The sequence below is a fragment of the Neodiprion pinetum genome, chromosome 7, assembly GCF_021155775.2.
Source record: "Neodiprion pinetum isolate iyNeoPine1 chromosome 7, iyNeoPine1.2, whole genome shotgun sequence".
In the NCBI taxonomy this organism is placed as follows: domain Eukaryota; kingdom Metazoa; phylum Arthropoda; class Insecta; order Hymenoptera; family Diprionidae; genus Neodiprion; species Neodiprion pinetum.
This window is the reverse complement of record NC_060238.1, coordinates 2,865,858-3,307,497: the sequence shown is the minus strand read 5'-3', so window position 1 is coordinate 3,307,497 and position 441,640 is coordinate 2,865,858. Positions and strand designations below refer to the sequence as shown.

Genomic DNA, 441,640 nt, shown 5'->3' with positions numbered 1-441,640 from the left:
TAATAATTTGAAAAGATCTGCAATTTAAAGGACTTTTTTAAACCAACTCTAATCGTATTTTTATACGAATGTAAACCTGTTCGGTGTTAATGCGGTACGATAGAAACCGACCACTTTGGTGTTAATTAAAGAGTTTCGAGAGAACACGGAAGGACGGAATTAATGTGCTCTTTTATACAAGCCACGACGTGACAATTGATACGAATTGAATTTTTCCGGGGTATGTTGAAGTATGGTTAGATTTATAGATGTGACGCGGGTTTTTCGTGCACGCGCATTACGTTTGAAATTCTATCGTTGTACATAGTGTTAAATTTATACTTTTTTGAATAAATTAATAAATCAAATTTTTTGTTAATTCAGCTGTGCTACTATTTATACAAGTTATATTCGTAGAATTTGGAATACAGTTCAATATATTCTAATTGATGCACGAATTTTTACAACTGTTACTTCTTTCTTTCTTTTTTTTATATCGATATGTGGCTAAAAATTTTATACTTTTTTTGTGGAAATTGCCAAATACGTCGTCACTGTTTTTACATGACATGCAGTATAATAACAGATACTTGATCGATCTATCGTCGCAAAAACGGTTCTTCAACACCGTTAATCAATTTAGTCAAACATTTTACAAATCCATAAATTATCAAAGAGGCAAAGAGTACAACGAGGAGGTATAAGACAATAAAGATTAAAAAAGATAGGGTAGTTTTTCTAGATTGAAGGGCAACCCCGAGTTCGAAGGGTAATTTTCGCGTAATCATGCGACGGACGGCATCGAGACGCGCGAGTTCGTGTCGTTATATTTAAATTATATGATAAAATACTTGTGTCTATATAACCAGCCATCGAGTGAAAATTTCTTACGATTTTTGATAAGTAAATTTTTTCAAATTATCCGCGTTCGTACGTAGGTCTAATTTACAAATTTCATCAATTGTTCATAAAAATTATACAAACTGTAAGACGTCGTAAAGAAATCAAAGATACTCTGTATTTGTAACACATTTGGATTAATACCAACAAATATAACGATAATATAAAATTGCGAATTTCTTAGCTGTCGAAATTAGACCAAATCTTTTTCCTTTTTGGTTACATATTTTTAACGGCACTGAAAAATAAAAGAACTCTTACATTCCCCGTCCAATTCACATCTGCAGATAATACAGTTATAATTGTCAATAAGAAAAAAAAAAAACAACAACAACAATCAGCATCTTTATTAATACAAAGATGCTGATAATTCGTGACGTCATTTGTGCTGCAAATTAGAGAGAATGCAGCCAGTTAATCAATTATAATATGTGCGGTACGACCATGCATGCAAACGAGGCGTGCAGGCATTTTTGCAGTATGCACGTATAAATAATTAATTGGTTTGACTTGCGTCAATGTTGAAACGACTAATTCGGACCGTCCAACGACAATGGCGTATCAAATTCCCTGATATATTCACAGTTTCTCATACATACCTAGATAAATGTGATATACGTGTCTATATTCTCAGTTTAACAACCGCTTATCGATAGACCGTGTAATAAGTCTCTGTATCAAGTTGATACAGCCAAGTTACATCAACGTGACAGTCGAGCTGTCACTGCAGTTCTATTGCCATTTGAAATAACAGATATCTACCATTATAATAGACGCGATTGGAACGCGTATAGATGTATACATATCTGCATTGCATATTTGTTATGATTTCAAATATATGTAATGCACTTTTTATCTAAGCTGTGTGTATGTACGTATGTATAATTGTGTGTTGGTGATAAACGGCGGAGCTTCTTCTACCATCATCTTATAGTTTTTACGATTACAAAGGTCTGACAATGACATTAAATATTACAGTGATGTGTTTATTGTTTTTGTTGTCAATTTTGATAACAGTAATCCCAAAATCGATAACTTCAAAACTACCAAAATTTCCGAACGAATATATCACAAGGTTTTAGTTTTTGAACATACTTCGCGCAACGTTTGACAAAACTACTGATTCTGAATAATATTTCATTGCGGAACTGTGTAGTTGACTGTTTATATATTTAACAGCTGATCGTGAGAAAGATGAAGAAAGTCAACCATGGAATTAACAAATATGTGATTAACATCAAAATGTAAATAATTACCAATACACGTAATAACAGATATGATTTTTAATATTCAATCGATTTCGAATTTTTGTTAATTGTTTCGTTCGAAATTTATTACAATATTATTAGTCAGTCTATAAGTTCGAGAATTAAATAATGCGAGCCAAGAAACCTGAGATTATAATAATCTTATTTATAACTGATTTGACTAGTCAATATTTGTTCGAAATAAAGTTTACCAGAAACTAGCAAATTTATTTAGATCTATACGCGTTTGTTATATTTATTGATAAAATATTATTTTCGAATAAACAAATTACTGATAATATAGTAATAATATTTGAACGATAGAGTTTAAATTGCATAATCTACTCAAACACCCTTAATAGTTGTATAAATATTAGTTGATTGCAGAGTTACCATGCGTTCAATCAACTACAAGGAAATTCATTCGATTCAACAAATCCGAATTCAATCAGATCAGATATTTAACCGTAAAATTCGTTTGTTCGTATAAACTTATTTTTTGATCCATCAAGAAAAATAAATAATCTTTTTTCGTACTAAATAATACGTATAAGCTTTGGATTAAAATAATCATAACTTCACGAGATTAGTTACAATGAAAAAATATCAATATAAGTATAATACCAAATTTTGGAGGCAAATATTTTTCTTACACTATTTGCAGATTGAAAATTTCTTGCCGCACTAAAAGTTAGATAGCGGACTCAAAAATAAAGATAATCGAACGTTCCGAGCGGCGTTTTAAAGAGAATAAATTTGCCTTTATTTTGGCTATTTAGAAAATTCTCTACAATTTTTTTTTTTGATCCTGATACATATTTTTTAGCATGGCCGTTTTTTAATCTGGTTTTTTCTTTTTATCGAATTTATGATGGATAATTGTAAGTAAAAATTTTTTTCGCGTTTACAACTGCCAGCGGATCAGTTTGTGTCTTAAATAAGATGCTCCTGGAACTCTTTAGTTGATATTTAATACAATTTAATATATATATATATATATATATATGTGTGTGTGTGTGTGTGTGTGTATAAAAGCCGCACAATGCAAAGCGCGCGGATGAAATTGTTTGTGTAAAGCTTTTCAATTGTTTGTGAGATGAAAATATTGTCCCGGTAAACAACCGCAGGTCAGGTATACAGCGTTATACATACAATATGTATAAAATATTGATACATACGCATTATATAATAGGTACATCATTGCAGATATAACAAATTGCTCTTTCCGCACGCTTTACACTTATTATCGTATAAAAGTATAAAAACGGGGCGAATATGGCGCGAAATTTTGCTAAAACTATTGACTAGGTATATATGGGTTATTCCACGTAAAATGAGCAGACCATGTACCCTCAGTCTCATCGATTTTAATCATTTTTTAGTATGACGAGTCTTATCGAATCAAAAGATTTTACTATTTTTTTTTTCTCACACTTTCTTAGCCACTGATGAAATTCAAAAATAAAAAATCGAAAAACCAATTCCAAAGACGTAAATTTTAGTAATCTGGAACAATTCACACAGATTCTTTGTATGAATTGAAATGTAATTTTTAAGTACCCACACGATAATGGGATCTCAATAGTTGCCGTTTTCTTTTTTCCACAAGTTTTTAGTTTTTCAATGACGTAATCGGAAGTTCTTTTTTTCTGTTCCCCGATCTAAATAGATCATGGAATGATGAAAATAATGATTCTGCAATCTAATTAAATCAAGGCACAAAGAAAATGAAACAAAAAAAAAATCGATACGTAAAAATTAAATGCTTGCGGAAAAAATAGTAAATATTGAGATCCCATTATCGTGTGGTGCTTAGACAAGTTTTTTCTTTTTTTATGAATTTCATTCAAATTAAAGTAACGATTTGATTGAATCATGGCAATTGCAATTGCTTGCAATGATAGGAAGAAATTCTAGAAAATTTCAAAATTTTTTCATGATTTTTATTAAGCTTATACATGAGAAAAAAATAATGATAAAAATGATGGAAATTTTCAGGATATGTTCCTAATATTATAAACAACGACTTTGCCAAGATTAAAATTGTTTCTTCAATTATTACTGCAGTCGTAAAAAATGAAGTAACTGATTGTAAAACTTACACGTGTGTTTTCGTAGCTTCGAGGCAAGTGACTTTACGCAGCTAAATCAAAGAGGACAAGGATGAGATCCATTTAGAGTTGGCACGAAATGCCCCATAGATATAATATAAAAATAGTTTCGATAATTTGTAATTTGCTGCAGCCAGTTGTTGGACGAACAAACGTTCATTAACTCGGATCATTATTTAAAAAATAATACAGTTCGCGTGTCGTACAAACCGTAGTATTTGGTACGTGTGTGTTTGTGCTTTTTTACCTCCTCCACACGATGCGTATTGTGAACTCTTACCTGGGACGGGATCTCTCGCCTCGTCGACGTGGGTGGCCGCCGCCCCTTCATCTCCTCTCAAACTACTCACTTAATATATACCCAAATTTGAAGATAAGTTAGTCTTGGGCTGCTGCTAAGGCAGGTAGTCTGCAACGGGCACTCAAAACACACCTTTTTACATCGCACCTTGGTTACATACATACGCGTGTAGGTTGTGGAGGTTCCAACACAAACCCGCAAACAAAGACCTGGTGTGATGCATACACTGGGAAAAATTTCATTTGTTATAGTAACTAGAAAAATTGAGTAAATCAGGTATCGTTATAAAAAACAAAACTGTTCGAATATTGTTGAAATTACGAAAAACGAGGTACGCCTAACGATTTTGCGAAAACTAATTTTCATTTTTTACCTAGAACTATATTTTTAGATTGTGGTAAAAAATGAAAATAGTTAAGGACTGAGCGGTAACTGGAAATAAAAATTTCTCTCAGTGTACGAATATGCAAAGGCATCGATTTTTTCAGGTTTTTGATCAAAAACACGTAACGAGTGCCAAAAAAAAAATTATTAAAAATTTTCTGAGAAAGGAAAATGAAGATGAATTTGTCACCTTTAAGACCCCGCTTCGAAAATTTGGATATCTCTATTTTTGACTCCGCTATCCAACTTTTAGTGCGGCAAGAAATTTCGTCCGACGAATCCAAACTTCTAACGGTCAGGGAACTCAATGGGATTGGTCTTATGTAAAAAGGAAATTCTTCGCTCAATATAACAAATAGAAATTCAGAAATTTCGATCACGATATTTTTTTCAACTTCTATTCATTATTTTCAGCAAAGAATTTCCTTTTTCTTCAAGACCTTTATTTATCTTTATATATCTTTACAGTTATCAACAAAAAAAAAAAAAAAAATTCGGTGATTTCGCCAGATTTTTTTCTATAACATATAATGTTGGTGTACTTTTGAGGGATGAGCGCGAAGAAATTTCGACATGACAAAATCAAACACCAACCTAGTATACACATATTTGTTGGGAGTGATTTTTATTTTCAACATTTCCGAAACTTTGCCTTGCAATACTTGATCACTTCAATATTTTATTAATTCTTCTATCACCGTCCTCTAGATTGGTCCTACAAATAATAAATAAACGAAAATCTCCTCCCCGAAACACAGAATTCTATCTCAACCCTAAAACCCTTCTCGCACAAGGGACGTCAAGTTTTGAATGTAAAACACACACGCTGTATGTATTATAAATACATACCTATCGTTACACACATACAACGTTCACTTTTGTGTTTACACACCGATATCTTACCAACGTGTCATTTTACTTTCCTAACAAATTAGCGAAAATTTTCTTCCGATGCCTTCTTTTTTTATTTACTTTTTTCCCCATCTCTTCGCATTCCTTATTTGTTTTCTTCTCCCTTACTTTATTTCTATCCCCTTTTCTTTGTAGAGGAAAAAAAAAAAGAAAAATAAAAACGGTTTCAAATTCATACAAATATATGTATACTCGTATACCTGATGTTTTCGATCTGACCTCTGCGACTTCGCTTACATACCTGTGTTTCAAAAATTTTTTTTTTTGTTTTCTGTTTCTTATACGATCGCTTTATATTCGTTGCAATTTTAATCGGTAAGCCTCGAAACAAAGAATGTACAGATGAACATACGTAACCTGTTGCGGAAAAGAGGAATTTACTATACAAAATGTATTTAAAGTAATTATAAGTAAGTATAATGAAAATCTATAACAATAATAAACTTTAAACCGAATACCTGCATTAAGGAAAAAAAAAACCAATCGTAATACAATTAGTAGTAATATTTTTATACCGATATTTTCACCATACGTTTTCAATTCAATGGAAAACGACGAAACGAATGATCAAATAATAGAATAAGTGATAAGCCACAACGATTGCTTATCGATTCTTCCGGTTATATGAAAATGAAAAATTACAACAATCATCGTTCTTATACAATAAAACCGTCAAGGTTTTGATCTCATTAAGGGGTTTAGAAACGAATAAAGATGTATAAGTGAAATTGCATATGAAAACGGAAAATGAAAAGCTTAACGAAAACTAGGTTGAGAGGGGGGGGGGGGGGGGGGGTTAAAATTTGAGCTAGAGAAATTCCGTCAAAATGTTTATAAACGTGCCTGAAACGGGTCGGCACCTGATTTTCGGTTCAAGTGTGGTTTTTTTTCGTTTTTTTTTTTTTTTTTTTTTTTCTCTTCTTGCGTTTCTTTTTGCTCCAGTCTCCTTCCGTTTCCCGGCGGTTTCCTGCCCCGATTCTTCCACCTTTCCTACCGCCGTTACTCTTACACTATTCTAAAATAATCTATTATTCTACTGTAAAATTTGACTTTTCGACGCGTAGACAGTAAGGTTAAAAGTAAACAAAATTATCCCGGAAAGAGAATATTTCCGGCTACGAATTTATTTTTCAAAGCTTAAGCACCGGCACCAGCAACAGGAGCTTATTGTGACCCAGAGAAAACTGCGAAGCGAATGAATGACCTACTAATCGATTTGACGGAGGTGAGCTCGATCCTTAACCCGGATTTCATGGTTTAGCCCGTATAACAAGCCCCGCAAAATCCCGAACTCGATATTGTACCTAATCGCGTATGAGGGGATGTTTTTCTTTCGCGAAAGTCAAAGCTCGAGGTGACGTGGAAGGACACCGTCGAATTGTACCTGCAGGACACAACCACCAGGAAACCTGCTTCGGCGACGAAAATCCTAAGGCGAGAAAGGACGACGTTTGTTTTCATAGGGCGGTTAACGCAACCCTCAAAAAATTACTTGGAAATTCTATACGTATGTAGAAAAAATCGCGGGGGTTGAAGTTACGGATTGTCGAAAAATTTCATTTCTATACTTGAAAATCGTACGAATTCTGCATCAATTGTTCTGGAGAAATAATATTCCATGATATTTCACAAATCGGTACGTAGATACCGTTTGAAAAAAAAAAAAAAAAAATTTGATCCCAACAAATTCCACAAGAAAATTCCTCGTACTAGAAATATGAATGAAGAATCAAGAAAATATTTCACAAATCAGTACAAACTATTTTTTTTTTTTAAAGATTCACTTTTAAAAATTGTATTCAAGAATTTCTCCTACTATAAATACGAAATAACGAACGAGAAAATATTTCGACAAAATTATAAAAGGTGGGTAAAAAAAAAGTTGAAATTACAATTGCTATTCGTCATCTTTCGAAGTTTAAGTTATCTATGTATAATATATGTGATAAAGAATCGAAAGATATGGAAAAGGGAGGAAGTTGAAGGAAAAGGAAAGAAATATGACAGTCCGCAGGTAAAATGACGTGTACGTCCAAAGTCCGTGAGGATATTTAAAGGGGGTTGCAAATCTGGGAGACTCAAACTACGGCACGAAGTGAATACCACACGTGCATGACGAGAAAGCCGCCTGAACGGCATCGGACGAGATACGGCACGACGATATTCATCCGATGTTAAACGGACCCCGATCAAATTCCATACCCAATTCCAATGTCCACTGCATACTTTTTTGTCTGCCTCGTCTCTTTATCGCGGAATAAAAAAAAAAATCTGAGACTTACAGGATTATACAATCAAGTAATGGTGAGGATAAATTCCCGTGTACCACGTTTAATTTGAACTTCCGGTTCTAACGGAAGTAAATCAATTTTCACTGTTTTACCGACAGGCCGATACTTTTTTCTTCTGATTGATTTTTCTAAACAAACAATCGTGTTCTTCACAATTTATATATTTATTAAAAAAAAAAAAAATATACTTTTCTTTACTTCCAAGTTTACTTTTTACTACTTTTTCTTTCATTGGTCCGCCAAGTCTGATCAGTTGCGAATTTTTCACTCGGCCGTTTTCTAGATCACCGCTCAAGTTTGTCGTACTGTAAATTATCGCGAGAAAACTGTTTTACCAGCCAGTTTTTCCGTCTTCTTTCTCCGAATAAAATCCTGTTCCAAATCCCCCCCCGAAAACGAAGAAGATTCACAAGATTCTTTCAAAACTCGTGACAAATATCTTACTCTCGTATATAGTTTTGCATTATTTAACCCTGGTCACTTACACCTATGGAAACTTTCACGTTACTCAAACCCCAGCCAACTTCGGACCGTTGATTGTACGTTAAAGAGAATTTCAGGGGTCGACTGAACCCCTCGTGCCAGTGACTCAGATTAGATATATAATTGTACTCATCCAAGAATGTAAAATTCTTTTAAGTCGAAAGACAAACTTAAGTCTAAACTTAATGTGGGAACCGTATGAACTGGATTGTAAACATTTTTCAAATTGGAACCATTTGTGGGTCACCGGCTGTATTATACGTGGGTACCTTAATTATTTACTTACCTACGCATTACATTGTTAAACACTCCGCCTATTGTAAGTCTATTCAGCGCCTCTGTTTGCACATACGTAAAAATATATAGACGCGTAATTTACTCGGTACTTCGATATTCGATGAGCAAATAATTCGCGACAGCATATCTTAAAGGGTGACTAAATGTAAATTCGTTGATTTACAATTGTCTGTATGTCTCAGGTAAGAGGCACGTAGATAAAAACATAGGGAATTCCATGCCGATGTAACTATAGTGTCTCGATCATAGTTTGTTTGGTAAATTATTTTTAAATTTTTTTATGCACTTTGAAAAATCATCGAACTTCTATTTCATCAAAATCGATTTTGATCTTAGTTTCCTTCCGTTTTTTTTTGCGTGTTACGGGGCAAAAAATTAATACGATATCATTTTCGTCGTTCTAATTGGTGTGAAATTTCATCAATAAACAATGAGCCAACTCCAAACGGAAGCGCCGTATGGGGTCAACATCCTATAGCGTATTCTTTGTGTGTGTTCATCATTAAATGCTTGTAAATGCCCCATTATCGCTCGTTTGGTCGAAATTACTTTTCCCCGACGACAATGCGAACAAATGATTTGAGTCATGTAGCATTATTTATATAAGTATCGTAAACATATACATAATAAGTTACAAAATCTATCTAATGATGCGTCGCTTTGTGATCTAGATATTATTATTATAACTTCCGCCCGAATAATTCGTCGAAAAAAATGTGTCATCCGATGTGTGATAAAGAAGAAAATGTCGGCATTAAGCAACAGACGAATACAGTGTCAAAATGATGATATTGAGAAGAAAAATGTTATTGAATTTAATAAGTATCAATTGATTCAAATGATAATCTATGCGTTTGTATAATAATAATATAATTTTCTTAAATAAATATCAAAACCTGTCTTGTGAAATAAATTCTTTTTTAAACATATCACACATTTCTTTGATCATAGTTATCACTGATTATGTCGGACGAACATCACATTGAGCCAAATATACTGTCTGGCAATTTTAATTTAAACTTTAATATTTCAGCAAGTGTGCACTGAGTAAAATTTCATTTATTACGGTAACTAGAAAAATTCAGTAGAACAGGTATCGTTAAAAAAAAACTGTTTGAATATTGTTGGAATTACGAAAAACGAGGTGAGCGTAAAGATTTTGCGCTATCGTCGATCCTTTTTCGGTTATTGCAACGCAAAATCAGTTTCTTCGGTTGACTTTACTTTTTTTAGTTAAACAAGGCTTTAGCGTCAATTTATTCTTGCACGAGCGTTAAATTTTCGCAACGGTTGCAAGAAAATATAGTGACAATGATGGTAATGAGAAAGAATAGCAACGGATGCCAGACTTTCCGGTAACGGCTAGAAAACTAATTTTCATTTTATACCCAAAATTATATTTTTTCGATTTCGTTAATAAATGAAAATAGTTAACGACTGAGCGGTAAACTGAACTGAAAATTTCTCTCACAATCAGTGTAACAGGTCCGGAGCTGTTCAAGCTGGTAGTCAAGTTTATCGAACCGCAATCATCACCGGTACCAGTAGTTTTATTATTTTATTCACCGACGCAGGCATTTTCAGGCGTGAAATTTTAAACCCGCACGCAGGATTCTGCGATGCGTAATCCTCCAGGCACTTTGAAAAATCGTCGTACCAAGGACGCGTGTCACAATGGTTATGTTGGATATACGTACATGTAGGCATGTAAAGTCGGGGGCTTCGACGGTTATTTAATACCATGGGCGGGTCGATTGGGCAAACACGATTCTCAGCCCCCTTCGTCCCTCGCCATGGCCCTCCGATGGACCCCATAAGCTTTCTCGCCCTTCTTCTCTTCCGCGTCCTTCGGCAAACCTTTCAGCCTTCGACTGATCGGTCATAGCGCCGATTCACTTCACAACGCGATTCAAGTGCGAAGCAGAAACAAAAGGATGGAGGGGAAAGAAAAATTGTCGGACGTGTGGTCAGGAATGAATAAATCAATCGACTGATTTTGCCTGACGTTAATAAAGTCAACATTTGAAATAATTAGGTAGAATTGATTTTTTGGTTCCGGTTACCGCTCGGTCCTCAACTATTTTCATTTTTTACCACAATCGACAAAATACAGTTCTAGGTAGAAAATGAAAATTAGTTTTCTACCTGTTACCGGAAAGTCTAGTATCCGTTGCTATTCTTTCTCATTACGATCACTGTTCCTATATTTTCTTGCTACTGTTGGGAAAATTTAACGCTCGTGCAAGAATAAATTGACGTTAAAGCCTCGTTTAACTAAAAAAAGTAGAGTAAACCTCGCAAACCGATTTTACGTTGCAATTACCAAAATGGTTAGGCGTACCTCGTTTTTCGTAATTCCAACAATATTCGAACAGTTTTTTTAACGATGTCTGTTTTACTGAATATTTCTAGTTACCGTAACAAATGAAATTTTCCTCAGTGCAGTTTTGAACACGGTATTAAAGATTTCAAATATTTCAGAGCATCACTCGCGAGAATTCTGAAAATTTCACGCGTGCAACAGGATTTAAAAATAATTTACAATTCAATGATTTCTTACAATTTCAAAAATTGTTAAATATGTTTGAAGAAGATTGTTTTAGATAATTTCAGAATTTACATATATTCTCACTGCTTCAAAATATATTTCATTTTGTAATAAAATTTCAAAGCTTTTATTAAATCGGGTAAGAATTGGAGAATTCTGTGGCGATTGGCTAATCGCGACCAAAGAAAGAAGAAGAATATTTCAAACTTTTACCCAAATAATTCGAGTATCAAAAACCTATGTAGAAAATATTATTATACCTGCAAAGTTTTCGCAAAACTTTACAACACGATTAAGACAACTGTGGGCAAATTTTTACGTCGGTTGTTTTTTTTTTTTCACTCACTCTCTCTCTCTCTCCCTCATTCTTTTTTTCTTTCGCCGCGTGCCGTAACCTCATGATCGATTTATGACGGCGGTTTCCTTTTGTATGCACGCGTTTGCTAAGCCCGGTATATCCTAGCACTTTGCAACCCGCAATATCCGACCGCCAAACCCCCGAGAAACCGTAAAATATAGTTTTATATATATGTAATATACAATATATAAAATCGGCGGTGTTGGAAAGAATTTTCGAACTCTGCAAGGAAAAAATATTTTTCATCGATTTGCGCGGTGGATAAAAAACTACGAGAAGAAGTCATCCCCAGTTTTTATACGCCTTTGAAATTTTAAAGAGCTGCAAATAGTATTTATTATAAATTATTTTCCGATTGGTTCTGTACGTTTTAATTATCGTTACTGTTACGTGTGTAAGAAGAAAAAAAATTAAACGATCGTCAATTTGAAAATTACACAATTTTCAACGACGCCAAGAGTTCGGATTTTGTTGATCGCGAGGAAAAATTTTGGGTGTACAAATTTATTTTCACATCTCCTGACGAAAATGACCGAATAAATTTCACCCACTATTTATAAAAGTCCTCGTTATAAGAGAAAAATATCTCGATAAAATGATCATATAAAACGCGTAACTATTCCAAAGTGTTACTTTTTTTGATTTTTTGCTTATAAGCATTTGTACAGTATGACGGTTGAGGGGAAAAAGAAAAAAAAAAAAAACAACAACAGTTCCTAATGGTTTCTAATCTCGGGAAAATTATATACGTAGATATGTATAAAATACGACGTTAGCTGCTATGCAATAATTATAGGACGAAATCGCAATATTTTTTCAACTGAAGAGACAAAACAAAAAAAAAAAAGAGGGGTTTGGGGGTAAAGGGGGAAAGGGAAGTTTGTGTATCCACGACGGATTCTCTCGTTGCCATTTCCTGTAGAGATATTTTTCTTGGTTATCGAGCTCTGTTTTTCCCCCATCCTCCAATCTCGTTACAACCTCCATCTATATGTTGCATGTACATATGCGTGTATATATATACATATATATATGTGTGTATATCTGGCAGCATCTCACGGAGATTGGAAGGAACTCCTATCCGGGATAAGTCTGACCTAGGCTAGACTCATAGTACTCGGATATATGAACGTGTACGTCCGTGAGTGAGCGTCGAGAACATCGTCAATTTACGTTAAATAACAACGGACGATGCTGAGAGTCACTCGAGTTACTCGAGAGTTAATTGTAACAGTGAATTTATCGCAATAGTGTAACAGATGCACCGAGAAAAATTTCATTTGTTACGGTAGGTGGAAAAATTGAGTAAAACAGGTATGGTTGAAAAAAAATTGTTTGAATATTGTTGGTATTACGAAAAACGAGGTACGCGTAAACATTTTGCGCTGTCGTCGATTCTTTTTTGGTTATTGCAAGGCAAAATCAGTTTCTGAGGTTTACTCTACTTTTTTTAATTAAACAAGGCTTTAACGTCAATTTATTCTTGCGCGAGCGTTAAATTTTCGCAACGGTTGCAAGAAAATATAGCAACAGCGATCGTAATGAGAAAGAATAGCGACGGATACTAGACTTTTCGGTAACGGCTGGAAAACTAACTTTCATTTTCTACCTAGAACTGTATTTTTCGATTGTGGTAAAAAATGAAAATAGTTAAGGACTGCGCGGTAACCGGCATTAAGAATTTCTCTCAGTGTGCGTACAATAGTGGGGAAAAAAATTAACTACTGTTTTGAAAAATGATATGAAATCTTATCAACACTAGTTACGTTGAGGTTTTTAATTTTATAACACCTTTGGCTTGATACACATGTCAGAAATGTATTGATTTCGATCGAAAATCACTTTTTATAATTTTAAGGCGTCTGCGGTTTAGCGATATTAAGAATCCGAAAACACGTTTTTAGAAAAATTTCGGTCTGTCCGACAAACTTACGCGATGATGTCGTAAACGGCTGGATAAAAAAATCCAAAACTTACCGAGGATTTCACAACGAAATTATGGGCATGAAAAATTGCCACGTCTCGTTCAATTTGAATTTCCGTTTCTAATGAAAATAAATCGATTCTCAATGTTCGGCCGACGCACCTTTACTTTTTCTAAATGAACAAAGTCATCTTTTTCCCAGTTCATATATTTTTTCAGAAACAAATTTATACATTTTTTGGTTATTCAGAATTTTTCTTTCGAAACTTTTTCATTTTGCTGCCAATTCGTATCATTTTCAGATTTTTCACTCGGCCGTTTTCGAGATCATTGGGAAAGTTTGTCGAATAGATCGACGGACTCTTTTCTATTCTTGTTGATGAAAATTATCGTGAAAAAACTGTTTATCCCATCTATTTTTGATTTTTGAAATTTTTATTCCTTCTATCTTTGTTACAATCCACGAAAACTTTTGCCCAAAAAATAACACCGCCAACTTTGAGGTTTTCAATACAGAGGAAGAGAGAAAAAATTTCCGGAAGAATGAAAATATCTTTCTTTTTTTTTTTTTTTTGTCAAGAATCTTTCGACGTTTTTTTATTCTCTTTTTATTCGGCCCCATTTTGATTAGTTTATCATGTTTACTACTGGTATTATATTATTGTTATTATTATTGTTACTGCTTTAAATACTATATGATATTGTATAAATAGAATAATGTTATACAAGCTTAACGCTTATAGGTGTGTATACATATGACGTATACGTATTGTAAGTACATACTTGAACAATTTCTCGGCACTAACTTTTTTGTGTTTCGCGTGATTTTAAACACTTATTTTTTTTTTTTTTTAATCTATTTTCAGACTGTGTTTTCGTTAGTTTTTTTTCCAAAAGTATGATTAAATCTACAGTAATAAATTACCGACGTACAATTAGTAATAACGATTATAATTATAATAATGGCACTTTGAGATTCAAGAACTTTTATATCCTAGACAATTATATATATACGTATCCTGTATCCACGTTACATATATTAAGGTAAGTACCAAATACAAATGATCCTAATAGAATTATTTCGCGTTTATGTAACGATAATATTTACGCTATTTCTAATGTAATAATAATGGAAATTAAGTAACGAGGAAAAATTCGTCAGTGAGTATAAAATATTAATTATTTATAATATGTATTAGATAAATTTGATTCTATAAACAATACTATGAATTTATACAACGATTATTATTATACTTATACGTATTTATGCTATCCAAAATACGTGCCAAGGCTTTAATTTTAATTGTCATTATCAGGCTGAATACATGCTGTGAGAAACGGTATTATTATAAAGTTTAAATAATACGTGGAATTTATAATTAATTTGTAAAAAGATCTGCGTTATTTTCTACCGTAATAATTGTTTTATCAAAACTAGACAAGAGAAAAAAGTCGTCTAATTTCATTCCTATTTTCACTGTATTATTCTTATATTAGTATACCTAGAAACGGCTATATTGCAAGTTATGTACCCTGATTTGTATAACCTAGAGATGAGAATACGTTGTTCGAAGTAACACAAAACGCTTTCGACAAAAATGTTTGATATTGAAAACAGACAAATAAAAAAAAAAATAATAAAAAACAATACTGTTAATGATAAATGAGCAAGGATTACGAGACTAAAATATTCAATGCACATATTCGCCTCGGAGGATAGAGAAAAAAAAAAGATCTGCGCTGTTTTACGTACGATAAGTTATTGTACATTATACAGAATTTTCAAATCGACCACGTGTATATATACAAACACATAGATGTGTGTATAAGTATAAACTGTAATAAATTATATATGGAGGGGGTTTAAGTACAATTGCAAATGAGAAAAGTACAATATAATATATATATAAGCTATTGGTTCGGACTATGAAAAAAAGAATCGGGTAGAATTCGTTAGATTTGTCAGGACTTGTATTCACAGGGCTGCAGGTAAGTAGAAAGTCATCAACTTGACTGTATGGGAATATATTTGAATTCGAATAAGTGGCACAAATTGTTTAAAAGATTTGAATTGAACGACTGACTTGAATTGTAATTTGAACTGTATCAAGTTACTTGAATTGAAATACAGTGACTTTGGAATTGTGGAACTGATTTGCGTCGAAATGATAGACTTGAATCCCGATTCGAATTGAAATAATTTACTTGAAGAAAATACTGGTGACGTGAATTTAACAAACAGTGACTTGAATTGAAAACCCTTGATTGCGATTTAAATGAAACGCTGATTGAAAAAGACTCGAATCTTGAATCAAACGATGTACTTGGGTTGGAAAAAGAAAAAAAAAAGAAATGAGTTGAATAGAAATTGCAGCAACGGTAAGTAACTTGAATTACAAAACGTGAGTTACACTGAAGTAAGGCACTTGAATTGAAAAAACAAAAAAAAAAATTCAGTGACTTTAATTGCAAAAATTCAATCACACAATGTACTGGGGTTGAAAAAAAGAAATGAGTTGAATTGAAGTTGTAGCAATGGTAAGTAGTAACTTGAATTGCAAAACGTGGATTACGTTGAAGTAAGGCACTTGAATTGGAAAAAAAGAATTCAGTGACTTGAGTTGCAAAAATTCAAAGAATGCACTTGGGTTGGAAAAAAAAAAAAGAAAAAAGAAACGAGTTGAATTGAAATTATAACGACGATAAGTAACCTGACTTACGAAAAGTGGGTTACACTGAGGTAATTTACTCGATATGAAAAAGTTTATTAAAATTGTATCGGTAATGGAGTTTAATTGACAATGAGAACAAGACAGGAAAAAAAAACAATGCAATACCTAAACTTGACTTGAATCAAGAAACCTAATCGAGGCACAGGGAGAAGAGTCATTAGCTATAACGAACCAAGCGATCGAAAATGTGTTGAAATGTGAAAATAAGCTGGCAAAAATATGACAATGACTCACGACCAGCCCTGATATAAAAGAACCCAAAATCGACAACATAACTAGACTCCAATTGTCGTATCCGTGATTTGAATACTACGGTAATAAATTCGATGATTATTAACTAAAGATCCGTAACAGGTCCGGAACTGTTCAAGCTGGTAGTAAAGTTTATTGAACCGCAATTATCGCTGGTACCAGTCATTTTATTATTAGCATTCACTGCCGTAGGCATTTTGGGGCGTGGTTCAAAAACGGAGGATTCGTCACCCGATGAAGAATTGTTAAGACTAATCGAGCTGACCGGTGAACGGGGATCGGCACTGCTGCTGTTTCCGTCAGAAATCGTCGTCGTCGTCGTCGTCGTCTCGTGGATGTTATCGTTCATCGAAGTTGCAGTCATCGTCGTCGACGACGATGTAACGAGATGCCTGATACCGGGACCCGCTTCGATATCTTCGACGCTAGAACCGTTCGTCTTCTTCCGAAGTATTCCGACCAATTGTTCCAGTCTATAGTGATAAAAATCACACGGGGCGATTATGGGGCCCCATTTTTTTTCCATCATTATTTCGGATTTTTTGTTTTTTTCTTTTTTTTTTTGTTTTGCTCTCTGCTTTTCATTACCGTCAAGTGTTATATTCTCGGTTTTATCACGTTTTATTTTCGATTACTTGTAATGTTAATATAGTTACGATGTAGATTATTTCTGCCTTGTTTCTCTTTCTTTCTTTCTTTCTTCATACGTTATTAAAGCGAATTGGTGAAAGAAAAAAAAAAAAACGACTTTCATAAATCGGTACGGACAAATTTTTGAAAAACGAAATTGCGTAACAACACGTAGTTTAATATTACCGAAAGGAAAACAGAAAAAGAGATAAGACAAAGTAAACTCTCTTTTTCCTTTGATATGTAAAAAAAAAATGCAGTAGATAAAAATTTCCCTGATATTAAGGAACAATGTTGTTACGATTATCGACAAAATTTTCACTTTTCAGCTCAGTGTGAAATTTTGCGAAAGATTTGAAAATTTGGTAAACGTTAGAGTGAAAGAAAATTTTATCTCACCAAACAGTATCTTCATCCTAAGCGATAACGATGGAAACGATGGAACAGTCCAATTCGATAAAATACCTTAAAAATTGAAGATCTGATTATGCGATATTATTACCGATTAATAAGAAATGGCAAATAAAATTTTTGACGTTATTACATATTTCGCGTTAAACAATTTTCACGCGAGATGAAAAAAAAAAAGAGAGAAAGAATTAGAGACGCTTGCTGCAGTAATTTTCACGATATGTAAGTATTATCACACATATGTGTATAGTATAAGCATTTATATTATTTTACAGCGTTTAGTATATAGTTAAAACACATTATTATAGATAGTATAATCACTAATGCATGCATATTTATGTACATACACACACAAACACACGCATACACGGCACTGTTGAAACAAACACAAACATTTACATTAAACTGAAAATTTTTTCTATCACGCGAAAAATGTGCAAAAAAAAAAAAAAGTCCGACGTCAATTCGCATGTAAAAACAATTTTATTTTGAAAATTTAACAAGATTTATTAACTTTTCTAATGAAACTACATCTTTTATTGAATGTATTATGCATAGATGTGATTTTTTCAGAACTGAACTATCAAAAACTTGATGAAATCCGAGAGATTCTTTTCGTACAAACAGAGAATCGCCAAAAGAATTGAGATATTCTTAGCAATTTTTGTGAAGGCAGAAAACAAATTTTTACCCATCAAAATATAAACATACAAGCGAATTATTACTTTCAACAGCGCAACGCTACGAAATGTACAATAACGTATCGTATATATACACATATAATTACAATAAAAACTCAAGCCAATATACATTTAGATAAGATATTATATACAAAACACGCAAGAAAAATAATTAAGCATGCAGCGTGTATAATATTGAACACAATGCAAAGAAAGATGGAAATGAACGAATGATATATTTAAAAAAAAAAACCTACGTGCTTTGTTTTGGTTTTTTTGGTTTTGACGGGTCGTATGTACAGTAGAGGTAGGTTGAGCCCCCAGCAACAATATACCATATATGTAAATCGTTTTCTTTGTTTTTGTGATTTTTTTTTCCTCTGTCTTTTTCTAGTGTTTAATTAAATAGCGCCATTGTAAATAATAGTCGAATTGAAGACCCATTTTATGGATGAAAAAGTGTGTGTGTGTGTGTGTATATATATACGTGTAATGAAAATTTGATTTTTTGTCAGGATAAAGTTGGATAAGATGGTTGGAATGTGGAAATATTTTGAACCGCGATAAACGGAACAAAGTCAATTTGCTTGTTCAATAAGTTTGACTTTGCATTGTATTTTATAAATTTCGAAAAATCGTATCCGGATTTCTTAAGACTTATACAACTAACGTTCTAAATTAATCGTTCCAATAGTATGATTTATAGATACACCGAAAATCGCGTAATTAACTAACTCGTCGATTATTTTATTTATTTTTTTTTTTTTTAATTAATACATTTTTTTATAAAAATATGATTGCTTCAGTTTTTTCGTTTATACAATTACAGTAACGTCGCGAAATAATGAAATTCAAAATTCGAGAACGTATGTCAAAGTTTGTTGATGTATTTTTCTAAATCGTCACTGTTTAAAAAGGCGCATAAAAACAAAAAAAAGAAACTTCGATTATCGAAATTCGGCAATTTTTATCAAATTTTCAACATATCAACCGAAAATTACATCTACGTCGGTCTTTTATCAGTATAAGCAATTTTTTACGTTAAATAATTTTTTAGTGATTGAAGCTAAAAAATGTATACGCATTGTCAGATGAAAAATATTCAAATGTTTTCCTTAATTTTCAGAGATTATTCAGTTGATTTGTGAAAATCAGGAATTCGATGATCAGGCTAAATCCTTTCTAACAATAATGAGTTCTCTAATATCCCTGTTTCTCTATATATAAGCAGTGGTGTAAGTCGCCTTTGTCGGTGGAGGTTTGAGGCCTTTTGAATTAATAATCCTAACCGAGCATGCCGGTTTCTTAACGATATTAACACGCCCGAAAGATTTCCCATCGACAACAGCAACTTCCGGGATATCGACGATGCGGTCATTGGGGGTGAAATTTTTCGCCCGAAGTCCCTGATGCAAGCCGATGATATCCGGTGATTTTCGATCATCCGTTTCGTCGTTAAAAAATTCCTGATCGTTACAGTCCTGCATACACTCGTCAAAGACAGCGCGTATCGCGTCATTTGTTATTACGGGATCGTTATTGCAGGAGCCGTCGATCTTCATCGGGGTTGAAGTAGAATTTATAAAATCATTTTTGGCCGATATATTATCATCGATCTCGTGTTTAAAAAGTAAAAAATCGGCGCCGATTTCTGCCTCAAAAATCGGTTTAAACTTTGCTAAAGTATTTTCGTTATTCGGTGGATTATTTTGGCACAATTTCAAGTCGATCGGAGAAAAATCGGTAACGTGATCGGTATCGGGATCGGTATCGGGATCGGTATCGTTTTTCTGGGATGCTAAAGGTGCGGTTGCGTGATCGGTGTTACTGGTTATGACTGCAGAGTGTTGCGGTTGCGATGACTGTGTTACTGTGGTATAATTATGCGTGGTGATGATTTTTGTTTTGGTGACGTGATGGTTGTCAGGCGTGACAGATCTTGGTGAAGCTGCAGCTACTTCGGCGTTTTTTACTACGCACTTTGATGCCTGATTTTGGGCCTTATTTCTCGATGCCATCGCCTCCTGTAGCTCCCGACGCAAGGCCAGCGTCTCTTCTTCGAGTGCGACTATCTCCTGACCCTCGTCGCTATATAATTGGGTTACAATAAATTCCAAAGGTATCAAAAATAACAACGCTATTCGCGGTGATTCGAGTCGGCCGTAAGATTTTAGATCAAATTCGGGTTTAAACCGGTAACCGATTCCGTGATTATTTTTCATTTTTTACTTTGTTCATGATTTCCGAAAAAAAACAACAAAACTCGGTTCCTATATTCGAAAATCAGAATTCACAATTTGACGATAAAATCGGTAAGAGTAAGATTGCAAATAAGATCGGTGAAATTTGTAAGAGAAAACTAATCGTGTTAAAATATATTACGATTCATTCTACGCACATATTATGCAGAAAAAAAATATATAAAAGTAAATCATTTTCATTTCCTAACGTTACTTCAATTATCATTATAATCGTAGATTAATCGGCATCTTATATGTCTTCCAACGATTAATCAGCTTATTACAGTGTCAAAAATAAATGCAGATGAAATGTAATGATCAATGAATCGATGCTCAAAATATTGGAGTGCCGGCAAGTGCGCAAATTTGTGCTGCACATCACTGCGTGAAAGTGTGTAAAAAATTTTTAAAATTGACAACAAGTTCTTATAAAAAAAATGCACGAACTGAAAATTCTTAAACTTGATCGAATTTCCCATTTGTGCAGTTTTGTGTATAATAATCAAATTGTGCGGATGGGGTATTTTTATTTTAATTATTCTGTATCATGATGATACTTTTTTCAAACTGTTTTGTATTAACATCTGGCCTCCGTATTTGATTTCAATAAGGCCTTGTTAACGAAAAACTTTTTTGCCCTAGAACGTTTTTTTTTTTTCTTCCTCTCTTCAACAATTAATACCAGCGATCAGAAAAAAAAATTCGTCCAGCTGAAAATTATACAACGCTTCTTTTTCCCAACTTGAACTATGTTCGGTAAAATTTTCCAAAAAACTATGGAAAACTCTTCGCAAAATCGTAAGTAATGAGATTTTGGTCGGACATGAAATTTGCTGACCATCGGTCGAAATGCGGACCGTTTAGCGTGGAATACCTCAAAAATAGATAAAGTCAATAAATATACGATACCGATATAATACGGCAAGATTTTTTCGTTGCAAAGTTTTATATTAATTAGAAATTCATTTCTCAATTGCAGTTTATTCACGTAGGTAATAATAATTATATTTCCGAACAATTGAAAAAAGAAAATCTGGAGACAAAAATCTCTGCTGATCGTTGAAAATTAAGAATCGCACGAAAATCGCAGGTATGTGAGAAAAAAAATTGTGTTTACAGTGTAGAAGAATAATCCAGTCAATGTATATGTATATTTGAAAAAAATATATAATATGACGCGTATGAATGATGTAAGTTACTCACTTAGCGCTTGATTTGAGGGCAGCTAATTCCTGCTCAACTTTGGCAAGCCGGACTTCAGTCTTTGTCTTCTCGTCAGTAATCCGCGCTAATTGATTCTGAGGAGCAAAAAAAAAAAAAAATTCAATATTTCTCATACGCGGACAGTGTGTGTTATGCCAGCTGATTCATTTCAACGGTTTTAACACCGACGACAGTGATCAAGATACTCGCATCAGGTCAAATTTCTAAAATAAAATTTCAAAATCATCTCCATTTTATGTACAGAAAATTGATTATCTAATCCAAAAATTTGTTGAACACAATTTGTAAAGAATCGTGGAAAGATTCGGTTACGAAATAAAATTGAAAACATAACAAGATATTTTTCATACCAATTAGCAATAAAAAAAAAAAAAAAAAAAAAAAAGGAAACAAACCGACAATATAATCGGTTCTTTCCGAATTCATTGAGAACTGAAATGATTTCTCGTTTCAAGTTTGACGATTTTGCAGTTTTTATTACATATAATATCTTTGTTTGTGCTTTTTTTTGTCTATACGGTTAAATATAAGATTGTAGTTTCAAAAATTATATTAAAAATCGACTCAACGAACTTGAGTCTGACTTTTAACGTCTAACTTCATCACTGTTCTGTTTTTTTTTTTGTTAATTAGGTACATCGCATGGTAAGTATAAATAACAAAGAAGAATACAAGATTTCGTCGTCGTATCACAAGTCTGGCAGACTGAGTAATTTAATAACCAACAAACCAAAATAATCCACGTACAGCAGGGTGGTCCTCATTTAGAATGTTAACGAATTTATTCCGTATCACCCCACCAAATCAACTATAAATAATTGAAAAACAATTCACAATTTTTTTCAGATTTTTATATCAACTGTAACCCGTGCCTGTGAGAGAAAGGATTTCCCAATTCAAAATACACGTGTTTCGGACACGTTCTTAGTATATATTTTACTGTAAGAGTAATAATGTTCGAAAAAATCTATGAATGCGAGGTTCTAGTGAGCATGAGTGCTACTGTCTGAGAAAAAATTCACATCATCATACCAGGTAACATATACAATTGCATTTCTTATAAATAAAAAGAAAAAGTCAAATTTCTAGGGTGTGCAATTCGTCGAGATCGGTTGGGACGATGATGTGAGTTTTTTCTCAGATAGTAGCACTAATACTCACTAAATCTTCGCAATTACAGATTGATTCGAACATCGTTACTCTTACAATAAAATATATGCTGAGAATGTATCCGAAACAATTGTATTTCAAATGGTGACACCCATCCATTCACAGGCACGGGTTAGAATTGATATAAAAATCTAAAAGAATTAGGAAATTATTTTTGAATTATTTATAGTTGATTTGGGGGATAATCTGAAAAAAAAAATCATCAACACCCTAAGTAAGGATCACCCTAACGTACAATGGATATATAAATGTACGAAATAATACGTGTTTGTAAAATTAAATACGGGAGAAATTGCAGCAGGGAGAATTTAGTGGCTATAATGTTGTAGGAGGTGATGCCCGATGGCGTGGGCAGCCATTGCCTTTCGGCTGATGAGGCTAATGGATGTTTGTAACCCGAGAACCCTGCGGAGAGATGAGAACCCGGCAAAGAGGAGAGGAGAGGAGAGGAGAAAGAGAAGAAGAGAGGACCGAGAGAAAGGCCTGCCTTTCCCTGACAGCCGCTAAGTGGCCGCATACCCGCCCTGTGCTCATGACGCCCGTCCCTGATGAAATCCCACCCCCGCCATATTTTTTGTTTGCCCCCCCCCCCCCCACCCATAACATCATACGACACCGAGCGTCCTTTTTGTTTTTTGTTTTCCGTTACACCCGTTATCATTGCGTATATCTCTCTACCTCTCTAACCTCTCCTTACACTGAGCAAAAAAATTTTTAGTTCCGGTTACCGCTCAGTCCTCAACTATTTTCATTTTTTACCAGAATCGAAAACATATAGTTCTAGGTATTAAAAGTGCCAAGTAAAAACCCCTGACACTCGAATTTAATTTAATATGCAACATCATGGAGTTTCGTAAATCCGAAATCGGATAATCATTTCGAAATTCTGAATTATATAAAATATGCGCAATTACTTATAAGATCTCAAAGAAATCCCGTGAATTCGATACAGGGTTTCTTTCTTTTCTAAATCCACAACAAAACAACAGAAATATGTTTGAAATTATTTCAAATCACGTAGCTACTATACATATGATTGAAAACAACTTGAAATCAAGCAATTTGTAGGAATGGCATGTAATTAAATGAATCTCGAGATGAGAATTAGTCAAGTCTGCGGATAAAATCAACTAAATTTCGAAATGACTGCACAGTTAAAGAATTGATTTGTTAATTATAATTTACCGAACATGACAAAGGAAATGTTACTTTTATTCAAAGAAACGTTATCCTATCGATCAGTAATTTGAAAAAAATTAATAAATAAATAACGTGCTCGGAACGATAATTTGTGTTTTTAGAAAATTTCTTTGAATGTAAGAAAAAAAACGTTTCTTTTGACATGTCATATTTGTTAGAATCAAAAAATTTTCTCTATATATTTATGTGCGTAGCGATCGGATAGACAATTTTTTGAGTCTCGACAGAGGTAGAAAAATCCTGCAGGCTGGCGGATTCTCAATGCGGGACAATATTTATAATATGAACCAACACAAGGCATAGAGCAGCACATAATACGTACAGATAATATAATAAAGAAGGATCGAAATAAGAGGTGCAGTGACGATGATGGCGGAGCTGAGTCGCCACCTGGCCATATTAAGTTGTCCTAATCAAACAGTCAGGAGAGAAAAGAGAGAGAGAAGAGGGGAGAGACTGCGAAGGGAGGAAGAGGGATAAAAATTGAGGGAGAGAAGGAGAGAGAGAGAGAGAGGCCGTTGTGCAAACACTGAAATTCGACTGTTCAGCGTTTTGGCCTTCTGTCATGGGAGGATGAATGCCAAAACAATATTCTCAGGGTAAGTATCATCTATCACGAATAGTTATGATGATTTTCAGGAAACTCCATCGTTTTCAGTGCGATTAAAAATTAGACTGAAGTTAGTAACGTCGGTATTTCGAAATATTGAAGGGTAATCTCTATTTTGCAATTTTTTTAGTAACCTTCAAGCGGCTAAGATTTGAAAATATGAATTACTTTTGCCTTGTTATAATTTACTGCATTTCAGATATTCCTAAAATTACGAAATACACGGCATTTCTGACATACGAATCAACGTTACTAACTTCAGAGTAATGATTGAAATTAAAACGAAAAGATTCGTCAAAGTTTGCAGGAATTTCCGGACTCATTCTGTGTACCGTCAGGTTATTTGAAAACAGAAATCAAACTTGTTTACCATGAAAATTATTTTTCGCAAGTCTGAAATTCAAAATGACGGATCAAAATCGGAAAAAAAAAGGTTTCACGATTAATGAAAGCAGATATACTGAGATTTTTGATAAAGTTAGAGATTGATCGGGTAAAAAATTATTCAACGCTACGTCACAAATTTCCTGTGTGCGTAGAATAATTAATTTCAGGGTAATTTTTAGATAGATAATTTTTTTACGCAGTTCCTCGCGTAGGATGAATAATTTGTTCAAAAAAGAAAGTTACAAGAGCCGTATTATACGCATAATTTTCGAGCTTTGCGAGCTACGATAAAATAGCGGTATAAAAATACGAATAATAAAGGATGTGAGAACACTTATAAAATGCTATACGAAAGTTTTTCCTTCTACCTGAAAATATAAAAGGGTCTTTACCCTAAGCGGATGGATCAAAGGTGCCGAACATGCAATATTTTCGCGTGTAAGGAAAATGTTTGGGTTTTTATTTTAAGGTGGCTTAGAGAGAGAATAAAAGACTGAGAGGAAGTACAATATAAAAAATAATACGAATGGGAAAACATCGGCAAAACAATTCAGGCTGATTCATGTAATACACACGATGTCAATTCGTAGGTCATATTTTAGTTTATCACTTAAAGGTGAAGGAATATTTTTAAATTGGTTAAAACTTATTGGATTCAATATTTTTTAACGAATAACGGGTTTTCCAGAACGAAATTGAAATACTACAGAGTCTAAACTATCAAAATTTTACAAAGAAATTGACATGAAATACGAAGCCAAATGAAAAGAACAACAAAAAAGCAGACAAAATAATAAGCAGCATTTCAAGAGATTTATAAAAATCGACAAATATATCAAATTTTGGATTTTATTTTTATTATTATTGAAAAAAAACAATTTGTTGTCTGCATCGATTGAGGAATTGAGCTATAAAATGTTTGTCGCGAAGAAGCTTAATTGATGAGTGTAAGATTGGGTACAATTTTTTTTGAAAAACACGACGAACATTCAAGCAGTATAAAGAAAGCTCTCCATAATTCACTATAAATTCAAAATTATCGGGAGATTTTCCGTAGGAAAGAAAAAGACGCTGAAAAAGGCACAAAGTGGAATAAAAAATGATAAAAATCTATGATTTTACCTTCAACTCATCCAATTCCGTCGTCGACGTATCGGGGATTGATGAAAATGGCTGTTTTTCGTTCATCATTGATTTTACTTTTGATATTAACGATTCCTCGCGTACTTTTGCCGCCTCTCTCATTTCCCTGACAATATCTGTGAACATAGATAGAAAAAATACCGTTGTTAGTAATTTAAAAATTGATATTAAAATGCAGTTTGTATCGAATCATATATTTGTAGAATCGTACTTTAATCACATATGTTTCTTTCTTATATCCTCGAGAACTTTCGATCGTTGCGATAAGCTAAATTATAATTATGATCGATATCTGTGACATAATTGATTTTGTCGATTTTGAAACTTTTTTTTGCCAAACTTATCAATTAGTATAATTTTTATCTCGTGAAGGGTTAACCTGACAACATTCCGGGTTGATAATCGGCGAAACTGCTTTGTTTTAATCTAGTCAATTCCATTTTCACAGTTTCTAGTTCGGCTTTGGTTTGATGAAGTTCTTTGAATAGCTGACTATTGCTCTCCTTCAATGCTGTCACCTGAAAAGTAATAAAAATAATTAAACAAAATTAAAATAAACTAAAATTATGTGAATAAATGAACGAGTGGTAAGTTTTTATCTTTTACATAATGACCGATCGATCAACCTTTCAAATCTCAGTTGTCAAGACACATGGAATCTAACTCTCAAGATTAATGCGACGATAAGATATCTAACGAATTCTCAATTGCCTTTGCTAACTCTGTAAAGCCTAGAACCTAATTAAGAGACTGCCAAACTTGAATTTACAAATTAATTGTATTCATTTTTAGAACTTCAATTTATTATATACAAGCTACTGTTATGATTCTCTAACATTTGAATTTGTGAAGAACGGCAAGAGTTGGTTAACGAATTGACGAGACTATTCATAATTTCACTATGGAACGACACAGCGAAATTACAACTGTCACTAGAGAAGCAGTCTTCCTGAACAACATGCCAATCTTGCTGTATTCCTGGTTAATTAAAATTCTGCGACAAGTATAAACCCTGAGAGAAAACACAAACAGCAAAATTCAGAGAAATCGACATGAAATTCTACCTGTTCGATCAGCGAAAGGACGAGTTTATTGCTTCTTCCAACAGTAGTACCAGAACTCCCGCTATCAATTGATTCCGAGTCATCGCTCTTTCCAAATTTAGGTATTTCGAGAGGTCCAAGTCCAGGATCGGAGTACCTCCTATGTTCAGATCCTAATTCTTGAGCAGCGACGCCATTTTGGATGTTAGCAGCAGGCGGCAGGCTGGTGTAATCCCCGTTTTGATAGCCAACGCCTGTCGAATAGCCGACGTTATTCTCTTGCAGGCTTGAATATCCGTTGAGATGGTTGAACGGCGGCGTCGTTTTTCCTCCTAAGATGCCGGATGCACCCTGAGCGTGATTTTGCCTCCCCCTGCCTTGATAGCTGTGATAACTGGGCCTCGGCACTGGCTGAAAGAGCTGATACATGGGCGGCAAGGAAACGGGCTCCATTGCGTAGGTCAGAGGCATCGGTGAATAGCCGCAAACTGCTGGATCCGAAGCGGCTGTGAAGAGTCGCTGGCTGTTTTGGGTAGCCCGTAGTTGTTGCTGGAGCGGCGACTGTTGCCAATAAATTTTACCGTAGTCCGTCTGAGCTGCGGAATTCGCGAGCGCAGAGATGTAGCTTTTTTGCTGTGAGTTTAATTGCTGCTGCTCCTGCTGTTGGCGCGACTCAACACATTGCGATAATTCACCTGTCTGAGGCGAGCTTCCGGTTCGCTTTTTGCTATTTCGTCGTTTACTTTTTTTGATATAATAGCGATTATTATGATAATTATGCGAGTTATTGCTGTTGCTGTTGGCAGTGTTGCTGCTGTGACCTGATTTTTGTTGAGATGTTTGATCTCGACGACTGTCAGCTGGTCTGTAAAAATTATTTTTTTCTTCTTGGTATATAATTAATTGTTGTTTTACTGGGCGTTCTTGTTGTTCTTCGATTGCAATTCAATTTCCGGGTCTTTTTGGATCGGTTTTGGGTATTTCACTTGCAGTTTTTGGTTAATATTTGGATTTCTGAGTAGGTCTTTTGCTGGTTTTCAATTGCACGAATGAATTTAATGTTGCATGGAACTTAGGTTTCCAAGCCGCTCTTGCATCGCTTTTGGGTTGTTTTTGCACTGTTGCATGCACATGTCAAAAAAACCCATCCCATTTGTAAAACTTCTTTCTCTACTTTTAAATGGCTACATACAAGAGAGAACAAAGGGTCTTTTATTCTCAAAAGCAAATACAGTACGAACTATATAGTAATCTTTCAATGTCACCCGATTGAAAAAAATCAGTACACAAACAGCGGGACTAAGAATCGAAACAATCGCTTCTAACTGCAGATCGAAACTGATAACCAAAAGTTTTAAAACCTACTGAAAATCTTCGACAATTAGTCAATTCCTAATGACATAAATGCTATAAAAATTCAGCGCTGGTTGACGTTTTCTTTTATAAATCTTACTTAAGATCTTTGAATCGAGTAAAAAAAAAAAAAACAAATAACAACACGCCATCCGAGAATCGTGACTTTCATTGGATCTCGTTTTAAATGAGTATAAAATTGTCAGAGGATACAAAAGCGCAGCATTGTCGCAAAGGAAATCAATTTTACAGACGAAAATCGTCAATGCTGAATATTATACAAGTGTACAATGCTAGAAATTGTTCTACAAAGATGCACGTCAGAGTCTAGAACCTAATGCAAAAAAGAGATTGACCCTCTGCCAAGTGGTTATGACATATACAGACCTGGGAAAAAGGAATACGAGGAGAGGACGATCGAAAGAGGGATTCAAGGGATAAATAGAACGACAGCGTCGATGCCAATTAGCATAATTCAAACGATACTTAACCTTTTATCCATCGTTGTCGTTATTGTTGCCTCTGTTTATAAACTGCGGTGATTCGTTGCCGCTTTTCACTTGTTTACTTGTCAGTCGACAAACAGAGGATGAGTCGCGAATCAGATCAAATTTTTCGTGTAAAAACGGGACATTTCATCTCTCCAAGGAAATAAGAGAACGGAACTAGTACCGATCCTGACCTGTCGCTGTTTATGCTCCTGCTGGTGCTGATGCTGATGCTAATGGCACCACGGAGTCAAAACTCGACTGAACTCACCAAAATCACCGCCGCCATGTTGTATTGCCCCTGTCACGTGGTAGCACCATTTTCAAGTTTCGAGAATTCGTCGTGTTAAGTGATCGCAGCGCCCTACCGGTGACCGCGAGTCGAAGCTTTGAAAAGAGTCTGACTCTGATTCAAATTATTCCATAACGCGAATTAATAAAAATGAATAAAAGACGATAAAAAAAAATAAAAAATGGCAAACCTCGTGTTTTCTCGGTGTATGAACCATGGAGCAATATAGATAAAGTATCGTTCGATGGTTTGATCCGGAAACAATTTCAGATATATTTGGAACAGGATACCAGGATAGTCTTTCGGAAAAAAATTTCAAACATGGGCCGATGATTTTCAAAATCGGCTAAAACCGACATTATTCACGTTGGCGCGTCGGAAAACGGAATGAACACAGCAACGGAACAACGGAAATACAACAAAAATAACATAAATATTGCAGCTCCGAAATATATTAGCTGCGATTTGTAAATGCAGGACAGACTTGAATATTTGTTCAGATTTAAAAATATAAGTCAGCATCTTGTGTGACGTTGAATTGAAACAAATTAATAAGGACCCGTAGGTTTGATAAATTACGATAGGATTGTACCAGAGTTACATCATAGGATTATATCGTACGCATTCGTAATCGTAGGAAAATCAGCCTTACATGCGATGGACAGCCGCAAAAATAAATGTAAATAGTATAGTTAATTCACATAAGTACACAGTGATAAACACAGTGGTATATAAATGTCGCAATGAAAAATTTAGCATGTTAAATTTACAAAGTATTGAAAATGATTTTGTTCTTTATATTATATAAATATGCGGTAACTCACGGACATATTATAGTTATTTTCAGATCGACGATGAAATTGATGACTCTCGACCTGTGGTTACTTCTCAATACTCGACTCATAGTTAATTTCCTTACAAAAACCTTCAGCTCCCTGATCCAGATCTTATCCATAATGGCTCTAGGAGCAGGTATCGCAGCAAAAGCTTGTATCTATTTGAATGATGAAATTTTCGTTGGAACGATATCTTACATTCTACATAAAATATGTACAAAAAAATGTCTTCATCATTTAACGCTGATTTCACCTCAGTCCAGAAGAAAGTAAAAGAATGATAAGAGGAAAAGAAAATCCAACTTTTTTCACAATTATATTTTCTTCTCTTTTCTTCACTGATAACTACCCAAGTTGGATGAGATTTCATGACAACGTATTGCAAATGAATCAGAAGTAATTCATCAATTTTGGTGACGAGAAGAAAATTTTTCGAAACAGTCAGCATAGATTTGAGATTAAAAAAAAGAACACACAAACAAAGATTAAACTTAATGTTAATATTTTGAAATAGGTATATTAATAGCGTACACATTGGTGCATGTGAAAATTGACGTGTCGATGTATCCCGAAGAGCATCCCTATGGCAAGGTGGTAAAATCGAGCGACGAGGAGCTCATTGGCATTGGGATGACTTCGACAGAGTCAAATTTGCTGCTAGAACGAGAACTAGCGAGTCTCAAGAACCAGGCGCTCAACATTGAAATGAGCTTGATAAAAATGGTGATGAATTTTACATATTTAGCAATTAATAATTGACTGTATTATTGATGAATGAAATGCTCAAAGTTGTCTCACTTTTTTCCTCTACAGAAAAATCAATACAAGGATCTCTCAAATATTGCGCTGAGCAGTAGAAAAGGTACATACAAAATAACTCTCTTTAGCGAACACAGAACAGTTAAAAATATTACAAGGAGCTGATTTGAGCTCACTTAAGATTTAAACTTGTTTCAAGAATTTCTTTACTTACGCATGAACTCTCAATTTAATAAGAACCATCAATGCGATGATACATAGTTATGTAGATGAGCTGTTGGGTGTTTTTTGTTCAGACCAAGACCTTCCAGACTTTGCGTCCGAGGCTGCCGGTGGAGCAGTTCTGGACACTCCTGACACAGAATCGTATCATGAACCGTATCATCAGCAAATAACTTTTTTTGGTATTCCAATTTGGGAGGCGGGATATTTTACACCTCGTAAAGTGATACAGGTGTGTTAGTTGGGTTTGTTGTGCATTGATTTGCTACGAAAAAGGAAAAAGCCCACTTTAACTTTACTTGGATCAATACAGCAAATAATCGGTTTGATCAGTTTTACCCCATCCAATTTTATACTTCAAGATACACTGTAGTTTTTCTGTACAAATCCTCTAGCCATGGACTCAAGCAGGAGAATGTTGGGCGTTTCGAGGATCAAGCGGAAAGATACTTTTGAAACTGGCACATGCGGCACACATCGACAAAGTTACACTCGAACACATACCCGTCTCAGCCTCGTTAACCGGTTCGATAAACTCGGCACCGCGAGACTTTTCGATTCACGTGAGTGAGAAATAAAATAGGAACATTAAAAGCATCTTTCAATTAGTTATCGCTTCATCATACGCCCGCCGAACTGTTATAATTACACAATCTACTCACACGTTTCAGGCGATAATAGAACACACTCTTCAAAGACTAGATAGTTTCACGTATGACATCAATGGCCAGCCTTCGCAGACCTTTGTTCTGAAGGTAAGACTGACCATGACTTGGCCACGTTTTGTGATTTTTGTGCAGTTTAATGATGTAAGTTAATTGCGTTTCAGGACAAAAAGGTGAAGATGTATTCGATCGAAACAATTCTTCTTGAAATACAATCAAACTGGGGTCACCCTGATTTCACCTGTATTTACAGATTCAGAGTTCACGGCAAAATCGCCAGTCATCAAAAAAACGATCCCGGACTTGAGATTGGCGAGGAAAAGTAGAAAATATACTGTGCAAAGGAATCAAATGATTAAAAAACCATGAATTTCGTCAATAATAATGTAGCGTAACTGGCCGTGACGATCATACAGAGAATGATCGTTTCATTTAAAACTTTAACGAATATTGTGTATCAAGTGTGCATAACTTAAAAAAAAAAATAAATAAAAGATAAATATCAACGTACTGTGATTTAGTTATTCACTTTATTATTGTATTGTATTACAAAGTGATTTAGCAACACGCGATAGCTCTGAAAGCAGCGCGATTACCATTTTTCAGTCGGTGCTCCACCCCAGCTCTGGGTAGGAGCAGGTGCTGCAGCAGCTGCAGTGGCGGCAGCCGGGGTAGCCGACCACTCGTCTTGTACCTGAGAAAAAGAGTTCGCAATCGAAGAATTTCATCAAATTCGCGGAGCAAATCGCGAAGAATTGATCCAAAACAGGATTCAGAAGAACTTCATACAGCTTGTCCAAGATTTGTGTGTGGTCAACTTTGGTGTAGCATTGAGTGAATCTGATCTCGAAACATATTTGCATTTTGAAACGAATGAGAGTTTCAGTTAAAGTGGTTAGTGTTTTACCTGCGAAGCCCAGTCCTCATTGGGTGCAAAGGCAGCAGGTGCACCAGCTGCGGGAACAACTGCGGGTGCAGCACCAGTGTCGTCTGCCCAGTTTTCAGTCGCTTGAACAACAGCAACCTCGTTAGCCCATCCAGCCTCAGTGGTAGGCGGAGCTTCGGCGCTGCTGATGAAGTCCATTTTTGCCGGTGCTGCGATCTCCTTTGCTGCTTGTTCGTCCTTCTCAGCCTGCAAAATAAATCGTTGTGCATAAGTTAAGAAAAAGATTGTGTTTCCTGATGAAGTCGGATGAATTTTCTCTGATGTTCCAGTGTCTTGCAACAAAATACAAACCTCATCTGGATCTCTGTAGAAGAAGAGATCGACCACGACTTCCCATTTGGTTTCGCGAGGAATGGACCCTCGGAGACGCAGTACCTCACGTGCCAGGAGCCACCACATCAACCCGATGCTGTGCCAGCTCTTAGTGTTGCACGGAATTGCGATGTCAACGAATCTCAGAGGCGAGTCAGTATTGCAGAATGCAATTACAGGGATGTTAACGTAACTGGCTTCAGTGATGGGTTGATGGTCGGTAACAGGGTCGGTAACGATCAGTAGACGAGGTTCCCGGAAAGCAGCCTTAAAACGTGTAAAACAACAAAAAAAAAATCAGTCGTATGCTGTTGAGGGATTTTTCTAACACTAGAATCTAATTTTTGGTTCGTTTATCACCATTCAGAAAAGATTAAGCCTTATGTACCAACATATGTACTTTCTGGACATAAATTGTCTCATCATTTAGTATTCATACTTTAACTTCAACGAGAGAAAAAACTGTTACAACCTGAATCTGGTTGGTAAACGCTCCGGGCGTGAAACGTCCGGCAATTGGCGTAGCGCCGGTGTGGGCGGCAAACTTAAGAACAGCCCTCTGACCGTAGGGACGAGAACTGATAACGAAAACCTCGCTGGCGTGCTCGATCGCTACGATAGCACGAGCAGCCAGCAAAAGCTTCTCCCAAGTACGACGGAGGTTGATGATGTTCACACCTGGAGACAACCGTTTGGACCTTTGCTTTTACTCGGTTACTTAGAACGGATCGCGACAGAGTTTACGAGGAGTTCGACTCACCATCGGCACGCCGTTTGTAGACGTACTGTTCCATCTGGAAATTAACGTTGTCACTGCCCAGGTGAGTGCACGCGGCCAACATCTTGGTAACGTCATCCTCCTTCAGAGCTAACGCGTCCAATCCTCCCGACATCTTAACGTTGTGGTTGAACTACGATTCAACCTGAAATACGAAGGGTTTTAGTTAGCTCGAGAAATGAAATGCTGTGGATTCTGACCAAAAGGACACTCGTTTCTCACATGTTGCTTATCATCAGTGCCCGGATAGATATGTATTCCACATATTGAAAATAGAAATTGCATTTTCTGGATCCAAACCTCATACTTTATACAGATAACCAAATAAGGTACGAAAATGATTTGAATAAAAAATATGTATTTACATATTAATCAGGGCCCTATTCATTGTTAATCAGCGAATCGTGGAAGTTCGAGGCTAGGCTGACACGTGTACTCGCCACGCCGACAGTTATCTTTCAATTTTTAATCGTAAGCACCGAGGTTTTTGTCGTTTGGAATGTGTTTCGAGGCAGGAAAGGCGTCGCTGATCAACTAGGCCCAATTTCACCGCCATTTCTAGTCAACTAATATTATGATATTGAATTTTTGTTACTGAACTCACGTTTGGCAATGCCACTGGGAGACTTCCTGAACAGGAAAGAAGGTCCGTCATTTTGGACGCATTCTACGTCAGTCAAGACCGTACTTGATTTTCAACCAGCTCGTTTTGGTCTTCCTAAATAGAACGGAGAAAAATAATATCTGCATAATTTTCACCCAACTTTTAATCACGGAAATTTATGCACAAAAACGTTGAATATTCCAGGATCGGTTGGGCAGTTGCGGATTTATTCCGGGGAGCGTTTAATGGCGGAAATTGTGATTAAATAGCGCGCGAAGTTTAATTGTCGAATCGATATTTAATTACTTTCATAATACGAAATGTTGAAATTGTAGTTATTTTGTACAAATACAGTATACTTTGGAAACAATAATTTATTCTTGGATTAATTTAATTATACATGGTATATACCTGTTAACGATTTAACGGTCAGCTACAAGTCTCTCGTTCTCCTTGCTCCGTTACGTTTCGAAGAAATGATCCAGTGATAGTAATCGTTTTAAAAAAATCGCAATAATCGTAGTATTATTTATGAGAATGCAAACAGGTAGTGCTAAAATTTATTTCATCATCAATCTTTTACGCTCTTTTTACACGTGCACATTGGTTTCTATGTACATTAGACATACATAAGACGGAGAGTACACGGTATGTAAATTATACTTACGAAGAGATTATTTTCCGAGCGTATATTATATTATGTACGTATGTATGCATTCGTGGTGAAACCTGAATGATGGGAGAAACATCTGGCAAAATGCTTACACTTCATGACGTATTATTATATATAGTTATGTACTAATAATATTTATAAATATCCGTAGCAATTATTTCCAAGTATTTTTACAGAAAAATGATAAATCGATATTGCAGTTCGGTTACTTTTGTATTATACTGTGGCTACAGCACAACGTGCTTAGTTATAAATAAACGTAATATATTTGTTGGTCCTGCAGTAAACTCGAATCAAGTTTATTTTTACATTGTTTACGTATTACGTAATTACATTCTTCATACATGTGCTAAAAATACAAGGTTCCGTTTTTGAACTTGTATAATATAGATGATATTATTACTACAACCGGTTGGCAATCTTTACGAAAAAGAATTCAACTATTTCATAATAGTGAATGTATTTACAAACGATATGATCGTTGATTAAATTTAGAGATAAAGAAATTATAGAAAAAAAGCATCGGGAGAAAGAGTTAATCAGAAATATATCATAATAATTATCAGAATCATATATTAATTGTATCTGACGTATCATTGTACTATTTTTCCTCTCCTTTGTACACCAATTTGTCCAAATTTTTATTACTCTTCCTTTCCACTAAAATCGTGTGATTCTCATTTCAGCTGCGACTGTGAATAAAGGAAATATGTAACATACAATTTTATGCGACGATGTATTAAAAAGTATACCCACCAGTACGAGACGTTTTACCGTTGTCTTAAGGCCAAGTATTATAAGAATAATAATGAATCTCGATACTAGAATATTATAATAACGCCCCAATATCTGACATATTTTTTACTATTGCTATACATATAAGAATTATTAAAAATGGCACAATCCTAATAGCTCGCTATTATTCATAATTACCACTACGGTATACACAAATTTATATTATATATATGACTGTACCTTCAAAAAGTTCATCATTACTGTAAGGCTTTTTCTTCTATTTCTCCTAACGAATTATTTGCTACATACTATAACTAGTCGCTAGCAAATCTGTGTATGTTTGTTTCCATTAACCGTAGTAAGACCTTGTAAAAAAAAAAAAGAAGAGATTATTGGAACAAGATTAAAAAATAATGGCAGTTCATTCGTCTAATTAAAGTATTATAAATCGTTGAAACTTTAATCTAGTCTTTTATAAGTAATTATGACTCTCCGATCAACGAGGACATGATTCCAACTTACCATTGCTGATCATTGTCACCGTTCGTTTAATAATGATGAAAAAAATACAAGTAAAAGTACCACTCAAAATAGCAGACAAAAAAAAAAAAAAAACTCATAAACGGAAAAACGCAACGTGGGTGATAATAATTACTGCTATTACACTGAAATCGAGAAAAAAAACTAAAACCCTCTGCACATTAATTTTAATCAATTACTACCGAATATTATTGTATAAACAATCCAGTTGCTCTATGTTTCATTCTTCACTCCGCAACGACGGGCCGCATTAATATTCTAATAATTCGTGCGCGTCGTTGAAATAAGTACGTTTCTTACACAGAAATCAAAAATTAATCACGATTTTTTCAACAGCAATTTTCTATTCGGAACTTCCGGAGAATATACAGGGAATAATTTCTTGGTAATTGAGTGGCAGGACGTGATACGAAAACAAATAAGAGATTCATGCATAAGTATACGATTAATAATATATAATAAAATATAACGTAACGCAATAATAAGTGATAATAATAAAAATAATAATTACACAATAATTGCTCGACATTTAAACGATAATAATGATAGTGATAGTGATAATGATAATAATAATAATAATTATAATAATAGTAGTAGTAATAGTAGTAGTAGTAGGAGTAGTAGTAGTAGTAGTAGTAGTGGCACTAATAATAATGATAATAATAATAACAACAACAACAGGAGTAATTGTAGTAGTGGTAGTAATAATAATAATAATGATAATAATAATAATAATAATAATAATGTTTACAAAGAAAACAGGATGGACAATTATGAAGATCGTTAGAAAAATTATATAACTCTTAAAAAATATACATACAATATTTCTTATACTTTATTCTATTTTATTTGTTTATTGTTGATTTATTTAATTTATTTATTTATTCATTTATTCATTCATCGTTCTCTTGTTTTCTTATTTTTCGCCCGGTTATGTGTTCATTATTTATATTGTCATTCCATTTTCGCATTTTCGATACCGTTCGCTTTGAGGGTGTGTGCATGTGTGTAATAATTTTTGACCATGCTTATTTAGGGAAGAAATTAGTTTCATACTACTGGATACTACTAATTTCCTATCGGTAGAATTGGTTAAAGATGATCAAGATGTTTGACTGAAAGATAAAAACTTTTTCAGGGGTAGAAAGAATGGAACAAATCCCACGACCTTTAATTTTGTTTAACATAATGATATTAAGACTGCTATCCATCAATTTTTAAATGATCATTCCTGAATATATATATATATATACTGAAATCTGTTCTGCAAAAATTTATCAAACTAACACGTGCCTGCTATATACGTATACATCGTGTACGCGATAATAATATGCTTAGGTACGTGTTTAATAACCAGCCGATGCTATTGAATCTGAAGTCAAAGTGTCATGTTCCGTCGTGTCGTGTGCATGGAGGTGGAAAATTGTTCTTCCCTCTCTCAACCCTCCGTTCCCGCCATCACATATTACAACACACAGTATTACATGTATATTTAGGTATTCGTGTAAATATTGTGTAAGCCATCTGTTACCTATTAGAATTATACATCTCAGGATAATTGTCTTTCTCTACCTGTAAATATGAGAAAGATATTTCAACAACAACAACGGAAAAACCGGTGACAGATGAAGGCGAAGGAAAAGAAGACGAAGATAAGGAAATCTATGATTAGCGCAGAAGATATTCGTAAACAATCAAACAAAAAAAAAGAAGAAGCTATGGCTGAATCGTTTAATTATAGAATCAACGGTAATAATTTATTGCCTAGTCTAAAACAGTAAAGATACGAAAATTTCGGAAACACAACTTTAGATATGGTCAAATATAATAGATAGAAATGAACAGAATTCAAGCAACGCTTTCTTGAAAGATGAAACATTTAACGATTTGGATTTTTATAATCTTCGTGGACATTGTCGATGTTGTTGTTATCGTCGGCTCCGTGTAATAAATTTAATTTGAAAAAAAAACGGAAAGACAATCATAACAAGGAACATGTTTATTATTTAAAATGAGAAACAAAAGACAAATACGTCGTAATAAAATAAAATGCAATAATAAGAAGAGAATAATAGGTTTAAACGTTACGATAAATCAAAGCAAAGTCGGTGGATATCGATGTCAGGTTACTTCTAATCGAAAGTCCTGAAAATACATATATACATATATAAATATTACGCATATACATATATATATATGTGTATATGTATATATGTATTTATATATATACATAAACAAACGATGCTCCGATTTATATAGATATCTCTCTCTCCTTCTGCCTCTCTCTATCTCTCTTTCTCTCTAAACACTTTCGATAAGTCAGTAGTCTATACTGACGTTATAATGCAAGCATGGAAACATACAATTACACAAAGATACAAGAAAAACAAAAATATGAATGATAAGAAAATAGGAGTAACCGATCCAGTTCTCAAGTTCTCGAATACAATGCGCTTATTACATTATGGCGATGAATCAGGTCTCCGTCAAATCGATTGTGTAACATTGGATTCGTTAACAGTTAAAACCACAGAAGCAGGCTAAAAAATTATTAATATTAAATGTTGTTGTCAAGCTTGCGAGCCATCAGTCCTTGATCCATTTGTTTATTTTCACGTGTTAATTCCGTAAATTCTACTTTCTTCCTCTCTCTCTTGTTTCACCTCTTCATGTAACCTGACACATTTTTGCGTGTCTGTGTAAGTATAAAGTTTCTCCGAAGTGAAATGAACGCAATGATCGAAATATTGCCGATAGAAAAGATGGATTCCAAAAGAAACGAAAGCGAAAGAGAGAGGGGAGAAATAAAAAACAGACAGTGAACAACGAAATTTTCTGAAATTAAAAACTGATGAAACGAAAATTTCACAATCATTTCAATGCCCTATATCAAAGAGCTACAAAGCCCTGCGCCTGGACCACCAATACATTCTAAACGCCCACTCCATTGGCGTAGTTTGAAGAATGTTGTTGATCAATTCCGCAGTTATACGAATTCTGTAGGTAATTGTTGCAGGATAAGATGACGATGACGATGATGACGGAGGTTGTCGTCTCCTTTGGGCACTCTGCGTGGCCTGTTTTTGTTCAAAACTTGGTAAAAAAAATATTGAAAATAAAAATAAAAAAAATCGTGCGTCAATGTCGGTAAAATTTTCTAATTCTAAAAATCTCTGCGCAGGACTGAAAATTGATCAATTTTTTAATCGTCACCTTTGGCAAAAGTTACGAACAAATTAATTCAACTGTATCGATAAATTGCTCCAAGCACCTTGAACGAAACGTCGATAAAATGCTACTGAATATCAACAAATAGTAATCAAAAACAAGGTACAAAACGATAAAGGAAGACAGAACTTACCGTGCTCTGTCATATTCTTGATATCTATCCTATAACATTTTTTCCCTATCTAATCTCGACACTCAAGAAGAGAAAGTTCAATCGAGTCTAAAACGCATTTATTTCGGGACTATAAATAAATGACTACGAAATCATAAGAAATATGTCATCGTCAAGCGGGATAAAATTTTCGAAATAGGTAATAAATATTTAGTATATCAAAGGCAACGTATCCAAAGACAAGTAATGCTATAAATACACATCCGAGAAAAGGGGAAAAGGTATGGATAACAAACGTAAGTGATAAATTTATAAAGATAAATGAGAGAAGTAGATCTGAGATTGCGTTCTTTGTGTATGATAAAAAGACGACAAAGAAGCACCCGAAACGATCTATAAATTATAAAAAATTAGTTGGTAATTTAAACAATTACCTAGGAGTGATACTGCGTAACGTAAGTCGATGGGAAGAGTCCCCGTCTACTGCCAATCTCTCCGTGCCACCAATGCTGGTCAGTGCGATCTGTAACTGTGATGACGTCGCCTCGTCTGAATTCAAGTTCTCCGGGTTCCTGGGGTGCAAAATCATAGAGCGCCTGGACCAAGCACTGCAATAACAAGAAAAGTCAAATGAAGACGGAACGTCGATGATAACTTTGTAGTAAATTCTTCCGATACTTTTCACTTCTGGAAGTTAATACTTCTCATTGATTAATTGGAGTGATTTTAGTATCGATATGTGTATAAATAAAACGGAACAACCAGTTCGCAGCATATTGTTAATTTTCCTCACCTCCTCTGGTTTCATATCAAGCAATTTCACGTCCTGAGAACGAGATACTGATGCGGTGCGATGATATTCGACGAGCTCGTTAAGACTGTTGAATTTGACTACCCAAAGGAAGAACTTGCCTTGCGCGTCTCTGAGGACTTTGAAATGCTGAACGCCATCCGAGCATCTGTGGAATTGAAATAATGTCTCGATCCGAAGCTATGCATAAGCGTTTAAATGGTTAAATATCTTCGAGTATTATTGTAAACTATGAGAGGTAAAAATCATACAAATACCGCAAATCTTTGTTTTAACAACTTTTAAAATTAGACATTTTTCGAACGATGGAACGAATATTTGTACAAAACTTACTTGACTGATAGGGAAAAATCACCGGGAGAACTCTCGCTGATTCTGATAAGAAACGCACCTTCGCGTTTGTTCATCAAAAGCCTTTCCGCATCTGCTCTTGTTATTCTCCCGTAATACCAGCTGCGTACAGGGAACAAAAATAGAAAAGTCAAGTTCTGGTTCTCTCTTTTTTTTCCCTTGTTTCAAACATATCCTTAATTTGTTATCTTAGGCACTTGCAAGTCAGCATCGCCTTTTTCATATAGCTTTGGCTTTGGCTTGGGTCAACAATGGAATGAAACTCATTAAGAAAGAAATACGCCGTCAAACTTACTCGTGATTCTTCATCTCAATGTAATTGCTCGGTATCAAGCCTTCCCTAGAGTCCAATTCTGCTCTGTACCAATTCATGTCGTCTTCCATGTTTAAAATCTAATAAATAGAGAAAGTTAAATCAGTTATTTATAAAATCAAAGGAACAGTGTATTTTGTGCGTTGTTCTTTTGAGATGATGAAAATAAAGAGATTGGAAAATTGAATATGTATGTAAAGGTAAATCCCCAGCTATAAAAAATGACCGATTTTTTTTTCAATTTTCCGTCATTGCTGCTCTTGTCTTCCTATTGATAACGGAGCCAGCTGCATGCTGGTCAGTGTGGTAATAATACATGCTGCGCAAGTATACATGTATGAATAATCGCAGCTTCCACCACCAAAGTAGCAGCAGCAAACCGAACCAAGGTCGTAAGATTAATGAGTTTCGTTTGCAGGAAAGGAGGAGCGAAACTGATATCAACATAACGATAAGCAGGTGGTATTTAAATACCCTATTGATTAGGACAAAAGATAAAAGAAAAAAGGAACGCCAGAGCATACGGGTATTTAAAATGATATTTTCGTGTCGTAATGTATGCAGCGGTTGTTAAAGGAGGAAACTTATCTTAGACGATAATAGATGCCAAAGTTTCAGACAAAAATATCTGTTTGTATACTAATTATTGTTATTCGTCTTCTTCATTTTTTTTTCCTCCTCTGTAATGTGACAATAATTTGTGAATGATCTTGAATTCTTTAGTATGAAATGTCATTTCTAGAATATAACTTATCAATTGCGAAAATTAATTATTAACAATAAATTCTATGGATCGATTTAACCGGATAACAAACAGGGATGTCTGACCTTTCATTAGGAATAGGAAAAGGAATGAACTTTAAAATTTTGAAAATCGGATATCCGCGAAAAAAAAGTTTCTATCTCAAGTTTTTCTTTCAATCTTTATTTTAATTTCATATCGAAATACAATTTAATTTCTCAACATGGACAAGAAATTTTGCGTCATTGTGCGACTTGAAATGTACTATTTTTAGGACGTATAGAATGCAACATTTCTAGTCATTCCCTTAGAGTTGCTAAATTTCTCCACAAAAATGGCGCCACTTGCAGCCACTTATAGAATTTTTTATAAATGTGTTGACATTTTCCAACCGATTTACTTTCGTAAATCCGTTACAATATCAACGCCCGTTACATAATTTTCGATGCGTTGCTTTTTTCACAAGTTTGATCGTTTCGTCGAAAATTTGCGGATGGGATCGTGGTTCGTTGGTTGGTCGCTGTTCCTAAAAAAACGCGAAATCATCTAGACGAGGAAGAACCGCAGAGGCTCTGTTTTCCTTCATACCTACGTGGGTATCTATCCACGTTTCTCGCATGGTTTCATGAAAATTTATAAATAGGTATAAGAGCGAAGATCGAGTATAGTTTTGCCCAAGCAGAAAATAGCTATGGCATAACTTGGACACGATATTCAGCTCGTGTCAGAGTCAGTCTCAGAAATCTCAAGACTCAGTTCCCTGCATACGTGCTTATGTATAATATTCTCGATTTCTCGTTTCGTCATAAACTCTTACGACAATGTAGTTACGCGTAGGAGAAACACGATACTCCGAAAACAATGACAAACTTCCACAAATAATATTCATTCCGATGTCGAAATAATATACAATAATCATCAAATGTATACAAAGTAAGAACGATTAACGTATGCGCAACAAAACGTCGTCGTTTCGTTTCTTTCATAGAAATTCTTTATGTTAAATGTACAAATATATTTCACTTGACGCTTCGCTGTCATAAAATATTCAGCAGCTTTTTTTTTTTTTTATTATTTTGGTACTAACGATCTTTTAAACGATCGAGAAGCATAGATAGCGCGATCACCGAAGAAAGGAAACTTATGCCAATAAAATATTGGCGAGTTTCCTTTCTCTGCTTCTTCTTCTTCTTTTTTTTTTTTTTTTGTTAATAAAATACAATTCGAAAGACTCAGATGGATATACCTATAAGCAAGATTCGAAGAAAGTTTTCATGATTGGCTAAATGAATTCAGAAAGGCGATTGGTATCGAATTTTCTCGATTCATGAACCTGCAACCAAAGCGCAAATCAGGGATGAAAGAATTGATATTACACAAAATTGATGAACGCAATGAAAAATTAAGGGTGTAGGCGATGATAAAAAAAAACTAGCCAACTTATTAACAAGGAATAAAAATTCTTTTGCCATACGTAGAGACAATTGTATTACGAAATGTCATATTGTTAGATTGCAAAATCCCGAAACGCGATAAAATCCTCCTCCACCATCCGTAGTGCGGATCAGTGAGATCGAAGAGCGAACACACAGGTGCATGCATACACACATACGTATGTGTATTTCTATATTTGGTGATTGGGAGAATGGCGCTGATGATATAAAAGAATTCGTTACTGCTTTTTGCGGGTATATGCGCGTGTGCGTGTCCCGTTTTGCTTGTCCCGTGTTGATATCGTTCTTCCTCCTTTCCTTTAGTTTTATCAAATAGACGATAACAGGGCGATGGGTGAAATAGAATAAATAATAAAAAAAAAAAAAAAAAAAACGTAGGGAAAAAGCGTGGAACACATTGTAACGTTGTTGAGTCGAACAAGCGATCGTTCGTCATTTGTTTTTATTTTATTTATTTTAATTTTTTTGTTCATTTCTTCTCTTCTCTTCTCTTCCCTCCATACAATCACCGCTGCTATTCTTTTCACCTCGGTTATCTAGGAAACATGTTCCGCATATGCGCGCTGTCCCCCGTTTACATACATCACACGTATGGTATAAGTATAGATAAGATAAGAAGCGTGTTATTTGCGCTTAATTTACAGCGCGAGGCGTAAGAAATGGGATAAATATTGCCATGGCACGATCAGGGATTATACAGGATCCGTCTAGGACGACACATGTGGGTATGCATAAGTAAATAGACACATTGTGTGAAGAGGAATGGATAAACGACGAGATGACGAGAGCGGTGGTGGGCGGGGAAGGGCGGCGAGGAGAGGGTGAGCCGTACCAACCTTCAATACTTGACTCCTACGAAAGCTGAGCTCGTCATCGGCCGTCGCATTGAAATCGTGTTTCGCTATCGCCTCCATGGTGATGATTCACTCTCTTTATCCGAATCTATTTATCCAAGTTGAATCCTGGCAAATCCGTTATATTTGTTATATTTCGCCGAAGAATTTATGCGTGCGATATCAATCGTTCTCCTGCTCCTCCTCCTCGTCCTCGTCCTCCTCCACGTCCTCGTCGTCGTCGTCTTCGTCGTCGTCACGGGTTCTCGGTTAGGTAGGTAATAAACGAACGTCTCTCCCTTGGCACGAACCAGCCTTGAACAACGTCCACCTCGACACAAAGTTCAAACGACCCAATCGAAGAGTAGTTTTTCCTCTTCTTTCCCTTCGTATGTCACACGCAGTGTGACTGGGTATAATAAGCCTATGGGTACCACGTATCGCCGTATGTAATGAGGAAAAAAAAATCACAGCTGCGGATCTACTCCGTGGATGGTGATCGGCCGTTCGTTCGCCTCTCGACGCCCGTCGGTCGCCTTTCGATATATATATATATATATATATATATATATATATATATATATATATATTATCTTTTTTTTTCTTTCACCTCTGATATAGCCTGTTGAGAGAAGAAGAACAACTTAAACTGCACAGTATACAACATACACCACCAGTTGATAATAATCGGACACGTAGATTTTGTGACAGTAACGAAAAACCGCAGCTGGGTTCTTTATTTTGCTTGTTGTTTTTTTATTTTTTATTATTTTTCTTTTCCTTCTCTCGTTCCTTCTCTTTGTACCTCTAAACTTGTTGTGTTGGTGTTGTTAAACTCTTGTTCCTTTTCTTTATCGTTCCTCTTTTGTTTTCGAAACGTTTTACTTATGCACCGAGACGCGTATCTATGTCACGTTCGCGTTTGTATGGTTTAAACAACACACTGAACGATATCTGTTTCCTCTCGATCGAAACACGAGTGCCAGGAGCCAGTAGTAGTATTAGTAGCGGTAGCGAAACGCGATACTAGCAGAAACGGAACCCGTAATCTTTCATTATAATTTCGGTCGGTTGTCTTCTTGCGGCAAGAAAGTTAAATAATAATGTTCGCCGCGTTAATTTCTCCTTATTAATCGGAACGAACTTTTATTGGTAAACCGTTAAAACTGTCATCAGTTCACGACGACCACCGCAATTGCATACTTCGAGGAATTATAACCCATTGCTTTAAGCTTACGCTTATCAGCCGCCGTCGGTCGCCACTGACCGCTGCTGCACCTCCTGCCTTCTCCTGGGGATCCCGGTTAGCGACGGTGCTGCTACCGCGTCGTTTCACGTCGGTACTAAAACAGCCCGACGATATTTTGGGGCCTGGTAATTTTCACCCGATAGTTTATCCCACCTATCGCTTATCAAGTCGTATTCCCATTGACTACCCCAGACGTTTTGCAGGGTTATTGTAATTGCGGCAAATCCGTTCGAGTACATTTCTACGCGGCAACATGAACGCCATTTTTTTTTCTCATTTTACCTCTGGGACTACTTCGCGACCGCGGAATACGCGACATGCGCAGTCGGCAATAACTCGGTTGTACAGCTCGAGGAAAAGCCTGTCGACTGCTGTCGTCATTCGGCAGAGCCAGGCACGTTTCTTTTCATGAAACACGAACAACCGCCTATCCTCTGCGTCGATGCATGTATGTATGTACATACAAACAAATAAACGCGCATGCGTATAGGTTTAGCGAGTGCAAGTTTACATTCGTAGAAATGATGGATGAATTATAATAAAATACGGTGTTAAAAATTAATAGAGAAATATTTGTTCATTTACAATGAATTTTGAACCATAAGATCGATTTGAAATTCGCAACTGTATATTAGTATCGTTGATGCACAGGTAGGTATAGATAGGTGTAATTAGCATATAGGTGTATACGTACACCTTGTTCGAGCTGATTATTCCGGCCAGAGACAATGACGAAAATTTACGCGTTACAACATGTATACACATACGTATATCTATACATGTACGCATATTATGAATTATTCAGTATCCGGATAATAAATTATCGGTTAAACTGTTGACCTGTCGTATTTATTCTTCCTTGCGATATCCTCCATGGCCACGGTGTGAAACCTGCGTGCATATCTCTGGTAACGGTAATTTCCCAAATAAGAGAAAAAGATAAATTTTTGTGCGTGAATCATATGTGGCGGTCACTGATCCATTCCGCCGGAAGGTCGAAAGTATCGGACGTCGCCTGTCTGCCGGCGTAGAACGAAACTCATCGACGAAATTGAACATACCATAATAAGGGACTAATAGGAGTTTGAAAATCGAGTGTGATTGATAGGTTGTACCCAGCTAAAATAACCGATTCGTACCGTTTTGCTTTGAATCGGGATCGTTTCGAGAATTAAAGAAGGACTCATTCTGATAAATGTAATATATTTGTATTGTGTTACGTTGTATTATTACTGCGCAGCTTTATTAACCAATGTATCCGGGAAACGCTACCCACATACGATGCTGCATACGATAGAGAGATGAAAGAGTTTTCACATACTGCCCAACGCATGTCCAACGACTGTACGATGATGAAAAGAGTGAGACAGAATGAGAACTGTGTTTATTTCAAGTGGGATATATAGCTATATATGGTGGACGATGATGGTTGGGTTCAGTTCCTCTACGTGAACTCGGCTAAGTCTATCATTGTCAAGCAACATCGTCCACTGCGCATGCTTGTACATCCCTTAAGGATCCACCAAAGAGGAACGAAAAATAGAAGAAAGAAGCACGACGGCCCTACAGTTCGCACGTAGTTTCTGCCCTTTTCGATGCAGGTCGCTCTCCGGTTATGTATACCTGCGTACAGGTATAATACATGCATGCATGCACGTCTCTTCGAAAAGAAGATGAAAGGTACTTAAATGCGATCCCCGGACAAACGGGCGGCCCCTGCAACGAGAAGAGCGGGATAGAGAAGGGCTGCAAGGAGAGAGAAGAAGACGGGACGAGTCTGAGAAAAACCGCGGGCTTGAGCACGGGAGATGAAGAGATAGAGAGACGCTCGACGACGGGGAAAGTACGGACCGCACAGCGCGAGAAAAACCACAGCTGGAGTCTGATTCTGTCGCCGTCGTGGCTACGGAGAAAATCAACAATGGAGAATCTTTTCATTTCATTAGTTTTGTTCAACACCAAAATAATGATGCGATTGATAACGATAATGTTTGATACTTGACCCTAGTCACTTACACGGGGTCGAGTTGATCCTAGAACCGACTTTAACGTACAATTTTGAAATCAGCGTGCTTGAATCAGGGTTGCTTGTGCAAGTAAAATGAAGGATGAAACAACTTTTCACTCTCAGAGACCCCATCTATGTATTGCGTATCGTTTTACTTTTTTTGCTTCAAGAATTTCTCCCACATCTTCCATGGTTTTTTGCCAAAACTAAGATCGGAATCGATTTCTGAATTGTTAAGTTTTGTCTCAGAATTTTGTTCAACTCATAACTGTGCATAACGTAATGTTGCGCACAGTAAAAACGTTCCAAAGTTGGCTGGGGTTTGAGTAATCCCGTGTAAGTAATGTGGAAGTTTCCATAGGTGTAAGCGACTAGGGTTAATTATACGGAATGATAAGTGGGTCAATATAACAAACATTTCATCTGGTTTACTACGATGACTATGTTAACTATCGCTGAAAATATGGCTTTCAAATTCACGGCCCTATCTCATTTTTGAGAAAGTTGGTATCGGTTGCTTGAGTAGGATTTAAAATTAAAATTTAGTTTAAAAGAATCTAGCTCCGATACATTAATTTTCGACGTTATACTTTCAAGGAATAAATACATACCCCAATATATCGTCATGTATATAACATAAGAATGTACAGACATATAAATCGAGAGAAAGTTTGATAAAATTTTTATTATACAAAGATTGATAACACGTATGTTATAATTTGAGGAACGTATGGTTTAAGCAAAGTGAATTATAGCATTTTGAAATCTACGAAAAACGCGCGTGACGACCAATTTGTCAAATCATATCGTGTTGCGATTGCGATCGCAACGAATACGTGGTGGGAGTTGGACAACAAGAAGGAAGATGTGAAATAAGTAAGAAAAAAAAAATTACATTATACCCTTACCAGACTTGCGTCAGTCGAGCGATTGACGTAATTCGCTGACGCGTGCTGCGGCCAGTATAAGAGAACTCGCGTTCTAGATGCGCGATTCCGAATCGAGTGCCAACCAGCCTTCGATTGATGGTACCTAACTCATTTTCTTCAACTGGATTGTACATTTTTGATGAATTTTGCAATAGTTAGGAAAGTAATCAGGTAATTCTTGGCAATTAACCCAATTGATCGTACCTGCCTCTGCCTCCATCCTCCCAACCTTTTAATTTTTTATCCACCCGCCACGAATCCCAGCGCAATCTATTCCCACGGGCCGCGTTTTGCCGATTAAATATCGATCGAATCGCATCATACCGCGACGTGCGGATATATTTCCCCCACGAGGTATCGCCATCTGGCAATGATATGGTTAAAATAGAACCGATGACATCTCAGTCGGTAAGATCGGAAACCCCGTGTACAATTTTCTGTAATTCAAATTAGCGTGGTTCCTTCGTTGGAAACTGAAGAAAAGATGTAATCGCGTTACCAACGCTCGTCTGTTTTGGCCTTAAACGACATGAACCACGCTTTTCAATTGTGTATGAATAAGAAATTCCCGCCCACAATCCGCCCACGTTCGAATCATTCGTAACAAGTGCGTGTATTAAATACTTAACATACCAACGTCACGCTGCGATAACTGTCATACGAGTTGTTGTTTAACGTGGAATTTTTCGTCAATTCAGCATGTTCGAATTTCAAAAATTCAAGCCGATACAAAAGAAAACGGAAAATTTTCCAACACAATTCTGTATACGGGGTTTAAGCCACGGCTGTTCTTTCTACAGACCGTTCTATGCCTGTGTGCACAAACACGCATGAAGCGCTGCAGCGGTCAGGTTAATCTGGTCTCAAGCCTGGTTTACAACGAACGCAGCGCCTTGTGCGGCCACAGAGCAACGCACACGCGCACAGAGAGGAGGTATTCCTGCGTACGTGAGGTCGGTGTCGAAGTGTGCCGCATGGTTACTGGGCGTTAGCATCTGTTGTAAACCGGACTTAAGGCTGTAAACTGAAACAGCAGTCGTGGCAGAACACCCGGCGGGGCTCTAAACCCTGCACAGCAAGCCAGCAGGCCAAGCAAGCAGGCAAGCCAGCCAGCCAGCAAACCGCCCCGCTTTTTACCAGGGGTAAAATATCCCCATCTGCTCTTGAGCAGCATTTTGGCCCGCGGGGGAATAAGTTCTATGCCTTGTCCCTATATACACAGACCGTTTCGGAGATGAAATTCAATACACACAAGTCCCATATTTCGTGTTCGTCGAATTCGAGGTACGCGGAACTGTATACGCCTGAATTTTTTCCATTAATTTTCATACGAATCGTCAAACCCCCGCTCGGATTCAAAGATCCCCATGTCCATTGATGAGGAAACACGTTAATTTATGCTTACCTCAAACGGTTATAACCATTGCCTTGACTGTATTTTTATTTTATACATGCATATGTATTATATGTACATGCGATTACAGTTATAGGATCGTGACGTTTACATACATCGAATACCTGTAATAACCACCTGTCTCATCGTGACAACTACACAATATTTGTGTTAATGTGTGTATATTCGTGCGTCTATTTATACCGAAGAAGCTTTGTTACGTGGGCGTAGGTGTATAAAATAACGAACCGTATCCCACCGACACGTGATCGAAATCATGTGCATAGGGATTATTTAACGCAATGCGATACATTTTACGTCAGTCCTACTACCGCGTGGTACACGAACACATACACACGCGTGCATTCAAGATTTGTATTTACGTATAAAGATACGCGTTGTCCTAGGTCAAGGTCATCGTCCTCCCACCCGTTACACCGTATACGTACGATAATCCAATTTAGATAACAGTAATATAGAGGCCTTGAAATATAAGTATGTAAATATTAGTGAGTCATTACAAGCTCTACGAGGTGCCACATATACCGCGGCACCGCGTACAATTAACGTACATAGATGTCAATGTGCGGTAGGCCCCGGTAGGGTTCCTCGACCAATGTGTAACTTGGCCCAGTCATCTTCTCGTATTTGTTTATATTATTTTATTTATTTTCTTTATCTGCGACGGAGCGTAGTATAAGTATATACTATATTATCTCCATTGATGCCTGTGCTATTATACTTTCGATTTGGATATGAAATAGTAGTGAAACTGAAGTTTCGTAACGTTAACGTAACGAAACATAATGCGGGAAAGAAAACAAAAAATCATAATTGTTGCTTGATTTTAGAATTACATTCAAAGAGTTGGGTTTGCAATATACTGCGAAGTAACGACTTTTCCCTAAACACGTGTAACGTTACTTATGACTTAATCCTCATAAAAAAGGAAGTAACGTAATACACTTCGTTCGAATTCTATGCCGGAAAAAGGAAACGTGGATATGAATTTTGTACAAGTAAAGAATAATATGCAGCCTTCGTTTTGTCGATTATTATTATCCATTTCTCCGTACAACCGCGTGTAACAAAAATTTTGACACATGGGCGAAAGTCGTTTTACGCTTTTGTTGTTCTGTTCAATCGAACCGGGACTTAATCTTTCAATTCAAAATACGAATGAATGTACCTAGAAAGCTAGTCTCCACGCGAAAAGTCATCTGTCTGCTTAATACGATATACCCAAAGTAGTTTAACATTTCCGTGCATAATCTATAAAAGTTGGTTACGCATTTGTTGGTTACTACCCATATGTATTTTGCATCATATTATGTGTATTGTCATGGGATTTGAACATGGATTGCAAAACAAGCGTGTTAATTCCATTCTCACGCGAATCGCAAATTGCCAAAATGTCAAAACGAAGCTTTACAAACGAGTAACGTAAATCGTTCGACAGGTGTCAACGATCTTACGCGGGGATTTCAATGCGGTACATGTGTGTATATTATGCATAGAACCGGACAACAAGACTACACGTGGCTTGCGCCGTCGTACACACGGTTCGGGAAACGGGTGGCAAAGCTAAACATGTGTTTGTGTGGGAGTATATATATATATGTGGGTATATGTACCATATCCATACATATATCGTTCGGCGTCTCTCGTCTTCCGTCCCAGTTTTACATGTGTTATACACACAATGGCACGTACCGAATCGAGTCGTATGTGCACGCATGCATGCATATGCGTAAGGCACGTGGTATCGTACATACCTACACACCGAGATGTATGTATCTACTCCACTTTCATTCATTCATTCATTCGTTCGTCTCTAGAAATAAATCCCCTGATTCATAATCAGTACCCTCTCTACTATACCGATATGCGGGTGTGCGGGGCTTACTCAGACGTATAGTGTAGTGTAGTTTCAACGGTCCTAGTCGTAGTAGTAGTAGTGGTCGTGTGCATGATCGGATATATTAGTATAGGTATGTATAATACGTCAGAATGTATATTATAGAGTATTAGATGCCCTGCAGTAGAGACGCACCGCGGTTTATTTACAATCCATTGACGACCACGGCGATCGTTTACACGCCGGTAACTCGGAATTATACTTACAGTTTATTATTAAGTCGTGCAGCAGTCTTCTCCGCGCGTTATTCATGTTCGTCGGGAAATACCTAAAATACTTGTATGCGATAGACACATGTTGCACATGACACCGAATTTGTGGAGAAGCGTGTATAAAGTACAATCAACGGAATGACAAAGCAGGCTTGTTTGATTTCACTCAATTATTTGTTTATACATAGATTTGCTTTGTACCTGTCTCCGTTTTTTTTTTTTTTTTTTGAGAGCACTTACTGTACCGTTAACAGTGCAGATACTGAAGTTTAGTGTGAAAATTATTTAACACTATCGATAGATATATGTATATACACGTCTAGATGTTAAAATATATTTATAATGTCTGCTGCAACACACACACACACACACACACACACTCAAATTTGTAATTCCTGCTGCATAAACTGAGCAAGGGGATATTAGCGAGAGTATTTTGAGCGGCCGTAATTCCCTTTGCCAAATAGGTTATTTGGCCGAACGGCATAAACCAGATACCTACCTACCTACCTACCTACCTACCTACCTACCGACCTTATCTATAGGTGTGCATGTCCTGACTAGAGGTACATCGTACCCAGACGTGACGTTTTAACGTCATATTTACTTACGCACGTGTCTCGCATAACGGTCGTGTGGTATACTACCAAGTTTAAAAGTTGCACGTACGTATAACATCTAAAAATACTGTACAATGTAGTACCCTGGTGAAAATTTCCGCTACTACGAATTTTTACAGTAATTGAAAGCATATGATACCATATCGTAGAAAATTTTTTTCAATATCCATAATTTTTCGTAAAGAATTGTCAAATTTTTGTTAAAAATTGCAGTATCTTGCAGATTTATTTATTTATTTTTTTTTTTACTGAAAGTAGAAAAATTTTCATGTCAATCTACAAGTTTTTTATGAAAAACTATACATGCATATTTACAATATTTTTTACGGCATGGGCATTGAAAAGTCCACTTTTTGTGGCAGTTTTCGTTCCGTAAAATGACGCTTTATACGGCAGCGAACAAGGTTGCGGAATAAAGTCTTTATTCCGCAGTTTTCATGCGCAGTTCGAAGTGCGCATCCCAAACTGCCGAATAAAGTAGCTTCGTCGAACAGATGGGGCGACGTAATCGCTTCGTTTTGCTTTTCAATGCCCATACCGTAAAAAATATTGTATGTGGCATGCCCGTAAACCGTTTTTCGGCTCGGATAATTTCAGTACTCGCTTCCGGCTCGCCTTCAGCTCGTCCTGAAATCTTTATCCTTGCCAAAAAAAACAGGCGGTTTACGGGCATGCCACATAAATAGCTATTGTACAGTCTCCCAATTTTCGGAAAAATTGGTAGAAATTCGTGGAAATCATTTTCACCAGGGCACATAATATCGGACGAGAAGCTTCGCCTGCATACTTGAACGTCACCGATAGACGTAGCGAGATCATCGAAATAATTGATCGCCCTTATTGCTTATGATGCGAGCGTATATAATAAATATCTCGGCACTCTCACGTTCACGGTCATAGTTATAAACGCCTATAGAGAGTTTCGTTCGTAATACGCATAGCCCTATGCCAGAAACGGACGCACAAACGGAGAAACTTTCCTCCTCGGTTTTACCGTACGATACGGTGCCATAGAATATACCTTCTAGGACACAGCGTCATACCTGCACAGCTGTACACCTAATCGTAAACCGTACCTAGGCGGAAAGATACCTGTGTACAGAGGCATGCAAACTGCAAGGATAATGGTTAATGGTTAACGGTACACGTGACAGAGGGTAGGTAGGAAATCGGTAGGAATACCGACGACAACCCAGCTGCGCGATATTACTATGTGTAGAAAATAAGAAGCGAATACCAGGCCGAAGGATGAACACGAACGTTGACGTTCCGACGTGTTGGAAAAATAGACTAGTCAAAAAATTCCTTCTTGTTTATAAGATATCCGTACATTTATATTCAATTTTCAAAAATTCTCTACCGGTACTGAGTCGCCGTGCGATATTCCCTCCAGTCCGTAAATATATATACCCTATGTATGCGTATATACGTATAAAAAAATAAATCAATGATTATGCCAACGAACGAAACGAAATGAACACGTTGCTTTTTGTGTTAAATGCGCGCAGGTACAACAGCGAGTGACGATGTAGTTTTATAATTTCGAATGAGCGAGCGATATAATTCTCGGCAAGGCTCTATGCCTGTGCCTACGTGTATGCACGGTGTGCAAAGCGACATAGATGCACGTACACGGTCCGTTAGTCGTTGTGCTACCTACATAAGAGCGAAGAAACGGTGCAGTCGCTGGCAGGCGGCTTATGGCCGGGACAGTCGCGACATCGGGACGGGACGGGCGACGCTGACGTAGGTAGAGAGGACGCGGTATAAACGCGCACATACACAACGACGTCGATGGCGTCGAATGGGGGGGGGAGAGAGAGGTAGTGGTAGTGGTGATGAAGATGGTGGTGGTGGTGGTGGTGGTGGTGGTGGTGGTAGTTATGGTAGCGATGGTGATGGCGGTAGTGGTGGTGGTGAGTGGGGACTGGAGGGGCGGTGAGGAGGGAGAGAGGTTGAAAGAGGGGCGTGGAAGGGATGATGGCGTTCACACAAAGGCACACGCTCTCCTCTACTCGACTCTCCCTGGCTCACCGACGAAACACTTCGTTGGGCTGTGCACAGAGGGCGGCGTGTTCGAAGCCATATACACAACTACAAACGAGGATGGCTGGGGGGTGACGAGAGGAGGGGTGAGCGAGGGAGAGAGACAGAGAGCGTGTTCTGTGTAGAGTGTCGGCTTCGCTGCGCTGGCTGTTCCCTCGCCTAGCATCGATCTCCGCTCCGCCGCGGCGTTTGTGTAATTTCCGAATCGAGTTTCAGCGCGCCAGTCGCTTCAGAGAAAGAGTGAGTGAGTCCTGCCACCGAACAGTTGAAAAGCCCGTCGTCCGTCCGCTCTCTACGCGCCGAGAGAGTAAGCTAAGCAATATCTATTCACGAGTGAACCGTGAGCAGGTAGTAGAGACAGACGTTGGTGTGCGAACACGGAGCGGATAGTTCATGTTTCGCGTATTCGAAACCGGCTGTAGCATTTTGCAAAAAGTTTCTTAAAAAGCTCTGGGTTTATAAAATCGTGACGTGAGAAATTTCACTTATAGTCTCTCTCGTTCGTTGCGGTGTAGAGAGCGCGAAAGAGATAGATAGATAAATTGATAGAGGTAGAGAGAAAGAGAGAAGGAGAAAAAGACCGACGGCAGCGGAGAGTGGTGTGCTTGTGCGGTGGGCATCGGTGAGCGCTCGTGTTGGTCGACCGTGAGAGGCGAGTCGTGTCGGTCGCCCGGTCGCTAGTCGCTAAGGGGGGAAAGGCAGCAGCGGCAGCAGGCAGAGAAGCAGCAGCGAGCAGCTAGGCTAGCTGGGTGAGCGGCGGCAGTCAGGCGAGCAGAGCAGTCGAAGTTGGAGAAGAAGGGAATTATTGAAAAGGGAAGCGGCTCGGCTCGACTCGACTCGACTCGACTCGCGAAGCTCTAGTATTAACGTCGAGTAGTGCTGCCCTCAGTCGGCAAAGAGACGTATACCGACCGACAGTTTTCATCACAATGGCTTCCGTGAAAGACACGGCGACTTTCTTCGCCGAAGGTACGGCGAGCCAATTTGAACACGTTATCAAGCTATATCCTCAGGCGCTGAGGCTAAAGGCGGACTTGAAGACCAAGAAACCCGAGGAACTTATCAAGCTGGATAACTGGTGAGTCGATACTACTTCTCTACGTCTTTTCACACATCGTGGAGGATTAGTTTTTTGTCAAGGGGGCAACCCAATCCGGACAATGAACTCGAAGCGCGCTTGATGATCGCACGTAGCGCACTGCTGCCGCTGCTCTCTGCTCCTCTTCTTAATCGCCTCCTCTTACTCTCTCTCTCTCTCCCTCTATCTTCCTCCTTCTCTCTCCGTCTCGCTCACTCCGTGTTCCCTATTTCATCCCATTGCTCTCCGGCATGATCGACGATTGTGTATCATGCACACGCGGAGAGCAGAGAGCGCGTCGCTGTGTGAGCGCGCCGATTCGATACAACCATACGTATATCTTTTTCTCTCTCCCTCCCCCCCCCCACTCGAATGTCCCGCTCATTAAAATACCGACAAACCTTCGCGTCACGTGGGACACCCGCCGATGACAAGTGCTTCGATACATTTGCACCAATTTTTCTCACTTTTTCCTTATCTTTTCTCGCTTCTCAACCCCTTTTCACGCCCTTCTACATCCGACTCTTCGTCGTACATTTCAAATCTCTCTGTCGCTCTTTCTCTCGTTCCTCGCATCAGCGCCTGTGTGTACGTGTAGAACGTTTCAGCTTGTCGGCCAGTGATGTCACGATCATTCCTGCAAGTCGGCAAAGCAAGCGACTGGCCTGCCTGGCCTCCGAGCTATCCGCATCATGTCTGCCTTCTCCCCACATCAACCGCGACCGTAGTTTGAAAAATTTTTCTCCGTGCCGTTTTTTTCCCTCCCTCGTTCTCGTCAATTCACTCCCCTTCCCTTAATTCTTCGTCGCTTAACTTTATTTTCTCCTCATTTCAATTCACTCCTATCCCATCGAACTTATTTTGCATTTTTTTAATTTTGTTGAGAAAATAAAGAATAAAAAAAATAAAAATATCAACGCATGTAGTACTATGCACACAAGGATCCCTGATAATAACACGAACACGAAATTAAGGAGAAAACCATCATCGGTGTTAGAAAAATATTATACGTACGTGTCTACACATGTGCATACATAGATAGACTGAGTGTGCTGCTTGGCATCTTCGCCACGTTGAGCTATCTAGATATGCACGTACGTATATACATACCTACCGGTAAACAATATCACGAGGAGGCTCTCTAGAAGCTGTGTTCGCTTTATTTTCAAGGCTGTGTGCACAGCGCTTTGATGCCGCCTCTGTGTGTGCGCGCGTGTTTTTCCCTTCTCTCTTGCGGCAGCGGCAGCGGCAAGTGTGCCGCTGGCCGAGCCTCTCAAAATGGAGACGTACAAAGAGAGACGGCGATAGGGTGCGAAATGGGGGGAAAAATAAGGATAGAAAAAGTCCGAGAGAGAGAGAGAGACATAACGGACTCGTTCGCGCTACCACGCTAAATTTATAATAATATGCGCGATAAGAGGGGAGGCGGGAAAAGAAAATAAATAGTAAAATTTATCCTTGTAATTATTATTCTTCGCGATCATTCATTCATCATTCGTTCATTCGTTCATTCATTCATTCATTCGAACGGTTCGAATCGAAAACCTTCGAAGCTTTCCCTCTATTTTCCATTATGTCTTCGTATTGTAACGGAGTTCGAAAAGCGGGGAAAATGTTTCCAATTAATGACTGAGAACTTTCTTGTGAAATTAACCCGCGGCGGATCGCTAGACTGACAACGTGGTGCCTGATGATGTACAGTACATTCGATGTCAATTCGGCAAAATCCTGCAATACGGCATATTATGATGATTATTATCAGGAAATACTGACTTCTGTAGTCGTTAAACTTGCAACTATTCTATTTGTTTTTTTTTATACAGCATCGTTATTCAAATTCGTTATATTTCTTTTGTTTTCATTGTGAAACATTATATGTTGTCTATAGCATCTCAAAGTTGGAGGTTTTTTTTTTCATCACTCGTATCTATGAATAATCAAAAAATTTAAATAATGGAGAGAAAGGGAGAAAGAGAGAGACTTGGAAAAGGAGATGGTTATTTTTTTGAATTTTTTACACAATGACTCGACAATACATATTATTTTTAATTTTTTTAAGTAAGATATTTATGACTTGGGATTGGAACTGAAAGAAACTAACGAAAGAGGGGAAAAAATCAGTACAGAGTATTTCTCGAACATATTTTAGAGTCAATAATCCGATCTGAGTATGCGACTAATTGTAAGCCTTCAACACTAGAATTATTCTTGTAATTTCAAATAATGTGAAGAACAATTATTTCCTGTTTCCAACACATGCATTCACTTTGTAGAATACTTTGTGTGTAAAGTCACAGACAAATGAAGGATCAATCACAACGATGAGAATAATTATTTAGCTTAGAGATGTAAAATTCCTATATATCGATCCATACCTAGAAACAAGTCCATCTTCCAACTCGAATAGAGTAAAAAGAAACTGTGGAGAAGAGAAGTTGATAACCCGCAGATCATAAAACCATTCCTAACATATTATGCGCATGTGCGGTCAGATGCTGTTGGATCGTTTCTTCACAGCATTAATTAAGCCGACAATGAATTGTGAATTGTAAATTCTAGAAAACGCGCGTCTCGTTCTGCGTGTCACTGTTTGCCTGTGAAATTTTTCAACTACTTTAGATTAAATAAATTTTACACTCAGGACTCAACTGCATATAGCTTAAATAATTGTTTATATTGAATTACAATTGCCTCTGATTTGAGAAATTTTTGACGAGATTGTTTTCATATTAACTTGAAAGAAAAATGATGAAAAAACGTTCTTAGTTGAAGCTAAGATAAGTCCATCAAGAAAGAATGAAAGGAAAAATTGTATTTCGTGTTAGAAAATGCAATGAAAATGTAGGAATGAAGGCTGTTTATTAATCCACAAACACACAGACTGTGCATAACTTGAGAGTTGAACATACTTTTCATAGGTACCAAAATGAACTGCCTAAGAAAATCAAATCGAGAGGAAAGGACGCTCATCTTATTCACGAAGAGCTGGTACAGACAATGAAATGGAAACAAACGGTAAGAGTTTATAATCATCATTGTTATACCAAAAGTTGTTGTCTCGATAAACCAAAGGGGCAATGAAAACAGAACGACCGTGTTTATAATTTGTCGCCGAGTAATTAACAGTTGCTGTTAAATTCGTATGATCCAGAATTGGGATTAAATAAACATTGGGCCAATGATCTGGAAGGGGTGTGGAAAATGGAAATACTGTATTTTCTCGGTTATCGTTTTACTAGTTTACTAAACCTTTAATGAATGAGAATTAACAAAACTCTGTTGTTTTTCGTCACAGCGTGGCAAATTTTATCCCCAACTTTCGTACCTGGTCAAGGTGAATACACCCAGAGCTGTTATGGCTGAGACAAAAAAAGCCTTTAAGAAACTGCCAAACCTGGAACAGGCTATCACTGCCCTATCAAATTTAAAAGGGGTCGGCACTACCATGGCCTCCGCCCTACTCGCTGCTGCTTCACCGGAAAATGCTCCATTCATGGCCGACGAATGCCTCATGGCTATTCCAGAAATCGAAGGCATCGACTACACTACCAAGGAGTACCTGAACTTTGTCCAGCACATTCAGACCACAGTTGAAAGGCTCAACAAACAAAGTACGTACACATTCTAATTAATTCTTCACCATGTTCCAAATTACGAATTGGTGATTCGATTGATTTCAAACTCGGTTAACCGCAAGCTGATAAAAGTTGCGGAGGAATTGGTATCGTGATGTTCGATTCGTGATTTTCTGAAATTTTTGTCACGAGTAGTTTTTTTTCCCTTTTCTTTAATTTTTTCATTCGTAAGGTGAACTGTGACTGTTTCTGTTATCAAGTTAAAAATTCACTGAACTTTGGAAATCACATTCTGATTAATGCACGAGAGTAGAGAAATTATCGATCCGCAAAACCTTACATTCTTTCTCCTTGTTTGAAATTTTAGTATCAAATGGTAAATCGTGGAGCCCGCACAGAGTTGAACTCGCGCTATGGACGCACTACGTAGCCTCAGAATTGCAGCCAGAATTGTTGGACGGAATACCAGGTACAACCGAGAACGGTAACTCGCATCCGACAAACGGAGAGACAACAGAACCATCTGACGACAGTAACCAAGAGGAGGAAGTAGTGGCTGGAGGAGTGGTTGCGGTATCGAATGGTAACAAGGATCCGATAGATCCAGCAGCGATTGATGAAAATAGTACAACGTCGTTCACCGAGGATTCGCTGGACAAGCCAGCCACCCTGACAGCGACTATAGCAGCAGCGGAGGCGGCGACAATGACGGCAACAACGACAACAACGACGGTTACAAAGGAGACTGAAATGGAGACAGAGTCGGACGCGACGACCACGACGACAAAAACAACAACAACAACAACGACAACGACAACGGTAACGCCAAGCGAAGACACAAACGACTCTGTCGCAACAAACGACGACAGCAACAATCGGCCGACGGACAGCGAGGACACAGAGGACTCTCAGGATAATACCCAAGAGCCGCCGTCTAAAAAAAGCAAGAAGTGACCCCCTACTAATAGCCAATCACCATCACAATCCACGATGATAACTACAACTACCATTAGTCGCAACATTGTATCGGGAAGTAACTATGCACTGATAGTGGCAAGGCGATACTAAGCTCTGACGCTCCACCCCCCATCTCCCCACTGCCCCTTGCCCTTCTTTCTTCGCTCTACCCCTTGATTCAAAGTCACGGTCAACCGTCGCACCACCAACAGCCACCGTTGCAACTCCGTACCCTTCCCCCCCCATTTTAGGGGGTATCATTATTATTATTATTATTATTAATATTATTATTATTGTCATTATTATTATTAATAATTCTTTTCTTAATTCGAGATGGAGAAAAATATAGAAAACGACAAAAAAAAATATATATATATATAAGTACAAAAAAAAACTATTAAAAAAAAAAAAAAAAAAACGAGGAAAATGACAAGACTCATTTTAAACATACTGCAACCTATTCCAAGTTATTAAGTTGAATGTAAACAGGATAAAAAAAAAAAAAATGTACCACAGGATTTCTTTTCTTCCTTTCCCCCCCCCCCCCCTTACCACAGATTAAAAAAAAAATTAAAAAATTGTTTTGTTTTTTTTTCTCAAAAAAAAAAAAAAACCACTATTATTACTATTTTCTTTCGATTTTTACTCTCATATCTCGTTTCTCTTCTCCGTGAGATATATTCTCTTGGTGAATATTTTACGCCCGGAAATGTAATTACAGTAGAACAAGAAGAAAAAATAAAAAAAAACACATCGAGCACACTCGCGAATAGGAATTCAATTCGACAAACTTCTCTTTACAGTTGTATTATTATCATTATGATTCATATTGTTCTTAATATTTTTTTTTGCACAACTTGTTACGTTGATGCTCATAGTTCAGTTCGGTTCGGTTCAGTTCTGTGGTATATTGAAGTATGATTGAAGGGAACGATGAATTATATTTTTACTTTCTCAATTTACTTACACAGTAATAGCAATTATACACAAACTGAAGGAAGAAAAAATAAAAATAGCTTACCGCGAATTAACCGCGAGAATTTTGGCAGAAGTGAGAAGAGAAGAGAAGAGAACAGAAAAGAAAGGAGGTAGTAGTAAATCCATGTGAAAAAAAAAAGAGAAGACGAAAACAGAAACAAAGATTTTTAACTTTGTAACTTAATTAGTTAAAAATTAGGTCTAATTCTACTTACATAAATAAGTATATAATATTATAATATAAATGAGGCGAGCGTAGCGTGGTTTAATTTATAGATAACTGATGAAATGACTTGTTATTATTATTATTGTTATTATTTCTTTTCGAATTCCTTTTTTTCCCTTCCTTTGACATCGTCCAGTGGTCAATTATACATACTTATACAATCAATTAATTAATATAATGATAAATCCACTGCGACGGGTTTTATTTTTTTGATCTTTCATTCGTTCAATCGCTGATTCGTTCGTTCATTCTCCTTTTCTTTCTTTCATATATATCTCTTATGTGTGGTCACGTATGTGTATGAATATTTGAAAAAAAAAAATATATATATATATATATATATATATAATAAATATATATATCGGTTTATATATATATATATATATATATATATTTTTTTTCATATATATGTATGTATGAAATTGGAAATAACGGACGAAGAATAATGATTAATCAACCGCACGCATTTGACACACGCACACACACACACACACACACACTCAAAAATACACGCGTTCGTAAATTTTAGTTTTTAAGGGGGGAAAAAAAGAAGGGAGAAAGTGAATTAATAAATAAAAATCTGTCTGAAATGAAAACCAGTTACATTCTATAATATATAAATATGGACGACCCGAGGTGTAAATTTTATTCAATAACCGAACGGCGGAGAAGGCTGCAGATATTTTGGAGCAAAAATTGTGTTTCGTGGCGTTTTTGTTTATTGTTTTTCTCTTTACTGCAATATTCCACGTTTAAAAATATTACTCAAACGAAATTGTTTGCTTTCTTTCTCTTCAGCATTGCTTTTCTCTCGTTATCTTCACTTTTGAATTTCATGAATTTTCACACGATTTTCGCTTTTTTATTTTTATTCCAAGGCTGTAATAATAATGGTAATAATAACAATAATAATAATAATAATAATAATAATAACAATAATGAATATTATATAATTTTCAAATGTATGTATATTATTACTTATTAGACGAGAAGAATGGAAAAATTAAGACAAACGAAAAAGAAAATGTAAACAATATCTCAACCGAATTACAATTGGTGTTGAGTAGTGGAAAAAAAAATAAAAAAAAATAAAAAATGAAAAAAACAGTTCATTTGCGAAAGAAAATAAATGGATACATTTAGAAAAATTATCGCATCTTTTTCTGTGATTTTAATTTAAATTAACAAAAAAATGGTACATGTGAAAATATATTGACTCATGTCGGTGTCCCTTTTACATTATTTCACGGTATACTTGTTTATTTCACAAGCATCGGTTGAAAAAAGAGAATGAAAAATAAAAAAGGAAACAATTCTCTTTCAACTGAATTTCAGATGTCTTAGCATCAAGGCAAAAATGTATTGTTGGGGGGGAAAGAGACTGAAATATTGAAAATGAAGAAGATATGGTTTCATAGTTCCCGTCTAAATGAATAATGAAATTATAATTAATACTGATACGTACATATTAATACATACATAGATACCCTGGGTACATAAAAACAATAATGTAATTGGAAATGAAATATTCAAAATCCAAAACCACAGCAAATAGTCTGATGCGGTACGCCAATAGTATACAAGCGATATGTATATGTATATAATGTATATATATACATATATATATGTATGTATATAAAGCATATATATATATACACACACTCACTTATTATAACCTTTATAAATATAATGTAATGATAATAGTAATAATAATAATGATGGTGATGATGATGATGATGGCGATGATAATAATAATAATAGTAATACTGAATCATTACCATAATTTATATACGTACCTATAAACAAAAGAATTAAACAAACGAAAAATGTCGCGAAGGAAGAAAAAAAATTATACAAAACGGAAACATTGGAAAGAGGAAGAGAAAAAACAAATAGGTTTGAAAATAGAAGAAAAAAAAAAACAACAAATCGAATACGCGCGGAGGAGTAAAAACCAAATAGACACAACAAACACATAATATACAATATAGAATTTTTGTAAGTAAATGAAATGTTTTTTTTTTTTTTTACGTTGCTTTTAAATTCTTTTTTTTTTTTTTTTATTTTCTGTTGAAAAACTGACTACTAATATGCCTGCTTGTTTGAAATGAAAGAATAATAGAAATATCGGTAGTGAATCTTTTTATAAATAATTGGCTCGAGACAGGAAAATCGTATACGTCGCATTGATCACGGCAGGAATCTTGCGAATGAATTCAATATACATTCATCCACGTCTGATATATATGTACATATATATATGAATATATATGTATATATATATATATATATAGATGTACGAGGTTAATTGTATATGTACAGGGATTTAACTAGTATTTTTGCACAATTATAATAATAGTTTAATGGTTGGTAATGAGAATAAATAAATGAATGAAAGAAAGAAAGAAAACCTATTACACAAAATAATGAATTAAGAAAGATTAAGGATCAAGTGGTATTAGCCGCATGGCTGATTTCATTGACGTCGCAAATCTGAACGAATTGACGGAAAAAAGAAGAAGAAATAGTGAAAAAGCAGAACAACTTGTAATTTAAATTTTACGACAAACATAATATATATATATATATATAAATATATAATACATATATAGATATGAAATAATCTGTTATACGGCTGTATAACGACCGATCACAATATTCTGTTGAAATTATCATAATTTATTTCTTTTTTTGGTTTGTTTTGCAATATATATATGTATATATATATATATTTTTTTTTTCTCTCTTTTTATTATACATTTCTCTCCTTTTTCACTGCGTCTACGATAGTATTATGTAATATCCCTATCATGCAACACGTTGTTACGCGTATAGAAATTTATAAAACCCAATGACAATGCTGATGATGACGATAATAACAACAACAACAATAATAATAATGATGATAATACACAAAACAGAAATTTTCACGTTTTACTATTATTATTATTATTATTATTATTATTATTATTATTATTATTTTTAAAGTTCTCTCCACAATAATATTGCGTCTATAATTATTTATCTGGCGTCTTACCTCCTTGTTCCTATATAAATTTTACGAAATTTATGCGATTGCATAAATCAGTTTGAACGGCGTCATATTCAATTAAACAACCTCGTGTTTGATTAAAGAAAAAATCTTACTATCTTGGCGCAGAATCCGCCTCGATATAGTTTGAAAACTAATTGAGATGCAACAATGAGCTGTAGTTTTTTCTGTGCAATGGTCACAAAATTTTGTTTAGTAATTTTTCACTTCCTAACGTACAAAAGTTTTTTTTTTTTTTTTTTTTTTTCATTTCTATTCCTTCCTTACAAATACTCGGTACTGTAAGAATTTTTTTCCCCTTTATAAATACTGTAAAGAAAAATCGCAACCGATATAAAATATTCCCCCCCCCCCCCCCCTTTTTTTTTTGTTGTTTTTATTCTTTTAATCCGCATAAGGTAATTAATTATTCCAATGATAATTTATCAGACATATGTATTGTAACTAACATTCCAGGAATACGAATTTCCCTATTAGTTCTTTTTTTTTTTCATGTCTTCTATATAATTTAAACTTGACGCGATTGAACCGACGAATGTATAATTAATACAAAAAAGAAAAACGATAAACGAAAAAGAAACTTGAGGCAGAAAAAGCAGGAAGATAATTATGCAAATTTCGAGGGCTAAAACTTATTCTATTTAACAATTATTATGCATTATATGAATATTAATTATTATCATGCACTGTGAGATATCGTTGCGTTGCTTGAATCTCGCGTTTCGCTCCTTATATCACTTATAATAACATCCCTCGAAAAGTTTGTACGATGATTGATAATAATATCCGTAATAAAAACTATAATAATTATAATAATTTATTGTCAAAATCCAATTGAAGAAAGAATAATTGTATTGAAAATTGAATATAAATGAGAGAAACGATGTACAATAGTCCTGATAATACTAATGAATGTAATAATAATAATCATGAGAATAAAAACACTGAATTTCAAAAAAAAAAAAAAAAAACAATTGAACAAAGGTGCATTATCTATCTTGGAAATAAAATAAATAAATAAACAAATGTAAAATAGCTAGCTGTAACATTTTCGATTTCTTACAATTCAGGTAAATGCTCGATATTATTCATCGTCAAGTTGTTCATCATTAATTTAATTGAACGCACGGTCATTTACAAACAGTGAATTAAACATCAATATTACGATAAGTGATAATTTCTCAGATTGCATCGATTTTCGGTAAGATGATTAAATTAGACTTTTACTTTCTTTTTTTCCACACGATTCCAAGTACACGTCTATAACTATAAGTACAATATGAATGATTAAATATTTTCCACCATCAGATGTCGTCCGATGAGTTTTTTTCACCAATTTAATTTCTTTTTGCCGTTCTGTTTTATTCCTGCATTTTTTATTTTTATTTTTTTTTATTTTCACTTTCGTCCTCAACGGTCATAACGAACGCGTTATTTTCAATTACACGATACGTACGTGAGACGTCGGAATTCCTGCAGCTACAGTATACAGAAAATGTATATGATGATACGACTATACATACGTATAAAATATTGTATACAATTTGTACAATAAATTCGCGAAAAATTAATGATGATAATAATAATAATAACAACAACAACAACATTATGAATTTTAACAAGCAAACTAGTTCGTTCATCTTTGCAAAGAATTCGTTACACTTTAATAATTAACTATTATATATGTATTGTAATAAATACATATACACCATATATTAATAGGTAATATACCTGTATAACGAATATTATACTAATATTGTACACGTATGATACAATACATGAATAATTATGCCATAAAAAATGCGGGGGGGAAATTAACAACAAAAATTGAATAAAATAAAACTAAATAAGGTATATATATATATAAAATATATACTTGTAGCGTTAATAACTGACACAAACCTGTACAAAATATATTATATACTGGGTTTTGAAAGAGATTGAATTCCTCTATTTCTCATCGTACTATCGTTTCACTTACGATACCCTCGATTTTTCACTCGCGAATATGTACAAGTTATCGTCGATATTTTTTGCTTTATAATCGAGTATGATCAAGATGATTATTATTATTGTTATTACTATCATCATGCGTACGATAATTAACAACGCGTCCTTAATAATTATATCACACCCTAGATACGTACATGCGCATATGTAAATTTATGCACTGTGTAATAATAATAATAATAATAATAATAATAATAATAATAATAATAATAAATAAAATAATACAAAAATCTATGTTTCACGAGACAAATTATTACTACTACACATATACACAATACATATTAGTACCTATGCATACAGATATACATACTTGTTGTGTATATATATATATATATATATATATTATATATATTATTATATATATATACACACTCGTATCTCCGTTGCCTTTAACCGATTGAAATAAGCGAACCAATAGGTGAATTATTGAAAATATGTACGCCGTAGATTATATATATATACATACACATTGTATAGATGTATAAATTTACATAAATATTATGTTGAATTTTATGCAACTTGAATTTCACGATAACTTCTTGTATACTTTTTTTTGTTTTCTTCATTCTTTCTTTTCAGCCACTAAACGCACCTGTTTGAAAATTATATTTATTGGTATTCTTAATACTATTATTGCTGTTGTTATTATTATTATTATTATTATTATTGTTGTTGTTGTTGTTGTTGTCATCATCTTGAGTGAAAATAAATAAAATAATTCGATAAAAATATATATATATTATATAGCGTTGACGATTATTGTATAATAATAGTAGAGACGTATAATAATGCTTACTAATTGGAAAACCACGGAAATACAAACGTAACGTAAATAAAACTCCATTATATATTATGTGGATTGAGTGTTGTATGATGATATCTTACGCATACGTGTATAATGTGGGATTTTCATGTACCAAACTGGACCAACGTCAAACTCTTAACGTTTTCGATTTTTTTAAAAACAATAATCTTACGATATTTCTTATAGACGAAGTTGATACATTTGCGATGAAAAATATAAAATTCCGACGATCCTGACCGCAGGGAATATTTCTAATCGATTGTTACCTCCGAATTCGAGATCGCATCGTCAAAGTTTTTCAAACCCAAATAGTTACTCAAAGAAGAACAACAAAAAAAAGTCGTCCAGAAATTTACGTGCTTGAAACAAAGGGGAACGGATGTCGAAAACGATAAAAAACGATATTCCAAAAAAGTTCGATGTTTTCGGTTTTGATTCAATGAAACACAATAAAATAAAATCCAACAGCTTATTACAGCTCCAATAATGGCTATAACATGCGTCTTGCGAATTTGAACATAACTAAGAAAAGCTCATTCAGTGTATACTTCGAAGTGGTACATTTGTAATAATTCTTCTGAATTTTCATCGATACATCATGAGCAATTTTGTCCGTATTGCGATTCAAGAGGATCATCAGAAAAAAAACTGTTGCAATTGCCAGCAGCAAGAAAATTGAAGAAAATAGATAAAAACAGTTTGCCGTTCCCTTCGTAGTTTATCATTGTTTGAAAATTTCACTTACTGCCGCCTTTTACAATTCTCCTAATCAATTCATCACCGGTACAACCGTACAATTATATTATACATGATACATGTACTAATATAACCAGCGTTTAAAATTTGCCTATACATGTAAAACAGGCTTTCGTCCATCTTCGCACGTACACAACACACCCAATAAAAATACACACTCAGCAGACACATACCTAGGCATAGATGCAGGGTATATGTATAAATACACGACGATGATGCGATAGGTGGGGGTCGCAGGGGGTTGGGGGGGGGGGGGGCAGGGAAGGAGCAACGGCAGCATCCAGGGATCACTGACCTAGTAATATCTGGCTCGACCTTCGCAGGAGTAAACAGTGCGCGGCATGCTTATGTACTTGGCTTAGTGGCGTCTGCTGTTACGTCACAGACATAACTCGGTCGCCCGAAGAGAAGAGGAGAGGAGAGGAGAGAAGAGAAGAGGAGAGAAACGGAACTGGTGGAGTTTCCCGACGAAGGTGGAGGAAGGGCGAGTCGGCCTTCGGAGAGAGAGAGAGAGAGACAGAGTGGCGGACGTGTTTGCAAAGAGAGAAACGTTCGTCGGCGGGGGAAGGGGTGGAGGCGGGAGGCCCGCCGACGAGCATCGAAAGGTCACGTCACGTGAAACACGGACGAACCGATGTGAACCGGTACGTGTATGCAACGTAACCGCGTGTTACGCGAAGCGCACACATCCGACTTCCAGCGTCCAGACTGCACGCGTGCGTGATACGAGCGTCTCTCTCTCTCTCTTTCTCTCTCTCTCTCTGTTCCTCTGTGCGTAAAGTGCAACACGTGTCACGAGACGCAACTGTACGTACGTGGGAAATCCTCTCCCTCCCCCCTCCCCCGCCCCTCCACCGTCCGCCCCCCACGACCCTCGACGGTTCTTCTCCTTTTGCTCTTACTCTCGCTCTCCCTCTCATTCCCATTCCCTTTTACCGCCCCCTTCCCCCCCCCCCCCCCCGGCCCCTCTTTTCGTCACCCGACGATCCGACGCCCCCGCAATGTTGTTCTTTCGTCTCGCTCTGACTCACCCGGTTTACATGTAGATATGTAATAGGTATGTAACAACTTTGCGGTTTATGGTACAAACGGTATTAGGTAGTTGTTGGGTACATCCAGTACAACGTCGTGCACGGGTATATACTTTGAACGCGGGCAAAACCGAAAGTTTTGGAACTTCTGGTTTTCTTCTTTTTTTTTTTTTTTTTTTTGTGCAAAAGTGCACCCTGATCCGCGATCTAAGTGATGAGAAAATTCTTTCCTCGCTTTTCATTCCTCAAATCGTATAATCGAACTATATATCTAATTTGCGCGACAATATCGAAAATCGAATGGTTATTCGAAGAAAATTGTCTCCCCGGCGGAGGGTTGATAAGTTTTTGAACGAAAAATTAATCTCGGGTGGTGAAAAACGTCGGAAAAATCTCGGTAGATTCCGATGAGTAGAAAATTGAAGAAGATAAAAAAAAGGGCCCTTGTTTAGAAGTGTTTTTAAGAAACGGGCTATCTTTTCTTTCCATTTTATACTCATCGATGCCAGTTTTCATATGTTTTTCACTCCCCTGGATTAATTTTCCATCCAAAAACTTATTGACCCTCCGGCGGGAAAAGAATGTTCATCAGAAAGGTCATTTATTTTTCAAAATTTGTCGCGCATGTTAGAATAGCTCGTTATCCAATTGAGAAAAAAAAAAAAATCTCAATATTTAGAACTCAGGGAACATTTTTGCACGAAAAAATCTGAAGTCCCAGAACTTTCGGGTTCACCTGCGTTCAAACTACCCGTGATTGTCGTTATTCTCGGTTCAATAGATTCTAGATTCAACGTAAGATGGAATTTTGATAGTTGAGGAGTTAAGAATACAAGTGTAAGTCAGTTTGACCTAATTTTTACATGATAAAGGAATTCCCATCTGGAATTATTGGAGATTCTTGTTTCAGAAAAATGATAATATTTTGTAAAAATATTAAGTTTATATTGAATGCTGTTTGATATCGATGGAATGACCGAAAATTGAACATTCCTTAGATTTATTTTAACGTCAAATTGAGAAACAAACTTTCACATTTGTGAATAATCGAATTCTTCGAATCTTTGGAACCGCATCTCACGCCGATTACTCATGCGCGAATGCCTGTTCACTATTCGTCGAAACTGATTCGACTTCGTAATAGATGAAGGGATTTACCTTCATTACCTTCGCCTGAATTTATTTGTTACAGATGCCACGTGATGACGAAAGTTTCGATGATTTTTAGACGCGTTGATTCAATCTAAACGAATTTAATCCGTATTCTGCGGAAAGTAAGAAACCTCTCGCGCCTCGGTCTGTGTGATTCACTTTCGAGTGAATATTGGTATTGCTAAATTACTTTCAAATCTGGGAGAAATGTTCGACGTCATTTTTAACGGAAACACTTTAGCGAACACAATACCTACTAAAAAAGAAATTGCGAGAATTGAGATCCATCATATTCCATATGTAAAGGGGTGTAAAATGTGTAACATATTTCAAGGTAACTCAATAAAATAAGCTGAGAACTTTACAAACTTCCAACCAATATTAACGTTTTTCTCAATTCTAATCTCTGAATTAATTCAAAATTAGCCCGGCGTTCCGCCAAGTTTCTATATCATGGTTCCGATATAAATAACCTGTAACGTATATATGCGTATATTTATTATACTTTATATCCACAAACCCAGAAAAAAATTCCTCATTTCTGTTTACTTTCACCTGCTGGAAATAACGGGGCAATCTTTCTTGGAAACTTCTAAACCGTGTACCAATTGTATTTTAAAAAATGGATTGCCCGCATGTTACTAGAGGGTGATTTAACATTATTTTAGTGAAAGTTTTTTTTCAGCAAAGGTCATGATCACAAAGTCATCACTTCTACCAATACAATTTTCGAATTTGATATTGCGTCCGATTATTTGTCCAACATCAAACTAATGAAGCCAAAATAAATTCCTTACGGAAAAGCTCGTATGCCGGATTGCCTATAGCAAATGGGAAAGTGAGATTTGTCGCTTTCGAGGAGGAATATAAGGATGGCCACTCGGCCAAAAACAATCAATGCATCGATTAATCAAGTTGAAAAAAATAATCGAACATTACTCGATTCAATCCGCGAAAATTAATGGAATGTTCGATTTTTCCATAATTTTTTAAAAGAATGTATCTGAAAACAAGTTTCGACAATTTCGGTATGTAATCTTAACAGTGGAAAAGTTTTTTGATAGTCTATAGTATAATTAAAAATATTTTTAAATTTTAGGCAAAAATATTCATTTATTTTTCGACTATTATATTAAATAACAATCGAACCGTTAATCGCGTAAAATAATATTGCTTTTTCATACAACATTCCAAAATGTTTTGCCCAGTGAACTCAAGAATAACATCATATCTGTGTGTGATGAAGTCCCTGGGGGTGAACTTCATGAGAGTAATAAGAAAAACCGATTGTGGGGGAAAATAATAGAGTTGGTCGGTTAATCGGGTTGCGAAATAATCGATTATATAAACATCCTTAGGAAGAAACGTATCCAAAATTTCGTGGTATCAAGAGTCTATTAAGACCTAGAGCCAGCTTAATAAGACCGAGTTGTCGGTTTTCTTAAAAATTGAAGGACGACAGAGGGCGAAATCGCCACTAATAAAGTTTTCGCCATCCATTTATACACGAAATCATAGGCAAAAAACTCGGCGTCTCGATACTTTCAAAGATCGTACACGAAGCTTACCGATCGCTCGATGTTTCCAGATTGTAGGATCTGCCGAATCAGCCCTCCTGGTCGACTCCTAGACGTCACAGGCTTCGTCAGCTACGAACTACGACGTTGCAATCTAGAGCCACTAGTTTCTCACACTTGAGCACGCACATGCCTGTCGCAAATTAAAAATAACGATTACACAGTGTCGAAGGGTTTGCATTTGTTGCTTCCATCGTATGCACGCAAGTTTTACCAGAAACGACTTCACATCGCATATACACATATTATGCAAAGAAGAATTGGACAAGGGCTTTTGTACTCACGTGTGTATGTCGTAATTATGGCGATTCTGCATCACTTATTACACTTATTACACTTATTACACTCGAAATAATCGCGAACGTTCGTCGACACATGATTTTTGTCCGAATATACCGCAAATCTAAATGAATTCAGTAAGTCGGCGGTGTAAGACAGTAACGGTCAAATCGCGATCGTCGTTTGTTGATGAGCGTTGAAAAAAAATTCGTCACGTACATACCGCGTGAAAACGAACCTCTGGGTGACTTGGAAATGTTTATTTGACGATCACTTACCGTGGTCAACCGCAGGGATCGAGTTAATTACGAAGAACCATTAAATTAAGAACAAATTCGGCACTCAGGACGCGAGATAATCGTAAACACATTCGAACTCTTCGGCGTGCCAGATTTCTGTTAGTACTCTGAAGGTAGCGCTGCAGCAACGAGACTTGCGCGGCAAACGAAACTCGAACACCGCGCTCTCTGACGTGGTTTTTCGAACTAATTCTCGACAACGGCAGTATGTCGGTAACGTATTGACAAAAGTGGGGCCGTGTATCCGTGGTGTTATTCACTATCGACAAAAGAAGTGAACATAAATTATCTACCGATAGTCGTTTTCCTATTGTAAATTAGATAAAAAACTCTGTTTTCTTTTATTAATTACCCACATTTACGCGTCAAAAAGCTTGGGTGCTCTGGTTGACATTCGATCGAAGAATTCAACACGACTGTCAGTCTAAATTTTAGCAACGGTTTTAACCCGTGAGTACCCTGAAGTTGACGCTATAGCGGTGATGCTTGTGTGGTAAGCTGAAAACGCTGTGGCTGCAGATCTATTTATCAGACGTGGTCAAATTTTTCGTTCGATAAAACAAAGCCACCGAGAGACGCGGTAAACTTTCTCAAAACCATTACCTTGAACCTAGCCACGAATTAATTGTCAGCCTCAGCCAATGATAAAGAGATGAGCTGTTCTCTTTCATCGCGAATCCATATTTCAAACCGTGAAACGCGTGTTTCCTCGTTTTCGATGCCTTGTATGTAAACAATTCACGATTATTACCACACTGCGCAAGAAACACGAAGACAAGGTAAGTTAGAAGAACATTTGAGAATAAATTGTACGGTCTATGCGTAACAGCATTGACTAAATTCATTCTGTTTCGTCAATTTGTCAATTTCTAGATCTCGATTTCCAGCACAAAGCAATTACCGTGCCCCCGACTCGACCGGCCTTTGCTTGCTGTTGACAATGCTCCGAACTTCATCGCACCAAATAGATCGGAACTCAAGTAACGGCTGCCAAAAACTATAAACGAACTGAATGCACTGAGAATCAAAAATGAACAAGAAATTGAAATTGAACAACTTGACTGCCTCGCCGAGATACACAAGGTCGATGAAAAAACCACAGATCGTAGAACCTGTGAGCGGCTCGACAGCGACATCCTCGGAAAACACCACTTCACAATATTTTTTAAACAAATTAACAGAGAAAAAATTACAAGCAGACACCCGCGAAGTGTTGGTCAAAAAACACAAAAATCCGATTAAAGTGGAATATGAATCAGAGCCTGATGATGAGAGAAAAGCCGGAGAAGCAGCATTGCTGCAAACAGAGATTGTGAAGTCTGAAATGGATGAAAAATGGGAGCCCGCTGACTGGCGAGTCATCTTGGATAACATCCTTGAGATGAGAAAGAATCACACAGCTCCCGTCGATTCGATGGGCTGCCACATGTGTTCAGATCCGAACGCAAACCCATCTGATGCTAGATTCCAGGTTCTTGTCGCTCTGATGCTCAGTAGCCAGACCAAAGACGAAGTAACCCATGCCGCGATGAAGAAACTGAAATCTCATGGCTGCACGCCTGGAAATATCAAAATCACCTCAAAGGAAACACTCGGGCAGCTGATTTATCCCGTCGGTTTTTGGAGGGTGAGTATTAAAACTTTTCTGGTTGTTGATTTCATTTTTTCAATCCATGCCAAATAGATTTAATGACTTGAATTCTGGTCACTGGCTCTTTTTCACTTTTTCTTATCATTTTCATTCAGTTGCACAAATTATTTTAGAGAGTAAAAAGATTTTCAAGATTAACGAGATTGAAGAGTAGTTTGAGGGAACAGACGAAATGAAAAAAAGTTTCCTAGATTTTCTCAAGTCCTATGCGACATAATTTTCTTCTCAAGATGACTTTCAACCCTTTTCTTCTTACATGGTTTCAGCGAAAAGCTGAGTATATAAAAAAGACTACAGATATACTGTTACAACAATATGGTGGAGACATACCAAAGACAGTAGAAGGCTTGTGCAAGCTGCCTGGAGTTGGTCCGAAGATGGCTCACCTCTGCATGCAGGTTGCGTGGGGTGAAGCTTCTGGGATTGGAGTGGATACGCACGTTCACCGAATATCAAATCGTCTCGGCTGGGTGAGAAAGCCAACAAAAACACCGGAACAGACTAGAGTGCAGCTGCAATCGTGGTTACCTAAAGAGAAGTGGGTCGAGGTGAATTACATTTTGGTCGGATTTGGTCAAGAGATTTGTCTACCCGTGCGGCCAAAGTGCTCAGATTGTTTGAACGTCAATATTTGTCCTTACGGTAAGAAGAACCACCAGACTTAATTTTGCTTTCAAATCTTGTTACAAGTAATTACTTGTCTTAATTTGGTCTATTTGATACCGTTGAGTTTTCAATTTTTATATGTGGAAGCTCGTCATTTTTTTTTTTTAATTGCAAAATACGGTTGCCCACCTGAGAATTGGGTATTCTATTTCTCATTGGTATAATTTGAGACGATAATAAACTCAATTGATGAGGAATTTCCGAGAAGAAGAAAGGTAGTCAATCTGAGTAACAGATGTGGTCCGAGATGTCCTTAATGCGTTTTCCGTTAGACATTCTACCTAGCTAGTATTATTTTTGTTTCATTTATATGTTACCGCAGCTTAGTAGAATTAAATTATTTTATGAGAGCAGAGAATTATTATATAACGTGGGTATTTATTTATATAAGAAAAAATCTAAGCCTTTTATTACGATTGAAAAATGCGAATATCGTTATATTATCGATCTATACATATATACAGAAGATTTTAAATTTGCGAGACATTGTTTAAAGACTATCAGGTGATTACTCCAATCCGCAATTTTATCCACACTATTAGGTGGATAACGAGTCTATGCCTCGAGTATCGCCTCGCGTGGTTCTCGCCCGGGTTCCTTGAGGTTTGGGTATAACTTAGCCTTAAAACCGTCGCTGTTTAATCTCCCATGAAAGTCGGGCTTTCTTTCCTTAGAGGCGCTCCGTTGTAGCCAAATGTCGAGTAGAGTTTTGGGTGCGTAAAACGTTCCCTTGTGCATCTGTTTTCCCAAAGAAGAGCCGGTGCACGGTGGCGGCGACATGGGAGAGTCTGTTGTCGCGCGGATAACACTTGCTCGAGCCATTACATCCTCCTTGCCAAGTCTGTGAATAAAAATAAGTAAAGATGAATGAGAAAAGAAAAAAAAAAAAATCAAAAATAGCAAATGGAGAACTGTGAACGAAACAGTCGAACCAATTATTTCAAATTCTCAACAGAAGGAATTAATTCTCACCCGTCAAGCTCTCGCAGCGCCTGGTCGAGCTCGACCTTGTCCTTGTCGTCCTTATTGCGAACTTCAAGTAGACAGTTTAGAACCTCTGTGTGCGATGCAGACTGATTTGAGTGACTCTTAAGAAAAGTTTCCAGCTCGACCCACAAAAGTCTATAATGTTCCTCGCGCCTTACGCCTCCCTTTCCTCCCCGGCCTCCACCTATACTGGGCAAAGGTAGTGCCTCGTGTTTAGCTTCCAGCTGAAGGAGGCTGAAGATTACCTGCTTGCACTGAAGCACCTCGTCTGTGGTTAATTCTTCTTTCATCATGAGCTCTGAGAGGGGATCTACGAGCTGTAGGGAGCCAAATTTATGATTAGATGAATTTGTGGTAGAAGGTTGTAACAACTACAGATATATTGCTCGGCCAGTGTTTACCTGTTTCAAGTTGAACATGAGCGTGCTGGATATCGTGATTGGCCAATATCTGGTATGCCGTTCTAGTCTGGACCGCATTTTAGCTGCTGGACTTTGGAGTTCGTCGGTTGAATTCCGTTTCAGGGGAACGAGCATATTGTTTCGCATGAGAGTGCCGAAATCCTTCAAGAGGATCGTAACAATTGTATAAAAAGTCTCGAATCACGTACGAATTTACAAAGCAGCAAAAATACAAGTCACTCACCGTTATTCTGTAGTCAGTAACACGGCCCCCGCACCCTTCGCTGATGGAAGGGGGATCCTCAAGGACACTTCTGGCGGTTGACAAAGTGTGGATGAATATTTCACCGCCATGCGCAGCGAGGAGGTGGGATATCGTCTTGCCACCGCTTTTCCTCGCCATTTCGAGCATCACGGATCGACCGTTCAGCAGGAAATTGATCAGGCACGACGACGGCCGGCTGTTTATGTCGACCGGCGTTATTCTGTGCATCGCTGTACAGTTCTGCATCTCCGAAGCGCTACAGCCACGAGGTGTGCACCACTTCAAAGTAACCGTTTCGTACTCCGAGACTTCGTCGAGTTTCATGAACGTTTTTATTAACACCGATTCTTGGGGATTACCTGGGAATACGGTCAAGATAATGCAAATTTCTAGCGTGATTTTGTTTTGGCCGGTTTTAGCAATTTTTTGCTATTCTACCTTTCATTATTGCCGCGTGCGCAGCCGAAGCGTGAAATATTTCAACATCGTAATTTGCGGAGCTGCTCGCATTCTGCTCCTCCTTCATAGGGATTCCAGTCACAGTGGTGCTCGCTAGATCGTAGTGCGAAAGTATCAGGTGAGACAGTTTCGAGTGCAACTTTGGAGCCTTTATCGAGTGCACTTCCATTGTTAGCAGAGGCGATACCTGCGCAGTGGAATAGAATGTTAATTCACATGGGCTGATTAGGCACGTTCGTAAAGCGAAGTACCTAACGTATTTTATGTTACAAAAAAAAGTCACCTCGCTAACAAAAAAATTATTTGTTATTTCAAAAACACGTTCCATCACTTACACAACCGTTGCTGACAATTTGCAACTGTCGTTTTCAATTTAGATCTACCTGTTTCTCTTTAGGTATCATTTGCCACTTGGATATTTTTCGAATATGACAGTTCACCCCGGTCTCTTCTGTTCGTCACATTTAACAAACTAAACTGAGTTATTGAGGATTAGATAAGCTATCATTTGATCATGCCCAATGCAAAAAAGCTAGCTTTTTTGTTCATCCAGATAACTTAATTATGATTCTATTGTACAATTATTAGCACCTTCTTCGCATTCAAACATAACTTCACACGTGAAAGATTCACTTTAGTTTGAATAATTTTTCTGAAAAGCCTTATTCGTTATAGAAAGTTTACCTCTCGTGGCAGTTGATTCGTTACTTGACAGTCCGAAGTTGATACAGGAAAAATGTTGAGGATGACCAGATGGCAGTGATGAATTGGTATAAGACTGCAAACGTCGAAAATAAAATGTCGTTAAACGATTTTCAAGATTTCAAAATCAGTATAGAAAAAATCTCAAAGAAACTTACTGATCAGATGCTGCGGCATTTTGGTTCTGTTGAATGAGCTGGCTTAGAAATATATTCTCCAAGCTCTTCATGTTCGCGTCATCTCTTGCACTTGTTATGCATATCACTCTACCACTGTTCAAAACTTTGCTCGCGTTTTCCGTCAGAGACGTTCTTTTCTCGTGCTGAATATCTGAGCACTCTGTCAGGACCTCAATTGCCACACGCAATCCATGTATCACAGAAAAATCTATACCCGATTGTCGGGCCGGTGGCGGAACCCCGACTATGGCCATCCCGTTTACAACCTTTCGGGGAAAAAATAGGTTTGACTAATTTGAAGGAACCCAAACTATGGAATTTTAGAGATAGGTGAAACTATTTGTAAAATTTGAATTTTATTAAGTAAAAAAAATTGTTTTCTGACGTTTCAAGCCACAAAATTCTCAATCATCAATATCTAGTATTCATATTATAATTAAGAAATTTAAATATGAATCAATATTTTTTATCGATAAACATGAATCACTTAAGAATAGCAAAATTTTGTGGACAGTCAGGGCAGACTATTTAGACAAAAACGAAAATATTTAGATAATCTAAAAAGAGTAGTTGTTTTTCATTCTGGTATGTTCTCTCTTGCTGATTTTCAAGATAGTCTTTCTCACAATTCCCAAGCAACTTACATGGGACAAATTTTGTTGCGATGGGCTCCAGGTGTTCAGAATATGCGCAGCCTCGTCGCTGACGACAAATCTGACCTGATTTTTAGAAACAGGAAACAGAAAATGATTACATTGGATCATCATAAAAATTCACAGTATTTGTTTCAAATTTTAATTCTGGGTAATAAAATACCCCATTACCAATTTGCCACTAGGGAACAAGTCCCAGACTATCCTGCAGTATTCCATGGAGGATTCTACACTTGTTGTCCATAGCGACTTGCAGATGGGTGCTAAAGGGATCAGATTCTGTCCCCGGCTCTTCAAGCAGTCAAATTCTAATGGACTGTCGGTCGATATACCGAAGTATGGAGTATGATCAAGCACAAAAACAGTTTTGTGATTGTTTGGATACATTTTTAGGTCTCTTTGATTTATCAAAGACTTATTCCATTAAGGGTGCTCTTATCGCAACGGCAGAAATAAATTTATTTCTGTTTCTGGATTGAGTCACATTTTCAAATTTAGAAGCATCATTGCGCAATCATCAGTTATGATTGAAAATTGTAATGAAAAATTGATGCGTCTCGTAATAGCATCGTCTTTGATCGATTACTTTCTTATTTCTGAGATAAACAAACTGCGTTTCGAGGTTAGAATTGTTTATTGAATGACAACTTCGGTTTGAAAATCAGTTTTTGACCTACTGCGTATTGTTTCTTCACAATTCTGGGTACAGTAAGAATGTAAAATGTTTGTTTCATTTACTCTTTGTTAAATGTCAATATTTTTCGACTCTTAAATCTATCGAGTTTAATATTTAGGTAACCGTATTTGAGGTTAAGTTGAGATGAAGCTGTTCAGTACCTAAAGTCGGTATTTTAACTAAGCGACATGGATATTGAGTCCTGCTATTGGCTCAATTTTTACGATATGGCACGATGGGAGTGGTTGCTGATTTTGAGCTAATGATGTCGCTCCAATTTGCATGTAGCTGCAGTGAAAAGAAACCCTAATGTTTCATGGAAATATAATACATGAAATCCTAATTTTCTCAACTAAAGTAGAATAATTCACAAAAACAGATTAAGCATTTTCGTTTCATAGAAATTTTTATTCGGATAAGAATATTTGTTTTCTTAACATTAACTTGAATATGATAAAACTTAAAATATCGTGTAGGGGAAGTATAGAATAAAATTGTGGATTTTCTTCCGTCAACAGACAAGCCTGTAGGATATATATCGCCCGGCAGTTTCAGATGGTCTGATAATTTTGACGACCTGTCCACGCTTTAGGCCAAAGTAACGGGCAACTGGGTCGCCGGCTTGTATGCGCATGAGCATATTCTCCTTGAGCTTGTATCTTGAGAGCAATTCTTGCTTTTCTTCAGGTGTCATAACAACATGCTCGGGAACCAGTTCGTGCTCAGTTATGTTTATCAGTAATTCAGACTCGAGAAATTGTTCTAGTATGTACTTTGGTGCCATGTCGACTAGCGACTGTTTAGCTGAAGGTGTCATTCCCTGCTGAACGACGATAGTTGCTCTGAAAGACATGAAGACGACATGCAATTAAATGATACAAAGCAGGCCATAAGATACATATGCTTTTTGTTCCATCAATCCGTATTCCCATTACCTGTGAATTTTTTCTTCTTGCATGCGCTGGCAGTATGTCTTGATTGTTTTTATGCCGATCTTGGGTTCGTCTGGAAAGAACACGAACAGCTGATCGGTCGGATCGTCGTTGTGGGCGACAAGTACGATAAGATCGCTTCTTGCAGGTCTTTTCTCACTTGGTTTGTCCCCGAATTGTTCTTTGAATTGTTCCAGGGTTTGATCGAGCTCGTCCTGCGTTACGAGATAACCTCTGTCGTGGCATAATTGCATCACGGTCTTTCTTATCCTCCACAATTTGTACGTCTCAGCCTCGTCGTCCATTGAAAATTAATTTCTGCTTAGATTGGTACTTTGAACGATGATTTTCTGCCTATTTTTATCAATCTTCTGCAGTATTAGTCGCGTTTTTGTGGTTAATCAAACGTCAAACAGTCCTTGGTGCACTGAACGCGTGGTTCGTGATTCGAGAGATGCGATATATCGATGTTCACTTCTCGCAGAAATGTGCCAACGGTCTATATCGATAACCACAACTATCGATCAATTTTGAATTGCCGTATTTTGCATCGATGAACGTTTTAAGTAATGAAAAATAAGCGAAAATAAGGAATTAAAATCAATCGAATAAAGCACCGTATTATTACACGACTTATACATCGCAAGGTTATAATAATTCACTCTGAAATTCAGTAGTCAATTAGCGGTGTGGATTGTAAGAACGTTCCATTTTTTGAATTTAATTTGAATCCTGTCGATATATTATCGATAATCGGATATGCGTCGAAACTCGAAAGCGCTGCAGAGTTGTCCGTTAGCTGCAAGATGGACGATGATCTTCGAGAGAGATCACAAATGATGAGAATTTGCGCATTGAGGTGCGGCAACGGGAAATAATTTTAAACGGTATCTGGGCACACCAGTTTTTCACATTTGACTCAAGTTTTTGAGTCTTCTGCTCACGTTCAACTGGCACGAAGAGGATTGATGAAATGTCATGCAACGCGTGTCAAACAAAATTCACCTTCTTTACTCGAGAGGTAATTATAAAAATTCGTACTATCAATTCCACTCTTGCATATCGACCGAGTGATTCATACTTTGATTATACAATTACGCAATATTTGTTTAGAGTTATTTCGTTCTCTTCTTTTTTTACCCCCAAATTCCTTATTCTATTGTTATTGTTTATTAGCATGCACAGCAACAAGTTACAAAAACTTGACACAAAATTTGCCATATTCATATCAATACTTTTCAATGTTTCTTCCAGCATGGTTGTCCAAGTTGCCATTTTTCCTATTGCGCCAAGTGTCTCAGGTACAAATTTGACCTGCCAGATATTGGCAGCACAAAAATATGCGGCAAGTGCTATTATCGGTTGAAAGACGGGGTGGAGAACAAGGCAGAGGAGAAGGTTCAGTCTGAAAATTTAAAACCTCAACTCTCAACACCGTCTGAGGGACAACCGTTGTCCGTCGAACAAGTTGCTCCAATAGATATTACTCAGAAGTACGCAATTGGAGATGAAGAGATGGAATAACTTATTTCAGTGTCATTTGTTCAATCACTACATCTTCAATGATAAACATTCATTAATCTTTCCAAAACTGCACAGATTAAATTCGCTTGAAAATCCGTCCAAACCACCGATTGTTTTGTACAAAAAGGAGATCGGACGATGGGATCGCCTGAAGTCTGGACTAGATCCAGCGGATCAGAATATGGTTGATCGACTTAGGAAATTGAAAGATGAGGACAAACCTGTGCCTCAAACTAGCTTGGAGGAGATTAGAAGAAGGCTTGCTCTGCTCAAGGATCAAGACCCTAATAATCCTGTTCCTCAAACTAATGTGAGCTGAAATTAAATACATTGCAATTGTATATTTGTATGCTAGTTCAACTAGCTCATTGACTTTTGTTGCTCCCAAATTTGCCACTCCTCTTCAAGATCCATTCAGTGGATACGAGGTCGGATGAACAAAAGACTGCAGATTTGATAAATGAGTATTTGGAGGAACTTAAGCTGTCTTCGGATGTAAATTCGGATGCACAGATCGAGGACAGGCTTGCCAGATTGAGAGGAATAGATCCTGCGCAAATTCGCAAGGTCAGTATTGAATAATGGCGAAGAATCTTTCAAGATCACAACTTGCTGATATTCATGGTTTATTCCTCTGCTCTGTTTTCAATCAGAACAAACCTGAGGACATTGAGGAAGATGAGCAAACAGCCACCAAAAGAATTCTTAAAAAAGCTTTGGATGAGGCCGCGATAGAGTCGAAATTTGCCGAACTAGATGACCTAGAGCCTATGGATACTGATGTAAGTGCAGCAGCGCTTGATTTGTATATCAAATCTGTTGTGATTTTTAATTTTAAACAGCCAGCTGAAGAGGAAGAAGAGTTACCCTGGTGTACAATTTGCAATGAAGATGCGCAGCTCCGCTGCACGGGATGCGACGGTGATTTGTACTGTACATCGTGCTTTCGGGAAGGGCATGACTCGTTTGAAATGGTCGATCATCAGAGTGTGCCTTTTACGCCACGGAAAAAAGTCAAAAAAGTTGATGATTGATGGATTAATTCGCTAAAAATATCGGTATTACTGGTACTTTGCAATTTACATGCAAGAGATATTGGTTTTCTCAAATTATTTCAAGCTTTCTTACGCATAGAAAAATATTCTAATCATCACATAGACTCAACTACCAGCTTTTGACTTACGATTCGTAAACAGTTGTGCAATTGATCTAAGGTATTAAAAAAAATTATACGCATATATTTATATAAATACACATAATTATATTTATATAATTTTATACATATGTGTTTTAACACTTTTTCAATGTAGTTTTTATTTTTGCTTCTGCTATTCGCGGTTGCAATGAAGTACACATACCTTTTATTTGCATATTTATTTATACATATGTATACATAATGTGATATCTGTGACATCAGTTTTTAGGATAGTTGCCTGTATTTTCAAGAATATATTATGTTTTAACCTCTATCCGATATCCGTGTTACAAAATTTAGAATTAACGTTGCCCAGAAATATTTCGGCAGGCAACTCAATATGCAGTCGCGTGTGCCTAGTACCTGTTTGCAAAGTTCTTTCAAAATTGAAAGTTGAGCTTTCTTTCAACAGGGGTTGAATAAAAGTCGGCAGTATAAGAATTTTACTTCCTGGAAAATCAGAGTGACTATAAGCATATGCATGTCATTTTGTACAGCAAATATTTCGCACACAATTAACGATCATGCTTGTGTGGTGACAAATCGTCGTTACGGACCCTGCGTTGTTCGGCGTTGATACCAGTATCCTTCCATCGATGATTCGAAACAAACTCTGAGTCATTCCAGTACTGAACTTCGCCGTCAGCACAGAGTCCATAAATGGTAGACGTCGCTACCAAGGTGGAGGAGGTGATCCAAAACACGATCCTCCATTCCAACAAGGTCTGATTAGGTGTGAGAACGCCTACCGCGTAGGGTGCCAGGATCCCGGCAAGAGCGCCGCTTCCGTTTACGATGGCGGTTAGGGTTCCAGAGTAGTTTGGACTCAGGTCTAAGGGATTGACCATGATGCCGGGATAGAACGATCCCATGAACCCTATGCCGACCGTGAAGAACACGACGGCCATAACGCGGTCGCATTCGGCATATGAGGCAGCGAGGACGAATATCGCCGGAAAGAGGGATCCGCTTACTGTGCAAATCTTCCGGACGTTGGTCCTCGACATTTTGCCAGCTTCTATGAGCCAATCAGCGAGCCAAGAGGATGCTATGCCATCGAGCCAGATAACGGCGAAAGGAAGTGAGGTCAGAAGCCCGTTCGCCTGTATCGAGAACTTGAGGACATCGTTCATGTACTTTGGGAGGTCGGTCAGTACCATGTAAAAACCCCAGGAGAAGCCCATTTCACCAGCAATCAGAGCCCAGACCGGAGCCGAGGTCAGAATCTGCCGCCACGGGGTTGGTCCGGTCTTCTTGTGCGTGTGTTCCATCGTCATTTCGTGCAGGTACGTCCGTTCCGCTTCCGTTATGAACGGATGGACGTTCGGCTCGCTGTAGCACAACAAGATCCACGCCAAGAACCAGAGGACTCCCATCCCGCCGTAGACGTAGAACACCATCGGCCAGCCGATCGAGGAGTAGCGTATCAGGAACCCGGAGAGAACCGTTCCCAGGACACATCCGACCTCCATTCCCGACGCTGCCACTGTAACGAGCTTGGATCTCTCCTGCGGTGGCGCCCATTGGGCTATTAGGACGCTGATCGCTGGAACTGTCGATCCCTGGCTGACCCCAGTCAGGAAACGGAACACTATCAGACCTGTTGCCTCGTAATATTTGACTACCAATGGTGTCAGCAGGGTCAGTATAGCTGTTGACAGTACCGCGATGCCTAGTGTGTACTTTCCTCCAAATCTGTCGGCCAGTATTCCGCCTGGTACACTTGTGATCAGGTAGCCCCAGTAGAAACTCGACAGAATTATGCCCTGAAATATTATTTCATCCATCGCGAAAAAGGGTAAACTTTTTGCCACATCGCAGTCTGATTTTGAACAGACTTAATTAATGTCATGTTTGCAGTGTTTTGGGCTCGAGGGGTTAATCACTCATCGATTTGATGTTCACCTGATTTCAAGATTACAAGGATTTCAAAAGATTTCAAGCGATATCCGGAAAAGTGTAAACCAGATTTAACGAGTGATTAACCCCTCGTGTGGGCCCTTCTATGCTTTCTTATGGTATAAAATCCCGATCTTCTAGTCTTCTGACCTGCGTGTATTCGTCCCATTCGTAAGTGCCATCTTTACTTTCACTGCTTGTAATATTCGATGAGGTGAAATTAGCTGAAGGACAAGACTCGTATGAAATGTCATTCTTCGAAGCTTCTGTGGTGGCTACCATCTCAGTGATTGCCAGAGACAGGCAAATTCTCATTGTGTAGACGTTCATCATTCCAAAACATCCCATTACCGTGAGTACCCATCGCTGGGGTATTCTTGCACCTGCAAAATCGTCGCTTATATCCAACAGGTAGATAATCGTTGTCAATTGTTGTTTGTATCTCTCCGTATGCAACTGATTACCACTGACGGCACATCACCTAATTTCTACTGAACTAAGAATGAAAGGGAAATTTGAAGTGCATCTTTACTGTTACCTTCTTTCTATTTCCGTGACAATGGTTACTGACAGAGCATTTATCACGTATGAGTGTTTACTGATTCATTCGTCCAAGGTATTTGGAGCAGTGTGAACTATCTTGATTACAAGATTTTTAAACCTATATTATAAGAGTCAGGTGTCGATAGTTGTTGGATTGATTGATCTGAGTCACAAGGTAAAGTCTGGGTAGTTTGGATTTCATCGTCTAATCTTTCCACTTAAAATGCAGTCGTGCGTTTAACATCGTGAAAAATGATGTTAAACTGCAATTCGACAATGATTCGATTGTGACTTTTAATATTTATATTATTTTCTATTGTAAATCTAGAAATTTTTAAATTCCTGCCTACATTAAAAGTTCTACATTAAAAATTCTGTTATAAAAATCCGTGCTGAAAATCTGCCGAGAGAAATCGTAGATATATTATGTTTGGAATTCGGATTTTCTCTACATCGATTTATATAACTTATGTTTTCTGGGAAAGATATTTAAATTTTTTTTAATCGAGCCGAGAGTATTTTTCAAATTCGAAATATGTATATAGATACACTATAGCTGTACTATAATTTTATGACTTACAACAAATTTTCCACGTGGAGAACATCTTTGAGGAATCAATGAATCGAGGACATTTTTAACTGGAAACTCACACTCGATAATTTATTGAAGAAAGACAAGATTGAAAAAGTAAATGAAAAGATAAATAATTAACTGCTAACTGAGATCTGATGTTTGTTACACTCTTCGCAGTCGCTGGAATGATTCTGGTATGTTTTATCTTTGGACATAACTTCCTCGTATGGTATACGGTCTGTGTGAATAAGATATCATTTTCAAATTTTTCACTTGACGAACAAAACATTAACTTATCATCGTCGGCAATTATTACTTTATTTGTACAAGATGCACATCTGTTAAATCTTAAAGTAAACCGATGAGTTCAAAATAGAATACATATTCGTATGATCGGTTGAATGATTAAAAATAAGGTGTATAAGAAAAAATAGAAAAACCTAACGGGTTGAACAGTTTAATAAAAGAAGATGGAAATTACAAGTTGGATCATCCACATCAGATGGTATCTGTACTAACTCGTTGAACTTGAGTAGCGGTCTGTTGACGTTTCCGAAAGTCAGGATCATTCCAGTACTGGACCTCGCCGCTGGCCCACAAACCGTAAATAAATACCGCTACAAAGTTGGCTATAAATGTGATCCAGAACACGATTCTCCACTCGGAGAACGTCTGATTTGGCGTTAGAATGCCGACCGCATACGGAGCCACGACCCCGACGATAGCTGCAACGCCGTTAGTGATCCCCATCAGGGTGCCAGAGTAGTTTGGGCTGAGGTCAAGGGCGTTGACCATCACGCTGCAGAATATAGGACCCATCATGCCTACCCCGATTGTAAAGAGGATTGTGACGACGATGCGGTCGCAGCCTGCGTACGAGGCGGCGATTATGCATACTGCCGAGGTCGCTAAAGCGAATGACGCGAATATTTTTCGGACATTCGTCCTCGAGAGTCTCTCCGTTTTTATCAGCCAGTCTGCGAGCCAGGATGAAGAAATACTGACCAAGAAAAGTACAAGGTACGGCAGAGCGGACAGTAATCCGTTCGATTGTACGGAGAATTTCAGTACGCTGCTCATGTACTTCGGAAGGTCGGTTAGCATCGTGTAGTAACCCCACATCCAGCCTGCTTTAGCAACCAGAAGAGCCCACAGTGGTACCGAGGTCACAATGTGCCTCCAGGGTATCGGTGCAACATCCTTGTGCATGTGCTCACGCATCGTTTCGCCTAGGCGTTTCCTTTCCTCGTCAGAAATGAACGGATGGTCATCTGGATTGTTGTGGCAGAGAAAAATCCAGGCAAGAAACCAGACTAGACTCACGCTACCGAAAACGTAGAAGACTATCGGCCAGCCAATCGATGAATTTTGTATCAACACTCCGGATAGCCCATTACCGAGCATTGTTCCCACCTTCATTCCTGCCATTGCTAAAGCTCCCATCATACTTCTCTCTTCGGGTGGAGCCCAATGAGCTAAGAGGACATTTACAGCGGGTAGAACCATTCCTTCACCCATCCCAATCAGAAACCGAAGGACTACTAATCCCGGTGCGTCGAAAGCCTCGACAACCACTGGTGTCAACAGAGTGAATATCGCCGTCGATAAGATGCCGAAACCCAAGACGTGCTTTCCTCCAAACTTATCAGCCAACATTCCACACGGAAGTTGACTGATTACATGCCCCCAGTAGAAACTCGATAAGATGATTCCCTGAAGAATAATGATTAGTAAAGTTTTAGGCATAAAGTAAGTGTACCAGTTACTGACCCGTCCCAATTATTGACCTTTGTTGATTGTACCTGTTTGATCCTTAGTACTAAAATTACCAAAAAATAAATTTTTAGTATCCAACCCTCGAGCAGTTGGTTTAAGTCGTCGAGAAACTCACAATTTGTGCCTTAACTTATAATTATGGTAAATAAAAGGGTCAATAATTGGGTCTAAACGTGTCAATAACTGGTACACTTACTTACCTTACCTTACCCATGGTTGAGTGAGACAGTTTACTCAATTTTCACCTGTGTGTATTCTGTCCATTCGTGTGCACCGCCACTACTTCCAGTCGAGGATGTTGACGACTCAGTTGCTGGGCAAACTTCGTCTGAACTGGTATGACTCGACGACTGATTCGTGGCTGTGACCATCTCCGTGATTGCGATAGACAGACAAATCCTCATCGTATATCCATTCATAATCGCAAAACACGTCATCACTGCCAGTATCCATCGCTGTGGTATGCACGCACCTGAATAAAAGCGAAGAATTAGGATAGATACCCTTGTATACTATATTCTGATAACTTCTACACATTTTGAAGATAATTTCGTGCACAAGCAGGAAGAAAAATGAGATATGATTTCAAATTACAACAAATTTTCCACGAGGATAACATCGGTCTCGAATGTCGTTATAATTTCGGTAAATTTTACAATTTTAACCGACTCACTGCGTGATGAGACGGAGCTCGACTCCAATAATATCTGAGTGGGTAAAAGTACAATTGTACATTGCAGGTTAATGGTCTCGGATCTTATCTTAAGCTATAATTTTTTCTGAATACAGTGCTCGTAAAAAACGTATATGCATCTGATTAACTTGTTGTTAATTTGACCAAATCTTATATTGTTTTATCTAAATGACCGATAACTAATCCTCGCTGTGATGTACCGTAATCAGGTAATATGAAAGAGATTAAGAGTAATCCCCTAAAGTGGAAGGTTATCTGCCCTCACAATCCTGGCAGTTAATGGTAGTCGCTGAGGATTATTTATCAAAATCATTGCGTCGGTCGTTGGAGAAAATAACTGCAATTCGATCATCACTGATATGTGTTATTAAAGAGTAAATATAAAAAGAAAACGATGGTCAGTGTATTAGAAAGGTTTTAAAATAAGTCATTGTTCGCCGGAAACGCGGAAAACTTGAAAGTAATCATAGCAGTAATGGTACTACTCGTAGTAATTTTGTTATCTAGTGTCTTTTAAAGTGATCGTTGATCATGACTTGCGACATAGTTGAGTAATATACGAATAAATGAGAAATGCTTTGTTACAGGTGCAGATTTTAAAACCAGCTGTTCCCAATCAGTCGCGTCATCTGGATGTGAATACGCTCATTATCAATTTCAATATGCAGATGATGTAAACTAAGTTGGACGCCAAGTAAACCAGAAATGTGATCCAGAGGACGATCATCGTTCTTTCGTGCTGAGGGTTCAATTGGGAAACCGGGACGTTCAGCGCTGGGTAAGTCATTCTCTGCTCCATTCGTTTGTATCGCCGCCACTGGTGCGTGACGAGGATGTTGACCCAGTTGATGAGGGACAAACTTCGTTCGAACTGGTACTGTTTGATGTCACTGTTGTTTCAATCGTGTCTGTTATCGCGATCGACGAGTAAATTCTCATCGTCACCGCGTTATGTGGTGCTAAACATCTCATCACAGCTAAGATCCATCTCTGCAATATTTTTCCTCGTGGTACTAAATACATAAAGGAAACGAGTTTTTCGCTACCGAAATCCAATTTTTTTATGGTTTTGAATATTCAATGGTCAATTTTTAAAAATACAAAACTTACTTCAGTGAACCACATCGATATCCGAATTTCAATTTTCACTTGTGTGTATTCGTTCCACTGGTAAACGCCACTAGTGCTTGTGCTCGACGATGTTGATTCCAGAGATGCACAAGTCTCGTCTGAACTGGTACTATTCGTTGATGAATTCTCCGCGGTAACCATCTGCGTATTGGCGATTGACAAGGAAATTCGCATCGTGTATGCGGCTGTCATTCCCAAACACGACATCACTGCTAGTATCTTTTTTTTTACATTAGGAATAGATTGAAATGTGCGGCATGATGAAAGAACTGCGCTGGACGATTACTTATTTACATTTGCAGATATGTATACAGGGGTTTGAAAGATATTAGCGTAATCCTGAGCGTCATTTTAATTTCTGGTAACCTATTTGACATTGTTTTCATGCTTTACATACTAACCAACATATCGCCTGCTATATGATTACTTCCATTTTAAGTCGCATATCCCATAAAATAAGCATGGAGATTTTTGTTTCTTGAAATTGTAATTGTTTTACGAAAGCGATCTATTGGACCGTGATGGGAAAACAAAAACATTCTCATCACATTTCTCGATACATAGGTATACACGAAGATATAAATGAAAAACAATTTAATTAAGAGAGGATCACGAGCCTAGGAAATCGTGAAACTTGCCTAAGCTATTCACTTGATGACATCCTCTCTTCATATTTGCGTTTTTCACTTCCAACCTCTTTCTGCTCCCGATCAATGGATTCCAAGTCATTCCAGGGCTGGACCTCACCGTCACCCCAGAAGTCAAAGATCGTAGTTGTGGTAAAGAACAACGCGAATGTAATCCAGAAGACGATTCTCCACTCCGAGAGAAACTGATTTGGAGTTAAAACGCCGACTGCGTAGGGAGCGGCGATACTGGCAAGGGACGTTATCGTGTTCGTAATGCCCATCAGGGTTTCCGCGTGGTTCGGGCTCAGGTCAACGTTGTTCACCATCACCCCGGGAAACAAGTTGCCCATCACTCCCATTCCAAATATGAAGAGAACCACGACCACCGTCCGGTTGCATCCGGCGTATGAAGCGGCGATCAGGAAGAACGCCGTTCCGAGTCCACCTATGCTGGTGAAGGTTTTGCGCGCGTTCCTTCTCGATATCTTTTTCCCCGTTATAAGCCAATCCGCAAGCCAGGACGAGGCGTTGCTCACTACCCACTTGGCCATGAAGGGCAACGCTGAAAGCAGCCCGTTAGACTGAACCGAGAACTTCAGAACGCTGCTCATGTACTTTGGCAGGTTCGTTATCATTACATAGGAGCCCCAGTCGTGACTCAGGCTTGCCGCTATCAATGCCCAGAAGGGTGGAGAGGAGAGTATACATCGCCATGGAATTGGCTGTTTCCTTCCGTGCTTTCCTGTGGCAAAAAAATTAGAAATAAAAAAATTTTGTCATTAAATCACTACACATCTCTTGAAATCAATCAAGTCTAATTGAATATCTACTTGAATTTACTTTAAACTGTACAAATTGATATTAGAAAATTGATATTAGAGGCCTTTCGAGGTCGCTGGTTACGTACTCCACTAAAAATTTGAAAATTTAAATTGTCTGATAAAATATGGTGGACTAAAATGCAAAACTGATTACTCGCGATACGCCATGAGAAATTAAGTATTTTTAAGCCACCATATTTAACCCACTATTTCGAGTTTCTTCATTTTAACGTTGAGTTTGCATTCTGGGACGCACAAAACCTCTGAGAACCAGATTTCATCTCAATCATTTCACATTTTGAATGAGCGACCGCGATATTGGATCCGCCATTTTGAATTTCTAAATTTTAAGAGCAGATTCGTAATCAGCGACCATGAAAACCCCTGAGTACCAAATTTCGCGAAAATCGTCAGAGCCAATCAGAAAATAATCGATGTGCCCAATATGTCGTCAATGTCGTTCTAGTGGTTGAAGACCATTTATCAAATTCAAACGAAGTTATGCGAATATGCTTGAAGTCACTTTAGATTATTTGAGTTCACGAAGCCACTTGCATTCATGCCGATGATATGTTTTAATAAGTAGTTTACCAGTGTTCACCTCGTTTATGGTTTCCTCGAGGTATTTTTTCTCTTCATCGGTTATGAACGGATGCATCTCGGGCCGGCTGTAACAGAGGAGAGTCCAGGCACAGAACCACAGCACAGAGAAGCCTCCGAAGAAGTAGAACACGATCGGCCAACCTATCGAGGAATTTTCTATGAGCACTCCAGACAGCGCGTTTGCCACTATTGTACCCAGCATCGCTCCAGACATTATCAAGTTGCCAATCTTTGATCGCTCGTTCGGCGGTGCCCAATGACCTGTAAGAAAACTGAACGAAGGGTAGATGGCTCCGCCACTCAGTCCCATAAGGATACGGAGGACTATCAAACCCTTTGCGCCGTATGCTTCAACAACCGTCGGCGTCAACAGAGTCAACACTCCGGCCAAGAGAAGGCCAATACCGAGAGGGTACTTGCCTCCAAATTTAGCCACTGTTATTCCACCTGGTATTTGAGCTACCATGTAGCCCCAGAAAAAGCTGGACAGAATGAGTCCCTGGAATGAGATTTTTTCAAATGAACTCTTAAAATCTCATAAAATATTTTATCGTATGAAGTAATTGTACCCATGAAAGTCTCAGGAATTCCACAAGTTTTGCGATATGTTTTTAGTCAGTATACTTGAGATCCTATAATTATACACCATGAAATACGAGGTTCTATTTCATATTTCGCTATCGGTAATGAGATTAGATAAAATTCATTTTCTCCAACCTGTGTATATTCGCTCCATTCGTAAGTGCCACCGGTAGTTGAGTTGGACGAGGTTGATTCGAATGCTGGACAAGTATCGTCTGAGCTTGTATCGTTCGATGAATCTGACTTGGCAACCATCTCGGTGATAGCAACCGACAAGCAGCTTCTCATCATAAAGGCATTCATGGCAGCCAAACATCCCATAAACGCTAATATCCATCGCTGCTGTAACTTTCCGCCTAAAAATAAGCCATACGTAACTTACTGACTTTCGATTAGTGCCGGGCATGGCCGACGACCGTTCAACTCACAGCAAATTTTCCAACAGACTAACATTCTTGCAGTTGTCCCGACGAATCAGTCAATTACCGAATGTAAATTCACTCACTTTTTAAACGTTATATTAGGTAATGCAAATGTCAGAGACCTCTGTTGTGGGCATCCAGACAGGTAAAACGTACAGAGACCAAAGACTCGGTGTGATTAAAGAGTCTTACTATCTGGGAATTGTAAATTTGACTTATATATTATCAGCCACGTGCTTCTAATCGAGATATTAACTATTAGAATGCGAAGAACTTATTCAATTGTCAACGGTTCACATATCTTGATAAAGCTTCTCGTAAATTTAACGTGTTAGGAACCCATTTTTTTCCTGGTTATTTTTTCTACAGTAAAACACATGACGAAAATACACCCCCAGATAACTGACGATATTCCCTTCCCCAAGGGGGTGTGATGCAATACTTGACTGATGCCTTAAAATGTAGAGTAAAGTTACGAGTCTTAAGTCGAGTCATCTCTTTTGCAAATTGCGTACAGACAAATTCTGTTGTACTGGATCGCGCTGTAGATTTTGCCTCGCAATTTTCCCGCTAGTATCACGGATAATCACATGACAGGGTTCGGCGTGGCGTTTGCGTTATTACGTTGGTGAATTTCGGATGCGGTTGCGAATACGATTCGATAGGTTATCATAAATGATTAGTGATCATGCTTTGTTAGCGTGGAGTCACTAGTAGGATTACGGAATAGCCGGAAAAAACCGGTGATAAGGACCGCGTATGTTTTACGAAATTGCGATTATGATTGCGTTTGATTTCGTACGATTTTTGATTTTGGTTGCGTTTGCCGGGATATGATTGGGGATTTTGTTATTGCTGAGTGATGAATATGGTGTCGACGATTATGCTGCGTCTTACGGAATTGCGACTGTGTCGAGAAAAAGTTGCACAATTGGGAGAATTACGGTCAGGTTTGAGAATTACGAATTAGGATTGAGATCAGGTTAATTATGAATCGCGATGTTTCCTTCGACGATTACGTTGCGTTGGCCACTTTTAATTTGATTGAGGATTAGCTGCGTGTTTGATTCGATGCAGGCAACGATTGCGCTGAGTGAAGAATATTAAGCCACGTCTAACATTAAATATATTTAGAGTAATCATCATCTTATGAATTCAATGAAGAAAAATTAACTAACTACGAAAAACTGCTGACAACGAATGTATTTTAATACATTGAAAAATTAAATACAATTCGGGACAGTTGCGTGTCACACATAAACGAGGAATTTTCAAAAAAAATATCGTTGGATGATCAAAAGATATTCGATTCTAGGAAAGATTTTTATCATTGATTGGTGTAAGCTCTTTGGCGACAAATCTCGGCAGTATGAAGACGCACGCTGCACGATCCCTATGTGCTAATAGAAACAAAAATATTGATTTTCTCTACATACAAAAGTACGTTTATTTGAACCAAAGAAAGTAAGTAAAGAATCGTGCCAATACATTCACGACTGGACTTGTATAATGCAAATATTGTAACATATCTTGATAAAGCTTCTCGTAAATGTAACGTATTAGGAACCTATTTTTTCCTAGTCACTTTTCTACAGTAACACACACACGATGCAAATACTTGACTATTAATTTTTTCAAATACCACAATCTTACTTTCCTCTCCTAATAACTTTTCGAGGACAAGTGTACTCTGGTATCTCTTATTCCCACCTGTGATTCTTACATTTGGTATTACATTGACAGACAATGACCTTACCTCACGAGGTGTAACCCGGTCTCCTAAATATTCAGCGAGGAGCTCTTGTAACGGCAAACACGCTTACTTCGCAATTTTAGACCTCGATACCTGCCATAAATCTCTGTCTCGTTGCATATGACCTTGGCCATCTCCCCATGCACTCCCCTCTCCCACAACTTCGCTTACTTATAACTTTTTAACTGAGGTATTTCTCAATTCATTACATATTCGACATTCGCAAATTTATTTCAATGGCATTCTGTGCAGAACCTTACCGCGTAGGTGAGACAAGAGGTTAAATTCTATAACCGTGAGACTTGGTGAAAAATGATGTCAAAAGCTATTCGCAATTCAAAATTCTGAATGTGAAATTATTTTCGTTGAATGGGTGCCTCATTGATTTGATATTAAAAGGCGTAATTACAATTTAGGCTGATGACAAATGGCGATGTTTCGATAGCGTCTAATTGAATCAGGATATTTTTTTATTAATACATAACATAAAATAAGCGTTGGAAATGATAACATTTTAGTTTCTTAACCCGTTGAGGACACATGGGGTCCAACGGACCCCAGACAAATTTCAATGCAATTTTAAATCTACAAAGACCCTTAGGAATTAGATATATAGCACCATCTGTTGTTGTTTGAAGTCTCCACAACAAGTTTTGACACGTTACGAAGGTCTCTTTGGCATTAGTCATCCTGCAGAGACATATTAGTGCGCACGTGTTTTTTTTTTGGGGTTCTGTAGACCCCGTGTGGCCGTACTGTGGCAAAATCTTAAAAAAATTCAATTTTTTTTTTATCGTTGATTGATGTTATATTGTTTCTGTAAACGTAAGTATTTATGCATGAATTGACTTTTTTTTTTTCAGCAATAAATAATGGTTATTAATTAAATATATATGTGTGTATATATACAGATGTCTTATAATCTTCGACCTCGAACTATCGCCAGCCGTCTAATGGAATAAAATTAAAGTTTCGCACCGGTTTTAAGTCGATACATAGCGTGAAACACAAATGAGAACTGTTTTTCTGCGTGGGGTGCGCTGGACCCCGTGTGTCCTCAACGTTATTTTTTCGATGTGTGTCCTCAACGGGTTAAACTAATTTCCTTCATTGCACTCGTTTTGCAGAAGTAATTTATTTGAAGTTCTCGTTAAATGATATAAAATTTTATTATCGTATTTCTTAATACACATATCTGATACATCCTGAGAGTCATATTGTTTTTAGAAAACCTTGCTCTGAATTGGTCAGAAAAAAATCAGACAGTTTTATAAAATAAGTCAACGACAGCTTGTGAAATCATCGCGAGGCTAGAGGCCTCGAGGAACTCGGAGCTATCAGCTCGAGGAAATCCTTTGTCCATCCTTCCGTTTTCCGTTTTCAACCTCCTTCTGCTTTCTGTCAATGGAGTCCAGATCGTTCCAGGGCTGAACATCGCCTTCACCCCAGATATCGAAGATGAGAGTAGTGACGAAGGACAATACGAATGTGATCCAGAATACGATTTGCCGCTCCAAACGGGTTTGATTTGGCGGCCATCAGATATTTAAAAAAAATTTATTTTCTACAAGTACAGTAGAGTTTTATGAACAGAATTGAAAAGAAATGGAAAAAAATGAAGAAATTGCGGGGATATGAGGCGATTAGCAAGATCCTCTTTGAAAGTCCTTAACGTTGGTGCAATGTTTTCCTGTGTGAGGCATTATCTAAAAAATGAAATAAAAAAATTGTCTTGTAAAAAGAGGTAACAGTTGAAGTGTAGCACAGGAAAAAATTTTACAAATTTTTTTTTGTCAAAACGTCAGTTGGCCGTAGAAAAAACTCGAATTTTTATCACCATTTTCAGCGCTAAATATTAATGAAAAATGAACGCGGCATCCAATCAAGAAAATCCTGTACCACATCCTGGGTGATATTATAAAAAATACGTTGGATAAATTTCATCAAAATCGATGGAGTAGATCTCGAAATAGTTCACCCACCAGGTTAAAAGAAGTAGTTTTCTTGTTTGCATCCGTTTTTCAGAAGCTATTTTCTCGAAATCCTTAGTAGGGATGTCCTTCTGTCATTCTCAGAATTATAGTTATCTCATACCTGAACACTGAAAATCGGTAATGTGATGGAAAAAGTCACATCGGCAGATGAATGGAAAATAAAAAAATTATTCCATATACGATCCAAGATGTCGTAAGAACTTACCCGAGCTATTGGATTCATCAACCCAAGGATATGTTTTCTTCATCCGCTTGTTCTGGGTTCGCAACCTCCGTCCGTTTTCCATCGACGTTGTCCGAATGATTCCATGACTGAACTTCACCGTCGCCCCAGATAACGAAGATTAGTGCTGCCGTGAAGAATAAGATGACTGTGATCCAGAAGACGATTCTCCACTCCGAAAGGGTATGGTTTGGTGTGATAACACCGATAGCATAGGGAGCCGCTATTCCCGTGAGGGCTGTCATTGTCTTCATAATACCCATCAACGTTCCTGCATAGTTCGGGCTCAAGTCAACAATGTTTACTATGGATCCAGGGTAGAAGTTGCCCATCACTCCCATGCCCAAGACAAAGAGTGTGACGACTAGCTCCCTGTTGCATCCGGCGTACGACGCACCAATTAAAAAAAAAGCCATTCCGGGTCCGCCAATTGTGACAAAGATCTTGCGCGTGTTTGTCCTCGATAGCTTGCCCGCCTTTATCAACCAGTCCGCAAGCCAGGAAGAAGCATTTATCACTAACCACTTGGCTGCGAATGGCAGGGCAGAGAGCAGACCATTCGACTGGATGGAATATTTCAGGACGCTGCTCAAGTATTTTGGAAGGTTAGTCAACATCACGAAGCTGCCCCAGTCATGGCTTATATTGGCCATCGTTACTGCCCAGAACGGTCGGGAGGACATTATGCGTCGCCACGGAATCTGCAGATTTTCTCTTTGATTCATCCCTGTGGTAAAAATATAATGAGTTTGATATAAAGGACTCTAGAATGCAGTCATTAAGTTCATTTTCCAAGAGTGAATCCGAGGAGCTTGTTATCCGGAAACACATTTCGCTCCATGAATTCAGAGAACTCACCGAATTTAAAAATGTTGAGTGAATTGAAACTATTTAACTGATTTCAACTGACGTCTTTTAGCCAATCCAAATGACTTCAAGTCATATTTGTGGAAAAGTAACTTAAATTGACTTCAAGGCATTTTAGATGTTCGAAGAGAAGGTAAATTCTCTCCATTTAAATGTACCTGAATTGACTTGAAATCATGTGAACTGACGCGGACACGTCAAAAGAAGGCAAATGACGTTTTTAGAGTTGATTGGTTCAAAGTCAGTCGAGGTCATGTGATTTCATGAAGCTGTTTACACTTCAACGTTGACAATGAGACCAAAAAAAATATTATAACCAGTGCTGTTCTGCATCGTGGTTTCCATGAGGTGTTTCTTTTCTTTCTCTGTTATAAACGGGTGATCCTCGGGTCGGCTGTAGCAGAGGACACTCCAGGCGATAAACCAAATCATCGAAAAGCCCCCGAAGAAGTAAAACACGATCGGCCAACCGATCGAGGAGTTTTCTATAAGCACTCCGGACAGTGCGTTTGAGGCTATGGTCCCCAACATCCCTCCGGAAGTCATCGTGTTGCCGATTTTTGATCGCTCATTGGGCGACGCCCAGTGCGCCGTGAGGAAGCTGAGCGAAGGTAAAACCACCCCACCGCTCACTCCCATCAGGACACGGAGGACTATCAGACCCTTGGCGTCGTAAATCTGGATCGCCGTTGGGGTCAGCAGCGTCAGCACTCCAGCCGTCAAGATACTGATTCCAAGGGGCCACTTACCTCCGAATTTAGCTACCATCATTGCACCTGGTATTTGAGCTACCGCGTAGCCCCAGGCAAAGCTGGATAGAACGATTCCCTATAATGTGTTTTTTCGTTTTTGTGAGTGTTTTACAGATCATGTGAAAACACATAAAGTCTTATTATGTCGAACTGAACATCTTAGATTTGGTTTCATATTATATTATTATCCTAATAAATTTTTCACGCCCGATAACGATTTTTTATGCTGACCTGCATCATTTGAGACGGATATAGCCGCATATCTTATCGTGTCGAAATAAACAAGACTTCGCGAAATTCATCGACCGATGAAAAACTATACTCTTCAGGGCAGCTGTACTTAAAATAATTTCCGTCTGAAATCACCAAATACTTGGGAATTTCATTCAACTTTCAGATCCATTTCTGACTGTACATCCGTTGAATATTCGATTCGAACCCAACTGAATGCCAGGGAAACATTATTTCAAGATTTAGGCGGAACGTCGATCAAGAACTTGACCTTCCGGGACTCGTTTGCGTAATATTTCTAATCTCAGAACTACAAAAAGTGATTGATTCCGCACCTGCATGTATTCACTCCATTCGTAAGTGCCGCCGGTACTTGATGTCGACGATGAAGTGGATTCGGATGCTGGGCAAGTGTCGTCCAAGCTCGTATCGTTCGACATTTCAGTTTTGGTGACTATCTCCGTAATCGCAACTGACAGGCAACCTCTCATCATGAGGGCGTTGGCGGTTGCCAGACATCCCATAACTGCCAATATCCATCGTTGCGATATTCTCCCACCTGTCGATATTTCATTCTTGAATTTCTGAGAGCGTTTAAAGTCAGGGTTTGGAACATGGTGATCCAATTCACAGCCAATATTTCAACTCAGTAACATTCTCACAGTTTGTTTCACGAAGAAGATGATGAACGATTTCGGACTTACTTAGCTTTGAAGGCTTGTGACGCAAATTTATCACAATTTGTTTGAGTATAAACATGAATGGATACGCCGCGGGTTAAGGATTCCGTGTCATAACTCCGTTATACGCCAGCTTAATATTAAAGTAGGAGATTCATACTATCTACAAATTAAAATACGGATAGCCTGCCGAACTGTTGACCATCTACATAAATTGATAACCCTTACTGTAGATTTATCTTATTTGGAACGTTCGGTCACTTTTATATACTCTGTTCACAATATTGGGCTTGATAAATAAACTCCAGTTCGAATTTATTTGAATAATTCTCCAACAAGTTTTTCCCTTTTTCTCGTGATTTGACGTGCTTCGGTATTCTTTTTGCACGTTAGTCATTCTCATATTTGCTTTCACACTGACAGATCGTGACATGATCGACGCGACTAGAAAAAAGGACCAAATTTTCGGCAACAGAAACGCTCACCTTCTCGCCTGACAGTTCGACACCTGAGTTCATCCACTTCGAGATCCACTTTCTCTTTTGTTACGATTCTTATCATCTTGGTTCCGAGCACTCACTCGTGCTTCGACTACACTTTGCCACAACTCCTGACCGAATAAGCATTTCGCAACTAAGAGTATATACTCAACACTTATCGTAGAAGAAAGACGGGAATTGAATACCAATTATATATTTTTTACTCGTATCGGTATAAAATTATCCGAGTATCCAAGTTCTCTTCTATTTAAAAGCAGAGCCGGTCCCAACCGGTTCTTTTTAATTTTCCATACTCGCAGTACTGAAAGGTCATGATTCGAATAATGATGCCCCAGCGTTATTCTGCCAGTTAGATAGAAAAAAAATCTATGAACGATACTGAACGATTTCGACAATGGTTCTCTGTTTTATTTTAGTTGCCAGAATAAATAATCTCACATTCATCCCAAGCAAAAAAACTTGCTTTTGCTGCGGAGCATATTACTGCTGTTGTATTACTAGGTTCACAGTGACGTGCCCAATGAATACACTGATTACTTGGACAAGCAAGTCCTCGTTATGTAAGAGTTCGCGATGCCCAAACGTCCCATAACAGCTATTACCCATCGCTGTGGTATCCTTCGGCCTGAAAATCACTCACGCATAATCGACCGGTTATTTAATTGAAATCGGGGCGTCGTCCCGGGTTTAAGCTTCGGTTGAACTTAGTACTGACAAAATTTCCATAATTTTTTATTTGACTGAAAAGCGTGTTGGATCTTGAGCTATTGTACAAATGCTGCTTATACTTACTCATTATTTCCTTCTTGTTTTTAAAACTAGCTAATCCAGATTCGCTTATATCATAAAATGACGAATCTTTAATGATAGCATATAAAATGCTGAAATAGTTCAGATAATTATTTTTCGATTGGTGGAGAAGGGGATATAATTTGGCGGAAATTCTGAATAAATGACAAAATCATACGTCTATATATAATTATATAATGTACATATTCGTAAAAATAATACTTCATACCTAGGAATATACATAGTTAATATAAAAAGTGGAATAAAATTGTAATACTGTTCGATGATCGGTAAAAACTGCGCGGATTAGATTCCAAACGTAAAAAATATTGCGAAATAATTGCAAAATCTAGGTTTCGATATACCGTGTAGAAATATTCTTACATTTCGCTTTGCGAAAGCTATTAAGTTTTCCAGAGGATGAAAAAATTTATTTCAGAATTGCGTAATCCATCAGAAACAATCGGAAATTCATAGTGAGTTTATTTGTGATATAAGTATAATTTTTCGCCACAATAAATCAATTTTTTATTTTTTTTTTGGGGAAAATCATATTGATTGTAGATTATTTACATGCAGAAGAAATGCCATTCTCCAGAGAATTGATTCAGAGTAGATTCATCTGACGAATACGCGGGTACGTACATGTGGCTTGTAAATCACAGTATCAACTTTAACAAATTGGAATCTTATATAAGTCAGACGGGAGGTAGTAGCGTCGATAATAATAGATTTTTTTATTCCATCAAAATGTAAAATCATCAAAACTATTGGCGGTCAGTAATAAACTTCCTTCATTTCGACTATATTCTTTGCCGTAAAATTGGCTATGTAATAAAAAAAATTATAATCGCTAAAAGATAGTAAACTCACGAAACAAAGTGTTTAAAATAGCTGAAAATATGATGCATCTACGACTAAGGAACCAAATGTAAATGAATTTTACAATGCCAGTAGAAAAATCAACTGTAACACGACCATTCTAAGCTATCGAAGATTCTTTCAACTTGTACTTATTCTTTATACTTGTAATTCTGCATTGTTATTTTTGTACCAGCTTTTTTCCCCGGCAGAGAATTTAAACGCCCAGCTTATAGGCATTTTGATCACGTTTTAGAACCTTTGCCATGGCTACATCAACTAAACACGATCATTAAATGAACACATAAACATTCCAGGGAAAGTAAGCACTGGTTAATAGCGTCGTTTCTATCCGGACTGAAGACGTGTTCATTCATTGCCGCATGTATTCACCCGATCTGAAGTAGGGTCAATTTGAAATAAAAAAATTTGTTTCAGTGAGGCCGTAAGGAGCACAGCTTGAAGGCCCGCAGCTAAGCCGGATGTACCTTTTGGACGGGTCTTCTTGAAAGCGGTATGTCAGAGTTCTGTTTCCGCCTTTGAACTTCCTCCTTGTTGGTTTTCTCATCGAGTCCCGGGTCGTTCCAGTCCTGGACCTCCCCATCGGCCCAGAGATCGTAGATGAGAACGGATACCAAGTAGACGGCGAATGTGATCCAGAATACGGTTCTCCATTCGCTTAGCGTCTGATTCGGAGTGAGAACGCCGACAGCGTAGGGCGCGGCAATACCGGCAATGGCGACAATCGTTGTTGTCATTGCGGTCAGGGAACCCGAGTAGTTGGGACTGAGGTCAAGACCGTTGACCATGGTGCTCGGGTAGATGAAGCCCATCAGACCCATGCCGAGGGTGAAGAGGATGACGACGATGGTGCGATCACACCCGGCGTAGGAGGCGCCTACGAGGAAACCAGCCGGTCCAGCGGCGGCGATCGTAGCGCAGACCTTGCGCAAGTTCGTCCTTGAAATCTTGTCCTTCTTTATCATCCAGTCGGCGATCCAGGACGAGCCGATTCCACCGAGCCACATCGCGAGCAGAGGAAGAGCGGACAGGAAGCCATTCGTCTGTATCGAGAACTTGAGGACGCTGCTCATGTACTTCGGAAGGTCGGTCACCATCGTTTGAAACCCGAAATTCTCGCCGACCTTGCCGATCATCAACGCCCACATTGGTGCCGAGGTGAGGATCCGGCGCCACGGTGTCGCCGCGGTCTGTTTGTGGGTGTGCTCGCTCATCCTTTCGCGGAGGAACTCTTTCTCTTGGTCACTTATGAAGGGGTGAGTGTCCGGATAGCTGTAGCAGAGTACAACCCAGACCGGGAACCAGAGCGCGCCAATGCCTCCGAAGAAATAGAAGACCACAGGCCAGCCTATCGAAAAGTTCTGGATCAGGACCCCGGAGAGCGATGTTCCCAGCACCGTTCCAACCTGCATTCCTGACATCACCACCGTGCTGATCTTTGACCTTTCTTCCGGCGGCGCCCATTGAGCTACGAGCGAGTTCGCTGCCGGGAACGTCGTTCCTTCACCCAGACCCATTAGTACGCGAAGAACTATCAGCCCAGTCGCGCCGAAGGTTTCAACCACCAGCGGTGTCAGCATGGTGAAAATCGCCGTTGATAGAATACCGATACCCAGAGTGTACTTCCCTCCAAACTTGTCTGCTAGTATTCCGCCAGGTATTTGAGTGATTATGTAGCCCCAGAAGAAACTCGACAGTATGATACCCTGGAACGTAATTTACCGTCATTATGAAGTTCTTTGTCATTAATATCGTTTGAAAGGACGAAAGCACCCATTTTGCTCCCGCTTTCTAATGATCCATTAGTCATCATGGATAAAAGACATATAAGAACTCTCGTACGTTGTAAAACGAATTAAGTTGCTGCGTCGATCAACATTATTTTAAAAATAGTCCTGTTTCAGACTTTAAACTGAAAACACGTATCGCTATTGAACGCATTTTTACCACCGTTTAATTTTATTTTCTTTACTTACCGCTGACGTCAAACAGCGACTTCGACGTCGCTGATTCGCTGTCGCGTTGATTGACACGCCATCACCACGGAATACAAATTGTTTGAAACGAATGATCTCATCAACTTGGTTAGGATTGTAAAACTTGTCAGATTTTTATCTCATCGCGAAGTGTTCAACATTCTCACCGAGACACACTTTTGACTGGAAATGTCCATCGAATAATTCCTTAATCGAGGGATGAAACCAACACTGTAATCGGGAATCTTACCTGTGTGTATTCATCCCAATCGTAAGTCCCATCTCCATTTGAGCTCGAGTGCACCGTTCCCTCCGGTGTTGGACAAGTGTCGTCTAAAATGGTGAAATTCGACGATGTCTTTACCCTGGAAACCATCTTGGTTATGGCCAGATTCAGGCAAATTCGCATTGAGAATGCGTTGGATACCGCCAGGCATCCCATGACCGCGAACACCCATCGCTGTGGCACGTTGGCAACTGGTAACAGAAACGGAACTTCGATTAATCTCACTGAATTTGTTGTGATGATGATGTAATTTGATGAGCGAAACATATCGGACGGATATTGTTCAACGAATTTATTCTCGAAAGTGTTCAATGTCAAATGAGTACCAATAAAACGTAGTGATCTCTTCCAAAAACTATGCAGATCATTTCCATTAGTTACCAAAGGTCATCTTTCGTCTGCAGGACAGGCGTTGTATTGGGGTCATCAACCCAAAGCTAAAAGTAGGAAGGCGACTCTGCTTACACAGAGTTTGCGGACAAATTCCAATAATCAATTTTCGTTAGTAACACGATAAAAAATAAAAAAAAAAAATCGAAAAAAGGGTAATATGGTAAAAGCTAGTGGGTATAGTTTCTCACGATCCTACAGGAAGAGGTATTGAATTTTATAACAGTGACATACAGACAAATGAATACGAATGCACGTTATCTCTATATTTGGTCTATGAATATGTTGGTAACTAATTTAAAACAAAAACGAAATATTGCGAGAGAAACATGTGCGGCAATAGAAAAATCCTGCTCTCACCTGCTGGTGGACTAATTTCTGCTGACATTAACACTTGCATTAAAAATCACTGGGCTAAAATATTGTATTAGAGTTACGTAAACTATTTAGATCGAAAATTATAAGAAAAACTACGACGTCCATATTATCTGGCAGCGAAAGCGCGTCCGTAATCTACAATGCAGTTCGGGTGATTGGTGGCGGTCAGTGATAGACACTAAACGTCGATTACTTTATTGTAAATAGTGCGTTGTCACCTCGTCTTCTTTTTGACCCTTCTGACCTTAATCCTGAACCTGCTAAACTGATACTTCCTTATATATTTGTGAATTTTTTTTCTTCAAGAAGCTCAAAAAAGATTAGAAGCAATGCCCGATCCACTTTGGGTTTGAGCTTGAAAATTTTTACGGTCAACGCTAGAGATCTTTCAGAATTTTTTCAGATTTTTAAATTACGGGACAAGACGTGTCGGGTTTCAAGTCATAAGTGAACAGAAATTGATTCCAGAAAAAAAAAAAAATAAAAAAGTCAGAAAAAATTCATGGTAAAGTTTCAGAGCTGGTAGAATCGCATAGCATTTTTTTTTTCTCATTTTATCGCCTAATCATGTATAATAATCGTTACACGCGTTTGCATTGAATTTTGGAGAGCAAGACGGGACTAAAATGTTCGCAATCTGATTTGAGGAAATATATAATATACATGTCTGATTATACGATACTGAATCGGTGTGAACGCACATGTAACCGGTTACTTGAAAGTATAATATCCAAGTCCTAATTTCATCCTTGAAGCCTTGTTTCAAAAATGAAAAAGAAAAAGAAAGAAGAAACATTGCGCAACGTACGATATTCAACGCGATTTATCACCGTCGCGATGTCGAATTCTCGCCGTATGATTCCCCCCGTAAATGCCACATGTCAATTTCGCAAGCATAGGTATACAACACAGCCAAGTGCCAGTTAACTGCCTCATAACTTACCTAACTTCAAGGCCAATGTCAAATTTTATCCAGTTACCCGCCTCCTAACGATCATCTTTATCATCGAACAGTTGCGTTCAGTTTCAGGACCCTTAACCTCGATCGTGATTTACAGTTCTTTTGACTCGCTGTCAGTCTTGACCGAATTTATAGAAAAAGAAGAGAGAACAAAAAAAAAAAAAAAAAAAACAGACATAACGGTTCGTCGCTTTCTCTTAGTTTCGCCATTCGTCAATGTAGTCTCGTTGCGAAATAACCTCATAAATCATAGCATATCACGAAGTAGAGAAAGGTTGTGGATTAACATCATACATACATAAACGCTTCGTCGCATTGGAGTCGAATTTGAGAAAAGAATAAAACGAGTTGAATTCCATCACGTTAATGTAAATTAAATTATCGAGATGGAGAGGTTTTGGTTTTTTTTTTAAATTTTTTTCGCACAGTTTGTAATTCACACGCGAACGCGATTAACCCTCATCAACTCTCGTGAAGTAGGAATGTCTGACTAGCGAGTTGAAATTTTTTATCACTCATGGTAATGATAATGATGATGATGATGATGATGGTGGTTTGTGACAGAGAATCATTATCGCCAAACCTACTCAATCCGTGTGAGTCATTCCAGTGTAAACGTATGTACGACTTGTTGTTACGTCGAATTTACAATCAGTGCGCTTCCTTGAGCATCCGAGTCCATGTATATCAGTCACGTTATCCGCTACTTAGCACCAAGCATTTCGCTTTACTAACAACACTAAATCATTCTTAGGGATTGTTCTCTTCTCTTCTCTTTTCTTTTCTTTTATTTATTTGGAAGTGTTAGTGGGTCAGAGACAAAGTCGAGGCCCATCCGTTTATCCGTCCTTCGACATATTTATATACATAGGTTATACAATGTTCTTAACGTTGATACGAAAATTTCACTACTCCACTGAAACTGCAAGCACAATGACGGGCAATAAAATAAAAACTAGTCAACCGGAAGTTTAGTGACTTATGAGAACGAGCAGATGATGCCTTTTAATTGGTGCAGGAAAATTCTTTCGTCCGGGATGTACAACTTTGGATGTGCAACACGTGTGATAGTTTATCTCTTCGTAATGTGTCTGCATTTAATGATATAATACAGATTTGTTTGTATAAAACACACGCGTGATGGAATTAATCACAAGATAATATTTTAGTAATCTGTATAACAACAGAGTGATTTTGAATCAGAGGTTAAACGGGGAAAGGCATTCCTAACAATAAGATTCATTCGACAAATTGTACAAAGGAAAAACGTCACGTTGTGGAAAGAACAAAGAGAAAAAACAAAGAACAGTCATTTGCACGGAGTGCCGATCGGTAAATTTTAACATTTTCTACGCAACAAAAATGAACGAGGTTGTAGTTGAGGTTTTTTATAAATTTTCGATGGGTCTCTTTTGCACGAAATTTCAATATTTTCACTCGATGAACAGTGAATTATTGTAATTCAAATATTACGAGAATAATATCGAATAATGTTGAAGCTTCTTTAAGATATTTCGATCACATTCCCATTGACTGAAGTTGTGTTTCAAAATCATTAAACGACTAGAAAATAATTTTCGTTATATTAGAATTGAAATAATTCGAAAGGATTTGAGTCTAATTCGAGAATTAGTCAGAATCTGAACTTATTCGACAAGAATAGAATATCCTATCTCATTGGTTGGAAAATAAATGAAACATTCATTCGCGTTAATGTTTCATCGCTTATTGCGGTTCAGATTCAATTCCAAGTACGAACATATTTTACGTCCTGTATTTGCAGTCTACAATAAACGGCTTTAAGTGTTCATACCGAGCACGAGACTTGCGTTCAACAGATATTCAAATCAGTTCTAAGAATGCCAACAAGATTAAATGAAGAATGTGAATGCATACCTTTGTAACTGTATGATTGGTAGTAAACATTTTTAGAACTGATTTTAATCTGTGGTGAACGCGAGTCTGAGACAAATATAATTCAGATATGAATCAATGGTAAAAAGGTGAGTTAAAAAATGAATCATCAATCAAACATTTTTTTCTTCAATTAACTTTTCATTATTTTCAAATGTTTAATTTCAAAGTGTAACGCGTTTTCAAACGTCTTTCAATCCGTATTAAAATTTTGGAATAATCCTAAATTCGTACATAGTGCGATCGGTATAAAAAGCTTTTGTCTACGAAACACAAAGATGGCTAGAAAAAAGTGTAACGCGACTTCCTGACGGAATTGATGTCTGTTGTATAGTAATTGCCGACTGGCAGCGTTAGGTAACCTTAATTACGCCGTTTCGCCTTCCGCCTTCATCACCTAGTACGTAGAAAAAATTTGTATGGAAGGCAACGCACGAATAATATTTCACCAGTCAACTTGTCTTTACACGAATGAAATTAAACAAATGGTGGTATATTAATTCATTGCTACGAACGAATGGTTACGTTGATAAATCTTTGCAAAGAAGAAAAGAAAAATCGGTACCTGCGTAAGTATAAAAATGAGAATATTAAACATTGAACTTTAATTGGAGGCAAAAAATGCAAAATAATTCGTTGGTTAGCACAGAGGAAAAAAAAAAAAAAAAATAAAACTAGTAAATAAAAATTGCGGTCAAACGAACGATCGACACAAAGGACAAAATGAAAGAATAGTTACTTGAGAAGGTCGAGCGAGTTGTAGAACGAATTTTCTCAACATAAAAAGATTTATGCAAGTCGTAAAAATCTTTACCGCAAGTACTTTGCTTATACAATGCAACTTGAGCGTGTTTAATCCACGTGGTATTGATAGCACATTGTTTGTAATGTGATAGAAATTGTATTACTATAATCATGGTTAGTTTATTTAAATTTTACTGTTTCAAAAATTTAATCAATAAAATTCTGTTTGCCTATTCAACTATGTCTACTGTACTCGATCGTAAAAATATCGTTTATCAGATGCCAAAACGTGACTTTATCAAAAAAAAAAAAAAGATGAAGGTTATTTTCATCATTAAACCAACGTGAGTCAAGAAGAAGATGAAGCAGTTTTACTTGTTTCAAGAACAGGATTAACCTCAGCGAAATATTAATAATAATTCGGGTCAAATGAAACAATAAAGCTTTAACAGCTTCTTGGAACACGATATACCTGATTTTAAACGTATACAATTCGCTGAGCGTCGAAAGTATAGCTTAAAAGATACATTTATACACCTGCAATTAACCTGTAATTAAGCTTGGCAAATCTGCCTGCACGAGCAATAATAATTTCTGTAACAGGTGTTTAAATTTACTCACTCGTCGAGACATTGATTAGCACGATTGTACAGATACTGTTTACTTTTTTTTGACTTTCACCTTAAGAAATTACAATTAATCCTCGTGTGTTTCAACATCTACCGTTGTTATTAGTATTATTATTATTATTATTATACGTCTCGTAATTTTTTAATATATCCGAAGTATTTTAATAAATTCGAGATGAAATCAACATAGTTTATCGGGTCTTGATGTAATTATAAATTTGTAGTGACGGTAAGGAATTCAATTGCCGGTAGACGAAATAAAGATTGTTAAAATTTGTATGAACGATGACGAAAATGACAATTGAGATTCTTGAAATTAGTTTGAAATGGCGAAAAAATGCAGTTCAAGTTCAACGAACGTAAAGTTGTCAAACAGAAGGGAGAATACGAAGCGAAAAAAAGTTACAGGTTTCAAAATAGATGAACAATTAAATAATGGCGTAAGAAAATATTTTACTTACAATAAGTTTTCCACGTGTGAAACATCTTCGGGATATTCACGTGACTGTCGAATTATGTGTCTTAGATCGATTAAATAATCCAGCACCGCATAATTTAAATTTTACTCTAAAAGTAGAATTGAAAGTTGAAAATCATGCGAATTGAATGAGAAAAACGAAACATTCACACTCGCGAGATACGAATAAGAGAAATGTAAAATTAATTCCGTCACAAAACACATGTAATTTATAAATTTTCACTCATGAAATTATAAGAATGTTTTATGTAGTAAATCGAAAAACTAAACAGAAACAAATAAATGATAACGGGGACGACTATTGATCAGCTCATCACTCGAACGCTGTTGCGATTCCGAATGAGATGTCAAACGAACTGAGACAGCCTTAAAACCTGGGTTCATACACACACGTGTATGTGCACATGTGTAGCATTATGCCCATGCCGTTCGAGTGGTACCTGAGTTATTACTCACAGCATGTTACGATGCGCGTGGCTCTGTACGACGAGACGTAAAAAGTCGCAACACCGTCGCACCGGCGTTGATAGTCCAGTGAAAATAGATCCGAATTAAAAATATTGGGGATACAATGGCTGCATTGTTGCGTGGAGAAAGGCTTTCCTCGTACCCTGGGGAACTCAAATATGAAATGATTTTTGAGCTGCCTAGCCGGGGTCTCGAGAAAAGGGTTAAATTTTACGTTTTTTTCCGTTTTTCTCGAGAACTGATACCGACAGATGAAAAATGACTCGACCATCGTGTAGAGCGGAAAATTCTACATCGAATTATGTCCTCGTACGTCGGGAACGGAGTCGGATTAACAAATTGAGAAAAAAGAAATTCTACTTATCGACGGTGTCTGGGGAATTTTGGTGGAATAATTTATCTGCATAAGAAAAAAGATACTATTTTACCAAAATTCCCCAGATATTACCCGTTTTTCATCTATCGATGGCGGTTTTTGAGGGAATCAGTAAAAAAAAAAAAAGAGGCAAGTTTTCCTGTTTTCTCGAAACGTCGGATGTGCAGATCAAAAATGATTTCAAATTTTTATTCCCGAGGGTCGAAAACCCGTGTATGTAACACAAAAATCCAGTCGTATCCCGAATATTTTTAATTCAGACTTTTTTTTCCACGCAGCTTTGAACCAAGGGTTGTTTTATTAATTATAATGCAAAATCATCACTTCGATTACAATATTTAATAATTATTTAAATTTTGTAGAATGATTACCGAGTTTTTCCACACAGGTTTATCTCATCGTCAGCGATTGGGCAGTATTACACGGCTCTAATCTATTCTTTGCCTATCATTATGGTCTTGTTTCCTCACGTCTTAAACACCAGTTGACCGACTTATTTTTCAGCATTATCGTTCCCTTCGTTGCTTTGTATTCATTTATACGTAACCGAGGATGGTATATTTTTCGAAAATTTCATTGCGTCAAATACTTTTCCCTAACCCGATTACATTTATGTTGTAATAGCGACAAAATAACTATAAATTACAAATATTTCGGCAAGAAATAACTTGTTACAAACACATTTATGTTTCAGTTTCTCGATGCAAGTGATCAGCAAGATGATGAAAAGACGTGTCTAGCGAGACAAATTTATCTCGAGGTTAAACGTAGAGCGTAAAACTAATGTTCAAATATGTACGCAATTTAACACCTGCTTATTGTTATTACATCCCACTCGATATCGTTTTACGTTTCTCTGACACGCGGTTTTTATTTGTTATCTTCTTCTACTTCTTCTTCTTCTTCTTCTTCTTCTTCTTCTTTGGAGATAATTACAGTCGTGCCTTCGCCTTGATATCCATATATTACGTACGTAGCTCAATTTTAATCCTTCGACAATCCTGAATTTTACAACATTCTTTTTTTATCCATCCAATTTTTTTTCATTCCGCAACTCCTTCTCCTATATCCGTGAAAACTTTTCTCTCGTCTGAGAAATTCGATCATTCATTCAATCGTTCATTGTTCTAAACTTCTTTACTCGATTATTTATTTTTTTAACTCGTATCAAATTCACTTATTCAATAATAATTCAGTATATTTACTCATTGATCTGCTCGCTATGTTAAATGAACCGTTCAATTCACTCATTTGTTCGATTCATTGGAGATTATTATACGGTTAAAGAACAGTGCAATAGATTTATAAAAAAAAAAAGTTATTTAAATGAGTACAGACACGATTTGTGATTATTCGAAATTTTCTAATCTCGCAAAATAATTCTCCTTGATTCTTATCTAACCATATATCACGTCTGCTTGTCTATTAGTGAATATTAATCGATGTCGATTACCTTCAAATAAATATGCCACGTGATTTATTCATATGGCAATAAATAATAATAATAATAATGATACCATCACGTGCCTACGCCTATGACGAAACAAATTCGGCGTAGTTAGAAACTGTCAAAGTTTAATTAGTTTACGAATAGAGTAGAATTGTTTTTATTGTTACGCTAACAGACGATTGCTCACAATGACGAATGGAGTAATTATCTGCAAATCGCCTGGAACTAAATTTACGATGTCTTTCATTCGTCAATATAGGTAAAGAAATATAATAATACACGTATGGAAATGTCAAAGTCTCCAAGTTTTTAAAGTTCAATCTGACCGTTACATTAAGCGCTGTTGTTCCAAATCGTCGAAACTTCGGATGATGAAATATTCCGAATGCAATGGTCGTTTTGAATTTTGAAAATTTAGAACTTCAATTTTAATTCGACTCTTACACCTTTTTACAAACCCTCGAACTTGACTTTCGGTTCATTCGTCAATTATGATTAGATATGATCTAACTGTTTTTTCGAAACTTATTTTCGATATTAACATCGCGGTGTTCTGTTTCACCGTTATTTTTCCTTTCTTCAATATCTTAGCAACAACAAGAAAAATTTTATTCCATTGCACGCGGGTGAATTGTGCAAGAGGGATATGCTGGTCGTCGAGTTTGTAATCTAATCACTTATCCGGGATGTGGCAGAATCGCGCTAACAATGCGGGAGTGGAAATCCCACAAGCACACGCGCGTTTCAAATGGCGTACGAAGAAATTTCATGTCACTGGGAAGACCGTGATTATGAAGAAAATCAGAACTAAAGCGTTTGATACAAAGAACAGCGCAAAAGAAAAAAAAAACATCTAAAAAAAGCCTGAACCTTGACCTGTTTCAATGTAGAATAAAATCGGTAATAGAGTTTTGTAAATCAATCGATAAAAGCAACTCTGAAACATGGATGAAAAAAAACAAATCACGTTTGTATTATCAAAAGTATATTGATGCAAATGTAGCTAAACGGAAGAGAAAGTGAAACTAAAAAGCAAGATAAAAAAAAAAAAAATGTAAAAATTTTTCAGATTTTCTGCAGAATGTAATAATCTAATTACGTGATATAAAAATATTAAAGAAAAGTTCTAGATTTGAGATCTAAGTAAGTCTCGCTTTGTTTCCCGGCAATAACTTCATCGCTATTCTTGCGGTTTTCAGTTCAACTGAAATCATAACGACAACGATGCTATTATCTCGTGCGTTTATACTTTGAATTATCAGCTTTTCTTATAATTCCCATGTTTTGAATTAATCTTGAAGGCTTGCGATATTAGCGAGAGACTTGGAGCCTCGGTTACGATACGAGTAGAAGAAGTCTATTGTGGTCAGCCAAACGCCTTGCGACATACAATTACAGTCCTGCCACTTTGTTGAATGTATCAATTTTTCTAGAACCGATGTAGCAAAATGATGTTATGGTAAGTCAAACTGTAAGCGATTTGCTACGAACGAGGATATAATACAACAGTCATCGGGATAATGGCCAAGGTCAAGGTCAAGGTCAAGTCTACATTCTCGCAGCATGATGAAAAATCATGATCGTTCATTTATCAAGATTGGATCGTGATATCTTTTTTTACCATCTTGTTGTTGGTCGTTTTTTTTTCTTTCTGTTATTCAAAGTTTCTTTCAAAGGATCGCCATCGAACGGACGAAGTTCGAAAGCATTCGTTATACGTATTTCTACCTCTACACTATTGATTTCTTCCACTTCGTTAACTTTAGCGATGTGCACGAGACGATAAATTGGGACTCGCTAAACTCTCTGATGATATTATATTTTTTTTTTTTTTCTGAACAAATTATGCGACACTTGATACCTATATTTGTCAAATGAGAAATACACGCTACGTTTACAGGGTGTTTCGAAGTAAACGCTCCAGTATTTTGGGTTGCCTACCAATGAGGGAAACAGGCCTCCCAATTCATAAAAACTTTTCTTTATATGAAATATTTTTATGTCGATATATTTAACTGTAACATTCATGCAAAAATATATTTCTTGTACAGCACACGAACCTATGCTGTGCAAAAAAAATAATACAGGCGCATATGTACTTGTATGTTTCATGTCGCATTTTTCCAAGCGAGAGCTATCAACCGGATGTCAATTATCAAGCCGAGATTATTATAACCGGTCATAAGCTGGAATGGTTTATAATTGTAACAGTGAATAATTAGTCAGTAAAGGCGCAGTTAGAAATAGAAGCAATTTAATTGTTACGAAGTATGATGCAGCGATGATATTTATTTGTATTAATATTTACAGTTCATCGAACGATTTTGATGTCTATCGACAGAGAATATTTATTATTATTGACTCTTATAGATGATATTTTGTCACAGTATATTTATTATTGTGTATTGGGCATAATTTCGTTATCAACGATGGATTTCAAGTTAAGGGGACCCGGTGGTCTAGAATTTTCGAAAAATCGATTTTTTTTTATATATATTTTGAAAGTGTAGTATCTTAAAAATATATTGTGAAAATTTGGTAATGATATTCACAGTATTTCAAGTTTTACAGCTCATTGAAGGTCGGCTCCAAAGTAAATGAACAAAACATTGAAAAAAACGAGTCGTTTCCAGACTCGTACTTTTAACTACGCGCCATTTTGTCAAATTTTTTTTTTTTTTATTTATTCTAGTTCCTGCGATAACTATACTTGTACTAATTAAACATCCGTCTTTTTTTTATATCAGTTCAGAGGGAGAGATAAATCACCACCAACCAGTCAGGTCCATTTTTTTGGAGAGCGGGACTTCAGCGCCATTTTTCTAATTAAAAGAAAAAAATTTTTTGCCTAAATTTTCATTTTTGTTTAGTTGATAAGTAATAAAATAAGTGTAAAAAAATTTGAAAGCATTAATCATTATCTTCATAAGGAAAAATTTTTTTAAAATAGCTTAAATTTGAGGACGCTTAATTATAAACACGGAAGTTGGGTCAATTATACAATCTAAAATCAGCAAATTCTAGTGCTGTATGGTTGATCGATTAATCGGTGATTTGTGTCTATGAATTTCAAATTTAAATTGTCGAACAAACTAATCGTTAGTAATCAGGCAGTAGAGTTAATTTGGAAAACTGTTCGAATTCGATCATGAAACCGGATATGAAAATACTCAAATTTGTAAAACGAGTTATAGACGCAATTCCTTGATCTTTGAATTCTTTTGCAAGAGCCCAAGTCGTTCGTATTATCAAACTTGACGACGAATCGTGGCAATTTTTAAATCCATCTGTACCACATAATGATTTCTCGTACGACGCATATTAAGCATCACTCAAGATCATGGGAATTTTTCTCCGTTCCAAATTTCTGCCTGTGGAAAAAAGGTCGCATAAGAAATTCCATAGAAACCAATTGAATAATTTTTATTTTTTTCATCTTTTAAAATAAAGATTTTATTTCTTTTCAGACCTTGATCATCTTGTATTTCCTAACGAGAAATACTTTCTACTCAAACATTTTCAATTTTTCATAATGGAATATTCAACATGGCGTCCAAAAAAAGATTAACATAGCCATGAAATTAGTGTACAAAAATTGAAAGAAAAAAAAAAAACAATTTTGCAATTCGCCACCAAGTCGACGAAGAAAAGTCTTCAAACAATCTTTTCTGTTTCTGTCTTTTACAACTTTGTCCTTCACAGTCAATTTTCAACTGTCCAGTAGCAGCTCCATTCTTTTTGCTGTCTGTATCCAGCAGTCGATTGCAATTTCTGTAATTTTTTACAGTCAACTATAATCCCTGACTCATGTTGTTTCTTTATTTTTTTTCGAAGTCAATTTAAAATTTTTCAATTTCGAGAGGAATAATTTTTTTTGAATAGCCAGTCTAGTGTCTATTATACACTTTTCATCACTTTATGTTACATCCAAATTAATCAAAAAATTTATAAAAAAATCGATTTTAACTCCTTGAAGGGGCCTTTGGGGCACGGGTTAATATTAAAATGAGGAACGGATTTCACGTTCAAAAAACATTTTTTTAGTTATTTCGAGTCAATTTAAGGGGTAGGAGAAAAAAATCTTTTTTTCAACAATATCAAGGGCCGCCCTAATATATATGACGCACTGATAATCCCTAAATCTGTCGCGCTTCGAAAGATTGTCAAAGCATCGGACTGATGTTTGAAGCTCATAATGTAGTATGGGCGGTATGCAACACAACTTATCTCTCAGAGATCGACCCCCACTCCCATTTTAGTATATTGCAGAGTATAAATAACGTTGCACTGAAATAGAAATAATCAGTCCGCGAGGAACTTCCCTTGGGTAACGCACAGCTGCATTTCACCGCGGTTATCGCTTTCTACATTGTGGGTACACTCAACCGCGCCAGAAACCATGAGCGCAACGAATAAGGTAGGCTTGTTTCCACATATACGTACATTATTTTTTGCTGTGCAAAACAAATCGGTAAAAGTAAAAAAAAAAAAAAAATCTCCCAAGAATTTGTTCCTTCGCGTATTGAGAGCAGACGTGATTTAGAAAATTACTGTGTCGTTGGATCGTTGATAAAGATGCGACTTTTTTCTGTCGTAATTTAAAAACGATTCCATATTTCTGAAGAAAATTTTTAGTCAGTGGGATCGTGTTGAAAAAATTTTGACGAAATCTTTCGAATGGTTCCTGAAATATCAGAGATTTTCTTCGTGTATTGCAAGTGTCATTATCGGGTTTTACGTGCATGCCGATAATTCATCGTAGTCGAGTCATAGCTGGAGTATCGGAGGGCTATCTGGTTGTAGCATCGTACGGCCACTTTCATGTAAGCGCAAGTGTCGCGAATGTACGATGTGTAGACATCTCTGTAGAATAATGTGTTATAAACAACATATAATTTGAGAGAATCGTACAACATTCGTAAACTTTTAAAACATTTCTTTTATCACCGATCATCAGCTTATAGATTAGAATTTTTGTAAAAACAGTCGAGCGGAAACACTTCCGGATAAAACTGTATTCGAAAGTCGAAACTTCACATTTTTAGGATAGTGATAAAGAGGCGGAAATACCAAGCAATGATGACGGAGAAAATCCAGGCGGCTCGAAGGGTGACGATGGCAGAGGAAATCCAGACAACGCGGAGGATGACGATGGCGATTATGAAAATTTAGACGACACGTCCGATGAAGATAGCGATTATGATAATCCAGAAGACGCGGAGGATGACAATAGCACTGAAAATCCAGGCGGCTCGAAGGGTGACGGTGGCAAAGAAAATCCAGGCGCCACGTACGATGAAGATGGCTCAATTTTGTATTGTTCAGATAAGCTTCCAAAGGAAACGATTCTTATCGATCATGCTAGAGTTTCAGTTTCGACGTTTTGAAACGTCTGCTTGTGCTTCCTTCACATCGCCATACGTCACTTACTTTCCTATGAAAATAACTATAGACTCGTTGATAATGTTGCGATGTTGAAAATTGTACCTTTAGATAGAAAATCTGTAAGTTTTTACTATCAATACTACCAATATTGAAATGATGATTTCTTTCGAAACGTCGCAGGCCTGGACAAGAGATAGCAGGGGAAGGCAAGTTCGTGTGGAAAGATTTAGATCATAACGGCCCATATTTCCCGCCAGAATACAAGCCGTTACCCGATAATGTTCATTTATATTACGGCAATGATCAGCTGAAATTGGATCCGAAGACCGAAGAGATGGCTACATTGTATGCGAAAATCTTGGATAAGTTGGAGCGTGAAAGTGCGGAAACGAGGACAACTTTCAACAAAAATTTCTTCGAGGACTGGCAAAAGACGATGACGGATGAGGAGAAGTTGAAGATAACTGATTGGTCCGAGTGTAATTTTCACGAGATGAAAAATCACTTGGCAAAAAAGGGAGCGGAGAAAAAGTTAACACCTCAAGAAGTGAAGGACTTTGAGTACTGTATGCTCGACGGAAGGGAAGTGGAAGTTGAGAACTGGCAAATCAAGGAACCTCGGTGTCACTTCCCTAAAAAATCGGAGAAAGATGAAAACATTGGAAGGATAATAAAGCGGGTGAGAGTTGCAGAATTGTATCTTTGTGAAATGTAATAATTTGGTACAACGTGCTCCATTTATTCATCTCACGTTTCAGGTGGTGCCCAAAGACGTCATCGTAAACTGTTCTTCCACATGCGCTCTGGCGAAGAATCAGAGAGACAAATGGTTGAAGGTGATTCACAAACAGAACCTGAAATACCTGGCGAAGTGGAGATGTAATGTAACGAACAAGTGGAATTACATGAACCTGAACTATATTTTCTCGCGTCCCAAAATATTTGGGTTAGCATCAGAACTGTCAAATAATATCCAAAAGTTTCGGGAAACGTATTGGAAATGTTTAGAAAGCGACGACAAGGATGAAAACTCGATGGGTGTCGTTCTGTACATTGTTGACAAATTTTCCATCCGGAGTGGCACTCAGAATGCCAAAAGTCCGAAAGGTTCAACGGGTGTTTGCACGTTAAAAAAAAGCCACATCACTTTGAAAAAGAAGTTTTCCGTTACCTTTAACTTTATCGGTAAGACAAGCTTCTGGTAATGGCATATACTTATTATTACATGTTTGGCTTAGCCACCGTCAAGTCCTTCATACGTCACGGTTAATTTTTTTTTCATTCGTAGGTAAGTGCGGCAAGACGTACCAGAAAACAGATACGGTGGAACCAAAGGTCTACGAGATTTTGCAAGAATTGCAAAAAGACAAAGACTCCGAGTACCTCTTTCCTCGCATAGATGCGACTGACGTTAACAACCGTTTGAACACAATAATGCCAAATCTTACTATAAAGGTGTTCAGAACGTACAACGGATCGCTGAGAATGCAGAATGAGCTCGAGAAGGCGACACGGGATGTCGCCAAAGGAATATCCACAATCACGGTGTATAAAAAAGCGTTGGAAATAGTAGCTGCATATTTGAATCATCAACGAGCCGCTTCAAGCTCCGGGAATCAAAATTCGAACGAGTTATCGGGAAGGATGGCCGCGATAGAAATAAACGAAGATTCCGAGACTTCGCCAACGTCAGTATTTTATTATAGGAACTTTACCCTCTGAAAAAAAACGAAAGAGCAAGCTAATGGTTGATTTTCAGGGAGAAGACTGGTGAACTACCGGAGGGAATGGAGTGGAATTTACAGAGCACCAAGCAGTACTACATAGATCACCGAGTCGTGATTTTGTGGTTGGTTACTCCGAATTGTACCTCAACGCTTGTTCATGATACACAAGCTTCATGTTTCGTCTGATAAGTGTTAGTAATATTCGAAAACTTTTTCCAGGTGCAAGAAGAACGGGATCCCAATAGAAGATATCTACACTGAGGAAAAACGCAAATCCTATGAATGGGAAATTGGCGAGGTCGAAAAGTTGGTGAAAGAAAATACATCATTCCAGACTTTTTATTATTATTATATAAAAGTATTCGATTGTAAATACTTGCCGATGAATTAAAGTAATCAAGTCGCTGGTGTCCAGTTCTTAACAATTTTGTCATTTTCAAACCTGACATTTTAGGTAGAATTACAAGATGTGCAGTGTGAGTAAATTGTTAGTCAACGTAACTGAAATCGCTATGATAATTTAGCGGGTAAAGTGCATTTTCAGATTGGTCTCAGAATGCATGGTGATTAATTATTTAGTGGTGGAAAGGATAAAAAGACATGAGATTGACCACTGTATATATGTTATATATATTGTTACAAAGGGTGAAGTCACCTGTTTTGCCCCTTTTTAATGATCTAGTAGTCATCATAGATAAAAGACGTTTATAGACCTCTTATGTCTTTCAAAAGAATAAGGTTGCTGCGTCAACCAACATTATTGTAAAAACAGTCTTGTTTCAGACTTAAAACCAGAAACACGTACCCTGCAATTAAAGCTTTTTCACGACATTTATTTACGCCTTTGATTTTGGCTTGATAATCAAACTCACGAATCCATATCTATTTCCGTAACGTCCAAGAACGTTACAATATTTATATAATGAATGTTATACATTTGCATATAAATACTGTAACCTACTGAGCGTTTAAATAATTTAAGCACGCGGTGAAGTATTTGTGACTGTGAAAGGCGCGAATTGGAGAAACTGAGTTTACCAATTCCTCATATTTTTTTACATTTTGTAAGAAAATAGTTTATGTATGTCTAATTTACAACGAACGATAAGTCATTGTTACCAATAAAAGTATGAGGAAAGACTGAATAATAATATAGAACTATGAGAAAAAAGAGCTTGGGTTGATTTTCGCACCGACTACGCAACACGGTATGAACTTAACGGTTTAAGAAAGATGAATAAATAGATGATACGATTGCAAACTACAATCAAACGGATGGTAGTTGATCCGGGTGCTTGGATGTCGACGGACCTCCACGTACTTGGTTTTCATCGTCGTTTTCCTGTAGCCTTTGAATCCGGAAGTTGGCGTCATTCCAGTATTGAACTTCGCCGTCTGCCCAGATGGCGTAGGCCAGAACCGTGACCAAGTAAACTGCGAAGGTGATCCAGAAGACGATCCTCCATTCCTGAAGAGTCTGATTCGGCGTGAGAACGCCGACCGCGTAGGGTGCGAGGACTCCAGCAACGGCGACGACCGTCGTCGTCATGGCCATCAGCGTTCCCGAGTAGTTGGGACTGAGATCGAGGGCGTTAACCATGGTGCTAGGGTACATAAGGCCCATCAGGCCCATACCGACGGTGAAAAGGGTTACAACAAGGATGCGATCGCATCCGGCGTAGGACGCGGCGATGAGGAAAACCGCAGGTCCTGCTGAGGCGATGGTCGCGCAGACCTTGCGCAGGTTCGTCCTAGAGATCCTGTCCTTCGCTATCAACCAGTCAGCGAACCAGGACGAGGCGATGCCGCTGACCCACATCGCGAGGAGAGGAAGAGCCGAGAGGAAGCCGTTCGCCTGTATCGAGAACTTGAGGACGCTGCTCATGTACTTCGGAAGGTCGGTTACCATCGTTTGGAAGCCAAAATTCTCGCCAACCTTAGCAATCAGCAAGGCCCACATCGGTGCCGAGGTCAGGATCTGCCTCCATGGCGTCGGTCCCGTTTCTTTGTGCGTGTGCTCGACCATCGCGTCGTGCAGGTACTTCTTCTCCTGGTCGGATATGAACGGGTGTGAGTCAGGGTAGCTGGAGCAGAGTAGAATCCAGGCCAGGAACCAGACCACGCCGAAGGCTCCGAAAACGTAGAAGACCACTGGCCAGCCCATCGAGGAATTGTGGATCAGGACTCCCGACAAGGCTGTTCCCACCACCGAGCCAACCTGCATACCTGCCATCACTACCGTCCCGATTTTCGACCTCTCTTGTGGCGGTGCCCATTGGGCTATCAGCACGTTCACCGCAGGGTAAGTTGTTCCCTCACCAAAACCCATCAGAATTCGGAGAACTATCAGACCCGTCGCGTCGAACGCTTCGACCACCGATGGTGTGAGCATTGTGAATATAGCCGTGGCCAGAATGCCGATACCGAGAGTGTACTTCCCTCCAAATTTGTCCGCAAGTATTCCTCCCGGTATTTGGGTGATGATGTAACCCCAGAAGAAACTCGACAGGATGATTCCCTGAAAAGTGATTCAAGGGTTCAACAGATTTGTCCAATTCTGGTTGACCTCACGCCTTCGAGTCCTGATAGTTGGCAAGGTTGGTTCGTTTTTTATCTTTTTTTTTTCACGGTTCTATGGGAAAAATTTGTTGTACATTAGTTTTTTTTTTTTTTTTGTAAATTAGTTCTAAGTAATCGTTCACCAATCAACGGCAAAAAGCGCCTAACAATTCCGCAGTTGGTTATCCTCGTCTTTTATCCGAAATAGGAGTGTCGCATCACCTTGATATCCTTGTTTCGTTTTCAGTATTTATTTTTATGAACAATAATTCATTGGAACACGATACGAAATACATAAAACAATATATTATAGAAAGGCCCGTAAGGTATAGACATAAAAATAAATAAAAAATATTACAATAATTGGTAACGACCTCGAAACGTTTTCCTATCTCCTTCAGCTTTTACGATAATTTTTTTTCAGCAAAAAAGTTAAATTAAATGAACGACCCCGATGTACAAGCTTCGTTAAAAAGTAGTTACGGTTTTTCAGTGTTTCTGGTATTCACGAAGTTTTGGAAGACTGAAACTGCTTCCGATTATACTTTCCCTTCTTCGCTAACGACGATCTCTTTTCCAGCAATGACAAAATGGGATTGTACTCACCTGCGTATATTCATCCCAATCGTAAGCGCCTTTGCCGCTCGAACTCGAGGATGTTGACTCGGATGCTGGACAAGTCTCGTCGGAACTTGTGCTATTGGACGCGTCGGACGTTCGCACCATCTCCGTGATGGCTACGTTCAGGCAGATTCGCATCGAGAAGGCGTTGGAAATAGCGAGACATCCCATTACTGCAAGTATCCATCTCTGAGATATTCGAGAACCTGGAAAGAATCCGGAAAAATCTTGTCACCAGTTCAACACCGACATCATCGAATATACAACGGTGTCAAAAATGGAACGAGAAGAAAGGTGACCGATTTGTTTTTCATACAAGCTAAATGATCAGGTTACTTACGGTAAAATCACGATACCGTAAACAAAAAAATTTACTTTTAATAAAATACAGATCCAGCCTCCAGTTCTACCGATTCACGGAAGTATAAAAGATCGATAATTAATTTATACGATTGTTTGTCTTTGAGACACTTGAGTTTGATCTAATAACTAATTGATTATCAACTGTTGTAGGAATTATCGTACAGGCGAATAATTGTAAACAGTCGATTGCTTGAGGCAAAATTTAAAGTACACGGTTGTGTTTTGATTTCCATTGATACGTTAATAGATTACCTGAATAAGTGCGATATAAATGGATGAATATTTTTCACAAACACGCAGTTTTTCATTGACGAATGAAAATATTGATGCGAAAATTATCATTTGATAGACAATATTTTATTACTATATACGTAATTAATTTTTATCGTGATGAAATTATCAAACATTTATATACAGAAGATAGAATTGACTTACAGCAGATTTTCCACGATGAGAACATAATCCTCAATGCTGCATTGCATCCGACGAAAATTGAGTCCAACAAATCGTAAAAACGGAAACGGAACACAAAATTTTTTCCCCAACAAGATATCCGTCCAATGATCTTTCAAAATGACAATTAAAACTATCGACTAGACAGATACGATCGTCTACTCGACGCGTTTAGCAAAGGTCTGTATCGAACACCTCGATGTGATTCTGCTATCAGACGACGATATTGTGATTGGACGACTCGTATATCGACGTCGATACTTGACAATGCGGTGTCGCAAGTACTTGTCGCAATTTGAAGGTTGAATTGTTTTCATTCTTTTAATTTCATTGCATTGACTTTCGTACGTTGTAACACGTAATTGTGTGAGAAAAATTTCGCACACTCGATGAAAGCGTTATCAATTATACGGATTGAAACGAATACAAGATCAAACGTAAATAAACGACCGAAGGATTAGTATAACAGCCACGCACTTGGCATGTTTACCCTGTGGCGAATAAAATTTGGTGGTATACAAATTTATTCCCGGGACGCGTTCGTGTGTACGGTAATTATTTATTATACGTACATCCGCGTAAATAAGTCGGTAGTTGATTAGCGAGTATAATTGCGCGAGAGTTTATTAAGGAGATGGCAAGCACTGCAGAGTCAGATAATGAATGTTTGCATATTTTTTCACAAGTTCGAAAGATCGATTACAACGAAAAACTAGAGAAATATTGCGAAGCTTGTTATTAAAAAACTAATGCCCAAAATAATGAAGAGTAAAATAAAGATTTCGGTGATTTTTGTCTTACGTTTGAAAAAGAAATTAGCTTCAGAGTATGAAAGTAAAAATTGTAGAAGTAGATTCGAAAGAAAAATTAGTTGGTATCGTTTTCATTAATTAAGAAATTCTTGTTCATACCTGAAAGCTGATTTGCATTTCCAGTAACTTGGAATGAAGTGAAACGTACCAGTTAAACAAAAAATCGATTTAATTTGTTCTTGTAACATTCTTTTAATACAATTATCCGACAATAACGTAATTTTGAAAGTAGAACGGAATGTAGAGTTACGTTTTCTGTGGTGTTAAATTCATCGTCTGTGTTGATCAGATAAAGACAGGCTGTTGGTGCTCGTAATCTGAAAATCAAAAATACTGCTGATAAGTTGTTGGAATTTTATTGTACAATTGTCGCCGAATCATCGACTCGTTCATTATGCGTGGATTGTTAGGATCAAGACTCTACGGTACAATTCTTGAGATTATTACGAGAGTGTTTTACTGTAAGGCTTTTTCAGATTGAGATAATAAAATAGCTTGCAAAACTGTTTGATTTCATTGATTAATTACTCGTGCAACGCTTGTTTACGTTATGATTTGATTTTCTCCAAGGTCGACGTTTTCAATTTACGTAATTTTTAACCGCGTAACAATTCTTCCAATCGATCGTTCCATTTTTTTTTCAACGGTCAACAAATCTCCATATAATACATACATCGTGAATTATGAGTAAAACAACAGTTGATTATTGTACATACACACGTCGCTTGACAAAGATTAATAAAGTTTTCAAACAAAATTATTTTGAGACTCGCAATTTAAATCCTGGTCAACGCATTGAAGTGCAATCGGCTAATCACTACGAATTAAACCATTAGTGGATTTCAGGTAATCCAGATTTCTTCGTCATCCATGATTGCTTCCTTGTTCCGATGCTCGTTGTTATTCTGCAAGAAATAAAAATTTACGTAGCTACGCATCTTTGATGTTCTACTTTGGAAGTGTGCAATCAGCAATTAAGAAGTTTAAAATCCAGACCCTTACACGTTATTTTGAATCCTTCAACCAAGGTCAACACCTGACGCAGCGAGTAACGGAAGCCCAACCGACGCGGTTCCGTGTTTACGTTGCGAATCGGTCAGCGTCGGTCGGAACTCAACGAAGCGTCATTTGCGTACGGCGATCGCGCGCGGCGCCACGCAGTCTGACGGCGTCGCGACGCTTACCGCGTGATATTCGGCGTCCGTGTGTGCGTGCGTGTGTGTGCGTGTGTGTGTGTTTTTTCTTTCCGTGTTTTTTGATAACCGAACGTGTATCTACGCTGTTGAAAAGTTCTCTATGGACTTCTTCCCATACACCGAATGGGAAGTTTTATTCGGATACGGAACAGTGAATTCTCCATACATTTGCTGTTTATTCAATTTGAAAATACAATAAAATTTGGTAAATTCCAATAACTTTTTTGTGTTTTTCTGTTTTTTATAAATTTTAGTAAAATCAAAAATTTTCATAGTAAATTTAAGACAAACGCATAGTGATTTACCGAATTTGTAAATTTGCAACCTAACTTTCGTAAATTGACGATCTTTTTGTACGGTAAATGAGTAGTAAATTCGTAATAATTTTCAACAGCGTGCGCAATGTCAAGTGGCGAATACGTGCGAGTGACGATCGGATGCGATCCATGCCTGGCGAATCGAGCTGCTCCAATCAATTTCATCTGCTGCAGACACCACAGAGGTGAGTCGAGTCGTGTTTATGGTACGAATATCTGCCTCTCGTAGATTTCTCTGTAGGAACCTGTTGCGTTGCGATTTCCCTGTCTCGTCGTGATGCTGTCCAGCAATTAGGTATCTTATTTTGATCGAGATGAGACAGCTCGTTGCATCTGTTCCGCTGGGCGCGATGCTTCGTTGCCTGTTGTTGTTATTCCTGCTGGTTGCTCTCGATTCGGGGATTGGTAGTTCTGAGACTGATTTTTCACTGCACATCGTGAAATTGCTCGATTTTTTTCTTTTTTTTTTCCAAAATGTAAATTTCGTCAAATTGCTCAGTTTGTATCTTATTTCTGAAATTGCACGTCCTGACGCGATACTGACTATGAGCTCAATTTAGTATCACGATTTCCCTGCGTATGTTTCGAATGATTAAAAACTGACATCGAGTATATCCCGAATGTTGGTGGTGTACAAAGTAATAGCGTGATACTATTCGGAAGTACATTTGTATTTCAAATTAAGTGCGTCTTGTAAAAGTCTGTAGAAACTTCACACAGACGGTGTGTGATGAAACGTTTATTGCTGATAAGTTTTACCGTGACAAGGAATTAACGTAATCCAATTGACTGGAGGTACGCGAATGACTATTGAATGAGTAAAAGTTAGCAAAAAAAGTAACCCAGTAAACGGAACACAGTTTAATCAATGCTGATCAACCACTACTCCATGTGGGACTTTCTTTTACAAACCGAACACCTTTCTGACCGACACATTTTTGATTCAGCAGATTTTTTTTGCGGATTCTACATCGAAAAAAAGAGATACGTCTTCTAGGATTCTTTTTTCTTCACATATTTTGGAAAATAGAGAGGGTCGAAAATTTGAGAATCTGGCGGATTTCGTCTTGGAGACCGATTTTAAAAAATTCGTAACTCCGGTTGTAATTGAGCTAGAAACTTTTATATTTTTTCATTCTAAATTGAAATGAATGAATTTTAATATAAAAATTATCTCATTAAAAATTATTAACAAGTTCATATTGTTATAAATAATGGTGTAAAATCTTCGATGGATTAGCGATCACGGACGTAATTAGTATGGATCATTTTTGAAAGTTGGATATAAATTTTCGCACGCAGGGCTAATATTCTAGGTGAAAATATTGCTTTAGATAAGTCAAATTTAAAATTAATAAATTTTTTAAGAACATTGTCCCGCACGATTAGCCAAATTAATCGGTTAATAAATCAGTCGGTCGATTTTTTGCTGGCTATATCTTCTGCATCTCATCTGTTTATCTTTTTTTTTTTTTGTTGATTACACGGATATTATCAATCGCGCAGATCTGTCATAATCGACTTACGATTCTATGCGCCCAATCAAGGGTATTCAAGACGTTTCTTATCTCCGGATCCGATGCAATGCGAATGGTGGCAATAAAGATTGCGCTATCTCGTGACTGCAATAAAATCAATCCGGCTATCTGTTTCGTTGTGAATTTTAATTCCTGCTTTTTGTTTCTTCTTTTGAATTCATATTCATCTGAAAACAACGCTTGATGTGTAAATAACGATTCAGCATTTCTGTTTTTCTTACACCTGAATTTTATATTCAATTGAACATTGTGAAACGTTTCAAAGTATTTGACAGTTTCACAGCGTTATAATTTTTGCAGAAAAATAGGAAACAGAGAAGAAAAATCGATCATTGTGCAATGTTTTAATACTTGCAGTTTAAACAAATATTTGAAACAAAATCATTGCGTGTTGATCTTTGCTGTGAATGAGATATAATATAGAGATTATTTTAAAACCGTGATAAGAACAAGGAAATGTAACTTCTCATGTTTCAAGTACGCAAATATTGATAATGAATTTGTTTTCACTGTTGATACTGGAATTTGCACTTTGTGTATGTTAAAAGCCCAATTGCCAAGTGCGAATTTGGATTTGAATTTAATTGTGCTCATATGCAATGTTGGTAGCTCTTGATTTGCAATTGACATTTTCGAGGATTACCGATGTACACATGCTTGTGTCCAGAGGATAGTGAATCAGACCATGAATCTCGATTAGTCCAATAGTAAAACGTTTTCATCGAAGATGGAGGATGGAGGGGTGAAAAAAAATTGTGAGATGATCGAGGATTAAGTATTTTTCAATTCGAGGCTATCCGATACTGAATAAAAGGCATTTTGGCGCGAGAATCTCCATTTAACTTGACCGCAGTTCAACCGTCACGTCTGACTTTGTATCGTTTTCAACTTTTTGTTCCGTCACCGGTTGTTTGTCAAGTCCGAGTCGAAAATCAGGGTCATTCCAGTACTGAATCTCTCCGTCGCCCCAGATAACGAAGACGATATTCGACTGTAAAAAGAAGCCAAAGCAGATCCAGAATACGACTCTCCACTCGGAAAGCGTCTGATTCGGCGTTAGAACGCCGACGAGATACGGAGCGGCTATCCCTGTCAGACTAGCGGTCGTCAACATAATTGCCATGACGGTTCCAGAGTGGTTGGGACTCAAATCCATTGAGTTAATAAGCACCCCGGTGTTATATGGGCCCATGAAACCCGTGCCGAGCACAAAGAGAACGATGACAACGACGCGGTTACAGCCAACGTAGGAAGCCGTGATGATGAAAATGGCCGGCAGGACCGAGGCGACGGTGGTCCAAAACTTCCTGACGTTCGTGATACTCATTTTCCGTGTCTTTATGAACCAGTCGGCAACCCATGACGACGCAATGCTCGCGATCCACATGACGAGGTATGGAAGAGCCGACAGAAAGCCGTTTGACTGAATCGAGAAGTTGAGGACGTTGCTCATGTAAAGAGGAAGGTCAGTCATCATGGTGAAATGACTGAACCCGTGCCCGATACCCGCACCCACCATAGCCCAGACTGGAACTGAGGTCAGAATGTGTCGCCAGGGTGTCGGTACCAGCTCTTTTTTGCAGTTTGTCGCTTTCCGCAAGAAGTTCTTCTCCGACTCGGTTATGAAGGGGTGAACGTCCGGATTGTTGTAGCAGAGCAAGACCCACGCAAAGAACCAGAGCACACCGGCTGCACCAAAGACGTAAAATACCAGCGGCCAACCCATGGATGAATTTTGGATCAGAACTCCGGAGAGCGCCGTGCCCAGCATGTTTCCAAGCAAGATTCCTGATGTCACTACCGTTCCGATGATCGACTCTTCGCCCGGCGCGGACCATCGGGGTACGAGCTCTGCCATTGCTGGTATAGTCGTTCCCTCCCCTAAGCCCATTAGGAAACGGAGCACTATCAGACCCGTCGAGTCGAACGCTTCGACCACCACCGGTGTCAGAAGAGTGAATATGGCACTCGTCAAGATACCCAGACCCAGGACGTACTTTCCGCCAATTTTGTCAGCCAGCATTCCACCCGGAATTTGAGTGAACACGTAACCCCAGTAGAAGCTCGATAGAATCACTCCCTGCAATTTGATTAGTGGATTTGTTTTGTCGTGTGTTCAATTTTCGGGAAGCAGTGAAAGACGGTCACACGGACACCTGACCGAAAGCGAAACTTTGCCTTATCTTCACTTTGTTGCAGATTTGATTGAACATTTTTTGATAAAGCACTGTCTATTCAACAACACCGAAGACTCTAGAATTCAATATCAGCGGTCACCTGAATTAACGTGACATGATACCTTGCCAATAACGAAACTTAAATCCGTGTTTTCTTACTTGTGTATAAGTATCCCATTCGTAACTGCCACCGCTACCGGTACCCGAGGTTGTCGAATCGGATGCTGGACAAATTTCGTCCGAACTCGTACTGTTTGAAGTTTTCGCAGATACGACCATCTGCGTGATCGTTAGTGACAGAGATATTCGCATGGTGCAAACGTTCACACCTGCCAAACATCCCATCACTGTGAATACCCATCGCTGCGGTATCCTCGCACCTGTAGGACGATTATTATTTCCATCGACACGAGTATGTCAAACAGTTCGTGAGATTGTGACAACTTCTTCGAGAGTTTGGGTTTCTACCGGTTGCCATAATTACTTACAACAAAGTTTCCACGATGTAAGCATCTTTGAGACGTTAAAATTGAGTAGACAAGACCACTGAACCTTAGCCTTGAGAAGACTTCACCACAAAATCAATGTGAACACACGATTGTCACACTCTTCCGTGATAAACTGATTCTGAATATTATCCTCGTTTGATTGACTCCGTCGTCAATGAGGTGCAGACCTGTAGTGTTCCTATCTTGTGGTTAATAACCAGACTTATAAATTTGCGATCAAGATAACGGCGTGCGGATTGGACTCATGACGTGATTCTCAAATCATATACAGGCAAAAGACCTTCGGTTCAATCGCGATAAGCGTTGCATAACCTAAGTCTTCATCTTGTAGTATAACAGGAAAAATTGATTTAGCGTACTACGAAGACAAAGTTCTTCGGCACCGAGTACCTACTTCAGAGATTAATCTCAAGGGTTTGTTCGTCAAAATGCTTCGATATTGTTTCTCTTATTATCTATTATTAATTATGATCTAAAATTGTTATACTAATCGATCCAATAGCCTAGCGATTATTCTTATTGTATCAATTGTGAGTAATCTTCTAGGACACAAGGCATATGAAGCTTCGAACAAGCGAAGTCAGCAATATGAATCTCAGCACAAATTGATAAATTTCAAGAAATGAACCGTTTTGATACAATATGAACAATATAACTCGTTACAATGCTAAGGTTTATCAAATCAATAGTCTTTGAGTGAGGATAATCAATTCCAGGAATTTGCTGATTTTCTTGCGAGTGTCGGCGCTTTTGTCGAAATTCTTCTCCGCATTGGAGTGCTGAAACTCATACGTGTCGTATGCTAATTGAACTCTAACTTTTATCGAAAATTTCCTCTTACCCCTTCGGTGTAATAATAATTGATCCGACTAAATCGTAATACTATTTCAAACTAAAATGAAACTAAAATTGATTCGTACTGCATGGTTTGAGTTTAAAATATGCTTTATTACTTGGATAGAATTAGGGTACAACAGTGTATATCATATGAACATCATCATGTCATCAGAATAGGTAGTAAAACTTTGACAAAAAAAAAAAACAGACAAACTCCAACACACATCTCGCCAACTTTCGGTAAATCCTGTTCTCTTCGCGTCGTTTATTACCAACCACGAGAAGGCTCGAATATTCCCATGTGCGGGAAGATCTGAAACAACGAATACGAGTGATGCGGATGAAAGTGTTAATTTTCCCACAGAAATTTCAAATTCTATGCAACTGCCCGGAATGCCATTGCAGTGTTCAAGATTAAAAATAGGATCACTAATTATTTAGTTGAGAATTTTATATCCGCCAAGATTACGTAACGGAACAAGAACGAGCGTCGCGGAGTTATCAAACAACATAAAAAAGTATTCATACTACGAATAAGACGCAAGGACAAACGTCGAGATATTGTGGTATTGATTCGAAAAAATTATGCTCTTCTCACGATCGGTCATACGTAGCTTGCTCTGGAGTAGAAGACCCAAAGTACTTTTATCAAATTGAACAGAACTGTATCGACAGTATGATGATTTAGGGCAGCTTTATAATTTATGTATTTAAAGGCTCGTTTGCTTTATCCAAATCTCATAGAACCTGGCTGGTTTTGTCCGAGCGAGCTACGAAAACTCAGCTAGTACCTGAACAAGGGGGGCGGTGAATTTGTTTTCCCGTCGAATAATATACCCAGTGATACAAATTTGATCTCTCACGATTTTGAATCATGTCCTTGCCGTCTTTTGACTTCGTGTTGCGTTGCGAAACTTTCTAAAGCGCAAACTACTCACCGCTGGATATCCTTCGAAGAAGCACTTCATCACTTCGTACGACATTTCGCGTCTATCCTCAATTTTCGAGTGCTCTTTCACGCATTTCTCCGCCAATGGTTTTGTCCCGGCGCGAACCGTGTCGTCGTCGTTGATCAGCACGAGGAACCCGGCAGTGTCGAAATCACCGTTTTCGCGGAACTGCGGACGAGAAAGGATTACGAACGATCGGAAGGCAAGAGGAATCGTTACTTATTCCCTGATTACAGCCAATCATTAAATTACCAAGTGTTTGCCCTCGAAGAAACATCTCAGGTAGCTCTTCACCTTTGGATTTGCAAAATAGGCCGCGTCTTCTGACTCTGGGTTTTCGAATGCATAGAAGAAAAAAGATTAAAACCAGTTTGTTCAGTGGGTTAGATTGACACGTAACATTCGAATCAACTGAGGTAAGAACTGGTGGTAGATTTCGTCGTGTTTCAGTAATGCGGAATTGCCAATAATTTTCACATCAAATAAGACCAACTCCAGACGATCCCGCTCCAAAAGCATTTTCAAACAGCGACTTGCGAAGTGAACTGAGTAGGATATTGAAGAATAAAGCAAGATGTTATTTTACCATGTTCCATGCCAGTTTCGGCGAAGCACTTCTCCCTGACTGCTGTATGAAAGTCACCCGGTTTTGCAAGGACAACCTGAAAATAAAAATCCTCACGTGTTAGATAGAATGGTCATCGAAATATGGATTTCAATTACCTCACTCGCGATGAACAAGCAGGCGAACGTTAGAAGAAAATAGTTCATCTTGGTTACTGGGTGCACAACGGAACGTTTTCGATTCACCAGAAATACAACTCAGTCGGACTGAACGTCGTGCTGTTGATGAGCAGAACTGACTTCCCTGTTGCGTTAGTCCCTGCTTTTATATCAAAAACATCACGGTCGTGATGGTCAAGTTTACACACTTGTGCTGTTAAATAAAAATAGTGTGCGTGGAGTCCACGTTCAAAGGTCAAAGTTCTCACTAATTAGTAGTATAGAGATAAATCTTTACTATTATTTTGTATTATTTTCATATTATGTACAACAATTGACTTCCGATGTGTAACAATGATTGATTCGCAATTGAATTTCACGGCACGCAAAAGCCCGGTCTAGATTTGCATTAAAATATGAAATTTCACGTCTGCCGGCGCAGCTTAAGTTTTCTACGGATGATAAAAAAAAGCGATTTCCTAAAACGCACACCTGAATAATTATGCCTCCTGAATTTTGAGTTTTTGTTGGTTCGATTTTCGATAATTCAATCATTGCGATCACAACCAATTGTGAAAATAATATCTATCGCGAAAGTTTCGTCACTCTACGAACTCATCCAATTACTGTAAGTGCCATCGACTATGATCAAAATCTTTCGTCGTTAATGTTCGTTTTCTTTCTCATTCGCAGCTTTCTTCATTTTTCGTGAAATTGTTTCTTATTGCATTATTTTGTTTCTTTTGTAGCAATTCATTTATTTATTTCGTTATCAGCGGCCAAAGCCCGTACAGAGTTGTACAAAAGAAAATTACTGTAAGAATATAGTAGGCGGAAAGCTCGCCTTGATAATTGAAAATAAAACATCCCGAATGACGCAATTGACGGCTATTCGTACGAAAAGACATGTTTCGAAGCATTATAGACGCAATAAGCCGTATTATCGTTGATACGATTAATAGCCGAAACCACGGTCTCTGACTCTGCTGCGCCTGTTGAACTTGCTGAATAACGCGTTGCATCTCATGTTGTTTGACAAAAGTTTCAAGGCAAAAACGACGTCGTTGTACTCGATGGAAAATTCCATCGTTGGTACGTTCAAGTACTCTCGAATAGCTTGGAAGTCGTGATCTGTAAATTGCATCGATGAGCCTATTTTATAAGCTACATGCCTTAAGAATTCCTCTATGATGCCACCTAACGCGTTTGATCGACAATGTTGTTCCGATCTCTAGATCACAGAAGCGTAACTTATCGTTGAATAAACATAGATACAATATAAAGTTCCGCTGGAAATATTTTTTTCACATATTCTGAAAAAGCAGGTCTATCTTAGTTGAAGATGTAATACTGGGGCGAAAAAAAATCTTTAAAAATTTTTTAAATGTCAAAAATGTAGGTTTCAAAATCCTTCTCAAGTTCACCATAGAATAAACCAAATAAAAATTTTCTCCCAAAGATACGGGGTTAATTTCCGGTGGCATAAAAAATATCCGAAAAATGGCTATGTTCAAAATTACATACCAGGTCCAAAAAAGTTTGCGACGATCTATTTTAACAATTTGTGGATATTTGATCAATCGTCTATTTCATTAATATCAAGAGTAAATGTGATAAATTTGTCATAAGTTACAATTTTGCCTATAAAAACAGGAGGTGAATTCGTACCCTCAGTTTTTTTCTTATGAGAATTCAGCATCACCTACGAATTAGGGGTACGAATTGACACCCAAGTTGACGGTTTGTTCATGAGGGGCAACACGGCTTTCTAAGCAACAGGTCAACGATTAAAAACTTGGGTATTATTTATTTAAAATACACAGTAAATTTTATGTATTGATTTAGTCTGCGCTTTTGACCTGGTAAACATTGACTTCCTGATAGGAAAACTCGCGCGTTACCGAATTAAAGACACTTTGCTCAGGAACATAGTGCAAAGTGTGAAAATGAGAAACTTTATATCTAATCCCATTTACGTTTTATTCGGTGTTGGCCTAGGCACACACCTGGGCCGATTACTTCTTTCTATTTTCATAATAAACGATATCTTCATGGCTATCGAGCAAAGTTCATTCCTTCTCTTTGCTGACAACATGAAGTTTTCAAAGCAAGTCCCTCGCAACAGTCCCTACGTCTCACTCAAATTCCGACTCGGCATAAGTTCTTTGTTTTCTTGGTGCTCGAAAATTGGCCTTGAATGTAATATCGACAAACGTTTTGTTATCTTCTTCGGTAGAACCGATCAGCCTCACAAACAATATTTTCCTAATAACATTGCATCGAAACAAGTAGAAATCGTTAAAGACCACGGGTTCATTTCCGACTCCAATTTGTCGTTCAACAATCTTGCCCAGTACATCAAAGCGAAGATTACTAAAACTATCAACATCATTGAATGCTTCACGACGAAATTCTGTGAACCTGATTCCTTCGGAACTTTATATTGTATCTATATTTATTCAACGATAAGTTACGCTTCTGTGATCTGAAGATCGGAACAACATTGTCGATCAAACGCGTTAGGTGGCATCATAGAGGAATTCTTAAGGCATGTAGCTTATAAAATAGGCTCATCGATGCAATTTACAGATCACGACTTCCAAGCTATTCGAGAGTACTTGAACGTACCAACGATGGAATTTTCCATCGAGTACAACGACGTCGTTTTTGCCTTGAAACTTTTGTCAAACAACATGAGATGCAACGCGTTATTCAGCAAGTTCAACAGGCGCAGCAGAGTCAGAGACCGTGGTTTCGGCTATTAATCGTATCAACGATAATACGGCTTATTGCGTCTATAATGCTTCGAAACATGTCTTTTCGTACGAATAGCCGTCAATTGCGTCATTCGGGATGTTTTATTTTCAATTATCAAGGCGAGCTTTCCGCCTACTATATTCTTACAGTAATTTTCTTTTGTACAACTCTGTACGGGCTTTGGCCGCTGATAACGAAATAAATAAATGAATTGCTACAAAACAAACAAAATAATGCAATAAGAAAGAATTTCACGGAAAATGAAGAAAGCTGCGAATGAGAAAGAAAACGAATATTAACGACGAAAGATTTTGATCATAGTCGATGGTACTGACAGTAATTGGATGAGTTTGTAGAGTGACGAAACTTTCGCGATAGATATTATTTTCACAATTGGTTGTGATCGCAATGATTGAATTATCGAAAATCGAACCAACAAAAACTCAAAATTCAGCAGGCATAATTATTCAGGAGTGCGTTCTAGGACATCGCTTTTTTTTAAATAATTAAAAATAAAAATAAAAACTATTAAAAATGATAGTAAAGATTTATCTCTATACTACTAATTAGTGAGAACTTTGACCTTTGAACGTGGACTCCACGCACACTATTTTTATTTGACAGCACAAGTGTGTAAACTTGACCATCACGACCGTGATGTTTTTGATATAAAAGCAGGGACTAACGCAACAGGGAAGTCAGTTCTGCTCATCAACAGCACGACGTTCAGTCCGACTGAGTTGTATTTCTGGTGAATCGAAAACGTTCCGTTGTGCACCCAGTAACCAAGATGAACTATTTTCTTCTAACGTTCGCCTGCTTGTTTATCGCGAGTGAGGTAAGAATCGAAAGTCATCCCCTCGTAGAGGAATTGAAACCCATGTTTCGATGACCATTCTATCTAACACGTGAGGATTTTTATTTTCAGGTTGTCCTTGCAAGACCAGGTGACTTTCATGTAGCAGTCAGGGAGAAGTGCTTCGCCGAAACTGGCATGGAACATGGTAAAATAACATCTTGCTTTATTCTTCAATATCCTACTCAGTTCACTTCGCAAGTCGCTGTTTGAAAATGCTTTTGGAGCGGGATCGTCTGGAGTTGGTCTTATTTGATGTGAAAATTATTGGCAACTCCGCATTACTGAAACACGACGAAATCTACCACCAGTTCTTACCTCAGTTGATTCGAATGTTACGTGTCAATCTAACCCACTGAACAAACTGGTTTTAATCTTTTTTCTTCTATGCATTCGAAAACCCAGAGTCAGAAGACGCGGCCTATTTTGCAAATCCAAAGGTGAAGAGCTACCTGAGATGTTTCTTCGAGGGCAAACACTTGGTAATTTAATGATTGGCTGTAATCAGGGAATAAGTAACGATTCCTCTTGCCTTCCGATCGTTCGTAATCCTTTCTCGTCCGCAGTTCCGTGAAAACGGTGATTTCGACACTGCCGGGTTCCTTGTGCTGATCGACAACGACGACACGGTTCGCGCCGGGGCAAAACCATTGGCGGAGAAATGCGTGAAAAAGCACTCGAAAATTGAGGATAGACGCGAAATGTCGTACGAAGTGATGAAGTGCTTCTTCGAAGGATATCCAGCGGTGAGTAGTTTGCGCTTTAGAAAGTTTCGCAACGCAACACGAAGTCAAAAGACGGCAAGGACATGATTCAAAATCGTGAGAGATCAAATTTGTATCACTGGGTATATTATTCGACGGGAAAACAAATTCACCGCCCCCCTTGTTCAGGTACTAGCTGAGTTTTCGTAGCTCGCTCGGACAAAACCAGCCAGGTTCTATGAGATTTGGATAAAGCAAACGAGCCTTTAAATACATAAATTATAAAGCTGCCCTAAATCATCATACTGTCGATACAGTTCTGTTCAATTTGATAAAAGTACTTTGGGTCTTCTACTCCAGAGCAAGCTACGTATGACCGATCGTGAGAAGAGCATAATTTTTTCGAATCAATACCACAATATCTCGACGTTTGTCCTTGCGTCTTATTCGTAGTATGAATACTTTTTTATGTTGTTTGATAACTCCGCGACGCTCGTTCTTGTTCCGTTACGTAATCTTGGCGGATATAAAATTCTCAACTAAATAATTGGTGATCCTATTTTTAATCTTGAAGACTGCAAAGGCATTCCGGGCAGTTTAAGTTTAAGTAGTTTTAGAAAATTAACACTTCCATCCGCATCAATCGTATTCGTTGTTTCAGATCTTCCCGCAGATGGGAATATTCGAGCCTCCTCATGGTTGGTAATAAACGACGCGAAGAGAACAGGATTTACCGATAGTTGGCGAGATGTGTGTTGGAGTTTGTCTGTTTTTTTTTTTGTCAAAGTTTTACTACCTATTCTGATGACATGATGATGTTCATATGATATACACTGTTGTACCCTGATTCTATCCAAGTAATGAAGCATATTTTACAGTCAAATTATGTATCCATTTTTTATAAATAAAAAGAAGTTAACAATTTGAAGGAATTGAAAGATTAAAAAAAAGTCACTAACATGAAGACGCGAGCTCACGCCCCACAGATTAATGTACTTGACTCTATCATCAGAGCTAGGTTGCTCCTTGAATATTCTCACACGTTTAGGTTACGGATAGTACATTTGGTTAAGCAGAGTCTGGAACAAAATCAAGTAGGTACTGTTCGGGTATGAACTGATGTTCAGATGTAAAATTAAATCTGATGAGATCTACATAGATCGAACGAGATCTACTCAGATCTAATCAGCAAAAGGTTCCAATGCAATATGATCTATTTAGATCTAAGTAAATCTAACGAAAATGAAGTAGAATTACGGAGACCTAATAAGCATAAGCGTTTATTGACAACATCAAATCAACTTGAGTGTACGTAAATATACTTATATCTAAGGAAATTTCGGTAGCTCTTCGATTCTTCAAAATTTGAATTCACATAAGTCAAATATAATCATAATTGATTTGAAAAATGTTTACCTAGATGAAGGAAAAAAAAAATTTCCCGGGAATCTGGTATACTATAAAGACATAGTTCTTCCGGTACCGAATAGATTAGAGATTAGTGTCAAAGGTCTGTTCGAAAACGTGCTTCGAGGATTGTGCGACTTGTTTTCGATGTTTTATCTATTTTTATTCGGTTGAAATGTGAACTTGGATAAAGATCATCTGTTTTTGGTGAAACCTGGAGTGGTCAAACTATGCGACTAACGAAAAAGTAATCGGTTCACTCATTTCCATGAAATATCCCATTAAAGACATCATTACTGAGCACATTATTGTATCGATATGAGAATCATAATGACATCTTAGAAGTATTTCTTTTCCTGCCGAAATGAATATTCATCTACCGCTTAATTATCTCAGGACTCGTTTAGTTATTACACAACGATGTTTTTATCTGTTTTCGCGCCCCCCCCCCCCTTCCCCCCCTTCTCCTCTCAGCGTTACGTAACATTTGAACGGTGTCCGACGACTGGATAACTGCTATACTTTTTTATTCTCAACTAGTTTCTGGTATACAAAATCAACTGCACTTGTGTAAATCGTTTTGCGTTAAGAAGAAATGTTTTCAACAACCGAAACTAGGAAGGATAATATGAGATACTTTTAATGAAGTGAATGTACCTCCTGATCATCAAGACCGGCTTGAGCAAAACTCAAGTGAAATTGAAAACAATTATAATTTATCAGACGCTGATTTGACTTGCGAGGCCAAAAGAGCCAAAATTCATACATTAACAGTTCATGAAGAAGCAGCTCGTTTCACAACGGTGTGAATTTCACCCAAAGTCCGCCAACAGCAGTAGTCACAAAGTAGTTTGGGTTCAATTGAATGGGGATTTTGTTTCGCGACGACTGATCGAATCTGTACTTCTGAATGATCGTCGCGACAGCAGCCTTCACGATGAACACGGCGACCCGTTGTCCAGGACAAATCCTCGGCCCCCCTCCAAACGGAAGATAGACAAATTTGTGTCGCCGCTGTTTGTTCTCCTCGGTGAAACGTTCAGGATTAAATTCCTCAGGTTTCGGCCAGTACTCGGGATCCATGTGCAAAGCAGCAACCGGTATCACGATAGAAGTTCCAGTACTGACGGGACAAGTGATTCCGTCCGAACCTACGAGCTCAGTGTCATTCGTACACCGTTTCAAAAGTGCTCCAAAAGCGGGATAAAGGCGTGCGGATTCGTTGATGACTCGATCCATGTATACCATTCGTTGGACAGCTTCGTAAGTGAGGCCACCACTATCTGAAACGATGTCTACGACTTCCTGGCGGAGACGATCTTGGACTTCGGGGTGTTCGGCGATCTGGAATACCAGGAAACTCAGGGTGACGTTGATCGATCCGTACGCGTCGAAAAAGAAGGAACCTGCGTGAGACGCGATGACGTCGTTGTCGACTAACTGCTCCAAGCTCAGGTCGACCTTGGCGTTCTTCTTGGTCTCGATCATGAGTTGCAAGAAGTCCGTGTATTCGCCGCCCCGCTCTTCTCTGTGCTTGATAACGTCCTTGACGACCTTCCTAAAGAACTGATCCACTTCTTTGGGTATGAAACGTGTCTTTATGATCCTCGACGGCACCGGTATGAACAGCATGATGTTCCGGATCAGACTCTTCGCGAACCTCGGCTCGAACATCAGCCGTCCAGTGGCTCTGAAAGCTCCGTATTTACCGTCACTTTTAAAACTGTCATCGACGATGCCAAAAGCTGAGCTTGCGACGATCCCAGCTGTGTATTTCGAGAACAGATCCTTCAATTCCAGCTCCACTGTATCACGGCGATCATTTACGCTGCATTTTTCATTTAAATACCCGTCGAGCTCACCGCAAATGATCTTGATGGACTCGAATAAATATTTAAGCTTCCCCAAGGTGAAGGCCGAGCTCAATTGCTGTCTCGATGCTTTCCAGCGATCTCCGTTTGTGAAGCCGGGATTAGTGGCCAGTATGGGATCCGTTCTTGTGTCTATCTCAAAGTCATTGTCGGAGAAATCCTTAAATTTGTTCGTCATTATGCACTTCACCAATTCCGGATCGCGCAGCATCAAGGACGGTCTTCGAAAGTTGTAGAGACCGATTACACTGCGACCCGGCATCTCGTTGTAGAAGTCTCTGTACATATCCGACATCTGCTTTCGCAGAAAAATCATCGGCGCGATGTGTCCGAGACCCGGTAAAGCTCCGTTCAAACATGGTACCGACTTGTTTTTCCAGTAACCGTAAGTGCTGGTCAAATGCCGGTATAAAAGCGAGAGTGTCACCAAAATTAGACCGATTACACAGTACGTCTGATCCATGGCTAGACCTCGAGCCAACTGACGGACTTAACAATCTGATGACAAGATCAAGACACCGTTCAAATATGACGCTATGCTCTAGGGTGGGGAGGCGCATCGAGCCGAGTGTCACGTTACTTTAAAGTTTAGAAAACGATTTGTCCAAATAATGTACCAAAACCGGAAATGTACCAAATGTAAAAATAAAAATAACTACGGTATAAAAAAGTTGACTTTAGTGTAAAAGAGCTATTATTTACGAAGTTTCTATCGAACCTGAAATAGTATATTATGTAACAAGGGGGTGAACTCGGTCTTTTCGGGTCGAGCGTAAGTTTGCAGTATGAGTAACGGGTACTTTACGTACGTAAAACCTGTAAAACATACTCGCATTGTATGAAGAAATTTTCTTATATCCGTACCGTCTATTGTAGTGCAGAAAATTAATAAAAGTTGTTTTCAATTTAATCTTTGTTAAATACGGTGAGATACAAGTGACGGCAAAATGTAGATAGAGATTAATTGGAGTGTGAGTGAAAGGCAGGCGGAGTATACAGCGAGAGAGGAAGAGAGTAGTAGAGAGTTGACGATTGAGGCTGAAGAGAGTTAGGAGAGAGTAGAGACGATAGTTATACGTGTGAGTCGAACTAAAGAAGCAAGGGAACGACAAGAAAATGTTGAATCGCCAGATTTAATAATCCTGCGTCTTTTATATCGTATTTTCTTTGAGACATCGATAAGTTATTAACCTTATTATTATTATTACAATAGTTACTTAATCTACTATTTATAAATTCAATTAGGCTGACCCACTTTAGGTACCGGTGTATGCTTCAGTAATTTTCTTTATGCTAACTTGAGTCTTTGATATTTTTACGGGATGATTTTTTTATCACTAGCATCAGTTTGCACATTAAATGGGATATCTGTCGATACATGGTGTAAAATTATATTATTTACAAAAGTATTCTTCAAATCTTGATAAGTTTTCGACAATTCTTGCGTCCACTTCCAGAATACGTCCTTATTTAATAATTTTTTAAATGGATCGGTGTAATAAGCATGTTCTTAACTGATTTGTCGCTAATAATTGCATATTCCAAGTATCTCTTGTAATTGTGTTTCATTTTCCGGCTTTGCAAAGTTTCGAAATATTTATAATACATAACTTTACTGACAGGAAGTACGTCTAAATCTGATTTTATTTTTAATTGATCAAAGAATTCATCACGAAATTGGACCTCGAATTAACGCGTCGCATCTTATTGTTAGTTTAAATTTTGACGTCGATTATCAGCCGATGCTGTTGCCGTGTTATTCATATGTAGTTGATTTCAAAATACTCGAATATTCGGTTGAAAGTTGTTCGTATCACTTTGGGGGGTAATAATTCAGTAGCGGGTAACTTGTATTAAAAAATGAATAGAAATTTTTTTCGTAACATTCTTCTAATGCTTTTATTTGACAATAACGTAGCTATTGCAGTAGAATGAAATGAAAAGGTTTGTTTCCGCGCTGTTTAATTCGTTATCTATGTTGATCAGATCAAAGCAGTCGATGCTTGTAATCTGAATCGCAAAAATAGTGCTGACTGGCGGTTGGAATTTTTTTGTACAATTATCACCGAATCATCGCTCAAACCGGCGATTCTGTACCGCAAAACGATTGTTTATATACGTCATTAGAGAACAAATTGATTTTTTTCGGAATTGACGTTTTTAATTACTATAATTTTTTACCGAGTAAGAATTCTCGAAATCAATCGTATAGCATATTTTTTTTTCCAAACTTCAACAGATCTTCATACATCGTAAATTATAAATAATATTATTTTACAAGTTAAAATTGAAATCCTGAACAGCCTGTTTGAATGTCTTCTACTTATTGCCTTACTTCCAGTAACCAATACTTTCAAGTCATCCATGATTGCTTCCTTGTTCCGATGCTCGTTGTTATTCTGCAAGAAATAAAAATTTACGTAGCTACGCATCTTTGATGTTCTACTTTGGAAGTTGCAATCAGCAAATTAAGAAGTTTAAAATCCAGACCCTTACACGTTATTTTGAATCCTTCAACCAAGGTCAACACCTGACGCAGCGAGTAACGGAAGCCCAACCGACGCGGTTCCGTGTTTACGTTGCGAATCGGTCAGCGTCGGTCGGAACTCAACGAAGCGTCATTTGCGTACGGCGATCGGGCGCGGCGCCACGCAGTCTGACGGCGTCGCGACGCTTACCGCGTGATATTCGGCGTCCGTGTGTCCGTGCGTGTGTGTGCGTGTGTGTGCTTTTTTCTTTCCGTGTTTTTTGATAACCGAAAGTGTATCTACGCTGTTGAAAAGTTCTCTATGGACTCCCATACACCGAATGGGAAGTTTTATTCGGATACAGAACAGTGAATTCTCCCTACATTTGCTGTTTATTCAATTTGAAAATACAATAAAATTTGGTAAATTCCAATAACTTTTTTGTGTTTTTCTGTTTTTTATAAATTTTAATAAAATCAAAAATTTTCATAGTAAATTTAAGACAAACGCATAGTGATTTACCGAATTTGTAAATTTGCAACCTAACTTTCGTAAATTGACGATCTTTTTGTACGGTAAGTGAGTAGTAAATTCGTAATAATTTTCAACAGCGTGCGCAGTGTCAAGTGGTGAATACGTGCGAGTGACGATCGGATGCGATCCATGCCTGGCGAATCGAGCTGCTCCAATCAATTTCATCTGCTGCAGACACCACAGAGGTGAGTCGAGTCGTGTTTACGGTACGAATATCTGCCTCTCGTAGATTTCTCTGTACGAACCTGTTGCGTTGCGATTTCCCTGTCTCGTCGTGATGCTGTCCAGCAATTAGGTATCTTATTTTGATCGAGATGAGACAGCTCGATGCATCTCTTTCGCTGGGCGCGATGCTTCGTTGCCTGTTGTTGTTATTCCTGCTGGTTGCTCTCGATTCGGGGATTGGTAGTTCTGAGACTGATTTTTCACTGCGCATCGTGAAATTGCTCGATTTTTTTCTTTTTTTTTCCAAAATGTAAATTTCGTCAAATTGCTCAGTTTTTATCTTATTTCTGAAATTGTACGTCCTGACGCGATACTGACTATGAGCTTAATTTGGCATTACGATTTCCCTGCGTATGTTTCGAATGATTAAAAACTGACATCGAGAATATCCCGAATATTGGTTGGTTTCGGTCTGAAGGTCGGGTCATTCCGGTATCGAACTTTTCCGTCCACCCACGTTACGAATCTTAAATTTGATACACTCTTAAAGGGGTAATTTGTGCGATTTCGACGTTGACGTATACAGGGTGGTCGATTTAAGTTGACATAGCAGAATATCCGAATAATTCCGAATAATTCCGAATAAGCATTTTATCTCTTTGACATCGTGCAAAGAAAAAACAATGACTTGGAACCCCGCACACTTTTCAAACCAAACAAGGTCAAATTATTTATCTGCTCTGAGTAATTTTATTCCAATTTTAATTTATCATCGCTCAATTTTTTCATAAGCGACCATCCTGCAAGACTTTTTGGATTGAATATTTTCCCGATCTCTTGAGCCAATCGCAACTTTGGATGTATGATAATTTGTTGTTACTGATTTTGATGGAAATTTATGGAATATGCCACGTTTTCAGTTTCTTGCGCGTCATATCTTCCGCCTCTCTTATCTTCTTACCTTTTTTTTTTTTTATCGTTTACACGGATATCACCAATTGCGTAGATCTTTCATAATCGAATTGCGATTCTATGCCCTCATTCAAGGGTATTTGAAAACTTTTCTCATCTCTGGATTCGATACAGTGCACTTGGTGGCAATATAGATTGTGTTTATCTCGCCACTGCGATAAAATCCAATCTGGTTATCCATTTCGTTCTGCTTTTCTTTGTTAGATTTCGGTTCATCTGACAAACTTTAACGTGTAAATAATGTTAAAAAAATTCTTTATTTATTACAGTTAAATTTTCCATTCAATTAAACAATGTTGAAACGTTTTGAATTATCTCGCATATTCCCAGAGGTATAATTTTGACGAAAGCATAGTAAGCAAGGGTGACAGCTCAATAAATGCTCGATGTATCAATGCTTACAGTCGCAGCGAATATTATAAATGAAGTCATTGCGTATTAATCTGTTTTGAATCAAAGATAATGTAGAGATTATTCAAAACCTGTGATAAGTATGAACAGATGTGAGGGGTTACATTGGGTTGACCTCTAAAACTCATGATAACTTTTTCGTACTTGAATTCGAATACCAAGTTACGCAAATTTCGACAGCGAATTTGTTTTCGGTATTATTACTGAAGTTTGCACTTTGTGTATGTTTGAAAATGATCCGATTTTGGTTTATTTCTATTATCGTCTTGACCGCCCCATTGCCAAGTGCAAATCTGAATTCAGATTAGATTGCTTTGCTCGTATGCAATCTTAATTAACTTATAACGTACGATTGACATTCTCGAAAATGACCGATGGACACGTCCTTGTGTTCAGTGCATGGAGCATCAGACCATGAATTCCGATTAGTCTGATTGGAAAACGGGTTCATTAAAGACCAGGAATGGAGTGGACAAATGAACGCTGAGGTCATTGCGTATTAAGAATCTTTTGATTCGAGTTCATCCAATACTGAATGCAAAGCATTCCGGCGTGACAATCTCTATTTAATTCGACGGCAGTTGAGCCGTTATGTCTGACCTAACAACGTTTTCGACATCTTGTATTTTAGTTACCGGTTGTTGATTATCAAGTCGAACTCGAAAATCAGGGTCATTCCAGTACTGCACTTTTCCATCACCCCAGATAACGAAGACGAGAGCACATTCTAAGAAAGAGACAAAGCAGATCCAGAATACGACTCTCCACTCGGAAACCGTCTGATTCGGCGTCAGAATGCCAATAAGATACGGAGCGGCTATCCCTGCCAGAGCGTTTATCGTCGACTTCATTCCCATGACGGTTCCAGAATGGTTGGGACTCAAATCTATCGGGTTAATGAAAATCCCGGGAGTACCTAGGCCCATGAAACCCATGCCGAGCACAAAGAGAACAACGACGACGTCGCGGTTGCAGCCAACGTAGGATGCCGTGACGATAAAAATGGCTGGCACGACCATGGCGACAGCGGTGAAAGATTTCCTCACGTTCGTGACACTCATTTTCCGTGTCTTTATGAACCAGTCGGCAACCCATGACGATGCAATGCTCACGATCCACATAAGCAGGGAGGGAAGAGCCGACAAAAAGCCATTCGACTGAACAGAGAAGTTGAGGACGTTGCTCATGTAGAGAGGAAGGTCCGTGACCATGGTGAAATAGCTGAAACCGTTACCGATAGTTGCAATCAACAAAGCCCAGACTGGAACTGAGGTCAGAATGTGTCGCCATGGTGTCGGTACCAGCTCTTTTTTGCAGTTTGTCGTTTTCCGCAAGTAGTTCTTCTCCGAGTCGGTTATGAAGGGGTGGACGTCGGGAGTGTTGTAGCAAAGCAAGACCCACGCAAAGAACCAGAGCACACCGGCTGCACCGAAGACGTAAAATAACAGCGGCCAGCCGATAGATGAATTTTGGATCATAACTCCCGAGAGCGCGCTGCCCAGCACGGTTCCAAGTTTGGTTCCCGATGTCACGACCGTCGCGATGGTCGACTCTTCACCCGGCGCGGACCATCGGGGTACGAGCTCTGCCATGGCTGGTATGGTCACTCCCTCCCCTAAGCCTATCAGGATGCGCAGGATTATGAGACCCGTAGAGTCGAATGCTTCGACCACCACCGGCGTCAGAAGTGTGAATATGGCAGTCGAGAAGATGCTCAAACCCAGGACGTACTTTCCCCCAATTTTGTCAGCCAGCATTCCACCCGGAATTTGAGTGAACACGTAACCCCAGTAGAAACTCGACAGAATGATTCCCTGCAATTCAATTTCTGGATTTGTATCATAATGTTCAATTTTTTGGAATTGGTGGAGAACGGTTATACGGATGACTAAAGTGAAGTAATTGTTGAAGTGAAGTATCCAGATATTGTTTATTACTACGAGTTACTTACTTGTCTTTACTTTGTTGCGAATTTGTTTAAACACGTTATGTGAAGCAGTGCCTCTTTAAGAATACAACCTTGAAAATTCAATTCTAACGATCACCTGAATCACCGTGACATGATTCCTTGCCAATATCGAAACGTAAATCCGTGTTTTCTTACTTGTGTATAAGAATCCCATTCGTAACTGCCACCGCTACCGGTACCCGAGGTTGTCGAATCGGATGCTGGACAAATTTCGTTCGAACTCGTACTGTTTGAAGTTTTCGCAGATACGACCATCTCCGTGATCGCTAACGACATAGATATTCGCATGGTGTAAGCGTTTACAGCTGCCAGACATCCCATCACTGTGAATACCCATCGCTGCGGTATCCTCGCACCTGTAAAACGATTATTCTTTTCATCGACGCGAGTATGTCAAACAGTTCGTGAGATTGTGACAACTTCTTCGAGAGTTTGGGCTTCTACCGGTTGCCAAAATTACTTACAACAAAGTTTCCACGACGAAAGCATCGTCGAGACGTTAAAATTGAGTAGACGAGACCACTGAATCTTAGCCGAAAGTAGACTTCGTCACAAAATCGATCTGAAGATCCGACTGCAACGCTCTTTCGTGATAAGCTGATTGTGAATATTAGTGCTGTGTTCCTCACTCCGTCGACAATGAGGCGTAGAACTGCAGTGTTCCTATCTTGTGCCTAATAACCAGACTCAAACGTTCGAGGTCAAGATAACTGCATGCAGATTAGATTTATGTAATTCACAAATCATAAGCTGGCAAATGACTTTTGGTTTAATGGCGATAAGTCTTTCATAGCTATATTCTGTAGTATAAGGAGGCACATTAATCCGGTATAATATAAAGACTCAGTTCCTCGGCACCAAATAGCGCAAAGATTAATCTCAAGGATCTGTTCAATATCATGCTACAAGTATTGTGTGACTTGTTATTGAGTGTATCTCGCTTTTTATCCAATTGAAATGTGGTCTTAAGTAAAAGTGGTCTATTTTCAGCGAAACTTGAAGCGCTCATGTGACAAACACTTTTCTACCCACGTTTTTTTGAAATTTAGAACCAGAATCTTTTTCTCAAACTTGAGTAGGTATATCGATCGATATTTTTGAGTAAATTCTTTAAAATACTGCTGTCTATTCCAGAAATTTGGAGCCTAGTCCAACCGTCGGGAAACGATTCTTTCAATTTTTAAAAATGTATTTTGAAATTTGTGAAATTTATTACGGTGATTTGAAGCTCAAATAAAATTCATTCAAAAATATTCTACAATCAAAATCTCGTTCAAAGTACTGATTCAATATTTTCACAACTTCCGATTACCACAATTCCCAATTTCTTACTATTGATGTGTTTCATAAGACATCGCATAGAACATAAAATAAAACTAAAAGTATTTTTTCAGAGCAATAATTTATTATATTCTTATTTCAGTGTTGAAAGCGTATCGCTTGACCATTGAACCTGAGATGCTACAAGAACCGCTACGTAACATAAAGTGTGGGGCAGCCCAGAGGAGGTGAGAATACTTTTTAAAATAATTGTTTCATAATTCAAGATGGTCCTTTTGAACCCAACTTCTAGTCCAAGTCAATGAATATAGAATCAGGCAACAGTAATACCTAATATGAGCACCGAACATCCACTTAGCTAAATTTATTAAAGTTTCCTTCTTTGTTCTCTCCAGATTTAAGCAGAGACATCCGAGCAACTTCTCCATTACTCGGCAACGTCGGTGAGTTTGCACGTATTTAGGTTACGGGTATTTCCCTGGGATTCCCCTGTCACGTGGCGTGGCGGTAACAATTGTTACGAAAATCTTGGATTTCTTAGCTGCATGGATAGGCTCATTAGCGATCGCAACGTGCTTGACTTTTGGTCGGATAATTTTCGTTTCGCAATTTAATTAACCGTAGCTCACTTGAAGTTAGAAATTTTACACGTTGCTAAAAGCGGAATGAGCATCGCGACAGGTAACCATCGCTTACTCGGCACTCGCGAGATCGAATTGTGTTTCGCAACTGATGTAATAATCCACGTTTGAATTTACCGACGATGTCCTTTAAGCGGTGGGTTCACCTGAGGTTTTAACGTATTCGAATATTCACATTATTGTTATATCGATCAAATTCCAAAGTCTGGCATAACGTAACGTAATCAAATTGCATCTTATATTATACGTCATTTTCAATATTTTAACATTCAACAAGTATCGATCAAATGCTTTTTTTTCTTAGCTCGCTTAGAAAAATGCTAATTGGCATACAGGATGTTTTTAATCAATTTTACAAAAGGTTGATGTACCGAAAGTCTGCCAATATTTGCTAAAACGATACATTCGATATTAGGGTTTTCGGGAAACAACCGCGATACTGTATTCTGAGTAGGCAGACTACGATACAAAAACATTTTGCTCCCAACAGGTAAACAACGAAAATGTAAGTCAGTGACCACGGCGCAAATGATGAAGAATGACGTGTGTTGGAAAGAATGGATAATCGTTTAGATCGAATATAGGTAACCGGGTAGGTACAGGTGGACGTTTTGGGATCCGTCGCGGGCTTTATGCATGTGTGTGTGAGAGTCTCTCTTTTCCGTTGGGTGGTTCCGTTGGGAAACAGTGAAGGGTAGGAAAGTCGCGATGTACCGCGATGTTGCTAACTTTTGTAATCCACAGCGTCGAACGATCACGGAAATTTTGTTGCCAAAAGAATCGGTATTCGAGTCTCTCGACCGTTTGTAAGCGTTTGAATAATAACGAGGTAGAATTTTCCATTTCTTGTCACTCTGCAACCATTTTTCCATTGTTGTTCAATTCAACTATTCAGTCATGACCGATCGTTATTCCATTCGATTGATTTCTGTGATCGTCCGAATGGGCAAAACGCATCTCTCGACCATCCATCGCGTTCCGTGGTACGCTGGATGGCGAGATGCTGAGCTCGAAGACTTCGCGTCGAAGAGGAACGCCGACCGTCACGCCACACAATAATGCATGCCCTCCAACCTCCCTCCCGGACTTGACCCGCATCTCGGAAGAACAATCCGCATCGCGACGCGTCGGATTCGAAAAGACGCGGATGCGGATTGGCTTTCTGCAGAATTTTGCGACAAGTCCTAGATATTTAAGGTATTTTTACAGGTAAATCGGTCGCGCCCTTTTGCGCGTGTGAATTAATCACGGGAATCGGACGCGCCTTTTGCGCGATTATTAATAATTAGGGTGGCGACAAACCGGGAAAATCGGGAGTAGTCGGAGAATTTTGTCCATCGAGAAAAGTCGTGGAATTATGACGAACCATTGGATAGAACGCACTTTTCTATAAATTGTTTTCAAAATTCAGCCGTGTTTTCTAAATTCAGCCAAGCTAACTGCCGGAAATAGAATTGTACAATTTCTAATTGTTCGTGTGAGACGAATCAATATTATTTACGTTTTTTAGATCCAAATTAATATATTCAAGATGTACATTGTACAACTTCCGGAGCTGTAAGATCGTAAAAGCTGTTCAACAATATTCAAGTTTCGTGGGAAAACGTCAGGGAGTTCTGAACTTTTTTACGGGAAAAGTCAGGGAATTTTATTTGAGCACAATCGGCGCCATCCTGCAAATGATCCAATGATCCAGTGATCGAGGGATCGGTGGGATCCGGTAATCGACTCCATCCGGTGGTTAAGGTGTCCAAGGTGATCCCAGTGATCGAGTGATCGAGTGATCAAATCCGGGAGGTAACGACAGATTTCGTTGCACAATTTTCGCGAGCTTAATTTTTTTTGTCCGAGTTATCCGTGTTACATACAACAGAGTAGCACGAACGTCTTCCAACGCGCCCCCACGACGGGGGTGGTACACGACGCTTACAATTACTGCAGAAAATGAGGAAAAAAATGCATGGCATTCACAAAACGGAGCTTGTATGAATTTTGTGGGGCGCTGGCGAATTTCGTATTCAGCCTGACAGTGCTATCAACTTTATTTGCGGCCAAAAAATTTCAAACGCGAAATAGCCGGTTTTTTGCTATAATTGTAACCCCGCCGCAATCCCCCGCCGTGAAGGTGATTTGACAGACGTTCGTATTAATATTATATGTTACACATTTAACTTAAAAAAGATGAAGCTTACGGAAATGACCCGAAAATTTTTGACGCTGCCTCCGGGACTAATCGAGTGATCGAGTGATCCAGTGGCCCAAAAATGGATGATCCGGTGACCCGAGTGATCTGAGTTTCGATTCGAGTGAGCCAGTTGAATCGAGTGATCGAGTGATCTAGTGATCGAGCAGCGTGGTGAGAGACTTTCAAAACCGGGAAAAGTCAGGGAAATATGATCGACCAAATGGAGAAACGTACTTTTTTTTTCATAAAAATCATTATCAATCTTGAACTATGCTTCATAAATTCAGTTAAACGGACCTTCGGAAATGGAATCGTTCAATTTCTAATTATTCGTCTCAAACGAAGCAATGCTACGTGTTTCTTAGATCCAAATTAATATAAGTCAAACTTACACTTGAATATATTAATGATATCATCCTACACGGTTAGCCGAATTAATCGGTTATCAAACCGGTCTGTCAATTTTTAGTTGGTTACTTCTTCTACCTCTCTCGTCTTTTTACCTTTTTTGTTATTCATTACATAGATATCATCGATTCCGCATATATTTCAATATTGATTTACGATTTTATGTAATTATTCAAAGGTATTAAAAACTTTTCTTATCTCCGGATTCGATACAGTGCATTTGGTAGCAGTATAGATTGCATTATCTCGCTTCTGCGATAATATCCAATTTTGTTATCTGTGAAGCATGTCTGTTTTTATTACGAGTGAATTCTCTTTTGCATTAAACAATGTTAAAACATTACAAATTACCGTAGATTTTCAGAGCAGTTTAAATTTAAAGGAAAAATAGGAAACAAAGGCAAAAAATCGATAATCGCTAACACGGTAAATTCAAGCATTAAGCGCATATGTGCAGTTTCAATAAATATTTCTAAACGATTGAGACTTCGGGTGTTGATCTACGCTGTGGATGAGAAATATGGTAGAAATTATTCTGGAACAATGACAAGTACGAACAGATGCAATTCCTTGACACGTGTTCGGCTCGAGAGGACAATGAACAAGATCACAAATTCCGATCAATTGAAATGAAAAACGCTTCCGTCAAAGATTAATCATTGAGTGTAAAACAAAATTTTGAGGTGATTGTTAATTAGGCATTTTTTGATGGCATGGCTGTTTGACATTGAAAGAATAACATTCTGATGTGAGAATCTCTATCTAAGTCGACGGCTGTTCAACCGTTCTGTCCGAATTTGTATCGTTTTCAACTTTTTGTACTTTAGTCACCGGTTGTTTTTCAAGTCCAAATCGAAAATCAGGGTCATTCCAGTACTGCGCTTTTCCATCACCCCAGATAACGAAGACGAGAGCACATTCTAAGAAAAATCCAAAACAGATCCAAAATACGATTCTCCATTCGGAAAGCGTCTGATTCGGCGTCAGAATGCCGACAAGATACGGAGCGGCTATCCCTGTCAGAGCGCTGACCGTCATCGTCATTGCCAAGACGGTTCCAGAGTAGTTGGGACTCAAGTCCATCGGGTTAATCAACATTGCGGGGTAATATGGACCCATGAAACCTGTGCCGAGCACAAAGAGAATGACGACTGCGACATTATTACAGCCAACGTAGGAAGCCGTGATGATGAAAATGGCCGGCAGGATCGAGGAGATTGTAGCCAATGACTTCCTCACGTTCGTGACACTCATTTTCCGTGTCTTTCCGTGTCGAGACGTCAAAATGATGCACGGAAAATCATGCACCGAACCTCAGTCGAAAGTAGACGTCGTTAGAAATTTAATTTGAAGATCGGTGAGTGATTCCGACCTTGATGAGGTGCGGAGCAGTATTTCTATCTCGTGCTTATTGATCAGACGTGAAAGTTTCATTTGCGAACTCGATAAACGCATGAGGATCGCCTGCAATCATCCACTTATCAAATCCCAAGCAGGCGAAAAAACTCCGTTTCTATTACTTCGTGACCTTGTTTTATTAGCGAAGTCACTTGGTTGTCGTTGGAAACGCTTAGCTGTATCGAAGAGTCTCCGTGAAAGCGCTATGTCGGATTTCAAAAAGAGTAGTAACCTGCACGCATGCAAAAATAATGAATAAAGTGAAAGCGAGTCAGTGATATTATTTTGGGTGATAGATTGGATCGTATATTACATTTATTTGAACCCATACTTTTATATATATAAACAATAGCTTAGAACTCTAGCTTCAGCAGCTTTAATAGCGAGAACCGATGCTGTAAAAAATTTCAATTCATTCTCTTTTCCTCTTCAATTATTCTACGCTCTTATACGCGATGATTGGAAAATCACTTCCCATCGAGTTTTGGTATTTATGTTTGATTAAGAAGCGATTCTGATAACGGTTTTTTTAAGCTTTTTATGCCTCAAACGCGGGTTATTCTCAAAGTATGGAAATAGTGCGAGGCATCCAATCTTGGATAATTCTATCCAATATCAATTTAAATTGTTGATCCACTCAATCTAAAGTAACGATCGTTTGTTCACTCGATCAATCGCGAAACTGTTTTTAATAATTCGTTTATAAGTAGGTACCTTGCTTATTTTGTTCAGGATTATTTATAAGTATACGTCAGTTAAATTATGCAATCATTAATTGGTCTAAAATTTAAATGTTTAATGATGAGAAAAATTTTTACAGAAAAACAATTTCCAAAAAATATGAATGCACTAAATCTTGTTGCTATTCAAGTAGTTAGCGAAAAAGCGAACACACCAGGTTTTATTTCGATGATGTAGCTCCGAAAATGTGTGAATGTAAACTGTCGTATAGTCTAGACGCTATTTCCATTTCTCAAGTGGATCGTTTTGATAGACACAGCTGTACGTGTAACGCAAGCGGAATTTAAGGTAATCATTCAGCTGGCTCCAAAAGTTTGATAAATCTACCTTCGTATCGATTGATAATCAAGGTTCATACAGATGAACGTCTTATTCTCAATTGGATCGTTTTGCAATTATTCTGATAGGGATTTAATTGTCGTTTATCAACGCGGTACACCAATACAGGAGCCACTAATACATTCCTATTGAAATCTTCAACGACACCGCATACAATTCTACAATAATACACCGACAAGGGTAATTAATGCATCATTCATGTATAAGATACGACACGTACCCGCGATAATGATTCTCAACACCGTGATTTCGAACTTATCGTCATTATTGGTACACTTACATTTCATATCCTGAATTTTCGTCCGCTGACGATTGTTTCGTTTTCGAAAAATTGCCATCAAATAAATCACTTGGTTAGAAGAAGAATGTGAAAGAAAGAACCGAGAAAAGATTTGATTTGAAAACTATACCGTGACAAAATTTCAAATTCCTCATCTCTTAGTTTTTTTTTTCTTCCGTCTAGTTTTTTTAGTGCTTGTTTAGGTCAGGTTAGAATTGTTTAGTTTGGTGGGAGAGTACTAAATTTTTAAATCCTTTTTTTTTTATCTTCAGACCCTTAGGATTTGAACAATTGAATTATTGTTCGATTCAATTTCATTATCAACAATCGATAACAGCGCTGTAATATTGAATAGATTAGAGAGAAAAATTTCGCTAGGGTTTACTTGAATAAGCTTGCAAAGAGAATTAATTACCTCTCTGTCGGTACATAATAAATTTCTCCCCTGCCAAAAACGCAATCAGAAAGAAAAGGTGATGCTTTCGAATCATTGATAAAAATTTCCTTCACAGTTTATCGCGCGGAAAATGGGATTTTCAAAATAATGAGAAAATTCTTTAAAAAATACATGTCTATTCAGAAAAATCAACGAATTCATTTTACATGATGAAACAAAAAAAAAAAAAAGAAATAAAAATATCCTCTGAAAATTTGTTGAACAATATTTCGTTTAAGTAACTTTTGGGCATTATCATTGTTCAAATTGAATTTTCATATCGTCTTTGTTTTGGTAGATTCTTTTATAGATTTTTATCTTATCAGAAGGTATTCAATATTGTCTACGAGACTCACTTTTAGTTGAGAATGTACAGCCAATACATCGTAATAAAGGCAACAGAAGAACAGTTGTTCTCAATATTATTTTATTAATTAAGTAGGCCGTACGAGATTGTTTTAGAAGTTCTGTGGTTTAATTTTTAAATTGAATATAAATTCTTCACTTGCATTACGTATCGGTAAAATTTATATACCACGGTGCTAATAATATATAATTTTTGTTTTTCCACTTTCACAATTATTACTTTGGTAGACAGAATGAACGGAAAAAAATCTCCGTGGTGAAATTAAAAAATGTCACGGTCAACAGTTTACTGAGTTGGCGTGGAATTTCCCATATACAAGTTTCGCGTACTAATTTAATACTAACGCGATAGTCCAAATCTTATCAACCTATCTGAAATACATGTGCCACTGTCGGTGTATCGCAACCTTGTACCGTTAGGAATGTGACAAAAAAAAAAAAAAAAATAAACAACAAAATATCAATTATTTACAATCGGAACAATTATGAGATTAACAGCAGATGAATCCGATACCGTATTATCACTGATTTTTATTTCAATTTGTGCCTATTTTTTTTATTTTTTACTTTTTATTAATTTTTTATTAGTGACAATGAGGTAAAATTGACAATTTTTCGTTAAAAAGGTATGCAGAAACGTCGAATGAATTCTGATATTTTCTATCACTTGTTTGATTTATTTTTTTTTGTCTCACAGCATTTATTAAATCACAAAATAACCAGATTTGCGCATACTAAATTATTTGCTATCAGTTTCCGGATTTTTACAATTGAAAAATCATCTGTCACTTCAGCATAATCGGGAAATTTAACATCTTTAACATGGCAGCTTCGCATTGTGATACAATGACCCCGTATGAACAAAAGCATAAAAAGAAAGTACTTAAAGAAATTCACGAAAGGAAAATCGTTTGGAATTTCAAGTCAGAAAATGAAAACAAATCACAATAATACGAAAAACATCCCGAACGTCTGGAAATAATTTTTTTTTTTTTTTTCAATTAAGGTTTAATCAAGTTTTGTTATATATTTTTTATTTTGTTCTGCGACTAGAATGGAACGATTTAAGAAACTGTGATGTAATTTTGAAAATCGGGAACGTGATTACGGATTTTTAAATTGATATTTCCGTCAATTTAGACTTATCTTCGTCACTCGTGCCGCCCTGTTTAATATATGATACTATCGTTACGAAGATCGTTCGTCAAGAAAATGATAAGAGAAAACTGGAAGTCAAACACGAGGAGCTGATTAAAAATCCTCTCAGTATCGAGGACTGTTTTTTAATTCTATAGCAAGACGTGTTGCAGAAGAGATATTTTATCGAATTATATCATAACAATTTGACCATTCGTATACGAAAACATTTGGAAAATATCGCTTGATCATCCGTGAAACAATTTCACGCCAAATTTTCAGAGATAAGATTTTTTCGCAGTGGCTCCTGGAGCTCGATCAAATTTGTAGCAACGCATCGAACGTGCGGATTTGCAGCGGTTTCTTTGGAGTTGAGAAATCGGTTTGAGGGATTTTCAAATAAGTAATGGATTTCTAAAGTATTTATATTCGTTGATCGTCTACTATACAGGTATACATGTAATTACAAAAATATCACATAATCTTATATTTACAATGCCCAGTGTTTCGTAAATAATTCGACTGTTTGAAGCCAGCTTGACAATCGACGCTGATAATAATTGGCAAGAACTTGAGGAGAGATCGATTAGCTCTAGCTAATTTCTAAATAAGACTGGTACAGACTTTGAGTTCGTTTTATGAAGGACATTTCTCATGACTGCTAAATGACAGCTGTATAGTTTGGGATAAATGCAGCCGTGAGGGTTCATGGTTCACCTGCATCCCTAACACTTCGATAGCATGTAAAGAAATCCCTTACAGTATACACAAACATGTACATTTTGTGACATAGGAATTAGAAGTCAATTTAGCGATTCACACATGAGACATTTACTACCTATTCCGAAGATAAAGCTCAATTCGATTACACCGATCGTTAACTACAATGACGACGAGACAAGTATGAAAGAGCGAGTTCCTCCTGGTTTCAACTATTTCTACGTGACAGCCTTAGTCCTGAGGTTTTTCAAGTTTTTGGCAGCGGTCGCTTCGCTCTCAACATCCTTGGGGTCGTTCTCCCGGTTTTCCAGGTCGTTCCAGTACTGGATCTCGCCATCCTGCCAAAACAAGACACCGACATTTGTCGCCATAAATACAGCGAAGGTGATCCAGAACACCATTCTCCATTCGGTCACGGTCTGATTGGGAGTGAGCACTCCCACCACGTAAGGCGTCACTATTCCAGCGAGGGAGCCGGTGGCGATCATGAGGGCCATTAACGTGCCCGAGTAGTTGGGACTGAGGTCGACGCCGTTCACCATCAACCCAGGGTAGAACGGTCCCATCAAACCGACGCCAATGATGAAGAGAATTACGACGAGGACGCGGTTGCACTCCCCGTAGGACGCGGCTACGAGGAATATCGCCGGTCCGACGGAGCCAAATGTGGTGAAGGCCTTGCGGACGTTGGTGGTCGTCATCTTGCCGCTTTTTATGAGCCAGTCGGCCGGGATGGAGGATATATTGCTCAGGATCCACATCGCCAGGTAGGGTAGAGCGGTTAAAAGGCCGTTCGAGGTTATGGAGAACTTTAGGACGTTGCTCATGTACTTCGGGAGGTCGGTCACCATCGTGTAGAAGCCCCAGTCGTGCCCGAACTTGCCGATGAGAAGAGCCCAGAGTGGGAATGAGGTCACCATGTGGCGCCAGGGGATCGGCTGGGTGTGCTTTCTCGTGTTCTCGCTTATCTTGTCCTGGATGTACTTCTTCTCGGCTTCGCTGATGTACGGATGGACGTCCGGGTTGCTGTGGAAGAAGAGAATCCAGGTCACCAGCCACAAGGCACTGAGACCTCCGAAAAAGTAGAAGACCAGCGGCCACCCGATCGGCGAATACTCGAGCAGGATTCCGGACAAAGCGTTTCCCAGGATCGTTCCGACTTGTGTTCCCGTCATCACCATCGTCCCGATCTTCGACCTTTCCTGCGGTGGCGCCCATTCCGCTACAAGCACGTTCAGCGCTGGGAATGTCGTCCCTTCACCGAGTCCCATCAGGATTCTGAGAACTATCAATCCCGTCGAGTCGAATTTATTCACCACCAATGGTGTCAGCAGCGTGAACGTCGTCGATGACAGGACTCCAGCACTCAGGGTGTATTTTCCTCCGAATTTATCCGCCATGATGCCTCCTGGTACTTGGGATACTATGTAACCCCAGTAGAAACTCGACAGAATGATTCCCTGAAACGTGATTTATCGGGGGTCACAATGACGGTCGATTTATTTTTTGGCAGTTTGAAAGTTGATATGATTTCAGAAGACGTTTCTCTCAAACTTTTCATTTACAGGGATCATTGTGACGATCAGTTGAGGGCTTGAACTGCTATACCATGCACACTTTGGCAGAAATCCGTCCTAATCGTTCAATGGAATCATGTATCCATGAAACTCTTGTAAAAATTTTATTGTGCCTGTAGAATGTGTGATGTTATTACCACACTGCTGATAACGAGGATAAATATTTACAATCGTCAGATTCGTTCAATAGGTTAATCAAGTCTCGTAGTAGATATCGTTGAAGCATGTATGTGGGTTAAAAAAAACTGCACAGTTTGTTCATTACCGCACACGTACGCATTGCTACGAGCATGATATTTTTTGATATCCTTAGAGATCAGAATGTGATATTGGAATACCCGGATTGATAATGGTGGATTCGGCGTGGTGGATCAAAGTTCACGAAAGAGAATGGATTCTTCAGAAATTAGGTCTTTCAAAGTTTTTAGTACCACTGAATTCAATTACGGTGTCAAATTTAGAGAACTCGTTGTGATGAATTCGATATGTATTGGAGAGAAGTTTGACAAATTAGCCCAAGTATCGGATATTATTCTACCTGCGTGTATTCGTCCCAGTCGTAAGTTTCGCTGCTGGCGCTATTCGATGAAGCGGAAAGAGTTCCCGAACAAGTTTCTCCGTCTGTAGTGGTGTTCGAAGATGATTCGGCGGTTGTCACCATCTGCGTGATGGCAAGTGACAGGCAAATTCGATTCGCGTACGACACTGTTATCGCCAAGCATCCCATCACCGCGAACACCCATCGTTGTCGCACTCTCTCACCTTACAAGATTTGAAAAAAATTATAATAATAATAACAATGCGAAATAACACAGTGCGCAATTAGTACCCCCAAGAACTAAGAGTCTGGAGATATTTTTTATGTGCGAAACCAATGGCGTTAATGAAATGAATCAAAAACGGAAACTAAAAAATTATGAAATCATACAATTGATTATCTTTGTTGTGGCAAACGATTTCAAACACGATTCTGAAGAGGATGCGATCAGAATATCAAGAATAAATCACTATTTCTATGTTCCGTTGAAAGAGTATACAAACTGTTTGAGAGTAGTTTATTCCCGAGCGGCAAGGAATAGAGTGCGACTGGATTTAATTTCACTTCAAAGTGGATAAGAAAACGAATGAATAAATAATATACTCTTCAGTCACGCTGCTCTGCAGCTGCTTCCAGAAAAAATTTAATAAATTTTCCCTCGTATAAATTAATAATCAAGATTGATATGAACTACTGGTATATTTTCAAGTGCATCGTTCTGATACAAACAGAATTCGAGGCAATTATGTAGTTGGTTCCGGCGAATTGATAAATCTGCCTTGGCATCGATTGATAATCGAGGTTCATATAGATGAACGGCATATTCTCAAGTGGATCGTTTTGCAATTATTTTGATAGGGATTAAATTGTGGTTTATCAACGCGGTACACCAATGCAGGAGCCACTAATACATTCTTATTGAAATCTTCAACGACATCGCATACAATTCTACAATAATACACCGAGAAGGGTAATTAATGCATCATTCTCAACAACGTGATTTCGATTTTATCGTCATTATTAGTACACTTACATTTCATATCATGAATTATCCTGAAATCACTTGACCGAAAGAAGAATGGATAGAAAATTTGATTTCAGTACTAAAGCGTGGTAAAATTGCAATCCCATTTCTTTGCTATTTGTCGTTCAATTCTTTTAGTGCTGGTTTCGTTTCACGGATTAGTTTTTGTGAAAAGTAACATTTTTTTTTTTCAATATTTCAACACCAAGAAAGTAATCAATCATTGATTGTTTTAATTGATTTATTGACAATTGACGATAGTTTGACAGCATTGAACAGATTGGAGAGAGAAAATGGACTGAGGTTTACGTGAATATTGTCTTACAAGAAAATTAACTGTGTACCAGTGATGAATTTTTTCTACGTCCGAAACGCAGTCACAAAAAATTGATGCTTTCAAATTATTATTACAAAATATGCTTCTTAAGAATGAAACGATTTGCCAGTTTATCTGAAGTTACACGAGTTTTTTATTGAAACGTAGTATTTTTTGCACTTGCGATATCCAGAAATTTATTTATTCAAGAAAGAGATCTTCAACATGATCACATCAAGTGGAAAAATTATTTTTATGATAAGTCAACTTTTGCAGTTACTTGGATTACCAAATACTACAAATCGTTAGATTCTGATTTGTCCGTAATATTATTCGTTATGTACGTGGAACGAAGATTTGATTCTATAAAATATTCAAAAATAGTTTATCAAATCAAAACAAGTTTATCACTTCTCTGCCCAAAATTTGAGTACGAAAACAAACCAACAATTGACATTCGTTTACTTATTCAACCACAATAGATCTGTGAACTAAACCGATTTGCGCGGTGATAAAAATTGCAAAAAAAAAGAAAAATCTCGTCTTTTCCTAAATTTGCCGTTTAGAAATGTTAATAAAATTCTTTCTACTTACAACAGACTGTCCAAGACGAAAACATGCTTGTATTACTCGGTAAGTCGATTCAAAATTGACGTGAGAGCCTGAGGAATAACGGGAATCGAAAGGAAAAAAAATGAATGGAGAAAATCACTTGAATGTTAGTGCAGTATCATTTGTGGGATAATTTTTTTGTTAAATAATCGGGAATGGGTGAGAAAAAATTGAAAACTTGAAAATATTAATCGACCGGGGGAAGAAAGTTTGTCCGAAACGTTTAACGACCAAACGAATTCTAAAATCAAGCGATATGAAAAATTCACTAGGCTACACGTAAATGGAGCTCGTGGGGTGTCTTAACGAATTATATCCCTCTCAGAGGAGAAAACCCATCCCCACTTAGGCATCGAGTGGAATTTCGACTCTCCCACCAACGTGCGAAGACATGACGCGCATTTGGGTTGCATCTCAATATGAGAGGCACACAGTGGGGAAGATAATCGATTTATCGGTGGACGTTTGCGAAAATCTTAACGAGAAGGTAAAATTTTTACCACAGTAAAACATGGTCTGCAAATTCAGAGAGTTGTTCAATGATCAAAATTTTTTTTCTTCCGATAAAAAATGTTCTCTTTTTTTCTGGACTTATTTCTCAAACGGGAAAGAAATTTGAATTTAAATCGTCAGTTCAAACTTGGGGAATGGAAAGAAATTCCAACGATTGTCAATTTTTACTGCAGACGTTTTCTGGATTTGTTGGCAAGTTTTTAGGAAATTATCGCATAAACTATTGATACAGTTTGTTTTATTATATATATCAACCGTCGATCACATTTACGAGATCAAACTGTGTATATGACGTAGCTACGTAGCTATTGTCAATAGAATTGACACACCTAGTTTTTGCAATCGGATGATGCTTGTGTAAATTGTCCCGCAGAAGGATGAGACAATTTGTTGTAATCTTTGAATTCCAATTACTCTTGTGTAGCCTACACATTATTTTTCGATTGACGTGACGTGAAGAATTTCAAATCTGGATCGAGCACTTACCGTAGCCCCGAATACCAGACGATTACAAGGAATTGGTGAGAAAACGAAGGCAGTCACAATTTTTTAGAATACATTTTTAATCAATACGTTTTCAACAATATTTGATAAATTGAGCAAAATCATTGAAATTCGTCGAAACTGTGAGAATTTTTAATAAGTTTAGAGTGACAGTGGAGTTTTTATCATCATTTCCCTAGAATTGTCCAATATCCGACGCAAAGAATGGATGTAAATGCAATTAAAGTCGAGGGCTATCAAGATAATTGGTATAGAATTACGTAGCGATATACCATGAATAAGGGAAAATTTGGATTTAAATTTGTAATATTCATCGATACGTTAAACTATCACGTTTCTCGGTCGTTTCACTTTAGAAATGAGAATCACTGAATATTCTTATCCAAATCATGACGCGAAGCTTGTCGATCGTATATCACCTTCCGGTCGTCGCACACTCGATCGTCTGATTTGGCAATCGACGAGTGTATGAAACTTTTGTTGATTCGACTGTCAAATTTCCACCGGGATCCTTGCAACGATACGCGCAGTTCCGATTGCTTTTCACGTATTGCATCTAATGTGAGCTTTATATCCACAAAATAGAATTGTAATCAAATCACATGGCACAACTAAATAATTAGAACAAAATAAATATGCAAGTAAACGTATAGAATACACAAAAATGTATTTTGAAGAATCGTGAATTTCCAGTGATATCGACTTGAGCTAATAGTACGGGAATAAACCGCAGGTAAGACAATTGGTGTATAAAGCTTCGGAGATTTTTAATTGATCTGAATTTTCAGATTTTTCATTGAATGAAAACATTTATTGAAATATTGATCAAATGAACGTAAAACACCAATATTAATGAAAGATTGACTCGTTGCGATTTCATATTTTACTTATCGCGAGAATTTCGAAAGTTGTCGAAATTTGCTAAAAAATCCGGTCAAATTCCAATACACTTCTAATCGCGTAATGCACAGGAGAGAATTTTGAGCCAAGCTTGATTATCGTGACAGAGCAATAACTAAGTGGAAGATTTCCGTAACTTGTTTAGCATTACCTTCAAAGTACGCGGTAATGAAATATAAACCGTACCCGAGATAAATTCTTTTAATTCGAAAGGTCACTCTGTCAGCAAGTTGGCTAATGTGAATCAACGCGCATCTTCCACTTGCTAGGCGCGTTCACTAAGAGAACGAACGTAGTCGTTTGATACTTACTGCGCTAACTAAGCGTCGAGAATAACAAGTAGAATTTTATGAAAACAAAAGTAGCGGCAGTGCTAGCAGTAGCAACCCTTTTTAACTCCAATTAATAAAATCGCGGTAATTATTGTATAATCACTGATTATTTAATCTTCGTACGCGGCTCTTCTTCCTGTTCACAGCTCATCTCAACCAGCTCCTCGTTTTGCACGTACCATGAAAATTCGAAGAAGTATTCAATATTTCAAACCACAAGAATAGACAACAGATTATGATTGCAATCTCTCAGCAATACTTGGATTGCATTTTAATTAAAGACTGATCGGTTGAGAAAGAGTACAAATCAGATGTCAAAAAATGAGTCAGAAAAAAGTTGCCTTCCTTTATTTACACTCCATTCTTCTCTCTAGGGAGTCAATCAGCACATTCATTTCAAAATTCCTTACAATAACTTTTGAGATTAATAGAAAGTTATCATGAGCTTTACTCAAAAAAGCACAACAATGTTGTAAATACTCAAAGAAATGATTCTGAACTTGGTGCAGTGTTTTTTTTTTTATGCCGGATATTAAGAATCGTTAGGATTATGTATATTCGAAATCGATGAGCATTACATGAAACGCATTATGTCACTTTATTAGGAACTAAATGTTAGAATAAATACACTGTTTATGCAGAAATGAGATTTTTGCACACACAAAACGATTACGTACAATCTTCACAGCACGGATGAAAATGATGTCAAACTGGTGGTATTTTTTTTTTTTTGGATTGGTCAGAGCATCGAAACCGAGTCCGAAGCGTCTGACTCGTTTACTAATTCAGCAGCCATTTTCCTATTAGCAAAAAATTACATCCTCAAACAGAGACCGTAATTTTTGTAGTAGATCTGAAAACGGCGGTTCCGAATTCAGAAGAAAATCCACCAGTGCCCCTAACTTTGTAGATTTTAACACGAGTCGGTACAACATTTTGCCACATGATAATTGAGTTGGATGAAAACCAGCGTGTGGGGACCAAAGAGATTGCTCAAGAAACTTGGTCCAATTGTCTTTAACAACGAATCACGACACAGCGAGACGAATGTGGGCACCAATGAAAATTTTACACAAGTTTCTCTACGTGTCGGCCTTGCCCTCCGGACTCTCATTCCGTTCACTGGGTTTCGCTCCGTTCTCAGGATCCTTGCGACCTTGACCGTTGTTCTCGAGGTCATTCCAGTATTGGACATCACCTCGCTGCCAGAACAAAACACCGACATTCGTCACCATGAACACGGCGAAGGCGATCCAGAATACTATTCTCCACTCCATCACCGTCTGATTGGGAGTCAGCAATCCGACTACATCGGGCGTCAATATCCCAGCCAGGGCACCGACGGCGGTCATTATCGCCATCAGCGTGCCCGAGTAGTTGGGACTGAGGTCGACGCCGTTCACCATTAGCCCGGGGTAGAACGGTCCCATCAAACCGATACCAATGATGAAGAGAATTACGACGAGGACGCGGTTGCACTCCCCGTAGGACGCGGCTACGAGGAATATCGCCGGTCCGACGGAGCCAAATGTGGTGAAGGCCTTGCGGACGTTGGTGGTCGTCATCTTGCCGCTTTTTATGAGCCAGTCGGCAAGGATGGAGGATATATTACTCACGATCCACATCGCCACGTAGGGTAGAGCGGTTAAAAGGCCGTTCGAGGTTATGGAGAACTTTAGGACGTTGCTCATGTACTTCGGGAGGTCGGTCACCATCGTGTAGAAGCCCCAGTCGTGCCCAAACTTGCCGATGAGAAGAGCCCAGAACGGAAAGGAGGTCGCCATGTGGCGCCAGGGGATCGGCTGGGTGTGCTTTCTCGTGTTCTCGCTTATCTTGTCCTGGATGTACTTCTTCTCGGCTTCGCTGATGTAAGGATGGACGTCCGGGTTGCTGTGGAAGAAGAGAATCCAGGTCACCACCCACAAGGCAGCGAGACCTCCGAAAAAGTAGAAGACCAGCGGCCACCCTATCGGCGAATACTCGAGCAGGATTCCGGCCAAAGCGTTTCCCAGGATCGTTCCGATTTGTGTTCCCGTCATCACCATCGTCCCGATCTTCGACCTTTCCTGCGGTGGCGCCCATGCCGCTATGAGCACATTCACCGCCGGGAACGTCGTCCCTTCACCGAGTCCCATCAGGATTCTGAGGACTATCAATCCCGTCGATTCGAATTTATTCACCACCAATGGTGTCAGCAGGGTGAACGTCGTCGATGACAGTATTGCTCCAGCAAGGGTGTACTTTCCTCCGAATTTATCTGCCAATATTCCTCCTGGTACCTGGGATACTATGTAACCCCAGTAGAAACTCGACAGAATGATTCCCTGAAAAGTAATTTACGGGGTTCACAACGACGATCCGTTTAAATCTCGATCAACTATGGCAGCGATGCGTCTCTAACAATAAATATCAACTCTAATGTTTTCAGTTGTAGACTTTTCCAGCAGTTCCGTATTTTATACGATTCTACAAGCTAATTCCCTGTGATTCCTTATTCATGGAGATTATTGCAATGATCAGGTACTTGAGGACTCCAATTGTAAATCTGTCTTAATCGACCAATGAAATCATATATGCGTGAATGTCTCGCAAAAATAACGTTAATCTGCCGATAAGTAAGTTCAAACAGATGCTCACAGACCTGATTACAAAAACAAATCATTGTAACGGATAGATTTGTTCAATCGGCAAATGAACGGTTCTCACACTAAGTATCGTTGAAGTATGTATGTGTGTAAAGAAAACTGGGCATGCGCGTGATTATGATGACGGAGTCTTTCGTGATCGCAGAATTAGATCGTGACCTTTGAATTCCCCGATTCAAAATGGCACATTTTACGTGTTTGAACAAAGTTCAAAAAATTTAATAGGTTCTTCAAAGTTTATACGTTTGAAATTTTCTTCAAACTACTCAATCCAAACAAAGACTTCCCAATCAGTTTACGACGTAATGGTTTACCCAGGGTAAAAGACGGAAGCTTGATAAACTAAATGGCGTTAAAGGTCAACATTATTTTACCTGCGTGTATTCGTCCCACTCGTAAGTGTCGCCGGTATTGCTGTTCGATGAAGCGGAAACAGTTCCAGAACAAGTGTTTTCATCTACGGTCGTGCTGTTCGAGGATGTTTCGACGGTTGTTACCATCTGCGTGATGGCAAGTGACAGGGTAATTCGCATCGCGTACGATACTGTTATCGCCAAACATCCCATAACCGCGAACACCCATCGCTGCTGAACTCTTCCGCCTGTAAAACGAAAAACAAAAGTCAGAAATACAAGAATAACACAGTTCATCATTGCTACGCGTAACGATAATTACAACGTCGTTGTTATTTTTGCGTTTTGATACGAATGGCGTCGATTCCATGAGTCGAAAGACTCGAACAAAAAAAAAATAACAGAAATGTCCGAAACTGTTTGACAAATAATTAGGTTTGCTAAAAGAAAAAATAAACTTATCGGTTAACAGATGTTGGAATTTTTCTTTCTTCGCTTTATAATCGAGACTCAGCGTGAAGATAGGCAATTCGATCGTTCCTGAATATTTTTTATAACTTATGGAATTTAGACCCCTAAGTTGAATAATTGTTCGATAAAAGTTTAATCAAAATCAATTTTTTTTTTCTTTTTTGTCAAACTTGGTTTTCACATTAGCATGGTATTTTTTTCCTGCACTTATTGATTCCGATATATATACATATATATGAGACTTTGAGTTTCCTCTAAAAAGTTTTGAATATTTTCTTCGAAAACATTTTCATCGATCTTATTTTTTTGAATGAATGAAAATTAGGTACGAGTAGGGAGAAATTTTGAAAGAACTGAAAGATTAGCAGAGAACAAACGAACGAATATTTTTGCTCTCGTACGAAATTCAGGCACCAGGAAATTGATAAATCTCTTTCATTGTATCGATTGATAATTAACAAAAAAAAAAAAAAACAAAAGAATAAAGTTTTCTTATCGATTTACTAATTGCCGTTGTGTTTCTTAGCCCCATTTCGCACATTAATTATACGAGAGAAAGATATTGTCCGTTGTTTCACGCACCCGTACAAATACCTCGATATCAGGTAATCTCGTATTGTGTTGCACAGATCGTTTCGATAACCGAGTATATATGTAACACAAGCAGAAGTCTGGGTAACTATTTAGATTACGATCAAGCGTAAATTTTTGGCTGATCGACAAGTTACACATATACAGTAGTAACAAATAGTTTTTATAAATCAAACTCTCAAGTACATTGGATCGTATCGCCTGCTTAATATTGGCGTAAGGTCGTAAGCGCCACTTTACTATGTTTTGCTTTTGAAAAATGCTGAAGGGAGTATATATATATATATATATATATATATATATATATATATATATATATTTATTTCATCTAGGCTTAAAACATGAAAATATGACCAGACACGTTGAACTTGAATGACAATTTAATTGAGAGTAAAAGGTTGCAAGTACTGGCAGATACGACATTCTGCTACTGATTCAACCATCAAAATTTGCGTCGATTAATTCCATAGGGTCGTATATGGCAAAAAATATGTATATATATATGTTTTTTTTGTTTACTTTTTGGATGCAAGTATAAATTCATCAAATAGAGGCAAAATATGAAAATTGAAAAAATTATCTAGTACGGTAGTTGCATAAGGGCGTAACCGCCAAAAATTATTATTGTTATTTCTAGAATTCCAATAATTAACGACTTGGATAATCAAAGTTCAGAAAACCGACATTCTTGCTGGATAACTTTGTTAGTTTCATTTGTTTATGCGTTTCATTAAAATCTAGACAGTTTGCAACAGCAAAAAAATTGGTCATCACGCCCCTCTGTTTTCTTTTTTTCTGTTTCTTTCTTCTTACTTTTTTTCAAAGTATTAATTGATTCAATTCGACTATGGAGAATTTTCTGAACAGCTGCATATTATTAAAGCGATTAGAGACACAAATTGTGCCAAGGTTTATATGAAAATAAACCGTAAAAAAAATTACTAATTTAAACGTAGGTACTAAATTTTGTCTCAATAAAAATAATTAAGAAAGAAAATTCTCCGGAATTTGGAACGGAAATTTGTTTCTACAGGGATAAAATAATTTGTCGGTCTCAATGAAAAATTCACGATTTATCATCGAACCATAATAACTTTTTATGGTTTTATGTATTATATTTCTCGACTCGATACGAATAGAAATCCAACTCTCGTAATACAATTTTTCAACATGTTCGTTTTCCTGATGCATAATTAAATTGTGATTGCTTGAATTTACAAACAGGTAAATTTCTGTTATGATAAGCAAGGTTGAATTTTTTTTTTTTATTCTACTTTTTTATTTTGATACATGCGAAGATCATTTATCACGAGTGGTAAAATGTGAATATAAATTGACATGATTTGATGAAAAACTTGATTTCGTGATCACGTGAGAGTAAAAAAGATAATTGAAACGCAAAATTTACAAAACAATTTTTTCGGACTGTTGCAAAATTAAAAATATGTACGTATCTAGTCTTCCCCCCCCCCCCCCCAAAAAAAAAAAAAAACAACAACGATTACTCAATGGGAGAATTTGTGTCATAAAAATGTTAAGAAATCTTTTTTTTTTTTTTTCAACTTACAACAGAGTGTCCAAGACGAAAACATCCTTGTAATATGCGGTGAGTCGATTCAAAATCGTTGCAGGAACTCGAAGAATAAAGGGAAGAATTGAAGGAAAGGAAAAAAAAAAAAATGAAGCAGACGTCCGTGCGGTATTTTTCGGTCCGGTGATTTGTGTGGGAGAAAATTGGAAATTGGTAAAAGAGGAAGTAAACTTTTTTTTTTCTAATTCAATCTATCGGTAGAATATGGTCAGTGTGAACCGTTTGAAGAGCAGACCAATTCTACCACGGAGCTATTTGAAAATTAACTTGCCCATGCGTAAATAACGCTCGCAGTGCGTTTCTCAATTAGTTATATCCCTTCAAGAGGAGAAAACCCATCCCACTCCAACTTTAAGTGGGATTTCGACTCCCCCACCAACGTAGAAATACGCGACACTCATTTCTCGTGTGCATCTCAGAGGTTTGTAGTGGGGGGAATAATTGATTTATCAAGTGATTATTGCGAGAATCCTACGGAGAACAAGGAATTAAAAGAAATTTGCTGTGGTAAAACATAGCTTAAGAAAATTTAGGGAATCGTCTGACAAGTTGTTTGAATTTTTTTTTTTTCTTTCTTCAATTTCATTGTTTAATTTATCATAAACGTTAAACAATTTGATTTGATTCGACTTGATATAACAAATTATTGCATAAACTGTTGACGAACTTTGCTTCGTTTCAAGCCTCGATGTTTCTTTTCTGTTTCTTTTCATTGATCGTGTAATCAGACCAACGCTGCAACGTCACAACGAGTATAAGGTATAATTGACACTGTGCGTGTGTAATTTGTCTTGCAGAAGGATCGCATAATCTTTTTTGTCGTATTGCGATTCTATTTGCGGCAGTGCAGCCAGTTACATTTTGTGGATTTTCACTTTACATAACTATGTCGAAATGTGAACACGAGCATTGTGCTCATCGTTACGATGTGAAAGAATGTAGTTTCTGTATCGAGAATCTACGCGGTAGTTAATACAGAATGAGTTTAAGGAATTCGACAGAAAAGCAGGCGATAAGAATTTTGATTTGTTTTTCCCTAAATCTTCTGAATTATTGAATTTTTAACGATTTTCTACTAGTTTACGATTTCACTAAGATTCGAGGAATTTTTATCGAACTTAGAAATCGTTATAAAAGATTCCAAACATTTTCGCCAATGTGAAATGAAACGTGCCAAATCATTTCCTTTGGCTCGTGCGATATTGGAATCAAATGAACGATAGGAATGCGATGTAATTGAGATCGAAAATTATTAAAACGATTTATTTAAGATATTGAAAAACCTACGTAATATCTGATCTTAAATACAGATAAATTTGTAATAAAATCACAAGATGAATCGGATACGAGAGATTATCACCATCTTCCTTCATTATTCAGTAGAAATAACAATCAAAAAAATTCTTATCCAGATCAAATCAACACCGCAAATATTGTCGACAGTTAATCACCGTTTACTTGCTTGAAGATAGTCTGATACGCTACTCGACTCATATTGTATGAGATTTGTGTCGATCTAGCGTAAAATTTTAACCTTGATTATTGAAATGCATTCGAAATTCCTAGCGATTTTTCACTATAGCGCATATAAACTTTTAGATTCAGAACATAAAGTTTCGACTGAATTCCAAAACCTAAAAATTTCAAGTATAAGTAACTTTTTTCAACTGTAATTAATTGCAAGGTTCAGTGACTAAAATTATCATTATGGATAAATATTAAAGATAGAAATTATTATTTCGTAAACATTGAACGTTGAACAAAAAAATATTGGTCGAATCGCGAACTTGTGTGAAAAATTTTATCCCTCAAAACTTATTGCCTTTCATAACGTCATCAGCGAATTATTTTTCACATTGCATTGAATGATTTCCCGGATAATTATTAAAAGTCCTCACAAATATTATTAGAACAACGATTTTTTATTATCCGCTAATAATCTCCAAGCATATGCTACATAGAAATAATTTGGTCAAATTTGATCTTAAATTAGTTTGCATTTTGCAATTATCAATCTAGATTTTGGGTTTTTATAATCTAATCAATTCCCCAAACGAGCGAAAGACGACGACATTGTTTGAAGCATTTATTGCGTGTTTGTGTGTGAGCTTAAAGTACAGCTGTGAACGAGTTTAATAATTTATCGTAACAATTTAAAATCAGATGTTTTGCGACCGATTCTTGTTATCGTTGAATTGTTTTTTTTTATTTTTTATTTTTTATACGATTAAACACGCGTACGAAGATACACTATCTTCCGAATGTACGTAGCGTGAACATTTTAACCTGAATATGAAATCTCTGCAGAATTTCAATGACATTCTTCGGTAGATTCGCTGATGTGACAAAGAGAATAAGGAATTAAAATACACACAATCTTGATATAATTTCGAACGCAGCGGAGTGCGTTCATTTTCGTATCTGGTGTATTGGACGTTAGGGATCGACGAAAATGTGTACATTCGATATCGAAGAGCTTCTCATAACGTGTTAATCAACTATCGCAAAGTATATCTTACAATAAATACACAGTTTGTATGAAAGCAATGAGATTTTTCCAAACGCAAAACGATCACTTTCCATCTTCGTGACACTGTTTAAGATTGCGATATTTTTCTGGATTAATCCGAACAACAAAATCAAACTTGAAGTCCGTGACTTATGGAATTGATCACTGGCCGTTTTCACATGACAAAAAATTTTTAAAAAAATAAATAACAATCACCTCCTCGAACAGGGTCTGCAATTTTTGTCGTATATCTGAAGACACCGTTTGAAATTTTAGAACAAAAATCAAAAGTGCCTTTCACCTTACGGACGATGATAGACGCCGGTGGAACGTTTCGCCACATCGCAATCCAGAATTGGACAAAGACCAATGTGCGTAGCACGAAGTGACAGCTCAAGAAACTTGGTCCAATTGACCTTAACAACGAATCGTTTCACGTGGAGACGATTTTTGGGTATCTGTGAAGATTTCACACAAGATTCTCTACGTGACTGCCTTGCTCTCCGGATCCCCGCTGCTTTCACTGGGCTTGAATTTTTTCTCAAGGTCCTTGCGACCTTGGCTCTGGTGGTTTCCAAGGTCATTCCAGTACTGGACCTCACCGTCAACCCAGATCAGTACGACCAGGTTGGCAACCAAGAGCACGACGAAGGTGATCCAGAATATGGTTCTCCACTCGACCAGCGTCTGATTGGGGGTGAGTATGCCGATCAAGTAGGGCGCCAACATACCGTCTACAGCACCGACCGCGGTCATCATGGCCATCATGGTCCCGGAGTAGTTGGGACTGAGGTCAACGCCGTTGACCATAAGGCCTGGATAAAACGGCCCCATCAGTCCCATTCCAATTACGAAGAGTATGACGACGACGATGCGATCGCATCCGGCGTACGACGCGGCTACGAGGAAAATCGCCGGTCCGACCGAACCAACAGTGGTGAAGGTCTTGCGGACGTTGGTGGTCGACATCTTGCCACGTTTTATAAGCCAGTCGGCATAGACGGAGGATATATTGCTCAGGATCCACATCGCCACGTAGGGTATAGCGGTTAGGAGTCCGTTCGAGGTTATGGAGAACTTTAGGACGTTGCTCATGTAGAGTGGGAGGTCGGTAACCATCGTGAAGAATCCCCAGTCGTGGCCGAACTTACCCACTAGTAGGGCCCAGAGCGGAGTCGAGGTTGCCATGTGGCGCCAAGGTATCGATCTAGTTTGCTTTCGCGTTTGCTCGTTCATCGAGTCCATGATGTACTTTCGTTCGGTATCGCTTATGAAGGGATGGGTCTCCGGACCGCTGAAACAAACCAGTGTCCAGACTATGAACCACAGGACGCTTACGCCACCGTAAACGTAGAAGACGATCGGCCACCCTATCGACGAGTACTCTATCAGGACACCGGTAACCGCGTTTCCAAGTATGGTTCCGACCTGCGTTCCCGTCATCACGAGCGTTCCGATCTTCGATCTTTCCTGTGGCGGTGACCATTGTGCTATCAGCGCATTCAACGCTGGGAATGTCGTTCCTTCACCGAATCCCATAAGGACTCGCAGGACTATCAGACCCGTTGAGTCGAATTTCTCGACCACCAACGGTGTAAGAAGGGTGAATATCGCTGTAGACAGGATTCCGAGACCAAGGGTGTATTTGCCGCCGAATTTGTCCGCCAGGATTCCGCCCGGTATTTGGGTCACTATGTAGCCCCAGAAGAAACTCGACAGGATCACTCCCTGCAAAGTGGGGTTAATCATTTGAAATCTGAGGGTTCGCCGACGTGAAACGTTTTATCGGTAACTGTTGTGGTCAGTAGAAAATTCTGAGAGTATTTTTTCGAATCACAAGTAAATGGGCATACACAGGTTACGCAATGGATGAGGATCGATTCTACGGAAATTAGTTCTACAGAATCTTTTCGACAGAAATATTTTCCTAAGGAAAGTTATTCGATATTCGCATCAGAAATAATTCTTCTTGAATTATTGTACAGAACATTTTCTATAGAATAGTTTTCCAGTTTTAACACATCCAACTCAATCCGCATTCAACACGCAAATAATTCGAATTCAGTCAAATTAGATTAAATTTACTCAAATCAAAACGTACGAAATTGACAATTGATTGGTTGATTTTAACGATTCGATGACTGCTCTGAATTTGTGTTGCGCCAAACACAATGTGTGGAAAAATTGACGCAGCAAAATATTCTGTAGAATAATTCATGCTGGATTATTTTCTATGTGAATCTCGAATTTCTTTCTGTAGTAAAATATTTCCGTAGAGACGAGTCTGTAGAATATTTGTACTGTAGAACTGATTTCTGTAGAATCTATACATTTTGATTTTGATTTTGATTTTGATTTTGATATTGAAAATTATAATTTATAACCTGCGTGTATTCGTCCCATTCGTAAGTGCCGCCTGTGCTGGTGCTCGACGAGGTAGAATCAATCGATGGGCAAGTATCGTCTGAACTTGTATCGTTTGACGATGATTCCTTGCTTGCGACCATATCCGTTATCGCCAGTGACAAGCTTATTCTCATTGTGTACGCGTTCGTTAGGGCCAAGCATGCCATCACTGCCATTATCCATCGCTGAGGTAATTTACTATCTGAAGAATAAGAATACCAAGTTATGAAACCAACGGTAGCAAGTAACACGTGATTTTCGTTTGGTTTTATTTTATTTTTTTCGATTTCATATTAATTGTTTTGTTTTCATTTTGCGCGAATTTGGGAATTCGACGAATCGTTTTTGATGGTTTTCTTTTTTTCAATTTTTCTATTGACATATTCACTCAAGTAATTTGATACCAGTTGTTTATTTTCAACTTATACCGTTCCGATTTCATCACACATTATTATTTTATTTTTCTTAGCACACATTTTAATTTATGATCTGTTCCGATTGTCAATAAAATACGACGAGCAGTTGCAACGCGATAATTCCAATCCTTGTATATCTTCCGGGACCTCAATTCGGATAACCGATAAAAGAGAAGCCCTGTTTCTCCTTTTTTTGATCTTCTCGTTTTTTTTTTTTTTTTTTTTTTTTTTTTTTACCGTATTTTTTACAGTTTTCCACAAAAAATTGATCGTATACGCGTCAGATTCATTTTATTTTTTTTTTTTTTTTTTTCTGAAAGTTTGATTTCGTTCGTAAGATTTCGAAAAAATCGATTAAAAAATTCGTTGAGATTTTTTTTTTTAATTCATTATATTTTGTTTTTTAATAAAAAGTATGAAAATGAGAGTGAAAGAAATTGAATCTGATATTTGTGCCAGATTTTTTTATTTCATATTTTTTTTCCTGCATGTTTAAAATTGTAAGGAATATTTCATTCAATTCATTATATTTTGTTGTTTGTTTTTTTTTTTTTTTTTAATAAAAAGACACCGACGAATATCAATGTACTATACGTACTAAATTTCCTCCAAAACGACAGCATCGTTGAAAAAAGAATAGCGATTGTGTGGAAATAATTAACTCGAAAATGATCTGCTAAGTTTGATAAGAAATAATGGAAAATTTGAGTTGAAGGAGGATAGGGCTTGGAAAGTTAAGAACTGTGGTACCTAGACGCGAATAAGTCATTTCTCGCTCATCAAAGTCTTATATACTGGCTGTATAATCCTTTGATATTGAATTTATCAAAGTCTTTGTGAATACTTACGAAACGCTTATACTATAAGCGATGATAAACCTTATTTTGCTTGTCAGCCACCTGTCGACTGGTTGTTTGATAATTAGTTGTCACTAAATGCTAGATTATTGAAAAATCCGTACATCTATATGATGTAATCGAGGATTAACCACGAATAAATGTAGGTATACAGATGTATTTACACACAAGCGCGTATGTGCGAGTTATCTTTGGGAGATGAAGGAAGATTTGATCACGTTATAATTAGGTACTTTAGAAAAATAAATAAAAAAAAAAATAAAATATAAAAACTCGACTTGACAGTTTGACGCGTTCATTTTTTTCCACGCGTCATCCGTAGCTAATTTTTTCGGTTCTGATCCCTTGAGACCGGATCCCGCGAATTGAAGTATAATAATTCTGCTCGACAAAAAATACGCTACCGAAGATAAAAACAAGAATTTTGAAACCCAATTATAGTTGACAAGATAGTACAGTAATGTGCTTCTAAATTTATTACAACAGATGGAAATTTTTACCTCACAGCATGATTGATTAATTAAACTGAGAATAAAATCGTAATGGAGAAAAATTGAGGTCAAAGATTTCTAAACGAGATTGGATCATTGGGATTATTGAAATTTTTCAAACTATCTTGCGGCTGTCTGCAAACATCATCGTATGATTTAATTCACGCTGGTGCATAATAATGGTGCACCTGAATAATAATCACTCACGATTGAGCCATATAATTGTGGCAGCAGATTTTTCACAATCGACGTACCAAGCGACAAGAAATCCGAAATCATAATTATCAAAAGAATTTTCTAATTACATGTATTACGTATCTCTTGAACATGTAAATATTGAAATTCAACTCGAACCGATCGAAAATACGCCAAAAAAAAAAAAATTGAAAACGAATCGAGGCATGAATTAAATTTTCCATTAAAAAATTAACAACATCAACGGTCGTAATAACGATAATAATAATCTTCTAAACTGCAAAGGTTTTGTCAATTTCAACGATGTTGTTAGCTCGACTTTTATTCATTGGTCGAATTTATCTGCATGAAGCATTCTTCAAATGAATAACAATGACAAATGATGACGAATAAGGGAAGGTGTTTTCATAGATCGTATTTATAGTATCCGTATTAAAATTTATTCGTTTATGGTACATAAATAAAATAATAAAAATTTTCTTCGAGAACGTATAATAGGGTAATATGTCATACATGCATCTATAGACCTATGTAATTTATATTAATATTTAAATAAATTTTACACACTATCCTTATAATGTTACACATAATATTATATTCTAATACTCTGTGTCCTATATCTATATACGATCTAAATATTTACAAGAAAAAAAAAGACAAAAAAAAAGAAAATGAAAAGGATAATGGTAAAAGTCTGTGACGACGAGTTTTCCAAGTTATTGCATATCATTAACGTGATCAATGCTTGAAAAATGTTACAAATTTTTTATCGTTGTGTATTTTTTCTTTTTTTCTCTTAGTTTAACTTTTTCGTTTCACATACAACCCGATAAATCAATCGATTCGGAATTAGAAAAAATACACTCAGAGAATATTAGATATAACAATCTTACATAGTAATAATAATCATTCTTTATAAATTGTTTTATTTCATTTCGTTAATTTTTTTTTTTTTGTTCTTCATAATTGCAGTCCGCCAAAAATTGGCCAGTTTTCCTAACCAACCGATCAGTTTAATCGGGAACGAAAGTTGGAAAACCGAGAAGTACAACAAGTACGGCATTTAATGATTATCATGCAAACATATAGATGAAATTGGAAACATGACGAAAATTATTCCAGTATAAGTGACTAGTATATATAACGGATGCGAGCACAATATAATTACGTATGTCTATTATCATTTATAAACGGCTAAGCGGTTGATGCGTTCTTGCGATGAGTTAAAAAAAAAAACAAAAAAAAAAAAAACAAAAGTTTGAATAACTTAAATCATATTAACGACGACGACGATGATTTATTCGTTATTTTAGCGAGTTTAAGGAAAATATAAAAATGATCGACAAAATGCCGTTGTTCACGTAACGACGTCGCCGTCGTTTCTCGTCTGACCGTAATTAGCGACACCCTGTTCATTTTTACTCTCGATCTCCTTCCTCGCCTGTCGTTCAATTTCCTCCATAAGATCGTTCCACGGTTGAACCTCGCCGTCTGCCCAAATGTCGAAAACTAAATTTGATACGAAAAATACGACAAAAGTTATCCAAAAGACGACCCTCCACTCGCCGACGGTCTGATTAGGCGTCAGTACACCGACGGCATAGGGAGCGAGGATTCCCGCAATCGCGCCGATTCCGTTTACGATTGCCATCAGGGTCCCCGAATAGTTGGGACTGAGGTCTATGGCGTTTACCATCATGCCGGGGTAGAACGGGCCCATCAGACCCATGCCGAGGGTGAAGAGAACTACGACGACGGTGCGGTCGCAGCCGGCGTACGATGCGGCGATTATGAAAATGGCGGGCCCGACCGATGCTATGGTCGTGCATATCTTTCGCACGTTCGTTATGCCGATTTTCTCACGTTTAATGAGCCAGTCGGCGAGCCATGAGGAGGCGATGCTAGCTATCCACATGACGACGTACGGCAGAGCCGATAGGAACCCGTTCGCCTGTATCGAGAACTTCAGGACGTTGCTCATGTAGAGCGGTAGGTCGGTAACCATCGTGTAGAAGCCCCAGTCGTGCCCTACCTTACCGGCGACCAAGGCCCACAGCGGACCCGAACGTATAATACGGGCCCACGGCGTCGGGCCTCCGCGCTTGTGCGTGTGCTCGTTCATAGTCTCGTGGAGGTAGTGCTTCTCTCGGTCGGTAATGAAGGGATGCGTAGCAGGCGTGCTGTAGCAGAGAAAGAGCCAGACGAAGAACCAGAGCACGCCGAAGGCCCCGAAGACGTAGAAGACCGTCGGCCAGCCCAGAGACGAGTATCGTATCAAAATCCCTGACAGCGCTGTTCCCAGCACCGTTCCAACCTGCGCTCCCGTCATAACGACGGTCCCAATTTTCGAACGTTCGTGCGGCGGCGCCCATTGGGCTATCAGGACGTTCACAGCCGGGAAAGTCGTGCCCTCGCCAAGGCCCATCAGAAATCGTAGGACAATCAGGCCCGTCGCGTCGAAGGTCTCCACCACCACCGGCGTCAGGAGGGTAAAAACAGCTGTCGAAAATATCCCCAGGCCCAGGGTGTACTTGCCCCCGAATTTGTCGGCCAGCACTCCACCGGGTAGCTGAGTTATTATGTAGCCCCAGAAGAACGAGGACAGGATTATACCCTGCGGGATGAGAACGATTTTGAAATATCGATGATCCAGAGCAAAAAATCGAAGCGGCGAAGTTTCACCGAGTCAGAAATTCGTAGAACTGAAAAATTTCGATCGTTCCGAATTTCGGTGTTACAGATTTTTTAATTCTCTCATTTTGCGCAAAACTTTGAGCGTAGGTTTTCAGAACATTTGAAACTTTGCCTCGATTAGTAGTTTATTAAGTTTGAGACGATTTAGGGGGAGGGAAAAAAACTATCCCCTCACCTGTGTATATTCGCTCCACTCGAAAGTACCGCTGCTGCTGCTGCTGTTACTCGATGTGCTAGAATCGAGATCTGGACAAGTATCGTCAAGGCTCGTATCATTCGCCGAAGTTGCCGACGTACTAACCATTTCGGTTATGGCGAGTGATAGGCAAATTCGCATCGTGTATGCGTTCGTAACCGCCAAAAATCCCATCACTGCAAAAACCCATCTCTGCGGTATTCCGGCGCCTGTATAATCAGAAACGAAAAAACTTGGTGACAAATTTATGCTATCATATCTCATTCGTTTAAAACAAAAATTAACACGAGTCGTAGACGAAAAATTCATCCTCGATCCGCATGTTCGCAATTATTACGATAATATCATTATTATCTTCTGTTACGGTGATTCGAAATTTTTTCATTACCATGATACGACATTTGCAATATTTGTTTTTTCACACGTCAAACCTTGGATAAAATTCTGTCGGGTTTCCATACATCTTTAAATTTTTATAAATAAATAATAAATTTAAAAAGTAGGTATAATTCCGAGTAGAAAAATTCGAAAATAAAAACACTTCGATCGTCTTTTTCGCATTGCAATATCCATTTTAGAAATACCATTTTTGACTCAAATGCCCGATCCCTCCGTTCTTCATTTCGAAAAAAAAAAAAAAATTGAAGACCTACGTTCGGAAAGAAAACTTTACATACGTCGGATCGGAAACCGATCGGTTTTTCGTATTCTGCATCGTTCGGCGTATCCCAAGCGACTGATAGCGTTACTATGTGTGTATGAAAACTGAAATAACACGGTTTAGATACACCTGCTTGTATCCTTGTTACACATATCCACCTTAACTGATAACCGGGCAAACGGCAGATGTAAATCATTTCAGAGGTGGGATATTAACCTGTCAAATTGCGCAATACAAGGATTAAGACTGCTTGTAAAATTTTGATTTATTGTCATGTTTTTCTTTTATCATTTTTCTTTTCTTTCCGCATATCAACCGCTTTGTAAAGACCCAGACGACGATACTCGAAATCGTGGCTAGTGTGCATCGCGGATAACGATCGGTATCAGTAATGCAAAATATAAATATACGTGTGTAAAAAAAATTGCGCGTCGCATACGACGGTTAAAAATGTATTTTTGTATTTTTTTATTTTTTCTCTCTTCTTAATTCAACTTTTATTTCGTCAATTTTCATGCGAAAAATTATTGTATTCCGTTTCGATACGAAATAATAAAACTCTCGCCGTCACCGTGTTGTAAGCTTGTCGAACGTTGATTATAATTAAATTTTTCGCTTATACCCGAACGCGGAAAAATATTTTATCCTCTAAAAATTTCAACGGACTATCCATTTTTTGACATTTGATTTTTAATTTTTTTTTTTTTTTTTTTTTCTCATCGTCATCCTCGACTGTTGTATTTTTCATTTTATTTTATTCATCGTATCGGTGATATCGAAAATATTATATAGGTTACGCAAAAACGCCTTTGAAATGACAGATAAATAATATCCGTAGGTTATTGTATATATTACGAAATATTAAGATTCTATATTGGCGTAATTATTATCTTCGTAAATAAAGGTATTCACTGATATTTTCGCGCAAGATTTGCGTATAATCCGACACCGTTTTACTGCCGTTTGGTTTATGTTGTTGTTATTCCTGTTGTTGTTGTTGTCGTTATTATTATTATTATTATTATTTTAGAACTATTTCACTGAACATGAATCGACGAGCGATGCGGATAACAATGAATGAATTTTCTCGTGTCGATACTACAGTGATAATGATAGTTGATTACAATAACGAAGGTAAATTATATTGAATCTGACTTACAAAAAAGTTGAAACCGGGAAAACATTGTTTTCGTTCACTGCCGTAGCGACGGATGAAAATGAGCCAATTTTTTCAACACGAATGAAAAGCGACGGGATATTGTTAGAATAATTTCTTCTCGATGATATTTTCAACCCTCTAACTATTATGTCTGTACGTCGTCTGCAATAATAACGTTGTGTTAAAAGACCCGACCAGCTTTGATCGCTGCTGTTGGCACTCTCTGAGAACAACAGAGCAATTCTACTATCTGCGAGCCTTAAAACCGACTTATATATAATCTGGTGTGTTTACTTTGATGAGATCGCCGTTCGCCTGAGGAGGTAAGAAATTCCGGTGCGGCAAAGAAACATGGACGTCCTTATTGATACCTTGGTCCATCATTTTTTACCATTTTTGTTAATAACCTTCATTTAGCAATTAAATTTGTTCGATTCTCATGTTTTGCTCACGATGCTATAATTTTTCAACCATACATATATATATATATATATATATATATATATATATATATATACATATAAATGTCGATGATGGTATGTTATTGTTGGTTTATCGAAAATCGTTTAATATGCAATATAAACAAATGTTTTTTGTACCACCGTCGATAGTCGTGTTTTACAATCTAAGTTTAGTTCATACAAATTCGGTAATTCTTTTCTTAAACAATTCTCTGAGGCAAAAGATCTTGGGTATCTATTTTCATTTCAATTTAAACTTTAATCAATCGTATCGATTATATCGTTTCAAAATCTACAGAAAAAATTAATCTTATTAAGCGTTTTTCCAAAGGTTTTTAAGTAATGTATAAGATTTCGAAAAATTTTATTGTTCACTTACTTATTCAATTTTAACTTAATGTTATATTATTTGAAAACCGCATACGTATTACAAACATTTACAAACTTGAAAAATTAAATCACCTGTTTTTCCGTGATTTTTTTTTCACGTTTTAAGACTGGCAATCAAATGCATTTTACCGATCACGATTACTTCAATATTTCTTCAATTCTTCTAACACCCTCAGTTTGTTCAGCAATTTACAGAACTGATCAAATTTTGCTTATAAAATTTTTAACAACGTGAACTTGACTGTCCCAAATTATTAGCGAGTTTTTTTTTTTTTTTTTTTTTAAATTTCTAAGCAGAATTGTACGACATAATAATTACTATTTCTGCATAAACTTGAACAATAAATCTTACCATCTATATGGAACTTTGTCGCGTAGACCGAATCTTGATTCTTTTTTTTTTTAATTCACGTCTCTTTCCCGCCACTTTCTTTAATTTCTCTCCATCTGTATTATACTTACCACACACATACACAGACACACACACACAATGTATTATAATAAATCCCACACTAGCTTAACACTTGACAGCAAAAATCTCGCTATCATTTTCCAACAAATATAATGTCATCGTAGATAATTTCGATGCAAAATTTTTTTTATCACTCAGCACTCCGCAAACAATCTTCACAAATCCATAAAAAGATTGTCTTGTTACTTTGGTAATTTTCCTTCGTTTGTCCTCCTCGTATCGCCGATGAGAATCATCGAAACTATTCGAATTTCGCGCCCACATTGCGGATTCGTTGCTGTCCCGTGACGTCATCACGCGCAGCGTTCCACCAGTGGCTTGAACCGCGATAGTTACATCATATTTCGAATATAAACCCATAATGTTGCAGCTTGTGTTTCGGGGTGAAAGAATTTTGAAAAAAAAAAAAAAAATTAATAATATCAAAATAATCTTTCATTATCTATTTATCTATTTATATATTTATTTTTTTTTCTTAACTTTCGCTTCTAGAATAACTAATTACTTGCCTAGAATTTTTTGTTTGGAATAAGAACTGTGACTGCTAGTTATTGATAGCAGGTGCACAGCTGACGTTGATGATATGGAATACATAAAGTGTCGCGGCGATACGCGTGTCAGTAATTGAAAAGATTTGGGTATAATATTTACAATCCTATGTATATGTTGACCTATATTTATGAGAAAGAGAGAGAGAGAAGCGTTTATTTGTTCGCCCTGGGACAAGTCCTCTCAGGCGGCATATGTATAATCAAGAACGAAATCAGAAAAATTAATAAATACCTAAAGAGAGAGAAAGAGAGAAAGAAAAAAATATATGTATCGATATTACCAATCAGACAATAAGAAAAAAAATCGAAAATGACCCTCCCGACAAGCGAATTAATAATAATTTCATTCGCGATACAGGGATTCGTTGTTCGATTTTTATCTCTTGATATATTTTTTCTCATCCACGCATTAATCACTGTAACGACTTATTACACGACTGGTTAAATATTTCAAGGCTGTACGGCAAGGGGAGCCATTTCAATCGCCTAGCTATGTCTTAAGAATTTTTATTGCGTCAACAAGCCGAGTTTACTTCGTGTCCAAATTTGGATATGAAATTGTTACGCATAATACGCATAATGATGCTCATCGTTGGTATCGGTTGGTTAGGTGGGAAAATGAATTTCAACGATCGGCCTTTTCATTCTGATTCAATGATAAAACAAATCGAACAGCAGTCACGGATTTAACTGGCTCTATGATATTCGATAATAAACATTCCATCCCCAGTCATTTGGCCAGCTAAGACAGCGGCACTCGAGCTCTTTCAAACCCAATTCAATACTCTCGGAAGATTACGAGTGTATCTTTTTTTGTTTTTTTTTTTTATGCCACAGAATTTTATATCGTTACTTGGCAGAGAATTATTTATACCGAAATGAAAATTTCACAGATTTACGAATTACTTACCGACATGATCGAAATAATTTCAATTTCGTAATGATTTCAAGGAAGTTAAAAACAGAAATTAAAAAATCTGTATTGTATCAACACTCTATACTGATATGTATTTTATGAATTATGCGTGTAAATTTTAAATAACCGGTGTTAATATGAGTAAAATTTTGATCAATTTGGGTGAACGTTGCGCGTGAAATTTTATCGTAAATGAATTTTATGACACGACGCTTTTGATAATTTTTTGTTTATTCTCTCTAGTCGCATCGTATACTCGTATTACAATAATACAATTATCTCGAGGCTTTTGCCGGCTGGTCTACGGTTGGATTGTTACAGTATATGAAAAAGGTAAGGAGAAATAGTAACGCGTTTAAATCCTTGTTTCGTGCGTTTAGTTATTTTCATTTACAAAATTTTTCGTTTCTTTGTTATTAGCATGTGAAATAGAATAATTTTTCTGTTTCGTTGAAAAAAATTGCATGAAACTAGATATTTTATTTGTTGATAAGGTATGTAATATTAAAAATTCGAAGGAATTTTTTTTTTATTCCTCATATAGCCTTATTTCAACTTTTCAAAAATAAGTATACTATTTTCACGCTCATTGTCACTGCCATAAGAATCTGAATAGTTATTTTTCACTGGCATATAAAGCTCGGCAACTCAATCGATGTTACGATTTCAAAACGATTATAAAAGAATTAAATGTGATTATTAGAAAAGGAGAAAAACTTCAACTCTTCAAACCTTTCATAGTTAATACTAATCACGTTAAAGTCGTCAATCATACCGCAATCTGAAATATTATTTTTCACGATCAACCGCGTCGTTTGAATTTTACTTACAAACTCATTTGTCAGATGAGATTATCATTTATTGCGTTGCGTTTTTTTTCCCTTTCTTACGCATATCAACCCGATTTACTCGTATGTATCAAATAGATGAATCATTTACAGTACAGAGGGGTGTAAAAAATTTTGTTTTCCCCCTTTCGAAGTCTCTCAAGCGTTTGCTTGATTTTGCAAATTTTGCAAATTTTGCAAATTATAATTTACAGTTTTTCTTTTACACAGATCTCTAACTAAACTTAACGTCAATCAACGATGTTGATGAAAAATCAGAATACTCCTCTCCCACTTCAGTTTGACATATTAACAACTCGTCGCCTCATCGTTAATGCAATTTATTGCTCGGATGATAATTGAGAGTTGTAATTTGGTGAGATATTGCTATGAGAAAGCTATGATACAGTAATTTTCACTATCTCTGATAGTGCCGAGTAATTAATTCTATTGCAGGATTGTATCGCGGTTAATGTCGCGTTACGTATTAATTTTTCAGAGAAGGAATTGTCTCTTCGCGTTTATATTGTCCGTGCAAGCGTTCGGTGTTCAACACACGATATGTACATACATATATATATATACATGTATATATTTTTATTTATATACATGCATACGTACATTCTATACCGGTAAACCATCCGCAGCATACAGGAACTTACCACTTGAATCAAGTTAGGTGAATAGCTTGACATACTGACCGTATGTGTTTTCATGATAATAATCATGTAGATAGCGATTCGAAAGGAAGAAAAAATAGAAGGTGTCAATTGAAATAACAACGATGCGTATGGTATGCAATACGGGTAAAAATAAAGAAGGAAAATATTAATCATACAAACGAAATTGAAATAAGATTTATACCTAACTTGGTTTAAACGGATTAAATCGTCCGTCAATTTGCGGCCTAATTATCCATATTTTATCAAACGATCGATCATAATTTATGTGTCAAAAATTTTTAATTGGTATTTATAAACTCAGATATTATACGTACGTATATATATATGTTATTTAAAGGAATTTATCGCGTTATTTTACTTGACAGTTTGACGTGTTCTCAATTATATACCTCGATTGTCTTACCAATTTAATAATATATTATGTATATCTAATGTAGATATACTTGAAAACGTTTAATAAATTATCTTTTAATAATAATGTTTGATACTAAATAGCGTTTATTTAACTCTAAAATAATAATATTGTACTCACAGCAAATTCTCCACGACGGAATCATCACGATGATATTTCGGAAAATTATTATACGATAACTTGCGGCGAAAAATATATTATATAACAACGAAGTTTGAAAAAAATTTGTAATTTTGAATCTGTTTTTTTTTCGAGCCACAAACCGACAATTTTCATTCAAACTTTGAGTTTGATATTTTTATACAATTATTGCTCAATTTCTTTTTTACCACGACGAAGTTTTAGCCAATAATTTATACAATTGATTTTCTCGCGTTATAACAATGTGTTATTTTATAATAATTATTATCGTTGAAATCGCGTTTTCTAATTTTTCACGACGATATCTCGGTCTGTGATCTTCTCGACTTTAGTATACAGACTGTTGCTATTTGACTGATGCTGGTTTTGGTGACGGTGCTGCTGCACATTTGCTTTTGCAAATAACAAGACGATGTTGAACACGTGGACGTGTGCGCACTCGCTTGAAATTTATTCTATTATTCGCATTTCTGCGTTTTCCCTCGAGATAAGCAACCACGTTGTTGACGCTGCCGCACGGGTGAATTATTGCGAAGTTGAGTTTTTCGCAATATCAGGAAGTTGGTAATCAAACGAATGATCGCAGTTTCATGCTGCGACAGGTGTGCAGGAGATCGCGAAAAATAGAATATTGTCAGAGGTTCAGCAGTGATGTTGAAAACTTGAAAATCAATAAAATTTAGCGTCAAAGTTGAAAACTGATACTTTGAGAATCGAAATTTAGATATGGTGACATTAAAATTTTGAAAGTCAAGAAAATTTAGCACGAAAGTTTAAAATTGATACCTTGAGATTCAAAATTTATATACGGCGACATTGAAAACTTTGAAATCAATAAAATTTAACACAAAAGTTTAAAATTGAAACCTTGAAAATCAAAATTTAGAAGGAGGGTCAAAAGTATGATTTATGAGAATCTGAAACTAATATTCAATACCTGAGGCTTGAGTGTTCTAAGTTAATAACGAATAATTAAAGCCTGACTAATTTGATTTGACATTGAAAACTGGGAGATTGCAGCTTGAAGCTTGAAATATGCAAGTTTAAAGAAAAAAAAACAGACGCGTAGCTCTTACAGACTTGATACAGTAGATCGTATAAACAGGAACAACAATCGCGTACACGTGAGGTAAGAATAGAACACCGACAAAGTGAAACTAAACGTGAATGAAAACGATTGAAGCTTGAAATGCACGCGGTTCATAACAGACTGTAACTGGTAATACCAATTTCCTGACGTATTACAAATTCAAGAGGCATTCTATGATCTCATTGTTATACATAAACAAAGAAATACTCATCAATCTACTGTAATTTACTGACTTTGTATCTTAGCAAATTTTTCGAACACCGATATAAATTTTTCTTTTTTTCATCTCTAATCAACTGCACAAAGTTATTGTACCTGGATAATATGAACGTGTTATACGTACATTTATGCGTATTTGACGCATGCTCAGCGATAAAAACAATCGCGATACTCTAACCTGTAATAACGGAGCATTGTCATATACGAGAAACAAGAAAAAAAAAGAAGCGGAGAAATAATAACGGACGGTTGAATTTAACGGAAACATTAAATAATTCATCGGTGAATGTCTTGATTATATTACAATTTTACGTTTTGAAATGATTTTAATCTAACGATCGTATCTACTTTTTTTCCATCCCAAGTATCATTTTTTATAGAATTAAACTTTTGCACGTTGAAACTGATTTTTCGTCCTGTTTTCAACTTTTCAAGCTTTCGTATTCCTAAGAGATTTTTTTTTCTTTTTTGACAATTGAGCTTTTCCTTTTCAAATTCTTGTGCATAATGCCGCGGATATACAAAAAATTAAACCCTATTGACGAGGCAAACAAAGAAATTGACTGTAAAAAATAATATTCGCACACTATTGGAATTCGAATATCGTTGTAGAAATTTGCGAAAATTCGAAATACGAATGTATCTTCGAATGAATATCAAACTTCGTCGTTGTGTGGCTATTGTCTTTCTTTTCCTCTTTTACAATCAGATTTTTGCCAATTTTCCCGCGGGTATTATTTTTGTTTGAATATTTTTTTTATCAGCCTGAACAACTCGAGAATCGTTTGTTAATTAGCGTTGAATATTAGATTTCGTTTTTACCGATAATAGATTTCGACTCGATGTTTGCGTAATCGATCATCATACAAACTGTCACATTGCCATATTAACAGGAAGCGAAGTGACGTGTCATCGATGAATGAGTTTGATTGATCGACGTTGTCGAGTTTCAAAAAAAAAAAAAAATAAATAAATAAATAAAATAAAAATTATAGATCACGGATCAAAAATTACCGGTAATAAATAAGTCAGTATTAAAATTCATGCGGGAATTTTCAATGTCACACATAATTTCTGCTAATTGCAATATTTGAGGGGGAAAAAAAACAAACGTTTTTTATGTAATTATTACTATGAACAAAGAAAAAAACGAAAAGCAATATAAAAAACGAGTACTCGAAATAAAAGTTATTCGAACAATCTATTATATAATTAATTTTTGGAACTTTCCACGATAAATTGGGTAAGGATTTTGATAACGAAAAATGCGACGAGAGATTATCGGATATTTGGGTAAAAATTTTTTGGTAATGTTATTCGAACATGAAATTATTTTAGAAAATTTCGAGAAACAGAATCGATCGATGGCCATTTTGGCCAGACTTTTTTTAAAATAGAAAGAAGAATTTACCTTCCTCGTCAAAGTCTCGATAACAAGGTGAGAATTTTATTTATTTATTTTGTTTTTTTTTTCGCCCAGGTGGAAAACTAATCCATTAATGCTCCTGCCCTATTTTCGCTGATTCGCGACTTCGGGATTACGGTCTGATATAATATGTGAGGCGGCTGTGTGATACATGGTCCGAATTGATCGAGTCCACGACGGTAAACATAGGAATATTTTCCCATCTGAATCCCTTAACTCGTGTTTAATAGGCGTGTAATTATCGACGACGATACTCGAGTGCGTCGTAAAGATATAAAATAAAAATAATATGCGGGTGTAGGTATCGTATATTAATTAACGCGCCGACAAAGTCTTTGCCACCATATTAATAATCCGCGATGAGCAAGAGACGGATTAAAATAATCGAGTCATTGTTTGCAAGGACGTTGTTTTGAATATCTCTCCAACTTCTCAAATCCGTCTTTTCTCTCTTACTTTACAAAATTTCGCATGATCGATCGGATTCTCACTCCATGTCGTATAATCCGTCAACGATTAAGTCGATTTCGTATTTTCAAAGCGAATTTACCGCCGCCAATCACTCTGTATCATATCTGTCTATATCTGTCTATTCATCCATCCATATATCTATCTATCTATCGATCTATAGCTGTTTCGCGTCAATATAAATTATTACCTAGTGATTTATTGTTTCTTCCCACCTGCCATCGTTTCGGCGAAATCGTCAAGAATTACTTGCCAAATTAATTACTGACCCTGTTTTGAGTTGTCAAATTTGTTAGACGTGATAAAAAAAGAAAAAAAACGTGTTACGAGCGTTGTTGTTCAAATTTTCATTCTCAACGATTTTAAACTTTTAAAATGATGCATTTCGCTCCTTTTACTCTTAGTTTGAGGCAAAAGTGCATAGTAACTTTTTTACTAAAATACATCGCTTCAACTCCCAAACTAAAAAGATTTTTTTTTCAGCAACCACTATCAAACGATTTTTCTACCTCAATTAGCGTATCTTGTGTATATTGAGTAGGATTTTCAGTTTATTGAATTGAAAATTTAAAGAGCTGTGATTTCTTTTGGTAAAATTAGTCATTTTTTAAAAATGTTTTCAATTTTTTTTTTCACATCAATTATCTCCTTTTTTTTTCTCAAAACGGCTTGTACTCTCTTTTGAAAGACAGTTTGAAGACTGTTTGGTGATTTTTGAAAATTAAAATAATCAGTTATTTAATCGTGATAAGCATTTTAGTGGTCGAGGTCTTTAACGGCCCAAAGTAAAGTAACCTATGGGTTAAATAAATTCTTTGAAAGGGGTCGTCTAGTGTAGAGATTGTTTTTTAAAGGTTTTCTTGGGTAGGTATTTCTTTACGACAAACCATTGAAATAAAATTTATCATAATTTTCGAATTATATTTATTGATATTTAAGCAAACTTTGTGCATTGTCGGAGACGAAATAGTGAATGTAACCTAATGTCTGCCTGATAGCCTGATAGGAACGTATGCGGAAAAAAAGTAGACTCACGATATTTCAAAAAGCACTTGATCGATCCTGCTCAATTTTTTACAACACGTTTATTATACTCATACCTGTAGCGTGAACTAGAATAATGATAATTGCTTTGGTGGTTTTTGTTTTACGAGATAAAAAAATGAAAAAAAAAATGCAATTTTCAATTAGTTTTTGCGTAAAATACAAACTACCAAAGCGATCACGATTATCATAGTTCGACCGATAAGCATAAGTATAATAAATATGCTGCACTTTTTTGACACACGTTGATATTGGACAGTTTACATTACGTTAAATTCAATATTTCGTCACGAAAAAATGCACAAAGTTTGTTTAAATATCAATAAATATAATGTAAAAATTATGAGAAATTTTATCTCGACGATTTGTCGTAAAAACAAATACCCAAAAAAAAATCTTTAAAACAGCCATTATAAACACTGTGCGACTTCCTCAATCCGTATTCTCTGATCGCGTTTGAATGTTGAAAAATAATGCCAAACGAATCTCACGATCCGCGAGTGTTGTGTCGGAGACTTAAAGATCACGCTGTAAGCACATGCTCCTTGGGCATAGCATTTGATTGTACGAAGCACTCTTGAATTACAGAGCTAGACGTTGTGCTTAACGAAGATTATTGCCAACTTCCTCTCACGTGCCAGATTGTGGCGCTACCTTACCGTCTGATACGCGGTTTTTACGAGCCGAATCGAGTCTGGTCGAGTTAAAAAAAAAAAAACTGGTTTGCCTTTTTCGTGAAGAATACACTTTAGAGACGTGTAAAAAAATGTACGAGAACCAAAAATATTAAAAGAGAGTAAGAAGAGAAATTTGCAGAAATCGTAAGCGTTCGAGTGAAAATGAAAAGTATCGTAGGGGAAAAGTAATATAATTAAGCCAAAAATAAATATAGCCGAATAAACACGACCTCGATAAGAATTGGCTGAAAAATATAAACGTAGATTATAAATTACTGTACTAATAGCTTAATACCTCCTTATCATTGTTCGGAATTTATTTGTCTACTTTTCACACTAAATACGGTTACTTGATCGTGGATCAGTTGTTTATTTTCATTACTATCTATGGGATTAGAGGATTTACGTAAAATGGAATTTTGCATCTTCACAAGCTTCGCGACCCGCAAACAAAAAAACGCCTGTCGACAAACAATTTGCGTTACGTTAACGCGAAGCCGGTTGTCGGCATTCGGAAAAATGATACTGCCGTTGGTAAGGAATTAAGGGGGGGTAAGGGTTTCAGCGTAAAAAAAAAAACACTTCATTTGTGAATTTTTTTTTAAAAGTATGGATCGAGCAAATTCATTCAAACCTTTTGTACGTTATCAAGTATACTTTTAACAATATTCCGTAATTTTTTCACGCGGAAATATTGAAAAACAAGCCGGTGACAGAGCTTGCCCCAAAACGTCTTAGAAAAAAAACAATTTGCGGTGTTCGCTATATTTCGGTGGGAAATTATCTGAAATCAAAAACCATTAAAATTTAGTCAAAGTATCATGAAATCCTCCCCCCAACGTTCTATGATTATTTTTTTTTTTTCATTTAAAAATTTTTGGTGGCCATCTAAAGTGTAAACTGTTATTTTCCGGGAAAAATTCCGCCATTTTGTGGGTGGAAAACCCCCTTAATGTGAAAAAAAAATTTTTCAACTAAACGTTGGGGGGAGGTATTTTATATGTAGCAAATGTGTACCAAGTTTGAAATGAATCGGTCAAGTAATTTTTAAACGGCAGTGAACACGGACTTTGAAAAAGTAGTTTTGAAAAAAAATCACAAGCGCACGATCTAACGTACAACGACAAACTGACGCTCGTCTCTCTTTTTAAAATATTTTACAGTGTATAGTATACATACAAATATAAAATATATCTTTATGGCTTTGCTTACCTGTCTTTGCTGAATAAAATATTCTCGAAACAGGATAATTGACCAGAACGATAGAAGTGAATAAGCTGCATACCTGCTGTCAGAGCTACAGTGTTAAAACTTCAAAAGGTTTGCTAAGATCGACTTGAAATTTTGGGAATATATTCTTGAAATGTTTAACAATAAGATAAGGCAACAAAAAATTCGATTTTTCGAAAGTGCAAACCCTGACCCCCCCCCCCTTAAATGACACGACTGAGATTACAAAAATTATTCTTATTCTTTCATTTGTAAAGGACAGTGGGAGGAAAATAGAATTTCATTAAATTTATTACCAATTTATAATTTTTTCAGTGTCAATTCGTATGATTTAGAGAGAATTTCGGTTCATAAGTTAATTATTCAGAGTTCTTCTTCTGATTAATTGTCAACAGCGGTATTCTTACGATCAAGATCTTTACATTATCCGACATTCCGTTTCTGATTATTTGTCACACATCCTGTACATTTACTTGACATTTCCGATTTCTACGAAAAAAATTCCGTTCCTCTGTAAACCAGTTTTTCTATTTTTACACTTTGAGAAGTTGATTCGTAGCTCATCCTCATGAATATTCTTGTTTTACTTTATTTATTTTTTGCTTTTATACTCAGGCCGAAACACTTCGATTCATTAAATTCTTAGAGATGGCGAATAATCCAAGAAACGAGAATATTGCCGGTTAAAAAAAGATCACGTCTAACGAATATAGTAAAGAAACAGAATTTGTGGCTCAACGATATTTTGAAATCCTCCTCGGAGGTCGAAAAAAAAAAACTAAAGCTAAATTTTTCATCGGAAACGGAAATCGATCTCTGATCAATTCATGGATCGGATCGTTCGCCTTCGTTCGCAGCAACGATCCAGATTATCGGCATGTAGTTTTTGGCTGTTGAAAATCATACACCGTCTAATAATATCGACAAGCATAATCTGAAATCGTAATTGACTGATTCTAATATTTTCAACCAATGCACGATGTGAAAAACAACCAATGCAACAGTGAAAATTTGGCAGACCCGAATTTCCGATGGATCGAGTCAACCTCGCACTTTTAGCGCTTATCTTTGTCGACAGGATTTCAAGTCGTGATGTGGAATATCAGTTGAGGGAATTAACCTGAAACGGAGATTACGTAACCGGATCCATACTCCGCTTTGATTAGAACACTGGTAACCCGCTTTGTAATCGATAACAATATCTAACAATCAATTTCACTGTATGATCATCATACGCGAAATAGCCGAAAGCTTGATATATGTAAAAATTGTTTTAGTGTTGACGACGCTATGTTTGCGACTATTTTTATCGATAATAAATAGCTTTTTCGTAACTGTAAACTCAACTTTGTGTGTAACTTTTGTTTGTACGATGCAATACGTTTTCATTATTTTACCATCCTTCTCATCTTACCCGCACATTTGGCAAAATGGGGATTTTCGGACACGATTTAATAATTATTTCTTTTGTTCCAATGATAAAATATTCAAAATTGTCTTGCTAATGGTAGCCAGGGTAGACGATGTCTCATTCATCGAAATAGTCAAATTATATCGACCCCCCCTCCCCGTTTTATTCGACTCTCTTATTAATTGTCATAGGTTCAGATTTGCTCTGGTTTGAATATTATCGTTCGGACGTTTCCGATAGAGAAGAAATCGATCCAGCTAATTATCAGTGAAGTCAATACAGCTTTGGAAAGCAAAACATGAGTTTGAGAAGAAAATCGGAACAAGATTTGTCTTGTTAGATCATTTTTAGGCCCAAAACAGCTGTTGACTTGGCAATTTGTCAAGGCATATAAAAGTATAACTAATATTTGTAAAACCTCTATAGAGAAGCGATTTAATCGAGTGATTTTCGTGACTCGTTAAATTTTGCAATCTGATGCTACGAAAGACGTGTGTTATTCGTCAATATTGATTGCCTCTTCAGACGCGTTTGACAGCTGCCGGCATACGATTGGCGATAATATTTTTTATCGAAATAACAGCTTAAATCATGTGAACAATACAGTATGCGTCATGTGTACTGTATAACATTATCTTCATCGGCGGATGAAGAAAAAAAAAAATGCGATGTAGGTATAGATTGTGTTCTGACACGCAGGGGCCAATCTATTGGCGATAACGTAACAACAAAAATTAACCGATATACACGAAATCAGTTAACGATGACAGCTAGTAACCAGCAACAGATAATAAAACAGGTAGTTGGGTGCTGAATTCCAAAATCAGCTTAGCTATCGCGACTACCTTAAGTTAACTCTGTTTGCGGATATAAAAACGCCGCCGGTTTCATGGTTATAGTTATTTTCATAAATATATAAACATTGTACATACAACGACCACAAGCGACACTATTTCTTTCTTTTTTTATCGTAGAAAAAAAAAAAACAAGTAAGGATGAATTTTCACGAATTCTGAACAACTATACATAATGTAGATGTCTATACACAGATGAAATCGAATGAGAATACGGTGGACAATGGTGGAACGATTAGTTCTCGACGAGGTATCATGACTGGCTTTCGAAGCTGCGAAGAGGACTGTGAAGGTGGGCGAGAAACCTAATCACGTGACCTCCTTCTTCGATTTCTCCTTCTTCTCGCCGGCCGCATTGTTCTTTCTTTCCTCCTGTTCACGTATCAGGAAGTTAGGGTCATTCCAATACTGTACCTCTCCGCTTGCGTAGAAAAGGTATACGATATTTGTGATGGTGAAGACGGCGAAGACGATCCAGAAAACGAGTCTCCACTCAGCGACCGTCTCGTTCGGCGTCAGAACGCCGACAAGATAAGGCGTTATGATACCGGAGACGGCACCGATCCCGTTAACTATCGCCATTACGGTACCCGAATAGTTGGGCGTCAGGTCGAGCGAGTTGACCTTCATCCCCGGGTAGTAAGAACCCATGAATCCCATGCCTATGGTGAACAGAGCGACGACCAATACGCGATCACACCCGGCGTAGGAGGCGGCGATGATGAATATCGCTGGTCCCATGGAACCAGTGGTGGTGAAGAGCTTCCTGACGTTGGTCCTCGACATCCTACCACTGTTTATAAGCCAGTCGGCGACCGGTGAGCAGGCCAAGCTTGCCAGCCACATGGCGACGTAGGGCAGAGCTGAGAGGTAGCCGTTGGACTTGATTGAGAAGTGGAGAACGTTGCTCATGTAGAGCGGGAGGTCAGTGACCATCGTGAAGAGGCCCCAGTCATGTCCGATCTGGGCTGCGACAAGGGCCCAGAGAGGTACGGACTTTAGGATGTGGCGCCAGGGGGGTGGTGGAATCTTTTTGTGAGTGTGTTCGTTGGTCGAGTCTGTAAGGAAGTTCTTCTCCTTGTCCGATATGTACGGGTGCTCGTCCGGTGTGTTGAAGCAGACCAGGACGAAGACCAGGAACCAGAGAACACCGATCGCCCCGAAGAGGTAGAAGACGGACGGCCAGCCGATCGGCGAGTAGTGGAGCAAGTTACCCGATACCGCGTTCGCGAAGACCGTTCCAATCTGAGCACCGGCGAAGACCAGCGAACCGATCCGCGACCTCTCAGTCGGCGGACTCCAGTGCGCAAGCATCGCGTTCAACGCCGGAAAGGTCGTACCTTCGCCAAGACCCATAAGGAAGCGCAGGACTATCAGAGCCGTCGAACCACCCCATTCCACGGCCAACGGTGTTATCAGGGTGAAGATTCCGGTAGACAGGATACCCAGACCCAGGGTGTATTTACCACCGAATTTGTCTGCCAGCATACCGCCTGGTATGTGCGTCACTATGTAACCCCAGAAGAACGCCGATAGGATGATACCCTGGGGAGTAAAACGTGTCGTTATAATTGGGACGTCTGGTTTAGATTATGGACGTGATTGGTGGAAGCCGAAGGATTTTACCTCAGATCGTTGAGTAGGTACGCGAGGTTTAAGGAATGGGTTGGGAATGTAGAAGTTTGAGGGTTGTCGATACGCCGAGAAGAATTTCATTTCTTATAGCAAATATGAAAATTGTGTAAAACAGGTATGGTTGAAAAAAAAAAAAAAAACTGTTTGATTATTGTTGAAATTACGAAAAACGAGGTTCGCGCAACCATTTTGCGGTATCGTCGATACTTTTTTGGTAATTGCAACGCAAAATCAGTTTGTGAGATTGTCTCTACTTTTTTAGTTAAACAAGGCTTTAACGTCAATTTATTCTTGCACGAACGTTAAATTTTCGCAACGGTTGCAAGAAAATATAGTAACGGTGATCGTAATGAGAAAGAATAGCAACGTATACTAGACTTTCGGTAACAGCTAGAAAACTGATTTTCATTTTCTACCTAGAACTATATTTTTCGACTGCGGTAAAAAATGAAAATAGTTAAGGACTGAGCGGTAACCGGTACTAAAAATTTCTCTCGGTGTATATTACGATTTGGGACGTAGGAAAGGACCCTGAGAATTTGAGTATAACTAGTTCAGTTTCAAAGATGTTGGAACGTGGTTATCTCAGCATTCTGAAATTATTGCAGTATTCAACATGTTTGAAACATGGGAATCTGAGTATCTTGGGGAGACTGGAGTTTCATATGTGTTTGGAAAAAGAAAATTTGGTATATTCTGGGAATATCACGATTTGAAGCATTTTGGGAACATGAAATTCTGAATATTTTGAGAATTTGCGATATCAAACATGTTTAACATGTGGAAATCCGAAATTTCCGGGAATATTCCGATTTGAAACATGTTGTCAAAATCCAAATCTGAACATTCTGAGCATATTGTAACTTTGAACACGTTTGGAGCATGCGGGAAATTTCAAGATTCTAGGATTATTGCAATTTAAAACATATTTGGAATGTAAAAATCGAAATGTACTGGGAGTATTGCAAATTCGAACACGTCGGAAACATAAAACTTGGTACATAGTCTGTAAATATTGCCTCTTTAAGCGTGTTTCCAACAGTACGATACTTCCAGTACGATAAATCTAAATGTTTCATTTGCAATATTGCGGATCGAAAGTATTCCCAAAATATTTCTAACTTGACTCTGTGTCAATTCTTGCCTGCAGTGATTCATCCCAATCGTAGGTTCCGGCCGAATTGCTTGACGACGTCGTCGTCGTGTTAACGGCAGGACAAAGCGTTTCGTCGACCGTATCGTCGGTGGAATCCTCGCTCACTACCATTTCCGTTATGGCTAAAGACAGGCATATCCTCATCGCGTAGGCGTTGGTTATTGCCAGAAATCCCATTAGCGCAAATATCCATCTTTGCGACACCGGGGCGCCTTTTCAAAAACAGACATATAACTGTGACGATCATGGCAAAGAATTGAATTTATGGTAAAACCGGTTGATGCTTCAATTTCACGACGACAGTGGAATTTCATCCACGAAGAACTCTTTTCACCGAATAATTTTCCCGTTTATCACTTTCTAAAAAACAACATCAACTTGTGGAGAAAAAATTTCTAGAACATCAACGCAACTCGTCAAAGTGATTGGCCTCGATTTAGTAAGAATAATTTCAACCGATCACGATTTTTATTCGCTAACAACAATCTGACATATGGTTTTTGTTAGCTACTCGACGTCAAAGTTATTCGAAACAATTAGGTAACCGTTTTTCTATCCTCCTTTTTCAACATTCATTCTATGCACATCGTTATCTATTCAAAATACGTTAAGTCGTACCTGTTATGTCCGCGAAATTTGTTCCCGAGTCTGTAAACTCACACGGGTTACAATTACTCAAACTAAATCGTTATCTTTTGTCTTATCACTGGCATTGAATTCGAATATATTTATTTTGCACTTATCGTCAAAGTGACAACTGTTACCGAACAAACGTACATTCGCAGGTGTTCGCGAGTCTACGAATAACCGATGAGAGAACGACGAAAAACCGAGGAATAACAACATTGCAAAACATCTCCAACCGGTCGTCTATAAAAGAATGTTCGATACGCGCTTCGTAGCGTAATAATATTCGCGATGTATAGTCAAAGTTGGCACACTTTCGAATTCTAAAAATGGGAAAAATCATGGTCCGGCATCCACAGTCCATCTAACGAGGCGTATAAAAATTAACCTGATTATATCTTAGACGAGAAGTTTCTCGGTGACTAAATCCATTGGCAAAAACCGCACCACTATTTGAAAAAAAAAAGAAAAAAAAAACAACAAATTCCACTTCCAGTGCTTCACTTACAGCACGCCTTCCAACCGGTCAAAATCTTCATCCTCAAGCCGAACGTCCGATCTCTTGATTTTCAACCGGAAGCAAAAATCGCCGGATGAAAAAACGTAGCGTCGGCTTCCGGTCCACAGTTCCACTTCCGGGTTATATCCGATATCTACACGCTGGTCTCAACGTATTCTTCTTCTCAGAAGCCTGTCGCGTTACACTCGGCTGACTGAGTACTCCACCATTGCCTTTTTTGCCTCTTATATTACCCTGTTTGCTCGACGATAACAAAACTCCGGCACTCGAGGAGCTCATCAGAGGGGATAGAAGTCAGAGATATCAATCTGCTTCCCGCCTGCGTCGTGTTTGATTAACCGTTTCACCTGATGTTCACCGTTCGGGATCCTTATATGCTAGCGAAGTTTCCCCTTCTTCGACGTCGACGTACTTTAGAGGAAAAAAGCACCGCTTGTGTTCTATCACCGAATTCCGTGATATCTGGAGATGATTCTTCGCAATAGTTAGCCTTGAACTTGCTGCTTCGCTATTTATGATCCCGGAATACCGAGTTTGAATGTTTCAAAAGGTTACAATTAATTCTCAACATTATTTCGTAAGATTTGTCAAGATCTATAAAAAAAAAAAAAAAGTAACGCTACGCACGTAAATCGCATTTCAAGTAAACGTCGATAATCGCTGAGTCAATTAGTTTTGAGAACTCATCGCATTGTTCCGAAACTATACTGTTAAAAATTATTGTCAATTTAGTACACATTTACAGTACAAAAGAGTTGTCATTTTACGAAAATCAGGCTGAAAATTTACAAATTCGGTGCAGTAACGTGAAATTATTATGTAATTGTCTTAAATTTACATTGAAACTTTTTGATTCTACTATAATTTGTACGAAAAAAACAGAAAAGTAATTTGAATTTACTAAATTGTGCAGTAAATATATTTTACTAGTAAATTAAATGAACTGTAAATGTATGGTGAATTTACAGAGCAGGAAGTTTCATACAGAAATTTTTAACAGTGTAGTCTGCAGATCTTATTTTTACGACTATTTATTGACGAGAGTTCAGTTTAACCTTCGATCATATTGAGCTCTATTTACGATCGCAATTGAGAATTATTAATCAGATTTTTAACACCGTGAGTGATCATTCGTGTATCTGTTCAATGCTCGTTGTACACGGTGTTCGAAAAGTTTCGTACCGCGAGAATTACGCAGTTTTATTTGGCATGTTAAAACGAAACGGTGAAAAAAATTTTCACACCGACGATTTTTCGTTGACGGCAAGAGGTCCTGAATTTAAAACCTATTTTGAAAGAGACTTACCTGCACGAAGAATAAGATGCGAAAACGAGGAAATATGAGGTGGAAAAGAATTTTTTTTAATGCTCACAGTGACGCAAGTTATTGCCAGCAGGTATTAACATGTCATATTATCCGTCTCGTGGTATTATATCGAGGTGCTTAAGATCGGCGATAACTATCTTCTGTAGTAGCAATTCAAAAGTTGGGTCTTTAGATCAGTTGGCAATTTCGGATCTACGATTAAACGATACACGTTATGCTAATTTAAGCATATCTACGCACGTGCGAATATGGTTTACACGTTTGCAAACGGCTTGTGAAAAACGTTTGAACAGTTGTCAGGTCTATTTTTATGAACGTGGATTATGGAATTTCAGTTTTTAATATTCTTTGTTTTCCTTTTTGTACATGTGTGTCAACAGAGCTTGCTTTGCTTGCGCGAAATTTCGCACTTTGTACATTTGTATCCAATCTTACATGTCTCACTTATACCATTGACCTAAATTTGGGAGTGAAGAAAAAAAAAAGAAAAAAGAAAGTATAATAACGAATGTACAGTACTGTACATCGATAAACGTCATTACGTAATAAAAGCAATTGTATTGATAGCTTTTGCGAGAATATTGTCAGAGTATTTTAAAATAGAAGAAGGTTTTACAAGGCTGGAAAGAAAAGATGAAATAGATTTTTTTCATGAGCTTGCTTCAACGACGCGGTGAAATTTGAAATCAGAAAAATGACACCCACGTACGATGTTGCGATTATAATATGGCGATGTGTAATAAACTGTCAGTCGAATTAGAGATTACGAAAAATAGTCATTTAAAGACTGAGAATTCGGACAGCGTGAAACTTAAAGTGTAAAAAAGATTTTATTTGGCAACGAAAAGACATCTTTATATTCGAAAAATGTCTTTCGTGACTTTGAGACGTATAGAAGCGTTGGTTAAACGTCGTTTTGAAGACGTTTAAGATCAGCGCTGTCTTGAAGAAAGATTATATTTATAAATTTAACTACCATTTAACATTAGCGTACTGCAATAATAACACAATGAGCACCATCATCGTATATAACAAAGAGAGATAATGAAATTGGGTAAAAAGAGAGCGAAAGAGTTCATCGCGATTATATGCGATGATTTTCGTTGTCAGTTGGTGCTGTGGACAGTTTTCGGAAGATCCGTGGTTCCGGATTTCATTTCCGCTTGTTCCTTGGCGAGGAATTCCGGATCGTTCCAAAACTGGACATCACCGCTTGCGAATAGCACGTATACAAGATTGGTGACAATGAAGACAGCGGCAACTATCCAGAATACGAGTCTCCACTCGTTTACGGTTTGATGGGGTGTCAATACGCCGACGAGATAAGGCGTGACGATGCCGGAGAGGGCGCCAATGCCGTTTACAAGTCCCATAAGGGTGCCGGAGTAGTTGGGACTGAGGTCAAGCGCGTTGACCTTCATGCCCGAGTAGAAGGTGCCCATCAGCGCCATGCCGATGGTGAAGAGAACGACGACGAGGACGTTGTTGCATCCGGCGTACGAAGCGGCGACCAAAAATATGGCAGGTCCGATCGAGGCTACGGTTGTGAAGAGCTTCCTCGCATTTCCGCGAGATATCAGTCCGGTGTTTATTATCCAATCAGCTAGCCAGGAGGATGCGATGCTGACGAACCACATGCAGAGGTACGGAAGAGCGGTGAGGAGGCCGTTCGAGGCTATCGAGAACTTCAGAACGCTGCTCATGTACTTCGGGAGGTCGGTCACCATCGTGAAGAAGCCCCAGTCGTGACCGATTTGGGTTATTATCAGGGCCCAGAGCGGCCCGGAAGTCAGGATGTGGCGCCATGGGGTCGGTGGGATGCGTCGATGAGTGTGCGCCGCCATTGCCTCGTGGAGGTACTTCTTCTCCTTGTCCGATATGAACGGGTGCACGTCAGGGTTGCTGTAGCAGACGACGGCGAAGACCATGAACCAGGCGACGCCGAGCGAACCGAAAACGTAGAATACAGAGCGCCAGCCCAACGGTGAGTATCGCAACAGAACACCGGACAAAGCGTTCGCCACTACAGTGCCGATCTGAGAACCGGCGAACACCATCGCTCCGATCTTGGAACGCTCCGAAGGTGGCGTCCATTGGGCGAGAAGCGCGTTAACAGCCGGAAATGTCGTGCCCTCACCGAGACCCATGAAGAAACGTAGCACTATCAAGGCAATCGCTCCTCCCGATTCGACCGCCAGTGGTGTCAGTAAAGTCAGGATTCCGGTGGACAGGATTCCGAGACCGAGTGAATACTTGCCGCCGAATTTCTCCGCCATCACACCTCCCGGTATGTGCGTCAAAACGTAGCCCCAGAAGAAACTTGACAGGATCAGACCCTGTTGGGTAAAGTAGTGGTCAAATCCCTTATCACCGTTAAATGTTGGAAGAAAATTTCAACGTCGAATTTTATAGACCCTGATTTTGGGTTTATCTAACACTAACAAGGAAGGTCGATCCCAGGTCGATATCTCCGATTTCATTTCTTTTGCAATATGTTATAGTAGACTAAAAACTAAGCGACACGTATCTTTTCTTATCCGTCGTTAAACACTTTAAGGGGTTGAAACCACCCTCCAAAGTAAGGAACGTCAAGAAGTGATTTGACTTGCTTGTAAGTATCTACAGATGTTGTATTCTAGAGTAGTCTACATCGGCTTCCTAATTTTACCGGTACCATTATTCAAACTGTAGAAATTTCAACCATTGTACGATTATACCGATCGATAATCCAAGAACACGTCGCGTCTTATAGGAAGTTACTTTGAGAGAGTTTGAGAGAAGACCTTTCGTGTCGATAAAATACTGCAATAACGTATTACCGAGTATCTCGAATTCGTTAAGAAACATCACAGTGATTTACAGAACTGTGTTACATTGAGAAGAATAGTAAAACACTTCTAGTTTCTCAGATAAGTTATGATAAAAGGGATACAGGCAATACATAGCTATCTTGAAACTTTAAGAAAAGTGTAATATCTCTGTCTGCACGGGACTGTTACGTATTGTCTGAGGCGCGCCTCTTCACGTCACAAATCAGACTTGTGAGACTGTACCTAGATACGTATTCGAGTGTACTTTAACAGGATACGAAATGTTTCGACGTTAGTGTAAAAACTGCAAGACAGTGGACTCGACGCTTTTATTTTAGCACCAACACTTTCGAGAATGCAAACGAACGGCCATGACTTCTTATAGGATGGAAAGAGCTAAACACTGAGACAAGAATTGTTGACCATGGACTTGAAGAGCCCCGAAACTCAATATGAAAACCGTCTCGTTCTCTCACCTGTAACGATTCATCCCAATCATAGCTTCCTTTGGGACTGTTGGTTACGGAAGTTGCGTTGCTCGAAGGGCAGACGAAATCGTCAGTCGTGGCGGTATGGATATTTTTTGTTTTGTTCACCATCTCGGTTATGGCGAGAGACAAGCAGGTTCGCATGGTGTAGGCATTCATGATTCCGAAGAATCCCATCACTGCGAATACCCATCGCTGCTGAATCGGAGCGCCTGTAAGTGTCCACCAGAAGTGTTACAATAATCGTCGGTAAACTGTCGGTTACGACGATCGATCAACCGATCGACAGTTACGTCAGCAGTCATGGAATGCTTTGATCGTCTTTGGTATCGATCTACGCGAACACACGTTCTTTCAATACTATTTAGACATCCAGGGTAAACCTGCTTAATGAAACGGCACGAGGCAATGTCATGATTAAGTAATTTCTAGACCGGAAACAACCGAGCTGTCTTATTGCGTCCTCGGAAATAACGCGACGTGACATTTCTGCAAGCTCTCATCTTTTTCTCCACGTTAAATTATAACACCTTGTGATCGAATTATCGACTCTGTTCCAAACACCCGATCCCCGCAGTGTTTTCACGGTTTTTCGTCCACACAGTGTCATTGCAACGCGATCCCGATCACGGTCACCGACAAATTGGCGGTACAACGGACAACGGTAGATAAAAGAAGAATCTCGAAAATTAAAAAATTCACCGCACCTTGTCATCGCGTAAAATTGACACTACATAACACGATCAAAGTAAGACAGTATCGTTACTTACAACAGGTCTTCCAAATGTACAACATTCCGATAGTGACACCCCCAGGGTGTTCAATTTTCCTTTCCTCGCTTTCTCTCTCTCTCTCTTTCTCTCTATCTCTCTATCTCTCTTTGTCTCCGTTTTTCTCCACTGTTCCTTTCAGTGAAATTTTGGCACTACGAAATCGAAAACAATCGGCGATAGTGACGATTGTATACGAATGAAATTCACTGGCTATAAATTGGCCCGACTCGCACGACTAATTGATCACAGTTCCTCGACGGCGTCTTCTTATCTGTGCAACCGAGTTGTTTCTTCGGAGTTATAATGCACGCCGGCCCCTTCGTCGGTACACCGTTTTATGCGCGTTTACCACCTTCGAAATAATGGCATTCGAACAGGCAGGTATATACTAGCGATTCGCGCCAGCTAGTGACGCGGGTTCTGAACCATTCACTCCACGTTTGCTGTACACATTTTTAACCCAAGTATACGTATACATGTATTGGCTAATTTTATGCGACGGTGCATAAACGTAGTTAGCAATTTTAGAGAACTTCTTGTGTTTTTTTCCTCGTCATTCTCGCAATGCAAAAAAAGAATTCACCTCCTCCGTCATCATTTGACAAACGGAATAACGTTGTTATCGAGAGAAAGGAATTGGATTAAAAGAGAGAATGAAATTGATTCAAATAACGAAAGCATCTTCGAAAGATAAAAATCTTGGATCTAGATGGATCAGGCCAAGGTATCGATCCAAAGGCAGACGACGAACAACAACGAAAACAACACACCATTGCGTGTATAGTTTGAAGATACCAGGTCATGTGTGTAGACGGAAAGTAGAATCGGAAAGAAGTTTTTAAATAAACAAAAGGAAATCGGATTTCGCATTAAACGCAATCGCGCGATTATCAGTCAATCAGTTTTGCGGAAAAGTGACGCGTGGATTTTTCTCAGTATACGGCTTGTTCCATGAACACACTGTGCGATACACATGGTATTAGACAACGATAGTAACAGGTAATAGGGATCTGGAAATAATGCGAGGATTGCAGTTTGATTATTGATTATTAACCGCACTGCCGCCTCTTTACTCTTGTGCAATCGCATAACGTGCATATGACAGAGGTTGCAGTGTGCAAGTACCAACATTCTGGATGATTAAGAGCTGTAATAAAGATGTTTAGATCCGATCGTCGCGCGTTGTCTGCGTCCGCAAACTATATATATTATAGTTATAATCGTATAATCTTTAGCCGGCGATATCGAGCCGCATTTTATTTCCCATTATATATCGGCCGAGGACACCGCGAGCCTTCATCTGGAACAACGTCTTACCCACCACCGTGTCGAGCAGCGATCGCGCTGCCGATATGCCAAGTTAACCCAAATCTGTTAAATTCGAGGCAAACAATGCCGGCGCAGATTCGGCCGAACCGTGCATCGCTGCGATCACTGAAATTCAGGCAATCTTGGTGTACTTTTCTTGAATGTTTCCGGATCAATCCGGAGATAGAACGGATCTGAATTTCCGATGAATCCATTTTTATTTATGGCAATTTGGAATCATTTCCAAATGCCAGTCCATATTTAGAGAATCCAAGAATCATCCGATGGGAATTTTCAATTGCATTAGAATTTTATTCATAATTTCAAGGGATTCGGAGGATTAAAGTGGCATTTGATGAGAATATGGAATAGCATTTGGAATTTATGTCAAATTCTTATGGACTTTGAAAATTCCACTATCGTTTCATGAGAATGTGGAATTGCTTTTGGAATTCCTTCAGAATTCTCACGGATTTACAGAAATTCCAGTATCACAGAACATTCGGCATGAATTGCATGTACGACTACAATTTCATTTCGAATTCTGAGAGATTTAGAGAATATACCTTCTGATAAAAATATGAAATCGCAAGAATCTAGTAGATTTTAGTGCCGCACTAATCCCAAAGAGATTTGGAATTGATTCGTGTTGTGAATTCCTATTACGCGTGCGTTGGAAAATTTTAATTAGAACGATTCAAACATCCTCCTAAGCATATTTCGCAGTTCTTCCATCAATTCGAAAGCGATAAATTTCGAACATCGTGAATTATTCCGAGATCGCAGGGAATATTTATGATCAGTAATTGTTGTAAAATTATGTTCTAAATTCCTTACCGATCTTACAAACTTTTTACGGTATTAAAAAGAGAATTGCATTTTAAGTTTGTAAATACTCTTTACAGAAATATCTCACAAATTAATTTAGAATTGCGCAGAATCTTAATACACAGTTTTTGCTAGTATTTTACAACTTACCTGAAAATTGTTGTAGATTTTTTTTTAACTCGTAGAACCCACTAATATTATACACGATGTTTCTCTCACTGAAATCCGACACAAGTTCATGAAATTGCTATGAATTGTCATGATGATTTCTTACACGAAATTTCACTTTTGAATTTCATTGCAGCTTACTAAAAAATATCACCAATATCCGATAAAACATCGAGATCACTGAAATCGAACGGAATCTTTTAAAACTGTCGAACCTAATTCCTCGCTTAACGATTCATACACTTTTCACAAGTTTCGTGATCGGTGACAAATCGATCATTGGAACAAAATCGGAATAATTCCGTGAAAAATCGTCGAAATTCTTTCCAAGATCGGCGCCGATTTTCTTTCGGCGATGAAAATCGCCAAGCGTAATGTGCACGAAATAAAAAATTAGCCAATCATCGCTAAAACTTGAGACCGATGTCTTTAAGATAACCGTAGAAATCTGATGAATATCGTTACTTACAGCCAGAATTCAATATCGCCAATAAATGAGGGGGTATCATCATCTCGATCTGCATCTTTCAATCCCCACTGATGCTCATTGCTACTGCACTAACCGCGGGGCGTTGAATCAACGTTAAATCGATGATCGGTATCGAATTTCGTGACGATCGCGGATCGCCAAATGTGGGTAACGACCTCCGAGTCGATGATTCCGGAACTGTTTAACGACTGGAAGGCTTCTCACGTGAGTTTCTCGGTTTCGTATATGCATATATCCCGATCCGGTCGATCGGTGCCGATTTCCGGCCTCTCCTCGCCTCGCCTATACAATAAGTTATCCGAAAAAGTTTCGCTCCGGCACACCTTTCGGTAATTATCCAGCGTAATAAGACCCAAGATATTGTCGCTCTGTTCTAGGTGACATACATTTCATTTTGGTTGCTCAGCATTGACTCCGTTTCCAAGGATTCCTCCATACTTTGTTCCGGCTTTATTCACTGACGCGCGTCGACCGACTTTATCATCTTTCGTATGATTTATTTTCTGCTGGAAAGAAAATGCCTAACCATATACAAGGTTTCAAAACCATAGTTTCAAGTAATTTATACGTCAAACCAATTTTCAACCAATTATCCTGCCATTATCGTTTCTCATCTCATTGTCTACCTCGTCGTATAAATATGATTAATTGTTTGTTCATTGGCTGGAATTTCAATGTCGTGTTTTTCTCGTTTCTGCATAATTCCTGGAGGCAAAATAAAATTTTTTTTTACACCTGTCATTTTTCACTCCCCAAGAATTGGTCGTTTCTTTAATCCCCTTTAAGAATTTTCATCACTACGTTTTTTTTTGAATTTTTTCAACACATATCTTAGGGTAGAGCTTTCGATCAATTTTCAATTCAAAATCATTATCCAGTTCATCGAATGAGCAGAAGTGTAAATTATCGACAAGAAATACTTCAGTATTATTAATTTTTCTAACCTTATGGAGAAAAAAGCAAAAATGTTTACATCGAAACTGAAAAAGCAGAACAACCATAATCATTTATTCGTAAATCTGGAATAGAATCGACTATCTAATCAAACTGTTGGAATAATTTTCTTACCAATTGTTGCTAAGTCATTCCAAGTATTGACCGGGAGAAGGCGAGTAGAAAAAAAATGAAAAACAAAAAAAAACATAAATAACAACTATGACTTTGTGTTCGTGAATTGTGTCGTGACTTGCTTTTGTGTCGGATATATCGTGTATATAAAACGGTATATTGAAACTGGGTTGAAAATACCTTAGATAAAATATGTAAACAAAAATCTCAAGGTTTTCGTAATAGTCAACTGTCATCGTTGTTATCGCACCGGTATGACAAAATAGTTGGTGCCTTTAAATAGTCATCGTCGAAAACGGTTTCAACAGTTATTCATTTTGCCAAAATTAAATGTGACCGATTGAAACGGAGAGTGACAAGTTTTTAAAAAAAATCGAAAATTTGAAACCGAAATTCCGAAATCTGAAAACTGTACTCTTTTAATGTTGATTATTTTTCAATTACGGTTTTTAAAAACTGGGAAACGACAGCAACGACGGTAAATTAATCAAGGACATTGCAGATACACGGGGAAAAACGTCTCTCCGTATAATCGCACGGTTTTTGTCAAATTGTTTTGGCAAATATATACACACACACACACACGTACATTTTCAATTATTTAGTTCAAGGTGACCAGAATTAGATCTTATTTCTTGGAACGTTTTCTATTCTTTTTTTTTTTTTTTTTATACACAATTACTTGTCTAATTCTCGGGTATAAATTATACATTCGTATGTAAAAAAATTTTCAACAATTTTGAAAATAATTTAATTGAAACTTACTCGGAGAAATCCTGAAAAATAAAACACGATACGAACATCGTATATCTTTTTATATTTTTCAAATGTTCCAATCTACGCGTACTCGTATCTGATAGTAAACTTGTAATTAAGAATTTGATAAAATCTCGGGGAAACTTTCGGGACTTTGAAACTTTTTTGATTGAATATCACAAAACGTTATTCAGATTACATTTGAATTACAGAGCGTGACTCGAGTGCGGGGAGCTGCGTAATGTTAGATAACAGCACTGCGCTTTTCGGTGTTTAACATACATATACATACAGACGCTAGTGTATGTATATACGTAGTAAAAATTTCAATTACCCAAAGCTCGTCTTACCTAATCTTAACTATTGCACGAGTAATATTTTCTACCGTGTATACATCGCGATTTGCGCTATGACAAAACGCATAATGCACTCGACTATTTCCTGCATCTCCTGTATCATCACCCCCCCCCCCCCCCCCCCCCCCCCCTTTGCATCTACGTTTATATATATGTATATATATATCACGTGCCGACCATTAATTATTGTTTGTTCTGACAGATCCGTCGCTGCTTACGTTCCATCCTCGGATTTATTTTTACCGCTTTATTTATGACGGAAACACACAACCTGAATGTCAATTCTGAGTCACGTGAACCGTGCAGATACGGTAGAAATCTGATCAATCAAGTTTTGCTCGATATGTAATTTTTATTTGTTTTTTTTTTTTTTTTTTTGCTATAAATAGAATTTGCGAAAATTGAAGGGAAAATTCACAATATAAATAAAAATGTTATCCTAAATTTTGTACCCGATATTATGATATACAAGGAATCACGCGTTAAGGAAATACTTTGATTTTTATAAACTCGAGAACATCTTGAATCGTTTTTCAGAAATTTGATGAAATTCAACGTTTCAATGATTGCTAATCAATTTTTATTACAGTAGTCTAATTTGCCATGCGAACGGTTGGATTTGCTTGATTTTTTTTTTTTTTAATCCATCTTTTTCCGTTTCGCCCGTCAACTTGAGTTGTTTATTTTTACTTTCTTGCGCTTCTTCGGTCAGAAAATATCCTCCGATGAAAATGACGTTGTTTTATCGAAATGCGATGGAGAAATTGTTATAATTGTAAAAATCGTAAATCAAATTATATCGTCAAGTTTTATCGGTTGTAATTTGGATTAGCCACCGTAAGTCATCGAGGCTTTAGCTAGGGTTTGTTATATAACGTCACTCGAAAAGGTTGTAAATTTTATTCATATCCGTTATCGGTTTTATTACATCACATACCGTAAAAAAATGAGAAAAAAAATAAATAAATTCAACTACCGTGGCAACCAAATTATAAATTTTATCTCCAATCATCTTACTGCCGATTGCAAAGTCGGTGCTGCACGGCAAGATTTAACGAATCGACGTAAATCGAGAGGTAAAAAACACACGATCATCCATCGTGAACGATTACTTCGGGAATAAAATTAACGGAAACACGTTTCTGATAATCTCATGTTACATCTCACAACCACTCGGTGTAATAAAAATTTACACAGCTTCTATTAATATCTTTCCGTGAATACCGAACGCAGCGATTAAACAAATAAATATCACGTATTTTCTGTAATATTCTTAAAAATATTACGAATAATAATTTTAAAAAAAGTTCATGATATATGTACTCAAGTGAACATGGCATAGTTTTCTTTTTTCAAATTGTATCTTTCAATTCTTTTTAATTCTTTTCGCGTGTTAATACATTTTTATTATTTATATTCACTTAGTGTATATGTATATGAAATTGTTTATTCTGTTTTTTTTTTTCATTTCTTTTTAATAATACCAAAACTGTAGAATGTTATTAAACTTATATATTACATAATATATCGAATGTAATTACAGGGAAGTTGGTGAACAATTTATAACATGGGTTGCATACATTTATATGGTTATTGGATGATTAATTCACTACATGTGAATAATTTTAAAACGCGGTGAGAATACTGAGAGATATTTATACCTTTCGGATTTACCCTTACGTTACATTATATGTATATATTATAAATATACGTATACATATATACAACTAAATGACGAACGTTCAACATTTTTCGTCATTGACTAGCTTGACAATAGTTCATATTACAACAATACTCTTTGTTTATTTATGCATACATTCGTCTTCTGATATTGTTTATACAGCGCAATTTGATGAAAGGAAAAAAGAAATTTCCCCGTTGAAAAAGAAGAAAAGTGAATCAATCAACTTTCAAATTTCACTCGTTATAATAATACTTTTTTCGCCCAAAGCACGATGACCGTTAGTAAAAAGAGTTACGGCTAGTAGGCAAAACCGAATATCAATTTTACGATTTTAACAACCGCGATGAAAATCGGAAGTGGGTAAAACGTAGGTGAAAAAAAAAAAAAAAAACTTGTTCTAAACGTTGAAACTCGTCGTTTGATCGTTATTCACGTCTTGACATCGTTTTTCCCGCGTTCGACAGTAGCAGCAGCAGCAGCAACATCCCCTTCGTTTTTATTTTTCCTCCCCTCGGTATCCCTGATAAGAAATTCCGGATCGTTCCAGTACTGAACCTCCCCACTTGCGAAGAAAAGAAACGCGGTGTTGGTAACAATGAAGACGCCAAATATGATCCAGAAGACGAGTCTCCACTCGTTCACTGTCTGATTCGGCGTTAAAACGCCGACGATGTAAGGCGTTATGATCCCAGAAAGCGCGCCAATCCCGTTCACGATAGCCATAACGGTTCCGGAGTAGTTGGGACTGAGATCAAGCGAGTTCACCCTCATACCAGGGTAGAAAGTACCCATCAGCGCCATACCGACGGTAAAAAGTGTGACGACGACGTAACGATCGCATCCGGCATACGAGGCGGCGATGAGAAAACAGGCCGGTCCAACGGATGCGATGGTTGTGAACATCTTCCTCACGTTGGTCCTGGTCATTATCTTTTCGTTTATCATCCAATCGGCAATCCAGGACGAACCGATGCTGACGCACCACATGCAGAGGTACGGCAGAGCGGTAAGGAGGCCGTTCGTTTTTATCGAGAATTTGAGCACCCCGCTCATGTACTTTGGTAGGTCGGTAACCATAGTGAAGAAACCCCAGTCGTGACCGACCGAGGCGGCGACCAGGGCCCATAGCGGTACCGATTTTAGCAGGTGGCGCCACGGCGTGGGTGGGAACTTGTTGTGGGTGTGCTCGTGCATGTTATCGTGAAGGTACTTCTTCTCGCGATCGGAGACGAACGGGTGATCGTCGGGTGTGCTGTAGCAGACGAGGACAAAGACGACGAACCACGCGACGCCGATCGAGCCGAAGACGTAGAAAACCGAGCGCCAACCGATCGACGAGTACTGCAAAAGTACTCCGGACAGCGCGTTCGCCACAACGGTGCCGATCTGAGCACCGGCAAGAATCAGCGAACCGATTTTTGAACGCTCGGCTGGCGGCGCCCATTTCGATATCAGGGAATTCAACGCCGGAAACGTCGTGCCCTCGCCGAGGCCCATTAGGAAACGAAGTACTATCAGACCCGTAGCGTCGAACTCTTCGACCACCAATGGTGTTATCAGGGTGAATATAGCCGTAGACAGAATGCCAAGACCCAGAGTGTACTTTCCACCGAAACGTTCGGCCAGCTGGCCACCCGGCAGATGCGTTATCACGTAGCCCCAATAGAACGATGATAAGATTATACCCTGCGGGAGCGAGAGAGAAAGGCGGAATTAGGGTGGTGCTGTAAAACGGAATAAAACAATATTTGGTTTTTATAGATTTTTTTTTTTTTTTTTTTTTACGGTTTCTTTCATCTTTTTCATTCGGAACAATTTGTTTTTCGAGACGTGTATCAAGCCCGCACGTGTCACGTGACGGATTTTAGGATTTTTAAGACACGGATTTTATTCGAGATTTTTTGTTTTCAAATTCGTTGTTTTGGCGTTAGGTGGTAAAGTGTTCCGGTCGGATAGGACCGTTAAATTATCGTATGAATTAACGTTCGTCGAATAATTGGCAAAACATAACCTCAAAGCCCGTCTCGCGGCGAAATAAGTCGATGAAAAATATGTACGACATTTATTAAGCCCTAGCTTGGCTGAAAGTACTTCTGGACAGTGGCACGGTCATTTTACGATTTTGACAAACGGAATATTTTATCACGGTATCGATATCAACGGAATTAATTAAAAGCACAAGTATACTATTAGCGAAAAAAAAAGTTATTCATTATAGTCGCGAGAATAAATTTTTCGCTGAACTCAAACTTCTGATCGTGAAATATATATATATATATATATATATATTCGCGAAATTTATTCTCGCGACTATAATAAATAACTTTTTTTTTTCGCTAATAGTATACTTGTGCTTTTAATTAATTCCGTTGATATTGATACCGTGATAAAATATTCCGTTCGATTATTTATGCGCACAAAATTCCACTGTACTTATTTTGGTAATTTTTATTTTCTTACTGCTGACAACCTGTTAAACAACTTCACCTATCCATAAAACACACACAATCACGTATCAACGCATGCAATTATTTGCGATTCGTTTCATTCGAATTTGTTCTTTTTTTCTTTTGTCTGTATCTTCGTGGTTTTATTTTTTTTTACTTACATATTTGAGCAGCAGTTTCTTTTCAAGTCTGGCAGACTTTATCGATCACACATAGATACTCATTATCACACATAGGTACTCATTATATACAGTATGTATACTGTATATATTCTAGGAACAAAAACACGCCATCGAGTCCGTACAAAAATGGCTCTAAGAAATCTGTTAATACAGCTTATTTTCAACTTTACTTGTTATGAAATTTGTAAATAAAAATGAAGAAACAAAAAAAAAAAAAAAAAAAAAACGACAAATGCCTGCAAAATTTCCGAGACTAGTGATCAAAAAATCTTTCCGTTACCTTAATTTCAAGTGTGACAAAAACACGTGGAATAAAAAACTGAATTATGCAGCAGGCTATGCTGGACTGTTTTATAATTATTATTATTATAATATTTTACAGTTTCGACAGTCAAATATGTACATACTCTACACCTGTGCAAGTTATACCGTATAAAAAATTTTTACAACACGTTAAGAGCTTGGTTAATTTCTGTCATAAAAACTAAACTTTTTGCATTTAATAATCTCGCTGAGGTTTGAAACAGACGAAAAAAAAAAAAAAGAAAAAAACGCCAAAAATTCACCGACGATACGATTTTTTCCTAACCAAATTCAGACGCAATTATTCCTGCGTTATAGATGCATAGCAATTTCTCGTTCAAAGAAGGAAAACAATAAAACAATTTTTACTTATTGTTAGAGAAAAAAATTGTTCACCTTTACGTGTTACATAATATTGAGCGTTTAAAAATTAGCGAGTTGAAACGCATCTTTGTATTCGATACGAAAAACAGGTTTTTTCGAAACGGCATATCTTTCCTTCTCTGTTTTGTTTGCCATAAATTAAAGTGTAAAGAATAGAAAAAAAATATATATAAATATATATATATATATATAATAATAATGAGGAAAAAAAAAAGAAAAAAAAACAACGTGTTAAACACCAGCATAACAACAACACGTGTTTCGAAAACGTGACATTTCTTCAACATTCCACAATGCCATGGAAGAATCCGGCTATTATGCAACACATCATCGTTTTTCTCTTCTCTTATAATTTACAGCTGCCCCAGCTTTACGATCTTGGATTTAAGCGTGATCTTATCTACCAAACCGTGGCGAGTGTTTTACTGCAAAATATGTGACAGCGTCCTCCGACTCGTTTACAGTGTAATATAATGGAATTTGAATCCCTGACCGAAGTAGTTGTTGCGTAACGTGCAATATGAAGCACGCGATAAATATTTTTTACACACGTATCCGCGATTCTTATCAATACCAGCTGTCACATTTTACGTGAAATCTTCAACTAATCTCGAATATTATCACTGTGCGGTAAACGCCTATAATAAATTTATACCTGTATTAGACTGATGCAAAACAAAATTCGATTAAACAAATAATACACTGAGAGAAATTTTTAGTACCGGTTACTTAATTATTTTCATTTTTTACCACGATCGAAAAATATAGTTCTAGGTAGAAAATAAAAATTAGTTTTCTAGCCGTTAACGGAAAGTCTAGTATCCGTTACTATTCTTTCTCATTACGATCGCTGTTGCTAGATTTTCTTGCAACTGTTGCGAAAATTTAACGCTCGTGCAAAAATAAATTGACGTTGAAGCCTTGTTTAACTAAAAAAAGTAGAGTAAGCCGCAGTAACTGATTTTGCGTTGGAATTACCAAAAAAGGATCGACAATAGCGCAAAATGGTTACGCGTACCTCGATTTTCGTGATTCCGACAATATTCAAACAGTTTTTTTTTTCAACGATACCTGTTTTACTGAATTTTTCTCGTTACTGTAACAAATGAAATTTTTCTCAGTGTAAATAAAACGTTGATATAAATTAAATAAATTTATTGAATATCCCTCAGTCAAAAGTAGAAGTGAGTTTCTGTTTTAATATCACGTATTCATTAGTTGTAGAAAGAGGAAATAACACGTATGTTATGATTCGAGTCTTCAATATTAATATTTAATGATTCCTGAACGCAATTTACCATTTTCCAATTTAATTAACATGATAAAATAATCGTAGTTATTTCTCAATTTTGTAACTCAGTAACGGGACAATACACATAAATGTATACGATGCATATTTTTTTTACGGAATTTAATGCTCCACAAAAAAAAAGATCTCTGATAATTTTTTTCATAACCAAACTCTTTCAAAAGTTTTTCAAGGTTAAATTTGAAATCGTGTAAAAAGTCGTTGTTCTTTTCTCTCGCTAATATTATGCATTCCTCTTATTTCCTCTGCCAATCTAAATTTTTTGTGGACAAAATAAAAATTCTGAACATTATTCGAGGTAATATAATAATTTATCGAGTTTATACGATTTGACAGTTCATTCATTATCTTCTAGTCTTCATTATAATATAGAGATACATATTATATATATATATATATGTGTGTGTGTGTGTGTGTGTGTACCTGCAAACTTTCGTCCCATTCGTAAGTACCCACGGCGCTGTTGGTTGTGCTTGTAGAATTTGTCGAGGGGCAAGTTTCGTCAGTGATTTCTGAGCTATCGGTCTCGACGACCATCTCGGTGATAGCTAATGACAAGCATATTCTCATAGTGAACGCGTTCACTACCGCGATGAATCCCATCAAGGCGAAAACCCATCTTTGGGGTATCGGGGCACCTGAGAAATTTATACCCATTGAAATACAATGCGGATGTTCGGAAAGATTTCGATGTAATTATACAACGGGTGAAGAAAAAAAAAAAAAGGGAAGACGAAATAATAATAACAATAACAGTATGAAAAAAAAAAAAAAATTAACTATTTATACAACATGCCTCATAAGTGTATAACAATTGTAATCGATTGTTTATTCAACAGATGAAAAGAAAAATAGGTAAAAACGGTGTGAATTTGTGCTTCGCGAGGGTATTTTTTTTTTTTTCTATTTTACTTTCTCCTTCTCTTTTCTATTTATTTTACAAATCGAGCAGAACGCGAGTAGAAAGAAAGAAAAAAAAAATCCATACTCACGCATCTGAACATTTACTGGAACGCGTAAGTTTTCGAAACTGGTATGGAATTAAATATCGATTTCATCGCTCGAATCCGCGAGTCAAATAGCTCGAGGCAGGGAAAAGTACGAGAAATATTAAATAAGCGTATAAACGATGAAAGAAATAACTCTGCATTAATAACAATAATAAATAAATACATATATATATATATATATATAATATAATATTTAAAAAAACATGTTTATTCCCCCCCCCCCCCCATCCCCCACTTCGTAAAATCATAGTTTATGACGCAATATTTAACCTCGTGAAAGAAAATCGATGTGCGATTTTTTTAAGCGGTGCGACATTCAGTTTTTATATTCGCCGTTTGATTAACATGTAATATAAATTCAATTCTAACGGTTGAAGGGAGATGATAAATTTTTTTATACATATGGATTTGCCAACTTAATCTGCTTTCCTTCGAATCGACGCGTCGTACAAAATTTTTTAAACCCACGAGTTTCGGGATATTCAAGATTGCGTAAAAACTGGTTTTTACGACTTTTCGAAAAATCGGTACGTAAAATAAACGCTCAGCTTTCTTGACTGGATTACAGTGAAATGTTGAATAATGTCTGTCAAATATAAAAAAAATTTGAATATAGAAACTTTATTCGTATTGAAGAATAAAAAAAAAAAAAAATTTTTTTTTTACTTTGAAAAATCGTAATTTTACATTAAACATTTTCATGCCTCAAGTTTCGATAGTTTGAAAATGGTATTTATTCATTGGATACTTTTTGTTCCTTTCGTTTGTTTAAAAAATAATTTTATATTTCAATTATTCGAAATCTGTGAAGATGGATTAAACCGACATATGAGTGAGAGAGAGAGAGAGAGAGAGAGAGAGAGAGATATTATCGTGCGATTAAAAATTTTCCACGACGCACAGATCTGAATAAAATATACATATAAATTGTCGAACAGAGTTCCGTTCGTTGTGTGAGAAAAATTATTATCTTCCTTCAGAATTCGAATTCTTAAACGGCAAATAGAAAATCTCAATGCGACACGGCTTAAAAAAGTCGCAAAATAAATAGAAAAAAAAAAAAAAACATTTGAAATTGTTGAATCTGCATAACCGGTTCAATTCTTATCTTCTATCCGGTTTAATTAATTAATAATCCACGGAGACGATTATTAAAAGTCAAAACAAGATGTCTAGAAAAAAAAAAAAAAAAAAAAACCGTTAACTATATAAACTACGTTTTTTAAATACTCCACAGTTCTTTTAATTTTCTATTTACTGTTTGATGAATATATTTCGCGACGTTATTTGTAGAATTATCGTGATACTTACAGCAGGTTTTCCAAGCCGACAACATCTTAACTATATTTCGTTATAATTCCCAAGCTGGTTTATTTTGTTTATCAAATAATTGAATTTATTTCAAAAATCCTTTCTTTATAACGGAATTTGCCAATTATTAAAAAAGAAACAGATCCACTTTCTTCGTTGAGTGAAATAAAATTTTCAATTTATTCGAGAATCGGAAATCGAGACATTATTCACAACTACGATTACAAAAAATTGATCATCATTGATTACCGTATATATTATATAATATATACATGTATAACACAGATCTTCGAAGAACACAATTGATTCAATTATTCGTTCTAACAAACTGCCATCGTTATTTATTAATCTTGATACATACAATCACCGACTTGTATAAATCCACAATTATTGTTGTTACTATTATTATTATTATTATTATTATTATTATCCTCGTTTTGAATATTATTTTCTTATATTTCTTTCACTAGTTGCACTGCCGTTGATGTATATAATTGTCAAAACTCGTTCCGCGAATCAGTAAAATGAGGAAAAAAAAAAATAATAAATAAATAAAAAATATATCCAAGACCCGTGTGTAATAAATTACCAATTTTTTATTTACGTATTTATTTATCTATTTTTTTTCTTTCTTTTGTTCACAGAAATTTAAAAATATATATATATATATATATATATTTCCGAATCGTATCGCGATTCGAAATTTAATTGCACGACCGACGATTGTTTAGCCTATCGCCAGACGTTCGAATGACTGGCTTCGCCATAGTCTTATAAACGCCTTATATTATGCTTCATGTTGGTGAATGCTCACGTTCAGATAACGCTCATACGTAGGCATTCCTGCGTGCGTGCGTTTGTGTGCAAGTAAAGCCAATGTATGTACATGAATACTTTGTACTTACCTGAGCTCACCTGACTGATCCGAACTCAGTTTGCACCTTTCTTCCCTCCCGCCACAATTCTCCCGTCAATCCGTGTCGCGATTTACACGCACACACACACACAGGTCAAAAGTTTCGCTGGTTAAACTCGACGGTCTGCGAATTTGTTGTTTTTTTTTTTTTTTTTTTTTTCATCCCCTCTTATTTCAGTCAAATGCGTATTCTTGTCAATTTTTTTTTAATTAGTACAAAGACGGGAAAATTTTATAAATATAATGTACGGACACGGAAGGAATGAAACAAAATTATTACAAATAAAATGGGTACGTGGATTTAAAAAAAAAAAAAAAAATGGTGAACTCGTTTGCTTCCGCGGTAGCGAAAACCAGTTTTTTTTCCAAACAGGATTTCCTGCAAACGCGTCTTCGCTGCCGTTACGGAAAACCGCGCGCGATCTTCCCGCTCGCAAGTTTCACGTGTGTTAGATTTAATCGGGTTCCGAGAACCCGTTGAAAAATCCATACAACAAACCGATTAATCACCGTCAATCACTGACTTTAATTTTATTACAACCATTAAAGCACGCAGGGTTGAAACTTGAGCATCGTGAGAAACGAAAGAAAGATAAATAAAAATCAATTCATTCCTCCAAATTTTATTCCACGCAAAAGTTTTGCGCGAGCTTGTAGCGATAGAGAAAAAAAGAAAAAAAAAAAACGAGAATTTTTTTACAAGAGAATAATAATAACAATAACAACAATTTTTAATTTGTTATAAAAATTTGTTTTCCGAGTGTAAGGAAAACTGATCGCGGGTGAATTTTTTACCCGTTGAATTGGAAACGAGAGAATTTATGTAAAACTTGACGTAAAAGAGTGAATTTTTAACGATCTAATCGAAAAGATCGTTTGCTAAAATTTAATGCGCATGCGTTGAAATTTGTGAACGCAGTTGTTTGCCAGGTTGACCAACTGTCATTAAATTTGAATGAAAATTTGTTTGAGGTTACGTTCACGACGGTTGGTCATCCTGGCGAATAACTGTTGTGAAAAATTGTAGCGCATGCGCATCAAGTTTTAGCAAACGACGGGCAATTCGTTGGTTAGAAATTCGCCCTGCGTACGATAGGAAATTGCATCGATAACACATGCGGCATTAGTATATAAATTTTAAAGCAATTTAGAAAATATTCCACGTAAAGGCATAAAAGTATACAAAGGTCTTCCCCACTACCTTGACATACTTAATACCTTTCTATTCAACAAAGTCTAGACGATTAGTCGCACTTATATTGCACAGCTGTGGCAGGAAACTATTTATCGCTGACCGTATCTAGATGTCGACAATCTATATCGACACGGGTTAACGATCGTTGTATAAGCGACGAGATTTTCCCAAGTCGTTACATAATTATTTCCCTGTTTAATTGATAATTTGAAAACTTTGCATTCCATTTATATGATATCGAGGCTGTAAATTTATCCTGAAACATTGCTTTGATTATAAACTAATTAGCGTGATTACACACTGATAGATTAACGCTTTTTTCTTTTCATTGTTCAATTAGTAGATCGATAAAATGTTTCTGATTTTTGATAAATAACCTAATGGACGTAAAAGGAAAGAAAAAAAAATTGATCGGCGAATTTGACACGCGTTGCTTCTAACAATTATCTGCATATAAATTATTCTCTCATAATAGTAAATTAATTCTATACCTTATGGCTATATTAAATTTGCTTATGAGCACTTGCAAATTTTTATTTATTTAATTTTCTTCACTAAATCAAAACTGATCGATTAACATGTGTCATCTGTTTTTTCATAAAACTTGCATACTTATTTTTCTGTCTGACAATGAACGTGTTTCGATCACATAAATCAGCAGCGAATTGTGAATATTTTAACTTGTTTACAATGTTAAAGAAATTTCCGATTATTGTTTTCAATAATAATTTCGGCGCGGTGGGATTGACGATTGTTTTCAAATAAATTACGAGACAATTATTTACTGGACTGGTAATCCCAGTTTTCGGTAATAACGATATAATCATAGTCGACAAAACGTCGTCAGTTATATTGTGAGAGTCTAGTTATGCGCTGTTTCACAACTTGGCCTTATTCTTAGATAGAATTCGTTACGGTAAATTCGATTTGTCGTAGTTCAATGTACATATTTGTTAAATATTCCACGTAACAGCGGCAGCTGTTTAGACGATGAAGTGTCAAGTATAGTTTACGAGAACCAAAAAAAAAAAAATAACCAAATACGACAAAAAGAAAAAAAAAACGTTCAAGGAAGCTCGATCGATTTATTTTCCATCGGACAAATTTCAACATCGCTTTGCCATCAATTTCGAACTAGTTAAAAAAAAATAAAAAATGCCACACATGTATCTTTTTTTCTTCCTTCAATTTCCTTCGAAACATATTTTTTATACGATATTGGATTTTTTCTTTTTAACCAAATTTGCTCCCGGTTGATTTGATCTGACAAATTTCAAGCGAAATTTGTAGATGACGAGGTCTGATGTCTGAATATTCCTTATACCTCAGGGTTTTTCTTCAATTCTTCAATTCTTGAATTCTTTAAATAGCATTCAGCAAGAATTCGTTTCTCGACCTTCTGTACACGTAATAAACTATGAATTGAGCAATGTTCCAACTATTTTGTACACGTATATTTCTTATGACAGTACGATATAGAAATATCGTGTGGCTAATTTAAAATCGTAAGAAAAATAAAAAAAAAAAAATTTCCTTCCACTTTTTGCAGAGTATAACTTTCGCCTGCCTTTGAAATATCTTTATTGTTACTATTATTATTGGTTTTATTGTTAGATATCATTGTTAATTTACACCTCTATATATGTATATATGCATGCGTGTATCGAGAGGGGAAATAAAAAACCAGTGATTTACGCTGTGAGCTTAAGGCGTGTTTCTGCACTGTTTACCTGTGGCAATCATCGAGTCTTATACAATTCTGATACATAGGTATACAAGCGTACTTAAATACATTGGCAAAAACACTGTTACAAGTTTCGCACACGAAGATCTCGGTATCTTATCTGTCAGGTTTAAATTCAATTCCAAGAATAGGATACTGATTATTGTCGAGATTTTTCATTGCATTGCAATGCATTATTTATTTATTTATTTATTTTATTATTTTTTTTTTTTCTGTTGCGATAGTTTGAGTTCAAACAAATAGGCGACTTTTCCGCATGCAATTTAATTTTTTTCCGATTCGTGAATATAGATTCCCTGGTTTTTCGCATTTGCAAAATCGGATTCAATTCAATTTAAAAAAAAAAAAAGAATTTTTTTCTTCTTCCTCGTTTTCACCACGCAAAATAAATCCAATACCTGGGCGATGTTACGATTTTTTAGAAAAAAAAAAAAAAAAAACAATAAATAAGACAACGAATAGAACACTTTTACAATGTCCACCATGTGTAACGATAATACAATAACGTATTGCATTTAAAATTGCACCGAAACGATTACAAACTTAACATACTCGTAAATTTTTCTACAATATCGCGCATAGTTCAAAAACCACGGACCAGAGGTCGCGACTTTCTCGCAGTTACAGAGTATCGTCGTATCGATGGAAGCTTTCAAAATTTTCGAGGCTCGCAATCGCGTTTAATTTTTATACTTGTTGTATTTAATTTTATCCTGAAAGCAGGAAAAAAAAAAAAACAGCAACGACAACAAACGCAAGACGAAAAGAGAGAAAGAGCAGAAAGAGAGATTTCGAGTAGCTCGTCAATGTTTCGTACAAACTGACAAGATTTTCAACAACACACATACATAATTGTTTCGTATATGAAAAAAAAAAAAAAAAAAACGATAGTTTTTAAATTCGCGCGCACTTACCTTTGAGGAAATTGTAAATCTTGTCGATTCTTCGCTGGCGCGTCGGTTCGGAGTTGTTAAATTCAGCAAGTAGCCAACTTTTTTCATCAGCAACCGGTATCGACGATTCTTTCATCATTGTTATATCACTCAGTTCAGTGGTCACTTAACTAAGTATATTATTGTCAACTTTGAGAACTAGACAAATGCGATTAATTGCTTGCGTGTAATATTACATGTGTGATTTAGAAAAACGGACACTTTCACCAAAAACACACCGCGGGATTAAGCCGCGTACATATTCGAAATTTTCGTCTTTTGATACGGAATACGTTTGATACGGAAATGAATGCATAAAAAGGAAGAGAAAATTATTGCAATATTGGCGAACAAATTTTCGCAATACTGTAGAAATATATGACGTTTGCGAATATATGTATATCTCGCAGTATTGAAAAATCTCGGACAAGGTATGAATAACGCGGCTTTAACCCGGGTTCTGGTGAAGGAAACGTCAAGACGTAATCGCACCCTGCGGTTATCTTCTTCGCCGCCATTGTTGATTCGTAAGCATATATATGTATATATATATTTATACACCGATCACTACGTATATAATGTAAATATTGCGCGATGATTTTCGAAGAACAAAGCAAGTAAGCAAGTGAATAGTCCACTGATTGGTGTGTACATACCGAGTCTAGGCTCACGAAAAGAAGATTAAGTTGGAAGACGAAAAGCAGAACAAAAAAAAAAAAAAAAAGAAGAAAATCATTAAATTCGTATCTAATACCATCGTCATTTATTTTCATGTTTGACAACATTTGAGTTTAAAGTTTTTCGAAGAAATTAAATCTGAAGCATTTTATTTATTTTTTTTTGTCGTTGTTTCCTTAAAATCTTTGCGTGATACATTTTTTTCGTACTTAAAGTTACGGATTTTCTTATTTCTTGAATTATTTTTTTACACTAACATCCGATGGCTAATTATTAAAGAGTTTTCTTCACTTTATCACTGTACGATATTTTCGTGTTTCTGATTTGATAAAATTATTCAATTTATTGGAGGAATTTTCGGCGCTTGTACGTTTTAAAATATTTTCTTTGTTTCGGAGACTCGGGTTTTCTTTCATTCTTTGTAACATTTTACAAATTGAATGTTGTTTCCGAATTGAGAAAAATTCAGGGAACCAAAAATGAAACGAATAACCAAATTCAGAGATAATTGACTGGTCTTTCTCTTATTGCTTTTTCATTTCGAGTTTTCACAAAGAATGAGGGAATCTGTTAAATCTGACAAATTTATAAATCGTATCTTCACACGATTAGAGTCGAAAAACGCGTAAAAATTAATTTCGGAGTTTTCATGTCGCAGAAATGTGAAAACAGGCGGTAAAAAAAGTATCACAGAAAACTGAGAAAATGAAGAAAAAAGTCAATCTTCTAACATTATCAGCAATACATTTTAACCAGCATATTTATTCCCAATTTTCATATCATCTCGATTATATTATTTGGTGGACTTACCGGATATTTACGGAATTTTTTTTTTTTCTTTTCTCAGCAAATGATAAACCGTCACGTTATAATAATTAAAAACACACACATGTAGACACACACGCAAAAAAATATAATCACCCACGATTAATTATTCACACGTTAAAATCCTTGTCAAAAAATTCTCACAACGAGGTGAAATTATTAATTTATAATTTCTCCTCCTCCTTCCACCGACCATTTACTCTCAAAATTTCTTTCAAATAATTATTATTATCATCACCATCATTATTTATGTACGAATAAATTATGTATACCCGACAAGCGACTAGCTTTAAATCCCGCGAGTATTTCACGTGATTCTTAGTCCCGTTGCTGAAGACGAATATCGTCTGCATACATTAAATTAAACTTTCATACTACAGATTAAACCACTACGTATTTTCATATGCACTTATATACCAGCAACTATACAACACATATATGAAAGTATAGTGAGTCAGAGAACAGTGATTATAAATAATGGACGTATGTATTCAACTTTTGTACGTATTCGACTTTATCGACTGTAAATTTTTTTATAATATTCTAATATAATACGTTTTTTTTTTTTTTTTTTTTCTTTCTTATTTCTTCTTTTCAACGGATCTCGAAAATCATTTTTTTTTTGTTTTTTTTTTTTCAATTACTCCTGACATTCGCACTGTATAACAAATTGTAATTTTTTTTTGATTTACTCAACACTTGCGTGTGTTCGAAATTGTGAAAAATGATTTTTTTTTTCTTTGTCAGACGAATTCAACGTCGAAGATAGTTTCAAGACGAATTCCCTTTGATACTTGACGCGGAAAACTCCATACGAGATATTTCGAACTCGCGGTACAACGACCAAGGCACGTGAGCAAAGCAACGATTAATCTTTTTCGGAAAAAAAAAGATGTATAATTAACGAGATATAGAATCCCACTCTTCTCGCTTCTTTTATCGCATTCGAAGTCCGTCGTCTGTCTTCGGCTCTACAATAATATGATATAACGAGAAACAGTAAAGTAGTACATTTTTTTCTTCCCAGCCGCGTTGATCGGTGATGTTTTTGTTCTTTTCTTTTTTTTTCTTTGTTTTTTTTTAATAACTTATCTCCACCTTCTTGTATCTTTTCTAAGGTCATTAAATTTCTTCTTTTTTTTTTTTTTTAATTTTACCCTGTTATTCTTTGTAAGCCTTGTTCTTTACACACGATCGTTCAATTTTCTGAAATTAAATAAAGTGCGCGTGTGTGTGAAAATAAATTTTCGCAATTTTTGATAGGACAATTTTTGGAAACTCGATAATAAAAACAGAAAACAAAAAATTGTCAGCGAATAAATTTCCCTGATATTATTTTCTCGTGATAGGAAAATTAATATATGTATTCAAGTAATGTAACACTTTTGAATATGAAAAATTGAACGGGACATTGAATTTGGTTTTTTCAACTATTCCCGCTTTTCATTATAAACGTATATTATCGACCCCTGCGTGTGATTAAAGCATAGCGGTATAATAAACTATTGGAGCAAAATTACAACAGTATAATAAATCTTTCGATGTATTTTTAATTCACGTTCAGATATCTGTAAGACAAAAAAAAAAAATAAATAAAATAAAATAAAAAACAAAGTGAGTGGAACGGTAAAAAAAAAAAGATCGAAACGACGAAACGCAAAAGGATGAAAAATAGTACGAATCGTGGAATACGTGTAGAATTAGAATACGGATATGCAGGGCAGGTTTTATTTATATTTAGAATGCTTTTTCTCAAATTTCGTCAATTTCCGTTGATTTAATATTTCTTACCACAAATTGGCATCGTTCAGAATTTCGATAAACGTTTTATAATTGACGATGACTATTTTAATCGGAGGTAAATGATAGCGATACAAAAACACTTAGTATTATAACTCATTACGTATCAAACAAGCGACTTAATAAGCATTGGCTGAAGACGTATAAAAAAAAAAAAACAAATATTTAAAAAAAGTAGCAACGAAGATACGCTGATCAAGTCGTTGGGTATAATTTGCCATGGAAGTCTCGCTGTATTTTCCTCTGTGAATTATTCATCGCTGGGAATAAAAGTTTAATCGGAAACACTCGGATACTCTGTACAGGAAAGAACGAAAGGCAAATAACAAGACAACGCGGCGGATGATTTTTTTTTCGTTATCTTCGAATGAAGCAAGTTTTATTCTCAGCGTTCAGAAAGCAACATTGTAAAGTGTAAATGTAGGGAAGAAGCGAGATGATAAAAAGGCATACGTGTGTGATAGGTATAAAAGTGTAAAAACTACGGTAACTTAAAATTATATTAAAAGAAACTTTATGATTATGCAACAGGAATCGACGATCGATCAATTGATTCTTTAATTCAAGTTCACGCTGCGATTCGAAGGCTTTCGACTTCGCTTCCTCTTTGGAATCAGCTTCGACAGCTCCGCCACCTCCTCTTTTATCTCAGAAATTGCAGCCTCGTGTTTTCGCGTCTGTAAGAGAATTAGATAGAGAGCGAGCGGACGTTGAGATGGTTGTAAATTAGTGGAAGGAGTTTAGGTAACCCGAACTCGAGGTTTCAGTCGGTCGATGGTCGAAAAGCGTGCGACGATAATAAAGCACTTAAAAAAATTGATAAAGAGCCTGAGGACTGTTATTTTTCAGCTTATAATGCAATAAAACTTCGATGTATATAACGAGTATAATATAAACTTGTCGAATATGAGATTAAAGAATTTTTGTATTAAAACCTGAGGCGAGATAAAAACTTGATGTTTTTCAATGCTACTCCGTTTTTCGCATACAGTGTGGACGGAATATCGAATTCGAAAACAAGCAGGCTCAGTGTTTCAGGAACTGATTTAGATTCGAACAAAAAAAAGAAGAACTTGGCAGTTTCAAAGCGGACAAAATATTTTTGAAACGCACTCTTCAACAATTTCAGGTTTTTTTCATCCCCAAAATTGTGCAAAACAGAGGTAAAAGTTTTGAAAATCAAAAAAAATTTACGTATTAAGGTATTCCGCTGCGCTGAGGTAATTTCGTACGATCTGGTCGATTGAAATCAGACACTGTGTAGATCGACGCGTATCAGAATTTATCATCAATTGGTAAATGTGTCGTAGATAAAGAGAAAGGAAAACGAACCAGATGATATCTGCGTTGTGTTAAAGAGGCAATAAGCCAATAGAGAATTATCAATTACATCTGTGAGCGATGATAAAGGTCCGTGGCATGCTTGCCTATCGCGATAGCGCGCATACAGAATTTAATATGCTCTCCCAACAATCTTAACACCGGGATCACTGGCAAAAGCTTGTCAATAAATTGGTCGATGTTACAAACGATTAATAATATCGATATACGAGGAGAATCTGGATGACGATTAATATCTTTGCAAATATATTGTTCGTGTCACGTGTCTACTATACTTCTATTCTTTTATCTCGACAGAGATAATTCAACAGCCTGTTCAATGTCAAATACCCGTCAAACAGGATTTTGCCATATAGATGCCGAGAATGAATTGTGGCAAGGGAAAAAAACATGTGTCTTTCTTTGACCTTGTGATGCAACACTTGAACAATCTGAGATTCTATAAAATGCCTATAAAGGCTTTTAAGGTGATTTGGTCATCATTTTTTCGATCGATCAACGTTCTTTCATCCAAAGAACTCGTTGAAACCGGCCAAATTGCGATAGAAGTTGAAGAACTTAGAAATATGAAGTATTGCCATGATAAATTTAGATATTAATTTCTATAAATATTCATAATAAAAATTTCGAGAAGTATGCATTTTTTGAACGTCATTTGAACTCGGATCTTTTTACTTATCATATAATTGTTGAATTTCATTTGAAACATGCGCATAATGCTGAAGAATTTTCAGTGATTGAATCTTTGCGGTTTATTGATTGTAATATGCAGAACCTTGACAAAACTTCACCGGTTAGATTCTGGATGAGAAAACAAAAAAAAAAAAAAATTCAAACACTCACCAATGATTTCTTGGTGAATTCTTTTATTAGCGTGAATAGCTCTGGAACCGTCCAATCAAGCTCATCTTGTTTTCCGATTTTAATGTACGGACAAGATGGCATGTGCTTCAAATGTTCGCTCCTGTAAAACGCGTAAAATTCGAGATCAAAACTTTGAAAAGTAAATTGTCTGCACAGTTTATACTCGATGAACAATTTATAGGATGTGTTTTTGGGTGATAGGAGAACAAATAACAACTCGGACATTTTCTTTTATTCACAATCAATTTCAACTCCGTGCGAAGAACGTAAGCCAAAGAAAAAGAGTCGATGCAAAAATTTTACAAGTGGTATTTCAAGGACTTAAACCTACCAGGGATCGTCTTCCGAATCCCACTCGTCGAGCTGCTTGCTGCAGACGAAACACTCGACCAAATCTGGATCGTTTCGACCACCGATCAAGACGAAACCAGCGGCAGCCATTCGTTCTGGAGTGCAAACGCAGTCAGATTGAAATGGCCAGTTGTCAAACGACTCGAGTCTATTTTTTTTCCAGAATTGTGGATGGATACCTTGCAGCGAGCTGTCAAGGAGACAGAGGATACAAACTGTGTTAATAAGATCGGTGCGTAGTTTCCGCATTAAATTGTATTCGAAATAATATATGAAACCCTGATGAAAAGCCTTAGACTCGGAGATTGATAGCAAGATTTGTAGCCGATGTGTAGAAAATGAATTAATTGAGTTATACATAACTGATCAGTTGAAGAACAGTCAATTAGAATCATAAGTGAGGTTCAGTTAGGTTAGAATAGCGACTCGGAAACAGATTCCGCTGGTCCTGATTATCGCAGAATGCTTTTCGAACTTATAAATAAGCGCTAGTCGAATAAGCAGATTACAATATTAATATTCACTTACTGTAGTATCTCCATATCGAAATTATTTAATAATTATTGTGATTTGTTTATTTTTTCGAATATACGAACAGCTCTGCTGGGTTTTTCACGTTAATTTGAAAATTCGATGTATCGAACTATCGATTCGAATTCTGTTGGGTGAAAAAACAATCGAACGATAGAAGCTGCAGTTTCAAATCAAGTCGCCAGTGAGTCGGGAGTGCAAGCTGCAACGTGATTTCGAACTGAAGGATTGGAAATTAGAAGAGTTGAAACAGAAATCGTGAGCGGCTCATTTATCCAGAGACAACCGAGATTCGTCAGAAGCCTAAGAGTCTAAAAGCTAGGTCTGTTCGTGCGTGAATATGGCAGAAGCATCTTTGCTCCGAGGGTGAATTTTCTCGTACGAAAATTCAATTGAGCATCGTAAGTATATCCTTCTTGCATAAAATTCCAGCCAATCAGATTCATTCCCTTCGAAACGAATGTCGTGTCTGTTGTCTATGTACAATATTTAATCAACATTACCCATAATTCCTTGCGATTTTAACGGTCGGCAGTCCCCGCGAAAAGAATTGCCGGCGTCGTTTCTGCCTATCTTCACGTCGACTAGATTTCAAACAACGCGATGCGATTTCCGAGCTACGTATTATCACGATTATACGTCGCGTGGGGTTAATTAGGTGAAAAAATACCGTGGCGATTGGTTCATCAATTTTCATCGATAGATCAGACAGGCAGAAAACAGCGTCACAATCGAGGTATGTTATTACATACATCAATAACCGTTACAATTGTTACTTTGCGTACGTTGTACGATAGAAATATCCAGAACTCGTTGGTGATTTTAAACAATTGAACAGTAAAGATTGTTATACAAAGTATGTATGTCTACAACTGCATGATATCAACAGACGTGTTATGCAGCCATTTTCGTATGTTGAACACGTATGTTGAGCTTTGTTTTATGATTTTTACACCGAACAACATACGAGGTTATTATATTCGCTAATGTACTGCATCTTGACCAGATATCTCTTTCGCTGAATTCCAAACACTTGGCACATTTTGATACGCATGATTACTTTTGTCATCGATCTGTGAAGCGATACGATGAATTTATTGTTGACCTCTTGAGTCGTCGCTAACTTTGCTTGCGAGAATTCTAAGCCACCTGGTGGGAATTTCTGATCCAACGTTAGTTGAAATCTGTTAACTTATTAGCTCTGAAGATAATTTTGTCGAGTTGACAATTGTATTCTACGAAAACAATAAGAAGCAAAGTTCTAGAGAGCGTAATTGTGATTAGTTGGAACGTTATTGTCGATGGAATGAAAAATAACTCGAATCTTTGCTGTAGTTTCTTCAGAATTTTTCCCATTCTCACACGATGCTCATTTCTTAGAACTCATTCGTACTTCATTCCTCAAAGCCACTCGCTAATTCATTCGGCAGACTGATTGAAGAAGGGATTAACAAAGAAAAAACAAAGTCATAATCGTAGTAATCAAGGTGATAATTTTTTTATAAACAAAAAACTGTTTGAAAAATTTGAGGAAATTTAATTGACCTGATGAATTAGGTAGAGAAAAAGTAAGAGTAAAAATAGGTAATAAAAACCAAGGATACCAAGATAACTATACTGACGTATTGTTTTTCCTTCGGTGTGCTTATGATTCTTCAGGCCCAACTGAGAAAAAATCAAAAGGCGGCAGCGTCGTATGAAAATTAAGAAGAATAGAGAATTAAGAATAAAAGATGTCGTCGAACGATGCTAAATATCCGTGCATAATATGTCAGCAGTTGACAAATTCAATAACTGATCTTCATAATCATCAGAAACATTTTCACACATCAGAAGAGTTGTCGATGTCGGTTATACATCTTGTGCATTATATGTGCATGGAAAGAAATTTGATGATGGTGAAACAAATATTTGATACTTCAAACTATTCTACTGCGCTACAGCAATACTATGCCAACATTGGTCATAACAATTGTCCGGCTTACGAACCTAATAAAAATGCAAACATAGATGCTGAAAGCCGATTAAACACGGCGCATCATTACACTCCGTTGCAACTGCATTTTAGCGAAGAAAATAGCTCGATAATCGTCCCAAACAAGTGGGAAATTGAGTTTGGAAAGGTAGAGGAAATCAGCGACGAGAGTTTTGTCAATAGCGTAAACGGCATTTGCCGCGATTTGAGAAATATAGATAGGGAGAAAAAAGACTGTGGTAAAGTTGAAAGGCCTAAATTAACGGGCTCAAAAATTGATCGGAATAAGTGCAGAACCAGAAAAATTAGCAGGAGAACCGCAGCTGCTCACAAAAATAATGACAAAAATCATTGCAAGACTGTGATTTGGCAGAAGGAAAAAGAAAACTGTGGATTCTTGCAAAATGTACCGACAGGCGAAAGCTTACGAGGCAATGAAAGTTCCAGTGTTCTGGGTCAAACGAGACTTTCGAACTTCGAAGAAACTTTTCTGTGCCTGCCGTGATAGAAAGAGTCAATTACTCTGGTTAAAGAAAAGATTTCAGTTTTTCAAAACGACTATTGAATACAGAATATTTTTCTTTATTATTTTTATCTTCTCTTTTTTTTCTGATTATATGATTTTATTTTTTATGATTAATAATCGTTAATCTGTGATTAATAAATTTACAATCATCGTTTTTAATATTTGGTAAAATATATTTGATAGGCTCGGCAAACAGCAAGCAATAAGTCTGATTATGTTTTCAACTCTTTCAGTACAGTTTTATTTAAAATCCAAAAATTATAAAGCAAACAAAAAAAAAAAAAAAAATGAATTGTTTCACCACTTTTGTGCAACTTCAGTTCGAGGTTGGCTAATTTACTTTTATTATGTGTTTTGTATTTTCTGGCGTTTTTTATTTCCATAAATAAGTTTATTTGTCATTTTGCACGATTTTTTTGTTTCTTGTCGTTATAGCTATTTTTTGTTTACTTTAATTTCATTTCATACGAATATCGTTTCATAAAGTTCTGAGATTTTTGTTTATTGGTAAATATGGTTTTTTTTCTATTCTTTCAAAACAAGTATCCCAATTTTAATATTACCGATTAACAATTAACAATTAACAAAAATACAAACCAAGTAATATATAATATCATACCAGATGAAATAATTTCGAATAACACTTATACAATATATCCTATGATAGTCAAATAATATCAATAAGAGTATTATTATCACCAGTGGGAAAAAAAAATATTGGGTAATGGGAAAAAAATTTTTTTCCTTTTTTTTCACATTAAGAAATAATAGAGACTGATTAAAATATAGAATTAAGGTGAAACTAGATATAAAAGATGAACGTAGCTATACATTATGTTTTCTTTTGATTTGTGATATTTGATTGCTTCAGAGGTAAAAAAAAATATAGTAATCGTTTCAATTTTACATTTCTTCCCTCCATTTTTCGATTCTAGATTTATGATTACGTAGACAATTATTTTAAACGAGTAATTATGAATAGTAAGCATTTCTTTCCTGTTTTGTTTTCTCAGAAAATGATAATATCATTCTGGCCATTTAGTTTCTGAAACGCATATCAAATGCGTAAAAATGATCGCGAGTGCATCAGATGTTGTTTTATAAACGTAGAAAACTTAATTGAAAAAATAATATGTCCATACACAGAGTAAATTCTGTCTAAATTACATTTTATTCTCTTCTGATGTCCATACTGCTAATAACAGTCCATATCGTTGACATTGTGTCTCTCGTGAGCAACAATGATATCGTCGATGACAGAGCTGAAGCTGTTTGTATAGGTTTTTAGCCATCGATTTTTTTCCTCTATGTAAGCGTTCACGTCAAAGCCGAGAACCGATTGGAGAAATTCGTCTGTTCTAACTTTTGATATATATTGGAGTTTCTCAGATTCTGATAACTCTCCGTCGATGCTTACATTCGAAGGGTTGTAAACAGAGCCCAGAAGACTCATGTCGTCGGCCTCTGCGATCAGGTCGATTATATCGGTCGGTATCACTGACTGACATTCAAACTCTCCCGTTTCGCTTCGAGTGTTAACACCCGTCTGATTCTCAGCTTGCAGTAAAACTTCGAAATCCACTCTTTCTTTGTTACGGTCCCGAGGGACATCGCCTTCTGTACTATGAGACAGAGTTATCTTATATTTGACAAATATTTCCTGCAACATCTTCACTATTTCTCCAGACGTTTTGCATACTTGAAAATCACTGTCTTCCAGCGTGGTTAGGAGTACCTACGGAAAAATTATTCAGTTAATTTCAGACGAGTTAACTGCTAAGAGGAACCGCACTTTCGCATTTTTTAAAGGGAATTAAGTTTACCCCCAAGCAATTTTGGCGCGCCAACTCGTCTAGAGCCTTTAAAATTCTTCTTCTTATTTCGTTCTCATCAAGGGTAACTATTTTCTTATGTTCTTTGGAAAATGTATGAGTGGGAAATGCTCCGTCAAGCATTCCTTGATCACTCAGATGCGACGTTATAAATTGAGTCCAGAACTGAAGTGCGTTTACTTTGACTTCCCAGTGAAGATCCAAGACCGCCGCCATAGACATAGCCTCTGCCATTTCATGGATTGTTGATTTTCTGTAAAAATTGTCAGCGAATCATGAAGTGGCTTGAATTTCACCTACTCCGCTAAATACTTGTTCTCGATCAATTTACCCTGTTAGAAGAAAATCTTTGAACTTACGGCCACTTCCTATGAACGTACAACTCTTTGACAAGCATGACCGCTTCTCTTCTCACTATTGCTTCGCTTTCGTTAGCGATCAAGTCAATGGCCATTCTCTAAAAGTGACAATACAGGGTATTTTATAATTTACATTTAAGACTGATTTCTTTTAATTCAGAAATCATTCAATCGTTTATCATTTCAACAGAATTATGCTAAATGGTCGGTTTACCGGCAAATCAAGATGACACAATTTTTCATCCCATATTCGATTTATCCTGACAAAAGTTACAATGCAGGTGAGTGCCGTTGCTCTAACGTAGCTTTCGCCATCCTTTGTCGCCACGTCCACGATTAGTTGTGGAAATTCGTTCCCGAGAAGTAAATCTTGAAAAGCTGGATATTCTGGAGCAAAAGACACGATAAAGACAGCGATTAGTTTAAAAATCCCAAGTTTCGTTTATATTCTTATTCTAACTCTTGACGCGGTCTTACTGTCTTCAGATATCGTCGCGATTGTGTTGATCACTTCCAAAACGCTGTCTCTAACCTCCCAGTTTGGATCGTGTACCCTCTTGTACAATACCTGTCGCATTTCGTTCGTCAGACTGTCCGATGTCACCAGCAGGGCCAAATTTGGTGCCATAAAATTCTGAATCGCCAGTTTGCACAGCGAAAGTGCTTGGAGACACACCTGAACAATATTAAGTCTCATTCAAACAAGCGTTCAGCCAAGAGTCAATGATATAAAATTATTTCGCAATGGCTAAAGGGTACCCAGACATCGAGCCCTAAACTAATTGAAAAGAAATTATACTCATTTTGCAGCTTTTGAGCCTCAAACTTTTTACCTCTGTGAGTTATTTTTTTACTTTGCTCGCTTCTTCCTAGTTTTTCTTCGCAACTCATTTTTATTTACAAACTAACTTTACCAAAACGCATGAAAACAGTATGCGTACCTTGGGTATGGCGTTTGGATGATTCAGGATTGTTTGAGCCATTGAAAGAATGCCAATAGTTTCCAAACACTCTTGCCACTTGAGTTTATACTTCTGTAGAATTATTGTGAGACCTTCGAGCAGTGCTACCAAGAGTTGCGGACATTGCGCTATTGGATCGCCATAAAGAATTCCCTTGTATCTTGGTACGTGGCGATTTGCATGCTCGTTTCTCTGCTCCTGAGACGAAGTCGCGGGTTGGCTTTTCGGTTCTTCGTTTGTCGCAACTACGTACTGCTTTAGAACGTGCGACATCAATTGAAATATGATTACCGCGCTGTTCTGCAATAAAAAAAAAAAAAAAAAAAAAAACATCAAACGTTTGGAAATGTGAGATAGAAGCTTTTACTCACCCTGTCTATGAGGTCTATGGTCTCCAGCGCTATTTGAATAGACGTTTTGGCGATTAACTCAGTCGGCAAATCTCCTCTGATCAAAATGTCGCGACTCATGTAGCCTAGTCTCTGGGTGTAAGTATTCGTTAGAGCAAAGAGTTTGAGCATAAAGATTTCCAATACGTCCTCAGCCAGATCAGGAAGCCGCATACAAACGGTCAGTGGCATGATCTGTGTAACACATTTATTAAAATGGTTTTTCCTTCCATACTCGAGATGAAAATAAATTCTTAGCGATCAGAATTTTGGACTAAAATATCGATGTTTGATTATTCTGAAGATCGTACCATTAGAATCACCACGTGGATTTCCATCTTGTATTCACTAGGCTCTTTTAAAGCGCATAGGCTAGTAATCTTCTTCCAGTACGTTAAAACGAGTTTTCCGCCCCTTGATATGTCGAGAATGAGTTTTTTAGCAACCAGCATAGAGTCTATGTAACGTAAATTGGTTGCAAAAACTTTCCACGTTTGGCTGTCGGCGGTCCCATCCGTTTCATTGACTCCATCTTTCAGTCTCATGAACAACAGTAAGTACACAAGTTTCATAATGTGTGCATAGAAGTTTGTGCTTATGCAGGTTTCGAACAATCCTTTTATCCTGCATTCCAGATTCGCCATCGACTCTAAGAGTCGGGGTATCGTGTTATCCATACTGGCAAAGAGTGTGTTTTCCATTATTGCTGTGAGCAGAGCTAACGTAGTAAGAAGCTCAGAATTTTGCTCGAGGTAATTTTCTTCCATCGAAGGGTGAACCTGAGAACTGAAATTGTTCCTGACCAAAGGTTCAACAGCTTTGGAAATAACATGTTCGCAGAATGTCGTGTTTCCTGATTCGGCCAGCAACAATTTCCAAACAAAATTTTGACTCTCTCTGGTCACGTACAGTGTGTGGTTAGAATGGCAAAACCGTATCACATCTCGCCAGGTTTCTGTAGAAATGACAATAAAGTGTGTGTGTGTGTGGAAAGTTCATTACTTTGAATGCATTAAATAAATTGACTATGACAACAAGACTGTGTTTTCTACTTGGAAACGCTAAATTGTCAGAATTGATAAATTGTGACTAGTAATTTACATTGTATCGAGTCAAAATTGAAATATTAATCCAAGTTGAGGTAGTAAAAAATGAATTGCAGTTTTCCTGGTTTCAATAATCAGAGATAACGAATGAAGAGATAAGTACTTGACAATTGTACTGCAAGTTGTTGCTTGGCTGGTGCAACAAAAGAAGTTTGAAAAAGAGTAATTCATGTCTAAAGAACATACATGAATCATTGGGAAAATCACTGTTCCAAGCAAAGTTTGAAATATTCTGTTGTTTATCTAGCTTTCCTTGTCTTATGCAACTCTCGTTTGCCACTATGGATGCGTGTGAAATGTTTATTAACATTTTACCAGCCTCGATAATCCACTGCCGTCCGCTTTTGTGCTTAACAAACTCGAGCAGCATGCCCGTATAGGCCATTTTGACAGAGGCCTGGAGGTTTGCATCATTTAGGGCAAAGGCGGCGCTCAGTTTCTTGAATATATCTTCACGGTACCAGAAGAGGAAGTCAAACTCATCGCGACCCAAGAGTCCAACTAGCTTGACGGTGAACACCATCACAGCCTGACAGGGCTTCTTTTCCGCGGTCCAAGTGTTCAGAGCTTTCAAAACCCATTTCTGCAAAACGGATTTGTCGATTTCTTCGTTTGGGCAACCTGGAAGAATTGCAAACGTCCATTGTCCAAGTTCTCTGCGTAATTGGCACCGTGGAGGTAAGTGATTACGAATATTGTCCATAACTTACATCTGTTGGAAATACCCTTCTCGATGTGGGTCAGCAGTATGTCGAAGTAAGTCGTCGAAGAGATGTAGTAGTCGGGCAGCAAGAAAAGATTGAGAACCTCCTTGAGCTTGTCCAATCTATCGGGAGACTTCTTTGAGGACATTGCTAGTGGACTTATGCCAGCAATCGTATTTGCACGATAGTATGAGTGGTGTGTAAGTTTATCCGGCGATCGGTGCAAAGGATTACTTATTTATTGCCAAAACATTGTCAATCTCAGCCAGATGGACACTTTTTGTCTCTAGAGCAAAAACTCTCTTTGTGTCAGTTTCAAGTTTTGCAGATGACTGTGTTCGGTTGCTGTGATATTTTATGCACACATTTGTGTATGTAAGTGTGTTCCTGAGTGTGTTCAGTTATATAAAGACGACATGGGGCATAAATGTTTTTTTTCCTTTAGATTGATTATGTATTTCTTTGTCGTCTTCGTCTTCTTTTGAACAAATAATTTTCATTGCTTGTGACTTGTATGTGTGTAGTGTGCTACAGGTGCATGTCGTCGTTGGCTTCCCCGCATAACGTTAATTATTTACCGCGACCAGCCGACTTATTCTGCACGCGTTATTTGCATACTTGAGTTCTTCCCCACTCGCAGATTTTTAATTGTAACAGGGAAATGGAATGACTTAAGGAGGTAGACGGTTGGTAATCAGCTACCATTGCGCATTTAATGTGGAAAAAATACATATATCTGTAATTATATCACACTAATGATAACACTGGCGTCCCTCACTCCTCATATTGACATCAGGCTCGTGCGTTGAATCCACGACACATGTTGATTATGATGATTGTACGATGGTATTCAGGAACTACTGTGATTCGTGAAGCCTAATGCTGTGGACTACGCATGCGCGTGTCGCGTGCAATCAGAGCATGCGTGCTGTCATGGTAGCAGAGATCTGCATTGGAGTCATAGGCATCCTTGTCTAGTTCCACATGCCAGACAAGGATGCCTGTGGCTCCAATGCAGCTCTCTTCTCATGCGAGAATGTTGCATTTTTCGCTCTATTCTTATACATCTATGGTGCTGTCACCAATTTCCTCAATACGCAACGTGTTTGTTTGCAACAGCACGAGAGCCGTCGTCTCCAATGGCTACGCTTGTTCACCCTTGGTTTCCTAAAATTCGGTACATACATTCCACACCTTGATATAGCCATCTGGAAAGACAAGAAGAAGAAAGAAACTTTCCAGAATTCCTTACGTTTACGTTGCCAGTGGCATCCACTGAAACGTAATTTCACGTCTCTATTTCAGTGGTGGCAGCACTCGCGACGCGAAATGTCATCACACGCAGCGTCATTTCGATTCGAGCGTCGGTGCGTTCCGGGCGGATTCAAACGGGGTTACCAATCGTTGGTATTGGCGACTTGATCTCTAAAGACATCACGCTCCACATGATGGAAAAATGTATCAGATTCCAATCTCTCTTAGATCGTTTCTCTCGAAAATTTGTTGGCGCGAATCCGCGACCGTTTATTCCGGGGGTGAGGCGATCAGCGCCTTGATCGATGCGAATTTTGTCATCACCCGAGATTTAGTTTCGGAAAATGTGTAGAGGAATGATTAATACTATCCACATGCACATGAAAAATTACATCTTGATTACAAGAATATACATATATTTACAGAGATTTTCACAGTTTAGTTTCGAAAACTATCTGAAATTTTCATTCGTTTCACTCATTGATACGAATAATTTATCTTTACACTTTTCTCTACTGATTTTTTTCATTTCCTGAGTGCGTAAGTCATTCTCGAGTGGTCTACCTGCGCAATCAATATTGAACTCGCAACGTATTTTAATGTAAATAATGAATTACTGACAAATAGCAATCCATTCTCCAACCAATTGTACGTCAAATGTTGAATAAGTGTAATTAAATGCTGCTACTAGAAAAATATCAAGATATAATTCATTAAACACTTAATAAGAATTCGTCTTATGATTCTCTCGAATTCATATGAAGCCCCATTTCATTCATTTGAATCAGTCATTTAAATTCACCTCAACTTATGCGCTGCATAACCCATTTGAAATAATTTGAATTCACGTCAATTTACGCAAATTAGGTACTTGCAATGACGTGAAGTTCGTTGGAAATTATTTTGTTATTCAAACTTGAACAGTTTTAGATGCGTCGATTGTGTGGTGAAGTCATTTGGAAGGTTTTCAGTTTCGCAATCATTTGCGCGCTTGATTACGATACACTGAGCTCTTCGCGTAAAAACTTAAGTTATGTGAAATTTATGTGAAGTGGTGATCAAGTGAGTGGTGATCAGAATGGATTGATAGTTGACAAAGTTTCTCCGATGATCGGACGGTAAGTTATCATCAGATCCATTATGCATGATTTTAATAATCATGTAACCATCGCGCCATTATATGTATACCTTTTACATAGACAGAGTAAATTCCTAACGACTGTATGCAGATCGGACGTTTGCTAAAATTGAATGCGCACGCGCCACGATCCGAGAGCAATTGTTTGCCAGGTCGACCAACTGTCCCTAACCTCAAAAATTTTGCCAGTTATGAAATGAGCATAACTACCTCCGAAAACATTTTTGAGGTTACATTTGTGACGGTTGGTTGCCCTGGCAGACAGTTGATCTCGGATCGCGGCATGTGCGTATTCAATTTTAGTAAACGAAGGACGATGCAGTCGTTAAAAATTCACTCTGTTTATAATAATCGAGTGCAAAAGAGAAATTGTATTCGATATTATGCTTCCGTTTATGATTTGGTTTTGATAACTGTACAGATATCAGGTCATGGTCAGTCAAACAGAATGCGATGTCTGTAAAATTGTAGTAGGTATACTATAAAGTACAGAAACCAAGCTTATTTACTTGTATTTCAATTTCAAACTTGATCGACCCTTATTGGATAAATCGGTCAATGACAATTCATATCAGTCGTGTTATTTCCTTCATTGTGAGCAATGATAATGTCTCTAACGACAGATTCGAAATTGCTCGTGCACATCTTCTCTAGCGAGTTACTTTTTTCGTTTATGAAACTGTCGACGTCACACGTTACAACGGATTGTATGAATTCATTTCGTCCGACTTTAGACGCGCGTTCTAACTTCTCCTCATTGGTCAATTTTCCGTTGGCGTTTATGCTCATCTGATGCATGCCTTCGTTAACTGGTGAAAAAAACTTCACTTCCTTAGCGTCTGTAAACGAGTTTATAAGGTTCGCTTGCAACTCCTGATTATCTTCGGATTCTCCAGTTTCACTCTGCAGATCCGCACTCCAACGACTTAGACTGTTGTTGTCCGGTGATGAGTTGCCGGATGTCGTAATACGGTCTTGATTGCGATAAGCGGTTTCCATGCTGCAAGACGGGCTTATCTTGTAAGTTACGAAAGATTGCTTAAGTCTCTTCACTATGTCTCCGGATGCTTTGCGGACTTGGAAATCACTTTCGTCTTCTAAAGTGACAAGGAGTACCTGCAGTGCAAAAGTTTGTCAACGAATTTTCAGTATAATCAACTGTGATAAAGGCACGTGTCTAAAACACTTTTAAAATGAAATTGAAAACTTACACCGAGGCAACTGCGATTCGCTAATTCGTCGAGGGCCTTCAGAATCCGTTTTCTTATTTCCTGTTCGTCGAGGGAAACTATTTTTCTATGTTCCTTGGAAAATGTGTGGGTCGGAAACGTTCCGTCTAGCATACCCTGGTCGCAGAAATGCGATTTTATAACTTCTTTCCAGAATAGAATCGCGTTCACTTTGACTTCCCAATCAAGATCCGAAATGGCCACAACACACATTGCTTGCGTCATTTCGTTCACCGTTGATCTTCTGCAAAAGTCATGAACCCAAAGCGTTAGTCACGGAATGATTCGAATGCTTGTCGAAACGTTTTGTTCATCACTTTCATTTACATCGTTAAAGGGGAACATTTGAAACTCACGGCCATTTCCTTTGAACGTACAACTCTTTGACAAGCATAACCGCTTCTCTCCGCACTATCGCTTCGCTTTCGTTGGTCATTAGATCAATGGCTAATTTCTGAAAGAAAGAAATCGTGGTGATTCGTCACGCGTGAGACATCACAAGTGAATTTTTTACACCGTTCAACAAAACAACGTCAAAAGTGATCGACTTACTGGCAAATCAAGATTGACAAATTTTTCGTTCCATATTCTGTTTATTTTGACAAAAATTATTATGCATATGAGCGCCCCTGATCGAACGTAACGATTGTCGTCGTTTATGGCCATGTCGATTGTTAGCTCTGGGAATCCATTCACAATGAGCAAATCTTGGTAGGCTGGATATTCTGCAAGAATGATTTTATAACGTAGGGATTAAATTCACAGTACTGAACTTGCTTCAAATATTTTTTCATTATTTAATTCGTGTTCTGGGGTCTTACTGTGTTCCGATATCGTCGCAATCGTTCTAATCACGTCCAAAGTACTAGTCCTGACCTTCCAGTTAGGATCGTGCATTTTTTTGTACAAAATGCATCCCATTTCATCCTCGCGACTGTCGGATTGTACCAACAATGCCAATTTTGGTGCCATAAAATTTTCCACTGCCAATTTGCACAGTGTCAGTGCTTGGACACATACCTTGAATGATATTAGGACAAGTGAACATGAATACTTGAAATTTATTCCAAAGTAAATAGAGACCAATTGATCAATTTGGTGCTATCCAACTTTCTTGTCTTTACTCGTGCGATGAGATATTTGAATCTTGACGAAAATAATTTATATCGCACAAATTCATTTGAAATGCCACATACGATGTTTTTTTTTTTCAAATACCTAACACTCATGCTTTGGAAGTTGCGTAAAATAATCTCTGACAAGCCGAAGACATCGTTGACAACTATTATTGTATGCTCTAAGATTAAGTACGAAAACTCTTTTGAAAATTCCTAAGTATTAAAATTCTTGAAATTTTAATACCAAGTATTATATCCGTAAATATTCACACATTCATTGAAATCTCGTGAATTTGCTAATAGTTATTATCTGTTTTTCAAGAATTTTTATTGAAATTGTAGGTATTTGAAAGTGGAAGGTTTCAAGATAGGTTCAATGAGTTGACACTGTGTGATTGATCAATGCTAAGCCCTTCGAACGAACGTATCATTGGCAGATCGTTTGTATCTAAAAGATTCAAAAATCAGGTACAAACTGACCTTCGGAGTGATTTTTGGATGATTGATGATGTCTTCTGCCAGGGTGAGAATGCTTATGGTTTCCAAACAGTCTTGCCACTTGAGTTGATACTTGGTCAGAATCGTCGCGATACCGTCCATCAGTGTAGACAAGAGGTCTGGGAATTTGATAATCGGATCCCCGCGGACTCGCCACTTTCGTCTATCAATTCTTACATTCTTTATGTCGTCTTGTTTGAGATCTGCGAAACCGGTGCAACTCACTCCGTTCGGACACATTTTACTGCTCCGCAAGTTAACGTAGTTGTTCAACGTGTGCGACATCACTTGAAATATGACCACCATGCTGTCCTGTGAACGAGAAGAATGTCGAGGATATTGTAAAGTCACAACACTGTTCATTATTACCAAGTTAATGGGTTCGATCAAAGCTTACTCTGTCAACGATGTCCAGGACATCGATTGACAGCCGGGCCGAAGTTTTGGCGATATCTTCCGCCGGTAGGTCATCGTCGTTGAGAACGGTACTTCGAACCATGTAGCTCAATCTCTGGGTAGCGGGGTCAGTCATTGACATAAGTTTGTATGCCAACGTTTCGATTATATCCACATCAACCTCGCCTCTCGCTACGCATGATGACATCGGCATTAGCTGCAAGTGAGAAACAAGACTGAGATGAAATACCGCAAACATGATTCTCGTTATAAGTGAACAGATTTGAATCCTCCGATCCCGATCTGACTTCTTCTTACCATCATCAGAATGGCGTGATGCTCGATTTTTTTATCGTCGGGTTCATTGATTTCGCATAACTTGTTCATCCTTTTCAAGTAAGTCAAGAATATTTTTTCGCCTATGACGATGTCCTGGATGTGTCTCTTGACTATCAGCACCGATTCGATGTACCTTAAGCTATCCTTGAATACCCTCCAAACTTCTTTCTCGACCACTCCGTCGGGTACCGTCATTCCGTCCTTTAGTCTTGTGAACACAATCAGATACATCAGGTTCATAATGTGACGGTAGAAACTTTGGCTTGTGCATGTTTCGAACAAGATTTGAAGCTGCAAATCTAGACTCGTCATCGTCGCCACAAGACGCGGTATGGTGTTGTCCATCGTGGCGAACACCGTTTTCTCCATTACCTCAGTTATCAGTTCCAACGCGGTGAAAAACTCGGCATTTTGTGCCGGATTGTTGAGATCTTCGAGCTCAGGATGAACCGGAGTGGCGATATTGCGGTTGATCAGAGGCTGGGCGATCACCGAAATCACTTGTTCGCAAAATGTCGTGTTCGACGATTCGGCGAGGAGTAATTTGCAGACGAATTTTTTACTCTCTCTGGTCACGACCTGCGGCTGTTTACTCGATTCGGTGAGTTTGACCACTTCTTTCCATGCACCTGTGAAACGAATCATATTCACATCGTGTTTGATATTGCCTCCAAGATGAGACTTTGGTTCTCGATTAATGTTACTAGTTGATCGTCAAACCTCGGTTCACGCTCACCAGACTCGATGATCCAACGTCGTCCGCTCTTGTGATTAACGAATTGGAGGAACATTCCAACGTAGGCAACCTTAACGGACGTCTGAATGTCGTCTTTCTTGAACGCGAAAGCTGCGCACATTTTTTTGAACGCATCCTCGCGGTACCAGAATAGAAAATCGAACTCGTCGCGACTGAGAAGTCCAACCAATTTCACGGTGAACACTATCACTGACTGACTTGGTTTCTTCTCGGCCGAAGTCCATGCTGCCAGTGCGTTTAGAACCCATTTTTGCAGGATCGACTTGTCGATGTCGCAGCTTCTGCAACCTGCGCAACGTGGTAAAAAAAAAATGCTTTGATCTCGATTTCAAAATAAAGATACGCAAAGTTTGAAAAATCTTACATCTGTTTGAAATGCTCTTCTCGATGTGTGAAAGGAGATCGTCGAAGGTCGATTCTGACGCCGCGTTGTAATCCGGCCGTTGAATAAGGCCGAGAATTTCTTTGAGCTTCGCGTTTCTGTTCGAAGGTTTCATGATCACTATGCGATCACATCGGTGTTGTTATAACTGCACTTTAAAATTATTTGTTTCCAATTACTCCGTCGCTTTCACATTGTAATAATACTCGCCTATGGTGTAAACTACCTACGCACAATTGCACTCACAACATGCGAGGAGTGTTGGTCACTTCTACCGTCCGCTATCCGTAGGAAAACACAACGAACAAAGTGAATACCAAGAATGGTATGAACCGACTGAGACGGCGCGGTGTAGTTGCGTAAAAGAACGCTACAGCAGCGTAGCAAAGATTAGATAAACAATCTTCCCGGAATATAATCTTTTCCAGCAATGTGTGCGAATGCAAGACGCATACACACACTTCAAGTCAGACAACCAGTAACGAGACTGGCTAATAAATACCTACTATCGGTAGCCTGAGGCTCAAGTTGAGAAGGAGGGATTAATGTATATATATATATATATATATATATATATATATATATATATATATATATATATATATATATATATATATATATATATATATATATATATATATAAACGTATTATCTATCAATCGATCTATCTATCTATCTATCTCTTTTTCTCTTCCTGTCCAAACTCCGGTTATTTTTAAGTTTTCTACATTTCTACAGACGACGTTTATGTCCTCGTACAAAGATAGCGATGGTCGTGATAGTGTTATTATTGTACAATGCAGATTTGTTCATCCATTACAGTTCCGGCTTTCGGCATCATATAAACATTTATTCAAAAATTGTCGGTGAAAGAAAAACACGGTAACAGATAAACAAAATATCGTTCATCAATATCGTCAATTTATATATATATATATATATATGTATTAGGGTGTTTTTTTTAACTTTTTTTTTCTTACGTACCTTCGAAAAAGTTAGTTTTGAGTCGCAAACGAAACCTCGTGAAATTGGAGCACGGTGGCTTAATTCTAAAAGGTGACGCATCCGATTTGAATTTTTTCCATTTGATTAACACGAGATGAGGGCTATGCAAACACTCTAATCTGGATATCTCGGAAACTATGCAAGTTACGAAGCTGTTTTTTTTTCCATTTTGTAGGTAATAAAACTATCTATATATATATTCGTAAATAATAATGATTATTGTTAAGCTATTACCAATATTAATTTTCGGCAATACAAATATTCCCGATTCGACTAAATATGTGGTAATTATATAATAGATTCCGTATGATGATTCCTTGTCGTAGCCCTTTACCGGGAAAAATTATACCGGTAATTAGTTGCTGCATGATTTTAGGCAGAATGGGATATATTTTTTGCCAACAAGTATATATAACTGTAGGCGTTTACGAATATGTATAAAAATTAATTGAATTAATTAAAAGTATAAATTGACCTTGGATTGATTTTACAATAACTTTCTATTTACCGGTAAATGTAAACCGGTCTACGTGCAGAACGAACGGCACAACTTCTAGGAAATTGACGCTCAGCTAGGGAATTCGGAATTTAGGACCGTCTGTTGCTCACAGTACCCAAATATAGATTATCACCTATTAGAATATATCCGTCTAACATACAAATTCCGGATCTATGAATGTTTTTTTGATGAATTTTTACCGCGCAAGTGAGTAAAGTTTAGAAATGAAATTGTTGGAGAAGAAAAAAAATGAACAACCGTTACGGCTGAATTTTTAAAATCGTCGATAATTTTTTACGGTTATTATGTATGTTTATTTATTTTATTCATTCATCTAAACTTGCCCAAAAATCGGTCCAGCTAAATATTGTTGAACAATTGAAATTCTGAACAATTCTGGGTACACAGTAATATGGACAATAATCGATACTTGAAATCATTATTTCTTCATTATCATTTTTTATATTGAAAAAAGAAAAAAAAAAATTTAACTACTCGTTGATTACTTTATACTTAATTTTCACCTCCCCGTCTGGTTTTTTTCCTGAATTATGGAGGCGATTATTAGCAATCCAATTCTCCGAGGGGAAAGGGAGGTTTTGGTGAGGATTTGTCAGGCTCGAATCGTTGTACGATTTTTTTAACGTCGGCCGACCTTTGCTTATCGATCTTTTCTAATAGCCTCAATTTCTGTGCTATTTCCTGCTGTATTATCGGGCGATATTTTTTACCCTGGCCCAAACTTTCCATTTCGTGTATGAACTCGATTCTTTCCTCGATCGATTTTACAACTGCGATAAAATTACAATTTGTCAATAAATAAATAAAAAAAGAGTAAATAAAAATTCTTCTCAAGAGAAAATTTGCGTTTTTTTTTTTTTTTTTTTTTTGGAAGAAACGATAGTTGAATAAAGAAAGAAAAACTCACTTTCGTTCAACGGATCTACGTCTTCTGGTATTTTACGCATAATTTTTCGACCTCTGTGAAGAAGTTTCGGACCGTGCGGAGTCGGCGGCATGTCTTTACCATATGCCATTATGCATGCGAGATGTCTTTTTTGTTTCTCTTTGTTAACTGAGGATAAAAGAGAAGGAGAAAATCACTGTAGAAGAAGAGAAATAAAAAAAAAAAATACAAACAAACAACCAAAAACTATGAACTTTGAAAAAATTACGAACTACTCATCAGAGAACCGGAAGACATATTATGCGAAAAAATTTCAGATTGTAAAAGTATGATAAAAATTCTTACGCAATGGTGCCGTCCGTCTAAATTGTTCCCTTTCGTAGGCACCGCTTTTTGTAATTATATCTTGAGATCGTTTCTTCCATACGCATGGAAACATTACCTGTGTATAATAATTAATGACGATAACGATTCAGGTTATATATTATAGGTATTAAATGTATTAAAAAAGAATTTCACCGATTTTTAAACGAAGAAAAAGGAAATAAATAATCGTGAAAGAGCAATAACAAAGTGTTTTGTAAAAATACCTGTGCTTCGGCAAATTTTTCGTTCTTTGTTTTTGCGGTTTTCGTTGCCGAAGGCGGTGGCAGTGATTCACCTCTGTCGACGGCGTCTTGTATAGATTTCCTCTGCATCATTGTTAGTCTAGACTCTTCCATAAGAACTGTAATTTGGCCAAGATATTAACGAACGAAGAAGAGAGAAGGAAGAAATAAAATGCGAAAATGATTATTAATCCTGGTAACTTACGCCTATGGAAATTTACAAATTACTTAAACGACGAGGGTAAGACTTGAACAAAATTCTGAGACAAAATTTAACAATTCCGAAATAGATTCCAGTCTTAGTTTTCGCAAAAAACGATTGAGGATGCGGGAGAAATTCTTGACGCAAAAAAAGTAAAACAATACGCAATACATACACGGGCGTCTCTTTCATTTAAATAATAATTTAAATTAAAAATTGAAAGAAACACGTAAAAAAAAAAGAAACAAAGAAACAAACAAACGACCAGAGTGAGATCACGTACAGGAAAGTAAAAATATAAGAAGTGAGTTGAAAACAACTAACTTATTATTATCGATCGACTCTATAAATATTCATATTGTATTATTTCTGCAATTCATACTCTTTATCAAATTTCGCGTTTCTTCGCTGTATTGCGCTCTTGCTGGATTGTGGATCGCTCCGACGCCAATCGCGACCCTTTCAGTCCTTGGTTCCATGGTTATGTCAGTTTCACACTTGCCTCGCGGTGTGTAAAAAGTATCTGCAGTGAAATAAAGTACGTGTGGTGAATTCCATGCGAACCGAATAAGCGCCTGATCCTAACAAATTTTTGATTTAGTTGAAAACATTTTTTCTGAAATTGTCCCAAATCTGAAACAGTGTCCTGAATTTTTTACACGTTTCATTTAACTAGTTGATTATGTATAAATATTGAGACTGACCTTGAAAGGGACCTTTTTAAAAATTTTGAAAAATTGCATTTTCATTTTTAAACATTTTGAGACTGGCCCCATGATCGCTGAATTTTTTTTAGTGTTTTTTTGCGCACTTTTAAACTTTTTAATCAATTAAAACATTGAAAGTTCCCAAGAAATTCCTAAAACTTTTATTTCTTACGATTATGAAGTTGATAAAATTAGTTGAATGTGAGGAAAAAAAAAAAAAATTGACAAAAATTGAACCAGTCTAGAAATGTTCTAAGTGAAAAATAGAACTTTTGACAATTTTTTGGGAATTTTTAGATGGTCAGACGATGTTTTAGTTGATCAAAAGATTAAAGGTGCTAAAAAATCGGCCATCATGAAATGTTCGGAAAAGAAGGTACAGTTTTGGAGAATTTCAAAAAAAGGCCTTTTTCAAAATCACTCTCAATATTGATAAATAAGTAACCAATTGAATAAGAAATCTAAAGAGAAAAAAAAAAGAAAAAAAACAGGACACTGATAATAAGAGTGAATCAAATAAAAAATGGCGAGGGTCAGACGTTTGTTCGATTCGCATGGAATTCCCCATACACGCATGTAGCAGAATTGTCAATGCGATGGAAGAGCGGAAGGAAAGTCTGTTTTAAAAAACTTACCTGCAGTTATGATATTTGATTGTGCGTGGAGTAAAAAATCAAATGGCGCTGCGCTGATGTGGAATTTTATCGTTTTTTACCCTAACGAGTTTACACCGTCTATTCTCTTTTCTTCCTTCTTTCCTGATGCGGCAGGAAATGAACGACATTGTTTAAACTCGTTGCCAAGACGACAACCGTGAATGTATCATCAATATACCGCGTATTCCTGCAATATCTGTTCAATCTACCGCAGATGATCGATCGCTGGGTATATTATTATTCTTATTTTTAATTTGATAGTCTCGGGGAATTTGAAGAATTGTCAGGAAAGTCGGCGAAAATTCAGAGATATTTATCAATCTGTAATTGTACAAAAAGGAATGACGAAAAAATTTCAAAGAACCATTTTTTTTCAACGTTCTGGCGAATTCCTTGACTATCGGATGGATCGTAAACGGGGTTTTTTTTTTTTAATCGATTGATTCGAAGCTTAATTCATTATCGGATACTCCGATTGGCGCTATTGGTTCGAATTTTTGTCTGCAGGGAAAGATTATGACTTGTAGATACAATTATGTTGACATTATTATTCGCATTCATTCAAGGTCGAAATTACGTAAGCATCAATTAATTAAATGCAAAAACGAAGTCAAAACAATGGTATCGTGAAATTTTCATATTTATGAAAATCAGCTGCCGATTACCAACTGCGAAAGAAAAAAAAAAAAAAAAAACACGATATCCCGAATTAGTAGTTTCGATTATTTTTACAACCACTCAGTTTCACTTTTTTATATCGTAAAAAAATTACGAGATTAATAATCATCACATCGTTAATTGCGGGGTAAAAAAAAAAATACTCGATATCAACGTTTTGAGTTATAAATTTTTCAACTCACTATTTTGGCTTAAATTTTGTAACTCGGTGATTTTTACGATCTCTAATCGCGAACTTGAAGTAGGAATTTGATAATCTCTAAATCCAAGATCGCAGATGTAATATAGAAATAAAAAAATTTGATGATTTTGGCCGAAATTTAATCGTCAATCGGGGGTTTTTGGGTTCGCCGATCACGAATCTGAAGTTCGAATTTGATAATTTCTCAATCCAAGATGGCGGATCCAATATGGCGGATGTGGAATCGAAATAACTATCAAGATTCGATGATTCTGGCCGAAACTTGATTGTTACTCGGGGGGTTTTTGGGTTCGCTGATCACGAATCTGAAGTCCGAATTTGGATATATCGCCATCCTGGATTTAAAAATGATGTATTACAATTGAAAAATTATTGAGTAAAGAAACGAGCGACTTTAAGGGTTGATAGTCCAGAGTTACGCCTTTGCGGATATCGCAGTGCGCATGTCCGGTATCCTCTCGACAGGCGCTTCGCGTATCCACTTTATATCCACAAGAGGAAAAGAATTAGGAATAGTATAGGTTTGAACATAGCAGCGGGAGGAAGACGCCATTAGTTTCCACATTTAATAAAATTGTGTGCAGTTTTGAAATACGATAAAGCTGTAGGTGCCGGATTATTACAGCGTAAATAATTTGAATTTGAGGTATTGAAGATATCGACGAAACTCAATTATATATTCGTTATAATTGCAGTAATTCTGCATTCGTAAACTGCACACACACACACACACACAAACAGAATTGTGAACTGCATCGCGGCTCGTTTCTGCAGGGTGTATTGTGTATGGCGTACCATTTCACCGTTATAACTGAACCCGAAAGGGGAAAGTTATTGATTTAATTCCATAGGTGCCAGAATTAACTCTGCCGTACGTAAAACGTCAAATATAGTGGGAACCGTGTAAACGAAAGGAATTGGATATAAATATTGTCGTAAAGACGAACGTGAATAAAAGATTTTGGGGTGAAAAAAAAAAAAAAAACCTTTCGCAAACTCGCAGGTAAATTTATGAAACATCGATACTTGATTGCCACGATCAAATTGCAGCACGCAATTATTATTTTATGCACGCCTATAAATATTTCACAAAAAGGAGTCGACTAATAAGCATATAATCAGTGTAAATAATTAGCCCAAAGAATGGTTAAGCAGAAATTCCATTATTCAATTTTAATTAAACAAAAACGTTGAAGGTTTGAATACGAAATACCTAAATCATCGTTGAACTTGTTTATCCTAGTAATTAATCTTGTTTCAGAGATATTATTGTTATCATTACGATATATTATTATACACGACGGTATACGGAAAAATAATAAAACACAATAACAATTATATTCGATCGTAATACAAAGCCTTAGCGATCGAGGGAAGAAAGAGTAAACGGTTAAAGAAAAAGGAGAGAAGGAAAAAAAGACGATGAAAATGCGTTTACTCCAGGGTTGTATGCATATTTTCAATCTGAGGCAGGGGACGATTCTCATTGCGATAACCCAGCTGGTGAATATGAAAACAATCTTGATAAAGTTGAATCGTAATCGGTATAAAATTGAAAATATATGAAAAGAAATAAACTAAAATCAAAAATAAAACTACCATAAACATTAAACATATATATACATATATATATATATATTGTCATACAGATTTTGTCGGGATTTACTATGATGTTAATGGTCTTGGCGCTTGCACATGCTAAAGAAATAGGCGAGCTTGTTGCAAGGGATACGGAAGACGCGTTGGAGAGAGAAGCGATGGAGGAAATATCCCCGAAACATATGAATACAAAGAGAATGGACGTTGCTCATCATCTCGCTACTGGTGACAGTTTTGAAAAAATTTTTATTGCCTCTTTTCCTATCACAGTTTCGAAAATATTCCTCAATAACAATCGACTATTAACCTGTTCGCTTTAAAAATAAAAATATTGACTCGAAAAGCCTTCGTTTGGGTGAAGAAACATTTTTCAGACGGTTTTGAGATGTTTTTTTTTCTTCTTTAAAAATTTTCACGCCGTGTGAGAATAATTCTATGAAATAAATAGCGGCGATCGATTTGTCAGCAAATTTTACCCGTGTTTCATATATCTTGAGAAGATTGGAAAAAAAAAAAAAAAAACGAAAATCGAAATACAAAAATTAAACTTTTGACGAAGAAGAAATTTCTGTTAAATTTCTATGGTATGAATTGACAATACCCGTTGTTGAGAAAAAATGATTATTCGGATGAATATAATGGTATTGTAAGCGATGATGAACGATAATTTTTTTTTCTCAATGTAATATCAATAAATTTTTTCCATTTCTCAGAGGTATTGTACTCCTTGTACAGCGGTCTTGTTATTACCGTTATACATTTCGTCTCCTCGATACTTCTTCTTTACGGATCTCTGATGGTAACGTAATTTTTAATACTAATTGGAAAATTTTTTTATTCCGCCCAAAGTAGTTGAGAAAAAAAAAAAAGAAGAATATTTCGAATTAAACGAAGTCAGATTGATTCTTAAAATTACAAATATCTGGAGAATTAATTGTAAAATTTTTATTCGTTGCATGGAATTTTTTTTTTTTTTTTATTTTTTTTTTCGCCACTATTAAAACGAAACGATGAAAAATATTCCGGAATCGTAAAGTTGCGACGAAATATTGAAAAGAAATAATTAAATTCGTTGGATTAAATTTGAACTTTGTTGAAGTTTTTTGATTCGAATATTCTTACGATGATTTAACAAATTATTCATAATAATATTTCACTTTTTAGAATAATCGACATTTTATGGCTCCATGGATTACGGTTATGATGACCGAAATCGTTGTCGGAATAATGTCGTTGTTCCTCGTCCAGCAAGATTGTCCATTTATCGCGATTTTGGGCGGAAGTGCCGACATTGGCGAACGTTAGTATTTATATTTCAAAGATGAGGAACGAAAACCGAATTACGAAAAAGTCAAATTCAAATGAAAAAGGAGGAGCTCGAATTATTCCGAATTACATTGAAAAAAAATTTCTTCATGCGCGAAAAGTTTTCTTAGAGTAATAATAACAACAATAATAATAATAATAATGAATATAAAAACACGTTTATTTGATTCTAGAGAAGTTTTTACCACAGCTGATCTTAATTCTCCTTTTTCGATCTGAAATGTAACTTTTTACAATTTTCTCGAATAGCCAGAAGAAAAAAATTTTTTTTAAATGTTCACCCTCTTTTTATGTATTCCAAATCGCAGGTCTGTTCGTTCTGTTCATCACGATAGTCAACTTTTACATATGGTTCGTTGTCTACAGTACCTACAAGACTTTGGAGGGTAAAAATAAGGGTTTGACGCACGAGGTTTATTTCTTTAAAAAACAAAACGCGACCGCAAACGGATCCGTTGTTGGTGAAAATATCAAAACACAAAACGGCGTTTCGCAACCGATTGACGTTTAAACAGGTCTATATACCTATATATATATACACATATACATATACACGCATCGCAACAATTTATTTTCTATAATATTTATTCATGTATAAGCTTTAATTTACTGGCTTGTATATGAATTAATTTTAATACCACTTCCTGATCTTTTTTTCTTATCAATATCGCGACGTCGTTGGATTTTGCTTTTTTTCAACGCGATTTCACGCAGTTGATGTAATTTTTGATATTGAAATTTGTTTGATCGAAGAATTTTATTTAATTAAAATTGTGTATTATATATTTAAAATGGAAAAAAAATTATAACATTGTGTATATATATATATATATGTTTTGAAATTGCACATACGTATAGTGGATGCGTATACAATTAATAATCAAAAGTTTTGTTATTAAATTGAGCGTGAGAAAAATTGCTTTACGTATTACCCTGTGTTGAGATCGAAACTTTTGGAGGAGAGAGTAGACAGAGGGAGTGAAAAAAAAAAAATTGTTAAGTAGAGGAAGGAATTTTTATCTTATAGAAGAAAAAAAGAGCATAAAAAATTAACGTAATTTATATTTATTTTGTAAAATTATTATCGATGCGATTATGTTGTATCAGAAATTTTATCGGTTAGGCAGATCTATGGGGAGGGAAGAATTGAAGTAGCTGCATGGAAAAAGAGACGGTACTAATAATTTAATTATAAAACGAGTAGTTTTTAAAACTGCGATGTATTAACGTGAATGATGTATTTATTTATGAAAAAGAAAACTATATTAACGAATGAAAATTATTATTAAGTTGTAAGTATAAATAATGAAGCTGATCGAAAATAAATCAACGAAGTTGAGAAACGAAAAACGTTGTTCTCATTTGTTGCAAGCTTTTTTCCAGTTTCTGTTGTGACAATTTGACGGAATAACCACGGCGACAAATCGATTTTGAAAAAAAAAACACCGCTTTTTGATCCCTCGAAATCACAAAAAAAAAAAAAATAATCTGAACAAAGCTTCGTCAATAGTGGTTTCGTTGACAAAATAAATAATTGACCGAAGTTTTTCAATTTATTTATTCCACTTTGTACATCGCTGTACGAATCTAATTTCTTCTTCTCTTTTTATTTTACATTTGAAACGTATAAAAGAGAGATGAAAAAAGAATGAGAAAAAAGACTCGTTCGTAAAGGTGAAAAAAAAAAGAAGAAATTCTTTTTGTCTTAAATACACAAATTTTAATTATAGCTTTATATCGATAAACTCACATAGTAAGTTATATGCATAATGGTATTATGTACATTTACAGTAACAGTAAAATAATTAATCATTGATTTTACATTACAATGAGATTGAAGAAATAAATTTCTACAATAATCAGGACCTAAAATTTTTCTCAAATCGCTTGTTTTTTTTTTTGCAGTATATTTTTCATAGGCACAGAATCGTTGCTATTAATTAAATATACGTGTTTGTTAATCGCATTTGTTTCTAATTTACATGTGTAATGATAACAACAACAGCAACAACAACAATAATAATAATAATAATAATGCTAATATCAAAATCGCACGCAAGATTTAAAGTTAAGTACAAAAAAGCTTGACGATTATAAATTTAATTTAATTTTTCATATTTCTTTGGCTAATCAGTTTTCGCTTAAAAGTATCATTTGAAATTTCGTGCATCGTTCATATTGTTTTTTTAACAAACTGGGAAATCGAATAAAGCATAGGTTTATGTACAATGTTACAAAAACTGAGCTCGATGTATGCAATATTGTAAACAATCAAAACTTGGATCGCAATATTCGGCGGAAAGTTTTCAATGGCTGATTAAAAATATAATAAATTCGTACGATTCGTTGTAAATTTTTTAATTCCGCTCAATTTCTATTGAACCATTCATCTTCATCTCGAATTTTTACTTTTAGACCGTTAAAGAAATGAATTAATGAAGGACTGGGTTCTCAAAGTATTCACGTAGTTTCTTTTCATCTTCTTTATTATCACTCAATCTTATCATCATCATCATCATCATCATCATCATCATCATCATCATCATCATTATTATTATTATCCTTTTCACGTTGTGCGGTAAACAGCGGTTTACATAATAATTATAGGAAAACAGTAATACAAAATCTCGCTACTTTGCCGTTGATGAGTGGAAAAATTTAACGAGAAAATGAAACTCTGATCGGAAAATTATAATTATTATATCGTAATGGTGTTAACAATTGTTTTTTTTATTTTATTTATTTATTTATTTATTTTTTCGTTTATACGTAGGTTTTTTATTTTCATTTTCTTCGGTTATTTACACCGTGTATATATTATATACAAATGTGTACACGTATACTGCCTCATCCCTAGAATTATTTTGCAACAACATTATAGAAAGTCTACTGGAAAACATTTTTAAAGCCTCGTATAGGCCGCGTCGATATACCTATCAGTTAATTGTTTATTTTTAATATATTTTTGTAACATTTTAGTTGTTTATTTGAATTATTCGGTCGAATTCAACGAACGATCATTGCTTGTGTGACTTTTTCACAAGCGTATCATAAAAACATACATTTTTTTTTTTTTCTTTTACTTCAAATTATGCAATTTTTGTGATCACCTCATTCAATTGTTAGCCTATCGACCGTTTCGATTTACATGTACTAACAATTCTTGAAATTTTTTGATGAACTTACTCACCTGATATCAAATGATGACTAGAAAATTGAATCCAAAAATTTCGCACAAAACTGAGATTTCTATGCGCTATAACTTGACAGAAGCAAACCGACCGATCTTATTAGCTTAGTGAGAAAAAAAAGTATAATAGATACATAAGAAGTTGGCTGGTAATAATATTAATAACAATAATAATAGTAATAATATATATTTCAGACATAGGCTAATTTTCAGATAATAATAATAGTTATGCACAAACGTAACATTATTATTATTATCATCATCATCATCATCATTGTTGGCATGATAAATAAAAAATGAGTTGGAACTGTTAATACTAACACTAAAATTACAACAATAATAATAATAATTATCAACACGCTACGATATATGTTGCAGTCACATCTTCTCATCCGTCATTTCCAAAAATTGCGCGTAGAAATCTCTGCTGCACTCTCCCTTGTTGTTGAATAAAAATTTGTGATAGCTACCGTCCGCGCATATCACTTTTATGTGAAATGAGAAAAATAGCAAATGTTTCATTAATGGTCGTTAACAGCATTGAATCTTGCTTCGCCTCATCTACCTCTCTTTCATCTCTGTTTTCGTTCGAATTTCTTTTCTTTAAAAAGCGTAGGCGAACCGCAGACCAAACTTGAAATCTATAAAACAATTTGATAGATACTCACCGATTATAGTGTTGTTGTTTTTGCCAAACGCACACATACACTGCGGCCCACTGGGTACTTGAAATTTGCAAAAGCTCCAATTGGAGCTGAAATACTTTGGCAAAAAAGTCGCCGACGCCAGACTCGACTGGCGATTAAGTTTTTGATCCTCGACAGCAAAGACATGGACAGTTCCGTGGTCGCTCGCCACGCAAAGCCACGTCGAGTCATGGTTGAAATTTATACTGAAAGAATCAGGGGTAATTAGAAGTGAAATGAAAATATATTGAACGGTATCCATTGGAGTCTCGGTGAGGGTCCGAACGTCGTTCTCACCAGTAAATGTTCGCGTGGTTCGCGCCCCTTCTTAATTCATTGATCATGTTTCCATTCTGCGTGTCAAATACCCTGATCAAGGTTCCCTTTTCCGACGCAGTCGCCAACCTCGTACCCTGCAAATTCAGCGCAATGCAGGACAATGGCGTTTCGTGCGCTTCTATGTTCAACGGCTGCTTCTCCGTATTTGCCAGATCTATCACTGTAATGAAATAATCAGTCTAGTGTTTTGTTTAGGGAAGTTAAGTTCTATGCGTTCGTCGAGAACTTGTTTAGACTAGGAATAAAAATTTTTTTCTCTTTTTGTCTCGGAAACGAAGCGAGTCCTTCAATCTGAGGATAGGATATAATTTTGGGAACTGTACAGAGACAAAAGTTTGTAATACCGTGATCGACGATATCAATGATTGAGAATGACAAATCGAACGTTAAATAACCGATCTAACAAGACTGATAAGGATTGAAAGAATTTAAGCAAAGTTTTTACCTTGAACGTGGCCGTTTTTTCTGCTGGGAAAAGCTAGGAGCGAGTTGTTGCTATTTGGACAGAGGACGCATAATCCTCTCGGGTTTGAATTTGTTTCGAAGACGTGTAACTGTTGCGGGTTTTGTGTAAACGTGTAGACTTTAATCACCCCCTCAAGTATAACGACTATCCTATCCCTCCGTAGTTTGACACCTTTGACCGGTGCGTTGAATTCCAATGTTATGGCAGGGTTTTTCTTTAGGTCGTCCCATATCATGACTGCAATGCGAATAAAAAGACGATGAGTCGTGGCTTTTCTTTCGGATAAATGGTGCTCGGACGACGCTTGCACATTTTTGTCCTTTCTATTTCACCTTTGTTCGTTGGGTACATGGGTTTTGCGCCGCCGCCTACAAGGGCCAAATAATTGCACCTAAAGAGCATTTCCACGTGACCGAGACCTCCGTCGCTGAATACGTGACGCTCCGTTTCTTTCAACGGATCGCAGTTGTAAACCCTGTATCCGTTCTCCATGCCACAGGCAAAGCAACCTACGAATTGGCAAAAGAGATTGAAAAAAATCAGATAGACGAGAAGCTGCGTAAGTGAACTTATCAACTAATTAATTGACAACGCTGCATACATCCACCTTATCGTCTGTTTACTGCATTAAGACTGTTGGTGCAAGTTTTATTCTTGTCGTCGAGTCCCTATTGTTTTGTTTATGTATATCGAGCTTGTTTTTCTCTTAGTTTTCTTATCTTTTCATTGAATCAACATTGCACCCTAAACAAACATCGAGGATACATATTTCGTTGTCTGTACATTGGGGGGAAAAAGAGATTGAAGTTTTGGGTAGAGGAATTTTTTCTTCCATTTTTTTTTTTCCAATTATTTATTTCGAGACGTTTGGATAACAGGTTGACAAACAATACGTAAACACAATATATACGTATTAGTATGTATATATTATATGCATGTATATAATCTTAAAAATAAATTGTAATAATATAAAACGCAATTTGACTATGGACTGTGTCCGTACGTAGAGAATCTAATGGTAATTTGCAAGGAGTCCAAAGTGTGTCGGCGCTGTCATGTTGCGAGGGGCGGCAAGAGGCGATAGGAACCGGATTTTTGGAACAGGCGCACGCTTTGATCATTTTCGAATTCACGTACCTTGATCCTGGTTGAAACCAGCGTAGAGCAAACCGTTCGAGTGGGGATTACCCGCGGTTAGGTTCATCGCAGTAGAAAATATGTATGTATTTTTTTTTTCAATTCGTTTTTGCACCGTCTATGTATGAAATTTATTCAATGACACAATGTTCGAATTGTTCTTTTGTTTTTATGTTTTTTATTTATTTTGTTTTTGTATCAATACATCCACTAGAAGTACCAGAACACTGTTTAACCGATCATGTTTTATGACCGGTTCCGCGCCAACTACTCTTGTCATCCGAGGTCCATTGCGTTTGTCGAAACCCGAACTGCTCCTGATACTGCTCTGATGACACGACCGTCGGACCATGGCTCTGTCATTATTGCGCATGTGCCAAACGCGTCATAGACTAATCAATTATTACGGAGAATGGCCAACAAATGGAAGCGCTGCAGTTAGTGCCATCGAGCGGTTGAATTTAGAGTCAATGATGATTTTTTGCTGTTTTTTGTAAGTACTTTTATACCACAAGCTTGATGAACGCGTTGACGGAGGAATTTAAAGGATACCTGAGTGGAGCTTGGGTCTTTAAGAAACCGTGTTGACGATCCGATGACTTCTTTGTCGGCGGAAACCGTTTTTAGGGGTCACGGTTCAGTCCGTCTTTACAAGTCTTTAGTCGTGACGAAACTATAAGGCATCTCCTTAGACCAATGGTCCAAGGACATCTCGTTGTAAAGTTTGGTAGATTTACTTTTAGGGCTTGCATCGATCTCTGTCAGGATTCAAGAATATCCAACAGTATTTGAAATGAGAAATCAATCTTTTGAAATATTTCACTTTTGCGGATGTAAAGATATTCTAGGCGTTTTTTCTGGTTTTTTTCAATTTACGGCTTACACGGTATACCGAAAAGCACAAAGCCGCAGCGCTTTCTAGCGTCTCAGGATTGCTTGGGCTGGGTGTTGCAACCTTTTATTTAGAACCTTGACTAAATTCGGCCGTAGAAGTTACGTTGAGATGGCGCCACAGGGATATACATACGAATTGATAGGAATATAAATAATACGACGTAACGTGTTACCGGCAAGACATTCGCTTCAAGTGAACCAAAGACTGAGAAAGAACAGTGGGACTGCTCTTCGAGCTAGGCCGTTTTCTTGGAATCGTTTACATCTACGTCGTAACTACTGTTGTTCAATTATTCGACGCTATGTCGTTGGAAGGGACATAACCTGCAATCCCAGTGCGCGAAGTCTAACCTAACCTAACTTAACCTAACCTAATCATCCCAAGGCTCCAGTTTGCAACTGTGACCTTGAGATAAAACATGGCGACAGCCTGCGCGCGATTATCGATGATCGCCAGGCGCGTATGTACGAGCGGAGTAACCCGGCGTGAAATGCCGAATAATTTGAAGGGTCGTAAGACGAGTTCGCAGTTATGGCTACGCAGACAATTGGCCGATCCTTACGTCGAGAAAGCAAAAATTGAGAAGTACAGATGTAGAAGCGCGTTCAAGCTTCTCGAGATGAACGAAAGATGCGGTATACTTTCACCGGGAATGACGGTTGTCGATTGTGGTGCTGCGCCCGGAAGTTGGACTCAAGTGGCGGTCTATTTGACTAACGCCGAGGGCAAACAAGACGACAAACCGGTTGGTAAGGTAGTCGCTATAGACAAATTGCAAATATACCCTATCGACGGAGCCTTCGTTATCGGGAACATGGACTTCACGACGCTCCAGGCGCAGGAAAAGATAAGGAAACATCTCGCCGGCAGTTCCGTCGACGTTGTAATGTCGGACATGGCGCCAAACGCGACCGGCGTCAAGGAAATGGACCACCAGAATATCGTCGCCCTCGCCTACGTCGCGCTCAGATTTGCCCTCGTCGTATCGAAGCCCGAGGCCTCGTTTATAGTCAAACTTTGGGACGGCGGTGCGGCCAAGAACGTCGAGGACGATATCAGAAAATTTTACAAAACCGTCAAGGTTCTCAGGCCGGGTGCTACAAGGACGGAATCTTCCGAGAAGTTTCTTCTTGCCAGGGGATTCAAGGGTCTCAAAGTCGGTTGATAACGGTCGAAATGCAAAAATTTTTTGTCATTAGGATTTGACGAGGAGATGACAGGTCGATTAGCGAACACTTTAGTCCTCGGAATATCTGAATTCTATTTTTATCATAGTATAGTCTTCTCTCATTCGTTGATTAGGATCAAATTTATCGAAGGGCACCAATCATTAAAGAGCTTATAGACGATGTCAATTTATCGCGGAAAAATCAAAGCCTACGAAGCTTGCACAGAGTCGTCAACGTTTTCCTGTTTTGACCAACCAATTCGGGACTGCCCAATCATTTGAACATAAAGTCGACTTACTTTTCGATAAATACAATGTTCTATTTGTTTGGGTTTTTTTTTTTTGTATGGGTGGATTAGCGTCGATACTTTCAGTAGGTCTTGGGAGAATTTGGGAATATTTCAGATAAGGCAGTACATAATAGACTTGATAAAGTTGCTGTACAGCTGTATAATAATAATCATAATAAACATAATAATAATAATAATAATATTGAAAATAATTATAATAATAAGTAATTAATACCGTTCATATAATACAATAACAACACGAAAGCTTCTATTATTTTGAATATAATAATATATATTGTATATACAATTATTTTTGTTTATTTTCTTGCTCTCTCTCTCTCTCTTACTCTTTCTCTCTCTCTCTTTCTCTTTCTCTCTCTCTCTCTCTCTCTCTAATTTCGATAAAATTAATGTATACACGAAATTGGACGTTACAACAAAAAAATCCATCAATCATTATTTAAATAGACACAAAAATACGACATAGACTACGTCACAGATACACATGACATGTATATATATATTAACAGACGCATACGTATATATAGGTAGACAGATTGTTACTGGCCGCAATCCTTTTTATGTTTCGTTTTTTTTTCCTCTCCTTTTTCCCTTGTCTATTGAAGATAAAATTTCGAACAATATTGTTTACAATATAGTGTTATATAATAATTAGCTATGAAGTACGTTTACCGAGAAAGAAAGAAATTGATAAAAATAACAGCAATTATCCATCGAATAAAGAAAAACCGGGGTAAATTTTATGCCAGGGTAATGACGATTCCTTAAATGTTTCATTCCGCAAAAACTAGTCCCAATAACGGGAAGGAGAAAACGAATCTGTCAAAATAAATTTGACATACAGTTACGGATTGAAACACTCTGTGTTAAAAAGCTGACGTGGCCGTTGTTTATTTATTTATTTATTTTTTTTTTCATTTCGGCTGTACGATAATTTTCATCGTTGGCCGATAATCGAGCGATATTTTACGTCATGATAAATGATGGCAAGAATCGTGTTAGTCGTAATTCAATGTTCGGGCAAAGCTTAGAAACTTGATAGAGAAATTCATCGAATCAAATAATTCGTATTTACCATGCATTGTTATTATTATTATTATTATTATTTTTTTTCGCCCCGGTGATACATACGTCTCACAATTAAGTTAATTAGATTCGATGCCTCTATGTACATATCTAGTACTATACATAGATGTATAATTTAAATTTAAACAGTTGATAATACATAGCTACGTACACTACACATATAGACGTATCGTTATAGGTAGCCATAATACACACACATACATACATAATACATATAATACGTTCATTATATACTCTCGTTGGTAAAAATTGCGAACGGATACCTACCCTATACATACACATATGCATGCATACATACATACATACACACATTCATTAATACTTTCCATGCATCTATAATACACACATCGTATACAATAATTACCATGATTATACTACGTCTCTATACATATATTTATAATATTCCATGTCGTGCACAGAATGAAAAAATTCGCGATCAAGTTAAGAATCATTTATATCATCGTTATCTATTGTACAATTACAGGGTTTCTCTAAAACTGATTTCGAAACGGCAACTAGTTTTCGTTATAAATTAAACTTAATCATAATAATCATAATAATAATAATAATATTAACAAAAACAACAACAAAAATACACTTTTATATCTTTACAATACGATACTATCGATCAGTCTGTGATTTGGAGAAGTGTCTATCTTTAAATGGAGGAACGAGTCAATAATGACTTCGTTGATCACTGTTAAGTTTTATTTGATAGTGGTTTTCAATTGCATTATGCGTTTTACTTATTTATGTATTCTTGTCTGAATTTTTTCATTCCCTCGATTATAAAATAATGACGAAACAATTTAAACATTGACAAAAGATTAATAGTTGCAATGATTTTTTATTACCGAAGAATTTCTTTCAGAAATATGGAATATTTATCTTCCGTGTGTATCACTCCTGTCGTAATTTTCTAAATATTCGCTCATTGCCGCAATTGACTAAAATGATAGACCCTGCGTAAAATTAGTTGCATTACTAGGTGTCAAACTATTTTTTCAATTTATTATTATTATTATCTATGTTTTTTTTTTGTCGTTTTCTTTTTCTCCTCTTGGCGGGAAGGACGAGAATTTGGAAAAGCTAATCATTATACCTGTACATATACGAACATCAATGTAACCTCCGTTTCAGAGTTAGCACACAGGCACGATTCCAACTCTGGTCAATGTGTTAATAAACGTATAATAATGCTGAGAAAAGTCTTGAAATTTCTGCCCTAAATTCGAGGAGCATTAGATAAACACTAATTGTTATACTTTCTAGCGGCTTATTTTTCTCCTAACCCATTCACTCATTCGAAAGCCGCAAGTACAAATTTATCATGCACGTGTACTTTATATACACACGTACGCCTAAAATCAACGTCTCATACGTACAATAACGAATCAATGTTTATACCTATAATGTTATCGTGATATATATTTATACATAAATATTTGGCACCGCTCTGAAAATTTCACTAGCTTCGAACACGTAAAGTACATGCAGGTTATCTAACCGATCCGCTGTATCCTACCGGGTGATCCTGGACCTCGGAAATTCCGGTTAAAAACGCGCTGCCCGGGATATGATCGAGGTAAAACATCCCTGTAAATACTGCTGGAAGATGGTACGTGAGGCCCGATTTGTGAAAGATCCGAAGAGGGACCCCTTGTTCTCTGGATCATGCTGGGGTCCCTGATCAGTGGCATTCTCTTCCAAAACCTGAGTAGCATTGGCATCTGGCGTTGAGAAACGGGACTTCCGGTCTGCGGGGAATAGCGTCGATTGTTTCCGGTTCCCAAACCGGCGGGCAGCCCGCTCCACTGGGAGTTTCTTTGGTCGGGCTGACCGTGAGTAACTCCGGTGGTGGCGTCCTCGAAGGGTGATGAGATCCGTTCGCGCCGGTTCTTGTAGGCCAGGTTTCCGTTTATACTGTTTGAATTGTCACCCGGGAAGAGAACGTAGCTTGAAGAAGAGTCCGTTGGGTCGTCGGGGAATCTGACTCGACCTTGATTCGCATCCGAAATGGTCCTTCTCAGCGTTGGAATCACCTCGGCGTCGCTGGCGGTTGGCAATCCCTGAGGGACTGCTGAAGAGTTGTCCTTTGACTCTTCAGCGTTCGCCCTGTCCGGTCGACGATCATCACGCGGTGAGAAGACGACTTCGGGTTCGGCCTCGAAGAGATCGGACAGCGCGTCGGGTGTCTTGGGGGTCTTGTGGAGACCCAGAAGCGTCGTTTCCATGATCATGTCGCCCAGGATGCTCGCCTCGCTCGATATCTGGCTGACCTCCTCCTCTTTCACTGTTGGCTGCGCTTTTACCGGGTCCGATATTGTCGGTCTCAAGTTACCTTGTGAGACCAGCATTCCGGCCTCGCTGTGCGTCAGCAACTCCTCCTGGTCTTCGGGGTCAAGTGTCGTCGAGATCATGCTCTCTTCGTCCTCGAAAGATATCGTCGAGGATTCAGTCGCGTCGTCGCCTGATGTGGTTGCCTGTTTTTCCTTTTCCTCCTCCTCTTTTGCGGTAGTGAACTCGGAAGGCGTTGTTGCCTCCTCGTTTGCGGTACCCTCGGAGCTGTTGAAAAATCGGTAATGCCGGTTAGCGCTTCGTTTTAGATCGAATTACATGCAGTTTAATAATAAGAGGTGAATCGACCCTCGAATGCGAGGTAAATCCCTGATTCAAGTATGGGTTATAATATTCACGCCGAGTGAACATCAAAGTCGAACTTTCCTGACTTGACACTACGGATTGTTATCATGCTTAGTTCGTTCCGCCAGGCCCTGCACGCATGCTAATCCACGTAATGCTGGATCTCGGTCTAATTTATGCACGTACCTATGTATAAGTACACCAAACGACCGTTACTTTTACCGCTTCGAAGAAACGCTTTTTATCTTGATTCGTTTACGCGATCAGGATCCAACTAGGCTGCCAAATCTGACAATGAGCTAAACACTGGTTCGTGAAACAAAATCTCAACATTTATTTTCAAAGAACTCCAGTCGACGCCACCTAGTGAGGATCCGATCGGAGTATTATCGCGAAAGTCATAACCGATCCCAATCACCGTACAAATGATAATAATTATTAAGATATCTGATAGAGCTGGATGTAAATCGCGATTACGAAGGTCTGGGTTCTCGGTCAGGTTTCTGTATACCCAATCTGCCGCTTCGTCTCAAATCGCAGCAACAACTCTTGATTCGAGAAGATGGTGAAGAATTCTGAACGTAGGAAGTTAGAAATGGTGAAGAACATACAATTAAAAATACGTACGGAGAATCCGGTCCATCAATTTTGACCGGTACCCCGTGGCTGGCCGTCGAGTTGACCGCGTCATTTTCCTGATTCCCGAGGAAACTCTCGTCATTGGAAAATGTCGTCGTCGTTGGTTCTTCGGGTGTCAAGGTCACTCTGGCCGGTGCGAGAAGCAGCACAACCGTCTCGGTGTCGTTAGTCGTGACGTTTTTCACCGATTCATAACTCTCCTTGTATTCGCCGCGCTTGGAACCGTTTAGAATGTTTCGAAGGTCAATGGGAATCTGGTAGTTCGTCACCTCGGCGAAAGCATGACTACCATTCTTGATGAAATCAGCAAAGGATGGCTCGTCGCGAGTTCCTTGCTCTTCAAAAGCCCCCGAAAAGTTGGAACTCTTTGTCCTGTTTCCAATCAGATAGACAGTCAATCCCGCCTCCGTTTCGATCCCCGACTTCTTGTCCTCCTGGACCTCTTCGACGACCGCGATCTCGATCGGATCCTCATCGCGTTCCGGCTTCTCACTCGACGATGGGGGTGGACTGTTGCCTTCTTTGCTAAGCGGTATGCCTACCTAAAAAAAGCACGCCATTTTTAGCTACTCTACTGGTGCAGCGACGACGAAGCTTGATCCATGAAATTCTTTGACCCCTGCATGCACTGCGTCTACGACGATGAACGATGATCGTTTCCGCGTCACTTTGGTAGACAGTGAAACCTGGCCAACCTTTTACTCCACTGTCTAACTACGTGATCGGGCGTCGACTTTTACTTTACTGGTTATCGATGTTGCACTCGATTCGGTATATCGGTGTCGTCGGATTTAGCAGCTATTGTCGCGTGCAGGGCGAACCAGAACTAAGTTTTAGTCGATAAAAAAAAACCGATGTCGCGTCAATGATCGGTTCAACGATCCGATCAATGATACAAAGTGTCGAAGTGTGTTACAATATACATCCGACGTGTCAGATTTGATAACCGATATTCGAGATATTCGTTGTCGAGAAAGTGTCGCTATATCATACCTGAACAGGACCATACACCTTCAATTCAGTGACTGCGGAGGAATTCGCGAATGTACGGTTCAGGCGTGTGAGAACGAAGTTCTGGAAGTGTCCCTTGGAGTTGAAAGTGATGGTCTCCGGAACACACGTCATGTCACTTTTCAAGCGGTAACCATCGGTACACGTTTTGTTCAGCGACGGAGTGATGAAGACACTCTTACTGGTGATTCGTCGTGGAACCGTCGACGATTCAAAGTTCGAACCGTCCTCCGTCAGCTTCTTGTCAGTCACTATCCAGGCCTCCCATGCCATGTCAATCGGCTGACCCAGACCCTGGTCCGTGTCCAGGGTCCGCGCAGGATGCGAATACGTCGAGTCCTTGGCTACCGGGACTGCGAAATCAGTCGGCGCCGCGTTGCAAAAATACGTTGAGAGCCCAATCAGGGCGCTGAAGGCGACTTTGAACCAGCTGTACCTCATCTTTTGACACTGGGACCGCTTCTCCGTCGACGATATTTATCCTTTGATATTTATTCCGGTGGCCAGATGCAGTCTGGATAACTCCCAACACTCGATCATCGAGTCTACCTGGTATCAGAAAGAGAAAAACGTTGTTAATGCTGTGCAGGTTATATGAATACTGGATTATAAGTGCGGAATGTAATGTCTTGCAAAAGGAAAGGTTTGTTCGAAGTCTTTCTATCTTTTTTTTTTCTCTCTACTCGGATTATCGTTGTGTCCGTATTATCCTCTCCGACTCGTAAGTGACTCAGCCCTTGAACCCAATGACCCATCCCAAGGGACAAACAGTTATTCCAAAGGCGGCTCATCCTACTGGATGATTCAGATTCAGATAGGACTGAAAAATATTGCCCTATTTGTGTCTCAACAGAAATAATCCGTGGGTCACGTAATTCAGCCATCAAATTTTTAACGCGGAACACATTTTTCTAAAAGTCTTTCTTAAAGTCCAATTTGAAATTTTCGTTCCACATTTGAATTCGACAGTTCTTATACATGGAGATAAATATTCCATCAACTCTGAATCATCCTGTAGAAGTAATTCGGGATAGAAAATAAGCCCGGAGTTATTTGCTCGCGTTATCTTTCGAAAGACCCTCTCCGTACAGAGCGAGTCCAGAATACTAATGACCCAAAATCGGGCACTCTGCGGTCGTCATTTACATCAAGCCTCGAAAATCCTGAGTCCCGAGGCAAGAAAACAAACATTGCATCCATTTCAACTGATGGGATTTTTCTATGTGTATTTCGAGAAAGGCTCGATATAAGTATATCCATTCACTCGTCCATCCATTCATTCATGGATCCATTCATACAAGTCCGTATCGCGTTGTACGCGCACAACGTCTATAGCTACTTCCGTCCGTTGTATGATTAGCATAATTAAGTATGTATACATGTCTAATGCCAGAGTGGGGTAGAACTATCGTACGGTCTGTATACCACGATTTACAGTTAATACTTGGTACTGCTGTATAAGGAAAACCTGGGCAATTCTATCTTTACCCATCATGCTGAGCCGGCACCTTATAGTTGCAGTCTAGTATGCACCTATAGTGTCTTCTTGCTCCGTCGATTGCGGTTTGTTCCGAGGGTCACGGGGCACTGTGTCTATGCTTACAGTGTCAGCATGTCTTATGGGACTTTACGACCGCCTTTGCTAGAAGAACGTAAAGAGGCATACCTTTCTTCACGCACCGAGTCTGCGAGTTGTGGTTACCTGGTATACCTCGTTCGTATCAAATTCATCAGAACTCGCGATCATCTTGTCGTTCCATGCATAACTATATTCTTTTATCTTTTCTACCTGATATTTTTTTCGACAAGAATCTACCGGGACATGTGAACTGACATTGAAAACGGTAGAAACTGATGAAAGGCGTGCTTCTTGTCTTTGTACTGGGTTGAATTTTTTTGAACTCTGATCCTGTCAAATTCATTAACAATCAGAATGTATTCAACTTCTAGTCAAATCTACCTAACGATCCAATCCGTTTTTTAGTCTGAAATTATTTTTCTCTGTCTCCGTTCTTTGGCGCCAAGAATTGTACGTTAATTTACGTTTAGAATTAAAATTGACGTCAGAGGTTCCACCAACTTTGAAGTATATTAATAGAATTGATGTAACTGCGCAATTTTTTTACTTTTTTCTCTCTCAAAAAGAATAAGTTCACATTTATTTGACGACGAACGAATTGATACCGATCGGCCGGTTGTACAAAGAGTTATATTAATGAGGTGAGACGTTAATCTTTCGGAAACGTAGCGCGTACCAAAAATACATTATATACGCGCAAAAGCTGCGAAGAATAATTATCATCGGGATTTTAAACAGCTGTGGGAATTTATCGACAGTGTAGTTTGTTTGAGCTTGTCAGACGGGCGTGCAAATAAATGATATGTTAGAGTTTGTCCAATTCTGCCAGGCAATATGACATTAACAACCACCAGGTTTCTTCTTCTTCTTCTTCTTCTTCTGCTTCGCTTTCGGTCTGTGTACATAATAAATTTGAATTTTAACGGTTCGCAGCAGGTTCCTCCTCTCTGGTCGTTCTCTTTACGTTAGTGCTACGCTCCGTTTCGCAATCAACATTTAACTCATCGTAGTTGTCGCAAGTTGTGTGCTGATAGGTATATGTAACGATACCTACTTCCACATTCGCGTTGTGTACTTCATGTATTCCATACCGATATGCAACCTCTTCGCCTTCTCGAAGGCTAAACTTTCTTCACGGCCGACCGTTCGGTGTCTCAAGACTGCCGAGCTTATACGATACGTTATGTGAATGCAATAATTCAACATCTAGTGAAACGCATTCGACTCAACCATTTTTGTACGACGATGAAGCATTACGAATCGCGAAATTGACTATTTTTATCATAAAAATAATGTTGAATCGGATATAGATCTGACACTCGTTTCACTTTTACGAAACCACTTATAGCGTTTGGATTGTACTATGTATTACTTTTACTTTTCCAGGTTCTCGGACAACCGGCTGGACTGCAGTGTGTACCTTTAGTCTCTACCCCTTCCGAATGACTAACGATCACCGATTGCAACTGGTGAGTATCTTTCTAATCGCAAATCTGTGTCGTGTATTGGACACACTCACGATTCTGTAATGTTCAAACAATGATGAACTTGACTGTGAACGATACTAATCGCGTAGAAATGCGTCGCATTGTAACGTATAACATGACAATCATACTGTATCGCATTTTTACCTGGTGGCTATGAGCTACATAGAAGTTATTAAAGATGAAAAACAAATCGCAATGTCGCAATGATTCACCGTCGTTCCGGAATCTTATCTTTCCTCGTGCCGTGTCGTGGCGTTGTAAGAACGCAGTAGCGTTAAATGACGCGTACAAAATGCCTCCGAGTATAACTGCAGCTGTTCATAACGCTGCGCGTTTACCATTTTTCCAATTCCAATTTTCTTCCCAACCCTTGTTCCCAGCGAGAAAATCGTAAGAATCTTAAACAAAGATTCGAAGGCAGCAGGTTTTGGAAAAGCTTTTAGGAGACGGGGTTTTACCAGCTCTGTTCCAACCCTTCAAGAAATGTCACGATCAGCTCAGGGTGTGACCCGGATGTCGATGAAGGAGCGATGAATCGGCATAAGAAGAGCAAGAAGAAGAAGAAGAAGAAGAAGACTGTAGTGCTTGGCGCTCACTTTCTTTCAACGACTGGAGATGAAGAAGCGGATAAAGGAGAGAGTGAGAACTGGAATATCATACACACAACCACGATCCGCGGCTCTCCGCATTCCGGAGGAGGCTTACACCTCTAAAAATCCAAATTCAGCCACCTCGAGACTAGTCCTTGTCCAAGGACTCCTGGATCCCCGGATTCCGTGGGGACCTTATGCGGATCCATGACCCACTGCCAACGACCGCAGAGATCCCTTGACCCCATTCGAACAGCCGCGAGACTTAAAGTCGATATTCAACCCCTTTGACACAGAGTTTGTTTCCAACTTTGGTAGGAACACGAATGACGAGCTTTTCGCTTTTCTACATATCATCGATCAGTATACAAACTGATTAGTTGGTGGTTGTCTGCGCTGGTTCAAGTTTCGAATTAAGTCCATCAAACCGAAAGCTCAAATTAGAGAACAGAGTCCAGTGACTGGTACGATAATCGATGATGACACCAGCATCTGGAACTTTGATACTTTTCTCATTTCTATGATCAATTTCTCACACGATAGTTCTCGAAGATTAACGAACCGAAAATATGTTATGGAAAGTCTACGTCTTGATCCATTTTTCAAATAATAGACGCTACGATTAACAACGTTTCGATGAATTCGAGTGCAGAGAATTTTCTCAGTCTTTTATCCAGGTTTCCATTTCTGCAATTGAATAATGCTTTTTGGCACGTTATCTTATACCTTTTGTATTTTTATTACCGTTATTTGCACGAGGAGTAATTGTCTGATTGTACTCAACAAAATTGTTTGAAAAAAAGTTTCAAGTCTCAGCGACGAACGAATTTTATTCGAGTTTCTTCAGGCCTGTCTTTTTAATCACTCGTGTGCGCGCCTGTGTGAGAACCATTTTGCATGTGGATTTTTACAATCCATTCCTTCTTTTGTAACTGTTTCTTCTTTTTTTTTTTTCTTTTTCCTTTACAACGCTTTGCAGATCCGTTCCAACTATGCACACGCAGATATTATTGTAATACGGAGGAGTGTATAAATACCGCGAATTCGTCGAAGGTGACTTGTCAGGTGAGAGACTCAAGACTACCGCACGCGGTGTTGAAAGTCTGGATATTAAGGTATCTCTGTATACCTGTCCACATCAGACCGTGCAAACAAAGAACCCATCGCGTCCTCATATACATATATACACATACATGTACGTGTACACGTATGTGTATATACGTATATCTTCATACCCTAACCGTGTGACAAATATGTTCGATAATTACATAAAAAAAATTGTTTTGGAAAAGCTTGTGTACATTCGATCATATCATATGTTTCATTATAAGTATGAAAATTTTGTCGATAAATTTTGAAAATAGTGATATTCCGATAAAATTTTGTTAATACATACAAAATGGCTGTATTAAAAATTTTCGGATGAATGGTTACATCATTTTTATGAATAACTGTATATTAGACTGTGTAAAAAAAATTTACATTTTTTTTTCTTCAATATTCAAGTCGTAAATATTGTTCGAAATGACGAAAAATAGATGCTGTCCAAGTTTTAGCTCTTGATATTAATAATCACAGGTGTCTCATCGCGATTTTCTGTTTCCCATTTAATTGTAATTAAAATATTTTAGTTCTGTTTGACCTTTGACCTTAAATATTAATATTAAGAGATGAAACTTGTACAGCATCTATTTTTCGTCATTTCGAACAATGTTTACGACTTAAATTTAAAAAAAAAAAAACTAACAGTAGATTTTATTCATACAGTCTACTGTATATATTTTAATTTTTTTTTTTTTTCTTCGCTGTAACAATTAGTGTCTCTATGATCAAGTAGAAAGAAAAAAAAGTCGACAAAAAATGAACGAAGTGTGTTTTATTTTTCAAATGGACAATATGTGACGGATTTAGAGAAACGGGGTGAAATTTCAAATACAAATATGTTTAACATACAAACTCCAGAAGTGGTCACGCAAGGCTTTGGGGAATCCCCACACCATGCCACATGTATATATATATATATATATCTACGGGGGAAAAGAATAACAGTAGTGGTGGTGGAGTTGTATCGTTACACGTGTCGTAGTAGCTGCTTACCTACGTATAAACTACTTCTAACACACGTTTTTTTCTGGCAAATTGCCAACGAGGTTGTCTGTTGCAAACCGTTTGCGAACTTATACACACCGCCTCGTTCACGCACTCGATGCGCAATATTTCGCTACTTTATTTACCGCTAGGTCGTGTCTGAGGCTGTATTTAGGTTCGATGATTAGCCACTTTTTCCCTACTTTTTTTTATTCTTACCGTGGCCCGGTTTCGACTCTATTCGGGATTAGAGCTGAATTTTTGATTGAAACATAATTCGGTTTGGGAAAAAATGATGGAGTTAATTATGCGAAAAAAGAACGGGAACGAGTGAAATCGAAGTAGATATTCTGATATGAATCGGTACTTCGGTTCTGTAGTAATTTTCTTTGTCGCGTGTAGGCGAGAGTACGCAGTGCGAGATTCGCTCCTAATCAACCTACATGGAGGGGTCAATAGATGTCAATCGTAGCTGCTGCGGGTAAGAGGAAAACTTTGAGACAAACGCTCGTTGATTGTACAACGTGTATATACGTACAATGGGTAGAAAGAGAGAATAGTTCGTCAATACGTGTATGCTTCGTTCGCGTCCGTTAGTTTTATAGTTTGGGTATTGGTTTGAATTGGTTACAAGTATAGTATTTTATTATTTCTACTGACGACAGTGAAATTCTGATGAATTCATGAGGAAAAAACACGGTGTCCTCTGTTGTTGTTTTTTTTTTTTTATGGAAAATTATAACGCGAGATGTTATAAAGGATCCATATCATTTTTCAGCGGTGTGAAATACTGATGATTTTGAAGTTGTCGTTAACTATTGACAATAGTGCAGTAATTAATCTCTTTGGCAAAGTTACTCCGAATAAATTAAAATTATACTTATGGTATTCGATTATTTATTTATTTATTTTCTAAAAAATTCCAGTTTTGTATATCGGCGTATAAACTAATACCGAATAATATAAATTGACGTTTACAAAGCCTGAAGCATAGCTTAGTTGTCGGAGTTGCAAATCTAACTCTCTGCGGTCGCATTGTAGCGGTTGACTTTTTCATCGAAGCTGACGTAAAACCGCTTTGCGACCCCGCAGCGGTTGACCGTTAATGAGGAAGGTTTGCTTATTTATCGCAAAAAAAAAAAAAAAAAACAAACAAACAAACAAAGATAAAGATATCGATGAAAAATAAGGGAACAGCAAAGTTCCGCACTACGTATTTAAGATGAGCGTGTATAGTTGCGGAAATTTACACTCGCGTATATGCGTAATTCAATTTAAAGTTCGGTGCCAAATGATCCATAACCGTGTGCGTGATAACTGATACGACGAAAAGATCTACTTCTTATCGTACAAATGGTAGACACTATCATTCGATTCAGTGGCAAATTTACGCACGCTCAATAAACAGCTCGCTTTCACGTTCTTTGCAAAATACACTTTACATACATGTACTATTTGCTTTGAAAACAGTGTTACGGTAACTTGAGAGTACGGCGTAACTATTTCAAAACATAGTTGATTATGTTTTAATCTGATGTATAGTATGTAATACTATTATATTTCCGTCGACACATTTGAATAGTTGAAATAGTAACACAATTTTTCGTTCTTTATTATTTTTCTTCAATCGATTGCACAATTAAGGCTCCACCACGTGTCGCATGGTTATGCAATTAGTGTAATTTTTCTCAGCCTTCGCATTAGTTGGACACCAACAAAATTGTACAAAATTTTTTTTAAATTCACCTCTGCAAACCGCATTTAGTAAAATACTTATAGAAGAGTGTTCTTTGTTCACAATGCCTCTGATTTGTTTTAGTAACGCTATTTTTATATTACTCGGTAATAGTTGCCACTATATTTTTTTTAATGCATGTACAGTTGTTCTTAAATCGAAGCAACTTTATGATAAAAACACTCGCTTGCTTTTATTCCCACGTATATGCCCGGCAATACTCAACTTTACGTCAACTAAAGACTTACTACGCACTAATTAAAACAATCATTACTCACTCAATAATATAGAGCAACTCTGCGGGTACAATTCGGTAGACGAATTACTGGATTATAATTCTAACCCTGCAACGTATCCTATCCATTTCGGTACCACTATTATATGCTCATTCACTTAACAGCTGTGTGATAGTTGCAACTATTTGGTTAATCACGCTTAATAGTTGTCCTCAAATTGAACCGCGAGGCGTTTATCACTTGATAGTCACAACTATTCCGTAAACCACTCACATAACTGTCCTAAAATTGAACCACGCGGCTTATTCGCGTTATAGTTGCAACTATTTCGTTAACCACGCGTATAGTTGTCCTCGAATTGAAACACGCGCCGTTTTCTCGGCACGTGAAATATCACCCACGTGCTAACGACTCTTTTTGAGTACCACAAGTCCGCGATTTCCTCTCGCTTTGATGTAATAAACAGTAATATATCCCGCCAAGAGAATCGGCAGAGTCGCGCGCTCAATTAGTGCTACGGAATAAAGAACGGCGTGAGGTTGAGCGGACGAAGTGAGACTGACCGGCTCCATCCCTCGGCTTCCTTCACTTCCCAACTACGCGCGGTGTCATTTAACGTCTGTGAGTATTACATCTCCTTCTTGGTTATTTAATGAAAAAACGAACGGTTTTCCCGTTCGTGTATTAATTATTTTTTTATTTTCCTTCCGTTATACACGTCCACGGAGATAAAACGCACGATCAACTCACGGGGTTAAGGTTCATAGGGTATAATTGCAACGTGTATGTCCATGCATATCGCACATAGCTCAGCTTATCTACATTTCAACTCGGTAATGGCCTCCTATTCAAATAGAGTACTGTATTATGTGTATTTACACAAAACTAAACAGGCCTTCGAGACGGGTAGACTGCTTGTCACCAACATCCATTCTCACACATCGTATTACACATATATGTATACATATAAATAATATAGGTAAGTGTCTGTGTGCATTATCTGTATCAAATAAGAAAAATATCTTCGAATTATAATTATTGTGTGGTAAATGTTTTAAGCTCGCGTCAATATTTGTATTATTTAGATTACAAAATGGAAAAATACTCACGCGATCATAATATAAACAAAATTATAGTCTCCCACGTGTGACATCACTTGTAATAACTCTGCAGATTTTTATCACGTTTTTTTTTCATCTGTTCATTTTTTATATCACGATGAAACTCAATGATCGCAATTCTTGCAAATATATATGTATATATATATATACATATTTTTTTTCACCCCTTACAATATTTAATCATCTCATTTATGCGTTGTAATGTTTTTCATCACGACGACGATGTATCGCTTTATGATATTATTTAGTTCATTTTAGCACATCAATTATTTATCGAGTAATTTAGATACGAGTTTAAATTCGAGCGTAGCCGTGATCTTTTGAATTCGCGTTAAGTTTCATCGGCATCGAAAATTAACAGACAATTTTTCGTGTAATTTGTTCGATGGAAAATCGTTATTTTCGATTGATAATTTTTTCTCACTCTCGCCTGTTTCGTCAATTTCACCAGTATAAATGCTATAACGAGTAGGATTCAAGAATAGAGGTGAAAAAAAAAAATAAATAAAATAAACCAAGCGTTATAAGCGGTCTATTCGTTGAAAAAATTATTACACCTAGGTAGTTTCCGGTTAATGTTTGCCTTTATTACCCCAAGTAACTATCCCTATATTGTCAATAATATTTAAACATCGGGTGAATTACCCTATGGTATAACAAAAGACTGTATTTAAACAGTTGGAAATTATGTAATTAAGCTTAATAAATAGAGTCTTCTATAAACCGTGGTACATAAATTTTCGTGTAAACATATATATATTTACATACAGCTATACGCATGCGATGTTGATCAACAACCGGTACGTTACATACGCGATATGTACACTCAAATGACATACGTTTGTCAACCGATCATCCGGCTGGCATCGTGCAATGTTGATAATTTCGTCGCGTCAACGATCGTGTTTGGTTTCAATAAAACAAGCTTCTTTCAAAGGGAATTATTCTATTCTCGGCTCTCTGCACGCAGTGAAAGAGATGAAATTTCTTTCTGATATTAACGCGAGAAAAATTAAACTTCTTTTTAATTGTGGTTGTTCAGTTTGATAAAAAAAAAAAAAAAAATATTATAAAAATAGACAAACATCAATTCAATTATAACACAAACGTATTGCCGATGAATGATTAAACAGCGTGTAATTAAACAATGGTAACAATGGTTTTTTTTTTACTCTTCTCAAACGAGTTTCAAAAATCGATGAAGAGAATTTTTTCTCTATCACTCGTCGATTGTCGCGTACAAATTTCATCGAAACGAATAAAATCAAAAATCTTGCAAGTGTATTGAATTTTTCTATAATATCGGCCGCCCGTCTCACAGCTGCACTAATATTTTTTTTTAAAGATTCTAAGTGGAAAATCCCCGCAGTGGTCGAATCTCGTATTCTTTTTCTCCTTCGGTATTGTAAACACAGAATAAGAAAGAGAGAGAGGGAATAAAAAAAGTAAAAATTGGGAAAGAAAGAAAATACGGCGCTACGGTTCGTTAGGGATATATCTAAATCGGTGCATCTTAAATCTATTTTTATATATCCAAACGGCGTTTTCTCTCGCCTGTATAATCCACGGGTTAGAATCGTAGCGGAACAGCCGCTCGGTCGGCTTTTCTTTTTCTCTTTCCTTTTCCATTTCTTCATCTTCTTTCTCTCTGTGTGTTTTCTTTTTCTTTTCACCGATCGTTCCTCGTTTCTTCTCCTACACAACAGCATTTCATAGACTAACCAGACTTTTATTTTATCTTCCCTCTTCCGAGGCGCCAAGACTCCTCGGCCAGACTCTCTTACGCATATATGTATATATATATATATATATATATATATATATATATATATATATATATTCCTCTCCGTATCTTCCTTGTCGGAGGCGAGAAGTAGGCACTGTTTTAAGGCCTGATACTTTATTTCTCGCAGCTGCTAACCGACGTGACGTCGGCACCTTCATCACTGGCACACGGATAGATCCCCCATTCGTTCCTTGCCATATTTTATTCACGGATAAATTTTTATTTCCTTATATATCCTATACTTAATTTCTCCTATCTATCCTACCTGTATTGTAAATTGTACGATTTGTCTTTTTTCTTTTTTTTTTTTTATTTACATTTATTTATTGCAAATTCGATGGTCACTGAGCTAAAAATTAATCGATGCATCGATTAATCAACTTCAAAAAAAAAAAAAATTAATCGAATTATTTCTAATAACTTTTCGAACTGTGGATTTGAAACAAAAAATTTCATAAATTTTGGTACGCAGTCTTGGAACAAAAATTCGATTAATTTGGGAAAAAAATAATCGATTATTTTTGGTCATTCTTATAATTGTAAATTTTGTTTGGTCATTCTTGCAATATTTTCCCCTCAAATTTTATTCCTATACTTCTTGTATTTTTATTTTATTTTTTTTATTTTTTATTTTCAATTTCGGATAAATCTCAAATTTTATTTCCGCGGATCTTACATCGTGTACGGATTTGCGGATCAATCTCTCCGCGCTTTACTCGCGCTTTCGGTATATCCTTGTATCCGGAACTTGTAGAACGAGAGGCGATCATATAAAAGTAAACGCTGCATGTAAGCGACATAGAGAGAGAAGAGTGGAGAACTAACTCTAACGCGTTAGGAACTTATGGTTAATTCAACCTAATTCTGTCTTTCCGTTCGATTTGGAGGGTCCAACATTGGCTGGATAGACTATGCATGATATACAATATACATACATCAATGAACATTATACAATTTTGTGTACGACGTTTATATTAAACCCGTCGTCGTGGAGTTTTGGTTTCGAGTTTCGTTCTGACTGGATTTTGCCACGACATTATTGTTCTTAATTTCACATTTCTTCGATCAATACGACGTTTGCCGGTTTTTTTTTTAAATTAACATCCACCTGTGTCAACAATCGATATTATTACTATTATTATTATTATAGTAGGTATAACGTTCGGTATAATTTTATTATCACTGTTTTACCCGATCGTTCTGCTTTAATTTTATCCACACGTCAGCGTGTTTTTCTATACTACGTTCTCATCATCATCATCGTCGTCATTATTAATTATCTCCATAATGTGTAGTACATACGTTAGATATATTAATTATTATTACTATTGTTATTACACCGATAGAAAAAGAGAAAAAAAAAAAAAAACAGCTGTAAAAATTAAAATTTTACCCGTTTTGCTTATCGCGAGAGGATTTGTTTGGTAGAAAAATATTATTTTTCGATAAATTCTTCTTGCCGCAGGGATAATATTACACGCGACAAAAGCTGGGAATATTTATTTTCGTTGATTTTAATCGACTACTTAACGTTGTAATAAAATTTATAGTCTCTTTCATTTCTCTTCGTTTTCCAAAATCGTTTGCTGTGTTTATTTTTTTTTTTTCTTCTTCACTCCGAACAACGATCGTTTCACCCCGCAAGATTTAACGACATTTTCATTATACCAGCACATCGTACACAAATCACATAAAAATTAAACTCGTTTCTCTTTTTTTCCCGACCAACTCGCGCTTCAACGACATGCATAAGAAGAATTTTTTCTTTCCTTTGTTACAAGCTGAGGTGTGTAGGATATATATATATATATATATACATACATTTATATAAAATAAGAATGATGAATAGATTCTTGAAGATATATTTTCGTTTCCAGCCTCGGAATATCTCTCTAATCCTTAATCCTTCTAATTCTCCTTGACTCCTTGAAATTTATATTCGTCTTCTCGTTTTCACGATTCTTTCTTCTTACATCTAATCGTTTTTTTTTTTTTTTTATTTCATCTCGCCAGTTGATACCAATTTTTTTTTTTATTCTTTTTATTTCCCCCCCGTAACAATGAACGATTTATTTCGCACGTACGAATCTCAGCACGTCTCTTATTTATAATCAATTGAATTATACGCGTGTGAATTTAATGTAAATTATAATATCACGATCGGTTCAACGAAATCGAGTTCTGGCAATTTTCCAATTTCGCTGTTAGGTATAACCGGAAGCTGTAATTTTTAATTTTACTCTCCTGTTTTTCAACCTCATATAAATAATTTATTTCTGTATAACGTAACGTTTCCTGGGAAAATTTTCGTCGCAGTCAGAATTATTGTCGATATTATACAGTTCAAAATATGAAAGATGAAAATTTGTAAGAGAGTAGAAAAAAAAATTTTCTTATTCTTAAATTGCTTCTATTCTCATTACAGATTCTTGAACACTTTGGACTTTGAATGGATATGAAAATTCTCACCAAGATGTGGTGGAAAAATGGTGAGTATCTTAAATATTTTTATACTACAAAATGTCTCTCGGTTTATTTTTCCTTGTATTATCAATTGGTAACAATTCAAATGGTCTGCTGAATTTTATTCTTAAAGAATAAAAAAAAAAGGCAAATCAATTCGTATCCGCGAATAAAAGAAAAAAAACGCAAATGAAAAACAAAACACAATAAAAAGAAGAAACAAGCGTCAGAAAATTTAAAAACGCGAATAGAAGTAAACAAAATGGCAAAAAAAAAAAAAAAAATTGCACAGAAAATTGCAAGCACAATTTTTTAACGCACATCTGATACTAAGTGGATTATTTGTATCCTAATCGCTGAATGGAGTTCCCAAGTGGTGATTTTATCTTCGTTTTTTTTTTTTTTTTTTTTTTTTTATGTATAATTCAAACGTGTAAATGTAACGTTATATCGATCACCGGTTGCGTGCAAATTTATTTTTGCCTGTACGATGCTGGCCGTGTTGAGAACACGTGTAGAGAATTGCAATGCGTGTGTAGTAACGAACACGATTCGCGAATTGACGCGTGGTTTTGCATAGAAATTGAAATTTGCAAGGTCCTCTGAAGCACTGCGGCGTTTCAGCGTTGATCGCGAATTATTCTGCATCTCGCGTTCCTTGTTACTTGTTACATGTATCTCTCTCTCTCTCTCTCTCTCCTTGTCTCTTACACGTATACAATACACAATATATGGGGCATTCCACGTTAGATCGACCTGACCAAAAGGCTTGACTCTCTCAGAATTAGTTTAGACTTTGTAAAAACTTTCTGTTATAATACTTGTCGAGAATGTTTGCGACTGTTTTTAGATTTTTATTCAACGACGTTCAGAACTTAGCATTCGATGTAATATATTATACGGAAATCTAGAATGTCCGAAGTTCAATTAAGTATAACTCGAAAAATATTGATCGTGTAAAAACAAAGTTGCATGTAAAAAAAGTTTCAGTTTTGAGTGAGCCTTAACGGCAAAATGTGCAAAAATTTATCGAAGCCGCTGAAAGTTCTGAAAAACAAAATAAATATTAGTTTTTGAGACTTTTCAAAAACTGTTTAATTTTTTTCGTTAAAAATTGCAGAGGTTATTCCTCTCTTAGTGTTCAAAAACTTTTCTAAATTTCATCACGGGTTGGGATTTGATTTCGAAGCTGTGCATTTTTTGTTCAAACAAGTCGGATTAAAATGCGTAGATTCGAAATCAAATTCCGACCCGCGATGAAATTTAGACAAGTTTCTGAACACCAAGAGAGAAATATCGTCCGAAATTTTTGTACGAAAAAAATTAAACAGTTTTTGAAAAATCTGAAAAACTAATATTCTTTGAGTTTTAAAAAACTTTCAGCATATTTTAGCGTTGAATTACACCGAATTTTAAGTTCAAAACATCGTCGAATAAAGATCTAAAAAAAATCCCAAATATTCCCGACGAGTGACAGAAAGTTTTCGCAAAGTTTAAACTAATTCTGAGAGAGTCAGGCTTTCGGTAAAGTCGATCTTACGTGGAATGCTCCATACACGGTATTCCTCGGCACCTGCTAAAAGCCAGACGCACAACGATATTTCGGTGAAAGTTCACATCGTGCAATTATTGGTCAGCTTCGCGGTTGTGTCCGGTTTTGCGGTGTTTGCTGCAGGGTATCGAGTATAACTTGCGAAATTTGGGAAAAACACCCGGGGAAAGAGAAAGAGACGCCGCTCCAAAGGTCAGATATATGCGCATATTATCGAAAACCCGGATGCATGCATCCGCTGCATCGATTGCACGAATATACGTGCATAATCGTATCGCAAATTCTTGCAAATCGCAAATTATTCTCGTTATTTGTAACCCTTTAATCCCCCCCCCCATCCTCCCGTGTTTTTATTTCTCTGTGCATCTTCTCACTGTATCCGAATATTCGTGAATTTTTATTCAACTATTCTAACGTTCAAGGTTTTTTTTTCTCAATGTCTCTTTCTACAATCTGTATTCGTTTTTTATTTTGAAAATTAGTTCAATTTTTCAATCAACTTCATTAAATTCTCTGTTTTGTCTTTTTCAAAATTTTGTATATTTTAAAAGAAATATATAATCAACATTCGTTTCACAGTTACGAATTTTATTTCACGTACTTTATTAATCCGTTGAAATTTTATAAGCGTGAAATAAAGTAAAAAAAAAATAAAATTGTTAAGACTCTCCTTTCTAGACTCTCGTTAAATTTCTACATCATTTTTATCTTCTCACCGTATGTGTATTGAATAGTTTTTCTGAAACGCGGAAGTTGAATTCGATTGTATAACCGTAATTTTCGGCTGATAATGTTACGTACGAATGGAATGAATAGAACGAATAAAACCTTCGATTTACCGTGCAAACAATTATTTCCGACGAGATTTCCGGTTTTGCGGTGTTGCTGCGGCCTTGCCGCAGGCTAGAGATGTTTTATTAATTTTCACAGCACTGCGAATCCTTCGATTCAAGAATATGAGAATACGAAAATATGTAGGGTGGCCACACGCCTGGAAAACCTGGAAAACCTGGAAATGTCAGTGAATTTAAAAGACTTCGTTGAAAACATTGAATTGTCAGGGGAGTTTTGTCTGTCGATGGAAAAAAACTGACAATATCGGTTTACTATCTTTGGAATTAGAAATGATTTTTTAATGTAACAAGTTTTCTTTTTTTCGTCGGGAAAACAAATTGGCTCAAACTCACTTCTTTCTACATTATATTTTTCTTCAATTCGAATTGAATTTGAACCGAACATAGAGTTGATAAGCTGAATAATTTAGGTTTTAGTAACTTACTAGAACTGGGAAAATGTTCGAAAAAACTAGGTTTTTGGTCCTGGAAAATATAAAAATGTCACGAAACGTTTTTCTCAAAAATTTGTGGCCACCTTGAATATACAATTATCGAAGTTGATTTACTACAGCGAAAATTGCCTAGCTGATTTTTTCGTTGTCGAGAGTTGTAATTTTCTTACACGTTGTTTCAGAATTTTCATATTTATCGCGATACTTGATCCGCTGTTTCGTTAATAGAAAAAAAAATTTGCTGTATTTTATTTATTACCTAGAACGAAATTTTAGAATCATGATTCTATAAAAATTCTTTCGTCTAGCCTTATAATAACACAAAGTAATATGATACATATTTTATTTGTCAGTCGATTTTACACTATTTGAAAAATGTTTTCTCCTTTCTTTAAAAATTCGTTTATATTTTCCCAACTGTTCTTCATATTATATTTGTTTCTTTTATAACTTTCGACACGTTTCTATCAAACATCAGGCACACCTAGTTTTGTTAATTTATATCCCACGTATGCGTACAATGCTTATACCTATAACTACGTAGCATTTCGTAGATGTGTATTTTGGCGAATCGCCAAAAATTTTCCAGACTGTTCGGCGCGCTGTTTCGCATACATATGTATAATTATATTGTATATTTTCATACATACGTGCATAAATAGGTAGAAATATCTACGAGAGTCGAAAGGTTATTGAAGAAGTTAAAATAAAACGCCAGAACTCGAACGTCGGGTGAAATAATGAAAATAAGGAAAAATCATGCGGCAAGTAGCGAAAAAAAAAAAAGAAAAAGACGAGTCATGAAATTTGAAATATTATCATTATTATATTTTTTTTTTTTTTTTGTTCCATGGGAGAACAAACCGAACGAATATTCAGTACGTGAAAATTATTTCTCGAGCGACGCAGGAGATAAATTGATTTATACAAACAGGAAAAATATACAGCAGGCCGAAAAATTAAACAACATTACAAAACTGTGCGAAAATTGAAAAGAATTTGCGGGGGAAAAAAACACCGATGAAAGTGAAATTGATAAAAAAAAAAATACGCCTGCATGGATGTTAAAAAAATTTTTCAATATCGCAATTGATCCTTTGGTTTCCGTTTGTTGTTGCAATTTTCTTCGCCGTTAATCGCATGAATTGAAGGAAGAGTAAAAAATAAAAAATCAAAAATTCCCACATTTCTGTGCCAGATTTTTCAACTCTTGGAAAAATTTATCCACGAACTCTGTTTATTTTCTTTTTCTCCTCCGGTCCGTCGGTGATTATTTTATTTATTTTTATATTTTATTTTTAATATCATCGATACCGGCGTAATAATTTCTCCTCTCGATTATCTCGCATACTAAAATATCGAGTGATTTAAACTCGATCGGTTTGAAAAAAAATAGCGCACCCTGTATGCTTTAGTGTATCTATATAACGTCGAGTTACGCAAACGCGTTTCACTTAAATACAATATTAAACACACAGATATATATATATATATATATATATATATATATATATATATATATATATATATATATATATATATATATATATATATATATATATATATATATAGCTACATACGTATTCACGTACGATCATCAGTTCAAATACAGCTGTTTCCATGTCATGTATACAGAGGATATATGTATACGTATGTACAGTGTTTAAGTTTGTGTTAAAAAACACCGTGGAAATAAATCATCCCACTTCGTAAACACGGTCAAGTGTTCTCAAGTGGCCGAGAATCGAACACATTCACACATTCGATATCCAGAATGTATGTATGTATGGTGATAGGTGGTCAAATACTTGGGCAATAAACGTATACTCATATGCATAACGGATATACGTGTGTGTGTGTCTATGTATATAACGTGAATTTATTATTAATAATATTTTATGCACTGCGCAACAAGTGTTATAATATCGTATGGTTTATGGTGCTCTTATATTGCTTCTGTAGATTTTTATTTCTTTTTTTTTTTTTTTTTTTCTACTCGACTATAAATATAATCGGTGGAACCGTTCGATTGATCGATTTATCCATTATGTATGACATTCCTACGGTAATGAAATTAGAGATTGGTTATTTATCGATATCATGAAACTTTGCTTTTGGATTTTTATGGTATTCAAGAGATTCGATTAGACGGGATTGAAATTTTTTCGAGGTCCGTAAAGATTTTTTATCTTCTAAATCTAGTCTATACTGTTTTTTTTATTTTATTTTTTTTCTCTAACTGGGAAAGTTGAAATAGTAGTTTAATCTATAGAGTATTAAATGATGTATCATACGTACGAACGTACGATAATATAAAATATATAACGGTACAAGAATTCATCAGCGTAGGAATAATTGAATACGGGAAGAATGCAAAATTGATTGTAGAACGAAGAGTGTTGGTTATCTCATAAATAATGAATTTCGTTATATGAAGAATTCAATAATTATCTCTTTGAATGAAAATGAATAATTTCTTGGAATAATGCTGCACAGAAGTGTGTAATTCAAATTCATATGTATGTATATATGTATGCATTTAGAAGACGAATTCATTTTACGATAAGACGCGATGCGATGATATAACTTGTTACAAACCTTGGAGAAGAAGAAAAAAGAGAGGAAGAAAAAACGACATTGAAAAAAGTTACTACTTATTAATATCAATGTCTGATACACCGAATGAAAATAACAAAGATTAATCCTATGGTTAATTAAATTTTTTTAATTAAACACGTCAAAGGATAACTGAATGTTTTTTTTTTTTTCTTCCATCAAATCTTAAGTGATTTTTACCATCGATGTTATGTATATATAATACAGGGTGGGCCTAAAAATACGGGACCGATTTGGAAGGTGAATAAAATCCAAACGTGTCGACCGATTTTCGAAAACTGTTGTTTTTTTTTTTTTTTTTTTTTTCTCCCGAAAGTGGAAGAACGAATCTCGAATCAATCTTCGAATCGTAATTTCGGAAAGAAATTGAGTTAAACATTATTTAATATTGATTTTGTTTCAACCAAATTTTCAAGAGCGTCTATTCTCTCTTTTATTTATTTATTTATTTATTTATTTTTATTTTTTTATTCATTTACCCTCCTTGTATAGAAAATAATTCGTGCAGTATTCGATAATTTTCTTTATTTTCAATTTCATCCCAGGGAAGAGGAATTTTTTCTCTTCTTATTGTCCGTCAACAAAACGGTTATAATATACAAATTTTCAACCATACACAGTCAAAAATTTTCTTTCGTCGCGGAAAGCCGTTGACCTCTCTCTCTCTCTCTTTCTTCAACTTTTTTTTTTTTTACCTTTCCTTTTGTTTTATCATTCATCTCTCACCCTCGACGCTGAAGACCCGAAGAAGACGTCAATTGAATCGCCCGTTTGTAAGTGGGCCAATGGCGTTAGGTCAGTGCCAGAAGAGATCTCACGGCCAGAGTGCGCGCGTTGATTCCTCTCTTCGTCGTTCCGTCACTCAAAAGTCGTCAATCAACGTTGTGCGTAGGTAGCCAACGAAGCGTAATACAAATAAGAAAGAACGGAACGGCGCCCTGCCTCCCTCTCTTATTTCTTCTACTCATTCACACCTTGATGATTTATTTAATTTATTATTTACTTTCTTTTTTATTCATCTATTTACGTATTGATTAATTTCTTCTGCACCTATCGTTCGTTTTTGTTCTATTTATCTTTATCCATTGTTTTCTATATTCTTGTGTTATTTCTAAAACTATAGTTTTCATTTTTATTTTATATTTTAATACAAATTTCACGTAACATTTATGTTATACTGTTTAAGGGGACGTGTTCCAAGACGAATAAACGCCTCCCACTCTCTCTCGCTCGCTCTCGCTGTATTTCTCTCTTTCTATCATTGAAGGAAAGGCCCAAATCGATCGTTTAAAATCACACCGGAAAACATCGGCGTACGAACCGGTCGCTGCTATAACATACATATACTTACAGTTTTTTTTTTTTTTTTTCCCCGCCCAAAATTGTCGGAACTTGTCTGTATATATATGTGTGCGTGTATATATACATATATATATATATATATTTCCGGTTTTTCATTTTTCGATACAGATCGCGTTTTCAGCTAGATCATTCTAAAAAAAAAAAAAACTTGTATGCAAAAAATTGTCAGTCGTTCTTTGTTCTGATCTTCTCCTTTCGGTGATTTCTACTTTTTTTTTTTTTTTTTACCCCCTTATATCTGAGTTCCGAAGCTAAGAAATTTGCCTTTTAAATTCGATCATTATGATCATTAACAGTTGTATAATTTAGAACGTAGCTGCGTAGCCAGAAATAAGTCTTTCGTTTCTTTCTTATCCGTTATTTGTAATTTTTTTTTTTTTTTTTTTATTTTTAAAAATTTTTCTCCTCCTCCGCCATTCTGTTTACTTTCTCTTTTTGCCACGAATTTTGACCGATTTTCGTTCTCTACATATCATACGTTCATTCATCGATAAATTAATATTCTTTTCTTCTCTCCTTTGATTTCTATATGTATAAACTTTCTTCTGTGAAATCTTCTTCTGAAATTCTGTCGATGAGATGCAAACAATTCGCGGTGATTAAAACTCCGCGTATGGAAATTAGGCAAATGAGGAAGGAGAAGAAGAGAGGAAAAAATAAGTAAAGAAGAAGGGAAAAAAAATAATAATAAATAGTCAGTGCGAGACGCGGTGCTCGACTCTTTTGATCACGGTCGGTCATTCGCGTGGCTGTTGGCCGGTCACGCTGTGCAGGCTGTATAAAATATATACATATAGATATAATATAGGTACAAGCGACGACGACTTCTCCAAGCGTGGCCTCAGGCTTTCGGTCAGTGACACTGTTTTATCAGTAAATTATTTTTTATTATTACACTTTGTCATTGTTTTTTTTCCAAAACTCACCCGATATCGCAACACGAGATTTGAAATGTGGAAAACTTTATTTTTTTTTTTTTTTCTTTTTTTTGTTATCAAATTGTTATGTCACGTAATAACGATATTCTTTGTTGTTGTTGTTTGCAGTCGCTACATTATTTTCATAACGCGAAACACGTATAACGGTATCAATTCAATTCGAAATTTCGACGATGTTCTGTATTTTGAAATCAGTGCAGCCCTGTATTTCGAAATTCGTTTGAAATATCCGCCCTTTTGATTTCTTGAGGAAAGAAAAAATCGACTGTATCACAGATCGATCTAGCGATTTGCAACTTTTTTTTTTTTTTGTAATATGTTACAGTAGACCAAAAACAAAGCGACACGTATTTTTTTTTTTCATCTGGCATTAAACACTTTAAGGGGGTGAAATCACCCTACAAGGTAAGGAATGTCAAGGAGTTGTTTGGTAATTTTGAATTTTTTTTTTTTTATTTAGATTTCGAAAATTACATTTTTCATTTCTCGTTACGAGAATACTTTTCCAGTTGAATTGGTTAACAAAATATTACGTTCCTGTGGGTGAAACTGCCAAATCACCCCTTGACATGCCTTACTTTGGAGGGTCGTTTTACCGCTTTAAAGTGTTTCATGGTAGGTTAAAAAAAAAAAAATACATGTTTAGTTTTTGGTCTACTATAACATATTACAAAAGAAATGAAATCGGAGAGATCTACCTGGGATCCAATGTAAGTGTAAGTCCAATTCGAAGACCCCTCGGGCCTAATGTGTCCGATTGGAGTTTGTGCGCTGTTGGACTGTGGGTCTCGATGAGCCGGATCAGCCGGATATCCTGCCAAGCTGTTACACAAGAACGACGCTTCCTCGACGCCGGCAAGTCGGCCGCCTCGCATTATTATGCCATGTCTTGAGACGGTCGAGTGGTTGAAGAAGGTGGGCAGTAGGCAGGTAGGTGGGTACTTGACTCTTTCAACTCTTCGTGTCTACCAGCCGGGGAACCGACTCCATAAACACGCGCAAAGGCGCACTTGAAGTTCGAACCGAACCGAAGGAACGAGCCAGAGATCGAAGAGAGAATCTGACTGGCTGCGGTGCCTTTCTATCCTCGGGTTACACCTCGGTTACACCTTATTATATATACCATGGCTGCGGTTATGCCTTACGTTTCTATAACTTGTTATAATATCTCGAGCGAACGCGTCGCCGATCAGCACTTGGAGATATCAAGAGTCAGGTATACACCTGGAGCGAATCGATGATCATGATCATCCGCAGCTTCTGTAATCATCATTTGCCAATTTGTGTAACATTGCAATCAATCTGATTACCGTAGTTGTTTAACGGTCCACGATCACGTGATTTCCAATCAGTTTCACAGTATTCTTTTACACGATCGTGATGCTGCAATGCAGGTATAACCTTCGATGGCTTCTGGATCTATACCTCGTTATCGTTCCAACATTTTTCAAGTTATTTGACAGAACTGATTTTACCGAGGAGCTATTTAGACAATGATGAAATCCGCAGGGAATTTTCGAAATCGCATATGAAATCGGAATGGAATGGTTACAATCGGATTTGAAATCGGAAGCGGGGCATTCCAAATTTTACTGAAAATCTTACGGAATCGCTTGAAATCGCTAGAAGATAAAACAACGCTTGGAATTCGATTTGAAATCATATTGTTTAATACAAGTGAATTTCATATCCCGGAAAAATTATTTAAAATCCATGCAATGACATTTCGATGACAGAAAACCACTTAAAATCAGTGAAAAATATTTGATATTGTCAAGTGAAAATTCGACGTGCGTTTGAAATAGAATGTCATCGATTGAAATCGGCATAAAAGTATTTCAATGACAGAAAACCACGTGAAATCGGCAGAGAACATTTAAAATTTCCAAGTGACATTTTAACCAGCTTTCGAAATAGAGCGGAATCAGTAGAAATCGGCATAAACGTGTTTCAATCACGGAAAACGATATGAAATTGGCAGAAAATATTTGAAATCGGCAAATGACATTTCGACTAGCGTTCGAAGTACAATGTCATCGATTGAAAATCAAGAGAATAGTATTCAATGAGAATATAAATCGTTAGAAATCGGTACGAAGGTTTGAAGTGGAAGTTGAAATCGGTATGGGAAATATCAAAAATTGCATAACCTCTAGCGGAATAACAGGGGATGAAATAAGCCGATATGTTCGCTTTCTCATCTTCAGAAGATTGTAATCTTGAACTAGCATTCTATTTTAGGACACGCGGCTCGATTTCATACTCTCCGTTTCGCTCCAACCGATTGCACAGCGGCTAGAAGTTGCTTGGATAGATAAAATTACACGGTGCAGGTACTCGCTGCTCGTGGAAGTATAAGTAGATACCCATTCGTATCTGTATCGAGACTTGAGCTATTCTATGGAGCAAGTGCCGAGTCTCTCGAGCGAGCCGGAGTGCCCATTAACCAGGTATGTCTCGATTCTTGGCGACCGTGATCCGCGGTGCTATGTGTGTTTTGCAATCGGTTAAACTGCGCTGAGCCATTCCCTCTCCCTCTCTCTCTCCCCCCTCTTCGCAACCAGCAGACCGGCAACAGGTACTTTCTACCCAGATCGGTACAACCGAGCACATGTAGGTACATTTTATTGTGCACTGTGCGCGATACATTTATGCATTTTATAGGCATGAATCGAATGTCGCGTACAGACTGCACGTTGAAAATGAATTCATTGCATCTTCGTCGGCCATTATGAGGCCGCTATTTCAAATTTGACATTTTTTTTTACACCTATTCGAAATCGGCGAACAAAGAAACTGTTATAAATAAATTTTGTGTCTTCGATTAGCTTTTGGATAGCCTTGATCTATAGTCTGCAAAATTGGTTGACCCAACTCATCGTTTTTAACGTTGGAGATAACAGTAATATGCCCTACATGAAAGGTTGTACAGCTTATGCTAATTGTAATGGTCTAGTTTGATATCCGATTTAAAAGGTCGCGCAATAGACACAACATCGGCAGAATTTGATTATTTACACGTTCTATCAGTGCACACTTTTATCTCTACTGCAATTGGCTCAACTACGCCAATGGTTGAGCAGACGTTGCGATATATTTTTTCTTACTGCAATAAACAGTGGAATTATCAGGAGGGAGAGCTACATGGTAAAGATAAACCAAGAGTTAATAAGCGGTCACGATGAGAGGAGAACGGTCTGTTCTCATCCAGACATCGTGCAGATCAAACTGTTTCAAGTAGTGGCTCGTTGCGCTTGTTGGTAAGTTAACAAAAACCGAATCATTCTATAATCCCAATCCATTAAGAACGAGAGAAAGATGTAACGAATTTTGTGGTGCTGCATATATGCTCACCATCATGTTTCACAATCGTTCAATATATTGGCAGTCTACATCTTATTATGAGAAACAGGTGGACTAAGGAAAAACACCAGTCGTTGGCTTCTGATCCAAGAGACCCAAAATGGGCATTCTGTCATTGAACTGGTGGCTGGATTTCGCGGTGGTGTTTGCGTCCGCCATTGTGGCAGCCTATTTGTATATGACACGGAATTTCAACCACTGGTCAAAGCGAAACGTAATGGAAATGTCACCGATACCGTTCTTCGGAAATTTCTTGGACTGTTGTCTGTTCCGTAAGTCAACATCGGAAGTGATTCAGTCGGTGTACGAAAAGGGTAGCGGCAATGAGGGAAAACCTTACGTGGGATTTTACGTCTTTGACAAGCCAGCTCTGGTCCTGCGCGACCACGAGATAATGAAGAGAATCTTGATCAAGGACTTCGACTACTTCAGGGACAGATTCATGAGAACGGATGCTTCGGACACTATAGCCTATGGGAATCTATTCCTCATGAGAAACCCGGCGTGGCGAGCGATGCGTCTGAAACTATCGCAATTCTTCTCAGCTGCGAAACTCCAGCGGACTTTCAGACTGATGGTGGACGTCGGTGAGGACCTGGACAGACACTTGGAGGCCCTCAAACTCGGAGGTAAAATTCGAGTTACTTTCACCAGCAGAGCTTTAATAGGACGTTTTTATGATTAGGCACCGGTCGAACGATCGAGGTTAAGGAGATTGCGGCTGAGTTCATGACCGATGTGATAGGATCGTGCGCCTTCGGGCTCAGAGTGAATTGTCTGAACAATCCGGACGCGGAATTCAGGACGTGCGGAAAAAACATGTTCCAGTTCAGCTACGTACGCAGCGCCGAGTTCACTTCGATATTCTTCATTCCGGAGCTGGTCCGACCTCTGAAACTCAAGTTCTTCTCCAAGGCGTCGACAAACTTCATGCGAAAGGTGTTCACGGAGACTCTCAACAAAAGGATGGAGAGCGGCGTTCGCAGGGACGATTTGATCGACTTGATGATTGACTGGACGAAATCGGATATCGACATTTCCGAGGATTTCAGTAAGATTAAATACCTTCACAGGGAGAACAACTGACGTCTTGCAATTTTCCTTGAGCAGAACTCGAGGGAGACTCGCTCGTCGGAACGGCCGCACTTTTTCTCGCTGCGGGATTCGAGACAACCTCGACAATCATGGCCTTTGGACTCTACGAATTGGCTCTTCATCCGGATGTACAATCAAAACTTCGGGAAGAGATAAGGACTGCTATGGCCAATAACGGAGGCGATATAACATACGGAATGGTTTGATGAATTCTCATCTTACGCTCTTAATCAACTCTCGGTCTTCTTCAGTTTTTAACAAAGTTTCGTTTGGCGAAGCAGATTTTTATTTCGAAGAAATGACATTTGAGATAGATAGCGCGACGCTGTTAAGAAGTCGCTGAACACTTATCGGAATTTCAAATTTCAAGATGGCGAATGAAAGGACGATCGAATATAAAGCAAAAATTTGATCAATTCTCGCGGGAATTCATTTCTGAAGTTTTCCAAAATTGCTACAAATTTAGGAACCTAAAACACAGCGAATCCAAGGTAGATGATGGTTAAAGATTTGTCGGTTTTCGATAAAAAAAAACCCCATTCGTCTTATCTCATCACAAATCTGATGATAAAATCGTGGAATCCGAAATAGCGAAATATCCAATATAGTGATTTGAAAGATTTTTCATCCCGACCATGAAATTTCGAAACTTGAACCGTTGGTAACAAGTTCGTGAAACTTCTTCTCCCAAATTATACACGCGCAGCGGTTTTTTTTTTTTTTTTTTTCATGTCCGCAGATCAACAGTCTTCCGTATCTGGACAAGGTCGTCTCGGAGACACTTCGAAAGTATCCGTCTCTACCGTTCTTGGATAGAATGGCGAACACTGATTACGAAGTGGCGGAAACTGGCCTTGTAATCGAGAAAGGTACACCGGTTTATGTTTCTCTTCTTGGGCTGCACTATGACCCCGAATATTATCCCGAACCCCATAAGTTCGATCCGGAAAGGTTCAGCGAGGCGAACAGGGACAAAATACCGCGCTACGCTTATCTGCCCTTCGGAATTGGTCCCAGAAGTTGTGTGGGTAAGAAAACTGAACGATTTTGTGAATGAATTGAAAACTCGAGAATCTTTATCGTCGCTTATATTTTCGACGGGTATTTTTTTTTATCCCTTCACACTGTAGAGAAACATCATTTCTAAATCGTTATAAATATCTTGCAAAATTTTGGAATTTTTCTATCACTTTGGTATGTTTCCTTCGGAGCTTGGATTGACATTTTTGATGACAGAAATTTTTAGCTGGAGGAAAAATGTTTCCGACTTTTAGTATCAAGGATTACGGCAATCGTTCGAATTCTTTCAGGTCTCAGATTAGGAATGCTCCAATCGAAGTTGGGGATTTTGAAAGTCATATCAAACTACGAGCTCACCGTTTGCGAAAAAACTAAAATTTCGCCGCGTTTCAATCCGAAATCTTTATTGTTAGGTGTGGATGGTGGCCTCTTTGTTAACGCTCGTAAAGTCGAGTAAAACTAACCAAAGAGATCTATAAATTACGTCGTCGAGCGAGTAATGAACGCTACGAAGTTTCTGCATGGAGAGAAAATGAAAATACATTTTGTATTTGTATATCTTTAGTCGCTCATTTATTAAGAAAAAAAAAAAGAACAATAACTTTGTATTCGTATACATATATACGATCAATGAATTTTGTACTTATGATTCCCTCTCGTGTTATTAATTAGCTATTCCCTTCTTAATATTAATAATTCAAATTCCTTCTTCTCACATTATCCGATTCCAATAACGAGCAGAACAAAAAATTTTACAATCAAATTGTTCTTACAAGAGAAAAATTCATGTCGGGTGGTTTAATCCTAGTCATTCGCACCTGTGGAAATTTTCACATTACTTACACGGGGTTACTAAAACCCCCAGGCAACTTTGGAACGTTATTACTGTACACAACATTACGTTGTGCACAGTCAAAACTTGAACAAAATTCTAAGACAAAATTTAACAATTCAAAAATCGACTCCAATCTTAGTTTTATTATAAAACGATGGAGGATGTGGGAGAGATTTTTCAACCAAAAAATGTAAAACAATACGCAATACATGCACGGGGTCTCTGAGACCCCGAAGTTCGTTCACTCATTCTTCATTTTACTTGCACAAACAATCCTGACTCAAGGACGCTGACTTTAAAATTGTACGTCAAAGTCGGCTCTGGGGTCAACTGAGCCCCTTGTCAGTGACTAGGGTTGATATTGATAAAATTATCGGTATAATAAAAAATAATAAAACGTCATCAAGCCATCAAAAAAAATAAAAAAATAAAATAAAATAAATAAAAAACGATCACTTTATTAGTACAACAAATACTTACAGAGCCGTTTTTATCGACGACGAGGAAGCAGGAAGACAAACGGTGATATCCATCGGTGCAAAGCTGTGCGTAAAAGCTTATGTGTGTATAATTATTGATGCAACAACAGTGTGATATGTATTTACAATTGCAATTAATCACGGTGCAGCGATTACAATTCGTCGCTTTTCCTTTTTTCTCTCTCTTTCCCGCCTTCTGTTCTTCCTTTTTCCCTCTCACATGTCACTCGAATACAAGTTTGCTTATTATTACAATCCGTACACGATGTACACCACAATCCGTTACGCTGCACTCCGTTACATATATATGTATATATAAATTATATGTATATTATGCACACACGTTTCTGCACGTTATTGCACCTATGCCCACAACTGCATCATCACTGTTTGTACAAATACGATATCCCGACTCGCCGATATTCTTTTCTCTTGTTTTCTTTCACCTCGGTTTTCTCTTTTTCTTTGATTCACCCTTTGCAAACAAATATCGACACCGCCGATTATCACCGATTTCAAAAGCAAGCGCTCGGTCGATTCTATCAGAAGCTGTGAATATTCAACTAGCGACGCGAATTACGATTGCAAAAATTTTTATACGATCGGTAAGTTTGGATACTATCGACTGAAATCGGTCCTCGGTTTCTATCCTCTTCGCTTCTATCCCTTTTTTTTCCTGCCAAGTTGCGAGGCTGCAAGCCGATCTATCGATCACTCGTTAATGTGTCTCCACGGTCATTTCGGTTGAGTCACTCAGCCGATACAATGAGCACAGAAATTGTTATCGTTGTCGATTTTCTTTTCGAATTTTACTCCTTTTCGATCACCCCTCGCTCTCTTAAATATCACAATAAAATCGAAAAATCACACTGCCACAATGCTATACCTTACACCAATCTTATTTCTCCACGTTCGGTTGAAATCGATCCGCCGATTTAACCCAATTTCGATCCTTTCTGCTCCCTGTCAATCCTCACTTCCCTCGTCGATTTTTCCTCCCTATTTTCGAGGACAACCGAACTTCGCTTCACGCTTTTCTTGCCGGTCAGCAAGAAATCGAACGATCCTCAAGAGAAACTGAGATCGGGATCAATTGCCGATCGATGACGATCGGCTTATATCCTTCTATCGTCTTTCTTGTATCTTCTTTTCCAATTCTTCTATCCCAATTCCACGACACTCTTCATCGCGATTCTTTTCGAAAGAGATCGGTAAAACCAAAGAGTTAAAAACCACCTCTTCCCCCGTTCGAATTCACTCCTTCCTTTGCATCGGATATCGGTCGAGATATCCCTGTACAAAGGAAATGAAGAAAAGAAAACAAAAAAAAATAAATAAATAAATAAATCGACAGATTTAAAAATCGTCAGAGGACACCGATCGCACTGACATGACCGGTAAGATCGGTAAATAACGAAAAGTCAAATAGCTCGACAGTCACATGTTGAACATTTGTAAATCCCAAATCGAAAACATTGTACTTCGTTCATTTTTTCATACACGATTCGAACGTAAGAAATACAGGACAAAATCGGTATGACAAATTCACTTGTATATCCTCCGCCTTTTTATCCCTCCAAATTCTCTCTATTATTTCACCACTAAAAACGTTCTCTTCACCCAGCAGATCCGTTCGAAACGGACGTCGTGTGGCGACTGTCGGCCCTCCTCGTCACTGCTGGGATTCCAACTGGGTTCTCTCTTCTCGTTCTCCTTCTCCCTCGGTTCACTCTCTTCGTCCTCTCTCCGCCCCCTCCCTCCACCGTCGGTTCGAACGTGACCTCCCCCCCCACCTCCGCCTCCACCGTTCCTTCCCCCTCCCTGCCTCCCCCTGCAACCCCTCACTCGAATAGTCCTCTCCTCCTCTTCACCCTCCCACCCTTCCCGCCGTCTATCTGGGATATTGGGATTGGGTTTTTACGTACGGATGTCGGGCGGTTTTTTTTTTATACGCCGCGAATTTTTCAATCCACCCCTGAGAATTTTGAATCCCGATCCCTTTTAATCCTATCTCAAAATTTCGTTATCCCTGACCCTCTGATTACATCTCGCATCGTCGACTATCGGCTGTTGTTGACTTTGTATACAGGCTTAGAAAAATGTAATTTTTCTTAAAAAATTAATTAAATATAAATTATTAATATTGCGAATTAGAAGGGAATGCGGCGAAGAAAGACGATGAGAACTGCATTTTATAATTATTTATTGAGATGATATGAAATCTGTTTTTTGAGATTGCTACCTCTTTTTTTTCCTGCAGTCAAATGTGACCTGAATATCTATTTATCGTTACACGAATGTCAAATTGTAGCAAGGCTTAAAAGAAAACTTATAAATAGTACGAGTGATAGTGATAAAAAAAAAAATGGAGCAGCAATATTTACTAGATTTCTTCGTTACAGAGATTTACAAAATTAATTTTTTGTTTGTTATTTACCAGTAGATATTTTTTGGTTATGGTGAAAAGTGAGAAGAGTTGAGGACTATTCGTGTACGTATAATGTATAGTAACCACAAATAGAAATTTCTCTCTGTATACACAAATAACTGATAGAAAGTGAATTTCTCTCTATTTCGCTTTTTCAAGCTCCATTGAAATTTTTTTTTTTTTTAACCATCTCCATTTGTTCGTTCTTTTAAAATGATTTTTCAGAATCTCCAGAATCAAATTTTTCATCCCTCAATCTTACTTTTGTTCCAATATTGCTGTTTAAATATATGATAATTATCGTTTTTATTATTACATGCGATAATTTTTTTCTCGTAAGATTTCTTCGATCGGGAAGATTTTTGTAACTCGTATGTAAAAATGAGAATCGAAGTAAGTTAACATTTTCACTTTCGTCTTATCCTCTTCACCAAGGAAATAATATTATTTTCATTTTACAATTTTCTCAACTTTAAACATTTATCCGTTATTTCAAAACCCGACACGATAAATTAATTTTATTGATAGGGCAAAAGGAATAAACAGAAAAAGAAGAACGTTCGCCGTATCAGAATCCGAATTGCTTGAAGGAACGAAATTTTGTGATCAGTCAAGAAGAGAATTTAAAATTCTTTTGTACATGTTTCATTGAAGTTAATAATAATTATATCGATAGCTCGATAAAGCAGTCATATAATATCACGAGTCGTAAGAAGATGGTATTACACACAAGAAAATGAATCAGCGTGGTTAACAATTTGATTGTCACACATATTATATTATTCCATAATTCCGAAGCTTCGTTTTTAAACTTTCATACTGTTAATAACGCGGGCATTCACCTTTCGGAACGATAACTGTTTATTCCAGAAATGAGTGCTTTGACAAAAAAAAAAAAACGATGATAATAATAACAGTAAGAAATAAAGCTGAGATATGCTAATGAAGTTTTAACAGTCGGAAGTCGATCAAAGTGAAATTAATGCTGTGCCCTGCGTTTGAAACATCGATGCGACCTGCAGCTCGTAAGTTTCACGACTTGCAAGTGATTCATTTGTTTCGTTTTAATTTACCTCCTGCAAATATTATGTCAATCGACGTAGCATAAACAAAATCGTTAAAAAAGAAAATATCGTAATTCCAAACGTTAAATTCATCGAGTATCAGTCGCTTTGCCAGAAGATTAAGTGCCATCCATAAATTACGCGACACGTTAATGGGGGGGGAGGGTATCACCGTAATGTGACATAGTGTGACAAGGGGCAGGGGGGGGGGGGGGGCAAAAGCTTCGTGACGTCACATGTTAAAATTGAAAATATAGTGAATAAAAAATTTTTTAAATTTTCGAACTTGATCGATGTTTTTATTAATAATAAATAAAAATGAAGTGCCTGATTTACCAGTAATAGCTAGTATAAAGATGTGGGTCCAAAGTCGATGGACCCAAGATGATTAAGTTTTTTATCTTTAATTATCATAATTAGTCGCTTTCTGTTTCCTAACTAGTCGTTTTTTTCTTTCTTTTATCGTAAATATTTGACTCTATGTTGATTTTATTAGAGATTACTTAATAAAAATAAGAAAAAAATTAAAACAACTTTTTTCTTTTGATTATTTTTAAATACATGCATAAGTTTGAAAAATTTTGTGACGTCACATCAGGGGGGAGGGGGTTCTGAAAATGTGACAACCTGTGACAAGGACGGTGGAGGGGTTGAAAAGTTCTAAAATTCGTGTGTCAACAAGTTCGAGTAGAAAATTTGATTGGACTATCGCAGGTAACTAATGGCTAAAATTTTTTCTCTCTTTTTTTTTTCCTTCTCTTCTTTCTTCACCTTATCTTAAAACAGAAAATTCCCCAGCTAACTACCAGCGTTATCGTAACGGGTGACTAATTTCGATAAATATAATATAATGTGCCTTAATTTTCGACAGAATAAAAAACTAACCGCAATCATTCGGCACATAATTTAAAAAATAAAAACAAAAAAAAAAAAATAAATAAATAAATAAACAAAAAATCCTCGTCCTTTGGCAAAATATTTATACATCAATCCTGCATAATCAATTGTTGCCGGAGCAGGTATTTTTTTAATTCTTTTTCTCAGAAAGAAATTCGCCAATGAATTTAAAAAAATTTTTTATTCCACTTCTCTCGTCAAGTTTCAGTAATGTTGTTTATTTAAGTGCCGCACGAATATTTCGTATTACAAGGCAAATCCAACGTCCTAAATATTAGTGCATTATAGAGGTATACATATACGTATAATTAGATATTTCTGCGTGAAAACTGAAAGTTTTCTTTTCAATTCTCTCTCCGATATACGATGTATAATGTACGCGTTCTAATATGTCACCTGCACTTTCGCAAAATTTATGGGGTACTTAATGTTACACATTAAATATGCCTAAACTGCACCTGCAGCTATTCTGAGCTCAAATTTTCGAGGCTCGATTGTAACGGAGTTCGGATGCCCGTAGGGCTAGTTTCCGGCCATTCGCAGAATTGTTATCGAAACTCCGTTGATCCCCTCGCGATTTCCCCGAGGAGACCGAATTTGCAACCCTTTTAGGGCGTCGCTCTCTCCAAGCGATAAATTGCAGCGAAATAAAATCAGCGGAATACGACAAACGATTTCCTCAAACTGAACTTGTCGATTTTTTTTCTCCGTCGTTGACGAAGTGAACAAAATCGAAAATCACGAAACTATTATCTGAATAGTATTATTTGCAGAAAAAAAAAATGTGTTCAAGTTATTTTAGATCAATGTCATTAGATTTAGGAAATTGACAAAGTTATGGGAAGAAGCAAAAAATGAAAATTTATCAACTTGCGATTTCGAAGCAGATAAGAGGCAGAAAAAGTAGCGTTTAAATTATATTCTTCGTTGAACAAGACTTCTGAGAAATTTTAACAGGCAATTATCTAAAAACGGAAAAAAACAAAAAGCAATAATGAGTTGGCCCACTTTCGCCAGTTTGTTTTTCTTTTCTTTTCATTTTCTCTTGTTTTCTTCTTCAATTTACAGTGCAGATTAAATTATATCTATTCGCTGATATGTTATGGGAATTGAGGTAATTATTACACTTTGATAATTAATATTGCATATGTAATCATTTGGAGAAAAAAAAAAAGAAAAACACTACGGAAAAGTAGGAAAGAAAAACAGTGGTCAGTAATGCACGACAAAAAGAGTATAGAATATTTAATGCAAATTACGCGGTACGATAAGAACCGTGAATAAACTTGGACGTAAATTAACGAAGAGAGAGAGAGAGAAAACGATATATGGATGGAAATCCTACGTTGTCAAATCGAAGGATTCAAATTAAATCGTTGATTTCGACTTCGGGTCAGCTGTAAATAAATTGTCTAGAAATGTAGTCGACTATTGAAACATTGAAATAAACTTGAAAAAAAATTGACTATGGTCATGATCAAAGTGGATAAAAAAATAGTGGAATACTTGTAAAAGAATCGATAATATTTCTTCATCTTCTTATAACAGTTTTAAAAATTTTACTTCTAAAACTGAAAAACTCTATTTATTTTCAAGTTTGAAAGTCGAACATCGAACCTAAATTATGAATTAAAAAAATAGCCAATGATACACCCCCCCCCCCCCCCCCCCCCCAAACTCGTAAACATTTTCGCTACGAAGCTTTTCTAGGAATTGTCAGACACCCTTTCAAGGGGAAACAGCGGGGTAGAAATAGCGACGCGTAAAGCTCGCAGCCTCGTCGGTATCTAATGCTGCAGCATTCGCCTAGGGAACCCTTCATTCATATTACATGCGTGTATAAAGCCGGGCGGCCAGCTTCGCGCACACGTCGAATTACCCCGTAGTTCGTTACTACCGCTCGGTCCATGTAATATGCGGATCTCTCTGCAACTCCGGATAGTGCTGCAGGTGTCTAGCTCACCCATGATAATCCGACATGGTGGGGTGCTGCTGCTAGACGTGCGGGGTTTAATTTAACACGGAATAATAAATGCGCGAGAACCCGAGTCACGAGTTCGTCGTAACCTTTTTTTTAGCATGCCTGTACGCATAAAATTCTAATTAATTATAATCATGAGAATAGTAGATCGCGCAGAATTTCATTTTCCGCACTAGCTCGGGAATGTAACATTTTGCGCATTCATTTGGGTGCGCAAAATAGAATTTTGCGGACTTGGTTAGGAAAGATTGTATTCTTCACGTTTGATATTTATGCACCGCCCTCTAAACACAAGAAATTTGTTTTCGGTAATAATAATTGTAGAGTAGAATTAAAAAAGGCTGGAAGAAACTGCAACAAGAATTTAATAAAAGAAAAAAAAAAAACAGGTAGAATAACAGTTTTCTCTTTACTGCATTGATATTTATCGTTGTGAAATAGTTTGTTCTTTTTTTATTAATGATATTCGTTTTTGGTTACCCAGATAGGTGCGAAAATTTATACATTCCCGCACTAGTGCGGAAATTCGAATTTTGCGCACCATTTTCACAATCTACTATTCTTATACTTACGTATACCGAGTAAATTATTTAACAGATTCGTATTCGAATGAAACGATTTATTTTTCTTTCTTCCTTACAAATGCAGAACTTTTTTTCCATCGAATTTACACCCACGCGAAACTTTCCTACAACACTAAATATCGTAGTTCTAATTCACCTTGCCTCGTTTATAGGTAAATTTGATTTTTCGCTTTATGGTATACTTACTGTTAGCTGGATGGGCACCGATCATCAATACCTGTGCAGCGCACCGTCATTATTTCGCCATGCTTTTACGAGCAAGCAGATATTATGGTCGAACCGCTGAAAGCCGACTGATTTTAAGTACATAATCCTAGGTCAGAAGTGTAATTTATGGTATTGAATCGGTAATTGTGGTAGAAATTAAAATGTGATCAGTTGAGGAGTCACTTGATTCCAGGTCGGCAATAAATTGATGTATCCGCTCTTTTCGGATTATAACGGTAGTATGGTATTACTTTTACAATGGTCTAATAGGAAGGGACATTAGCTTTGGAGTGAAAATTTTACTAGGGATTTAAGGCTGGGTTGAAAATTCTGGCATATATATATATATATATATATATATATATATATATATATATATATATATATAAGCAACTATAATTTGCAGTATAATTTCGACATTGTTGTGCCTTAAAAATAAATTGAAGGAAAATAAATAGGGCCTGATCGATTTCAAGTAATTTCGAAAGATTCTTGAAAAGACAATTTTGGAAATATCTTATCGTATAATGCAGGGTTAAATTTTACGTTAATCGATAAACGGATTATCAAGTTATACCCAAAGTCGATGCGAAAATATTATTGTGTAAAAATAGCAAAATCAAAGATTGCATAATCGATTTGTTGTAAGAAGAAATCCAACCTGCACGGATCGATCAAGTTTTTAATGAGAATAGAAAATCACGGAATTGTATTAATGCGAGTACATATAATAATCATTGCAAAATAAGGCCTTATTTCAATCGTCTTTTCACAATTACAATCTCATTTTTAATTTTAGTTTCACCCATCAGTACGTACAAGTAAACATTTCTTATTACCGTCGAAGCTTTTTTTACACGGTTTTATTGTCACTTACAATAGCAAGGGTCAGAAAATCAAGGATAATAAATCGAATCCATGTTGATTGTACGCACTTTTATTTTGGGTTCGTCGCTTCTATCCGATAGATAAACTTGTAAAAGGGCTCTCGGCAAGGTCCCGGGGCGTCTTTTCTTGCATTAAATGAGGCCGCGGGTGTCTGCGTGTTTCCAGGCTTTTCCTTGCAGCCCCCGATCCCTGGGGATTATCCGGGTTAATCCCCGGGGGGGCTCGAAGGTTGCTGGGTGAAATTTAGTGCCACGCGATGAGTTTATGTACGAATTCGTTTCTCGGTACGCCTTTGCATTGCCCATTTCGGGGAGGGAATTATTATAACCTCGGTGTTTTCGTTGCCGTCGAAAAATATATCGTCCTTGAATTTTCGGCGATAATCAGGAAACGTTAATTCTTAGTATCGTATAAAAGACTACTCGAAAATCTGTAATTCGATCGGTATAAACTTTGCATTGTGGATAGTTTGTGGGATAATTTGAACTTTTCACTTTTTAGCGGCACGATCGTTATTCAAGCGCTGTTTGTCTCTTATCGAATATATGTACGATGAGAAATTAAAATTCGAACACAGAACGAATTTGTCATTTTTACAGATCAACTTTTAGAATTAAACACGATATTAAAACGCACATCCAGATCAACTTAAGCCAATAAGGACGGTACCCTGTAAGTCAGCGTAAAATCTAGATTTTTAACTTTTTTTTTTAACTAAAATCAAAAATCTGAACACGCAAAAACTAATAATCTAAATTGAGATGTTACCTAATATCACTAATCTAATTGGATCAATTTAATTATCTATTTACTATCAATAATAAATGAGTGTCTTTTGACTCAATAGGTTTTCCATGAAAAATAGATCTGGCAACAGCGCATTTAACAGAGTTGTATGTTATTGTTGCCGGTGTTTAGGTGAATGTCATTTATAAATGTACAAAACGTGTAATGAAATAACTCAATTTCGACACAACGGACGATTTGCGGAGAAAAAAAAATAAAAAATCGTAAGCTGGAAAAAAAAGCTTTTTTTTTTTATCCGACGTTGCCAAACTTTCACGAGTCAGATATATGCCATTCATTTTTAAATATTTTCTCGATCATTCGGATTGAAATGTTTACAAAACCACACGTCAGAAAATATTTTTCTACAATTTTTTCGTAATATACAAGAATCGATTAATATAAATGACAGTTCTCTATATTTTCGTCTTTAGCAGTTGTGATTAAACTGTATAAAAAAATATGCATTTTACACGAGATTCCCTTAACGACTTGACGTTAAACATCGAATTTGTTAATAATTAATTACACAAAAACTGCACGTCAGATCTTTGTCAAAAAATTATTTCACACCTATTTATTAACGATTAATAACTTATCAAAAATTCAGCTCCAATAATCGAACGATGCTTTTTATTTTTCGTACTACTTTTATCTCTGCCGAAATGACGAACGTTTGCAAGCAAAATGAGAAAACGATTCGTCAGCGAATTATATTCCTGCGTACGAACTGTATGGGCTTTTATGTTTCCCCTAGGAAATGCGTGTAGTGCCTATATAGGTAATACTCGTATCATAAAGTTTGTTTTTCCGATCGTTTCAACGGCCGGTAAATATCCCATGATAAAAGTCTGTGCGTTTCTGTTTTATACGTAAACGAGACAGTTTTATGTCGGTGGAAGTTATTTGAGTAAAAAAAAAAGAAAGTCCAACGCAGACAGTCGCAACGGGCATTCCGTGACGAATCCGCAATTTTTTGTCACATATAACGTTTTCCGTTCCATCGACGATAATTTATCGTGATAATGATCGGGGCGTTTTTTTTTTTTTCTTTTTCGACTTACAACTTGTATCGTTTGTCGGTGTTATCACTCTTCGTCTCGGATTAGGTATATATTTAATTTGCAATTTTAAGGATCGATAAGGATAAGTAAAAATATTAGTGCCTACATAAGAAACAAAAAAAAAAACAAAATATCTATCGTGATAATCGAACTTCACGAAAAGTAATATACAAAAGTTAGATTGAGTTTAAAATTTAAAAAAAAAAGAAGAAGAGTCGAAGCCAGTCAAGAAGTGGCGATTGGAGATTGCGTTTTCAGTTTTATTCATTTAATCAATGTCACAAACTGTTTGCACGTTAGCTAAACGAAATCGTATGTGAATCATTACTTTACCTGCGTAGTTTCACTTTAAATAATGAAAATGCGAAGTGATGGTGATTAATAGGTGAAATAATAACGGATTAACGTTAGTTGGCAGGGAATGTCCTGTATATTCTCGTATACGTAATCGGTGCACCGAAGGCCCCGCCGTTATATGCCAACCCATCATACTCTGTTTGTTTTCAGAAGATATCCGACATATATATGCGCTAACGTGGATGAGCGCTGGGCTCGCTGGCTCGTTTGTTTGACGTTGCGAAATTGCGAAAATAACTCGATTACCACGGATATAGGTATACACCTACGTGTTCAAAGCAGTCGTGGCGGATCCGTCGCGTTTCATCCGTCCACGATCGCGTCGCTCGATGAAAATTGAAAAAACGTGTTTATAAGGGAGAGAGGCTTTTTGTTTCAAATGAATTTCATCCTTGACCTGATCGTTAAATTATTATACATTGGGGTGGTTGAAGAAAAAAAAAAGAAAAAAAAATTTCGCGCCTTTATCCTCCGAAACGTAGTGTTTGATACAAAAAAATCTCAGCTCCGTGGCTTGAGTATAAAAAAAAGGCTGCTCACTTGATTTTTATTTCCTAATCCATATTTTTGCTTGAAACTGATTCTTCAACCTTTCCAAACCTCTGTAACAAAGCATAGTGATCACACTAATGAGAACACTATCGATTTTCCGTTTTTTCTTTTGCTAATAATTGGTAGTTTTCAGATGACTGTAACGTAACGTGTGTTCTTTCATGAATGTGAAAAATGTTGATTAGTTTATATGACTATTTCAACTTTTAACGAAAATTGAAATTAAAAATCAAATGAGTTTTGGGGGGGATTTTTTGTCTATCAAACCCTGAAATTTCATGTCGTAAGAGCGATAGAAAAAATTATTGTTTTGTCCTTTCGAACTGCCCTTTTATGCATAATGGCAAATGTTGCACTTCGTTCTTGGAACGAATTCAGGAGTCTCTCGCATTGCAGCGATATATAAAGCGAGAGAGAGAGAGAGAGAGATCTCAACACAATCTCTAGAGATCTGAGTACCCGGATAACCGTGAGTAGCACTACGTGTTGTTATCAGTTTGCCGGATAGTTTCAGACCCCGAGGGACAGAGGAAACGACAGTTCGAAACGTGCTGCAGGATGTTATCCAAGCTGGTGGTTCGCGACCCTCCAGAGTGTCTCAGCCGTGCCCAAAAAGCAGACGACCCTCAATTGCATTCCCTCGTTTCCTTTTCCCCATGAATCACGAGTCTCGATCATTCGGGGAAAAAGTTTTTCGATCCTTCAATTTTATCTTCATTTCTATACCTACTCGGCACGAAAAATCTCCAAAATGTGCTCAGCATTGATATCGATTGATCTTCAGTGATGAGTCTCAATCCAGTTCAAGCTCGGGATGTTTTGCACTTGGCAGAAATGAAAAATACTGCCATCGCACGAATTGTGCATAAAAATTTCTGCTACCTCTAGATACTTGTGAACTTTACCTAACTATTATTTTTCAACCGAACTCTTCGGTGTCCAACAGTTCGGACAATAAGTCTAACCCAAAAAAGTTCTAAGCATAGAAAAGCCACGAGCTGTCCTTCAAATCCATCGAAGAATGAGACGTCAGTGATGATTATTGACCATGGACAGAGCCTTGGACCACCAGACCTTGTGATCGGACACTTTTGCATCTGATTAAGTTTCTCTTGAAGAATTGTACATCGGTAACCACGTCTGATCCATGGATCGAGACTTGGACCACCTGCAGACCTTGTCTAAATTAATTTTCTACGTCTTTTCACGCTTTGCGCTGACCGGTGGTCCCGCAAATGATCGACACTCTGGATCCAGAAGCTAGAAGCATCGGTCAGCGATGAGCGGATAGCATAGAAGGTGAACGCGGCAGGAAACAGGAAGTGACGGGTAGTTAACCAGGCAGAAGAAGGCAGCGAAGAGGAGAAGTTCTTGGGGCGTTGAGACAGTGCCGCGTTTGTCTAATCGCGGAAGGAATGAAGGATGGGTTGCAGGCCAGTCTTTGCCGTGTAATCTATCCGTAGTTGCTTTATAGTTGCTTTCGCAATTCTTCTCTGTAGATTATAAAACTCACTTGCAAAATGGAGGGACGACGTTTTGTTGTAGCTTGTTGGAGTGATCGGAAATACACTGCAGGCACCGTCCGACCAATATCGAGATCATCGGATCATCATACTTCACACTAAAAGATACGGAAATCGCTAACCCTAATTCAGTTTATCTAAATCTGACGATTAGAGCATTAAATGCGCGAGCTGGTAAAAAAAAAATATGGAATTGTGCGAGGGGTTAAGATGGAGTTTAAATGGTTATCTAACATCGGATGACTTGATTAAGTTGCGAACTCTACTATGGTGTATCAGAAAAATCTCTTAAGAACTTCCCATTCGCACTTGAGAGGATGTATTCAAGATATTTGAACATCACCGAACTTCGTGAAGTATAATTTGAGGTCTCCAAGCTTACGTGAAATTTGGATTATTTGGTATTCTCTGACTGGACATTGCAAACCTTACATAGTTTTATGTGAATTCATGATTTAGTTTGGGTACAAAGATTCAACTTGAACTTCACGTGACTGAGAGTAACTTTTGGAATCAACAATGCCAATTACACCTTGCCCCGCTTCATGAGAAACCTGAAGTCACTCAGTTTGGATTCCTACTTCGAAACGACCTAATTTGGATTTGTAAGGTGTCCAAAAAAGGCATTAACTGAACATGATGTAATTCGATACCTCGTTACTCGATCGCTTCTCGTGAAATCAACCGACTACGTTAGAACATTGAATTGAAAGCATTTACGTCAACATTGAGTCTCTTATACGCGATTGAAAATGATTTCGGATAGTATCTGACGCAGATTTGGAGTAAATCTTGAATACTGATCGGTGTACGATGAAAACTGGTGTAAAAACATTAAATCCAGCCACTGTGCGTGACCATTTCCTACTCTATCTTCTACCTGCGATCGAGATTATGATCTAGCGCATTCCCTTAACCCGCATGGACCGAAAGAGAGTCAACGACATATAAATGACGTCACTCTCACAGTCTGTATAATCCCATGGCCGGAATTCTTTGAGGTGAGATTCACGCTTCGTTCTTCAACGCTGCATCATCCCTGGACTGTATACCTGTACACACCCACACCCACACACACATACACACACGCACACACGAATTGGATCTTACACGCATGAGTGTATAGAGCTGGTATTTGGTCAAGAATGCCATGGAATCACTCTCGATTCAATCTGCTGCCCCCAAAGAATTCCCATACAAAATTTCGAGAAACCCTCCAGTTTTTTCTCCCCAACTATCATCTTCTTTTTTATTTCTTCCTCTTTGTTTGTGCCTGAAACAAACGTCTCCCGAGGACTGATTTACACTTGGAAATGAACATTAGAGATGGACAAAGGTTTTGAGAAGAGTATTTAAAACTTTGTTGCACCAACTGCAACTATTTCTGAAGTAATTTAATTGCCGCTGCACCTCGATTGTTTTCTTTTCTTTATTTTTTTTTTCTTTTTTTTTTTTTCACTCGGTGCGTGCAACCTGTATCTAAGCATCACATGCACATGCACAACTTGGCAGCATCGAGGTTAACCAGAGTCCCATGTAGAGAAAGGCTGGACTGTCTTATAGAGCTGTAGTTTATACTGTTAATTCTGTTCAGAAGCTGCAGAGTTATTACCGTTACACATAATACGCGTGACTGTGTATGCTTCTGTAAATTATTTCTCGAATAACTTGTTGCTTATGTAACATACATAATATATATATATATATATATATATAAATTAACCTTAAGGATTCTCCAAGGATATTGGAATGCTTTGCGGAAATATGTACCAACGATACTTATGAAATATTATGGATTGACTGTTTTGCTACCCAGCTACCTGAAATTTGTTTTCGGGACTTTTCTTCTACCTGAACGGAATTTGTTTTCTTTGCTTTTAAATATTTGTAGAGTAGAAACGTAGCGGCAAAAAAAAAAAAAAAAAGAAAGAATTCTGAAGACATTGAGTATGACAGAGAAGAGGTGAGAAAAAAATTGATCAACGACGATCTACAAAATGGATACAACCGCTGGATCGTTTTTGGTTATGTTGGGTTTGATCGTCGATGATCGTGGCGAAGCTCTGGCTCGTTTAGATAACCCCAAATGAAGAAGGATAATTCGTTTGACAAGGACTTGGAAGGTTTGAAGACCTCTGACAAAGATGGACGAAAGTCACGTAACGATCATGAATCGGGAAAGGAAAAACAGGATCACAGTGACATCGTGCACGCCTCGTTTCGGTTTCTTCAATGTGTGAGTGGATTCATAAAAAATTACCTAACTGTCCGTGATTGATCGATATAGGATTTAGAAAAGGGAAAAACAAGATTTTCAAACAAGAAACATTTGCTTTTAATACTTTCTTAATTTATTCATTTTATCGATTTGTTTACACTGCCTCTAATTCTAGAGAGAGAGAGAGAGTGAACAACGGCGAAAGAATCCGGTGTTATAAATTCATCAAAGATAACTATGAAGGGGTAAAGAATTACAAAACAAAGAGATTACAAACCGCTTGTTTAAAAAAATTAGGTCAGGCTTCCTTCTTCCTTTCTTCTGGTAATCCGAGACACCTTGAGGTAACACAGAAACGACGGGGCTGATTAAAATGTAGCGCATAAAAATAAAACCTGTAAGAAATAAAAAAAAAAACAAATCATAACAACGATTAAGGAGGAAAAAACGTCAGTTTCGCGTTACATAACACGTATAGCTTTGTTAAGAATTTACTTGGTACGTTCATTCGCTGCAGTGTCCAAAATATGTGGGAAATTTTTCTAGACTCGGTACAACACATTGGAAAATTATTCTTTCGATGTTTTGTAAGAAAAACGTGACGTACACCGAGAGAAATTTTTAGTTACGGTTAGCGCTCAGTTCTTAACTATTTTCATTTTTTACTACGGTCGAAAAATATAGTCCTAGGTAGAAAAGAAAAATTAGTTTTCTAGCTGTTACCGGAAAGTCTAGTATCCGTTACTATTCTTTCTCATTACGATCGGTGTTGCTATATTTTCTTGCGACTGTTGCGAAAATTTAATGCTTGTGCAAGAATAAATTGACGTTGGAGCCTTATTTAACTAAAAAAGTAGAATAAACCTCACAAACTGATTTTGCGTTGCAATAACCAAAAAAGAATCGACAATAGCGCAAAATTCCAACAATATTCAAACAGTTTTTTTTTTTAACGATACCTGTTTTACTCAGTTATTCTAGTTACTGTAACGTACATACATGTTGAAATTATCGCAAAATTACAGATTTGTACCGATTTATCGAATTTGGAAACACAATAATATATGCTTTGCAGTTTTTTTTTTGTCTTTACGACATGCACGTCCTTGTCTCCAAAATACATTAAAATTTTGAAAAATATTGTCAACAGGTCGAGGAAAAAAGTAGTCCAGTTGAAAATGAAAGAATGTGTTTTATTTACATATCATACGTAATCTTGACGAGTAGTAGTTGTACTAACTTATCGAGAAACTGGGTCGCTTGCATTACAGCTGCAGCAGATCGTCTCATGTGTCGTTATAGGCATGCATAATATCTCGAAAGTGCAGCGTATGTGACAATATGATACAGCAACGCAATGAAAACGCATCGCGACGCTGCAACGCAGATTAATGATTTCCAGCAGTATCACATCTAGTGTAGAATTTCCGGTATAAATCTAGAATAGTGAAACAGAAAACAATAGTGTTATCACTCTGGCGTTTAATGTTTTCTCATACGCTGTAGTTTTGAAATATTTATTCAAAACGGACGCGCATTTGTTGAGTTTGAAATTTTTTACCTTGTTTATGTTCTTAGAAAAAGTTAGACGATAAAACGATTTGCAACTTGCGAGTGGCAATCGAGAAATTATTTAAAAAAAACAAAAATGATAAATACACAGATTTTGATGTAAAAGAGAGAGTATCAAATCATGCATTATTTAGATAAAAAAAATTTGTGATTTAATTTTAACGGTGCTAAGTAACTATTCGCATCGTCTTTAAATAGTACAATGCCTGAAATGCATCGGTAGTCATTATTGAACGTAAGAAACGAATGAAAAAAATAACCGTTTTCTTCAACGTATAAAAATCTTTCATCTAGTATTGTGAAAGAAACTTTCTTGTAGTGAAATAAACTTGAAATCATTTGGATTTCCAGATCGCTGCTGGGCTGGTATTTGTCTATCACATAATCGGAATTTGGTTAAATGGAATATCAAACCTGTCCGATTTATCGATCATCATAATATACCCGTGCTGTTTCTTGGCCAGTCTGGTACTCGCCATTAGCAGAATGTTGAAATTCATACCGAACCCAAAACCCATCGTCGTAAGCATATTTCGAATCATATTTATGTATGCAACGAAGTACTAAAGATTTCGTACCGTTGAAAGAAACCGCATGAACGATTAATTCTGAGCGATGCAGAAATTGAAGAAAGTAAAACTGCATTATTAATTGCAAATCTCTATATTTGTCACATATTTAATAATCATCCGAAACTGTAAAAAGAAATTCGTTCATGTGTTAGGTATTCCAATTGATCGTCTAACGACAGTCGAAAAAGCGTGTAATCTACTTTCAAAAAAGACGCTACACGTGCCTGGGAATTTGTTTTTTTATTCTTTCTTTTCAAAAACACAGTGCATGGGTCGTTTGTCAAACATTAGAAAAACCAAAACTGGCCGTTGCATTATCGAGCCTATCCCATAACCCCCGTGTGATATCATATCTGTAATCCGCAAACATCTTCAGAATTTTACAAATTCCGTATAAAATGAATATGTTTCGTTGAAAATTTCTTTCGCTAAAAAGTCAAGGAACAAAAAAGACCACTTCTCTCTGACCGAAACAGCCAGTCACCATTTCCGTAATCGGATGGATCTGCATGCTCACCGGTGCAATCTTAGTCATGAGGCATGCTGAACTCTCTATTGACGTTCACACTATGACCGACCACGAGATCGCCGAAAGTCCGATTTTCATCCATGATTTGTCAGTCTGCGCACTATCGCTGATCGGTTCTTCGGTCTACATCGTGCATGCTTGGCTCCTCTACGATTGCTGGTGGTGGGTAGGTCGATTTTCAATCAACAAACTCCAATTTTGTAAATTCAACTTCTAAAGGTGCGAAATAGTCATTTGCTTTTCAACATCTCGATACATCAGCGTCACCAACTTCAGCCTCGTGATTTGTTCTCATAATTCATCATTCAGATCCGAGTCGTTGTGTGATTATCTTGATCAGTAGTTTGTTTTGCAACCTGTTCTGTCTCAGGATAAGAAAAAGGAGAAAGAGATGCAAGCCAATGAGAGTGCTGGAGAATCTATTAACGGATCGAGAAACGGAATGACGTCAGGTGGAACGGAAGCGAAGTACCAACCGGATGGCACATCGGGAATGACTCTTCCGGGAACTTCTAGCGGGCAGAATCGATCCAACGAGCCTGGGAACACGAAGGTTAGAAGGACCTCAAAGCTGCTTGAGAAGCTTCGAGGCAATTCGAAGACCGAAGTCGACGAAATAGACCCTTTCGTTGACCTGGATAAAATTCTTCAAGAATCCATGGGCCCCAAGGAAATTGTCAGTTTTTCTTTCTGCCGTTAACTTCGTTTACCACCTCGTTGTCAGAATGGACGGTTGCTTTTCCTCTCGTAATTCGAAGATATATTTTCAAAAGTGGATCAGATCTTTCGAGCGATTCAGAACCTGAAACCAATTTTCAAATTACAGTCTTTTCTCTGTGCATTTTTTTCGAGTTCAACCGCAACGTTTTCAGATTTTACTTTTATCCTTTTATCATAAACATTCCTCCGGTCTAATCAAGTCGAATCGAGCTCTGTTTGTGCGACTTGGAACATGTGCCTCAAGGCTTCTTCATTACCGAGCCAATTGCCGGTACCGCAGTGACCGCTCTTATCTGAAGTCAGCCAGTTACTCGTCTCGTCGTAAAAAATAAACGCAGTTGACCGTAGATTGATAAAGAAAGTTTAATAGGCAATGGCAATGCTTAAGAAGGAGTTTTATAACCACGGCGCTAAACTTGGCCGGCAAAATGTTCATTCTTTGGTACCAGATGTTTAATTCCGTGAAGAGTCACCTCAGTTAAACGAAGTTTTTATACCTCTTTTAAAATGAAGTTTTCTTCTGATGAATGATGATTCCGAAGTAATTAAGTGGAATTATTGCCCGATTGGAATGATTGCACTATGATTAATTTCGATAAGGAGTATCAGAGTCACCTGAAACCTTGAGCCATCATTGATAAATGCACGATGAAGTAATCGGTACTGGAATTTTGATGATTCGATACCGTGAAACCGCAACTTCTGTCACATGCATTTCTTCACAGGACGAATTATCCTTTCCTTCTACTTGTTGCGAGTTTATGTAATAATTCTCGATTCCACATATCATTAATACCTTAAGCCTGTAATGCCTATCAGCCCGCGAATGATTGATATTCCAACGACCCGAAGGAATTGCCATAAAATAAATTGATCAGTCGACGTGATGCAACGAGGACTCTCAGCAATGTGCGAGCCGAGCGCGGACTCTGAATGTCTAATATTCATTGGGGTATTTTTAAAGAGGAAACCTCAATTGCGACAATGTTAAAGCGCCGTCCATTCCTTCACGTTGTGTGGTTGTAAGTCGACTCGAGGATCGTGATAATTAAACGGCGTCTAATTACTCGCAACTTAAGCGACAACTAAGCTGACATTTCGTCTTTTCTCACACTCAGAACATCGAGGATGAACCTGTTCAACTTTACTGCTGTTGCGTCGAATTTATACGAATGTTGAAGCAGGAATGCAAGAGCAGTGTTCCAGGTCATGAGTTTCAAGTCGTTCATGTTATGTGATGAGGGCTTCAAGATTGTGTCCTGATTATGTCTGTAAACGAGAAAAGGACATTTTCTTCATCGCGCAAGTGTTATATAAATCCAATCGACGTTATTATTTATGCCGTTTTGTTCATTGTTTTTTTTTCTACTTTGAAATACAACCAGAACCAAACCTTGATCAATCGCGTTTGTTTGTTCGTTAATTTCTTTTATACTCTGTTTCTTGAAAATGACCCGTTTATCATTATGAAAGATAAAAACAACGACCCGAGGTGATAACCCGGTGTAAAACAAACCGACCAATTCATTGGAAAACACAAAAATATAGAACGTTTCCAACTTTGTTATCACTCTGGACACGCTGCTGGAACAGCGAATCCATAATTTTCTGTGTAACAAATCGCGGTGATTCTCGTTTGAGAATGACTTCACCCCGAGACCTTCGAATCGCGGAAATCGCACACCTCGACGATGCTCCAAATTCGTGCGTGAAGCTCACAAACGACGTTGCGTTATAACTGCACGTAATTTTCATTCTTAAAGAATGTTTTCGGTCAGCCTTGAACTCAATTTGCCGAAATGTGAGATCACTGCTCTAAACTTTAGGCCCTAAAGTCTAGCCGACTCCATTTGACCAGTCCATTATACATTTATCCGAGAATATTATAACGTCGCGTCGCAATTATAAAGCAGCTTCGAAGTTTGCACCGGAAATCCTTGATTACTTGGACTGTAGTGAAATCATGCTTCTGAATCCTGCGAGGAATCAAAATCGCTGAATAAAATTATGAGAAACGATGACTGTCACGCGTTAGCGCAACCTCTAAGATTGATCGTTGGACTAACGCCGATATATTCTACATAGTTCTCATCACTGATTGTGAGTCAACCTAGCTATTACGTTATAATAATTTCCGTTTACCGAGTATCACGCCTTGGTATTTTCTCACGGTGAACTAATCGACGCCTCAGCTGCTATCCTATCTTAACCTTGTCCTGCAATCCTTGATGTGATGCAGCTCCGCCTACCTAAGATATTTAAACAATTTGATGCCAAGACGGTACTTACGTCACCGTACTAAGCAAAGCGCAACCTGATGCGATAGTGATGTCATTCGTGTCGGGCGCCGGGCGTGCATGTTGGTATTATAGGTATGGACTCTTATACCACAACTGTGTCATTATAACAGAATCGCTTCAGACAATCCGCCTAACGTAAGATCTCTCTGTCTGTTTCCCTCTTGAGATCTGCTCATCGCCAGAGAACAGGTGATGAGCGTTGGTCAGAAATACAATCCGATCAATCGCAAAGGCTTTCCACCAAGAAGAAGAAGAAGAAGAAGAAGAAGAAGAACAAGAATAAGATTAAGAATAAAAATAAAAACAGGTGCCAGATATAACAGACGCTGACCATTGGTCAAAAATACAATCCGATCAGTTGCAAAGGTTTCAACCAACAAGACGAAGATGAAGAACAATAAAAACAGCTCAGATAAATCAACAGAATAATAAAAACTATTTTATTCAGACAATCACTTCGTATGTGTAGTTATGTATGAAGCATTGATTTCTGTTTACGTCGCATGTATCACAAACCATTCGCATGGTCAAGTTCGAATCTAATCAAGCGAAGTCTACCGAGCTTCTTAAGCATGAGAAAAAAATAACAATTTATTCGTCCGGACTGCGTGTTTTTGGTAATAATTTAACATGTTACGTAAATTCGAGCAGCAAAAACTCGGTCAAAGACGATTGGACGAGTGGTGGTGAACGGTGCTTGTCCTGTTGTAATTACGTAACGTCATACTCAACAACAAACTGGATCCTTAATATTTTCGTCGATACGGGTTTTGGTGGCATTGGGTGTGACCTACGCGCATTTACCATATATCTAATATATATATATATATATATAAAAATGAACGCACCATAGCATCACCATGCGTGACCACATCGCGTTCCGTTAAGAAAGAGTGGGGACTTTACGGAGGGAGTGAGAAGCTACTCTGGTTGGTAAATCTTCGCCGAGTTTCAGTTGTGTTTCAGTCGTTGAAGAGTCGACTCACTATTATATCGTACACTTCAGTGTTGTTCATCGCCAGCATTAAAAGAAAGTCAGCCTTTCGAAATACGATCCAGTTTACACAGTTAACAGGACACCGGTTGATCACCACAGATTGTGAGTTTCATTTCGTAATAAGTTATACTCGTTGACATTCAATCGTTGTTACACTCTTGATGACGATGTTGTGTATCATCATCGTCGTAACTCATTGTCAAGCGTACATATGATATCGATATTCATTTCGACACTGTAGCAGTCCCTTTTCAATGAAATCGTTTCCCATTGTCAGGTCAATTTTACGTCAGGTATTAGTGTACCAGTTATCGACACGTTTAGACCCAATTAAAAATTGACGGCTCAAATGGTGAATATATCGACGACTAAAACCAATTGCTACAGGGTTGGATACTAGAAATTTATCTTAGAACTAAGGGTCAAACAGATACAACCACAAAAGGTTGATAATTGGGACAGGGTCAAAACTGGAACTCTTACCTTATAACAAACGATATTGACTTCGTCGTGACAACATCGATGAATTTTCCGTTGAGGAGTTGAAACCGATTCAAACCCTAAGTTTGATTACCATATTTTCATACACCTCGTGCATAATTAGATGTCAGTATATATTAACGGAATCTGATCGACGGCGGTATACCGATTATTTATTTGGATTGGGCAATCGCAGCTTCGATCACGTCCGTGATTATACCGTAGTGACTGCTGATCTCATATCGATATACCTACACACTATCGAGGCCTCTTAAAGGGGCAACCATGACTTACAAAGAGCCCGTGACTATCTTTGGGAATGCGAACGTTTGTAAGCCTCTGCATTAATTCCATGAAGGTATGCACGCATGCGTTGAATAGGAATCGAGTGTGTAGGTACACATGCTGAAAACGAATGGGTTTGATACAATTTGATCTGGAACTTCTGAAAGAAGAAACTGGGTCGTGTGATTTATTTTAACCATTGCATGTTTGTTTACCTTAAAACGTTCGTTTCGGTCTAATCTAACAGACCCTTCAAAGCTTGCTTGGAGGTTTTTAACTCTTCACGAAACTTCGACCCAACAGGTTCAGGATTTTCGTAATCGTTGCTCGCGCCAATGGATGTGGGAAACCTAGTCTATTGTCATTTATATTCGACGAACAGCAAACCGGTTGACCACCTAACGCTCTCTAAACAAACTGCGCATTGTGAAGAAATTCTCACTGACATGCTAAGGTGATAATTGCAGGCTTTCGTTAACGATCTGAGTCAGGATACTTGATGTTACCATACCTCGAAGTTCAACTCTATGCACGACGAAGAAGAAGAAGAAGAAGAAGAAGTTGGTGTGACTCTGAACCTGTCGTACAGAACCTGATGTCTTGTTTCCCATATTCTACATCCTTTTGCAATCCTCTTCAGCCTCGTTCTCCTCCCTCAACTGATCCATGAAATTCAATTATAAACGAACGATCGGCTAAGGAGGTCAACGACTTGCACGTTTCCTCTCCGGTACGCCGGAACTATCAAGCTGAAATACTACACTTCAACCGTAGTACTGCTCGTTGGGTTCGTGGTAAGACTAAAAGATGCGGTTAGCGGTTCCAACCGTCCACTCTCTTTTTACCATCCTCTTCTCTTCGAACCAAACTGCTCGAACTAGGTGGTCAAAGTCGAAAGCAGTCGGTTGTAGACACGCTGATAAGTATAGAAAAAAAAAAAAAAAAAACAATCCACAATGAAGGGCGTTGCTCAAGTCTTGAGAGAGAGAGAGAGAGATTTATTTTTTTCTCCTTACCCGTCGTGAGATCCGAGAGTCGAAGGGACCGGTCGGTTGGCTTGTAACCGTAGTTGAGAACGTCTGAGGTCGCAGAACGAGGATGTCTTCCGGTATGAGGAAACCGTGAGAAGAGATATTCAAAGATTCTCGGAACGCAACCGTCAACAATTAATTCTCTTCTTACGAAATACGCTTTTCGGTTATGCGGTATAAAAATATACTGTAAACGCATTATCGTTGGATGTGTAAATACAGCCTCAAGGCGATTCGATACGATCGCACAACATTTTTTCATCATGCATAATTTTTTATGCAGATATATGATGTTCCTCGTTATTCTCGTATTTAATACTTAAGTCGGAAATCTGCGATCCATATGTAGAAATAATTATCACGCAAACTTTTATGTGCAACTTTTAACGCCAATTTGTTTTTTCTTTGTCTGTTTTAGGTGAGGAAAAATGGCCAGTCTTACCAAACTCTCGATCATCAGGCTCTTCGAGCTGGTGAGTAACTTTTTTCGCATGTTAAACTGTCTGCAGGTTTCTTTTATACTCTATTTTAACACGTCAAGTATTGAGGTAGTTTAAATTAACAGGATTCCGAGCATCGCTTGACTTTTTTTTTTCCACGCCATCTTCTTCAGGCTTGAATTATCGAGTCTCGAGAACAAAAAATAAGTCGAGAAATCAAAAATACATAATTGACCGTATTAAATTTCATGAAAATTCAACCAATGAAACGGCGCTGAATTTCCAACGAATCCTTGCCCCTTATTTTCTGTTTCTGCGAATAAAATTTTCCAACACGTCGAACGAGAATCTGCACATCTTCAGACGAAGATATGTGACTTCCGGCAATCGGTTTGAAAGTAGCAATTTAATTCCTGCGGAAAATCGTCTGCTTTAATCTCGTCGTGTAAGCGAAGAAGATCTGGGCGTGGTCCGTTACGAATATAGAGCTTGAAAGAAGTATGTACATATCTATGTAAACCGCAAATATGTCCATTGCGTGTGGATGAGGTTAGCATTGTCAGGAGAGTTTGCTCTTACTCTCGACTATGCGTAGCAGTCATCATTAATGTCGCTGTTAAACATCGGCGAATGTGTACGATTATATCGCATGTAGCCATGCGTGAGCGTGTGTCAATTTCCTTGGACGTGTTTGGCCACGTGAGTAACCGTCTGGAACAGAAATGACGTAACACGCAGTTATTGTGTCACGTACAATTCACAGTTTGCAACCACGAGATCGGTGCCTGCGTACTTCCATAGGTGGTCATGGGACTTCCGTACCGACGTGCGATTGTGCAAAAGTGCGATACGATGTCGTTTCCGTGGCTTTATCATTTCACTTCCTGACCTCCTTTTCATCATGGATCGAGAATAGTGCTAAGAAAGCATAGTTAGCAAATAAGTATCGAGGTTTGTTGATGCTCGTGTTTTGTGAATTTTGCTTTCACTTAAAAGTCATTCTTAATTGCCGGGACGGATTAAATATCGGTTAGAATTCAAACGTAACGGTGGAAAAAACGCAGAATTACAGAATGCTTTTAGGAATAAATGAAAACGAGGTGAAGCAATGGATTGCAAAATGAAATTGATCGTCGATCAAATGACTGAATCATGAAAGAACATGGGGATAAAATCAGAGCAAACAGGAATTAATATACGCTCGTGTTAATTCTTGGAATTCTGACTTACAGGCTAGCTGACACACTGAACTGATTAACAAATTAACGATGCTTGAACGTTCGGCATGGTAAACATTTCGTCAACGATTCGGAAAATCCAATTAACCATACTTCCATATCGATGTAACGAAACCTCGTAAAAGGAAGAAAGTAAAAAGTTATAAAAACATCCTCGATCATGCGTCAACTGTATCATAAATATAAACAATCGTCGCATAAATGATCAATTCTCGATCAGCGATCATCGTTATTAGCCATTCTTGATTTCTCATTCGAAATTCAAATGTCTTAGACGGAATTTACCCAAGCCTATTAATTCACCGTCCGTTGTACTATAAATAGTTTTGTTGTCGTTAATTCAATTCTTACACTTTTATATTGTACACGTGTGACCATATGGTATGCGATTATGTACATACTCGTACACACATCATTGAAACCGGTGAGTCGCATCTGCGCAGCAGCTTTTCTCGATCCAAGGCCATGGTGTGGAAGTGGCCGGTAGCTGGTGGGCACTTCTGAATCGTAATAATAGTTTCGATACCTATCCATATCCATTAGAGTAGCTCATATTTAACCTTTTTTTTTTTAAGTTGCTACTCGAAAAATGTCTGTCAAATACTGTAAAAACAAAAAAATTGTCGTATATAAAACCTGTAGCAAGTAGGAAAATATTTAGAGGTCGCTACCAATTATTATAATATTTTTATTTATTTTTACGTCTACACCTTACGGACTTATATGTATATTAGTTTTTTGTTTGTTTGTATTTTTTTTTTTTTTTTTGTATCGTGGACCAATTAATCGTTCACCAATGATTGTGAGGTAATGATTTTTACAAACAATGATCAATCGGACCACGATACGAAAAAAATAAACTAATATTTATACAATTATTATTATTTGTAAAGTGTACACATAAATATATATATAAATAATATTGAAAAAATTGGTAGCAACCTCTGAATGTTTTCGTACCTTCTCCAGGTTTTATAAAAAATTCTTTTTCAACGTTTGCTGCTGCTGCAAAAAAAGGAAAAGTTTAAAAATGAGCCACCTTGATATCCATCTTGTATTTCGCTGCGGAAATACGGATTTTCTGTTCTTTCTTGATTCGTCAAAACGGCAACATTTTAGGTACGACAATGAGCTTTCAGACACGAACATTTCCCGTTTGGTTTCAGGTCTTGGTCTGCGTTATGCTTGGACTGGAATATCACTCCCTTGCGGCATCCTCGAATTATACGATCATGCTCACCATGGGAACGATCGGTGGGTACTTGATTATACTGGTCGGACTATTTGCCGCAACAATGATGGGGACTCCGGTGAATCGTCGTGTGGTAAGCGGATAAAAGTTTCAATTTTCATCCTGCTGTTTTTAGTCACGTGCATTTCCGATTTTCGAATTCGAGAAATATTTTTTCATACTCAAATTACACTTATCCAGCTTACGGTGAACAATTATTTGTTACGTTTCATGAAAACGGTTTTCGCCAATAAGTTACAAGAATCTTCTGTTCTTAGCACGATTACAAAAGTTGTTTTTTTATTAGCTATCGAATGACATATACTTGCAGTTTTGCATTTCGAGTGATATTCTCTCTTTTGCTGTGCAAATTGTAGAAAATAATTTGTCGATACAGTCGACAGAGTTGACCGTGCGTATCGTGTGAATTGTATCTAATAAATAAATGTTTATTGCCCGATTTTCGATAGCCACGAGGAATACTTTAGGAGTTGTTGAATAATGCATTCCATTATATAGGTAATTCTTAGCCTTCCAGGGTGGAAACGAAGAGGTCGCGTAGGTCAAGGGTAGGTTTAAAAAAGCACGCGATGAAATTGATGCTCGTCTGTTAAATCCACGCGCAAATCTGTACAACTGAATCACCTTTGACCCACCTAACGATAAATAACCGTATTCGAACACGCAGCAGCGTGTGACCTAGAAATTTGAAAAACCCGAGTTAACGATCAGGAAGTGAGTCGTATAGGTCGAAGTCAACGCACGCAATTTTTATCTCGAAGCTTTCCTCCTGATCGTCTAATCTGTGTTTATTACATTTTAGTATTTTAGTATTTTTATTCAAGTATTGCCAGTCGTAAATCTCTTAGTAATGCTTTTCTTCTTCATTTTTATCTTTTTTCTTTTATCTTTTTTTTTTAACGTATATTCTGTATATAAGCCAAAGAACAGATCAGAAGAATGTAAATCAAAAGTACGTATCTTCAAGAAACTTACATTTCTTTTATGATACAATTGTTCACACAAATGAGGAACCAAAGGTGTCAATGGTGTAAAATAAACCTTTTAAAATATAGCGCCAACCATTAGCTACAACTTAAGTTTTGTTTCCGATCTTTGGCGCATCACGTTTTAAGAGTTACCACCAATCAAAGGTTGAGTGGGAGAGTGAAAAAAGAAAGCCGCGAAATTGTTTTTTCACGTGATTTTTAACCGACGATAAATAACTCGTTTACAAATCGTTTCACAGATTTCAAACAAATCTTGAATTATAGATTAAATCTTGATGCCGCTGTGTTTAAACTGTTTAACATATTCTATTTCCGCCAGTTATATACGTATACAACAACTGTAAAGATAAAATCTTTAATAACATCGCTGTTTCGCGGGAGTTTTACTTGAAAATATAAACAACGATCTAGAACGAAGTATAACCTGAAACTATTACATATTGAACTCTATTTCAGGCCTCGTGTAAAAAAAAAATTAAAACAACTTAAAATCTTTGAATTTAATATTTTTTTTTTCATTCTCCTTCCTTCACGACTAGCAAATTGTAGGAAAATATGTAGCGCGTGTAATTCTTTGAGAGGGCGAGGCTCCAATTCGCGTTCTTCGGTCACGAAATGTCGCGAGTAAATGGCTCTTTTGCACTTTGCCATGCGATCCCAGCCCGGATTCCCATATTCTGTATATTAGAGCCAATAACGCGATCTGATATCGAGTGTGCGAGACTGCCGGGGATGGCAAGATAATACGCATTGCGTGTCACCTAGTCATCGGCTATTCTTAGCCATACCACGAGCCTTTAACGATAATTAACTGACGTTCTGATTACGCGTAACTTTTCCACATTTCATCTATATGTCCGTGTATACGAGACCCAAGCGGCCAATACCGCCAAAAATTTCTCCAAGTATTTTTTACCGGGGTGCAAGAACTTTATCGCATCTAACGACAAGACGAGAAAAAGTTGTCTTCTTTATTTATCTGCCTAAGATATTAAGAAATAAAGGACGGAAAACAAAAATTGATAAATCTTTTTTTTTCATATTAAGTTACACCGTGGAACGTGTGAGTTAAGCAAATTGCAGAAAAACGATTAAATCCATTTTCTTTTATTTTTTTTACACACATATAAATTTATTTGGATTGAGCAATGAAAGTATACATATAACGTCGTTCACGCGGTAAAGTAAACTTGAAAGCTGTTGTAATGAATATGGTGAGACGGGACTCAGTCCGTTGTACTGAAAATATCTGGGTCGTTGAGTAGTAAATATATATATACTCTGAAACATTTGAAAACAAATCGAGTCGGTTATATCTTTAATGTACAGGTAGAGCTAGTCTGCAGACGAAATTGTTTGAAGTCTCACTAGAAAATGATAACTTTGTACAAACAACTTAAAAATGTATGTATATTAGAATAAAAAAAAAAAAACCACACGAATCTTGAAACAGGTTGACTTTTCAACTGATACTTTGAGAATTGATCTTTCAAGCATTATTGGATAAAAGTTGCGAGTGAATTTTTCGAAACTGTATTCTAAAGTTTTTGTTTCTAATATTTTCAATGCTTAGAAAAATCTTTCAATTCTTCTAAGTCAAAATAATACAAACATCAAACACACCGAGGTCCAACCGTAATGAATATGAAAGAGAAAAAAAAAGAAAAAAAAAAAAATAATTTATAGACGGTTGATTTTCAGAAATTTAATTCGTTCACGTGGGTGATAATTTCATTTCCGTTTTTCGTAGGACCTCTTCTTCAGTGTCGTCGGCTGCGTTCTCTTCATAATCGTCGGCGCTGTGACCATCGATTATTACCAACACGTTTCTAATTACCAAAATCTCAGGGACATTGGTTTATCCAAGGGCTCTATAGCGGTGATAGAGGGTGTCTTCTTCCTAGTCGATGCTGTTTTTACCTTCCGAGGTGACGCTTGAAGTGTACACGGCTGAAGAAGCTCGCTTCAAAAGGGACTGCTCCTCGTCTATACATATATACAGTAATTATTATAATACCACTAATAGCGAATACACAAGTGCCCGGTAAGTTTTGCAATTATCATAAAAATTCTTCAGAATCAAAGTATATCTGATGCAGAAAATTTGACCTGCGGTTGTGAAAAAAAAACAAATGCATCTCATTTGGTGGGCGAATACAAAATCAATATGGCCGCCAATGCTACCGCCTATTGAGATTTTATTTTTAGCGTACAATCGTTTTTGGCGTTTGAAGGTTAGCCATTGTTATCCCAGGTTACAAAAAATTATGGCAACAGCGGTTTGGCTGTCATTTTAATGCGAAACAATTTTTTTCACACTTAGTATTCAGTTAGCAAAATTCACTCGTATAGCTTATGGTTCACTCTTGATTATCATCAACGCTATAAATTATAGGTATAATATAATATTACGTACCATCAATGTGTTACTGTCAAAAACGTGTTATTCTTGTCAAACTATTGATCGTGTCGTTTAGTGTTTCATAGAATTTGTTTATTCGTTTTTACTCCAATGAGATTTACAATATACTTTTTTTAATTCCTTATATTCCGAACGCGACTAGATTTCGGAAAGCATATTTATCAATCGATCAATAGACATTGTGCAAATCGCATAATGTAAATGTATTGCGTATACTCTAGTAGAGAAGTGGAAATTTTAATATATGAATATTATTCTACACGGAAAAAAAATAAATAAAATTACCACTGAATTAGGTGATTATTAACATACGTAAACAGTGAAATGGACAAAGCTTAATTTTTTGTTATACTGTATTTCAAAATTTCCACCAGGGTATGTAGTATAGTAGCAATCATTCAATGATTATAAATTTAAATTCTTAGCATAAATCGCAACATTATCGCCATCAGATAAAGTAGCAGTCCCTGTTAAACAAAGATTTATTTCATAATGATAATTATTGATATATACATACATACATATATATATACACACACACAGAGAGAAATCTATATTTATTGTTAACGTTAATGATATAGATTATTACATATGTATGTATGTTTACGTATAATTTATAGTAACAACATAAATGTAAGTTACGTGTAATTGATATTTGCCCATCGTACTATTGCATCTCATTTAATTGTAAGACGAAAGAAAACAGAAAAAAAGGGGTTATTGTAAGTAGTACAACGGAATTGCGATTCAATTGTAAAACAGTAAAGAAATGATCATGATCAATGTTAACCTACATGTACGATTTTTACGTTTATATCATCTTTTTTTTTTTTTTTTGACAATGTTTAATGTTTGTCGATGTTTCGCTCTTGCAGTTATTTAATTTCCAATTTCTTTTTTATAAGCCTCGATGTACAACATAATTTTCGATACATAATATATACGTTATTACGATAAGCCCAATATGTCGACAAAGAAACATATGTATGCTTACACATTATGTATGTATAATATCTACATATATAGGTATATATGAATACCTAGATATCTAAATCTGTTAAAATCTTTTATTTTCATTTGCACTCCTTGTTTTTTACTTTTCACTTTACTCTTCTACGTGTAATATATCTATTAAAGTTTTAGTAGCTCGTGAATTTCGAATAAAGATACAACTTATGCTTGCTAAGTATACACTACGGAAGGACAGAAATGTTAAATAAGATGGCTGGAATAGACTTCTTTTTTGAAAGGACGTCTTATGAATATAATTATCACACCAGTCACGTTCGCGGCTACGTAGTTTCATCTGTAATTTTTATTCAACCTTCGCGGCGTTGTTTTTCTTCGTGTAAATTATATACCTACGACCAGTATTATGATTCTGACCTTTACCCCATTCAAAGCTAAACTTGTTTGATTTTTCATACTAGACGTGTTTGTACTTTTAATTTTTATTTCCACTCTTGTTCTTCATTGTCTCGAATTCAAAACGTTTGAATATTTGGGTACCGATGTTGCGAGAGAAAAAAATCTTTTTTGATCGAGTCATGAGTCGAAACACGGGTTTATTTTCATCGTACGAAGAAAGTGTAGTACTGATTGGATTTACATTTAGTTTCAAAGTCACAGGTTCAAGAACCAGATAAGAGACGTTCTCAAACCACGTCGAAAGTTTAAAAAACAATCATCTATAGGAATTTACCAGTGATTCAAAGTTGGGTAAGAATTTCGCTCAAGCACTGAAATTTAAATGTTAATTTTTAACTGTTCCTAATTGCTCTGGGGAAACAAGCCTGAGAATTCTGCCAGAGTCCATGATCCGAGGACCTGGGAGTCGATTACTTATGTGATTTCACTTTCCACATTTTCCACGATCCAAGCATTCTGATTAATTGATTAAACTTTGCAAACCAATCAGAATACTTGGATGGTGAGAAATGTAAAAAGTGAAATTACATAAACGATCCCTGATGTTCCCATGTAACGCTTGAATCCTAAAATCATATATTCTTTTCCGTCGGAGCCTTCGGCGGATACAACGGAAACCCATCGGTGATTGCCTACCGCAAAGGGGAAGCACCTTCCAAAAGGTTTGAAAATCTCTCTTTGCGCAGGCGCGTATCTTCGAGGCACGGAGTAGTAACCGAGAGTCGAAACTCGACGGGTTGATTAATCGCCTCTCGAATCTCGCAAGTAGTTAATATAGTTACTGCGATAACCAGTGATGGCCGCACGCAGTGTCCGTAGTCCGTATCGTTAAAAATCGTGAATCGTGAATCGCGAATCTAGTTGAGACTGGTGCTGTTCGCCTGGTATGGTGCAAACAGCGATGGCATGGGTAATTAGGAAGCGGCTAGAAGCGTTCCTATTCACCCCGACAATCAATTGAGGCTATGGCCAGAGTGGAGTTGGTGTGTTAGAGTCGTGACGCGTGTCGGTGCGTAAATGTCCGTTGTCCGAGAAGTCAGTTATGTCGAATCCCGGCGGTAGCAGGAGGAACGGGGCCGTTAAGATCCGCCTCACAAGTAAGTCGTCGTCGTTCGTCTCGACCCACCCGACTGAAAATAACCGCAGACAGGCCCGTACCAGTTTTCCTTCGTTCTCTGATTTCACCCCCCTCGAGATGGAAGATGAAAAGACAAAAAAAAACCCTACTCCTTCTCCCCTCCCCCCACCCCTCTCGTTTTCCCTTCATTTCGCTCCCGCTAATCAACAAAAATAGTAAATACTCTCAACTAGGTAGCGACTTCAACCGTCGCTGACTCCCTGTTTTTGTTATGCATTATTCAACATGGCATCGGCGGTGTTCGGGCCGGCGATTTTCTTTCGTCTCTGTCCTAAAATCGTCTCCGTCATTTCGAACATTTCGACACGCTCGTTTAACGTCCGACTCGTATTGTTCGACTTAGACGGCGAGCGAATTTTTCGCGCCGACTTGAGACTTCTGTACATCAAACCTCTCGACGCTGTAGACTTGTGTTACGTCACTTTATTGGCAGAACCTCGTTATTGTCAACTAGCGACTTTCACCTTCTGTTGACAGTGATACGAAGCGAAAAATCTTTACTAGGGTGCACTTTGCAACGTTGAGGCATTTTCGAGGATTGTCGGGAAATCGGTTATCTTATGTAAAGCAAAATTTACTCATGTTTTGAAAACTCGGCTCCTTTATCGTCATTGTTTTCCGACGTTGACGTTATTAACTTCAATCCAGTAAATCCCAATTTACCCTTAAATTGATATTGATTTTCACTTAAGGTAGTAATAAACAATTTTAAATGATATCATCAACGTTAATTTTGTATTCTTAAAATAATAAAGGAACAGATATCAATGATGAATCTAAATTGAGTATCAAACATTCTTGAGGATTGTCAAATGAAAATTTTTCAGAAAGATTGTAAAAAGTATTTTCGAATTGCATTTTGAATACTTTAGATATTCATAGTTCTACAGGGAATTATTTTCAAATACCTTAGAAAAACGCTTTTTGTTCCTAGACTATTTTTAACCAAGGATGAGACAATCGCTTAGCCCACAGTCGATAACAACAAGGTTCCGAATAGTATTCATTTCTTTCCCTTGTCCTTTCGCTCTGCTTACCATAATTACACCATTAAATTGCCCTTTGATTCCTAAAATCTTGTCCCAAATCCTGTCAAAGTATTTTCGTTAACATTGCATCCAGTCATTTGTTTATTTTCCTGTTTATTTATACCGTTTGTTTTCTTTCCACATTTATAGTACTCTGCGCCCGTAACCTCGCCAGAAAGGATCTTTTCCGTGAGTAAACATTAGCTGTAAAGAGTGCTAGTCGTTTAGTCATGTAATAGTTGATTAAACTCACCTAGCCAAGGCGTTCTAGAAAATCTAGAATACAGAAATCCTGATTGCAATCTCAACTCACTAGATAACCAGTTTCTACAGTCATGTCGTTCGCGGTACTTGTCGATTCAGTCACCCATATTATCTGCATGATTTCGCCTACATCAGTTAAACTCATTGAACCATATCAATTGAATCTGCCGAACGAGGACAAAAGTGCAGCTTGACCCTCTTTGCCACTGCTCTATTATTCACCATTAATAAATTTGATACTGAAACCAATCAACGCAACACCTACGTGGCGTTTGTGGTTTTTGCGCAAAACTGCACACCGTCTTGGTGCTTGGCCAGCTCATGTCTAGGGTACCGCGAACGAACATGTCGCAAGCATGGTCTTCCTTTAATTGTTGCATTCTTTATTTATTTTTTTTGACAAATTCAAGGTCTTCCTGACCCATTCGCCAAGATAACGGTTGACGGTTCAGGCCAATGCCATAGCACGGACACTTGCAAGGCAACGCTTGACCCCAAATGGAACCAGCACTACGACTTGTAAGAATTGTTATTTTTCGGATGTAATTTACGCCTTACTCATACCTGGTTTTAATCGTATTCTGATTATTGTTTGTTCAGATATATTGGAAAGGATGACGGTATTACTATATCAGTATGGAATCACAGAAAAATACACAAGAAACAAGGAAGTGGATTTTTGGGATGCGTTAACATACTTTCTTCCACCATACAGAGGCTTAAAGATACCGGATGTGAGTTTTATTAAGGGTTGTTCATAACTCGATTGATTCAATTTGTTTAATTCAAACGACGTTTTATCAGAAGCCTATAAATAAGCACGATGATTCACGCCTCATCTTGATTGCGTCTTCTGACTTTCCGGACAGCTATCGTTTTGGTCAATGACTTATCATATTGTACAAGTCATTTGTGGTTTTAGTTCCCACTTAACATAGAATATCTCGAACTAAGCTCAACGTTAATGTTGAATGAACTCAAAACCACACGTTGATGTCATTTCTGAGATTGTGAAAAGCAATTCTTGATAAGATTTTCCCTAAATGTCCCAGTGAGTAGTCCGAGTGAGCTACTTATTGTTGAATTCCAGAAGCCTTTGAAATTCAAATTCTGTCACAATTTCTGATTTTTACATTGGTTGGATTCTGAATGGTATTAATGAAATGTTTTATAATTTAGAGGATCAGAATTTCTTTTGTAATACAAAAAAAAACTCTACTATCAATCTCTGCTGACTTGATATCTACCACTGATTAACAGCGACTGCCTTATTCTTCGACAGATCAACGCTTGGATCTCTGCAAAGCGCACTCGGAAGACACGGATGTAGTAAAAGGTCAAATAGTAGTATCGCTATTGTCGAGGGACGGGCATAACGGAGCGGTGAGCAACACCGTTGGCCACAACGCGGTTGTCGATGTTCTCGGAGACCTAAGTTGTCCAACGGATCTTCCTGATGGCTGGGAGGAAAGGCGTGCTCAAAATGGAAGACTCTATTATGTCAATCATTTCAATAGAAGCACTCAGTGGGTGCGGCCAAATTCTCGGTAAGTAGCCTTGCCTCTAGTCACCTCGCAATTGTTTCTTCCTCCACTCGTTTCCCTTTTGCAACCAATTTTTCTCAGAGGTTATTACTGTATTGTTTTGGAAATAAGCCGGAAGTTTTCTTTCGTTCATAGTACCTGCCAAAATCGTCTTCGTCTTATATGCGGATCGGTAAATAAGAAAAACACCCTGAAATATTGTCTCAGAATTAGGGATCATCCTACAGTATATGCGGGGTCGGCTTAATCTCGGAACAATATCGTATTTTTCAGGCACCAACTTCTCACCCAGCATTTACTTTCATACCCTTGTTTTAGACCAGCGAACGTCATAATCCCCACAACACCAGAGCCGCCACCACCTCTGGGAACGGAACCGACATCGCCAAGTGGAAGTGGAAGTCCCCAGAACATGAGGAGCCAGAGTCCGAGCTCGAGGACATCGGACTGGAATGGAGAAGGATCCCAGAACAGGACACCGGTGAGAGAGAATTCGGTGCAAAACACGCCTACGCAGGGTCAGAACAATAATCACAATCACAATCTGCGGAACACGACGGCGACTAATTCAACCCGGGAAAGGAGACCGCAAAGAACCAGCGAGGAGCAGAATGGCAATCGATTAGCCAATGGAAGTCAGGCCCGGAGACAGAATAGAACGAACAGAAATCGCAACAGCATTATGCCAAATGGTGAAAGGAGGAATGACAATCAACCCTCCGATCTGCCCCGAGGATATGGTAAGAGTCAGAGAATCATTGGCGCAATTTTATGAAAGAAAAACAACTAAGTTTTCTCCATTTTCTTAATAAGAGAAAAAACCTGAGAACTTTTATCGATTCCACCATAATTTTTCTTGCGAATGATGAGATGAAAATTATTTTCAAAGATCAAATGATATTCTTCTATTTTGTATTTATGTAGTAAAGGCAAAAAAAAAAAAAAATGGAAATTCTTTTTAGGATACCAGGAAAGTACTTATTTTTATTCAATCCTGATTCCTTTATTTTGGTTTATAATGTTGACGATTTCATCGAAATTCACAAAAACTGTTTGGCGTGATTCTGGACAACGTTGTCGCTATGTTGAACACTTGCACTAAGCGATTTTGCGAAACTAAAGGCTGTAATCTTTATTCAGAATTGAGGAAAACGCAGCAAGGACAGGTTTACTTCTACCATGTACCGACGGGCGCCTCGACGTGGCATGATCCAAGGATACCACGGGATTTGCCAGCTAACGAGTTGGCAAATGAGCTCGGGCCGCTTCCCAGCGGATGGGAAATGCGCCAGACGCAAACAGGACGAGTTTACTTCGTCGATCATAACAACAGGACAACCCAATTCACGGATCCTCGGTTGTCCGGACAGATAATAAGCAACTTGTTAAAGTAAGTTGAACCAGCTTAACGATTGTAACTTTTTCTTGTCTTGGATATGTATCTTCTCCGTCATTTATATATTTATACGTTTACTCAACCACGTACTCTTGTCTTCTTTTAGGCGGCAAAGTCCGCAAAATGGGACGTCTAATCAGGCAGCGAATTCATCGAGTAATTCTAACTTGGCTAGAGTAGAGCCGGCAGCTGGAGGTGAAGCTCCTCCTACACTAGCAGTTGTATCTACTCCGACGAATCCCGTTAGGCCCAGAACAGAGGGAACGAGTAACAACAATTCTCCTACCTGTGAGTATAATCATATGAAAAGAGTGAACATGCCGTGTAAAGAAGCAAAAAATGATTTGAAAAAATCATGAAACGATAGAAAACTTACTTCAACTTGAATGAATAGATTGCGGAATTAATTTTGTCACACGTTTGATTTCCCTACTTAATATCCGTGTGCAAAGTGCGTTTTGCAATTAGCAATGTATTTTCCGAAGTTGACGTCAAACGTAGACTAGAAAAAAGAAAGAAAATCTAACAAAATAAAATAAACACTGGTAGACACCCTGGATTACCCCCTTAGTCAAGATTTCTGACTTTTTTCCCGTACGAGTTGCTTTCTTTCTCTCCTTCTCCCTCCCTCGCTATAAACGCAGTATTATGAATATGAATAACGCGTCGTTTGTCGCGGTATTGCGTACAATTATTATTGCGCAATGGTATATCCAGCTTGCAGAAGAGATAATTTCATACTTAACCGCCGCAATTTTTTCACCCGGTAAAATCTCAACCGAAAAGAAAAAAGAAATTAGCCAGTGCTGACTATTAATTGAAAAGGTGCGAAACCAAGAAACGGGATTATTCACGTCTGTTCATTGAGCCACTGACTATTGGCTAGTTCTTATCTTATCAGACGAATGTATCAGCGTATTACTTTGTTTACGTCTGATATATTGTGCTCAGTTGCAATTCTATGTGAGCTGTGCAGTCTGACCATGCCGTTTAATTTCATTCGCGTTTTCTTCGTCGGTTCTGTAAATGGTGCGTTTTTTTTCGCCGACAGGTATTTGATGCAGATTTTGCGATTTCCGTCGGGATTCGGTTCACGTGATGAAAACAAATTTTGTGTGTTTCAGCTGAAAGTACCCCATCGCAAAATGGACAGACAGTTTCCGACCTCCCCAAGGAACTCATGGAAAGCGAGCTGCTTCCTAAGTACAAACGAGATCTGGTAGCTAAACTCAAGTGCCTCAGAGCTGAACTCAATGCGCTGCAACCACAAAGTGGTCATTGCAGATTGGAAGTATCCAGAAACGAGATATTTGAGGTAAATGATTCGCCATTTTCTTGTTCATTATCTCAGTGGCAATTCATTACCTTGTTTAACTTGCCGTTTTTATGAAGGCGTAAGTTGACGCGACTGTAAAACAACTATGTAAAATGTTTCCAGATAAGTTTAATACGATTGTGTTTACTACGATTATTTCAATTGCCAAACGAGTTACAAATATTGATAAAAAAATTGTCAAAGAAAAATTAAAGCGAACTTTCCGTTCTAGAAAAATTTGTTAACTTTTCGGTATTCTCAAATCTCGGCAAATTTCGCTATTCTTAGCAAAAATGAAAAAACTGTTGGCAATAATTTTCACTGGTATATCCTAAAATCAGTAGTTCTTCAACTTTCACTCTATTGTTTTTATTTCGCACGTCAATTGATTGCTACTTCCATTCGTTGCGCAGGAATCGTACAGACTGATAATGAAGATGCGACCCAAGGACATGCGCAAGCGTTTGATGGTGAAGTTCCGGGGCGAAGAGGGACTCGACTACGGCGGAGTTGCGAGGGAATGGCTTTACCTGCTTTCACACGAGATGCTGAATCCTCAGTATGGGCTCTTCCAGTATTCCAGAGACGACAATTACACCCTACAGATAAACCCCGACTCGGGCATAAATCCGGAGCACCTTTCCTACTTCCATTTCGCTGGTAGGATAATCGGTATTGCTGTTTTCCACGGGCATCACGTCGATGGTGGATTTACGACGCCGTTTTACAAAATGCTTCTCAACAAGGCGATCACTCTCAGCGACATTGAGGGCGTAGATCCAGAGCTGCACAGAAGCTTGACTTGGATGCTGTAAGTTGACGACTATTAGTTGCTTTCCTGTTAATTTTAATACGTGGTGAAAACCTTGAATATCGCCGATATTTGGGGGAATTTCACTTGTTGGGGTCAAAGTTCAGGGATTTTTTTCATTTTAATGCCGTTCATTGATGTCCCTGATATTGGTTTGATCCGCTTTTCGTCGATTTCACCTCGCGCTAATATTTAGTCAGCATTATTCACGCCTTCGAATGACCAAATGTTGAAGAGATTTCGATTTCTTCGCAAATCACCGCGTTAAACAATCGAATATACAGAAACTTGTGCAATCTTTATTAAACTAATTTTTTTCCCTTTTGTTTCATCCATAGAGAGAACAGCATCGATGGTGTATTGGATGCAACGTTTTCCGTGGAGCACAGTAGTTTCGGAGTGTTGAAAAATCACGAATTGAAACCCGGTGGCAAAGATATTGTAGTAACGGAGGAAAATAAACGTGAATATGTCAGACTCTACGTCAATTATCGTTTTATGCGGGGTATAGAGCAGCAGTTCCTGGCGTTGCAAAAAGGTTTTCACGAATTGATACCGCCTCAGTTATTGAGGCCGTTTGACGAACGGGAACTCGAACTTGTCATTGGCGGTCTGGGATCCATCGATATCAACGATTGGAAAATGCACACGAGACTGAAACACTGCACACCCGATACTCCAATCGTGCGATGGTTCTGGCAAATTGTCGAATCGTACGGCGAAGAAATGAGGGCTAGACTTTTACAATTTGTTACCGGAAGCTCAAGGGTACCTTTGCAGGGATTCAAAGCGCTACAAGGTGAGTTATTTTATCACTTCTTACATTTCAAGGTGTGATCGCTGATCTCCTTACAGTATTTAAACGAAAACTGTGTTGGATCTGTTTAATTTTGTTGATTATCACACGATAGTATAGATTAACTGTAAACTCGATCAAAAACCACCGCGGATCGAACTACGTTGCAGACTGTTAAGTCTTCATCTTAATCGAAAGATGTCTTCTTCTTTCGGTTTAAGGTTCGACTGGAGCGGCGGGTCCCCGTCTTTTCACGATTCACGCTGTGGACGCACCTAGTGAAAATTTGCCAAAGGCTCACACGTGCTTCAACAGGATAGACATACCGCAGAATTATCAAAGCTATCAAAAAATGTTAGATAAACTGACGCAGGCTGTCGAAGAAACTTGTGGTTTCGCTGTTGAGTGACCGTAGAGTATGAAAGAGGATAGAAAAAAAGAGAAAATGGAAGGGGTCGGTGAAAGGTAGGCGTTTTTTAGGTACACAATAATTTATTATAAGATTTCTTGTCGGAATTTGGCAAAAAAGAAAATGAAGAGAAAGTAAAAAATAGGAAAAATACGGAACAAATAAGAAAAACGAAAGAAAGAATGAGAAAAAAAACAATGAAATACCGTTTCGCACCTTGTGCGCTGCTTATTGCACTAGCACATTCATCCCGTCGTTTTTTTTTTAAATCTTTTTTCTGTCATCTCACGTAAAAAATATGAAAGACCAATCGCGTAACTGGTTTACAAATATTCCTTTCCACCCGCGCCTCATTTTCAATGCAGATGTATTTGTACTTGTATTATATACCACGTGGCAATTTATCTGCCGTGGAAAGCTGATGAATAGTTAGGTAGTTATATAAATATATACAATATAGACAGATAGACAGTTAAATAGATACATAAATAGATATTTGTAAAATGAATTGAGTTTTAGAAGAAAAGCACAACAATGAATTTAGTGTAGTATATTTTTTTATTACTGTTCAGCACTAGTGTACGCGTTTATTTTTTTTTTATACAGCTTGATTTTTTCGTCCCACTAATGTTTAAAAATTAAATCGTTAGCAATGAAATAAATTAACGGGAATTGATTAGATACCTATATGGTATTGTTAGACTGATTTTGTCGTATATTTCTGTTTTTTTACGATAAAATTTCCATCATTCTTGTTTTTTTCATTTTCGCTGATACTTGAGGAGCAATAATAATGACAAGGATAATAAGAGTAATAACGATAATAATGATACAGCGAACGGTTGATGTAAAGCTTGTGTATATTATTGTAATAATAATGTGAAAAATAGGTCGAAAGAAATAATATTGACTTGATCGCGAAACACGAAATTTTTGTTCTTAGCTTCTACGTGTTATTGTAATATGTCATATATCTCCTCTGGTTTTGTCTCTTCTCGTGTTATGGAGAATCGTTAAGAAAAACAAATGCTTGAAACATTTTCCCTTTGTTTTCTTTTCTTGCTTTTTATATATTATTGTTTCTCGACATATGAGTCACAGCACAGATACAATTTATTCGCAGTCTATGGGTGACTATAAAAATTTATACGTACTTTGAAAATATAATTTTTAGAATAGTCGGAACAAATTGGAAAAAAAAAGAAATAGATACGAAGGGAAGGGAGAATTATAAGTGAATAATGGACAAAATGTGGATAAAGATGGATTAATAAGATATCAAGCAATGCATTTCAGTAGTAATTAGTAAAAATAATAATTAGTAATAGTAATAGTAACGATAATAATAGGAATTTAAGGGGGGTTTTCTCTGCGTTTGAAAACCTTGATTGCCTTAATAAAAGTACTTTAGTGCTCGTTTTGAAATTTTTATGCAACTAAGAACACAAAGAAAAGATAATCCAAGATATAAAATGACAAGCAAAATAACCAAGAGCTAAATATTTGATGTAACTTATATTTATTATTGTTTTTTTTTTTTTTCTTATTTTTGCGTTTGCCATGACGATTTTTCTGTTTTGCATTTTTTTATTTTTTCAAATGTTGGTTCACGAGGTTTCCTTTAAAGGATGATAATTTCTCGCTCTCTCGCAATTTCGTATGGAAAATGTAATGCGACTCATTTATTCAGAGCGAAAATATGTGTACTAGAAATAAAAAATCGAAATACAATGAAAAAGGAAACCTAGGTTGGAAGTGAAAATAATTCGCATCAATGAAATAATCAGGCACATACTTGTTATAATGTTGTTCTTATAATTGCAAAAAAAAGTTTGAATAATTTTTAGGTATTTTCTTCGTCTTACGTTTGTATTGTTTTTTCTTTTTCTGTATATCCATGTTCAATTCGGTTTAGCGATGACAAATGGAACGACGCGATGACGATATAATTATTTGTTGATTGCGAAAAAAAGTTTTGTTTACCCCTACGTTAATATTATTCTTATTATAACTGTTATTATCAATGTAAATAAAATCGAAACGTGTGTTTTTCTTCTTCGTATTATTTATCAAAATACGTGAATAATGGTGATAATTTTGATGAATCGGAAAATTCTTTTTTTCCTTACTGTTATTCGCATTAGTCTTCTTCTTCTTATTATTGTGATACTGTAATTGTTGACAATAAAACAGGCCCGAATGGAATCGCGATAATATGATTGAAGTAAAAGGAAGTGGATGAAAAGAAATATTTAATTGAACGGTGTTGTTGGGAAGAGATTTTTTTATTTGACCTATAACAAATTCTGTATTTTATTGAAGTCGCAATATAGCGACATTTTCGCTTCTTATTTATGTATTGATTTACTCGGTTTTTTTTTTCATTCTTTCTTTCATCTCTTTTTCAATACCCCGTCATACGCCTACGTGTATATCAATAATTGCGAGGAACGTAAACTTTTTTTTAATCTCTTCAAATCTTTTCCGCATACACGTATTTCTAGAGTCAAAGTCATGTACATCTGTACGTAAAAATTCTTTGAAGATAATCTCTAGTCGTTGAAGGAAGAGAAAAACTTATAAAAAATATGAAAAAAAAGGAGAAGAAAATATAGCAGAGGTACGAAAATTTCGTTGAATAAATTTTTTATTGAATAACAATAAAAGAAGAAACAAATGATAAATCGTTCACACAGAGTTGCCTTTGGAAAATGTGCATTATACCACAGCAATATTCTTAACTAAAATAATTATTATCATTAATTTTGATATTACTTGAAAATGTAATTAAAAAATAAAAACAATTGTATATCGATTAAACTTAATACTACAAACAGATGGAAGAGAGAGAGAGAGAGAGAGAGAGAGAGAGAGAGAGAGAGAGAGAGAGAGAGAGCAGCGAGAGCATGCTGGACGATTTTTGAAGTTTCTTTACTCATTATATTATTATTATTATTATTATTATTATTATTATTATTATTATTATTATTAATATTATTATTGTTATTATTGGGTATTACAAATATATTGTTAACAGGTATCTGATAATCATGTATGCTTTCTCGCGAAATAGTCAACTCATATATATATTTATTTTATATATATATATGTAATAAAATACACACATACACACACGAATTATATAAATGCCTATATCATTGCAATGCACCCATTATATTATCGCTATTGCTGCTACTACTACTGCTACATTATTATCATAGTAATAATTATATTTATTCATATATGTATATTTATATATAAATTTATACATACATGTATTGAAGAAAGATGAAAAAAAAACAAAAACAAAAAATTGTAATTAATTTAATATTTCTTAGTTTTTGATACGCATATACAGATACATAAAATGAATGTGTAATTAATTGCTCGATTAATTCGTGGTGACTAATTATGTAGACAATAGTACACGAACACACACACACACACAGCGCATACATCTTGAATATTGGAAATCAATGTATGTTTTTCAATATTTATTTATTATGACCATTATTATTATCGTTATTATTATCACTATTATCTGAACGATTTGATTTTGGATATTCTTGAGAGGTAAACCATTTAAAGTGAAAACGAAAAATACATGATGTCGTTTACTTACGAAGAATAAGATTATCATGCAATTGTTTTTTCGTTTTTTCTTTAATACGAAAATGTAATTAGTGCCTTGCTAACAATTTCTAATATACATATATTATATATAATAATGAATTTTACACATTGTGCATATATTACACTTACATATTAAACATTATAAATATTGATGAATATTATATGCATACGGCTCTGAGCGAATGAATTAATAATTGATTAGTAAATATTGATGATAATTATTGCAAATTATGCCGATGTTCAAAACAACGTTTATTATTATTATTATTACTGTCATCATCATCATCGTCATCATCATAACTATTATTATTATTATCATTATTCCTGATATTATTTTATAGTTGTAAATAGAAAAATCGTTGTGAAATTTTTTTTTCGTTGTTTTCAATTTTCTTGTTTGAACTTTTGTTTCTCTCGTGATTTTCAATTTTCTTTTTCTCTCTCTTCCTCCCTCTTTTTCTCCCTTTCTTTCCTCTATTACATTGAAGGTTTCTCACGTTAAATAAATGTTTTGTTCACATTTTTATAAAACTATAATAATTTAATTTGTACAATATTCTTTCCTTCATACTTCCATTTTTTGTTATCGTTATTTTTGAATTAATACCCTTATACAAAATAATAATTTCTGAGAATAAAAAGATGAATTGAGACTCTGGTTTTGTGTTGTTCTTGCATAAATATTATTTTTAAATTAATACTCTTCGAAAGAGAACATTATAAAATTATACGAGGTGGTCTGTCTCGCAATTAGAACGAAAATTGAACGATAAGATTGTGAATTATACCATATCATGCACCAATAATTTAAAAACGACAAGAAACAAAATCAAATAACGAAAACTAGAAATGTTTCGCATCAAGGATCGTTGGTGGTGCAATAAAATGCTTATATCTTTGGATACCATTTCATAGTGTAAGCCTATGTATATGTACATAGATGTTGGAAAAATGCCTTGCGAATAATTGTAAGAATCGTAGTTTCTTATTTTTATTCTTGGCATTCTACTATACTGCTAAGCTTTCTCGTATATCGTATATTACTGAATACATAATTTGCCCTTACCTATATTATACACGTGAAAATGAATGCAGCAAAATGAATCAGTGATTTCATAGAAATGATGATTGTATAGATAATGATGTCTGTGAAATAGTGAAGTGGTAGTGAAGAGATTTAATTACAAAAAAATCAGAAATTACGATTAAATGATACCATGTTCGTCGACTGAGAGACTCGAAGATTTAATTGAGAACCTGCGGAAATCATGAAGAAAGATCAATGGCATTTCCTGTAACACTTCGTGGAGGAAATCTTGATCTCTTCTGCTTCTCACGTATGGTACAGATCTATTGGAGTCCTGAAATTATTTTAATTACTGATAGTCAGATGTATACATTTATTCATATGTATAGATTATGTACGCATAACAGACGAACGCAACTGAAATAAATGATTATAAATAATCGCACATATTTTTGAATTGTTCTGTTTCTGATTTATTTATTCCTTATTGTTTAATTCAAGTTCGTCCTTACCCCTTTCTAATTTGTATAACAGAAAAAGGAATAACAATGTATATTTTGACAAGATACCAAAAAATATATTGAGGTTGTACTAGTTCTCACTATTGTCGTTTCTTATCTTGAAATATTCTGCTTTGGCATGTTTCGTTTTTCCGATTGAAAATTCACGGATGATGGTGCAATTTTTGGCGCTGTAGAATATTAGCTATTGTAATGAAATTTTGTCGAGAAACTGCTCCTGGTATTGAATGAACATAGCCGAGGAGGTATTTCAAAACAGCAATTCATTGATTGGATAATTGCGGCAATAATGGTGCATAAAATTTTTATCATCCGACTGTTGCAGAACAGCAGCGTTATTAGCTGACTCCTTAACTGAAGAATATATCTAGTCAACGGCTGACCATCGAAGGGCCTAGCCGCTTGAGTCTGGAATCGGCAGGAGAGATAAAGAGTGTACTTCTTGTATGAAACGTGAAAACTAAAATCATTATACATCATATCATATCATCATACATCATACATCATACATCATACATCGTACATCATACATCGTACATCATACATCATCATACATAGTATCAAAGTTCGAAACCATAGTTTGGATGTCGGATGTTCAGAAAGTGACGTCACCAATTCAAAATCAGCTAGCAGAATTCCTCAGTCTGGAACGAACCGCGCAGTAGAGCGGACGGATAGGAGTCGCGCTCCGCAAATTTCGAGTACCGGGTTCTCAACCTCCCGCATCCCGCGCTTCGGGTCCGCTACGTATTTCGAGTACCGGGTTCTCAACCTCCCGGATCCCGCGCTTCGGGTCCGCTACGCGGTGAAACTCGACTTCCAGGACAAGCGCTCCGTGGTTCCTGGTTCACGTTTACAATCAATTATTTCAATTCGTTTTTCGCGCAAGCCCATATTCAGTAGCTGTCAGTCCGCTAATAAAATTTCTCGACTTCCAGGATAAGCGCTCTGTGGTTCCTGGTTCACGTTTACAATAAATTATTTCAATTCATTTTTCGCGCAACCCCAAATTCGGTAGCTGTCAGTCCGCTAATAAAATTTCTCGACTTCCAGGATAAGCGCTCTGTGGTTCCTGGTTCACGTTTACAATAAATTATTTCAATTCGATTTTCGCGCAACCCCAAATTTGGTAGCTGTCAGTCCGCTAATAAAATTTCTCGACTTCCAGGATGAGCGCTCCGTGGTTCCTGGTTCACGTTTACAATAAATTATTTCAATTCGTTTTTCGCGCAAGCTGAAATTCGGTAGCTGTCAGTCCGCTAATAAAATTTCTCGACTTCCAGGATAAGCGCTCCGTGGTTCCTGGTTCACGTTTACAATAAATTATTTCAATTCGTTTTTCGCGCAAGCTGAGATTCAGTAGCTGTCGGTGCGCTAATAAAATTTCTCGACTTCCAGGATAAGCGCTCCGTGGTTCCTGGTTCACGTTTACAATAAATTATTTCAATTCGTTTTTCGCGCAAGCCCGTATTCGGTAGCTGTCAGTCCGCTAATAAAATTTCTCGACTTCCAGGATAAGCGCTCCGTGGTTCCTGGTTCACGTTTACAATAAATTATTTCAATTCGTTTTTCGCGCAAGCTGAAATTCAGTAGCTGTCGGTGCGCTAATAAAATTTCTCGACTTCCAGGATAAGCGCTCCGTGGTTCCTGGTTCACGTTTACAATAAATTATTTCAATTCGTTTTTCGCGCAAGCTGAAATTCAGTAGCTGTCGGTGCGCTAATAAAATTTCTCGACTTCCAGGATGAGCGCTCCGTGGTTCCTGGTTCACGTTTACAATGAATTATTTCAATTCGTTTTTCGCGCAAGCTGAAATTCGGTAGCTGTCAGTCCGCTAATAAAATTTCTCGACTTCCAGGATAAGCGCTCCGTGGTTCCTGGTTCACGTTTACAATAAATTATTTCAATTCATTTTTCGCGCAACCCCAAATTCGGTAGCTGTCAGTCCGCTAATAAAATTTCTCGACTTCCAGGATAAGCGCTCCGTGGTTCCTGGTTCACGTTTACAATAAATTATTTCAATTCGTTTTTCGCGCAAGCTGAGATTCAGTAGCTGTCGGTGCGCTAATAAAATTTCTCGACTTCCAGGATAAGCGCTCCGTGGTTCCTGGTTCACGTTTACAATAAATTATTTCAATTCGTTTTTCGCGCAAGCTGAAATTCGGTAGCTGTCAGTCCGCTAATAAAATTTCTCGACTTCCAGGATAAGCGCTCCGTGGTTCCTGGTTCACGTTTACAATAAATTATTTCAATTCGTTTTTCGCGCAAGCTGAAATTCAGTAGCTGTCGGTGCGCTAATAAAATTTCTCGACTTCCAGGATAAGCGCTCCGTGGTTCCTGGTTCACGTTTACAATAAATTATTTTAATTCGTTTTTCGCGCAAGCTGAAATTCGGTAGCTGTCAGTCCGCTAATAAAATTTCTCGACTTCCAGGATAAGCGCTCCGTGGTTCCTGGTTCACGTTTACAATAAATTATTTCAATTCGTTTTTCGCGCAAGCTGAGATTCAGTAGCTGTCAGTCCGCTAATAAAATTTCTCGACTTCCAGGATGAGCGCTCCGTGGTTCCTGGTTCACGTTTACAATAAATTATTTCAATTCGTTTTTCGCGCAAGCTGAAATTCAGTAGCTGTCGGTGCGCTAATAAAATTTCTCGACTTCCAGGATAAGCGCTCCGTGGTTCCTGGTTCACGTTTACAATAAATTATTTCAATTCGTTTTTCGCGCAAGCTGAAATTCAGTAGCTGTCGGTGCGCTAATAAAATTTCTCGACTTCCAGGATAAGCGCTCCGTGGTTCCTGGTTCACGTTTACAATAAATTATTTCAATTCGTTTTTCGCGCAACCCCAAATTCGGTAGCTGTCAGTCCGCTAATAAAATTTCTCGACTTCCAGGATAAGCGCTCTGTGGTTCCTGGTTCACGTTTACAATAAATTATTTCAATTCGTTTTTCGCGCAACCCCAAATTCGGTAGCTGTCAGTACGCTAATAAAATTTCTATAACTTTACAATCTTCTCATAATCTTTCTGGTAGATAATATCGATAAAAAAATTATATCAAACCTTACACATTATTTTTGATTTGTTCTCATGCTGAAAATATTTATTAGTATTCGAGGTATAACTCGAGGTGGTTGGCGGTCGTCGGAGGTGGACGAGGAGGAGGACGAGGAGGACGAGGATTTGTGCTGGGTGAGTAAAACACTTTTATAATATTTGATGGCAATTGTAATTATATTTCATCTGAAATATTACAAACTTGTCACGTTTACAATAAATTATTTCAATTCATTTTTCGTGCAAGCACATATTCAGTAGCTATGAATAATCTTATACAATTTATTATATTATTAATCAATTAATTAATATTCTTATAATATTTGATGGCAATTGTAATTATATTTCATCTGAAATATTACAAACTTGTCACGTTTACAATAAATTATTTCAATTCATTTTTCGTGCAAGCACATATTCAGTAGCTATGAATAATCTTATACAATTTATTATATTATTAATCAATTAATTAATATTCTTATAATATTTGATGGCAATTGTAATTATATTTCATCTGAAATATTACAAACTTGTCACGTTTACAATAAATTATTTCAATTCATTTTTCGTGCAAGCACATATTCAGTAGCTATGAATAATCTTATACAATTTATTACATTAATCATTAATTGATTAATTACATTAATCCTTACACAATATTTTTGATATGTTCCTATACTAAAAATATTCATTACTATTCCAGGTATTACCCCAGGTGGTCGGAGCTGGACGAGGAGGAGGACCAGGTGGACGAGGAGGAGGACGAGGTGGACGAGGAGCAGGCGGGGTGGGTCGTGGGAGAGGACCTCTCCTCTCCTCAGAGGAGGGGAGGGGGAGGGGCAGGGAAGGGGGAGAGGTGGGCGGGGAGGGGGAAGGGATGGGGTGGGGGAGGGGCGGGGTGGGGGAGGGGGAGGGGAGGGGGGAGGGGAGGGAAGGGGGCGGGGAAGGGGGAGGGGGGAGGGGGAGGGGGAGGGGGAGGGGGGAGGGGGAGGGAGGGCGGGAGGGAGGGAGGGCGGGCGGGCGGGCGGGAGGGAGGGCGGGAGGGTGGGAGGGCGGGGGCGGCGTGTAGGGGGGCGGTACTGCTCTATTAAACTCTAACGGGCTCGCATCGACATCCGTCCTCCACTCTCGGCCGCCCGCCGCCCTCCCGCCCTCCCGCCCGCCCACCCACCCCGCCCCCCCTCCCCGCCCCCGCCCCCTCCCCCCCGCCCCCGCCCTCCTCCCCTCCCCCACCGGCCTCCCCCCCCCCCTCCCCTCCCCCTCCCCCTCCCCCTCCCCCTCCCCCTCCCCCTCCCCCCTCCCCCTCCCCCTCCCCCTCCCCCTCCCCCTCCCCCTCCCCCTCCCCTCCCCCTCCCCCTCCCCTCCCCCTCCCCCTCCCCCTCCCCCTCCCCCCTCCCCCTCCCCCCTCCCCCTTTCCCTCCCCCTCCCCCTCCCCCTCCCCGCCCCTTCCCTTCCCCCTCCCCGCCCACTTCTCCCCCCTCCCTTCCCTTCTCTTCCCCCTCCCCGCCCGCCTCTCCCCCTTCCCTGCCCCTCCCCCTCCCCTCCTCTGAGGAGAGGAGCGGTCCTCTCCCACGACCCACCCCGCCTGCTCCTCGTCCACCTCGTCCTCCTCCTCGTCCACCTGGTCCTCCTCCTCGTCCAGCTCCGACCACCTGGGGTAATACCTGGAATAGTAATGAATATTTTTAGTATAGGAACATATCAAAAATATTGTGTAAGGATTAATGTAATTAATCAATTAATGATTAATGTAATAAATTGTATAAGATTATTCATAGCTACTGAATATGTGCTTGCACGAAAAATGAATTGAAATAATTTATTGTAAACGTGACAAGTTTGTAATATTTCAGATGAAATATAATTACAATTGCCATCAAATATTATAAAAGTGTTTTACTCACCCAGCACAAATCCTCGTCCTCCTCGTCCTCCTCGTCCTCCTCCTCGTCCACCTCCGACGACCGCCAACCACCTCGAGTTATACCTCGAATACTAATAAATATTTTCAGCATGAGAACAAATCAAAAATAATGTGTAAGGTTTGATATAATTTTTTTATCGATATTATCTACCAGAAAGATTATGAGAAGATTGTAAAGTTATAGAAATTTTATTAGCGTACTGACAGCTACCGAATTTGGGGTTGCGCGAAAAACGAATTGAAATAATTTATTGTAAACGTGAACCAGGAACCACGGAGCGCTTATCCTGGAAGTCGAGAAATTTTATTAGCGCACCGACAGCTACTGAATTTCAGCTTGCGCGAAAAACGAATTGAAATAATTTATTGTAAACGTGAACCAGGAACCACGGAGCGCTTATCCTGGAAGTCGAGAAATTTTATTAGCGGACTGACAGCTACTGAATTTCAGCTTGCGCGAAAAACGAATTGAAATAATTTATTGTAAACGTGAACCAGGAACCACGGAGCGCTTATCCTGGAAGTCGAGAAATTTTATTAGCGCACCGACAGCTACTGAATTTCAGCTTGCGCGAAAAACGAATTGAAATAATTTATTGTAAACGTGAACCAGGAACCACGGAGCGCTTATCCTGGAAGTCGAGAAATTTTATTAGCGGACTGACAGCTACCGAATACGGGCTTGCGCGAAAAACGAATTGAAATAATTTATTGTAAACGTGAACCAGGAACCACGGAGCGCTTATCCTGGAAGTCGAGAAATTTTATTAGCGCACCGACAGCTACTGAATCTCAGCTTGCGCGAAAAACGAATTGAAATAATTTATTGTAAACGTGAACCAGGAACCACGGAGCGCTTATCCTGGAAGTCGAGAAATTTTATTAGCGGACTGACAGCTACCGAATTTCAGCTTGCGCGAAAAACGAATTGAAATAATTTATTGTAAACGTGAACCAGGAACCACGGAGCGCTCATCCTGGAAGTCGAGAAATTTTATTAGCGGACTGACAGCTACCGAATACGGGCTTGCGCGAAAAACGAATTGAAATAATTTATTGTAAACGTGAACCAGGAACCACGGAGCGCTTATCCTGGAAGTCGAGAAATTTTATTAGCGCACCGACAGCTACTGAATTTCAGCTTGCGCGAAAAACGAATTGAAATAATTTATTGTAAACGTGAACCAGGAACCACGGAGCGCTTATCCTGGAAGTCGAGAAATTTTATTAGCGGACTGACAGCTACCGAATTTGGGGTTGCGCGAAAAACGAATTGAAATAATTTATTGTAAACGTGAACCAGGAACCACGGAGCGCTCGTCCTGGAAGTCGAGAAATTTTATTAGCGGACTGACAGCTACTGAATTTCAGCTTGCGCGAAAAACGAATTGAAATAATTTATTGTAAACGTGAACCAGGAACCACGGAGCGCTTATCCTGGAAGTCGAGAAATTTTATTAGCGGACTGACAGCTACCGAATACGGGCTTGCGCGAAAAACGAATTGAAATAATTTATTGTAAACGTGAACCAGGAACCACGGAGCGCTTATCCTGGAAGTCGAGAAATTTTATTAGCGCACCGACAGCTACTGAATTTCAGCTTGCGCGAAAAAAGAATTGAAATAATTTATTGTAAACGTGAACCAGGAACCACGGAGCGCTTATCCTGGAAGTCGAGAAATTTTATTAGCGGACTGACAGCTACCGAATTTGGGGTTGCGCGAAAAACGAATTGAAATAATTCATTGTAAACGTGAACCAGGAACCACGGAGCGCTTATCCTGGAAGTCGAGAAATTTTATTAGCGGACTGACAGCTACCGAATTTGGGGTTGCGCGAAAAACGAATTGAAATAATTTATTGTAAACGTGAACCAGGAACCACGGAGCGCTCATCCTGGAAGTCGAGAAATTTTATTAGCGGACCGACAGCTACTGAATTTCAGCTTGCGCGAAAAACGAATTGAAATAATTTATTGTAAACGTGAACCAGGAACCACGGAGCGCTTATCCTGGAAGTCGAGAAATTTTATTAGCGGACTGACAGCTACCGAATTTGGGGTTGCGCGAAAAACGAATTGAAATAATTTATTGTAAACGTGAACCAGGAACCACGGAGCGCTTAACCTGGAAGTCGAGAAATTTTATTAGCGGACTGACAGCTACCGAATTTGGGGTTGCGCGAAAAACGAATTGAAATAATTTATTGTAAAGATGACAAGTTTGAAGAAGATTAGATGAAATGTAATTACAATTGCCATCGAATATTATAAAATTGTTAAACTCAGCGAGCACAAATCCTCGTCCCCCTCCTCCTGAATCACCTTGATTACCCGCAACCACCCTTAACCACCCCCAACGACCACCGCTAACCACCTCGAGTTATACCCCGAATACTAATAAATATTTTCAGCGTGAGAACAAATCAAAAATAATGTGTAAGGTTTGATATAATTTTCTTATCGATATAATCTACCAGAAAGATTATGAGAAGATTATAAAGTTATAGAAATTTTATTAGCGGACTGACAGCTACCAAATTTGGGGTTGCGCGAAAAACGAATTGAAATAATTGATTGTAAACGTGAACCAGGAACCACGGAGCGCTTGTCCTGGAAGTCGAGTTTCACCGCGTAGCGGACCCGAAGCGCGGGATCCGGGAGGTTGAGAACCCGGTACTCGAAATACGTAGCGGACCCGAAGCGCGGGATGCGGGAGGTTGAGAACCCGGTACTCGAAATTTGCGGAGCGCGACTCCTATCCGTCCGCTCTACTGCGCGGTTCGTTCCAGACTGAGGAATTCTGCTAGCTGATTTTGAATTGGTGACGTCACTTTCTGAACATCCGACATCCAAACTATGGATTCGAACTTTCATACTATGTATGATGATGTATGATGTATAACGTATGATGATATATGATGTATAATGATTGCAGATCTCACATTACATACAAGAAATACGAACTTCACTTTGCTGTCGATTCCAGACTTAAGCGGCCAGGCCCTTCGATAGTCAGATGTTTACTAAAGATATATTCTTCAGTTAACGGGTCAACTGATAAGGCTGCCGTTCTGCAATAGTTGGATGATAAAAAATTTTTCCCGTACTTCTTAAATGTGTGTTAAAATGTACTAGAAGTTTTAAGAAGCTTCGTTCTTTCTTTTTGTATCAGCTCTTCAGGTCTTCAAACCACTACGCTGTTTTCGCTGCGTTTTCTGAGTTCCTGAAGGTCCAATTAGTCAGGTGAGGGTAATTTAGATTGAATCTGAGACCGAAAATTTTCGGCTCCAAATTTGAAGAAAAAGTAAGGCTAACCCGACGATTGTACCTCCTCCTGATTGCAGTGTTCAATATCTTGCGCACGGGGCAACCCGCATACTTGTCCGCATTATTCTCGCTTCGTGCACCTGCAGCTTCCACCTCCACGTTGCGAAATCCAGGTGAACTTGTGCTGCCCCTTCCGCATTCTGAGGCTTTTCGTCACTCCCTGGCAGTCGGAGGCGCTCGACACTGGAACTCTCTACCTACCGAACTCAGGTCTGTCCAGAATTGGGCAGCAGAAATTACTTTCGTCATTTCATTACCCGTAAATTACAATTACTGTGAATAACTGTAATATTTAGTAACTAATTACAATTGCGGGAAATAATTATAAATTTTGATTTACCAATTACGGTTAGTATAAACAATTGTAATTTTATGATTATCAACTACAATTACTCGAAATAATTGTAATTTTTTTGTTGTCAATTAAAATTACTTGAAAAAATTGTAATTTTTTTGCTACTAATTGCAATTACTTGGAACAATTGTAATTTTTCTGTTATCCATTACAATTAATGGAAATGATTATGTTTTTTTTTCAAATTTCAATTGTTTTTCATAATTTATTTAAACAAATTACCTTTGGAAACGTAATGTCGAATTCTCAACATAATTTCAAATTCCGAAAACATCGGGAACTTCATGGAGCCCAACCCTTAATTTAGGATCAGTGCATCGAGTAATTCATATCAGCACTTGCCAAAATCGCCAAAATTTGGGCTACAAGGTCGGAAGGGTTAGCCCCATGTTGGTGTGCTGAGGGGTTCCAGTCAATGATTATAAATAATCAAAGGTGCCCCAACGTAACGACAAAAAATGAAAATTGAAAACTTCGAATGACTGACCTCTTGATAAGCTGGTCATTTGTAGGATCGTGTTGCTGTAGTCCTGTACAGGTTTGTGAGATTTCTTCAAATCGATGAGGCTTACTTATAATAAAGAAAATGGGATGGGTGTTGACTCAAAATAACTAGTCAAAAAATTATTCAAGTGGTAAAAGACAACATTTATTCTGAAAGTGATTTGGTTATGGAAGTGAATGAAAACAATCAAGTGATTTAACTCAACGAAAAAAATTTTAGTTACTAAGGTGTGTGAATTCATACAGAGGTTGCGTCGACAAGAGAATTTATATTCAAATACAGCGAAGCTGCAGAAGTGGTAAAATTTAATCGTTTTCGCTCTTCAGTAAACGTGTATTGTATTAATATAAAATGGTAAAATTAATCGATACCAAGAACATCTTTGCTGAACGATTTTTATATCTAGATTGTCGTTTGTAAATTTTTATCTCTCTTTCTAGATTAATAAAGGTTTTACAATAACATGCAAAATTACAACTAAACTTAGTCCGCGGAAGCACACACTATTCGGACTATCAATTAGTGAATTAACAATTAAGGTTTGAGAATTACTCTCGAAACGTGCAGTAGCACATGGACGATAACCCTGTCCACAAGAGTCCCATGGAGGTGCTTCCGCTGAACAGAACATGTATGTCTATACTATTTGCAACAAAATCTGTAATAAATTATAATTTAGAAAGATAATGCTATGTGGCCGAGCTGAAGGTTGGAGAATCGCTCTCGAAATACCCGAAAGATATTTCTTGCAGCTAGGCACTAATCCTAGTATTCAGTCTTATATTGCAGTTCTCGGAAAAAATGTGGTCTACTAAAATGGCGGCTAGAAAAGCTCGCCATCAACTCTATTTCCAATTTTAAATTGATATTAGCGTTATATATATAGTTATAGATATAGTTTTCTCTAGCATAATTACATCAATATAGAGCCTGAATTAACTCATAAGTTATCGTAAGATTATACGAAAAAAAATTGAAAGTATTTTCCAACTTATAGAACACCTCAAGATAAATATCCTAAATATTTTGTGATTATTCGATTATTAAATCTGATATGTTTTCAGCGGCTTGCCGCCGCGCTGTCGCTTTTCTATAGAAGTTAATGTGTATTCCCCGATATAATAGACACCTATCTTTTATAGTTTTACATATGTTTCAATGTCTTATTTATTATTTGAAAATAAACAGTCCTTAAGAAATTCTATAACTTATATTGCTATATATATATAAGCACGTACACAAAAATTGTTCTAAAAAACTTCATCAGATAAATATGTAAGATTGGTTTTATTCAGATCTTCATGTTGTCATCAAATTAGTCGCCGAATCTCAGCTGCTGGGTTGATTGTGTTTCATGGTTACCGTTTCGACATCCATTTCTGAAAATAATGCAAATTTTGTTTTCTCATTATTCGATGCAATTCAAAGCTGTCATATTGATAATAAATCGGAATACACCTCCGAGATAAAATTTTTCCATAACATCAAACCCGATTTTCAAATCATTTATAAGATAAATACTTATAATGAATTATCTTTTGTAATTATTTTGTCTATCACATTTAAATTTATCTTTTGTTAAGGTAAACAAACGGCCTTAGGCTGGTAGTAAGCCAGCTCTCTAATTTTTCATTTTCATACGCAGGTTCCAAGTTCACATAAAAAATAAAATATTATTGTCCAATTCGAATTTCGAATTACAAATTCAGATTCGCCATTAACAATTAAAAAGCCCTCAGGTACATGGAAATATGACCATTTCTTTTTTATTTCGAACCATTACAATGGGTACAGCATTACAAATTTTGGAATTCTGAATTTGGATTCGTTATCAGTGACCCAAAAAACTTCCTACTAATTTCTACCAAAATTCTAATATTTTTAGACTTTTCTTCCACTCCAATGAAAAATGGTTGGGGTTTATTCTCGAGGCATTGAAACGTGGAGATCTAGTAAAAACTGAGCTTTTTATTTTCGGGGTGATCACAACTTTTTTTTTTTACTCTGAACAGAGAGAAGCGGGGAGTTAAAAAACAAACTGAAATAAAGTAAACAGACAAACCGAAACCCGCCGCATGCTCTTATCGTTTTTCGACACACCTTCGCACACGAGAACCTAACGAGCATGTTATGGGGGACGAGTGATGAGCACAGTGAGGCCGCTGCAGTGAGTTCTCGGTTGTGTAGGTGGCCTCGGGTTTTCCCTAGCATTCTCTAATTGCGACGATTTAGAACAATTAAAGTCCAGTTACGAGCCGGCGGGTTGAGAGCACGTTGCGGGTTTGGAGGAATACACACAAAGCTCGCCTTTCTCATCCAAGCGGTGGTAGGTACGGCACGTTTCTGGCGGACGGCTCACCTCTTTGCAATTTTACATTATTTTGTTTAATTTTTTTTGACCAAGCCTTCTACGTTTTTACGTCCGTCTCGTTCGCGTATATTTTTCTCTACCTGCTCGGTGAAATTTTTTACGACTTAGCATTCTTTTGTACCTGCTGTACCATACACAACAATTATCCCCGGCTTTTGCGACGCGTCTGGACGTGCTTCGAAACGAAAACTCGTTACACTTTTGTCCAGGTACAGGTTATAATAAGGCGGCGGACGCGCTCTGCGAAAATTACCCGACTTTGAGCTCAGTGTTACACAAATTGTTGACGACCGTAATTTTTACACAAAATTTTGTCACCGTATATTGATATCGAATGAACCGGAGAACGACGGGCAGCGGGAGATTAATGCTTAATTTTTCATTATAAAAATCAACCGATATCGTTCTTCGCCTCATTTATTAATTTGATCCTGTTAATCAAATGCTAACAGTTTACAAGACGTTTTTGGTCTCTCTATATTTTCCTAATTAATTTGATTAAAGTACAGTCGTGCTTGCATCTCGGATCTCAATTTTAGGATAAATAATCGAAGTTGTGATCGACGAAAATCAACGTATGTTTAATTTTCGTGAAAAGAGGATAGACGAAAATAATGAGAGCACGTTTGAAACTCGAATTCAACTAGAATACCCGCATATTTTTCTTCTTTCTCCATTTTAACGATCATATTAAGTTAAAAGTAATAACAGTAGGACGAGAAACAAAATTATATTGTTGCCAAATATGAATAAGACTATATATATGTACTACAAGTAGATTTATCAAAGATGTTAATGTTTTTAATAGCCTACCTGATAACCTAAAAATACTATCAATTTATACTAGGGTTGAAATAAAAATTTTGAAATTCTGTTTCTGCGATTGACTGATATACTTGAAGCTTTGGTTCGTGATCTTGTTTCGGTTTTTCTTTCTTTTTTTTGTAATGTCGATCATAGGAATCGGTAATCAACATATCTCTTAATAATTGAAAATATTTAAAAATTGTTATATAGTAAATTAAAGTACTCGAGTTTAAGTATTTTACTTTACTAATGTAAGATTTTCTGGTTAATAAATATCAATATCAATATCAGAATAGAATTTCGATACGTTTCAAGTTACAGAAATTACAAGGTTCACTTTGAACTTGCATTCAACATATCATCCACGCAATATTCGCACTTATTTCCTAATCACGATATTAATCCTGGGAGTAGGTTTTTTCACACACCTGGAAACGCTGTTCCAGCAATTCCTGCGAGTTCTCCTTTCTGCTAGTTCACGGTAGATTAATTTCCTTTCGAAATGAGCCATCCTGAAGGTACCCATAGTTATACCTCACCAGCTATCGCTGATCCCAGATACCAGGTCGAGAGGGTCGATGTGGTCTGAAACGATTAAACGGAGTGACTATGTCGGTTTTATTTCCTTTCATTACAGCGCTGAACTCGTAATGCAAGATAGATCCTATCAAATTCCTCATGTCGTACATCGTTATCATATTTCTTACATGCAACGCGACTCAGAGCTGAATCGAAATCGAAGATTTAAATGAACAGGGAACAACTGCAGTGATGACTTTTGAATGGAATAGAAAAAAAAATATTTCTAACGTTTTACAAATGTTACAGGTCTTTTTTTATATGGTTGAAAAAGAAATTGGCTTTAAACTCAGTTTTTGTGAGAAAAAGAGAGAGAGATAGAGTAGTGAGAAAAAAAATAATTCCACTCGAGTTCGAGAACAAGTATGAATTTTTATTTTGTACATTTCAGATACTATCTCATTTCAAAATATATTCAGGTTAGACTAATTTCTCGAGCTGTATTCTCATCCACAAGGTTTTGTTAACTTGTAAAACGATTTTTCTTCTAACACTCGTAAAAGTAACAAGAGACTAGCCAATTAGTTTTACTTTTTGCAATACCGAGGCGTTGAATTCTGAGGCCTTTTTAACCGATGTTTAGTTCTCCGCATTGAGCAAATCGATCGAAGTTGCGTACCGACGTTGTTTAAAAATAAAAAGCTGAATAGCCCGCTGCTGCTTCACTCACGTCAAGTAGAACATGATAGATGAGCCAGTCTTCGGCCCATCAACTATGCGAACCGAAATGACCACTTTTTGCTGCGAAATACGTATAAGCACATAATTGCACCGGCAAACCAACATCCGCGCGATTTTACGGGGTTCTCAGTTTTTCGCCGTCGTTGTGTTTATAATTACAAGCCTTAATTGAACGCGTTAATTAATTATCCTCTTTACGGTCAATATAACAAATTGCATGTCACTCAAATTTTAATCATCTTTGAGAAATATTCGATAATTTAGAAAAAGGGTATCGTTCTCTTTTCTATTACTTTGTGTGAATTGAATTTTGGAAATCCCGGTTCTTCTTATCACGTATAAAAAACAATTCAAAACGAAAAAAAAGGAACTGTACTCAATATTTATCGTTCATCACTTAGAAACAGCGGTAGAGCGGGTTGAAAAAAAGAAATTCAATTCAATTCAATTCCCTTTTACATAGATTTTCACTTACTGATGAATGGACTGTCCATTCGCGAGGAGAAAGGCTGTGGAGAGTTTCCCGCTTTTCCAATCACATCCGCCGTTTCAGAAGTACAGAGCACGTTTGCATTTCGTTGCACCACGCTGGGTTGTTTTAATCCAGTGAGTGTGTTAGTCGATTCGTTTTGATGCGAGATTTCTTCTAAAATGATGGAAGGAGCAGGTGAGTGAACACCGCTGGATGAACCTCTGTCCGCAATCTCCATTAGCCGCATTCGTTCTTGCCGCATGGTTTCTCGCATTTCGATCAGCTGAAAGAAGTTCAAACGCGTTGTGAGTATAGAATATATATATATATATAGAGAGAGAGGAGACTTTGATCAATTGATTGATGATGGGACAAAAAGTGGGGTAAAAGGAACAGCGGCAATAGATAAGAAAGGACGAAAAAAATGTGGTCAAACGTGTCATCTGTTTTTCCTTCAACATGCCTCTTAGAGACGAGAAGATAACAGAAAAATAAGACGTTCCCCACTTGGGTATTTAAATTTATTTCTAGCAAAGGAACAATGCTGTCTGAAAGAATGGCAAAAACTACAAACCCTCTTTGCAGCTTCTTGTTGTTTCGCTTTAATCTCCCTCTGGAGGTCCGATATTCGATTGTTTATAGTGCAAAATTTTTCGCCCGTATAATCCGAAAGCACCTCGGTTTCGAAGGTTGGATAGTAAACCTGGTCCTCCGAATTTTGGCATGATTGTGAGCTCACCACGACGCGGGGGATGTTATTGCGTGACTAGGAAGAAGAAAATTCATGAGAGTTTTTTAAATTTCAATACGTTTTTCGTACTCATGAACTGTCAGACAATTTTCTCATTTCAATACGAATCATTTGTATCGAGAATTTGAATATGTCGAATCAATGAATTGAGTTTTCAATTATATGAACTACTGCAATCGACTTAAATATCCGTTCACTCGAAAAAAAAAAAAGTTATTCATTGTAAAAAAATATTTTTTTCAAATCTCTTTTTTGATTTTAAAGCGATAATATGTTCAAAGCAAACGAAATTTCGTTTCATTTCTCACAGTGCAATAGAAAACAGCTTTTTTCGTTCAAAATAAATAATTTTTTTTTCAAATGAATTTATTTGATTTGAAAAATTATTTTTTATATTCAACATATTAGGTTGTGCTTCAAAACAAATACTTTTTGACAACAATGACAAAATTTGATGGATCTTGAGAAATTTTATTGAAGTCAAAGAAACTTTTATCTGAATATTTGAAAGCGAAATTTCACAAGAATCGTTTCAACTTTGAAAGTAAATGCGATACTGACTTTTGACCAGCACTGATCCATGTCGGTGTCGGAAGCTGTGCAAAACCCAACATGACGATGATCAGGAGACTGCATCAAGACGTTTTGGCCCAGTTTCTGCAAAGATAAAACAATGCTGAGTGAACTTAGATTTTTGGGTAACCGGTGAATAAATATTGGAAAGCATTTGCTGCTGAACCGCAAGTTTCAACGTACGCTGAGCATGCTGTTGAGTTTTTCCATGCCGTTATTTAGGCAGTCGCGTTCCTTCCTAAGGTGATCGGCCTCATTTCGAAGAGTTTCAAGGCGCTGGACGCTGATCTCAGCATTGAAAATCGTCTCCGAAAGTTTCTGCGACATCCTGAAGGTTGTCCTAACATTTTTGTCGACATTGAGGATCATCACGTTGGTGAAGGTCGGTTCTAAGAATGTCGCCATTGCAGGCCTCAGACTGGTCTGGCCCTCTACATAGCTGATGAAATCTGCGACTCGTTTTACTGCCAAACTTTGAAGGTGGATAAAGTACTTCATCTCTCTGTCAGCTCGCACGTAATCCCCGCAGTCCATAACCACGGTTCCCTTGTCCCATTCCTTCGTGCGAATGGATTCCTCCCCTTTCTTCGACGCTTCTTCAGCCTCAGCATGCAGCTTTTTCACCTCTGCTACCAGCACCTCATTTCGCGCCTTTAGATCGTCGAATTCGCCCTTTACGAGATCAGCGCTGGTCCTCAAGGAGCCGATTTCTTCCTTAGCTTCATCAAGATCCTCTTCAACCACTGCTAACTTTTCTCTAAGGGCGTCACAGTCCCTGGAATTCAGCTTCAGCCGCTCCTCGAGCTCATCATTTCTCGTTCTTCGATCTGTGAGCTCAATCTTCAACGTCTCGTTTGCTGATACCAGTTTTTTGTACTCAGTTTTGAGCGCCTCACGTTCGGTTTTCAGTTTTCTCAACTCAGTATCGAGCTGTTGAATTCTGATCTCAACAGAATCGTTCGACTTCAGTCCGTGCATGTCTTTTTTAAGCTGTTCATTATCGTCTTCCAGTATTACCAGTTTTTTCTTCAGCCTCATTTCGTTCTCTGCAATGCCCTTGAGCTCATCGACCTCCATTAGTAGCTGCTGATTCTTTTCCACCAGCCGAACAAGTTCGTTTCTGAACTCGGTAGTTTGCGCTCGAAATTCCTCCAATTTTACCTCGAGCTCATTTTTCTCACACCTTAGACGACTGTTCTCCACTCTCAAGCTCTCGGATTCTTTGATGACACTTTCCTTGGTCGATCTTTCGACCGCAAGCTCCCTCTCAAGCCTGACTGTCGAACCCAGATTTTTTATCAACGGGTCCATCGAGAGCTCCTTCAGTTTAACCAGCTCCCCTTCAAGTGCTCTTATTTTCTTTCCGAGAGGCTTAGAGTCGCCGCTAGCTTCACCGATTCTGCCTGTCTTTTCATCTTCGACGTTTCCACAACCGGAAAAAAGATTTTTCTTTTCAGCCAACGCGATTCTCAGCTTTGTCCTGACGCCTTCGATCTCAGACTTTCTAGCTTTGTCCCGCTGCTCGTTTTCTTCCAAAATTCTTGCTATCTGTTCGTTCCGGTCCGAAATGATGTTTCGCATCTGTTCAATATCTTCGATAAGCGCATCGCGTTCAATTTCGAGGCTAAGTACCTCGGATTTGACTCGATTCAGCTCATTTCTGACGGCCTCCGCACCTCTGGCGATGAAATCCGCCTCCTCGATGCGTTCCTGGAGTTCTCCAATTCGTTGCTCGAGCTGTTCACGCTCCTCATTAACCCTCCGCAGCTCCCCCTTGTCGAATTCAATATCAGCCAACTCCCCTGCCTTAATTTCGTACGCGGTTTTAGCGCCAAGAAGTTCGTTTCTCAGAGCGTTAATCGATGCCTCCCGATCGTCGAGCTCGATCCGTTTAATATTCAGCTCGTCCTCGAGTTCCCCGAGCCGTTTAACGAGCTGGGAATCGTTCTCCAATTCTTTGTTCCTCCGCTCGAGTTCCTTGACGCGAAAACCGAGACGTTCTATGGTCTCCAGGTAGCCGGAGCAGCCGGTCTCGGTGGCCGATTCGAGGGCGGCAGTCAGCCTTCGGTTATCGGCGCGGAGCCAGATGTTTTCGACGATCGATTGGTCGAGCGTCTCCTTCACCCTTGTGACCTCCCCCAGGAGGTCGACAACAGTGACGCAGCCCCTGGTAGCAACGTCGGAAATAAACCGTTCGACGATCTTGTCGCCATTCAAGATCTCCCTCAGCTTCGAACGCAGCCGACCCAACGCCGAACAGGACGAGTCCTCTTCCGCCTCCCTGACGCGTGTCTTCAAGTATTCGATTTCTTCGCTAAGCCTCCGCCTCTCCTCCGCCCCCGCTGCCCTCACCCGCGCCATCTTGTTCTTCAGCCGCTTCGCCCCCGAGCAGGTGATGGCTTCCTCTGCTTCGACGAGCGCTACCCTCAGTCGCCTGATCTCCTCCCCCAGTCGATCCTCGGACAATCTTAATCTTCCTATCTCTTCTCTCTGACGAACAACCACCGGGTCCAGCTTCAGGGTTTCGTCGACGTTCCCGCCGAGGCTCTGCAGAGCCGATTTCAACCGCATCACTTTGCTCTCGAGCGCCAAACGCTCGTCCTGCCAATCGGTCACCTGCCGCATCAGCAAATTTAGCCGCCCCAGCGTCGCCGATGCCGCTATTGCCACCGCCTGACTGTTCGTCATCGTTAAATCAGGGTGCAGTCCGCACTCACCGGACATTCTTTGGATCCTAGATTTTTCTTTCGCTTCAACTTTAGACGACGGGACGCGCTTTGTACTGATCAAGGTGTTTCCTCTTCTTTGATTTCGGTCGGGCTTCACTCAATAGTTCCATTTAACGGGTTTGTTATGACATAGACGCTGTTCGCTTAAAATTTTGATGATTATTCACTGTTAAAATAATGTCCTGGTTTTTGGTGAACGGAGAATTTTGGTCTTTTTTTTGGTTACGGTTATGAAACGTCAAAGTTTGCCATGTTGGTTTTGCGGTCGAGGGATTGAAACAAAGGATAATGCGAGGTGAGAAAAGAGTAACAAAAATTCAACAAGACTTCAACCTATAAAACAACAGTGATAAAAATCTAGGATTTGGCACATAATAAAAATATGATTATGATAAATTGACAAGTCGGTAATGGAACGATACTGAAAATGATATGATAAACCAAAAACAAGAATTATCCAATGTCTCTACTGTCCATGCGAAGCTAAAAACCAAAGAAATACCAACTACTAACCTGTAAGCACGAGAAACGGGATGATGGCGGGTCGCACATGTCAATGCGGATGCACTGACCCACCGAAAATGACGGGAGGTGATCCTCCGAACGAAGGATCCTGCGGGTGCAGCTACAATCCGCTGGGAGAGGGTGGAAGGGATGCGGAAATAACAGACCTATCTTACGCCCTGCGGAAACTGACCTCGATGAAATGCCAGATGAAGAAATGGAGGATGGAACGTCTGCAGCTTGAGAGTGAGGCGAGGGCTTTGAAGCAGGTGCTGCAGGCCCACGGTGGGCTGATGTTTCTAATTTCATAAATCGGGCGAGGTCTTGAATAACTCCTAGAGAAAATGCCAGGATTTTATTCCCGCGCTTGCAGGTCTTAACGACGACATCGTGAGGCCCGATCCACTGCTTGCTCATCTTCGAGAGGAGAATGCCAGGCTGGAAAACGAAAACGAAGAACTTCAGGACAAGGTTAAAGGACTCGAGGACACCATAACCGAGTACGAGTATGTCGAGTCACCGTGCGAACTGGTCAGCAAACTTCGCGAAAAGATGAGGAACATGAAGGAGGCTCATGCTGGTGAAAAACGAAGGTAGGTTACATGCGAGGCATTTTAATGAAAAGTTTTTGGATTAGATTAAGCTTCGCAATTTCGAGCTATAAGTCAGGAAAGCTCGGAAACGATAAGTGATTTTAGAAATAAACTAAGATCTTGGGTATCCAATTACTTGTCCAAAAATCAGAATCACGAATCAGTAAAAAAATTTTCAAGCTGAAAGGTACGACGTCTTTCTTCTTCTATAGATTGAGAGAGTTAATTTCCGGGCTGAAGATCCGGCTCCAGGAGGCGGAGGCCGAGTCATCTTGTGCAGCATTGAATCGTCTGCGAGCAAAGCTTCGCGAGCTAACTGAAGGCGGACAGGAGGCAGACCAACGGGTTTCGAAAGTGGTTCAGCGTTCGATAGAAACGTTGGTCGAGCTGACGGATAACGTTGATGACCTAAAGGCGGAGATCGAGAGACTTCGTGCGGAGATCAAGCGTCTAAAGGACCTGCTGGACGCCTGTGAAGAGCGGCGAAGAACGGCGACTGATGTCGCTGTCGAAACAACCCTCCCGGAGGTGAAACCACCAGAAAAACCGCTGGTGGAAATGGACGTTTCAGATCTACTCAACAGGATCAAGGAGCTCGAAGCACTCATAGCTCAGCTGAGGAAGCAGCTCGTGGACAAGGATGCCGTCATCAATGACCTCCAAAATAAACTGTTCAACGTCACATCGGACAATAAGAGACTCAGCACTGACCTAGATCAAATGATGGTCAGCTACAGAGCCGTCATGGACGAGGTAAAAGCTATGAAGGATGAGCTCAAAAAGAGGGACGTGAAGGTGAGACGAATTTGTGCTTTGACTAGCGTTTAACGGTGACTAGTGGTTGGTATAAAGCCAACCTTGAACTTTTATAGGTTTCGGATCTCTTGCGTGAGCTCCAAGCGTCGGCGATCGATATGCTGGGATTGAACAGGCTGCAGAGTGAGATTGAATCGGTCAAGCCACAATTGTACAACCTTGAACTGGAGAGAGAACAGCTGTTGTCAGAGCTCGGTAAGGTTCGGGGAGTAGTTTCGGAGAGGAACGATCAGATAATTAAGATCCTGGAGGAAAGAGACAAGCATGCTCGAGCTCTGGGCAAGGTCGCGAGCACGATACAGGAAACGGCCGAACGGGAGGAGGCGCTGAAACGCGAGATTGATCGGCTGAAGGATCAAATAGCTGAGCTTGAGAAGGAGATAGCTGAGCTTAAGAAAAAGGTGGCTGAGCTCGCGGCGGGGAACGAAAAAATTCCTGGACTTGAGAAAAAAATTAAGGAGCTCGAAGACGAGCTAGCGAAGCTCAGAGGCGATCTTGCCGCTGCTGACACGAAGATGAACGACCTTGAGAAAGAAATAGCCGATCTGAAGGCAGAAAAAGATGAATTAGCAAGAGAGCTAGCAAAGGCAAAGGAGCAGGTGGAGAAGCTGAAAGAGGAGCTTGCTGCTGAGAGATCTGCAAAAGAAGCGGCCATGAAAGAACTCGAGGTCTGTAGAGCTGAGAACGAGAAACTGAGAGGAGACAACGAGCGAATGAGCAACGAACTCAACGCGGCAAAGGGAGAAATTGAAAGACTGAAAAATGAGCTTGACAAGGTTAATGGCGAGTTGGATAAATCGAGAGCCGAAAACAGTGAGCTCAAGGACCTGCTCGCTGCAGCTAAGGCGGAAATCGACAAGCTCAGAAGCGAGGTCGAGGGGTGCAAGGCTGAGAATGCCAAGCTTAAAGGTGAGATTGTGCGATTAAATGAGGAAGTACAAAAGTTGAAGGCAGAGAATAGCGAGCTCAAGAAAGAGAGAGACACGCTGCAGGCTGAAGTGGGAAAGCTGAAAGAAAAGATCGACGGAATGCAAGGTGAAATTGATAAGCTGAAGAACGATCTGGCCGCATCTAAAAGCGAGATGGAAAAGCTCAAGAATGATTTGGACGCTTTGAAATCGGAGAACGAGAAGCTCAAGAACAGTTTACGCGAAGCCGAGGCGAAGATAAAGGCATTGGAAGCGGAGAACTCAGATCTTGCTAATAAATTAGCCGATCTGAAGATCAAGATAGAAAATCTTGAAAAACAGCTTGCAGATGAAAAAGCCGCGAAAGAAGCGGCGCTAAAGGAATTGGCAGCGTTAAAGTCGGACCTCAAAGCGTTACTCGGAGAGATGGACAAGCTCAAAGCCGAGCGGGACAAACTGAAAGGGGAAGTGGATGACCTGACGAAGCGGATGGCAGACTTGACCAATGAGCTAAATCAGCTGAAATCAAAGTGTGCTGCCCTCGCGGCAGAGAACGAGAAGTTGAAAGCAGAAGTCAACGGTCTTAAAACAGAGAATGAGAGGCTGAAGAACGACCTGGAGAAGGTCAAGGCTGACCTTGAGGCAGCGAAATCAGAGAACGCGAAGTTAAAAGCGGAAAATGAGAAGCTGAAGAAAGATTTAATTGATGCTGAGGCAAAGGTCAAGGCGCTCGAGGATAAGGTCAAGGCGCTCGAAGACAAGGTGAAGACGCTCGAAGACAAGGTGAAAACACTTGAAGACAAGGTCAAGGCATGTGAGGACGAAAAGGCGAAGCTTCGTCAGGAGATCGAGGGGCTCAAAAGTCAGATTGACAAACTCAACAGTGAGCTCGCAGCAGAGAAAGCGGCGAAAGAGGCGGCTTTGAAAGAACTGGCAGCGACCAAGGCCGAGCTAGCTGCGCTCAGAACAGAGCTGGACAAAGTGAGAGCCGAGTACGCGAGACTGAATGGTGAGCTCGAAAAGTTGAAGTCGGAGAATGAGAAGATGAAGGGGGAGCTTGACCGACTCAAAGCGGAAAACGCGAAGCTACAAGGCGACCTAGACGCCCTAAAGGCGGAGAATTCGAAGCTCAAAGGAGATCTGGATAAATTGAATTCCGAACTGAGCGCGTTGCGAGCTGAGAACGATAAGTTGAAGGCCGAAAATTCGAAATTAAAGGATGATTTGGCGGCCGCAAAAGAGGAAGCTGCGCGTCTCAAGAGTGATCTGGAAAAACTAAAATCCGAGAATGACGCCCTGAGAGCTGAGAATGACAAGGTGAAGGGAGAACTTGAGGGGCTCAAAGCAGAGCTTAACAAACTACGCGGGGATTTAGACGCCATGAAGGACGAGAATGCGAGGCTCAGGTCTGAGGTTGACAAACTAAAAAGCGATAATGAGAATCTAAAGAACGAGCTTGCGAAGGCCAACGCCGAATTGGAAAATTCTAAGAAAGCAGTTGACAAACCAAAAGGTTGCAAGCTATTTACCAATCAAAATTATACTCACGCGTTTATCGCATTGTTCGCTGATCGAAACCCTCCGATGTTTCAGCTGCTGTGGCTGCCACTACTGGTCCTCTTCCTGAGAAAGTTCGTCGATCTATTCCAATGGAAGGTAACAATGTAGAGAAAGTATAATACAGATGGTCGTTATTTTGGTACTCACGTTAAGACCGCGAATCTGTTTCAGTCCCACCCACTGCTGCTAAGCCTGCAGTGAAGAAGGAACCGCCCCAAATGCCCTCAAAAACTCCAAAAGTTGCACGGCGAGCTTCGGTTGCAAAGAGAGACCAAGGATCCCAAGGCGAGGGCTGCGGTGATTACGTAAGCGCGAATGAACAGCTCAGGAAGAACATAAACAATCAAGACAGAGGTAAGGATGACGATTTTGTTGAGAATAAGAAGTGAAAATTCATGTAGAACGAAATTGTCTGGGTTGAAACTGACCAGAGAGAAATTTGGAGCCGAGTGATCGACTGGAGTGACAAAGTTTCATTCACAACGGTTGAAAAGCCATGTTCATTTTACTCACGTGTTAACTAATCAGCTGTTCAGCGGATACGAAACTTCGTGAAGTACGTGCTGGGAGAGAGAGAATCACCTCCGGAGATGGCTGACTCACAAACTCACCGTATGTCATCAGTGATGAGGAACAAATTTGCGGAAGACATAATGGAGTTGCTTAAGGAGTCGCAGTATCTCTCAGAGAGTATATTCAACGCTGAGGCGGACGTTCAGCGGCTTCTGAAGATCCTCGAAGAGCTAGAAAAGTTGAGAAATGAGAACGCTGCGCTCAGAGACAAACTCGAAGTGAGTATTACCGAGTTCAAAAACTCACCAATCACCATTTTCGTCCGTTTCACTTTATCCTCAGGAGGTAGCGGAGGAGCCCGTAGGCTTCGGGGACGCTTTCGATGCCGAATCGTGGCTGAAGGTGAGAAACATCTTCTTGTGCATCTTCCTCATAATCCTCTGCCAAATTTCCGAGTTGATATTTCCAGACGCTGACGTTGACCGAGCTCGCCGAGCTCCACGACAGGATCTGCCTCGTGACGTCGAGCATGGTTAAGCAGGACATAAACCCGGAGGACTACGTTGACGACTCTACTTCACCCGACGGAGTCTGCAGGCCCTGTTCAGGTCTGCAGGACGCGGACGATGAGATGATCGGCGGGGACTACGAAGCTCTGAATAAGAGGATAGCAGCGCTTCAAATGCAGATTAACGAGAAGCAGAACGAGGCAGCAGCCAAGGTTCAAGAGATGCGGAAGGCCATGTGGCGAGAGCAGGACCGGCTGATACGCCTATCGGAGGAGATGAATGCCCAGAAAAGGAACAACCTGACGATGAAGATGAAGATCGGTGGTGAGCTCGATCCTTTCGGGGTTCCCGAAGGAGTCGCCGTCCTTTGCGGTGGGAGTCGGAGCTCTGGGGAGCGTGACGATTATCCGGGGACGAAACGGAACCCGCGATTCTCTGCCATCGGAGAGAAAGATGACGGAAAGTGGAAATCTGGCTGCGTTAGGTCGAAGAGAAAAAGCTCTCTCCAAGCTCCGGCACCTTGCGCTCTTCCTGTTAAACACGCAGACGTCCCGTGCTGTCAGAAACTCTGCTGTCCGTCTACCCTAAATCCGAAAACTCTTTTCCCGAAGAAGAGGAAGCAGGATGATGACGATAATATGCAGGAGGTCGCGGTTCTTTGTGGGGAAAATCGACGGGCCACGAATACTTAGGATAGATAATTTTCAATCCGATTTAGCGTGTAGGATAAATTGAGAAATTAATAGAAATAGAAGCATCAAAAATCAAAGACAAAAAAATTGAAACATTGTATTGAACGAGTAATTGAATAAAATGTAAATTAATAACTAATTTACGCCTCTATATCGTGTCCAAAATTTTTTTTAAAAACTTCCCAAATATGCACGCAGGTACGTCGTTTTTCAAACAGAAAATTCGTAATCTAGTTGAAATTTTGAGTTACTTTGTTTGCAGTTGTAAAAATAAATAAAGCTATCAGTGAAATTCTACAACTGGGCAACAACAGCGAAAGTAAGATTGCAGGTTTCGTTTTGTATTTTTTTTTTTAATGCTATTTTATTATACCGTGGACCGCCCGCGAGCGAAATGCAGCTTAAAAAAAACGGGGAGTGACAAATGAAAAATCGAGAACAGACATAGAGGAAGAAAATACGAATGCGAATGGCGGTCGGATTTGGATTTCTAGGTATGCATACATCGTTATGAGGGGGCAGGTTTACACTAAAATCGGAAGCTTAAAATAGACTATGGTGGTAATCCGGTGGCGTTGCAGAACATGCAGCAAATGCGCCAGAGAGCATTTTGGTCCACACCGCGAATGGTATTAACCCGTTGAGGACACACATCGAAAAAATAACGTTGAGGACACACGGGGTCCAGCGCACCCCACGCAGAAAAACAGTTCTCATTTGTGTTTTACGCTATGTATCGACTTAAAACCAGTGCGAAACTTTAATTTTATTCCATTAGACGGCTGGCGATAGTTCGAGGTCGAAGATTATAAGACATCTGTATATATACACACATATATATTTAATTATTAACCATTATTTATTGCTGAAGAAAAAAATTCAATTCATGCATAAATACTTACGTTTACAGAAACAATATAACATCAATCAACGATAAAAAAAAAATTGAATTTTTTTCAAGATTTTGCCACAGTAAGGCCACACGGGGTCTACAGAACCCCAAAAAAAAAACACGTGCGCACTAATATGTCTCTGCAGGATGACTAATGCCAAAGAGACCTTCGTAACGTGTCAAAACTTGTTGTGGAGACTTCAAACAACAACAGATGGTGCTATATATCTAATTCCTAAGGGTCTTTGTAGATTTAAAATTGCATTGAAATTTGTCTGGGGTCCGTTGGACCCCATGTGTCCTCAACGGGTTAAATGTATACACATGGATTACATACACACATATCTATATATATGCGTGTTTATATATATATATATATATATATTGTATATATGTAAACACAATGCGTGTTATCCGGTTGATTTCGTGCGGTATTTGAATTTTCCATGGTTAAATTCGTAAAAGCTCCCCGCAGCGTCCGGAACGATGTTCTGCCACCGATTAAATGGACGAACGAATGCTCTTCGTGCTGGTCAGTATTGTCCCTGTGCTTCTACGTATTTTCAAATATCGGTCTACACGTTCGTGCGTACGGATATGCATATATTGTCGAAACAAATTGATCGCTCACCAATTATAACCGTAAATGTCACATATATCTGGATAGGTGATATTATCTCTGACCACCTAATATCCATACATTGTATACGAGAAATTTGCGAAAAGTCACCGAGCCAGGTTTAACAGAGTAATCGGTGAATTTTTCGTTGCTCGATTTTCACGTTATTCGATCAATTCTATGAGCTAAATATAAGCGATTAATTTAAGAACCGATTTAACGAATGATTAATTGAAATTGCATACTCTTTTCGTTCTTTTTTTACTTGCACTTTTTTTTTTTTTTTATTTGCTTCCGTTTATTCAATTTTCGAACCAATGATCGTTGCATTGTCACACGATGATCTGAGTTCTGTGAAGAAAAAGAGGATTTTAAATCAGATGAAATTCATCCACCGTTAGGAATGCAATTAAGCTTTTTGATCGATGTACCTGAGATATTGTGCAATAAGTTTGGTTAAGAAAGTAGCCGTTCTTTAGAAGGAGCTTGTACCTCGTTAAAATGGATTATGATGCAGAAAAGTATTCTTTCTCAAGTAAATTCTATAGTATAATTATACACCACGTTCCAATATTCTCAACTACAGCTAACTATTCTTTCCTTTTACGTACTCGGAGTCCAGCTGCATCGTTATACTCACTTGCAAAGCTTTACATTGCAGATAAGTTTATGAGTTTCTCGAAGAGGATAGAGGAAGCGATTCTGTCACTTTACTTTCACTCAAATTATAATTGCTATTTTTCACTTTATTTAAGTAATGTTAATTTTCACTTAGAGGGAATGAAAATGCGGTAAAACAAAATGAGATGAAATTTTGAGAGTACAAAATTTGATATCAATCATTAATGAAAATTCAATGCGTTGTGTAATGTGTATTCAGAAAAAGACAATCTTCGAGTGCAAATATTTTTCTCCGTTATTAAAATATCAAAAATCTCATGTGGGTATTGTTTGTATTATTTTTCTTCTTTCCCATCGGCTTACCAGAGTTTCCCAGTTCAGGGTTGAAAGCATAATTGAACAGGATCATTCCTGCTCCCTGTATTTATTTTGCGTTTGCTTTTAATTTATTTATTTTTACTGATTTCTTTCGAGGGAAATTATTTCCGATCCGTTTGTAGTTGGAAAATTTTTGGTAAAACATATTAGCCTTCACGCTTCGATATTCCTGTAGTAAAATATTTTCTCAACTTATCTATTTTTTGGTAATTGTTGAAGAATGTATTATCCTAAGCCTTGACTGTGAGATTGTTTCTAATATTTTCTCGTTGCAGCAACAAATGAAATTGTGTTTTTTGTATACTGTTTGTTAACACAGTTTGGTTGAAAATTTACTGACCATATTCAAATCGCTTCTTCCTATCAATGTTTCATTGAATTTTAATGTTTTTGTCATTTTTCTGACAGCTTCAATTTTCCTTTGTCTCGAATATGAATGCATAATTGTAATTACATAATCACGAGATTGCATTACCGCTCCATCACGGAATTGCGCGAGCAGCAAGATTCGAAACTAAAAAACCGCGCTCGTTTGAGATCGGAAAATAGTTAAATTTTCAAGTGTGGGAGTGTAAAGACTGCAGAATAACCAAAATATGCCAAATTAAAAATTGCATGATAAGTAAAACGTAAATTGGAAGGTTAGAAAAATCGCGATCTAGTCAAAATTGCATAATCCTAAAAGCGCAAGATTACAGAACAACTAAATTGCAAAACAGCGGATCATCGAAGAATAAAAAAAAAAAATGTAAAAACTTGAAAATCGCACACAATCAAAGGACTGTCTCAAATTTTACAACTGAAATAGACAAATTACGAGGAAATATGTATATTTATTTAAAAATTTGCAAAATCTGTATACCTAAGACGTGAAAATTGAACCACGCCCTTAATTATGTACGACATAAATATTTCATCTACGCTATTTTGACACTCACGTACGTGTTTGTATACATATATAATACACATTATATTTAACGCTGTGATTTAATCGTTTTAATTTGAAATGACGCGGCGCGTCGCGACGTCACAAGATTAATTATATCAAGCCCCAAAAACCCGACTAGATTCACCCTCGCATTATAAGCGTGGTCGGATGTGTGCGCACACACGTGTGTGTGTATTAGTTTTACCTGAACGAGGAAAAGCAGCGGCGGCAGGTCGTAAAAGTTAAATATGTTCGACGCGTGCATCCAGCTGCAGCCTGCGCAACGATGAAATGTGTTCATTTGGATTCATAATTTCTGCCCGATATCCGCCTCCGTTCCAGCGACGTGTCGCGATTGGTAATCCGTTGAAATACGATTTGCAATGTCCTGCAGTGATAAACTAACTCTCGCAACAGCGAAAAATCGGGACCCGGGGAAGAAAAAAAAGTTAAATTTATATTTTTCATCGAGTTTATGATCAATTTTTGCGGTTTATACAGGGCAAAAATAATATTAAAAGTAAAATAATGCCTGAAATACGAAGCGCGATAGTTTTTTTTTTTTATCATTTTTGCAGGAGAAAAAGATAAGAGGCTGAAAATTGAAAAATACAGTTTAAAGCTTACAAAACGAAAAAATAAATTAAAAATACGTATTCCAATTTAAGCGATACGAAAATTTGCAAAGTGTCAATCAAAAATATGAATACGGTATGATTCGAAGTGTTGTTGATACTTTTCCATCGACTTAAAACTAAAAATTACACTGCTGATGCGGAAAGAAAAAATAACGAGGAACAAAAGAAGAAAAAGAAGAAAAAAAAAAGGAAAAATAAGAATGAATCAAAGCCTGGGTCGCAATCGTGACACGTGATCAGCATTTTCGTTGCATAATTTCGTCGTTCCCACGATATAGAAAACGAGCGTGTGTGTAACGAGATGGAGAATCTGATTTAAAACTGATCCGGAAACGAGAGGTGGTAATTTTTCTCCCTTTTTCCATGAAACACACGCTTCATATGCGTATACATGATATACGCGAAGGAAATAAAGGAGGGGGATTTGCGGTGGAAGATTATTATTCGTGACAAACGTAAATGGAAAATAACGTAATGGATCACATACACGTCGAAGGCGTTGCGACGAAACCGAAAGGAATTATTTCCTGCGATATTATCCGTATGCGTTTGTCTGTATTTTTTTTATTCGCGTGTCGTGAAATGATTGAGGATTTTCCGGAAGAGATCCACGATAATGATGCTCACGGTGTATAAAAACTGACGCCTACGCGGCACGCCTTCAACCTACACTTTTTTCACTGTACGAAATATCTGCGCCCACGACGAGATCGACAGTTTATTGAAGCGCGATTTGTTGAGTCAAGTGCGAAAATAATTACGGTGTCTAAGACACGTTTTATCGTTATTGCGTATCTACGAGTAAGGATTCTTCTGTGCTTTAATGCCTGAGGGGCCAATTTTCACGGCTTAGGTATAAAGATTTTGCAAATTTTGAAATAAATATATTTCCTCGTAATTTGTCTATTTTAGTTGTAAAATTTGAAAGAGTTTTGTGATTGTGCGCGAATTTAAAGTTTTTACATTTTTTTTTTTTTTTGATTCTTCTATCGTCCGATATTTTACAATTTAGTTGTCGTGTAATAATTTTGCGTTTTTAGGATTATACTATTTTGGCTTACTTGCGATTTTTATAACCTTCTAATTTACTTTCTACTGATTTTGTACCGACTTTAAAACTTCCACATTTGAAAATTCAACAATTTTCCGACCTCAAACGCTCTCAGTTTTTTAGTTTCGAATCTTGCTACTCGCGCAATTCGATGATTGAGCGGTAATGCAATCTTGCGATTACGTAACAACAATTATGCATTTATATTCGAGACAAAGGAAAATTGAAGCTGTGAGAAGATTAACAAAAACATCAAGATTCAATGAAACATTGATAGACAGAAGCGGTTTGAATATCGTCAGTAAATTTGCAGACAAACTGTGTTAGTAAACGGTATGCAAAAAGTGCAATTTCATTTGTTGCTGCAATGATAAAACATTAGAAACAATCTCACAGTCAAGGTTTAGGATAATTCATTCTTCAAAAATTACCCAAAAACAGATCGAAATTCGATAACTCTGATCAATGACGAAAATTGACCCCGAGAGCTAAGGAAATATTTCACTGCAGGAATATCGAAGCGTAAAGGCAAATATATTTTACCAAAAATTTTTCAACGACGAACGGATCTGAAATAATTTCCCCTGAAAGAAATTAAAAAAAAATAAATAAAATAAATTCAAAGCAAACGTAAAATAAATACAGGGAGCAGGAATGATCCTGTTTGGATTAATCATCCTTTCAACCCTGAGCTGGGAAACTCAGGTAAGTTGACAGCAGTAATTAATTAATCAGTCGACCCATGATTTCTCTAAAATTTTCATCACAGTTATTTACTAACTTGTTTAATTATCATTATTGTTGCTGGTTTTTTTCCGCTGCCATAATCATTCCTGCGATACACGCACAGGGGATATTCTACCACATTCAAGATTGCGAGATTGAGGCAATCGACGAAGAATGGTTCGACGTTGATGCAAGCTCTTGTGAGCTGGAGCTTTTGAACGATACGTTTAACGCCCTGAAACTGGATTTAAGTGTTATCAAGGACTTTCCAGAGGATACGTATGTGAGTGAAATTTATTTTGGATTCACTGAAAGGATTAATACAATTAATGGAGATTGCTAACAGCTTTTTAACTTCCTTAAATTCGTCATAAAAATAAAAACAACATTAACGCGTAACGTTTTGATTATTCGTTTACGCAATACTAATAATTTTCTGATTATTTTCATCCATTTAACAAAACGCCACGAACGGAATAAAAAAAAAAAATATCCAAGAAAAATTAAATAATAATTGTTTTTCCATCGTTTCTCAATTTTTTTGTACTCAAACATCGTGTGATTTAATTCATCTTCTTCTTCATCCTTCGGGCTCAGGGAGAATTTGATGCGTTCTTACGTAGAGCTGGAAATTACAAAACGAGCGCAGGTATTTACGTTAAAGAAGATATCTGCAGTTTTGTCAACGAGGAAGTAATGTTAGGGGATTTCTTTAAAACCATTGGTATAACCGAGAATAATTGCCCCCCGAAAAAGGTGAGTATATGATATTTATTATTTTAAGATTTTTATAGAGATGTAATAAGATTTATAATATATAAAAACCTTATACTTTAATTCGCATGCGAATTGAAATTCAAGTTCGAAAAAATTATTCAAGATTCATATCCAATTCAGAATCGAAACACTGATATTAAAACACATATTAAATTACCAATTCGAATACCAATAATTCGGTCAAAAAAAAAAAAAAAAATATTAAAAATTAAATAAATTTTTGTCTGCAGGGTATTTTTACAATGGAAAAATCGTGGTACCCGTCAAGAAAATTATTGCCGAAGACGGTGGATGGAATGGAGTACAAGACGATGTTCGCCATTACTATAAACGAAAAGCGTGTATTGATTCTCGCGGTTTACACTGACGTAGCTTCGTCGGAATGGGAAACTGATGACGATGCCGACAATTAGGTCAGAGATCAAAGCCACGTTCTAACAAGAAAAAATAAAAATATTGACTCAAAACGCTTTTATTTGAGTAAAGAGACACTTTTTGGATGATTTTGAGATGTTTTGGACATGTTTGAGAAATCGAGTATTTATTATTTTCATAATTTCCCTTTTTATCGCAATGAGAGAATAATTCTACAAAATGTATAGCGGCTATAGATTTGACAGAAAATTTTACCCCCCCCTTTTTATACACTCGACAATTAGTGCATGTCGAGAAAATCGTGAAGAACGAAAAATCAATATTGTAAACCATAGTGCGCAAAAAACCGAACGGGTTAACCAATCGATGATACGTACGGTAATGAAAGAAAATTTTACTTCGCTCCCAATGTGACAAATTTAAATATTATCTTGCATCGTGTAAAAAATTGTAGCAGAAATTCTGTATTTTGCAATGATTTCGTTTTCATACAATTCTGCTGTTATTTTTACCTCATTAATCAATTGTATGATAATTTGTGCTTTATTTTATTTATTTTTTTCATCCGTTCGTCATTCTGTAGTTAATATATAAATACGTGTAAGAAATAATATAAAAATAAAAATTAATCGAGCATCGAACAGTCTATGATACATCATTGCAGATTGAAGGTGAAAAAAAAAAAGATGCAAAATATCTTGTAAACGAGAACGAAATAATGGTGAGCCGAAATTTGGATAAAATTTTTTTTTTTATAACACGCGTAATTGCAGAACTCATGACTTATTCGCCATTGGGTATTTGTAAGCCCTGTAACGAAATATCCACTATAATATACGATTAAAGGGATGACAGAGAAAGTGGCGAAGGTTTGGAGTTGGGGGGTTGGATTTGGAGGGGTGGAGGGATGGTTAAAACTTCCTCGATTTGTAATATCGGCGTTCCTCTCTCTCTCTCTCTCTCTCTCTCTCTGTCTCTCCGTTTCTCTCACACACATTATTTCACATCGAACGAACAAATGAACAAACAAACCGTTCCGTTTCCCCAGTGGAATTTGGCGCGGTAGTTATCACGGATCGTTCCAAAACGGAAGAGGAGAGAGGCAACGAGTGAGAGAAAGAGAGGGGGAGAGAGAGAGAGAGAGAGAGAGAGAGAGAGAAGGAGAAGAGCAGAAACTGTTCAGGGATTTCTGTCCCCAGTTTCTCCCACACGAGAGGCTTACATGGGATTGGTATATAGTGCTTACACATGCGCATGGGAAACGTGTAAATGTGCGCAAGTATGCTGTAGGCACCGTAACGTAAAATTATTCGAAAATACGAGCCACGAAATCTCGAGGGGGACTTTTTGGTAGCCGAGGAACAAGAGGATCGCCTGCAGGTTGTACACCGTTTGGCCATTGAAAAGGAGAATGGTGGATATTGGATGAAGGGTGAGGAGGAAAAAAAACTGGAACGTTGATAATAGAATAGGAGGAATAAACGAGAAAGAAAAAGAGAGGGGGGGGGGGGAAGGGAGAAACGGAACTCTGATTTTCCGAATGGAACAAAACGATCAACAAGAATTTCCGGTATAACAACAATAATAACAATACTGATGACAATAATAATGATAACAATAATAATCATTGCTGCGGCACGTTTCTTACCGTTAAGTTGGAGATAAATATAATAAAGAAGCGATGAAGAGAAATGTGGGAAGGGGGGGGGAGAAAAAAATTAAGGAATTCCGAGGGGAAAAAGGTTGCGAAAATTCCTACCCCAGATTGGCGAGATCGAATTTCGAGCTTTGATTGCTAATTCGTACGTATAAAGAGAAGAATTAGAGGAACAAAAACGGATTCATGAACGAACTTACGAACGAAAACTGAGGTTCGAAAATTGTTTTAAACACGAAGAAAAAAATTGGATAAATTGAGTTGGGCGGAAGGTCTTGAACTTTTTTTTTTTTTTTTTCAACGGAACTGTTTTATGGTGAACAAGATTAAAAACGAATGAAACAATAATGATTAGAAATTGAGTATTGTGAAATAAGATAAATAAGAGTGAAAAAAAGAAATATGCGACTTTTATTGCTATCAAGAAGCTGGTTCGTTAAGTCAGGGGTGAGATAAATATGTATAAGAGAAGTGAAAATGACGGAGAGGGATCTGGGAGAAAGATGAAAGTGGAATGAATTTATATATAGATATAATATGTACATTGGCAGGTGGAATATAACGAACGAAGTGAAGAGACAAGAGATAAAGAGAAATCTTCAACGAATAATGAAAATCCGTCGCACGATTCTCGCTCTTCTCGTTTCGCAACGTATGTATATATTATACATATTATTATATTATATATATTTATATATATTATTATTATATTATATATATATAATGCAGAGAGTACAATTAAGCTTCCGTCCCCTCTTAAATATATCAAAAGTAAGCCGGGAAGAGGGTTGAAAAGGTGTTTAAGGGGTAACACTACTCTGGAAACCTAAGAAATGCACCATTTTAAACATTTTTTTTTTAAATATATATAACCGAAGAAAAGGTAATAAGATAATAATATTTGAGAAATTCATTATGAATTTAGTTAAGTACGATACAAAAAAATTTTGTCTTCAGCAAATATTAAAAAATGGCGACACTGGAACAACTGTAACTGGTGAAAATTTGAATTTGGAAACGAAAAAAAAAAGTGAAAAATCACTCAATCCACGTATTAATAGCTACAGAAATTCGTAAGGGATTTTTGATAAGCTAATTTAAACATTATTTATTAACGAACAAGTTGCCTTTCTTTTGGTGAAAAATTCAAGATTTTCTTCCAAATATTCCCTAATCGCACAATTTTTACGATTGCGATGTTTTCAAAAACGTGTTCGACTCTGGAAGAAAAAGAAAAAAAAAAAAAATTGGAACAGAACAATCAATTCTTTAAACAACGGCGTCAAGTTGAGTATTAAAAAGTAACGATAAATCGATCGCAGAAAAACATTTGAAGCCGAACAGAAACTTTTTCCAAATCGCTAAACGGAATAAAGGAAGAAAAAAAATTTAATTATCTTCTTAAAAATTTAGAGAGTCAATGACGTGAATAAAAAAATCACTTCGCGAACTGTGAACGATTAAAGATTGTTAAAAAAAAACTACGAAGAGCAACAGAATTAATTCTTTCAACGCTACGAAAGGTAAAAAATAACGATACAAAATATCACGTCGGTGGTGAAAAAACGGAAGGTACTGCTTTTCAAATATCGCAATAAGGTATATCTTGATACAGAATTTGAGTCGACGATAAAAAAGCATCATCGTCCCGAGATGCTGCGTTTCATAATATTATTATTATCCTCGTAGGTATAAGAAGACAGAGAGAAAATGTAAAATAAAGTGGGCAAAAAGAATGAAGAGAGAAAGAAATAGAGTAAAAAGAGAAAAAAAAACACACACACACACACACTCAGACTTCAACATCCGCGGTAGGATATTCCCTCGATTGTATATAAAATAGGACCTGGGATCTCTCACTTGCGTCAATTTGTTTTTGTATTAATAAAACATCGCCGAGCTGTAGACGGAATACGGGTATATAAGTTCCGTATAAGCTTATACTGTCCTAAGTACGCACCGACATCAGGGTGAATTTTAGGAGGGAGGTTGGAAAAAGGGTCTCTTAAGAGAGGCGAGGATCGCTGAAGAATGATGAAAAGAACGAGAAAAAGAAGGAGGAGGAAGAAAAAAAAAACAAACACGCAAAAGCTAGATAGTAAAACGAAGCGGAAGAACGCGTGAAGCCAGCGGAAATGAAAGAAATGGTTTCCTTCCTTCGTCTTCGTGAATTCAAAAAAAAAAAAATTCATATATTATTATTATTATTATTATTTATTTTTAATCGTTCGTTGTTTTGGATTTGACAATTATTTTATTTCTCCCTGATATTCTATATTTGCCGGTGTTATATTCGAAAGAGCAGCAAGAAGATTGTTTCAGCGGATTATCAGGCAAAAAAGAATTATCAACGATGAAGAAAAAAAAAAAAAGAAAATTCTCAAATTCTTCGTATCAATTTTTTTTCGAAAAAATTTAATCAATCATTTCGATTTCAAAACGAATCTCACTTGTGCAACTTATAAAGCCTGAATCTTCTTACCCGTGGGATTTTCGGGATCACCGATCACGAATCTATTGTCAGAATTTGATAACATCTAAAATCCAAGATTCCGTATCCAATATGGCTCCGTACGTGAAACGGGTAAAACCATAAAAATTCGATGATTCCGACCGAAACTTGTTGCTCGTGGAATCTTTGGAATCGCTGATCAAGTGTATGAAGTCGGAATTTCATGATCTCAAAATCCAAGATTTAAATAAACTGTGATAATGCTGGGACGTGGAAATTTTTGAGATGGGACGCTGAGCATTCCGCTGCGACTGAAGGACTTGAAAAAAAAAAAAGTAAATTTTAATGTCACTTCGGGCACAAAGAAAGGTAAGGTGAGGGGAGGGGGAGGGATATTTGAAAACCAAAAACCAAAAAAAAAAAAAAAAAATAAATAAAAAATAAAAAAAATAAAAAAAAAAACACCCTAGAACTACTCAGCCACGCGTAATGAGCGTATGAAATAGCTATACGGGACAGGTGAAAGGGGTTGGCATAAGAGGAAACGATCGTCGAGGAGAGGGAAAGTGAGCGTTAACCAGCCGGAGGGTGACGGAAAAGCTCGAAATGCCCCGAGGAAAACCGAAACGGGAACAAACCCCCTCAGTTTGCCTGCCGCTACGCAGCAGCAGCAGCCGCAGCAGCAGTAGCAGCAGCAGTGGTAGCAGCCAGCTCGGGATTTCGGTGCCGGATATATCGGCGTTGCGAATTTTTAACACGCGAGTGTGCCAAGGAAAAGAAAAAAATAAATAAATAAATAAATTGGAAGAAATAGAAATTCACCACTTTTTACGCGGAAGATAAAATTTTTTTTTTTTTTTTTTTCTACCTCTTCCGCCGTTCTTCTACCCTTCAAAAAAATTAAAGGAACGCGAGGGATAAGGGATGAATAAATTTAAACGAATGGTAGAATATTTGTGTGAATATACACAATATATACGTATGTATATGTATGTATAAATACACGTAATTGTATGAGAACGTATTTAATGAATTCAATACACGAGGTACTTGTTAATCGGTGCGCGTTGTGAGATATATAACTTGGTGTTGAAGCAGCTTGGGTTAAAAAAAGAAACAAATAAAGAGAAGAAATTGAAAAAAAATGTTAAATCGGTGATAAATCAAATATCGTCGACGTGTGAAAATTTGGTGTTATTTGTTTCGTTTTTTTGTTTCTTTTTCTTCTTCGAGGAATTTGATACGTTCTTTTTTACGTATACGGAATGAAGCCTGAATTTATTTATACCCCATGAAAACTGAGCTTAAGTGTTATTTTTCACAGATCTAAGATCACGGCGACATATAAACGGCTTAAACCGCGGTGACAAGTCGGGCCCTGGCCGTCAGCCAGTCAAGTTTGCTTAATTGATGGTTGATTAGATTGCCCGAATAATCATAGCAAGAACAGCAATGATAATAATAGTAATAATAACAGCGACGGAAATAGCGATGCTGTGATAAAACGCCGAGTCCAATTAATCATTTCTCCATGGTAAATTAGTTATTTTTTCATTATTTTACGTGCAAAGAGGAGAGAATCGAGAAAAACGAGAAAAAAAAAAAAAAAAATCAAACCGTCAATTTCTCAAAATGCAGTGGCAAAAAATTTAACACCAATTATATCAAAATAAATATGATAGTTCAATTGATAATTCGCAATTAGCGATGTGAATATAGTGAAATATACGTATGTGAGAATTAAGCGAGTGTGAAGAGTGAATGAACGTGATAAATTCATCCTCTTCATTATTATCGTCGTCGTCGTTGTTCTTAATTGTGAAATTGATATGAAGAAGCTTTTATTAGTGAGCGTATTTTTTTTTGCAAATGCCGAAGTTCTCATAACCGACGTCGACCAACCGAGTAAGTATTAAATATTCATTTCATCCATCGGAATAGACCGTTTTGTTGTGAATTTAAGAATAAAAAAAGTAAAGTTTCAGCGCGAAAGTAAATAAATCATATGACTGAAATAAAAAAGGAAAAATTAAAGAAGACTTATGTTTAAGTAGTAAATATACCGCGAATTATTGCCCGGTTTTTAGCGAATATGATCTATCAAGTTTCACCTGCGCTTTATCGTTTTTCTAACTTTCGCATTTTTTTTTTTTTTTTTTGATTTCGCTTTGCTCGGATTTATTCGATCAAATTTGTGCCGACTGGTAATTATTTATCTTGTTCGTGTATCGCTTGTTTTATTTTTCCGTAAAATTGCGTCACATTTTCGAACAAATATGAGGAGAATAAAATTATATATTTGGCAAGCACTATTTTCGCGAATTTTGACTCGTGAGATTCTGTGCGATTCTTCGTAGGAATGTCAGACCCGACGGTTTTCCCTCTTCTCAGAAGAATCTTGGAATTTCTTTAGGACGTTAAGGGATAGTTAAAATACTTACGGTCAGGAATTCGCGAACACAGAAACGGCAGGGAATAAAAAATAAACAATTTCGAAAACCGCAAGAAAAATTTGAAATAATAAAAAAAAAAAACTCGAGTCTAATTTTTCAATGCAATAGTTTGGAAGCACGAGTTTATTTGTAAAATATTTTCTCCCTTATAAGGTTGAGACTAATTTGTCTATATTTTAAACAGACTATTCGATTAAAAATAATTTCACAGATTTTTTGTATTTGTGCATAGGGTTAAAAAAAAAAACGCCAATAGAAAGACGATGTTTGATGTGAAAAAAAAAAGAAACGAACTGAAAATTGTACAATAATTTTCATCTCTATACGCAACAAATTACGCATTATAATCAAGTTGTGATTTTTTTTTTTTTTTTTTTTTTTACAGTGAATATACGAGACTTTGATAACAGACTTGATTTTTTTTTATTCTTTATAAATTCAATTCGACAGCCCGGCGTAGTGAATATTTTACCTCACGATTTCCGTCAGCTGAGCCGGAATGCAAACTCGAGAATTTCGACGTACTTGTAGAATCGCAAAGAATTTGAATTCGGCAAATTAATTTTATCCTCCGATAATTCCTACGTTATATACCGCAAAATAGTTATACGTAGGTGAACACACGCACGCTTGTGCAACGTAAAGCTAAGGTAGAAAGGGATGAAGCTGAAAAAGAAAGCAGGGTTTGAAAAAGTTTCGACGAAAAAAAATACGGATTTTCCATAATAGATGACAGCGATTGTTCATATAACAATCTGCCGGCTTGACGTGTATACGTAGTTATGCACATGCCTATCTGTGTATGTATGCCCACCTTACGTACAACGTATAGCGAGCATACATGGGGGTAAAGTTCCTGCAGGGGATCCGAGTGGCAACCGCGTTGCAGAAGGTGTTCGAAAACTTGGCGGTTTGGTAAAAGTTGTTGTGTAGCCGCAACATGAACACTTGAAACTTTGGGAAACCCTCCTCCCACCCCCTCTACATACATATCTCTCCCACCCTCTCTCTCTCTCTCTCTCTCACTTTATTTTTCACCATTGTGTTGATTTTACTTGTACTTTTATACCAATTGCTCTATCTTTTGATATATATGTTTTTATTCATCTATTTATTTTTCTTCTTCTATTTTGTTATTTGATTTTATCTTAACTCTATGCCTCCATTCCTGCTTATTTGTATTTTTATTTCCTTGTACATTTTATATATATTTATATATTTTTTTTACATCCTTGTAGTTATTTGTTGATTTTCTCTTCCCTCCTGTTATCTTAATTTAGTGCCAACTTTGATTTTGTTGCTTTTTTACTGTTTAGCTTATAAGTTATTCATTTATTTTCTGATCTGTCTCTCTCTTATCATACATGTACGTATACGTCAGGTATGCTCATGCACGTATATCACACATATTAACGAAAAAAAAAAAAAAAACTGCGCAAAGTTACCATAATTTTGAGTTGAATTTTATTATTTTTTTTTCACCTCTTTCAATTACCATTTCAATCCATTGATTTTAATACTTTTTCTCTTCTTCACATTGGCGAGTGAATTTTTCTCGAGATTTTGTCAAAATCATGTACAAATTTTACAACAGTTGCAAATTTGTTGCGAAGGTTACGGTGATCGTCATTTCTTTCTTTATCCCTTCGATCTGTTTTTCCTCGTCAGAAAAATTGACGATTCTTATCGATTTTCGCTCAAGATTCGATATTGATATTTAAGACTATGCATTTTTTTTTTTGTTTGTGTTCGCTATATGCGAGAATATTGTCGTTTTTTAAACCTGAAAATAATTCCCAACGATTTTCCGTTACAGACGTGGCAACGTTTTTTTTTTTTTTACAAAATGTTAAAAAATTCTTCCTTCTTGATTTTCACCAGCGATAGAACGAGAAGAAAAAAAACGAAAAAAAGAACTCACACTTTTGTTCCCTTCCGAGTGAAAATGAAGCGCTCTTGACACTGAGTCTGTGCATATGTTTAATGTACTTGGGACCGAATGGGGATATAATAAAAAAAAAAAAACAAATGAAACACAAAGGATGAAAAAAAAAGAAAAAAAAAAGAAAAAAAAAACCGCCTTATGATACAGCAGCAGCCAGCAGTAACCCCTCTCTGCAGTGGCCAGAGAATGTCTGCGCTGCCCACGAAACCGGAACTACACTGTATATATTCGTAACCCCTTTCCCGGCACGTATACTTCTTCTACCCCGATCAATATATTACCCTATACATATTTATATACATGTATATATATATATATTCTTTTTTTTCACATATATATTTATATGCAATACCAGAGCGACGAGAATTTTTCAAATTCCGTTAGTCGGTTTGACATGATAATTAGGGAACGTAATGTATTATACACGCGTATGAATTAAGTAGTTGCGATTTTATAAATACGTAATCAAGTCGTGATGGAATTTTGGACGAAACGAAAAATCGGATCGGAAAAAATCCTGGAAATTTCGAAAAACTGAAAAACGAAACGTAAACGTTAAACGCGTCGTTAAAGAAGAAGAAAAAAAAAAAAGAATTAGAAATATTTAGACGATAACTATGAATCTGATAATTCGACACGAAATAAGCATAGCAATGTGCAAAATGAAGAAAAAAATCCTTCGACGTAATTAATGAAATTATTCAAAGAACGCGACGAGAGGGAAAAAAAAATCAAGAGAAATATCTTGCGTTTGATTTGTGGGTAAGATTAGTGTAGTAATTTAATGTTAATTTCTTTTCTCTTCTGCTTTTCGCTTCTTAAAATATGCTCAAATATATCGAAAACTGAGCATTAAATTGAAAAGTCTTTTGGACGCATTGCCATTCATTTCGCGGAAAACAAATTCGAATAACTTTTCGGGCTTGTTCGAAGATGAAAACCAATAAATGACTAGAAGTAAAACTTACTCGCTTTTCAACGAGAAATAAGAGACCGTTATAAAAAAAAAAATAGAAGGTTCCATTTGAAAAACAAAAAAACAAAAGCTGGGCCTTAATGGGCCATCTTTTACAAACAACAATTTTTGTTACGATACTTTTTTTTAATTCAATACTTTGTTTTCGATATACATGAGCATAGTTTTTGAAACGTGATATCCTGTATAGGAAAGTTATACACACACATATATATATATATATATATATATATATATATATATAAATTGTAGTACGTATATCTGTGCGGAATACTTGAGAGCTGAGGGGGTTTAATTAGGTCGAGTAGTGTGGAAGTTCCGGGTCTAAAACAGAAAGTTCCGAACCGTCTCCTCGCTGAGGGATGATGTGGTCTAGGGCCGCATGTCCTATCAAATATCAAATTTCACCCTCGCTCTGCAAAGAGAGCCAAGTGTCAGAGTTGCGAGGCGCACATCTCGAGATACGAGGAAAGAAGAAAAAAAAAAGAAGAAAAAGAAAGAAAGAAGAGGAAAAGAGAGAAGCAAGATGAAGAGATAGAGAATAAGAAAGAGCGAGTGTATTACGTAGTTACTTTTTACATGTATGTAAAATTCGATTCCGCAATTTCAAATGATCAACGATTTTCGATCACTGTGAAGGGTGTAATTTTACCTAAAAAGCATCCTACTTTATTATACTTCTCAAAGTCGAGATAATTTATATGAATTTTATTTTATTTATATCGTTAAATTTCATCTATTTTTCTTATTTTTCGCTGTTAACTGTGCGTCAAATTTTTTTCAACCTCCAACATAAGTAACGTGTAATTTAAAGTTTAATATACAACAGGACTTGATGTGGAAAAAATGTGTCGTTTTTTATTTCATCACTGGTTTCCTCGCATTTCAAGAAATCAAAAGTGGAAAACGGCAATTTTCAAAATAGTGAGTTACCATTCGTTTCAATCGTTGCAGTATTTAATCAGGTAAAAAAAAAAAAAAAAAATGCTCAAATTCCAGACAGCGAAAAAATATTCAAAACAATCAAATCCTCAAAACAACGAAAATGTTTCTTTAATTTCACTGAATTATTCACAAGGTTCTTTGTATCCGAATAAATCTTTTTCTCCTTACATCACGCAGCATCTCGTGAGAAAAAAGAAACAAAAAATCAAAAACGTACATAACAAAATACATTATACATTACGTTACGTAATATGTGTAAAAATTAATCTCGAGAATTAGATGCGGGCACAAATTCTAAAAAACAAAAAAAAAAAAAAAGGAAATCAAAAACCGATTAGCAAGTATAAAAATTGCGATGTAAAATCACGACATGTTTCGAAAATTTCTTCCGAGCATCGATCTAGAATTGTCAGATTGTTGTACGTACAACATCATATATAGTCGACAACCTGCTTCTCGTAGAATGTAGATGTAACGATCATTTATTCACCCACATAAAACGTTACATACATTACAAGCGTAACTGTATTTACGTGCATATCGCGTGATGCGAACCTTGTTACGTGCTTTTATTACCCAATTTGGTACGAATTGAGGTAAACATTGCGATGAAAATCGTTGTTCCATTCCAAACCCGACGTGTGTTCATTTATTATGATTGTGACTATTATCACTGAGTCCGTTATCACTATTATTGACATTGTTATTATTATTATTATTATAATTATTACTATCGCTATCACTATTGTTATTATCATTGCCATTGTGAGCAGTATTACATAAATTCGTCAACTGTATTTAAACTACCTGCACAAGATGTGTGGTACAAAATTTATGAGATCTGCGGGAATAGATTTAAAATTTGTGCTTTGCTTGACTAGAGAGATATAAAAAATAATCTGTATTAATTTATATCCGTCGTAGCGTTTTGAATTTTTAATTTTCTCGTTCAATAATCGCTACACAATTTTCTTTTTTCGTATCCTCATTATCAGAGACTTTGCAAAAATTGACAGAGGCGTTTTGTATTCGAATAAAAATTGCGATTCTTGAGTTTTCTTTTTTTTTTTTTTTTTCTTTCTTTCTTTTCTTTCCAATTCTATTTCAAACTGCAATGAAACAAAAAAATCAACAGGACGAAACACACGAAAAATCGTCAACTCTTGCAAAGTTGAGAAACGATCGGGAATGAAAAGGCAAGAGAAAAAAAAATAAAAAAAATAACAATAAAACCCAAGTGATAAATAAAAAATGATCACGGGAGCGTTGGGTAAAATTGAGCCTCGATTTTCCAACGAGTTCGAGGAAATCGGTGGAGGAGTACATTGTAATCGCGGCAGAGTGGATACGGCAATATAGCAATAATGATGTTGGTTGAAAAGAAAAATAAACAAAGAATAAAGGAAAAACCCCAGAGAGAAGAGGGAAAAAAATTGGAGTGCAGGGACTCGCGTGACCGCGACTTCGTTCGTTATATACATACACACACCTAAACACAGATATACGCGTAGTGTGGGTACGTATGCTGCAGAGAATGTTACACGGAAAACCGCGATCCTTGATATCAAAGTAGTTCCTCATATAATTTTTAAAACTCCCCCGTTGCTGGCTGCACATTAAAAATTAGTTCGCACCATCCGCTTGCGTATTATGTACATATTTGTATATTACATATATACGTATCGATGTACATAAGTAAGAAATCGGACGAATAATAATAATAATAATAATTCATTCATTCATCGCAATTACATTTGCAAATATGCCGGAGAAAGTACGGAGTATAACGAATGAAGGGAAAATTTGTTTCTGTTTTTTTTTTTTTTGTTTTGTTGTCTTTGATTTTTGGATTTTATAGCGTTACGACAGACGTACGAAAGATAAAGCTTGAAACTTGTAATGAATTTTGTGAAATTTACACCGACGATAACGGAAATATTTAGAATCGATTTATAGAAATGTGATACAGGTAACCGTAAGTTAAATTTGTACAAAAATTTCCTCCATTTGTTCTCACATTTTTCGTTGCACGTATTGTGTACGGATAAATTTGTCAGATTCAACGCAAGAAGAAATTAAAGGGAAAAAAAAAGAACCCGTTTTGTTTGCGGTAAAATTTGAAAGTTTGCAAAATGTTTTTTTTTGCTTTTTTTTTTTTCGTCATTAAATTTTACGTACATTTCTCGTATCGTATAGCTAAATTATTAAAAACAGAGAGAAAGAGAGAGAGAGAGAGAGAGAGAGAGAGAGAGAGAAAGAGAGGCAAAGATTAAGCACGAGAAGAAGAAGATAAATATAATCGCGTCTGATCAAAGAAAAGCGGAGGTTGTGTAAAATGAGATAAAGAAACGCGAGAGTTGCCGAGATGTTTAATTAATGCCGATTGCAAGACGATGTTGGGAGATCAAGAATCTTACGCGGGGCAAGGCATTTCGCTCCGCGGGCGTCTTCGGCGTAAGATAATTTACTACCTCCGTCTTCTCTGCAGGCGTAAGGAAAATGTGATATAAAGTGGATCGTTCTTTCTCTCCCTTAAACTCGTCCTGATTATTCCCAGCGAGGAGTTTGTTACATTCGCGTCCGGCTCTTCGCCCTCTGCCCTTCCCCCCTCCCTCCATCCCCAGCCCATCTTCGCGGACTAATCGCAACGACGATGGTAATTATTGTTACTGTTGTTTTCCGTTAATTATAATTCATCCCCTCCGCTTTAAATATTTCTCTTTAACTCAATTCTCTCTCTCTCTCTCTCTCTCTTTCTCTCCGCTTCTCTCGCGTGTATAAATTTTAACCTACAGTGAAATTACTCCTTCTTGACGCTGTGTACGTTCTTGCATTAATTGCGATTTTGTGTGTGTGTGTGTGTGTGTATGTGGGGGGTGTGGGGGTGGGGGTGGGGGTTGGTATAATAGTGGCGTCGGAACGAGGCTTAAAGTTCCTTGAGTATATAAGGTACAAGACACCGCCGTTAGCAATTAAGACGCTGCTTCCCGAGGCGGTTGGTTCCTCCTCTTTCGAAATGAACCTCGACGCTCTGCGACGGCCGACATCGTCTCACATCCCCCCCCCCCCCCTCCCCTCCCCGCCGCCGCCCCTCCTCCCCATCACCATCCCTCCCTTTTCAAAGTTACGAACAAGTTTAATTTATTTGCCCGCCTCATAAATTTGCAACTTGACCCTTAATATCTCCTCCTCTTCCTCCTCCTCCTTTAGCACCTTAACAAAGTCTTAAACCGTTGCATCGCACCTCCGCCTCTCATTCTCTCGTTTATTACATTTTTATTCAATAACACCGGTGAACAGGAATTTTCAGTCTTGGTTTTAGATGTGAAATTTTGATTTATTCCGCGTAACTGAGAGGGGAAAAAAAAAAAAAAAAAAAAACTAGTTTTATTAGATAAAGTTTACTTTTGTAGAAACGGTGACGATATTTTACATTTTGAGAAAAATTACAAGGATGTAAACAAAAAAATGTCCCAGCAAGTTGAAACTAAAATTTTTGGGTCGCTTTAACCATTTTTTGAAGTATTATTAAATAGAAAAAGAAAAGGTCGAAATTACAAATTGTATGTTGAAATGATCACTTAAATGTTAAAATTGAAAAAAAAAAATTGTGTTATATTCAATATAACAGAAATGTATCAAATAACATAAATATAAAGTGGACCTGCTGGGACATTGTGTTTAGTTAAATTCTTCTAACGCTTCATCCATTTTCTCAAACATTTATTTTTAATAACAATTAAACAAACTTCATTTTCGCATTTATTTTTATTTAAATAAAAGCGATTTAAAAAAATTCACGTTGACCGGTGATTATTTATCAACGTAAAAGAGACGAAAGCAAACTTTATAAGCAATAAATACAGATTTTGGTTATTATTCAATGTACCTATAGAATCGAAATTTATTCATTTAAATACAAACTCGAAAGAAAAAATACACATGTTTTGATAACCTGTGTAATAGTATCAAGTTTCCTGGTTAAATTTTGAAACTCCAAATCTTTTTTTATGCATTAGCTTTTACCAAAATCTAGTTTGAAACCGCGATGAAATAAATTTCCGGACTTTACAATTGACTGTAATTCTGGAACGAAAGATCCTTATACGTTCTAACAATATTTAAATCGCAGCTCAAAGCTCAAGCTGTACTTTAACCGCTTCAACGTGAGATAGGAAGAAAAAAAGAAAAATGTTTCTATTCGTTTTACCGACACTACATTACTTGGGAGCGAAATATGCTACGGAGCATTTTGAACACAGGTCGATATAAAGCTTGGAAGTTTGGTCTAAAACTTTAGTTTTTGTCTCAGATATTCAGCATATTCTGGATGGGAGTTTATTCACAGGAAACTGGAATACGTGAAAGATTTTTGACAGGAATAAAAATATGGTTAAAGATTGAAGCTTCATTTTTAGCTTTGTTTCCAAATTTTAAGCAGTTTGGATTTTCGAATAAGTCAGTTATGATTAAAATTTGCATTAAACAACACAGATTTTATATTACGTTCAATAAGCTCCAAGTCAGTGTTTATAAAAGAACCAGACTGTCTGCGAAATTTTTAGCACATCGTTTTTTATACTGGCTTGAGAGAAATTTGTGAGAAAATCACTCGTTGTTGAATTTTCGACAATTATTCATTGGTGATACGTGCTTTATTATTATATCATTTTACCAAAAAATTCCCCATTTCGTAGCTTCTACTCACTATTTTCGTACAATTTTTTCGCAACCAACTGTCAACATTTTCAACCACGTATAACAAAAATAAAAATGTTGATATTGTTCCACGCTATTCTCTCTCGTCTGTAAGAAATTTTTGACCAATGTTTTGTTACGTTTCATACTTCCTTTGTCCTCTTCTCGCAAACGATTCTCCAATATATTTGATAAAATCGGCTTTGGTATCGAACGATATCCGTAGACAATCCGAGAACCGTCCACCAATCACTCGAGCATTGTACGGTCACCTTAACGTGCCGGTAGGCAAGAGAAAAAATACAAAAAAAAATAAAAAAAAAACGGAGGAGGTGATATAAAGGGAGGAGAGAGAGAGAGAAAAAATAGGAATGAAGAGAGATAAGAGAGAAAGAAATAAAGGAGGATCAGGATCTTCTTTTCGAAATAAAGAATCTCCTCCCTTCCTCCTTTTCTCCAGTTTCTCGCACCTTTTCGCAACGCCGAGAAGAAAGTCATCGCAGCATCCGCGTGCGATCAACGTCTTTTAATCTGAAACGCGTAGCGCAGACAGACACGAAGAAATCCCGACCCGTAAAAGGGATCTGAAAATTGTGTGGGAGGAGAATTGAAGAATAGCTGCGGGATATTGTAGATTAAATTGCAAATATTCGCGCTTTCTTGGGACGCGGCGTTTTCATCCGATTAATTTTCTTGTGATATTTGACAGGATTGTATTACTTCGTGTTGCTTTTTCAATAACGTAGCTTAATACATACTTCGATTTTGTAGAACGCTACTGAGGTGAGAAAAGGAGAATTTAAAAAGGAACGAAAATTTCTTTTATCCACCGAAATTGATCGAATCTGCTTCTCGACGCTCTGTTTCTTGTTTTTTTTTTTTTTTCTCTTTCTTTCTTTTGTCTTTATCTTCTGAAACGAAAAGTGAAACGTACAATTTTCGATGATCTGTGGTACAGAAAATAAAAAGATACTCAAACAGAAGTACAAAAACGATTTGTTGATTAGAAAGAAATAAAAATAAATAATAATTTCGGTGTTCGAGTTGACACAATATCGTTTCGAAAGTACCAAAAAGTAATTTCAAAATATTACCGAAGACATTGAATCCGATACGTTCTTGGGAATATAATTTTTTGTTTCTCTCAGGATCCAGATGAAAATTGGGCTGTAAAAGCCGAGAATTTTGACTTTCGAAACCAAATGACCAGACCAAAAGAAAAAAGAAGACACAAGCCGTAAAAACAATTTTTACGCTACAGTTTTTACCGCCATAAAACTCTGTCCGATAAACTTTCGCGATGATATCGAAAACGGACGAATAAAAAATCGGACGAATGAAAAAAATTTTTAAAGAAAAATTGGAAAATTTCTCACAGGTATCAGTTTTTAATCCAATCGTTTCCACGGTCGTTTTTCTAAAAAAAAAAAAACACTTCTTTTTCGGATTCTAGATGTTCGAAAACGTAAAGATTCGTTGAAATTAGAAAAAGTGATTTTCGCCCGAAACCAATACTTTTCCAACAAAACACCGAAGGTGATGAAAAGTGGGAAGTAAAAACGATACAAAAACAGAGACCAAAGAAAAAAAAAAAATAAATAAAATAAAAAGAAAAAATGAAACCATTCATCGTAATATCACAATCGCCAAAAAGTCTATTGATAAAAAAGAATCCCGTTATTGGATCGTTTTTTGCAAGCATCGGGAGAAAGATTCTCATTTTCGCGCGTGTTTCTTCGTCTGTTTGCCGACTTGTTTGCACGAGGTAGATTTCGCCGGTTTTATCACCTCGGTCCTCGACCCCCTTTCCTTTCCATCCCTCCGTCCCTCGACTCACATGCTTGATCGTTATATTACGGTGCTTTTTGTCCGGTGACCAAGCACTCGAGAAAACCGCCCCTCATCTCTGAGTTGCAAAACCGCGGGTCGCTTCATGGGGATGAAGGAACAGTCGAGGCCTGTGTCCCTTATTTCTTCTCACGAAATAGCTGATACCGCGTTTCGACATCGACCCCCCATATCCCCCCCACCCCCCGGGTAGATTATTCTTTGCTCTTCCGTTATTCAGGCTCACGGATTTTTTCGTTTCTCGATTCGTTTGATAATTTTTTTCTTTTTTTTTCTTGATTCTCTCTTATATTATTTTGGATCAGCGTCGAAAATCATTCGTTTACCGATTTAACCATTTATGACGTGTATGCGTAACTAATATTTATTCATACGCTTGTATAAATATTTTATATTTCTTTATATCGACGGAATTTCGTTCTATGATTCAAGGGAATAATCGTCGCGAGTTGGTGATAAATTTTTTCCCTACCCATCATCCTCGATTTTTTCATTTATATTGTTGATCTTACGCCGAAACTTCAATAAGTCAAAAATCGTTGGTATAGAGGAAGATGACAGCCTGAAGTATCGTAATTAATCGGTCCATATCGTACGTTTGTATATTTACACACTGATACAACCTTGTTGCGTGGAAGAAAAACGAAGGTGATTTCGAAATAACGTGAAATCACGCGATCGTTGATACGTAACCGTTTATAATACGATTGCAGCAATCGGTGTCTCTCTGTCATTTCTCTCCTTCTTCACCGTCTTCTCGTTATTATTATCATTATCACTATCAACAACCTTATACGATCAATATATTCCGAATAACGAATGGAGCAAGCATAGAAGAAAAATGAGGATTAAAAAAATTAACTAATGAATAAAAAATGAGTCGGCGTCTCGTATTTTTACAGATTTATTTTACGATCTATGCACTCCGTATATCCGGTCATTTGTAATGATGTTAAACAGTTTTTTGTACCGTTTGAATATACACACACACACATACACACATGTACGCATAATCAAGCCATACAAGTTAAAAGTCATTCGAAAAATCCATCGGGTTCTTTTTTCCGGTTTGATCGATTTCTTATAATGGATAATTAATCACCGATATTAATTACCGACCCGATTGCTGCGCAATGAATTTTTTCCACGCCTTCAAAAATTACCCAATTTTCCTTGTACGGTATTCACAGTAATTTCTTATATCTACTTGAAAATTATACACGCAGCTAATTAGCTGATTACGAGTATAATCGATAGAGGCATCTGTTTCTTTCTCTATTTATAACCAAGAACGGTGTAAAATTTTTTGTTTTATATTTTTGTGCCTTTATATACGTGAACACTTTTTTTTTTTTTTTTATTTCATTACGGTTTTACTGAATATTGATTTTATTGCCGATGAGCATCGTTTTTTTTTTTTTTTTTCGTTCAACAGTAATAATTCTTCTCCCCAACCGTCGAGTTCGTAAAAATTGGCAAAAACTGGTGTTGAACATAAAAATCGATTATCACACCTGGTAAACAGTGTATTGACACAATTTCACATACTTCGTGAGGCGGAAATATTTCGCGGTTGTAAGGTTGGGACGATGAACAGGTGCGATAAAAAACGGGCCTCGGGAATCTCGCGCGAATTTATTCAACCGTTTATTTCTTACGTGAATATTCATAATTTCCTTCGACTTTTCGTTACTTCCCCACCTTTTCGTCCCGATCGTTAAATCGATCGAATTACAAAAAATGTGTGTTAAATTATGCAAGAAAAAAAAAAAAAAAAAATCAACGTAGTTCGGAGCATTTTATATATACAAGAGTTAACGTAAATCCCTAGCGAGGATTTTACCATCGTTTAGTTTATCCTGCAGCTCTCAGACTTATCCTTCCATCCTTGCCACGTATTAATTTGATAATACATGATGTTTGCCACGCGACTACTCGACGTGCAGAATTTACTGCGGAGAGGATTGCTGCAAACTACGACAACGTACCGCCTCGGTGTATGTGCAATACGGCACGTTTACTACGCGGCGAATAGCTTGGTGCTGGCTTTGCCTATTCGCTATAATTATTCAATCCTGTTTAAACACTACGACAAATATAGACTATACGGAATAATATACACGAGCCGAAGAGGATAGCCGCAGTCTTGAAAATAGGGTAGTTCATACTCGCACACATGTGTGTATGTACGTATATATATATATATATATACGTACAACCTATTTGCAAAGGTACGTGTACATAGACTGCAAATTCTGTGCTTGTTTGCAATCGGTAAACAGATTTTGCAGGTACACCGGTATATAATATACATACATATATATATTATAAACATTTGGGAAGCTTTGTACGTTTCAAATACGATTTAATATTTCGGTGAAAGGTTATTTTTTCGAAAAACTAAAAGTAAGTTTCCACATTTTTCAAATACGTAATTTAATCCCAATTTTTTATAGACTTCTTTTCCAAGTCGGTACCTGCGAATATTGTTGAAAGAATGAAGTAAAAAAGTGCACACAACGTCAAATTTCGCAATTAACGCTTAAGACGTATATATATATATATATATATATATATATATATATATATATATATAAGCACTCGTCAAATAGTCGAATTACGTATAGTTGAAAAAATAAACTGTCCCACAACGAACTCGACCACACGAATCATATTTGGTTTTTATTTATCCTGTATAAATTTTATGCGGAATTAGAAGATAATTTTGAATCTCATTATTATTTAAACAATCTGATTGTACAGGAAATGACAGCGTGGCGAATGTTACCAGTGAATTAATAATTCAAACGGTTAGTCTGCAGTGTACGCAGGTGTATATACATACAGTATATAATATTATACATATACATATACACACATAAATATCGTTCTACATTATAGATATATGTATTGTACATATAGGTAAAAGCGAATCGGCAAGCGCATGGATTGCGAGCAAGCGAGTGACTGAGCGATCATTATCTCTCTTCGCAAATTCAACCCCGTTCCGAATTACGGTTCCGGGTGGTCCGGAAATCCGTAGGCGAAATAAGCAGCGCGTTATCGTGCATCGGAGCTGATTTTACTGAATAACAATAATTAGTCACCGGAGGAACAGAATCGTACCGGCACTTGTATCTTAAAACGATGTTGTCGAACGTGAAAAATAACCCGTTCAAATGACAAAATGACAAATTGACAAAATGATGGGTAAGCGGAAGTAACGAAATGGCAAGAAAAAAAAAAAAACAAAAAATAACGAATAGCTAACAGAGTACAGATGTATGAATAAACTGTTTTCAAAAAATCTTCTTTAATTGTGAGATTTTTGTAACGAAACGTAAAGAATATAACCCCCAGCAATTCAACCCTGATCATCAATTCATATATATTTTCCCTTCTACCTTCTCTTTCCCTCTCCCACTTTTCCTTTTTTTTCTCTCTCTCTCTCTCTTCTTACTCCAATGGAGGAAATTCCAGCAGGGGCAGGCGTGCGTTGGTGGAATTGGACTCTTTCTTCTAGCAATTCAATTAAATGGAATCACCGTCGGGTAATTAGTCTCTGTCGAGGTTAGCGCGAGAAGAAGAGAGCGGAAAGAGAGATAGAGAGAGAGAGAGAGAAAGAGTGAGAGAGAGAGAGAGAGAGAGTGAAGCGGAACTCCTGAACAGCGGTAAAACGGTGTCGGGACCAAAGGCGGCGATCAGAGGTAACAGAATAGCCCGAGTATAATCACTCGCGAAGGATTTACCTAAGATTGATTCACGTAGGTGGAGCGATTTGGACCAATAAAATTCTGCATCGATGCTTCAGTCGGCAGGCATAAATCGACCGGCAGAACAAATTAATCGAGCTTTCTCACTCCCCTTCGATTCCAGATCAATCCCGGGGATTTTTCTCTTTTTCAGCTTTCTTTTTTACACACCGGAAATTTGCAGTTACTGCCCAACTCTTACCCGAGTTCGTTGTTTACGTCTATCTGTCTGTCCACGTATCTATCTATCTATCTATCTGTCTGGTTATTCCTCTAACTAACTATGCTATCTATATATCTATCCAACTATCTACCTACTACCTATCTACCAATCCAACTCAAATGCATTATACACATGCATGTACCGAGTTTTTTAAACAGTCCGTTGGGACGAGCGTTCGAAGCCTGATTTCAAACCGCTGGAATACCGCCGGAGTTCAGGTCAGACCCCCTGGGACTTCCTGCGGCAGGACGGTTTCCCGCTATTGAAATTTGCAGGAATATAACCAACTCGGCTCCATGCGTTTTCAGATCGGTTCAATAAATTCTTGACCAACTATTGGTAATTGATCAAGTCTTTTCAAACATCCCGTTCATCGGATATCGCAGGAATTCCACTTGGACCAGACGAATAATGCTCCAGAGAGACTTGAAAATTTTTTCGGGATCGCGTTGTTCGTTCTTTGCAATTGTTAGAGATTTTTTTATTTGCTATGATTAATCGTTCGAGAATCGTTGAAAACTAATCTTGGCCGTGAATGTATCTTGTTGTTAGTAAATTATACGATATCATATATCTACTCACTTATCAAATATGCGAAATCCGTTGAAATTCTTTTACGTGACTAAGAAATTTGTGTTTTCGTGTCAGTTGGTGGAACTTTATCAAATCACTACAAAGTTTTTCAATCGGTGTTCGAAATTGATGAGTCAATCAATGCAAATCAGTTATTATTGGATTAAAAAGAGTCAAGAATGGAATTAAAGTAGCTTAACGTCGTACGGTATTGTTTAAAATGCTAGAAAAAGAAATAATGGTAAATTTTATAAGCTGTGATTGAAATTATTCAAACCTTGGTAAAGCAATGACGTGATCTTGGGCTCTGCAAAAATCTTCGTACCGTGTGAGGAGTTTTCTTGAATTTTTTAAAATGTCTCAGGTTTCGTAAATTCTTTTCGAAATCCTCGACATGCTGCAAAGTAATTAGAAAACACGCTTTCTTTCACCCGCATATCTTACAAATCATCGTTCAGTTTTAAAAACAAGAAACCCTGAAACAAAAAAATCATCAAGTATCGCTACCTTTTGGATTTGACGAGCGTTGCTTCTCTTGCGTTTTTCAGTACCCATCACCGAGGTTTCAGCGGTTGCGGGTTTCAAGGCCCGGCTACCTTGCGAGGTGGCCCCCTCTTCACGAGGCGACGTTCTCTTCATGGTTCTCTGGTACAATGAGAAAACTGACGGCGAGCCGGTTTACAGCCTCGATGTACGGGGGCGAGGCTTCGATCAGGCCAAGTTATGGTCGGATCCAAACGGCTTCGGCAGCCGCGCCCTGATGAATGTTAACGCCAGTCCGGCCGAGCTGGTCATCGACGATCTGCTCGCCTCTGACGCAGGCGTTTACAGATGCAGGGTAGACTTCAAGAACAGTCCGACTAGAAATGTCAAGATCAAATTGACCGTAATCGGTAAGCTGGTTTTAATAAAATGCGGTCAGGAGCGAGTGTCTTCGATTTCGCGAATTTTTCTTTCAACGCGAGAATTGAAATCTACATTTAGAGAGTTTCAAAGCTGTCTATGATATTTTAAATCAAGTTTGCAGTGATAAAACTGACTCTGGATATTTTACAACTGGATGTATTTCGAAAACGTAATTTTTTAGAGACTCAAAACACGACTCGAACCGTAGCTAGAGCTTTAAGCTATATTTTGAACTTTGTTCAAGTACTCCAGATCATTTTATTTCCCATTTATGGTATCTCTGACAGAAAAAACCAAAAATAAAAAAATGAAAAAGATAATCTCACCTTTCAGATTCTGCTTCACAATTAATGAGTCAATAACGAAATGTGACAGAAATCTCAAACAAGGCATACAGTTTAAATTTAAAGCTATATCTCAAACTTTGTTGCAGATTCTTAGCACACTTCGTTCTCGAGTTATATATCCTGTTTAAAAGAAAAAAAGAAGAAACAATTTTTCAGTCCTTTGCAAATTTCTTTGACAATTAATAACCTGGGATCAAAGTGTACCAAAAATATCAAATAAAGCGCAAATTTTAGTCTAATCCTTGGGTGAGATTTTATTTTTGGGACCATTATCGAAAAGCTCAAATAACTTCAAATTCAGATTCTGTGCCTACAACGATCTGTGAAAAAATTAGCCGACTTCATTTCCGATAAAAGTGATCGTTACTTTTTTCTCTCTTAGTCCAGCCAGATCGGCCAGTGGTGCTGGACGCGAATCGGCGAACGATTGAAAAGGTATCACCGATATACAACGAGGGTTCAAATTTGACCCTGTTCTGCGAGACCTGGGGTGGAAGTCCGTCTCCGAGGCTGACATGGTACCTTGGCAACGAAGTGATGGACGACACCTATTACAGGGAGAAAGACGAGGTCACTGTGAACCGCCTGGACATACCCAGGATAACAAGAAAGTTTTTTGGAGCTCGTTTGGTGTGCCTGGCCAACAATAACAGGCTGGTGCCACCGCTGATGACGGAAATAGTGATGAACGTGAACCGTAAGTCGATGGCGAAATGTCTGGTCCATGGTTCGAGGAATGATTCGTTCTGGTTTTTGCATTCCAGTGAAACCGTTCGCCGTCAACATAACCAGCAAGGAGCCGAACCTCTCGGCGTTCAGAACCTACGAGATAAATTGTACCAGCTTCGGGTCGAGACCGAAGGCTGTGATAACGTGGTGGAAGGGAGATCACCAGGTGAAGCACATGGCAAGAAACGTGAGTAGACGAGTCTAGGGAGACAAAGTTCCTGAAGTGAAAATAGAATAGTAGTCAAGTTTTGGGGGGGTGGTGGGATGTTAAAGTTTGCAGAGTTTCCAAACGTGACGAAAAGCATCCTGAGCTACGTGCCGACAATCGAGGACGACGGGAAGTATCTGACATGTCGAGCTGAGAACCCGGAAGTGCCTAACAGCGCTCTAGAGGACAGATGGCATTTGGTTATCCATTGTGAGTTTAATTCCCGACAATTGAACCCACCCAGCCCAGCTCTGCAAACTTGATCCGTTGTTCGATCCGAGAGCTCATTCACTCCTCGAACCATTAACCCTCAACTTGATGGGAGATATTCGGGACTCCTAATTCAGCCGCTCCCGTTTCCAGCCGCTTGGAATGCAGACCTCGATTTTCATTCCTCTTTTTCACTACGCCTGATTGCAGACCTGCCGATCGTGACGATAAGGATAGGCTCGAGCATCAACGCTCGGGACATAAAGGAGGGCGACGACGTTTACTTCGAATGCAACATTAAGGCCAATCCGAAAGCCTACAAGCTCTCTTGGTTCAAGAACGGCAAAGAACTGCATCAGAACGTCTCGATCGGCATTATATTTAGCGATCGTTCTCTAGTTCTCCAAAGCCTGACTCGCCACTCGACCGGCGACTACACTTGCCTGGCCGCAAACACCGAGGGCAAGTCTTCCAGTGAGCCGGTCACCCTTGAGGTCATGTGTAAGTTCATAAACCCCTGTAAAATATTACCGGGCCACTTCGGGAAATCTATCGGTGCTCTCCACGGCGATTTTCTCGCCTTTGAACGATTTGAATCCCGTTTCTTCCAGACGCGCCGATCTGCAAGGAGGGATCGGTGATGCAGGTCGTCGGTGCGTTGAAGCATGAGACGATATCCCTGTTCTGTGGCATCCAGTCACGACCACCGCCGACCAATTTTCATTGGACATTCAACAATTCCGGTGAACTTGTCGACGTACCGTCGACTCGTTATTCGCAGGTAGAGACTGTCAGACTGTTGACCAGCCAGTGGCACGGCTCTCGTCTCAACTACACACCGTCTTCCGAAATGGACTATGGGACCATCGCCTGCTGGGCCAGGAACCAAGTTGGCAGACAAAAGAACCCTTGCCTCTTCCAGATCATCGTTGCCGGTCGACCCTATCCGCTTCACAATTGCACTGCCGTTCAGTCCACCGGGCCCTACGCCTACAGAATGGGTGAGGGACATTTTAAAAAATATGTTGAAGAGCTCCTTTTCTCGCAGTCGTTATTCCATGAACAAGGTTTACAGTTTTCAGCTATTCAGTGGAGTCCATTCAATCATTCGAATTGATCTAATGAAACAGATCAGCTGTGGCCATCATCGTACCTTGTCATAATTTTTAGTCTCTTGACAGATTACTGAATTACTCCCTGTATGAAATGTTTTCACAAGGAATTCCGAACCCTCGAAGCAATAAGTAAAAGTAAACGAAACGGTGTATGCGAAGAGGTAATTGAAAGGACCCGAAATCTTTTGAAATCAGTGCGAGCCTCCAAAGCTGGTCGATGTCCGTTGAAACCGGTTGAAACGTATGAAAATCTTCCTGAACTATTCAGAAAGCTTCAGACCCTTTCCCGCTCTTCGACACCCAAGGATCCCTCGCGGCCTAAACTAACCACTGTTTTCCCTTGCCACGTCGCTTGACCATATCAGGACTGGACGAGGGTAGAGGTACGGATTCGCGTGAGGCTGATTGGCTGATAGTGAGATGCACGGAGGGTTTCGACGGTGGTTTACCAGTGACGAGTTTCGAGCTGGAGGTTTACAGCGAGGAGACAGTTTCCCGGGCGAACACGATATTCTCCTCGAACCAGACGGACCGACTAGGGTCCCAAGGTCCGATATTCGAGGTGCCGGGCCTGGAACCAGGCCGAAACTACAGACTGTTGCTCTACGCGGTGAACGCCAAGGGGAAGAGCGACCCGGTTGTCCTGGAGCCGATAACGTTGAAAGGGGTGGCGATGTACACGACGGGTGAGTCTGTGTCTCTCAATTTCGCGTTACCATTAGTCCTCAAAGGGCGCGCGGAGTGAAGGTCCGAGGAAGCGAGGTGGCGATGTGACGACGTCTGTGTTTTGCTTTTATTTTCCGACAACGTTCCTCGTCCTCCTCTCCACCTTCGGGGTACATTTATCCTATTTAATTTCCATCCTCATGAGTTATTCATGCTCGGCATGCTCACCGAGTAGCTCGAGTGGGTCGTCCAACGTCCGCCAGATACACTGCGGGGTCTGGCAAAAAGCCCCGCAGGCCACCAGCTGCTCGCCTCTCCTCGTCCGGATCCTCGGCCTTCTTCCTGCTCCTGAATCGTGTGCACAGTATCCTCTTCTCTTCCTCCTCGTTCCCCTTCCTTTAAGCCTGCTAACGAACCTGGACGCGCCTCCTGAATCTCAAGGGCCTCGTCCTCCTCTTCACCCATTTTGCCAACCTCGTCTGCTCCTCGATACTCTCTGCATCCTGCAGGACCAGCCTCTGTTGCAGGCTCGTTAGCTATTATCCGATGAATCTGTAACGAACGAAGTGCACAAGGATTAGCCAAACTAGCTACATTGAATTTTCGTTCTACCGCAGCACAGCGGAGGCTGCCAGTGCTTTTGTCTTCCAAAGCCATTCGTCGCATTTCAGAACGAAATAACGTAACTTTTTTGGTTGTTAGTATTTTCCAATTAAATTTTCACTCTACGTAGTTCGCAGTAGTTGTAAACTATCAGCGGGAAAAACAGGACTCGGTCAAGAAAAATGCGCCAGTTAACGAACTCCTAATATCAATGAATTAACGTGTCCGCCACACATTTCTTGAAGTATCGAGAAACACTTCAAGTTGAATTTTCAGTTACATTAAGCCTTCAGACAAAGCATAAAAGAATTTAATTTACTTCAAATATTTACGTTCTATTTTGCGATAATAAGTCAAACAACTGTGGTTTAAACTTTAGACTGTTCTGAAGTATTGTGCTATCAAATACGATAGCATTAATACTAAAACAATCAGTACTCTAAATAACAGTAAACAAATGTTTTCAAATAGATTTACAATCCGTCTAACTTTTGGTGTTTCATAAAAGTCTGTTTAACTCATTTGTTCGTTGATTCGTTGGTAAACGTTCGATAGTTAGCAAAACTGCTGACAATTTTGATGTTTCTAAAGCCGTTTATTAGCCACACGGTAGAATCGGGTCGTAATATCAAATATTTAACCATAAAAAACGTGGCTCATAGAATTTAAAAATGTGTAAGCCCCAATTACAGAAACGTTTCAAACAAGAAACGAATGAGGTCAAATATAGAATGCCAAAATCAATAAATTCGTTATAAAATTTCAGAGATTTCATAAATTGGTACTACTTGCTTTGATATTACTAGTTTTTGAGTCTCTACATTGTGAAATCCTGTACTAAATAAAATTTCTTTTCTTCGAAATCTTCGAAAATTCGAGATCTTGACCTTTTTATCACCTGGGATATTCCGATATTTCAACTTTTCCAAACTCCGACATTCTTCCCACTTGAGTTTTTAAAAATCTGTCACTGTCACCCATCGCCTTTCTAACTTTGTAAAAGCATCGAATGGGAGTCTCGTTTTTCGAGTTTGAGGTTTAAAAATGTAGAACCATGAAAAAGTACCAAAGGTCCCATACATTCCGACGTTCCGACATTCCGACTATTCCACATTCTCGAAAATCGCGTCTTTGAAACCCCGTCACTTTGATCCCTCGATTTAAAAAATCTCCACCCCCTTCGCCGTTCTCTCGATCCGACGCGTTTTCTGTTTCCCCAACGGCAGGTCGAGATTCCTCGGAAAACAAGAAGGACTACAGCCTGCTGGTGGCGTGTTTCGCCGGTGGTGTAACGGCGGCGTGCATCCTGGTCGTCGGTGTGACGTTGACGCTGTATCGTCGCAGCCACCCGTCGCGCCTGGCGAAGGTCCCGCAGGATGCGGATAGGGAGGTACGGGAATACAGCGAGTTGCGTAAGGACGAGAAGCGGCCGCCGCGGGATCCGAGGCCGCAGGACCTCCAGGACCCCTCGCAGGACGAGGAGCCCGACGTTATCCCGATAAAGGTCGACCGTCGGCCGGACATCTTCGAGCCGACGTACGCGGCGAAACCGGAACGGATAAAAAACTTCCCCTCGAACATCGAGCGTTTCGGTTATCCCTCATCGCCGTCCTCCGTCCTCCACGGCAAGGACTCGTGGATATACTCCGAGGGTTTCACGGAGCGCCCTTCGCCCCCAGGAAACCCCCTAATTAGCCCCCTTCGTCCCAACACCCTTCCCGTCGTCCGTAATCACGATAATATCTGCACGCGGAGTTCCCGCGTTCAGGAAAGTTCTATATAATACCATCGTCATCATAGTTATATTACCAAATTTCTATACCCTTCATTATTTGTATATTATTTTCTTAACAACGATAATTACAGGGGATTTTAAAAGCAGACGAAAACTGTATACGTGTGTTATAATTGTATATTGTTTCGTAATGTTTCTCGTCGATATCGTTGACACATATCGTGTGTATATATTATGTTTATTTGACTGTGTAGTAAAAAAAAAAAAAGAAACTAACTAAAAAAAAAAAAAAAAAAATGAGACAAATCTGTTGTTGAATCAAAAATGAAAAATACGAAAAATGTATATCAATGTTTGTACATAGACAATAATGATAATAATAATAATAATAATAACAACAACAACAACAACAAAATTAAAGTAATTAATAAATCGCATCGTGTTGAGATAACTGAAACAATCTTCAAATACATTATAACAGTTAATTTTTTAAATTTCTTTTCAACCACTTACGGAATGATCCTTCAATTGTATTTATTCGCGAAATGATAACAGCAGAGAGGCTGAAACGCCGTTGGAGTTACAAGAATTCAGAGACGGCTCGGCGGTAAACTTTACATCTAGGTACTTGGATGAAAATTCACCAAGGTAAGTGAAGAGAAGTATTATAAACGACGTTTCGCTGAACGGTTTAAATTACTGTATACGTATATAAGGCATTTTATTGCGGGATCTCGGCTTCATAAGTATCAAATTCGAAATACGAATTCTTGATAACACAAAGTGAAAAAAATGTTGCGTTTAAATTTTGTGAAAATTTTCTTTTTGCCTTGATAAAAATTGTAAATACATCTCATAAGAATTCTGAACAGATATTGGCGTTTCACGTAAAGATGATTGGAAATAGGTGGAAACAAGTGGGCTTGGGCTGACCATTAGCTAACCTTTGAACTCTCCGTTTAAAAAAATCGTTTCGAACTGTGATAATAATAATATTAATAATAACAAGCGGCTTGAAGCTGACGGCGAGCCAGCCTTCGAACTTTCTGTTTTCAAACTGCAGGTTCCAAGTTCAAAGGAAAAATAAAATATCAATATCCAATTCGAATTTCCAACTAGAAATTAAGATTCGTAATTAACGATTTAAAAGCCATCAGGTATCATAATACATGAAAATGTGAACACGTTTTTTTTTTTTTTTTTTTTTTTTATTTCGAACGACAATAATGGATCCATTATTGCAAATTTTGTAATTCTGACGTTGGATTCGTTATCGGTAAGCCCGAAAACCTTCGCCTAATAATTTCTACCAAAATCCAAATCTTTTTAGATTTTATTGGATTCCCCATTTTGGATTTCGTTGATCTGACCTCAGTTTCGTGATCCGCGGCACAAAAGTGTTTTCAGTTTTGATTTTTAGCATATTCAATACTACAAATTTAAATTTTGTAAATCTGACTTTACAAAATCAGTGATCAGTGACCTAAAAAATCTTACGTTTCATTCATCCATTCTCAAGATATATCATCACTCGTTTTAAGTTTTAGGATTTTTGTTATTTCAATAATTCAAAAAGTAGCGAATCACCGATCAACTTCAAAATCTCAGCTGAACTCAACCTTTCATTTTCAGGGTGCTTACAATAACTTCCTTTTCTCTCTGAAAACAGAGAAACGAGGATATGAAAAAAAAAAAAAAAGTATAACAAAAGAGAGAGAGAGACGAAAAACCACGAAATATGCAAAAAGTACAAGAACATAATAGCAGGAACCCAATTGCCGGGAAAAATAAAAATACGTTCCGCCTTATTATCATGCTGGCGCAGGTATAAAGGACGATTCGCGGGGAGAATTTCACCCCTTGAAGGTGAATTTATCCGGTGAGTTGAAGGTACCGTTCATTCGTTCGTTCATTCGTAGCAGCGAAGGCTGCGGAATGGCTGAATATATGTATAAATACACCCACACATCCGCGCATAAAACGTAGCAGGTTTCGGAATTGGGCCATTCATATCCATCCGGGTTTGGGCGGCGTGTACGCGTTGTTTTGCATACCATTTAAAGCGCCATTTTCCTCTCTTGAAAGCCGCTACGTATAGGGAGAGAGAGAGAGAGAGAGAGAGAGAGAGAGAGAGAGAGAGAATGAGAGTCACAAATATCCATTTCGTCGTTCCGCTATTCCAAACTTCCACACGAAGCGATTTCTGCCTACGTCCGCAATACGTTGATATTAAAATAGTATCAACAGTACCTGATATAAGCCAGTTGAAACGATATTTCGCAAAAAAAAAAAAATAGTAAAAACAGAAGCTCGATCGGGTCTCGTAATTTCGACAAGAAAATAAAAATAACAATAAAACTGTTTCTTTTAAAAGAGTGTAATAATTTTTTCACCGTTAGTCGTAAATTTTATTCCGTTCACCTCTCTTCATCTTTATTTCAACTTTTTCTTCTTCGCTAAGAAGTTTTTGTTTTCCCCCGGTTCCGTTTCCGTTTCCGTTCCCGTGTGCGTCCTGTATAAAGTACAGCCACTCTGCTCTCCTTCTCTCAAATTTTTCTCTCGATGAGAGCAAGAAAAAAAAAAAGAAAAAATTCCAACAAAATTAAGTAAAAAAAAAGGTATTGTTCGAAGAAGTTGAGACGCGTGGCAAAAATTTAACGCGCAACGCATTCGGCCGTTTTAAAATACGTAATGAATAAAAAGAGAACAGCCGGAAAGTTGGAGAGGAAAAAATACCGTAGTTCAACATTTGTGATCAGCTGTGGCGACAACACAGCGAGTCATTATCTCTCTGCAGCTTCGAACCCCCGCAATTTCCGATCCCCTGTGACTCTAGTTTACCACTAATTATTATGCATTGGTATGCAAATGAATGGGCATTTAATAGACCGGATGTTGTTCAACGCGCCTCTCTCTGCGTCTGTGATTCCCTGTTTTTAATGCAGAATATTATGGCAACGTATTCCGCTCTGTATCACAGTAATGATAAACATAATCGCGATTTCGTATCTCGGGTAAAATAATCTTTGGGAAAGAAAAACAAAAATTACGAACTACCTGAATAAAAAAATTAAATTTTATTTATTTTTCTTCACTTTTACATTTGCGTAATGAGAATAATAATTGAATGTACGCGTGACTTTCCGACAAGGCTAGAATGAGATAAAATTACATTTCACCGTTAATTTTTTTAATAGGACTAATGATTTTCGTAAGACTTTGTTTTTTCCTTAGTTTAAATTTATCAATTTTCCCTGGAGAGAATCGAACAAAGTTTTGTGTTTCTTTTAATTCATTCCGCTCTTTGCTACATCCGATATCCCATGTTTCACGAACTTGTGATGGAATAATTAGAAAAAAATTCAGTAGGAGAAACGAATTATGTAAACGTAGAAAAAATGATTTCAGAAAATAGGGAGGAGAAATTTTTGCTCATCGCAATTAGTGAAGCGAGTATATAATGAACGTGGATTACATTATATTATCTACGGATATTAAACGCGTGTATCACGTAGATAAATATTACGAGATAATGGAGGAGGATGCCTACAATTTTAACGATAAGTCAGATATTATTATGCGTATATACGAGTATAACGTCTGGGATATTTTTAAACCGCTTGGTAATAACGAGACTTACTGCAACGGAAGCTGGATCACAATATGGCGTAATATATAAGCGATGCTTACAAAATATCTAATACTTTGTAGGACGTATAATATTCGAAAAATTACAGGTGGCTCAATCGAGTCGGATGAGTATTAATTTATTATTCCCTTTAAAACGTTTAATCTGCAGGTATTATGTAGACGTATATTATATTCATAAAAAATTGTGTAAAAATAATCCTGCGAGTTGGAAATTTATAGGTAAGAAATGCGAAATGAAAGAATACGAGCGAATATTCGGGAGAAAAAAGAAATTTAAGAAAACACGAAATCTGTATTATAATTAATTTTTATCTCGTCAGGTTGAAAAGTTAAAAAATTAAGATTATTATTTAATTTCTGAAGATAAGAATCAAACTGACGAATAAATTGCACAGCTATAAATAGTTTTTCGATTTGAAAATTACGCAGGCAAAATGTTGAATTTTGAATTTTTTCATCTCGTCGTGAAATTCTCTCTTTCGTCGTTCGATTTGTTTCTTTCAGAAGCTTACATTTTTTTTCACCCCTGAATTTTGGCGGTTATTCAAGGTATTATTCGACCGAGTTTGTTGGACTGGTTCTCCATCGCATCGCTGCCCACATATTCGGCATTACTCGAGATGATTCACGTCTTGTCAAAAGTTCACTAAAATTGAGCCTTTCACGGTCGGCAGGCGGCTTCTACGAGAGATGAGCAAGAAAGATCGAGAGAGAGAGAGAGAGAGAGAGAGAGGAAAGGAGAGAATAAGAGGGGGTGAAATCCGAATTGCGAAGGGAGAGAGGCGAGGAACTCCCGAGGGGCAGATAGAGTTAGCTTTAATACGTTCCAACCGGCAATTTTACGCTTCGAGCACCTTGAAAAGCCACGAATGAAAAAGGAGGGGGGAGAAGGAGGGAGCGGAAGAAGAACAAGAAGAAGAAGAAGAAGAAGAAGAGAAAAAGGAAAATAAAAGGAGCAAAAAAAAACCAGGAAGGAGAAAAATGAGACGAAGAGGTGGGAAAAAAATTGGGGGACGAAAGAAAAAATACCTCCAGATCTGATCAACGTCTGTTTTACCCTCCCTTGCAGCTTATAGATGCTCCGAGGGCTTTTCCCAATTTTCACCCCCCCGCGAAAGCTGCGCTTTATGTTTATGTATCGGGTGTTTCATGCCAATTCGATCAACGCTTAATCGACCCTGATCGTATGAGAATTTCGTTCTACTTGAACGCCAATTCGTTTTCGATTCTTCCCTTAAACTGTCGGAACGATTGATGATCGCGAAACATTCTGTATCTTGGACATGGAAAAAAAAATTGTTTTTATAAAAGTTGGAAAGGGAATTTTTATACCGAAATTTATCGTTTACTGAAAATCCACGAGGTTTTCCGTTTCTCAAAGATAGAAAACCTTTATTGACTGATTCGAAATAATTATTTATCAAAATATCCAAGCTTAAATTAAGGAATTTAGAAAATAGAACAAATCTTTCTATTGAAATTGCAACATTTTTTTAAGGCAGTATATCGGGAATTCATTTCACGTTTCACATTTTTTTTTCAGTACTTTCAATTTTTTCGGTCAACTCAAAGACTGTTCAAACGGTCTGAAAATTCCCAAAAAATTCCGAAAACTTCCATTTTCGATTTGGAACACTTCTAGAAGTATTGAGAATTTTTCGTGAATTTTCAGATCGTTAAAGCAATGTTTTAGTTGATTGAAAAAATCGAAAAATAAATCGGCCCATCATGGGCCAGGTTTTGAAATGTTTGGTCAAAAAAAGAATACAGTTCTTGAGAATTTGTTGAGAATCTTAAAAAGTTCATTTTCAAAACCACTCTCAATATCCATAAATAATAGATCAGTTGAATAAAAAAAAAGTGAAAAAATTCAGGGTACTGTTTCAGATTTGGGAAAATTGGAGAAAAAAATTTTCAACAAAATCCCCACATACAATATCATTTTCAACAACTACACCATTATTTTTTTATTCAAATACATCAGACGGCACAAGAGTGTAAGCTTCGTGATACTTTTTTATTTTTGGAACCGCGAACAGACAGTGAAAAAGTTTGGGAATATTTGGCCCCTGAAACTTGTCCATTTCCGCCACTTATCGAGTTGGCTTACCTGTTCGCGGATGTATTACATGTACATGAATGTGTATATATATAAAATATATATACAGACAAGCAACTCTCGAAAGCTTTTGCAAGCTGGGTATAATGCTGCCGCTTGTATAGATCAGCGTTCCGTTGCGTAGCTGCGGGGCGCGGTTTTGTGCTAATTTTCTAAACTTGATTAAAACTTGTCCCGCATACTTTATGTGTGCGTGCGTGTGCGTGTAATGCGATATACGTATGTGTAACAGCGGCGTTTATACAGCTGTGTAGCAGCCGGTAAGGTTACACAGGAAACGAAGTTTCCGAAACGAGATGTCGCCGCAAAACTAGGGTGTGGAATTTGTATTATTGCAAGGTGTTGCAGGTATTTCAAACCAGATTCAAATCAATAATGAAATAAAGTAGGAGAAATAAAACGTCGTCTCAGAAATTCAAAGTTGAAAAAGAAAAACCGATAAAAATCGTTTCATGAATTATGAATAATCAAAAGACCGATAATAATAACGATAAAACAATAATGACCATAAAACATGAGATTTCTAAAATTCAGATTACATTTATTTTTTCTGAAATGCAGTTATTACCGTAGATTTATTTTCTTTAACCTGAATTTCGTTACCCATATTCACAACAAAGAGAAAAAAAAAAAAATGAGATTGTTATCCATTCGATAACGTCTTTTTATACAATTCAGCTTCGGAGAGAAAACAAAAAGAAAAATAAAAAACCGTCCGGAACCACATTCAAAGAAATGATTTAAAAAACGAATCGCGTGCGAAACAAGTCCGAACAGCACAAACTGTATACGCGAATCGCGGTGAGTAAATTTATTCTACAAATCTGAAAATAATGTGGAAAACGAAATCAAAAAAATAAATAAACAAATAAATAAAATACACTCTGACAGAAAATTGGAAAAATCGAACAGACCGAACAACTGTAACGTATATATATATAAAACTGTGCAGTTTGATGGGATTTCCTCCCCCTCACCCCCCCCCCCCCCCCCCCCCTGTCTTTAGCTGAGAAGAGGGAATACAAGGGGGCGTAAGGGGGGGGGGGGGGGGGGGGGTTAGTTGGGTAACATTTACCGACGTCGTTGAATCCTGCAGGCATGCCACAGCGGGAAGATTTCGTCAGTCCCTTGAAGCTTTACGATGTGCCAGACACGCCATCGGCTTTCAACGGTTACCCACAGACATCTTTTTTACGATATAGTTAGACTCGAAAACGAATATACATGTGTAGAAATGTTGAGGGACTACGCGCGGAGATGCGTATAATATGCATTAAATGAATCAGAAACCAGAAACCTGAATCCCAAATCCGACGTCCGGATTTATTTCAATCCCGGATACGTATCCGCGGACGCATTGACAAGAATAATTTTCTATCCCATTATATTCAGCGCTTGGATATGTTTTCCGGGAATTTGAAACAATTGTTGTTCATGTTTTGTTTTTTTTTACGCTGTTTTTCCTCGACGGTCGAGACCGATCAAGAACTTGTTACATTGATAGTGTCGATTGAGAATATCGCTCATATTTTCACTACAATATTTTTTTTTTCACATTGACGATGATTTTTGTGGAAGCCACATTTCTTTTTTTGTTTTTTATTCACTGGCAGACCTGCTGAAAAATCTTGCTGTGCGAAAAATCAGTTTCCCTATATTAAGTTAACATCAATTTTGAACGGTCTGTATTTACTATCATCGATTCCACTAACGCATAAATCGAATACACTTGTGAAATTTCGCAGAAATTTTTTGAACGCGTGGTTCTCTGATTAATGCGTTATTAATTTAAAAAATAGAGATCACAAAGATATAAAAATACCCGAAACTTGCTACTTTTTGTAGAATTAATCGCATCGCGTCGAGAAATAAAAAAAAAAAAAAAAATGGTTTAAGGGTACCGTAATGAAAATGTTCGCGTGTTAAATCATAAAATGTTTTCAAAGAGTTCAGCATGTAATTTATTACGCGATTTACCTTTTAAATTCGATAAAATATGTAATAAATCACGCAATAAATTACAAAAGCAAGAATCATCAGATATACGAGATCAAAATTCGTTTAGTTCACTACAGAGTAGATTTTATGATTTCTGACCTAGTACACCTGATGATTTGTGATTTTGTAATTTATCACGTTCTTTCTTATATATTTTATAAAATTTACAAAATAAATAGTGTAATAAATTACACGCTGAATTCTTTCAAAACATTATTACTATGATTTGACACGATGTGAAATTATACTTTCACATGTAAGAAATATATTGGAATATCGATGTTCGTAAAAGACAATGGACAAACCGTAGGCAATATACGTATAATGCATATAACGGAGGCGTAAAATTCACCTCTTGTAATTTGAATTATACGTATATGAATATATATATTTATATACCTGTACATTTTTTTTTTTTTCTTCTTTTACTTCTCCTTTTAATCGACGTTTTCAAAGATATATTCAGCCGTTCAGGTTCACTTTTTACAAGGTATCGTTCACGTACGTCTATCGTACGTACAATAACTGCAGATACCTGTTTTACCCACGCTTGTATACGTACACCGTATATGTTTATGCGCGTTATCATGCGATTTATACGATCAAAGGCGGCTCACGGTGGCGAAACGCATCGCGTAAATCTACCTCTAGGGTCTGCGGTTATATCAACGAGCCCCACGTATTAAATCCAGCCGTAATATGCCTCAGACACGCAACATTATTACAAGATAAAAGTAAAATGAGTATAAAATTTAAATTCGATATTTAAAACTTTTTCAGCTTCATTTTATTTTGTCCCTCTATATATTTTTATTTTTTTTTTCTTTACTTGTTTATTATTTTTTGCTGTCCTCCGTTTTTTCTCTAATTCAATCACTTGTCTTGTCTTCTGTTGGACCGAACGATTGCAGCCACCCGCCTTCCCTCATCGCTTCAAAACTCTTCATCGGATCAAAGGATCTGATTTCGAGTAAAAAAAAAAAAAAAATGAATAATTTCAAAGTTTACGAAATAAATTAAGTCCGTAGAGAAGGTAAAAAAAAAAAATTGCTTCCTGCTGAGAGGTTGCATAAAATTTACTCAAAGATTCCAGAATAATTTTTCAGCGTACTTGTAACAGATTTGTTGACGATTGCTTGGTGAAATAAACACAAATAAAGTTTCGTAGAACGACAGAAATTATAAAAATTGCACGTTTTTTTGGGTAAGCATATGCAAGCAAACAAAAACAGCGATAATAATATATGCAAGATTAATGCTACGTAAAATCTGAAACGAATTCACGATAAAATGAATAGAATCGTGCACAATTTTTAGAATAGAAACTGAGAGAAATCGTTAATTGAGTGTAAGGTATCAATTTTACTAACTCGTAGTAATCCTTGTAGGCTTTTTTTCGCGGCCGAGCAACAAAGAGATAAAAGGACGCCGAGCTCAATATTCCGACAAAAGCAGCCATCGCGAGATCCCGACGACTCTGAATGGCGTGAAGTTTTCGCAGCCTTGGAGGTTCGCACATCGTTGAATCGAGTGTTTTATAATTTACTTTTATTTCGTAGGTTAGAAATTCGTTGTGAAAAAATCAGCAAGTCGCAATCGAAGAACAACTGAAAGATCGTATATCGATAAAGAAATAAAAGAAAATAAGCGGTTGTAACTTTTTTGGGAGGGGTTAAAAAAACAATGTAAATGATAACAAATTGTAACATTGAAATTAAAATGCAAGAAAGTTGAAGCTTGGAATGTTTTAATTTTGCAAATCATTGTTTCTGAAATTGAACAAAAATTTTGAAACTTATTTCCCAGTTCCTATTAAATCTACCATAAAAATATTCAATATTAATTACGAAACGTTTCATCGACAAGCGATCATCCGACACTGCCTGCTGTCTAGCAAAAATCTAAAATATTATTTACCTATGTATAACATGAATAATATAGATTTACAAATATAACGTTATTTTACGTACGAGTGCGTCGGTTTGATGATGCGAATACAAACGGCAATTAAAATCGGGTAGCGAATTCGAGTTTTGCAGAGTGCTAATATTCAAATACACATTGATATATATGTACCTGGATATTGATATATATATATATATATATATATTGTATATATATAGGGCATGTATATCCAAACATTTACATTCATTATCACGGTTCGTTTGACAGTATAATTGCTTGTCGAAAAATTATATGAGAAAACGACAAAAAAAACAAAAAAAAAAACAACAAAACAACTCGTAACAATAAAGCAACCGATCGCGTGTCGTAATGTTTTACTTTGAATATCAGTTGAATTAAAGATTATTCGAAAATTAGAAATCAGTTGTGCAGACCATAAACCACATACTATACTATTGAAACTGGATGAATTCCGTGGATCTCGTTAGAAAAGAAAACCAAACTCCATATCGGTATAAAAATTGTACAATCATTTAACAATCGAAAAAAAAATATATTTATATATTGCGCTCGAAGTGATAATTTTTCTTTTCATTTTGGACCCTCAAAATTTCAGTCGTCAATATAATGACAACCCGCGAAGAACTCACCCGTAAATCAGCTGCGAGATATTCTTTCAGCACGATGAGATTGAAGTTTTCTTTCGTACCGTCTGAGGAGCGGTAAAAAATTACAAAAGTACTTGGTTTTAAAATTCTGGCAAAAATTCACGCGATCTTCGTATCTCGGAGTCGAACAAAGCATCGCATCGGTGAACTACAGCAGCTCCGAGAACCCGAAAGCTAGTTCTGTACCGAGTAATCCGCTAAGTGCTAGCCGCCGCTACTCACGCAATCCGGTTAAGATGCTTAGCGTCGCGACGGTGGCGCCGCCTCATCCCCCCACCACCCCTGGTGACCAGAGGACGTTGGCAGGTCAGGCGGAATCGACTGTAGCCAGCCAGTGACAAAATTAATACTACAACTTAAGAATAAACAAAGAGAAAGATTTTGTTTTGTTGTCTGAAAGATTTTTTTTCCCGCGACTAAGCTCAATCAGGCAGTCGGTTATCAAACGTACATCTGTTAACATTCGTTACAACGCTTGGTCAAGCAGAGCGAAGAAATTTTGCAGCCTCATTGTTCTTGTCCTGATTATTGTTCAAACAAGTCTTAATAATATTGACGAACCCTGTTGGGAAATTCAAATAGAAAATGAGCGTGACCGACTAAACTACGACACCTTTTGTGAAAAGGTACGTCTTTTATTTTTAACTATATGAACTGAATTCGTCGTTAATTTTTAGACATTTTGTTCGATGTTTCGATGTAGTTTCATTGAATAACAGTAACATAAATAACAAAATTACAGACGTGAAATAATTCATACCAATAGACTCGGTTTGACTGGGATATTATACTGGGATATAACATATTATAAAAGTATGTTACATTGATTGGTAAAAATTTTTCCTTTACTTCAACAACGACAAAAATAAAAAGGAAGAAAATGTTATTGATAAACTTGACAGTGAAAAAAATAAATGAACAAATGACAAGAAAATAAAGAAACTATCTTACTGAAATACAATAATAAAATTTTGTAATTTAATGTAACTGAGAGGGTGAAAACAATGAAAAACGAAGTCGTAAGAGATCCGTTGCCAGGTAATAAATAGTAAAGTCACTCGGATTACTAAGAGAAGAAGAAAATAAAAAGTCGAGAAACCGATAGTATCGTATCCTGCAGAAATATAATTGAATAACTATGTATACCTGTTCAAACCTACCAGTCGTAATAAGAATATCCAGTGAGGAGAAACAGGATAAAAAGAAGAAAAAGAAAAAAAAAAACCAACATCATTACAGTAATTTAATAAGGGAAAAAGACTGGAAGAGGCTAAAAGCCTCTTGCGCACTGAGAAAGGATAGGAAAAAAAAAATAAAATTAAAAAATAAATCTAAAAATAGATCGAGGAGTATGAGAATAAGAATAGAATCAGAGAGAAAAGAATCGTCGATCCTTGTTGTCTCGTTATAAGTTATCTCGTCATATCGGAGACGTTCTGCAGCTTCTCTATTCCGGATCCTTGATTTTTGCTCCCCTCTCCCACTTTCTGCTCGTTTTCCGCCCCTAATTCTTTCATTTCCCTTCTCTTATTTCCGCCTCCCAGCTTCAACGTCGCATCGCGGCGTTATTGTGACCCTCGGGGTTCGAGTGGTGTTACTCTTCTTGGACCACGTCACGCGACCCCCTCGTCGACAAGGGTTGCCCCTATTCGTACGGACATTTCTGGACGGAAGCCACACGCCATCCAGCACCCCCTGAGCTTCTAGCCCCGATTAGAACCGAGATTCGCTCGATAACTGCCACTTAGCGTCTAACCATCATCCCTCATTCCCCTTTTATCCCCCTTCCCTTGCCCCCTAATCTCTATCGCTCGTGTCTCTGTCTTTACGGGGTGTGGATCACGCTTGTTTTCTGACATTAACTGGCCTGACCTCCGTTCCTTGGCTCTTTTGATTACTTGACCTTTTCTTACCGTCTTTCCCTTTTAATTCCGTAACCCCTGCGAATATGTTTTCTTCGTTTTTTTTTTTCTTTTACGCGACTCGGGCAGTTTTTCACTAGAATATACATATTTTAAAAATGATCGAACGCGATTCTATACCGAATAGGTAACAATTATTAATTGATCATTTAGTATTTTTTTTTTTTTTTTTGATAATTTATACTGTCATTCAAAATATTTTTTAATTTCAGGTGAAAATATTCATTAACCTTTCACTTGTTATATCAAATAGGTATCCAATAAGGAATACAATGATTGATAATAATCGAATTTGACAAATGATCGATTCTACTACATTAACCGGAGAAAAATCGATTACTTTTGGTCATTCTCGATACATTTAGAGTCATCAGTGTATACAGATCTGTACGAATCTGAACGAATGAAAAATTTTATTTCCGACGTGTTTCTGCAAATTTATAATCTTTCTGTAAATTTTCCCTTTCCGCTCAATTTTCAATTACACGTAGCGTAGTTTCTTATTTTTATTCACACTGTCAAATTATTATGTCAAGTATACGAATTGGACTGAAATTTTGTTAACAATCAAACACAACTTTTAGTCCATACGTAAATACAAGTATCTGATTTTCTCGTCGGCGAAAATTATATTCGATAAAACTTACGGACATGATCTTGCAGCTTGAAAAAAAAAATTCCAAAAGCGTTTATTTAATTTTTTTTCTCAAATCATTTTTCGATCCATACTTTAAAAAATTTATGAAATACAAACTATCGCTAATCGAAGAAACGATTCTCCTTTAGAATTGTACGAACGAATTGAAATTCGTTGAACATCAACGTTCATTGCCCAGTCGTTGACAAAACTTTTTCCATTCCAATCGAAATTCAACTTTCATCAATTGAACGCAAATACACGCCGCAGACTGATATACCCATATACCGTACCAACCTTCGGCTTAAATCCGTTCATCAATACGAGAACTTTGGCAAACAGAACTTCGAGCTTGTTCAATAATTGGTCGCAAAATGTTTACCAAAGTTTGTACAGACGCGAAAGGGCCGGGGTGCAGTGATACATTGAAAACCGTTCAAGGATCGAGAACTGTTATTGGTTTAAGGAGGGACGCCAACGCGATGCCGTAAGACACCCAAGGTATAAGGTGTACATATATATGTATGTTTATGTATATACATTACATATATATATATATATATATATATATATATATATATATATATATATATATATATATATATATATATATATATATATAGGCGGTATCCATATTCTATCTACAGTGCCCTCAGATTGATTCTGACACATTCAAGGCTGCCTACAATATACAGGAATATATTATATACATATATATGTATACCTATAGTATCTATAATTACTGCGTCACTTGACTACTTGACACTCAAGAACCATTAGCCTTAAACACGTGCGATCGATCTAAGCATAGCGTAACGCGTTGCTGCCGTGTGGTTTACGGACCAATTTGCACAAGTCACGAATGGTAGGTACATAGATATACGACATTGCAAACGAAACGTGTATTTCCCTTGAAATTTTCGAAAAAAAAAGATTCCTCGTGCTTTCGTCAGTCTTTAACAAAATTTTGTATACAAATTTTTTTTTATGTTTAGAAAGCAGAACTAAAAAAGGTAAAAAAAAAAAAACAAAATTTGCAAAAACAAATTGCGAATCGAGAATGCAAGAAAATAAAAAATAAAGAGTCCAGTCGTGACAATGAGAACTGCGATCCGTGCGATCCAACTTAACTCAATAATAACACGAGTAATTTACTTGGTTCGTTTGAAACGAGGATACAAAATTGTCTGAGATTTGCAGGAGGATTTGGAGAAATGTATTCAATCCCATTAATTGAAACACATAAGGCGCGAATTGAGCGTGAGAAAAAAAAAAAAAAAAAAAAAAAACGATCCGCGAGAATCGAAGGAACGAACGAACGAACGAACGAATGAATGAACGGATTTGATGAAATAATTCTCTCGAGAGCTGCGGAGATAATTCTCCGTCTGCGGCTAAAGTTATACAGGAATTATCGGGGGTGTGAGGAAGGGGATGGGCGGGGGGGGGGGGGGGAGGGGGAGGCTAATCGTTCTCATAATCGACCCCTAATAAATTACCTTTTGTCTGCGGAATTGCTAATATTCCAATAGCGCACTCCCTCCCTCCCTTCTACGGCGTCATTTATACCCACCGCAAACTCCGGTAAAGTGGCGAATAATGTACAGGAATGAATATAGTCGGCGAAGCGCAAAAGTCCGGAGAGAATTCGTTTCTTTGTCTACTATTATTACTCTGCCCATTCATTTTAAATTGACTCGCTAATCATTTTTTGTCTTTTTTCTTTTTTTTTTTCTGTTGCATGTCCGTGCAGTTTGAAATCCCTCATATTTTTTGCACGGTGTTGAAACATTTGTAAACGATGGAGTTTATTTCACGAAATATTTGAAATATATTTACTTGGAGAAAACTTTCGATCATTGCATTTGTAATTTTTCCTCTGAAATAATTCGAGTCTGATTGTGAGAAATTTTTGAGCGAGATTTTTCTTCTTTCACTTTCTTGCAGGGAAGAAGAAGAATATCGAAAATTTTTAACAATCGATCGCGAGCTGCAGATTCTTTTATTGAACCTTTGAGTTATATAGTGTCGAGTATTCTTACCATCTATTTTGTATTAATTTTTTTTTTTTTTTTTGTACATACAGAGAACCTTGAAAATATATTTTTTTGCTGTTTTTTCGTATTTCTGATAGTATACTGATAGATTTTCAATACGTGAGAGTAATTGTTGCGATATAATGTAAATTATTATTGTTAGAAACAGATTGATTGGAAAAAATCGTGAAAATTGAAGGAATAATTCATTCCCGAAAAATGTACCCTTTTACACGTATACATATTTCACATAAATTATAAGTTTATGGGGTGACTAATTACGAATCTGAAAACAAATTTTGAAAATTCACTACGACGAATCCAATCTGCGGTCCCAAAAACTTTTGCACAGAGTTTTTTCACCGAATCCGATGAAATTTGAAATTTTCGTTCACCATATTGGATCCACCGCTTTAAGTTTTTAAATTTTCTAAATCTGATATCAGATTCGTAATCAGCGACCCCAAAAATCACAGAATAAAAATTTGTTTTGAAAAGTCGACTCAGGATAATAATGCGTGGCTCAAAGGGTGGAGATCGATATTTTTTGTATTCCCATTCAACCATCTTCGTGCATGTTTTTTTTGAATTACTTTATCCTCGGCACGGTCTGCGGATTTATTTGCGTGCTCCCTTTTCACGAATTCATGAGTCAAATTCGAAACTGTGCCTGCACAGACTGAGACAACTAACAACTTAAATGAAATATTCTTACGACTGGTACATACGTATAAAATTACTCTTAACAAGGTTGCAGAATTCAGAGCTTTTCGTGGATTCATGAGATCCGTGCAAGTTTTTGCCTCGCGACTAGAGAGGGTTGGAAAAAGAAAGCTGGTTAAGAAAAATAGAGAAAGAAAGACAGAGACACAAAAAAAATAAAAAAAAAAAGGAAAGAAAAACGAAGGAAAGACGAGAGAAGAGGTGATCTTTTTAATTATCAGGTTATCGATTACTCGGAAGGTTATCAGCGCCGTGTCTATCAGGAGTTGTCTGGACTCTGCTTTCCCTCTTCTCTCTCTCTCTCTCTCTCTCTCTCTCTTTTTCTTTCTTTCTCTCTCTCTCCTCGTTTTCTCCAAATCTATTTTTCAAGAACGCGCAGGGTAGGTTAACCCAGAAATAATGAACTGTACGTGTATTTAAGAATTCATACTTATTTAAGAAGAAGAAAAAAAGAAAAAAAAAATATTGTGAATTTGAACAAGTTGAGCAGAAAACAAACGAAAAAGCAGTTAAAGTATTGATGTACCAGTTTTCTTTTTTGAACGTATAGTTTGAAAAAAAATTTTTAAAATCAGATTACAAAATGAAAATGATATTCAATAAGTTCATTATATTTTCAATACACATGTGAAACTGTTGTGCAGGGAATTTACAAAAACCAAAAAAAAGAAAATAAAAAACGAAATCATACCCTATATCCATGATGCAACGGAAAACAAAGAAAAAAAAAACAAATTGCACGTATGTAATGGAGCGAAATAGAAAAAAAACCTTGGCCATTTTCTGGAGAGGTATTAAAGAAAATTATATGAGATCGTAAAAATAATTCCATTAAAAATTTTTGGCTAATTTACGGTGAGAACAAGAGAGAGGGGATAAAGAGAGAGAGAAAGACGCGTGCTTCGAGGGTTCGAGAAAAAAAGAAAAAAAAAAAACCGAAGCGGATTAGATAAGCTGGGGTAAGGAAATTGTGGGGGAGAACGGGGGTTGAAACCTTCTTTCAATTTATCGATGGGTGGTTAGTCCGGCGCACGGTGAAAGATGCAGAGAGAGAGAGAGAGAAAAAAAAGGAAAGTAGAGGAGCAGAGAGGAGATCCGAGGACATCTTTCTCTACTTCTTCCAATTTCATTCCTTCACCCTTATAATGCCTGATGCCTATAGATTCATTCGTCTCTCTCCCTCTCTCTCTGCATCTGTCTGTATTCGTGGGTTCCCGCAACCCCTGAGAGAGAAAAGTAGAGGGTGAAGAGGTGGGGGCGGTTGGAACATTTACCTTGATCGTCGTCTCAACGATGCCACTCACGTACTGCCTAATGATTATTTTTCAATCACGCGGCTGCCGCGGTACCTTCATTTTCCTTTTGCTCCCTCCCCCTCTCGGTTCTCACGAATTCTCATCCTTCAAGAATAATAAATTTGCCGAGAGGTAAGGCTGCCTTAGTTGCCTCTTTTACCCGTTTTTTTTTATTTTATTTTTTTTTTTTTTTTCGCACGAATCATCCGTGCAAATAACGCTGAATTTGGAAAGTCGGAGAATCGTTGAAAATATTTTAACAATCGTGTAAGGCACGTCTTGAATCGAAAAATAAGATAATCTGTAAGCACGAATGAGATTCGAATTTAAGGCTTGACGAAATAACGCAATTCGCAATCCCTGAATTGCAGAAACGCAAGAAATTCGATTTTCAGAATTAGCGATATTGAAAATTCGCGGGTATATCGTAATTTTGTGAAATTGACACAATTGATGATTTCTCAACGTAATTTCAATTGTGAAATGAGAAGAAAGTGAGAGAAAAACGTTTCATGTACCACGTGACTTCCGTTTTATCAGGACAAACGGAAGAAAAGAATACGAGAATTGTAATCGAATGAAATAGATGTAACTGTTGAAAAATAAAAAAAAAAAAAAAACAATATATTTTGCTGCTTTTGTTTTTACGAGGGTTAATTTCTCGTCGACGCGACGCGCCACTCGTGCCAATTATTCTCGCTTCAACAATTTTTACGAGGCTATTTTCTCCTCTGTTTACTTTTGTTTTTGCGTCCTTGTTTCATTTTCTTTTTCTTTCTATTTTCCCTGACGTTATTGTTTTGTCTATTTCAGGGCAAAGTCAGCCTGCACTGCGAAAATGTCGTTGTAAAAATAGACGTTCTTCAGTCCGAAGAGTGACGCAAGAAAGATTAAGTGGATAAAATATTTTAATGACAAATTGCAGGATCTCGTTTCAAATCTGTTCATCTAAAAAACTTGAGTCTAAACTTATAAACAACGTAACAAGGCACAGATCATTTTTTATTCACCGTACTATACGAATAACGAATTTATATAGAAATTTGTCGCAAAAATCATTAACTCGAGTTCATGCATACATAATTTACTCATTCATTACTTAAGACTATTTTTCATACAACAATTAATGAGAAAAGGAAAAAGAAAAAATTCTTTTCGATACGGAATATAAATTTTTTTTATCTACAAAGACGTTGCCGTTATTATTCTCTCGCTATGAATTATTCAATTGAAAAATACAACGAGCATAAGGTGGTAAAATTTTTTTTTAAATTGACAATAAATAAAGTATATCCGTGTATAAATTATAAAATATTGCAAATTGTATTGTTTCGCGTTTCAGGCTGATTGTCAGACTTAGTTAGAGAAGGACGGATCTAGAAAGAGATAGAATGGGAGGAGAGGAGAGGAGAGGAGAGGAGAGGACGTCGGACCCCGGGCAAGATATCATCGGATAATTTATACGACAGTCGTTTGTTTTAGTCCCGTCGCGTCAAGATAAGAGCCGGAATATGCTCAGCTTATTTCTCATCTGTCTACCACCCTCTTGGCCTCCCCATCCCTTATCTACCGTTCGCATTTCCTCCCTCTCTCTCATTCTCTCTCTCTCTCTCTCTCTCTCTCTCTCTCTCTTTCCATCTCTTTCTCCCTCTTCGATTCACCCCTGAAACTTGGGCTTCTTTTGCTCTCCTATTCCATTGCAAATGAATCGGTAAGTTTATAATAATTGATTTTGCGATCATTCGACGAATCATCGTAATATTCCCGGTGTATTATAGATTTTATATCCGCAGCACGTTTTAGTTAACGTAAAGAATTTTAATCTAACATACTGAGAAATGAGATGATTCAAGTTTAGTGATTAAATATCGTTAAAGCATCGAAATTCGTCTATCCAAGAAATATATCCGAATATCAGTTTAACCCTTCAAGCCAGAATAGGTTGCTTCGCACTCCAGCGACTAAAATTGTTATAAAAACAAACTATTGAACATTTTTACTTGAAATATTTTTTAGAACATATTGAAAGTTTACTTCATGGAATCATGTAATTAATATAGTAAAAAATTAAATTAGGTATGCCAAAAAAAATGGTTATGTTTACAAAGAAGTAATTTATATATTTTTTTTTGTTTTCTGTTATTATTGTTTCTTTATTTATTTTTGTTTCATTTGACTAAGAAAAAAAGGCCTGTGGTGGTCTGCACCCCTAGGTGGAAAGTAAGGGTTAAAATCTTGATAACGAGAAGTTTGATTCAAGCAACGAAAACTTCGTATTCTCGGTTTTAAATTCTGTCGATATTTTTTTTTTTTTACACTCGCGGTAAAATAAAGACGAGGGGATATTTTTTGTTTCGAGAAAAATGTCTGATCGGTGCAAGGTTTTTTAATAAAATAAGAACGCTGGAGATAAGGGAGCAGCACGTAAAAAAATATGATAAGATATAAATTTGTAAACCGTCGAGAAGGCTTTTGGTTGGTCCGATTAGGTTTGTATTTTAAAACGAATTAGCGCGAGTTTTGACTCCTCCGCAAATTCACCATGATAATTATACGCAGAACGTGACTCGCGACTTAGCAGCCCACGTAAATAAATGCGAGAGCAGTTCTGAGAGGCGAGGGGATGAATGGCTGCTTTGCAGATACGCGGATTTATTTCCTTTCTCTCTTTCCGTCGCTCGCATAATGCCGGCACGTAGTATATAAAGTAATGCAAAGTAAGGAAAAGAAAAAGAATAAGAGGAAAAAGACGAAGAGGAAAAGCGGAAGTACTCGAATTCTGCTTTTCTCGTTTCAACGAATCCGCCACTCTCTCCGATGTTGCATGCTCGGATTTCTAAGGAATCCACGGGGCGTGTATATTAGGTCTAATAATATTCAAAACACAGAACGAAACATTTATTTTTCAAATAAAACGTGATTTGTGGATAAATATTTTCGATTCGCACGTCATTCTGTGTATATGATTACAGATTTGAGTCTAAGAACTGTGATTCAGGCGTTCTTTACAAACGTCTGTTGCCAGTTTAAAAACTTGTTGAAAAAAAAAAGATATTAACAAAAAAAAAAAAAAGCGTTAATCGATGTGATATAACTGATTAGCTCAAAAGTTACAGCAACTGGTAAAGAATACATGGCGGGGGGAAAAATAATATTCTCTGCATCGAAAAATTCGTAACTCGAGAACCGTTCGACGCAAAAATTTGTAAAATATACTGAGAATTTTTCTCTATTCAAAAAGTATTTAAAAAACATTACAGTTAAAGGGGGACTTCGGTGAAATTTTGACAATAGCGAGTTTTTCGTTTTTGATATGACCAAATAAAAAAGGTGATCAAAAATTCCTTGCAACAGAAAGTTAATTTACTATTAATAACAATATAACTACAGAACTAAAATTCGAATTAAAGTAATAAATAATTAGTAAACGCATCAAAAGCCGAAAAAATACGTAACATTTTCGTTAGCACATATATGTTCAGAGAAAAAAAAAAAAAAATGTCAATCTTCTGTGATCAAAGTGTACGCGAAAAGGAATTATTGGCAGAAAATTTTCAGTGTGCAATGCGGCTACACATTCATCGCAGAAGATTGATATTTTTCTTTCGAAACATACAATACGAGGTACCGTAATCTAAATCTTGTTGAAAGATATTTTCGATCGCATCTATTTTTATAGTCACTTCAAAAACGAAATACACCGTATTATCAAAATTTCACCCGAAATTTCTCCTTAAAATCGTAGAAGATTAGAGTCAGGCATACGCAGGTATACACGTACTAAAATCTTCGAGGATAATCCTCGAATCCGACAAGGATAAGAATGAATAAATAAACAGTAATAATAATAACGCAAAGCGAGAAAGTAAGAGACGAGAAATTGATCCAGGCGTTTCCGCTGCAGTGGTTCGATACGTTATCCGTACCTTACTTTGAAGAGTGACGACGGCGCAAGGAAACGCAAGGCAAACGCAAGGAAACGCAAGGAAACGCAAGGCAAACGCAATGGTTTAAGGGGTGTCGGGGGTTTAAGTGACGTGGGATCCTCCGCGGCTGTTTGAGAAACGGGGAAGGTTCGCATCCATCATTCGACGTGTACTCCCCCTCCCTCTCCAAAGACGCCTCTCGAGCCGCGTATAACCGAGGCGTAGACTCACTCTCACCCTGACAGAGCCGGGGTGATAAGCGGGGGTGGGCCCCTCAAAAACCTTTGTATTCACGTCCCCCTCCCCCATCATCCCCGTCATTCGGCATCACCCACCGAGAGGAGTTGCGTCGGGAAGACGGATGACCTTGAAAGAGATTGAGGACGGCTCCTACGGAGAAATTCATCCCCCTCCGCGCGCGAAGAGAACCCCTTTTTTTTTTCGCCAAACACGCCGCGCCCCGAGAATCGCGACAAACACCGGAAAAACGTCCGGAGTGCGAAATTACGAAGTGAAAATGAAATCTGGCAGAAATGTTTTTCATTTTTTCGTTTTTTTTTTCTTCATCCACACCCTCAAGAAATCCCCCGTTTTTTTTTTCACCCTTTTCATCGCGTTTTCACCGGTCATCATCAATCTTCAACGGATGGAGTTTTTTAATGTAATAATATCGGGTTAAAGTTTATTACACAATTGTTATAATTACGGTTTCAATAGGTGTGATTGGAATATTTTTTAATAATTAATAATGGCGGAGGAAACAAATTTCACTGTATAAAAAAAAAAAAAATAAATAGGCAATTCATTTCTATTTTAATAACATCGCGAGATTTTTGCATGAATTCCATTATCTCATCTAATTTTCACCATATTCGGTCGACAAACAACATTACCCTATTTCCGCCCATCATTGTAATTATATATCAAAGCTAGGTAAGACACGTTGGCCTCAGGTGTTACACATTCGTTCTAACATTCGAATAATTGGGTAATTTGATGAGAAATGTGACCTAGGCTAGGGCAATATAACAATAATAACATACTCCTATACATATATCACGCACGTGATAAATTTTCTATAATTCTCTTGGCAAATATGTGCCGGGTAAAACGAATAAGGGGAGGAATAGTTGAGACAGTTGTTACACCGCATGTCTATCTGTTTTTGCCAGGGACTTCTACTGCTTACAAGCCACTCTTGCACTCTCCGAAATTCTCTTTCTCTCTCTCTCTCTGTGCTCTTATACCCCATTCTCGAGAATAATTCACGCAAGCTTAATTACGGCAACCCGCGAGAGAAATAAACGGACCGTCTCGAGACCGGCGTCGCTATCTATCGTCCTCACGTCCCATTTTTCGTTCTCCTCGGAGCTTAATTTTATTTTATTATTATTATTATTCTTTTTTTTCTTTTTCATTTTTTTTTTTTTATTTTTTTTTTACACTTATTTTCAGTCCCTTTCTTTTCAGTCTGGGTTCACCTTTTTTTTTTCCATCCGTTGAGATTATATTTGTATTCTCTCTCCGTTTTGTAAGTGTACACTTGACGCTTAAAATTGCTGGGATTGAATCCACGGGATGTTGTACGAATTTTCAAATTCGTATACGTTGATAAAAATTATTCTTAGCGTCTGCGAGAGTGGCGTGCAGATAATTTTTATCGATTGTAAAATTTTTAAACACGCAATCAGAGAGGTAGAGAAAACACTTACACGGATAATCAAATTTTTATCATACAAACCTCGGTTTTTGACTGAAAACAGATTTTGTACATCAAAATTTTCGGAGAAGCTTAATTTTCTTTGCTCTCATCGACTTTTGCTCAATTGATGAACGATAATGCGCTTGATTATCGGCGTAGATTTAACCCTCTAAAGGGAAAAGAAAAATCGGAAAGTTGATATGAAAAAAAAAAAAAAAAAAAAAAATGGTATTCTCGAAAATCGGGTAAAATTTTTATAAATTTTTATTTCTGGAAATATCGCGTCAATTTCGAGAATAATTATTACAAATCATTGTCGGATATTATTTGTCGTTCATAGAATAAATATAAACCCCGTTTGAAAAGTATTCCTAAAAATATGCAATGTGAAATGGTTAATAACGTGAATTTCGAAAATCTTGCTCCATTTTTTTTCCTCAGCCCAATATCATCGACAAATCTTGCCAATAATATATTCGTCAAATATTGTTAATGTCAGATTTAACCTCTCTATCAGAAGATGAGAAGAAAACAGAAAAAAATTTTGGTATTTGAAGGGTTGAAAAAAAAAAGTAAAAATAAGCTTTGCCGAGTGGGAATGAATCGTCGCTATATATATAACTTAATGCTTGTGCAGGAATAAATTGACTTTAAAGCCTATTATTTGACTAAAAAAGTAGAGTAAACCTCACAAACTGATTTTGCCTTGCAATTACTAAAAAAAGGATCGATAATAGCGCAAAATGGTCACGCGTACCTCGTTTTTCGTAATTCCAACAATATTAAAACAGTTTTTTTTAACGATACCTGTTTGACTGAATTTTTCTAGTTAGTGTAACCAATGACATTTTTTTCAGTGTACGAAAAGAGAATTATCGAATGACACAGGAATTATTTGTAGCGTCGCGTTGATCTGCAGGGTTGGAGAAAATGGGGTTAGAGTTGGTCGGGTAACCGGATGGGATTAAAATAATCCGTGGAAACGGAGAGGTCTTGAAGGTGGTGGCGGTGTTGGTGGTGGGGGATTGTTTGAGGGAGCGAAGTAGGCTTGTGAACGAAGAAGGAGGTGGGATAGGACAGGATGGTAGAGTAAAGGGTGGGCTGTTAGGACGGGGTAGCAGAACGAAACTTGGAGATGTGTAAGCGTCAGCTGTTTTGGCACCCCGAGTTTTTCTTCTACAGGATTTTCCTCCGCTATCCTCCTCCACTCGAAACTGTCCCTATATAAGTACCGAAGGTTTTTCATTATTCCACCTCCGATGGGCGTAGCTCACAATTTATTTAACCGGGTGAAAAACTCGCGATTAATTCCGTTATTTTTGTGCGATTTGAACCACTCTCAAGCGTATGAAACGATGTTTAACGGTATTTTTTTTTCTTATTTCCGTTCCGCCCTTTATTTGCGATTTAAAAAAAAAAAATTATTTCAATGTTTGCGTTGTTTTTCTTTTACACTATTTTTGCTCTTCTTCTCTTTGCAATTTTTACAATAACGTTGTTACATAGATTTATTTTTCTTCCAAAGTAGATTAAAAAAAAAACCTTCGTATTCGTAGGCAAATAATTTTAATCGCCGAGTTTCATCGGAATGACATTTTTCATCTTCGATTTTTGTAGGTAGGTACTGATTTAACCTCGGTAAAAAACGAAAGGAAAAATGTGCGAATAAAATGAGTTTGAGATTAACAGATCGGATGTCAAAGAAAAAAAGGATTAATTTGTTTTTCAAAAAGCGAATCAAAATACCGTTCTGAAAACGCATTCACTGATTATCATCTACTGATCACTCATACACGGTGTAAAATTTGCCGGAAATAAAAGAAGAAGAAGAAGAAATTGCAATCCGTGCAAAATTTCTAAAAATATTTGTCTTCGTTTAGATTCTTAGAAGCTAAATTTTGACAACCGATCGATTCGCAGTTTTTATACATACATATATATATACATATATATATATATATATATTGTCTGTAAGTATAATAGATGACGTGTTGATGGATATACGCGCTGAAAACGGATTGAAGTACATACGTATGTTCATATAAATATATGTATACATGTATACAATGTATACACTGTATGTTTAATACCTGTGAAATACACGTCAGTCAAAATGCACAGATCAATTTCCGACGTTTCAATGTTATTGGCAGGTCTGAATATGAAAGAGTAAAAACACGCGTGCGCTGCTTTCATACGCGACTGTATTTCCGTATACATCAGTTACGCATTGTAAATCCATATGCATAATATGTAATACCTGACACGAATTCCATCCCATTGTTAGTTAGCTTCCGTGAATCAAATTCTTAAACATACGCAAAAAGCAACAGTAATCGTATAATAACAAGTAATACCAATTAACACGAATCGAATAATCAGGGGTAAAAATCGAACAAAATGATACCGAATTACGTAAATTTGACGAGAAAAAAAAAAGTGACGGCTGAAAAAAATTATAGACCGTAATAAAACTTAAAATGTTCCTCCGTGTAAATTGAACACTCCAGATTTTACCTCGAAGTATTCATCAAACATAATTTTATCGTCATCGCAAGCCAGATTTCCAATCTAGAGCATTCGCAGGAAAACAAGAATAAAAAAAAAATTTTAAATTTCACATCTAAATTTTTCAAATTTAACACCCCTTCATAGTTTATATTTAATTCCTCCGCCATCCTATCCAAATATTATCAATCGTATATCGAGTATATATAATTCATTCAAAAATTTCATTATTCCGTTGCATTCCAGTTATGCACGTATGCGGTGTTTATATACACACCTATATGTGTGTATATATATATATAAGCATGAAAATATATGCAATTCCAATATTATTTCAATATAAATAGGCAGACCAGCTTGGATAGCACCTGGAGAGCTGTCGATATCAGTTGCCGAGGTAATATCTAAGTATATATATACCTATTTTTTCTATAGCCTTAACTTAAGCCGTTTTGTCGCGGTACATACGTCTAATAAATAATATTTGCATGGTTATGTGTACGTGTAAATATATGTATTGATTCAGCACATGTTTCTAAGTACGTGTAAAAAAAAAAAAAAAAAACCTCCCCGCATTCCTCTGGTTTATTCCATATACGTGTGTTTATTTTTCGTAACGTTTGCTTTTACCCCTGAACTGCGGTATGAACTTGCGCACAGACTACCTATAATAAGACAAAATCGATGGTGAACTGCACGGCATGTACGTTCGATCAAGGAATTTATGTGCAAATGAATAAATAGTGTTGTTATTTTTTTTTTTTCTCTCTAATTTTCGTCTGTTTGTTTAAGTTTTTTATTTCACCGTTTTTCGTTCTACTAAATACGGTAAGACTCGCGGTGACGACAATTGGAACAACTCAAACACAGAATGACAAGGAGGTTAAAAAAGGAGAAGAAAAATACACGTAGAAAAGAAGAAGAAGAAGATGAAGGAAGGGGGATAAATTGAAACGAAATTTATTGAAAATGTTCTGTTTTGTTATTCAATTTTCAGAAAAATCGCTAAAGAGGCTAAGGAAGTAACTGAGTAAGTAAGTAAGTAAGTAAGTAGGGGTGAGAGGCCGAGGGTTTATATTAGATTTACATGTAGATGGTGCTCAATCAGGTGAAGAGGAAGAGGAAGAGGAAGGCGGAAGGATCCAAACACTCTCCTTGACACGTGGTGCAGAGTATGAGAGAAGCCGCTGGCTCCGGGGCACAAATTGAAAATCAGATCCCAACCGAGCTAAGATGGAATAAATTATTATACCCACCCCCGAAGCCCTTGTAACCTACCCTCGAATCGCCGAGGCACAAGCGTGCTTACATCGTTCTTACGGGTGCTTATAGCTCTCTGAATTATACCAGCTACACTGAGATTTTTAGTAGTTATGCTATTACACCCGCTACATCACACCACTCGACTAAACAGCAATTTTTCACTACAGACACACGCACACACACACACGCGAAAAATATTATAAAACTAGGGAAAAAAATGTGAACGAGTATCGTAACTGTGTCACATAAAAAAATCTAGCACGTCTTGTAATATTCTTTTTTCACCGTCGTTGCTCTTGCTATTTTTTTTTTTTTTTTTTCTCCCAACTGAATTGCGATAATTTAATTTCCCCGGCAAAAATAAATCTACACTAAGGTCTTACGTAACTATAAAAATAATAATAACTACAGTAATATTCTAATATCGTGAAAACCATAATGTGTACAAGTACGGACAACTATAATCACGCAGTGAATAGTAAATTGTATTACATTTTATTGTAATTTAAAAAATATTAAAACCGTTAGTATTACAACGACTAACAATCATTCGCCCGGAATCTCAAAGTACAACTTATACAGCAATTGAAATCTTTCCTAGTTATGAAAAGCTAAAAAAGGAAAATTCTCTGCTAACCTTGTCATAATATACATGTAATACACTAAATTAAAACAGTATGCAGATAATTGAAATACAATTAGATACAAGTATGAATACGAATTTGAGCGTATTAGTGGCAACGTTTTTTTAAGGAGCGGTGGGAGTCAGAATTTCGATTCTCGGTACGAAGGGCGAAATTTTCTTCCGAGTCAAAGAGGGGGCGCGATGAAATTCGACCTGGTGGAAAATAGGGAACGTCACGAGCCGTGTACATTCTTATACAAAGAAACATATATTTGTTATATATATATACATAGATGTACATAAGGGAAGCAGAGCGGCGTTGTAATTCGGTGACTTAACCCGAGGAGAGAGCAAAAGAGGGCAAGCGGAAGACGAAAAGAGAGAGTGAAAGAGAGAGGGAGAAAGGGGGGAAGAGATAACTGAATTGGCCCGCGATGGTTAATCCGGTTAGGGTAAGTTTTCGAACACGATTTCGCTCGCGCTTTTCGCTCGTTCTTCCCCTCTTCTCTGCACGGCGACTGCATGACGACAAGTTTGTTTGCCACCCCCTTGGGAACAGACCCAGAGACACCTGGGCCACCCTTGACTCGGTCACGTGGATCAGATCATCCCTTCTTACGGAGGGTGGAAACCAGCGGACTAATTAGAAACCTCTCTCTAGTTATACTGTTACGTTTTTGTACATGCCAATTTTTCGCGTTGTCGTTTCATTTTTTTCCTCTTTCTTCTCGCTCCACATGGTACCGAAAATACAAAATTCAGGGACAACTCGAATCGCAGGTTTTTGTACTTGAAAAAGTACGAAATTGGGGTTAAAAAGGGATTTTTGTACCTGTGCATGCAAATTTTTGGCATCATCGTTTAATTTTTTTTTTTCTTTTTTTTTTATTCTGCCGAGAGTATCGAAAAGACAAAATTTAAGGGTAACTCGAATCGCACGTTTTTATATTTAAAAACTAGGAACCATGGGTGAAACGATTTCTCGTATCGGCTACCGGCGTGAGGTGGAATATGTATTTATAGACATGTAGAGGGTTGAAATTTTCGTTCCGCACGTCTATTTCCGGTCTCCCTTACATATCCCACTTACACGATAACACCGATTCCGTATAAGCGCGAGCCGCATTCGTATTGCCGCATAGATATAATAGAACGTCAACCTTCGCAAAAGGGGTAGAGGTATAATACTAAAATTCTCTTCTATACGGATTATAATTCCGGGCACACGTGCGGCCCAAATCGCAATTCGCGAACACCGAATTTCGCGACGATGGGTCGCGTCGTTGAGAAATTGAGAAAAAATCAAGGTGTTGTTTTTTGTTGTTTTTTCTTCTTCTTCTTTTTTCTTTGTAATAATATTTTACAGGATCGCTGCTGCGCGGATCGAATTCCATTTATCTTTTTTTTTGTCGAATCTGATTATATATAAAATGTCTGAATATTTTGATTTGTTTCTTCATTTTTGTGTTTCTTTTTTCTCTTCCAAATGAAAATCCTGCGAATGCCTCGAACGAATTTCTTTCTCTCAGTACGGTGGATAACGTCACAATTTCGAAGGGAATCATGCTTAACATTTGAGCTTTTCCGGCTCTACTTTTTTACCTTGGTGAGCTCGATTTCACGCTGTTTGAATACGTGTAATGTATGTATGACGTATATTTACCACTGCATAAAAAATTTTCAAACAACCCTCCGCTCGCTTCCGGTATCTCTATTTTTCGCTCCATATTTCTCACTCCCACTATCCACCTAGATATATATATACACGTTGGTGATATACTCTCTTATTTTGCACCACTTCTTCCTAAATCACTAAGTCTCCAAGTTTTTATTTCACTTTTTATTTTTTTTTTTTATTTTACGAAACGTGGTGCTAATAGTATACATTTTTATCCCACACGGTGTCGGAAACTTTCATCATTTTTAATTCTACGATAAATTTTTCAAAAAGAAACATTGAATCGATAACAAAGACGAGAGTCTCAAAAAGGAGCTTGCCCTCTTTTTCGTTTTTATCCTAAAAACAGTTTCAAAATTTGGCGAGTATTTTTTTTTCATTTTCGATGTAAAAATGCGAGCCTGAAGGACCGGATTTTTTTTCGCTCCAATTTATCACCTCGTTCATTTTCGAAGTGAATTTATACAGGTATTGTGGTGAATGCACGTTTAATAAGAAGCGGAGATTGGAGGTGAAAAATAGAGGCCAAGACATCAGAAGAAGAAAAAGAAGAAGAAGAAGAAGAAGAAGAAGAGGAAGAAGAAGAAGAAGAATACGAAAAAAAAAAAACTAGAGAACCGGGGGCAAAATTCGACGGAGGGTATAAGATAAGACGATAAAACGATGGGGCGCGGCGATCGGGTGACTTACGATTACGATTTATGCCCCCTCCAATATAACCGGGGCTTATGTATATCATACATACGTAGGTATATGCATAGCCGTAAATAATATACATAATACAGGCATGAAACAAAAGGAAGTGAAAATTAATATATCCTCTTACCTTGGTGCGTCGCATCGAAGAAGAATGTAAAAGAGACACGAGAAGCAGGGATGAATTATGATGGTAAAGGGAGGTTGAGGGCGTGATCCGTCCCTTCTGTCTTCCGCATGCATCAGATTTTCCTGAAAGATGAAGAAGACGAAGAATAATAACGTGGCGAATAAGTCCATTTAGCATTGTCATACATCTGCCTGCGTATTCGAAGGAAATTTTTGATTTTCAACCGGCTCAACTCACCGAATCGGTTCAAAATTACTCAACAATAATTCCCTAATTTTTCAATAAGAATTAGTTTAAAATTTAGGATTCCTGTATTAACAGATTCTGCGTGAAAAAAAGTTGTTGATATTCGAAAAATCGTAACAAATAAAGTATAATTTTCAAAACGATTGATTTTCCTCGACATCTCAAGCTCAAAATATGAATCACAGATGAGTAATCGTAAGTAAAAAATATGTTGAAAAGACTGCAAATGTATTTTGCGAACGAGAAGAGGGTTGGAAAAATCGGTAATCAAAACATCGGATAGGTTTCAGGATGCGTCGATTCGACTGGCGATAAAACGCCCGATAAAAATAAGTGGTAGGTATGTGAAAACTCCGAGCTTGAGGAGGGTAGGTGAGAAGTTTCACCACCCCTTTGTGCTCTCTGCAGCAACGATGCGGCGAAACTCCGAAGTGAGAAGAGCTGCGAGGCTAATCGAGCGGATGATTTTTAAAAACGATTCCTGCCAAAGATCTGTGAAAACAGGAACGGCGTGACGATCCCGGTGAAGAAAAGAAGAAGGAGAGAAGAAAAAAAAAAAAAGTAGAAGATAAAATAATAATGAGGAGAAGAAGTAGAGGAGGGGGATCGGGGGGGAAAAATACGGCCAACTAGCTGAAGGGAAAAAGGAAAAAGAAGACGTGGACGGAAAAAAAAAAGTGGCAAAAGGGAAAAAGATAAATTCTGGGGGAGAACGGAAGCGAGGGACGATCTGCCCGGATGCCGGGGCACTGAGATCGAAGACTTCATCACCGCAGCTGATTGCCCGATTTGTCACCCCGCTAACTGAGTTCGGGATCCCAAACTGCGTCGGCCCCCTTCGCCAATTTTGCCCCGTCTAATGGCTGAGCCGATCTGACGAGGTCGCTTAACGCCGCTTTTCCAAATTCTCGATATAAATTATGCGCCTCGGGGTATAAGCCGAAACCCCCGAGTTTCCAACGCTCGGTAACTTCCCGCAGCTTGTTAACTTGTCGTTCTATTTTTGAAAGTCCTCCGGAATCGATACTTTTTATAAATTTTTACTACGAGATAGTCGTAGATTTTATGGAAACTATGGAGATTTGTATGAAAATATATAAATTGAAAATATTGATATTACGTACGAGAAAGTTATTTCGTGTCGATGCTTCGTTTCAAATCGCTTCGAAATTGTTTGAATAAAATAAATTTAAAGAAAAATGATTCATTTATTCAGTATACCATTTTCTATACATTCACTCAAACGCTTTTTCTTATTCGAATATTTATTTCAATAAAATTGAGTATCGATTTTTGATTAACCAGCCTCTATGGGACGTATTTTCTCAATTCAACATTATTATTTGGGTTCGAGTTAGAAAAACCGAAGTTTAATTCTGTACGAATAGTAAATAAATAAATAAATAAAAAAAACCTGCAACAACTGCTTTCTTGTTTCTATTTTTTATTTTTGTTTTTTTATTCTTTACAATAAACAGATAAAAAATAAATATTCTGATAATTACTCTGGATTCGTATGAATAAATTCGCTATCAAAATATCGATGCAGTACTTCTTTTCATACAACACTAACATTACACTCGTATCGTAGATCCCAAAACTGACCCTTATTCGCATATTTCACCGTCTAGTGACTCGCCATAAGAACTGATGACAGAAGAGATGGACTCGTTGAGTGGGGGAAAAAAATCTGCAAAAGCAGTGACGGTAGAAAAATAAAAAAAAAAAGAAAAAAAAAAACTGAAGAGGCAAAAATTCAGAGATAAATTCCCAGTGACGGAGTTGAGGATGTCGAAGGTGGGAGGGGGAAGAAAGCGTGCAGGTGAAGCGTTTGACAAGCCGATCCGAATACACACTAAACAGGGCCTGACGTCGGTGAAGCCGCACAGACGACTAGGCAGATTCTCTCATCGACGTATCTCACCTCGTCCCTGGGGGTGCGTATTCGGCTTGGATCTATACAGGGTGTTCGGTCTCCATTAATCTGCTCTGACATTCTCGAAAGCGGATCGAGGACACGGAAATAGTTTCACAAGGGAGATTCAAGGATCGTTTTGAATCGGAAAAGAAACGTTTTCCTTCCATTTCAATTTAGAATAAAACCGCATGACGATATCTAACATCTTAATTTTTCACTCTCGAACCTTGGGTCTCAATAATCCGTTTTGTTCATCATAATTCGAAATTTAATCGGTCATGCTGGATACACCGTTGAAAATTTCGATATTTAGATGTCAGATTCGTGATCACCGATCCCTAAAACCCCAAGACAAACTATTTTCGGTGAAATTTGACTAGCCTCTGGGTAAGTGCCTGTTGTGTAACTTCTCACTCGAGCCCCCATTCACCCCTCATACTATATCCGAAGTGGTGATGATGCGAAACAGTCTTCTATGCCATTATTCCTACCGTAAAATTTCGGACAAGAAAAACTGTGTTTAAATAAGAAAACAAAAACAACAACACATCAAATAATGAGCGAACGAAGAAACAAATCCTTAATTGAACAAAAGTAAACGATTCATTCCCCTACCTAATAAAAGAATTTCAGATAAAATTCATCCGACCATCGGGGTTCCTCTCAATTTTCCTCGAGTATCCGAGTTATCCCCAATAATACGTGACTGAGCTGACCTGCTACTATATGAGTAGATATCAAGAGGGGTGAGAAAACAAAAAAAAAAAAAAAAAAGTGTGTGTACAAGAACATAAAGAAGTAGAAGAAGAAGAGGAAGAAGAGGGAGAATCACCATCGGCTTCGTTTTATTCCGAAATTCATTTCGCACACAAGATAATCGCAACTCTCTTCCTTCTATATATATATATATATATATAAATAATATTACTAACGTTTATCCTTTCACTGCTTTCGCGAAGCGCTGCCCTCTTCAAAGGGTCGAAATTTTTTCCCTCCCCCTCTCTCGCGCCCAATTCACCCCTCGACCTTACGCACACCAACGGTTATATTACTTATCGCAATTATTTATCCCGCGAGTCGCGGGCGGGGCCTGTTGATTTGGTCCGGGAATCCTTTCCCGCGGCGCGTATAAGTCCCGTTTATTGGACCACCTCCCTTAGACTCGGCGCCGAGTTCAGGTCGAAACCGCAATGTACGCACCCTCAGGACACCGGACTCACCCCTTCGCCGCACGGTTCACCGACTCCGAGTTAACCCCAGCTTTTATATACACATCCGCACGCGTTCATATCTTTCTTTATTTACGAACGTGCGTGTGTGATGTGTATGTACGTGTGCATCACGTGTTGTCCTGCACTCCTAATTTTACAAGCTTCGACGAACACCTTCGATACTCTTTCATGTATATTTTATCGTATACGTATAAGCGAGGAAAAATCATGCCGCGTAACGTTATATCGTATTACAACGACTGACCAAGGGTGAGATTATTGGTTATTCGTTAAAAAGGGAGAAAATAAAATTAAAAAATTCCTTCCAATCACCGATATATCGACGTGAGGTTATTATATACAATATATATATATATATATTATCCGTAATATTACTTGCGATATTTTTTTTTTTCTCATCCTTATCTAGAATATAATTGTCTATGGTGTCGTAAATATGGTATAAAATATATGCAAAATCGTTATATATATATATATCTATACTCACACAATGTTTACCTGGTATAAGGATCTTGTCGAAATGATTTGACATTTCGACATTCGGTAAAGCAATTGACGCGTAACGCGGCTGGAGATGGTTTCCGGGTTTGGGTTCTGGGCTTTGGGCTTTAGAAATGGCGAAGAGCAGCTCGATGGCATCCCGGCCAAAGCCGATACTGCGTATGATGTACGTATGTACATACATGCGTATTATATGTATGTATATGTATATAGATGCGAGGAGAAGAGAGGAGAGGCCAGCTGATATACACAAACGAACGGAAACGGCTCACCTTATTTGCAGATCCAAACCAACACGCTGCTAGGGATGAAGATACTCGCCCCCCCCCCCCTCCTCTCTGTCTCACTCATTTTTATTTATTTTATGTTTCACTTGACTCCAACTTCTTGTATTTTAATTCTAGTATTTTTCTATTGCCAAAGGCATGGCATAAGGAATAAATCAACAAATTAATCTCTCTCTCTCTCTCTCTCTCTCTCTCTCTCTCTCTTAAATGTACAACACAGTGTACTCAATAAATGTACAACAAAGTCTACATAATGTATAATAACGACGTTCATGCTGCTAGCTATTCTCCTGTAGGATTACCTGTTTTCTATAATAGTCTATACCTACGCTGAAACAAGCGGCTTAAGACTGGCCAGTCCTCGAACTTCGCATTCTCACACTGCAGGTTCCAAGTTAGTAGAGAAAAAGAATAAGAATAATACTCAATTCAAATTTCTGTCTACAAATCCAGATTTGGGATTAACGATTTTAAAGCCCTCGGATACCATTATTCTATTTCAAACATGTGCCAGCGGCAATTGTTCCTAATCTTTAAACGATCGTCAATTCGTTACACACACACACACGCACCATTTGGGTGCCCTCCTTTGAATTCGTTGCAACTAACGTACGTTGAAGAGACAATCCTCAATTTGGCACGGAATGCCCTATACATCTGTATATATCTACATGTACTAAATAACAAATCCAGGATCGAGCTGGTTTACGTAGCTCGGAAAAGACCCGCGCAGCCTTCACCGGATAAACCGAAAAAAGTCTTTCAACCCTGCGACCCCTTCGGATGATTCGATTTTCTATTTATGGCTCCTCTGCGTGTGTATTTTATAGCTGTACGTACCAGTCATATATATACATAATGCCAAAATCGACGTATGCATATAGAAGCATAGTATATATATTATATATAACGTGTACGGATACGTAAAGAGCATTTTGTATTTCATCCCCTCTTTCAAAGTTGTCCTCTACGGAAATAATTTCCAACAATTTTCGTACCGTCGATTCGTTTGATGTGTGTTATTTTACATTTACTTATGCGGTATGAAATTCTGTTTAATTTTTTTGCATCTTCTTTCCGCCATTAATTTTTGTACAAATTTACACGTATAAATACAGTTGAAAACAAACCCGCGACTAATTTTTCAACAATGCAAAGTATAAATTAAAACGCTGAAATATTTTATTACCATTATCATGTCAATATGCACAATAATAATAGATTGCAAAGAATTGGAGAGTTTGTCGAAACAATTGTAGTAAAAGGTGAAAAACTTTGTTGGAGAATAATTTATGCGAGAGAAAGAATAAAAAATAAAAAAAAAAAAAAACAGAAAACTTTACTACCAACTTTCTTCTTTCGTTGTACATTTGTTCGCTTTATAATTTGAGTGATAATCTTTTCCACGATTACTTTTCTTGAATTATACCGTTTCTTACATTCAAGAGTGAAGAAAATTATTCACAACTTTGTCGATATCCTTATCACACTTTTACGATTGCGATTTATTATTTACGATTGAATCGATAATGTACAAGCGACGTGTAAACTTACAAGTCGCGTTTTACCCCGTCGTTTTATGGGTTACAAAGTTTTAAAAATATCCTCACGCACTGCCACTAGCTTCTGTAAAACTCTATTTTTCCGTGTAATGCAAAAAAAAAAAAAAAACGAATCAACGCAAGAAACGGCAAAAAACGGATGTTCTCAAACAAAGAGATGAAGAAAAAAGGTTAAAAAGAAATATGTAATCCTAACGAGGAAAAATATACACCCCAATAAACGTGACGAGAAGTAAGATGAAAAAAAAATAAATAAAAAAATTTGATCCACGAATCGATTTCATATCACAGAGGGTTGTGTGCAAGCTATTTGTGATGCGTTTTTTCTTCTCCTATCCATCCGCGTCGTCGTACGAAAAATCGAACGACTACGTTGCATCTGGACCACCGTGAAGTTAATCGACCGACGTTGCAGCGGGCGGTGTTTTTCATTCATCTCTCGCAACGAAAGCGTACTCCAATAAAAGTATCGAGAAGAGAAGTAAGGAAAATAAGAAAGAAAAAAAAAAAAAAAAACGAGAGAGGAAAACACGAGCGATTGAAAAAAACCTTGAATAACGTTGAATTTATTTACATTTCACCGATAGGTGAGCCTGTCTATTTTTTAATTCCTTCCTTCTTGTTATCACTCTTTTTACTTGATTCGAAATTCTACCCTATGTGTGTGTGTGTGTGTTTTTAATTCCGATGCTTCGGACCGACGCGCGAAGATCCGAGATCATGAATCCACGTTATTTTCGGACGTCTTGCCTCGACGGATGGTGGGAAAGCAATGAAAAGCTCGCGGTGCATAAAAGAAGGCGAATAGTCGGAAGCTGGCTGAACTCCTCTCTCCGGCTGCCAGACGTGTAAAGTACACGACTCGGGCTGTATTTTTCTCCTTTAAAAACAGAGGTAAATGTACAGAGAGAGACAGAGAGAGAGAGAGAGAGAGAGAGAGAGAGAGAGAGAGAGAGAGAGAGAGAGAGAGAGAGAGAGACTGTAAACTGGTGTTTCTAATCATCGCGTAAACCGGGAGTAACAACTCTATCCCGAGAAACAAGAGCTACGAGGCAACTCGTCTCAACCCGATCGTAAAAGCTGTGCCAATGTCAAAAATGACGAGCCGAGGAGTCAATTTCGCGTAGAAAATTTACCCGCACGTAAATATCTCAGAGAAATAGATCATTTCCTGATTACCGATCGTACAGATTTTTTTCGTTTTGATACCAGCCGAAGAGTTTAAACATTTTTCATTTTTTTCTTTTGCATTACGAGGATTTGGAAAAAATCAACATGAGAGAAAAGTTTCTGTCTCTCTTGTGAAATTCAGAAACAAATGCAAAAAACTGTATCTTCTTGACTAAATTTTGCAAACAGATTTTTAAGAATATCGTTTTGAAATCCTTGCGAACTTGAATATCGTGAATCCGTATAGTTCAAAATGATTCTGAAATAGTGTTGAAGTTTCCTTCAGCCGAATTGAAATATCTTAAACATTTAAAATCGCTTCACAACGTTTGAAATTTAATCTAAACTTTGCGTGAAATTATCTCGGTTTAAATTTCATAAAAAAACAAAACAAAAAAAATACCATCTAGAATTAAAACTAAAACACTGTAAGGTAAATCACACCATGACAAGATAGCTTGACGGTGCCACGATCTCTGACACGACAAAAAATGTGACACAAGTAGGTACAAAAAAAAAAAAATTAGGAAAAAAGAACATGGTCATGTTTTACGCGTACGGCTACTAATCATATCCTGGTAAAAGAAAAGAGAAGAAGAACAAAAAAAAAAACTTATACGCGTGTTAGATTTGAGTGTTAAAACACAGCGTCATTCATGTCTATTTAGTTAGAGTACATTTAATTGCACTAAATGGTTATGAATGGGGCCCGGAAACAGGTTCGTGCAGTATATAAACATAACGAGTTGGAGTTAATTAGCGAGAGGTGCGTACACGATGCAAAGCAAAAATATTTTCCTTCCCCTCCAGCCCTGGAGGTGTTTTTTTTTTTTTTTATGTTTCATTATTCCCCACCCCCCCTCCCCCCTCTCTTTCTCTCTCTTTCTCTCTGACATACGTATAAACATAATTCTCTCCTGTATTTTTATTTCCTTTTTAAATTGTTTCACCGCTTTTTTTTCTCTTACTCCCTCTCTCTTGCTTGCGGTGGGGTTCTTACTAATTATCAACCGTTACCGCGACAAGTAATTTATATATTTTTAGCGCGACACCAGCTCGCTTTGTACGAAAAGCTTAATGAGGGTACACGTCAACGATTACGGGAAAGAAGAAAAAGAACTGCGCCAAGTCAAAGCTTCTGCTCGTTTCATTTTTTTTTTTTTTTTTCATCTTCGCATATTTATTCGTTGCACGGGGTTGTTCAAATCGCAAGTATTTCATGTAATTATCGACGTCAAGAGATTGGAAAATAATTTTAGTATTTAAATACCAAGTACAATTTTTTCTTTCTTATCGTTATTAATTTCTCCGCTTTCTAGCTATTACTTCAACGGCCAAAAACTCGTTTGGATCCACGACGCGTTCATAAAACAATTTTTTTTCTCTCTCCTCTTATACTCAAAATTCTATTGAAAAATGACATGCAATTTTACTGTCTACCGTGTCTCTCGATTCGTTCTACGATTCGCAAAATCTTCGGCTTACCCATTTATTGCATCCTTTTCTGTTCGATTTTTCATTTGTTTTTCACACGGGGAGGGGAGAGGGGTTTCAACTTTCAAGCTCCTATTCGCAACACGTTTGTATTGTAGATATAAGAGAAGAGAAGAGAAGAGACGCCGAACCTTTGGAGAGATCAAGTCTCAGGAGACCATCAGGGAGTTGCAGGGAGTAGTAGCCAGGTGAATATATATATATATTCACAGGTTAGGTGTGTGTATGTATACATACATACACATATATATATATATATATATATATATATATATATAAAGGTACATGTATGGGCGACGCATTGCCGTTTGGGAAAAGGTTAGCTGCCCCAGACTAACGCGGCGTAAATAGAATTTTCCACGAAAGATAGTGGATTTTTTTTTCCATCCGACGTCCACCTCCAGAACGGTGGGAGAGATGAGCGGAAGATCCCAATAAAAGCGATGAGTGAATCCCGTAACAAAAAAAAAAAAAGAAACCCTATTCACGCGAAGAACTTGAGGAAATGCGGAAGGTAGAATGAAGAGGATACTTTTTACCCTCGATATTTCGTCAATTTTTTTTTTTTTCAAAATTCAAAGACCATATTTCAGTCTTATAAAATCACCAGATTTCTAAAAAATTTTATAGTAGTAGAAGCAGAATATCAATAAGAACAGGCTAACATCTCATACACGTACTCGTGAAATTTTCGTCAGGATAATTGTATGAAAATTATTCGCATATAAATAAAAGTAAATTTTAATATTCATCAGATGGTTGAAGCTTGGTTATACGAGGACCGACAATTTTCATTCTCGTTTCAGTCTCGTGTCTAAATATTATTACTAATGATACCAAACACCGATTTCAAATATACAATTCAATTTTATGGGGCTTTCGATATTCTTGAGACCAGCTTGTATCATATCGCAAGTTACCTAATGTGACATAGTTTTTGCGCTTGCCTTGATATCAGAACCCAGAGTGTGTTTCCGAGCGTTCGATGTTGCGATGTATACTTTTTTACCGACTGAAATCCGAGCCAACACCATGCGATACTCGTCCAAAAGTCAAGAGGTGGATTTTCGGTCGCTGTATCGAAGCTTAGCACGCACACAGAGAGGCTTGAGAAGAAGTCCGCAGACGGCTGGTGGGTGGATAAAAAAGCACTTGAGTTTGACGCGGGATTTAAGGATCGTTACATCCAACTTGTTACGCAATCTCGTTCGACACCTTTTTTCGTCACCTCACTTCAGAAGCTTCATCAAGTATTGTTGTTGTCCTAGTCATCCTTGATTTAGGACGAATCTTTCTCGGAAATCCATTAGATTTTTGAAAATCGTTTGAAATTGAAATTGTTTAAAAGCGAATTGAGACATGCGGTTGATTATGAAACATCTTGAAACCTAGCGAATATTTTTAACGATCTATTGAACATCAAGTTGAAAGTTAAGATACCTCAAACCGATTGAAAATTGATTAAAATGGTTTGAAAATGAAATTAAAATTCGTCAAAATCACTCCAAACTTAATAAATTCCGTACTTAAAATCGTTGAAACTTGGTTCGAGTATTACCAACTAATGGAATGAACTTGGAATCTGATGAAATCTTTTGGAATCCTTGATAAGTTGTTGGAAATGTTCGAAACACGTTTAAAACGATTTAAACTGTTTGAAAGTCCATCTAATCATAGAGTGGCACGAAAATGTGTTCCGAACTCAGAATGACCGGTAACAAAATCGGAATCCTTTTCAGAAATCGGTTAGGTTCATTTGAAACGTAGATCTGTAAATAAACCGAAATGTAAATGGAATACGTAATGATTTGAGGTAAAATGTACGAGTCAGATCGTTTGAAGTGGGATCAAATCACGTTCCTCGCTAAGAATCTCCGAGAATAAAATCGAAATCCTTGCCATAAGTCGGCCAGGACCATTCGTGATCCGAATGGGAGTAACTCGATGTCGCCACGTCGTATTACACAAATAGACGGCCTTGGCATCAGGGAGTGAAGGACATTTGGGATTTGGAGTTGGTCTCGCGCAGTCCGGAAGCGTGTATCTGGTGTACTCCGCGGTCGTAACAACAGGATTCGAATTACCGATATACAAGGTAGTTACAGGAACCCGAGCATCGAGGACTGGGCTCCGCGTTGTCGCGGGGTTGGTAATTATTCGAGCTGTGCAGTGGGTAGCGCACTGTATGGATTAGGTATTGATGATGCATGGCAGGTCGATGGCAGTCGCTATGCAGTGCCGGAACACGGGCTCTTCACTGTTGGGTTACCGTGAAATAGAAATCGTCTCGAATAGTCCTTCCATCTCCGAATGTTCACCGGTCTGTTATTAATGTCAATGAAAAAATTCTAAACTGTTTCTGAAACTACAGATATAATAAAGCCCTCAAGCTCAAATTGCTCCAACTGTTTTCATTTTCTTGAAAAAAAAAAAAATTCCTAAAACAGATATGATATTAGACCATGTCCATAAAGTAGAGGGAAAGCACCGATCAGATTGAACCCTGATTGCTTATGAGCGCCATTCTGGTGACTTGTTGAACCAGTGTTTCTTGCTTTTTGGTGGACACATGTTTAATTGAAAACCCATATGAGATACTTCTCCTTACCTTTTACCTTCCATAATCTAACCGTACCTACAACACTTGGACGAAACTTTCCTGGGGTCAAAAGGTGTGAGCTTACGCTTGTTTGCCAGGGCTTTTATCTGTCTACTCGCTGCAGACCAACTCTCAAACTTTCGGTATAATCTACGTCGTGGACGGTTGGATGCTTGCACTATACTTCATAATGCGCTCAGCGAAGGCAAGAGATGAAGAAAACTGTTTGCACAGTCGTGCGACAATTTTGCTTCAAGTTTTCTGAACGTTTCGAAGTTGAATGTGGTATGACACTTTTAGGTGGTTTTTTGAAACGCTGGCAGGATGCAGATTTTTTATTCAGTTTAACAAGGCAAACGAGGTTGAGATTACCCAACGAAATCCAAAAATTTACAACTTCATGAACCACTCAGGCTTTCACATAACTTCAAATGACATCTCGTAAGTGACTACAAAATAACGCCGGATAAATTTACATTGAGTATACAATAATTGCAAACGACTTGAAAAGGTCATGATTCGTCTGCTATTGAGTTGAGATTACTTCGAAGAATTGAATAATAAAAAACAAGAACACATTAGAAAATTTGAAGCCACTTAGAACGTCTTCGTTCATTTCAAAGCCTTGAAATGACTTTGGACGACTTGAGACCATTTCAAATGATAGGTTAAAACCATTTGAGGTGACTCAAGAGACTTCACACTTATACACTAAGTGAATTCAACAAACTTTTATCCTAACCTGATTCCGCGTAACCTTACATCAATTCATCAGTAGATAAAGAAAGTTGAACATAACTTTTCGGTTACTTTCCACTCTCCCCGAGCTCCAAGGGTCTGTCAAAACAGTCGCTTTACAAGGTAGCCTGCATAAGTTTTGCGTTTGATGAGATAAGCCTTGAGTTTTGATTCGTCTCTGGCCGTGGTTCCACCCATAAAGTGATGTATAATCCAAAATTGAGAGGTAGAGTCACTTGTATAATGCACAGTGATTGTCAAGGGTTAATATATTCGGTAGTCTCGGAATGAAAGGTAGCGGATCGGTTACATGGTCACAGGAAAAGCGGCTGGAGCTTGATTAGCCTGGCTCGACTTGACTTTGCCTCGCGGCTAATTACTTGTTCCATAACTTTGCATTCGTTACCAGCTGCCAACTGGGGCCTTACCTTCCAGCTCCCTCGGCTCAGTTTCGCGTTGCCTCCTCGTTCCTCTTTAGCTGCATTTCCGCCCGGTGGATTTCACCAACTTAAGTATTCATTTCCTCGCCTAAGCTAGTAACGCCACGGCGAAACTTTACTGAAAGGAGAATCAAGTGATCCTCGCAATCACTGAAGGCCCCAACCCTCCAGGCTTCTTTCCTTCCTACTTCCTCGCTTTAGCGAGACGCGGAAGGATAACCAAGATGCGGAGATATAATCCACCACAGAAATTGCTTTCCTGCTTTTCTTCAAATTTTGAGATTATCACGCAGTGTTTTTCAACGGACGAATGTCCGGTGATATTGATTATTGAGAATATGTAAATTTGAACAACTGGCGAATTTGAAAAATTAACGACGGAGCCAGGAATCGAACCTGGAATCTAGCGGTGCTTTACCGGAGACTTACTCCATTAGACCACCTAGCCGCCCTACCGGAGACTTACTCCACTAGACCACCTAGCCGCCCTAGGTGGTCTAGTGGAGTAAGTCTCCGGTAAAGCACCGCTAGATTCCAGGTTCGATTCCTGGCTCCGTCGTTAATTTTTCAAATTCGCCAGTTGTTCAAATTTACATATTCTCAACAAAATTCTCTCGTAGATTAATGATTTGCACACCCGCATCTCATTTATTAGACGGCATTGCCGTCTTACGGGCTTCTCATCGGAAGCAAAGGATTGAAAAGGGTAAACATAAACATCTACACACTACAGTCTCCTTACATAGTGCATGCAGAGAAGAAATTCTTACTGATATTGATTATTATCTGCAATCGAAGAGGTTCACAACCAGAGTTGAAGTTATTTGAATCCAGTTTCTTCATTTCAATTTCCTCCAAGTCTGGTAGATTAATTCGTAAGGCTTGAAATTAGTTTTACACTTGATTCGTGATGAAGAATAAAAATAATGACCAATTCCAATTTCGTCTGACACACCATTCAACTTATATCCAGCAAACATTTTACAACTGACGATCATCTCCAAGTCCATTATGCGCTTTCAAAATACAGAAGACTTGCTTCATCGAGTCCAAGGCTGAACTCGCATCTAACCATTCTGAAGAAACCAATCTTCAAGCCGGTACAAACCATATTTCCAACGTGAAATCAACTTGTTGACGATTGGTGCCTCAATGCAAACGTAAAAAACGTTTCCAACGTCCATTCGATGGTGAACTCATTCCGATTTTCGACATTTGAAATGCGCACCTGGGTTCAACGTGTGTAAACTGTGATGTTTGAATGTGTGGACGGAGTGTACTTACGCAGAGAGCGTTGGGTTTGGGGAAGAGCGGATGGGCAAAAGAGGGAGAGGGAGAGGTAGAGAGAGTGCTATTAATTCGGGCGGTGGTCGAAACTTTGTTTACGGGTAACCTGGCGCCGAAATTGGTGCCCAAATTGGCACCAAAATTGGCACCGTATACCGAAACCTGCAGCAGGCGAAACCCGGCGAATCGATGCCCCGCATGACCACCGAACGTCAACGGTACCGCGACGCGTGACAAACGTCCTGTCGTCCAGCCTCGGCTCTAAACAAAGAGATATGGCCATGCAGTGCGGAGCACTTGCTGTGCCAGCGAACGTTCGTTCGACCACCTATGCACCCTGCATTTCCACCATTTATTGTGTATATATATATGAGATTCCTAGTCTGCTCGTAAAATGTTTGAATTACCGCTGGTGTCCATGTTGTATGCACCATTCCATCCTGACTCGACTGACGTTGTGTTCGGATCATCACGCTCATGGTCTCATTCACGGTATTTCATGCCGCTGTGAAAAGTGCCGGTGCCAAGATTGATCAATATTGGTAGTTGTGGGCTGCTATGGAACAATTTACGTAGAAGGGCCATTCATCCGCGGATCAAGTTCCTAACGGTTTCGAACTGTTTCAAAGCGATTTCAAACGGTTTCAAATCACTTCAGAACGATTTCAAGCGGGTGAAAGTCCGTTGAAAACGATTATAAATGGTTCTAAATTTATTTCAACGAGTTTCAAACGATTTCAAAGTAGTTTCGAGCGATACCAAATGATTTGAAACTGATTTTACGCAATTTCTTAGTGTTCTCACCTAATCAAGAGTGATTTGCGATTTCACGAGTCCGATAGCTCCTCGAATTTACTGGTCATGCAAAAAATTCAACATCGGATTGAGTAAGATCGACGTGATGTTTTACAGAAGCTGACAACAGCGCGTTCTTCTTGAATTTCAGATTCGCCGGTCAATCTTGACCGTTTGGGACATATCTGAACTAGTGCAGACTGTTTCATTGTTCGCGGTTAGAAAACGGCGAGACAATTGCCCGTTTCTCTACGAAACCTTGATGATTGTCCCGAGCTTCGTTCTCTTTCGAAACTCCAGATCCAACTCAGCTCCTTTAACGTTCCGCTCGTCTTTTTGTCATTCTTTTTTCCTCCATTGGCTTCGTTTAATCCTGTCGCAAGCGAGCAGCATGTAGTAGGATAGCCGGTATTCCTGCCGGATGAAGCAATACACTGCATCGTTGGATCGCCTGGCTGGGGCTGCTTGTTCGGAGGTAACTCAAAGAGCAGTTTCGAATTCGGATCACGATGTGTCCGATTACAGGTATCATCATCCTTGGTGTTATTAGCGCCAACGCGGCAGCGAAATTCAAACCTGCACCCTCGAGGCAAAGCAAATAGCCTGTACTATCGCTATCTGTAGTGCTGTACCTGCCACTGTACGTTACATGTAGGTATGTATGTATGTATGTATAGTTCTCTGCAGGACTCGCTAATAGCTCCGTGTTCCAAAGGACGATGCGGGTGTCGAATACGAAAAACGTGGAGCTTGCGAACGTTGTAGGAAATCAGGCTCGTGCGGAAAGTAATAATCGTGGAGTTCTCGTTGGAAGAAAAACGAGAAAAGAAACAATTTCAGACAGGCGCGTTATTCAATTTATTTTTGCTTGAAAACGTCGTTTATAATCGATTTCATTCCACGGTCACGTTAAGAATGAATCTAAGGAACAAAGAATAATTCAAATTTTCGTTTTCGTCTCGATTTTCTGTCAATTTTAAGCAAAATTTTTCGAACCTTTCAAAAATCAAAAAAAAATCCTTCCAATCGATCAAAGCCGCTGAAAAATTTTGAAAATCACTTGGCAAGATAAAAAAAATTTTCCTTCTCACTTTTAACTTGCTAAACAGGATTCAAGAATTTTTGCAATGGATAAAAAAAAAAATACTAAAGTTTTATGAAGATTGTTCAGAATTCTTTCAACAATCATTCGTATTTGTTCAAAATGATTCAAATATAATAAATGTTGATTAAAATTGTTTCAAACCACTCTGCGGATCTTTAAAAAGCGAAATCAGAATTAGACTAAAAAACAATTTCTGAATTAAAACGCCTTTGACACGTTTTCCCAAGGTTTGATTCTGATGAAATTAAATGACATTGGATGTAAATTATTTTCGTATGTGCGATGACTTCTCAGAAGACAAACCTTATCTTGTAACAAACTTTGCGTTCTGTTTACGCTCGAGAGAGAGAGAGAGAGAGAGAGAGAGAGAGAGAGAGAGAGAGAGAGAGAGAGAGAGAGAGAGAGAGAGAGAGAGAGAAGCCAGAGATAGTGCGCCTCGAGTCCCGCGGCGGTGTTTCCTTTGCGATATCTAATTAATAATTCATTTCCCCAGCAGACTCGCGACTATTTTCGACGCTAATAGAGGAAACGAGGTATAAAAAGCGGCATTAAATTTTCAACTGTGAAATTAGGCTTTCCTTTTACCTTCCTTTCTTCCTTTTCTTTCTTTCTTCCTCCCAATAACCCTTTTGTCTTTCGATTTTCGTTGTAAATGTGATACAAAAATCAGCCGTGGTCTAAAATCGAATCAACGAGCAGTTTGAAAATAATTATATCAAATGGCTGTGACCTGAACTTTTAAGAGTAATCAATAATTGTTAAAATTAGTTAAAAAAATTGCTTCCGGCAATTCGGTACAAAACGATCTTTCGTCACAAATCTATATTCCCAGTATCATTCTCGACATTTGTTCTTTATTCTTTCTTTTGTTTTTATCGACAAAATTTGTAACGAAAAAAAAAAAATTCGTTGAAAAAAAATTATCAATAAACATTAATTTCAATTTAAAAATTACGTCGCTTCTATTATTCGACAACGCAAAGTAAAGTATCAAGGTTTTTTCCATCGTTCCTCGATTTTCTTACACAACGGTTTGCCGATTCTTCATTATTGCGAAATCGTTCGATAATCGAGCAACTTGCCGACAGTTTTTCTTATCTTCCACGAACGATCTGTAGTGTGTGACTCGGAACGGACGTTGCTGTATCCCCAAGGGATGCGAGGGCAGGCTTGTAGGAAACCGGGCAAAGTCGCGAAAGAGAGAAGAGTTTTCCTTGCCATCCCCTCCACCACCCCCGAAGCGAGAGGGAACTTTTCTCATTACAACGATCGACGTCGACCCAATTAAACCGAACTTTCCAAGCGAAATAGAAAGTCCCAACCAAACCACCGAGATTGCCGCACCTGAACACGCTAAAATATGACGCCATCCTCCCCCCCATTCTATCTCTTCACCCCGTTTGTATCTGCTTCGTATATCCAGGAGTTATCCCTGGAAACAGATACGAATGTAATATGCATACATATACGCACGTAAATAACGTGTATCTACATGTAAAGTTCAAGCCAATTGGACCAAGTTTGTTCATTCACCCTTCTTCTCATTCTTCGCTGACCTTCATTACAGCTTCGGTGTTTTTTGCCCGTTTTTTTTTTCGCTTGCTCTCTGTTTCCGTCCAACATTCTTACTTGGCTTTGTACCTTTTTCATCGGTTTTTCTTCTTCATCTTTTTTTTTTTTTTTTTTTTGGATTACCCTCACCGTGTAATGAATTTCATTGCGTGTACGGTTTCGTTTTCCTTTTTCATTTACGTTGAGTTTTTCGTTTTTTGTCTG

The 441,640-nt window shown here is 37.5% G+C and overlaps 42 protein-coding genes and 2 long non-coding RNA genes across 69 annotated transcripts; 17 read left to right on the top strand and 27 right to left on the bottom strand.

The window, feature by feature from the left end:
- Positions 1-14,228: 14,228 nt before the first annotated feature.
- On the bottom strand, positions 14,229-29,585 carry LOC124223119 (uncharacterized). 3 transcript variants are annotated; one of them, XM_046634842.2, is made up of 7 exons: positions 29,302-29,585; positions 27,479-28,322; positions 26,794-26,932; positions 26,394-26,530; positions 21,884-21,978; positions 20,421-20,528; positions 14,229-17,192 (listed from the first exon to the last, which is right to left on the bottom strand). In XM_046634842.2, exons 1-7 carry the CDS (start codon positions 29,310-29,312, stop codon positions 16,805-16,807), a joined length of 1,722 nt encoding a protein of 573 aa, XP_046490798.1. In that variant the 5' UTR covers positions 29,313-29,585; the 3' UTR covers positions 14,229-16,804. The 3 variants fall into 3 exon arrangements, with proteins under 3 accessions (XP_046490798.1, XP_046490799.1, XP_046490797.1); XM_046634843.2 differs by lacking the exon at positions 20,421-20,528; XM_046634841.2 differs by lacking the exon at positions 14,229-17,192 and having other exon boundaries at positions 18,775-20,528.
- A 1,850-nt stretch (positions 29,586-31,435) lies between these two features.
- Positions 31,436-32,515, top strand: LOC124223274 (SUN domain-containing protein 1-like). The gene is made up of 4 exons (XM_046635079.1): positions 31,436-31,639; positions 31,803-31,970; positions 32,079-32,162; positions 32,237-32,515. Exons 1-4 carry the CDS (start codon positions 31,436-31,438, stop codon positions 32,396-32,398), a joined length of 618 nt encoding a protein of 205 aa, XP_046491035.1. The 3' UTR covers positions 32,399-32,515.
- Positions 32,516-32,583: 68 nt separating this feature from the next.
- sta (stubarista 40S ribosomal protein SA) lies at positions 32,584-34,843 on the bottom strand. Its single transcript, XM_046634860.1, has 6 exons — positions 34,713-34,843; positions 34,091-34,253; positions 33,803-34,008; positions 33,310-33,597; positions 32,980-33,204; positions 32,584-32,766 (listed from the first exon to the last, which is right to left on the bottom strand). The coding sequence occupies exons 2-6, from the start codon at positions 34,221-34,223 to the stop codon at positions 32,665-32,667; spliced, it is 954 nt and encodes a 317-aa protein (XP_046490816.1). The 5' UTR covers positions 34,224-34,253; positions 34,713-34,843; the 3' UTR covers positions 32,584-32,664.
- Positions 34,844-35,068: 225 nt separating this feature from the next.
- drk (growth factor receptor-bound protein 2 drk) lies at positions 35,069-72,727 on the bottom strand. 3 transcript variants are annotated; one of them, XM_046634864.2, is made up of 7 exons: positions 72,361-72,727; positions 72,068-72,209; positions 41,458-41,555; positions 41,145-41,264; positions 40,794-40,959; positions 40,435-40,608; positions 35,069-39,737 (listed from the first exon to the last, which is right to left on the bottom strand). In XM_046634864.2, the coding sequence occupies exons 3-6, from the start codon at positions 41,544-41,546 to the stop codon at positions 40,435-40,437; spliced, it is 549 nt and encodes a 182-aa protein (XP_046490820.1). In that variant the 5' UTR covers positions 41,547-41,555; positions 72,068-72,209; positions 72,361-72,727; the 3' UTR covers positions 35,069-39,737. The 3 variants fall into 3 exon arrangements, with proteins under 3 accessions (XP_046490820.1, XP_046490819.1, XP_046490818.1); XM_046634863.2 differs by lacking the exons at positions 72,068-72,209; positions 72,361-72,727 and adding an exon at positions 44,508-45,070 and having other exon boundaries at positions 35,069-39,753; XM_046634862.2 differs by lacking the exons at positions 72,068-72,209; positions 72,361-72,727 and adding an exon at positions 44,508-45,070.
- On the top strand, positions 45,086-46,590 carry LOC124223136 (uncharacterized). Its single transcript, XR_006884207.1, has 2 exons — positions 45,086-45,878; positions 45,957-46,590. It is a non-coding gene; the product is annotated as an uncharacterized lncRNA (long non-coding RNA).
- Positions 54,790-65,778, top strand: Amun (protein amun). The gene is made up of 4 exons (XM_046634857.2): positions 54,790-55,957; positions 58,876-58,972; positions 59,253-59,568; positions 59,900-65,778. Exons 1-4 carry the CDS (start codon positions 55,809-55,811, stop codon positions 60,484-60,486), a joined length of 1,149 nt encoding a protein of 382 aa, XP_046490813.1. The 5' UTR covers positions 54,790-55,808; the 3' UTR covers positions 60,487-65,778.
- A 141-nt stretch (positions 72,728-72,868) lies between the features above and the next one.
- Positions 72,869-111,619, top strand: LOC124223129 (endonuclease III-like protein 1). 2 transcript variants are annotated; one of them, XM_069137846.1, is made up of 5 exons: positions 72,869-73,433; positions 73,542-74,281; positions 74,572-74,947; positions 89,018-89,208; positions 110,584-111,619. In XM_069137846.1, exons 2-4 carry the CDS (start codon positions 73,685-73,687, stop codon positions 89,110-89,112), a joined length of 1,068 nt encoding a protein of 355 aa, XP_068993947.1. In that variant the 5' UTR covers positions 72,869-73,433; positions 73,542-73,684; the 3' UTR covers positions 89,113-89,208; positions 110,584-111,619. The 2 variants fall into 2 exon arrangements, with proteins under 2 accessions (XP_068993947.1, XP_046490814.1); XM_046634858.2 differs by having other exon boundaries at positions 72,870-73,433; positions 73,528-74,281.
- On the bottom strand, positions 75,358-79,467 carry asun (integrator complex subunit 13 asun). The gene is made up of 9 exons (XM_046634844.2): positions 78,789-79,467; positions 78,609-78,683; positions 77,944-78,230; positions 77,768-77,861; positions 77,063-77,270; positions 76,604-76,983; positions 76,360-76,521; positions 75,944-76,275; positions 75,358-75,812 (listed from the first exon to the last, which is right to left on the bottom strand). The coding sequence occupies exons 1-9, from the start codon at positions 79,002-79,004 to the stop codon at positions 75,527-75,529; spliced, it is 2,040 nt and encodes a 679-aa protein (XP_046490800.1). The 5' UTR covers positions 79,005-79,467; the 3' UTR covers positions 75,358-75,526.
- On the bottom strand, positions 79,681-80,686 carry Rpb5 (DNA-directed RNA polymerases I, II, and III subunit Rpb5). Its single transcript, XM_046634865.1, has 2 exons — positions 80,229-80,686; positions 79,681-80,135 (listed from the first exon to the last, which is right to left on the bottom strand). Exons 1-2 carry the CDS (start codon positions 80,528-80,530, stop codon positions 79,805-79,807), a joined length of 633 nt encoding a protein of 210 aa, XP_046490821.1. The 5' UTR covers positions 80,531-80,686; the 3' UTR covers positions 79,681-79,804.
- On the top strand, positions 81,004-83,218 carry LOC124223130 (abscission/NoCut checkpoint regulator). The gene is made up of 6 exons (XM_046634859.2): positions 81,004-81,246; positions 81,480-81,718; positions 81,825-82,059; positions 82,158-82,316; positions 82,403-82,531; positions 82,592-83,218. The coding sequence occupies exons 1-6, from the start codon at positions 81,199-81,201 to the stop codon at positions 82,781-82,783; spliced, it is 1,002 nt and encodes a 333-aa protein (XP_046490815.1). The 5' UTR covers positions 81,004-81,198; the 3' UTR covers positions 82,784-83,218.
- Positions 83,079-85,191, bottom strand: LOC124223123 (putative inorganic phosphate cotransporter). Its single transcript, XM_046634849.2, has 2 exons — positions 84,994-85,191; positions 83,079-84,710 (listed from the first exon to the last, which is right to left on the bottom strand). Exons 1-2 carry the CDS (start codon positions 85,189-85,191, stop codon positions 83,460-83,462), a joined length of 1,449 nt encoding a protein of 482 aa, XP_046490805.2. The 3' UTR covers positions 83,079-83,459.
- On the bottom strand, positions 86,025-88,432 carry LOC124223127 (putative inorganic phosphate cotransporter). The gene is made up of 3 exons (XM_046634855.2): positions 88,331-88,432; positions 87,982-88,208; positions 86,025-87,673 (listed from the first exon to the last, which is right to left on the bottom strand). The coding sequence occupies exons 1-3, from the start codon at positions 88,353-88,355 to the stop codon at positions 86,459-86,461; spliced, it is 1,467 nt and encodes a 488-aa protein (XP_046490811.1). The 5' UTR covers positions 88,356-88,432; the 3' UTR covers positions 86,025-86,458.
- On the bottom strand, positions 89,907-94,522 carry LOC124223126 (putative inorganic phosphate cotransporter). Of its 2 annotated transcripts, XM_046634853.2 has the most exons (5): positions 94,375-94,522; positions 92,625-92,813; positions 92,332-92,552; positions 91,603-92,113; positions 89,907-90,932 (listed from the first exon to the last, which is right to left on the bottom strand). In XM_046634853.2, exons 2-5 carry the CDS (start codon positions 92,647-92,649, stop codon positions 90,205-90,207), a joined length of 1,485 nt encoding a protein of 494 aa, XP_046490809.1. In that variant the 5' UTR covers positions 92,650-92,813; positions 94,375-94,522; the 3' UTR covers positions 89,907-90,204. The 2 variants fall into 2 exon arrangements, with proteins under 2 accessions (XP_046490809.1, XP_046490810.1); XM_046634854.2 differs by lacking the exon at positions 94,375-94,522 and having other exon boundaries at positions 92,625-92,880.
- LOC124223122 (putative inorganic phosphate cotransporter) lies at positions 95,032-99,731 on the bottom strand. Of its 3 annotated transcripts, XR_006884204.2 has the most exons (6): positions 99,604-99,731; positions 98,774-98,997; positions 97,773-98,283; positions 96,571-97,315; positions 96,354-96,472; positions 95,032-96,077 (listed from the first exon to the last, which is right to left on the bottom strand). XR_006884204.2 is itself a non-coding variant. In XM_046634845.2 (5 exons), the coding sequence occupies exons 1-4, from the start codon at positions 99,677-99,679 to the stop codon at positions 96,588-96,590; spliced, it is 1,539 nt and encodes a 512-aa protein (XP_046490801.1). In that variant the 5' UTR covers positions 99,680-99,731; the 3' UTR covers positions 95,032-96,077; positions 96,571-96,587. The 3 variants fall into 3 exon arrangements, 2 of the variants coding, with proteins under 2 accessions (XP_046490801.1, XP_046490803.1); XM_046634845.2 differs by lacking the exon at positions 96,354-96,472; XM_046634847.2 differs by lacking the exons at positions 96,354-96,472; positions 99,604-99,731 and adding an exon at positions 99,143-99,242.
- LOC124223124 (putative inorganic phosphate cotransporter) lies at positions 100,875-109,402 on the bottom strand. 2 transcript variants are annotated; one of them, XM_046634850.2, is made up of 3 exons: positions 109,029-109,402; positions 103,516-103,742; positions 100,875-102,995 (listed from the first exon to the last, which is right to left on the bottom strand). In XM_046634850.2, the coding sequence occupies exons 1-3, from the start codon at positions 109,051-109,053 to the stop codon at positions 101,742-101,744; spliced, it is 1,506 nt and encodes a 501-aa protein (XP_046490806.1). In that variant the 5' UTR covers positions 109,054-109,402; the 3' UTR covers positions 100,875-101,741. The 2 variants fall into 2 exon arrangements, with proteins under 2 accessions (XP_046490806.1, XP_046490807.1); XM_046634851.2 differs by lacking the exon at positions 109,029-109,402 and adding an exon at positions 103,878-104,056.
- Positions 111,620-115,645: 4,026 nt separating the features above from the next.
- LOC124223137 (DNA topoisomerase I, mitochondrial-like) lies at positions 115,646-119,286 on the top strand. Its single transcript, XM_046634866.2, has 7 exons — positions 115,646-115,756; positions 116,385-116,629; positions 116,905-117,403; positions 117,483-117,909; positions 118,013-118,412; positions 118,484-118,573; positions 118,671-119,286. Exons 1-7 carry the CDS (start codon positions 115,739-115,741, stop codon positions 118,840-118,842), a joined length of 1,851 nt encoding a protein of 616 aa, XP_046490822.1. The 5' UTR covers positions 115,646-115,738; the 3' UTR covers positions 118,843-119,286.
- Positions 118,670-122,647, bottom strand: LOC124223138 (putative inorganic phosphate cotransporter). Its single transcript, XM_046634868.2, has 3 exons — positions 122,430-122,647; positions 121,617-121,837; positions 118,670-120,969 (listed from the first exon to the last, which is right to left on the bottom strand). Exons 1-3 carry the CDS (start codon positions 122,452-122,454, stop codon positions 119,719-119,721), a joined length of 1,497 nt encoding a protein of 498 aa, XP_046490824.1. The 5' UTR covers positions 122,455-122,647; the 3' UTR covers positions 118,670-119,718.
- Positions 122,648-124,539: 1,892 nt separating this feature from the next.
- LOC124223272 (putative inorganic phosphate cotransporter) lies at positions 124,540-129,145 on the bottom strand. 2 transcript variants are annotated; one of them, XM_046635075.2, is made up of 3 exons: positions 128,976-129,145; positions 128,647-128,867; positions 124,540-128,390 (listed from the first exon to the last, which is right to left on the bottom strand). In XM_046635075.2, exons 1-3 carry the CDS (start codon positions 128,998-129,000, stop codon positions 127,149-127,151), a joined length of 1,488 nt encoding a protein of 495 aa, XP_046491031.1. In that variant the 5' UTR covers positions 129,001-129,145; the 3' UTR covers positions 124,540-127,148. The 2 variants fall into 2 exon arrangements, with proteins under 2 accessions (XP_046491031.1, XP_046491033.1); XM_046635077.2 differs by having other exon boundaries at positions 128,647-128,816.
- A 778-nt stretch (positions 129,146-129,923) lies between these two features.
- Positions 129,924-131,632, bottom strand: LOC124223273 (uncharacterized). Its single transcript, XM_046635078.2, has 5 exons — positions 131,507-131,632; positions 131,370-131,445; positions 131,036-131,112; positions 130,772-130,951; positions 129,924-130,146 (listed from the first exon to the last, which is right to left on the bottom strand). The coding sequence occupies exons 1-5, from the start codon at positions 131,552-131,554 to the stop codon at positions 130,102-130,104; spliced, it is 426 nt and encodes a 141-aa protein (XP_046491034.1). The 5' UTR covers positions 131,555-131,632; the 3' UTR covers positions 129,924-130,101.
- Positions 131,633-134,969: 3,337 nt separating this feature from the next.
- On the top strand, positions 134,970-136,633 carry LOC124223118 (uncharacterized). Its single transcript, XM_046634840.2, has 5 exons — positions 134,970-135,101; positions 135,192-135,267; positions 135,525-135,601; positions 135,686-135,865; positions 136,485-136,633. Exons 1-5 carry the CDS (start codon positions 135,054-135,056, stop codon positions 136,527-136,529), a joined length of 426 nt encoding a protein of 141 aa, XP_046490796.1. The 5' UTR covers positions 134,970-135,053; the 3' UTR covers positions 136,530-136,633.
- A 454-nt stretch (positions 136,634-137,087) lies between these two features.
- LOC124223271 (uncharacterized) lies at positions 137,088-146,330 on the bottom strand. The gene is made up of 5 exons (XM_069137767.1): positions 146,085-146,330; positions 145,756-145,976; positions 144,228-145,465; positions 144,002-144,081; positions 137,088-139,590 (listed from the first exon to the last, which is right to left on the bottom strand). Exons 1-5 carry the CDS (start codon positions 146,107-146,109, stop codon positions 138,026-138,028), a joined length of 3,129 nt encoding a protein of 1,042 aa, XP_068993868.1. The 5' UTR covers positions 146,110-146,330; the 3' UTR covers positions 137,088-138,025.
- Positions 146,331-150,897: 4,567 nt separating this feature from the next.
- On the bottom strand, positions 150,898-151,389 carry LOC138191251 (uncharacterized transporter slc-17.2-like). Its single transcript, XM_069137766.1, has one exon. The coding sequence runs from the start codon at positions 151,387-151,389 to the stop codon at positions 150,898-150,900; it is 492 nt and encodes a 163-aa protein (XP_068993867.1).
- Positions 151,390-155,239: 3,850 nt separating this feature from the next.
- Positions 155,240-160,126, bottom strand: LOC124223094 (putative inorganic phosphate cotransporter). The gene is made up of 3 exons (XM_046634770.2): positions 159,602-160,126; positions 157,668-157,891; positions 155,240-157,012 (listed from the first exon to the last, which is right to left on the bottom strand). The coding sequence occupies exons 1-3, from the start codon at positions 159,624-159,626 to the stop codon at positions 155,771-155,773; spliced, it is 1,491 nt and encodes a 496-aa protein (XP_046490726.1). The 5' UTR covers positions 159,627-160,126; the 3' UTR covers positions 155,240-155,770.
- A 2,197-nt stretch (positions 160,127-162,323) lies between these two features.
- LOC124223093 (putative inorganic phosphate cotransporter) lies at positions 162,324-167,842 on the bottom strand. Its single transcript, XM_046634769.2, has 3 exons — positions 167,496-167,842; positions 164,888-165,114; positions 162,324-164,192 (listed from the first exon to the last, which is right to left on the bottom strand). Exons 1-3 carry the CDS (start codon positions 167,518-167,520, stop codon positions 162,951-162,953), a joined length of 1,494 nt encoding a protein of 497 aa, XP_046490725.1. The 5' UTR covers positions 167,521-167,842; the 3' UTR covers positions 162,324-162,950.
- A 1,841-nt stretch (positions 167,843-169,683) lies between these two features.
- LOC124223239 (sialin-like) lies at positions 169,684-173,590 on the bottom strand. Its single transcript, XM_046635023.1, has 3 exons — positions 173,449-173,590; positions 172,413-172,636; positions 169,684-171,756 (listed from the first exon to the last, which is right to left on the bottom strand). Exons 1-3 carry the CDS (start codon positions 173,471-173,473, stop codon positions 170,512-170,514), a joined length of 1,494 nt encoding a protein of 497 aa, XP_046490979.1. The 5' UTR covers positions 173,474-173,590; the 3' UTR covers positions 169,684-170,511.
- A 1,234-nt stretch (positions 173,591-174,824) lies between these two features.
- Positions 174,825-184,346, bottom strand: LOC124222975 (putative inorganic phosphate cotransporter). 2 transcript variants are annotated; one of them, XM_046634538.2, is made up of 3 exons: positions 183,936-184,346; positions 177,263-177,492; positions 174,825-177,007 (listed from the first exon to the last, which is right to left on the bottom strand). In XM_046634538.2, exons 1-3 carry the CDS (start codon positions 183,958-183,960, stop codon positions 175,751-175,753), a joined length of 1,512 nt encoding a protein of 503 aa, XP_046490494.1. In that variant the 5' UTR covers positions 183,961-184,346; the 3' UTR covers positions 174,825-175,750. The 2 variants fall into 2 exon arrangements, with proteins under 2 accessions (XP_046490494.1, XP_046490493.1); XM_046634537.2 differs by lacking the exon at positions 183,936-184,346 and adding an exon at positions 179,104-179,347.
- A 6,044-nt stretch (positions 184,347-190,390) lies between these two features.
- LOC124222976 (putative inorganic phosphate cotransporter) lies at positions 190,391-196,661 on the bottom strand. 2 transcript variants are annotated; one of them, XM_046634540.2, is made up of 3 exons: positions 196,302-196,661; positions 195,155-195,378; positions 190,391-193,920 (listed from the first exon to the last, which is right to left on the bottom strand). In XM_046634540.2, the coding sequence occupies exons 1-3, from the start codon at positions 196,330-196,332 to the stop codon at positions 192,685-192,687; spliced, it is 1,491 nt and encodes a 496-aa protein (XP_046490496.1). In that variant the 5' UTR covers positions 196,333-196,661; the 3' UTR covers positions 190,391-192,684. The 2 variants fall into 2 exon arrangements, with proteins under 2 accessions (XP_046490496.1, XP_046490498.1); XM_046634542.2 differs by lacking the exon at positions 196,302-196,661 and adding an exon at positions 195,785-196,043.
- Positions 196,662-197,961: 1,300 nt separating this feature from the next.
- LOC124222972 (putative inorganic phosphate cotransporter) lies at positions 197,962-220,574 on the bottom strand. Of its 5 annotated transcripts, none has more exons than XM_046634531.2 (3): positions 220,085-220,573; positions 200,927-201,150; positions 197,962-199,976 (listed from the first exon to the last, which is right to left on the bottom strand). In XM_046634531.2, the coding sequence occupies exons 1-3, from the start codon at positions 220,200-220,202 to the stop codon at positions 198,747-198,749; spliced, it is 1,572 nt and encodes a 523-aa protein (XP_046490487.1). In that variant the 5' UTR covers positions 220,203-220,573; the 3' UTR covers positions 197,962-198,746. The 5 variants fall into 5 exon arrangements, with proteins under 5 accessions (XP_046490487.1, XP_046490489.1, XP_046490486.1 ...); XM_046634533.2 differs by lacking the exon at positions 220,085-220,573 and adding an exon at positions 201,709-202,128; XM_046634530.2 differs by lacking the exons at positions 197,962-199,976; positions 200,927-201,150 and adding exons at positions 207,035-210,055; positions 213,418-213,632 and having other exon boundaries at positions 220,085-220,574.
- Positions 220,575-223,595: 3,021 nt separating this feature from the next.
- On the bottom strand, positions 223,596-226,632 carry Det (baculoviral IAP repeat containing deterin). The gene is made up of 4 exons (XM_046634555.2): positions 226,490-226,632; positions 225,942-226,151; positions 225,590-225,710; positions 223,596-224,082 (listed from the first exon to the last, which is right to left on the bottom strand). Exons 1-4 carry the CDS (start codon positions 226,501-226,503, stop codon positions 223,963-223,965), a joined length of 465 nt encoding a protein of 154 aa, XP_046490511.1. The 5' UTR covers positions 226,504-226,632; the 3' UTR covers positions 223,596-223,962.
- LOC124222978 (uncharacterized) lies at positions 226,565-276,532 on the top strand. Its single transcript, XR_011177622.1, has 4 exons — positions 226,565-226,893; positions 227,028-227,228; positions 266,382-266,464; positions 276,464-276,532. It is a non-coding gene; the product is annotated as an uncharacterized lncRNA (long non-coding RNA).
- LOC124223270 (uncharacterized) lies at positions 229,034-241,916 on the bottom strand. Its single transcript, XM_069137752.1, has 20 exons — positions 241,439-241,916; positions 241,054-241,362; positions 240,297-240,946; positions 239,980-240,195; positions 239,565-239,894; positions 238,788-238,986; positions 238,519-238,691; positions 238,323-238,420; positions 237,949-238,210; positions 237,294-237,853; positions 234,352-234,578; positions 233,957-234,262; positions 232,847-233,490; positions 232,518-232,730; positions 232,126-232,446; positions 231,662-231,860; positions 231,399-231,571; positions 231,185-231,282; positions 230,817-231,078; positions 229,034-230,728 (listed from the first exon to the last, which is right to left on the bottom strand). The coding sequence occupies exons 1-20, from the start codon at positions 241,569-241,571 to the stop codon at positions 230,189-230,191; spliced, it is 5,913 nt and encodes a 1,970-aa protein (XP_068993853.1). The 5' UTR covers positions 241,572-241,916; the 3' UTR covers positions 229,034-230,188.
- Positions 242,141-247,693, bottom strand: LOC124222980 (UPF0193 protein EVG1). 5 transcript variants are annotated; one of them, XM_046634547.2, is made up of 7 exons: positions 246,901-247,692; positions 246,020-246,361; positions 245,060-245,200; positions 244,458-244,594; positions 244,213-244,309; positions 243,889-244,035; positions 242,141-243,751 (listed from the first exon to the last, which is right to left on the bottom strand). In XM_046634547.2, exons 3-7 carry the CDS (start codon positions 245,154-245,156, stop codon positions 243,525-243,527), a joined length of 705 nt encoding a protein of 234 aa, XP_046490503.1. In that variant the 5' UTR covers positions 245,157-245,200; positions 246,020-246,361; positions 246,901-247,692; the 3' UTR covers positions 242,141-243,524. The 5 variants fall into 5 exon arrangements, with proteins under 5 accessions (XP_046490503.1, XP_046490505.1, XP_046490508.1 ...); XM_046634549.2 differs by having other exon boundaries at positions 246,020-246,245; XM_046634552.2 differs by having other exon boundaries at positions 246,020-246,142.
- On the top strand, positions 247,409-250,862 carry LOC124222981 (uncharacterized). 2 transcript variants are annotated; one of them, XM_069137710.1, is made up of 6 exons: positions 247,409-247,566; positions 248,182-248,423; positions 248,570-248,744; positions 249,233-249,318; positions 249,684-249,819; positions 250,154-250,862. In XM_069137710.1, the coding sequence occupies exons 2-6, from the start codon at positions 248,343-248,345 to the stop codon at positions 250,354-250,356; spliced, it is 681 nt and encodes a 226-aa protein (XP_068993811.1). In that variant the 5' UTR covers positions 247,409-247,566; positions 248,182-248,342; the 3' UTR covers positions 250,357-250,862. The 2 variants fall into 2 exon arrangements, with proteins under 2 accessions (XP_068993811.1, XP_046490510.1); XM_046634554.2 differs by having other exon boundaries at positions 247,409-247,923.
- Positions 250,876-256,022, bottom strand: LOC124222977 (WD repeat domain phosphoinositide-interacting protein 3). Of its 2 annotated transcripts, XM_046634544.2 has the most exons (7): positions 255,664-256,022; positions 255,128-255,270; positions 254,859-255,035; positions 254,506-254,763; positions 254,019-254,220; positions 253,704-253,927; positions 250,876-253,520 (listed from the first exon to the last, which is right to left on the bottom strand). In XM_046634544.2, exons 3-7 carry the CDS (start codon positions 255,016-255,018, stop codon positions 253,414-253,416), a joined length of 951 nt encoding a protein of 316 aa, XP_046490500.1. In that variant the 5' UTR covers positions 255,019-255,035; positions 255,128-255,270; positions 255,664-256,022; the 3' UTR covers positions 250,876-253,413. The 2 variants fall into 2 exon arrangements, with proteins under 2 accessions (XP_046490500.1, XP_046490499.1); XM_046634543.2 differs by lacking the exon at positions 255,128-255,270.
- Mrm2 (Mitochondrial rRNA methyltransferase 2) lies at positions 256,691-258,505 on the top strand. The gene has a single exon (XM_046634546.2). It carries the CDS (start codon positions 256,977-256,979, stop codon positions 257,721-257,723), a length of 747 nt encoding a protein of 248 aa, XP_046490502.1. The 5' UTR covers positions 256,691-256,976; the 3' UTR covers positions 257,724-258,505.
- Positions 258,327-292,338, bottom strand: LOC124222971 (uncharacterized). 2 transcript variants are annotated; one of them, XM_046634526.2, is made up of 4 exons: positions 291,051-292,338; positions 263,399-263,965; positions 262,394-262,947; positions 258,327-261,688 (listed from the first exon to the last, which is right to left on the bottom strand). In XM_046634526.2, the coding sequence occupies exons 2-4, from the start codon at positions 263,855-263,857 to the stop codon at positions 260,626-260,628; spliced, it is 2,076 nt and encodes a 691-aa protein (XP_046490482.1). In that variant the 5' UTR covers positions 263,858-263,965; positions 291,051-292,338; the 3' UTR covers positions 258,327-260,625. The 2 variants fall into 2 exon arrangements, with proteins under 2 accessions (XP_046490482.1, XP_046490481.1); XM_046634525.2 differs by lacking the exon at positions 291,051-292,338 and adding an exon at positions 271,174-271,683.
- On the top strand, positions 287,431-290,384 carry LOC124222973 (cytochrome P450 6k1-like). Its single transcript, XM_046634535.2, has 6 exons — positions 287,431-287,517; positions 287,670-288,249; positions 288,306-288,671; positions 288,731-288,915; positions 289,455-289,743; positions 290,026-290,384. Exons 2-6 carry the CDS (start codon positions 287,721-287,723, stop codon positions 290,190-290,192), a joined length of 1,536 nt encoding a protein of 511 aa, XP_046490491.1. The 5' UTR covers positions 287,431-287,517; positions 287,670-287,720; the 3' UTR covers positions 290,193-290,384.
- Positions 292,339-308,275: 15,937 nt separating the features above from the next.
- LOC124223269 (uncharacterized) lies at positions 308,276-310,324 on the top strand. Its single transcript, XM_046635072.2, has 3 exons — positions 308,276-308,437; positions 308,642-308,947; positions 310,110-310,324. Exons 1-3 carry the CDS (start codon positions 308,276-308,278, stop codon positions 310,227-310,229), a joined length of 588 nt encoding a protein of 195 aa, XP_046491028.2. The 3' UTR covers positions 310,230-310,324.
- Positions 310,325-312,235: 1,911 nt separating this feature from the next.
- Positions 312,236-321,507, top strand: LOC124222983 (protein snakeskin). Its single transcript, XM_046634556.1, has 4 exons — positions 312,236-312,390; positions 314,503-314,557; positions 316,929-317,087; positions 319,754-321,507. The coding sequence occupies exons 2-4, from the start codon at positions 314,513-314,515 to the stop codon at positions 319,940-319,942; spliced, it is 393 nt and encodes a 130-aa protein (XP_046490512.1). The 5' UTR covers positions 312,236-312,390; positions 314,503-314,512; the 3' UTR covers positions 319,943-321,507.
- Positions 321,508-322,552: 1,045 nt separating this feature from the next.
- Positions 322,553-334,840, top strand: Smurf (SMAD specific E3 ubiquitin protein ligase). Its single transcript, XM_046634524.2, has 12 exons — positions 322,553-322,950; positions 324,170-324,208; positions 324,694-324,802; positions 324,884-325,017; positions 325,566-325,830; positions 326,146-326,567; positions 326,968-327,217; positions 327,330-327,511; positions 328,348-328,538; positions 328,952-329,349; positions 329,688-330,148; positions 330,367-334,840. Exons 1-12 carry the CDS (start codon positions 322,896-322,898, stop codon positions 330,552-330,554), a joined length of 2,694 nt encoding a protein of 897 aa, XP_046490480.1. The 5' UTR covers positions 322,553-322,895; the 3' UTR covers positions 330,555-334,840.
- A 10,200-nt stretch (positions 334,841-345,040) lies between these two features.
- On the bottom strand, positions 345,041-389,136 carry LOC124223635 (rootletin-like). Its single transcript, XM_046635851.2, has 13 exons — positions 388,997-389,136; positions 388,767-388,886; positions 359,068-359,801; positions 358,762-358,991; positions 358,396-358,571; positions 358,237-358,329; positions 354,381-354,809; positions 351,322-354,010; positions 351,127-351,222; positions 350,389-350,580; positions 349,818-350,097; positions 348,511-348,667; positions 345,041-346,283 (listed from the first exon to the last, which is right to left on the bottom strand). Exons 8-12 carry the CDS (start codon positions 353,860-353,862, stop codon positions 348,618-348,620), a joined length of 3,159 nt encoding a protein of 1,052 aa, XP_046491807.1. The 5' UTR covers positions 353,863-354,010; positions 354,381-354,809; positions 358,237-358,329; positions 358,396-358,571; positions 358,762-358,991; positions 359,068-359,801; positions 388,767-388,886; positions 388,997-389,136; the 3' UTR covers positions 345,041-346,283; positions 348,511-348,617.
- Positions 354,404-359,962, top strand: LOC124223267 (flagellar attachment zone protein 1-like). The gene is made up of 9 exons (XM_069137765.1): positions 354,404-354,656; positions 354,745-354,964; positions 355,177-355,759; positions 355,837-358,201; positions 358,282-358,344; positions 358,420-358,602; positions 358,873-359,039; positions 359,104-359,163; positions 359,231-359,962. The coding sequence occupies exons 1-9, from the start codon at positions 354,404-354,406 to the stop codon at positions 359,960-359,962; spliced, it is 4,626 nt and encodes a 1,541-aa protein (XP_068993866.1).
- On the top strand, positions 364,702-367,608 carry LOC124223641 (uncharacterized). 3 transcript variants are annotated; one of them, XM_046635860.2, is made up of 5 exons: positions 364,702-364,891; positions 365,735-365,794; positions 365,940-366,098; positions 366,413-366,571; positions 366,823-367,608. In XM_046635860.2, exons 2-5 carry the CDS (start codon positions 365,744-365,746, stop codon positions 367,003-367,005), a joined length of 552 nt encoding a protein of 183 aa, XP_046491816.1. In that variant the 5' UTR covers positions 364,702-364,891; positions 365,735-365,743; the 3' UTR covers positions 367,006-367,608. The 3 variants fall into 3 exon arrangements, with proteins under 3 accessions (XP_046491816.1, XP_046491814.1, XP_046491815.1); XM_046635858.2 differs by having other exon boundaries at positions 365,600-365,794; XM_046635859.2 differs by having other exon boundaries at positions 365,531-365,794.
- Positions 371,555-395,436, top strand: LOC124223636 (neural cell adhesion molecule 2). The gene is made up of 10 exons (XM_069137690.1): positions 371,555-372,055; positions 372,401-372,981; positions 389,038-389,382; positions 390,125-390,439; positions 390,507-390,658; positions 390,745-390,889; positions 391,100-391,390; positions 391,501-391,890; positions 392,370-392,690; positions 394,500-395,436. The coding sequence occupies exons 2-10, from the start codon at positions 372,906-372,908 to the stop codon at positions 395,054-395,056; spliced, it is 2,592 nt and encodes an 863-aa protein (XP_068993791.1). The 5' UTR covers positions 371,555-372,055; positions 372,401-372,905; the 3' UTR covers positions 395,057-395,436.
- Positions 395,437-441,640: the final 46,204 nt, after the last annotated feature.

What these genes read in the sequence shown, in the direction of transcription:
- Smurf (XM_046634524.2), top strand. Translation starts at nt 322,896, where the DNA reads ATGTCGAATCCCGGCGGTAGCAGGAGGAACGGGGCCGTTAAGATCCGC. An exon ending in CCAGAAACGAGATATTTGAG is followed by an intron (nt 328,539 to 328,951) that starts GTAAATGATTCG and finishes TTCGTTGCGCAG; the next exon opens with GAATCGTACAGACTGATAAT. An exon ending in AGAAGCTTGACTTGGATGCT is followed by an intron (nt 329,350 to 329,687) that starts GTAAGTTGACGA and finishes TTTCATCCATAG; the next exon opens with AGAGAACAGCATCGATGGTG.
- LOC124223122 (XM_046634845.2), bottom strand. Translation starts at nt 99,679, where the DNA reads ATGATAAGAATCGTAACAAAAGAGAAAGTGGATCTCGAAGTGGATGAA. An exon ending in AATGGAGTGAATACATGCAG is followed by an intron (nt 98,284 to 98,773) that starts GTGCGGAATCAA and finishes AACACATTATAG; the next exon opens with GGAATCGTTCTATCCAGCTT. An exon ending in CACGATGCAGAACAGCACTG is followed by an intron (nt 97,316 to 97,772) that starts GTTATAATATTT and finishes TTTTTACCACAG; the next exon opens with GGATGAATCAAAGAGAAAAT.
- LOC138191251 (XM_069137766.1), bottom strand. Translation starts at nt 151,389, where the DNA reads ATGAGTGTCACGAACGTGAGGAAGTCATTGGCTACAATCTCCTCGATC.
- LOC124222973 (XM_046634535.2), top strand. Translation starts at nt 287,721, where the DNA reads ATGGGCATTCTGTCATTGAACTGGTGGCTGGATTTCGCGGTGGTGTTT. An exon ending in CGACATTTCCGAGGATTTCA is followed by an intron (nt 288,672 to 288,730) that starts GTAAGATTAAAT and finishes TTCCTTGAGCAG; the next exon opens with AACTCGAGGGAGACTCGCTC. An exon ending in TGGTCCCAGAAGTTGTGTGG is followed by an intron (nt 289,744 to 290,025) that starts GTAAGAAAACTG and finishes GAATTCTTTCAG; the next exon opens with GTCTCAGATTAGGAATGCTC.
- LOC124223093 (XM_046634769.2), bottom strand. Translation starts at nt 167,520, where the DNA reads ATGTTTTCGTCTTGGACACTCTGTT. An exon ending in TTCGTCTTGGACACTCTGTT is followed by an intron (nt 165,115 to 167,495) that starts GTAAGTTGAAAA and finishes TTCGTTTTACAG; the next exon opens with GCGGAAGAGTTCAGCAGCGA. An exon ending in AGTGGGACGAATACACGCAG is followed by an intron (nt 164,193 to 164,887) that starts GTAAAATAATGT and finishes ATTACTTTTCAG; the next exon opens with GGAATCATTCTGTCGAGTTT.
- LOC124223123 (XM_046634849.2), bottom strand. Translation starts at nt 85,191, where the DNA reads ATGGGATGTTTTGGAATGATGAACGTCTACACAATGAGAATTTGCCTG. An exon ending in AATGGGACGAATACACGCAG is followed by an intron (nt 84,711 to 84,993) that starts GTCAGAAGACTA and finishes ATAATATTTCAG; the next exon opens with GGCATAATTCTGTCGAGTTT.
- LOC124223138 (XM_046634868.2), bottom strand. Translation starts at nt 122,454, where the DNA reads ATGTTCTCATCGTGGAAAATCTGCT. An exon ending in CTCATCGTGGAAAATCTGCT is followed by an intron (nt 121,838 to 122,429) that starts GTAAGTCAATTC and finishes GATTCTTTCCAG; the next exon opens with GTTCTCGAATATCTCAGAGA. An exon ending in ATTGGGATGAATATACGCAG is followed by an intron (nt 120,970 to 121,616) that starts GTGAGTACAATC and finishes ATCACTTTTCAG; the next exon opens with GGAATCATCCTGTCGAGTTT.
- LOC124222976 (XM_046634540.2), bottom strand. Translation starts at nt 196,332, where the DNA reads ATGAAGATTTTGACCGGTTGGAAGGCGTGCT. An exon ending in GACCGGTTGGAAGGCGTGCT is followed by an intron (nt 195,379 to 196,301) that starts GTAAGTGAAGCA and finishes GTTTTTGAAAAG; the next exon opens with GCGCCCCGGTGTCGCAAAGA. An exon ending in ATTGGGATGAATCACTGCAG is followed by an intron (nt 193,921 to 195,154) that starts GCAAGAATTGAC and finishes TTTACTCCCCAG; the next exon opens with GGTATCATCCTATCGGCGTT.
- LOC124223271 (XM_069137767.1), bottom strand. Translation starts at nt 146,109, where the DNA reads ATGCTTTCGTCGTGGAAACTTTGTT. An exon ending in TTCGTCGTGGAAACTTTGTT is followed by an intron (nt 145,977 to 146,084) that starts GTAAGTAATTTT and finishes ATCGTTTTACAG; the next exon opens with GTGCGAGGATACCGCAGCGA. An exon ending in CATTTTCGAGAATGTCAATC is followed by an intron (nt 139,591 to 144,001) that starts GTACGTTATAAG and finishes CAGATTGTTAAG; the next exon opens with TCCGTCAGTTGGCTCGAGGT.
- LOC124223126 (XM_046634853.2), bottom strand. Translation starts at nt 92,649, where the DNA reads ATGTTAGTCTGTTGGAAAATTTGCT. An exon ending in AGTCTGTTGGAAAATTTGCT is followed by an intron (nt 92,553 to 92,624) that starts GTGAGTTGAACG and finishes GCTTATTTTTAG; the next exon opens with GCGGAAAGTTACAGCAGCGA. An exon ending in CATAAACGAGGTGAACACTG is followed by an intron (nt 90,933 to 91,602) that starts GTAAACTACTTA and finishes TTTTTGCCACAG; the next exon opens with GAAAGCACGGAAGGAAACAG.
- LOC124223137 (XM_046634866.2), top strand. An exon ending in GATTCCGAGACTTCGCCAAC is followed by an intron (nt 118,413 to 118,483) that starts GTCAGTATTTTA and finishes GTTGATTTTCAG; the next exon opens with GGAGAAGACTGGTGAACTAC. An exon ending in CACCGAGTCGTGATTTTGTG is followed by an intron (nt 118,574 to 118,670) that starts GTTGGTTACTCC and finishes AACTTTTTCCAG; the next exon opens with GTGCAAGAAGAACGGGATCC.
- LOC124223129 (XM_069137846.1), top strand. Translation starts at nt 73,685, where the DNA reads ATGAACAAGAAATTGAAATTGAACAACTTGACTGCCTCGCCGAGATAC. An exon ending in ATCCCGTCGGTTTTTGGAGG is followed by an intron (nt 74,282 to 74,571) that starts GTGAGTATTAAA and finishes ACATGGTTTCAG; the next exon opens with CGAAAAGCTGAGTATATAAA. An exon ending in CGTCAATATTTGTCCTTACG is followed by an intron (nt 74,948 to 89,017) that starts GTAAGAAGAACC and finishes GCTTTGTTACAG; the next exon opens with GTGCAGATTTTAAAACCAGC.
- LOC124222980 (XM_046634553.2), bottom strand. Translation starts at nt 245,156, where the DNA reads ATGGAACCAAGGACTGAAAGGGTCGCGATTGGCGTCGGAGCGATCCAC. An exon ending in AAAAATTTGCCGAAGCACAG is followed by an intron (nt 244,310 to 244,457) that starts GTATTTTTACAA and finishes TATTATACACAG; the next exon opens with GTAATGTTTCCATGCGTATG. An exon ending in CGTAGATCCGTTGAACGAAA is followed by an intron (nt 243,752 to 243,888) that starts GTGAGTTTTTCT and finishes ATTTTATCGCAG; the next exon opens with TTGTAAAATCGATCGAGGAA.
- LOC124222983 (XM_046634556.1), top strand. Translation starts at nt 314,513, where the DNA reads ATGGCCAGTCTTACCAAACTCTCGATCATCAGGCTCTTCGAGCTG. An exon ending in TCATCAGGCTCTTCGAGCTG is followed by an intron (nt 314,558 to 316,928) that starts GTGAGTAACTTT and finishes GTTTGGTTTCAG; the next exon opens with GTCTTGGTCTGCGTTATGCT. An exon ending in CTCCGGTGAATCGTCGTGTG is followed by an intron (nt 317,088 to 319,753) that starts GTAAGCGGATAA and finishes CGTTTTTCGTAG; the next exon opens with GACCTCTTCTTCAGTGTCGT.
- LOC124223239 (XM_046635023.1), bottom strand. Translation starts at nt 173,473, where the DNA reads ATGCTGTCGTTTTGGAGGAAATTTA. An exon ending in GTCGTTTTGGAGGAAATTTA is followed by an intron (nt 172,637 to 173,448) that starts GTACGTATAGTA and finishes CTTATTCTTCAG; the next exon opens with ATAGTAAATTACCTCAGCGA. An exon ending in AATGGGACGAATACACGCAG is followed by an intron (nt 171,757 to 172,412) that starts GTTATAAATTAT and finishes CCCACTTTGCAG; the next exon opens with GGAGTGATCCTGTCGAGTTT.
- LOC124223127 (XM_046634855.2), bottom strand. Translation starts at nt 88,355, where the DNA reads ATGTTATCCTCGTGGAAAATTTGTT. An exon ending in ATCCTCGTGGAAAATTTGTT is followed by an intron (nt 88,209 to 88,330) that starts GTAATTTGAAAT and finishes GCTTTTATTCAG; the next exon opens with GTGCGTGCATACCACAGCGA. An exon ending in AATGGACAGAATACACACAG is followed by an intron (nt 87,674 to 87,981) that starts GTGAAAATTGAG and finishes ATTATTCTTCAG; the next exon opens with GGAATCATCTTATCGAGTTT.
- LOC124222981 (XM_069137710.1), top strand. Translation starts at nt 248,343, where the DNA reads ATGAAAATGCGTTTACTCCAGGGTTGTATGCATATTTTCAATCTGAGG. An exon ending in TGCTCATCATCTCGCTACTG is followed by an intron (nt 248,745 to 249,232) that starts GTGACAGTTTTG and finishes TCCATTTCTCAG; the next exon opens with AGGTATTGTACTCCTTGTAC. An exon ending in AAGTGCCGACATTGGCGAAC is followed by an intron (nt 249,820 to 250,153) that starts GTTAGTATTTAT and finishes TCCAAATCGCAG; the next exon opens with GTCTGTTCGTTCTGTTCATC.
- LOC124223124 (XM_046634850.2), bottom strand. Translation starts at nt 109,053, where the DNA reads ATGTTTCACACGTGGAAAACTTATT. An exon ending in TCACACGTGGAAAACTTATT is followed by an intron (nt 103,743 to 109,028) that starts GTAAGTAAAATA and finishes TTCTGTTACCAG; the next exon opens with TTGCCAACGTGCCACAGCGA. An exon ending in ATTGGGATGAATACACACAG is followed by an intron (nt 102,996 to 103,515) that starts GTAAGATTCCCG and finishes ATTACGTTCCAG; the next exon opens with GGTATCATACTGTCGAGTTT.
- LOC124223130 (XM_046634859.2), top strand. Translation starts at nt 81,199, where the DNA reads ATGTCATGCAACGCGTGTCAAACAAAATTCACCTTCTTTACTCGAGAG. An exon ending in TCACCTTCTTTACTCGAGAG is followed by an intron (nt 81,247 to 81,479) that starts GTAATTATAAAA and finishes TGTTTCTTCCAG; the next exon opens with CATGGTTGTCCAAGTTGCCA. An exon ending in CCAATAGATATTACTCAGAA is followed by an intron (nt 81,719 to 81,824) that starts GTACGCAATTGG and finishes AAAACTGCACAG; the next exon opens with ATTAAATTCGCTTGAAAATC.
- LOC124223641 (XM_046635860.2), top strand. Translation starts at nt 365,744, where the DNA reads ATGATCCTGTTTGGATTAATCATCCTTTCAACCCTGAGCTGGGAAACT. An exon ending in ACTTTCCAGAGGATACGTAT is followed by an intron (nt 366,099 to 366,412) that starts GTGAGTGAAATT and finishes CTTCGGGCTCAG; the next exon opens with GGAGAATTTGATGCGTTCTT. An exon ending in ATAATTGCCCCCCGAAAAAG is followed by an intron (nt 366,572 to 366,822) that starts GTGAGTATATGA and finishes TTTTGTCTGCAG; the next exon opens with GGTATTTTTACAATGGAAAA.
- Det (XM_046634555.2), bottom strand. An exon ending in GATTCGGAAGACGATCCCTG is followed by an intron (nt 225,711 to 225,941) that starts GTAGGTTTAAGT and finishes CGCGTTTTACAG; the next exon opens with GAGCGAACATTTGAAGCACA. An exon ending in AATTCACCAAGAAATCATTG is followed by an intron (nt 224,083 to 225,589) that starts GTGAGTGTTTGA and finishes ATTCTCTTACAG; the next exon opens with ACGCGAAAACACGAGGCTGC.
- LOC124222975 (XM_046634538.2), bottom strand. Translation starts at nt 183,960, where the DNA reads ATGATTCCGTCGTGGAGAATTTGCT. An exon ending in TCCGTCGTGGAGAATTTGCT is followed by an intron (nt 177,493 to 183,935) that starts GTGAGTACAATA and finishes CTGATTATACAG; the next exon opens with GCGCCGGAATACCGCAGAGA. An exon ending in AGTGGAGCGAATATACACAG is followed by an intron (nt 177,008 to 177,262) that starts GTGAGGGGATAG and finishes CTCATCCCGCAG; the next exon opens with GGTATAATCCTGTCCTCGTT.
- LOC124223636 (XM_069137690.1), top strand. Translation starts at nt 372,906, where the DNA reads ATGAAGAAGCTTTTATTAGTGAGCGTATTTTTTTTTGCAAATGCCGAA. An exon ending in TGAAGCACATGGCAAGAAAC is followed by an intron (nt 390,659 to 390,744) that starts GTGAGTAGACGA and finishes GGGATGTTAAAG; the next exon opens with TTTGCAGAGTTTCCAAACGT. An exon ending in GGTGGCGATGTACACGACGG is followed by an intron (nt 392,691 to 394,499) that starts GTGAGTCTGTGT and finishes CCCCAACGGCAG; the next exon opens with GTCGAGATTCCTCGGAAAAC.
- LOC124223094 (XM_046634770.2), bottom strand. Translation starts at nt 159,626, where the DNA reads ATGTTTTCGTCTTGGACAGTCTGTT. An exon ending in TTCGTCTTGGACAGTCTGTT is followed by an intron (nt 157,892 to 159,601) that starts GTAAGTAGAAAG and finishes AAATCTTGTAAG; the next exon opens with GTGAGAGAGTGCGACAACGA. An exon ending in ACTGGGACGAATACACGCAG is followed by an intron (nt 157,013 to 157,667) that starts GTAGAATAATAT and finishes ATCACGTTTCAG; the next exon opens with GGAATCATTCTGTCGAGTTT.
- asun (XM_046634844.2), bottom strand. Translation starts at nt 79,004, where the DNA reads ATGTATCCAAACAATCACAAAACTGTTTTTGTGCTTGATCATACTCCA. An exon ending in AATGCCGCAGCATCTGATCA is followed by an intron (nt 77,862 to 77,943) that starts GTAAGTTTCTTT and finishes CGACGTTTGCAG; the next exon opens with TCTTATACCAATTCATCACT. An exon ending in GCACGCGGCAATAATGAAAG is followed by an intron (nt 76,984 to 77,062) that starts GTAGAATAGCAA and finishes CCGTATTCCCAG; the next exon opens with GTAATCCCCAAGAATCGGTG.
- sta (XM_046634860.1), bottom strand. Translation starts at nt 34,223, where the DNA reads ATGTCGGGAGGATTGGACGCGTTAGCTCTGAAGGAGGATGACGTTACC. An exon ending in CTACAAACGGCGTGCCGATG is followed by an intron (nt 34,009 to 34,090) that starts GTGAGTCGAACT and finishes GGTTGTCTCCAG; the next exon opens with GTGTGAACATCATCAACCTC. An exon ending in TCTACAGAGATCCAGATGAG is followed by an intron (nt 33,205 to 33,309) that starts GTTTGTATTTTG and finishes TTTATTTTGCAG; the next exon opens with GCTGAGAAGGACGAACAAGC.
- LOC124223273 (XM_046635078.2), bottom strand. Translation starts at nt 131,554, where the DNA reads ATGAACTATTTTCTTCTAACGTTCGCCTGCTTGTTCATCGCGAGTGAG. An exon ending in GCTTGTTCATCGCGAGTGAG is followed by an intron (nt 131,446 to 131,506) that starts GTAATTGAAATC and finishes TTTTATTTTCAG; the next exon opens with GTTGTCCTTGCAAAACCGGG. An exon ending in CGAAACTGGCATGGAACATG is followed by an intron (nt 131,113 to 131,369) that starts GTAAAATAACAT and finishes TCGAAAACCCAG; the next exon opens with AGTCAGAAGACGCGGCCTAT.
- drk (XM_046634863.2), bottom strand. Translation starts at nt 44,585, where the DNA reads ATGGAGGCGATAGCGAAACACGATTTCAATGCGACGGCCGATGACGAG. An exon ending in GTAGGAGTCAAGTATTGAAG is followed by an intron (nt 41,556 to 44,507) that starts GTTGGTACGGCT and finishes TCTATTTATTAG; the next exon opens with ATTTTAAACATGGAAGACGA. An exon ending in GATTTTTCCCTATCAGTCAA is followed by an intron (nt 40,960 to 41,144) that starts GTAAGTTTTGTA and finishes TCAATTCCACAG; the next exon opens with ATGCTCGGATGGCGTTCAGC.
- Rpb5 (XM_046634865.1), bottom strand. Translation starts at nt 80,530, where the DNA reads ATGGACGACGAGGCTGAGACGTACAAATTGTGGAGGATAAGAAAGACC. An exon ending in CAAGAAGAAAAAATTCACAG is followed by an intron (nt 80,136 to 80,228) that starts GTAATGGGAATA and finishes CATGTCTTTCAG; the next exon opens with AGCAACTATCGTCGTTCAGC.
- Mrm2 (XM_046634546.2), top strand. Translation starts at nt 256,977, where the DNA reads ATGGCGACAGCCTGCGCGCGATTATCGATGATCGCCAGGCGCGTATGT.
- LOC124223274 (XM_046635079.1), top strand. Translation starts at nt 31,436, where the DNA reads ATGATACATAGTTATGTAGATGAGCTGTTGGGTGTTTTTTGTTCAGAC. An exon ending in CGCGAGACTTTTCGATTCAC is followed by an intron (nt 31,971 to 32,078) that starts GTGAGTGAGAAA and finishes CACACGTTTCAG; the next exon opens with GCGATAATAGAACACACTCT. An exon ending in CGCAGACCTTTGTTCTGAAG is followed by an intron (nt 32,163 to 32,236) that starts GTAAGACTGACC and finishes ATTGCGTTTCAG; the next exon opens with GACAAAAAGGTGAAGATGTA.
- LOC124223635 (XM_046635851.2), bottom strand. Translation starts at nt 353,862, where the DNA reads ATGTCCGGTGAGTGCGGACTGCACCCTGATTTAACGATGACGAACAGT. An exon ending in AACTCAACAGCATGCTCAGC is followed by an intron (nt 351,223 to 351,321) that starts GTACGTTGAAAC and finishes TTATCTTTGCAG; the next exon opens with AAACTGGGCCAAAACGTCTT. An exon ending in AATGGACAGTCCATTCATCA is followed by an intron (nt 348,668 to 349,817) that starts GTAAGTGAAAAT and finishes TAATCGTTTCAG; the next exon opens with ACCACATCGACCCTCTCGAC.
- LOC124222971 (XM_046634526.2), bottom strand. Translation starts at nt 263,857, where the DNA reads ATGAGGTACAGCTGGTTCAAAGTCGCCTTCAGCGCCCTGATTGGGCTC. An exon ending in AGGTGTATGGTCCTGTTCAG is followed by an intron (nt 262,948 to 263,398) that starts GTATGATATAGC and finishes TGCTTTTTTTAG; the next exon opens with GTAGGCATACCGCTTAGCAA. An exon ending in ATTGATGGACCGGATTCTCC is followed by an intron (nt 261,689 to 262,393) that starts GTACGTATTTTT and finishes ATTTTTCAACAG; the next exon opens with CTCCGAGGGTACCGCAAACG.
- LOC124222972 (XM_046634530.2), bottom strand. Translation starts at nt 220,202, where the DNA reads ATGATGAAAGAATCGTCGATACCGGTTGCTGATGAAAAAAGTTGGCTA. An exon ending in GATTTACAATTTCCTCAAAG is followed by an intron (nt 213,633 to 220,084) that starts GTAAGTGCGCGC and finishes TAAATTTCTCAG; the next exon opens with GTGCCCCGATACCCCAAAGA. An exon ending in AATGGGACGAAAGTTTGCAG is followed by an intron (nt 210,056 to 213,417) that starts GTACACACACAC and finishes TCGCTCCCGCAG; the next exon opens with GGTATAATCTTATCATCGTT.
- LOC124223118 (XM_046634840.2), top strand. Translation starts at nt 135,054, where the DNA reads ATGAACTATTTTCTTCTAACGTTCGCCTGCTTGTTTATCGCGAGTGAG. An exon ending in GCTTGTTTATCGCGAGTGAG is followed by an intron (nt 135,102 to 135,191) that starts GTAAGAATCGAA and finishes TTTTATTTTCAG; the next exon opens with GTTGTCCTTGCAAGACCAGG. An exon ending in CGAAACTGGCATGGAACATG is followed by an intron (nt 135,268 to 135,524) that starts GTAAAATAACAT and finishes TCGAAAACCCAG; the next exon opens with AGTCAGAAGACGCGGCCTAT.
- LOC124223269 (XM_046635072.2), top strand. Translation starts at nt 308,276, where the DNA reads ATGAGGCATGCTGAACTCTCTATTGACGTTCACACTATGACCGACCAC. An exon ending in TCTACGATTGCTGGTGGTGG is followed by an intron (nt 308,438 to 308,641) that starts GTAGGTCGATTT and finishes GTTCTGTCTCAG; the next exon opens with GATAAGAAAAAGGAGAAAGA. An exon ending in CCATGGGCCCCAAGGAAATT is followed by an intron (nt 308,948 to 310,109) that starts GTCAGTTTTTCT and finishes TCTCACACTCAG; the next exon opens with AACATCGAGGATGAACCTGT.
- LOC124223119 (XM_046634841.2), bottom strand. An exon ending in TCCTTTCGCTGATCGAACAG is followed by an intron (nt 26,933 to 27,478) that starts GTAGAATTTCAT and finishes ATTACTTTTCAG; the next exon opens with GTGACAGCATTGAAGGAGAG. An exon ending in GCCCTCAAATCAAGCGCTAA is followed by an intron (nt 20,529 to 21,883) that starts GTGAGTAACTTA and finishes CCAATTATATAG; the next exon opens with CGACGAGGGTCAGGAGATAG.
- Amun (XM_046634857.2), top strand. Translation starts at nt 55,809, where the DNA reads ATGGCTTCCGTGAAAGACACGGCGACTTTCTTCGCCGAAGGTACGGCG. An exon ending in CAATGAAATGGAAACAAACG is followed by an intron (nt 58,973 to 59,252) that starts GTAAGAGTTTAT and finishes TTTTCGTCACAG; the next exon opens with CGTGGCAAATTTTATCCCCA. An exon ending in TGAAAGGCTCAACAAACAAA is followed by an intron (nt 59,569 to 59,899) that starts GTACGTACACAT and finishes TTGAAATTTTAG; the next exon opens with TATCAAATGGTAAATCGTGG.
- LOC124223267 (XM_069137765.1), top strand. Translation starts at nt 354,404, where the DNA reads ATGGCGGGTCGCACATGTCAATGCGGATGCACTGACCCACCGAAAATG. An exon ending in CATGCTGGTGAAAAACGAAG is followed by an intron (nt 354,965 to 355,176) that starts GTAGGTTACATG and finishes CTTCTTCTATAG; the next exon opens with ATTGAGAGAGTTAATTTCCG. An exon ending in AGCAGTTGACAAACCAAAAG is followed by an intron (nt 358,202 to 358,281) that starts GTTGCAAGCTAT and finishes CCGATGTTTCAG; the next exon opens with CTGCTGTGGCTGCCACTACT.
- LOC124223270 (XM_069137752.1), bottom strand. Translation starts at nt 241,571, where the DNA reads ATGAAACCTTCGAACAGAAACGCGAAGCTCAAAGAAATTCTCGGCCTT. An exon ending in ACGTTGGATCATCGAGTCTG is followed by an intron (nt 240,947 to 241,053) that starts GTGAGCGTGAAC and finishes TTCGTTTCACAG; the next exon opens with GTGCATGGAAAGAAGTGGTC. An exon ending in CGAATCGCAGTTGCCTCGGT is followed by an intron (nt 237,854 to 237,948) that starts GTAAGTTTTCAA and finishes TTTGCACTGCAG; the next exon opens with GTACTCCTTGTCACTTTAGA.
- LOC124222977 (XM_046634543.2), bottom strand. Translation starts at nt 255,730, where the DNA reads ATGAACCTAACCGCGGGTAATCCCCACTCGAACGGTTTGCTCTACGCT. An exon ending in TGGTTTCAACCAGGATCAAG is followed by an intron (nt 255,036 to 255,663) that starts GTACGTGAATTC and finishes GCCAATTCGTAG; the next exon opens with GTTGCTTTGCCTGTGGCATG. An exon ending in AAACAACAACACTATAATCG is followed by an intron (nt 253,521 to 253,703) that starts GTGAGTATCTAT and finishes TTCACATAAAAG; the next exon opens with TGATATGCGCGGACGGTAGC.
- LOC124223272 (XM_046635075.2), bottom strand. Translation starts at nt 129,000, where the DNA reads ATGCTTACATCGTGGAAACTTTGTT. An exon ending in TACATCGTGGAAACTTTGTT is followed by an intron (nt 128,868 to 128,975) that starts GTAAGTAATTAT and finishes ATCGTCCTACAG; the next exon opens with GTGCGAGGATACCGCAGCGA. An exon ending in AATGGGATACTTATACACAA is followed by an intron (nt 128,391 to 128,646) that starts GTAAGAAAACAC and finishes ATCAAATTGCAG; the next exon opens with GGAGTGATTCTATCGAGCTT.